This window comes from Dermochelys coriacea, chromosome 6 (assembly GCF_009764565.3).
Source record: "Dermochelys coriacea isolate rDerCor1 chromosome 6, rDerCor1.pri.v4, whole genome shotgun sequence".
In the NCBI taxonomy this organism is placed as follows: Eukaryota; Metazoa; Chordata; order Testudines; family Dermochelyidae; genus Dermochelys; species Dermochelys coriacea.
Window position 1 is genome coordinate 27,773,534 of NC_050073.1, and position 576,716 is coordinate 28,350,249.

General features: G+C 41.5%; 4 protein-coding genes and 1 pseudogene across 16 annotated transcripts in view; 2 read left to right on the forward strand and 3 right to left on the reverse strand.

Annotated features, from left to right (window-relative positions):
- The first annotated feature begins 3,322 nt into the window (after nucleotides 1-3,322).
- Nucleotides 3,323-77,296, forward strand: RRAS2 (RAS related 2). Its single transcript, XM_038407446.2, has 6 exons — nucleotides 3,323-3,644; nucleotides 52,723-52,810; nucleotides 53,720-53,822; nucleotides 55,652-55,760; nucleotides 72,102-72,220; nucleotides 75,502-77,296. Exons 1-6 carry the CDS (start codon nucleotides 3,540-3,542, stop codon nucleotides 75,587-75,589), a joined length of 612 nt encoding a protein of 203 aa, XP_038263374.1. The 5' UTR covers nucleotides 3,323-3,539; the 3' UTR covers nucleotides 75,590-77,296.
- Nucleotides 77,297-81,510: 4,214 nt separating this feature from the next.
- On the reverse strand, nucleotides 81,511-82,064 carry LOC119857306 (annotated as a pseudogene).
- A 50,840-nt stretch (nucleotides 82,065-132,904) lies between these two features.
- On the forward strand, nucleotides 132,905-398,790 carry TUB (TUB bipartite transcription factor). 9 transcript variants are annotated; one of them, XM_043516610.1, is made up of 13 exons: nucleotides 132,906-133,106; nucleotides 345,636-345,687; nucleotides 349,203-349,365; nucleotides 359,131-359,268; nucleotides 378,676-378,837; nucleotides 384,008-384,079; nucleotides 385,540-385,658; nucleotides 386,645-386,836; nucleotides 387,358-387,470; nucleotides 389,939-390,053; nucleotides 395,072-395,170; nucleotides 395,573-395,744; nucleotides 397,048-398,790. In XM_043516610.1, exons 1-13 carry the CDS (start codon nucleotides 133,051-133,053, stop codon nucleotides 397,179-397,181), a joined length of 1,587 nt encoding a protein of 528 aa, XP_043372545.1. In that variant the 5' UTR covers nucleotides 132,906-133,050; the 3' UTR covers nucleotides 397,182-398,790. The 9 variants fall into 9 exon arrangements, with proteins under 9 accessions (XP_043372546.1, XP_043372552.1, XP_043372550.1 ...); XM_038407875.2 differs by lacking the exon at nucleotides 132,906-133,106 and adding an exon at nucleotides 301,847-302,341 and having other exon boundaries at nucleotides 359,134-359,268; XM_043516611.1 differs by lacking the exon at nucleotides 384,008-384,079 and having other exon boundaries at nucleotides 132,905-133,106.
- A 14,777-nt stretch (nucleotides 398,791-413,567) lies between these two features.
- RIC3 (RIC3 acetylcholine receptor chaperone) lies at nucleotides 413,568-448,667 on the reverse strand. 3 transcript variants are annotated; one of them, XM_038407832.2, is made up of 6 exons: nucleotides 448,314-448,667; nucleotides 432,752-432,966; nucleotides 431,076-431,154; nucleotides 427,665-427,758; nucleotides 419,234-419,379; nucleotides 413,568-417,896 (listed from the first exon to the last, which is right to left on the reverse strand). In XM_038407832.2, exons 1-6 carry the CDS (start codon nucleotides 448,534-448,536, stop codon nucleotides 417,403-417,405), a joined length of 1,251 nt encoding a protein of 416 aa, XP_038263760.1. In that variant the 5' UTR covers nucleotides 448,537-448,667; the 3' UTR covers nucleotides 413,568-417,402. The 3 variants fall into 3 exon arrangements, with proteins under 3 accessions (XP_038263760.1, XP_038263759.1, XP_038263761.1); XM_038407831.2 differs by having other exon boundaries at nucleotides 419,234-419,382; XM_038407833.2 differs by having other exon boundaries at nucleotides 414,979-417,710; nucleotides 419,234-419,382; nucleotides 448,314-448,664.
- A 92,498-nt stretch (nucleotides 448,668-541,165) lies between these two features.
- LMO1 (LIM domain only 1) overlaps nucleotides 541,166-576,716 on the reverse strand; it is an 85,291-nt gene continuing 49,740 nt past the window's right edge. For all 3 annotated transcript variants that reach the window (XM_038404228.2, XM_043516592.1, XM_043516593.1), the window contains 3 exons: nucleotides 560,380-560,593; nucleotides 546,086-546,211; nucleotides 541,166-541,610 (listed from right to left, as the gene is read on the reverse strand). In XM_038404228.2, the coding sequence (XP_038260156.1) occupies nucleotides 541,505-541,610; nucleotides 546,086-546,211; nucleotides 560,380-560,593 (446 nt within the window). In that variant the 3' untranslated portion in view covers nucleotides 541,166-541,504. The remainder of the gene's footprint in view (nucleotides 541,611-546,085; nucleotides 546,212-560,379; nucleotides 560,594-576,716) is intronic.

Here is a 576,716-nt window from a genome sequence, read left to right on the forward strand (position 1 = left end):
CACAGAGCTCCTAAAATTCCAGCATAGCTTAAAAACTTTGGAATACCTGAATATTACTTCAGCTGAATAGGAATTTAGTCATTGCTGTGTGTTCTGGAGCACGGATCACTGAGAAAAGATCAGGAGTGGCCAGCTGTGGCTCCGGAGCCACATGCAGCTCTTCAGAAGCTAATATGAGGCTCCTTGTATAGGCATCGACTCCAGGGCTGGAGCCACAGGGGCTAACTTTCCAATGGGCTAGGGGATGTTCACAGCTCAACCCCAGGCCAGGGCTGTCCCAAGCTATTTAGGGGCCTTATGCAGCCCCCCCATGAGGGGGAGGGGGGTCCCAGGCCTTCACTGGGGGGGAGACTGCCACTGGCAGTAGGAAGTGCAGTGAAGTGAGTGCAGGCCCAGCCCTGCCCGCAGTCCTATTAGGAGTGGGGGCGGGGCTGGGGCGGAGCAGAATGGGGGCTTTGGGGAAGGGGTGGAGTGGGGGCAGGGGCCATGGGGAAGGGGCGGGGCAGGGGCTGGAGCAGCATGCAGCTGTGCAGGGTGATCCAAATTTCCTGGTGCCCTACACAGCTGCGAACTTTGCATATAGGTAGGGATGGCCCTGCCCCCACTCCACCCCTTCCTCTGAGCCTGCCATGCCCTCACTCTTCCCCCTCCCTCCCTCCCAGAGCCTCCTGCATGTCCCGAAACAGCTGATCAGGAGATGTGGGGGAGGTGCTGATTGGTGGGGTTGCTGATATATTACTGTGGCTCTTTAGCAATATATGTTGGTAAATTCTGGCTCCTTCTCAGGCTCAGGTTGGCCACCTCTGCTCCAGATATTTAAAGTATATTGTTTCACCATGTTCTCCAGGGTCCTGGGACAATGACTGTAAGAGTGACATGGCATGTATAATGAAATTACTAGCAATCTTCCACCAGCTGGATGAAGAAACATCTAAATGTAGAACTCTGATCTGACTGTTCTCCTAGGGGTATCTTCCAGACAGTATACGTATTGTGACTGGTCACAATACACATCTCTGTTACTCTTAATTTTGGGATGTGTCTATATTTAAAAGCTCTTCATAGTGGCTTCATATGCTGCTGGAGAATGGATTTATCTATATAGCCCCATAAATTTCAGCCAGTGTTTGGGCTGTCACTTGGTATAATATTTATCTTTTCAGTAGGAAAAAGCAAATGTAAACAGTTTTCTTTTTCAGTGAAAGGGCTCATACTAGTGTTCAGATGAAATAATTTGAAAAAAGGATAATAGAGTCACTGAAGGGTGGTTTGGTGAGATCCTGCCCTATTGTAGAGAGAGCTAGTAGCAATCTCTACACATAGTAAAAAGAAAAGGAGTACTTTTGGCACCTGAGAGACTAACAAATTTATTTGAGCATAGGCTTTTGTGAGCTACAGCTCACTTCATCGAATGCACTATACATAGTGTTTCCATTGTAAGATCCTGGTTTCAGATGCTGATAACTTTGTCAAACTTGGACACGATGGTGTTGGTGTTTGTACTTTTTGGCATGCCTCCAGTTTTAAGCTTCTGAATAAAACCAGCATGCATGTGCTAAAGTTTCTGAAAATTCCATTTGTATTGGGCATGCTCCAGTGAAGGGCTCCAGGGGCTAAACAGAACTTTTTCTGCAATTTCTCCTCCTAGCAGCCAAACAGCCTGGAGCTGTATGGTGCCAGGAACAGAAACTGAGAGCAGGGAAACTCTGTCCTAGGTTCCTACTGCTCCAACTGCAGTTAATTGGAAGAATGAGAAAGATAAATTACTGGAATGCAGAGGGGTGATGGGGTGGGCAGAGGCAAGCTGTGGCAGTGGGGGGACATGTTGCAGAGACAGACTGTGGGGATACACAGGGCAAAGGGAGTAGAGTCAGGCTGGCAGGATACCTGATAGGGGAAGGATAGTGAAAAAAGTGTCTGACACCATTACCAAAGACTGGAATAGAACCCAGGATTCCTGAGTCTCAATATTCCTCTCCTCAAAAATAGCTGTGAAACAGTAACAAAGTGTCCCTTTCCCTCTTGTGGCTGGTCTACACAGTGGATAATAGCCTGCTACTGCTAGCAATTACTCCATTAGTCCCAGAGATACTGGTTTGTGTCATTAATGGAAAGGTTCCAACCCTGTTGATGACCCTGTTTTGAACATATAGTGTGAAAAAAATGCTAAGTACTCTGAAAAGTGGACTTTAGGTACCTCAGATTGGATTCCTGAAATTGATAGACAATGATAATTTTGGCTCTAATCTCTTTGTTTCTCAATTCCCCACCTGTAATATAGACATAAGGAAGCCTCGCTGTATAAGACGCTGGTGTGAAGATAAATTCATTCATGTTTGCGAGGCACTCAGTGCCCAGTGCTACCAAAAAGCCCACAAGGGAATTCACTCTGTATTCAGCACGTGCTGAATGCCCTGCAGTAAACGTGGCCGTGGGGGCCACCCATTGAACCAGATGTATAAAATTAAACACCGCACAGAGAGCGAGTACCCGCTACGCTGGCTAGCGAAGGCAGCAGGAGCCACAGGTGCTGGAACTCGGGGTGCTGCCGCACCCCCTGGCTTGAAGCGGTTTGCATTATGTACAGGGGTTACAGTTTGGTTCAATGGCTCTCAGCACCCCCACTAAGAAAAGGAGGACTTGTGGCACCTTAGAGACTAACAAATTTATTAGAGCATAAGCTTTCGTGAGCTACAGCTCACTTCATCGGATGCATCCGATGAAGTGAGCTGTAGCTCACGAAAGCTTATGCTCTAATAAATTTGTTAGTCTCTAAGGTGCCACAAGTCCTCCTTTTCTTTTTGCGAATACAGACTAACACGGCTGCTACTCTGAGCACCCCCACTATATAAGTTGTTCCAGAGACCCTGGCCAGACCCCCGTGGGGAAAAGTGAACGGGATGAGGTAAGGGAAGAGTAGCATAGTTCAGAAGCACCCAGAGGCTGAACTAGGGTGCCACACGTCTGACTTGGCGCCCCGTTGGCCGGGAACGCAGCCCGCCGGGTGTAAGAAGTACCCTGCCTGCAGCCGCGGGGCTGGGCGGCCTGCGTGTTCGCAGCCCCAGGCAGGCAGCTCGCAGGGGGGACGCGTGTTGCTCTCTGGGACTGGCAGAGGACGGGGCTGCCATCGCAACCCCCCGCCCCTGGGCGGACCCTGAGGGCCCGGCTCCCCTCGCACCTGGAGCTGGCGCGGCGCCAAGCCCGCCCCCACGCCTCGGCACTGTCTTGCCCCCGCCCCCCTCATGAATATGCGTTGCAATTAGCATAAGGAGGAGGACGGCCCCGCCCCCCCGACGGCCATTTGTGTAGCCGCGCTGGGGCCGCTCCTCCTCTCGCTTGGCCCGTGGGCGCCGCGGGGAGCAGCCGGCTGGGTTGGGGCCAGCAGCGCGGGTCTGCTCCCGGCTCCGCGGAGCTCCGGCCGCTGTAACCGCTGCCCCGCCCCGCCCCGCGGAGCAGGAGCGGGGCCTGCCGCTCCCAGCCCGGCCGGAGGCAGCGGCGCAGGGAGGGACCCGGCTCCGGCGGCGCGGCGCGGCTCCCCGATGGCCGCGGGCTGCAGGGACGGGCCGGGGCAGGAGAAGTATCGGCTGGTGGTGGTGGGCGGCGGCGGCGTGGGCAAGTCGGCGCTCACCATCCAGTTCATCCAGGTGAGGCGCGCCGCGCGGAGCCTGCGGTCCCGGCTCCGCGCTGGGGCAGCCCCAGCGCCCGCCCGCCCGTCCCCGGGAGCCGGGGCGTGGAGGAGAGGCCGCGCTCTGCCTTGTGCCCCGGGGCGCCGGGGCCTGGACGCTGCCCTGCCTGCAGTGCCGGGGGCGGGCCCGGCCCTGCTCCGCTCCCCAGGCACTCAGGGGTGGGGGTCTGGCCTTGCCCCGCTCCCCGGGCGCTGGCGGGGGGAGGGAGGGGGGGGGTCTGGCCTTGCCCCGCTCCCCGGGCGCTGGCGGGGGGAGGGAGGGCGGGGGGGTCTGGCCTTGCCCCGCTCCCCGGGCGCTGGCGGGGGGAGGGAGGGAGGGGGGGTCTGGCCTTGCCCCGCTCCCCGGGCGCTGGCGGGGGGAGGGAGGGAGGGAGGGGGGGGTCTGGCCTTGCCCCGCTCCCCGGGCGCTGGCGGGGGGAGGGAGGGAGGGGGGGGTCTGGCCTTGCCCCGCTCCCCGGGCGCTGGCGGGGGGAGGGAGGGAGGGAGGGGGGGTCTGGCCTTGCCCCGCTCCCCGGGCGCTGGCGGGGGGAGGGAGGGAGGGAGGGAGGGAGGGGGGGGTCTGGCCTTGCCCCGCTCCCCGGGCGCTGGCGGGGGGAGGGAGGGAGGGGGGGGTCTGGCCTTGCCCCGCTCCCCGGGCGCTGGCGGGGGGAGGGAGGGAGGGAGGGGGGGTCTGGCCTTGCCCTGCTCCCCGGGGCTCTAGTGCAGGATGGTGGCTGTGACTGGGATGGGGGCGCCTGCCATGTTCCCATCCTCTGAGGTGGGAGGAGCTGGTAGAGCTCAAGGGTGAGGGTGCTGATGTGTAGAACTAGCTGAGGCTGTGAGAACTAGTGCATTGAGGTTTGCAGAAGAACCAGATTATAGACCAATGACTTTGTGTGACCTTGAGGAAGTGCCTTGGCCTCTTGTTGCCTCAGTTGCCTTCATCTGTGCAACAGTGTGAAAGTTGCTTTTCCAAGATACTTTGTAGATGCGTTGTCAACTTTAGATCTAGATGGCAAGCAAATGCCAGGGAAGCTTCTGGAGTGAGTGTGTTGCCCCATGCCACATCTCCTAGTTGGATGTTTTCATAGAGCTCTGTTTGAAACTGTTTCTTTTCCAAGCCTACTGGTTGGACATGCATAGTATTCTATTATATCTGATGCCCCTTTTTGGGGGGGCAGAGGTGTTCCCATTGATGTTTGCATAGTACCTGAGGGTAGGCTCCCTTCCTACCAATTGCAATATTTGTAATGCTTTCCTATTAGAATTTGATGCTTGTAGTATTGTCTGTTGTTTCACTGGCTATCTAATGGCTTTCCCCAACTAAAAAGGCTCCAACAGTGAATGAATGCTCTCTATACAACTGGGAAGAAATATTGAAGGGTGTCACTTGTATGTCAGAAGCTGTTACCTGCTGGACTGTAATTACTAAAGCTAACTGGTTGTGGAAAATGAAGAGACCTGTTAGAACTTGTTAACAGGAAATTGTATACTTGGAAATGAGCAATAAGATGGCTGGATTTATGAGGGCAATGTAGATTTAAGGAGAGGTGTGTGTGTGTGTGTGTGTGTGGTGGCTGGGGGGCATACATAGCAAAATGAAGGAGAATGTTGGTATTCTTGCCTCTGTCCAGCCTAATGTTTTTATTAAAATTAGTGATTTATCTGATGATGACATAATAAATTGTTCAGCTGCAGAGTTGCCACATTCAGAATAGGGGCAGTTTATGCCTCTCAGTTGTTGCTTCCGTATGTAGATGCCCTAAGCGTATCAAGATCAAATTTGGAAGGCTTTTTTTGTGTGTGTAACAATATAGGTTAAAAAGAGAATTCTGCAAGAACTGATGGACTTGCTAGAGAAGTACTGACATGCTGTACACCTGTTGACTGGCTCAAGTCAACCCTGTCTGAGGCTATGTCTTAGCTACAAATGCTGCAGCTGGGCTGCTATAACCCTTCACTGTAGACACATTATAGGCATGGGAGAACTCCTCCCATCACTGAAGTTAATCTACCTCTCTGAGAGGGTGTAACTAAGAATTCGTCAGTCAGCCTAGTGCTGTCTACACCAGGGCATAGGTTGTCGGATCTACTCTGCTTGGGGGTGTGTATTTTTCACACCCCTGAGGGCTGTAACTGGGTTGAGCTAATTTTTTAGTGTAGACTTAGCCTGAAGCACATCTAAATTGGTTGGTTTTGCTTTGCTGTTGCACCTCAGAGAGGTGTGCTGAAACTGCTGATCATTCGAGCCACTATTCTGTTACTTTCCTGCTTCAGGAAAAGCAACAGAACAGGTAATAGGGTTATGTATCTCAGTCCTATTAGAAATGTCCCCTTTTCAGTTTTGCCTTTTTCTTCACCCATATCTCATTTAATTTTTCTCTCATTCCTCTTCTCTGTTGCATTGCTTTTGACATTTGTAGTACTGATTTGAAGGCATTTAAAAAACAACTCCGTAGTTGTTCACATCATATCTGGGTCCTTTTAATTTTATTCATTGTGCTGGTATGGATGACAGCAGAACAACATCTTGTGGGAGTGGAAGAAGTATGGGATGGATTTTCAGTACACTTTTTTCCTCTTCTAGATAGGAGTATGACAGCAATATAGAAAGTGCTACCTTGGAATCCTAATGCACACATGCATCACCTTTGCGCATGTTCATTTAGCCATGTTAAATAATGTTCTGATGGGGTAGTAGAATCTGCAGCGTGAGCCAAATGGAGTTTTCTGTACAACTATTTTCCAAAGCTTGGGAAGATGCATTGGGTATACGATTGTCTAGAAAAGGCAGTGTTCTGCAAGGTGTTATAATTGGTCTTTTAAAAGCTACTTATAGTCTTAATAACGATTGATATCCTTGTTGGACAGTTGAATTGTACATTGAGGGCTATTTGGATGAAGCATTTAAGCCGAATGGAGAAACTGAGAAGTAGAAACTGAAATGCAGTCGTTAAATGAGCCATAAGTATCTGTTATATGATGTAGCTGCCTTTATTTTATGGACATACTGTTTTTGGCTAGCTGCCAAATTTAATTTTTGGCTATTAGTTTGGAGTGCTGCAAATTTTTGTGTGCAAGTATTGCAGGAGAGTAATTCACTCGAGGTGGTAAAGTTAGAATAATTGTAAACCTTTTTCTAAATCCTTTCTTGCTTGTAGATGCAGATAATTAGTTTATCCCTGGATGAGTGAAGCTAACGTTTACAGATTACCATTCAGATTCAAATTTGGTGCTGTTGCCTTAGATGGTATTGCCTGTGCGCGCGCACACACACACTACATGAAGTGGGCAGTGTGTGTGTCAGCAATGGGTATAGCGGCACTAGTGCTAAACAAGGCTTAACTGCAAGTGTGGCTCTCAGGATATCAGTGTGTGACCCAACAGCCTGTTTTTTTCATGCTTTCTTGGACTTGATCCCTGTGCAGTGCCTTTAGTACTATAGGGTATTGCAGGTGCTGCTTGTGACCTGTAGAGGATGGGAGGGGACTGTCATCTTTATAAGGTTCCTTATAGGAGAGTTTCTCTTAAGGTGAATCTACAATTGAAGCTGGGGTTCTGATTCCAAGCTCCGGAGACATACTTCCACTAGCTTTCATTAAGCTATATGCTAAAAAACGTAGCCTCCATGGGATGAGTTTGCTACCCCAAGTATGTGCCTGGGGTCTCTGATGGCCCGCAAGTACCTTGGGGTGGCTAGCCCAGTGTTTCTCAAATGCAGCCACTAGGGGCTTTTCTTGCAGCTCTAGTCTCCTGGGTGGCAAATGGGGTAGGGGGCAGTCGGACGCAAAGCAGTGGCCCTTTCCCCCAGGGCAGCCAGCAGGGGTTGGGCCTTTTACCCTCTGGGGAGACGCATATTGGAGGAGCAGTCAGCCAGTGAGTAGTGGAGTCAGGCTTCCACCCGGGGGTGGTGAGTGGCAAGCTCCAGCTGCGTGGCTTCAGGCTCCATCTCTGGGCCCTGTTCCCTGGGCTTTGGGGCTCTCTCACAGCCATGCAGAGGTGGGCTCCAGCCCTGGACTCCCTCCCCCACATTGCCCCAGGCCCTGCTGCCTGCCTACCACATCCCCACCTAGGGCTTAATTTGTCCCCCAGCTTGCCGGGGCAGAGTAAGTCTCTTATGGAAAGTGATATTTGTATGTTAATACAGATTTTCACAGCAGACTTAGTAGCTAGCTGGGAGGCTGTGGAAAGTGATATTAACATTGCTTTTCACAGCTTACTAGCCAGCAACTTTTTTCTTTTTTTTTTTTTTAAAAAGAGAATCAATAACAAAAGAAAAACCTTATTTCTCTTCTGTTTAGGTCCAGTAAAGAATAGAGACAACTGTACATTATTTTTATTATTGAGTCTGCAAAAAAAAAAAAATCCCATCATAAATAAATTAGAATGATTTGGACATGCAGCAGAGAGTCCTGTGGCACCTTGTAGACTAACAGACGTATTGGAGCATAAGCTCCCGTGGGTGAATACCCACTTCGTTGGATGCTTGGACACATATATGTAGATATTTGTGTTTTCCTAAAATTAATTTTAGGCAAAATTGTCAGAGTGGCCACCAGTAAGAATTGGTGGCCACACTCTGAGGCCACCAAAAAAATTGTTGAGAACCCCAGCCCTTCCCCCTGCTTGCATAGCAGCAGCTACCTTCTACTTTCAGTATGCTAACTGGATGAGAGCCGGCAAGAGTATATTTCCTTGAGCTGGGAATTACGCCTATTGCTCCAAGTGTAGACATACCCTTAGAATTTAAAGCCTTTTTAAAGTTGGTTATTCAATACTTGCTGTATGGTTCTAGAGACGGCAAAAGATGCTGTTTAATAGGTCCCTCCTGTCACATGACCAGAGATTAGAGGGTAGGAAGGCCTTGTGTCTACAGTGTTACAAAGGCAGTTGTCTTGTAGCATAAGGATTCATTCTTTTGCTGCTTTTCTGTAACAAATCAAGTATTTTTTTAAATGGTTGCTAAATAAATCTCTCCTTTAAGAACCATATAAAAACTACAGTCATGCTGTTCGTTTTTTTTTTTTAAAAAAAACAAGTTGCACAGTTCACTTCAGAACTTCATAGGATTAAGGAATAAACTCAGTTGAGGATTGCATTACCGAATACCAAATAAAAAGGTTCTGTCCCCACTACACGTGTTAACTGGGCTATAACCAGCATGATATTGCTGGATCTAAACATGGCTTTTGTTTGCACTGCATGGGGTTAAACTCTTAGTAACATGGGCAGTATTTCACCCCTGTCAGAGGGCTAATTTGGCACTGTTCCTGTAACCAGTTTTGCAGTCCAGACAGGACCGCCTAACTATGTTTGTGTAACTGGTCAGGTTGGTGGAGTTTCCTGCCAGCAATATGTGGTAGAATGTCCAAAGTGTGTTGCCTCACATGATTCTCTGTGTGTATTGTCAGGACACTGCCCCTGCTGAGGCACTGTGGGCCAGTTGCCCAGACTTTCCCAGAATGCACTAATATATACTTAGGGTGGTAAGTACAAATGGACAAATGCTGTTGTGATGACAGGCTACCATGTGGAGACAAACTGCTGTAAAGAAGGTGGGTTTTTTATCGGTTACAAAATCGTGGTTGAAAGTTGTAATAGGGACAAAACATTAATGTTATCACTTAACTGTGCCATAGCCTATAAACCGACTGAAGACTTATTGTCGAGTAGAAAGGCTTTTGGAAGTTCTTGTATTCTAAAGAGCATGCAAAGTATACCTTTTACTTGAGTACTAAATCAATGTCCCTCCTTCAAGACCTGAGTATGCTCTTACCATTACCAAGTAAACTAATTCCAGTCTTCTTTTCTGTTGGAGTAAGAATTATGGGAGTGGGAGGTCAGTGGTGGAGGAAGGAAGCTGAGCTATTGCTTTATCTCTAGCAAGAAAGAGCACAATCAGCTTCTATTGTGAAGCTAATGTTCAAAATACAATATTCTGTTGGACAAGATTTGGTCCCACCTACTAATTAACAGTGCAGTGATCTGCAGTATAAATGTAATTAATTGGCCCAAAATGTCAGAAGGCCTAGTTCACTTCAGCATTCTAAAGCTGCTTTGACTTCTGACAATAGATCCCAGATACTGATTTTCCTTTGACCCACCTGTTCTTACTAGTTTTTTGTATCGTGGTAGTGCCGAAATGTCCCCATCAGGGTTTGGGGCCGCATTATCCTAGGTATTGTACGCACAGAACAAAAAGACCGTCCTTGCCAAAAAGACTCTTCCTGCCCCAAAGACCTTACAATCTCATCTCTACCAAAGATCTGTGATAGGTCCCTCTCCCCTAAAAGAAATGATAGCTGTTCAGGTAGTTGGAGTGCAGTCATAAGGATCTCATATCTATATCAAGTTTGAAAACTAATTATATTTTCATGGTAGCAAAAAATTAAGGAAGCATCAATTTATAGTGTAAGCTAGAACAGGTTTCAGAGTAGCAGCCGTGTGCACACATCTGATGAAGTGAGCTGTAGCTCACGAAAGCTTATGCTCAAATAAATTTGTTAGTCTCTAAGGTGCCACAAGTACTCCTTTTCTTTAAGCTAGAACAGTTTCCTTTTATTTTAACTTTTAAAATAGTTGATCGTCATAAAATTACACAATCTGTTTGAGTCTGATTGAATAGGCCAGTGTTATAAATCTAACAGGAATCTTTTGAGCAGTCAGATGACCAGTGTGCCATCCCTAGAAATTCTTGGGGTGAAATCCTGGTTCCATGGAATTCAATGGGAGCTTTGCTGTTGATGACAAAGTGATGCCAGGATTTATTTATTACTATTGTTGTAGTGCGTAGAAGCTCTAATCAGTTTCATCCTGGAAGTAATAGCCACTTCATCTATTTCTAGGATTCAGTTGTTTTTTTTTAACACTGCTCAGCAACACAACAGTTTAGGGCAGGAAGTGAGGAAGAATAGTATATCCAAATGAAATTGTAGAAAGAATGTAGTCAAGTTGGAATTTGTCCAAAACATAACTTTAGTGCAAATACTTGCAGATCCTGAAATATAGTAGTAAACCATGCTACTAAATGAAATGAAGATCTTAATTTTTGTTTTATGCTAGTAACTTAGTTTATATTAAAGCCCTATTACCCCCAATCTCATACTTTTCATAGAATTATAAATTTCTTCAGGCAAATGCCTTTAAGTATTTTTTTTAATCCTCTAGCTCAGGGGTTCTCAACCTTTTCCTTTCTGAGTCTATAAAACTCCAGCCCAAGCAGGGTGGGCTTGGGGCTCTGGGCTTCAGCTGCCAGGTGGGGTGGGGGCCCTCAGACATAGGCGTAGATTGACTTCTAATTTCAGGGGACAGGGCCTGGTGGGGCTTGGGCCAGCTCTGCATGGCGGGGCCTGGGGCGGGAGCACCACCTCCACCTGCCAACTCACCTCAGTAGGCCACCTAGCATCTCTGGGTTGTGGGGGAGGGGAGCAACCAAAAATTATAACTCAGGGAGTGGGGGGTGGCAGCTCAGTTCAAAAAGTTTAAAAACCATTCAGGGTGTGGGGAGAGGCATAGCTAGAGGTTGTGTATCGTGAGGGGTGTAGCTTAGGGTGCAGGGAGAAAGGTAGCAAAGGGCTGTGTGCTGGGAGAGCCCCCTCTGTTTGCTGCTTCCTGAGGGCTCTGCTGGCTCCAGCCCTGGAGCGGGGTCCACTCACCCAGGCAGTTCTTACTGGCTGCGTGAGCAGTCAAAGGGGATGGGGAGCTGAAGAGCAGCTGCAGCCCTGGGTGGCACCAGCAGCAGCAGGAGGAGATGACAGGAGAGCGCTCCATGGCACCAGCCAGAGCAGCAGCTGCCTCACACTGGCCAGCTCTGGCCTCCTGTCTCTGATCTGACCAGAGGGTGGGCCCTTAGTGGGGAGAGGAGGAGGTGCGGGGTGTATGGAACTGCATCAGGGACTGCCCTGCTCTGTGTAAAGCTCTGCAGTTTGGGAGGGCAATGCTGCCCGGAGACACCCTCGAACTCTGCCCTTGGGCTCGGGGCTTCTGCCCCGCGGGGTACTGGGACTCATGGAACCTCTGAAACATGGACTTCCAGGGGCTCGCGGACAGCAGTTGAGAAGCACTGCCCTAGCTTTTAAGTAATGGTGGTGCACTAAAGTGAAGTTGTATGATCGTTCTGACTTTTCCTCTCAGAAATACAGTAAATGGCTGATCATTCAGATCCAAAAGTCAGCAGGCAGATTACATTTAAAATAAAGAGGGCAGTTTAACCGGTTGCGGTTTAGTGGACTAAAAATAGCTGGAAATTAGTGACTTGACTTTGTGGGAGTAGTGGGGTGCTGTGCAGCACACACAGCTGTTGCCACAATAGCTTTTCTTCAGCTGTCATGCACTGGCCTGTCACAAAATACCCCACATTCCCTTCTTACTCAACCCTTTGTAACATTCCATGTTTCCTTGCTCAAAGAAATGGATCCTCGTGAATACTTAACTATTTTCTTTTTTTTATTTTACAACCTTGTAGTTTTTAATTCCTAAATTGAGCAATCTGTATTATAAACAATGTACTGATGTTGTGTTGGTGCCACAAGGCTTTACTAGGAACACTTCAAGTGACTCTACAAAACAATGGAAGTATTTAATCTGAAATATTACAAGTTTAGACAACACATCTACAATACTAGCAATTGTAACAGAATCCTGAAAGTCATCCACACAATTTTCTCTCACAGAATTTCTTCTGTCACAAAAGTAACATAATCTGGCATGTTGTGTATACTGCTGTGATTTACAAGAATTTACTCATTTGTAAATGTCACTTAAACCTTGATATGGCATTGATTGGATGTAACTCAGTACAGGGCAGTTGAGTTTTTAGTTCAACACCATTCAGTTTTAAAACATGTTAATGCAACAATATGCTAAAGGAGGATGAATGTGTAAGAATACTTCAGAATGAATTTAATTTAGTAAAATCAGTGAGGAAAAGTGAATGTAAAAATGCATCCTGTGTAATTCCTTGTCTTTACCAATTTGGCTCAATTTACAAGTGAGAGATTATTGTAACCACCAGAGCTACAAATCAAGCTGTGTTCTTTCCATTGCTTACATAATCACCAGTAATAGAGATTCTGAAATTGGAACTGAGTTGACCATTTTGTTGATGCATTGTCAGTAGAATGAATTGGATGTAGTCATCCACAGCTTTATTGGCTCTGCAGCACTAAAAGTAGTAAACATTTGTCACAGAAGGAAGAATATGACTTGCATACATGTGGTGAACAGGTGTTAAGGGGTCACTTCTTATGCTGCCATTTTTTCTGAGAATAAGTGTACTTGAATTTTAATTTTCATTGATTAGAACCAAACTAAGACTTTTTAAAGTAAGTTATCCAAGAGCTGACTGGATCTGAGTTGACTGTTGTACCAAAAAAAAACAAACAAAAATTGAATCTGTGGTGGGGTCCTGAGAAGGGGGGAGGCAGTAGTTAGTTTTCAATCTGAAAATTCTAGTCAACTTTAGAGTACTTACTAAATGTTTTGACAGTCCCTGATGGCTAATGCTTTGTGCAACTTCAGCATGGTATATTCAGTAGTTTTGTAGAGGCTTTTATACAATTTCTGGCCCCTGAGTAAGCTTCACTACCCACCCAGGAACACATCCTTCAAATAAGTCATCAAAATCCAGATGGATGAGATGCCATAGATTCTTAGGCTATGACTGTGTGTGCAGCATGCCAGCTCTGGTATATTCCTTACTTTGATATACAGAATGAAAAAATTTATTCTGTATAATAGCACAGTCCAAAGGGCTTTCACATCTAATACAAAAGGGGAGACAGGAAGAAAGGACAAAGATTATTAGGGCCCTGCCAAATTCATGGCCATGAAAAACATGTCACAGACCATGAAATCTGGTCTTTTGTGTTCTTTTACCCTATACTATACAGATTTCACAGGGGAGACCAACATTTCTCAAATTGAGGGGCATGGCCCAAAAGAGAGTTGCAGGGGGAGGGATCACAAAGTTATTTTAGTAGGGAAGTCACAGTATTGCCACCCTTACTTCTCCGCTGCCTTCAGATCTGGGCAGCTGGAGAGCGGTGGCTGTTAACCAGGCACCCAGTTCTGAAGGTGGCGCCCTGCAAGCAGCAGCACAGAAGTAAGGGAGGCAATACCATACCATGCCATCCTCACTTCTGCGTCCTCAGACTTCTAAACTGCTGACATACATAAACACAAGCAGCGTCTACAGCTCACTCTCAATATTCTCAACAAAAAGATCTTTAGGAACCTTTCAGAAGCATTCCTAGACAAAGCAACCACATGTTCTTACTGTATAATCTTGAAGGCCCTATCAAATTCATGGCCCATTTTGACCAATTTCAGGGTGATAAAATTTAAATTGTAAATTTCATGGTGTTGTAATTTTAGGGGTCCTGATCCAAAAAGGAGTTGTGGGGGGTGTGTGTGCAAGGTTACTGTAAGGGGGGGGGTTTGCAGTACTGCTACCTTTACTTCTGCACTGCTGCTGGTGGCAGCGCTGCCTTCAGAGTTGGGCTCCTGGCCAGCAGCCACAGCTCTCCAGCTGCCCAGCTCTGAAGGCAGTGCCACTGCTGGAAGCTCAGAAGTAAAGGTAGCAGTACTGCAACCTCCCTCCCCCTTATAGTAACCTTGCAGCCCCCCCCACAACTCTGAAAGGTTCCTAAAGATCTTTTTGTTGAGAATATTGAGTGAGCTGTAGACGCTGCTTGTGTTTATGTATGTCAGCAGTTCAGAAATCTGAGGATGTGAAACTAATTGACCTTGAAAGCTGAAGTCCTACCTGTTTTGCTTGTGGGCTACTTTTTATTTCTATTAAGTGTAGCAATGTGCACTGGTGTCCTTCAACAAAATCTTTGCCCCAACCACCCTTGTGTACTCTCAGTAATCTGCCCATATTCTTCCTGCCACCTCTGTGGTTGCAGTTCAGTGTTGATGCAGGAATAGTTGTAAAATGCTCTGAGATGGCAAATCTCATAAATGTGGAAGCATTTTTGTCTTTTCTATCATTTAAAAACTCTTAGTAGAGAGCAAATATAGAGATATTTACTTAAGCTGGACTGGTTCTCGTGACTTTCTCTGCTCTCTACACTTGAAGGACACGTCATGCTTGTGTATTTAGACTAGTCACGTAATCACATGCAGAAATAAAATTTCTTTATGCACTTCAGAAAGGGTCTTCGCAAACTTGGACGGCTAAGTATGGTCTATGTGTTACTGTTTTTAATACCTTACTGAAAACTTCTTCTAAAAAACATTCTACTTCAGGGTTTCCTTTACTAGTTCACTTTTTAAGTGACTAGTATAATTCATGTTTAGTGCTGCAGGCTACACAGACTGCCTGGAAGAACTATATTCAGACTCTAAACATGTTTAAACATTTTGTATAATCTAAATATTAGAAATCTTTAGAGGAGGAGCCAAGTGGTGGTGTATCAGCACATTTTGCTATCTATCCCTCACGAAGTAGCTGTGATGAGTATTTGGCCTATGGTGTACTCAGTCTGGGGTCATAGCCTCCTCTTGCTTCAGTGGAAGAACCACAATGAAAAGGCCTTTGTACCACTCAAGGCAGCTCAATGAGGCATGGGAGCAGAGTGGAGATGAGTAAAGAGGTGAGGTGAAGAAGAAATAGATTTTAATGCCCTTCATCTTCCTTCCCTAGCTATGTGCAAGGAGAAAAAACTGTAGACCTCAGCATTGATGAAAAGGATTAATATATCACAAAGTCACCACATATAATAGTTTTGTATTACTGTAGTACCCAGGAATTGTAGTTTTGGACCAGGACTCCTCAGTTCTATGTGTACTGTACAGACAGAAATAGATTGTAAGCTCTTTAGAGCAGGAATTATCAGTATAAGATGAGAGAACAGTTTTGCACAGACTGGAGTACAAGAAAACAATGAGTCAAAGTTGATTAGCATGGTAGGTGACTGCCTTACCATAGTTGTGGGGGGGGGGGAAATTTTTTTTGTAGGCATCACAGCAAAGGGGAGTTGCTTAAGAGAGGTTTTAAAGAAGGATAATGCTGTAGCTTTGCAGATGTTTATAGAGAGCTTCTTCCAAGCATGAAGGGCATCCTGGGAGAAAGCATGGGAGGTGCTTGTTTTGAGAACTTAAGAGGTAGATGATGGAGGCTGGTATTATGGACCAATCAGAGGCAAAAGTTGACATCTCAATAATGGATGAGTGATGATGGGTGGGGATAGGCTATGAAAGGCCTTGAAAGTGAAGACAAGTAGTTTGTTTCCTGTGATAGAGAAGAGGGAGACAGTTGAGGGTCAGAAAGTGTGTGGTGGTATGCTCAAAGCCATGCGCTGGGACAGTGATCTTTGTAACAGCCTTCTGAAAGGATATGAGTAGGACAAGTTTGAATTTAAGATCCAAAAATGTTGCAGTAATTGAGATACGAGTCTGGACGAGATTTTCAGCTTTATAGATGGATAGGAAAAGCTGGGTATTAGAAATGTCGCATAGAAAGACTTTACAATCTCTTTATAAAAGTCTGTCATGTAATAAGTACTAAATACTAACTGGATGCCGGAGGCAGACCAGTGGCATCCTCCTCTTCTGACATAGCAACTGGGAAGGACTCTACTATAAGCTGAATGTATGAACGCTGTAGTTTTGTGAAAAGCCTTATGCAGGAGACAACTGTGAGACGTTCCAGTTATTGAGAATCAAAGCTCAGGTATTAATGACTCTATTTAATATGGTCACATGATCTCTGGGGTTCACATTTGTTACTGAAAGCACTATAATCACAGCTGGTAAAATACTTCATTCAGGAGCTTCCTTTAGATGTGTAAGGAAATCCTTGCATTATTGCATGGTATAATATGAAAAACTTCTGTTATCTTGCAATTGCAATACAGTAACTCAAAATATTGAGATCGAAGGTTAACTTCAGGTTTTTCTAGTAAACTTGTCTCTCTCTCCTATGAGTTGAGCATTACATATTTTGTAGATAATCAAAATTATTTACTGACAGCTGAAAAACTACAGTTAAACCCGGCTACTGTATTTGCTTAATTTCATCTGTCAGAATAAAAGGTGAAAAAGTAGACAGTGGTAACTATAGGAAATCCTACATATGCCAATCAAGGCAGTAGTGGTTATTAAATATCTTCTGGTAAAATTGTTGTCTTCACAATATAAGGAAAATAAATGGATTGCAACAAGATATATGGTTGGAAGTGGTTATTCCTGTTACTTTTTTTTTTAGGAGAGCCCCTTCACTTGTCTTGTGAACATGAAAGGCATTTCATGTTCATGGTAGGCTTGTGTATGTGCTGCCACCTAAAGTGCTGCAGATGATAGAATCTTTCTTGGGATTAGTCAATTAAGATGTAGAAGGGCTTTCATTCAGTAGTTCACACATGCACTTGTTTGGTCACCATAAGGAGATGGCAAGAATTGATCTATACTTTTTTTTGGTATAAAGTGACATGATTTAGAGTGAACTAGGATAATTCAGTGAATTCGGGATAATACTAGCAGCACAGTTGTTTACTGGAACGCTGACAATAGGAGTGCATTTGCTCTTAAACTCTTTAGTATGGAGGTCTAGACCAGTGGTTCTCAGCCGGAGGTCCATGGCCCCCTAGGGTCCATGAGCCCTTTCAGGGGATCCGTGGGCCCCACCACTGAAACCCAGTACCTCAAGCTCTAGTGGCCACCTCATCTTGCCCCTGTGGGGCTCAAACCTTGAGCCCATAGGCAGCATTGAAGAGGCACAAGGGTGTTACCCTCCCAAACTGAAATGCTTTACCAAGCATGGGGCATTCCTGAGGACAACTTCATCGCCGACCACCTCCTCTCCTTCAGCTCCCCCTTAGATGCTGCCCTCTGGCCAGGTCCTAGGCGGGAAGTGGGAGCCAGGTAGTATGGGGCAGCTGCTCCTTTGGCTGGTAGTGCCACAGAGTGGGCAGCCATGGCATTCCCCGTCTACTGCTGGTGCCTGGGGTTGCAGCTGCTCCTCAACTCCCAGCCTCCTTTTACTGCTTTACTGTAGAGTCCTTGGGGAGCAGGCACCAGCATACAGCCCCAGACAGGGGGTGGCTTGCTGAGGTGAGTCAGGGGTAGAGGTGGTGCTCCCCCCCAGCTCCCCACCCTGCTGTGCAGAGTTGGCCTGAGCCCCGCTGGCCCTTGCCTCTTCTCCCCTCGCCAAAATAGAAGTCCAAACTACACCTGTACCCAAGGATCCCACCCCTGTCCCAGAGCCACAAGTCTCCTCTCTCCTCCCCTCCCTTCTCCCCCCCCCCCCAAAAAAAACCAACCCAAACCATGCTGGGCCCTGGAGTTTTTTTCTAGCATGTTGAGGGGGACCTCAGAAAGAAAAAGGCTGAGAACCCCTGGTCTAGAGTAGTTTCTTACATAAGCAGTAGCCTTCTGAATGGCAAAATCTTCCCTTGATTCCATCATGGATGGAAATCCTTACTGGTTTCTAATATTGATCACACACTTTCCTGCTATTATTAGAAATGACTAGTGGTGACCCCTATTTAGTGTGTGCCTCCCTCAAGGCATGCTGTTATAGGTCAGTTTAGCCAATGGATTAACACTGGGTATTTTGTCCTACTGATGCAGCCATCCTATGGATACCTTAATCTGTAAATAGGATCCTTGAAAGGTCAATTCTATGCTATTTGTCTGGTACGCACAATGTCCAAATAACTGAAGTGTTGAACGTTCTCAGTTTTGTTTCCTTAGACACCAACTAATTAGGCCTATGTGTGAGCAAAAGATCTATTCCAGTATTGGTTGTTACCACACATTCCTCTATCGTTTAGTAGGATTATCATTTGAGCACAATGTCCAGGCTCATGCAGTTGTTTGTTGGTGATAGCAGCTGTTGGGTTAGTCAGAAAACACTAGGTTTTTGCAAAGTAGCTACTATAATTGTAGTTATTACATATTTAACTTTTGTATTTATAGAATAGATCGCTTTTTTAAATCTGAAGAAATAAGCTAAAATGTGTAGTACAAAATAAAAAATAACTGCACATCACACCTTTTTAGTGTTCCCTGAAATTTAGCAGTCTGAGCTGTGGATTGCTCAGCTTCACACATGGAAAGCAATATGTGGATTGTCCAGGGAGAAAACAAAGCCAGAGACCTGAATAATGAGGTGAGACACGCTCTTCTAGTCTTGGAACATTGGGGTCTGTCAATCAAGGCAACATAAATCCAAGGCAAAAACATGTTTAGTGGAGGCAAGGGAGTGAGAACTAAATCAAATGGTCTTAACTTAAATTTTAAGAGTTATGATGTCTCTTCCTCCTTTCAGGGTAGACCTCTCCTCTGTTTGCATGTTGGATCAGGTCCTGAAGCGGTGACTTATTTTCTTGGTCACCCAGGCAGGGAGAGTAGAGGCACTATTTTAGGTCTTTTGGTTTACTTTGTCTCTTAACAGATTAGCCTACAAGATAAATTGGGGCCAAGTAACAATATTTATTATCCCACAGTGGGCCAGATGCCTGTGGTTCCCTTGGGTTCTTCAAATGATTGTTCATCACCTTGGACCCTCTCTGTCTCTCAAGATCTATTTTTCCCCCTTGTGAATTTTTTTAAAATCTCAAACTTAATATTGCACTGACAATACTTAATACAGGCTAACAGTGGCACGTACTCTAAGGCTTGTTTTCTTAGAATTCTCATCTTTTGTATACTAACCATCCACATCATCATTTCAGGTTGTGAGATATACTATTAAACTGCCAAAGGCTTTGGTCACAGTGAAGTTACGGATGTGTCAGCCTTTGTCTGTATCAATGGTGAGCTTTAAATAAAGCTGTTCTGTGGCTGCATCAGTACAGCTGACCATTGCATTCTTCTGCAATTAAACATAACTGGAAAGGATTTCAAAATTTCACATTCTTAAAAAGCTATCAAGTTTTTTCTTATTGTTCGATGTATTTCACAGCTGACCTCTCTAGATCAGTGCAATGCCACATCTCTTCCCAATATTCTTGATAAACCTTTTAACTATATTACATGTTTGAAGGAGAGTAGTATCTCATCTGGAGAGCCCACTGTAGCAGAAGATGACATCAATATGGAGCGGTTTAAAAGCAGCCTCACCATTATCTGATCTATTTGAGGCCAATACAGCTTTAGTACAACTGCTGATGAGTTTTCTAAACAGTCTAGTTTTGATGTTGAGGGAATTTACTACAAAACTCCCCTTCAGTTTTCATTAGCATTAAATACATAAATGCCTCCCTTTCTATTCTCTTCTACCTGCCATTTTTTGTTGTGACAGGATAATCTAAGCTTTGTCTGTTGGGTACGAATAACAGGACTGTCTGAGACAGAACTTGTATGATCTTAATCCGGGCCTGTAAAACCTACCCAACTTCTTCTAGCCTCTGGACTAAATCTAGGAGTCATACTACAAAAATACTTGTGCTGTTATGTCCAAAGACGCCTTGTAATTTTAAATAGATAAAACATCTGCGTATTACTGTGTGCTGTATCTAAGTTGGTTGATACATTTCTCTCTTCCTTCCCCCCCCCCCCCAAAAAAAAAGTGCCTTACCATGTTTCTTGCCTTTGTTATAATTCTCTTACTGGCTTCACTGTTTTCTGCAGTTCATCTTTCCTTTCTTACGCTGTTGTAGAACTCCTCCCCTAATTTTATTTTTCTCTTGGCTTTCCCCACTGCTCCTCCACACGCTCCCTGAATTACTACATCAGTCTCTCTCCTCATACACTGGTCTTAGAAATATAGCTAGAAACTTTAATATAACTAGCCTAGCATTGATATAGAAAGTGGAGGGAATCCATATGTGAGAAGCTGGAATTCCTCTAAGAGAATGGACCCTGGACCTTGCACAGGGGAAGGGTTTCCATCTTTTGTATCGACTCTGGCAATTAGGTGTCTGATAAATTTAAACCCACTACTCCAGCCTTCTTTGGCTTCTGGGGGAAAAAAAAGTATTCTTTTCAGTGACACAGCCTTCACAGTGCTGTAGGCCTTGTGTAACCAGTTTCATGGCCATGGAACCATTTTTGAGCAAAATATGACAGCTAAGGTTATGCACAATTCCCTGGATCCTAACGTTCCATAGACTCAGGGTAGTGGTAGCTTCAGCTTTTCTGTGACTTTGGGGAGCTCTCACTTTCTATCCTGACAGCTGACATAATACAGAACACAGAAGTGGGCTGCCTTATCTGCCACCTTCCCAACAGGTTGCATTCCATACATTTCCTAGCAGCTGACCCATATCCCCTGCTGCTTTGACTTGTGGTGGGGGAGTGTTTGAAGACTGATACTTTGATGTTGAATAGTTATCGGTTTCCCTTCCCGATAAATAAGTGTGATAACAAATAAATGTTCGTTTGTCTTTGTATGACTGTATGATAAATACCCTTCTTGCGTGCAAGTTATTGGCAGTAGCTGGGGAGGTAAATATGATAGGGAGGTGAACATGTTGACCAATCTAAACCTGCAAGAGTAGGGCTAGGTATTAATTTAATCTAAACTTGATCTGAAAAACACCCATAATGAAAGCAGTGAATCTCAGTAGTGTTTCCGGACTTCGTAAAAGCTTTTTTTTTTTTTTTTTTTTAAGATTTTAGCTGAAGAGCATTTGTCCACCAACAACTAGTCTTGCGGTTAATGTTTCCCCATCCGGAGAGGGGTAAGTAAGGGTTAGTATGGGGTCTGCCTAGTTAAGTCGGGGCCCCACTGTTTGATCTCTAGCTGATAGAGGGTTTGTATGTATTATGATGGATTTTAGGTATTTTGTCTGAGCCTTAACAGAGTTGTGAGGCTTTTAAGATTTCCTTTTCTACTAGATGAAAAATTCCTAACAGTTTGTCCCACTTAATTCTAAATTTCTCTGCCATGTATAATGAGATGGACAAGCCTCCTATTGTTCAAAAGAAACTATAGTCTTCTACCAACAGAGATCCTGGCTCCCCATACCTGCTGGGAGACTTAAAGACTTCAGAAAAATAGCCCTATAACATGCTACCATATCTCCCATGCCATTGGGTGTGTTTGAGTATGGGGAGGAGGCAGCTGTCTATACATTGGAAGAGGAAATGCAATTGCTTGCCTTCTCGCACCTCTCCAGCCCCTTTGCCACCTGGGTTTCTGTTTGTCTCCTTGTCATCTTTTTGGAGGAGAAGGGGCTGCAGCTGCTCCAAGGACTGAAAGATGGTGGTAGGTTGAGTGAGGCTGCTTTCTTGTCTCATCTTTCTGCTCTGGCAGAGCTGAGAAGCTGTCACACAGCAGGAGGGGCAGTGATTTCTAGAGCCAGAAAGAACTGCCACAAATCTTGTTTTCGCTTTTCTCCCCCCCTCCAAATAGTTCATGTCAGGCATATTGAATTGTCCAGGTCCAGGACTGGCGCACAACAGAAAACTTGGGACTATCCCAAGCAAATGGGGACTGTTCAGAGTGGTAGGACTGTCTCATTAAGCCAGTGTTTAAAAAAAAAAAAAAGTACCTGCAGTTTTGAAACCTAAGAACTTCTGGAAAATGTTTCATGTAATTACAGGTGGCTTGTTACTAGTTACTACAGTTACTAAGTCTGTGGCACTGGAGAAAACAAGAAATGGGTGCTCACCTTATTTATATATATGGATGAATATTAGCCTTGTTAGCACTAGCTATGCAGATGTTACAAATGGAAAGAAGGGATGATATTGAAGCTTCGAGGGTCACTCATCACATGAATTTTTCCTGCAGCCAGAAGAGTTTAAGAAATTGTAGTCGAATATAAACATCTTTGCAGGCTGGACAAATAAGGTATAAAGGATTCATAAAATGAGTTTACTTTTGTTGACTTGAATGTCCTTCTCATGTACGATCTTGTATCTCAAATGAATACCTACCACCTGTTGCCAGCCTGTGTAATGAGTAGATTCAGCTGATGGAAGATACAAATGTATTCATTGTTCTCATTGCAGTTGTGCTTGTGTCAGTGGAGGCATGTGTTAAGTACATAAATTGATCTACTGCAAAGGAGAGAACACAACTGTAGGAAAAACATCTTTGTTAATGGCAGAATAGACAGTTAAAGTATTGGGCTTGTCCACATAAAAGGGTTAAATCTTTTTCTACACGTGTAGGGACTTAGTGTTCTGAGCTGTGTGTGTGGAATAGATGGGGCTGGTACCCCAGCTTTAAGGTTGCCTGATGGTGCACCTGAGGCTCAGTTTTCAGTTGCATATAACTTTGAAGATTTCAGCCCAAACGGTTAAAGCTTGGTAATGTTGGGTTTCTTCCTCAGGCTGCTGCTACTTTTTTTTGTGGGAAGCTTCAGCCAAAATGGTTCAGCCATTTTCCAGAGCAAGGTTAGGGGAAAACATTGATCTTGCAATTAAAAAAACCAAAATACCTAGAACCTCTTGGAATCTTTTCCCTTGGGGGGAAAAAAATCTAGTTCCTCTGTGCTTTGGAGTTATGATCTTGGGATGTGCCTTTTGTTGCTCCTGTAAAATTCTGCTCAAATTTGGAGAAGAGATGAGCTTTTGGGGCCGGGGGGGGGGGGAAAGAATCTGTTTGCAAATGCTCATGAGACTTAGTTTGGCAACTAAAACATTCAAAGATTGAATCCTTATTTGAGCATGTTCCATCCCCCAGAGCAGCTGAGCATGCTCAATACTAACTTTTCCTGCAGTTGTTGTGGCTTTTGGTTGCTGGGTTGGGTACTGAGCAGGGAGACTCTTGTGCTCTGTTACCATGCTGCTGATGCCCAGGCAGTGTGGAGAAGGAAACCACCGGAACTGAGTATGAGGGTAAAAGCTGAACTGGGGAGGGGAGGGAAGCTAGAGTGGGACAAGGAGCCTGGTGAGATTGGACTTCAAGGAGGTGGGGGAGAGGGGAAGAGACACTGACTGGACACTGGGAATAATGGGGAAATGGCCTGAGGCTGGTTGGGGAAGAAGAATGGGACTGAGAGCCAGGGGAAGGGGAGGCTGAGACTGGCTATGCAACAAGACTGCAAACCTGTAAGGGTTGTGTAGTGAAGGAGGGTGGTGTTTCTAGGAGTCCTGCCTCATTTTTGTGTGTTTGTTTTTTTTGGCACAGGTTTTAAAGTGCATAGTGAATGAGGCAGAAGGTTGCAGGAAGAGAAGGGATGGTCTCATGATTAAAGCAGTTGAATGCTGTCTTGAAGAATTGGATTCTGTCCCTCAAACTTAGTATTTATGAATTTCCTAGTTTACAATCTTTAGTAATCACTGTGAACGTTACGTGAGTCATTTGAGGTTGTTCTTTTATATACTAGTATTTTATCGCAAGATATTTTATATGTCGACATAGAAATAATACACATCTTTCCGGTCATCTTAGTTGTTTTGCATTTATGGTTGTCATTTTGTTAATGAGTTATGCATCTAGTTTGAGTTATTAGTAACTTGGGCATATGAACCACTATTGGTAACTTACTACTTAAACGCTTGTATTCAATTTCATTATTTATCCTTTAATAAAACTAACTTGCTATTCTGTTGGTATAGTTTCCCTGTGCTTACACAGCAAAGGTACAAGTTACACTTTTTTAATAACTGCTGAGTTTACTCCGTGACTAGATTGTTTTGCTCTCAGTGTGGATTTTTAAGGCAGTATGTACTGATGACAGCCTGAATACTTTGACTAATAGAATAGCCTGTCTAATGTGTAGAATAGCACTGAGTATTACAGAGAAGGAAATGTGGTGTCCATATAAAGCGTAAGCAGTATAATCTTTAAGAACTTTGCTATGATCTAAGAGGGTTATTAAACCTTAGCATTACTGTCCAGGCAGATTTCAACTTCTAATTTGGTATTCAATTTGTTAGGTATATGCAATATGTAACTGCAGAGTTTTTAAAAAAAACTAACAAAAAATAACTTTACCTTATTAGTTTGAGGATTAAGCCTACCAGTCAGAGTTAAAATACCTAAGATGCAATTTAAAGGAATAAAATATATTTAATTTTTAAAGTAACTTTTTACTATGGCTGGTCAAACAGCAAAAAATATCTGTTGAACATAATTGCATGATTTCACCAGCATTAAACCACACTGATATAGCTGAAATAGTATTTGACCAGCTAAAGGATTAGCTGAGCACCTCAGTGTATGTCAATTTTATTTTACTAATACAGTGAAAATTTAATACAATTGCTGAATACCTGTCAGCCAATGATATTTACTACATCTCTTGCTTTTGTTGTACCTTGTTTCCTTTCTTGTCTTCACATTACTTTTTCCTGTCTACACTTGACCATGGCATAGTCTTTTTACCCCTAAATTACCTTTGTCATGTTAAGTTGTGTTATCTCGCAATGTCACTTAAATTTTCACTGACTTCTCTCTGCCACAAGTGTCTTTAGTTTATTCTGTCCCTGAAGTCCGAACACCTCAGGGCTGGTGGACTAAACCTGCTAACCCAGATGTTGGCAGGAGTGCGACACATTGTAAGAAGAATGTCAACCTTCTGCCCTAGCAGCTGGGTAAGGGGAGGATGCTGAGATTAGTACCAAGTACTGTTGCTCTGTCTTGCTTTCATGTGCCCTCCTCTGAGTCAGTCTCAAGCTAGCAGGCATTTGATAAACTCCCAAACCAAATCCTGAATGGACTAGTTCTCAATTTTTCCCACAACAGAAGGTGGTCCATGCTACTAAAAGGCTGGTGGGGAGTCTGTGCTACTCGACCCACCACCTGCGGCCCACCGCTTCCCATAGCTCCCATTGGCCAGGAATGGTGAACCGTGGCCACTGGGAGCTGCGGAGGACCATGCCTGCTGACGGTCAACATCAGCAAAATATTTCACAGCCCGCAATCAGATTATCTTGATGGGTCACATGCGGGCTGCAGGTTGCCCACCACTGAGTTAATCTGTCTGAAGAGGTAGGAAACTACTACAAGTACATGGTTTCATTTTTGGAGGATGTTTTATTCAATGATAAGGACCAGAAATTAGTTTCTTTTACATGTAAATTTATATTCTGCACAAATTACAGAAGAATGTTCCTTGTCCTAGAGAATAAAATTTTTCAAGCCCTGTGTAACTGTATTTAACATGACAAAATCCAGACTTTCAAAAGTGCTCAGCATCTCAGAGCTCCTATTTTCAATTAGAGCTGCTTGGTGCAAAGCACTTTTGAAAATCTGACTATATAATTTCTGAGTGAATAAACACATTTTATTTGGAGTCCATGGGATAGATTTTCAAAAGTACAAGTGGCAGTTAAGGGCTTAAAACATTGAAAATCTACCCCCATAGCATAAATAAGCTTCTGTCCTTAACACTCAGCTGGATCATCAGTCACTTTTGGTCATCTTTTTGAGAAATTTTGCACAATGACACACCACATATGCTGCAGTTCTATAGTGGTAGCACTGGGGTGTGTGTGGGTGTCACGGGGCAGACACTTGTACCACTGTCTTCCAGACCCACTCTAGAAGTACTTGACCTGTGCTTGCTGGTAATCGGCATAATACTGAATAGATGGTCATTCTAGGCATGCTGTAGTTGAACATGTTCATAATCTCTAAAAATATGAGAATTTAACTTGCTCTACTGTGGTTTTAAGCACCCAAGTCTGGTTGCTCGTATATTCCACACTCTGTCTTCTGTTCACTGAACGCCTTCACCACAGATCACTACTTCACAGGCATATGTGAACGGAAATAGCAATAGGCAAAAAACCTCAAATGTATATTTAAACAGCTCATTCTACAGAAGGTAAACAAACTGAAGAAAAGTTTTGTACTTTTCACACTTACAAATTTCACACATTTAGGGGGCAAGTTCACATGCTGAATGTGTTTTGCTTCTTGCTCATGCCTTTGACTAGAATGTGTATGGTTTTATCCTCTGCTGGAGGAACTGGTTAAATAATACTTAATATATTTAAACAAATTATTAGTTTACTTCATAATGGGTTAGTTACACATATTGGGGGACACTATACATAACATACTCTTGTCTAAAATTTTCCTGTCTTTTAGAAATGGAATTTGGGTAGCTCGTTTCAGTTCTTAATAAGTTAACATTAATGGAAACTGAAATGCAAACCTCCCCCCTCCTCCCCCTATTCACATTAAGCTATTCCTTTCTATTCGCTTCTTTTTAAAATTCTCTTCACCCTACTTCCTCCACACACCTTGTTTCTATGCAGCTGTTTCCCTCCCTTGTTACTGCATTTCTCCCTTCAGTCTTTTTCAGTGTCTTTTCCATGTTTTCCCTTTTTCTCTTCTACCCCTCTTTAATTACTTCACGTTATGGAAATCATTCCTTGGGATGAGCAAAACCCCATGCTGCACATTGGAGCCAATAAATGCTTCTGCGCCATCAGTTGGTTGAGGGTTCCTTCTCCTTGCTGGGTGGGGATTGCATATTCTAGTATTCTGCTTCCATTTCTTTCCAAGACTGATCACCCTATGCAATAGCATCTGGTCATGCCTGTAATCTTGCCTGCATTTGATACCCAATGACACCATTAGGTGAGAGCATTACTTAGTAGACTCGCCTATTCTTGTTATATCACTGCTTCAGTCTGGTAGTACTTGGGTGATAGGTAGTCCAGGGTAAACATGAGATTACTGCTATCCCATGTAGAACTTAAAAATTCAAGAATGTTTTTTAAGGCTAACTGGGTTATTTCATATGGAAAGAAATCTGAGAAATTCAGAAATCTTGGTACTGTCTTACTGATGGACACATGCTAATTTCCTTGTCCTGATTGCTATCTGGTTTGGGTTAGAAGAGACTAATCAGTACAAGATAAGTAACTCTGAGAGATCTTGAAATATAAAGTCTTATGAGCAAAAAAAAAACCAAAAACCTAAATTCCTACTCTTATGGTAGCCGTCCACAAAATCTAATTTTATAAATGAGGTAGATTTTTAATTAGTCTGGTTAACAAAGCTAATGTGAAGCTTCAAGAAACTGAGGAAGTAACCTGTAACCCAGGGGTAGGCAATCTATGGCAAGTGTGCCAAAAGCGGCATGCGAGCTGATTTTCAGTGGCACTTGCACTGCCTAGGTCCTGGCCACCAGTCCAGGGGGCTCTGCATTTTAATGCAATTTTAAATGAAGCTTCTTAAACATTTTAAAAACTTTACTTTACATACAACAATAGTTTAGTTCTATACTATAGACTTATAGAAAGAGACCTTCTAAAAATGTTAAAATGTATTACTGGCATGCGAAACCTTAAATTGGAGTGAATAAGTGAAGACTCGGCACACAACTTTGGAAAGGTTGCTGACTCCTGCTGTAACCCCTTGTGGCCAGTCAGGGCATGACTTATCATGGCTGGTTCCTGATGATCAGGTGGTATTCGCTGTCTTAGCCCTTTGGCTAAAAAGCTCTGGAGTCCTACCCCTTCCAGGGTTTTAAACTCCAAAACAAAAAGAGAAACAGTGAATGTAAATCAGGGTAGCTTGAGGATTTGTTGGCACAACCCTGCCTTTCTGTTCTGGGCTTGTTTCCATATGGCTAGTCCTTCCTTGTCTGTCTTTGTTCCATCCACAAATGGCAGGTAGCAAGTTGCCTTAGGCTCTTGGCTGGAACCAGGCTGCCCTTGTCAAGCAAGTAGTAGTTTTGCTCTCCTTTCTGGATGGCCTTCACTTGGGCTAGATCTGCTCCGTTTAACTCCCCTCTCTACACCTACCATTGGCCACAGGTATAGCAGAGCAGAGTCAATTGTGTCCATAGGCTCTCCTTGTGTCCTACCTGGCAATGTGACAAGGTTATCTGTCCCATCACAGGAACAATAGAAGTCTTACGACTCCAGATCTACTGATGGCTGCAAAGTTTTCTTGATCATGCTAGCCATACACTTTTCACATTAGATTTAAAAAAAAACACCAAAAAAAACCCCCTGCATATTTTTCAATAAAAAACTTACTCTCGTCCATCTTCAGTCTATCATGAATGCTTGGTACATTTTTATGGCATAACTAATTTGTATATTGAGGTTTAGTAAGTGGGTAGTTTAAGTATTTCAGAATTGCTTATCACAGTACGTTTGGTCCAGTGTGTTTCCCAGATATTTATGCTTCTCCCTTCAATTGACTTTCTGCTAAAAGGAATTTTATAAGAGGTCCTAATTGCATGGCCTCAAACACACATTCAGTAAGTTTCTGTTGTAAGCCAGTGCTATGCAGGCTGATCACTGCTTGCAGGTTTAGAAAACAGGTTTATTTCAGAATTTACTCTATGTAAATTATGATACCAAATGAGAACAGATTAGGAACAGAAATGAACAAGGGGGAAAGCACCTTACTGGAAACCCCCTGCATTAGTTGTCTGAAGATATTTGTAGCACTACTGTACTGAAAGAGTGTGAATTTAGAGATTTTTAGCTAGATTCCAGAGTTTTATAGCTTGCACAGAGCCTGGAATGGATTTTAAATAAATCTTTGGAAGGAAAAGGAAACAATTCAGCTGACTTCTAGTCTAGTAGCACAAAATGTTTCCTGGATTTTTAATTGCTTGGTGGGTTGGGTTTTTTAACTTCTAGCTGTATTTTTTTATCTTTGCAAATTTTTGAAAGCAGTTGGTTTGCCATGTGGACAATGCACACCTGGAATTTTTTACTGAAGTCTGAAAATGCTTTTACTGCAGTTAGTGCAGATAGTCTTATCTTCTGTTAGGAGAAATTATCAGTGGTAAGCTTATCTTGAGGATCTGTCAGTGCTTCAAAGCACCAGGTCCAGATATGAGTCGCTATACTGTGCTTAGGCATGCCTTCAAAGTTCCTCTGTTTTGTTAGTGTTTATCTCCATTGAAGACTGAGGTAAACAGCATATAAATCATATGTCCACAAGTTACTCAATTTGGGATTAGAGGGATTTGCCGAGAGCAGAAATACATAGGGGCCTGAGGAGGTTAGTAGTCATGAGCAGGATTTAACAAAGGGCTTGTATACACTGGCAATTAACAGCGCTGCAACTTTCTCGCTCAAGGGTATGAAAAAACACATCCCTGAGCGCAGCAAGTTGCAGCACTGTAAAGTGCCAGTGTAAATAGTGCCCCAGAACTGTGAACTATACTGCTTGTTGAGGTGTGACCACACAAGGCATGTTAAAGCGCTGCCAGTGTAGACTAGCTCAAAGTAATATTCAGCTGATAGATTAGTGTGCCTTTATCCAAGTGTGTGTGTGTGTGTGTGTGTGTGATGAAACAGTAATACAAAAAAGGCGGGGTAGGTGAGAGGAGACACTTGGAAAGTACTAATGGTGAAAGACTGAGCTGATATTCTGATATCTGTACCATGCTTTGAAGATTTAACTCCACTAGTGAGAGAGGATACCCAAGTTAGAGGTATGCAAATTAGGGGGTAGGTTAGGTGAGTAACTGGATTTAAAGGAAGAAGTGTGGATAATCTTTCCTAATTCTTAAGACAAATTTTGCTGCCGAAGTGTACTGGATTATAGAATACCTTTTAATGGAACTGGTGGGGGCATCATCACTGAGATTTAAAATTAGACTTAATGATATTCTAGAAAATATACTGGAGAGAACAATTCTCCATTGGCAGGAGGATGAATTAGACATAAAAACAAGTTAAAGATAGAGAAACCTCTTTGAAATATCTGTAGAGGTCAATGGCATAGACAGCTGCCTGGGAATGCCTTTTTAAAAGGCTCTATCTTTAAAGTAGTAGTTTAAAAAAAAATTCTCATAAAACTCATGTAACAAGAAAGAAGAAATGTAAAAGTTGAGGCTAAGACTATATACATAGTCTTATCTGTGTATCCCAGGGACCTCCTAGCAGTGGGTTCTATACAACCAATATACTGCAACACTTTAACCAATTAGGGGAATTAAGGAAATGGCTTTTTGCCAACATTAACATTTCTTTCAGGTGTATTTTAGAACTTGAGACTGTGATCAGAAAGTATTGTAATTCTAGCTCAGAATGAATGTTGCAGAATGAGGGAATTTGGATGTGGTATTTTAAGGCAAATTTGTTTTTTCAGTTACTACTTGAAATTAGCTGCTCTTGTTTAAAAGAAATATTGCTAAAACTAAAACAGCAACAATTTTATTTCTGACATCTTCTACCATAAATGGCAATACTGTAAAAGCATTGGTTAAGAGCTTCTGGTGTGTGACTATATAGAGCCTTAGCTGGATGTTTACTTGCAGTTTCTTCATGTGGTTCACTATAGATGTGGCTTTCTGTAGTAGAAAAGTAGGCATTTTCACATAAAGCAACAGTAATTTTAGGTGTAGTATGGTGTGAAGAGGATATTAAACGTCAAGAATACAGGTGCTATCTGACTCTGTGTAACATAATAGCATAAGTTTTTTTCGTCAATAGGATGCGAGGGGTAGGGCCTTTGATAGCATACAAACAGTTTCAAGTTCATACCCTTTAAGTTATTTTTCCTGGCTCAACGGTGGCAGTATTGGGACATCCAGATAATTACAGTAAACTAATGCAAGAGATCAGAATTAGGTTTGTTGGTTAGGGGAATGGAGTCACCTTCAGCTGTTCGACAAGACAGCATTGCTACTTAACTACTTAAGTCGACTAATGGAAAAGAATTTAGAGGCAACACTGATTTAAAATGGGCAGCTTTTGTTAAAACAGTTGCTGCATTAACTGACCTAATGGCATTAATGTTGATACCCCTGACGGACACCCCCAAATAACGCCAGACAAAACCCCCTCAAAACTCTCAACCCTTGCTTTAATAACTAAGCAGAAAACTAAAACTTTCCTTTGTGCTTCCCATACGCATGCATTCTTCCCCCCTCCCTATTTTTTCTTTCTTCTTCACCCAGATATTCTATGGGAATATCAGGGTTGGAAGGGACCTCCGGAGATCATCTAGTCCAACCCCCTGCTCAAAGCAGGACAGGTCAATCCTTCCTTGTAGTCAGGAGTGATGGTGACTAAGAGCAGTGCTAAGCTACCTGCAGGTGCAGAAATGAAGGGGAAGAAGTATTGTTGGTTGATTTTAGTATAAACAAATATTTGCTGTTAAGTCGGCCTCTTTTTTAAAAAGGTGGAAAGTGGAGCTTATTTAAGTGTATAGATCAGTTGAAACCCAAGACCACAATTAGTTTATTACTCAGGGGCAGACACCATTTAGAAAGTGACCAAAAGGTTTCAGCTTTATTGAACTGAATTCCTAAACAAAACTTCTGTGGCTAAGGGTTACGGGTGGTAGTTGCAAAATAGATGAGAAGTAACAGTAGCCAGACACCCTAGCCATCTTTGTTTCTCCTTCCTATTTGTAGAACCATTTGCAAGCTGCCTGAGCAGGTCCATAGTTTAAGCATGCTTCTATGCTAGGAAATCCTGTTCATGCACTGAGCTTGGGAAGCATTGGTAGTAGAATCCCAGTTTAGTTTGGGGTACGGCAGATATCTCCACGCTCTCCAGTTAGAGATTTGCAACATCATAGCCCCTCTTTCGCTATTTTTTTAAAAAAATTTTTTTTTAGAAAAGATCACCTCTCATCAGGAGGCTAATCTAACTCCTGATACTCCTAATATTGCAGGAAGAGCACTAAGAGGCCATCTGCTTTTTATGAGCAGTGCTACACTGCCCATCAAAAAACCCTGCTATGAATGGTACTGGTATTGATCACTTGCAGTGATTACTACAAGGTGCGAATGCAGTTGGCTCATGGAGCCATAGTTTTGAGTAGGGAGAGTTGTTCTCCTTCCCTTTTCCAGCAACCTGAGGTAGGGTGTTCTGGCCAGTGACATGTCAGTCATTAGCATGAGATTCCACCTACATTTTAAAAGTAGTTCATGGACAGAGGGCTCTGTTCAATTTGACAGTTTCCCAGTTAGATATAGGCAGGTGAAAAGGAGAATACATTGGTTAAAAAGGGTATTTAGGTACTTCATAATAGTTTGAAATACTAATTCTAAACTCCTGCTGTGCATTATTTTTTATTTCGAAAAAGTTTTCACTTCTGTGCAATACTACCTTATCTAAAAGGTCACAAAAATACTAGGTGGTTAAAATTCATTCCAGGCAGAGATCCCACAAGCAACTTTGTGCTGCTTTAAACACTGGGGCTTAAGTACATGCCCTTGATGTGAATAAAAGTGATTTGTTTGTGTTTTTTTTGTTTAAACCCTAGGGTTTTCCTAAAATCTCTTACCAATGTTGCCACTGATGATGGCAATGGAGAGCTCCCTAGTACAAGGATGGTTGTGGCTTTTGGTCTGAAGTCTCCAGGACTAGTGTAGGGGATTTCTAGCGAAGGCCCCTTACCTTTGCAATGTGTTCCTCTGGCTGCCAGAGCCTAAGACTAGATGTCCCATTTTTAAAGGGACAGTCGTGTTTTTAAGCCCTCCTACAGGTGTCCGGACATTTTCTTTAAAACAGGCAAATTGTCCCATATTCTGTCTCTCCCCTCTTTCCGCCCCCGCCCCCCCCGTCAGTACTGGTGGGTCCTTCTGCTGGCCAGATCCCTGCTCGCCAGCTGCCTGCCTACCAGCAGTGAATGGGCGGGTTCAGTGGCTGATCAGGGTGGGTGTGCAAGGCTGGTGGCAGGGCAAAGCTGCAGCTCAGGGGGCCAGCCGCTCCCCCTGCCTGTCCACAGCCCTTGCTGTGTGCTGGCTCTCGGCCAGAAGGGCCCCATCCTATTTCTGTCCGGCACTGGCTGTGTGCTGTGAGCTGCAGTGGTTAGTGAGTATGGGCAGGCGGTGGCCGGTTACATGTCATCTCAGCTGCTCATTGGTCCCTTTATGTGCTCCCTCTCTTGCTGTCTTCTCCCTGCTCTGCCCCTTCTCTGTTCCCCAATACTCTCCTCCCGTCCCTGCCTTGCCCTCCCCAAACAGGGCACGTTCTGCTCCCAGCGCTGTATGGAGAACCAGCCCCTGTTCGGAGTGCTCAGCTCACCAACAGCCTGGCCGGCAGGCTCCTTCCTTCCCCCCCCACTGCCTCTGTCAGGGCCGGCACTCCGGGTAAGCACAAGACCCTTTGGCCTGGGGTGCTGGCCAGGCGATGCCGAGCCCTGCGCAGCACTGGCACAAGGAAGCCTCTCCGCCCATCAGCTAAGCTCTGGAGTGGTGGCGGAGGGGGGAACGATTTCCAGCATTTCACACTTTGAACCTTCAGGCTCTGCAACAGCCCCATGGGTAGGGGCTTAGCACACACTTCCCTCCTCTTACCCCCCTCCCCCTGCCACCAGGGAGCACAGGGCTGCTCCATCCCCTAGGCACCCTCCCTTGCCATGGGTGGAGAGTTCTATGGGTCTGTGGTGCCTTGGCACCAGGAATATTCTTGTCCCAGGGGCCCAGCCCCAGCAAAGTTCTCCCCCCGTGCTTCCCCCAGCCCCACCTGCCACCCCTGGGCAATTTAAAACAGCCCAGGGGCTCCTGCTGCCAGCAGATCCTTGCAGCCTGTGTGAGGGGGGTTGTGCTGCTGTGCGCTGCCCCCACCCCAAACGCCCCTGTGGCCAATGGGAAGCTGCAGGGGCGGTGCCTGGAGACAGCAATGTGAGGAGACCCCATGGCCTGCCCTACGTAGGAGCTGCTGCAAAAGGGGGTGCCCCAGATAAGCATCGAACCCCCCATCCACTTCCAGAGCCTGCACCCACCCCCCAACTCCTTCTTGCACTCCCACCCCTCCCCTGAACCTACCTTTTTGTCCTCAAACTCCCTCCCAGAACCTGCACTCCAGAGCCCCTCCCCCACCCAAACTCTCTCCCAGAGCCTGACCTCACCCCTTCTGCACCCTTCCTAATCCCAAACTCCATCCCAGAGCCTGCACCCAAACTCCATCCCAGAGCCCAAATCCTCACACCCCCTGCACCCAAACTCCCTCTCAGAACCTGTATCCCCAGACCCCCACTCCCTCCCAGAGCCTTAGGTGGGTGTACGGGTGTTCTGGGCACCACCAAAATTTCTACAAACCTGCTGCCCCTGTCCCTTGCTGAGCACCTCTCTGGCTTGGTTTGTTGAAGCTCCTGCAGCCAGGTTCCCTGGGCCCTGGTGCACAATTCATCCTTAGGGCTTAACCCCTTCCTACCCATACTGTAGCTGGGAGACAGGAGGTGGCTGGGTTATGTCAGTGGACAGTAGTCTGGAGGTGTTAGCTGCCTTTCAACACTGTGTGGGCAGGAAGGGACAAACTGCTTCCAGCCATGGGGGGTTGGGGCGTTTGAACTACAGTTTCAGAAGCATAGGTAGTGGGGGTTTTTGTTTGTTTAACATCTGTATTGGCTTTCACAAATATGTTCCTTGGTTATGTTTTGTACGTCTACAGTGCTAGAGTAATTGGACCAGTTTTTCTTTACTTAAAATTCATTTTAAAATGTAAACATTTATCCCAAGTGTCCTATTGCCCCCCTACTATAAGAAAGATATGTTTAGAGATCTGGTACCTTTCAATTTTAGGGGTTACTTGCTTGACAGACTGCAAAGATATAGAAGGTATTATTGTATCTGGTAACTTTCTGTGAGGTTTTTTAGAAGAGAATCCTAGATTTCATAAACAGGCTTAATTCCTTTCCTAAAGATACTGCCTAGAATATATCACTTGATGTACACTTCAGCCCAAACCCAAATTAAAGGTCCGGGGATGTTACCCGCACAAAATTCTCTATTACTTACACACTCTAGGGGTTCCCAGGGCTCAAGGTGTAACTGTCTTAATTTAGGCACCCAACCATACCCCCATTCCTAAGGCTCAGATGTAACCTTATACTCTCGGCACCCCCATTACCCTGTTCCTAGGGCTCAGCATAACTCTGTTAATTTAGAGACTAACACATTTATTTGAGCATAAGCTTTCGTGAGCGACAAGTGAGCTGTAGCTCACGAAAGCTTATGCTCAAATAAATGTTAGTCTAAGGTGCCACAAGTACTCCTTTATTTTTTGTGAATACAGACTAACATGGCGGCTGCTACTCTGAAACCTATTAATTTAGGCACCCACCCATATTCTTCTGGGGGCTCAGGCATAACCTTGCACTCTAGGGCACCCACCCTTACCCTGTTCCTAAGGCTCAGGAGTAACCCTGTTAATTTAGGCACCCACCCTCACCATTCTGTGGGTTCAGGGTGTAATCTTGCACTCTGCGGGTTTGCGGGGTTTTTTGCTGGTGAAAGAGCCTTGCACGGTAATATCCTACTTAACCTCTATTTATTAACAATTACCAAAACAAAATGCACACACTACACATACAATGTTCACCACTCCCAATAAGGCAGATGCCAGTCAGAATCAGGTCATCTGGGGGACTCCAGCTTCTGCACGGTGTGCTTGGCAGGGTTTTGAGGTCTGGCAGCTCTGATCTTGGGGCTGTGTCCTGGAGTTGGTTCCCAAGATCTTCCTTTTGGACCCCAGTTTATATAGTGGAACTTGAGTCCTGCTTAGTTATACCATAATCCATCATTTTACTAAAATGTTACTAACCAATCCTAACATTGTAACAAAATTCTCTAAACAATCATATCCCACCACCTTAATTTACACCTAGCAAAATTAATTATGTAACAAACAGAAACAATCAAAGAACTTGATAGAGATCATACAGACTAACGATAGATAAGTGGGGATCATAAAGACAAGCTTCTATAAACATCCTCTGTACTTAACTGGACACTAAAAGATGCTTTTAAAATAGTACTATAAGAACAGGACCTAAACCATTAGTATGGTTGTTGCACTTAATGATGGATTTGGTAAATGGGGAGAAACTTTATTGTCTAGCTAAATTACTATACATATTAACTCTTAATGCTACTAAAATTGATGCTTTTTTTGTACCTTGCATGTAGAATCAATAACTTTGGCTTTTATTAAAAACAAGTGAAACCCCATATTTGTCTGATGTGTAGTCCCACTTGAGATGTTACAACAGGTGGGTTTGGAATTTCCACCGCTAGTGCCAACACAATGTATTAACAATATTGCTCTTTAAAAAAAAATAATCCAATGCTCAAGCATAGCAAGGACCATAATTTTATAACTGTACAGGGAAACTGACACAAATTTGATCATTAGTCGTGCTTCTCATAACTTTCTCAAGTTTAGATGACATGCTGATCTAAAACTAAAAAAAACTGGCTTATTGTAACATTCTTGTGACGGGGTAGGTCACACAGGTCCCCTTGGGACTGTCACCTGATGTGCTGAGACTACCTCTGAGCCCGTTTTCTCTGCCAGTTTGGGCCTCCAGAGCTCTGCCTTGTTGAGCCAGAAACATCAGTCTGTTCCACCACAGACCCAGGGTCTGAACCACATACACCAAAGCTGCAGACTTAACTGAAAACAGCTTAAGAAGCGTTCCTGTCTCTAGCACCAAACCCCAAATAAATCCGTTTTACCCTGTATAAAGCTTATACAAGGTAAACTCATAAATTGTCCGCTCTCTGTAACACTGATAGATATGCATAGCTATTTGCTCCCTCAGGTGTTAGTGACTAACTCTGGGTTCAATAATAAATAAATGTGATTTTGTTAAATATAAAAAGTAGAATTTAAGTGGTTCCAAGTAATAACAGACAGAATAAAGTAAGTTACTAAGCAAAATAAAACACACACACGCAAGTCTAAGCCTAATTACAGATAAATCTCACCCTCAGAGATGTTCGAGTAAGAACAGTATCCCCAATACTGTCACGGCTAACCTGGTGGCTGAACTTTGTGACTTTGTCCTGACCCATAACTATTTCACATTTGGTGACAATGTATACCTTCAAATCAGCGGCACTGCGATGGGTACCCGCATGGCCCCACAGTATGCCAACATTTTTATGGCTGACTTAGAACAACGCTTCCTCAGCTCTCGTCCCCTAATGCCCCTACTCTATTTGCGCTACATTGATGACATCTTCATCATCTGGACCCATGGAAAAGCAGCTCTTGAGGAATTCCACCATGATTTCAACAATTTCCATCCCACCATCAACCTCAGCCTGGACCAGTCCACACAAGAGATCCACTTCCTGGACACTACGGTGCTAATAAGCGATGGTCACATAACCACCACCCTATATCGGAAACCTACTGACCGCTATTCCTACCTAAATGCCTCTAGCTTTCATCCAGATCATACCACTCGATCCATTGTCTACAGCCAAGCGCTACGATATAACCGCATTTGCTCCAACCCCTCAGACAGAGACAAACACCTACAAGATCTCTATCATGCATTCCTACAACTACAATACCCACCTGCTGAAGTGAAGAAACAGATTGACAGAGCCAGAAGAGTACCCAGAAGTCACCTACTACAGGACAGGCCCAACAAAGAAAACAACAAACGCCACTAGCCATCACCTTCAGCCCCCAACTAAAACCTCTCCAACGCATCATCAAGGATCTACAACCTATCCTGAAGGACGACCCATCACTCTCACAGATCTTGGGAGACAGACCAGTCCTTGCTTACAGACAGCCCCCCAATCTGAAGCAAATACTCACCAGCAACCACACACCAGAACCACTAACCCAGGAACCTATCCTTGCAACAAAGCCCGTTGCCAACTCTGTCCACATATCTATTCAGGGGATACCATCATGGGGCCTAATCACATCAGCCACGCTATCAGAGGCTCGTTCACCTGCGCATCTACCAATGTGATATATGCCATCATGTGCCAGCAATGCCCCTCTGCCATGTACATTGGCCAAACTGGACAGTCTCTACGTAAAAGAATGAATGGACACAAATCAGACGTCAAGAATTATAACATTCAAAAACCAGTTGGAGAACACTTCAATCTCTCTGGTCACTCGATCACAGATCTTAGAGTGGCTATACTTCAACAAAAAAGCTTCAAAAACAGACTCCAACGAGAGACTGCTGAATTGGAATTAATTTGCAAACTGGATACAATTAACTTAGGCTTGAATAGAGACTGGGAATGGATGAGTCATTACACAAAGTAAAACTATTTCCTCATGTTATTTCTCCCTCCCACCCCACCCCTCACTGTTCCTCTGATATTCTTGTTAACTGCTGGAATTAGCCTACCTTGCTTGTCAACATGAAAGGTTTTCCTCCTTTCCCCCCCCTGCTGCTGGTGATGGCTTATCTTAAGTGATCACTCTCCTTACAGTGTGTATGATAAACCCATTGTTTCATGTTCTCTGTGTGTGTGTATATAAATCTCTCCTCTGCTTTTTCCACCAAATGCATCCGATGAAGTGAGCTGTAGCTCACGAAAGCTTATGCTCTAATAAATTTGTTAGTCTCTAAGGTGCCACCGGTACTCCTTTTCTTTTTGCGAATACAGACTAACACGGCTGCTACTCTGAATCCAGTAAGATTCTTTCACAGACTAGACTCCTTTCTAGTCTGGGCCCAATCCTTTCCCTGATACTCCTTGTTCCAGTTCAGGTGGTAGCTAGGGGATTTCTCATGACTGCAGTCCCCTTTGTTCTGTTCCATCCCCTTGATATAGCTTTGGCACAAGGCAGGAATCTTTTGTCTCTCTGGGTCCCTGCCCCTCCTTCTAAATGGAAAAGCACCAAGTTTAAGATGGATTCCAGTACCATGTGACATGGTCACATGTCCTATGAGACCCCAAGCCGCCTTTCTTCCTGGCCTGACTCGCAGGAAAGCTTGCAAATAAACAGCCATTTACAACCAGTTGCCATAGTTGATGGGAGCCATCAAGATTCCAAACCACCGTTAATGGCCCACAGTCTGCATAATTACAATAGGACCTCAGTTATATTTCATATTTCTAGTTTCAGATAGAAGAATGATACATTTATACAAATAGTAGATTATAGACTTTACCTTACAAGAGACCTTTTGCATGAAGCATATTCCAGTTGCATTATATTCAGTCATATGGAGTGCAATATCACAATTATATTCATAAAATCATTTGGAGTGCAATGTCACAAATCTCTCAAATTATACTGGTGAGAAATGCTGAAATGACCACCTTGAAAACTGAAGTCCCATATCTGTCTCCAGAGCAGATAATTACGACTGCCGTTTGTCTTCCAAAGTCTTAATCCACTTCTGTAATTTCTTTAATAGTAAATATTCCTTCAACCCTATTTACTCCTTGGCACGTCTGCAGAGGCAGCCAATGAGTGCTGAAAGAAGTGGACACTTGCACACTAAGAACTGGACTGTGACTGCCAAGCAACTTCCAAAAGCTATCAACTTAAACCAGACTGGAACTGAAGGACTCGGGTGATAGGCTGTGTCTTGTTAGTCATTTAGTTCAATAATTAGGTATTCATCAACTGAATTTAACATGGAATTAGTACTTATGTGTTTAAGGTGAAAATTTAAAATTGTTAGCTGGTGCTGCATCTACTGCATGAGAGCATCCGAAGTCTCATGTCACAGTGAAACAAAAAGTAGAACGGATGACTTGCTTTTAAAGTCCAGTGTGTCTGGATCTCATTTCCCTCTCTCTACACTCATTTAACTTTTTCCTACTTAGAGTGAATTTTCTTGGCGTTTTCTTAATGATATTTCTATCCTATGCAGTTGTCTTTTCTTAGATGAAAAGTGATTATTTTGCTGGTTGAAGTTTTAATAGCCAGCTTCATCTAACCAATAAGATTCAAATAGCTGCCACTTGAGTTGTGAAAGGAAAATAGCATCTCAAGTGTTTGACCATCTCATGTTGTAAACAGAGAATGCATGATCCTGATTCAGTAACACTCTGATAATTTACCATTCACATGCACTTGATCTTTGTTCAGGAAATATCTCTGAATAATTATGCCAAGCCTACTGTGTGAAATGTGAAGAAGTGATTATCTTGATCTGTAAATCTGTTGCCATAGCAATAAAAATAAAATACACTAAGCCTAAGAAGGCATTTTGTGAGGGAGGGAAGGGTTTCATGTCATTGCAACCATTGTATGCTGAAGGCATTTCTTTTTGTTATGGCAACTGAGTTGAAATTTGATGGGTCTCCCCCTTCCTCCCCCCTCTCAGGGAATTGCCAAAGGGTTCAGCTAAGATTTATTGGTCTTTATTATGCATTTCTGTGTTTGAGTTTCTGGGTTCCTTTAATTCTGAATATCTTGTATTTCTAACGTTTGTGTTTTGATGAATACTGTATTACCTAAATTCTACTATTGTATTGTATACAACTGGGGCTTTAGCTTGAAATGTTGATTGTGACATAGGGTGTCCTCCTTAGGTGGCACGCTGAAAATCAGTTCTCTACCAATCCTCTACCAGTTTCATAACTTTGGTCACAGTTGCAGAGCTAGCTGTATTTCTGATCCCCTTCTGGCCTCTCTGTATGCTGCCCCTCAGATCTTGTGTTTCCTGGGGTGGAATTCTCCAATTCTGCCAAGGCTATAGTATCCTGTATTTCAGCTGCTCTTACCCATTAGGTCCAATTGAATTCAGGCACCTGCAGTGATTTGCTTCAGGAATCTGTGACCAGTGGTATACAATGATCAGACAGCCTTCTTAAAATGCAAGTATTGTTTGTTTTAGCAGTGGGAACAAAGCTTTTAGAGGTAAAAGGATTAAACCAATCCGCACATGTCTGTCTTACCTAAAGGATTACTGTCCTATCTAACACCCCAGTGGAGTGTTCTCTCATTTTCATGTCTCCCAAACTGTGACCTTTTCCTCTCTTCAGTGTTCCTTTTTAAACCTGTCAGTTGTTTTCATCCCCTGTATTAACTGACTTTTTCCATCTTCTGGTTCAAACTAGTTTTGTAGGTTAGCTATTGAGAGGAGGCACAACTGTCAAAGCTAATGATCCTGGCATTGGCTTGACTCTCAAGTGCTTGTGCAGAGATGGTTTATCTAGAGCCATTCTTTGTCAGGAAGGAAAACAGTCACCTCTTTTATTAAACCAATAATAGTCCTACAGAAAACACTCTGATAACCAGGACCAGATACAGTGTTTATAAATTATTACAGAGCAGCTCCACATCAGTCACATCTTTATTCCCAGGCTCCTCCCACCTTTACCTTCTTGTGAACCATCTAACATTCCCGGGGCCTGTTGCAGTCTCTAGTATGTCAAGAAAAAACATGGGCCTATTGACACTGCCAAGGTTTATAATAACTTTGTTTGTTCTCTTAAAGTCAAAGGCAAACTAGAAGTTGGGAGTAGAAATTAGGTATAGAACCTGGGAAAGTGTAAGGGATAGAGGACTTGGGGCACCTAGATTGGAAGCCAAGAGCATTTTAGAATCTGATGTGGGGGCGGGGGGAGACCAGGGGAAGTCAGTGGAAGGAACATGAACATGCGTTCACTGTCAGTGGGGGTTTTTTAATGTAAAATCTTAGTGGAGACAAGGTGCCTGTAGTTTGACCTCTGGATGGCTAGTCAAGATGAACCCTGGGTTGAGGATACGCTGTTGATCTCAAATAGCTACACTGAGGCAAAAACTTACTGCCATGTTTCCACTAGAGCTGCACATTGAGATAGCGATCTTGATGTAAAAAAGCCACACTTCTTTCTTTTGTTGATAGTGTGAAGGTATCATGTTAGTAGCATAACAGCGCTGCAGGAGATATTTGGTGTAAGGCATATTGGAATTCATCTGGCTGCATTGGGCTCATGGCTTTGCCTCCTCATTATTCACTCCCTGCACATGGGAGCATGCTAAATGCCCCGGTCTTACCTTTTTGTAATTGTTCTCACAGACACAGCTATTATACAACACCATTTTTAATGAGCTTTGTATACTTCTATCTTTTACATTTTGCTTGATCAGGTCAGACAGTTGGCCCGTTGCCAACTCTGTCCACATATCTATTCAGGGGACACCATCATAGGGCCTAATCACATCAGCCACCCTATCAGAGGCTCATTCACCTGCGCATCTACCAATGTGATATATGCCATCATGTGCCAGCAATGCCCCTCTGCCATGTACATTGGTCAAACTGGACAGTCTCTGCGTAAAAGAATGAATGGACACAAATCAGACGTCAAGAATTATAACATTCAAAAACCAGTTGGAGAACACTTCAATCTCTCTGGTCACTCGATCACAGACCTAAGAGTGGCTATTCTTCAACAAAAAAGCTTCAAAAACAGACTCCAACGAGAGACTGCTGAATTGGAATTTGCAAACTGGATACAATTAATTTAGGCTTGAATAGAGACTGGGAATGGATGAGTCATTACACAAAGTAAAACTATTTCCCCATGTTATTTCTCCCCCCCACTCCACCCCCCACTGTTCCTCATGTATTCTTGTTAACTGCTGGAAATAGCCTACCTTGCTTGTCACCATGAAAGGTTTTCCTCCTTCCCCCCCTTGCTGCTGGTGATGGCTTATCTTAAGTGATCACTCTCCTTACAGAATGTATGATAAACCCATTGTTTCATGTTCTCTGTGTGTGTGTGTCAATCTCCCCTCTGTATTTTCCACCAGATGCATCCGATGAAGTGAGCTGTAGCTCACGAAAGCTTATGCTCAAATTTTAGTCTCTAAGGTGCCACAAGTACTCCTTTTCTTTTTAGGTCAGAGAGATGCTGTTACCATGGGCCAGATGCAATCAAATGTCTGTTCTGTGGCTGTTGATTCTGCCACCATCTTTCCCATCAACATGTGGGAACATGCAAAGATTCCAGTGCCATTAGCCTCCACCATGCAGGATACTGAAGATGGTACACTACATGTCTTTTGTTTTGTAGGTGTTTTTTTTTAAGTTACTGCTATTTCAGTGGCAGAATCTGTGCCCTGCTGCCTATGAAGGGACTTACACTGAGATAAAACTGCTGCTAAGATAATAAGGCCTGGTACTGCAAGATCCAACGGACATGGAGGTGGGGAATGCTTTCCCTCTCTGCTCCGTTTCCAGAAATGTGGTGTTGGTGAGTCATTTCCTGAAGCTGTCTTAGCACTAGTAATCCTTCAGGAAACATCCTGTCTTCTTTCTCCGCACCCTCCATTTTTATCACTCTCCTTATTGCTGCAGACAACTCAGCTTCCACAGAGAGAAGGGTACTGACAAATTTCCCTGGTTGTATTGTTCGCGTTGGTATCAGGCAACAGAACACCTGATGAGGGTGTCCAGAAAAATGATCATAAGAGATCTCCTTAGCATCACTATTCTATCAACTACCTTTGCAAGGGAAAAGGGCAAGAATGAGTGTTTTAAGAGTTTTTGCATCTCCAGTGCTTATTTGGCACTCTTCTGAAGTCAGTGGACTAGTCTGATGAATGCCTGAATAACAGTGACTGATGTCCCAAGTAAGCCTTCTTAATTCTCAGTTAGTCCTGTGGACTAGACTTGTAAAATCTTTCAGTTAAATATCACATGACATTTTCTAAGGCAGATAGAACACGTGATTCAGAACTTTCAAAACCTGTAATTTTTGAAATCTGTCTTTCCAAAACAGCTAGTATAAATCCTCAGATTTGAGAAAATTCATTACCTAGTACCAAACCTCTGGCATGTTTGTGGAAATGACTTTCTGTGGATTTGGGGATTAGGGAGACAAAAATAGGTTTAGTACAGAAAGCATGTTTAGGCTTACACTGGGGAATGGTTACTACCTCTCAATCTATTTTAGTATAAATATACAAAATGAACTTAGTGCTGGGGAAAGAGATTGAATGACTGCTTTAGCAATTGAAGTAATATGTCCAGAGAACAAGTGTAGCATTAGGCTCTCATACACTTTTAATTATAGATGAACTAAAATTTAATGCAGACTACCTGGTTCATGAAACTTGCATGCTGTGGTGATGCTTAATTAGCCATATCAGATTTTTTTCCCCCTCAGAAGTGAAGGAAATCTTGGAAATTAAAAGCAATGTTGTATTAGCAAAAGACTTTAAGATGGCATAGTTACATTGCTGTGGTGCAACCTAAACTCTTGCTTTTAACTCGGCACATAGCTGCAACACAACTCAGCTGTTCGTTGTTTTTTCTTAACGGTGTAATTTGCAATTGCAGTAAAAAGTATACTACTTGTTATAGACACTTGTACCATTACAAGATGTGCAGTGGTGCTCATAGAATCTGAACTCCCACATTTCCTGGATTTGCTTTTGTCTTTGCTGCAGTTACAGAGCCCTTTTGTGTTTAATTGTATAAAACAGACTTTTATAAGTGTTTTGATGTAATCAGGAATGCTGTTTGCTACTCAGTTTTTATGGCAGCCTGCCCTTTTAAAGACCTTTGCTACTTCAGGTAAGCAACTACAGGAGTTGCATCCTCTTCCCCTTCAAAACAAATAGAAAATGTCATATTGCATTGAAGTTAAATCAGCTGAAATTATCTGGAAGGCTAGTGGGCAAAAATGTTTAACCCATTGTGTCTTGAAGACTGTTGCCTCTGCTACAGAACTCCCATATGGTAGATGGATTTCCCAGGACCACATACTTCTTTACTCTCCAAGTCAATTTACCTTTATAGGTTGTGGGGCCTCAGGTGCAGAAAAAACCTATTGTGTAGTATCCCTGCTTCTCTGGTTCAAAAATTCAGAATCTCCCATACATTTTTGTTCCTGTTCCCACATGTTGGAGAGGGTTTTAAATATTGTCAACTGTGTTTATGGAGGCGAAATTTGTGGTTTCTTCAGTGGCTTGTATTCCTTCATATTTCTTTACAAGCTCCAAGTGAACGTTAGAGGGATAGGTGGTGGTCGTGAGCTGTAAAATTGTTTCTGTTGCATCAATAAAAGCTTGAATAGCACGCTGGTAGTCCTGAATTAATTTTAGTTGTGGAAATAGTTAACAGAAGAGCTATTAGGTAATTGCTGGTCGTAATTTTCTGTAATTATTGTAAACCATACTCTTGGCCTTTAGTTATATTTTGAACTTAGAGTTCTTGATTTTAATTTCTAATAGACAGCTTCATTCAAGTTAACCATTTATGGCGGCCTCATTTTTTTCCTGCTTGAAATCTAAAATTGCCTTTTGTGAGTGCTTTTTTAGCAACTGAATTGCAGTATAGGCTGTCATGATTTTTTGCAGAACAGTCAAATTCAACTGCTTCGTCTGTAACACTAAGTAATACATCAAAGTGTAAATTTCTTTCACTTCTCTAACACTAAAATATATGAGCGTTTACTGCATAGTCCATTATAGGCATCTGTACTGAAGAATCTTAAAGAAAAATAGATTGAGAATCTCCTACTGAGACTTGAAACAGTGTTTCCACAAAAAACAATTTGCTCTTACCTCTAGCTTTGTCTAATACAGTATTAATAAGGGCTTTCTTCTTCTCAACTCACCTTTCTCATTCTGCTTGATTTTTACACTGAAGTTATCCAATAGTTTGTTGCCTTGGAATATATTTATCATTAAATACATCACTGTACTTTATCTTACAGTTAAGAGATGAGGGTTGCAATGCAAAACTCTTAACCTGAATAGCGAGTTTAAAAAAAAAAATGAATAAAATAAATGGGTTGCTTAAGTTACCTGTTTTTTTTTTGTTCCCCCCCCTTTAATTTGAAAGTCTCTGTAAGCGACTTTCCCTCAGTGGAGGGTTGTAACCTCTTTGCATTCGTTTTCCTATTGCGTTGTGCAGTTTCTGCACTAAAGAGAAGTCTTAAGGCATGAAGTGAGGAAATCTTTTATCCCTTTTCAACTATCTTCTGGAGCATAGAACATGGACTATTCAACACTGAGAAGTTGTTAAAGGTAGTGAGGTTTTTTGTAATGATGCAAAGAAAATCTAAGGGCATGTTTGCACTATAGTGTCACAGCTACAGGGCTGCAGCTATACTGCTATAGTGTAAATGCTTCCTACGTCAAAGGGTTTTTTCCATCAGTGTAGGTAATCTACCCCTCGGAGAGGTGGTAAGTAGGTTGGCGGAAGAATTCTTTGGTCGACCTACCATTACCTACAGTGAAGTTTAGGTCAACGTAACTACATTGCATAAGGTGCGGAAATTTTCACAGCCCTGAATGATGTAGCTAGCTGTCCTAAGTTTTAGATGTAGACAAGGCCTGAGACTTGGATCTCTTCCAGGTACAGTTCTGAGTTGGAGATTACCTCCCTCAAGCCCACACTACTTTCCTCCAAAACATTCAGTAAGCATGGTGCTAAGAATGATACGGTTTATGCACTGGTTTCAGAGTAGCAGCTGTGGTGGTCTGTATTCGCAAAAAGAAAAGGAGTACTTGTGGCACCTTAGAGACTATCAAATTTATTTGAGCATAAGCTTTCGTGAGCTGTAGCTCAAATAAATTTTAGTCTCTAAGGTGCCACAAGTACTCCTTTTCTTTTTGTTTATGCACTATATTTCATCTCCAAATGCTTTCATTACTCTTTAGCACAACAGTGGTGATTTCTTTAGGCTTTCCTTATGTGAGAAGAGTGAGGAGAATTTTTTCAGGATTAATTCCTCCTAAACTGGATCTGCTTTTGTAAAAATTGAGTTACTGCTTTAACACTGGCTTCTTATTCTCTACTTCAAAGATGTTGCTGCCTTGTATTTTGCATGCCTTAGTACTTCTGCTTTATGATGGATCACATTCTTTTACTATAAACATCAGTCTTGACATCATGCCGTGCTCTAAATTCCTACAGGGATTCTGTAAACTCAAATGTGATGAGAGAGAGAGAGATGACTTTGGTTACTTAATTAAGTAACCAATCTGAGGAGATTCATTTTGCCCAACCACCTATCGTGTTTGCTTTCAAGTTCTCAAAATAATTTAGTTCAGAAAATTGTGAACCAGGCTTGCTATATGTTGATAGCACTGTGATGCATCTTTTCAGGGAATTAGCAGCTCCTATTTTAAATTTTACTGCTAAAAAGACTGCACCTTAAGTAAGGGAAAGTAAGGCCTTGCCTAGATTAGGGAAATGTACACTATTAAATTACTGTATATTGATATAGCTATACATGTGCAAACTTTCATAATCTAGACAAAACATAGTTTGGAGACATCCCAATTTACAGGTAAGATAACCTAGTATTTGCATGTGCTTTTACTTCTTTGAGATCAGTACTGAACAGTATGGTATTTAAGATGCTGACTTGAATTGCAAACTCTTGTGAGCTTCCATTCAAATGACAAGCTTTTGTTTCAGAATTTGACAGGCATCTAATGGTATAATAACTACAAACTCTGATCTTTTTTGAGCTATGTATGGGGGGGGGGAGAAGACTTGCCTCCTGAAAGAGGGTAGAAAATACTTAGAGAGGATTTGGTATTATATCTTTTCTGTCTTTAGAAACTCTGTTGGAAGCTCTTTTCAGACTTGACTCTGATTTGAATCATTTTTCTTTTCTATTTAACTCATTAGAATATTTCCTCTCTTGCCCTGCTTTATGGATATAAATTGTAATACTTGCTTTAAATTACACTGATATATTGGAGGTGTTCATTTTTATATTGTATTTGACTAAATGATAAGCCAATAATTTGATACACATTTTTAGATGCAACTTTACTCTGTGAATTTTAAAAATAAATAAAAATCTTTACCTTTTTCTTTTCTCTTAAAATTTATTTCCCGGTATGTAGTCCAGCTAGGCTTTTCTCACTGTCATAGTCCTAAAATTGAATATCTACTTCTTTTAAACTTGCCTGACTTTTGCAAAGTACAAAGCTGAGTCAGCTTTGGTACTATCTTATTTTTGTGGCCTTGCATGAATTTGCAGTATGGAACCTATAGATGTGGCAGACTTGATTATATAGGTGGTGATTCTGTCGAATGCTCTAAATATCTTGACGTCCATGACAGTGCTCAAAACCAGGAACATTTTAATGTAGGCAAAGTAAAAATACCAAATCCTTCAATTCTTGCAGATTTTTGATATAATTATGTTGCAACTTTGTTTTGAAACTACCCGTGAATCTGTTACTTTGTTTGAAATGTGTTTATTTCATTTGTTCAGGCAGGATACAACATGCGTTTTGCTTAATTTGACAAACAGCTTAGATTTGAGAGATTGCATAGGTTTTTTTTTTTTTTTTGCAAGAGCTCTGGTTGTTGTGTAGTGTTGTATTAATGACAACTAATATTCATGACTTTACTAAGTAGCTTAGCAGGTGCAGAATGTATTTAGCTGTATAATCCATTAGTTTCAAGGAATTCACAGTGCATATAATCAGACATACATAATCAAGTAACACTACACAAGTGGCTTGATACCAACGTATTGCACAAGATGCTTTTGCCAGGCTGCTGGTTTTGAAGGAAACTAGTACTTGTTCAGCATATGATCCAACATGCATCTCAACTGAGTCGGTTGACTTTGGAGGTAGAAACTACTCCAAATACACACACGAGAGGTTGTATAGTGGTGAATACAGTTGGTGACATGCTACGATTCTGTAATTATAGGTGGAACTGAAGGTGGTGCCTACAGTCAAGGTTGCCTAATGGCCATGTTATAAGACCCAGTTTTCAATTGGCTCGTAGTTATGTCAAACTTTAACAATTATGGCTGAAATTTTCCTTGCTGGGCGTCTGCCTGAGACTTGACTTATTTTAAAATTTCAGTCAAAACTGAGGTTATGGGGAAATGAGTGTTTGCCTGTGTTAAAAATTCTTACCACCATTTCGCTGACAAGCTCTAACTCCAGGATTCTAGTCAGGGACTCAAAATTTGACAAGGGGCTGTGTTTGTGTCAGATGTACCTTTTGCTGTCTCCTTAGAAGTACCAAAATTTGACAGTTATGACTCTCCAAAAATTGTTTGCATGTGCTGACAGCCTATTTCAAAGTTTATAAACCTCTGAAAATGACCCTCTCAAATGAAAAACCACAACTATAAGTGGAGCATATAGGAACACTGATAAATACTTCTAAATACTGTATTATAAAACTGAGTTAGTGGTAGCTGATATTTTAAGTCTTTTTTTATGGGTGTATGTAAATCTTGCATAGGCCACTCATTGTTACTGCTGGAGCTAAGTCCAAAATGGACATACCATTACACAACTTGATGTAGTTGTAGCTTCTGAGGGACATAGCCAAGTACAGGGTAACAATCTGATCTGAAGTCTTTTGGCAGATCAACAAGGAAACTAGCACAGTAAACTGTTCATGCATTTTGAATCTGGCAGTCTGTTTCCATATCTCTTTGTATGCATGTGCACCCAACCCTCTCTAGTTAACCTCCTTAAATAAATGAATATCCTTTTTGTACACTGTTCATAACTCATTATATAAGATATTGAATATTTAGATATGCGAATCTGATTTTTCTGTATGCTCATGAGGCACTACTAGTGACATGGCTTGATGCTCTGTCCCTGGGGGTGGGGGAAGAGGGGGAAATTGCTAATATTCAGTACAGAGGGATGAGAGGAGATGGAGCCAGAAACTTGAGTGGTTGTGGGAGATGTGTATTGCAATGTTTTGGAAATGTATGTACATGGCTCAACGGACAACGTAAACATAATTTGTAATTCCAAGTTTAGTAAATTGTTTTCCCTGCCCTGAAGAGACTTCATTATTTTAGGTTGTAAAATCTAGACACAGCCCAATAGTTTGGGAATGGAAGGGTAATGAGATTTGGTGAAGGAGGAAGAAAGAAGGGATGATTGATTGTTGGATGAATGGAAAATTTTATTCCAAACCCCAAGTGCCTTAAGTTCCATTGACTTTCGATAGACATGGTTTCCTAAGTGATGTAAGTGCTTTTTACTATTTCTCCATAAGGAGAAGAGAACAAAGGTGCTTATTGGAGATGGCTTGAATTGTATAGAGCAGCATGACAAAAGGAACAAAGTGAAAATGGGAGAGAAACTAAAGTAGTAATGTTGAAGGATTGGGAAGAAATGAGAAGATGATGGGGAGGCAAAACTACGTGAGACCTTAAAGTAGAGCAGAATTAATTTGACAAGTTCCTTACATTTATAGATTCATAGATTCATAGATACTAAGGTCAGAAGGGACCACTCTGATCATCTAGTCCGACCTCCTGCACAGCGCAGGCCACAGAATGTCACCCACCACTCCTATGAAAAACCTCACCCATGTCTGAGCTATTGAAGTCCTCAAATCATGGTTCAAAACTTCAAGGAGCAGAGAAGCCTCCCTCCAGTCAACCATGCCCCATGCTACAGAGGAAGGCGAAAAACCTCCAGGGCCTCTCCAATCTGCCCTGGAGGAAAATTCCTTCCCGACCCCAAATATGGCAATCAGCTAAACCCTGAGCATATGGGCAAGATTCACCAGCCAGATACCCAGGAAAGAATTTTCTATAGTAACTCAGATCCCATCCATCTAATATCCCATCTCAGGGGATTTGGCCTATTTACCCTGAATATTTAAAGATCAGTTACTTACCAAAATCCCATTATCCCATCATACCATCTCCTCCATAAACTTATCAAGTAGAATCTTAAAACCAGATAGATCTTTTGCCCCCACTGCTTCCCTTGGAAGGTTATTCCAAAACTTCACTCCTCTGATGGTTAAAAACCTTCGTCTGATTTCAAGTCTAAACTTCCTGGTGGCCAGTTTATACCCATTTGTTCTTGTGTCCACATTGGTGCTGAGCTTAAATAATTCCTCTCCCTCTCCTATATTTATCCCTCTGATATATTTATAGAGAGCAATCATATCTCCCCTCAACCTTCTTTTAGTTAGGCTAAACAAGCCAAGCTCCTTAAGTCTCCTTTCATAAGACAAGTTTTCCATTCCTCGGATCATCCTAGTAGCCCTTCTCTGTACCTGCTCCAGTTTGAATTCATCCCTTTTAAACATGGGAGACCAGAACTGCACACAGTATTCTAGGTGAGGTCTCACCAGTGCCTTGTATAACGGTACTAAAACCTCCTTATCCCTACTGGAAATGCCTCTCCTGATGCATCCCAAAACCGCATTAGCTTTTTTCACAGCCATATCACATTGGCAGCTCATAGTCATCCTATGATCAACCAATACTCCAAGGTCTTCTCCTCTTCCGTTACTTCTAATTGATGCGTCCCCAGCTTATAACTAAAATTCTTGTTATTAATCCCTAAATGCATAACCTTACACTTCTCACTATTAAATTTCATCCTATTACTATTACTCCAGTTTACAAGGTTATCCAGATCCTCCTGTATAATATCCCGATCCTTCTCCGAATTGGCAATACCTCCCTTAATTTAAGGGATTAAAAAAGGGATATATGCATGTGGAAGAGATTTCAGTAAGTTTTATTGTACTCGTTAAGAGGCAATTCCACTTGGAATTACTTTATTGCCCCTGTTCAGAATGTGGAGGTGACAGAACTGTGGTGGATACATTTCAATGGATAGTTGATATCTACAGTGAAAAGTAATTAAATTACAACACATCCACTGATCTCTGGACAGTTAAAACCATTTTCTTCTGTTTCTGATTTCCTTACTCTTACGATAAAGCATCAGACAATTGTAGCGGTGGTTGCGAATTAAATATATCTGACTTTCTCTAGGGTCCATGATAAGATTGCTTTTATACATTAGAACAGCGGGAAGTACTGTAAACTGAGGAAGTAGCTGTAATTGCGTAGCAACACTGAGTCTACCTTGAATTAGAGCTTCAGAAGAATGGAAAGAATGGCTTTACTGTTCTGCACAGGAAAATTATATTTAGGGATTTATATGAAAGTGGGATGACAAATGGACTAGAGTATACAACACTTAAAACAAGATTCTGGTTTCTAACTGCAATTTAAATGTTGTTGTTGGCTGGTAAGATGCCAAGTCAAAACAATTTTCATGGCTTTCTTTCAGTAGCTGTCCTTCCATGATACAATCCTTTGTTTTTGCAGATTCTGTGATCTTTGTTAGCTACTGATACTTGTAGTTCTAGTGCTTAAGATGTCTTCTCTTCTCTTGTCTCCTCCTTTTTGTATTCCCTATAACCACATGGGATGTCTGGGCTTACATCTGTCAGCAACACCCACAGCATTTACTTCAAACCCTTCCCCCGAAGCAGGTTTCCAAGCCTAGGTTCAAGCCCGAGTGGGAACATTTACACTGCTTTGTTTTAGTCCCATAGAGCTTGCACTGCCAGGTGTGTGTGTGTGTGTGTGGGTTTTTTTTTTTTGCAATACAGATATACATACCCGTAATGAAATTGGGCAAGAAATGTGTTTCAGATTTTTGGTGTGTGCAGATTCTGTGATGTTGTGGAGAGTCTGATTTGGATGAAATACTGAGTTTTTTTCATTTGTTGAGTGCAGAAAACCGTTTGATAGACTGCAAAATATTTAATAACATTGCATTAAACAGTGTATTGTATATATGTCTTGTGCACATGCATAAATTCTGTTTTTCTGCAGTCCTACTTTGTCACGGATTATGATCCGACAATTGAGGACTCCTACACCAAACAGTGTGTGATAGATGAGAAAGCAGCACGGTTGGACAGTAAGTTTATTTTTGTTTTTTTTTAAAAAGCATAATTAAATATTGATGATGATCTGTAACTGTTATTTATTTGAACTTGAATTTTAAGAGGGTGGTACTGAATCAAATTGTATTGTGGTAAGTATTTTGATTTATGATGCTTTCATGACTACCTGATTAAAAACTTGTACTCTAGTCTTAATTGCATATTCATTGACTATCAAAGAGCTAATCAAACTTAAAGCTTTCTTTAAATTGACACTAAGCCTAAATGCCTAATGTTAATGTGTCTGCAACTAAATAAATAGCTTCTCTGTTTTTGAGCACCTGCAGCTTCTATTCACTAAAGATATCCTCTGCATTGTTCTTGGGCCTTACTTTCTTACAAGACTTTCTTACAAGTACAAGACTACCAGAACTTCCTTAACTCTTATGAGCAGTGGTTCTGGGATACAATGTACTGGCTGCCATGTTTGCCACCCATGCAGAGTATAAATGCTGCCCTCCAAATATTCGAGTGAGATCCCTCTTGTTAACACTGATTTAAGACTCCCATTTAGGTATGCTCAACAGCTATTTTTGCCTGGCAAACTGGTCAAAAGGAGACTAGTGTTTTTTGTTTCTTCAGGTCTGGTTCATGCCAGACTTAATGCTTATGACTGGGCCACTGCCCTGAAGAGTCAAAAAAAACCTTGAGTTAGGAATCCCACCAGCATCTTGCTAAGTTCTAGGAGTAAGATTCTTGCAATATATCTTCACTGGAAGAAAAACTACAGATAAGTCATTTTCCATATGCTAGGGAGGGTCATAGTTCATAAAACAACATCCCTTTTAAAAATGAAGCTGCTGTGCTCCAACTGTTTCAGGAGGAAAAGTTTCACAAACCAGGAGCATGAAGTATAGTAACTAGTTTTTCCTACTTCTGTTCAGTTCTGGATACAGCAGGACAAGAAGAATTTGGAGCTATGCGAGAACAGTATATGAGGACTGGGGAGGGCTTTCTTCTGGTCTTCTCAGTCACTGATAGAGGAAGGTAAGCCTGAAATCAACTATGAAAGCATGTGCCAGTACTCCATCTGATAACTTTCTGTTTGCTGTGTCAGTTTCTACTAGAATAACCACGTGGTACTTGTTGCAAGCACAAACTTTTGCCATTGCTTCCTGGGTTTAAGTGGCTAATTAATATTCCCTCAAATTGTAGTTAAGAGGGAGCTGGGGTAATATGGCTAGACAAAATTAAACTGTTAATTGTCTACATCAGTGATTCTCAACCTTTCCAGACTACTGTATCCCTTTCAGGAGGCTGATTTGTCTTGTGTACCCCAAATTTCACCTAACTTAAAAATTACTTGCTTATGAAAACAGACATAAAAATACAAAAGTGTCACAGCTGATGCTGTTACTGAAAAATTGCTTACTTTCTCATTTTTACCATATGATTTTAAAATCACGACCCCTAGGTTGAGAAACATTGATATAGAGCAGTATAAACAAGTCACTGTATCAAATTTAAGTTTGTACTGATATTTTTTTAGGGCTTTTCATGTAGCCTCTTGTAAAGTTAGGCAAATATGTAGATGAGTTGGTGTGCCCCCTGGAAGACCTCTGTGTACCCGCAGAGGTACACGTACCCTTAGTTAGGAACCACTGGTCTACACTGTATTTCAGTTTCATTAAAGCACCTACCCAATGCTATAAGTGACTTTAAACTATAAATAGGAAAACAAGAGCGGGGGTTGGAGGGAAGGGAACCAAATGCATCAAGACCAAAACACCCCCCCCCCAAATATTAACTGAACTTTTAAAGCTGGCTTAGCATGTCATGCAGGCTTATTGAGCAGTTCTTGGTAAGGGCATGTGACACCTATGCTTGGTATCCTTCATTGATTGCACTGGTAGCTTTTTGTTTTGGTCCGCCCTTTCTCCTTCCCTTTTCCCTAAGGCAGCTCTGTTTTCTTTGCTTCACTCCTCAGCCCCTCTGGGCACCCTTCACCGTGCCAGCTCAGTGTTGCTGTGCCTGGTGTTACTATGCTTGCTGCTCTTATCTAGTAGACAGCAAACCCGACAATTAATTTACTTGGATAGCACTTCCACTTTTCTTCTATTTCTGGGCAGTAGGATTATCCCCAATTTGATGGGTTTTTATAATTAAATGCAAAGGTTTAAAATGTTAGAAATAGCTGTAGAGGCTTTGTTGGGAAGACGAGTTGGCTTTCTTGGATACTATCTGAAATTTTGGCCTCAATAGTCATGTATGGAATGGATGCAGTGTATTTTTGGCTAGCAATTTCAAACCTAGGTGCCTAGAATTAAGAGCCTAAATCATATTTGAAATTTATTTAAAACAATTGTCCTATATTTGAGTGCAAGAATAAAATCTATATCCTTCCTAGCTATCTGGAAACTAGCAAAAGGCTCTTGCTGCCTAAACGCAACCTTCTTTTGTCTTAAGTGGGAGTGCCTTTTCCAACTTACGTATATACCATAGCCGATATTAATATTGAGTTGCTGTTCAATGAAGAAAATAGACACCTGTAAAGTTGCATCAACCCTACCCTTAGGCTAGGCAGGGCATGCTCCATTACAACTCTCTAAAAGATCAGAATAAGTCCTATAGATTACACAGTCCTGATTTGTGTTATGAATCCTTGTAATTGGATGAACTAGCTCAGTGGTTCCCTAATCATAGAGCCATGGTGACCCAGGATGAAACAGTATTTTATTTTAGGACACTTGCAACCCTGTCTTTATCTAGCCATAAACATGGGGGGTGGCTGTAATCCCACTCCAATTTTTCATGACACCCTAGATTAAGAATCCACGAACTAGTACATGCAAATCTTCCTTACTTTTCTTTTTCAGTTTTGAAGAAATCTACAAGTTTCAAAGGCAGATACTTAGAGTGAAAGACCGTGATGAATTTCCTATGATTCTAGTTGGTAACAAAGCCGATCTGGATCATCAAAGACAGGTAAAATCTTGGCATTATTGTATATCAAGAATCCTAATTCTTTATGGTTTTTGTAGAAATTGTTGTCCAGAAGATTAACATTAAATTAATAATTGGAGCAAATGACTTTTTCATGAAATATTTGTAATTAATCATAATGGAAGAGAAGTACAGGAAATTAGACAACAGCTATAGTTGAGGTTCTTAACGTTTCTCTTTAGGGAGAACTGTTTCTGGATCAATTTTTTTTTTTTTGGCTACAGCAGCTTCTCTTATTGACTCTTGGAAGCGAGGCTGAGGATAAATTTATTGAGAGATCTTAGGCATAAGTATGTCTAATTCTCCTGCTCTTAAAATTTTCCATAATATATTACTCATCAAATTGGCTTGTGCCAAGCAGAGAATTCTATCACTAAAAGGAGTGGTGGTTACTCTAAAAGTTTTACTCAGAGTGCATTTCTTATTGTAAAAGCAACAGTCATTTTGTGTATAACTAAGTTTTATATACATATAAAGCAGATTATGCAGCTAATGGTATGTTTTAAAGTCTGGAGGTACGCAACAATTAGTGTAGCCCATATTAAATGGATTGAAAACTGTCTAACTGCTAACATGTGAAAAAGTAATTGGGAGCAGTTATCAGATGTTTTCTAGTGGGGTCATGGAGGTATCTATTCTTGGTCCAGTGCTATTTAATATCTTACTATTGGTGTGGAAGAATATATAATCATTGCTGGTAAAATTTGCAGATGACTCTAAAAATTAATGGAAGGGTAAATAACAGGGACAGGTTAACTGTATGCAGACCAAATTGGATCACTTGCTAAGAGGTTTATGCATTGGGATAGCATGCGTTTTAATACGGCCAAATGCAAGGTCATACATTTAGGACCTTAGAATGAACATAATACAATATGGGGGACAATATCTTGGAATGTAGTGACATTGAAAAGGACTTAAGGTAATGGTTGATAATCAGTTGAACATGAATTCCCTATGCAATTCTTTAGGTGAGAGAGTGAATGCAATCCTTGGATATAAGCAGAGAAATATCAAGTAGGAGTTGGGAGGAGGTGGTATTTTTGTATGTGTTGGCGAGACCATTACTAGACTATGTCGTCCAGTTCTGGTGTTGATTTTTTTAAAAAAGGATGTAGAAAAACTGGAAAGGGCTCAAGAATATCTTTGAGTTTGGAAAACAAGCCTTAAAATGAGAAACTAAGTAGATTGAGCTTCTTTAGTCTATCAAAGAGAAGTTTAGGAGGTGACTTGATCGGTGTCTATAAGCACCTATGAGGGGAAGGGATTTCTGATAGACCGCTCTTCAATCTAACAGAAAAATGTACCAGAAGTTTTCCACAGTTTGAACTAAAGCAAGACAAATTCAGGCTAGAAATGAGGTGCAACTTATAGCAAAAAAAATTAAAGCTAGATCATAGTCCCTTCTGGCTGCAAAAATCTATGAAACTATAAACTTTTCTATCACTTTGAGGGCTTTAGAGGTTTGAAAGCACTTCCATAAACCTTCAAAATGTCACTTCTAACTTTGTTTTGGTGACAGAGAATTCCTAATCTCTCATGTCTATAAGCACTTTATGCCATTTTATATTTGGCGTTTTAGTTACAGCCGAACACTTTGGGTTCACATACAATGGGTAACAATGTTGATATTTAAGAGTAACACCACTGGTATCTGAGGTAGTATCTATTCAGGTGAAAGGGCACTTCATGCATCACAGACATACTATTTCATGTTCTCTACACTCAGGCAGACATCAGCACCTCCGCTGTTCTGTTTACATTTCCAAAGTAGTCTTCGCCATCAGAACTTTCTGGTTCACATAAAATGGTTTGATTATGTTAATTGATTGTAGATAGTAGTATGGATCCTTGCCACTTCCAGCATTGTGTATTTGATAATATCCTTATTCATTTTTAGCCTCAGTATCTTTGACTTTTGGCTTACACAATCAGGCTTTCCTCTTCTACTCAGCTTTGCTTTGCTACTATCAATACTTCAGGGCCTTAAAATAAAAAACTCATTAGCTTTGACTGTGCTTTTTTCCTTCATCTTCATACGGTGGGTACTATTGAAATGCTATGCAGAGACAGAGTTTTGAGAATCTAATTAATGACAATTCTGTAAGAACACACAATTAAACTATTTAGCTGCTGTTCCATAATCCGTTGGTGAAATCAAGACCACAGTGTGTTTTTATTTTAATTGATGGAGAGGGTACGTTACCAAGCCCTGTAACATATTGACTTTATGGGCAGTGCTAATGGAATTAAACACTGGGCACTTGCTGCAGGTCTATAGGGTGGTGTGATTTACAAATATAATGTCCAGATTGGCTGCATGTTGAAGGAAAAAAATACTATGAGTTACAAAGGGATATACAAACATTAAACCACAAAATGCCCCTGCGAGGTAAGTAATGAGATTTCAGCAGTATTACTGGATCCTTCTATAGTTTTGGGGGTTCCAAGGCAGCCTTATATATGCTTATTTATATTTCTGGCCCTCTTGTCATTATTTCTAGGCATTTGGATTTAAGAGGATGGTGTTTAGTATAGGCTGCAAAACAAGTCCTCAGACTGCTACTACAGCCAGTCATAGCTTGGTAAAAAGGACCTTCAGTTTGGCACACAAGACTGCGTGAACACTATCCTCAGCTGCTTGCTTTTTATAAAGGCATGCTGTATAGTTTCTCATAAAGCATTGTTGCAGTGTAACTTAAATAACATTGATTCCCTTTAAAAAGGAGGACAGTTGAACAAGGCATTTAATGTTTCAGCAGCTTTTTCCAGTAACATGATAGGGGCAGCCTTATCAGCTAATCACAAACTAAATGGGGTCAGGCCTTCATTGGCCCCTGGATGGAAGGCTTTCAAGGAAGAACTGAGGTGGTGCAGGGAAGTGGTTTGTGGTTTAGTAGATGATTAGTTTTTCCTCCGAGTCAGTACTTAACTAATGCACCAGCACAGCACTGTGTTGCCAGAAGTGTTATCTTTGGAGTGAGACTTAAAACAGAGGTCCTTGTGATTCAATTTAGGTAACACAATTCTGCCTGCCTAAATTCCCACTCCAGTTTAACTATGGTATTGGTCACTTTCTCTTGTAAACTTTTGTGTACTACACTCGTTTGTTAAACAGCATGCATCCAATGAAGTGGGCTGTAGCTCATGAAAGCTTATGCTCAAATAAATTTTAGTCTCTAAGGTGCCACAAGTACTCCTTTTCTTATTCCACCAAAAGGTAGCTGTAGTTTATTAGGGGACAAAGTGATTGCAATTATGGAAGAACATGCGCTTATGTGCAAGTTTTTGACTTCTGTGGATTAAGTCGCTTGCAATACAATCCTTTTAGAGTTGTTGTTTTTAGTTGACTTTGCAAAATGGACCTCCAGTCAATAGCAGAACTCGATTCTTTGCATATAAATTTTTTAAAAGCTTATGTAGCATTAGATATATTGGGAATTCTGTATGAACTCTAGTCCTGATACTGCCTTGTAAGGAAGGGAAGATTATTCCTGTTTTGTTTTTGTATTTTTAAGATGAAGAAACTTAAGCAGATCACATGACTTGTCCAAGAGCACACAGAGTAAATGGAGGACTAAAATTTGGGTTGTGTACAAAGCTGAGAAGCAGATACTCGTATCAGGCCATACAGTAGTGTTTGAATACTATAAGACCAAACTAGGTTTGAGTGCTTATCTCAACACAGCATAACAAGCATTTGTCATCTTTTGTTTGGGTATTGAGCTCTGAAAGAGAACATATGCCAGATAGAATAATTTATTAATGTAAGATTTTTCCTATAATGGGCTAATCCAGAGCTAATGGTGTACATGCAGTCCCCCAGGGATTGTGACATCTGAAAGATTGGCTAAAGCTCCAGGGCAAGGTCTGCAGAAGATGGCTCTGCTCCTCAGGCATGCTGGAGCTGGCCACAGCAAGGGTAAAATGCTTTTGTGCTGGAGATTGAGCTTTCTTGTTGCTGGTCTAAGACCGTGAATGAATTCTCACAGGAATTCAGTGCCCCAGACCACCTCATCTGTTGCTCCAAATAAGATGAACTATTCTGGCCTTGCTTTTGTTAAATACTTACTACAGTGTATGTAGAACTTATTAAACTATTTGAACTAAACTACTAAAAAGAGCCATCCCAAAGTAAGCCATGTTGGGGACAAGAGAAAAAAATCTACACATGGCAGACTAGACAATCTGAATGGCCCCTGCTGCCCTATGAAAATACTGGCACTTAATGCACTACTTAAAGATGATCAAATATTCTTCGAGTGATTGTTCATGTTTATTCCAAAATAGGTGCGCGTGCTTGCCATGTGCACTGGTGCTGGAATTTTTTCCCCCTAGCAGTACCCGTAGTGGGGAGCGCCCCCCTGTGGCGTGGTATAAGGAGGGCTGCGCTCCCCCCACCCTCAGTTCCTTCTTGCTGCCAGTGAAGGTGCATAGGAACTGCTCAGCTCCAGCTTTGCTGCAGCTCGTCCCCAGAACTCTTAGTTTGTTCAGTAGTACCTGTAGTTAGTTAGCTAATTCAGTTAGTTTAGTCAGTCATTGAGCCCAGGCTGGGGCATGTCCCGCGCCCCAGGCTTTATGTCGAGAGCTCTTGTAGGCACTCTGTGCCAAGGAGTGACCCGCATGCGGATTGTCTGCACTGCTTGGGAGAAACCCATATCAGCAAAAGGTGCAAGATCTGCAAGTCTTTCAATCCCTGAACTAAAAAAGAAAGGGACATTAGGCTCCCGGCCATCCTGATGGAGTCAGCGCTGGCCCTGACCCCAGCACGCTGCTCCAAATTGGTACCTGGCACTGCAGTGTCAGTACGTGGAGCCCCTCTGGTAACATCGTGCAGTCGGCACCGTTCCCCCTCCACGGGGCATGCCAAGAGGACTGGAAAGACTCCCTCTTTGCAGCGGCACCGAGGGAAGTCTGGGACAGAGGCTATGCCCGTGTTGGATAGTCCTTGATCCTCATCGGGACCTAGGTCTCTGACTTGCGTGGAGCGGAGTAGCCCAGCCTCTTCGGAGCAGGCCTCTCCGGATGTCTGGATGCCATCTCTGCCAGAAGCCCTCTAGGCAGCCAGGGGCGTCATGTCCATGCTGGTGCTCGGAGCTCCGCCCATGTCCACTCCATGCTCCAGAGTCAAGCTGCTGCTGCGGTCACTGCAGTCGCCACTGGCCCGGTACTGGTCCCAGTCGAGGGAACGTTTGACACCGCTCACTGCCCAGTGACTATTCAGAGCTTTGGCCAGTGTCGAGGGTGATCCACCTGGACTGACTGTCCGGATGGGTGCTGTCCGACTGGGACTCCTGGCACCGCTCATCTTTGCAAAGCGAATATCGACGGGACTGTGGCAGATGTCGCCAATGGTCCTTCTCACATGAAATACCGCAATTGGTCGCGGCATGATCGTCGACGCCGTTCCCACTCGGACTCCTGTTCCAGGTCTCCGCCAAGGTATCGTAGCCCCAGGCATCAATTGCCGGCATCTCGCCGACACGGGTCCGCCCATTGACCATTCACAGATCAGCTACTACTGTCAGTGCCGCTCCTTCGCATCGAGATCGTGGTCCCATGGCCGATGTAGGTCCTAGTACTGCTGATGCTCCCGGTTCAGAGACGACAGTGGATCATATGCCAGCCCGGCCTCCCCTCACAGCCGCCCGTCTACAGGCCAAGCTAACCAGCCTGAACAGCCGACTCCGCCGGTGCAATAGCAAGTGCAGTGGCACCAAGCATTGTGGCTGGCCCAGTGGTACCAGTGGGCACCGTGGCCTCCGGTGCAGCCCCAGTGTGGGCTCGCTCGGTGGCCGGAGCCTGGGAAGCACTGTCGGTGTCCATCTTTAGATGGCCAGAAAAAGGTCAGTGGGACCTGTGTCCTCTGTACCATGCCTGGAGTCAGACTAGGTGGTGGATCCTCTGGTGCCGGATGACACGCAAAGCACCGCACCGGCTTTGCCCCATTCAGAGGAGCTGATTGCGGCCCACCCCCCGCCCCCCAATCCTGGAGGAAGACTACCAGGCTCCCCAAGACCTCCTAAAAAGTGTGGCAGTGAGCCTCCACCTCCAGGCTGAGGAGATGGAAGGGCTCTCAGACTCCGTTTAATATGCTGTCGCCTTCAGCACAGATCAGGGTGGCCTTGCTGCTCCATGAAGGGGTGGCAAGAATTTCAAATGCCCTGTGGCAAACACCAGCCTCGTTGGCTCCCATATCTATAAAAAGATGGAGCACAAGTACTTTGTACCCATGAAGGGACATGAGTCTCTGTATACCCATCCGGCAGCCAACTCCTTGGTGGTCGAGTGGGTCAACCACAGGGAGTGTTCTTGGAAGTCGGGGCTGGTTGCCCCCGCCAAAGATGTTCAGAGGCTGGATGCTTTTGGGAGGAAAGTTTATTCATCGTCAAGCTTTCAGCTACGAGTAGTAAACCATCAAACCCTCCTGGGTTGCTACAAGTTTAACCTCTGGGAATCGCTCCCCAAGTTTGAGGACTCCCTCTGGAAACGCAATAAGGAGTTTAAGGTGCTTGTGGAGGAAGGGACAGTGGCCGCAAGGGCAACCCTGCAGGCTGCTTTGGATGCAGCAGACACAGCTGAACCGTCCATGGCCTCAGTGGTGTCCATGAGACGGGCATCATGGCTTCTGCTCTCTGGGCTCTCCAGCGAAGTGCAGTCATCAATGCAGGATCTCCCTTTCGACAGGAAGGCAGTTTGCTGAGGAAATGGACACAAGGCTACCTGGCATGAAAGACTCCCACATGACCCTCCAGACCTTGGGTCTCTGTCCATCCTCCAGCAAAACCCAAATCCAAGCTGCAGCAGGCTCCTGCCCAGGCTGCCCTCCTCAAGTACGAGGCCACCCACAAAAAGCAGTGGGACTATAGAAAGCGCCCGCAACTGCAATCCCGGCCTGCCCCCTAGCCTGAGTCTTCTAAGGGCAAGCAAGCAGGCAGGCAAAAGGCGCTTTTGATGGGACGCTCGGGGGTAGCCTGCCAGGTCTCAGCAGGGACCTACCCCCAATAAAGCTCCTTTTCTCCAATCGGTTGTGCGCTTTCCTCCCAGAATAGTCGCGGCTCACCTTGGATGTCAACACCATCTCCTGAGGTTACACCCTTCAGTTTACCTCCTCACCGCCCTCTGCCCCCATCCCTTCCGGAGGATCCCTCTCACAAGGCCCTACTCGAGCAGGAGGTGGGGCGGCTCCTGGACCTAGGAGTTATAGACGTGGTGCCCAAGTTGTTCCTGGGCAGGATGTATTACTCCAGGCATTTCCTTATCCTGAAGGCCAAAGGAGGGGCTCAGGCCCATCATGGACCCGTGAGGCCTGAACCACTACATGGTGAAACTCAAGTTCCACATGGTTTCCCTGGCCTCCATCATCCCCTCCCTGGATCCCAAGGACTGGTACACTGCCCTCGATCTACAGGACGTGTACTTCCACATCCACACATTCAAGGGGCACAGACGCTTCCTCCATTTCGAGGTGGGACAGAGTCACTATCAATTCAAGGTCCTATCATTTGGTCTGTCCACTGCCCCCAGGATCTTTACAAAGTGTGTGGCAGTGGTAGGGGCCTACCTCAGATGCCAGGGGGTCCAAATATTCCCATATCTGGACGACTGGCTAGTCAAAGGCACCTCCCGGTCGCAGGTGAGGCATCATGTGGTGCTCCTCCTGTCCACATGTACTGCCCTTGGCCTGCTGATAAACAATACCAAATCCACGTTGGTCCTGGTCCAATGCATAGAGTTTATCAGGGCGCTACTGGACACAACGTAGGCCACCAGACAGGTTCGAGACCCTGAAAGGGCTCATCGACTCGATCACAAAGGTTCCCGGTGACGACAGCCAGGGTTTGACTGCAACTGCTGGGTCATATGCCAGCGTGCACATATGTGGTCCATCATGCCAGACTCGGAATGAGGCCCCTCCAGTTCTGGCTGGCCTCGCAGTTCTCCCAGGCCACGGACAGAATGGACACAGTTCTCACCGTGCCGAACTCAGTGATCACCTCCCTGCGGTGGTGGTCCATCCCAAACATGCTCCAAGGGGTCCTGTTCAGGGACAGGGCCCCGTCGTTGGAGCTGGTGTCAGACACATTGGACCTGGGTTAGGGGGCCCATGTGGGGAACTTTTAGACCCAAGGCCTGTGGTCTCCACAAGACCTACCCATTCATATAAAGGTCAAGGAACTCAAGGTGGTGCGACTGGCATGTATGGCCTTCCGCTCGGACTTGCAGGGTAAGGTAGTCGGGGTCCTCATGGACAATGCGGCCTTGATGGTCTGTATCAATAGGCAAGGCAGGGCCCGATCCTCTGCCACAAAGCCCTCAGTCTGTGGGACTTCTGTATAGCCCATGACATCTACCTAAAAGCCTTCCACCTGCCGGGCACCTGGAATGTGAGGGCGGATCGCCTGAGCAGGGATTTTTTTCCTCTCTGCACACCCAGAAGTGGCTCACCAGCTCTTCTGAAGGTGGGGTACTCCCCAGGTGGATCTATTTGCGACCCGGCAGAACAATGCTCCGGTTCTGCTCCGGGGGGGGGGGGGTCTCGGGAGGGGTGCAATCTCTGATGCCTTACCCTGTCCTGGTCAGGCCAGCTCCTCTACGCCTTTCCCTCTGATCAGCAGGGCCCTGGAGAATATTAAGATGGACAAGGCCAGGGTTCTTCTCTTTGCCCTGGCATGGCTCAGGCAGTACTGGTATGGGAACCTCTTGGGGCTCACGGCAGCTCCGCCATGGCAGTTGCCATTCCTCCCAGACCTGCTCTCTCAGGACCAGGACCGTCACCTCCATCCTAACATAGCAATGCTTCACCTCACGGCGTGGCTATTCAGTGGCTAGGTGGCGAGGAAAGGACATGCTTGGAACAGGTTCAGCACATCCTCCTCGAAAGTAGATGGCCCTCCACTTAACGCTCCTATGTGGCGAAATAGTCTGTTTTTGAGGTGGGCGGCAGGCCAGGGTGTTTCCTTGGCGGCTGCCCTGATCCAGCTTATCCTTGATTACTTCCTCCACCTGAGGGCCCAGGGACTGGCGTCCTCTTCAGTCAGGGTATGCTTGGCGGCCTATATTAGTATTTTCCTTTCTGGAGGTTATATTGGTTTTTATCTGAGAAATTAACTCAAACTGTTCAGTTGTATGTAACAATGGCATCTAATATCGAAAAAGGAATTTTTTTAGAAAAAAGAAAACAGTAGCGTCCCACATGTTACTCATTTTTGTGCACTCTAAAAGTTTAGTAGAAGGAGGCAAACAGATCTCTCATCCTTCTCCATGTATATAGCTGCAGTTTCTGTTAGAAGAAATCTAACACTTCTAGTTACTTCTGGCAAACTTGTAAATGTTTGTGGCTGAGAGTAGATTTTCCTGTAAACAAATGTCTTAAGTTACCTAGAGTCTGCTGAAATATGTTTTGAAAAAGTATTCTCTGTTGCAAGTACAAAAATAATTTTAACTATTCAAAAAAAAATCTAATTCACCTTTCACTACTGACATCCTGCTGACGTGTCTGACACCAGCTCCAACAACGGGGCCCTGTTCCTGAACGGGACCCCTTGGAGCATGTTTGGGACGGACCACCACCGCAGGAAGGTGATCAGAGTTCGGCACGGTGAGGACTTTATATTTTACTCAATTTGGACAAAGAAAATAAATTGGCCAGTTTCATATTCTTGGTGGTCTTACATTTAGCACATTTTTTCAGCATTTATAAACTCTGCAAGGGAAGGTATAAATCCAAAGAGGTTTTACCTTTTCTTAAATTGTGAATTTTTAATATTGAAGCGACTTGACAGTGACTTTTTAAATTGACTTTTTAAAATTAGTCTAGAAGCAAAGCACTACAAGGATTATTTGGGGATTAAGCAATTACTGTACATTCATCTGCTGTTGCAAAATATATTTACAATAGATATTCTAGTATTGCTTTATCAGACTTAAACATGCAATTTTTATAGGTTTAAAAATAAAAACAGGTTATTGTGGAAGCAGAATTTTAGATCTATACTTTTTTTGCGTTCATATTACTGATTGCGTGTCTTATCCTTGTACAGCCTCATTGAAGTACAAGATGTTTGAGTGTTTTGTGCAAGTTTTGGCTTTTTAATTAAATTTTATTAAATATGCAGGATATTTCTAATGTCATCTTATTATATCCCCTAGAGCAAAATTAGTCACCATTTTCTTGGTGTACTTTTCTTTTTTCCTTAGACTTTACATTTCTTAATTTTCTACATGCTTTTCTGTCCTGTCTTAATTATTTCAAGTACTTTCACCCTATCAATTCACTCATTTTATTGCAGATTTAAATTTTAACATCTTATTTCCCAGGATCATTAGCAATTTGAATTACAATGGAGGAAAATAGTATTGTAGGTATATCTGCAAAAGCTCAAGATGAGCCTCACCCTGTTTAATCCTTTTTATATCCAAGGGGAATAGAGGGCAGAGGAGTGTTTAAAAGGTACTTAAAAGCCCAGATTCAAGCCTGTGGGAGGATTCCACTGGTACAGGCATCTTAGAAGATTCCATAAGGCTGCTTCCAAGGATGACCCCTTCACAAACCCTAGGATGGGGGGCATGTTAGCTGGGGCTATGTGAATGCTGGGGTAGGGCTGCAGCATGCAGCACTGTGAAGATTTGTCAGTGCTGCAGCCCACAGGATAGAAAACAGAAACTGCCATAACTTAGGCAGGCCCCTAGGGCTATGTAAGTTACATTAGGACACAGGAGCAGCCCAGGATCTGTGCAGTGCACAGATGGCTTAGAGCCACCTTAGCCTCTTCTTTCTCCTGAGCTGAGAGTTCTGTGCCACAGCACAGAATCTCATTTGAAATGTTTGAACAGTTTATTCGTATTTATTTTTTTAAAGCTCCGTTGCATGGTAACTGAAGCATTATCACTTTATTCCTTTTTCCGGTTACTTCTGCCGTCCAGATGCTCAGGAGCAGATATATGTATTGTGTACCCCAATCACAAGGATTCAAACTCCCCAAATCAGAACAAATGTCTTCATAAGATTCCCTTCAGGTAAAAATCTGAGTAAATAGCTAAGTCTTGAAAGTTGTTGATGCTTAAGTCTGTCAGAGCTGCAGTGACAGAGAACTGAAAGCTTCTCTGTGCGACAGACTGACAATATTCTGTAGTGCCCTGAACAAAATTTATGGAATGAAGACAAACTTTATTGAATTGAGGTAAGCCTTATTGATTTAGAGTTAATACCTCTGGGTACATTGCATTAAAAAGGCAATTGTGTATGTGTTGTGGCATTGTATGTACCCTCTCTAGTAGAGGGGGATGCTAATTGAACTTCCTCTATTGTCAGCTTTCTGGGGAGATATGCATATACTAGTTCAGACTGGATTCTCTCGGGACCACTATAATAAAGACTTAAGTCTTGGCTACACTTGTGAGTTACAGTGCAATAAAGGAGCCCCGGGCACGCTAGCTCACTACCCGTCCACACTGGCACACGTAGAGCGCTCTGACTCTGCGGCTACAGCACTGCTGATACTCCACCTCGGTGAGTGGAATAACGTTTGCTGTGCCCCCACTGGAGCACTGCGGCGACATCGTGAACGAGGTGTTGCTTTACTGTGCTCTGATCAGTCTCTGGAAATGTCCCATAATTCCCTTAAGTCAAGTGGCCACTCTTGTCATGGTTTAGCATCGGCTGTAGGAACTGACAGCCGCTGGGGGGGGGAGAAATCTGCTGCTGTCTGACCTTACAAGACAGCATGTTGACATGCTCTCAGCCCCCCAAAAACCCGCTCTCCCCCCACATACACAACACACTCCACCCCACCCCCCCATTTGAAAAGTACGTTGCAGCCACTTGCATGCTGGGATAGCTGCCCACAATACACCGCTCCCAATGCTGCTGTCAGTGTGGACAGACTGCAGTGCTTTCTCTACTGCACTCTACGAAGACCAGTTTAACTCAAAGCGCTCTACATCTGCAAGTGTAGCCATGCCCTTAGGCTTTGTCTACACCGGCACTTTCGTTGTTAAAACTTTTGTCACTTGGGCGTAAAACACCCCCCCCCCCCCGATAAAAGTTCCAACAACAAAAAGCACCAGCGTGGATAACACTTCATTGATAGGAGCCACTCTCCCATTAACTAAGTTACTGCTTCTTGTTGGGGGTGGCTTTATTTTAGTCGTCCAGGAGAGTTCTCTCCTGGCAACAAAGAATGGCTAACTACTTACCTTACAATGGTGCAGCTGCCTGCCCCATTGTAAGGTGCACAGTGTAGACATAGCCTCAGATGAAAGCCTTTGTTTTATACTGACTCAGGGCCTTCTTCCTGATCCAGCAAATGGCCAGGACCCCGGTCTATGGAAGGACTGGTCTTATGAGGCTTCAATAGGTCTGCGCTTGTTCTGAGCTGAAGCTTTGATCTTGTAACCGCAAAAAACAACAAAAACCCCTCCTGGGTGGGGTGATGCATAGTAGGCTTAGTGTGCTTGTAGGTTCTTTTATTGTTTTTAATGTCTTCACTGTAATGCTTTTTACCTTAAGTTATCACACAGTTCTTTCTTAGCACACCTACTTTATTCTTATGTCTGCAGTAATCTCTGTTACCAGTCTCTGAAAAGAAAGCCAGCAGATCTGTTTAGGGCGGCAGACTCTTTGCTGGGAAATGCACAGTGAAGGCAGGGAACTATGCAGCCTGGACATTGCCCTGGTCTGAAGGGAGTGAGATGCCGGTCTCCACCCAAAAGACTTGGGAGCTGGAAGCCTGAGAGTGTGGGGGCCCTTGCTGGCCCAGAGGGGGAAAATGTAGATGGAGTTGCCGTGAGCTGTGGCACCCTGTCTTTCTACTTTAGCATGCCCCATCTTTTAGATGTACAGATCTGGGAACTGCCCACAAGAGCATACCAACTAATCTCTGCTGTGCAGCTGCTACAGATTGCTTGGACCAGTATTGTAAGACAACAGATCAGGGTTAGCACCTTGAGTTACACCAACTAAGCAGGAAACCAGTAAATTCTTCAGAGTCCCCTGAGGCATGCATTGGAAGTCGTTTTTGCCATTAAATATATTTTTATGAATTGTTTGGAAGAAAATATAAAGTCACTGCTGATTAAAGAAAAAATGTGAAGAGGATCGAAACTGGTAGAATGGTAAGACTGTTCAGAGTGGTCAAGATGGCTTGGTAAACTGCGCTGCTTTAAACATTTTTTTTTAAACCTTGCCTTGGCTGTATTTATAATTAGTAACAAAGAATGTAGGTCACATTGACAGGATGGAGTGACTCTGGAAAGGACTTGGAGGTCATGGTGTATAACCCACTAAACATGAGCTCCCAATGTGATGTGACAAGGAGAACTAACATGAGCCTTGGGTGTAGAAATGAGCCGATTGACTAGAAGTAGGGAGGTTGTGCCATATACAGAGGTAATAGCAAGACTTGCCGAGATAGTGTTCAGTCCTATTGTCATACTTCAAAAAAGATGTGGAAAAACTGGAAATGAGCTACAGGAATAGTTGATGATCCAGAAAAACTGTCTTACAGAGAGCCTTGAGAATTGCAATCTATTTAACGTATCCAAAGGAAAGATAAGGGTTGACTTCATTGTCTATAAATGCTTACATAGGAAAAAGGATATGCTAATAAGGATCTGTTTACTTTAGCAGACAAAGGCATAATAAGATCCAATGGCTGGAAGCTGAAGCTAGACACATTCACACTAGAAATAAGGTGTACATTTTTAACACTGATGGTAATTAACCAGGGAATATGGTAGATTCTCCATCACTTGAAATCTATAAATCAAGATTAGGTCTTTCTAAAAGACACTGAGCTACAGTGTACATCTTTTAGAATCTATCTTTTAGAGCTACAATCAGAAGTATAGGTTCAATGCAGGAATTACTGGTGGGAACTCTGCCTATTATACAGCAGGTCAGAAAGGCCTTAAAATCTATAAAAAGAATCTCCCCTCTCCTATTCCAGCCTCTGCACTCCCTGGGTACCTCTCTTCACATTAACTGATGTAATTTATGTAAGAAGCATTTTATTCTTAATTTGTGTCTCATACTATCTGCTGACCACCCACAAGCCTACCTCTTTATCCCTGCCCTTCCCCTTCTCTGTCTAGTGTCTTATCTCTGTCTGCCTCTTTGAGATTGCAGCTGGACATCCAATAAAATCTCTCCTAAACTACACTTTATCTTTTCTCTCGACCTCTGTCCTCCTGTACCTCTCGTCATTGACATCGGTTATTCTTCCAGTCAGACCAAGGTGTAATCTTTGACTGTCTTCCTTTGTAGCCAGTGTTTTGCCAAGATCTATTTCTTCTTTGTCTTTACCACTAAAAATCTGCTCTTTCCTCCCTATGTGGCCATCCAGCATCTTGACAGATGAAAGGAGATGCGACAAAGTCAGCCCATCAAAGGGGCTTAGCAATGGTATGGGAAAAGAGCCTGATGCAAGTGCCAAACCTTCCCACAGTGGTCACAGGTCTCCTCGCCTGTGTGAGCTTCCCATCTGAAGCATACTCTACTTCCTGACTTGCTTGCTGAGCTCTCTGACTCTTTAACCCAGCTTCTCCAAACTGACTGATTTTGGGCAGGATTTTCCCAGTTGTCAGTGGAAATGCTGAATATCTTGAGGCCTTGCTTCATTCACCTTGTTGCTGTATAAGACCTTTTGGCCTTCCTTTGTATTGTAGGCAGTTGTTAGGGTTGGCCATAGACCACAGCCTGCAGCAGATTACCTTGAGGAATGAGTTCCTTGTGTCCCAAGCAGCAAAGCCCACAAATATCCAGTGTAGTCTGCATGGACTGTAGGCTAGTTCTCTCAATGATCTCATTATTGATCTGTTGGTCCCAAGTAACTCCAAGGATTTTTCTAAGACAGCAGAGGTGAAAACTGTTCAGTCTCCACTCTTGCTGGGCGTATGTAACCCAGCTTTCACAACTGTATAGGAGGGTACTAAGGACACAAGCCTGATTAAACAGACACCTTTGGCAAACTTACCTCACATATTTGCTAACCCTGAACACAAAGGTAACAGAAGCTTTGCTGATTCTAGCATCAAGTTCCCTATCAAGATTAAGTGAGCTGGTGAGAATTGAGCTGAGATAGCAGAAGTGATCTGTGTTGTCCAGAGCCTTTGACACAGTTAGCAGGAATGGCATCTGTAAGATCCTGTTGAAAATTGACTGTCCACAAAAAGTGCTCTTCCTATTCAAGGAGTTCCATGATGGAATGAAGGCAGCCATCCAGTATTGAAATGAAAGATCCCCATCTCAATTCAGTATTGACACTGGTATGAAGCAAGGCTGCATCTTAGCGCCCACTGGCTTTGTCATCTTCTCTATTCTTACGTATTCCTTTAAAAATTATCAATATGGTGTATTAATTGAATCAGTGATGGATGGCAGCTTGTTTAGCATCAGATGATTCCAGTGCAGAAGGTATGTCACCCAGCTTACTATTCAGGGTCTGCTTGTCACAGATGAGCACTTCAGGCTGCGTTGTGTATTGCTGTTAGAATATTTTTGCACTGAAACTTGTACCATCGTATCAGGGCAAAGCTACTGAATTTTCTTATAGGTATCTCTGTGGCACTGTGTACCCACTTCTCGTTGTCTCCTGGAGTTCAAGCTATATTTCTAAGCAGCTGTGCTTTAGTATCTTGCACACTTGGTTCTTCTCTAGCAGCAGCTATTTGACTTTTGAGTCTTCGTAGTTTTGGTTCATAGCAAACTTCATTATTTTGCTTTACTACAGCAAAACCTAAGTGATGCTAATGTACTGTTCAGGTTTGGCTGGGCTGGGAAAAAGAATGGGTTTTTACCAGAATTGACAGCGTGGTGGATACTACCACAGTGGGTTATCCAGAAGATTGTAATTGTTAGTCTGTTTGAGCAGGGATCATTGTACTCAGGCTTTACTATTTAAGGAGGAAAACCTGGTCATATAAGCGGTTACACAGAATTTGAAAAGTATTTAATACAATGGGAAATGGTTTAAAGACGGCATATGGACAGAGCTTTCTGACTCTTTTTTTGAATGCTCTTCTCTGCATTTAAAAAGTTAACTTGCATTTTAAATTCTTACAATTTTGTATTTTTGGTGGGTAGCTTTATTTTTTTAAATACCATGCTTGAAGTTATACTTAACACATGTTGATTAATTTTATCCCTGAGGGATTCAGTAGTTGAATATTACCTAGCAGTTAAGGTGATTCATATGCAATATTTAGGGAAACAGCTACTTATTTTTTCATAGACATAGTGCTCACTGTGTAGTGTGTACACAAATCAGGATATGTCCTGTGGAATGCTTGGAGCTTATTCATAATGATTGCTTTTGATTTTAGGTAACACAAGAGGAAGGCCAGCAATTAGCACGACAGCTTAAAGTAAAGTATATGGAAGCCTCAGCAAAAATACGATTGAATGTAGACCAAGCCTTTCATGAACTTGTCAGAGTTATAAGGTAGGTCAACAGTGTTCTGAGGAAACTTAAAGAACTCGTGAGCTTTAACAGATAACAAGCTGCTGTCTTGGAGAGAAAATACAATGAGGGATAATCGGGGCAAATTCTGCTTGCACAGCTGCATTGCAAATGTTAACTGACTCTCTGCTGACAATGTGGGAAATCTGCATGTTAGGAAAGCAGAATATTTGAACGGGTATCAGCTGTGTGGGTTTGAGAGGAGAACTTTTTCCTTTAATTGTTCAAGATTTCTGGTGCTAGGTATTGAACATAGTCAATAAAATCTGCTCATGCTTAAATAGTGTAGCTGGTATTCAGCAACTGAATATTGGCTTTGTGTAAAAAGCAAGATACTCTTTTTTATTAATCATCCCTTTGTCAAAGGAACCTAAATGGGTTAGAGATCGAAAGATAGCAGGCTAGAACCTTGTTACTAAGCTCTCAGCCTAGCCTAACCTAGCAGGCCGCTTGGTTCAGCGCACAGCCCCCAAAAGAGTCCCAGTATAGCCTTTCAAGCAAGCAAGCATACAACAAAACAAACCAACAGACCAAGGATTATGTAGTTTATTCCTCCTTCACCTAGAGAACTGCCTTGTAAAACTCCCTTGTTTGCTGCTCCTGTCTGGCAGGTGAATCCTATAGTGTTAGCACCTCTTTAATACAGCAAGAAGTCCAAAAAGAACGTGCATACCTAGAAACTGGGTATGTACTTATCCAACAAACTCTAATCTCATGTACAAAAAATAAATAGCTTAATCAATGGTAAAACTAAATGCCTCTTGGAAGTTGTTGAACTTCCTTGGTAAAATATCTCCCTTTTTCTCCCAGTCAAAAGGCTTAGTGGATAGTCAAATTACATATGCCTTGAACAGAGCCTCTTAGACCAATATGAGGGGTTTTACTGAACACTTTTCCTTCCACTTCGTAGATTTTTCAAATATAGAGACTGATGGCAAAAATGATCTTGCTGGCTTCTGTTAGTGCCACCACGGGGGGGCGAGTTGAATGTATCAGGAGGGAGAATTTTCTGTGTATGGAGAAAGGCAAATTGGGGAAGAGGCAGGGTAGCTGGAAAAGACTGGCCCTAAGCAAACTTCAGAGCATGTATGCACAAGCTCTTCATAAATGTTTCTTCATTACCACACACAGAGTCAGATATTCACTTTCTACCTTTCCTCCCTGTCTCATCAGGCTTTCTTGCTCTCCTGTCATTCCCTTCACTTTCTCTACTCTAGCCTCCAACCTTTAACTCCTGGTGATTCCTGGTGCCCTTCAGCATAGCAGCGAGGAATATGTTACAGGGCGGGAGGGGGAAGCACTGCTGACTCGGTACCATAGGAGATGGCTAACACCAATAGGACTGAGTGGTTTGGTCTAAAGAGAGAATTGAGGAAGGAGCAGCTGCAGGATGTCATGTTTTAGGGAGGGGAGGGGAACCTATGCATTTTTAACTCCATTAGGGCAGGCAAAGTTGTGTGTGTATGTGGGGGAGGAGCATTCTTTTTCCTTCCCTGCGGTTGTGCCTATGGGCCTAAATAAAAAACAGTACCTTGAATAACAACAAGAAGTGACTAGGAAGGCAGTGAAATCCTGGAGCACATACGTGTTTCCTATGGCCAAAGCTGCTAAGCAAGTAAAAAGTCACCACCTGAGCTTTCTGAAGCTTTAGAGTATCAAAGAAAGCTCCATGTAGAGTGCAATGCAGTGATTCCAATAGGACGTCACAAAAGCATGGATAACTATGGTGAGAGTGTTATGTAATGTCCTCCTATAAGTGCATGTAAAAAGATGGCTCAGGTTCCTAGTGTCTTCTGTCAGCATAGAGAGGAGTTCTGGAAAAGGGTTTAAAATCTCAATTGAAGGAAATTGCTTCCTTTGATGGCATCCTGCCCTCCGGAATCTGTCAATAACTGACCCAATTCTTCCTTAGTAGATTTTTTTTTTTTTTAGTAGCCATCACTGACATGAGTCTCAATTGCAAATTGAAGCTCCCATCACACTTACACACCCTCTGGGTGAAACTGGAAAAATAAATGTTATATTCACGATAGAAATACTGCTTTGGCATTTCAGGAAGTGTCTACCTGTTCTACCTAAAATCCCATAGCCTAGACAAACGGTGCTAACTTCTTTCCCTGTGGACATACTCTTCTTGGCTTATTAGTCATGAGGATGGTACAGTTTTGGTTTTGAGGCAAAGCCCCATCAGAGTAGTATCTTGCTGTAGTTATCCAGGTAGCATAAACACCATTTTAAAAATCTGGTTTTTATAGGATGGTCATAGGCCAGAGACGAGCAATATATTTTCAAGAGCTATCACAGATTATTCTTTTCTTTTTGGCAGAAAAGAGTAAAATTATAGAGCCTTCATTCATCCTCTACCATCAGGATTTTCCTCTTTATTCCTTAAATTATCATTCAAATTTGATTTCAATTTTAAATGGTACTCAAAAACAAAGATGTCTATTTCACTTCTCCAAAGAGAGCAAGTTATGTCATCATTTGGATGTGTATAACTTCAGAACTAAACTTGTTGGCTATATCAGTCAAGCTGACTGTAAGTAACCCCTTTTGAACCATTTAAATTGCATCAGAGCAACTTGCTTTGTTTCATGGAATTTCCCTTTTGGTTAAAGGAAAGCCCAGGTTATTAGAAGCATTGTAAGAAGAGCTAACTAAGAGGTTTGATTTTAATACTTGTTGATCTAGCTTCTAGAACCAGGCATGAATTATGATTGTTGATTAGCCATTATGAATAATAATTGCTTATGCCCCTGGAAAACAGGATTTTGAGGGAATCTCTGTAAGATATGGTTTGCAGAGAGACAACATAAAGCTTTATCCACAAGAATTGGTTATTTATGGTTATTTAAGATAACATTGAGGTACAAATATAGGCCCATTGTCCAGTAGTTGATTACAGGCACAACACCCATTTTTACCTCTGAGCATGCCCAGAAGGGTAGCAGTGTAACCTTACCTGAAAACCTTGCTGGGTCTGACATGAACTGATATAGTAAGTATGCCTAATAGTATTTACCAGCAGTATTTGTAATATCTCTGGACAGGGATTCTTATTTTGTTTGTACAGTACTTAGCACACAGTCTCTAGGTGCTGTGGCAGTACAAATAATAATCTGAAAATCCTGGAACTTGTCTAGTCAACATAGGTAATGGTGGTTAAGACTAATTTTGCCAGAGGAAGAGTATCATAAATAAACGTACTAAAATATAGTGGCTTTGAGTTAGAAATATATTAACTGAACTTTCATTTTTTTTAGAAAATTTCAAGAACAAGAGTGCCCTCCTTCACCAGAACCAACACGGAAAGAGAAAGACAAGAAAGGCTGTCATTGTGTCATTTTCTAAGAATCCCATGAATCAAGCTATCAACTGCCAGATTAATTTTTCTTTCCACCATTTTGCATCACTTTGGGTATGTCCAGCCTTTTGTGCCATGTCCTATAAATGGCCACCAAAATAGCCTTAGTCCTAGAAGCTGGCTGAATACAGTCCTAGAAGACGACTCAGTCATCTCAGAGCAGATGTCAAAGCAAAACACTAAGGCTGCTTCTTTAAAATCAGTTTTTATTTTTTCTCCCTTTAAGAGCTTGCACCTTGTGGAATTTTATTCATAAAGGAGATGAAACAAAACCTTAGAGGACAAGGTGTTCAAGTGAAGCATAAAAGTTGTCTTACATTAATTTATTTTTCACTTCTGACATTTCATTAGCTACTATCAAGGAGACCTCTAATCAAAGTGTAAAGTGTATTTAATAAAAAAAGTGTATTGGCTTTTTGCCCTTCAATTAAATTAGAGTTCAGCTAGCCTTAAGAAACCAACACTGAAATTCTTTGTCAGCAAAAATGTTTCAGCTCTTGTTTATGCTTCAGCTTTTTTTCCAGTGGCCAAAAAGTCTACTTACTGTATTTATTTCATGGATCCAGATTAGCTACAGGATTATTACTACTATTATTATAATGTGGCCAAATACCTGGGCTCATTCTGGACTAGCCTTTTCAGTTTATTAGAAAAATTTCACATTGTTGGGGGGAAAAAATTGTCTTCCTTTCATGTATTTCTGGGTAAAGGATTCAAGAAAACTAAAATTGTAGCTGTTTTTGTTTCATGTAATATAAAAAGATGGATTTGATCTTTCCAATGTCAGATGATTAAATGTTTTTGCTATATACTTTTATACATTATTTTCTTATCAAACTAGTTAACAAGTATTTTTATATGTTTGTAAGCAAATATGCTTTCACAGCATAACTTGTGTATATGTAAAGATGAATATTTAATTCTCACGGTTCACGTTTAACTGACAAAATAATGCGGGATATGCTGAACTGTGGTAGAACTTCTCCTTACTGTTCTGGTTGTACCCAGCAATGGCCAATCATGTGCCGGCCCGACTTACCTATAAAAAGTAAAGTTTGGCATGCTTTCAAGTAATGTTTAGTATCCCTTATAAAAGACTGACCATTATGTGAACTATATTAAACTGTAAGACTTTTAAATGACTGTTTAGTTTAACTGTGGATGGTTTTTGAATTTTGAGTTCTGTGGATTGTGTTTAAACAATTCAAGAGTACGTTCCCTGATTCTGAAATACTGAGTGGTATTGCACAGTTGTCACCTTATTGAATGTGTCCAACAGTTCTCTGAAGTTTGGTTATTAAGCATACCTTTGTATAACTTGAGGTGCTAGAATTAAAGATGATCTAACCGTTATCAAGAGGTAAGCACATTGCACCTTTGTTTGTCTTTTAAAAACTGAATCTCTCCTTGGGAGGAAGGGTTAACAATAGCTGGAAGGGGGATAGGACAATACAGGCAAACTTTTACATACTTTCAGCCTGAAATTTGGCCTACAGTGATGTAACGCAAATGGACTTCAAGGATCTAAGTAGAAACGGCTTCCTGATTCAACTGATGCTGTGACCAGCGGCTGACACCAGAGGACTACAGAATGATAGTTCACAAAATAGATCATTCAAAATAAACTTCTTGTACTTGGCTATTTTGGCATATGTTAATTGTTGATTGCTCTGCCAATAAAAAAAATTCTATAATTCTGCTCTGGTAATAGAATCTTGAAGACAACTAGGTTTTATGTAACAAGCCAGGTTAATACTAGGAGTGATGCTAGGAGACGTTTATAGTAGAGGAAATTAAGTTGCAGTAGGAAGCTTAAGTTGTCTCACTGACTCTGCATACACGCCATGGTTATTTTTCTGAGAAATGACTTAACATATTTTACATGATGTCTGTAAAACATTATCGGTGGGCGCTGGGTCATTATTTGAGTAACATTTAGAAAATTTGAAATAAAAACCCCTGTGGAATGTTTGGCAGATGTATTACATTCTCAAAGTCTAAGAAATGATGGCCTTTAGCAAAGACTGGTTTTTTTTTCTCAAATGTGTAAAGCACTTGGGATTATGGGAAGGCATTAAATGTAAGGTATTGCATTATGTTCATAAGCAGGCCTGCTGATAGAAATTCTGGTCCCCAGGGCCCGGGCTGTCAGTAGGGGGGGCAGGGCCCAGGGCAGAAGTGACGAAATAGTCACTTACAGGACTGCCTGCGGGAGCCCCCCAAAGCAGGGGGCCCAGAGCGGTCTTGGGCACCTAGGTGCCCTGCGGCCTGCCTGGGCAATTTAAAAGGCCCTGGGGCTCCCTGGCCGCTTCTGGTACTATTGCCGTGGCGGCAGCCAGGGTCCCCTGGGCAATTGTGCCCCCCTCCCCGAAGGCAGGCCTGTTCATAAGATTCAAATTAAGTTCTCTGGAAATTTCCAACTTAGTGTGACTAAGTAGCCAGACTTGTGCACAATTTTTAAAAAGTTAAAGCTGTGTGCTTCATCTGTTTTTAATCACTTTTTTGAGATGTGACGTCTTCACTATTTGATAAATTAACTTCTAAAGTAAAGAGAAGATGCTCTTTCAGATCAGGCTGTTTTTAGCATGCCTGTCAAAGAGAAAGTAGAGCATAAGAATTCGATACCTTTCCTTCCACTCTCACAGAGCCCTCTTTTGCCACAGTTGAATGGAGCCTGGTAACCTGTTCAATCTGTTACAGCATATTAGTAAGTTACGTTTCAACTCAGCTGTAATAAGGTGAACAGTGCTGCAGCTCCCAGGATCTTCGATGGCAGCACACCGTGTACCACAGTACCTAGACGAACATTCAAGCATCAGAATGTAAGCCATGCACTAACTACAGGGAGGAGGATGGGGAAGTGAAATCTTCCTATATGCATGTTACTGCATAATTTAGTATTGAGAAATGGCAGTTTCTGTCCTCTTGTCCATAAGCACAGTGCCCAATGAGCCTTTATCTGTTCATACAAGTAGTGCGGTGGCAGAGAAATAGAGCCGCTTTTGTGCTGCTGTTTAGCAAGAAAAGCAATTTGGTTACCTGGGGCCAAAGAGGTGTGGAATCCCTGCTCATGTTGTGTATACTTATCATAGGGCAGAAGGGACTCTGCCTTAAATACGCCAGTGACTGATTCATCATCTTGCACTATTTCATAATCCCCAGTGTGATACCAAGAGTTCAAATATAAATGATTTTCAAATAGAAAGTAATTGTCTTATAAAGTGATGCATAAAGGATATCAAAAAGTAAGCTGCCAGTGACCAAATTATCCAGGGATAAGTGGCCACCTCCTGGGCTTCTCCCTATAATTCAATGTAGTTGATAATGGAATAATGCTACACTTCCCAACCTAGGGGATGGTGGGCTCAAGGAAGGCTTTCTAAAATGGCTTGAACCCTTCCTTGTGGTTGACTTCAAGAATTCAAATGTTAATATACAGATATGTCGTTCACAGCTGATAACCACTGTTGCCCACTTCTTCTAGCATTGTGCTGAGATCGCTACATAAATGAAGTAGAGCGGCCTGAAATTAAACTTTTAGCAAGGCAGAAGTGGACAGAGGGAAACGCTTCAAAAAGTTTGCTTTTTCTAGCTCAGTTCCCTCTATTCCAGGAGACGTACAGATCATCAAGCCAGTCCATGATTTGGGAGTTTTGCTGGGCATCTGAATAATTTTATTCTCTCTCTCCATCCTTGTTAAACTCGAGGTCTGGTTTCTTCTTTTCAAAGCACTGAATGGCCTGTCCTTAGGATACTGCCTCTCCCCTTGGGAGCTCACCTCTGTGAAGTCCATTGTTTTTCTAGAACACTGGAATGCTGGAGCAATGGGAAGCATTGTGGAATTTTTACCACAAGGGCAAAGCTTGTCTGCATAAGGAGTGGTGCTTTCTCTGAGGTGTGCCTGAAACTGTGGAGCGTTGCTCTCCCACTGGAACTCATACATACCCCAAACCTCAATATGCTGTGGTCCGAATGTGAAATGCACTTTTTACCTTGCCTTGCTTAAGAACTACACAGACACCAGTTTTTGTGCTGCTAATAATCTACAGGTGTGGTGTTTTTTTCTTAAGGGTAGGGGGCGCATGGTGAAGAAACCCTGTCTGAGAAATGTTGGCCACCTTCTTTAACTCGATTCTGCAAGGTGCTCATATTATAGTATGGGGCACAATATGAAAATTTAAGTAGAACCAACTGTTATGGATTTCTGTGAACTTGCCCACATAGGAGGGAGTTGCTGTGGTGGTTTGTATTTCTTTCAGATCTTCCTTAAGGACTAACAAATTTATTTGAGCTGTCGTTCACGAAAGCTTATGCTCTAATAAATTTGTTAGTCTCTAAGGTGCCACAAGTACTCCTTTTCTTTTTGCGAATACAGACTAACACGGCTGCTACTCTGAAACCTGTCCTTAAGGACTATATCCCCCACAGTGTGTTGGCAGCTGGCTGTGCTCTGGATCCGTGCTCTGCAGCAAGCTAACCTTTCTGCTCCAGGCTAAAAATAACACACTATGATGAGGCATTGCAGAGCAGTGCAAAGGAATGGAATGGATGTTTTCCTCTGCCTATTCAATCTATTCCTCTTGCCCCCTAAGAACAGAGCTGTACTAAGACCCTGCATGGAGCCTTGGTGGACTGGCTGTAGCCCAGACTAAGGTGTCAATTTAAAGGGTAGGCCAAAAATAAATCTGAGGAATTTTGTCAGGCTACTCCTTTCTTTGATTGCCATTTTAACTGGGATGGTTCCTTTTAGACTAATGGTTCTTGCTTCTGCCTTCCTGTGCTTCAGAATACTGGTTCTGCTATTCAAGGAGATTCACAGTCCTTGCAGCTTGACCTTTGCTTAAAAGTTTCCCTTGGTTTCATTGCCAGTCTCAGAAGACAATGAGGGGCACCCTAAGCATCTACAGTAAGTACATCCCTCTGAGTATCCTCTTGAGATTAGTTGCCATAAAATGCCTGTCAGCAGCATTAAATGGCTGATATGCTGCAGGAGGGAGTATGCGCCTATGAATAGCTGCATAGCTTCCCTGGGTTAGATGGACTGGATTAGTCTGGATTGGGTCTAAAAGTTGCCCACTTGAATGATTAGTCTTCTGCCATCATTTTTCCTCATGGCTGCATTCTAAGATTTATAAAGCTTTAGCCACAATTTACTATAACAAGATTCTTTCTCCCTTATGCGGAGCGATTAAAGCTTTTTAGAAATCCTGGTTTGTTTCCATGTTGAAATAAGCACGAGGTAAACTACTGTCCGTAAAAGAGCTCTACTGCAGCAGTTGTCTGCCTTTCTTACTGCTCTTTAGCAGGAATGTTGGTTGAAAAGATTCAAAACCTGCCTTATTCAGCCTAGCATTTACCTTAACTGGGGGAAGGTTTTTTTTCCCCGGTGCCATGTTAATTTCTAGTCACTCTTGGTTAAGGGACATGGAAAAGCTACAATGTTTCACAGGGATGTCCTGCTGCCAGGCACTCCCTCCCAGCTGGTCAAACCAGAGGCTGCCTGGTGCAAGAGGCAGCCTTTCCTCCTCTCTTCTCCCCAGCCCAAGTGACCTCCTTACTGCAGAGGAAGATGGGAGGGAGGGACAGACATTCTGTGGACTCAGATTGGTCTACCAGGCACGTGGGCACAGCCAGCCAGACCCATCCACAAGCCTACCCTGAGTTTTGCCCACTTAAGAGAGTGGGAGGGCTGGCAAGAGGTGGAGACTAATAAAACCCTGTTTCTGGAAAAATGCTCTCTGCTGATCAGAATCCAGCAGGGTGACAGCAGTTAGCAAGAGGAACAGTTAGTGGATGGGGGGAGAGTAGTCATGGGTGATGGGGCAAGGGTTGAGCTTCCTTATAGTTTCTTTATTTTTCCTTCCTTCTTCTCCATGATGGTTTTCCTTTTTGGGCTCTATGGATGGGTTCAGTGTTTTGATTTGATGATATCCAGAAATTCAGGTTTGAGGGAGGCACTGCTAACGAGGAAGCAGTCTGTCATGCTGGGAGGCCAATTCCTTGCAGGTGACTGAACCTCCATAGATGATCTGAGTGGACCAAGCGACAGTTTCAGATACGTGACCTCAGCTTCTTGTGACCCTCCGGAGCCTGCTTGGGAGTTGCAGTTTTACCAGTTCCAATAGCCTAAACTGGCTCGTAGGCAAGAAGCACCTTGCTCCAGTCCTTCACATTATCAGCAATCACTTTGGTCTGTTCAAAAACCACCACCTCTGTGATGCCAGCTTTTCTCTCATCCATTTTCTCTCCAATGCAGATGATGACAAAGACCTTCAGCCAGGGCATGGGCCACCTTCTGCCCAATCAGCTCATCAGACTCCCCAAAAACATGTCTTCGCTCTGAGTGGCCCAGGTGGCTCAGATGTCCTTTATCATTGCTGGGCTGATCTCTCATGTGAAAGCTCCCTTTGGCACTTTATAATGGTTTTGTGCTGCAACCGCAATTTTTGCATCAAGCTTCTGAAGGGTCTAAGAGGCAATTTGATCAGTCTAAGTACCTAGATGAAGAAAATTTCTCATAGTAAAAGGCTCTTTACTTTAGCAGACAAAAGCATAACCAGATCCAATAGTTGGAAGCTGAAGTTAGACAAATTCAGGCTAGACATTGGGTTCTACCTTAACCAGAAGGTATGGGCTTAATGTGGGGATTTCTGGTTAGTTTTATGATTTGTGCTATGCGTCAGGTCAGAACAGGGATCATAATTGTCCCTTCTGGTGTTAAAATCATGAGCAAGCTTTAATATGTCCTTTCATTAGGACTCTTGCAGTGAGAATAACTAGCCAGTCGATCCTCCTGCTCCCGCCCCGCAATATTTTCAGATCACCCAACTTTTGAAATGTGATAGGCTCCAAGCAGGAGCATGCTTGGGGAGCAGGTAGGTGTGAAGTGAATTCAGAAAAGGGAAGTATTTGCAGTAAGTGGGGGGAGGGAAAACTGGAAGAGATGATAAAGGGGGGAAAAGTGAGAGGAAGGAGCAGCAGGATGGAGGGGAAATCAGGACCCATTCCTATTCCCAATATGAATGACAGTGAGGCCCAATCAGATTGGGGAAATGGAGGAGGGCGTGGCTATTTTAGACAGAGAAAGGGAGAAACTAAACTAAAACTGAACGGGCAGACATGGAATAGGAGCAGTGGAGTAAATTAAGGAAAGAGAACAAAGTTCAGGAGGAACAGTAAGCAAACACAACATTTCTATTGTATGGAAAGTCTGGTGCCAGAAAGTTATGATAAAATACTTTAGTGTTCGATTCAGATCTCATAGATGCAGCTGTTTGGGCAGACCTGTCTGTGGAGTGGCAATGAGTGAAGAAGTCTAGAGGTCTTGCATATAGAGAGGAGAGGTTGCAGCTATTCCCTTAAATATTCCCAGTCAGAGTTCACTGCAGAACTAAATGAATCTCTCCCTCTGTTAGGGGAAGGGAGCATGTTACCAGCCAGATACATCAAAGGTGAGGGGCTAATTCCAAGCCTTAAATCAGATTATCTGGGAAGTAGGTATCTAGTAATTTTATAACCATTGATAATTGTACTAAGTACTTTCCCTCAAAGCACTCTACAAACAACTTACCTAATTCTCAAAACACCTCCTGAGAAGATGATTTTCAGATGAAGAAATTTAAAGCAGAGAGCTTAATTTACCCAACACTTCAAAGTAAGTCAGTGGCAGAGTCACAATAGAATGGGAATTTGTCTCCTAATCTTTTTGCATAGCTCTCTGAGAACAAGAGAAGAAGCTTTTATCTTGCTAAAATGCAGTTACCGTCCATAAATAGAAAAATGGTCTGGTACAAAAACACTAACTTTGAATACATACACCACACGGAAGTGCTCAAAATAGATTTACTTGTAATACTTTTAGCAGGACGATTCCTTTATCAGACCAACTTAGTCTTGTGATTTTTCACTTAGACAATGCATGAGAACTGATTCAATTCATGTCCTAATAGTAGGTATTGTATTGCAATATCCTGAAATACTGAATATGCTTGTGGCTGTTATATTGACAACCACTGGATGTCACTATTGCTAGGCATACAAAGATGTTTAAAGCATCTCTGAAGTCATTTGTGTTTATTTTTGTTACCCTTTATCTTGAGACCCTTTTATAAAACTAAATATTTTCCTTTGGCTTCTTCCCCTTGTTTAGGCAAAGATATGCAAAATTCACAAAGCAATCTAGCTGCTAGTTATAGTCCTTGTCAAAGGGCAACTGTATCAATAGCATTCTAAGAAATTTTGGGCTGTAATCCTGTCAGATTTCATAAACTAAGTAATAAGGCCCAGATGGGAAACCACCAGGGAAAATCCAACTTCTGTAAGAAGTCATGGTGGTAGTTTCAGCACATGATATGCCTCTCTGCTTAGTGTGATATTTGGGGGCATTTTGTTGCTAGACAAACTGAGAATTTAAAGGATTTTACTATGGGGGGGATTCAGATTATCCATTTAATTTTTTTTCCAGAAGAGCAGATGAGTTAACTTTGATGTCCCGAACAAATTTAAACTGGGATACTAGGTTTCAGCCCACCTAAGTGTACCCTGTCATTTTAACTGGGCGAGTAGTCTTCATTTCCTGTCTGAAACTGCCATATGGAGGGTGTGTGCGCGTGCTGTTAAACAGCTGCAGTGCTGTGCCACTGATGTGTGAAGTGATTTCTGTCTGTAGGGGCTGATCCCATGGCCTTTTGTCAACTTCCATGGAAGTCTGTGGGGCTACTTTGGAGTTAAGGTTTCTCATTTGGACACGAAGACCCCATTCCTCCAAACCCTTAAGCACTAGTGTAACTTCAACCATTTAGGTTGTCCTGTTGACTTCAACAGAACTACTCAAATGCATAAATTTACACACCTGCTTTAATGTTTTCAAGATCAAGTTAGTTTCTAAATCTAAGTGATTTTTTTTTTTTGGATACTGCATAAAAGGTGCTACGTAAATGTAAGTTTTATCACTGATGTAAGAACAGCTGGAAATAGTGTTAAACTGCTGCAGAAGTGGAACAACCTTTTGTATAAACAAGAACAGTTATATGGGAATTGGAAAGTACTGAATGCTGGAAAGCAAAAGCAAAAAGGGTTACCCCAGTGCTTAAAAATGATGTGCCTTAAAACAATAGGTCATGGAGAGAAAACAAATGAACCCTTGTATTGATGACTTCTGAATTCAGATGTGATCTTGCAGTTCCAAGTAAAGATTATAATTCCAATCAGCACCTTATGGATATGAGATGTTTGAAATAAGTGCATTGGGAAAGAAGCTCCCAGGTTTGGATAGCTCTTTCACTAGCAAAATTGAATACCACTAACGTTTGGAGTGATTAGCAAATGAAGTAGTGACAGTATAATACTGAGAAATTGAGGCACTATAGCCAAATCTTTCAAAGGTTGCTGGTGGGAGATGTCTCAAGTTATGGGTACTCAGCTTGGGGCTCCAAGAGGCTAATTTTTAGAGATGCTAAGCTTGTATAACTCCAGTTAGTCTTGGGAATTATGCATGCTCTGCTCATATAAAAATCAGCAGCTTGATGTTTTAAGTTGGTCAAAAAAATAAGGCACCCAATTGAAAACTGTTTCTCTGAAAAAAACATCTGAACTGTATTTCCAACAAGGGTTGTCATAAATGCCTCTGTCTAGCTATTTCAATGCAAATGTAAACCAGAAATTAACTGCATTATTTAACTGAAAACTGTCTTTACAAGCTTATATGCTGCTTCCTTGAATAGCTAGGCTGATGAATAGGTGCTGTAATTTTCAGATGGCCCGACAAATTCTGAAGTTAGTCTTGGTCGGCATCTGTATTATCGGAGAAATCATTGAGATGGCAACATGGCATCCTTTGTTCTCAAATGGTTCCATTTTCACTTAAAGAATATAGCCTCAAGCAAAATGACTTCTTCTGCTAAATGACTTATCTGACAGACTAATAGGTCTATTAAAAAAAAAAAATCCATGTCAACAGCAGTCATCTATGTACCCCAGAATGCTTGATGGAAGCTTACAATCAAACTGCAAATTAAGATGTGTTCTAAAAAGGTAAGTGCTTTTCTTTAACTTTAAAAAAAAAAAAAAAAAAAAAGTGAAATACTTTTCCAGTTTCTTTTCAGGTTGCTAAATGTTTTGGAGGCTTCCCTGCAGTTTGCCAGAAGTCTTGTGGCATCCAAAGTGATTACTTTTATGGTGGTACATAAGAACTACTAGTAGTTTTTATAAACACTAAAGACAGTCCCTATCCCAATGAATGTATAATCTAGCTCAGGTGCAATAGAAATGCCACTACAGTAGATGCCCATGTAAATCATCATTGCGAGATGAGACAAGTTTTTTTTATTGAGGGGATTTGCATTCTTTTCACTTTATGTGATCATATTTGCCTCAGGGTCACAGATAATGCCCTAGTGGGGGGGGGGAAAAATCTGTTTCGTACTTATCCTTTCATCAAACAGTGGTCCTATTTATTTTGAACAAGGAATAAAATTCAGTTCTAAACCAGTTTTAGACTTTCTGCTCCTTAATGTAACGCTGCTACATTTAAAACAAAAGTGAATGGTATGTGCTGCTAGTATTTGTCAGAGCTTTTCAATGTTTTAAATTTTAAATTTAAAGAATTGCTCCTTTTTAAAATTCCAAACATGGTGTATCCTTAGCGCTTTCCTCCATTCCTATCTGCTTGCTTGCTCACTCACTCACTCAGAACTGTACTATTCCCTTGCTCCTGAGGTTCACTTTTGCTACCTTTTTATTTACAAAACTTTCAAATATCTTGGACTTGACAGCTCATCCCACTCTGAGAGAATTTCCTACCCGAAGGAAATAATAGTGAAATAAAACCTCTCCAACCCTCAAATCCATCCCCATCCCCAAATCCAAGGGCAGGGGGAGCTGCGGAGGGGAAATGAGTTTTGCAACACCAGAATCTGAAGGACCAAGTCAGGGGAGTGACTTCCAAAGCTGGGGACTCCATGAGAATGATGTGAGAGTAGCTTGCTTGCCTTTTAAATGAAGGGGAGCTCCAGTGTGAGCACCTCCGATAATCTCATCTGCTCCAATGTTGCCTATGGATAGAGTAGGTCACTTCAAGTACCCAGTCTCAAACCGTTTAGAGCTTCATAGGTTAAAACCAGTACCTTGAATTCTGCATGTCCTGGCTGCCAATGTGAATGCCAGAGTGATGGTATAATGTGATCCTGGTGTGAAACTGCTTTATAGATGAGCATCTGTATGCTGCATTTAGTTTCTAAATGATTGCAATGAGGGTATCCCCATGTCAAGTGCATTCCTGTAATTAAATGTTGAGGTGACTAGACAGGCATGGAGAATTGTGGCACTCAAAGTAACACTTCCCAGATTTTTTTTTCCAATTCTCCTAGTCATCCAGAAGGAACCCAGGAACTGATGCATCTCAGTTGTGCACTTGTTTCACAAATAAGTCATGTTCATTCCATTGGAGTGCCAGCAAAACTTTTACCAACTCTTTTGACTGTTTTCCCTCAGTCCATCAACCTTGTCTGTTTTTACCTAGGTTAAGTCACAGCCAGGTTGAATATCATCCAAGCCCACAACTCATATAGACCATGTGACATTTGGGTAAATTTTCCTCTCTGCAGAATGAAAATGCACTGCTGTTAATATTCCAACTGCTATAATGGGAAACCAACCAATGGCAAAGCCAGGTCACTGGGTGGTTACAACTGTGGACATGTTTCATTAACTGTCCCCTTCATCTTGCTGCTGTGATCACATTACTGACGCATACTATGGCCTCAGACACCTTGTCTGCTTTCAAGAACACAGCAAAAGGAAAGGATGTGAGAGTTTTGACTCTCCTTACCTCCCAGGAGAAATTACTGAAGTGTAGGGGGGTGGCTTGCCTACCTGGAGAACTTAAATTTTAATAGTCTGATGCCCTTGTCAGGAGCTGAAAAACTCTTCTCTAGTGGGGCTGCCATTAAAATCTCTGTAGTTTTCTTAATCTTTTTGTTTGCAAACCTTAACATTATCTTTCCCTAAGTTGTGCAAGTCTTTGCTCTGGTCGTTTCCTTGGATGATGACAGTGATGCCCTGGTAAAGCATAAGAAGAATACTGAGCTGACCAGATTTCTATGCATGCAGTGGAAATGTCTCACTGTACCATCGTATTAAAAATCCAAGAATAACATCTAGACTGTTGTGAGAATAGTCTCTGATCAAGCAATAGACTGTTATGGTACAGTTCCCTATAGTACACTTGTATTCAGATTTTAATACTGCAGTCCCAGAAGGACATGAGTAGATGGGGACTTGTAAGCATAAACTGGATTCTTGGACAGGGTGAGGGAGATGGAATAGTCAGTTTCTGAAGGTTTTGTAAAAAGAAAATACTCCAGAAATAAAATACCATCCCCGGCTTTCTCTTCTCCAATAATTTAAGCACTTAGAGATCTATGCTGTAATCGGTGTTAACTACAGTCACATGCCCTCCATTATCGTAAACACAAGTTTTATTTGGTTGTGGTGGGAGCAGACATGATGTGGGAATTCCTCTTTTGCCCTGGATAGACTCCCTTTGTCTCTTAAAGTACAATAAAATGATGGATGTTGTCACAGGGCAGGGCTTCTTCTAAGCATACAGTGCCAGGCCCAGTCTCCTTTAAGAAGGTTTATTATCCAAACAGCAGTGAATAAAACACACAGTGCCTTGCCTCACCCTTTGTCTTAGGGTTTCACAGCCTCCCCTCCCAGGGGTGTCTGGTGATCCTGCTTCTTACAGCTTCTCCGTTCCAGTCAGCTCTGCTCCCTTTCTGGAACACCAGCCCCAAGACTGCCTTCCTAGGTACCTTGCTCCAGGCACCCATCCTAGGAATTATCTCCACTCCCCAGGCATAGCCTGTCCTAGTAACTTCTGCCTGCCTACCTTCTAACAGATCTTTATAGTCCCATAGTGCCTCTTTTAATTAGCACCACTGGACCTGCCTGCTCTGACAGAAGGGAACTGGGTCTGGTCTACCCACAGGGACTAGCTATTCTGTGACATATGATTTTAGGATCACTGATGTTGCAGACAAAAGTCTCTGACGTTAGATCATGGAATTATTCCCTTGCCCTGCTGTGACGGTATTCAGATGAAGGCTACATCATATCAGGGTGGTGGTATCTGTGATCTTAACCAAACGGCAAGGAGTGAAGTTAACAAATATTTGTATTATGCAAACTTCCTCTCCATTCTTTTTCTGTCCTATTTACCCCCTTGTTTCATTGCCTATCTTTCTTTCCCACATTGCATGCTCTTCTCCCTTGCTTACCTTTGGACTTCATTGCTTCTTCCTTGAGCGTCCTACTTCTTTCTTTGGCTTTTTCTCACTTTGCCTAGTCTCCCTCCACTTCTCCAATATGGCTACTGCTGAGGATATTGATGTCCCTTCTGCATCTATATACCAGCACTTTCAACCTGAGGGCAAGCCTACACTACAAAATTAAGTCAACCTCAGTTACATCAACGTTCAGACGCTGCAGAAATTAAATCACTTTTACGTGCCCACACTATGCTCCTTGTGTTGGAGCACTTGCACTGATTTGACTATCAGTGTGGGGCATTGTGGGATGGCTTCTGAAAGGCAGCAACAGTCAATGGAAGCAATGCGGTGTCCGTGTTGACACTGTGTTGCCCTAACTACATCGACCTAAGTGCTATGCCTCTCATGGAGATGGAGTTATTAGATTGGTGTAGCAGGAGATTTACATCAGCGGGAGCAACATTGTAGTGTAGATGCTTACAGAGTTAGGTTGACGTAAGATGCCTTGCATTGATCTAACTGTAGTGTAGACCAGGCCTGAGTAAGCTGCTCTATAGAGTGTTTCCCCTCACTTGGTGCCCTTAGGCTACATTGGCAGCTCCGAGGAATCGTTGGTTCAACTTCAGGCAGCCGGTTGTTGTGAGGAGAACCTGAAATGACAGGAGCACAACTGCTAAAGGATTTGATCACCACTTCAAGGATGGGGCCAGGGGTCTATTCCTGAATCACCTCAGGAACTCACTAGGACGGACGTCCAACCATAGTGATGATTTCCACAGTGAAAAGGACTGGGAACTTCTTAAAAATGAAAAGTTAACATTGCAGGGGTCCCAAATATCAGGCAGTATGTAACTATGCTACTGACCTTGTGGACCTCAAAGGCTGGTACTGCTGCTTGCTAACTACTCATGTCACAGACTTCAATGAGAATGGGACTAGCATACGAGAATATTGCATATGTGCTGGAAATGGCGCTCACATCCTAAAGCCCAGACATTCATGGAAAATTTGTTCTGTAAGCCTCTTATGTAGTTTTACTAAGTCTTTGAGCTGACTTCCAGCATCCCTGGTGAAAGAACTGAGTGTACAAGTGGCTTAATGAACTTCATTAAAACCACACTGTGAAACAGATGGATTATCCAAAATTTGTCATATCTCAGGATTATTTCTAAGTATTGGGCCAGACAGCAATCTGTTTACCTTTTGATGTAAATCAGTTGTGAAAAGAACCAGGAAAACAAACCAGATGAATGTTGATGCAAGGTTAAAAAGCAGTGCTGGTAACATTTGCCTGCCCATTGTGGGGCAAATTGGATCAGATAAGCATTTTCTTTTTGGAAGAGGGAAGCTGCTGCCATTTCCTGCACCCCTGCTAAAACCACTGTCTGGCTTCCTTTCCTGACAAACCAATCTGTGTTGGGAACTGGTTCCAGTTCTAGGGTCTGAGGTTTGAGACCCATAGCATCGATTAGGAGCAGCCATTTTTTTAAAGAGGCCCAAGGCCCATGTGCAAACATGCATATGCTTTTGTACTCTTATTTTTGCATGCAAATAAATAGTAAGAGGTTAAGTAGCTACTTTCATATGCAAATGGAGGTGCACAAGCGTTATGTATTCTGGAATATTAATCACAGGTCTCCCTTTAAACATGCAACCTTAACATCTCCTCCTCCATCCTCATCCACCATTCCACTGAAAACTATCGCTTCCTCACAAAGTACAACTCGTAGAGATCCACCTGCAGGAATGCCCATACTCCTTTCCCTGCATCAATCTTGCAATAACTTGGCATACTCAGTGTGATCCTTTCAAAGGGGAGCAACTCTTCAAACCAGCTGAGATCTACAGTATTAAGTTGGCAGAGACCCCTCCCTCCTGCCAGAGTTGCAGCTGCAATGAAGCTTAAAACTCCTGCTGGTCTATGCATCTCAAATATCGTACCTGAATCTGCTCCATGGGCCCAATCAAACTTCAATGGGGCTGGCTCTAGCTTCATGTTGGGCCACAGCATGCCCACCAGTCTGTTCCGTAGTGGCTGTTCCCTAAATATGTGGCTGCCAACTTTCTTAAACTAAACATTATTAAGATTGAAACATTAACTTCTTGACTCTGCTTTGCATTAACCTGTCTTCTATCCTCTTACACTCATCTGAAATGAAAGCGAAGCTTTATAAATGCAGAAATGTTTGTCCTTAGGCAACACCTTTCGGAACATGAGTTAAGTCTTGACACCCATGTGTAATTATCCACTTTGTAGATGGGGAAACTGAGTCACACAGGTGAAGTGACTGTTCAGAGTCTCAAAGTAAGCCAGTAGCAGCACTGGGTATATGATTAAGGAGTCCCAGTTCATTGCTTCAACTCTAATCACTTTTGCACACTCCTGCTATGTGACTGAACAAAGTTATTCAGCCAAAATGCCGTATAAAATGAAAGTCCTATTTAGACATCAACCTACTGTTACGTTTCCTTAACTACTGTATTTCTTAAAATAATTTGACAGTAACCAATTTAAGAAGTTTGGCATGTCATTTAGTTTAATGTGAGGTTTCTGATCATAGGTCGTTAGGCTGCTGATCCTTGGACTCTTTTAATTTTGATGCTATTTTTTTTATTAGAGGGTTTCAACTATCTGATTGCTTCAGATACAAAAATCTAGCAATATGCAGCTATGCTTTGCTTGCAGACAGCAATCTTGATTTGCTAGAACCCATCTCTGATTTTGAGCCACAATACTGCTAAATTATAAATGTTTCAGGAATTAATGTAAGTTAGTCTAGCCACAGTATGTATGATAGTATTTAATCACTTTTGAACACAGTGGATAAAAATCATGGTGTTTTGAGGCAAGCATGCCTTTAGTGAGTGCACAGTAGCTTCTCGGACTTGAGAACGAAGGAAAGGAAAAACCCCACAAGAATGATTTCATTACCCAAGAGGCACAAAAGTGAAAATAATAAAGGTATGTATCGGGTACCATGAATGTACACACCCGAACATTGGCTCTTCTGTTACTGAAAGTATTTAGCTGTGCTCTCGAGCTCCACTGTAGTTAAGTCAATTATGTTCAGAGGCTTAGATTGTGCATCTTTTAGGTTAAATTGGCTGCTGGCTGGGAAGAGGGGCTTTTGAATTAGAGTATAGTAATCGTTAACCTACCACAGACTCTGTTTTTATAAAGCCTCACTGATCTATTGGCAAATTTGAAGAATGTGGACATCTCAATAAAGCTAAGGAGTTAACAAATGGATGGTTTTACTTTCTTGACATGTGTGAAACAATTAGGATACCAGGTTTCAGAGTAGCAGCCGTGTTAGTCTATATCTGCAAAAAGAACAGGAGTACTTGTGGCATCTTAGACTAACACATTTATTAGCCCTGCTCTACACTAGGCGTTGAGGTCGAATTTAGCAGCATTAAATCAACGTAACCCTGCACCCGTCCACATGATGGAACCCTTTTTTTCGACTTAAAGGGCTCTTAAAATCAATTTCCTTACTCCACCCCCGACAAGGGGATTAGCACTGAAATCGGTTTTGCTGGATCGAATTTGGGGTACTGTGGACGCAATTAGATGGTATTGGCCTCCGGGAGCTATCCCAGAGTGCTCCATTGTGACCGCTCTGGACAGCACTCTCAATTCGGATGCACTGACCAGGTAGACAGGAAAAGGCCCGTGAACTTTTGAATTTCAATTTCCTGTTTGTCCAGTGTGGCAAGCTGCAGGTGACCATGCAGAGCTCATCAGCAGAGGTGACCATGCAGAGCTCATCAGCAGAGGTGACCATGATGGAGTCCCAGAATCGCAAAAGGGCTCCAGCATGGACCGAACGGGAGGTATGGATCTGATCGCTATATGGAGAGAGGAATCCGTGCTATCAGAACTCCGTTTCAGTTTTCGAAATGCCAAAACATTTATGAAAATCTCCCAGGGCATGAAGAACAGACCATAACAGGGACCTGAAGCAGTGCCGCATGAAACTTAAGGAGCTGAGGCAAGCCTACCAGAAAACCAGAGAGGCGAACGGCTGCTCCAGGTCAGAGCCCCAAACATGCCACTTCTATGATGAGCTGCATGCCATTTTAGGGGGTTCAGCCACCACTACCCCAGCTGTGTTGTTTGACTCCTTCAATGGAGATGGAGGCAACATGGAAGCAGGTTTTGGGGACGAGGAAGACGACTATGATGAGGAGGTTGTAGATAGCTCACAGCAAACAAGCGGAGAAACCGGTTTTCCTGACAGCCAGGAACTGTTTCTCACCCTGGACCTGGAGCCAGTACCCCCCGATCCCACCCAAGGCTGCCTCCCGGACCCACCAGGTGGAGAAGGAACCTCTGGTGAGTGTACCTTTTAAAATACTATACAAGGTTTAAAAGCCAGCATGTTTAATGATTAATTTGCCCTGGCATTTGTGGCTCTCCTGGATATGCTCCCAAAGCCTTTGCAAAAGGTTTCTGGGGAGGGCAGCCTTATTCCATCCACCATGGTAGGACACTTTACTACTCCAGGCCAGTAGCACATACTCGGGAATCATTGTAGAACAAAGCATTGCAGTGTATGTTTGCTGGCATTCAAACAACATCCATTCTTTATCTCTCTGTATTATCCTCAGGAGAGTGATATCATTCATGGTCACCTGGTTAAAATAGGGTGCTTTTCTTAAGGGGACATTCAGAGGTGCCCATTCCTGCTGGGCTGTTTGCCTATGGCTGAACAGAAATGTTTCTTGCTGTTAGCCACACGGTGGGGGGAGGCAAAATGTGACCTTGTAACGAAAGCACATGTGCTATGTGTGTAATGTTAACAGCAAGGTTTACCGTGAACGAGTGTACGCATAGTTCTATAAAATTTATTTTCAAATACCACTGTCCCTTTTTTTTCCTCCACCAGCTGCATGTGTTTCAAGGATCACAGGATCTTCTCCTTACCACAGGCTAGTGAAGATTAGAAGGCGAAAAAAACACACTCGTGATGAAATGTTCTTTGAGCTCATGCTGTCCTCCCACACTGACAGAGCACAGATGAATGCATGGAGGCAGACAATCAAGGCTCTGAACTCTAGGGTACAGATGTGGGGACCTGCATGAAAACCTCCTAAGCTTACTTTTACCAGCTTAGGTTAAAACTTCCCCAAGGTACAAACTATTTTACCTTTTGCCCTTGGACTTTTGCTGCCACCACCAAACGTCTAACTGGGTTTATTATTGGGAGAGAGACATTTGGAAACGTCTTTCCCCGAAAAATCCTCACCAAAACCTTGCAACCCCTTCATGGGGAAGGTTTGATAAAAATCCTCACCAATTTGCATAGGTGACCACAAACCCAAACCCTTGGATCTTAAGAACAATGAAAAAAACATTGTTTCTTACAAGAAGAATTTTAATAGAAGAAAAAGTAAAAAGACTCACCTCTGTAAAATCAGGATGGTAAATACCTTACAGGGTAATTAGATTCAAAACAGAGAATCCCTCTAGGCAAAACCTTAAGTTACAAAAAGACAGACAGGAATATCCATTCCATTCAGCACAGCTTATTTTCTCAGCCTTTTAAAGAAATCATAATCTAACGCATATTTAACTAGATTACTTACTAAGTTCTAAGGCTCCATTCCTATTCTGTCCCTGGCAAAAGCATCACACAGACAGACCCAGACCCTTTGTTTCTTCCCCCTCTGCTTTGAAAGTATCTGTCTCCTCGTTGGTGGTTGTGGTCCGGTGCCAGCGAGGTTATCCTAGCTTCTTAACCCTTTACAGATGAAAGGGCTTTTCCTCTGGCCTTTAAAGGTATTTACCCTTCCCTTTATATTTATGCCAGTGCCATATCAGCCACTCCATTATCTTTCCTAAGATCAGTGTCAGACTGACACTCCTATAATTATCCAGATCATTTCATTTGCCCTTCCTAAACATTGTCACATTAGCTTTCTTCCAGTCTTCTGGAACTTCCAAGACTTACTGAAAATTAACAATGGTCCAGCAAGCTCCTCTGCCAGCTCTTTTAGAGCTCTTGGGTGCAGGTTATCTGAATCTGCTAATTTATAAAGGTCTAACTTTAGTAGCTGCTGTTCAATATGATCTTTAGCTACTGCTGTAGTAGAAAGTATTTAATAATTATAGGCTATGAACATATTTTCCCCCCAAGTACAAAATTTACCAACCACATCTGCCTTTTCTGCATTATTATTGGTAATTCTACCTATTCCATCTTGTAATGGACCAATACTATTGTTAGGATACTTTTTTGTTTCCAATATACTTTAAAAATTCTTTGGTGTCCTTAACTCTGCTTGCCATAGCTTTCTCCTTGTGTCCTTTCATTTTCCTTATCAATTTTCTATCATTCCTAGCTTCTGATTTATATTTATTACTATCAACTTTCCCTTTCTTCCATTTGTGTTGTATATTACAGCTGCATTCACTTTCTCTCTAAACCAGGCCATTTTGTTAAATCTTGATTGATATTTTTGGACATTAGTAAAATGTTCTTAAGCAATTGCCAGCTATTCCCACTTCTATTTTTTCCATGCCCTCACAGGCCAGGGACATGTACAGATTGCAGTTCCCCCAGCCTGTAAGTGCTGATGTGCTGGGCTAGCCTGTTACATGCCAGGGCACATGGGAGCTCTCATGACCTCTTTTTTGCTCCTGGTAAAAAAAACAGGATGGTTTATATTTTCCTTTTTTAAAAAAAATATTTTGAAAGGAGAATTGGGATGCAGGAAAATATAAGTAGTTATAGCAGCCAGAAATACAGAACTATAAAAGAGGCATATACCACTGATGCAGGAACCAAAACAATTAAAAACCAGGACTCAGCCAGAACCACCTCCACCTGTTTGAGAAAGGCAGCAAAGCAACATGAGTGAGTCAGTCAGATGGTCCTTATACCAGTACCATGTACTCTTAAGTTTATTACCAAAGTCCATCTGCTGGCTGGTTGTCATATTACACTCTATCAACTGGCATCCTAATTGTGGCACCTTGGAGACTAACAAATTTTTTAGAGCATAAACTTTTGTGAGCTACAGCTCACTTCATCGGATGCATAGAATGGAACATATAGTAAGACACACACACACACACACACACACACACACACACACACACACACACACAGAGAGAGAGAGAACATGAAACAATGGGTTTTTATCATACACACTGTAAGGAGAATGATCACTTAAAATGAACTATTACCAGCAGGGAGAGGAGGAAAACCTTTTGTGGTGATAATCAAGGTGGGCAATTTCCAACAGTTAACAAGAACGTCTGAGAAACAGTGGGGCGTGGGGTGCGGTGGGGAGGAGAAATAACATGAGGAAATAGTTTTACTTTGTGTAATGACCCATCCACTCCCAGTCTCTATTCAAGCTTAAGTTAATTGTATCCAGTTTGCACATTAATTCCAATTCAGCAGTCTCTCCTTGGAGTCTTATTGAAGTTTTTTTGCTGAAGGATAGCCACACTCAGGTCTGTAATCGAGTGACCGGAGAGTTTGAAGTGTTCTCCGACTGGTTTTTGAATGTTATAATTCTTGATGTCTGATTTGTGTCCATTTATTCTATTATGTAGAGACTTTCCGGTTTGGCCAATGTACATGGCAGAGGGGCATTGCTGGCACCTGATGGCATATATCACATTGGTAGATGCGCAGGTGAACAAGCCTCTGATAGTGTGGTTGATGTGATTAGGCCCTATGATGGTGTCCCCTGAATAGATATGTGGACAGAGTTGGCAATGGGCTTTGTTGCAAGGATAGGTTCCTGGGTTAGTGGTTCTGGTGTGTGGTTGCTGGTGAGTATTTATGGCCGACTTAGAACGACATTTCCTCAGCTCTCGTCCCCTAATGCCCCTACTCTACTTGCGCTACATTGATGACGACATCATCATCTGGACCCATGGAAAAGAAGCCCTTGAGGAATTCCACCATGATTTCAACGATTTCCATCCCACCATCAACCTCAGCCTGGACACTACGGTGCTAATAAACGATGGTCACATAAACACCACCCTATATTGGAAACCTACTGACCACTATTCCTACCTACATGCCTCTAGCTTTCATCCAGACCACACCACTCGATCCATTGTCTACAGCCAAGCTCTGTGATACAACTGCATTTTCTCCAACCCTTCAGACAGAGACAAACACCTACAAGATCTCTATCAAGCATTTTTACAACTACAATACCCACCTGCTGTAGTGAAGAAACACACTGACAGAGCCAGAAGAGTACCCAGAAGTCACCTACTACAGGACAGGCCCAACAAAGAAAACAACAGAACGCCACTAGCCATCACCTTCAGCCCCCAACTAAAACCTCTCCAACGCATCATCAAGGATCTACAACCTATCCTGAAGGACGACCCATCACTCTCACAGATCTTGGGAGACAGACCAGTCCTTGCTTACAGACAGCCCCCCAACCTGAAGCAAATACTCACCAGCAACCACACACCATACAACAGAACCATTAACCCAGGAACCTAGCATTGCAACAAAGCTCGTTGCCAACTCTGTCCACACATCTATTCAGGGGACACCATCATAGGGGATAATCACATCAGCCACAGTATCAGAGGCTCAAGGAACCTAGATAGGGACTCAGGAGGAATAAGATAATATAGGGTAATATAACTACTGCCATTAACATGGATTCATGGATCCTGTCAAATGAACTTTTTTTGATACTACAAGTTTGGTTGATAAATGTAACAGTGCTGATGTAATAGACTTCTGTGAGATATTTGACTTCTTACTCCACAGCATTTTGATTTTAAAAAACAAAACTAGAACAATATAAACATGACACACATGGATTAAAACCTGGCTAAATGATAAGTCTCAATTTAATTGTAAGTGGGGAATCATCATCAAGCAGGTAGGTTTCTAGTGGAGTCCCACAGAGATCGGCTTATGGCCTTGTATTTGACATTTTTATCAATGACCTGGAAGAAAGTATAAAATCACTGATAGTTTTCAGATGACACAGCTCCTGTTCCTTCCCTCCTGTACAGTGCTGAAAGGAGGAGTGATAAATAATGAAGAGGACAGATCACTGAGAGAGCATTTGGATTGCTTGGTAAGAGGCGATCAAGCAAACTATATGCATTTTAATACAGGTAAATGTATGTATCTAGGAACAAAGAATGCAGGCCATGCTTACAGGATGAGCAATGCTATCCTGCAAAGCAGTGACTCTGAAAAAGATTTGGGGATTGTGGTGAATAATCAGTTGAACATGAGCGCCTAGTGTGATGCTATGGCCAAAAGGGCTAATGCCATCCTTGGATGCATAAAAAGGGAAATCTTGAGTAGAACTAAGAGGTTACTTTTACCTCTGTTTGGCATTGGGGCAACAGCTTTTGGAATACTGTGTCTAATTCTGGTGTCCACAATTCAACAAGGATGTTGATAAATTGAGAGAGAGTCCAGAGGAGAGACATGCAAATGCTTAAAGGTTTAGAAAACCTGCCATAGGGTGATAGACTCAAGGAGCTCAATTTATTTAATTTTAACAAAGAAAAGGTTGTGATTTTATCAGTTTATAGGCACCTACATGGGGAACAAATATTTGATATAGGATCTTCAATCTAGCAGAGAAAAGGATAATTAGGGTGACCAGATGTCCCATTTTTAAGGGGACAGTCCTGTATGTAAGCCCTCCTGCCAGGTGTCCTGACTTTTTATTAAAAATGGGCAAATTGTCCTGTATTTTCTGTCTGTACCCAACCCCCCCATGCCATCTGTACTGGCAGGTCCTGCTGCTGGCTGGATCCCTGCTCACCAGCCTGCCCACCAGCAGTGAGTCAGGGAAGAGGGGTCCAGTGGTTGATAATGGGGGTGGGTGTGCAAGGGGTGCAGCTCACGAAAGCTTATGCTCAAATAAATTTTAGTCTCTAAGGTGCCACAAGTACTCCTTTTGTTTTTGCGAATACAGACTAACTCGGCTGCTACTCTGAAACAGATCTAAAAGTGGCAATTCTTCAACAAAAATATTCAAAACTGGACTCCAAGGAGAGACTACTGAATTGGAATTAATTTGCAAACTGGACACCATTAACTTAGGCTTGAATAGAGACTGGGAGTGGATGGGTCATTACACAAAATAAAATTATTTCCCCGTGTTTATTTCCCCCCACTTCCACTACTGTTCCTCACACATACTTGTCTCCTGCTGAAAATGGCTCACCTTACCTGATCACTCTTGTTACAGTATGTATGGTAGCACTCATTGTTTCATGTTCTCTGTGTATAAAATCTTCCCACTGTATTTTCCACTGCATGCATTTGATGAAGTGAGCTGTAGCAAAACCTTATGCTCAAATAAATTTGTTAGTCTCTCTAAGGTGCCACAAGTACTCGTTTTCTTTTTGCGGATACAGACTAACACAGCTGCTACTCTGAAATCTATAAAGACACAGGCTGGGTCATCCCTTCTCTCTCCCCTGCCCCCCCACTGCCCTCCCCTGCAGCTGGAAGCAGCTGCTGTCCCTTCCTTCCTGCACAGTGCTGAAAGGCTGCTGCTGGCTGCATTCTGGTGTGAACCCTGGCAGAAATCTGGGGAGTGGGGACGTGTTTCTTTGGGAAGACGCAGCACCAGTTACCAGGAGAGGTGGGTCTGTCCCAGGGCCCAGCCAGGCATGGTGGACGGAGAGGGCCGTGCAGGGAGTCGGGTCGGTCTGTCCCATATCTCCCCTCCAACTGTGTGAGAGGTTTAAGGGAGTGTGAATGTCACCTCTCCCCATGTGAACTGTAAACCTTAAAGATAAGAAGGTAAATAAAAACAATCCAATTACGCAGAACTTCTTTTTAAAAGGCTCATTTGTCATCATCATGTTCCCATTACGCCTCTGGCGTTTAGGGCAGTGATGAAGCTTCTCCACTCCTGTCTGTTTCTGGCAAGTCTTTCAGTGGTTCCCCAGCTGTGTCCCAGGTTTTTCAGCTCAGCTTCCACAGCTCTTCACCATGTTGTTTTCCGACAGCCTTGTTTTTGCTTGCCTTCAGGTGTCCATCTTATTGCTACTCTGGTGATGGAATCAGTTTCTATCCGAAGCACATGACTGATCCATCTCCAATGCCGCTTGGCAATGATGGTGCTCTGATTCTCTTGACTGCACTTTGTCAACAGATCTTGGTTTGAGATTGTTTGGGGCCAAAAGATACGGACAATTTCTGAGGCAGGTTGTATGGAATGACATGTCATACTTTCTCATTCCGCAGCATTCTGCACTATAAAGTAGTGTTGAAAGTACGCAGCTCTGATTAAATCTTGAGTTTGGTTTTGCTGTTGCTGTTGTATTTTGATGATTTCCAGACTGTATTTAAGCTCCTGAAGATATTCCTCGATTTATTGATTTTGTTCAGGATGTCTTGGCTTGTTTTACTGTGCGGCTTGATAGTGCTGCCCAAGTATGTGAAGGTTTCTACATTGGTGAGAACATAATCCTCTATTTGTATTGGTGATGGTGAGTCAATATTAAAGGCCATGAGATGGGTCTTATTGTGGTTGATTTTCAATCCAATTTGCTGGCTGAATGCATTGAGTTGAGGAGCTCAGTCAACTTGATAGTTTGAATGTTTGTACTCCATAATTCTGGTTGCCATTGAACTCATTTGAATACAAGTAATTTTACCAGATGTCTCATATTCAACATAGGGAAAATGATCACCCTAAGGATAATACAATCCAGTGGCTGGAAGTTGAAGCTAAACAATTGTACATTTTTAAGAGTGAGAGTAATTAACCACTGAACAATTTACCAAGGGTTGTGGTGGATTCTCCATCAGTGGCAATTTTTAAATAAAGGTGGGATGTTTTTTCTAAAAGATGTGCCTTAGAACTTCCCCACAATAATTTCTATGGCCTGTGTTGTACAGGAGGTTAGACTAGATGATCACAATGGTCCCTTCTTGGCCTTGGAATCTATCAATCTATAAACAATGGCCCTGCATTCCATGCAGAGGAGTTCATTGGTAGCCCTATCATTCCGACTGTAATTGTTTGCAGAAGCATTAATTAAATTGCATGTTATTTATTTGCTGCTTCTAGCAAATCAGTACTTTGTGCAGATCACTGTAATGCGCCTTCCACACAGTCTGGTATTTGAGGTACTAGATTTCCTGAAAACTTAGGCAACTGGTAATCAGTACTGAGATTTAGTATAGTTTGAAAGTAGTTAATCAGCTACTGAGAGATCAATGTAGTAATTAGGATGTTACACATGAAAAAAAATCACTGTTGCTCTCCTGAATGTGCTCTGTGGGAAATGCATAGTCTTATAGGAAAACATCAGATTAACATCTATGTTGCTCTGAATTGTCTCTGTGGATTTGGTAATTGTAGTAACTTCTACCAGTTTTAAAATAAATTACCTATGAGTGCTGAGCCAGTCAGATTGCTTAGCAATAACGTCTCCGTTAGCAGATCCAAATTGTATAGTTGCTAAGCAGAAGTTAAATTAGTTTGTGGGGAGAATATGCTGGCAGCTAGCAAATCAAAGTAACCCACACTTGAAGTTTGCCAGCTCCTGGATCTCTGGATTGAGCCTCTAGGGGATCCTATCCTATGGACTACAATAATCATGGTCACTAGAGCCCTCTAAAACCATTTCCCGGGGTTGTGGACAGAAAATTCTACTGAAGCAATAGGGTTGCATGGGGTGATGTGGACAAGCAATTTTCTGGGAGGGGGAACAGCCTGACTCAGAGACTAGCTTGTTTCAGTTGAAGGCTTTGAGTTTGGGTGGGAGCTGAGAGAAGCAGAACAGTTCAGGGAGCCTCTGATTAACTCCTACTCCCCACAAAGGGAATCTTTGAACTGCTTCGGGATCTACTGCATGGGTTGGGCAGTTCCAGCTCTGCAGTGATCAGGGTCTGCAGTGGCAGAGATGTGACCTGGTGCTGGCTCCTGACAGCCTGTTGAGATCTCCACAGCACTCCAGCCAAGGGAGCCAGGAGAGGACCCTGCCCAACTCAGGAGCAAAGATACTGTGTTTAAGTTGGCCAACATTCAATAAAGCTGCAACTCTTGCCTCTGGACTCATCCTCGGCCTACCTTCCACTTGGGAGGGAGCTGGGGATTGGACAGTTTTGAGTGTTGGGAAGTGAGGAATTGGTTTGTTAATGGTTAGTACCTATTAGGCTCTGGAGAAAGAAAGGGTCAGGGTTAACTATTTTCCTGGTCCCAGTAAAGTCCCCCTTTGCTATATTGTTGTTTTTTGGTGTCTATATATTTTTGCTGAGGGTTCATGATACCTCACCTTTTTGTGTGCATTGCGTTATATACTCCTTGCCAGCAATAGTAGCTGTCAAGGTTCCTTTCCCACTGTGAACTCTAGGGTACAGATGTGGGGACCTGTATGAAAACCCCCTAAGCTTATTTTTACCAGCTTAGGTAAAAACTTCCCCAAGGTATAAACTATTTTACCTTTTGCCCTTGGACTTTATTGCTGCCACCACCAAGTGTCTAACAAATATATAACAGGGAAAGAGCCTGCTTGGAAATGTCTTCCCCCACTCCCAAGCCCTACACCCTCTTTCCTGGGGAAGGCTTGATAAAAATCCTCACCAATTTGTATAGGTGTACACAGATCCAAATCCTTGGATCTCAAGAACAATGAAAAAGCAATCAGGTTCTTAAAAGAAGAATTTTAACTGGAAAAATAAGTAAAAGAATCACCTCTGTAAAATCAGGATGGTAAATACCTTACAGGGTAATCAGATTCAAAACATAGAGAATCCCTCTAGACAAAACTTTAAGGTACAAAAAGACACACAAACGGGAATCTACGTTCCATTCAGCACAACCTATTTTATCAGCCATTTAAACAAAACAGAATCTAATGCATATCTAACTAGATTACTTACCAAGTTCTAAGACTCCATTCCTGTCCTGTTCCCGGCAAAAACCTCACACAGAGAGCACCTTTCTTTCTCCCCCCCCCCCCCCCCACCAGCTTTGAAAGTATCTTATCTCCTCATTGGTCATTTTGGTCAGGTACCAGCGAGGTTATCTTAGCTTCTTAACCTTTTACAGGTGAAAGGGTTTTTCCTCTGGCCAGGAGGGATTTTAAAGGTGTTTACCCTTCCCTTTATATTTGACAGTAGCATTAATTGTTTTACCAAAGGACAGCACCTCTTGTGTCCCAGGCACACTGAAGAGTCACCCTGGGAGGTGACAGGCATCACACAAAAGAATCTAGAACCCAACCCATGTGAGGAGAGGGGAGAAACCACTCCAAGTAGCAAGCACCAGGGAAGAGGCTTGAGTAGGGTGGCCAGGTGTCCAGTTTTCGACCTGGTAGAAAAGGGATCCTGGTGGCTCCACTCAGCACCATTGACTGGACTGTCGACTGATCGGTTGGTGGCACAGTGCAGTGGGGCTGGCAGGCTCCCTGCTAGTCTCCATACCATGCAGCTCCCAGGAAACAGCCGGCATGTTCCCCCTCCAGCTTGTATGTGTGGGGGCATCCAACGGGCTCTGCCTGCTGCCCCTGCCCCAAGAACCGCCCCTGCAGCTCCCATTGGCTGGGAATCACAGCCATTGGGAACTGTGGGTTTGGTTCCTGCAGGTGGGGCAGAGTGCAGAGCTGCCTGGCTGCGCCTCTGTGTAGGAACCAGAGTGGGGGACATGCCGCTGCTGCCAGGAGCTACTTGAGGTAAGCACTGCCTGGAGCCTGCATTCCTGACCCCCTTCTGTGCCCCAGCTCAGAGCCCCCTCCACTCCGAACCCCTTGATCCCAGCTGCACCCCCCAGCCGGAGCCCTCACACCCCCTCCTGCAACCCAACCCCATCAGTCTGGAGCCCCCTCAGTCTGAACTCCTTTCTGGCTGCACCCCTAACCCCCTGAGACAGCCCAGTGAAAATGAGCGAGTGTGAGGGTGAGGAGAGCGAGCGACAGAGGGAGGGGGTGATGGAGTGAGCGGGGCTGGGGCCTCAGTGAAGGGGCGGGGCACGGGTGGAGTTTAAGAAGGGGGCGGGGTAGAGGGCAGGGCAAGGGTGTCTGGTTTTGTGTGAGTAGAAAGTTGGCAACCCTAGGCTTGAGCCTCACCTTGCGGGTAGGGCTACAAAAAGGTTTGTGGCACTCAGTAGTAGTGTTCCAGGGCGCGGGATGGCTCCTAAGGTTGTGTTTATAAATCATTTCACCTCTAGGTCACAGATTTGAATCTGGTCAAGGTGCAAAAGTTACTATCTAATCTGATACTGTTCCTGGCCTATGTGGAAAGAGTAAATTTCACTTCACTGCTCTTCAATGGACTTGTGTCTACATCACACAAGATACCACATTTCGCACGAGGCTGTTAGACTTTTTGGTAGTCTTACCTGCAAGAACAAGGACTGAACAGGCATTGAGACTAACCTCTTGCCAGGTGAGAAAAGGTTCCCTTGGAAATTGTTGGGAACCTTGCATTCATGCTGTCCTGTCCCTGATCTCTGGTTATCTACAGGACTTTAGTCTGCCTGACATCCAATAGGGAATCTCTTCTGAGCACTAGAAAAAGTGTAACGTTTTTCTGGTGCACGGTATCAAACTAACTCCTAAAGCATAGCCTGCATTATATTTGTGGCTAACTCTCCTATTCTGTATTCTAAATCCGTACCAACTTCTGCAGGATAAATCATAGAATATCAGGGTTGGAAGGGACCTCAGGAGGTCATCTAGTCCAACACCCTGCTCAAAGCAGGAACAATCCCCAACTAAATCATCCCAGCCAGGGATTGGTCAAGCCTGACCTTAAAAAAATTCTAAGGAAGGAGATTCCACCACCTACCTAGGTAATGCATTCCAGTGTTTCACCACCTTCCTAGTGAAAAAGTTGTTCCTAATATCCAACCTAAACCTTCCCCACTGCAACTTGAGACCATTACTCCTTGTTCTGTCATCTGCTACCACTGAGAACAGTCTAGATCCATCCTCTTTGGAACCCCCTTTCAGGTAGTTGAAAGCAGCTATCAAATCCCCCCTCATTCTTCTCTTCCGCAGACTAAACAATCCCAGTTCCCTCAGCCTCTCCTCATAAGTCATGTGTTCCAGCCCCCTAATCATTTTTGTTGCCCTCTGCTGGACTCTTTCCAATTTTTCCACATCCTTCTTTGTAGTGTGGGGCCCAAAACTGGACACAGTACTCCAGATGAGGCCTCACCAATGTCGAATAGAGGGGAACGATCACGTCCCTCAATCTGCTGGCAATGCCCCTACTTATACATCCCAAAATGCCATTGGCCTTCTTGGCAACGAGCACACTGTTGACGCGTATCCAGCTTCTCGTCCACTGTAACCCCTAGGTCCTTTTCTGCAGAATTGCTGCCAAGCCATTCGTTCCCTAGTCTGTAGCAGTGCATGGGATTCTTGTGTCCTAAGTGCAGGACTCTGCACTTGTCCTTGTTGAACCTCATCAGATTTCTTTTGGCCCAATCCTCTAATTTGTCTAGGTCTCTCTGTATCCTATCCTTACCCTCCAGCATATCTACCTCTCCTCCCAGTTTAGTGTCATCTGCAAACTTGCTGAGGGTGCAATCCACACCATCCTCCAGATCATTTATGAAGATATTGAATAAAACCGACCCTTGGGGCACTCCTCTTGATACTGGCTGCCAACTAGACATGGAGCCATTGATCACTACCCGTTGAGCCCGTCAATCTAGCCAACTTTCTATCCACCTTATAGTCCATTCATCCAGCCCATACTTCTTTAACTTGCTGGCAAGAATATTGTGGAAGACCGTATCAAAAGCTTTGTTAAAGTCAAGGAACAACACGTCCACTGCTTTCCCCTCATCCACAGAGCCAGTTATCTCGTCGTAGAAGGCAATTAGATTAGTCAGGCATGACTTGCCCTTGGTGAATCCATGCTGATTGGTCCTGATCACTTTCCTCTCTAAGTGCTTCAGAATTGATTCCTTGAGGACCTGCTCCATGATTTTTCCAGGGTGAGGCTGACTGGCCTGTAGTTTCCAGGATCCTCCTTCCCTTTTTAAAAGATGGGCACTACATTAGCCTTTTTCCAGTCGTCTGGGACTTCCCCCAATCACCATGAGTTTTCAAAGATAATAGCCAATGGCTCTGCAATCACATCTGCCAACTCCTTTAGCACTCTTGGATGCAGCGCGTCTGGCCCCATGGACTTGTGCTCGTTCAGTTTTCTAAATAGTCCCGAACCACTTCTTTCTCCAAAGAGGGCTGGTCGCCTCCTCCCCATGCTGTGCTTCCCAGTGCAGTAGTCTGGGAGCTGACCTTGCTCGTGAAGACAGAGGCTAAAAAAGCATTGAGTACATTAGCTTTTTCCACATCCTCTGTTGCCTCCCTCATTCAGTAAGGGGCCCACACTTTCCTTCTTGTTGCTAACATACCTGAAGAAACCCTTCTTGTTACTCTTAACATCTCTTGCTAGCTGCAACTCCAGTTGTGATTTTGGCCTTCCTGATTTCACTCCTGCATGCCCGAGCAATATTTTTACTCTTCCCTGGTCATTTGTCCAATCGTCCACTTGTAAGCTTCTTTTTTGTGTTTAAGATCAGCAAGGATTTCACTGTTAAGCCAAGCTGGTCACCTGCCATATTTGCCATAAGTGTCCAATATTATGTATTCCCATCATTGCACTTATGTCTGTGTAACTTAAAGTACCTATCACTGTGACAACTGAAGTTAGTGCTTTCATATTAGCTTGCAGTGTAATTTACTGGTACAAATCACTATAGAGTGTTGAATAAAGTATTGTTTGTTCCTATCTGAGTCATTGTCTCTGTGGCCCAGCCATCCCCCTATGCAAAGTTCAATCCAAATCTAAAACACAGTCAGAAAAAACCCCAAACATTGACTCTACCCATGAGGTTTTGGTAGGAGATCTGGCTTTTCACAAGGATTAATTGAGCCTACATTCCAAATATGTCTGGGCCATGTAGGTAGGTTGTCAAAGATGGTGCGACGTAACCCCTGCCCAATGACACAAACTTCCTCTTCACCACACAAACAAAGCACACGATTATCCCATTTCCCATTCCTGCAACTGGGAGGGGGGGTCAAACAAACACTGGTTGTGCTACCTGCAGCTCAGAGGCAACATTCTTAAACATGACCATTAATAAAGGCCCATGCCTCCTGTTGATACTAAGACCCATTTAGGCTAAAAGGAGGCAATGTGGCCTAGTGCAGAAGGCATTGGACTAGGACTCCAGAGACCCAGGTCTATTCCTGGTCCACTGGATGAGTTTGGGCCAAGTTATTTCCCCTCCCTGAGCCTGAATTTCCTATTTTGTATTAAGTGGCTAATGATGCTGACCTCCTTTTTGGAATGAACCTTTAGAGCTATGGATGAAATATATTATTAATGGATTTTATAACAGCAGCCTACAAAATTCTAGTGAACCTCATTTGCAGGAACTTTATAGGCACTTTGGAGTTATTTAAACACAGAAATTAGACAAATACAGTGGTTGACAGCTTATTAAAATATATACCCTATTGCCAAAAGTATTGTACATAAAATGCAAAGCTTTATGATCCACATAAGCTTCATTTTTCCAGGATCATATGTAATAGAATGCTTGCTTTTTTTGTAGATACTTTCTTCTCTTTCCCCGTCATATTGCATTTGATTATTCAAGAATTTTTTTTAAGAGGCTTGGTTTGTTTTCTTAATAGCTAGCATGGATCCCAGGTTGCATGGAATCTCTTTATCTAATTTTCATGCAATGTGAGATTGCTTTTAATTATGGCTACAAACAGTTCAGTAGCATGGACCTTCGTGTGCTACCCACTTTTAGCTAGATGGTACATGATGTGCCCTGCAGCTTGTCTATCTGTAATGTCTTGCTTTTTGCGAGATTAAATGTGCTTAGCATCATTTCAGTCTTTCTCAGATGCTTTTAATGTATAAAAAGCAGCCTTTGGGATGAGGAGGTTTATTATCTTAAAAAACAAGTATCACATGTCACATCATGGTGTAATCATGTGATTGCAATACTGCAGGAACAGTACATTATGCACAAAGGAGGATGCTTCTACCAGTACAGGCAGAGCTGGCAACTCCTAAACTTGCTGGAGTTTAAATTAGAGTACTGGCAAAAGGTACTAGTAAGTCTGGTTTCAGAGTAGTAGCCGTGTTAGTCTGTATTCGCAAAAAGAAAAGGAGTACTTGTGGCACCTTAGAGGCTAACAAATTTATTAGAGCATAAACTTTCGTGAGCTACAGCTCACTTCATCGGATGCATCCGATGAAGTGAGCTGTAGCTCACGAAAGCTTATGCTCAAATAAATTTTAGTCTCTAAGGTGCCACAAGTACTCCTTTTCTTTTTAGTAAGTCTGGGACTGCACTGATTTGCATTATGCCTCCAATACAGCAAGATGCTTAAAAGCCTGCCAACCTTTCAGCATGTGAGTAGTCTCACTGTGCCAATGGGACCGCTCATGTTTAAAGTCAAATACATGTTTAAGTACTGAATCTCAGCCTAGAGTCCTGAATCTACCGCTGGAAACATACTAGTGTATTTGCCAGGGTGATATAAGACTGGTAATGAGGAAAAGTGTGGCTCAGGGAGAAGATTTCAGTTTGGCTTATTTATATTTTTTTACGCAACACATCAAAATGCAGTTGCCTGAACAAGATTAGGAGTCATTCTATTATCAGGAATAAGGCTATGGGCCAAGAGCGATTATTTCTTAGACATGGGAATAGACACTTATTTTCCCTAGGGATACTGCTTAAATGGAGTTGTTTTGATGCAATAACCTCATGCTGTTATCTCATAAGGTTTACTTTGTGATATTATCTCAAACTATCATGGAGTGATGCAATATGATAAGTCAAAACATGTCAACTCTTCCATATGGTGGTGATTACCAGGCCTACAATACTTGATCCTGCATGTTCCTTTTAAAGGTGCTTTTTTTTATTATTACTATTTTCCCCTTTTTGTCCTTAGCATGCTATTCTCTCCTTTGCATACAATACATTACTCCTTCATGGACTATCTTACATTTTTTCCTTTGGAACTTTTCTCTGAAACACAAAAGATCTCCCAGTGAATAAGGACTTGTCTACACGGTCTGTTAGTGTGCAGCAAGTTTGGAGTGCAAACCTACAGCACTCTAGCCTGCAGCACACTCACTGGCCATGTGGACCTGCTACCGCATACTAAATGTTCTACAGTGTGCTGTGACATGGGGTCCACACGGCAACTTAGTGGCTGGAAGGCTAGAGTGCTGTAGATTCATACCCTGACTTGTTGCATACTAACGACTGTGTAGATGAGCCCTAAGCCAAGTAATAAGACTGTTGACAGTATTGTACATTTGTATTTATACAATGGAAGCTATTCAAAGTCTCTTTACACTGATTCCAGGTCCAGTCCTGTGAAGCACTCTGTGCTCTCCAACTTCCATTGACATCGGTGAAGCTGAAGGTGCTCAGTGCATTCCAGGACTAGGGCCAAAGTTTTTCATGCCTATGTTAGAATTACCCATTCCATCCTCATTGGCCTTCCATCCAGAATGTAAGTATTCCCCCTTTATGGGTTTGACTTTCGCCCCTGCTTTCTCATTTCCATGCCACTTTCCTGTAATTGAATACCTTTCAGTGGCAGATCAAATGAAGAAGCTGACAGTTTTTTGTAAGAATTATGGTACCCATTTCATTTTCTGCTGCTCACAGCTCTGCTTATATAGTTTTTGGCAGCTGTGACATTAATTTGCATTATAACCACCCCATCTAATTTAGGTGCATAAAAAGTGAATCCAGTATCTGTAGGAACTAGGGCTGTTGCACGATTTAAAAAAAAGTAATTGCATGATTAAACAATAGAATAGCATTTATTTAAATATTTTTGGATGTTTTCTACATTTTCAAATATATTGATTTCAATTACACCACTATACAAAGTGTACACTGCTCACTTTATATTTATTTTTGTTTACAAGTATTTGCACTGTAAAAAAAAAAAAACAAACCCAAAAGAAATAGTATTTTTCAATTCACCTAATAAAAGTACTTCAGTGCAATTTCTTTATCATGAAAGTTGACCTTACAAATGTAGAATTATGTAAAAAAAAAAAGCTGCATTGTTTTATTTTTGAATCTAAAATTTTAGAGCCTGCAAGCCTACTCAGGTTTCCTACTTGTTCAGCCAATCATGAAGACAAACAAGTTTGTTTACATTTGCATGAGATAATGCTGCCCGTTTCTTGTTTACAGTGTCACCTGAAAGTGAGAACAGGCATTGTCATGGCACTGTTGTAGCCAGCGTTGCAAGATGTTTACCTGCCGGATGTGTTAAACATCCATTATGTCCCTTCATGTTTCAACCACCATTACAGGGAATATGTGCCCATGCTGATGAGTTCTGCTTGATAACAATTCAAAGTGGTGCAGACAGACATGTTCATTTTCATTATCGAAGTCAGATGCCACTAGCAGAAGGTTGATTTTCTTTTTTGGTGGTTCAGATTCTGTAGTTTCTGCATCAGAGTGTTGCTCTTTTAAGACTTCTGAAAGCACACTCCATACCTTGTCCATCTCAGATTTTGGAAGGCACTTCAGATTCTTAAACCTTGGGTTGAGTGCTCTAGCTATTTTTAGAAATCTCACACTGGTGCCTTCTTTGCATTTTGTCAAATCTGCAGTGAAAGTGTTCCTTATCTGAGACTATTATAACATGAAATATATGGCAGAAGGCAGGTAAAACAGAGCAGGGCACAAACAATTCTCCCCCAAGGAGTTCAGTCACAAATTTAATTAATGCATTTTTTTAACGAGCATCATCAGTATGGAAGCATGTTCTCTGGAATGGTGGCCGAAGCATAAAGGGGCATATGAATATTTATTTAGCATATCTGGCATGTAAATATCTTGCAACTCTGGCTACAAAAGTGCCAGGTAAACGCCTGTTTTCGCTTTCTGTAAATAAAAAGAGGGCAGCGTTATCTCCTGTAAATGTAAACGAACTTGTTTGTCTTAGCAATTGGCTGAACAAGAGTGGACTTGTGGGCTGACATTTTACATTTTTGTTTTTGAGTACATTTATGTAACAAATCTAGGTTTGCAAGTTACTTTCATGACAGAGATCACACTACAGTACTTGAATTAGGTGAATTGAAAAATACTATTTCATCATTTTTACAGTACAAATATTTGCAATAAAAATAATATGCACTTTGATTTCAATTACAACACCAAATACATATGAATATGTAGAAAAACATTCAAAATATTTCATAAATTTCACTTGGTATTCTATTGTTTAACAGTGAGATTAAAACTGCAATTAATCGAGATTTTTTTTTGAGTTAATTGCGTGAGTTTACTGTGATTAATCGACAGCCTTAGTAGGAACCCAATATTTCACTGTCTTGTACAGCTCTGTATTTTCAGTGACGGCTCATATCTATTCCACAACAGGCAATTAGGATACAAGCAAAATACAGTGTGTTCATGCCTCTCAGAGTGAATATTCTGCTGGGATTAAAGCAGGCTTTAATAGTATGTTAAAATACAAGTTAGCTGTGTATCGAATACTGTATGTATAATACAATTAGCTCTTAGTAAGTGTTCCAAATGGTTATTGAGCATTTTTGCAGAGTATCTCATTGTTGGGGCACCCCTGACCTGGCCTCACCTCTCTAGTCCCTGGAAATGTCACTGTTTATCTGCCACAAATGAGGTTTTCTTTATTTAGCTTGTTTTGTTGATTATTTGAGAACTCATGAGCACTAATGAACTTGAACATAGTAACTGTGATGTGAGAAATTCATAGTCTGTGTATCTATTTTAATACCTTGATTTGGGCTCTAGTACTGCATCTGATAAGCCATTACTCTGTTTTCAGAGAGAATTTTTTAAAAAGTTGGTTATGCTGTGTGTGGATAGTGATGGGGAGAGTCACAGGTTCTTAGTCCTCTCATAATATGTGCCATAGACCTATTTCACAGCTGCAGAGCTTGAGTTAGATGAGATGGACAATCTGGGCAAGGTAGAGTCTCATTGTGCCCATCAAAAGAAACATAATGATCAATCCCATTCCCTCCTCCCCCATCATTTTATTAGTCTGAGACAGTGAACTCAACCTCTTTTCATCTGCAACCCACCATCTTACACGATCCTTTCTGGTGCCAAAGGATTGTGGGATTTGAGGTATTTTTCTGCCATTTTTGGAGTGCAGGAATATGGCTCGATGGGGTGGGGGAACTGATGCTAGTGGATGGGAACTAATGGTGGAGGTACATCCTACATCCCTTCCCTTCTCTGTTGTCCAACCCAAGGGGCTGAGACACTTGCTCTAGAGCCTTTTGAAGTGCCACTTCCCTTACTGTGAAGCAGAGCCTTCTGCGGCTGGTGGGAAGAGTTGGGCTGTGTGTGTGTGTGTGTGTGTGTGTGTGTGTGTGTGTGTGTGTGAGGACCAAAACAGCAGGTGATGGTGGAAGAGAAGGAAAAATGAGCTGCACATTCCCTTCTCTTGCCTGGCCTCCTGCTAGGTCCTAAAAAGGAAAGGAGGACTTGTGGCACCTTAGAGACTAACAAATTTATTTGAGCATAAGCTTTCGTGAGCTACAGCTCACTTCATCGGATGCATGCAATGGAAAATACAATGGGGAGATTTTATATACACTGAGAACATGAAACAATCCATTCTTGTCAACTGCTAGAAATGGCCCACCTTGATTATCACTACAAAAGGTCCGTCCCCCCTGCTCTCCTGCTGATAATAGCTCACTTTATGTGATCACTCTTGTTACAGTGTGTATGGTAACACCTATTGTTTCATGTTTTCTGTGTATATAAAATCTCGCCACTGTATTTTCCACTGCATGCATCCGATGAAGTGAGCTGTAGCTCACAAAAGCTTATGCTCAAATAAATTTTAGTCTCTAAGGTGCCACAAGTCCTCCTCCTCTTTTTGCAGATACAGACTAACACGGCTGCTACTCTGAAACCTGCTTGGTCCTAATGACTCATGAATTTTATTTTCTCTCAGCTGATAGGTTGTGACCTAATGGATGTTTCTTTTTTGCCCCATTGCCAGTGAGTGAATCAGCTTTAATGTAAAAAACTGTCCCATCAAACTCATGACCATTCCTCAATGCTTTATGGTAATCAGAAAACACGGACCACCTGTGAATATGCTGGACCAAATTATGCCCAGCCTTATTTCTTTTGAAGCCTCATGAATGTAATTCTTTAATATTTGAAAGTTATAATTCAATAGGACACTAGTTAAGTGGGTGTAGGGGTGTGTGTACATATAAAAACTCCAGCCTGCCCCAAAACCAAGCCTGATCTGCCTTTCAGGCACTAATATGTATTTGTAAATGAGTGATCAGAACTCAGATGGAGTAGAGCTGCCAGAGACACGAGGTTCCATGTAATCTACTATATTATACATCCACATCATGTACTTGCATAACTGTTCGTTCTTTTCCAGGAGATTTAACACATGGATATTTACTGGTACCCTGACAGCTAAAGCCATTAAACTGGAAATGTCAGGGGTAACATCAACCACTCTGAATATAATCAAGCCTATATTAGGTGACATAACATGGCAAATATGTAGCATATGTGCCCTTTTTAGTTGCTTTTGTTCTGTAGAGAGGAATGTTTTTTTGTTTTGTTTTTTTGTTTAGAAATATCAGAAATGCTTTTCTCTGGTAATGCTGGAGGATATACATGAGGTGCTTAGCTGTATCTGGGCTTTATTTGAAGAGGTGGTGATATTTCTCCTAAGTATTTCTATGGCATTTGAATTAAATGTTTTTTCTAACAACGAAATAAATGTTTTAAACAGTCTAAATAAAAATGACTTTCCCTTGCATTTTCTCAGGTTTCACTTGTGTGGTCTCTGTTACACTACCAGCTCTTAAGTAATCTATAGCCTTCTTAGGGAAACATGGTAGGCAAAGCTGACATTTCTAGTGTAAACAAAGGAGATGGGAGTAATCGCCGGTCTCCCCCTTCCAAGTTTTCTGTATTATATAGAGGGCACAACGTCCTTGTATCTTGTCTATTTTAACAGATTGTACCACAGTGCCTGAGCCTATGATCCATTATGTGTAGGTCTCATTTCTTAAACAAGAGAGAGAGAAGTATTGTGAGCCACCTCCATTGTGAGCCATCTCCATTCCTGACTCTCTTCTTCCTAAATTCAGGGCTGAAGTGGTAGCAGTGATGCTATCTGAATGAGGTGGATAGTAGCTGTAATGTATCCTTGTGGCAGAGAGAGAGAGAAGGTGGGTTCTAGTGAACAAAGGGAATTTACTCAGGATGCTGAACCCACACATGCCCCTAGTTTCTAGTCTGCAGACTGAGGAGCACAACCTCTACCACACAATGTTACTGAAAGTACTGGCCTGGACAAAGCACCCCAGGAATGGATTGTTGCCTGTCCTACAATAACTGCATGACGGTGAACATGCTGGCACATAGTCTGAGCACGGTGACGTGACACATTGAAGGGTACAAAAACATGCAAGGGAAGTGGCCAACTTGAGGATGGGCTGCTGGATAGGTGTCCACATAAAAAAAACAAAACAAAAACAAAAACCAGCAAGCACAATAATCAGCTTGGCCTGGCACCCTGGTTAGCCTTCTCAGTACAATAGGCATAAGGACACAACTATCCTTTCTCTAGTTTTTCCCACCAATTCAGGATTGAGCTACAGTGATGGGAAGCAGGCGTATGTTGCTACCGACTGAGGTGCATCTTGTCTGCAGATAAGTAGAAGACTTCATTCTCTGAGAATGGCATTCCATTCATCTGAAAGAACTTAGTGGGTGTGTGGGGGAGAGATTTAAACTCATGCCACTGCATGAATAGATTCAACCCAAGAACTGACTTGTCTTTCCCCTTCCCCTCTACTATCTGCTATCAAGCATTGAACAGATGGTTCAGGTGCATTATCCACACTCCACTGACTCTGAATCATTTTTGTATGTGTGCTGTACAGTATACACTGCTGTGGAAATGCAGATAAATTGTTCACTGCTTCATCGTTGTCTGCCAGTTTAATTATCTCCAGGACTTAGATAAGTCAAGCTAATTTTCCAGGCAAGATAATGAATATTCAGGGAAAAGAGAAACTAAATTTCAAAATGATGGATAACTCTGACCTGTTTCAGTATTGAGTACAGTGATTGCCCCACAGCTTAGGAAGATGATTGGTGTATGGCACTATACAAATTCTATAATGTAGAAAGGTTTCAGAGTAGCAGCTGTGTTAGTCTGTATTCGCAAAAAGAAAAGGAGTACTTGTGGCACCTTAGAGACTAACAAATTTATTGGAGCATAAGCTTTCGTGAGCTACAGCTCACTTCATCGGATGCATTTGGTGCAAAAAACAGAGGAGAGATTTATATACACACACACACACAGAGAACATGAAACAATGGGTTTATCATACACACTGTAAGGAGAGTGATCACTTAAGATAAGCCATCACCAGCAGCAGGGGGGGGAAAGGAGGAAAACCTTTCATGGTGACAAGCAAGGTAGGCTAATTCCAGCAGTTAACAAGAATATCAGAGGAACAGTGGGGGGTGGGGTGGGAGGGAGAAATACCATGGGGAAATAGTTTTACTTTGTGTAATGACTCATCCATTCCCAGTCTCTAGTCAAGCCTAAGTTAATTGTATCCAGTTTGCAAATTAATTCCAATTCAGCAGTCTCTCGTTGGAGTCTGTTTTTGAAGCGTTTTTGTTGAAGGATAGCCACTCTTAGGTCTGTGATCGAGTGACCAGAGAGATTGAAGTGTTCTCCAACTGGTTTTTGAATGTTATAATTCTTGACGTCTGATTTGTGTCCATTCATTCTTTTACGTAGACACTGTCCAGTTTGGCCAATGTACATGGCAGAGGGGCATTGCTGGCACATGATGGCATATATCGCATTGGTAGATGCGCAGGTGAACGAGCCTCTGATAGTGTGGCTGATGTGATTAGGCCCTATGATGGTATCCCCTGAATAGATATGTGGACAGTGTTGGCAACAGGCTTTGTTGCAAGGATAGGTTCCTGGGTTAGTGGTTCAGCCTGGACCAGTCCACACAAGAGATCCACTTCCTGGACACTACGGTGCTAATAAGCGATGGTCACATAAACACCACCCTATATCGGAAACCTACTGACCGCTATTCCTGCCTACATGCCTCTAGCTTTCATCCAGATCATACCACTCGATCCATTGTCTACAGCCAAGCGCTACGATATAACTGCATTTGCTCCAACCCTCAGACAGAGACAAACACCTACAACATCTCTATCATGCATTCCTACAACTACAATACCCACCTGCTGAAGTGCAGAAACAGATTGACAGAGCCAGAAGTCACCTACTACAGGACAGGCCCAACAAAGAAAACAGAACGCTACTAGCCATCACCTTCAGCCCCCCACTAAAACCTCTCCAACACATCATCAAGGATCTACAACCTATCTTGAAGGACGAGCCATCACTCTCACAGATCTTGGGAGACAGACCAGTCCTTGCTTACAGACAGCCCCTGAATCTGAAGCAAATACTCACCAGCAACCACACACCACACAACAGAACCACTAACCCAGGAGCCTATCCTTGCAACAAAGCCCGTTGCCAACTCTGTCCACATATCTATTCAGGGGATACCATCATAGGGCCTAATCACATCAGCCACACTATCAGAGGCTCGTTCACCTGCGCATCTACCAATGCGATATATGCCATCATGTGCCAGCAATGCCCCTCTGCCATGTACATTGGCCAAACTGGACAGTGTCTACGTAAAAGAATGAATGGACACAAATCAGACGTCAAGAATTATAACATTCAAAAACCAGTTGGAGAACACTTCAATCTCTCTGGTCGCTCGATCACAGACCTAAGAGTGGCTATTCTTCAACAAAAAAGCTTCAAAAATAGACTCCAACGAGAGACTGCTGAATTGGAATTTGCAAACTGGATACAATTAACTTAGGCTTGAATAGAGACTGGGAATGGATGAGTCATTACACAAAGTAAAACTATTTCCCCATGGTATTTCTCCCTCCCACCCCACCCCCCACTGTTCCTCAGATGTTCTTGTTAACTGCTGGAATTAGCCTACCTTGCTTGTCACCATGAAAGATTTTCCTCCTTTCCCCCCCTTGCTGCTGGTGATGGCTTATCTTAAGTGATCACTCTCCTTACAGTGTGTATGATAAACCCATTGTTTCATGTTCTCTGTGTGTGTGTATATAAATCTCTCCTCTGTTTTTTCCACCAAATGCATCTGATGAAGTGAGCTGTAGCTCACGAAAGCTTATGCTCTAATAAATTTGTTAGTCTCTAAGGTGCCACAAGTACTCCTTTTCTTTTTATAATGTAGAAAGGGAATCAGGATTTTCCAGGGCTGAAATGCAGCAAGGCTTTTGACCAAAAAATGCAACCTCTCTGCTTCCCCAAAATTTTACCTAGCCATTTGGAGAACTCTAAGAGGCAGGGAATATCACTGTTTTTACAATGTCTAGCCTCAAGGAACCCTAGTATTATTAATGGAGGTCTCCCAGTACTAGCAAAGCAAATAAGTTATTACATTGATTATCCTCAATTCATTTAGAAGTAATTTAAGTTCTCACACCTGAAGGAAAATAAGTCCCGTAGCATTTTTCCCTAATAATGTGCAGCAGGGGCTAGAATTTCTGCACCAGAAAAAACTCCAGGTCTGAAATGCATGTGTTTGTCAGTTTAAACTTTCTTGAAATCAGAACTTGAGTGCTATCTCACTATTTGAACAGAATGGCCCAAATTTTCAAAAACGATCTTTCAGATGTCCACTGGAAATATGAAGGTAGCACTTGCAGTTGCTACTTGTTTGGTGTCTGCAAATGTATGAATGCAAATTCCTATTTCAATATCAGCAAGATATTTAGTTTGGAAAATCTGGCTGTAGTAGCATATTTGCTGCTCCTGCTCCTTGGTTGAGCCTAAACTAAGAGCCTGATTCTGAACACACAAAATGCCAAAAAGTGCACAGAGGGAATTTTGTGTGAGTGAGTTGAGCAGGGTTTGGCCCAAAATGCATTTAAAAAATATCTTTGTTCACACCAAGCTGTGTTGAACATTTCTAAGCTGTTGCGGTTTGCATTGTTCTCAGAGAAAAGAGAAATGTTTTGACTTTTTCTGCACCTAAAGTGGGCTTCCCAGTATATCTTCTCTTATTACAACATGTAGTGAGGTATGTATTATCCATTTACTAAATGGATGGTATTTAAGGCAACTTTGGGATATAAGAAAAAGCCATGTGAAAAAGAGGAAAATATTTTTCTTGTATTCCTTTAAACATGTATTTTCCCTGCTATCTCTACAAGTTCAATTAATTCACAATGGAAAGTCAAAAACTCAAGCCTTTCCTTCCATTTGACTTTAAGAAATTAAGATAACATAGTTTAACCTTCTCCCCAAGGTTTGCTGCTGCTAGGGTTATCTACCTCAGGACCTAGGTTTTCTCTTCCCTGAGAGCCATTACCACCTCCCTTAAATCTGAATGGGGTAATGAGTCACATGCCCCAGCGAGTCAGAAGAACCCATTTAATTATTTTCCAGCCGGGTCAACATTGGCTAACAGTGGAATTGCAGGCAAATGATGCCAGCCTATTACAATCCCTTAAACATTTGTTTGCTGGATCTACACCATTTTTGCTGTCATCCTGTCAGATCTTAGAACCCAAACATGATGGGGCCTCTTGAATATGGATTGAAATTATTGACTTTAATATGCTTGGCCTAGATCCACAATGGGACTTTGAGCATCACAATGCTCACGCTGCAGCACCTGACGTTTAAGTACCTACAACATCACAGGAACGTCATTGCAATCCACAAAGTCTGTGCGAGGTGCCTTTGCTCCTTGTACAATGAATGGGCAGAGACAGGCACCATACAATGGCTCCACAAAAGCCAGGATACTAGGCAGCTTCTGGCCTAAGGTAGCCAATGAGATGCTGACAAGAGGTGGGTGTGCTAAAGTTTCCATCTGTTAGCGATCCAAACGGGAGCCCACTGCCTGGAATCAAGCACCTAAGGCATTTCTTGTGACAGTGTGTTAGGCTCCTGTCGTGCTCCACACAAAATGGCTGGGGGAGAAGAAAGTGGTGGTGCTGATGGCTGCAGCCCAGGGATTACAGCGTGCACATGGGTTGTGGGAGACTCAGGTTCAGTTGCCCTCCTCTGCATGAGGAGGGGAGAGGAGTTGAACAGAGTTCTACCACTGAGCTAAGGGATATTTTGTGTGGCTCCCTCAGTCTCTCCTGTTGAAGCTGTTATACTCTAGATAAATAAATTTAAATTTAAATTCTTTAAATTTAAAGACTGAGACTCTGTAGTCTGGTGGTTTGGACACCTGTTTCAGACCCAGGATTTAGTCCCCCTTCTCCAATCAGTTGTCATTATTTATCACCAGTGGAACAGCTTCACCAGGAGAGGCTGAGGGAGCCCTGCATTGGAATATCTCAGGAGTTAGGGCACGCTTCTGAGAGGTAGGAGATCCCTGTTCAGATTCTTTCTTCCCCTCTGCCAAAAAGGGAAAATTGATCCACGAGGTCGCCACAACCCAGGTGAGTGCTATAACCACTGGGCTAAAAGTTATAAGGTGGGCAGTGGCATCACTGCCTCTGGACAGATTTTGAATGGGACACTATCTGGTAGGCGTGCTCAAAAGCTACCTACCAGATTGACTGACTCCCACATGCGTTTCTTCCTTAGGAAGAATACCTACCTTCCCCTGGTTTGTGGATTGCTCTGGGATTAAGGTGGGAGATGTGTGTAGGGCTGTACAGAGTGAGGCAGCAGCGCTCATGCTCAGAGGCAGAAATGTAGGTGCCAAGTGAGTTTCGGCACCTACAGGGTTTGGCAGGAGCTGTATGGATTGTGGATGAGCCAAAACTGGGACTTAGATGCCTAAACCCAAGACTGAGGTGCTTAAATGTGGGGTTTAGGCACCTAAGTACATTTGTGGATCTGGGCCCTGCCTCATTCTACCTCTCTTCCACAAATTGTACCCGAAATTCTTTCCCTTAGCCAGTGGATTTGTACTGTTATTTAACAGAGGTGTGTCTTGTAACTGCAGTCAGTTGGGAACATTCTTAATGTTCAGCTTTCCTCCTGGCTGAGTACAATATGACTCAGCTCTGTGAGGTGGACCACATACCTGGTACAGTACAGATTTACTAAAGGTTTATTTTAATCTGTGGTTTATCTAATTTGTAATTTAATTTAAAAATTTTTTTTAAAGAGGAACATTTATAAAACCTATATTTCCACATTTTGCAACTTTCTTTGTTAAATCTGGAAATCTTCCAGATTACAGCCAAAATAGCATGTGAAGAAACATGATTGTGGTAAGGGTTCTTTAGAGCTAGGCAAATAGTGGAAAAAGTTTCTGTGAACATTTCTTTGAGTTCAAAAGTGAATTTCATTTTGATGGAGTTCACTTTCTGCACCAGTTCAAGTACTCGGGCTCCACCAGTGAGGATCCTTGGAAATTTCAAAAGATATATTCAATTGTAAAACTTGGACTTCTTACTGTGTTGAGTTATGCTAGTCATCCAGTCAGGGAGCAGAAACAATGCCATACAATTTACATAAAACCAGCATGCACTGCAAATATTCATCAAGTATTTGCCAATGATTATTCATTTAAAAACATTCAGACGTTTATTTTGGATAACTAATACATGTGAGAATTTTACAATTTAGCAGGGACAATTTGCAAACTGAAACACCTCGTATAAATTATTTGTTGCAAATGGTTCACTTGTCTATTGTGGCTAGACTGTAATGCAGTCATCACAATATGTAATTGTGCCTCCTGTTTCAGTTGTTGTTTTACTGATATTTAAGCATATGGCATCTTTTTAATAAAATAAGAGATCATCAGAATGACCATACTGGGTCAGACAAAGGACCATTTAACTCAGTATCCTGTTTTCCAACAGTGGCCAATGCCAGGTGCCCCAGAGAGAATGAGCAGAACAGGTAATCGAGTGATCCATCCCCTGATGCCCATTCCCAGCAAACAGAGGCTAGGGATACCATCACGGCCCATCCTGTCTAATAGCCATTGGTGGATCTATCCTTCATGAATTTATCTAGTTCTTTTTAGAACCCTGGTATAGTCTTGGCCTTCACAACATCCCCTGGCAAGGAGTTCCACAGGTTGACTGTGCGTTATGTGAGAAAATACTTCCTTTTGTTTGTTTTAAACCTGCTGCCTATTAATTTCATTTGGCGGCCCCTAGTTCTTGTGTTATGATGAGTGAATAACACCAAGTTGAAAAGTCCCAATTTTCTTACTCCCCATATTGAAGCTGTTCCACACCCCTAATCATTTTTGTTGCCCTTTTCTGCACCTTTTCCAATTCCAAAATATCTTTTTTGAGATGGAGTGACCAGATCTGCATTCAGTATTCAAGATGTGGGTGTACCATGGATTTATATAGAGACAATCTGATATTTTCTGTTTTATAATCTAGCCCTTTCTTAATGATTCCCAACATTCTGTTAGCTTTTTTGACTGCTGCTGCACATTGAGTGGATGTTTTCAGAGAACTATCCACAATGACTCCAAGATCTTTCTTGAGTGGTAACAGCTAATTTAGACCCCCATCGTTTTATATATATAGTTGGGATTGTTTTCCAATGTACATTACTTTGCATTTATTAACATTGAATTTCATGTGCCATTTTGTTGCCCAGTTTTGAGAGATCCCTTTGTAACTCTTTGCAGTCTGCTTTGAATATAACTGTCTTGAGCAGTTTTGTATCATGGGCAAATGTTGCCACCTCATTGTTTACCCCTTTTTCCAGATCATTTATGAATAAGTTGAATAGTACTTCTATGAGGACAGATCCCTGGGGGACACCACTATTTACCTCTCTCCATTCTGAAAACTGACTCTTTATTCCTACCGTTTGTTCCCTATCTTTAAATCAGTTATGGATCAATGAGAGGACCTTCCCTCTTTTCCAATGACAGCTTACTTTGCTTAAGAGCCTTTGGTGAGGGACTTTGTCAAATGGTTTCTGAATATCTAAGTAAACTATATCCCCTGGATCACTCTTGTCCACATGCTTATTGACCCCTTCAAAGAATTCTAGTAGATTGGTGAGGCATGATTTCCCTTTACAAAAACAATGTTGACTATTTCCCAACAAATTATATTCATCTATGTGTCTGACAATCTGTGTCTGAACTTTTTTGTTCTTTACTATAGTTTCAACCAGTTTTCCCGGTACTGAAGTCAGGCTTACCGGCCTGTAATTGCCGGGGTCTCCTCTGGAGCCCTTTTTATAAATTGGCATCACATTAGCTATCCTCCAGTCATTTGGTACAGAAGCTGATTTAAATGATAGGTTCAGTCTTTGACCCTTGGTTCTTTGTTTAGACTACCAATAAGGGTATTGGTTAATAGTGTTTATATAACCATCTCTGTAATAGGAATTGGAGCATGCACCCCAAACTCATTTTACACAGGTCACCAAATAGCCATTACATGATATTATTCATTTTATATGAATGTTCATTCACTCGTAGGTCATTATCACCCTGTAACATGTTCTGACCAGTGAACTAGGTGTGGAAGATTCCATAGCTCATTACTAATACCGTGAGCCATACAGCCTGTTGGTTAAATACAATGTCAACTATTTCCACTTTAGGAATCCTAGGAGGCTGTGTTAGATACCACATTTATGAAAAACACCCCACCCATCACTGGCCCAAATAACTATATCCAGGATGGGTAGAAGAAGAGGGAGCTGCATAAAATGAGTGGGATTAAAAATCGCCACCAAAACTCATTTTAAAGGAAATTACATTTTTAAAATTGTGTGATTTTCTAATATTCTGAATTAAAAATCTGAGTATTTTTAATAGCTGGCTGAGAAACATTACTTTTAAAAACTGGCCTAACTTGATTTGAGTTTTACATTAAAGCAGAAGTTGAGTTGTATTCTGAACTGTCAGAAAAAATCCTTATATCACCCTATGCACTCCTTTATGGTTCTAAGCATACCAAGAATGTTCTGGTGAATTGGTTTAGTTGACCCAACACAGCATTTCGATCTTTGATTTCTATACTAATTCACATCCATCTTTGCTACATAGCTGTAAGTTTTAAAATAGTAACTTTTCTGAAGTGCAGGAATGAGGAAGTTGTACTGATCCTTTCTGTTATAAAAAGAAATGTGTGGCTAAATGTATGTCTTATTTTGAACTGTCTTTACTGAAGGTGTTCTAAAATCAACATAGTAAACACTGGATAATTTGTTCATATGCTAATTGGAGTATAAATTCAAATCATCTACAGGAAAAGAGAGAGAGCTAAAATAAAGCAAAACTCAGTCATTTGAAAAGTCTTTAATTTGCAGTCAGAAAAAGTAATCTATTCCATAAATCTATAATCTCTAGATCCAAAGAGTACTCTGGCATTATGATACTAGGCAAAGCCAACCTTTTCCTCAAAGTAAAATACTGCTTTCTTAATTCTCTTGCCTCTCCATGACCCAGGGGTCGCTGTCCCACATCAGCTCCTGCCAGTGATCTGCACATGCTTTGCTGCCTTAACTACATGAATTGGAGAAGGGAATGGGAGCAATGAGAAAACTGGCTGCATCTCATGGAGGTCCCTTTCAGGATCTCTTCCCTGTATAGCTGGGTATGCACTGCAGGGATTTCCCTAGACCCCTCTCCCCCTTGGGGCGGCGTACACCCCCCTGAATTTTCCCAAATCCCTCCCCCCCACACCCCCAGTTTCATGCAGGGTTGCCAATTTAGTTGTTTGGAAATTTGAATTGAAATTCAAACATTAATACACACGTTAAAAGCATACACAGCATATAAGAAAATACTTGTACCTGAGAAAGCATAACGGGTTTGAAAAGCGTGAACAAAGACTAACTTCCTCATACAGCTGTTGTTTATGACAATGTTGGCACATTTGTTTTGGCAATGTTGGCCTAGCTTATAATTTAAAATTGATTTGTAGGCAAGGTCTGAATGAGCTCTCCCCTGACAGCTAGTGATGAGCAAGAAGAGAGCGGAGAGGCTTCAGGACCAGACTGTATTTACCTGAACACACCTACCCTGCCTAGGTATCCAGCAGACAGAGCTGTGCTGCCCAAGTGATCAATTTTGGCTGGTGTTGGGTTACAAATCACTGAAGTATTAAATGTGGGAGTTATGAAATGTTATCATTATTGTATGAGGAAAGGGCAGCAGAATTGTACTTAGCTTGAATGTGGGGTCTCCCCCAGTGCTTAATTTCTGCTAGGGTTTGCCAGGGCTGAGCCCTGGCACCTCTAAGGCTTGCCAATTCATAGCCCTGGGACCTCTGGGCCTGACAGTTTAGAGCCCCGCCACCTCTGGGCTTACCACATCAGTTATGAAAGTAACCAACTTGCTTGAGCCCCAGCACCTCTTTCATTAGAAAAATTGAGCACTGGTCATCCTCAACTGAACTGCACTCCCTAAGCAGGAGGTTTGCATGCCAGATCCTGGTTGAGAGAGAGGATGGGGCACAGGTGTGTTGCCTGGTGGCATGGGCTCTGCCTAAGAGTCACAGGCACTATTTGACCTGTCCCTCTCTCTGCTGTTTAGAGAGAGAGCTGATTAGGCTTCATAGGGAGCCGTTTAAGTGACCACAAAATCTGAAATCACTGCTAATCGGGTCTAAGTGCTTAGACCTGCTGCAGGACAGCATTTCTGTGGAAGACACAGCCCAGCCTGCACCCGCTGTGAGGTTCCCCCACTGAGAGCTGAAATCATTGAGAGCTGGGTGGAACCTCGAGAGACTGACTTGCAGAGGTGGCAGCAGAAGGTGACAGTGCAGGGCCATTGGGGAGGAGCAATAGTGTGAACCGTGACAGGACAAACAGCGGCTAGAGCATTGGACTATGTTTTAGCGACTTCACTCCAGAATGCTAGATTTGTGACTGGGAAACTTATAAATATACATTTCCTAGTGGGCCAAGATTTTAAAAATGCATTATTTGCCCAGGTCATTATCTCACATAGTCGCTATCTCAAGAGGTCCTTATCTTGGGGAGTTTCTGTACTAAACATTTTGATTATTATAATTATTTTTCATGTAAGAATGGCATATTGGGTCAGACCAATGGTCCATCTATCCCAGTATCCTGTCTTCATACAGTGACTATTCCAGGTGCTTCAGAGGGAATGAACAGAACATCAAGTGAACTATCGCCCTGTCATCCACTCCCAGCTTCTGGTGAACAGAGGCTAGGGACACTCAGAGCACGGGGTTGCATCCCTGCCCATCCTGGCTAATAGCCATTGATGGGACCTAACCTCCATAACTTCTCTTGATCTTTTTTTGAACCCTGTTATAATTTTGGCCTTCAACATCCGTGGCAAAAAGTTCCACGGGTGACTGTGCGTTGTGTGAAGAAATACTTTCCTTTGGTTTGTGTTAAACTTGCTGCCTATTCATTTCATTGGGTGACCCCTAGTTCTTGTGTTTAAGTGAAGGGGTAAATAACACTTCCTTATTTTCTCCCCACCAGTCAGATTTTATAAGCCTCTATCATGTCCCCTCTTAGTCGTCTCTTTTCAAAGCTGAACAGCCCTAGTCTTTTTAATCTCTCCTCCTAGGAAATCTGTTCCACACCTCTACTCATTTTTGTTGCCCATCTCTGAACCTTTTCCAATTCCAACATATCTTTTTTGAGCTGGGGTGGCCAGAACTGCGTGCTGTATTCAAGATGTGGGCATATCATAGATTTATATAGTAAAAGTGGAGGAGCTTGGTTTGCCAGACTGATCAGCTAAGCCAATACCGACAACCTATATGAAAAGGCTGCAAAACACCATGCATCTGGACAGCATCAACATGCAGAAAGCCTTATAAGACATTCACTGTCAAAGCCAAATTTAGAAGAACTTAATGAGGCTGTTAAGAATGCTGGAGACGCAACTCAGTTTATGTGAACCAACATCGCTGTTGCACCATACTTGCTATTTAAGCAAGAGATACCACATACTACAAACTGGAGGCCAACGTTAAGTGCATTGTCACTTGTTAATCCTGAAGTTGGACACTGGTTTCGAACAAGACTGGCCAGTGCTTGCTATCTTTCTGAAAAAACTCAGCTAACTCTCTAGAAGCATGCGGTGCACTCAGCAGTTGAAAAAATGAAGAACTCTCACCATATTCAAAATATGTGCATACATGGCTGATGAATGCACCAATGCAAATAGGCATCAGGTATTAAGTCATTGCGTATGTTATCTTGATGTCTGTTTTAGGCCAGTAGATGCATTCTAGATGTTCAGGTTATAGAAACACATCAGCTGCATCTGTGACATCATAGAAGAGTTAAATGCTTGTAAATTGAACCCCAAACAAATGGCTGCTTGTGCATTTGATGGAACTACAAACTTCACTGGAAGACATAGTGGAGTCAAAGCTTTGATCAGAGAAAAGTGTAACACTAATCTCTCTCTCTCTCTCTCTCTCTCCTCTCTCTCTCTCTGCAGAGGCCATCTACTCCAGCTAGTGCTAGTACAAGCTGCAGAATCTTCAAAAGGCATTAAAAAGCCACAAATGTACTGGGGTTTTTTACTTTTTTTTTCCCAGCAAGAGTCCAGAAGGACTGAACGTCTTGGAAACAAATAGAATATACACTGGGATTGAAGTTCAAATTAGTCCAACCTGGGAAAACCTGCTGGCTTTCTCATGAGCAATTTTTGGCTGTTTGTCTTAAAATTACTGCAGATATTATTACAGGCTTTGGAAAGTATCCACCAAGATAGGACAGATCTAAGTGGTGAGGCTGGTGGACTACTTTTGTTACTAATTTGAGAGAAGACTATTGCCATTCTCTCCTCTTGTAAGTCTACTGTTGAAACCACTTAAGTCATTAATCAATGTCATCCAGGCATCTGCTACAACAGTAGTAGATCTTTGTCCAGCAATAGAAGCTACACTTGGATCTATCCGAGATATCCATTGAAAATGTACTGGAAGAAGCAAAGGCTTCAGTCTAGAAGTTGACTCATGAAGGTCCTTAAGTGACGAGGACAAGTGTTTAAGCCAGCTAAAAAAGTGCACAGACTTGATTCTTACAAATCTACAATAGTGATTTCTGGATTCTACTCAACCTCCATGTAGCTTTTACAGATGCCTGTCTTATAAAACACCTATTGTTGAGTGGAGTGAGGCACTACCAGCAATAGGGCTGCTATGTGATCAGGACAGAATAGAAAATTTTGAACACAGAGTGGAATAGCATATGATGAACGAATGAAGATTTAACTTCAACTTCTTTATCATCACTAGTGTTTTGACCTAATCTTTTTTCCTGGGTTGAAAGAAGTAGGAATTAATATCTTGCTACTCCCAGTCACAGCAGCTACAGTTGAGCGTTCTTTCCCTCACTGAACAGAATTTTGTGTTCTGAAAGAAATTACCTTCTTCTGCCTGATCATGAAGTACTGGAAGTACCGGACACACAGGAGACACCAAAGAGTGCAAAATTACAACAAGAAACCAAGAAGGATGTAGTTAGTGCTTCATAGTAGGCTTAAATAGCCAACTTTAATTTGTGTGGTGATTTTAAAATGAGTTAAATCTAATAAAATGGTCATGAAACATTTTTTCAGTTTTTACTCTGGTGTCATACAGCCCAACTTCACCCTCAGTCTCTACCCTCGTCAGCCCTCACTGAATATTCCAACACCCCCCAACCCCCAATTTCAATTCCTGGAGGAAACACTGGCATGCACTATCTCAGTAGAGCTAGTTGGAAATTTTCTGTCTGAATTATTATGCAAGAAAAAAGGCACTTTTTGCAAATCAAAATTTCCAAAACTTTTCAATTTTCTATTCTGATTTTTGGGTAATGTCAAAGTGAATTGCAACATTTCGATTCCAGGAATATCAAAACATTTTGATTGGAAAATGTATCAAAATAAAACCTTTGAGATGTCTTTTGGAATTTCTGTTCCACTGAAAATTTTAAAATTTCGTCTTTTCATCCTGATGTGGGATGAGAACAAATTTTGAAAGTCAATTTTCCACAGAATGGTAATTGTTTTCCAGCCAGCTCTAATTCTCAGTATTCTAAGGGAAGATGAAAAGAAAAAGAGAAGCAATCCCCTATTTAAACAGGAGAAAACATGGTGGAACACTGCAACAAATTATAAATTCATAGGAGTGAGAAAGAGAAGAACAGGAAATAATACCAGCTTCAATCTCCTCAGGCCCTACTACTCAAAGGCACCAGTACTCATATTAACTCTCTCAGGCCTGGAATCCATTTAGCAGTGGTTTGCATTACATGACATCTGTTATGCGAGAGACAGACCATAAGGTGACTTAATGGTATGGATCTGCTTGCAGGACAGAATCATTTGCAGCATCCATTAGAAACGACTGAAAATGTGAGCAGGTACAAAATAGTGGACTTGATTTTCATGTACACTAAGGCCCCTTTTGTAACTTTCTGGCATGGTAAGAGGCCCTTAAAGTGGGGTGAATTATAGGGAACAGACCTACCCTGAGACCCCTTTGCAGTGCTAGAGCAATGTAAGCCTTGGTCTTAAAAAGACTAAGATCTGGCTTGTGGGCTGATGCTGTGGGGATAAAAATAGCAGGGTAGATGTTCAGGCTCAGGTTGGATCCTGGACTCTGGGATTTTCCCCACTCAATGGGTTTCAGAGCTCCACCTCAAGTGGGAACATCTCTAGTGCTATTTTTACCCCTGCAGTGTGAGCCCCGCCAGCCTGAGTGAGTTGGCCTGGGCTTTCAGACCTGTGTCTGGGGGGCTTTTTGCAACTTTTTTAGACATTATGTGTTTGCTCCTGGAAAGATCCATGAGCTCTGATAAATTAAACAATCTACAGGCCTAGCAATGGCGGTGAGAAATGCTGTGTGTGGATATGATGCAGGGTGACTGGCTTGGATTCACTGTTGCAATCTGCAATAGTGTGATGGAACCAGTACAAAATACAGCAATGCTCCTGCCTAAAGTAGATGAAGCTGTATTATAACTTTCTATCTAGAGGAGTTCTTGGTTACCATATCTTCCTTCCCCCTGTGTTTCTTTTCACCCCTTCGTGTCCTCATTGTATGTGTTTTATCCTCTACTAAATGCTATCATTTGCTATTTCATTACTCCGTGTCTGAACATTCCTTGTTTACTCTAGCATAAACAACTTAAAGGACATCATGGACCCTTCACCACAAGCATGAGGATCAGTGATCCAATAGTCAATGCTATGTCTATCCCAGCAAAGTGAGCAGCTTTGCATCTCAGCCCTGAAATCCATGGCATTCTTGAGGGAGAGAGGAGATGCACAGACCATGAAAGGGTTTTCAAGACTTGTAACAAGAAATTACCATATGCTAGCCAACAGTATACCGTATGGTTGGCCAACAGTCCTGGGTATGGCCTATTGATAGCTTAATTTTAAAACTCTGCCGTGAAATGTGGTGTGCAAGTTCTGTTCTTTCTCCTGAAGGAAATCCATGTCAGGAGCAAATTTGCAATTGCTATGGTTTTGTTTTTGATGAGGTCAAAAAATATTTAGGCTGCATTTATTTTTTTTTTCTTTCCCTCCACTCATAACCAAAATAATCAAAGTGTTGCAGTCTAGTTCATAATGAGGACTGGACTATAAAGATTATATTACAAAATAAAAATCAGTGGTAAATATTTTTAATTCCTATTAGTGCAGTAGAACTACCACTGCACTGCGAGGGTTAATGGGGTTCTGTGCAGGCCTGGGGATCAAAAATGTTCACTAAGTTCCAACTACAGGATGGCATTGCACATGTGACTGAGGAGAGTTTGACTTGCAGAATATAACTGGTAGTGATGGATGGGCCAGGAAGGACCCAGTTTGACTTTCAGATTCTAAGACTATCTTCGGGGCTGGCATTCAGAAAACGGTTGTGCTTGTAAACTGAACAGATTTGATGTGGAAGCCATGACAAGCATTAAGCATAGGAACCCCATAGTACCATTTTTATAGTCAGTTTTTGAAGTAGACCTGCACAGTAATTTATTTTGCTCTTTCCTCTACCTACAGAAGAACAAAATTGCATACTCCTTTTCACCATCATGAAATCACTGTGTAGCGCTGGCCTGAGAATTCTGGCAGAGGTTAGTCAGGTGATCCTTTGGGAACTTATTGCCCCAACACACTGTTAGCATTCATTTTCAAGATGACTTTTAATATAGCATCTGAAAACTATTAACATGCTGGTCATTAATATCACTGAAACATATAACAGTGGGTGTGAAATTATGGATACTCGCTGATATTATGTTTTGTAGTCTGTAAACAAACAGAAGGCAAACCAGGCTTTTCAACATAAGAACGGCCCTACAGGGCCCAAAGGTCCGTCTAGCCCAGTGTCCTGTCTTCAGACAGTGGTCAGTGCCAGGTGCTTCAGAAGAGAATGAACAGAAAAGGTAATCAAGTGATCCATTCTGTTGCCCATTCCTATGTGTATTTACTTGTCTGATCCAGTTTGAGAGCAGAGGACAATGAAAAATAAGTGAACATACAAGGTAAACAAAACCATCAAGCTAGCAAGTCGGGGGAGGGAGAATGACTGCTTTAAATTCATGATGAGGGGTGCAATATGCACCCCAGAAAGCCTTCCTGGCTCTTGAAACGGAGACTATGAACATTGGTGTAATATAAGAGGAGCAAAGAGACATTCAAGTCATCCATCTCCCAAGGGAACAAAGAAACCAGCACTTTGATTCTGTGAGGGCTGGATCCTGGCTGCAACAACCAGTCATGCTGGAGATTGCTTACAACTTGATGTGACTAAGAAACTGTTAGACAAAGCTATATTTTCTAGAATTAAATTTTACACTAGAAAACATGGTTTTTTGTTTCATTTGTAGCCCTGCCATATCCCTTTCACTCTAAATCACTTAAATCTGTTTTGTTAATAAAAATTATTTATAATATTATTCTTTGTTTTACTACGAATCCTCACAGGGCTGTGTACTACGATGGAGAGTAAAACCCCAGCTGAACTAACAAGCTGTTGTGTGTACTGGCTCTTTGGAGGCAGCAAACTTGGTGCTACCTCTGAGTATCTAGTAAGAGGGACTGGAGGACACTGCAAGGGAGACTGTTTTGAGGAGACTCAGGACCAGAAGGGCTATTGCAGTCACCCTGCAAGGAAGAACTGGGCTGGTGGAAGACAGGTTGAGGCTATTTGTGCTGGGAGCAGGCTGCTGGTATCAGGGATCTGAGCCAAAGCTGCACAGCACAGAGGCAACCAGGGTGACGGGGCAGGCAGTGACACAACCCCTTACTGGTCTGGGTGAACCCCCAAAGTGTCCCATTTCCAGAGGAAGTCAGAACTGGAATGCAAGAAGTCTTTCTTCCAGCCCATGCTTAGTCCACAGACGACATTGGCCCCTCATAAATTGTGGCTATAAACCATGCAAACTGCTTAGCAGAGGAGCCGGCTTAGTGGGGAGGAAGCTTGCAGTGGCCTGGCCCCACTTGCCCTTCAGTTATCATTAGTGATCTGGGTGGCACTGCTACTCACAGCTGTGAATCAGCCTGCGGTTTTTCTAAAATCAAGGGACTTTTGGCCATACATTTCGTGGGTCCCACAGGCCACCTCTGGACACTGTGAATATCCCATGATCTTCAGAAAGATTCACAGACAAACTTTCCTAGCAATACATTTGTTTCTGAGGCTTTCCCCGTATGAAATGACTACAGACTGTCGTCTGATGGTATGGAAGCTTGGAACATCCCTGCCATTTCTAGGGCCCTAAAACCTTGGGGTGGAGGAAGTTGATTTCATCGGTTTTGCAGGCCTCAAAGGCTGCCTCTACTCAGAGCTGAATGACATTTTAAGAAGTTCGTTGCAAACTCATTTGTTACTGAAATCTAGCCTTACGGATAGTGTCATTAATGATGGCACTACAAACTATTCTGAAGGAGTGGGAAGAAATGCTCTTTCTGCTTGGAAAAGCCATCCAGAGGGTTCATTGTAAACAGTTATTCCTGATGTGTGAGCCACGCCAGCCCGATCTCAGTCCTTTGCAATGACATAGTGTTAGTCAGCAAGCTGGTGGGGGGAGTGAGACACCCCTAAATGACAGAGCTCACTTTCAGAAGTGACGCCTTCCTGAAGCAAATGACTGCTTTCTGAGACTGGGGACTTCAGCTCCCACATTGTAATTTTATACATTTGTAATGTGGAATCTCATGGTGGCATGGAATCTTTTCCCATCCTGAGGCAGTCATGGCAGACTACTACAAATGTGCTGACTGTCCTGTAGGAAACATGGGAAGATCTGCCTTCTCCCTAGTATGCTTACACTGTATGAAACAAGTGATGGAAATGTAACATGCCACACATTTTAAAGAATTTCCACTATAATCCCAGAATGAGGAGAGTTGATGCATGCTGAGCAAGGGCCTGATCCCTTCAATGGACTTAGGATCAGGACCCTATGAACTGTCTCTCTTTTCATCTGAAACAGATCAGACGGTCATGCTTAGGTATGTTTAAGTGGGATCTTCCTGCGAGGGAGGGGTGGTTATCTTTGCAAAGCTGTCACACTGAATGATGACACTGAGGTTTGAGGATTGTAGTTCTGTACATAGAGGATTTGATTATTGCCTGTTTGAAGGATAATGTTTGAAAGACCCAGGGATTAGGCTATTGGACAGAGGAAGGGTGATGTCAGAAAGATGGAGCTGTATCTGTGGAAACAAGAATAAATAAAAAAGAAATTGTGCTGTAGCAGGAGGTACATGAACCACTTTTATTCATCCCCGTTTACAGAATATCTTTAAAGCAGCTTAGCCTATTACATTGCTTTCACCTGAACACAGCTGTGCCTAACAACCTGCTGAAAGCATCCTCCTGTTGTTTGCACAGAACATAAACTAAAGCCTGAGAGCAATCCTCACCTCCTGAAAAGACAATGGTACATTCCTTAGATTGTGAGTCCCAACTGAATCAGTGGCTGTGCATTTAATTCTGGTCCCACCTTGCAAGCTGTAGGTATCATTCAGCATCCTTGCCATCAGTTGGTTTTCAGAGACAGGTGTCTTATTTTTAAAACAACCTTCTTGTCCATCCCTCTCATTAATTCTCACAGACATCAGTGGCTGTGTACAAGAGAAGCAAGAGATAACAACAAAAGTGCAGCAGCTGACACCCAGAGAATGGATGGTGTCAGTAGCAACAGGACAATGTCATACAGTAGATGGAGTTATGACAGGTATTGTATGTCTTAATTTTTTACCTTGCTGCTTTCTGGTATTGATAAGCAAGACAAAGCAAGTAGAAACTGAGTCTGAGATTCCCCTGATATTTTGCCTTTAAAATCTGAATGATACTTTAGGAATATAGGTCTTCTAATTATATAGGCATGGCTTTTTTTTGTTAGACTGGATGTTGCTTTGAAAATTAGAATGTTTTTCATCTATCTGTTCTAGCAGAAAGTGGGTTTATTTTCACCCGGGTAGCACAAGATAATTATTTTATTATTTATTTGATGTGGGAAGAGTAGTTAGCTATTTCCATACAGATATTTCCTGGACTTTTTCAGCAAACACTTTGATCATTAGTTTGAAATACAATGACGAATGAGACAATTGTTCATACAGACCTCTGAAAAGAGGCATTTGCTTGTCAATTTCCATTGAGTTGATACCTGGGAATTAAATAAATTAAAATGCTAGAGCCTGAGATGTGCAGGTTTTCAGGACTTCAGGTATTTATGGTTGTGGTGGAATAGTGATACTTTCAGACAAGAAATATGAAAAATTCTATATAACAAATGTGCAATATAGAGCTGGAAAATGCTGGTTTAGGTGTCCCAATGAGGCAGTTATAAATACTTAGACTGTATTTTGTGTCAAGATGCAACTATTTACATTTTTTTATTCCTCCACCACAGAATGTGTAATGGTAAAATTTGGTCCCATTAATTTTCTTTTTATGTGGCTACAAGGTAACTTACACAAGTAGAATTGAACACGATTCATGATTATGACTGGATAGGTCTTTTAATAAAATACCCCCACACTTGTAAAAGCAATCTTAAATCTGTAAATTGTACACTTGGGACTGGATTTATGTGCTAATAGGACTGTCATTACAGTGAGTCAGGGTTACAAAAATAATCATCAGAAATAATCCTTGAAAGGTTTATGAACTGAAAAAACAATGCATTGAATGGCACTCATATTGCCTGTGTGTGTAAGGTCACATGGTTTATACACACATACACAGTGTGTACTCATTAACTTTGTGACTAAAAATCCTACATACATAACTAGAAGATATATGAATATCATTTTATGTGTCACAAAATGTTTTCCAGATCATGTGGAGGAGAGTGGGTATATGTATATATAGGTATATTTATGCAAACACACATACAAAAGGATGAGTTATACAACATGCTGTTTGTATGCATATAATCCTGTCCCCCCACATAGAGAGCAGACGCTTTCTTGTCTCTTATGCCATGTCCTAAGTAAAAGCGTCACAGTACCATGATGTACTTGATTCTATTCCATGTATGCCAAGTTTTGCAGCTGTTATACCTTAATCCCATAGTATATGTAACAGAAATTTCAAGAGAATTAGTCTTAGATGTGTTTTCTCTGTGGCAGTGTGTGTGCTTTAACCATATTTACTGCTTTAGAGTCAGTTTTCCAGTTCACTGTCACAGAAATGAAAACTGAAAAGTTTTTATTGCTATTTATTAGCATTTCATTCAGTGTGTGTGCTGTACTTATTTCTGCCTAGCTTCTTTGCTCTCTGCATTATATTTCGGGGAAGAAATGCAATATTTCCATGTCTCAGTTGCACAGCTTCCAGCTTATGAAAAATTTCAGAAACACAAGGTATATGAGCCAATGTCTGTGTAATTTATTCTCTCCCAGTTGCTAATGCTGGAAGGTTGAGGAATGAATTGCTGCTTTTTCAACCGTATCTCCTTGCTGAAAAATGGTGCACAGTTGTTTTTGTACATTGAAACTGTCTTCCTACATCCATCTACAAGAAGATGCCCAGTACAATTATAAAAAAGATTGCTCCTCTCTAATATCAGAAACCTCATTGTGCTGTTGTTTGTATTTGAGGCACTGTACATGATCCATTTTTGTTGATCTCATTGAATGCAAAAAAAAAAGCGGTTGGGAGGAGATTACTTATTTCTGTTAGCATAAAAACACATCAAGGAATAAGCAGGTTTTATTCATGCTAATAGTGTCCTTTGTTCTTGTGGCTATTTTTGTTTGCCTGTTACATTTATACAAATGACCAACCAGGCTGGAAGTTAATGAGGAATTGCTCAACATAGGTCTGTGCCGTTTCCCCTCTTACAAGTGAGAAATGCACCAAACATAAGTATACAGTGTGTTCCAAATGTACTCTTCTTATAGACTTTCCCCATCTCCCCTATTTTTATATCAATCTTATGTTTTCCTTCAGTTGTGTCTCCTGGAATTTCTACCCCAAGCATTCAAAAATCATGAGTCAGATCCCCCCCCAAAAAGCAAGAGACCGTCTTAAAGATCATTATACTTAAAAACCACGGGAGGTATTTTTTAATTTGCCTTTTGAATACTTAGGGTGCAGTCAGGTCATATGTCAAGCTTTTCTCTGAAACCAAGAGGGCGAGAAAATTACTTTTAAAAAAACCCCAAAAGCTGAGATTCTCCTTTAATCACTTGCCAACAGGAACTAGAGATTTAACAAACAAACTAAATATGCGAGACTCATGACGAAATCATGAGAGTTGGACACACTGGTGCAGGGGGAAGTTAAAGTTCTACTTGTCCTGGTAACTAACGTATAACTTATTTCTACTCTGGGGAGGTAGTGTGACCTTGGGCAAGTCACATCACCACTCTCTGCCTTTGTTTCCTCATCTGTAAAATGGAGATACTGATCTAATTTGTAAAGCACTTTGAAATCTGCTGATGAATAGCACTATACAACCCTTAGGTGGTATTATTGCTCCTTCCAAAAATATCAAAAAGTAAAATAAATCCTGCAATATATTTCAGAGAGGAGGGAAAAGAGAAGAGACCTGTTACTAAACTACTGCCAATTATCATGAAAAATTATGACTGGCTATCAAGGTAACTTCTTGTTCCCAGGATAAGTGGACCACAGCACCTCAAAAATATAAAGACACTTTTTTTAAAAAAACAAACAAACATATGCAACAAACCTTACATGATTGACTCTAGGTCTGTGCTATTCTGTAAGAAACATTTTATGGTAAATGTGTATGAAGAGTCTAGTGATCTGAGCAGACTCAAGCCATGAACTCCTGAGTTCCAATCTCAGTTTGGACACTGTCTCCTGTGACCGTGTGATCCTGGGTCAGGGTATGCCTAAACTGCAATCACAGAACATAATTGCAGCACATGTAGACAAACATGAGCTAGCTTTAATTTAGCTAGATTAGGTACTGAAGTAGTGAAGCCACAGCTGCATAGGCTAGCTGCCTGCGTAATTACCCAGGGTTCCAGGCAGAATTGTATAGTCCACATGAAAGGCCGGGCTGCTGCAGCTTCACTGTTCCAGTACCTTAGTGAAATACATTAAAGCTAGCTTGGGTATGTCTACATGAACTGTCAGCGCACTCAGACTTCAGTGTAAACATTCTTTCTGTTTCCCCATCTGTAAAAAGGGATAACAATACTTATCTCCCTCCTAAGGAGGTTAGGAAGATTAGTTAATGTTTGTGGCGCTCTGTCAGTGATAGTTATTGCGACATTTCTCATTCTTTATACTCTGGATTTCACTATGCTCTGTGCTCTTTTATATTTTATTTTAAATTAGCAAGCGTAAAGAGCAATTTCAGAGAGAGAAGGAGAGGTCTTCAGAGGTAGTACTAGAGCAATAATCAACCGTAATAGGTTTCCTTCCCACATCTACTTAATGATAGGGGTTTTCCCTGCTGTGAATATTGGTTAGGTCTCATGGCGCATGCAATAGCTTTGCAGATAGGGGACTCCTTTTGAAGTTAGCTGTGATGTGATGTGATTTCAGAGAGTTTTTAGGAGATGTGTAGGTTCCGGCTAGAATGTCTGAGATGGGAGATTCCCAGTAGCAGTGGGGTTGGCAGCAGTAAGGCAGGGGTAGACATATCTGTCTCCCCAAATGACATGATTTGGGATTAGAATGCAAGACCCAGCTCTTCCATTGACTCACTGAGCGACCTCACACAAGGCATTTCTCCTTTAAGTCTGTTTCCCTATATGTAAAACAAGGATTATAATACTTACTCTCCTCACAGGGATGTTGTTGGGATGAGTTAATTTTGCACGGTACTCTGAACAATCAGTGCTGAGTATTGCTATTACCACATTTAAATATCACCATTTGTTGTCTGTTGGGGATAAACAACAGTAAGCATTTTGATCATCAAAAGCTGCTGCACATACTTTAATCATGTGACAACTTAATTCTTATCGTGGGTATTCATCTGCAAATTTTAGTCAGTTTTCAAATTTAGTCATTGGAATTGCAATTTACAAACTTCTTACCCACTACTTTGAAGAATTACTCTATAGAAACAATACTGCTAATTCCTGTGTGTGCCCTATGGACTATCTCCCAACTGTTCCTCCTTTAGGAAAGATGTCATTTTAGTGGTAAACCTATCTCTGTTCCACATCCATCTTGTGGTAACCTCACATTACTGTAAATGAACTTTGTAATGCCAAGATATAGACCAGGGTGGATAAAAAATGACTAAAAAACAAAAATGTAAAAAAAAAATTTGTATTTTTTAAATTTAAATGCATTTTTCATTTAAAAACTAAGCCTGTTTAAAATTAAATTCGAACAATAAACAATTTGTGTTTAAGGCCTAAAATCATTTAAATTAAATAAAAAAATATTAAGCAGCACATGTTTGCTGATGAAGTTTTTTAAAGGAAGTCAAACCACTGTACTAATCCAAGCCACAGGCTAAGCATCTGAATCTAGTTTGTTGAAGTGCTAAACCAGCTTTTGACAGCAATAGCAGGTATTTTCTTGTTTTCAGTTTATTCAACAAGTTCAGTTCAATGACTAATTCATTCAAAGATAAACTAATTGGAAATTGGGGGAAAAAGGAAAGCTTGTTTTTCTCTCCCATGCTATGAATAAAAATGAGGTTTGAGAGGATGGGGTCTACTAGTTCTAAAATCTTGAAGGACATGGTGACTAGAAACAATCAGTTCATTAACTTCAGATGATAGTTATTTTTATTATTTATTTGTATTATTGTAGCATCTAAGAACCTAGTCATGGCCAGGATATACTATTTCCTTTTTTTAATAATCAATTTTAAATGCAAAACATGGTTTAATTTTTTTCTTATGTATACATTTAAGGTAGTTTCATTTAACTAATAATTTTAAAAAGTGGGTTCGATGCATTTTTAATTGAATTCTAATTTTCATTTAAAGAAAGCTTGATACAAATCCCAAGCAAAAAATTAATAATCTAGTAACTAAAAATGCATAATTCAACACTTTGTGGCATTAAAAATTTAAATATTAAGAACCTGAATAAATGTATGTTAAGCTATGTAATAGCTTAAATAAATGTGTGTATATATATATAAATGTATCCTCCTAGTCAGCGAAAAGAAGTTCCATGTTTAGTGTAATGGCTATATTTAGTTTCAAGTCAACATGTTAATAGTTACCAACCAATGAGAATCAACCTTTCTTTTGGAAAATAACTAGAATGTACAAATGCAAAATAACATTAAAATAGATACTTTAAATCAAGGTTTCCAGCTTACTGATTTAAATCATGGTTAAAATCGGTGTTTTAAATTGCTGTAATTTAAATCAATCCACCCTGTTATAGACTGTGGTTTATGCTAAAAGAAATTAATCCCAGATTGTCTAAAATTTCTTGTACCAATCATTTAATGTCATTCAGTTCAGATGTTGTCCCAAATCATTGTACTCAATGGTGTGTGTGTGTGTGAGAGAGAGAGAGAGAGAGAGAGAGAGAGAGAGAGATTCAGTTAAGGACTTGATTCAGGAAAGAAAGTTGTGTGTAGTATCGCAAGCATACAACATCAGACATTTTTCTCCATGGATCTTTCTTTAATTACAGATTGTAAAGAGCCTGATGCTGCAGTATTTGGAAATCTAAAACACATGCATGTGAATGAAGGTCTGGGTCCAAAATATACAGTTCCCATAGGAACTGGAGCAATTAATTTAAAGAGGCACTCAAAGTACTTACATATTAGCTATCAATTTTTGAGCACATTAAAAAGAGTAGGGGAGGAACCGTAACACCAAGCTAGCAGTCATCTGCACTGGTTACTGAAAATGTAAAAGTTTTACCTGTTTACAGGTTTACACCCATTCACTGCCATCTGCAATTAAATAAAAACTTACTATAAAAGAATCAGAGCGGCTGCTCGGAGAAATAAAGCACAACTCCATTTGTCATGTGGTACACAAACTATTTTAAATAAAATACAAGTGTCCATGTTTCCAGGAACTTGGAGGAGAGTGGCATTTCTGAAGTGGGCTGATTACTTGTTAGGAGAGAAGGAAGTACAGTCATACCCACAGGACATGGCTTCTTAGAATGATTTACTCACAATATGTACTGAGTTCTGATTCTCCCTGAACTAGGCTGTCAGCCTGTTTCCTGAGGATGCACGTTTCTGTTGCATAGAAAAACCCTGGTCCCAGGTCAAAGCCAAACCTATTCTACCATCAACTCTCCTTCAGTTCTCCATGCTGAGCATGCTTTTGGCCAGGACCATCTTTGGTTCTAAACAATTTTGCTTCCCTCTTCTTGCCAATCTGTCTAGGATTGTCTTTCTAATAGAAGATCAGATTTTGCCCCCATCACTGACACAATGTGGTTCTTTTCTCTGCAAGAAGTTGCCACTGAAACCAGTGGGACTAGTTACACAGTAAGGCCCTAAAATGTACACTGGTTTAAATAAATCAGTATTCAAATCTAGTTAAACTGGGGCAAGCCTCTGTTGTAGACTCCAGTTGGCTTTGATTATATCAAATCAGTTTAAATCCATAAATTTACCAATGCAAGCTAAATCAATATAAGCAAGGACTAAACTGCTTCATGTATGTATGTATATATTTGGGATTGCACTCTTAACTAGATAGAACTTGAAATTGATTTAGTTAAACTGACGCATTTTTCCATTAGACAAGGCCCAAGTTACCACTAATTGTGGTTTTAAAAAAAAAAAGTGGTGAAAGGAGCCATTTCATTAGATTACAGTTTGAAAGAGTCTTCTCCTTTTTGCCTTAAAAGGTGGGCCAGTGTTGAGCTATTAATTTGGTTAACTCCAACATGGTCAGGACACACTGAACTTCTCCCAGTGGCCTTTGTTTAACCCTTTCATGGAACATTTATTATTCATTCAATACTGCATTTCTTTAACCCCCCTCTGCCACATGAATATTTTATTTATGCATTTATATTTAAAACAATATAAAAAATGCCTCTCCAAGGCCCTAGGTGCCCTGACACAACTTTAACAATGTAATAAATACAGTGAATTCCCAGCAGCTTTAAAATAATCAACTCAATAGCAACTCAGCCAGCCAGACACATACAGGGTATGTCTACACACCAATTTTTAGCCCCTCAGCCCAAGCCCTGCAAGCCTGAGTCAACTGATCCAGGCTCTGAGACTAAGTGCTGTGGAATGTTTGTTGCAATGTATATGTGCCCATTGAAACTCCTTTCCACTCCTTCATTGCTGTGGGAAGCACATCCTCAGCCCTCTCAAAAAACCCAGTTGAACAGGAGTCTTTGGCAGCTTGCTCAGAAAGTCACCAGATTCGGGCTGTTTTTGTTGGAGTAGGGAGTTCCTGAAGCCCTTACAGAGATTGTCCTGAAAGCAGCCCTCTCTTTATAATGAGGGAGATCCAGCTCAGACACCCCTGCTGATGGCAGCTATGTCGGTATGGCCTGGGGAACGAGGCAGTTCCTCAAGTAGGGCTTTATAGGTCATAACTAACCATCAAGTTCAAAGACAACCAATATTGCTGTATCAGAAAAATATTTTTCCAGGTTTTACGTTATAATATTTTCTTGCTGTAATTTGAGGAAAAGAATGTTATATATGTCAGTTTGTTTTTAAAAATTGTATTAGCAGAATCAAGAAACTTGCAGAAACATTTTTGTAGTGGAACTTCATGGTTCCACCAATTAATCTGAGGAAGGTGGCAGTTTAGCAGTTTCCCCCTCCCTCTGCATTTAAAAACCAGGTTTCTAGGTAAACCTCTTTTTCCTTCGGTCTGTGGAACTCTGCCATGCTGGGTCAGCTATTCAAATCGTAGCATTTTGGAATGAGCTAATTGGTTTAGGAGAGTCGTGTCTCTCTTCTAACAACTGGCGATTGTGATTTGTGCTGCAACTAAGAAACTGGTCATCAGCCCTTTGTATCTCTTATACAGCATCGATTTTGTTTGGAAAATTAAACAAACACTGATGGATTATCTGAACTCCCCAACCTCTTTCCAAAATGTCCTAATTTTTGGACAAGTCCTCAATATGTGACAATCTGCATGTTTCATTACAATTACGTTTAAATCCCGAATGCTTTTAGGGTACGCTTTAGAAGCTGCAAGTTCACTCTATCAAAAGCCTTTTCACTATCTAATAGAAGTAGATTAGTTAGGTTGATGAAATTGGTTGAATCATTCTTCTTCCCCCACCCCCACCAAAAAAAAAAATCAGGTCCAGAACTCTCTGAACGTAGTCTGGTAACTGCCTGTTTAACACACAACCTATTTTATCTCTGAAAATATATTTAGGCAGTATTTTTCAGTCTATTTGATAAGACTGAAGCGTGATGCTTAGTGTGTTGATTTAACAAAGAGATCACAATTGGATAGGTCTCTTCCAAGTTGCAATATTGCTACTATTTGGGCCTCACTCCAGGTATTGAGGCTCTCTTACTCTTTCTACTTCTCATTAAAGATCTCTGCCAGTTGTGCTCTGAACTCTGGAGGAAACCCATCCAGGCTTGTAGATTTACTGTGTTAAGTGACTTAATGATCTCTCTAACATCATCAGGTATAAATGCTCCTGGTCTATCTGATCTATTTTAGGGAGCTTTGCATTAATTCTATAATCTTTTATTTGTTTGGGACGTGCTGGCATAAATCCTTCTGTAGAAATTTGTAAATACCTCGCGTATATCCTTTGGACTTGAAAATGATGATGATTAATGATTTGGTTTCTTCCAGACCGGAGGACTGGTTTTTATTAGCTTGTATATTTTTTTAGTCCATTAGCAAGTAGCCTATCACTTTTGTTGCTTTTTTCATAATACTGTTGTTTTGTAAATCTGATAGCCTTTTCAGTTTATAGCAGGTTTAATTTACCTCTAACTTCAATTAGGCTCTGGCACATGATCTGGGAATGATTTGTCTGATGTATTAAGTCTTTCTACTTTCAAGAGGTGTCTTTTTTTCTAATCTTGATATTTTAGGATTAAACCCTTAATAAGTTACTCCTGAGTTCCAGAGAGTGTTCTTTTTAAACTGGCTCACATTCTTTTTTCTGAAGTGTAATTTCTTCTCTGTTATGGATTCTCTCCTGAGCACATAAGAAAGGAATGTTTAATCTCCATATGTTTGTTTTTAGGTGTGCCCGCAGTTTCTAATGAGAAGCCAGACTGCGCATGATCAGACCAGCACATACACCCTTGTTTATCGAGAATAGTGGTGTTAAACATTGATTTGGAAATTCATAGTATATCAATTCATGTATGTATTTGCTGTGGAATTGAATAAAAGGAATAGTCTTTCATTTGCAGTGAGGCATCTTCAGGAGTCACATCAATCATGTGTACCTACTAGTAGTTTTAGCTCCTTGCCTGACTGTTTCTCTCGCTGTTTTGATATCTGATCTGTCTACCTATAGGATCTGGGCACAGCTATGACCCCACTCGCTGTCACAATATCCCCTTCTCCAAATTCTTCCAAGAGTTGGGAGAATTTGTTTTGAAAAAGAGCAGTTGACCTCTGCTGCAAGGGATAGATGCTTCCTAAAGTTAGTATTTTGTTTCCAATTGCACCTTTAATCAACAAGCATTTACCATCTTGGCCTATGGTTATTATTATGAATAATAGTGTTTACTGTTATGGTGCCTAAGGGCCAGCCAAGAATGGGTCTCTGCTCTGCTAGGTGCTGTACAAATACGGACTTGGTTTATGCTTAAGTTAGGTCAACATAGCTATGATGGTTGGGGTGTGGAGAAACCCCCTGCCCCCCCATACTCTTGCAGGAATGCCATCTCCTCAAATCAAGTTAGCTACAAACTTCAAAGCCCCCTTCCGTCAATATAGCTGCATCTACTTAGGGGGTTATGTTGGCAGAGTTATGCTGGTCAGAGGTGTGGGTTTTTTCAGATCCCTGACCAACATAACTCCTAGAGCAGATGCAGCTGTGTTGATGGAAGAAGGCTTCAGCTCTCCTCTACCTGTGCCCAGCTCCTACTCCCCACAGAGGGCTCTGCTGTCCAGGTGGCACTGCTACCTGGGTCCTGATGTTGCCTGGCTCCAGGTCTGCCCTGGGCTCTGAGAGGCTCCAGCCCCTGCACTGCACTGAGTGGTCCTAGCTGCAGAGTCCTCAGCTCCTACTGTGCTGACCCACTGCCAAGCGCTCTCCTCCTGGGACCAGCACTAACGCCTGCTAGCTTGGAGGACACTTTGCAGCCCAGGAGGGAAAGGAGTCACCTGGCCTGGGACTGGCAGAAGTGCCAGAAATGTGGAAGAAGCATCTTTGTTAGTTAGGGCAGATGTCTTCAGCAAACTGCAACCTATCCGCTGAACTGTTACGGTGCTGCCAAGAACAAGCTCATTCATTTTGACAGCTGGTCTTGTGCTCATTTAGAATTGCAGTGTTGAACAAGTGCAGGCGGGCTTCATTTGAAGGTTTGCCTGGACTGGGACTAAGTGATGGAAGGTATGACAGGATAGTAGCAATATGAAGTCATTCATGAGATGAAGAAAGAGGCCTGCCATCAATAACAGATTATTACTAGCATTAGCCTTATTTATTATTTATATCAAGGTAGCAGCTAGGAGTTCCAGTGGGGGATTGGGGCCCCATTGTGCTAGTCACTGTGCAAACATATACAAAAGGCAGTTCTTGTCCAAAGAGCTTACAATCTAACTGTAAGAAAGGAGACAACAACTGGATACAAGGAGCACAAGGAAATAAATGAACAAAGGAGCACGAGGAAATTGTGTAACAATGCTGGTCAGCATGCGAGGCAATGGTCTCAGCTCACCAGCAGCCAAGCCAGTGTCAAGTGTTTTGTAGGCATCACGACAGAGGAGAGATTTACGGAGGGACTTGACAGAGGACGATGAGGTGGTTTTGCAGATATTTATGAGAAGTTCCTCCCATGCATAAGTGGAAATGTTGAAGAAAACATGTTTGTAACAAGGGGGTGATGATGATGTCTGGCATTAATGGCAGGGCAGATGCAGGAGCCAATGTCTTGGTTGCGTAAGAGAGATGGGATGGGTGAAAGTGGATGGGATAGGTGAAAGTGCAAACAAGTAGTTTGTGTTTGTGATGGAGGACAGGGATGAAGGATAGAGTGTACTAGTTACAAGATTTGTCCAGGAAGAGGTAATTAGAGATTTTGGCAAGAATGGTTTCAGTGGAGTGTGAGAAGCGGAAGCTGTATTGGAGCTGGATCTAGGTAGGATGGAATTGGAGAAGTGGAACTCCAGACAATTGTAGAAAGTGTGTTCAATGAACTTAAACATGAGAGGGAGAAGGCAGATGAGGCCTTAGTGGAAGAGGCAAGTGGGGTCAGTGTGGGGCGGTTAAGATGAGACTAAAGAATACTTGGAGTGAGAGGCTGAGGAGAAGGGTAAGGGAGGAGATGAGAGGGGATGTGAGGGAGATGGGATGGGGTTATTGGGTAAAGTGGCGGGATTAGAAGAGGAGAGCAGATGGAAAAACTTCTGCATCTATGGCAGGGAAGGAGGAGGAAGAAGTTGGAGGAGGAGAAGAGAAGATGGACAGGATGGCGGTGGTCACATAAGTTTGTAATTTTTTTCCTTTGAAGAAATCAGTCTAACTTTTGCAGAGGGAAGTGGAGGGGGGTGTGTGTGTGTGAGAGAGAGAAGGTTTGAGGAAGGAGTAAAATCTGGCCTGAAGGCAGTTGGTATTATGAATATGAGATTCAGTTAGGTGAAGAAGTAGAATTGCTTGTTAGGAAGATGGTAGAACTGAAAAAGAGAACACATTTGTAATGGAGGAAGTCAGCCTGGTCATGAGATTTCCCCTGGCGATGCTGCACAGTGTGAGAGCAGGAGCAGAGGAAGCAGATGTTGGGAGTGAGTTGGGTTGGGGTTGGCAGGGTGAAGACATTGCAATGGGAGAGAAGGGTAAAGGAGTCAAGGGGGAGGAGAGTTCAGAGCATAGAGAATCAACTACCATATCAAGGGAAGAGAAGGCAGAGAGCTGAAAAGGACAGAAGAGAAATGTTGCTATAGGTCTCTAAATATATTTTCCATTATATTTATCTTTATCACAAATATTCTTATCAGGATGGGAGAATGTATTAGTAATTAAATCCTGTGCTTAATAATGTAGGTGGAAACAATTCTGCATCCTACTTATAACATTTTTACTCAAAATCTTGTTAAAAATAAATCAATAGTGGTAGAAGATCCATCCTTAGTCATTATTGACACTCCTGTTTGAAACAGTTTCAGTACTTTTAAAACATCTCCCTGTGTTCTTGCAAGTAAACTCCACTGGATAAGACAGAATTCCTGTAAAAATACTGCCTTTCTTCCAGGTAGGAGGAATTTTAAAGGGCCGGCAGTGAATATAAAGTGGGGTTTTTTTAAAAGCAAGTGTATTATCCTTACAATAATTTGAAACAAGCTATAAGATCATATAGCAAAGTCCATTAAAGTGAGTGAAAAGATTCCTGTTATCCTTTATCAATTTTGGATGAGTCCCTTAGCCTGAAAATTGTAGGTTGAAATCTATTTTTCCTGATTCTTATGAATTTAGAGTTTTTCATCCGGACAAAGATACTGTGGAGGGTAGACACCCTAGATTTTAATCCTGGCTTTGTAGTAGGAAATATTGTTTGTCTGGTTACAATATAAAAAGAGGTAGTAGCACTTCCATTTAAAAGTTATCTTATACCATTTAAATATTTACTGAGCCAAAAACAGGAAAGTTAACAGATTAATTCTAACACCTGAGAAACTTTACATTTGACAATATGTTGGCTGAGTAAGCAATTTGGGGATTGTGTAAGAAGAATTGAGGAATTCTATGCCAAGATAGGCTGAGAGACTTGTATAGCTAGCTTCTCTCATACTCTTGGAGAATCTGCTACAGTGATTTTCTTTATGGTTCATAGCAAAAGTCTGTTAGAGGTCTCAAAGTTCTTCTTTCAAATGAATTTTAACACAAGTATTTGCATGAGTTAAATGGGGCAATAGGTAGTGCACCAGCTTGTTATCTCAGCAGAAAACATGGATTTAAACTAAATGGATCCAAAAAGTTCTCATTGAAATGGAAAATATTTGACACACTTTTTTGGCATTAATCTTTATGAAAACTCTGCCAAATGTCACAACTTCCATCCTCGCCACTGGAAAACTGACTTATTGTCTAACAAAGAAGCCCCAATTTTCAAGCAAAGGTGGCTTCCAGGGAAAATCTAAAAGCACAGTGATCACCATTATAAAAGCAACATTTACCAGCTGCTACCAGGCTACAGCATCCAAGATCCCACAGCTATTTCCTAGTTTAAGCATAGAGAAATACCACCATATCTTAAAAAGAAAAGGAGGACTTGTGGCACCTTAGAGACTAACCAATTTATTTGAGCATAAGCTTTCGTGAGCTACAGCTCACTTCATTGAATGCATTCAGTGGAAATTTCAACTGAATGCATCCGATGAAGTGAGCTGTAGCTCACGAAAGTTAATGCTCAAATACATTTGTTAGTCTCTAAGGTGCCACAAGTACTCCTTTTCTTTTTGTGGATACAGACTAACACAGCTGCTACTCTGAAACCTGTCACCATATCTTAGTGGCTAGTATGAATTTCCAGCAGTGACCACTGTAACCATTTAGCTGAATTTTGCAACTAAGCAAAATGTCAGAGTTAAAATTACCTAGCATGAAAGGGGAAAAAATTTGTTTAAATTTCATGGAAAAAATGCAACTATTTGATCATTTTCATGGACGTTCACATCTGGAAGGAAAATGATTGAAGGTTTTAGTTGGAAAATAAGCAGAATGTTAGGGTAGTTACAGATTCTCATGAAATGTACAGCATAAATAGTTTTGTGCTGTGTGTGGGTTTTTGTTTTTTTGCATCCAGTCCTGGGGAGATCATGTTTACATTTTTTTCATTTTACTGCATGTATTAGACCTTTAGTAATTGCCTTTTATCCATAAAGAATCATTAAATACGCACACAACACACATTATGTGGTTTTACAGCATGGTTGAAAAGGCTTGTAATTATCTTAGCCAATAAAGAGGATCATTGCTGCTAGTAAGAGTAGCTTCCATAATAGAGAATATTTTAGTTTGAAAAGACATATTAGAAAACAAGGGAAAGCAGGTTATTTTTTCTGAAACAAAGTCACAACAAGGGCTTTAGTAAATTATCTGGATTATATTTACTTTCTGCATTTCTCTCTGAGTTCCTGCTCACCATAAATACCACTCTAGTACCCCTGTTACTGAGCAGGGTAACTGCAAGCTGGCACCAATCCCCAAAGATCTAACTATCGATACTAGTTCTTTTTTATCCGTCCCATTGGCATATATAACAGCTAAGGGTGATCTGTTTTTATGCCTGATATATAATACATGGGTAATGCCTAATTTGTGTCACTTAATATTAAGTTGACAGTTATTTTTCCTTGGGCTGAATATGATTCAACATCTAGGGAAGATCAAGTGTTTGCAACCTTCAGACTTCAGACGTTTGGCCATTATTACACTTCCACTCGCTCATCAAGGGCTTCTCAGTTTTTGCCCACCCCTATACTGCTAGATTCCCAGGGCTTACACAGTTGGTTTCACGCTATCTGGCCCTCAGCCTCTCAGTGGGACCTCAGTTTGGTTTTCAGTGCCCTGAGAAAACCCAACTTTGAACCAATGGCTACCTGTTCTCTCCTCCACCTTTCCCTCAAGACTTTTTCTTATAGCCATCACTTCAGTTAGATGAATGGGAGAGCTCAGTGCTCTTCTGGCTGACCTACCATTTACTGTATTCAGTAGAGATAAGGTTATATTGTGTTCTCCATCCTTGCTTCTCCCTAAGGTCTCTATGGAATACCATATTAATCAAGAGATCCACCTACCAGTGTTTTACCCAAAGCCTCCAGAGAGACCAGCCTACATACGCTTGACGTCAGAAGGGCTCTCGCCTTCTAATATAACAGGACTAAAACCTTTCAGGCCTCTCCTAGTTTATTTGTACCATTTGCAGAGAGGATGAAGGGACACCCTATTTCCACTCAAAAACTGTCAAAGTAGGTTTTGGGCTGCATTTTAACCTGTTATGACTCTGCTGGGATGCACCTCCCTGACAGTGTGACAGCACACTCACAAGAGGCCATACCACATCTAGAGCTCTACTGAAAGACCTTTCCATAAGAGAAATCTGTAGGACTGCAGCTAGGTCTTCCCTCCTTGCCTTTGCCAAGTCCTTTGCCATTTTACTAGATGATACTATCTCTGAACTGTCTTGGACTTGCCTTCACGGCACCCTCCTCCTCGTTGATTTATTGCTTGGGAGTCTCCTGCAGTAGAGCATCCATAGGGGTGTGTACTCAAAGAAAAAGGAGAGGTTACTTAACTTATGGTAACTTGAGTTCTTCAAAATTTTTTGTCCCTGTGGGTGCTCCACCTCCTTCCCTTCTGCTTTTCAGTTAAGAAAAAACTAAGGGGCAGCAGGCCTGCACCTCCTTATATGTACTTGTTTAGAGGCCCCAAGGTGCTTCTCTGTGCAGGCCCATGGATGGTGCTCTTGCTCTGCATACTACAGTTGAGAGCACACCGTGCACACATCCTATGGTGAAGCACCCATAGGGACAAAACCTCTCAAACTCAAGTTATTGTAAGGCAAGTAACCTCTCCTTCGCCTGAGGGCTGTACCAAGTGAGGTGAGTTTGGGGCTCTATAGAAACTCTGTCAACTGAAGTGATATGCTGAATGTGTGTCACCTTTGTGCCCTGGCCCCATATAACCGCTGATGAAGGCCTTTCACATTCAAGGCAGTATTGTTTGGCTGCAGAATGCTTGATTTATTTTTTAACCTTAATATTATATTAAGACTAGGGTTTTTATATTTATTTTGCAAGAAATATGACTGAAATATAGCTGCAGAGACCTTTTCAGGGTGCAGCGTTTTTTAAAGTTGCCTTTATAGAGTTTATAAAGTTGCTTTTATATATAAAGACAGTCCATGTGCCAACCTGTGGTGCAGAATAAATAAGGCACATTATTTTCAAATGACTTGGCTCCTTGATGTTGTTTCAACTTGGTTAGAGCTGGGATTCAATAAGATGTAGGATTTGTCATTGGGTCCAGTTTCTGAAAATCATTTCAGAACAGATTCATCCAGTACCTGTAACACTGTGTTCAGATCTAGGCGAGTTTACTGGAAAGGTGTAGTCAAAGAGTGAATTCAAAAAGAAATGAATATGAACCAGGGCCTGGAGGGACTGATTAATAGAGAAATATGAAAGCGCTAGCTAGGTATAGCTCAGCTAAGCAACGCCTGTGGGGAGAGCATAAATCTGCAAATAGCGGTGGGGTAAAATAAAGGAGATGAATTATTTAGGATGACAGAGAACTACAGTTAATGGAATGAAAATCTGAAAAGGAATAGGCTAAAATCAGGAAAAACGTCTTGATAGTGAAATGTGTGATAGAAAAACCTTGCTGGGAAGTTTGTGGAAGTCTCATCCCTGGATACATTGAAAATGGTATTGGACAAAATACATCCATACTGAATGACCCAATAGGTCTCCATTTCTAATGTCTATGATGCTATGAAGATTTTTAAAAAGTCTAATTGATTGATGATTTAATAGTCAGACATGTGAGTTGGAGAGGGAGGGAGGAATATTTAGAAATTAGTTTACTTCCAAAGAAACATCAGCTGACAAAGTTGTGTAACTGTTTATAAATAGGGTAACAACCTTGTGTTCCCCCCCCCCAAAAAAGTCGTCATATGGCTTCACTGTGAACAGAGGGCCCAATGCAGCCAGGGCTGAGCAATTTTACTGACTGAAAGTTGCTGTAATAGAGTTATAGAAATATCTTAATTGAGCTTTCCAACCTCATCTAACACGAGTGTAGTATAGGCAATAGATTATCCAGTGTTTCATCAAGTCCAGAGTTTACTCAAGTGATGAGGCTTCCATCACTTCCTTTGAGAGGCTGTTCCAGAATCCCAAAGTCCTTAGCGTTCCACAATGCATTGCAGTCTCTCAATGCTTAGTTTACATCTCTTCAGCCAATTTGCAATCATAGTATGCTTCACTTCCCATCTTAAATTATTCAGTGGTGAGGTTGCCATTCCCTGTTACACAGCTGCTGTATTCCACCCTAGAAGTGGCTGAAATTCCAAGGTGGGTGAACTGGTTTATATGTATGCAAATCGCTTCCCCCTTGCCTGGAAGTTATTCAGTTGGTTAATGGGCTTGATTTGTTTTTATCCAGTTATCTCCAAATATGTCCCAAAAGGAAGGTGTCCTGTATGATTCGGAGTTCCAAACAAAATGAAACCTATCATGAATAAATAAGTGACAGCCCTTTTCTTTTAGTTACTGGAAAACTACTGGCGGTATATGGACTAGTACTGAAATCAGAATTTATCACTGGGTGTAATCAGGCCAGGTCTGTTGCAGTTTAGGGTTTCTTGCAGTTAATGTAAGAATGGCCATACTGTGTCAGGATACTGGGCTAGATGGTCCATTTGTCTGTCTTCCACCAGTGGCTGATGCCAGATGCTTCAGAGGGAATGAATAAAAGAGGGCAAATTATCAAGTGATCTGTCCCGTCATCCAGTCCCAGCTTCTGGCCATCAGAGGGTTAGGGACACCTGGAGCATGGGGTTGTGTCCTTGACTATCTTGGCAAATAGCCATTGATGGACGTGTCCTCCATGAACTGATCTAATTCTTTTTTGAAACAGTTATCCTTTTGGCCTTCACAACAACCCCGGCAACAAATTCCATAGGTTAACTGTGCATTTTGGGAAGAAGTACTTCATTTAGTTTGTTTTTAAATCTACTGCCTATTAATTTTATCGAGTTCTTGTGTTATGTGAAGGGGTAAATAACAATTTTCTATTCACTTTGTCCACATCATTCATAATTTTATAGTCTTCTCCACTTAGTCATCTCTTTTCCAAGCTGACAGTCCCAGTCTTTTTAATCTCTCCTCACATGTTCCATATCCGTAATAATTTTTGTTGCCTTTCTCTGTACCTTTTCCATTTCTAATGTATCTTTTTTGAGATGGGATGACCAGAACTGCACTCAGTTTTCCAATGTGTGGGTGTGTAATGATGCTGGTTCTGGTGGGAACCAACTGAGAGTATCAATTCAGGACAAATTGCTTAAAGCAGGGCAGTTACAGCCCAAGGCTGAGGTTTCTATGCACACCAAGGCAAACCAAACCAGCCAGCCAGAGAGGACTTTTGTTTTACTTCACTGGCTAACCGCAAGTCACACAAGCAATTTCCTTAGACACTCCAGTTTCCCAGTATCACCACCGGTGCCACTTGTTATGGGGACAAATGGTTAAGAAAACGAATACCCCAGTAAAAGAAAAAAAGGTTCTCTCAATCCCAAAGGACGAAGCCCCAGACCCAGGTTAATATACAAATCAGATCTTACCCACAAATCACGCTGTTGCCAAACCTTTAGAACCTAAAATCTAAAGGTTTATTCATAAAAGGAAAAAGATGTAGATGAGCTAGAATTGGTTAAATGGAATCTATTACATACAGTAATGACAAAGTTCTTGGTTCAGGCTTGTAGCAGTGAGGGAATAAACTGCAGGTTCAAATCAAGTCTCTGGAGTACATCCACAGCTGGGATGGGTCATCAGTCTTTTGTGTAGAACTTCCGTTTGTAGCGAGGTAAGAAGCAGGATTGAAGACAAGATGGAGATGAGGCATCAGCTTTTTATACTCTTTTCCAGGGGTAAGAACCCCTCTTTGTTCTTACTGTGGAAAATTACAGCAAAACAGAGTTTGGAGTCACATAGGCAAGTCCCTGCATGCTTTGCTCAGTCATAAGGTGTATCTGCCTTCTCTCAGTGGGTCAAGTGTATAGCTGATAGTCCTTAATGGGCCATCAAGCAGGCTAGGCAGAGCTGACACCAACTTCTCTGGGGTGTCACCCAGAAGCATAGCATAAATTTGAAATACAGACAGTATAGAGCCAATATTTATAACTTCAACTACAAAAATGATATACACATATAGACAGCATAATCATACCAGCAAACCATAACCTCTCCATAGACCTCTTACACGACAACCTTTATACAATATTTGCTGCAAATATATAACAGTGGTCGCAACAGTGATCTATACAGTTAGATTATGTCAATAACGTCACAGGGTGTACCATGAATTTATACCAAGTATTTTATCTTGCTATGTATACCTTTCCTAATGGTTCCTACTGTTCTGTTAGCTTTTTTGCCTGCTACTGCACATTGAGTGAATGTTATCGGAGAACTGTCCACAATGACTCCAAAGACCTTTGTGTGGGAACAGCTCATTTAGACCCATCATTTCTAAGTATAGTAGGGATTATGTTTTCCAATGTACATTAATTTGCACTTACCAACATTGATTTGCATCTGCCATTTTGTTGCCAAGTCACCCAGTCCTGTGAGATCCCTTTGTACCTCTTTGCAGTCAGCTTTGGACTTAACCATCTTGAATAATTTGGTACAAAGTTTGCCACCTCACTGTTTGCCCCCTTTTCTAGATAGTTGATGAATATATTGAAAAGCACTCGTTCCAGAATAGATCCTTGGGGCACCACATTAGTTAGTTCTCTCCATTCTGAAAACTGAGCATTTATTCCTACCTTTGTTTCTATCACTGAACCAATTACTGATCCATAAGAAGACCTTTCCTGCTTAGTTGCTTAAGAGCCTTTGGTGAGGGACCTTGTCAAAGGCTTTCTGAAGGCTACTGTGAAATTAGATTAGTATTGGTTGTGATGCTGATAAACTGAACCTAGTGTCAGCTTGAAGATGAATTAGGATCTAAATGTAACCTACATTTGTGGAATGACACTACTCTTGGACTTAGTGAGCATGTGTATGATAGAGTGGATTAAAGTTACATACAACCCTATTATATAAACAATATGCATCCTTTGGGCAAATTTGTCTTCCTAATTCATAATGTGGATTTTCACTTGCATATTCTCCACTCATTCTGGGTGCCGTAATGCCAGTGGGAGGTCCACAAGTGCAGAATATGCACTAGATACATAATGAAAATCCCAGAGGAGATTTCTGCCTTTGATTGGAATTCATGCAGCCTTCTCTGACACAATGAGATTTTGGGTGAATTAGCTCACTGACTGCCATCCCTAGTTCTGCCTGGAGCCTCCCTTCTCTCTTCCATCCCCAACCCCAATCCATCAAACTGCATGATCTTCTCCATGGATTTAAAATACAGAAATCTGTTGGTTTTCAGAATGCTTTTGGAACACTGGAAAGAGCATGTGCCATGGTGGTGTTTGTGAAACCCTTTTTTTCAATGGTTTCTGTGAATTTTGAAGCCTAAATCTTAGAACTGTAAGAACATTTTTTTTTCTTGCAAATTCTCCCCTTTCCCTTTGTCAGTCTGTCACTAACACTGACGTCAATTGTCAGGCATAGTGAGATATATATTAATTAGACAGCATCGAACAGTTTGTCTGTAAAACTTGAATAGGGGCATGGATACCTCTAAGTGCATTTGCAGGCCTAGTGCTTCTTTATCAGATATTTCGTTTACCAAATCATTTAAGTTTACTTTCACATTTGCTGTCCGTTTGCATCTCAACATTGATACTACTGAATATAATTTTTGAACATATGTATGGCATAAGAGTAATGTTGCAATATATTTTAGTGTTAGAGTATATGACAAACAGATTTTTTGAATGGAAAATGGGCGTTTATAATCTTTAAGGTATTATGCTGAACTTTGGGGGGGGTGGTTGTAAAATTAGGGTAGCATGGCTGGTGTGAATCCAGCAAGGAGTGATGGTAGTCGTTAAGGGTTATTTGACTATGGGGAACGGGCTGGACTCCTTAACTGTTCATTTGCAGTACTTTTTGTGTGTTTGGGTTTATTTGAATATGAAACTGAAAGGGCCTATTAAGTAGCCCAGACCTATAAGCACATAGAAGTCCATACAGCTGGAAGGGACCTCAAGAAGTCATCAGGTCCAACCTTCTGTGCTGTGGCAGGACCAAGTAAACCTAGCCCATCCCTGACAGGTGTTTGGCCAACATGTTTTTAAAAACCTCCAATGATGGGGATTCTACAACATCCCTTGGAAGCCTATTCCAGAGCTTAGATAGATAGAAAGTTTTTCCTAATATCTAACCAAAATCTCCCTTGTGGCAGATTAAATACATTACTTCTTGTCCTATCTTCAGTGGATGTGGAGAACAATTGATCACTGTGCTCTTTTGTAGCAGCCCTTAACATATTTGAAGACTGTTATCAGGTCCACACTCAGTTTTCTTCAGTTAAACATGCCCAGTGTTTAAACCTTTCCTCATAGGTCAAGTTTTCTAAACCTTTTATCATCTTTGTTTCTCTCCACTGGAGTCTCTCCAGTTTGTCCACATCTTTCCTTAAGTGTGGCACTCAGAATGGACATAGTACTCCCACTAAAGCCTCACCAGTGCTGAGTGGAATGGGACAATTACCTCCCATGTCTTGCATACAACACTCCGATTAATATACCCAGAATAATAGCCCTTTTTGCACCTGCCTCACATGACTGACTCGTATTCAATTTATGATTCCACAATCCACAGTTGTATAAGCATACTCTCTCCTCCATTATCCAAGTCAATAATGAAAATTTTGAATAGTACCAGAACCGGGACTGTCCCCACTAGATACACGCTCCTAGTTTGACAGTGAACCATTGATAACTACTCTTTGAGCCTGGTCTAGCAACCAGTTGTGCAGTCACTTCATAATAATTCAATCTAGACCACATTTCCCTAGTTTGCTTATGAGAATGTCATATGAAATTGTGTCAAAGCCTTAGTAAAATCAGATGTATGTTTGCTGCTCCCCCCCCCCCCCCGTAGCCACTGGGCCAGTAACCCTGTTAAGAAGGAAGTTGGTCTGGCACAGATTGTTCTTGACAAATCCATGCTGACATTCCTTATAACCATATTACCTTCCAGGTACTTACAAACTGATTGTTTAATAATTTGTTCCAGTATCTTTACAAGTATCAAAGTTAGTTCGGTCTATAATTCCCCTGTTCCTCTTTGTTCCCCTTTTTAAAGATAGGTACTATATTTGCCCTTCTCCAGTCATCTGGCACTTCACGCATCCTCTAGGCATTTGCAAAGATAAGTGCCAACAGTTCCAAAATAGCTTCAGCTAGGTCCTTAAGTACCCTAGTATGAATTTCATCAGGCTTGACTGCATCTAACTTATCTAAATATTCTTTAACTTGATCTTTCCCTGTTTTGGCTTGCATTCCATTTCCTCTTGTTGTTAATATTAATTGTGTTGAGTATCTGGTCACCATTCCCTTTTTTAGTGATGACTGAGGCAAAATAGGTATTAAACACCTCAGCTTTCTTGATGTCATCGGTTATTAGCTCTCCTTCCCCAGTAAGCAGAGAACCTATACTTCATCTTACTTTTGCTCCTAATGTATTTAAGAACCTCTTATTGTCTTTTATGTCATTTGTTAGGTGTAACTCAATTTGTGCTTTAGCCTTTGATTTTGTCCCTATATGCTTGTGCTATTCTTTGTAGTCATTCTTAGAAATTTGTCCATGTTTCCACTTTTTGCAGGATTTCTTTGATTTTCCAGTTATTAAAGAGCTCCTGATGGAGCCATATTAGCCTCATAAATTCTTCCCATCTTTCCTTCACATCAGGATAATTTGTAGTTGTGCTTTTAATATTGTCTCCTTGAAATACTGCCAACTCTCCTGAACTCCATTATCCCTTGGATTTTCTTCCCATGGGATTTTCACTACCAGTTCTCAGTTATTTAATATCTGATTTTTAAGTTCATTATTCTTATTCTGCAGCTCACTGTTTCTTTTCCTTAGAATAATGAAATCACCATTTCATGATGACTTTCACCCAAATTTCCTTCCACTTTCAGATTTGTTACCTGTTCCTCCCCATTTGTCAAAATCAAGCTTAAAATGGCTATCCCTCTTGGTTACTTCGTCCAGTTTCTGGAACAAAAAGTTGTCCCTAATACATTCCAAGCACTAATTGGAAATTTTGTATTTTGCCATATTGGTTTTCCAACAGATGTCTGGGTTGTTAGTCCCCCCATTACTACAGGTCCTGTTTTGGATATTTATTTGTTTTAGAAATGCTACATCCACTTCCTCTTCCTGATTTGGTGGTCTATAGTAAATTCCTACTATATCACCCCTATTTTTTTTACTGCTTTTCTCTTTACCCAGAGACTCTCAACTGCTCTGACCGCCTTCTGGACTGCTGAACAAGTGTATATGTTCTTAATGTATAATGCTACTGCTTCACCCTTTTTACCCTGTCCTTCCTGAACAAGCCATACCCCTCTATATCAATAATCCAGTCATGAGACTTATCCCACCAAGCCTCTCTGATGCCGATTAAGTCATAATTCAGCTTATATACAAATACTTCCAGCTCTTTTTGGTTATTTCCCATACTCCTTGCATTTATGTATAGATATCTAAGAGGTTGAGCAGACTCCTGCACTGATTTCTCTTGTTGCTCGTATGACCCTATTGTAATTTTCCAAGTCCCTCAACCTCAACATCTAACCCTCGGTTCAGGTCACTCTTTTTATATTTACCTGTGGGCTTTTGTCTTCTCCCTTTGAATCCAGTTTAAAGCTCTCCTCACTAGGTTGGTAAGTCACTGTATGAAGATGCTCTTCCCCTTCTTGGTTAGGTGGACTCCATCTCTTACCAGCAGACCATCTTCATGGAACAGCATCCCATGGTTGAAGAAGCCAAAGCCCAGCCATGCATTCATCTCCTGGATGCACATATCCCTGCTAGTCCTGATCCTCAACAGAGAGGATGGACAACAATTTAAATGCTTGTTTGACCAAAGGCCAAAATTTGCATCAAGGTTTGGGTTCAGATTTCAACCACTCCTTAAAGTCAATGTGAGTTCAGATTTAGGGTTCCAGTATGGTCCATTGCATGGTCCACGGCCTTGCATGCAAAATTTGGATGAGGGTTTGCCGGTGAATTTTGAAAACAACCTCCCCGCCCGCAAGTTTAGATTAGAAATTCTGTCTCCTGTATTAACTTTATGGTTATCCCAGCGGGTGTACTGCAACTGAAAGAGAAGGGGAGTCCTCCTTACTTTGGGTGAGAAATTTCTGGCAATACTGGTATCCTTAGTGACTTTTTCTACTGGTATTCTTTATATTTGTGTGCAAGAGAGCAGCTAGTAAAAGATACCCAAGGGGAAAATAATCTTACTGTAGCTGAACTGATTTTTTTCTTCAAATTAGTTAAAAAAAAAAAAAAAAATCAGACAAACCCAACTCCATTCTAGTGCCTTCACATGTCAAATGTGTTAGTGTTCAGAGCTAGCTTATGCAGAGCAAAAGCCCTGTTTATGAAAGCATTTAGTATGTGCCTAAGACCATCCCTAAGCATTTTCTTAGGTGCTGGTTTGAATAGAGAGACTTTCTTGAGTTGGATCCAGAAAAAGGCTCACCGACATAACCTTTTTTCAATGGCTCACCGACATAACCATTAGGGAAGAGATTTACAGAAAATTATAACTTTTCCACAGGTTTTTGAGCCCTCCTAAAGAATGTAAAAGAAATTTGTATCCCAACCAAGGAGTTTCTATAGGATGGTTTAAAATGATTTTGGAAAGAATTGGATAGGGAATTTATATGCTTTTGGTTGTCTACAAAGATCTAGTAGTAGTTTAGCCTGTGTTAAAGATTCTATAGCAGCTTTCCATGTGGGAGTGTTAATGGTATGCACCATTTTTTTAAAAAGCATAATGGGGAAAAATGGGAATGGGGGCTGACCTCAAATTAAATCATCTATTAAGTATCTATTTGTATGTTGTATTGAGATGTTGTGTATTCTTACTGTATTTGATCTGTGAGCAGTTAATATACAATGTATAGTTTTAGCAGATTTTTAGAAGCCATCTCTCCCTTAAGATAAAATAAAGGATTAATAGGCAAGTCCTTTTAAGGCAAGCATTGTTATGCAGCATGCTTTTTAGATATGCTTTGTTAAAGCATCTTTCTGTGTTGATAGATCTAGTCTTTGCACTAATAGCACAGACTAAAGAGATGGTATGTTGTGTTTGAAGGCCTTAGTTAAGTACTCACTAACTGCTTATGTTCATCCACAATATTAAAATTTTTGACTTTTTGTTGCAGTATTGTTCATTGTTTCTGAACCAAACCCTAAGTCTTAATGACACAAGAAGAGGTTCTTCTGTGTCCCTTTGGGATCAAGTGCTGCTGTCACAATTACAATGATTCAGGTCCATGCTTGGGAAAATGGCTTCCTTCTGAGCTTTCCAATGCCACTCGTGAACAGACTGGTGCATAAATGACTGTTAATTATCTCCATTCTTATCAGGATAAGAGGAGACTTTATCCAACACTAGAATTCACAGCATGTTACCACAGATACACTGTTTACACAAAAAACAAGATCATCTCAAACTCATTATTACCTTCTGGTTTCCTTATCACCTGAAAGAGCAATTTGATATGAAAGATTCACCTTCAGATTACCAGTGCTCCGTACCTAAAATGATTAGAACCCCAAAACAATCAGCTAATAGTCAATAAGGCAATCTACTGCTACTGCACAGAGTAACTAGAAAGATTTATGCTGCAGCAACACATGGTGGAAAAACACCACTACTGGTACAGACCAGTGGTACAGTGGAGACAGACCAGTCCTTGCTTACAGACAGCCCCTGAATCTGAAGCAAATACTCACCAGCAACCACACACCACACAACAGAACCACTAACCCAGGAACCTATCCTTGCAACAAAGCCCGTTGCCAACTCTGTCCACATATCTATTCAGGGGATACCATCATAGGGCCTAATCACATCAGCCACACTATCAGAGGCTCGTTCACCTGCGCATCTACCAATGTGATATATGCCATCATGTGCCAGCAATGCCCCTCTGCCATGTACATTGGCCAAACTGGACAGTCTCTACGTAAAAGAATGAATGGACACAAATCAGACGTCAAGAATTATAACATTCAAAAACCAGTTGGAGAACACTTCAATCTCTCTAGTCACTCGATCACAGACCTAAGAGTGGCTATACTTCAACAAAAAAGCTTCAAAAACAGACTCCAACGAGAGACTGCTGAATTGGAATTAATTTGCAAACTGGATACAATTAACTTAGGCTTGAATAGAGACTGGGAATGGATGAGTCATTACACAAAGTAAAACTATTTCCCCATGGTATTTCTCCCTCCCACCCCACCCCCCACTGTTCCTCTGATATTCTTGTTAACTGCTGGAATTAGCCTACCTGCTTGTCACCCTGAAAGGTTTTCCTCCTTCCCCCCCTGCTGTTGGTGATGGCTTATCTTAAGTGATCACTCTCCTTACAGTGTGTATGATAAACCCATTGTTTCATGTTCTCTGTGTGTGTGTATATAAATCTCCCCTCTGTTTTTTCCACCAAATGCATCCGATGAAGTGAGCTGTAGCTCACGAAAGCTTATGCTCAAATAAATTTGTTAGTCTCTAAGGTGCCACAAGTACTACTTTTCTTTTTGCGAATACAGACTAACACGGCTGCTACTCTGAAAACTACTGGTACAGTTTGAGTCATACGCAGCAGACACCTAGCACAGCACAGGGAGACGTTCTTTCCCAGAGCGGCTGTGAAAGTGCATAGAAAAGTAAATAAAAGTAATGGAACCTCTTTAAGATGAAACTGGAAGCTGGGGTAAACAATAAATAGATTAAGTGTTTACCACTTAGCAGTTCCTTGGTATTGCAATATGTGATTGGAAGGAAATGCCAAACAGTCCACGTGAGGTAATTACAGTGGGATAAAAATAGCTACAGCATGAGCAGGAAAGTTGCACGGTGATGACCATTTTAATCACTTGAAAGTAAATAGATGATAGTAGTAGCCATTTCTGTCAGTATGGGCTGTTGAAATTGGATTGCCATCCTCTGTTAGAGAACATTTTGAAATACAAATTAAGTAGGTCTTCTAGTCCCATCTTCTGCTTCTCACAGCGAAAAGAGAAGTTTGACATCAGTCTAATTAGCTCTGCAGACTATAGAAGTGGCATTTTCTTTCAACTTCTGATGAATAGAGAGTCTGAAGAATTTGAAGTTTAAAATGAACTGAGCTGCTTAATAACGTATTTTAATTACAAATAGTGGTAAAAGTTCACTCTCTTCTAGAAAACCTTTTTTTGGGGATGGGGGGAGGGGAAGAATTTGCCATTTTAAAAAGAGCAGAATTCATGTGTGTGTGTGTGTGTGTGTGTGTGTGTGTGTGTGTGGTTTCACAGGAAGCAAACGGCTATTATTGCTTTCCAAGGATTCAACCTCCTTATAGCATCTTGTGTGGCCTGTGACCTGAAGTTTTTAAGAGTCTCCAGAACTCCTGATATAGCCCTGCCATCCTGTTGGTTTTACTGGAGGGGTTTAGGGCAGTATGTAGATCATCTTAAACCAACGGATATAGAATCATAGAATCATAGAATATCAGGGTTGGAAGGGACCCCAGAAGGTCATCTAGTCCAACCCCCTGCTCAAAGCAGGACCAAGTCCCAGTTAAATCATCCTAGCCAGGGCTTTGTCAAGCCTGACCTTAAAACCTCTAAGGAAGGAGATTCTACCACCTCCCTAGGTAACGCATTCCAGTGTTTCACCACCCTCTTAGTGAAAAAGTTTTTCCTAATATCCAATCTAAACCTCCCCCATTGCAACTTGAGACCATTACTCCTCGTTCTGTCATCTGCTACCATTGAGAACAGTCTAGAGCCATCCTCTTTGAAACCCCCTTTCAGGTAGTTGAAAGCAGCTATCAAATCCCCCCTCATTCTTCTCTTCTGCAGACTAAACAATCCCAGCTCCCTCAGCCTCTCCTCGTAAGTCATGTGCTCTAGACCCCTAATCATTTTTGTTGCCCTTCGCTGTACTCTTTCCAATTTATCCACATCCTTCTTGTAGTGTGGGGCCCAAAACTGGACACAGTACTCCAGATGAGGCCTCACCAGTGTCGAATAGAGGGGAACGATCACGTCCCTCGATCTGCTCGCTATGCCCCTACTTATACATCCCAAAATGCCATTGGCCTTCTTAGCAACAAGGGCACACTGCTGACTCATATCCAGCTTCTCGTCCACTGTCACCCCTAGGTCCTTTTCCGCAGAACTGCTGCCGAGCCATTCGGTCCCTAGTCTGTAGCGGTGCATTGGATTCTTCCATCCTAAGTGCAGGACCCTGCACTTATCCTTATTGAACCTCATTAGATTTCTTTTGGCCCAATCCTCCAATTTGTCTAGGTCCTTCTGTATCCTATCCCTCCCCTCCAGCGTATCTACCACTCCTCCCAGTTTAGTATCATCCGCAAATTTGCTGAGAGTGCAATCCACACCATCCTCCAGATCATTTATGAAGATATTGAACAAAACGGGCCCCAGGACCGACCCCTGGGGCACTCCACTTGACACCGGCTGCCAACTAGACATGGAGCCATTGATCACTACCCGTTGAGCCCGACAATCTAGCCAGCTTTCTACCCACCTTATAGTGCATTCATCCAGCCCATACTTCCTTAACTTGCTGACAAGAATGCTGTGGGAGACCGTGTCAAAAGACATCTTCAGGTCTGAGTCTGGGAGTGTGTGTGTGTGTGTGTGTGTGTGTGTGTGTATGTGGAAGGTACCATTAAAGAAGGCACTACAACTGTTAAAATCATGGGTCAAGCTTGCACAGTACTGATGTAAGAGGTAAACACTGAGACTGCAGATTTCTGTGGTGGGGAACTTACTGTTGTCGTCTTTATGCTTTTCTGTTCTCTTATCAGCTCTGAATTTCTTGTGCTTACCTGTCTCAAGGTTTACCCTAGGCCTCTTACCTGTCGCCCTTCTCTTTCATGCTCGTCCCTTCTGATTCAATGGCTGTTTTCCCTCTATGAGAGACTGGGCTGCTGGCATCAAGCATCAATAATAATTTTGTGGCATCTTCCCCAGTGAAAGGGTCTAGGCCATTCAGTGGTGATCACAGAATAGTTCATTTTGTTCAGATGTACCCAGATCTTGGATTAGTTGTCATGTGGAAGGTTGAATCATTCTCAGAGTTAAACCTGTGCCATTCTCCTAGCATATTAACTGGTAGTTGGATGAAGCAACATAAACTTTAGATGTTAGTCATCTTCAGAAACAATGTTACCTTGTGGCAATGTACAGATGTAGTCATCTGCAAGCTTTGTGGTGGCCAGTCTTTCAATTGCTTGGCCATTGCTGACTAGTTTATATTTATCCTTGATAGATTAAAAATATCAGAGGACTTTTTCCCCACTAATTTGAATCCCATTTTAATAATTATACATCGTTGCCACTGGAATAAACCAAGCAATGAAATGCTGGAACATAAAACTGCCCAGCTTCTTTTTGTGGAATCTGCTTAATAAAAAAAACAGTGCATGAAAATAACCTTTTCGGTTTGCCATTTACTAAGTGTTTGGTCAAAAGCAAAGGGTACAGTGGCTGGGTTTATATGGTGCCATTAAATTATGACGGGCAGTAAAACATTTTATCAGCGTTATGAGCTGTACATTTCATTCTAAATGGTAAGTCAGGGTGATATAAACAGATGTCAGTTCAGCTTGTAAACAGAATTTATAGTAGTAGGAGTATGATCAAGCATCAATGCAGTATGTCATAACTTTAATTTTTCCAGCTGGAGGAAAAAATTCCTATTCTAATTGGACAAGATTCAAAATCTTTAATGTCACACTTCAAACATAACAAAGCACAATTCATAGGAATACCAGTCAGCAAATGGAGATGTATTTAATAAGACTATAAACCTAGTCTAGCTATCTGTATAGGTAGGTAAAGAATAAAATAGATGGATTTTCATTATTATTAATCCAATAGAACTTTTAGAATTGAATCTTGCTTTGCCAGACTCATTAAGGGGTTTATCCTGAGAGGTACTGAGCACCTGCAATGGGAGTCAACTTGCTAACTGCTAGATCAGGGGTGTGCAAACTACAGCCTGGGCCGCATCCAATGCTTCAGATATTTTAATCTGGCCCTCAAGCTCCTGCTGGGGAGCGGGGTCAGGGGCTTGCTCCACATGGCTCCCGGAAGCAGCGACATGTCCCTCCTCTGGCTCCTATGCATAGGGGAAGCCAGGGTGCTCCTCATGTTGCCATCCACAAACAGGGCCAATGGGAGCTGCAGGGGTGGCACCTGCAGGCGGGGCAGTGCTCAGGGCTGCCTGGCCCCGCCTCTGCGTAGGAGCCAGAGTGGGGACATGCTGCTACTTCTGGGAGCTGCTTGAGGTAAGCGCTGCCTGGAGCCTGCACCCCAATCTCCTCCTGAGCCCCAACCCCCTGCCCCTGCCCTGATCCCCCTACCATCCTCTGAACCGCTTAGTCCCACTCTCCTGCACCCCAGAGCCCTCACCCCCACACCCCAACTCCCTACTCCAGCCTGGAGTCCCCTCCCACACCTCGAGCTCCTCATTTCTGAGGAACCTGCAGCTGGAACCCTCCCCCCCCACCCCCACCCAACCCCCAATTTTGTGAGCATTCATGGCCCACCATACAATTTCCATACCCAGAGGTGGCCCTTGGGCCAAAAAGTTTGCCCACCCCGAGGTAGATGATGGGGGGAAATATAATGGTGTAAACAAAAATTGCATTATTGGCACTGGATAGGGTGGGAATGGGGGAAGTTTATTAGGTGTATATCAGACATAATGGCTTCCAAGTAGAGCTGCGTGAATAATTTGTAAGTTTGTTGGCTGTCCTGAAAAATAATAAAACAAGATTTTGTTTAACCAACCTGAACATTTTCAGGTTTTTTGGTGAATTGAAAAAGTTGACAAATTTCTTTTCAGGTAGAATGAAATGTTTCGTTTCTGGGCTTTTTAAAATCTCTTAAATAAAAGTAAAGGACTAGATTCACAAAGAAGGAGGTTACCCAGCAGCCCAGTGATTGGGGCATTCCCCTGGGAGGTGGGAGACCCAGGTTCAAGGTCCCTCTCTAGAACGGCGACTCCAACCAAGGTCTCCCACCACCCAGGTGAGTGCCCTAATCGCCAGACTGCTGGGTACTCTGAGGAGGTTCTCCATCTCTCCTACTGAAGTTGTTCCACTTGGATTATTTGTGCAGGGACTTCAACTTGGGTCTCCCCGAATCCAGATGAGTCCTCTAATCTCTGGGCTATAGAGTCTCACTCTCTCTCCCAATTCAGGTATGCTCAATAAGACAAATTGAGGAAAGACTCACCAAAGAAGTGTAGTACAGTAGGGCTGTGTAAGAAAAGCAATTGCACCTGCGTTGACCAGGATAAAATTGCAAGGGAGGGCGCTCCTAATGTTGCAGGGCATAAAGAGCCAAATTCTGCACTCCCGAATCAGTCAAAACACTCAGTAAAGCTTTTGAGAATTTTGCTTGTGTAGGGACTGCAAGAAGCAGCTCCAACTGCTGTAAATAGGATATCCCAGAAGAGGAATAATTGATCTCTTCTTATTATTGGGTATGCGAGTGTGTCCCAGCCAAGCTGTAAAAGCAAGAGCAAACTTGAGCTACAGTGTTGCATTGTTTCTTGAGCCCAAGATATGTCATAGAGAGAAGACCAGGACACTTTGGTGGTCATATTAAGAATTCTTTTGCTCTGTTATCTAATATGTGAAACTCCTCAGAGCTGATACACTCAGAAGACAGCACTGCATTAGTATCTTCCTTAAAAGTCCTCCTTTTGCCATCTGATCAGTCAGTAAGTAAATTTAATATTTTTGAATCTACCAAAAGAATCATGAGTCTTGCTAGCTGTGAGTCTTCAACCTCATTCTCAGACTGGTGTGCCTTTGCTGGATGGTGTGTTTTAGACATCAGTTGTGGTGATGAAGAATTGGATAGTACTCGTGGATCTAGAAACTTCTACTGTGCATTCTGTATCACTGCTGTGTTGGTAGCCTGGCCTTTTGTATTTGTACTGGCAGATCATGGCAGATAAACTTATCTGCTTAAAACAAAAATTGTCTGATGAATCCAGTCTTCCTGTGTTCCAAAGGGGTGTAAAATAGACAACTGAAATCAAGATCATGTAGTGAAAGACGCTTTGATAGACATTGTTCCACTGAAGACTTGGGGCTTTTGTTTTTGTACATTACACAAAAGATATGTATCGGGGGGGAAAAAAAGATACATTACACAAACCACTATAGAATGAGATAAAAGAAAACCTTTTCTTGGGTTCAAAGATGAGTGAATTGAGTGAGTGTGTAAATTTCACTGAACTTTGGCTAAGATTAAGATCGCATTCAGCTCTCATCTATCAAACAAACCAAAAGCCCCAAACTTGAGAAGATTTATGCACGTGCTTAACTTTATATAGCATGACTAGTCCTGCTGAAGTTGATGGGACAACTTGCAGTATGCAAAGTATGTGAATAAGTCTTTTCAGGACTGTAATCTAAGGGTGTAACCCATGAATCATAGAAGATTAGGGTTGGAAGAGATCTCAGGAGGTCATCTAGACCAACCCCAACTAAATCATCCCAGCCAGGGCTTTGTCAAGCCGGGCCTTAAAAACCTCTAAGGATGGAGATTCCACCACCTCCCTAGGTAATCCATTCCAGTGCTTCACCACCCTCCTAGTGAAATATTTTTCCTAATGTCCAACCTAGACCACCCGCACTGCAACTTGAGACCATTGCTCCTTGTTCTGTCAACAAAGGGAGAGGGTCCCAGACTGGGCTGTAGCCCAAGCCTGGATGTATACACTGCAATTTTATAGCCTTGCAGCCCAAGCTCTATGAGCCTGAGCCAGTTGACACAGGCCAGTTGCAGGTGTTTTATTGCACTGTAGACATACCCAGAAGGTCCTGAGTCTGCAGCAGGATCTACTCATTTGGATCTTTATACCTTTGCTGGGTCCCATTAAAGTCAGTGTCTAAAACTGGAAATGATCTTCTCTTGTCACACCTGGTGTGCACTTGTGCCATGAATTTTCTCATGGAGGTTACTACATAAAATTTGGAGACATCGCCCAGAGCCATTGGGTCATTAATGTACCATTTTGATGGTTATATGTCAAATGCCTGTAGGGTATTGACGGGGTAATGAAGCAATACAAAATGAATTGCAAATAGACTGCAAAATGCTGCTCTCAGCATGACCTGCCTGTTTCCCCCAGAGTTTCAAAGGTAGCTGGAATTTAAAGGGGTAAACACGGGTCCCACCAGTTGCTTCATGACAACTGGCCACCATGTTCATCATTGCTTTGGTGGCAGTCTGCATGCTTTTAATTAACTCTTTTATATGAAACTGAGGGGGAAGTCTGAATTTATGGAGAATGTTGTTCTGTTTGTACACAGACTTGTTTGTCTACTTTAAAAAGCAGTTCCCAGTAGATCAGACATTTCCCTCAAAAGGATTTTCTCTCACCCTGGGTACTGTCGGTTGTGATGTTTGCAGAAGATGAATTTGATTTCTTTATTGCTCCTTTGAACTAGAAAAAGACAAGATCAGATGATATAATGGCTCAAATGTGAGAGCCAGTAATAGGCTTTCATGTCAATATCTGTAAATCTCTCCAGGATATGAAGTTGTAGCAGATACAACCATTTTAGTTTTTACCCAAATGTTATATCACACTTATTTGCAGGGCTGTAAATTATTCTTTTTTTCTGTGCACTGCTTTGCTCTGTTCTATTTGGTTAGGAGTTCGTACTACATGATGGGTATTTTTGTATAAAATATATGGATTATGGACCAGATCCACAGCTGGTGTCAATGAACATAGCCACTGAAGTCAATGGTACTTCACTGATTTACACCAGAGAAGGACAGGTCCTATATTTCTTTACTCAAACTGAAATCAAATAGCTTTTTCATATTGCTTATTTTTAGATGGGCCAGAGTCAGTGGTTATGGCTATGAAATACAGTAGGTTGGTGAGTTTGTCTACTTACTAATGCTGGAAACTGGGAGTCAGGACTCCTGGACACTATTCATTGCTCTCCCTCTGACTTGATATGTATCAAGTCGCTTGACTTCTCTGTAACTTATTTTTTTCTGTCTGCATAATATATACCGTGTTAGCTCATGGGGAGTTGCAAGGCATAATTCATTTCTGCTCATGCATTATCCTGTGCCCAGTGCTAAAAGATGGTATGTAGGTGAAAGGTAGTTATTATTCAGTTATATAAATCTGTAAACTTCTTTTAATGTTATGTTCACCTGATAATAAGCCACTTTGTGGCTTAGAGTTCAGTGTACATAGCAAATGGGAACATTTCAGTTACACCAAAGGCCCAATAAATTAAGACATGAAGGAGAGGGATAAACATCACAATCCCTGATACTGTTCAGAGTTCTCTGAAGCACTTTCCAGAGGGAAGTTACCAATAACTACATAGCATCCCCCTACTTATCTGCTTCTACTCTCCTAGCCAATAGCTTTGGGCTATCTAATGCAGGTATGAAGAAATCTAGGGTGACCGTATTTCCCTATGCTGAATACGGAAAACCTGGTAAAATTACTCGTATTCAGGCAAGTTCAAAGGCAATCAGAACTATGCAGTACAAACGTTCAAATTAATATCAAGTTGACTGAGCCCCTGTTAAAAAGAAATACTGTGTAGTTGGATTCTTTTTATTAACCTTCTTCTCTTTAAGGCTTTAGGGTTCACACAGGGAGGGGTGACATCCCCCATCCTTCCCCTCCCCCAGGGGAGAGATTACTCACTCACTCTCACACACACTCACTCACTCAGTCCCCTACCCCACTCTTGCAGTGGGAGGCGGGGGGTGTCTTTCGACCCGACCCTCCAAGCCTGGCTGGGCCCCTGCGATGTACCTGCCTCTCCTCGTACCTGGTGCAGCATCTTCCCAAGGCAACACGTGTGTGTGTGTGTGGGGGGGTGCACACAGGGTCACATGACCCCATCCCCAGATTTCTGCAAGGGTTCATACCAGAATGTGGCCACTAGCAGCCTTTCAGCACTGTGCAGGAGGGAGGGAAATGATGGGAGCTACTTCCAGCTGCAGGGGACAGGGAGGAGGAGGAGGAGGGGAAGGGATGACCTGGCCTGTGTTGTTGCAGAACTCATTTCTTCTCTCTCTCCCTGCCCCCTCTTTGGCTGGAAGCAGCTTGTCCCTTCCTGCTCGTACAGTGTCGAAAGGTGCCTAAGATCTCCAGGCTGCTGGCCACTGACATAACCCAGCTGCCTCTTGTACCCTGGCTACAACATGGGCAGGAAGGGGTAAAGCCCTAAGGATGCATTGTGCACCAGGGCCCAGGGAACCTGATTACAGGGAATTCAGTGAACTCGGCCAGAGAGATGGGCTCAGCAGGGGAGGGTGCCTAGGGGACAGAGCAGCCTGTGCTCCCTGGGGGCAGAGCTGGGGGGGGGCGGGGGTGAAGAGGGTGCTAAGCCCCTGCCCTGGGGTCTGCTGTGCAGCCTGCAGGTTTGGGGCATGAACAGGCTGCAAATTGCTTCCCCCAAACTTCAGAACTTAGCTGAGGGGCGGAGAGGCTTCCCTGTGCCAGCACTGTGAGGGTCTTTGACACGTGCAGGGCTCGGCTCCTGGCCAGTGCCCCGGGCTGGAGGGTCTTGGGCTTTTCCAGGGCGTTAGCTCAGGCAGTGGGGGAAGGAAGGAGCCTGTCGGCTAGGTGGTTGTTGAGCTGAGTGCTCCGACCAGGGGCTGGTTCTCGGTACAGTGCTGGGAGTGGGCTGTGCCCCATCTGAGGGGGGGAGAGGATATGGAGGAGCAACAGGGCTGGGAGGGGCAAAGTGGCAAAGCAGGGAAAGGACAGCAAGGGGGGAGCATGTAAAGGGCTGATGGGCACCCAGAAGAGGTGACATGTAGCCAGTGCTGGCCAGAAACGGGAAGGGGGCAGGGCCGAGAGCTGGCATGCAGTGGGGGCTGCGCTGACGGACCAGCAAAGAGAACAGCTAGCGCCGTCCGCTGCAGCTCGCCCTGCCACCAGCCTTGCACACCCCTCCCCCCCGCATTGTCCACCACTGGACTCCCCACTGGTGGGCAGGCAGTTGGTGAGCAGGGATCCAGCCAGCAGCTGGACCCGGCAGTACTTGGGGAGGGGGGGGAAACGACAGAAAATACAGGACAATTTCCTGTTTTTAAGAAAAAGTTGGGACACCTGCAGGAGGGCTTAAATACAGGACTGTCCCTTTAAAAATGGGGTGTCTGGTTACCCTAAAGAAATTATACTCCAGTTCTCCTATGCATCCCCTCTATGGTGGTTCAGATTTGTTTCACTGTATAACTTCCAGGAAGCCACTGAGCTGCGTTTTGTTGCCAAAGATCTAAGATACTGCTACTCTGGAGCTATCTAGCACTGGAGAAGGCCTCTGGCTTTATATTATGTATTAGGGAGTACAGTTTCCTCTTGGTAACTCATAGACTTTAAGGTCAGAAGGGACCATCACGATCATCTAGTCCGACCTCCTGCACTTTATAAGCCACAGAATCTTACATATCCAGTCTTATAATAGACCCCTAACCTCTGTCTGAGTTATTGAAGTCCTCAAATCATGACTTAAAGACTTCAAGTTACAGAGGATACACCATTTACATTAGTTTAAATCACAAGTGTCCCATGCCCCACGCTGCAGAGGAAACCCCCCTCACCGCCAGTCTCTGCCAATCTGACCCAGGGGAAAATTCCTTCCCAATCCCAAATATGGTGTTCAGTTAGACTCTGAGCATGTGGGCAAGACCCACCAACCAGATACTTGGGAAAGAATTCTCTGTATTCAGAGCCCTCCCCATCTAGGGTCCCATCACCAGCCATTGGAGATATTAGACCTTCAGAAGCCTCCCTAAAATAGTTTTTTTTGTCCAAATATTTGTCATAACCTTGCAGTAAAGCTGGGGTATTAGGTTGAATTATGTCACAAAGTACTTCTCTAAGACCGAGGCTATATCTACACTGCACACCTTACAATGGCGGAGCACCATTGTAACGTGCTCTGTGTAGCTACTCTTTATCGCTGGGAGAGAGCTTTCTCAGCGACAAAATAAAACCACCTCCAGTGAGGGGCAGTAGCTTCATCACTGAGAGTGCGGCTCCCCCCCGACAAAGCACTGTCCACACCAGCATTTTTCATTGTTAAAACTTTTCTTGTTCACGGGTGTGTGTTTTGAAACCCTCTGAGCAGCAAAAATTTTAATGACAAAAGCGTAGACAAAGCCTAATTACGTCTGTACTGAGAATAGGGTACTTGCAGTAGTCAGCAGTGCAACAGACTTTCCCCCCCGAGGCCAACACTTTCCATAGGAAGAAATAGAAGTCTAGTATCCTTGGGATGACAGGTTAGATATTTCCTTGTTGTTTGTCAGATATTGAAACCCACTCTTCTTTTTTTGTGGGGGTGGGTCACTTACATTCCCTTAACTGATGCTGTTCTTTGTATTTCTGAGGGTATTGCCACAATTGGTATGCAAGGATGTCCCAGAAAGCTTTGTAATTTTTCATTAATTCTGACTACTCTCTCTAAGGGCTTGTCTACACTGGCCCTTTACAGCACTGCAACTTTCTCGCTCAGGGGTGTGAAACCTGCCCTCCCCCGAGCACTGCAAGTTTCATAGCTGTAGAGTGGCAGTGTAGACAGTGCACTAGTGCTGGGAGCTACGCCCCTTGTGGGGTGGTTTTTTTTTTTTTTTTTTTTTTTTTTTTTTAGAGCACTGGGAGAGCTCACTCCCAGCGCTCTGCCCTGACCACACAAGCCATGTTAAGCTTTAAGCACACAAGCTCTGCCAGTGAAGACGTGCCCTTAAATAACAGCAACACAAATGAGCTGCCTTTGTGTGGGGGTAGAGCCAATGCTGATTTTTTTTAAAGCACCTTTTGCGTGAAAAAAGCATGAATTATTTGTTTGCATTAGAGTAGCACTGAGAAGCCCCACCCATGGTCAAGGCCTCATTATGTTAGGCACTGTACAAACACAGTGCCTGCCTTGAAGTTTACAGTATACTTAGATAAGATACACAAAGGATAGAGCAGGGGACTGAGGCAGGGATTAAATGACTTACTCAAGGTCACATAGGAGGTCTGTGGTGGACCTAGGAAATGAATCTCCTGAGTGTTAGTTTAGTGAGTTGCCCACAAGACTATACTCCCCTCCTATTCCCCTCCTCAGCCCCCATTCAAGGGTGGGGGGAAAGCTTTTTGAGGCTGAAATGCCTCTTTCCATCTGGGTTCATTTTTTATTTTGGTTTTATTAACCTGGTCATGTGCTGCTTTATGTTAAAGCCAGTGACAGTACAGTTGATGGATGTTGCATCATCGCATGGTATACTAGTAATATGAGGAGGTACTTTTTAAAATAATGCTTTCATACATAAAAGACTACATAGTGTTGACTTGTTTCCTATGGACTGGGTAGATGGGAGCTGTACCTAAACATGTTAATTAAATAAGATTTGAGTTATCTGTCCTCATTGTTGGTAGAATTCAAGTACAAGTATAATAAGTACAGGGAACTACAAGGGAATAGGGCAGATAAATAGGTGAAGGAATAATTCTTAGTTGGCTTGGTAGATCTCTGGTAATCCTACAGTGAATTTTTTTATAGCAGGTTTGCCTCATAATTTCCCAGGGTGCAATTATTACAAAGCATGATTCTTCTTGTCAGGCATATAGCACATTTTAAGATTTCAAAAAACCAAGCAGCAGTAGTAAAGGCTCTGTGGTTTCATGCAATCTGAAAAAGGTTGGGCAACAACTCAAATATATTATCTCAGGAACCACCTTGTGACGTGTATATACAAAAAGCAGATATCTGAAGATAAGCACTAGAGACTTGGCTTGATGGTGTATATTGAACACTTGTTCTCATTGTCAAAGGTACTGTTTTGCTACCTTAAGTTTCTACATAATAATTGAAACGCCTCTGACTATATCAGTGTTTCAATGTCCTCCTTCTCTTCTAACTGCAATGGCTCCTGTTAATAGCCTGTCCATTTTTTTTATAAACATGAATTCCCAAAAGTTTGTCTAATTCTTATAAAGTTTTGTCTGTTCTTTAAACAATGGACCAATGAGAAACCAGCCTGGTTGCTTGAATGTCCCTGACAAACTAAATTACTTCACTTGGGAAACATGTTTGCATTTCCCAACCTGATCCTTTCACATGAGCTGGAGTTAAACTCCAGGTCACGTGGGGGTTTTTTTTATAGCACAGATGAATCAAACGAAACTGTAATGATAGACCCTTCTTATGTGAACTAACCTAATCTCTTCCACATACCCGTCTAGTAAACAAGTCCTTGAAAGCTTCCCAAATGCTAGCATCCAGGCTTATTGAAGTAGAGCCGGAGTGAACCTAGGTTCTTTTCAGAGACACCCTTAAAAAAGAGATGGGCATAACAAAAATCCAAGCATTTACAAACGATATTTTGGACATGTATGGAAATAGAGCCTCAGTGGGGTTGAAACTCCTAAATCTCTATTGGATATTTGTGCTAGTTGTCATCATTCCTGTATCATTACAGATCTTTTAGCTGAAGAGATCCCATGTCAGACATTTTTCAGAGTATTAGTGGGAGGGGAAACCCAGCAGTAGAAGAGAATAATCACAGCACAGCAGTAGATTTGGAGTGGGAATTCCTAAGTCAACTAAGGGATTTAGGAGCACTCATTCCCTTGGAAGGTATCGATTCTGTGCTCCTAAATTACTTACGAACTTTTGAAAATTCTATCCTTTGTACATCTAGCTGGATTTTACCTACCTTAAAGTGATTGGGCCCAAATCTCTGATACATTGGAGTAGCTTTGCAGCCCTCTGTCAGTGCAAAGCTATCCAAAAGTTGTTTTAAGTACTGAAAGATTTCCCACAGTATATAGGGGGAATCTTTGTGTAGTGTACAGCTGGCATAGCAGCTGCTCAGCCACTTCTTCCAGTGGAGCGGGTATGGGCAGAGTAAAGACATTGGACAGAATCCATTCTCCCCAGCTGACCCTGGCAGTTGGAACAGCCTTTTGGGGCTGCTGGAAGCTGGCATATAGAAGAGCAGTGCTCCATGCTGCTCTAATTTATAGCTTGGGACAGGATGGGGACCAAGACAGCCTGGGATTTGTGGGACACAAAAGAAGCTTAATGTCATTTTTGCATACCCCTTCCTAAACTGCACAAAGAACTCCTTGGCCATAGGCCAAGATATGGGCCATTATATACCACTAAGCAACATTGAGTTTTGAATATTTAAAGATACTTAATGGACATGATTTTTAAAATAAATATAAATTCCCCAATAGATAATTATACAATTGTCCATGGATCTCCAAATACTTCACAAACATTAATGAATCAAGCTACACAACATGTGGAAGTAATATCACAGAGTAACTCCTAAATTATTCCTGCAGATGCCTGGGGTTTAATACCATATGGAAGAGCCACGGGGATCATTCACAAACCTCACAGCTCAACAGAGGTCCTGAGCCATTGCGAGGAGGTCATGTGCCTACATGCTATATCTGTATCCCCAGTTCCCTACCCGCAATGCTCCCTCTAGATATGCACACATTATATAACACTATTTGGTATTTTATAGAGCAATGTGTATATATACACATATTTATTAAATGCATTTATATACTGATTACATGATAGTGTTGTATAATAATGAATTGTATAGATCGAATATAGAACTATACAATTCATTATTAGCAAAGCCATGATGAAGTTATGCAGCTTGTCCCTGAAGAGTGTCGATAAACCTTTACTTCATACCACATTGTCATGCATTCTGCAGATGCCACATACTTTGCGGAACCACTGAGACTCCTACAGTCTCAGTGGATTGTAATCACTGACCTAATTGCTGTCTCTCCTCTCTAGGTGAGGGCATCTGAGTCGGAGGGTTCCCTCAGCTCCCTTTGTTAGTGAACAGTAACACCAAGTCACGTGCGCAGACCACATTTTAGATACTTGTTGAAAAAGCCTATTAATACAGATACTTATTATCACGTTTCATCACAGCTCTATACTCCACTTTTATTTCCATTTACAGCATTGCTATGGTGATCATTTTCCTGGCTTGTTATGTCAACCACATGACCACCCTCTTTAGCATCTTCCACTGGCTCCTCCTCTTCCACTGCTTCCCACCCAAATGACATGTCTTCACTTTCATGACCTATCCCTGGCCTATGTATAATTTCTTATACATTATTATATCAACATCCTACCCCTGCTCTGCCAGTGATGTCATTCCTGATTGCCCATTTTTCAAATTTTCCAACAAACACCTTTGTACCTCCTTCGGTGTTGAAGAGCAGCTCCTAATAATAACCCACAAAGCCACCACATTGTCTTCCTTCAAACACCTCTTTAAAACTCTCCTTTTACCATGATGCCCACGAAAAACCCTCCGCTATAGCTGGGCAGCTGATATGCTGTGACCACTAATTATCATTCTCTTCATAATCATTTCATCGTTACCTTATGCTCCCACCATCTGTTTGTTGTATTGACTTATTGTCTCTTGTCTTACACAAGGATTGTTTAGTTCTCAAAGACAGGGACATCTTTTTGTTCTGCTTGTGCAATCCCTAGCATGATAGGGTCCTGCCTTGGAGGCCCCAGTCACCACTGCAATACAAGTAATTAAATAATAGAAACAAATGCGGTACTGATTGGACATCTTGGAATCTCCTCTTTACAACAGTTTTTGGCACCCACCTCAAAATATGGGACCACAAATCTGTCCTAGGTCAAGGACTCTTTACCAATCTGTATTTCAGACGAGTGTCGCTTTGGAAAATCCATCCTGTATTTTGAGAAAAGGAGGTGGTGGTAATTTTAAAAAACCCAGCTGTTTGAAGCTGCTCAGAGTGCAGTTGAGGAAGGCAAAGATGCCTAATAAAAGCAATATAATTTCAGAGCTGTGTCAGAATCATCATTTCTGTGATGTGATTTTTGTGTGTGAATGAGAGAGAAAGTTAATTGAATAAAATTACTGAATAATCTAGTCAATGACTTGTAACATTTTTAATACATTGGGGAAATCAGTTATCGGCTCAGCTCCTGTAAATTGAATAATTTACAAAATTATCAAATATTTTTAAAAGGTCTGAAAAATAGGTTAAATACTAACTGTATTCATTAATATATTATTTTCCCCTCTCATGTGCCTGTCTGTGTCCGTGTACATATCTGTCCAAAAACAGCAAATACTTTTAAAGTGAATATACAAGAAACAGTTAAAGTTGGCAACCAAACTGATGCATTCATTACAATTTCTGTTCTTAAAAAAAAAAAAAGAGAGAGCGAGCCTCATGCCATTTCTCATGGATATAGCAGAGTTTTAAAAATATATAAACCCCACTGCTTATTAGTTTACAGCATATACAATTTGAAAACTTGTTGGCATATTCAAGGACTCTGGCGGTGTTTGATAAATAATAAAGATGATGTTAGAAAGGTCATTTTTTTCATCTTACCCTTTATAAGATTTTCTTTCCTCCGGTAGTGCTAAGAGCGCTGAGTTCAGTAACATACTGTTGTATAGAATCATAGATATGTAGGACTGGAAGGGAACTCGATATGTCATTGCATCCAGTCCCCTGCACTGAGGCAGGACTAAGTATTATCTAGACCAGTGGTTCCCAAACTTGTTCCGCCGCTTGTTCATGGAAAGTGCCTGGTGGGCTGGGCCGGTTTGTTTACCTGCCTCGTCCACAGGTTCGTCCAATCGCAGCTCCCAGTGGCTGCAGTTCGCAGGCCAATGGGAACTGCTGGAAGCCGCAGCCAGTACGTCCCTCAGCCCGCGCCGCTTCCAGCAGCTCCCATTGGCTTAGAGCAGCGAACCATGACCACTGGGAGCTGTGATCGGCCGAACCTGCGGACGCGGCAGGTAAACAAACCAGACCAGCCCACCAAGGGCTTTCCCTGCAGAAGCAGTGGAACAAGTTTGGGAACCACTGATCTAGACCATCCCTGACAAGTGTTTCTCTATCCTGTTCTTAAAATCCTCCAACGATTGAGATTCCACAATGTGCCTCAGTAATTTGTTTTAGTGCTTAATTACCTTGACAGTTAGGAAGTCTTTACTAAAGTCTAACCTAATTATCCCTTGCAGCAATTTAAACCCATAAATTGTTCTCCTTGTCCACCGAGGACAAGAAGTAATCACCCTCCTCTTTATAACAACTTTTTACGTACTTGAAGACTATTAACATGTCCCCACTTAGTCTTCCAGACTAAACAAACCCATTTTTTTTTCAATCTTTCCTTGTAGGTCATATTTTCTACACCTTTCATCATTTTTGTTGCTCTCCTCTCGGCTTTGTTCAGTTTGTCCACAACTTTCCCAAAGTGTGGTGCCCAGAACTGGTCACAGTACTTATCAATTGAGGCTGAGTAGAGGGGAAGAATTACTTCACATATCTTACAACATTCCTGCTAATCCACCCCAGAATGTTGTTTGATTTTTTTGCAACAGTGTTACATTGTTAACTCATATTTGGTTTGTGATCCACTATAACCCCCAAATTCTTTTCTCCAGTGCTCCTTCCTAGGCAGTCATTTCCCATTTTTATTTGAGCAATTGATTATTCCTTTCTAAGTACAGTACTCTGCATTTGTCATTACTGAATTTCATCCTGTTATTTCACACCATTTCTCCAGTTTGTCAAGATCATTTTGAATTCTAATCCTGTCCTCCAAAACACTTTGCAATCCCTCCCAAATTGTATCTTTCTCAAACTTTATAAGTGTATTCTCTATGCAATTATCCAAATCATATATGAAGATATTGAATAGAACCAATCCAGGACAGATCCCTGCGAGACCCCACTTAATATGCCCTTCCAGCTTGACTTTGGACCATTGATAACTGATTTTCCAACCGGTTGTGCACCTACTTTATAGTAGGCTCATCTAGGCTATATTTCCCTAGTTTGCTTATGAGAAGGTCATGTGAGATAGTATGAAAAGCCTTACTAAAGTTGAGCTATATCACATCTACCACTTCCCCACTATCCACAAGGCTTGTTACCCTGTCAAAAAAGGATATTGGGTTGGTTTGACATGATTTGTTCTTGACAAATCCATGTTGATCGTTACTTATCACCTTATTATCTTTTAGGTGCTTACAAATTGATTGTTTGATTATTTGCTCTATTATCTTTCTAGTTACCAAAATTAGTTGAGTGGACTATAATTTCCTGGGTTGTCCTTATTCCCCTTTTAATAGATGGGTACTATATTTGCCCTTTTCCAGTCCTTTGGGATCTCTCCAGTCCTCCATGAGTTCTGAAAGCTAATCACTCATGCCTTTACCTTCTCAGTCTGCAACAGGCAAAAAGAACCTTGATAATAGGAGCTAACTTAATGCTTCAATGGGGTTTAAGCATGTGCGTAAGTGTTTTACTCAATCAGGACCTCTACTTTTTCAGCGGTGAGCTCTTCTCTCTTTTCCCTTAGCCCTGGGACTAACCCTAGGACTATGTCTACAATGCAGCTGGGACTGGGCAGACAGACTCTGCTACTGGGGCTTGAGCTATCACACTGGAAATAGCAGTATGGACATTACAGCTTGGGCTCTCAAGCACCTCCCCCCCGCTCCCCCCCAGGCTTGAGAGCCAGGGCTGTTGTCCTAGCTGCAAGGTCCATACTGCTATTTGTAGCATGCTAGCACGAGTCTGTCTTCCTGGGCTACGAGGTTCACTCCCAGCTGCCGTGTAGACATTATCCAATAGTCCCAGCTTCCTTCCATGGTAGAGTTTTTGGTGGAACACAAGAGAAAATGTCGTCTTACTAGCGGTTGATATGATTGTACAAATGGAACCTGCTGAAGTCTCTTCTTCTTGTCTGCTCCCTGAATGATGCTCTGTTCTTTCTTTCCACCATGAAAGCACTGTCCACCAGCCTGTGTTTCAACAAGGACCTGAAAATTGCAAACCTTGATCTCTAAACTAGAAATGGCTCAGATATATTGTTCAGATCTGGACCTAAACTTCCTCAAAATTCAGGAGTGTCTAGAATGTGGGATTTTGTTTTGGACTCTCTCTAAATTTGACTATTCAAGACTTTTGTTGTAGGGGTTGTGTAGTTTTGGGGTTTTTTAAAAACAGGATCTAAAGTTTGGTTTTTGCATTAGGGACACCACAAACTGTGCTACATATAAAATATGATGAGGTTTCATCTGTGCTATATTTAACTGTGGGATGTATTAATGTTCTGCTTGTTTAGCTTGGGTCTTAAATGCTGAATTTTTTCAAGATGTTACAATGTTAAATCACATTTCAGAATGCCCTTTTCAAATTTGTTTTCAATATACACTGAGCAATCTTATTTCCCAGGAGAATGACTCCTTTAAAAAAAATAGTAATGTCTACATGAGAGAGCATGGTGTCTTGCTTTGTAACATGATGCATCAATGGTGTCTTGCAAAATGGCACTTTCCTATTTAGACAGTGGACTCCTATAAATTTCAAGGCGAGGTACATAAAAGTAATGTTACATAACTAGGCACAACAGACTAGGAAATGGCTATCATTTTGATGTTCATAATGTATTTCTTTCTTAACATGTATTAGCCTTGCTCATTTTTCAGCCAGGCAGATGATAGAGTTTGTGTCTTTTGCTTAGCCGACAAATAGCCAAATAGTGTCTGCTTAGCATTTTCCCTGCCTAGTCCAAAGGCTTCAATCTTTCCTAATTTGGTATTTTTTTGGGTCTCCTACAAGGCCTGAAGGCTGCGTCTCCTACAGGAAAGTGCCTTTTGACAGTATATGTGACAAATCCCAGGTGTGGCCAAAGACTGTTGCCCTGACGATTAACTGTTGATGAATCAGACTTGTTGTCTAGGCAACAGTCTTCAGCTCTGACTGGAAAATGCTGAGCTGAGGCCAAAGCCTTCAGGTAAAGAGCGGCTTCCAAAAGCTCCCCTATTGCACTTGTCTCTTTCAAACCTTAATTTCTCTTGGCCTGCACTACAGAACCAACAGAACTCAGAAGTAAGGGGAAATAGGACAGCAAAGGGAAATGCCAGACGGTACACTACAAGCAAGAGCTAGAAGCGTCTGTGTGTGCTCAGCACAGTGCAGTAATGTGCGGTTTATATGATTGTACAAATGGGACCAGCTGCATCTTTAAGTGTGGATGCAGGAGGAGGATAACAAGTACACTGAGTGCCATCTGATGAAGTGAGCTGTAGCTCACGAAAGCTTATGCTCAAATAAATTTTAGTCTCTAAGGTGCCACAAGTACTCCTTTTCTTTTTGAGTGCCATCTGGTGCCCTGCAAGAGAACTGCAACATCTTATCAAATCAGAGAAAATTTATTGTCAGAGAAATACACCATCCTCTACCATTAAAATTGCACTAAGAATCACTTGAGATGCAACACAAAGACTGTACAGTAATTTCAGAAAAGGGAGTTATTTAAGAACAGTCATGACTGATCCCCATGGGAGCTTCTCTAGCTTCTGCAGGGCTGTTGGCATCTTGTAAAGAAAAATGTGCTCTATTGTTGGGTGTTCATATTTATTTACACAGCATCAGAGTTGTGCATAGTGCTTTACAGGCAATCAGAAAATGACTGGTCCCTGCCCCGAAGGGCTTATAGTCTTGGGGCTAAATTTTGGACTCCAGCCTCCACGCTGAGTGTAAAATCTTGTGTGTATAACACATGTGCCTGTGCTTTCCACATACAAACATGCACATGCCATTTAACTAGTCTAGCACTTGCATATGCACAAGTGGTAGAATTTGCATTTGCAAAACCCACTGTGGTCAAAGGGCTTTGTAGCTGAGAATTCTAACGTGTGAGTACAGATGTTCAGCTACTTGAAGTGTCTGAACAAACAGGTGTCTGCACCGTGTGTGTGTGTGTGTGTACACGTGTGTGTGTGTGTGGGGGGGGGTCTGGTAAACTCTGAAGAACTTCCGTATATGGCCCATAATATACTGATCTGACTTGATAAAGTCAAATAAACTTAACATGGTTGCCATAATTTATAGTCAAGGAAAACTTCCCTACCATTACCCTACAACCAACAGCTATGGTTGGTATGGCTCTTCTATTCCAATGCTTACCTATGTCATGTGGGTGATGCTATTTGCTGTTTTCCAAAATGGAGTTCCAGTTTTGTAACCATTCTGGTGTTCTAGATGACTTCTGATCTGCTGACTCATTTTGACCAATCCTTACCTCCACAAAGGAAAATTTGGGGCTACAAGGAGGGTTAGAGGAGATGGTGATGAAATGCTTCACCTTTCTCAGATAATAGAGTACCTCTTCTTTTTCTATTTGAGGAGTTAACGCTTTTGGATAAAAACAATGAATTTTAATTAGAGATAGGTTGTTGAAAGTGGCATGTAAGATGATAGCTTAGAAAATAACCAGTTGTGAGCATACTTAAGTTCAAAAGACTTGTTTTAATAGTCACACACCAATTACTGAACATAAGACAATGACATACTGCCTTGCTAGAGTTCCCATTTGACATCACCAGCAGACTATAAAACAGCGCTGTTTAATGTAGTCTGAGATAGTCCCTTCTTCCTTTTCTATACAACAAGGGACAGGACTCAGCTGCCCCTTCCTTGCTCACCAAAGAAGGTATACTGTGAGTTTAGGGTCTGGGGAGGGATGGAGAGTGGGCACAACAGAAAAATGGGCAGGTAGGCTAGGACAAGGGGCATACACCCTCCAGGGAATCCTGGGTGTAGCACCAGTTATGGGGAACCACTGGTAGTGCAGATGCAATGGCACTGCACTACCAGTGCAAGGAAGCTTAGGGGAACCAGAGAGGGCCAGATCTCATACTTAGGCAATCCACCAGATTTGGCAGCAGGTCCCGTGGCCTTTTCCACAGGGGACAATCTCCTGTGTACCATTGGAATTAAAGTAGAAGGAATTCCATGAGGGATTTGTAGAGATTTTTTTCCCCTGAGTTCCTTTTGTTGTCTTTAACACGAGAGGGGAGGAGATGGGCCATAAAAAATTGCTAATACTTGTAAATTGTATTAAATGAGCTAAACAAATGCTGTGACAGTGAATTCATCTGACAACTGTGTGGTTTATTTCACATCAAAATGGCTCATTGAGTAAGAGAGGAAATGCATTGAAAGGGACTTGGAAATTCTGATGATAGTTCAGTTCTTCCAAATGCCCTGAACATGGCGTAATTGACTTGAATTTATGAAAGCTGCCAAATGTGCCTTCACCTTTTGTGCCTCTGCTGAGAATCTGTGCAACCAGTGTAGCATTAGGGCTATATTCCTTTGAATCTGTAACTCATTGACCGAAAAAGCTGCTGTAGTTCTTAGGAATCCAATCCAAAGTAAAATGAGAGAGAAAATCTCTGACAAATTTTACTGGAAGTTGTATGACCTGCGCACACATCCAAGTAGTGTCTGGTCATATAACCCCAAGAGTGGAGTTATGTCTCCAGAATCTTCACATTCAGCACAACTGCACATTCTTTCAATTTATAAAGCTCAGTTTATCCCTTGCTGTAGGTACACTAACAATTTATATTTACAGTATGTACAGATGAAGTGCATTTTGTATGATACTTAGATTGCGACCCCACTCGAAGAGTGAAAATGCTTGTGTTAGAGCTGCCAGAAAATGCCCTGTTCCCACACCCTTTATTTCCCTGTGCTAGGCATCACGTGAAAGCTTTCAGAACAGTGCCTTCCATTACACAGTCTTCTATTCAGTGTGGGCTTTCTCCTGCTTAGTACTGGGTATCTTCCTTTCCCAGTGAAGATGGGGCCAGTGGAGGACATTCATTACTGTGTCTCATTGGCTCTTTGAGTCTTCCCATAGAATTTTTCGTTAAGGGGAAATCCTGAAGCCAGAATAAAATGTAAGTGGCACCAAGCACTCTTGTGCTATTTGGAGGATTTTCTTGGGCACTATTTGTTCAGTTTTCATTTAGAGCCTCATCAAAAGCCCACTGAAAGGCTCCCATTGACTTCCCTGAGCTTTAGATCAGGCCCTTCATGTTTAGTATTTTATGTTCCTGGAGGAAAACCTCAATAAAGCATATAGTCAGAGATAGGATTCGATATTACTGCAGCATTCAATGGAACAATAAAGAGAGAGATTTATTCAACAGTTTAACATCTGTTTGCTGCTTTCAAACTTGTTTGATAGTGTGTTTGCAGCTAAAAATAACCAGATCTATTTTTGTGGAATATGAAGCTCATACAGCACTTTAAGATTTCCCATATAAATTCTAATGGCAGTTTAAGAAGACTTAGTCTTAATAAGGCAGGTTGGGATAGACATAGAAGTAGTCATAATTTACATTGAGTAATGTTGGTTTCCAAATTCCATTTCAGCCATCCAGCTTTATTTATTTAATTATTTCTCTTTCTCATGTGGCTTTCTGTAGTGCTCATTACCTCTGCATTTGAATTTGGTTGAAAATTGCTTTAGCAGGAAATCTAGTATGCAAAGAAAAATAAACCATATAAGATCCGTTGATGCCTGGAATAACATGAACTGTGCAAGGCAATAGGGTGTTGTGTATTGTAATGGAATAAGCTACTTTTAGATAAGTGGAAAGAAAAAAAATCTGAACTCCAGATTACACTTTAATGAGGCAATTGCCATGTGTGTACATTTTGTTTTTTCTGAAAATCCACACTGCAAGAATAGTAAGCACTAGTCATAGTGAGGAATGTAGTTTGCATTCACTGCAAAATTAGGATGCTAATTAGTCTGTTACCATGAAAGAATATGTGATGCTTCTTTTCTGTTACTGTTAAAAGCATTTGATTGTAAGAGTAGAGGGACTTAGTGTTCAAATACCTCTTATAATTAACAACCACATTTTGACGTTTTTGATTTTTTTTTTTAAACCTAACCAAAATATATCCTACCTATTTTAGTTGAGACAAAATATCCTGCAGAAAAAATTTTGTTTATTTCAGGTGTTTGGTACCTGTTCCAAACCAAACCAAAAGCTGTCATGTATTTAATTAATGTTGCCAGTAAGTAGGCAACTATACATGCTATACTGCCAAAAGCTAGATCCACTTGCTGTCTTTCAAAACTCACCCAACCCTAAACCCACAATTAAGGAGGAAAAGTGGGAAAGGTGTTGGAGATTCAGTAAATGGCGCACTTTCCTTTGAGACTGTAGGGAATGGAAGCCCCACCATGCTGTTAGTGGCACTGTGCTGTTGTGGGTGTTGACTTTCAACTGAGATATAGAATGGTTCTGATCACATAACCATTATAGATGTCATAATGCACTTTTTAGGTTGTTAACATAGGTGTCCTGGCCAGTTATAGCTCAAGTAATTGCATTGTTCTTAACTAATTTTTTTCTGTGGTTTCAGCTGAGTATATAATAATACTTTGTGTACATATATAAATATGTAACTTTCCCTCAAGGATATTGAAGAATATTACAAATTTTGCTAAGTACTGTTATCCCTATTTTACAGATGCAGAAACTGAGGCTCAAAGAGGTTGTGACTTGGTTGTGATCACTTGGGCCCTGGTTCTGCAGTCCACCCATATTCAGTAAAGCATTTCAGCACATGCTTAAGTCCCATTGTTCTTCACTTCATGTACTCAACTGTTGCATAGTGTTTCCATGGTCTACATGGCTGCAGTATGTCACCCCAGAGGTGGCTGCATTTCAGTGGTGGATGAAATGAGCCCTGTATATAGATTGTTAAACTGTTAGGAATGAAAGGTGCTATCTAAATTAAGGTAAGATATATCTAATGTGCATTTGATGATGTGAAACAATTCAGAAGACAAGAACAATAGTAGTTTTAAGAATCTACTGCCTTTCTTGCTCCTATCTACAACTTAAAATAAAGAGCCCTGTTCTCTAGTCTGTATGTAACAGGGTGGTTTGCCCCTCATTGTATGTCTACACAGCAATTAAAAATCTACAGCTGGCCCATGTCAGCTGACTCAGGCTCTTGGGGCTTGGGCTAAGGGGCTGTTTAATTGCAGTGTAGACATTCAGGCTCAGGCTGGAGTCAGGCTCTAGGGCCCGGCAAGGTGGAAGGGTCACAGAGCTCAGGCTGCAGCTTGATCCTGAATATCTACACTGAAATTAAACAGCCCCTTAGCCTGAGCCCCATGAGCCTGAGTCAGCTGGCATGGTCCAGCCCTGGGTGTCTAACTGCAATGTAGACATACCCTTAAGAACTGGGGCTAGCCAATCCTGATTATAGAATGATGCACACCTGGGTTGAATCAGGTAATTCCCTATAAAGGGCAGCAGTTTGCTGTAGTGAAAGGAGAAGCTCAAGAAGTTGTGTTAGTTTGCAGGCACTGATGAAAGGCTCCTGCAGGAACGCTCCTGAAACCAGGGAAGTTGTTCCAGACAGAGAGGCCTGGGAGGAGGAAGCGAAACCTCTTGCTGTGTGAATTTATGAATGAACTTTGTTTTGGGATTTTGAATGTTACTTGAAGTTTATTTATATTAATAAACTTAGTACCAAGGAAATGTATTTATGACCAAGAAAAGGTTGGAAGGGAAGTTTTATTTGAACAGTTCAAGACGCTTCCTATAGTGTTTCCCTAGGTCATAAAGGGATGCATAGGAGATGGCCAGCCAGGTTAGGGTTACCATATGTCCGGGTTTTCCTGGACATGACCACTTTTTTTTTTTTGGTCTTCCAATCTTCATGCAGGCAGACTTGTGAAATATGAACAAATGTCTGATTTTTCCTTGCTCATCCTTTTTCCAACATTAATTCTGGTAGAACTGCAATTCCCGGCATGCCATAATAGTGACCTGCGTGTTTACTGGTTTGCCACCCTTACTTGTGTGATGCTTCTGGGTGTTGAGTTGCTGAAAGGGATCCTGCTTGTACAGTACAACTTCAGGCACATATCTTGCAAAGACTTTCATGGCTACTTGATGAGCAATCAACCACTGTTGAGAAAGATACGCTCTACAGAGAAATATGCATGGGCACAATAGGAAAGGACTCTCTGCATGTAAAAAGATGCATTTAAATTTGATTTACATTTTATTTTGAGGCCATTACACTTATTTATAAATGTTAGTCAAAGTAGAAAAATCGTACAGTAGAAACTGTACCCCCTCCCCCTCTCCCTTTTCCAGCTCCCCCTCCTCCTGGCAGTATCCTCTATTTGGGAATTTGAAATGTGGTAACCCTAGGCTGGTTACATGATACTCTTACAAAACTCCGACTAATGTTAACACTGAAAGCAATGGGAGTTTTATCTGAAAAAGGACTAGAGGTTCACAAGCTCTTCCTACCCTAACAAAGCATCTCTGCCCTGTACAGAAATAACCTAGGAGCTTCAGATAGCCAGGGAAAGAGCAGTCAAGCTCTTATACAGCTGTATTCTGCATCATTCTGTAAAATAGCCCTCCCATCCTCTTCCACTTCCCTTAAAAAACAAACAAAAAACTCCACCCTAAGACATAACCTCAGATTTCTTTTTCAGTCTCGCAGGGTCTGATTGTGCCAAGCTAGGACAACAGATGGGGCTGTTTAATTGTGGTGCAGACATTCAGAGAAAAGGCAGCTCTTGTACAATCCATATCATCCCCTGGAAATCCATGAGTGCCACTGCCTCCACTCCTGGAAGGGTTGCCTGGGCAGACTTGTTTAGTTAAGGTAGCATTGCAGTGTACAGGTGTTTTAATATCTTCATCTTGGCTTTTCTTTCCCTGGCGTGCTCAAGCTCCTCTGTACTAGTGAGTTTTATATGTCTGGCCCTGCAGAGACTCTGGAGAAGAGTTTGAGGTAGGCTGTATTATCTCTTCTGCAGAGCCTCTACCCTGCTAGCATGGTTCTAAGGAAGTTATAGTGCCAGGTGCTAAAGTAGAGTCTCAGAACTTGTATGGGGATGGCCTGGCCTCCCACAGATCACAGAGACAAACCCCGCCTGGCTGGAGAGCCCCAAAGGAACAATCCAACATGATGGGGTGGGGGGAAGGGTGTGTTTTTTGTGAGATTCCCTGAATCACTTCCTGCTATTGTTTTGGGTTATGGCAATGACCTTCGCTGGCTCACTGAGGAATAGCATTGATAGCTTTGCAGAAAGTGTCTTATCGTGCTGCCATTGCAGGTAACTATGGGCAAGTCTAAGCTACAGCTGCAGCACATCTGGTGAAGATGTGCTATGCTGACGAGAGAGCGTCTCCTGTTGACATAGTGCTGGTGTGGACAGCGTGAAACTTGCATTGCCTGAAGGGGGGCTTTTTCATGCCCCTGAGCGATGTAAAGTAAAATAGATTTAAGCGGTAGTGTAGACCTGCCCTATTATTAAGTCTTCTAATGGGAGCAATAAGGACACCCTTGCTATAGAACTAGTGTTGTGCAATGTCAGGCCATTGTGCACCTCAACACATGGGAGAAAAACAGAAGAATTTGCCACCCTAACAAAAAGTGTGAGTGAAATTAAAGAACTCCCTGGTCATTGGCTAAAATCTCATCTTTACACCACTGAACTATTATTTTTCTATCTCAATGTGGGCAGTGATGAGCTGCCAAAATCTAAACAACCAGTTCTGTACAAAAAGTTCTGATTTAAGGGATGTGTCACAGTATGTATTTTTTTTGTACCTTTCTTCATAAGAAGTGGCAATGCATTGAGTCATTGGAAGTCCTACTTAACAATAAAAAATATAAAACATTTTTACATGTTTATTACAATAGAAACGAAGTATTGCTTTATTAAATGCATATCAACATAATGAATGAGGCAAGTGCGACCCATGTTAATAAACTAGACCGGGGTGGGCAAACTTTTTTTGGCCTGAGGGCCATATCGGGGTAGCAAAATTGTATCAGGGGCTGGGTAGGGAAGGCTGTGCCTCCCAAAACAGCCTGTCCCTGTCCCTGCCCCCTCCCACTTCTTACCCCCAACCCATCAACCCCCCCCCGCTCCTTGTCCCCTGACCACCCCCTCCTGAGACCCCCTCACCCCTAATTGCCCCCCAGTACCCTACCCCTTACCCAACTTGCCCCACTCCCTGTCCCCTGACTGCCCCGACCTCATCCCCCACCACCTCGACAGACCCCTGGAACTCCCATGCCTACCCAACCCCCGCCCCCATTCCCATTGGGGATTAACATTTTTGTAGTTAAGCCACAAGTAATCATGTTATAGGAAAAAGATCAAAGATAAGGAATGAGACTTTTTAAAACAGGCTTCTGCTATGGAAAAGGAGCACCTTGTTCAGCAGTTCTATGCCTTGTGTCTATTGAGTCATTACCTTTTTTTAAAGTGGAAATAGCAAGGGAGAAATTCTTCCCCACACACCGGGTGTCCCTTTACACTGCTGCAGCAGCATACAAGGGCAATAAAGCCATGACCAGGAGACAATTTTTCTTCATCTTGTTCCAAAGCCTGTTATAGTCTTGGGAGGCTGCTGTACATTAGAACAACCCTACGGGCTGCTCTAATTTAGGCACTGCCCCTCAGCTGGCCCAGAGTTTGAGTGGGGCAAAGATGAGGGTTAAAGCCACTTTTGCTCCCTTCTCGCTGGGTGATGCCTCCCCTACTGCACATCCAAGAAGCAAAGGGCAGAATTAAATCCTAACCTTTTAGTACTTCCACTGCTGTCTGCCCTACAGAACTCTGAGTGTGAAACGCATCCTCGTTTCACACATCATTGCCATGATTATATACTAAAGTCCAATCATAGGGCCACTTGTAGAACTGGAATGTCTTCAAATAATGCTATAAATTACACCTGTGAAACCGCCCTGAAGACATGATTGAACAGGGTATATTTGAGGGTGCCATATGGCTGACAGAATATTTATTATAATGCACAAGCTAGAAACAACACAGCTTGGCTTTCAGATCCACGTGTGAGTTTGCAGGGGAGGTAGGGCTTCTGACAGTAGCTCTAAACTCAGTCAGATTAGTTCTGTAGGGCTTTTTCCCCCGCATCTGAGGTTCTATTTTCCATTTAGACTAATTTGTCGTCTCAAAATTCTCCTCTCTTGGAAATACCTTTTGATACGCTGCAAGCACCTTATACAGTACAGAGCAATGATGCCTTCATTATCCTTAGTCTGACTTTGGTTTTGAACTTCCATATGTGAACATGGATACATCTGTAGATTAGCAGAGAAAACTGGGAAGCTATAATAGCACTACCTCAGGTAGGTGTTTCACAGTCATCTTGTCATCTCTAACCTCAATTATTACTCTGACGGTGAGTTCTGATTTGAATTCAATCCAATCCACTGATCCTGCCCTAAATTCTGTCTGTTTTTGAAGTCTCATTATTAGCAACATTTTATCAACATGCACGCTTTCCTGTCAAAGAGCCAACAGACCTGTTTCTGCATAAGCTCCTTTCCCATGGAAAAAGCATGTGTGCAAAGCAGTCCCTGCTGTTGGAAATCACACAGATTGCAGCTGAACAAAATGTAAAAGGAGTCGTTTCATTTTTTACCCATTGGCTGCTGGAGAGGTTCAAACCCTGCTTTTCCTTAAAATTAGAACATAGGCTTTAATGTACATCAGGTGCAGCCTCAGTGGCATAGCAGCAATTATGGTCTCTATTAGGCAGCTGTTAATAGGATCTTCAATCAGCCTTTGCCCTTCTCCAGTAACTTCCATTTGAGAAACTTAGAACACCCCTTATCAAAGAGGAAACTGAGGCACAATGAGGTTGTGTTTAGGTCTGTGGCATGCAGCGAGGCTATAGCAGAGGTAGGACTGGAATTCAGGAATCTGTGCTTAAATGACTAGATTGGTGTGTCCCAAGTAAGAGTATGGAGGGAGTGAAAGGGGAGCTGTGCTGGTTGGGAGGGAACACACAGCAGAGGAGAAGAACTGATGATGATGGGGAAAGCTGCACAATCCTGCATCCATTCTGACTCCCATCTGTAAATGTGGGAAGAGAGACGGGCAGCTCCTTGAAACTCACTCCTCCCTAATACATCTGACCACAGCAGAAACTCAGTAAGCAGGACACTAGCCTGAGCTATGAGCTTGTGCTCTTGCAACACTCTGTTTAGCTGTGAGCACGTGACCTAGCCCCAGAGAGCCAGCAACAGACGCTTGATTTCCTTAATGTAGCAGGTGCTGGAACTGGGGGTGCTGGGTGTGCAGCAGGACCCTCTGGCTTGAAGTGGTTTCCATCACCTACAGGGTTTACAGTTTTGTTCAATGGCTTTCAGCACTCTCACTATAAGAATTGTTCCTGTACCTATGCATGTGATCTAGCCCCAGAGAGCCAGCAATGGACATTCGCCTTTGTTGATGTAGGCTTCTGCTGAGTAGGGAAATGAGGAGCCAGAAGCATCCCAGGGAGGGAGACAAAAATAAAAAGAAAGGTGGGGAGTGGGGCGGGGGGAAAAACAAGCTGAAGTTGAGCTTCTTGGGTAGACGGCGAAAACGTACTATTGACAGAAGAGACTAGAAAAGGAAAAGGTAAACACCTGGCAACTATACTGGGACGTGATGGGATTGAGGGTGAGTAGGTATCTATCACAAGGGAGATCCAACAAAAAGCCCTAGGCATCACTGTATTAATTAATGCTCCCTCTCCTTATTTATTTCTTAGATTAACATTTCCACATTCATCTTGCTGGGGAGTGGAGGTCTCTGAAAAGCCCCCTAATAGGGTAGTGAGTGACAACACACACAACAAAGATGGATCCCTGTGAGGCCTACTTGGAGCCACTGACAGCAAACATAATTTAGAGCTGCTCTAAATTACACTGAGGAATCAACCTGACCCAGAGCAGGCCCGGGTTCAGGAGCATATAAAGATGGCTTATAAATATCTTTTCATCTGTCCCCTTGAGTGACAGTGGTCATCACTCAGCTGCAGCCAGTGATCGAGGCTGTCATTTCTAATATTACATGATTGATTTTATTTATTTGTATGATACATAAAGGCAACTCTGTAGTGTAAATTAAAATTGCTACAGAAAAATTGTATTGTACTAACAAATATTGGACGAGAATCTCAGTATAACACTACATTTAAAAGAAGTGGGTTCCTTCATTTACACACCCTCCCCTTCCCCCCCCCCCCCCGCCTGTGATAGTCTAATATATCACATATCTTAGCGACTGTGCTGTGGTGAATTCCATTTGCTTCTAGCCTAGATCTTTATTATGTACTGTATTTGACAATGCCCAAACGTGTGCTTTTATTAATCCATTGCCAAGAAGCCTCAATCATGGATCAGGACCCTGTTGAGCTAGGCACTATACACATACTCGTAACAAAAACTCCAAAAGCTTACACAATGCATAATCAGTCCCCACCCTGAAGAGTTTAGTCTGATTTTTGGGGATCACACAACAAGTAACAATAAACCACAACAAGGGAGGAAAGAATGAGGAAAGAGAAGGTTCACAATATTAAATTGCTTGGTTTCAATTTATCATGTGCATAGCCTGATGATCATTTTTGTCTGTTTATAAGAGATATGTATATGAATAAGATCCTCTGATCGTGTAAAATGGCATAGCCAGTGACAAACGGAGGATCTGCTGAAGCTCTGGCTTTTATCTATTGTCAAGGATGCTGTATGTTGTCCAATTATAATGGACTACTGTATAGCTGTCATTATTCCTTTGTTTCCTATAGTTTGACAGATCCTTGCAAACATATCTTGACTGGATGACAGTTGTTACTACTGTAACAAATATTTTTTGCAGTTAAGAAATAGTTTATTCCATTACAGGTACATTGAATCTTTTCCAACTCCAAGCTCAGACACTGGTTCAAGGAGTGAGTAAAGTGAAGGTACAAACCCCAAGGCTAACAGGCTTGTGGGAACAAAAGCACTTTGTTTCCCTCTACAGGTGACATGGTCAAACTGGAACTGTGTTCCTACTGGCTGCCACATTAATTTGCGCATCGTCATCTCCTTTTTCTAATGCCAAGGTTTGGTAGGACCAAGTTCTGTCAATTTCTTGGTTTAGGTAGGTACCTAGACTGCCAGCCACTTCAAGTCTAGGCCCATTTTACAGATGGGGAACTGAGGCACAGAGATGCTAAGTGACTCATGTAGCAAGTCTGTAGTGGAACCAGGGCTTGAAACTAGATCACCTATTGTCTAGGCTATCACCCTAGCCACCAGACCATCCTTTCTCTCTTAGTTGCAGTTGCACAAGGTTAGTTTCTATCATGACCACTAAGTCAGTAATGCAATTTACTGACCCTTGTTTCTCCATCCTGCAGGTTTATTTGTAGGAAGGGATATTCTAGTCCATTGTTTGCTATTTACTATTAGGAAATAAACTTTAACATACACCAGGCATTGGAGTCATGCCCTTAATAAATGCAGTAGCATTTCTTCATCAAAGTTACTGTATGTTAGCAATAAAAGTAATTTCTTCCACCACTCAGAGATTCAGCGTGGAATTTAATGTGGAACAGGGCTTGAATTAGTCTGGCTTGCCCATGCTTTCTTTGAGGTGACTCTTGTGCTCCAAAACGTAAGCTTTCTTTTCCAGGAAGCATAAGTCTCTAGCTCTTCAAATTGTAAAGAAAACCTTCTGAACTTTAATGCATGGACTTTCAGTTCTAAGGAAATATGATGTCTGGGAGTCTTATTTTGAATCTCCTTGTTTGATTGTAAAATATTTTACAATCCAAATCAATATCTAGCCTGGGAGGGCGTTATAGTTCAGCATGAACAGTTCAGAAAAGAAACTTTAGTCCTACATTTCACGTATGAAGTGGATCAAATAGTTGTTTGGGGTTTTTTATGCTGCTGTTTACCCTTAAAGCCATAGTGTCTGATTCAAATTCTATTAATGGAATTTGTCTATGCCAGGAGTGCAAATTTTTGAAAAATTAGCACAGTTCAGTCAAATTAACTTGACACAGAATTACATTTCCTTTTGTTGGCAGGTATGCTAGTTAATAATAAACTATATACTAGCAGCACCAACTAACATTATCATCAGAAAGGAACGGTCAGTATTTCCGCTTGTGCATCACAGGTTTAATGGAAGCATATTATTTTGAAGGCAAGAAGGTGTTATGGCCTACTTTCAGCAAGGTACTAAAGCACACCCCTAACTTGAAGCATATGAGTGAGCTCTTTGTATTGATGAGAAATACCTACTTCAGAGGTCAGTGGGACTACTCTCATGCTTTTAGTTAGGCATAGGTATCTTCCGGAACTGGGGCCTGAGTGATTACATTTTCAGGATCAGTGGCTTTAGTTCAGAAGCACAATTTGCTTTTTTTAAAATCAGTTAATCTACCTTTAATTTCTAGGAATGTGTAAAATTTCTTTTAAAGAAAATTATACAGTAGATCCTCAAGGGCATTTAGGTGCTTAATGTCCATTGATTTAAATGGGAGTTAAATGCCTAAGTACTCTTTAGTACTGGGCCATACTGTTTTTACCTCTTAAATCTGCTTTTTTTCCCCCAAATACATTTTGAAGACCACTAGTACATAATTTTAAAAAATCTCTTGATGAACGGGATGGAGGAGAATTTCTAAATCAGACAAACTTTAAGCTTTGGTAGTAATATTTCCCTTCTGCTTCTAAAATATTCTCTTTTTACTATATAGCATGGGATGGGTTATACAATTTCATAATATATATAGCTGAAAAAATTATCCTCCCAGTTGTATCTGAAATAAAAAAATCATGCTGAACTTGAGCTTTGTGAAAAGCACTTTCATAATCTGGATAGTTATGATCTTATTACTATAATGTCTTTTATCCCCAAATGCTTTAGAAATGGAAATATCCAGTGTACAGATAACCAGTTGCCTTGGCGTTGATGTCTGGACAGCTGTTTAAAAGGGCACAGCAACAATTCACAATTCTGTTTCTAACAACATGTTTGTGTGTGTGTCATAGATGGGCATGTTGGTTCACACAGTCACTAAAACAATGGAGTTGATTCTCCACTATATTAAGTTCAATGGAACCATGCTGGTATAGAACTGGACCTGATTCTTTAAGGCATTACACCAAAGGACCTTCTCCAAGGAGCTTAAAAATACCTATTTAGGCCTGGTAACAAAGAACACCTTTATTGATTTGAAAATGCAGTGGGAATTTAAGAAGGCAGTGGAACTTGGACAGAAAAATGAGAGTAACCTAATATGCTGAAAGTTCCATAGGATCTTTCATAACCACAAGTGGGCAAGAGTGTTGTCTTAAATCCTATGTGAAAGAGCGGCTCTCCAGTACTAGAGTGCCTCCTACCGACATGCAGAGGCATTGGTATAGCTTTGATAGAAGAGTGCTGTCTGAATGCCAGCCCTACTTCCTGCAGTATCTTGGCATTCCTTTGAGATTTCTCATGCAAATACAGGTTTAACTTTGCATAACTACTGAGATCATCAAAGCAAAAGGTGCAGTTGCCTTTTACATCAGAGTTTCAAAAGTTGAAACAAATGTGTACAGAGCCAGATCAATATTCTGCTTTGGTTTGCTAATGATGAAACCTGCTTTTTAATTTCTTAATTTATCAATGTACTGGCAGCTGTACAGTGAAAATAAACCCATCCATTCCACTTGGGAACCTATCCACACTACTTCATAATCCATAACAACCATTACCAACAGTGACTGAACAAAATATTTATTAGGAAAAAGAACAGCTTCCTAATAATAAGGTTCAGAAAACCTGAGCTACAAAACCCATCTGCTTTCAGTTGATAAGAGTCTTAGAATTTCACTCAGAATCAGCAATATATTTATCACCTTGCTGCATTCTTTGCTATAAAATATTTTATATGCTAAATTATTGCTGTTGAAGAGAAGGAGAAGGAGGTGAAGGTTATGTATTGTCATGCTCAATGCAAGGTATAGTTTGGTTGTTATGGCAATTATTTCTGAAATGTATCTCACTGTGATGCCGGTCCTGTGAGGTTCTGATGTGCCAGATCAGAAGATAAAGGCCCCACTTCAGCAAAGTAGTTAAGCTTATGACTTCAATGGGACTTAAGCACATGCTTAACTGCTTCACTGAATCAGGGCCAAAATGCATAAAAGACAAACCCTGATTAATAAAAAGGAAAATAAACACAAAGTTTCCTGGCAGAGCCAGACTGTGACCTAACAGAGTTCACTAGACTCAAGGCATGTATTTTTTGCATTTGTTGTCCCACAAGTTCAGTTGTTGCCTGGGCTTTATGGTTCCTTGCCCCCAGTTGAGGGGGCAAGTCTTTAGTTTTGGGCAGGCCGTGGTTCATCTGTTCCAATACTTACAATAGATAGACTCAGGGCAGATCTTCAACTGCTGTAAATTGTAACATACACCTACTAGGGATCTTCCCCTCATACTACTGAAGTAATCTAGGCTTTTCCTGCAGAGGTTTTGTATGGTAGAATACTCAAACTGTCTCACCTCTTTCTAAATGCCAATTGCTGCATCAGACTTCTTAAATTATAGATTCATAGATACTAAGGTCAGAAGGGACCATTCTGATCATCTAGTCCGACCTCCTGCACAGCGCAGGCCACAGAATCTCACCCACCCACTCCTATGAAAAACCTCACCCATGTCTGAGCTATTGAAGTCCTTAAATCATGGTTCAAAGACTTCAAGGAGCAGAGAAGCCTCCCTCAAGTCAACCATGCCCCATGCTACAGAGGAAGGCGAAAAACCTCCAGGGCCTCTCCAATCTGCCCTGGAGGAAAATTCCTTCCCGACCCCAAATATGGCAATCAGCTAAACCCTGAGCATATGGGCAAGATTCACCAGCCAGATACCCAGGAAAGAATTTTCTATAGTAACTCAGATCCCATCCATCTAATATCCCATCTCAGGGGATTTGGCCTATTTACCCTGAATATTTAAAGATCAATTACTTACCAAAATCCCATTATCCCATCATACCATCTCCTCCATAAACTTATCGAGTAGAATCTTAAAGCCAGATAGATCTTTTGCCCCCACTGCTTCCCTTGGAAGGCTATTCCAAACTTCACTCCTCTGATGGTTAAAAACCTTCGTCTGATTTCAAGTCTAAACTTCCTGGTGGCCAGTTTATACCCATTTGTTCTTGTGTCCACATTGGTGCTGAGCTGAAATAATTCCTCTCCCTCTCCTATATTTATCCCTCTGATATATTTATAGAGAGCAATCATATCTCGCCTCAACCTTCTTTTAGTTAGGCTAAACAAGCCAAGCTCCTTAAGTCTCCTTTCATAAGACAAGTTTTCCATTCCTCGGATCATCCTAGTAGCCCTTCTCTGTATCTGCTCCAGTTTGAATTCATCCTTTTGAATTAGCCACAGCTGGGCTGGCTGTAGTCAAATGTCAACTAATTGTCAGGAATTAGCTGATGAAATTAGTCTCTTTTTAGATCAAGATGAAGAAATAACTTCATTTTTACTCCCTTCAGGTAACAATTTCTGTATTTGAGCTGAAAAACTAAGGCAAGTGAAGGCTTTAATGGGGGAGAAGTCTCAAGTGTAGTGAGGCACAACCATGCTTCATCACTCATGTGGCTAGTTGGCACAGTAAGCAGTGGAAGGGGAAACATTCGAGAGAAAAAAATCTTCTTTTGTTTGTTGGGCTTTTATTAAAGAAAAGGAAAATAGATAAAAGTTCTCTGTACCTTGTTTATAGTGCCCTTTCATATACATCCACCAGAAAGAGGGGTTTGCTATACAGAGACAGGACTTGGCCATAAAGGAGAATGTCCCCCAGGTCTGTCTTTAGAAACTCTGCTTTAGGGATCCCTTAACAAAAACAAATACAAGGGAGAACAAGAAATCCCACGTCCTACCATGAAATTGCTTGGAATTCTTCTCTCCCAGATCTCCAGATAAGACAAGTTTGATGCCAATAATTAGATTATTTTTTCCACCTAAACAGTTTCTTAGACCACTCTTTCATATTCTGACCAATTTAACAATCCTGTTTATATCTACCATCCAATCTACTCCAGTTATAGATCCACTGGTGTTAAAACTAGTAAAGTTACATGGGGCAGGGGGGCCCTGGGGAAAAAGTACATGATTTGCCAAATCCAAATTCTTTTGGGATTTAGAAGTTTCAGAAGTTTTCAGTATGTAACTCAGAGTGTATGGTATTGGCAGACTTGATAAAGGATGGTTTGAGTTCTTATAAGCCCTTGTATTATTGATCAATCTTCCAGAATATCTCTTGATGATGCTATAAAGAAAATAGAGTGGAATCGAGGTGGTGATCATTGTGGTGTTTGCATTTACAAATTACCACTGTATCTTTTTCATGTACAAAATCATGTGATATAAACACTGCCATGTATATAACACATGGTGGAATGTGTATATAGATGATTCTATAACTGTATTGGCGGTGTTTTGATGTAGTTACAAAAGCTTAATAGTGCTACTTGTACACTGTTTTGAGATCTGGAGTTGGATTCATCAAATTGGTTTCTCACTCTTCAGGCTTGCATGGGCTGGAAGCAGCATTGTCAGCTCATGGGGGATGGAGAAAGATTAGTGCTTGCTTTATTCAAGTCCTTGCTATGACCTGAAGGGACTGGCATAAATTTCATTGGCTGGATGGACAGTGGTACCAATCTGCAGTCTTGGGGCAGGAGAGAAGTTTGTTTAAAGGGGAATGGCTGCTTGCTTAAGGCATCATTAGACGTTACCAAAAAACAAGTTATCTGTAAAATATGGCAGCTTAGAACATTCTCAAATCTGAGCCTGCAAAACACTTCCTATATGGTTTCCTAATTGCTCTTCAGTGGAACTTTCTGTTTTCTATAACTGAAAAATGTGGATGGTACAGGAGCTGTTATTCTGCCACTTAGATTTGACAAGGTCTTTCAGCAACTCTGGGTATTCATGTGCTGGCCCTGATTGGTCTGACCCTGTACGTCAGTTCCTATGGTCCATCTTCTACTTATTTATGATGGTAAAGATTAGGTATTGCTTCAGATTAACATAATGGGGCCCCAGATATGAGATAAACACAGTGTAGTAGACAGTTCCTGCCCCAGAGAGCTTGCAATCTAACCCGACAAGACAGACATAGAGTAGGGGAAAGTGGTATAACATACAAGCCGAGTAAAGAGTGATGGTGGCAAATGTCATGTTAGTGCCCTTAGAGACATAAGATGGGTGAGGTAATATCTTTTATTGGACCAGCTTCTGTTGGTGAAAGGGACAAGCTTTCAAACTTATACAGAGCTCTTCTTCAGGTCTGGAAAAAGTTAGTGCCAGGATTTTTATTTTATTTTTGGGTGGGGGTTGGTCAGGATGGAATTAGCTAAATGGAAAGACAAGGAAGGGAGAGGGACATCAGAGGAATGAGGAGTAGGGATAAAAGGGGGAAGAGGTGAAGTGAGTATGAGACAGGTGTGTGTGTGTGGGGGGGGAGGGTTGGAGCAACCAACCAATCACATAGGGCAGGGAATGTTCAGTCAAAACTGTAGAAAATAATCTCACCTTGTCAACCTCTGGAGGTCCCTGCTTACACTGTTCCTGTAGCAAATTCAGTCTGGCTGCTTCCTCGCTGCAGGTTTTCTCAAATGGCTGGAGGCAGTGGGGGATACCACATGGATCCTAGCACCCTCACAGGCGGTGATGGGGAAGATGGGTTCTCCCCAGGACATTTCTAGGTATGGAAGGTCCTACTTTACCCAGTGCAGGATTCCCTACTTAAACTGCTTCTGTTATCTGCTCTGCTGGCTTTAGTCTCTGGTTCCAGTATAATCAATGAGATTTAGGTTCCCAAGTCTTGCCACTTTTGAAAATGGGACTTAGATTCCTCAGTCACTTAAGTGCTTTTGAAACCTTTATCTTAAAGGTCTCACACCATTAGTGACTTTAACATTCTTGCAGGGGTGGGGAGATACCAAAGAAACCAACCACAATAGCATTTAACTTCAAAAAGGAAACTAGTTAAATGAAAATCAAAAGGAACTGTCACAAAAGTGAAATGCCTAAAAGCTGCATGCAAACTTAAAAAAATAAAAAACCCACCATAATAGGCTCAAACTAAATGTATTCCCTCTTCCCCCCCCCCCCGCCCCCGAAAAGTCAGGGGACCAAAAAATGCCACCCTGGCTCAACAACAGAGTAGAAGAGGTGGTTGGAGACAAAAAGACTTCCTTTAAAAATGGGAACTCAAATTCTACTGAGGAAAATAGAAAGCACCAACTCCAGCAAATCAAAGTGTAAAAGTATAATTAGACAGGCCAAAAAAGAATTTGAAGAGCAACTAGCCAAAGACACAAAAACTAACAGCATTTTTTAAGTACATCAGAAGCAGGAAGCCTACCAAACAATCAGTGGAGCCACTCAACAATTGAGGTGCTAAAGGAGCAGTCAAGGAGGACAAGGCTGGTGCGGAGAAGCTAAATTAATTTTTTGTGTTGGTCTTCCCTGCAGAGGACATGATGGAGATTCCCACACCTGAGCCAATTTTTTTAGGTGACAAGTCTGAGGAACTGTCCCAGATTGAAGTGTCAGTGGAGGAGGTTTTGAAATAAATTGATAAATTAAACAGTAAGTCACTAGGACCCAATGGTATTTACCCAAGTGTTCTGAGGAAACTCAACAATGAAATTGCAGATCTACTAACTGTGGTATCTAACCTATTGATTAAATCAGCCTCTGTACCAGATGATTGGAGAACAGCTAATGTAATAGGTATTTTTTTAAAAAGCTCCAGAGGCAATCTTGGCAGTTGTAGGACAGTAAGCCTAATTTCAGTACCAGGCAAATTGGTTGAAACTATGGTAAAGAACGGAATTGTCAGAGGCAGATGAACTCAGTACGTTTGCAAAGAGTCAACACTGCTTTTGTAAATATAAACATGCCTCACCACCAATCTATTATAATTCTCTGAGGGTGTGAAAAAAGCATGTGGACAAGGGTAATCCAGTGGATATAATCAGTGATGAGCTGCCAAAATCTTAACGGGTTCCCTCCTCACCCCACGAGGGGATTGTTGCCCACCCCTGCCCCCCGGGACTCCTGCCCCATCCAACCCCCCGTGTTCCTTGATGCCCCCCCAGGACCCTGCCCCATCCACCCCCCTCCCCTGTCCCCTGACTGTCCCAGAACTGGGCAGGAGGGTCTCGTGGGCCACGTGGGTGTCCACCCCACCCCTAAGAGCCAGAGGGACCTGCTGGGGGGTGAGGTGGGAAGTTCTGGAGGTGCTTACCTGGGGCAGCTCCCAGGAAGCATCCAGCAGGTCCCTCTGGCTCCTGGGGTAGGGGAGCACAGCTGGGGAGGAGCAGGGGGAGCAGCCGCTCCCCCCACTAATTGTATCAAAAGTGGCGTCTTAGGCGCCGACTCCCTGGGTACTCTGAGGCTGGGAGCACCCTCGGGGAAAATTTGGTGGGTGCAGAGCACCCACTGGCAGCTCCCCGCCCCAGCTCACCTTGGCTCTGCCTCCTCCGGCTTCCCGCTCAGGCCGAGAGTGGCGGAGGTGAGCTGGGGCAAGGAGCGGTTCCTCTGCGCCCCCCACCCCCGGGTTACTTGCTGTGGTGCGGGCGGCCTTCCTCGTGCCGCCCCGCCCCAGCTCACCTCTGCCTCACTGGGCCTGAGCGAGAAGCCGCGGCCTGCTTCTCAGCCTGCCCCAGCTTCCTGCACGAACAGCTGATTTGCAGGAAGCCTGGGGGGGCGGAGAAGCAGAGCGGGGCGGTGCGTTCAGGGGAGGAGGCGGAGCAGAGGTGAGCTGGGGCCGGGGGTGGGGCAGGGAGCTGCCAGTGGGTGCTCTGCATCTACCAAATTTTCCGCTTGGGTGCTCCAGCCCTGGAGTCAGCCATGGAGTCGGCGCCACTTTTGGCCGGTTAAATTTAGAAGCCCTTTTAGAACCTGTTGTCCCTCGCAGAACAACCGGTTCTAAAAGGGCTTCTAAACTTAACAACTGGTTCTAGTGAACTAGTGCGAACCAGCTCCAGCTCACCACTGGATATAATGTACCTTGAACTTTCAAGGTCATTTGCCAAAGGCTCTTAAGCAACGTACCAGTTATGGGATAAGAGGGAAGGTCCTCTCACAGATCTGGCTCAAAGACAGAAAACAAATAGTAGTAATAAATAGTTTTCACAGTGGAGAGAGGTAAATAGACAACTCCCTCAGGAATCTGTACTTGGACCAGTGCTGTTGAGCATATTCATAAATGATCTGGGAAAGGGTAAACAGTGAGAGAACTATCTTGAGTAATTTTGTATTGTCCGCAAATTTTGCTAAGTCCAAAGACTGAAGAGTTAAAAGGGCTCTCATAAAACCAGGTGACTGGGCAACAAAATGGCAGACACAATTCAATATTGATAAATGCAAAGAAATGCACATTGGAAAACATAATCCCAACTATACATACAAAATGATGGGGACTAAATTAACTGTTACCTCTCAAGAAAGAGGTAGTCATTGTGGATGGTTCCCTGAAAATATCTGTTCAATGTGCAGCAGCAGTCAAAGCTAACAGAATGTTAGGAACCATTAGGAAAGGGATAGATAATAAGACGGAAAATATCATGCCACTATAAAAATCCATGGTATGCTCTCACCTTGAATACTGCGTGCAATTCTGGTCACCCCATCTCAAAAAAAGATATATTAGAATTGGAAGAGGTGCAGAGAAGGGCAACAAGTGATTAGGGGTGTGGAACAGCTTCCATATGAGGAGAGATTAAAAGGGCTGGGATTGTTCATCTTGGAAAAGAGACAACTAAGGGGGGATGTGATAGCAGTCTATAAAATAATGAATGATGTGGAGAAATTGAATCGGGAAGTGTTGTTTACCCCTTTTCATATCACAAGAACCAGGGGTCATCCAATAAAATTAAAAAGCAGCAGGTTTAAAACAACCATAAGGAAGTACTACTTCATACAATGCAGATTCAGCCTGTGGAACTCATCGGGATATTTTGAAGGCCAAAACTATAACTCAGTTCAAAAAAGAATTAGGAAAGTTAATGGAGGATAGGTCTATCGATGGCTGTTTGCCAAATTGGTCAGGGACGCAACTCCATGCTCTGGATATTGCTAAGCCTCTGACTGCCAAAAGCTGGGACTGGACAACGGGATGGATCACTCGATAATTGCCCTGTTCTGTTCATTCACTCTGAAACATTTGGCACCTGCCATTGTCATAAGACAGGATACTGAGCTAGATGGACCATTGGTCTGACCTAGTATGGCCGTTCTTGTGTTCAAAGTAACCTGAGCCAGAGCTTCTTGAAATGGCAGAACTTGCCTTCAGCTTTGTACATCTTATTTATTTTGACTTTGTATTCCAGATACAACAAAACAGACATTATCCAGGTTCTGGTTGTTCTTGGCAGAAATAACACTTAAATAAACAGACTCTAAAAACACAATATTTCTTTGTTGGATTTTTCTATTTATTCTCTGCCAGCAAAACTCCAAAGTCACTAATTACTTCCCAGAATATCAGTGCCAAATCTTAGCGTGGGAGATTGACTTCAGTGAGTTAAACCAGGGATGAATTCTGCTCAATACTGTTAGCTTCAAGATGAAAAGATAGATGTTTTTTCTTTGCTATATAATATAGGATGACTAGTGTAAATCATCTCTCTATTTATATAAACTGGAAGGATTTACAAAGTATTGGCTTCAATGAACTCTGATTAAGCTACAAGATTGTGCCTGTCTCCAATAAAACGGTGAAGGATCAAACCAATTTTAATTTTAAAAGTTCCATTTAGGTTAGCTTTCAGTATTAATAGTGATATTTACATGATGTATACACATCAATAAGAACTGGCTTTAAATAGAGCTATCACTTAAACGATACGGGGAAAGAGTTTCGGGATTATAGCCACCTTCTGTCTAGCCTTTTTACTTCTATCAGACAGGACTGGTTAAAATGTGCTTCCTTTCCCCCCTCCCCAAAAACACAATGGTTGCTCTGTTGATTTTGCCATGAATTGGGTGGGCATATGCTAATTCAGTTAGTACATAAGGACTGTCAGTAGCATTTTTTACATTTTCAAGAAACCGAGCCAATGTCCTCCTTGGTTGTCTTTGGTTCCTCCTGTAGGACTGACCCTCAGATATAGGTATGGCATAAGACCTTGGTGTGGGTGGTATAGCTGTTTCTTCTAAAGCTTATCAGCTGCTTTCTAACTTCCCCATACAATAGGGGTAACTGTACAGCATTGCCAAAGGATTTCTTCTGTTCTAGTTTGCTGGCATATGGTTCTTTGATAAGGTGATATTAATTAACCCTGATGTAGTTCAGAGGTTTGTTATATTTTTTGGCACTAAGGTTTTTGTCCTTCTGCCCAAGAGTATCTGAACTGGTGATCACTCCAATACTATGAGGCGTTCAATGATATTATAACAATACTAGTTATAAGAAAAGGAGGATGTGGTACCTTAGAGACTAACAAATTTATCTGAGCATAAGCTTTCGTGAGCTACAGAAGTATAGCAGCCGGGTGATAGTCACAGAATAATAAAAAAACAGACTTTCTCTGAAATAGAGGAAGAATAAAGAGACTAGATATGTACAATACAAAAGGTTTCTATGGTAGTGGTTTTAAAGACAGATGAAAGCAATACCCCTTTAAGGTTAATTTCATTGAATGGTCTGTAGTTTTTTTTTTTTTAAAAAAAGGCTATCATCCCAGTTCACTGTTCTTAGAGGTTACAATGATTCAGTGCCAGTCTGAGGACTTAAGTTTAAACTTCTGTATCCAAGTTACTAGTATCAATATGCTAGATGTTGTCAGGAGAGGCAGGCAACTGAACTACTCCACTAGGTCACTTGGTTTGAGGCAGATATACTTTTTGAAAAAATTACTGAAATATTACAGTGCTTATCTTTTTACTGAGATGGAGAATATAAGAGCACATTCCTTTGATGTAAGAAATCTAAAAAGCTGTATCTAAGTGGGTGTTTGCTCAAGGATCCTCAAACAGAAAGTAGTGGTTCATTGCCTAAAAAAGAACTTTCTTTTTCTTGTTCTGCCACTGACTGGATGTGAGACCATGAGCAAGGCTATTTTCTGTGCCTTGGTTATCCATCTTGAAAACAGGTATAATACACAAAGGGGCACGCACAACTTGAAAACTAGTCAATTTCAGAAGATGAATGTAAAACAGTTCTTTGGTCTTTACAATAAATTGACAGGAAGACATAATGGTAAGGGAAGGTTTTTTGCAATCTCTGGCCCTGATTCTTCATTGCTTGATACCATAAGTTGTCAGTCACACCTGTGCAACTAAGTGTGAAATGTTGGATTTGGTACTTTCAGAAAGATTCTATACTGGTGTCAGTGATTGTACAAGGTAAAGCACAGTAGAAAGCAGAGTCCCTATTTTCCTATGTTTGAAAATTATTTTTTCCCTCTACAGTTGCTTTGTGAAGTAGCCAGGTAACAGGAGACACTGTTTGACTATACAGAGGAAACAGAGAAACTACTATATACAAAGTGTTGTCAAATGCACGAAGTAAACCAACATTCAAACCAAGAAAAATATTTCTTCCAGTCTTTGGTGGGACTCCTGTAACACAAGTAAATAGAATATTTTTATGTGCAAGTGGGCACTTTTAAGGTAGCTGCATTCTTTTAACCAACTCACAGGTGTGTTGTGAGCTTTAATGTTTGCATAGTGCTTTGAGGATGAAAGGTGCTACATAAGCACAAAATATTAATGATAAACAGGGAAGCAGGTGGCCCCTCTCCCTTAGTGATTTATAATTAGTCCATTTAGGACTGGAAAAAGTGGAATGTTTTTTACAAGGAAAATTTTAAACCATGGTGAGCTATTTGTCTGAGTTGTCAGCTCTAGTGAACAAACCTTCTAAACTCTCAAGCTGTAGATTTTTACCCATTGGATTTAAGCCTGATAGAGTGACTGATGCTGCAGACTAGCAATCTGGACTGTTTCCATGCTTAATTAGTCAATGAAATCAGCATAAAAGGGCAGCAATTGCCCTGAAAGAAGCACCAGAATGGGTTACTACTACTTCCTCCCTTCCTTATGATCTATGTCAGTTCAGTGCCCTGAAGATAGAAGTCAGCTGGCATTTGCTGCTAAGAGGTAAGACTAGAGATAATTTTTCCAGGGAATGAGAAGGAGGTCCTCATGGAGGAGAAAGACTTGAATCTGATTACTATGTAGACTATGTTGATAATAGGAGTATACGTTAAGAGCAATGTGAGATGATTAAATCAAATGCTGGCCCTGATTTACAGAAAGCCCAGGATAACACTTTTTCTTTAGAATGCTGGGAGATGTTAGATGGTACCACAGATTCAGAAAAAATTGGTGCCTATTTTAGTCATGCAGTATGGGCCCATAAAACTGTTGACATCAATAGGAGGAATGGTTTACAATTAGATTATAAGGTCATCATGGCAGGGATTCTCTTTCTTTGTGCATCAGCGTCCAACAGCCCCAATCTCAGATGGGCTCCTAAGTGCTACAAAATGTAAATAAAGGCATAATTTCAACAAAGTCAAATAATTTTATGTTTCACATGGGGTGTGATGGGGTGGCTACTCCTCACTGGCAGAAAAGGGGGGTTAAAAGCAGCCCTAGGGAGGCAGCCAATCATGGCCTGGCAGGCCCATATAAGAATGGCTGCAGGCAGAGCAGAGCTCAGTACCTGACAGAAGCTTGAGGGGAGAAGACCAGGCTCCTAGTAGGGGGAAGAAGCCCTCCCACCTGGGACAATTAGTGCTGCAACTAGGGATTGGGGAGCTAGAGAGAGCTCCTGGCAGACTGATAGGGCCTGCAGGCTGAGGCCCTGAGGTAAGGGCAGAAGAGGGTGCTGGAGCCACATGGGAAGCAGCCCTGGGACAATGGACTGCAGTTGTCACTTAAGGAAGTGGCTGGGTGGAGATTGCAGGTCTCCCGGAAGGGGAGAACATGGGAGTGTGGCACAGCTGGAGGGAAGTGTCATGAAGAAGATGCCTCGGTCCTGGGAGTGACGCGAGTCCAGGAGCAGAGGTGACGGTGGGTGAGCCACCACCAGAAGAGGGCGCAGAGCTAATTCCCAAGACAGCCAGTAGGAGGTGCCGCAGTGGTGAGTTGCACCCCATCACACGGGGGGGGAAATCCAAATGGCATGATGTTCAGACTGTACCAATACAGATCATAGAAAATAGAAAAAGGAGGTGATGTTCTAAGCAGAGCAAGTCAAAACTTTCAGAATTTTGAAGTTTTCAATTTTTTATTGCAAATTTGATTTCTGGACTCCCCTCTCCTCGCTGAAAAAGCTTTTCAACCAACTACACAGCTGATTGAAATTTTTTAACTGTCAGCATTTTTCATTTTATCAACCTTTAGAAAATCCCTATGAAAGTTTTGTTGTTGTTCAATCAGCTGTAGCCCGGAGTAGTGAAGTTTGCTATAGATTTATTACTTAGGATTTTGCAGCCTTTTAAAGGAAGGAGTGAGAGAGAGGCGATTGTGTCACAGGTGATGTCAGAGCAGGAGGCATTCCAAGAAAATACTCCTTAAAAATGTAAGGATCTGACTTGCCAAGCTCACAAGCCTGGTCAGATTAAGTGTGTGTGATGGGGAGATTGGATAGCCTTGGAACAGGAGATGAGTGCCACTGCCTCCGTCCCCCCTCAAAAAAACCCCCTCCTTACCTCCCTTCCCTTTTTCTTCTAATCCTCCTTATTAGATAACACACAGGCCAGATCTTGAAAAAGAATGTTACTTGTGCTAGAAAGTCACAATGGTTTATTTACCGTGATTCAAAATACTCCCAAAATTTACAATATGAAACATTCCTCCCTTCTTATTTTGACACTGGTTAAGCCATGAACTAAGAATAACCTTCAACCCTCCCTTCCTGCTGGGAGCTAGGCTAGAGGAATATGAGTATCAGCGCTGAGTAGAGTATAATGGCTATTTCAGAATGCCATCTGCTTAGCTGACTGACAAAAACTAAGTTTTCACAACTGTGATGGGCTGAGTCACCCTCAGCAAATTGGATATGATGGAAATAAATTGCAAACACTGTGTGATGTATATTTGTAGATAACGTTTGGTTAAATAGCAAAGTGTCTTCACAGAGCAATGTCCCTGTACCTCAGTGTTGGGACTGGTCCCAAAGGCACCACTGAAAAGTTGCTAAGCTAATGGCTAAAGATGCCAGTTTTAAGGAAGGACTGTACAAAGGGTGTTTATGTCCCATGCATATTGAGGAGAAATGGATTATAGGTCCTTCATAAAATAGGTTTGATAGCAGTATCTTGCTCTGTCCAGAGGCTAATTTGATATTGGACTTGAAAACCAGCCATTTTTGACCACCTCTGAGAGACAAAGATGGATATTTGCTGGTAGAGGGGGTAAAAGGTACCTAGCCCTGAGAAATCAACCAAAGACTTTATAGGCAAGAGGTGCTATAAGAGGTCAATGTGCATGGAGAAAAGCTAAAGACACAGGAGTGATGGATGCAGTGAAATGCCCACTACTGTGATAACTGAAGAACCATACTAGCCAAGGAAGAATGAGCCATTTGCTGTTCCATTACACAGATCAACTGCCCATTCATTCCAGATTCCAGAGTTTGCACTGCTTGACTTAAAAAGAACACAACTTGATTCTCAGATCCCAGAGTGATATCTTACTTCTAGTGGCTACAAAACCCTTGTCTTGAAGTGTTTGAGCCATATATATGCTCCATTCTAGGGCATGTTGGAAAATAGGTTTAGGTTACTCAGAGAGCTTTGGTCATCTTTACCTCGGACTATTTGGGGCCTACAAAGCCTGAGGTTTAATAGGAAGTAGTACCTGTAATTGTATTACACACCTAGCTTTCAGTGCTAGGGTCTTGGTGGTGTTACTTGCATCTTCCTCCTCAGCCTTCAAGACAGTTTTGCTGGAGATGCTGTAATAGAGAGAGTTCCCATGTCACTCATTGCTTGTGTTAGCAGAGGAGTTCAATCCTAGTCCACTGTAAAACCTTAAACATCTAAGGTGCTGTAGCCTTGAGTCAATATGTATGACACACTATCTGATGTGTGGGGGAGGGAGTGTTGGCAGGAGTAATCAGGATGGAGGAGGTACTTCCCCCCCCCCCCGGCAAAATGCCAGTTGTTGGGGTAGAGGGTAGCAAGAGTACTATTGAGTGTGGAAGGGTGCAACACAGGAAGAACACTAGGGTAACCAGAGGTCCCAATTTTATAGGGACAGTCCCAGTATTTGGGGCTTTTTCTTATATAGGCTCCTATTACCCTCCATCCCTGTCCCAATTTTTCACACTTGCTAGCGGGTCAGCCTAAAGAACACTAGCTGAGTAGCAAGGACTGTGAGCATAGGGAGTCATCCCTGGGTGAAGGGGTGCCAGTTGTATGGGACAGCAAGGCCACTACATTGAGATATAGGTGTTCCCAAATTGTGGTATGCGAGACATCTCTGGGGGGTATGCGGGAGAAATTGTGTTACAGTGGATTTTATTATTTTATTTATTGCATTTTTCGTAATAGGCTACTCAGATGAAACTTAAACTCTGTGGGAATTTGTTATATAAAATATGGTAGTTAATTTACTTCAAGATGTACCAATAAAAACACAGATACAGAGACACTGATGAACGGTGCCCTCACCTCCAGTCACCGTACAGCACGGGTTCAATTGCTAAGCAACTGTCCAGTCTAACTGAGCTCAGAACTTAGGTTTCTTCCCTCCAGTTGTATATGTTGCACTATTATTATATGTGTACGTAACAGTGAAATATGGACAGAGGCTAAAGATAGGTAGCGTGGAGAAGAACACACAAAGTATCAGTGATAAGAAAGATGGTGGTATGTGGGCAGCTGGTAGATTTGGAAGGGGGGTACACAATAAGAAAAGTTTGGGAACGTCTGACATAGACAATTCTACTTGGGTTTATTTTGCTTGTCTGGTTTTTCTAAACTTCCACTGCCAGTAAGTGTCTGTAGCCAATGGTCTCTTCAGATCACTTTTTTTTTTTAAGTAGTCTTGATATTGTAAAATAGGCTACAGGCTTAGCCTTTAACCTATCTAAAGAGCAAGCTAAAGAGGAAAATCACATTTCTCTGCTCTTGGGGAGACTCTGTAATGGTAAAACAGTGCAGCTATGGCTATGACTTCCTGGAAGCTGGAGAGTGGCTATTTTGTGCTACCCTTTTATTGTGATTGACAAAAGAAAGATTGTGGTAGAAGAAAAGCTCCACCACTAACAGAGTAGAAGTCACGTGACAGGGAACAGTTATGGCAGACCAGGTGGCAGGCTGAGGCACCAGCTAGTGAGCTGTGGGAGATGAAAAGCCATCACAGGCATTATCTGGAGAGTCCCAGTGGTCTGTTTGTGCCTTTTTTGATACTGTGAGCTGAGGAATAACCTCAGTACCAATATAATAAAAGCTTTGTGTTCATTTTCAATATTGTGTTTGTGTTCATTCATGTTTCTACCTGTTTAACCAATAAATCACTCTGTGCTTAAGAGCTGTGCCTGATGGTTTCATTTTCCTCCGGCTTGGAATATTGCCTCTGCCACCTCCACAGGTACAGCAAGATGCCACTTTTACCTATTTACTTTTGACCTTGTCTAGCAACAGACATGTAATGATGACAAAGCATTGGTAATATGGGAAGAGTATTGCTTCCGTTGACTGCGCCTTCTGGGAGCTTTTAAAATTGCCGCTTTTGCAGTATGGAATATATTTTCAGTGTGGCTGTGAATGTTGACTAATAATGGATGAGTCTGAATACTGAGACTTGAAAATTAGTGAAATGCATAATAAACTTGAAACTTTTCACCCAGAAAAATACATGTTTACTGCTGCAGGCATAAATCGTGATGGGAGTTGAACTAGACCAGTTAAAGAGGCTATCACTTAGTAAAAGGGATTTCTTTAAAGCTAACCTTATGATTCTATAATGGCACTGATTAATCTCACCCTTCCTGCACAGATGATGACTGATTGAAGGGTTGGGTGTTTTGCCAGTTCATGTCAGTGTTTAAGGCCAGAAAGGCCCACGAGATCATCTATGTATTACAAACCTGATATTCCCTTCTTTCTCCTTATGCTGAGTACAGCTAAGGTGTCTACTATAGAAGCACAAGGAAGGTTGATTGCTTTTGATATTTTGCCAATAAAATTAAAAACAAAATGCCCAAACTCAGACATGCTCACAATCTGTTTCCTCAGCTGAGGGGGCTGGTGAACTGCCCCAACTCCAATCTAAATTGCTACCAGATGCCATGTTTCCTACTTTAGATTTATCCTACATGTTAAATAAGTGATAACTGCAATAAATCATCTATGGCACTAGATGCATCATGATCTAATAAGCTGACCAGAGGTCTCAGATCCATAAGAACATAACATGGCCATACTGGGTCAGACGATTTCTGGGTTTGACCTCCAACAGTCATTTTGGTCAACTCTGAACTGAATTCGAACTAACCAGGGTAGATGCGACCATCTCATGCACAAATGGAAAATCAGGGACTCCCCAGTGTGCGAGTGTGGTTCCCCACAACAGACCATCGAACGTATCCCTACCTACGTACTGCCCAATTTATAAATATAAAGGGGGTATTACTGCAATAAATTCTGCTGCTCCTGATGTAGTCATTTGGCTTGATCAACTTCAGGTGAAATTGTAGATGCTGCTCTACACCAGACATACAAAAGAAGAACTGGGTCAGACCAAATGGACCATCTAGCCCAGTATCCTGTCTTCTGACAGTGGCTGGTGCCAGATGGTTCAGAGGAAATTAACAGAACAAGGCAATTTCAAGTGATCCATCCCCTGTCATCCAGTCCCAGCTTCTGGCAGTCAATGTCTTAGGGACAACCCAGCGCATGGGGTTGTATCCCCGACCACCTTATCTAATTTTTTTTTAAACCCATTTATACTTCTGGTCTTCACAACATCCCCTGGCAATGAGTTATGTGAAGAAGTACTTCCATTTGCTTGTTTTAAACCTGCTGCCTATTAACTTCATTGGGTGACCCCTGGTTCTTGTGTTATGTGAAGTGGTAAATAACAATTTCTTATTCACTTTTGCCACTCCATTCATGATTTTATAAACCTCTAGACAAGAGAAGACTAAGGGGGGGATATGATAAACTGAACAGTCCCAGTCTTTTTAATCTCTCCTCATATGGAAGCTGTTCCACACCCCTCATAATTTTTGTTGCCCTTCTCTGTACCTTTTCCAATTCTAATATATTTTTGAGATGGTGACCAGAACTGCATGCAGTTTTCCAAGGTGTGAGTGAACCATTGATTTATATAGTGGAATTGTGATATTTTCTTTCTGATTATCTATCCTTTTTGTAATGGTTTCTAATGTTCTGTTAGCTTTCTTGACTGCTGCTGCACATTGAGTGGATGTTCTCGGAGAAACATCCAGGATGACCCCAACATCATTCTTGAGTGGTAACAGCTAATATCGTCATTTTGTACGTACAGTATGGGATTATTTTTCCCAATGTGCTTTTTTCATTTATCAATACTGAATTTCATCTGCCATTTTGTTGTGCAATCACCCAGTTTTATGAGATCCCTTTGTAACTTTTCAGTCAGCTTTGGACTTAACTATCTTGAGTAATTTTGTATCATCGGCAAATTGTGCCACCTCACTGTTTCCCCCTCCTCTTTCCAGATCCATTATGAATTTATTCAACAGCATTCATCCTCGGGAACCCTGCTATTCAACTCTCTCAATTGTGAAAAGTGGTCATTTATTCCTACCCTTTGTTTCCCATCTTTTAAGCAGTTAATGATCCATGAGAAGACCTTCCATTTTATCCCATGACTGCTTACTTTGCTTAAGATCCTTTGGTGTAGGCCCTTGTCAAAGGTTTTCTGAAAGTCCAGGTACACGATATCAACTGGATCACTCTTGTCCACAATGCATGTTTTAAAGACTTGATCCTGCAAACAATTTAACATGCATAAATATTGTAATTGATTTTTTTAATGAAACTACTCATCAGGTTAAAGTTAATCATGTCATAGGTGTTCAAAGCCGTAGGGACTAAAATTATTTTTATTAAAAACTTTTTAGTGGCCAAAAATCTTTGAAGCAGTTTTTTGTTTTGATGTGACAGTGCTAACAATGAAAAGTTATTTAGACCTTTAATACGCTGACAAAGTTATTCTGAACATTGTTGCATACAAGCCAAAATTTTCAAAAATAACCTAACTTTAGGCTCCCAAGTCCATATTTACGCATCCAAATAACTTAGCAACACAAATCCCATTGACTTCAAACTGCAACCACTGAGGCAGTATGGCCTGGTCATAGCACTTGGGACGACTTTACTTGGAGAAAAGTTCAGTGATTTGGGAAATGGTTCTGGTTGCAAATATAGCATTTGCTATGGGCTTATCACTTTTGTGTTGTGTTTTCTCAGTAAGGGTGTTAATGAGGCCCTGGATTTGTCTTTCTCTGAACAGATGCTCATTTTAAGTAGGAAAAGCAATGTAAAATCTGAAAGTCTACTAACAATTAGGAAAGTGAAGAAACAAATCCAAAGCCTTCATTTTAGGAATTTAAGACTATAAAATGGGAAGCAAGTAAAGAGACTAAGGTCAATTACATCTAATTTAAATTTAAAAAATAGATTTAAATGAATGTGATTTAAATAAGAAAAAATAGATTGTTCTAATGTTTTGGGGTTTTTTTTTTTTAAAAAACCCTCATACCCTTTTTTTCACTGTGGTGCTGGGAAAAGCTTCTCTACCAAGACAGGTTTCACAGTAGCAGCCGTGTTAGTCTGTATTCGCAAAATGCATCCGATGAAGTGATATTAAGCTTATGCCCAAATAAATTTGTTAGTCTCTAAGGTGCCACAAGTACTCCTTTTCTTTTTTGCGAACACAGACTAACACGGCTGCTACTCTGAAACCTCTTATTATGCAAGGCACTGAATTTAGCCGTATGGAGTGGAAATTCCACCGAATGCATCCGATGAAATGAGCTGTAGCTCATGAAAGCTTATGCTCAGATAAATTTGTTAGTCTCTAACAAATTTAAGGTGCCACAAGTACTCCTTTTCTTTTCTACCAAGACAGAAAAGCCTTTTCAGCCCAAATAAAAACAGGACAAGATTTTATGACAAGATTTTTCAGCTCAATCTTACAGACCCAAAGGAATCTCACTAGTCTGGTAATGTCCAGAGCCTCTGAATTTTAGATGTTTTATCTGAATAGAACTGCTAAGCCTTTGGAGATTTGCCTGTCAGTCGGCAAGTTGTACAACACTATACTACTGAGCATGCACATTGTGATGATTTCTGCTACTGAAGATCTGTCGTTTTCACAATGGACCTGTTGCTGAGGTTGCTCATCATCTCGGCTACTATTGACCTCAACAGGAGTTGGGGGAACTTAGCAGCTTGTAGGCTTGACTTCCTCAGAAAGCAAAATATCCTCCTCCGACATTATAACTACAGTTATCAAATAGTAGTAAATGTTATAGCAATCAAGGGAGGAGTCATGTTGCAATTACTCTTGGGTATGCTTTTATAAATAAGATTTAGAACACAGGGTCTCTTAAACTTGACGTTTCTGAACCAATTCCAGAAAGATGGTATATCAGCAGAGCAGGTTCTAGGCAGCCAAGCTTAGTGGTCAGAGCAGGAGTCTTGCTTAGTGGTTGGAGTCCAAATGCCAAAGCCAGGGGTTGAGACAGGGCCAGAACCAAGAAGCAGGGCTGAAGGTCAGAACCGGAATCTGAGTCCAAATGCCAGAGCCAAGAGTCTAACAGAATTGGAGTCAGAGTCCAGGGACAGAACTGGCTTACCAGGAGGCAGGGAAGGCAGGAGCATGGCTGGGACAGGACAGAAATGGGGCTCGGTGCAAGGCAGGATCTGGGATGGACTGTGGAGGAGCAAAGAGGAGTAGGGCTTGGCGAGAGACGCAGGCAGGGAGGCAGAGCTTCCGTGGGCATGTGCATTGAGCAGCCAATGAGCTGTTGCTGCTGAGCTTCAGAACTGGCCTTCTAGCTTCCTCCAGTGGCCTGCTAGCTTCCAGAGGCACAGTCCATCAGGCAGCCTAGCTGACTCGTTAGGGTGTCAGGAGAACTGAGCTGGCGCAGCTCCAGGGCCTTACTTCTCTCACAGTACTCCTCGCACTATATAGTTGAATGTATTTTGCAAAACTTTTGGCCTAAATTTTCAGAAGTATCTAGTGATCTGAGGTGCTTTAGTTTGTGCCAGACTTCCACAGAGCAGCCACTCACTGTAAATCAGACCCAGTTAAGCAGTGTCACTTTGGGGGTATCAAGTTGGGCATCCCCTGCTAGCAGCTTGTAGGATTGACTTCCTCAGAAAGCAAAATATCCTCTGACATTATAACTACAGTTATCAAATAGTAGTAAATGTTATAGCAATCAAGGGAGGAGTCATGTTGCAATTACTCTTGGGTATGCTTTTATAAATAAGATTTAGAACACAGGGTCTCTTAAACTTGACATTTCTGAACCAATTCCAGAAAGATGGTATATCAGCAGAGCAGGTTCTAGGCAGCCAAGCTTAGTGGTCAGAGCAGGAGTCTTGCTTAGTGGTTGGAGTCCAAATGCCAAAGCCAGGGGTTGAGACAGGGCCAGAACCAAGAAGCAGGGCTGAAGGTCAGAACCGGAATCTGAGTCCAAATGCCAGAGCCAAGAGTCTAACAGAATTGGAGTCAGAGTCCAGGGACAGAACTGGCTTACCAGGAGGCAGGGAAGGCAGGAGCATGGCTGGGACAGGACAGAAATGGGGCTCGGTGCAAGGCAGGATCTGGGATGGACTGTGGAGGAACAAAGAGGAGTAGGGCTTGGCGAGAGACGCAGGCAGGGAGGCAGAGCTTCCGTGGGCATGTGCATTGAGCAGCCAATGAGCTGTTGCTGCTGAGCTTCCTCCAGTGGCCTGCTAGCTTCCAGAGGCACAGTCCATCAGGCAGCCTAGCTGACTCGTTAGGGTGTCAGGAGAACTGAGCTGGAGCAGCTCCAGGGCCTTACTTCTCTCACAGTACTCCTCGCACTATATAGTTGAATGTATTTTGCAAAACTTTTGGCCTAAATTTTCAGAAGTATCTAGTGATCTGAGGTGCTTTAGTTTGTGCCAGACTTCCACAGAGCAGCCACTCACTGTAAATCAGACCCAGTTAAGCAGTGTCACTTTGGGGGTATCAACTTGGGCATCCCCAAAATGAGGCACCCTAAGTCACTAGTCAATTCTGAAAATGTAAGCAATTACCTAGCAATGCCTGGTGTCAGACTGAACAGGAAAAGCTGGTGAACATGAGAGGGGACAAGAATGGGAGGGTGGGGGGGGTCAAAGGTTGTACTTTGTTTGAAAGAGTTATAAGCCAACTGTTGCAACAAACCTCTGTTCTGCACAAAAGGGCTCATAGTCTTTAAAGCCAGAAGGGACCATCACGATCATCTAGTCTGACCTCCTGCATATCTCAGACCACAGAACCTCACCCTGTAACAGAACCCTCACAGAACCACTCCTCTAACAGACCCATAACCTTTGGCTGAGTTACTGAAGTCCTCAATTCATGATTTAAAGATTTCAAGTTACAGAAAATCCACCATATACTCTAGTTCAAACCAGCAACTGACTCATGCCCAATGTTGCAGAGGAAGATGAAAAACCCCCAAGATCTCTGCCAATCTGACCTGGGGTAAAATTCCATGGCGACCCCAAATATGGTGATCAGTTAGACCCTGAGCATTTAGGCCACTCACACCAGCCAGACAACTGGGAAAAAATTCTCTGTAGTAATGTCTACATGGGGATTAAAAAACCTGCAGCTGGCTCGGGTCTGCTGATTCAGGCTCGCAGGGCTCAGCCACTGGGGTTTAAAAATTGTGTAGACATTTGGTGTGTGCAGAAGTTTGGACTTGGACTGGAGCCCCAGCTCTGGGGCCCTGCAAGGTGATTGTAGTAAGTCCCATATCCTCCCTCTGAGTCAGCAACTAGTGGTGGGTGGGTGGAGGAAGGAGGAATCACACACTCATATGCACAAAGCCAGCGCCTTACCAGCTTGGCCCAGCATTCTGAACATTCACATGGTTAGAGAAGCATTTCTTGCCAGGCATGGGATGAACTGTACATTGCTGTTTCAGAGTCTATTTTAAGAGACCCTTCTGCACTTTTGCTGGCTTTGAGCAGCTTGCTGGACTATCATTGGTAGGCCTGGTCCTGTAGGATCCAGTGCTAGAGTCTATAGCCATGTTTCTATCCTGTCTTTCTTTTCAGTAGAAAATTGTGAAAGATTTTCTAGTGGCTGAAGTACAATAGTCACGATCCTGTACTCGGAATGGTGCCAGTGGGTGCTATGACTGGAAGGACTGCAGGAATGAGCTCTCCCTGCTTTCTCTAAATATTAAATAATGACATTTTCTTGCCTGGTAAGTCTGCATTGAAGCTGGTTTACTCACTTTGCCATTAGAGACCAATTCCAGCTGAGCGCATGGGTAAGGTCAGGATCTAGCAAGTTGACCCTTCTCAGTACAAACACTAGGGAGTCCAATGTTGAATTAAAAATCTGCTGTGTAAAGATATTTTCCCCTGAACTCCTCAGGCCTAGCTCATTCATATCTTGATGCCTTAACTTGAGTCTACCCTGTCCTCCTGAGCTGCAACCCTCCCCAGCTGCATCACATGAAATGCTAGAAAATCATCATCAAGACCTCTCCCTATCTAGATCTTCAGCAAATACACCAGTTGCAGGTCTGAGTGCCCGTCTTCGTAATGTAACAAAACCAATTTCAATAACTAGGTGGCTAACAAATATGCCAGTTCAGTAGTTCAAACCGTTCTGCCTCAAGTTGATGTTCCACCTACAGTACAAAGGGCCAAAGATGATAGAAGAAACTTCTTTTGATGCTGCATATGTCATTTACCTGTTACCTATTGTTAAGCTATCATAGTCTTAGAAACTGTAAAGAGCTACAAGCTTTGCAGCAGACCAGCTTAAAAATAAGCAGTTTGATAGAATCGAACTCCAATGCTAGAAAATACAGTCCAACAAGATGCTTAGAAAACTGACACATTTGGATTGAGGGAAATACTGGTAAGAACAAATTTGCTCATTAATGCTTGTTGCTGCTGGTCTCGGAAGCTCCAGTGTACGTGGCACTAGCAGATTCAGCAGTGTTGTCAATGTTGTCATAAAGAAAGACCACAGGCTTGGTTCGGTGGCTGAGGTGCTTGGCCAGGTTTATTGTTGACAAAGCGCGGTCCTAGTGCTCCAGATCAATGGTTACAGGCAGTGGTGAGCTGGAGCTGGTTCGCACTGGTTCGCTAGAACCAGTGTTAAATTTAGAAGCCCTTTTAGACCTGGTTGTTCCACGAGGGACAATTTAACCAGCCAAAAGTGGCGCCTTAGGCGTCGATTCCATGGGTGCTCCAGCCCTGGAGCACCCAAGGGGAAAATTTGGTGGGTGCAGAGCACCCACTGGCAGCTCCTGATCCCAGCTCACCTCCGCTCCGCCGCCTCCCCTGAACGCACTGCCCCGCTCTGCTTCTCTGCCCCCCCAGGCTTCCCACGAATCAGCTGTTTGTGCGGGAAGCCAGGGCGGGCTGAGAAGCAGGCAGCGGCTTCACACTCGGGCCCAGGGAGGTGGAGGTGAGCTGGGGCGGGGGGGAGGGGGCGCGAATGATTCCCCGCTCCTGAACCACTCCCCACCCCAGCTCACCTCCGCAGCCCTCAGCCTGAGCAGGAAGCCGCTGCCTGCTTCTCAGCCTGCCCTGGCTTCCTGCCAAACAGCTGATTCGGGAAGCCAGGGAAGGGGGCACGGAGAAGCAGAGCAGGGCAGTGCATTCAGGGGCGGAGGCAGAGCGGAGGTGAGTTGGGGTCGGGTGCGGGGCCGGGAGCTGCTAGTGGGTGCTCTGCACCCACCAAATTTTCCCTGTGGGTGCTCCAGCCCAGAGCACCCAGGGAGTCAGCGCCTAAGGCGCCACTTTTGATGTGATCAATGGGGGGAGTGGCCGCTCCCCCTGCTCCCCCCCAGCTACACTCCCCCACCCCTAGGAGCCAGAGGGACCTGCCGGATGCTTCCTGGGAGCTGCCCCAGGTAAGCACCACCGGGACTCCTCACCTCGCCCCCCAGCACGTCCCTCTGGCTCTTAGAGGTGGGGTAGGCACCCACTATGGTGGCCCATGAGACCCTCCTGCCCAGTTCTGGGGGAAGTCAGGGTCCTGGAGGGACCGTCAAGGAACGCAGCGGGGTTGGATGGGGCAGAAGTCCCGGGGGGCGGGGGTGGGCAACGACCCCCTCATGGAGTGAGGAGGGAACCTGTTAATATTTTGGCAGCTCATCACTGGTTACAGGTACACTGACATGTGTATGCCCGTGACAAGGTGCCAGCTCAATCAACGGAATACAATGCTGTCCCTTAAGCCAGTACAAAGAGGCCCCCCCATGATGTCCCCTTTGATACAGTGATACAAATAAGTTGCATATTACACTCTAGATGTTAATTACTACCTTGTACCTGCTAGTCTGAACAAAACTTCCTCATCCATTGTCCTGTCATTTCCTCACCTTACTAGGAATGTGTCCCTGTATCATCTTCTAGGAATGTGATTACGTAGTTACTTGAGACCGCTGGCTGTTTCTGTACCATCCTCTCAGGTCAGGAATGTGCTTACTTGGTTGGCTAATAGCCAGTGTGTTGCTATTCTGCCAAGGCCAGGCCTACTCTAGTTCACAGCCTTTGGTTCATACTGTTAGCTATATCTAAGGCTCAAGCAACGCGCACAATATGTAGTATATATGTTGTCAGTAGTTCAGAATAGTGTTTATTTAAATGCAGAACTGAAATACATTTTGGCAATGATCAGGTTCCTGATATTAGCCCTAGACTGTCAAGGGTGTTTTTGTGTTAAATCAAATAGAACTTTATTTACAGCTGTATTTTTTCAAGATTTCCTCCACTGCTGCTGCTTATTTTCTCCTCACATATTAAATACAACCTGTTTTCAGTGAATGATTTTAAATACAGATAAAGATCTATTACTTGAATGCACCCACTTCACAATAGATTTGAATTTGGATTTCTAAGGAGGGAGGGGAAGCAGTAGACTGTTCAGGAACTATTACTAATGATGGGAAATATCACCTTTCTTTATCACAATATCTTTATATTTGGCTTTCACTACAGGCTCCCAAGATTTATTACTGTCCAATGGCAGTTATGTATGCCTATCAGAGGGAGACGGAAGCATTTTTAGTGGCCCGGGTTACACCTTCATCTGTGTCTAATAATAAATTCACTTTGATGCCTTCAGGTATCTTGGCTATCACAGCTTTCATGCTAGTTGCTGCCTTTTGGGAGGGAGAACTATTGCCATCTTGAGGCTACTGTGTGATTACCAGGAGTAAGATAAAAATGCAGTGGGAAAATTATTCCTTTTATATATAATTAGTGCAACTGAAATTCTCTTTGCTTCTGCTCTAAAGGATTGTACCTGGCAGAATATGCAAGTATAGGCTGAAGTACTGGAACAACTTTATTTTTGTTAAATGCTCACATGCCTCCTAAAGAAAATGTGTAAGCAACAGTTGTTGGATGGCAGTAATCTAGTTAAAACTAACTGTGTCCTATCTTTAGTGCAACACAAGAAAAAATAAACCAAATAGCATTTAGTTTTACAATGTTCTCTTAAGTTAAGGCAACCTTATTACTATGTATGCATTATACAACTGCATGTACAAAACTCCCAGCTAATTAATATTGGTGTTATAATGCGTACCAGGATGCTATAACAGATATCCTTAAACCATGTTTTTCTGCAACAATAGTCCTCCATCATCCTAACTTAAAACTCCTCATTGCATGTGTGTGAAAGGTTGAGTGAGAATATTATTTATTTCTTTGGTATTCTGCATCTGCTAATCATAAAGATTCTTGCTTGAAAAAGTTTGTAGTCTAAGGCCTGAAGAGGCATGGTGTGGATAAGAGGGTACAAATATATTCATATGATTGGTGGAGGAGATGGTCTTTCACAAGCTAGCTGCAGGAGGACAGGAAAGGGGGTTGCTTGGCATTGGGTCTGGGAACTCCCCCCGAAATACAAACCAGAGATCTCTATTGCCTGCATGGAGGGGATACAAAGAACACAAATACTGGTCACATCTGATATGAACGGAAGGATGAGAGAGGAGCCAATAATGATGATAGAAGCCAATCCGTGTGGGAGGGATAAAAAGGATTCCCAGGCTCGAATTCACAAGTTCACAGCAAACATTTTGAAAATTACAAAGCAAAACTTACTTATTTTCTTATAGCATGGAATGCAGACATTGCAAGTGAAATTAATGTATGCAGCAACTTGCAAGCATTTAATAGAGTCTAAACATTAAACACATTCTTATATTCTTATAAGACTAATACCTATTTGGAGCAAAACTAACAGAGAGAAAATGGTTTGGTCTCCAGTTATGAGTTTGTTAGTTCTTAACTTTTGCCTGTAGTCTGGGAAAGACTTGGCTTCTGGCCTGCCAGCATTACAGATGTATTTACTGAAAATACCACAACAAAGGTGGGGAAAGTCAGGGAGAGGAAAAAAAACATTTCCTATGGACAATGCTGAAGCTGATGACTTCTGTAGCTCCTAAAACTCAAGTTCCATCCACCAAACTTTAATATCGTCTTAGCAACACACAATTAGACAACTTGCAAGTAAATCACCAGGTATGACAAGAGCAATTATTTCATCATGAATAAAAATAAACATACAGAGCAGAAGTCACTAGTATGACATGTTATTTTTAGGTGTTTAAAAGCTTTAAAGAAAATTAATTGCATTTTAAAGTGCTGTCAAGTATAAGAGCAGAACAAATCTGTCTGTATTGACAGCAGAATTCTAAATCCAGCATAAGCCCCTTTAAGCAGTGTAAAAACAACCTCTTAGTTAAAAATGTAGGGATAAAAACTTTAATAAAGTTACTTTGGTTTGATGAATACTCCCCATCTCTATCTTCTCTCCCTGTAGCTCTGAATGGTGGACTACTTAAAACCTTCTTACAAAAGGCTCCACGTTGCAGCAACTTTCCTTCAACAAAGAGGGCTGTGTAGATGGAATTCCTTCTATTTGTTTCCTAACTTAACTAAGTGGTTGCAGCAGAATGATTCTCCTTCCTCCTAGGGTTGAGTTCGCCAGTCAGTGAACATGTCCACCAACACAGATTTGTTAAGTAACATGGGTTGAGTCTGTGTACAGTGTTGTTAATCAGGTGACCTGTGTTTCAGAGGTGCTAAACACCTGCAGGTCCCACTAACTTAAATGAGAGTTGCAGGTGCTTAGCACCTTTGAAAATCAGATTGCTTATTTAAGTGTTCTAATAGGTGTGTTTAAATTCCTAAAAATACACAAATTCAGAACTTTTGGTCATTGTTCCTAACTGCATGGGTGCACTGGATTTCATCACTACTTGTGAACAGGATGGGAACACATTTGCCAGGCTGAAATTTGGTTCCACTATAAATGAGACCAGCTGACCCTGTCTGCATAACCAGATTATGCAATCTTCTTTCTACCCAGGTCTGAGGCTGCGTGTGGGGGTGGGAGTGTGTGTGTGGGTGGGGGCAGTGTTTGGGATATCCCAAAGTGACTATGTGACAGGTGCCTAGTGCTCTGTTATAGAACACTGAAACTGAGACACTATGGGCTAGCTGGCCAGATTTCTATAGATTGCACTGATAAAACCACATTTGTGTGGTGTGTTGAGGTCTGGATGGGCCAACATGGTGGAATTAGGAGAAATGCTATTGTATGCATGTGCTGAACTGTGTTAGGTTCTTTTTGTCCTGTAGCAACTGCCATGTCAGGGGACCCCAGTAGTCACCTGACAAAATTAAAACACAGGTCAATCTTGCAGTGTAGAGGGGCCAAACACTGTTTAATTCTATAGTCACTGAAAACCTAAACCATGTTTTTAAGCACACCTGGGGACTCCTGTGTTGTAATTGTGCACTCCAATATGGTATTTTGAACAATGTAGGTAGGACATGAGGATGTAACCAGGTCACATGAGGATGTCAAACCCTGGTTACATTGAATGTAGTTTTATCTGTATCAATGGATGGAGCAAATAACCTGTTCGTTGAATAGGTTTATAGCTTATAAATCTTCTGTTTTATATGGATGTATTCTCCAGTTGGTGTATGTGCATATGCACATACATAGATGTCAGGTGGAGAGGGTGGGGAAAATGGTACTGTTACACACCCAACCATTGCTTGGTGATAGGTTTCCACTCCCATCCATTGGGACATTGTGAGAAAAGGAAGCTTGCTGTCTGATTGCACTGATTTTTGATGACATAATCTCAGCTTGGTGAGCATCATCTCTAAAATGTAGTTGTATCTCAGTTTTGAAAAAGATGGGCACTAAAAATCCTGAACGACTGAATACAGTAACTAGTACACAAGCTTAAGAAAAATAGCATCTAAACAGAATACAAACTTAGTCCTCAGTCATGAATGTCTTAGCCTTGTGTTTCAGACTCTTGATGTTTACCTCTCTGTCACCCCCGTCTTGGTGATAAGGGTTGTGCTTATGTTTAGTGTTAAGAGATTAGTACAGACATGTATAAAATAAATTTTAGAATCTTGAGATGTAGCGTTATGGAGCTAACTCATCCATGCAAATAATTAAATCTCTAGCATGCAATTCAATGGAAAATAATCATTACTGGATGGAAGCACTATCATAAAAAGTGTGCTTGACATAAGTATTTTTAAGTGGTAAGAAATAAATATCTTCATAATTGGCATTAGCACAGGCCAAGAAAGGAAGAAGTTGTAGCTTCAGCATGGGATCAAGGCTGACGTGGGAAATTAGAAAACCATTTATTCTTTCTCCTTTCCTGGCACTGTCAAAAGAGAAACCAGCAGAGGTTATCTTATAATCACAACTCCTAGTATCCATCTTCCCTAAGGTGCCACAAGTACTCCTTTTCTTTTTTCAGTGGCTGTGTTCCTGCACCGGAGTAAGTGAGTTGTATTAATTTAGATGGAATGCAGGGCCCGAATATGTTAACGTAATCCAGTCACTGTTCAACATTAAACTGTTAAACAAGGTTCGGGGGCTGGTATATGGAGACCTCAGCCTGCTTAGTACTATGGCAAACGCAGCATTAAAAATCCTTTAAACCTTTTATTAAAGATAAAGAAAATAAGGAAAAAAGTTAAATTACTTCAAATGTAAAATATTAAATGACACTTTCATTTGAACAACACTGTCCCCTTTCCCTTTAGGTGGAGAATATCATAGAACGGAAAAAAACACCTCTTGTTTAACAGTCTCCTAGATTGTAGCAAAGATGGCAATAACTGTCTTCTTGGGGAAAAGAGGAAGTTGGGTGGGAGAGGCTGAAGCTGCTGTTAAAGTTGAATTCCATTTCATCCTCGGTGGCAGCTGGGATTCAGCTGGAGCCAGTAGAGGTGCAATGTCATCTGGGTCCCTCTCTCTGGCCTGGGCAGGACATGGCTCAAGAGCTGTGTGAAGAAGGTCCAGGTCCCAGGAGATGGCAAGGGTGGCTGCTGTGATGGCGAAGCTTCTTCAGGAGCCAATTTTTTTCTCCTAAATCTCTTTCTGTCAGGACCCACAAAGGGAATGGTGGGTGACATCCTCTATCCCTTCATTATTTTGTCCACCAGTTAGGCCAAGTTTCTGACACACCAGTTTTGGGTCACTGATTTCTGGTTCCGCACTCCTTGTTTACCAAGTGTGAGCCTAACACAGTCCTCGAGTTATGTAAGTAGGCCTTTTTGTTTGGACTATTCAGTCTGTTTCCCTTTCGTACGTTTTTTCCATCACCTTTTGTTTTTATTGGTTATTGTTGCATCTTCTGAACTTTCACATACACTTTACAGTTGCGCTCACAATTAGGGTAAATTATCACAATGGGTGCACTAGAGTTTGCCCAGGAAGGTGGGGCAGTATGACCCCAGCTATTTCAAAGAAGGGAACATTTGTGGCTCTAAAATAAATGCAGTTTAGTCCAGTTGAGAGCTATCTGTTCAGTTCATCGGAAATAATGAAAATTCATGCAGCAAGTCTTGCCTTTACTGTGAGTAACGCAGTTGGGATAGTGGTAGAACTCATTCACAGAATGGTCCTTTGCTTCCCTCCTTCAACCTTCACTCTTTGCTCTGCTCCTCACTGTTTGATTTCAGTCTCTTACATTTCTTAGGAAAATGATTTAAATAGACCAGAAAAGATGGACCTGATTCTTTAGCTATTCCATAGTGCAGTGGCTCCTAAACTTTTTAACAACCCGCGAACCCTTTACACTAAAATGTCAAAATGTCATGAACCCCCTCCTAAAAATGAATATTTCCAAGGATTTTCTCCCTTATCTCAACATAAATTAGAAAAAAGCAATGATCTTGGAAACACATTTGTTTTTGACATGCTTATTATACACTATTTATTAATTATTTATCATTACAGTATTTTTATTACATTATAAAAACGGCAACACTCTTCCAAGATCTCACTTTTGTAGCTTGTATCACTTTTGATTAAGCCTGTTATAAGACACGGCTTCTATCAGAGATGCCAGTAGAAAAAAGGGGTCTGGGAAAGTGTGTGGGGGGGGTGTCTACTGGGACTGCCAATAAAAAAAGGGGAGGGACCCACTGGGGGGGAGGCACCGACATGGGGTGGCACGTGACCCTCGTCAGCCCCCCTGTACTGGCGTCTCTGACTCCTATGTTTCATCAAGGAGTATCAGATTTGAAACAGCATGAAGGTATTTAAGAAACCAACTCAGAGTTCTTCCTACACAAGCATTCAGGTCTTGAGCAGCCCAGGCAAACAACACACATTACAAAAAAACTTAAACTTGTTCTTCATAATTTTAAAAACAATACTAGCTGCCTATTTAATTTTAAAAACAGCAAAAAATATCCACCTCCCTTTCCATTTCTTATAAGGAGCCTTGAAGTTTAAATCTCCTCAGTGTGATAGGTATCCTTGCTTTGATCTGCTTAGCTCTTGGAAGTCCCCAAATCTCTGGGCTGCTGGCCCCGTGCTGCCCAGGATCTCTATGGACAGCTCTGTCCACCGTGAGGGACTTTTTCCTGAGAACCCCCTGTAACACCCTCAGGGATTCACAAACCCCAGTTTGGGAACCAGTGCCATAGTGGGATCTCCCATTGTTTTCAGTGGGAGTTCTGTGCACATTAAAGATGTGAGAAATCATGGTTGGGAATCATGGAGTTTCAAGTGAAAATGATATCAAGTTTAGGACTAAACTGCAGTATTGCCAACCCCAAACATTCAAAAATAATCAGTCCTCTCAAAGTCGTAATTATGAAAAAATGTTGCGTTTCCTTTATTTGCCTTTTAGTTTTTGAGCCTTTAGGGCTTGTGTTTTGTGGCTTGCTCTGCAACCATAATGGCTACAAATGCTCTTCTTTTTAAATGAAAGCTGAAATTCTTGCACAATCACATGACTCCAGGTGCTGGAGCTTTAAGAAAAATATCAAAGAATCATGATAAAATCATGAGAGCAGTGAAATTACTGGGTTTCCTATTTTTTTTTTCACCCTCCTCGAGTGCAACATGTATTTCACACTGAAGGAAAAGAAATTTGGCCCCATCTTTGCCCAGCATTAACCTTCTTCCCTTGAATTCTGACTGTCCGTGCTAGACTCCTCTATTCTGTGTTTCCTGGGAGTATAAACGCTGGGCGGGGGGGAGGAAAGGTTGATCTTGAGGCACAGCACTGGGACTCTGCGATCTAGATTTATTCCAGGCTCTGCCACAGACTTCCTGGGTGACTTTGGTCAAGTCTTTTAACCTCTGCACCTCAGCTTGCCATCTGTAAACTGGGCATAATAATACTCCCCTTCCTCATGAGGTGTCTTGAGTTTAATTTCACAAGTTTGTGTGAGGTGCTCAAATAATAATGTGTCAGGAGCCATATTAATACCTAGTTAGCCATTCGTAGGCTCTGTGTGTGGCTCATGGCAAGGGAGATTCCTTGTCTCCCCCATATCTGCCATAACTGAGAAGCCCTAGGTACAACACAGTGTTATGTTTGAAAAGTCCCATGTAGTTTCTAGTATGAGGTGCCCCTCCTCTCTCCCCCATCTGAGCAAAAGGATCATGCAGTAAAAGGAACAGTTAGGCTTGTGAAAATGTTTTCAGTACATATGTTACAACAGAGGGGGGGTAGGAGACTTGAAGTCAGCTGTGAGTGGTATGTCTATCTTTCCCTCCTAACCCCCCCCCCAAGCCACTAGCTTTGCTTTGATCTATAATTTGAGGGAAGGGATTTTCAAAGTCCTGAATGTTCATGTTCGCCAAAAGAAAAGGAGGACTTGTGGCACCTTAGAGACTAACCAATTTATTTGCTCATAAGCTTTCGTGAGCTACAGCTCACTTCATCAGATGCATGCAGTGGAAAATACAGTGGGGAGATTTTATATACACAGAGAACATGAAACAATGGGTGTTACAATACACACTGTAAGGAGAGTGATCACTTAAGATGAGCTATTACCAGCAGGAGAGAAAAAAAAACCCTTTTGTAGTGATAATCAAGGTGGGCCATTTCCAGCAGTTGACAAGAATGTGTGAGGAATATTGCACGGGGGGGGGGGATCTGTGAGAGTGATGAGTCATCCTTCAGGATAGGTTGTAGATCCTTATGATGAGTTGGAGAGGTTTTAGTTGGGGGCTGAAGGTGATGGCTAGTGGCGTTCTGTTATTTTCTTTGTTGGGCCTGTCCTGTAGTATGTAACTACTGGGTACTCTTCTGGCTCTGTCAATCTGTTTCTTCACTTCAGCAGGTGGGTATTGTAGTTTTAAGAATGCTTGATAGAGATCTTGTAGGTGTTTGTCTCTGTCTGAGGGGTTGGAGCAAATGCGGTTATATCATAGAGCTTGGCTGTAGACAATGGATCGTGTGGTGTGATCTGGATGAAAGCTGGAGGCATGTAGGTAAGTATAGCGGTCAGTAAGTTTCCAGTATAGGGTGGTGTTTATGTGACCATTGCTTATTAGCATTGTAGTGTCCAGGAAGGGGATCTCTTGTGTGGACTGGTCCAGGCTGAGGTTGATGATGGTATGGAAATTGTTGAAATCATGGTGGAATTCCTCAAGAGCTTCTTTTCCATGGGTCCAGATGATGAAGATGTCATCAATGTAGCGCAAGTAGAGTGTTAGGAAACGAGAGCTAAGGAAGCGTTGTTCTAAGTCAGCCATAAAAATGTTGGCATACTGTGGGGCCATGCGGGTACCCATAGCAATGCTGCTGATTTGAAGGTATACATTGTCCCCAAATGTGAAAAAGTTATGGGTGAGGACAAAGTAACAAAGTTCAGTTACCAGGTTTGCCATGACATTATCGGGGATACTGTTCCTGATGGCTTGTAGTCCATCTTTGTGTGGAATGTTGGTGTAGAGGGCTTCTACATCCATAGTGGCTAGGATGGTGTTTTCAGGAAGATCACCCATGGAAACAACCTATCCTGAAGAATGACCCATCACTCTCACAAATCTTGGGAGACAGGCCACTTCTTGTTTATAGACAGCCCCCCAACCTGAAGCAAATACTCACCAGCAACCACACAACAAAAACACTAACCCAGGAACCTATCCTTGCAACAAAGCCCGTTGCCAACTCTGCCCACATATCTATTCAGGGGACACCATCATAGGGCCTAATCACATCAGCCACACTATCAGAGGCTCGTTCACCTGCACATCTACCAATGTGATATATGCCATCCTGTGCCAGCAATGCCCCTCTGCCATGTACAATGGCCAAACCGGACAGTCTCTATGTAAAAGAATAAATGGACGCAAATCAGACATCAAGAATTATAACATTCAAAAACCAGTCAGAGAACACTTCAATCTCTCTGGTCACTCGATTACAGACCTAAAAGTGGCAATTCTTCAACAAAAAAACTTCAAAACCAGACTCCAACGAGAGACTGCTGAATTGGAACTAATTTGCAAACTGGACACCATTAACTTAGGCTTGAATAAAGACTGTGAGTAGATGTGTCATTACATAAATTAAAGCTATTTCCCCATGTTTATTCCCCCCCCCACACACACAATGTTCCTCACATGTTGTTGTCAATTGCTGGAAATGGTCCACCTTGATTATCACTACGAAAGGTTTTTTTTCCTCTCCTGCTGGTAATAGCTCACCCTTACCTGATTGCTCTCGTTACAGTGTGTATGGTAACACCCATTGTTTCATGTTCTCTGTGTATTTAAAATCTCCCCACTGTATTTTCCACTGCATGCATCCGATGAAGTGAGCTGTAGCTCACAAAAGCTTATGCTCAAATAAATTTGTTAGTCTCTAAGGTGCCACAAATCCTCCTTTTCTTTTTGCGGATACAGACTAACATGGATGCTACTCTGAAACATGTTAGCAAAAAGCTCTCTAATTCCTGCTTAATTGTGTTTATAGCTAGTTGCTGCATAAAATCTAATAATCGGTTGCATTAGAGCTAATTGCAGAACATTTTTAATGTTGCTACGTAAATACCTTAATTGTAAGAAGCAGGACAACCTATTTTCATGTGAAATGGTCAGGTCAGCATATCGAAGTTTATTAAAGAGCAAGATTGAATGCCTTTCCAAAAGAGATGTTCCACCACAAGCTATTGGGTGTGGTGCAGGAATTGCTAGTTGAGGTTGTGTTATGCAAGAGGTCAAACCAGATGTTTAGGACTATCCCTTCTGACTTCAAATCTATGAATATGTGGGAGAGTTTAGACATTTAAAATAGGCCAGGCTTTCATCTTCATTACAATTGTAGAGCTGAGCAAATAATCTAAAAGACTTTCTATGAATAATTCATTTGTTTTAATTTTGTCTGTTTTTAGAGGACCTGAATTTGCCACCTTCTGTTGTGTACGCCCTTAGTGATTTCCGTGGGACTGTTTGTGGAAAAAGATACTCTGCAGCATGACTAAAGGTAGCAAAATCTGGCTCATAATGTAAAATAGTTGATGGTGCAGGGTATCAGCATGATTTTGGGATGGTTGCAGTAGTCACTAGAAATAACTTGAAGTGAGTTATGCAGGTCACCTCAAACACATGCCTATTAAACCTTTATATTACACCACCATCTATTTTTGTCATATTTTACTGCAATTATGTTTGAGAGATTTAAATTATTTTATTGATGGGGTGTTTTGCATCTCTTCTCACAAAGTCCAGGTGTCTATATTACCCAGCCAACTGTACAGTCCCCGGAGGGGGAGAAATTATAAATACATTCTATAAGTTACTAAAATTGCCTAGTATAGCCTTTTTCATAGAAGGCTGTGATTTTCAAGTATATGACATGACGTCCACAGAAGGCTAGAAGCAAGTTCACTATATACCACTGGAACAATGGGAATCTTTTTTTTAAATAAATAGTATATATTGCCCATTTGTTTCTCAGATGGATTGTAAGATAATGGAGCAGAAGTTTGTCATTTGTCCTAGACTGCAAATTCTCTTGTGCACTTTGGACAAGTGAAATTTTGGTGAGAAACTTAGTTATTTGCTGGGAAGATAGTTAGTGGCTTATGTATTTATGATGGCTGTCCGAGACTGCTCAGAGACTCTTAAAATACTCGTAGAGACAGATCGGTGGTCACAGTACAGGTGAGACAGTGAAAACTGTGCAACAAATGGAATCGATAACATCCCTTATGGAAAACTTTTATAGAATTTAACAGGGATGGAGCCATTTAGTTTCTCTCCACAAATGAAACTTAATTCTATAGAAATTATTCTTTAAACTTATAGAAGTTAATAGAAAAACTAAAACTTTTCTACAGAACTTTTAAACTTTGCTAGGGTACTTAATGGCAAATGATATTTTCTACAGAGGGATAACTTATATAGAACTGTTCCATAAGGAATAACTCTCCAGTTTATCCATACCATTGGGTAACTGGAGTCTCCTGAATAACATGCTAGCATATATGAGGACTTCTGCAATCTTATGGGTGTTTATGACATATGCATAAAATATCTTGTATATCGTGTTCTTTTAGAATCATCATTAACCTACTGAATGGATTTGTTCTATGTAGCTTCTTAGCTGTGCATTGTTTGGTGTCTTTATAAAAAAAAAATGTCTACAAAATGACAGTAGGCGTGAATCCTATTCATGAACACGTGCTAGTTTTGTAAAACTAGGGCATTGTCTTCCTGCACATATAGCCCTTAATTTGTTACCACGGGAACATCCCAGCTGAAATCATGCAGGCCTTTAACATTTCCATGGAAACTAGAATCATGGTGCCACCCAGTGGATCAGCTATGCATCTGCAAGACTGGCAAAGGCTGTGATTGTCAGTTTGAATGTGGTTGAATTATCTGGGCCAGTTCTGATGATATATAAATCAGCATTTAGGAAAGCTCCTACTGTCTCTTCTCTTCAGTTTTAAAAATCAAGAACTTTCCTCTAAATAAATATAGCTACGGACATCAGGAAAATCTGATGATTACTTTGAATCTTTGTTTTATATGAACAAAGCTGACCACTGTATTTTTATTGAACGTTTAGTTTAAAAGAGATGAGGGGGAAATCTACTCTTTAAGCTATTCTAACTTTCTCCTCAAAAGATTTCCATTGTTGTCACTCAGGACACTTAAAGTATTTGCAAGGCAACTCATTAAAGGGATACTATAAAGATAAAAATCCTTTATAATTAATTTCCCTACTGGTATTTCTAATAACACTAGAGATTATTAAAATAATTAGAATGTACTTAAAATCTGATTTCACTTTTGTACTTTTCCATTTGCAGCGAGATAAGCATAGGGTGTATTATGTGCAAGGTGCAGATGCCTCTCCTGCTCACCTAAAACTGTAACTAAACAGCATTTTTGGCTGGAAAGACTACAGCTACAGACCAGGAGTAACTGCCTCTCTAGTTAGTTACTCCCTGGGGGGGGGGGTGCAATTATGGGGCTGCTTGTATTTTTATATGTGCAGTGATGATGGTGGGGTTCTCAGACTTTATTATAGTCAACCACATCTTAGTGGCAAGATGATCTTGTGGGTATTTCCTCTCCCATTCGTGACTGACCATGCTCACCCCTTCCCAACCTCCTTGGCAATTGCGTAACATCCCTCTGGCAACTAGAGCAATTGATTATATGGAAGAGTAGTACTCAGTAGTACTCAACATTTAGCTGAGAACACTACCATAGCTTATGAACATATGAAGAAGGAAAACATGGGTCACTATAATATAAGTTTGTGCAACTTGGAGTGGTCCCCTGTTACTGCCATTGAGTAGGGATTTTGATATTGACTTCTACTGTGTAGTATAATGAATGGAACTGGAAAAAGACACTCAGGTTTCCAGAGGAATGTAGTTTGGTGTGTCAGCAAGGGGCACAGTAATACATGCAGTGCCCAAGGTGCTGTCTCCATTATTTTATCTATTATAATCCATACCACTCAGCATGTCCTCTATTGGTGACTGGATCAAGTGTAGAGGTTGAGCCTGCTACACCCTTGGCTTAGAGGTTGATGAGCCTACTTGCAGTTGACTCAGGCAGTAGAGGCCTATACTTAAAGGTCCAAAAGTCCCAGATTTGGTCCCTGCTGGTCCATCCAGGGTATAGCTTTTTCATTATTAATGTTTGCACTCTGTTGGCCACTAGGCAGTACCATAAAGCTCCATTGTGCCAGGTAGAGAGTAATAAGAGTGTCCCTGATATGCTTACAGTCTAAATAGATTAGACAAAAGGTAAAGGGAAGGGACATAACATGCAAGCAGAACTCATGACTAGGACTGAACTCAGGCACTGGAGGTATGCTCATGTGGAGGCAGTAAGGTATCAGGGTGGACCTCTACCACATCCCCCGGCTCCTGGCAAATCTCCAGGATTTCCCCTTGGGATTGGGAGGAAAGACAATAACAGAAAATGTGGAAATGGCAGAGGTGCTTTATGACTAATTTGTTTCGGTTTTCACAAAGAAGGTTGGTGACAAATGGACATTTAACATAGTGAATGCCAGTGAAAATGAGCTAGGATCAGAGTCTAAAATAGGGAAAGAACAAGTCAAAAATTACTTAGATGAGTTAGATGTCTTCAAATCACCAGGGCCTGATGAAATGCATCCTAGAATACTCAAGGAGCTGACTGAGGAGATATCTGAGCCATTAGCAATTATCTTTGAAAAGTCATGGAAGACAGGAGACATTCCAGAAGACTGGAAAAGGGAAAATATAGTGCCCATCTATAAAAAGGGAAATAAGGACAACCAGGAGAATTACAGACCAGTCAGCTTAACTTCTGTACCAGGAAAATAATGGAGCAAATAATTAAGAAATCAATTTGCAAACACCTGGAAGATAATGAGGTGGTAAGTAACAGTCAACACGGATATGTCAAGGACAAATCTTGTCAAACCAACCTGATAGCTTTCTTTGACAGGGTAACAAGCCTTTTGGATGGGGGAGGGGGAAGCGATAGATGTTATATATCTTGACTTTAGTAAGGCTTTTGATACGGTCTCGCATGACCTTCTCAAACAAAATTAGGGAAATACAACCTAGATGGAGCTACTATAAGGTGAGTGCATAACTGGTTGGAAAATCATTCCCAGAGAGTAGTTATCAGTGGTTCACAGTCATGCTGGAAGGGCATAATGAGTGGGGTCCTGCAGGGATCAGTTCTGGGTTTGGTTCTGTTCAATATCTTCATCAATGATTTAGATAATTGCATAGAGAGTACACTTATAAAGTTTGCGGATGATACCAAACTGGGAGGTGTTGCAAGTGCTTTGGAGGATAAGATGAACTTTCTAAATGATCTGGACAAACTAGAGAAATGGTCTGAGGTAAATAGGATGAAATTCAATAAGGACAAATCCAAAGTATTCCACTTAAAAAGAAACAAACAGTTGCATACATATGAAATGGGAAATGACTGCCTAGGAAGGAGTACTGTGAAAGGGATCTGGGGGTCATGGTAAATCAAAGCTAAATATGAGTCAACAGTGAAACACTATTGCAAAAAAAAAAAAAAAAAAGCAAACATCGTTCTGGGATGCATTAGCCAGGAGTATTGTAAGCAAGACACGAGAAGTAATTCCTCCACTTACTCCGTGCTGATTAGGCCTCAGCTGGAGTATTGTGTCCAGTTATAGGTGCCACATTTCAGGAAAGATGTGGACAAATTGGAGAGAGACCAGAAGAGCAACAAAAATGATTCAAGTTCTAGAAAACATGACCTATGAGGGAAGATTGAAAAAATTGGGTTTGTTTAGTCTGGAGAAGAGAAGACTGACAGGGGACATAACAGTTTTCAAGTACATAAAAGGTTGTTACAAGGAGGAGGGAGAAAATTGTTCCTCCGAGGATAGGACAAGAAGCAATGGGCTTAAATTGCAGCAAGGGCGGTTTAGGTTGGACATTAGGAAAAACTTTCTAACTGTCAGGATGGTTAAGCATTGGAATAAATTGCCTAGGGAGGTTGTGGAATCTCCATAATTGTGGATTTTTAAGAGCAGGTTGGACAAACACCTGTCAGGGATGGTCTAGATCAGTGGTTCTCAAAGCCGGTTTGCCACTTGTTCAGGGAACGCCCGTGGTGCGCTGGACCAGTTTGTTTACCTGCCGCATCCGCAGGTTCGGCCAATCGCGGCTCCCACTGGCCGTAGTTTGCCGCTCCAGGACAATGGGGGCTGCGGGAAGTGGCGCGGGCCAAGGGACGTGCTGCCAGTCTTCCCGCAGCCCCCATTGGCCTGGAGTGGCAAACCGCAGCCAGTGGGAGCCACAATCAGTGAACCTGCGGACGCCGCAGGTAAACAAACTGGTCTGGCGTGCTGGGGCTTTCCCTGAACAAGTGGTGGACCGGCTTTGAGAACCACTGGTCTAGATAATACTTAGTCGTGCCTTGACTGCAGGAGACTGGACTAGATGACTTCTCAAGGTCCCTTCCAGTTCTATGATTCTGTGGTCTCTTTGGACTTATCTAAAGTTCACCTTGACAGAACAGGAAGGAAAAGATTTAGAGTACCCTGACCTCTGGCTTTTCAGAAGTTTTCCTCCCTCTGCCATGGCAAGTTTTAAAGTCTTCAAGTATTTTGCAGAATTAAGCTGCTGCTTTCTTACAAATTGTGTCCAATTGGCAGCAGTTGTCATACAAATTGGCCCTGACCTCACCGGTCATGCATTTTGCAGGATCTGTTTGTATTTTGCCGGTCCCCTCAGTCTGGATGCCATTCATTCTGGAGAACATTCAGTCAGTGGCTATGCTTGTCTCAGGGATGCCAACCCAAATTCAAGGAGAACAGTGACATTTTGAGAAGGATGTCATTTATTTTAGACTATGGGAAACGTTCATCCATCTGTTACAAATGGTTGTCGTCTTTCCCTGCACTCTGGCATCTCCATATCAGTTACACACAATAGAGCTCAGCACAAGGGAATGTATCAAATTACTATTATCAATCATAAATCAGTTCACGTTCACTTCAACACTTACAAATGCAATAAACCTCTTCTTTTCACCCTGATCATCAAACTTTGCTTTTTTCAAAAGCTCATTTTAAAGCAAAGTGACTGCAAAACACTGGCAAAGGTATATAACAGAAAAGCCTCAGAGACTGAACACACAGATGTATGTGCCCTGTAAGGAACCATGGATTTGTCTCAAAGCCTTAATTTTAAAGACACACAGAGAGCTTTCTGCTCCCCAAATACATCTTTTGGTCTGAAATGCCAGCCTACCTTTCAGCTTTTTCTGTATCAGAAGAATTCAGCTTTCCTATCCCCATGGTGGATAACTAATGAAGAAACATTAACTGCTTGACTAGTTCTCAGGAAAGTGGCAAAACATTTTTTCTCTTTGTGCCATTTCACCTGCAAAAGAATTGTGTGTTCAGCCACAAGTCCCCAAAAATGTTAGTTGGAAATTTTTCTTAAAATGTAAGATCTGATCTATGGCTGCTAGCTTCAATACTGTTAAAAATATAAGCAGTTTCATTTGCCAGACACTCCCTATCTCCGTTAGCCTGATGGAAATGCAGTCACATAGTTACGTGCAGCATGCCACAAATTTGACACTTTTAAGAAATATCAACACGAGTGCAAATACACTCTCAACTATGGTCTGAGTACAGATTGACTTGAAAATCTGGCTCAGTAGATTGTCAATTTCAATGAACAATTCATAAGAGCTCTAGATTGTTTTATAGCATAACCAGAAGAAAACATTGACTAGTAGCTTCAGTACCTGCAGCTCTTTTAACCTACATTCTGATTTATAGACATTTTTGACTCAGCTGTGCACAGGAACTGCTTACCGTTTGAATTTTTTTAGTGTACACATACTCACTAATGTGCCACTGATCCTTTGATACCTAGAGAAGGGTAGACTGAGTCATGCTGTTGACTCAAACCAAGTTAAGAAATGAGCATTAGGTTATTACATACACAAGACCCCAGAATGCAAGAAAATCAAGACAAAAGCCAACCTAGTGAAACCAGGCATATTGCACTTTTTAAATATCAAAAATATATATTATATAAATGATTTGTATATAATATTTAAAATATTTTGGATACAATTGGGTATATTGAGAATTAATTAATGGATGCTATTTCAATCATCAGTTTATACTATTCAAGAAATTCTCTACTTAGTGGAAAATAATTATGAAATACTATAAACTACACACTTCTTTTTTCTGTAAATGATTAATGTAGGACAATGTGCTGTTTAAAGTTGGTGAGTAATTCACTTTTCTCTGCTATCCATGTCAGTCTTGTCTAGCTCCTTATTTCCCATTTTTAGAAATTTCATTCCTGGGCCATTAATTGTATTTTTCTTTATCTGGGCTTCAGCTGCCCATATACTTGCCTTGGGTATCTGTGTGTCACCACTGACTGATTTAAGAACCAACCTCAGCAAACACAAGCAGCATTTATGCTTTCAGTCAGACACTTTGGATGCTGACTTCTAGAAATTTGTCATTTGTCATTTTGAAGTTCTGTATGCCTTTTTTGATAAGGTGAAAACTTAGACTGGTAAAGTACATACTTGGCTTATCAGACAGTTCAGTGGATGCATTTTAATTTAGTTTAGGTTTAGAGGAATATGAGAGATGGGAACAAACCAGAAACTCAGGTTTTAACATAGTTATATGGAAAATAGATCCTGTCAAACTAACTGGATATATATTTTTAACAAGATTATAGATATGGTTAATATTGTTGACTTCTCTAAGGTGTTTGATTTGGTACTGCATGCCATTTTGATTAAAAACTAGAACAATATAAAATCAATATGGCACACATTAAATGGATTAAAACCGAGTAACTAATAGATCTGAAAGTGTAATTGTAAACATGTAATTGCCATTGACTGGGTATGTGTCTACTGGGGGCCAGCAGGGATCAGTTCTTGGCCTTACGTTATTTAACATCTTTATCAATGACCTGGAAGAAAACACAAAAGCTGGCAGATGACACAAAAGTTAGGAGAATGGTAAATAATGAAGATGACAGGTCACTGATCCAGAGCAATCTTGATCGCTTGGCAAACTCAGTGCAAGAAAACAATATTCATTTGAATATGACTAAATGTATACATCTAGAAACAAAATGGGTAGGCCAGATTTAAAGGATGAGGGACTCTATCCTGGGAAGCAGTGTCTCTGAAAAAGATTTGGTGGTTGTGGTAGATAATCACCTGAACATGAGTTCTCAGTGTGACACTGTGGCCAAAAGAGCTAATGCGATCCTGGGATGGATAAACAGGGGAATCTCGAGTAAGAGTAAAGAGGTTATTTTACCTCTATATTTGGCACTGGTGCTACTGCTGCTGGAATACTGTGTCCAGTTCTGGTGTCCAAAATTCAAAAAAGATGCTGATAGATTGGAGAGGATTCAGAGAAGAGCCCTGAGAATGATAAAAAGATTAGAAAATTTGCCTTATAGTGATAGAAGCAAAGTGCTCAATCTATTTAACCTAAAAGAGAAGATTAAGGGGCTTAATTGATTTGAGTACAGTCTATAAGTATCTGCATGAGGAACAGATATTTAATAGTGGGCTCTTCAATCAAGCAGAGAAAGGTAGAATACTGACCAATGGTTGGAAACTGAAGCTAGACAAATTCATACTGGAACAATTTGCCAAAGGTCATGGTGGATTCTCCATCACTAGCAATTTATAAATCAAGGTTGAATGTTTTTCTAAAAGATATGTGCTCTAGGAATTATTTCAGGGAAGCTCTATGGCCTGTGTTTATAACTAGATGATCAGTCGTCCCTTCTGGCCTTGGAATCTATCAACCTCCACAAATTTGGAGGTGGGAGGGAAACGCGTTTTTTGAAATCTGAACCCAGATGATAGGATTGATTTTGCAAATAAACCCTTTCATTTGCTTGCTTGTTTAAAATCCAGACTTGAATTTTGTGGTTTATACACTACCTGTGTGGAAGGCTAAACAAGACATCACTTATAGAAAACTGCTATATGTTTTAAACACTCTTTAGTCACTAGTGTTAAGCGTCTTAAATCCTAATGCATTGTAAGAAGTTATTAAAGATCCATTTTTACTGTAGGCTGACATGAGCTCCTAAGAGCTGCTTACTGGTATGTCGTATGATGGAAGACTGCAGAAATCCCACAGAATGGACAAGGGGGGAAATGGAAGGGGGAATGGTAAGCTAGGTGGTATGTTCCTGCTTTCCATGTAGCTGCCAGGAATGGGGATATTTGGTCTCGCTGCTGAGGAGGAAGAATTGAGCACCATAACTCCATTTCATGCTCTTTTAGTAGCAAACAGTAAAGTTCAACATAAGCCACAGTTGTCCTAGGCATCCGTAACTCCTTCTCCATGTCTTCCAGATTGTCCAAAACCACAAGCACAGGGCAGGTAAGGCAACAGCTGATAGAAACGTAGGAAAATGGCCTGCTCTTGTGTTCTGAAGGTAGTGGGTCTGGGAGAAGTGTGGATGACCCAGGTCAGGGCAGATGGGTAGCTTGTTCCTATGGTTCCTCTTCCTCTGTGCATGTGGAAGGCCCCAGCCCTTCCTAATTCTGAATCTCCAGTGGCTTTGCTTCCATGACAGGAGCATTCAGGAGATACATCCTCACAGATGCTTTCAGGAATATCCTCCCCTTCCCCATAGTGAGACTGGGACCATAAAACCCTTAGTATGTGACAAAGTGCTGCCCAGCCAATGAATGAAATAAAGAGACTGGTCTTAAGGGAACTCTGTTAATTTCAATAACAAATCTGTTTTCTTGTTAGACTGGTATAGTAAATGCTGCCAGGAAAACTTTTAGGACAGATATTTGCCCCATCTACCTCCACAAACTGGATTTTAGGATTACAATGTGGCATGGGTTCTGTGATTTTCATTCTCTTTCCATTCATGAGCTCCATCCCCTGTGACTCTCTATCCTAGAAACATCTGTTTTAGGAGTATGGGGGGGAGCAGGGGAAACCCAGATGTAAATATAAAGTAGTTTTGTTAATTTGTATTGGTTCACTGAGCCATATGTGGGAAAAGTATTGAAACAGAATGTTTATTGTAAAGTATGTTTAATAAATCCTTAATAAAAAACTCTGTAAGCCTCAGGGGCACTATAGAGGGACTCTTTCCTCAGCCTCATTCAAACCTCCTATGCACTCCCTTCTAGGCCAGACCCTCTAACGGAAGGGCTGTTGAGGTAATACACTCAGCCTGCCCCTTTGATCTGAGGGGATGTTTCCTAGCTTGCTTGTGTCTTACAACATAAGGACAAAGGGGGAGATTCTCAAAGACACAAATGGGAGGTAGGCACTGAACTCCCCTTAGAAAAGGGTGACAAACTATTTTGAGCCTTTGAATATCTCCTCCAAGCTGACCAACCATAGTGCTGAGATAGGTCAGGCCATTCAGATTCAAGTGACTAGGAGATTCACAGCTACAGGCTGTTCCACTGGATTGAAGAGGTGGCCCGGCTAGGTCAGCGCATGACCAACAACAGTGTGGCTGGTGCTCCACACCACACATCCAGGCTATGTTATTTCTTAGAGAGAAGCCTGCACTGAATGTAAGACCATATGGACGTGGTGCGGAGTATTAAATTAAGCTCTAAACTATTCTTTTTCTATACCACTGGCACTATCTTCCCTTGCTGATATCCGCAGATTTGAAAATACTTATTAAATTATATTACTAGACCAACTTTGTCAACAGGGCAGTCATCACCTGTCGATCATTCAAAGCCTGGTTACCCTCTAATTTGGTGTCTTGCAATAAAATTCACTGATCATTTACCTGAAATATTGTAGTCCACATAACTGAGTTAGACCGAATATGAAATTGCAATAGACATCTGCATTCTTTCCTTTCTTCCAGTAGGATGGTCTGCAAAATGTAAGTCAAATGCTATTGGTATCAAAAATGGTAAACATGATGGCAGCTTTTCTATAATGGGAGCTCCATTATTCAGTATTTGAATATGCCTGTTAAACAATACAGCATCCTTGAAATGCCCTGACACTGCATGGTTTTCTTGCTCTATCTGCTTCAAAAATGGATTTCTTTTGACTAAATTGTTACATAAAAATTTTCTAATTGCTGTTGCTGCAGTTTATATACGATGAACAAGGAAAATTGAGAACACATTTGGTTTCAGCAGAGAAAAATTGAACAAGGCATGTGTGCTGCATAAAAGTATCTTCAAAAATAATAGAAATGATTTGCATCTAATTATTGAATGCATCCATTTTAATGTACTGTCACAGGAAAGGCAGGACAGCAAAATGCAGTAGGATATTTACTATGGAGGTTAATGGTTTCAGCTAAATATGAACCAGTTAGAATAGATTCAGCTAATGATTTTCTTTAGTTAAGTCTAAAATCTTTTGAAAAGTATTTGAGCAGAACTAACTAGAAAAGGTGGATGCTATTTGCAGGTAGTATGCAACAAATGCATTTTCAAACTAAGGTTTCAATCTTGCAAAAGGTGCAGAGCAAGATTCAGCCTGGCTCTTAGGCTTGTGCCCAACTTTAAGCATGTGAGTAGTCCATTGCTTAGCAGCTATGCAGAATCAAGCCCTGTAGCCCTGATTCCACACATCATCTATGCACATAAGTAACTACACCCAGAGTAGTTCCATTGAGACTGGTCACATGAATAATGTTACTCACGTGCATAAGTGTTTGTAAGATCAGGACATAAGTGCCCAACATTGTAAGAAGTTCTACAAGTGTGAGCCCTCACTCCTGTCAGGGCCCCACTGATTTTGGTGGGACTCCAGGCAGTAGTAAGGTTCAGTCCTGTAAACCGATCTACAGGAATGGACCTTTAGTATAAAACATAAGTGTCTCAGGATAAAGTATTAACTTTAGTGGTGGACAAACCTCAAAATTTTTGCAAGACCTGTTTGGTTTAGACAAACCACAAGTCTGAAACTCTCTGATTCAGAGGTTGCTTGAAGCCTTGTACAGGCTTTCTCATATAGCTTCTGATATTTTCTCCTTCCAATTGGCATGGAAATGCAGGTGTGGGTGGTGAGGAAACCTTTCAACCTTGTAGTGCATTTCTGCACTGCACTATCCAATGCTGTCAAGAACTCAAAAGAGGTATTTAAAAGTGTGTGTGTGGTGGGGGGGGGGAAACCTTGAAAACATAAACAACATGAGTTTGGGTTTTGTGGGAGGGCCAAATGAAATCAGAGCGAATACACACAACCCTGGAATCTGTGGTGGCTGGGGGAAGTGGGGGCGCAAGATGGCAGTGATGTTTTTATGAAGGAGAGCGGTAGAGGAATGGAGGCAAGGAGCAGAGTAGCATGCACATGACATCATGGAAGTCAAAGGCATGGATGGAGAGTGGCAAGGTCTGTATGTGAAAGAAACAAGCGCCGTCGTTGTGTCAGTGCAGTGCACAAGACAACTTTATTTTAGTTGCATCTTTCTTACAAACTGTATCAAAACGTGCTTCAGAGTTACAGATTTAAATAAAAAAACAATAGCTGCAGCAGAGAGGTATAGTTAAGGGTTAAAAGGTTTCATATGAAGTTTGAAATGAGATGGCATCAAGGCGGCAGAATGAAGCAGGAAGACTGTTCCAGAAGGAAGGAGCCGCCCCAACAGCGACAAGACAGTGTGGAAAGGGCCGCAGCCAGGGCTAGACAAGGAAAAGGTCTGGGATGGGAATGAAAGGCTCTAAAATAAAAAGGGAAATTCAGAACAGAGTCTTATTGTGACTAGAAAGCCAGTGGAGTTGCTTAGGAGGGTGGGGCAAGGGTGGTGTTGACTTGTTCATGTTTTGTACACGTCAGAAGGAAGGCAAAAACTACAAAGCTACTGGAGTATGGAGAACTGTGAGTTGGGAGGCTCCAGGGATGCGAGTTCCAAAGCTCAAGGTGAGAGGTAATAAAGGCAAGTGATGGTGATTTCAGCAGAAGTTGAGCTGTGGCATTCGTGTGCAGGCAGACTAGTAGACAGGCCGTGTGGGACAGTGGGAGAATGCCACCTGGCAACCTGGCCAGTGGCAATTGGGACAGCAGTTGAATGGAGAGGAGAACACATGCTGAGGGGACACAGGGCTGACCCTCCCCTTTGGAGTCTCTAACTGTTGGCTAGCTTGGGGAGGAAGGGAGCTGATTAGCTCCCTCCCCTCCTTTTCATTAATTTAAACCCTAGCCTGTACCACATGAAGCTTCTCTTTGCTCCATTCTGTAGCACCACCCACCCCACCCTATATTAGAAGCCCTGGAGCTGTGTTTTGAAAATGCTGCAAGTCCGACTGATCACATTTGGGGTGAGGAAAATTGTGTTTTGTTTTGTTTTTTTTTTTTTTGCTTCCCATAGTGGCCAAATTGGCAGAGGCTTGGAGAATTTTCCCCCTTCCCACAGCATCATGGAGGCACAGTTAAGTTAAATAGGAATAGGATTTAATAATTAGTGATACTTGGTAAGGATGTTAGTTCATCACAACTTGCAGCCAGTTTCCAGTGCAGTTAAAAGGAACAGTTCCCAGAAATAAAAGACCTGGGATTTTACTGAAGGGCCTTGCATTCATGAGTGAGCCCATAAAGGCCACAAGATCTTCCCCGAGGCCCCCCTTCTTTTGAGTCCTAGGGGGTAGGCTGAGGAAAATCTACCTCAAGTTATATGGTAGAAGCCCCATAACTGGAACTAATTAAAATACCTGGTAGGTAAGAGTATGAGTGACAGGGCAGGTAGCACCCTCCCCTATATTAAATTATGGTCTTATTTAATAAAGTTGCAGACTGCTGCTTAAAATCCATTCCTATGTTTGTCCTCATTCACTGCCACATACACATCAATTCAGAATCAAGGAAGAATCTAGTGTTAAGAATGCTAACGGGAGGTCTGAGATGAGAAAGGTGGGACACATTTGACAAGTTCATTTTGTCATTGGCGACAGAGTGGTTATTAACTGTCAGAAGAGACGTGTATTTGGGTATTATCAGTTTAAATGGGATGGTTAAAGTTAATGGCAGGGATGAAGTGTCTAACAGAGAAGGTAGAGTGAAGATTGAGAATAGAACTTGTGAAGTGTGTGTTAAAATAGCTGGTTAAAATCACTTATTCTCCTCTGAGCCCCTTTCCATATCTCATGTTGTGCCATCTCCCCACCAGTCATTCCTGTTCCTTGTAAATGCCTTCTTGTAGGAAAGAGAAGGATGGGTCCAGTGACTGAGGCACCTGCCTGAGACTTGTGACACCTAGTTTCAATTCCCAGCTCCACCACAGACTTCCAGTGTGGGAAAATCACTTAGCTTCTTTGTGTAAAATGAATACTCTGTGTAATTGTGTAAAATTAATTAGAGTGCAAGGTGATCACATCCTCTGAATACCTTAGTTCTCATTCCTTCCTTTACTTGATTTCCTTTTTAGAACAGATGTTCCAAAAAGGATGTAAGAAAAATCTATACTCATTGGGGATCACTTTTAAAATGTACATCTGTCATCCCTTGACAAGGTAATGAATGGCCTTCAAAGGATATCAAGTTTCCTTTTAGATAAACCAGATGTGTGGCTATTCTTCTGAATGTTCCTCCACCTTTCAGTTCTGATCTTTCTTCCTTTCTGAATCCAGAGGTTTCGTTCCCCAGTTATGAAACTCTCTTCCTCACCTATGCTTGTAGCTAAAATTGGTAGGTGCAGAAGCAGGATTGGGAAGCCTGGGGAAGGAGAAGGAGATCTAGAGCAGGACAGGAGGCTGGAAGCATTCTCCCTCCCCCTGAAAAGGCACTAAAACATCATGAGTTAAGGGCAGTGATGAGCTGCCAGAAGCTCAAGAACCAGTTCCTTTACTTGCTCCGGGTCTTTGGCGGCACTGAAGGACCTGCCGCTGAAATGCCGCCGAAGACCTGGAGCGAGTGAAGGACCCACCACTGAAATGCTGCTGAAGATCTGGAGCGAGTGAAGGACCCGCCACCGAAGGCTCGGAGTGCTGCCAGGTCAGTAAAAATTCACATGGGAGCCTTCCCAGCCAAGAGCTCAGGTGGGACAGACAGGATGGTCCCACGGGCCTCATCCTGTCCATCCCACCTGAGCTTCCCCACCCCTTTAACAACCGGTTCTAAACCAGCTTCAAAATTTAACAACTGGTTCGTGCGAACTGGCTCCAGCTCACCACTGGTTAAGGGGGAACATCAGCATCCAGGCCTCAGGACCTGGTTCTCTGAAAGAGAACTCTTTCCCCCCCCCCACCACCACCACCACATACACTCTCTCTCTCTCTCTCTCTCTCTCATTACCCCTGCTCTCATGTTTCAGTGAGAAATGTAGATCAGCTGATGTAGCAGTTGTCATTGGAATAATTTGGTAGATACTGACCCATGTCCAGTGACCGGGATCAGGAAATAGAGTGATCTCTTACCAGCACCATGCATGTCAGACCTTTCTGTACATGGTGTTGGAAGAGTACCAAGTCCCTGGCAAAAGCTGAGTTACTGAATCCTGCATCTGGAAGGGAACCTGGCAGAGAGCTGGAAAAGGTAGCTGCAGTGCTTCCAAAGTTTTCTGGAAGCAAGTGGTGTAGAAGAGAAGTTCAAGAGGGTGAAATCCTCCACACCACTATAGGTGGCGGGCCCAGAAGTATTAGAGAGATGTAATACACTAGTATGGTAGTATGAAAGGAACTGCAATCTCTTAAGCAATCTTGAAATTTCTAAAAGATTTTGCTTAGGTCTATGCTTCAGAGTAGCAGCCGTGTTAGTCTGTATTCGCAAAAAGAAAAGGAGTACTTGTGGCACCTTAGAGACTGCATCTGCATCCGATGAAGTGAGCTGTAGCTCATGAAAGCTTATGCTCTAATAAATTTGTTAGTCTCTAAGGTGCCACAAGTACTCCTTTTCTTAGGTCTATGCAAATTTGTCTTTTTGGGAAAGCATCTTGAGTCAAATCCTGGTCCCACTGACTTCAGTGGGATGACTTCTGCTCTTGACTTCAGTGGGGCCAAGATTTTACCCTTTTTCTTTACCCAAAACCTGCTGCCAGGTCAGACCTTTGGGTATTATAGCAGGTGTCACTAGGTGGTGCTGTTAGATATAGTCTTGCAAATTCTTTTTCTTTGCGTGCAAGCAAGTTTTGACTCTTGGAAAGAGACTGTGCTGATGGATTATATCTCATTTCAGTACTGGGGTATACACGTAAATAAAGCTAGTTATGCTTAGCGAACACTCAGTCTTATATTATTAATTTCTTCTCCCACTGGGAAGCTGAACTGAAAAGGCCCTGGACATGTGCTGCCATGCCACCCAGAGGCAACATTTCTGTCAGAGAAAAGGCAAGGGTATTTTGTTACACAACACAGCTATTATACAGATTTGTATTGAACTGGAAAGCACATCAAACTACTTTATTACAGGGCAGCCCCTCTGGAGTATCTTCCTATGGCAGGCTGTGGCATGACAATTTCCCTTGGTCCAGCCATAAAAAGAACAGTGTCATCCCAGCGTCCACTCAAATCCACCTTGGGGCATAATTTATTCAGTTACACAAATGTCCATAGAACCCTCACTGAAAACAATTTTCGCAGCGTTCACAGTAAAACACAGAAATATACAGCGACTTTCCAGGCTCCCTAGCTGTGAGTCCACCAGCACTCAGTTCCTTTCTTCTGCACAAACGCAGTCCAACAACTCAGCACTTTTCAGCCTCTTCACACTGGCTGTTTGGCTCAGGAAGGGCTTCTGGCTAGACCCTCCACAAGCATCCTAGCCAATTCCTCTCTCTCCCCGGGGAGGGCCTGCAGAATTTTCTGCTCTCTGCAAACTGTTTCGGTCTGGGGCAGTTCTTGATTGCCCCTTTCATTTGCTCCATGTGATGGCTCTGTGCCCTCAGGTCTACCCTGATTCACCAGGTCTCTCTCTTTTGCTGGGATGCTCTCCGCTCAGATTTTCCCTAATTCTTTATAGCCCTTTCAATCTGCCAAAGAGGGAGCATGTGTTCTGACACATGACAGCTGAACTTGCTTCATTTACAGGATCCAGCTGCCCTGTACTACTGTTTTTGTTCTCCTGTGAAAACAACCAATGGGGCGTGGGCTTTTCTGCTCCCTGCCTCCACTCCTCCCCACATTTCTGGGTCAGAGAAACATAACTGTCAACTTGCCCTCTGCCACCACAGGTTTTGTGGCTGTGTGCATTAGCTCTGGCTGTAGATGGTGTACGCTAACATGCACCACTAAGAGGAAATCTCAGGTCAGACTGCTTGGAGGGTGGTTTTGGCCAGCTTTTCTTTCAAAATCTGGCATGCTGCGTGTCCCAAAGTGACGCAGAACACACAGCTTCTGCTGACTTCAGGAAAACACTAGAATTTGAGATTTCAAGTCAGCATCTTGGCCAGCAGAGATTTTTAGCTCACTGTTTAGCTCAGGATCTTTTATTTTTCTTTCACTTGGGATATGTCTACGCTGCGGTAAGACCCGCAACACAGCAACAGCTGGCTTGAATCAGCTGACTCAGGTTTGGGTTGCTGGGCTATAAAATTGCAATGTAGACATTTGAGTTCAGGCTCTGAGACCTCGGGAGGAGGAAGGGTCATAGACTCTGTGCTCCAGTTCGAGCCCAAACATCTACATTGCAATTTTTGACTCCATTGCCTGAGCCCTGCAAACCAAGTCAGCTAACCTGGGCTCTGTGCCACAGGTTTTTTATAGCAGTGTAGACATAACCTTAAGGTACATTTAGACTAGAGCTTGTAGTTCTGTTGTAATTTGAGTTAGCTAATTGCCAATTAACTTGCTTTAACTAACAATTGCAAATGCTATGTCTAGGCACTCCATAAACAATTGTTCCAGGATGCAAATGTTTGTGATTTTCCCCCAGGGCTCAATTAACTAGAGTTAAAATAGGATAATAAACTCTAGTCTAGACATACCCTTAGATATATACCTCAGAGATAGTTGTAATAGAATAATCACAATTTAAAAGCACTTAAATGCTGCTGTAAATTCATTCCTAGCACAACTCAAGTGAACATCAGAATAGTTTATATCAGGAATGAATTTGGCAGTTTTCTAAGGATGTACAAGTTCATAAGGATTTCATCACTGTGGTTCAGAAATAAAATGTGATTCAAAGCATGTTTCTAATAGTGTTTGATTTATACAGTTTTGCTATATGTTTTATAAAATGTTGGTAAACACTTTCTAAATAAGAAATTTTGAAAAACATTTTATACAAGGTAGTTTTATTTATAATTTTTCTTATTTTAAAGTTTTATTGCATATGGTTCTGCATTGCAGATTAAACAGTACCTGTCATTTTTTCACTTCAGTTATGACCTTTAAGAGATGTCTCAAAACTTAGCCCCTGGGTGTACATAAAAGGATGAAAACAAATTTCATGGTAGAAGATATTTGACTTGGATTCCTTTATCTGATTGGCTTTTGAAACTATGAAGTTTACAGAAAAGAGAAATATAAAATATGAAGTAATTGGCTGACCATAGTGCTTATTTTTCCTTTCCATTCTTGCATGTAGTTCTCTAAACAGGTAAATTATATTCTTGTTACTGAAATTTGTAACTGTGAAGAGAATTACTGCAGCTCATCTGTATTAAGGAATATCCAAAAGCAGAGACGTGTCATTTTAATGATACCCAAAGGATGTAAGTGATTATAAATTGGAAAAATCAGCATATTTTAAAAAATTAAATGATAGAATATACAGGGAAACCTAAAAAGAAGGCAAATTACCAATCCCTTTCTCTCCATCCCCACTATGAAAAGACTCTGAATGAGACTCAGATGAGAATATAGTGAACAGAACAGTAACAGCAAGTAGTGCCAAGATCTGAGTGGGAATGAAAACATCATCATGTGTATCTAGGTTTTTGGCTCTCTAATCCTGAATTGAGTCTTTCAACCTTCGTTTTTATTTTACTTTCTGCCTGGCGACCTTCAGATATTTTTCACCACTTCTTAAGCACTTGAAGGCATATATTTCGCACAATTCATTTAACACCTCCAGGAGCACTGGATTCAATCAAAGGAGAGAAGAAAATCATATTTGGCTTCACGTCATTTACAACAACTGAATTAGAAAAATGTACATCTAATGGAAGAAGACAGTCCTCCTTAAAATCAAGGTACAATAGTAGACCCTGTGTTTGTCAGGGCATATCAACGGAAACTCTAATAAAGACCCAGAATGCTGGGTGCAATACTGCATCTGCGTTCTTATTACAAGTGAAAGTGTTTGTGTCCACAATTGCACCCATTTAGAAGTCTAACACCTGATTACAGCAAATCAGGTAAACAGGCTTCCAAATGAGTACAATTGCCAGCGCAAACAATTCTGTCCACAATGTTGTAGAGTACATTACAACATGGAAGTCAAAGGCTGAGAATATAAAGGTGATCAGAATCTATAAATACTATACTCTTGAATGGTGAATACTTTTGATTGGAGCATGGACAAAACTATCAACAATGCAGGTACCTTCAGTGTCAAACTCCTGAGATACTGACTTCTGCGTGAAACATCACCTTTTTCTTACTTGAATTGAGCTTCAGCTCACCTCATCCAAGTATTTCTCTCAGCCCAGCACCAGGAAATTAGAGACATTTCACTTTCTGTGTCCAGTGGAAAAAGGAGTATAGAGCTGCATGCTGTCAGCATACCGATGGCACTGCAATCCAAACTGCTTCTCTCTCTCCCAGGTGGTTTCCCATGCACACTGAACAGGAGAGATACTGCTAAATGTAGGCTGAAGTCACAATGCAAGTGTATTTTCCAGAGTGATTTTTTTGGTAGGTATTTCTTATTTTTTATTTCCCCAGCTCCCACTGCCACAGTAGTACACAGATTTCTAAATGAAAAATTCAAAGTTATCGTAAGCAAATGAGTTTCTCACAAGTCTCTTGAAGAGATCTGGTTTGGTCATAAGAGGGGAGTGGGCTACTGCTGGTCACTCAGCATATGCCTTCAACATGAGGGAGGAAAGAAGGACCACCAACAATTTCTCATAATGAAGACCATCAGCACCAGGGAGGGAAGCAGCCTATCCACAATTTCTTCATTGGTGCCTCTGGCTATCTGTGGCCTAGCTAGTTGTGAAATCCCACTGGGATTTAATTATCTCCTGATAAAACAAAAACAATGACATGGAGTAGATTCTATGGGACACATTGTATAGCCATTTTCCTATTGACTTCAATATGCTGCATCATGCCCCTGAGAGAAAAATCAGAAAAAGCTTAAAAAAAAACTGCATTGGCAGAAGGCATCTCCTGAGGATTAAGTGACTATCTTGGGAGAATCAGCTTCTCCTAGATGGCCATTAATCCCCAGGATCTGCACCGTGACTGTTGTTGCTTAGTTAAAGCAGTGCTTTTAGAAATGTTCAACTTTTTCAAAGAACTCTGCTATGATAAGCACAGGAAAATGTTGATGTCCATGGTAAGGGAGCCTCACAGAAAGATTCTTTACAGAGCTTGGATAAAAATATTTGCCACTTAAAATGGAAGAAAAGAGAATGAGACCCAGGCTGGATAAATCGGAGTGGGTTCAGAGAAGAGCCAAGAGAATGATTAAAAGATTAGAAAACTTGCTTATAGTGACAGACTCAAGGAACTCCATCTATTTAGCTTAACCAAAAGGAGGTTTTAGTGATGATTTGATTATCATCTATAAATACCTACATGGAGAACAAATATTTAATAATGGGCTCTTCAATCTAGCAGAGAAAGGTAAATCAGAGTCCAATGGCTGGATGCTGAAGCCAGGCAAATTCAGACTGGCAATAAGGCATACTTTTTAATGGTGAGACTACCTTACCATAGGAACAATTTACCAAGGGTCATGGTGGATTCTCAATCATTATTTAAATTGAATGTTTTTTCCTAAAAGATCTGCTCTAGGAATTATTTTGGGGAAGTTCTATGGCTTATGTTATACAGGAAGTCAGACTAGATCAGGGGTCTCAAACACGCCCCGGGCCAATGTAGTAGTCCTCATGTGGCCCTCGTGTCCATTTGAGTTTGGGACCCCTGGACTAGATGATCACAATGGTCCCTTCTGGCCTTAGAATCTATGGAAATGTGAATCTTGACTTGTGATGTACTTCAGCATTTCATTGGAGTTTAAATTTAGGATGCACGTGTTCGCAATATAAAGACTAAACTTAAGAACATCAAACTAAATGTAGTGGAAAGACCCCCATTCACTTCAGTGGGCATTGGATAAATCCTATGGATTTTTTTATAACACTGCTCCAGCATAAAGTGTGGTTTTATCATCATGCCAGTCCTCTTTCTAGCTGAAAGGACCAATATAACACAGTAATGCATGAAGGCAGAAACAAATTGCTGTATTCTTTTCACAGAGGGGGCTAGCCTGTGCATTAAGAGGCCCCATGGACAGTATATCTCGGATACCATATAATCTGGATTTTCTGTGTGTTTTTGGCAAGTGGAGAGTACTACAACTCATTTTTGTGTCTGAAGTAGTATCCTTAGTGCAACTAATTGCCCTGCTGTCCAAAATGATAATTACAAAGACTGCAAAGGGGGATATTAAAACAACAAAATAGAGACCAGCTGGGAAGTTACTTTATCAAAGAAGACAAGCTTCACTTTTTGTTAAAGCACCTACATCTGTTCCAAACTCTTCTTTGTTCGCATAACTGGGTGGTGATGTGTCCAGTGTGAGGGTGAGACTGCATATCTCCCACTTTCAAAAATAAACTAACATCTGAAGTATAATGTTGATTTCACTGAAAAGCCAGAACACACTTCAGAGGTTTGTTTGCCTGGATTCTCATCATGATTCTTCGTGCCACCTGAAAATGTTTAGCAGTCAGGATGTGAGGGAGGTGCAAGTAAGGTGAATTGGAGAAATGTTCATTCACTTGGTTTAAAACCAGACACCAGGGTTTTTGTTTGTTTTGTGTTGTTTTTAAATCAGTCAATGGAAAGTGCTCCATGGGTGGGGGGGGGGGGAGGAAGATATCTGTGGGCAGGGCAAAGTCCAGGTTTCTCTGCTTTGCTACTCTGAAGAAAGGGATATTGTCGTTTTATTGTCATCCAAAGTGTTCTGTATTCTAAATAATGAAATTAGTTAAATTAATTGTATTGCTTGACTGCTTTAAAAATTGTATAATTGAACAAAATCTTCTGGGTGTTCCTTATTTAGAACTAATTAGACTACCTTGACCTGCACTGAAATTAAACTGAGCATGTGTGGTGGGAATTGTATATTTTTATTACATCTTTTGTCCCAAGGGACAGTCTTTGGATGGCATCCTTCTATAACTTTAATTTTACTGCCTATATTGCTTCACGATCCAAGTGTCTCATTTATCTGCTAATCAGATTACTTCTTGAAGGTAATCTGGACACAATTATTCACTTTTCTAGAAACTGGGGAGGAAAAACCCACACAGAGAATCCTCAGCCATTCCTATGAGTAATGTGCTCCTACTTTCACTCATCATTCCTCTTTGCACTTTGACATTGTAAAGCTAGGAGCATAAAAATTAAAGATGATGTGAGTGTGATGCTGTATAAAATTAAATTAAATATAAAATGAAAGAACCACAGTTACTAAATTGCAATATATCTTGAACAAAGTATGTCATGTAAGGTATCATGGAAAAATTGACTTAAGTATTATTTAAACTGTTTAAATCCATGTATCATCTTTGTATATGAAATTATGAATATTTGTTTGTATCTTAAACATGTTGTTTTCTTGGGTGACACCCCAAGATGGATTTGCATCTTGATTAGCCAGCCTGTTCGATGGCCCATTAAGGATAATCCACTCACCCTGGAGATGAGTCATGTGGCTGCCCCATGATTCAGCAAGGCACGTAAGGGCAAGTGATAAGGACATGTAGTCTAAGATTCCATATACCACCAGTAACTTTCCATGTACTTGGGCTGAAAGTAAAAAAGGAGACTGTGATATCAGTTCTTTGTCTTCATTCCTCCTCCATATCTCTGGACATGATTTCTAACAAAAAGAAGAGCTTTGAACAATGGACTGATGACCCCCAATCTAATGAGTGAACCAGAGAGACTTATTACAAGCTAGCAGATTTAACATCACAGCTATTATCCTGACTTGCAAACTCTTAAATTAATTGTAATATATATGATTCCTTTAACTAATTAATAACTCTCTTGCCTACAAGTGTGGTATTTGGTAAGATCTAAAGTGTATATATATTGAGGGAGTGGCTGATCTTTTGGAATTAGAAGAACCTTATGTCTGATGAATCTGGTTTTCAGTAACCTCTCATCATAAAGACCATATGTGTGGGCAGTGATAGGGGCTGGACTGCCTAAGGGGACTGTGTTTTGGCTTCTTATTAGTCAGTGTGGTGATACAGGAGCTCACCTTTTTTTACTGGCTTGGTGAACTCGAATGTTAGAATAACCACCAGTTCTAGAGTTTGACTGTCCTGGTTTTTATCATTCTCGGCTGTGACCCGCACCAGTACACCGTCACAGTGTGGTTGGGATTTTTTCCTGTTATCCTCTCAAACATTGCAGATAATGCTGGTGTGACAAAGGTGTAAACACTTTTAAAAAAATAAGATTAACACAAATTAGGACTATTACCAGGGCTGATGACAAACATTAGGGGATGTGCCAGGGATAAACGATCTTCTCTAATTCACCTATAAAGGTTAGAGAATTAAAAGGTTAATACTTTATTTATGGTGAGTCTTTTCAAACATGTCACATGTCCATATCCTCAGAGATTAATCCTATAAAAGTTGGCCCAAATTTTAGTTGAAAAACAAGTTCTTTTTTTTTAAGAGAAAAACTGAAAGCATTGTTTGTTTGCTTTTAAAAAAGGGTCACATTTCTTCTGGGTTTTGTGGAGGTTGGTGCATTTATTTATTGTTTGTTTTTAGTATGTTTGTATTTGTAAATATGGTACATGTGTCTAAAGCTTTGGACAGGCACTTCTTAATGTTTTGTATTAATCTAAATTAAATACAGCAATCTGTAGAATTTGCATTCCCTGTAGTGTAGTTACATAAAACTTCTAATCAATGAACAGAAACAGTACCACCTGGTTTATCTAACACAAATTGCAAATATTTGTAATGAACATTTCACAAATGATTTGCCAGACTAAGGGTGAAACCCTGTGCCTATTGAAGTCAATGCAAAACTCCCATTGACTCCTAGGATTCCCTCTCAAAATTATCAAGTGACTGAAAGAAATTTTAAATACTGAATACCTTTTAGAATTTTGAGAGCTCTACCAGTACAACTCATACAAAGAAAGGCAAAATTCTTTGAAGAAATGAATTTTGAATTTTTTCCTCTAATTTTATTTTTATGAGTTTGTGAATAATATGTCAAAAAAGAACAAAGATAAGTGTTTTGATGAATAATTTCTAGTTGTCTAACAAAGATCCACACCTTGTCACTACCTTTTTATTTTTCAAGATGCATACAAAGAAGGATAATAATTTAGTGTTGCAAGACTAAGTCAACTTAACTGCAAATTACTAGATAATATTTATTTAGGACAGCTCTTTGCATACTCTTAATTTACATGCTCTACTGCTTATGGATTTGCTCTTTGTAAAAAGCAGACTCATTAAAACAGTAACTGAAGATTTTGTAAGATTCCTTGAAACATGATTTTGTATGAGCAGTTTGAATATCAGAGTAATTATAGCTGTTAAAAGCCACAAGACAATTTGAAGTAGCTTTACTTTGAATTATATGAAAGCTCTTGCTCGTTTGTCATTCACGTGAACTTTGCTAATGAAATTTTCTAAGCGTATAAATATTAAATGTCACTGGCACAAAATCAAGACAATGACATTTAAGAAAATAAGCTTACATGATAAATTTTTGGACCAAACAACTCATGATGCAAAACCTAGACATTTTAAGGAAAGTACCGCATGGCAGAGCCGAATAAAAGTGTGTTCTGGGCAAATTGTATTTCCTAGATAATAGACTATGACCTTTGAAAACAAAATGTGCACCTTGATATTATCATATTGATGGTTGCACTATAAATACGTAGGTGGGCAGATACATTAACCTGCATGCCTTTTTTCAAGCATGGCTCAGTTTAACAATACATACACAGGAAAATTCAAATACCTGCATCAGTTAAACAATCACAGTAACTTCTAGGAAAAAATCCTTTTGTTTCAATGCCTTTCGATTCTGCATTTGTATCAGCTTATTACAAAAGGCTTTTTGTCCATCACATAATCATTTTAGGGAAAGAAAACTTCCAAACCCCTGGGTAACTTGGTGTTAAGTCATTTTAAATGTAATATTTTAAACAGTTCCAGTGTTTATCAAGAGTTAATTTTAAATGTTAAAAGGATGCCCACAGTACTGCCAGATCTGCTTCTAGCAACCCAGCTAATATTTGAATATAGTAATCTCTGTCTGGCTGTTGCTGAAAGCACATAGTAGCTCTATTGCCTTCAGTGGGTCTACCTGAGATTTACACCTATATAACTGCAGAATGTCATGCCCACATTCTCGTACAAATTTCCAATGTTTGTGCCTAGAGCACCATTAAGTGTGCGCTAATGCAATGTTGGCATAATCATCTGGCATCAATTAATGCATAACTGTAATCTGATACTAAAAGCCCCTTTACCATTTGAGTTCAAGGAGTGATTTCACTGACATGATTCTCTCTGTGGCCAGCTAGTGGCTGACAATGAACTCACACTAAGATATTTGTATTATTCGTGTCTGATGTGTTTTTATAATACATGAAAGAATCATAGGAATGGAGGGGACCTTGAGAGGTCATCTAGTCTAGTCCCCTGCACTTATGGCAGGACTAAGTATTATCTAGACCATCCCTGACAGGTGTTTGTCTAACTCGCTCTTTAAAATCTCCAATGACAGAGATTCCACAACCTCCATAGGCAATTTGTTCCACTGCTAACTACCCTGACAGTTAAGAAGTTTTTCCTAACGTCCAACCTAAACTGCCCTTGCTGCAATTTAAGCCCACTGCTTTTTGTCCTATCAGAGGTTAAGGAGAGCAATTTTTCTCCCTCCTCCTTCTAACAATCTTTTATGTACTTGAAAACTGTTATTAGCTGGTCTGTGTTGGAAGCGGTGTATTTTTTCTTTTCATTGGTTGTGTTTTGTGGAAAGGCTTTGAGGAGGGAGCTCCTGCCTTGAGCAACCAGCACTGGGAGATGGGCCTTGCTGAGGATTCGGTTCAATTCCTCATACAATGGACATTCAAGGCAAATTGTAGTGGCCCTTTTTTTTGGGGCATATTAGTTTCAAATCTTAGCTTTTGAGATCATTCAGCTCATAGCTTCTGAGACAAATTTTGCACAAACCAGTGAGTTCTTGAGGCATCTTCTAGGATGATATAGGGAATCTGCCTATATACAGCTTATGAATTCTGTTTGATATTAGGCCTCTTCATGTGCATCTGTGACAGACTACAGACTCCATTTTGAATGTGGGGTTTGTTTGTGTTCTCCACTGTCCTCTTACCTCCATGATGGGCTGGAATTCTAAGGAGTACCAGCACAAGGCAGTCAGTCAGTAACTTCAGTGGTCTCTCATTGAAATGGAACTACCCTAAACAATAGGCTGGCTCCTACCCAGAAGATCCAGTCATCCCAGGTTGGCTGGTAACTAACCCAACAGATCTCCTGGTAAGGGCTTTTGATCGCCTGATGCTGCTGCTTGGGAAGTCACCTGACAAAGAATTCTGGTGATTATAAGAATGTCTCTCAGCAGCTATTTGAAAAAAAGAGAGATTCAGATTCTGATTCCATACTGTGGATGAGAAGCCATGTCTGCAGGAGGGCTGGAGGGAGAGGAAATATCCAGGACTCCTTAGATGACTCTTGCCTAGACTTAAAGAATCCTCCAGAATGGTGAGGAAACTAAGGCATATAAGTGTGTTTTTATTATTTTGCCTAGATCTGTGTATCTGTTCTGCTAAACCAATGGTAAATTGTGTTTAACTACTGTGCAAAGTCTGTCTGTCTTTCACTGTTGCATACCCCTGAAGAGGTAAACTGTAAACAAGAAGGTGTGCGCCTTTGTCTGGGGAACATGCAACAGCTGCTAGGGAAGCTTGAAAGACAGCACTAGTTCAGAGTCTAGGTAATTGGACTGGGGGATGTCAGACACAAGGTCTGCACCTGGAGTGTATCCCTAGAGGCTGAAGGCTAGGGATAGTGGCTAAAATCTATCCAGCCCCAGCAAGTTAAGGGCACATGGGATTCAGCATTTGTATCCCCTCACAGCAGCCTTAGTGTCCTGTAGGAGGAACTTGACTAGAACTATGAAACCTTTCCAGCTTGTATTGTCCATGGTCTTTTCCTCACAGAGAGAGGAAGGTACGTAGTTCCAGGACAGAGAAGTAGCATGCCAAGGCACTAAAATCAATAGGGCTTGAAACAGCTTTGTTGCCAGAAGAAACTACTTGCTCTGAAAGCTAGGGCAACCCCCTCCATCTGCCCTTGTACAGCTAGTCCATGCTGCAAAATCCACACCACTATTGTTAGTGTACTAGCTCAAACAGAACTAGTGCATATCTGTTTTCCTGGGCTGGGAGACATTCCCAGCTGCAATATACATGCACCCAAAACAGCCGTGCACAGTGTTCAGCGCTACTTATGCTAGTAGCCATCTTCCAGCCAAGTTAAACCATGGGCATTGGAGTCCAGAAAGGTGACTGGACTGGCCATTCTGCCCTACATGGTGCACTGTGGGATAGCATTAGGAAAATTATTTGCATTGATTGTGTTATCGCGGCAGTGGGATGTGTCCAGACAGGCAGTCAGTTCACTGAACTTTCATTATTAAGGGAAACACCCACCTTATTATGGGCCAGTGGACAATCCATTTCTGTGTGAATGTAAAGGCAACTTCCATTGACTGCGGAACATCTCAATCAGCTAGTCCTAGGAAAGTTAGAGATTGTTTGCTTTTAAAACAAAGTTTAGAGTCAGCAGACATTGACAACAGAAATCCAGGGGGATCTATGGGAAAACATGAAAGGATACACCAAGATCAAAGTTTTCAAACTTGGGAGCCTAAAGGTACCTGAAAATCAGACTCTCCACCATTTAGGTGCCATAATAAAAGTTTAGATGCCTAAAGTAAGGCACTCAAGCTTAAATATATTAGTCTCACTCTTTGGGGCTGTGACATTATTAAAACATGACCATGTAGATCATTGTTGCCACCACTGTATATAATTGCAACAAATATTATACAAAGTGTGTCAAGTAAGGTGTCAATAGAAAGTTACAATTTGCTGAATATGATTATGCTATTTGTATGTATATATTTTGTATCTAAAGTTATGAATATTAACTATGTACCTGTAATTCAAATGTTTGCTCCTGGTAACACCAACAAGTATTTAGCCAGCACATTGTGAAGGAACTATTCAAGTTGAATGGCCCATCAAAGAAGACTTAACTCACAATGAGCCCTGGAAGACGCCTATCTACACTTATCAGAGCGGTAGATGTGTTAGTCTGTATCAGCAAAAAAAAAAACCGAGGAGTCCTTGTGGATCTTAGAGACTAACAAATTTATTTGGGCATAAGCTTTCATGGGCTAAAACCCACTTCGTCAGATGTATGCAGTAGGAAGATCACCACAGCGAAACTGAAAAATGGGTGTTGCCATACCAACTTGTAATGAGACCAATTAATTAAAGTGGACTATTATCAGCAGGAGGAAAAAAAAAATCTCTTGTGGTAATCAGGATGGCCCATTTCAAACAGCTGACAGGTATGAGTAGTAATGCTGGGGGCGGGGGAGGAAAAATTATCATGGGGAAGTAGTTTTTACTTTGTGAAATGACCCATCCACTCCCAGTCTTTATTCAAGGCTAATTTAATGCTGTCCAGTTTGCAAATTAATTCCAATTCTGCAGTGTCTCATTGGAGTCTGTTTCTGAAGTTCTTTTTGTTGGAGAATTGCGACTTTTAGGTCTGAAATTCAGTGACCAGGGAGGTTGAAGTGTTCTCCAACTGGTTTTTGAATGTTATAATCTTGATGTCTGATTTGTGGTCCATTTATTCTTTTGCGTAGAGATGTCCGGTTTGGCCAATGTACATGGGAGAGTGGCATTGTTGGCACATGATGGATATATCACATTGGTAGATGGGCAGGTGAACAAGCCCTTATGGTGGGACTGATGTGATTAGGCCTATGATGTTGTCCCTTTGAATAGATATGTGGACAGAGTTGGCAACGGGCTTGTTGCAAAGGTAGGTTCCTGGGTTAGTGTTTTTGTTGTGTGTTGCTGGTGAGTATTTGCTTCAGGTTAGGGGGCATGTCTGTCTGTAAGTGAGGACTGGCCCTGTCTCCCAAGATTTGTGAGTGTGAGGGATCATCCTTCAGGAATAGGTTGTAGATCCTTGATGATGTGCTGGAGAGGTGTAAGATGGGGGCTGAAGGTGACTGGCTAGTGGCGTTCTGTTACTTTCTCTTGGTGGGCATGTCCTGGAATAGGTGACGACTGGGTATTCTTCTGGCTCTGTCAATCTGTTTCTTCACTTCAGAAGTCACCTACTCCAGGACAGGCCCAACAAAGAAAGTAACAGAATGCCACTAGCCTCACCTTCAGCCCCCAACTTAAACCTTTGCCATGTACATTGGCCAAACTGGACAGTCTCTATGCAAAAGACACAAATTAGACATCAAGAATAACATTCAAAAACCAGTCAGAGAACACTTCACCACCCTGGTCACCTCAATTCAGACCTAAAAGTCACAATTCTCCAACAAAAAGAACTTCAGAAACAGCGTCCAATGAGACACTGCAGTATTGGAATTAATTTGCAACTGGACAGCATTAAATTAGGCTTGAATAAGACTGGGAGTGGATGGGTCCTTACATAAATAAAAACTATTTCCTATGGTAATTTTTTCCTTCCCCCCTCCCTACTGTTATTATCATACCTTCTTGTCAACTGTTTGAAATGAGCCATCCTATTATCACTACAAAAAGAGTGTTTTCTCCTGCTGATAATAGCCCACCTTAATGTAATTTGATCTCGTTACAGTTGGTATGGCAACACCCATTTTTTCATGTCTCTGTGTCTGTGTACATATCTTCCTACTGTATTTTCCACTACATGCAATCCGATAAAGTATGGTTTTAGCCGACAGACGTATGCTCAAATAAATTTGTAGTCTCTAAGGTGCCACAAGTACTCTTTTTTTAATCTATACTTAATGGACTTTCCTGTGAACCTTCTAACTAGTGTAGGGGTAATGGCCTCTGCTATGACTTAAGCAAGCAGGCATGGACATGTGACTTGTCCATGTGACTCCAAAGTCCATATTGTTACTGTATTTTCTACCAATTGGACTGAGGGCTTTGGTTTGAGACAATGGGTTTCCTTCATATGGCAGGAGCTATTAAGGCCCTGGAAACATCTCCATGTTGTCTCTTTCCTGCTCTAACCTCTGGGACCTATGGGAACATTCTAACCACAGTACTGAGGACCTTGCAATGATTTGGAAGCAGCCAGAGACTTGACCTTAAGCCAACAATTTATCCCATCACTGCTACAAGCTTGATCCAAGAACCTTGAAATTATTGTATGTATTTGATTCCTTTAACCAATTTTAGCTCTCACCTCTTTTTTTTTTACTAATAAACCTTTAGATATTAGAGACTAAAACATTGGGCAACGGCATGACTATTGGATAAGATCGAGTTATATATTGACCTGGGTATGTGGCTGGTTGTTTGGATCAGAAGAATCTCTGGTTGATGAATTGGTTTTTAAATAACCACTCATCATTTAGTCTAGTGTCTGGGGTGTTAATCCAGGACTGGAATACTTAAGGAGGCTATATTTTGGCTTCTTGTTAGCCAGTGTGGTGAGACGGAAGTTTACTTTTGTTGCTGGCTTGGTATAACTTATGGAAGAATAATCACCAGTTTTGGGGTGTGTCTGCCTTATGTTTCAGCAGCATGGTCTGAATTTGGTATTCTCAGTTATGACATACTGAGACACAGTGACAGGGGTCCAATCCTTACATACTGAAGTCAATAGGAGCTTTGCCATTGACATCAAAGGAAGAAACTGTGTGTGTGTGCGTGTGTGTGTATTTTCACACTCTGGTATGTCTTAATTAGGGAGCCAAATATACTATACATCTCCTATATTTCTGGTGTACATAAAATAAGTTCAAGTGTGAGTTCACTCTTTTTTTTATAAGAAACACTTTTTGTTTACTCAATTTCTTTTTAATTTTTGTGGGAATGACAGAACTGAGGTGGAGGAAAAGATCTGAAAGCACAGGATTGAAAGAAAAAGTAAATCATGAGAAAAAACTGACATGCACAGAATGTGTCTGGAGTGTATGGGCTGGGGTGTCATTCAGGATGCAGCATGCTCTTCCTCCTCCTCCACCAACCCAAGGCATCCTGGCTCTGCTCTGGTGTGTAGTGCATACCCCACACTAACCCTGCTGTCAGCTAGTGATGAAATCACCGATGCAGCAGTGTTGCATTCACGAGGCCTGAATTTGTGCCTATGAAATTAGTTTCAGAGTAGCAGCTGTATTAGTCTGTATTCGCAAAAAGAAAAGGAGTACTTGTGGCACCTTAGAGACTAACAATTTTATTTGAGCATAAGCTTTTGTGAGCTACAGCTCACTTCATCGGATGCATTCAGTGGAAAACACTGTGGGAGATCTATATACATAGAGAACATGAAACAAGGGTGTTACCATATACACTGTAACAAGAGAGTGATCATTAAGGTGAGCTATTACCAGCAGGAGAGCGGGGGGGGGGAGGGGAGAAACCTTTTGTAGTGATAATCAAGGTGGGCCATTTCCAGCAGTGACAAGAACGTGTGAGGAACAGTGGGGGGTGGAGGGGGGAATAAACATGGTAAGTTTTACTTTGTGTAATGACTCATCCACTCCCAGTCTCTATTCAAGCCTAAATTAATTGTAACCAGTTCTCCAATTAATTCCCAATTCAGCAGTCTCTCATTGTAGTCTGGTTTTGAAGTATTTTGTTGAAGAATTGCAGCTTTTAGGTCTGTAATCGAGTGATCAAAGAGATTGAAGTGTTCTCCACTGGTTTTTGAATGTTATAATTCTTGATGTCTGATTTGTGTCCATTTATTCTTTTACATAGAGACTGTCCAGTTTGACCAATGTACATGGCAGAGGGGTATTGCTGGCACATGATGGCATATATCACAGTTGGTAGATGTGCAGGTGAATGAGCCTCCGATAGTGTGGCTGATGTGATTAGGCCCTATGATGCTGTCCCTGAATAGATATGTGGGCAGAGTTGGCAACGACTTTGTTGCAAGGATAGGTTCCTGGGTTAGTGGTTCTGTTGTGTGGTGTGTGGTTGCTGGTGAGTATTTGCTTCAGGTTAGGGGGATGTCTGTAAGGAAGGACTGGCCTGTCTCCCAAGATCTGTGAGAGTGATGGGTAATCCTTCAGGATAGGTTGTAGGTCCTTGATGATGCGTTGGAGAGGTTTTAGTTGGGGGCTGAAGGTGACAGCTACTGGCGTTCTGTTATTTTCCTTGTTGGGCTGTCCTGTAGTAGGTGACTTCTGGGTACTCTTCTGGCTCTGTCAATATGTTTCTTCACTTCAGCAAGTGGGTATTGTAGTTATAAGAATGCATTGATAGAGATCTTGTAGGTGTTTGGCTCTGTCTGAAGGGTTGGAGCAAATGCGGCTTGTATCGTAGAGCTTGGCTGTAGACAATGGATTGTGTGGTTTGTCTGGATGAAAGCTGGAGGCATGTAGGGTAGGGAGTAGCGGTCAGCAGGTTTCCAGATAGGGTGGTGGTTATGTGACCGTCGCTTATTAGCACCATAGTATCCAGGAAGTGGATCTCTTGTGTGGACTGGTCCAGGCTGGGTGATGGTGGGATGGAAATTGTTGAAATCATGGTGAGAATTCCTCAAGGGTTTCTTTTCCATGGGTCCAGATGACTATGTCGTCACCATCAATGTAGCGCAAGTAGAGTGGAGCATTAGGGGACGAGAACTGAGGAAGCGTTGTTCTAAGTCAGCCATAAAAATGTTGGCATACAGTGGGGCCATGCCGGTACCCATAGAGTGCTGCTGATTTGAAGGTATACATTGTCCCCAAATGTGAAATAATTTTGGGTGAGGGACAAAGTAACAAAGTTCAGTTACCAGGTTTGCCGTGACATTATCGGGGATACTGTTCCTGATGGCTGTAGTCCATCTTTGTGTGGAATGTTGGTGTAGAGGGCTTCTACATCCATAGTGGCCAGGATGGTGGTTTCAGGAAGATGACGGATGAATTGTAATTTCAACACGAGACTGCTGAATTGGAATTAATTTGCAAACTGGATAACATTAACTTAGGTTTCAGAGTAGCAGCCGTGTTAGTCTGTATTTTCAAAAAGAAAAGGAGTACTTGTGGCACCTTAGAGACTAACAAATTTATTAGAGAATAAGCTTTCGTGAGCTACAGCTCACTTCATCGGATGCATTTGGTGGAAAAAACAGAGGAGAGATTTATATACACACACACACACCCACACACACACACACAGAGAACATGACACAATGGGTTTATCATACACACTGTAAGGAGAGTGATCACTTAAGATAAGCCATCACCAGCAGCAGGGGGGGGGAAAGTAGGAAAACCTTTCATGGTGACAAGCAAGATAGGCTAATTCCAGCAGTTAACAAGAATATCAGAGGAACAGTGGGGGGTGGGTGGGAGGGAGAAATACCATGGGGAAATAGTTTTACTTTGTGTAATGACTCATCCATTCCCAGTCTCTATTCAAGCCTAAGTTAATTGTATCCAGTTTGCAAATTATTCCAATTCAGCAGTCTCTCGTTGGAGTCTGTTTTGAAGCTTTTTTGTTGAAGTATAGCCACTCTTAGGTCCGTGATCGAGTGACCAGAAAGATTGAAGTGTTCTCCAACTGGTTTTTGAATGGTATAATTCGTGACGTCTGATTTGTGTCCATTCATATTCTTTACGTAGAGACTGTCCAGTTTGGCCAATGTACATGGCAGAGGGGCATTGCTGGCACATGATGGGATATATCACATTGGTAGATGTGCAGGTGAACGAGCCTCTGATAGTGTGGCTGATGTGATTAGGCCCCACGATGGTATCCCCTGAATAGATATGTGGACAGAGTTGGCACGGGCTTTGTTGCAAGGATAGGTTCCTGGGTTAGTGGTTTCTGTTGTGTGGTGTGTGGTTGCTGGTGAGTATTTGCTTCAGATTGGGGGGCTGTCTGTAAGCAAGGACTGGTCTGTCTCCCAAGATCTGTGAGAGTGATGGGTCGTCCTTCAGGATAGGTGTAGATCCTTGATGATGCGTTGGAGAGGTTTTAGTTGGGGGCTGAAGGTGATGGCTAGTGGCGTTCTGTTGTTTTCTTTGTTGGGCCTGTCCTGTAGTAGGTGACTTCTGGGTACTCTCTGGCTCTGTCAATCTGTTCTTCACTCAGCAGGTGGGTATTGTAGTTGTAGGAATGCATGATAGAGATCTTGTAGGTGTTTGTCTCTGTCTGAGGGGTTGGAGCAAATGCGGTTATATCGTAGCGCTTGGCTGTAGACAATGGATCGAGTAGTGGTATGATCTGGATGAAAGCTAGAGGCATGTAGGTAGGAATAGCGGTCAGTAGGTTTCCGATATAGGGTGGTGTTTATGTGACCAGCGCTTATTAGCACCGTAGTGTCCAGGAAGTGTATCTCTTGTGTGGACTGGTCCAGGCTGAGGTTGATGGTGGGATGGAAATTGTTGAAATCATGGTGAAATTCCTCAAGAGCTTCTTTTCCATGGGTCCAGATGATGAAGATGTCATCAATGTAGCGCAAGTAGAGTAGGGGCATTAAGGGACGAGAGCTGAGGAAGCGTTGTTCTAAGTCAGCCATAAAAATGTTGGCATACTGTGGGGGCCATGCGGGTACCCATCGCAGTGCTGCTGATTTGAAGGTATACATTGTCACCAAATGTGAAATAGTTATGGGTCAGGACAAAGTCACCAAGTTCAGCCACCAGGTTAGCCGTGACAGTATCGGGGATACTGTTCCTGGATGGCTTGTAGTCCATCTTTGTGTGGAATGTTGATGTAGAGGGCTTCTACATCCATAGTGGTTAGGATGGTGTTTTTAGGAAGATCACCAATGGACTGTAGTTTCCTCAGGAAGTCAGTGGTTGTCTCGAAGATAGCTGGGAGTGCTGGTAATGAAGGGCCTGAGGAGGGAGTCTACATAGCCAGACAATCCTGCTGTCAGGGTGCCAATGCCTGAGATGATGGGGCGTCCAGGATTTCCAGGTTTATGGATCTTGGGTAGCAGATAGGAATACCCCAGGTCGGGGGCTCCAGGGGTGTGTCTGTGCGGATTTGTTCTTGTGCTTTTTTCAGGGAGTTCTTGAGCAAATGCTGTAGTTTCTTTTGGTAACTCTCAGTGGGATCAGAGGGTAATGGCAATTAACTTAGGCTTGAATAGAGATTGGGAGTGGATGGGTCATTACACAAAGTAAAACTATTTCCCCATGTTTCTTCTCCCCCTCCACCCCCCACTGTTCCTCAGATGTTCTTGTCAACTGCTGGAAATGGCCCACCTTGATTATCACTACAAAAGGTCCACCCTACCCACTCTCCTGCTAGTAATAACTCACCTTAAGGTGATCACTCTCTTGTTACAGTGTGTATGGTAACACCAATTGTTTCATGTTCTCTATGTATATAAATCTCCCCACTGTATTTTCCGCTGAATGCATCCGATGAAGTGAGCTGTAGCTCACAAAAGCGTTATGCTCAAATAAATTTGTTAGTCTCTAAGGTGCCACAAGTACCTCCTTTTCTTTTTATGAAATTAGTGCTCATTTTTGCCAGGGATTTTAGTAGGAGTATGGTTGAACCAAAAAAATGGGCTGGTCCTTACACTAGGTGAAGGGTAGGAAAGCTCTTTGCCCACATCCTCCCCAATCTGCATGGCACAGCTGTGCAGTACCAGCCACAACTTAGCCCTCTGTGTTTTAGGAAACCAGGCTTGTTATGTGACCATCCCAAATAAGAATAGGGAATCCTTTTTCAGGTACTTTAAGTAGCTGTACTTAAGTCTGGACAAATTCAGTACTGTGGCCCAAACTTTCAAAGGAGCTGCTGGGGCTCAGCTCTCACCTTTGGGGTCAAGACTTTCAGAAGTGCTCAGCCTCCTATTGACAGTGGTGGCCAAACTTTCAAATGAATTCTGCAATCTTTTGAAAAATCTGTTCACTTTATTTACTGCCTAAATAGGAGCTGAGCAATCTGGAAATTCTGTGCACTGGAGATAGATATGTAGTGTTTAAGGTGAATGAGTGGTGGCAACGATTATGTTTCAATTTACTTAATTAATGTCATCCAAAATGTGTATATCCTCAGATCAACACAATATTCTTATTTGTGGTCAATGGTCTTCACAAAGTGGCACTCCTTCCACCCCCCTTTCATTTAACAAGAATTACACCATTTTTAGGTTTGTACAGAAATTAGGGTTCAGGTTGCAAGGTTTGTGTGACCTTGTTTTTCAGTTTTGCTCAGCGTGGGTTTGCACTATCTTAGTTTCTTTTTGAGGTTTGGATTGAAACTAATGCAAAAACTGAAAGTGGAAGAAAAACTGCCATGTTTCCTCTGATCTTGATGAAATACCAGAGAATGATCCAGGTTTGCAAATGCTGCTGAGCTTTTCCAGGTGATCTAAGCTGTCTTTGTAGTTTAGAATGAAGCTCGAAGCCAGGTGTCTTGTAGAGATTCAGATTAACTTGAGAACTTTTTGCAGCTCTCTAATTACAAGTATTATGAAACTCATCTCTTTAAACTGGATTTTAACCCAATTTTACAAACTCCCTTTTGAAAGACTAATACATGGTTTGGAGCCTCCTCAGACTTTTAGCTTACTGGGACCTACCTGCTTATGTGGGTGTTTGTGTCTCAGTAGCTATCCTCACAAAGCACAGATCTAGTCAGAAAAATCACTTTTGAAAACCACATTGCATTTACAAAATTTCTTTATTTCCAGAGCTAGCATGTAATAAAACCCAGACTTTGTTAAATACTGTGTAATACATATTCCTTACATAGGGACATGCACAACCCCTTAAGGGCCAGCTCTAGCAAGGTGTTGTAACTAACATCCTTGGTATGGGGTGTCATGAGGGCATGGAACTGAGAACAGTTTCAGTAAATGTGGTGAATGCCTCTTAAGTTGTCAATTGTGACATTCAGCACATAGCAGTGAAGTTAAGAATAATGATGCTCTCCCTTTGCATCCCTCTTAAGTGTCCTCTTATCACATGCTCATTCTTCAGACTACAATGGGTTAAAGACAAAAAGTGAGATACTTAGACACATGAAACCATTTGGTTGTGCCTGTAGTGAAGCGAAGGCTCACGGTGCAGCACCTCCTGCTAGTCATCTGGGAATTAGCTCTTTTCCAGCATACGGCGCGCCCCCCTGCAGGCCAGTGTCTCACCTCCCGGACCCCAGTGCCCTTTACCTCAGGGTTCTGCCCCAGCAGTACCCCCTCGCTCTGGGTCTCCCCTCCCAGGGAAACCCCCAACCCTCTAAACCCACCTTGCCTCAGTGGCTACTGCCAGTCATCATCTAGTCCCCACTCTCTGGGGCAAACTACAGTCTGTCATGGCCACTCATCATTGGCAAGGAGGTTGGACCAGCTATCTCTGCATACCCCAGTACCTGTTTTGGGCTTGTAACAAGGCCTGCAGCCTGGGAGTTGCCAGGCTGGAGCTCCCCAGCCCTGCTTCACTTCGGGTACCCTTTTCTCCCAGGCAGCTAGATCCTTCTCCCTCCAAAGCTGGAGAGAGACTGTCCTAGTTTCTCCCTGAACCCTTATAACAGGGCCAACTGTGGCCTGATTGGGGCATGGCCCCAGCTGTGGCTGCTTCCCCAATCAGCCTAGCCTTTTTTCTAGAAGCGAGGGGGAGAGGAGGGTTGTACCTGCCCCACTACAGTGCCTTCTTTAAGAAAGTCTACCCTGGAGCTGGAAATCCTCATGTTATGTATTTTATTACTTGTAGTAATTCTTCCTTCCCGGCCTGTAGAAAACCGTGCTCCATCAAAGAAAATACTTCCAAAAGCATTATTAGGACCAAAGCATACCTAGGTAAAGACCGTGAAAGAAGCAGAAATAGCATGGTTCTGCTGCACAAGAAGTGACAAAGTGCTGAGAGGCTGCGCAGGAGCCCTTTGCACCTTGTGTGTGCACCACAGAGCACTATCTCCATTTTGGGACTGATTTCAGGCAAGGCAGGGATTTGGCTCGCGGTAGCCTGGTTAAATACCCTGCTTTGTGGAAGAGGGGCACAGCAGGTCTGGCTGTCACTGCACCCCTTGGATTGCAGTAGCAGCCTATGGGAGAGGAATGGATTCTATCTTCCCTAATCTTGCATGGGCCCTCAGCATAAAGCCCCAACTGAAACTGGGACCCCATTGTGCTAGCCACTGCACAGACAGAGGAAGAGGCAGTCCTGCCTCAATAAATTGCAATCTAAATAGATGAGATGGAAGAAGGATCATACAAGAGAGATGAAGTGATTTGACCAGGGTCACTCATTAGACCAGTCACTGAGCTAGGACTAGACTCCAGGTCTTCTGATCCTCAGTCAGGTGCTCTTTGCACTGGCTCATGAGGTCTCTATTATAAGTTCAGCCAAAGATTTTTCCAAATGCTTTATGTCAATGTTAAAGAAAATGCAGTACCAACAGTAGGAACACAGACGTACAAGGGGAATAGCAGTGCATGTAACGGGATGAATAAAGAGTAATATGTTCTGACTAGATCTTGTCTTTTTCAGCATCAAGTCTAGAGGAAAGGCCCTTGCATAACAAATTTAATAAAGCAATTATGTATACAACAAATATAAGCCTGCTCCTGAATACTTCTATTATACTCTTCAAGAAATATACATAAGTCTTCTAGCTGGTTTCTTTATATAATCCCACATAAAAGGCATTGTATTATTACTTCCTATCATTCTTTGATTCCCAATGAGTTGCAATGAAATTAGTTTATCCGGTATAATTTAGTACACAGCAAACATTTTGCTGGTTTTTTTTCTCTTTAGGAAGATGAGGCCCCTCCGAATATACCTTATGGCTGCACAGATTTACCATCTAGTCCTATACCATACTAATATATAGAGGTACCACTGTGTAGTCAAAACATTCCAGGAATTATTAAAGAATGACTTGTCTTTGTTTTAGATTAATAAGTAACTCCAGAGCCTTAATAACTGATGTACTAGAAAGCATTGTCTGAACTGCCATGTTGCCATTGATTTAGTATCCAATCAACTGCCTTATTTTCTGATTTCTTCACCTCTCCTATTTCTCCATTACTCTTTCTGCTCTTCTTCCCTCCCACCTCTTCCTTTTACCCTTTTATCTTGTGCCTTTGTGAGAAGACACCTCTTTTGCCTCGTGGGCCTCAGTGTTTCTCCCTCTGGTGCCAGGGGCCTGGAGTAAATCAGTCCCACTCTAAAGGTTTTCAATTCCTCACTCTGGTTTATTTTTCAATATTTTACAAAGGGGGTCCCAGGGTAGGCCCAAGTCGTACTCTTAAGCCAAACAAAAGAAATAAACTCGTAACACAAAAAGGAAATGCCTTGCTGGGACCTGCCCCTCTCTGGGGTGTTGCATTATTATGCTGGCTTTGGGTTAACTGGATTGTTTCCCTTATAGGGAAGAGAGCAACCTTCCACCCAAGAGAAGTGTTTTCTCCCTGCTGCCACTAACCTTACTGCAGTTTGTTTCTCATCCCTCCTCCCTCTCTCCCTTACCAGAAGAGGGGCTTTTTAAAGGTCACTGGCAGCCCTTAATTGGACTTGGGTGTTCTCGTTAGCCTGAGGTAACCTCTTTTCAGTTCATAGAGTAAAGGGCCTTCACCATTCTGGGGCTGATATATCTGTCTTCCACCGCTCTCTTACAGCTATCAGATCTGACTTTGTCAAACTATTGAAACGTAATCAGACAGACCACCCTCTCTCCTGATGCTTCAGGCTTGGTACTCTGGGTGGGGAGAAATGCACCTCATGACTGATATGAATTTCAGAACTGCTGCTATGTTAGTAGAGATCAGCTCTAAACATGGGATGGAGTAGTATGAGTACACTGCTGATATGCAACTGTGTATGATATTTTTTGGTCTACGGAACCTGCAAATTCAACTGCCCTCTGGATGAATGCTTGGATATTATCAGTTGGATTCTCTCAGAGATGCTTCATCCTCAACCCTAGGAAGATGCAGCTGTTATGACATTGGGTAGAAGTCACCAAATGGATGCTTTTGCTTCCTTTGTTTCCCTTTTCATGGATGGGGACCTGTTTGAAATAAGCGAGCCAGGCCAAGGAACTTGGGGACAGATCCTCAGCTTGCGTAAATTGCCACAGCTCTGTATCAATGTTGCTGTAAGAATTACACCCATTGAAGATCTGCCCAGTTGTCTCACTCACCAGGTTTTTCCACTGACAGACATGTCAGGACATTTGGTATGAGGTTTTTTCAGATTTGCAAACTAGACAAGCCAAGCCATGTCTGACACCTGCAACTGCAGTGCTTGACCACAGGACCTATTTATTGTAATTCATAAGAACATAAGAATGGCCATACTGCATCAGACTGATGGTCCGTCTAGCCCAGTATTCTGTCTTCTGACAATAACCAGCCCCAGATGCTTCAGAAGGCAATGGAGCAATTATCGAGTGATCCATACCCTGTTGTCCAGTTCCAGCATCTGACAGTCAGAGGCTTAGGGAAACCCAGAGCATGGGGTTGCATCCCTGACCATCTTGGCCAATAGTCACTGATGGACCTATTCTCCATGAATTTATCTAGTTCATTTTTGAATCCAGTTATACTTTTGGCCTTCACAACATCCCTGGCAACAAGTCCCACAGGTTGACTGTGCATTGTGTAAAGAAATACTTCCTTTTGTTTGTTTTAAACCTGCTCCCTATTAATTTCATTGGGTGACCCCTGGTTCTTGTGTTATGTGAAGGGGTAAATAACATTGTTTCTCCACACCATTCATGATGGTTTTGTAGACATCTATTGTATGCCCCCTTAGTCATCTCTTTTCCAAGGTGAGCAGTGCCAGTCATTTTAATCTCTCATCATTTGAAAGTTGTTCCATACCCTTAATCATTTTTGTTGTCTGTCTCTGTACCTTTTCTAATTCTAATCCATCTTTCTGGAGATGGGGTGACTAGAACTGCACACGTTCCTGGTGTAGGCGTACCATGGATTTATTTAGTGGCATTATGATATTTGCCGTCTTATGATCTATCCTTTTCCAAATGTATCCCAACATTCTGTTAGCTTTTTTGGCTGCCACTGCACATCGAGCAGATGTTTGCTGAGAACTATCCACAATGATTCCCAGATCTCTTTTTTGAGTGGTAATAGCTAATTTAGACTTCATCATTTTATATGTATAGTTGGGATTATGTTTTCCAATGTGCATTTCTTTGCATTTATCAACATTGCATTCTCTCTTAGCACAGCTGTTGCCAGTGCTTCTCCACGGCTTTTAGTGTGTTCAGAATGTAGCTGTTTGCTCATTCATTTCAGCAATTGTGCTCATCTTGCCTTTTTAAACTGACGGCTTGTCTTTAAGTTGTCCCGGCTGGTTTTTAAAGTCCTTAACAGTGCTGGTTATATTTAAGATTTTTGTTCTTGAGCCTTATGCTGAAAGATATTTTTACACAGAGAGCACCCAACTTAGAGAGAACCCTTCACTACGTTTTAGGGTGATCAAATCTTTGCTCTGGTGGCCTTTTAGGATGTGGAATTCCCTTCCCTATCTCAGGGCATTTCTTTCTACCCTCCACCTCCTTTGGATACATGTCTAATCTTTTCCCCCAAAAGGTGTTTTCATCATAACTTCTTGGTCCTATCTTCATATTTTTCTCTTCCCCTCTTTTTGTGTGAATTCTCCATTTTGGAGTTAAGGTAGCTGTCTGATGAGGCCTGGTCTACACTATAAACTTAGGTCGATGTAAGCCACCTTGAGTCATAAGAACATAAGAATGGCCATACTGGGTCAGAGCAAAGGTCCATCTAGCCCAGTATCCTGTCTTCTGACGGTGACCAATGCCAGGTGCCCCAAAGGGAATGAACAGAACAGGTAATCTTCAAGCGATCCATCCCCTGTCGCCCATTCCCAGCTTCTGGCAAACAGAAGCTAAGGACCCCACACCCTGGCTAATAACCACTGGTGGACCTATCCTCCATGAATTTATCTAGTTCTTTTTTGAGCTTGAAGTCAAGTTAATATATGCATCTACACTATAAGCTCCCTTCCACCGACTTACGTTGCCTGCCACGTTAGAATCATAGAACTGTAGGGCTAGAAGGGACATCAAGAGATCAAGTTCAGCCCCCTGCACTGAGATAGGACCTTGAAAACCTAGACCATCGCTGAGAGGTGTTTGTCTAACCTGTTCTTAAAAACCTCCAATGACAGGGATTCCACAACCTCCTTTGGAAGCCTAACTATTCCTATAGTTAGAATTTTTTCCTAATATCTAACTTAAATCTCCCTTGCTGCAGATTAAGCCTGTTGCTCCTTATCCTATTGTCAGTGGACTTAGAGAATAATTGATCATTGTCCTCTTTATAACAGCCCTTAATGTGTTTGAAGATGTCCTTTTCAGTCTCCTTTTCTCAAGACTATCTGTGGCCAGTTTTTTTAACCTTTCCTCATACGTCAGGTTTTTTAAATCTTTTATAATTTTTGTTCTCCTCTAGACATCTTTCCTAATGTGTGGCACCCAGAATTGGACACAATACTCCCGCTGAGGCTTCTCCAGTGCCAAGCAGAGTGGGACAATTGATTCCCTTGTCTTACACAGACACTTCTGTTAATATACCCGAGAATTATATTAGCCTTTTTTGCAGCTGCATTACATTGTTGACTCATATTCAATTTGTTATTCACTAGAACCCCCAGATCCTTTTCAAAAGTACTACTGCCTAGCGGGTATTCCCCATTGTGTAGCTGTGCATTTGATTTTTCTTCACTTTCTTTACTTTGCATTTGTGTTTATTGAATTTCATCTTGTACTCTAATTTGTCAAGGTCATTTAGAATTCTATTCCTGTCCTCCAGAGTGCTGGCATCCCCTCCTAACTTGTCATCTGCAAATTTTATAAGCATACTTTTCACTCCCTTATCCAAGTCATTAATGAAAATATTGACTAATGCTGGACGCAAGACTGGCAGCTGCAGGACCCCACTAGCTATCCCTCCAAGTTTGACAGAAAACCATTGATAACTACTCTTTGAGTACCATCTTTCAGCCATTTGTGCACCCATCTTATAATAATTTTATCTAGACAACATTTCCCTATCTGTAGTTATAATGTACCTTGGTGCAGGTGGGGATTTAAACAGTTATATTTTGTACTGTGATGGTTCCCTACCACAGGGCCTTCTAAGGCTCAGGGACCTCTACACTTAGAGCTGGGGACGTAATTCCCAGCTCAAGGAGACATACCCTCACTAGCTCTGAGTGATCTAGCACACTAAAAATAGTAAAGGAGTACCGGTGGCACCTTAGAGACTAACAAATTTATTTATTTATTTATTTAGTCTCTAAGGTGCCACCGGTACTCCTTTTCTTTTTGCGAATACAGACTAACACGGCTGCTACTCTGAAACTAAAAATAGTGTAGCTACTGTGACATGAGCAGAAGGATGGGCTAATCATTTCAGTATGTACCTGTCCGAGACACTATATACATAGTCAGGGCAGCTAGCCCATTCGACTGCCCGCGCTGCCAGCTACACTCTATATTTAAACGAGAGCTAGCACCAGGTGACCAGATAGAAAGTGTGAAAAATCTGGACATTGTTGGGGGTTGGTTTGTGTGTGTGTGTGGGGGGGCGGGTACAGTTGCCTATATAAGACAAAGCCTCTAATATCGGATTGGTACTGATAATATCTGGAGGTCTGGTCACCCTAGCTAGCACAGGTATGTCTCCTCCAGTTGGGAATTACAACGCCAGCTCCAAGTGTAGACATACCTGAATAACCCTAGGGGACAAGAGCAAAAGGCAGCCCATGTTATATTTGAGAATGTGGGGATGGAATAGTTAACTCATTGTAGCTTCAGAGATGCTGAGTCCTGAATGCAGTGATATATATGGGCTTTAGTCTAGGGAACGCTATAAATTCTGGGAGTGCTGTATTCTGAATTGTTGAAAGGTGATTTTAGAGAACACAGATCCCAAAAAGAAACAAATCTAAAGGGTTTCTGTTTTCTTCTTAATGGTTAATTGATGATGGCCTAAAGTCTGGTTTAAAGGGACATCTGAAATTTTGGACAGAAGAGGAAAATTCCCTGATTTAAGAAAAATTATCTTTTAATATTGAGCAAATTGATTGGTGATGCAAATGATCTTCCTGGGTGTTGTAAGTTTGCACACCATGTTTGGTGGATCTGTGAATACCAGTAGTCAATGCAGCTAGAAGTACATGTCACTCTTGATATCTACCTTTGATATCCACAAAGAGAGTGGATTTTGTATGTGAAATTACACACTAATCTTGAACAATGCATTTAGTACAATTCCTACACTCTATTATTACAACTTGGTAGATACTCTGTCTTCCTAATATTTAAACTATTCAGCATGCTTGCACTAAAAGACTTACCTGACCAATAAGGAGTTAGAATAGGCTTAAATCCCAAGTTTAGAAGAGGATGTTTTAATAATAAATTTGGTTTGTAGCGGGTAATCCTAGCAGATTTTCCTCTCTGGAACCACATGTAGTGCACTGGGCTGCCTTACCATACCAGTCCAATGATCACTAGTTTCCAGTTCACGAGAACAGGAGCCCAAGTTCACTCCTAATTAGCAATCTGGTTTCAGCTGCAGCTTTGCAGTTGGGATGGGACATGGCAGTTTCCCCATCCTATGTTGTTGTTCTCTCTCCCTACCTCCTTCCCGCTATTCCTACTTCACACCCAGTCTCATGGTGTCTGTTCGGAGACTGGGCATGGAAAAAGGAACACCTTTGGAGCTCATGTGCTCATTTTATTTGTTAATTGTCTCAAGGTAAGTGGTGCTGTTATTGCTTATTTCATTATTTGATTCTGGCAGCACCCACAATGTGCTAGGTGCTGTACAAACCCAAAAGGGCATGGTTCTGCCCTAAAGAACTTCAATTAAAAAAAACTCCAAACCACAACCACAAAACAAATAGATACTAGGGAACAGCACACTAATAAGATGGGGAGGGGGTAATAGGCTATCAGCAGCCATATGCAGCTGGAACCATTATGCTGCTTTGGAGTGATCTTGAGCCTGGCCTTCACTCCCACGGGTGGTTAACCCATGATTTTGGGGATTCAAAAGGGAGGAACACTTCCCTGTGCTCACAATTCTACCCCTGAGGTGAGGCTATGAGAAGGAGCCACATGTGACAGATGTTCGTCATATCACTCAAGGCAGTAGTGAAGGTGCTCTGGCACTACGGTGATGTGGGCAGTACAAGACCCTAAAAAGAATAGAATAGACTAAGATGCTGCCAGTTATTAAGTCAACTTTGAACATCTTGCACAGATCTCTGTTTGACAGGCTCTATTTATTTAATAGCAGATTCCAAAGTTGTTACAGCCAACAATCGATTCTCTGGTGTTAAAATTCTAAGAATGGAACAGTGAGCGACAACCATTTGCATATTTCTGAAACACCTAACTTCTGATATGAAGAACATAAAAGCTAAGCATATGTTCAGCTGCTGATACCAGCTGTTACATTCATTACAGTAATTACTATTATTAGTACTATTAATATTTCTCATGCAAACTTTCAAGACAAACCAAATGAAAACAGAAAAGGAGTACTTGTGGCACCTTAGAGACTAACAAATTTATTTGAGCATAAGTTTTCGTGAGCTACAGCTCACTTCATTGGATGCATTTGGTGGAAAATGCAGAGGGGAGATTTATATCCACATACGGAGAACATGAAACAATGAGTTTTATCATACACACTGTAAGGAGAGTGATCACTTAAGGTGAGCCATCACCAGCAACGGGCGGGGGTGGGGGGGGGAGGAGGAAAACCTTTCATGGTGACAAGCAAGGTAGGCTATTTCCAGCAGTTAACAAGAACATCTGAGGAACAGTGGGGGTGGGGTGGGGAGGAGAAATAACATGGGGAAATAGTTTTATTTTGTGTAATGACTCATCCATTCCCAGTCTCTAGTCAAGCCTAAGTTAATTGTATCCAGTTTGCAAATTAATTCCAATTCAGCAGTCTCTCGTTGGAGTCTGTTTTTGAAGTTTTTTTTGTTGAAGGATAGCCACCCTCAGGTCTGTAATCGAGTGACCGGAGAGATTGAAGTGTTCTCCGACTGGTTTTTGAATGTTATAATTCTTGACGTCTGATTTGTGTCCATTCATTCTTTTACGTAGAGACTGTCCAGTTTGGCCAATGTACATGGCAGAGGGGCATTGCTGGCACATGATGGCATATATCACATTGATAGATGCACAGGTGAACGAGCCTCTGATAGTGTGGCTGATGTGATTAGGCCCTATGATGGTGTCCCCTGAATAGATATGTGGACAGAGTTGGCAACGGGCTTTGTTGCAAGGATAGGTTCCTGGGTTAGTGGTTCTGTTGTGTGGTGTGTGGTTGCTGGTGAGTATTTGCTTCAGATTGGGGGGCTGTCTGTAAGCAAGGACTGGTCTGTCTCCCAAGATCTGTGAGAGTGATGGGTCGTCCTTCAGGATAGGTTGTAGATCCTTGATGATGTGTTGGAGAGGTTTTAGTTGGGGGCTGAAGGTGATGGCTAGTGGCGTTCTGTTGTTTTCTTTGTTGGGCCTGTCCTGTAGTAAATGACTTCTGGGTACTCTTCTGGCTCTGTCAATCTGTTTCTTCACTTCAGCAGGTGGGTATTGTAGTTGTAGGAATGCATGATAGAGATCTTGTAGGTGTTTGTCTCTGTCTGAGGGGTTGGAGCAAATGCGGTTATATCGTAGAGCTTGGCTGTAGACAATGGATCGTGTGGTATGATCTGGATGAAAGCTAGAGGCATGTAGGTAGGAATAGCGGTCAGTAGGCTTCCGATATAGGGTGGTGTTTATGTGACCATTGCATATTAGCATCGTAGTGTCCAGGAAGCGGATCTCTTGTGTGGACTGGTCCAGGCTGAGGTTGATGGTGGGATGGAAATTGTTGAAATCATGGTGGAATTCCTCAAGAGCTTCTTTTCCATGGGTCCAGATGATGAAGATGTCATCAATGTAGCGCAAGTAGAGTAGGGGCATTAGGAGATGAGAGCTGAGGAAGCGTTATTCTAAGTCAGCCATAAAAACGTTGGCATACTGTGGGGCCATGCAGGTACCCATCGCAGTGCCGCTGATTTGAAGGTATACATTGTCCCCAAATGTGAAATAGTTATGGGTGAGGACAAAGTCACCAAGTTTAGCCACCAGGTTAGCCGTGACATTATCGGGGATACTGTTCCTGATGGCTTGGAGTCCATCTTTGTGTGGAATGTTGGTGTAGAGGGCTTCTACATCCATAGTGGTTAGGATGGTGTTTTTAGGAAGATCACCAATGGACTGTAGTTTCCTCAGGAAGTCAGTGGTGTCTCGAAGATAGCTGGGAGTGCTCGTAACGTAGGGCCTGAGGAGGGAGTCTACATAGCCAGACAATCCTGCTGTCAGGGTGCCAATGCCTGAGATGATGGGGCGTCCAGGATTTCCAGGTTTATGGATCTTGTGTAGCAGATAGAAAACCCCAGGTCGGGGTTCTAGGGGTGTGTTTGTGCGGATTTGTTCTTGTGCTTTTTCAGGGAGTTTCTTGAGCAAATGCGGGAGTTTCTTTTGGTAACTCTCAGTGGGATCAGAGGGTAATGGCTTGTAGAAAGTGGTGTTGGAGAGCTGCCTAGTAGCCTCTTGTTCATACTCCGACCTATTCATGATGACGACTTCAATCTCTCCGGTCACTCGATTACAGACCTGAGGGTAGCTATCCTTCAACAAAAAAACTTCAAAAACACACTCCAATGAGAGACTGCTGAATTGGAATTAATTTGCAAACTGGATACAATTAACTTAGGCTTGACTAGAGACTGGAAATGGATGAGTCATTACACAAAGTAAAACTATTTCCCCATGGTATTTCTCCCCCCCCCCCCCCCCCCCACTGTTCCTCAGATGTTCTTGTTAACTGCTGGAAATAGCCTACCTTGCTTGTCACCATGAAAGGTTTTCCTCCTTTCCCCTCCCCACTGCTGGTGATGGCTCATCTTAAGTGATCACTCTCCTTATAGTGTGTATGATAAAACCCATTGTTTCATGTTCTCTATTTGTGTATATAAATCTCCCCTCTGTATTTTCCACCAAATGCATCCGATGAAGTGAGCTGTAGCTCACGAAAGCTTATACTCAAATAAATTTTAGTCTCTAAGGTGCCACAAGTACTCCTTTTCTTTTTGCGAATACAGACTAACACGGCTGCTACTCTGAAACCTGTCAAATGAAAACACTAAATCTGCTCCAGCTGCAACTGTTTGGGCTCATACAAGTCAGAGCATGAGGTGTCGTTGACATGTGTGGGAGTTCTGTGCGCAGAGGACTTTACAGGATTGGTGCTATAAAAATAGTTAATTCTTAGTATTTTAACTGGTAAGTAAGTTGATATTATGATCTCATAAGAGTAACTTTTCTCATTTGTAGGATGTATTGATCTTCAAATTTACATGAGCATGCAGGCAACTGGTTTAGGATCCGATCACCTACTGTCACAAAGACCCCAAACCACCCAAATAATACCCACACCTATAGAAGCAGAAACTTCCTGAACTGATTCATTCCCCCACCCCCACATAACTTACAGCAGCCTCAGGACCACTGTAAATTGCATCTGTGTGCAATGACTCCCAAAACTCAGCTAGCACAGCAGCACTCTGGCCATTCCCCCTAATCCCAGTCTCCTGCAACACACCCACTATATTAAATCCAGGATGGGGGTGAGATAGTGCTGTCCTAGGTCAGTGCTCCATCACTCAACATTTCTTATACCAAAGCAACGTTATTCTGGGCCAGGATCTGACTTCTTACTCTGGTTTCCTCATTTGTTTGGTTTCAGAGTAGCAGCTGTGTTAGTCTGTATTCGCAAAAAGAAAAGGAGTACTTGTGGCACCTTAGAGACTAACAAATTTATTTGAGCATGAGCTTTCGAAGTGAGCTGTAGCTCACGAAAGCTTATGCTCAAATAAATTTGTTAGTCTCTAAGGTGCCACAAGTGCTCATTTGTTTGGGGTCTGTCAATTGTCTTCTATTTCAGTGCTATTGAATCAAGGCATTTCAGCTCAGAAATACCAAGTGCTATTCACACCAAGTGGTTGAGAAAAAATGTTTTAATTTCATTTTTTTTCTTTTATACAGAAGCATTAGTGTGGAAGATGCTGCTAATTTAAAATACTCTTATTCATCAGTATGATGTATACCATAGTTAAGCAGGGACCACTTAATTCTTGTGGTTCATCCCAGGAGAAATATTTGAAGTACTGGAGAATGTTGCTATAGATGTATTTTGTGGCCTGATCCATTTTCACTTGCTATAAAAAGAAATTATTCAAGACAAATTATATTGGTAGTGCAGGTAAATTAGTAACCAGGAAATGACCCAATATCATGTAACAGCTGTTGTTTCCAATGCAGGTGCCATGTTACCACTACATAGTTACTATGAAATAACATATATTATGTCATAGTAACTAAAGCCTTGATACTATATTAAGCATGCTGCATATGCTTAACTTTAGGCTTGTGAATAGTCTCTATGAAGTCAGCTGAATTATTTATGTGCTCATGTGAGCTCCATGGTTGATCACGCTCATGATTTTATTGTGAGTCTCATGACATTTGGTGTTTGTCTTAAAGCCTCAGCAGTCATGGGATTATGAGAACTGAATCTTTCATTTTCCAGAAAAATGTCTAGCACGTCTGAAAAATTCGAAAATATTAATCCTAAAGACAAACAAAAAGATCCTTAAAAAGAAAAGGAGGACTTGTGGCACCTTAGAGACTAATAAATTTATTAGTCTCTAAGGTGCCACAAGTCCTCCTTTTCTTTTTGCGGATACAGACTAACATGGATGCTACTCTGAAAAAAGATCCTTAAATTTATTATTTTAAAAACTCTCATGATTTTTAATTGTTTTTTTTGGGGGGGGCTGACTCACAATTTTTGAACTTGGGTGGCAAGGAGGGTGTGTGAATTCTTGCTCCATATTAGCAGAATTGCCTTGGGCTCCCATGAAGGAGAAGTTTCATCTAATCCTTTTCCTTGTAATGAGCCGCAAAAATGTAACCCAGTGTCAACTGATTGCTAAGGCTAATAGGAACAAGCAGCTGGGCGCCACTTCTGCAGCATGAGGCTTCAGGGGCAGCTAAAGATTCTCTCTCGCCTCCCATACACGTTCTTTTTCTGTAAATTTATATAAAATTCAGGTGTGTCCCAAATAATTATCTCATGAGCATTCCTCAAAATCCTTAGGCTGGCTCTGTGGGTAGCAGCAGGATAATGGAGAGAAATCAGTTATGTTTGAGATTAGGCATGGCAAAAGAAAAAAGTATGCTACAGATTCACTCAAATATGCTAAGTGTAGTTCTGCTTAACATTTTAGGCTCTGTGAGGCTGGAACTGAGCTGGCTCCTGTCTACTCAAGTAGCTGCCACCCTGTAAGTGCAGCTGCTACCAGGAGAACTCCCTTCCTGTGCCTGCCTCCAGGGCCTCTCCAAGGTGCACTGCAAAGTCTGCCATGATGCGATAGGCAGGGGGTAAGCTGCTGCTATGCTGAATGGGAGTCCTGCACTCACTTGTCTACTTACCCACTTGTCTACTTTCTGGCTGGCTACAAACAGTTTGGAGTATAAAGAACTGGTACAAGGGGATTGCCTGGACTCCACTTCCCCCTCACCATCTAGAGGTAAAATGTCACACACACACACGCTCCAGGCCTCTCATATCGGCTAGAGGAAACTTGCACACACCCCAGCCACCCACCCGCCACTAGCTATCAGGGATGTCTACTGAAGAGGGTTCCCAGCCCATGACCAGAAGGGTCCTGTTTCCCAGATGACCAGCCACCCACTGCCCCACCAGATAAAGTGAGATGCTATCACTAATGCCAGCAGAGGCCTTAAGAAAGTTCTGTTGTATTAGGAACAGCTGTTGGAGGAGCCACCATTAAGGACTGGGGAGTGAGGAGAGTGGATTGAGAGGTAGGGTGCCCTGGCTAGCATATGTGGATTTGGATGAGGAGGAAGATGGGGGAAGTTATGGGTTTTTCAGAGATGTCGACAGATTTGGATTGATGGATTTTGTGAGAAACAGAAGGAAAAATATAAAATTGATGGATTTTGAGGGGGGGAGTTTCACTCGGGAAACGTCACATGAGATGCTGACTGAGACAGATGAGTTTGAGGGAGCCCTTTTTTAAAATTTTAGCAGCCCACCATTACTATCACACCCATCATGTTCTATGATACTTTACATTGTACCTCAGAAAGAATAGGCCAGACCTTTAGCTGATGTCAATCTGCATCGTTGCCTTGAAACCAATGAAGTTATGCCCATACACACTTACTAAGTATTCAGGCCCCTAAACTTGTAATGTGTTTGATTCACTGCTTTTGTTATTACATATGATAATATTACTCCTGCTCCCACAGATTTTCAATATACGTTATAAGTGATATAGAAGATATTGATGATGATTTTTTTTCAAATACTAAAATAAGCTTGGTCTCCTAGAAAAACAAGTGCACAACATCACATTGCTAATGCAATCAGTAATACTGAGGAAGTCTTGTTATCATGGTATTAGCTCCTAATATTACAACTCCACCAGAAAAAACATAATGTGAAGTTTATAGTACAATAGCAAATTAGGTCTTATTTCCAAATTGCTTATCTTATATGTGAGAATATCTATAACTATGTATTTATCGGGGGGTACTATCAGTTCTCAGTTAAACTCTGTGCAATATGACCTGCAGGATACTAAATTAATTTGTCTGCAAAATGATATGCAAGGAACCTGTGAACTGCCTTTGTTTTACTTCTATCGTTACATTTTCATCTAATTTCTTCTTGCACCTTTTTGTTTGAATTAGGAATGTAGGGCTTCCTCCTGAGATCTGCTCCACTTCCACAATGCAAAGCAGCCAGAGCGCCTCTGCTAGGGATTTTCCCTGGTGTAGGCCTAACTTGGCAGAGAGGCAGAAGCACAGGGGCCATTCTCAGAGCATTCCTGAGGGAAGAAGGGTGGTAGCTGGTTTGCTGTTATGCTCTGCCAATCCCTGGTAGGTGAATGGCCCTTGTGGCCAGAGCCAACAGGGCATAATTTAAAGTAGCCTGGATGGACCGGTCCCCTAGCTAATCCAGATCAGGCAACTACAAATAACTGAAAGTCTTAAAATTATGGGTTAATTTTTGGGATACACAAATTAGATGCACACACAAAAAAGCATTAATGTAAGCAGATCAGACTGCTATACACAGTAGAGGAGGGCTGTCTAACTGCTCATCCAAATGCAGCATGCAGCTCACAAATCCACATCTTTGTATGCCCAAAATCTCAGACACAGAATTTTGTACTTGCAGTGTTAAAGGTGACTTTTGAAAAATTTGCCTTTTAAATATACATTTGAAATGTACAAGAGGCGAATTAAATTATAATTCTCTTCCCCTCCTGCCTCCCTTAATTTTGAGTGTTTTTTAAACAGGTATAATAAGCTTGACTTTAGCTAGTAGTTGCCCTGGCTGATTTTTAGAAAAATTCAGTCCATGAAATGATTGCTTCAAGACTGATACAATTGCTGTTTCTTAAGATACTGCTGAACCATCTTTAACTTCTAAATGTCTCTATAAAATAAGCATGGGCTTTATCCAGGAAATAAGCTTCGGCCCCATCTTTCAATGAAAATCTTTAAGCAGCTTTAGTTAGCGAGAGGGGTGGTTCTACCAGACCTAGCTTTCAATTATTTAGCTTTGAGCTTTTGTTCTCTTATTAGATGCTTTGCTGCCATAGAGTAGTTCTACTCCTTTTTTGACTTGAGATTGAAAAGGTTTTGGCCTCTCCTTTCATCTCTACACTTCATAATCTGTCAGCCTACCCCTCTTAAATGAATCAATAAATAAAACAGCCTTGGCATGGAACATCTCCTCCACATGTGCAGCAAGCAAGGAGGAGTTAAGCCTCTATTGCTCTCTCTCACCCACGCACACTGTGCAAGCCCCTTTTGCAGAAGGGGCACAGTGGGTTTTAGATGTGGGATGGGAAGGGGTGAAGCAGCAGGACCAAACACTATGGCACCATCCCTGAAAGCTAGATTTCCCAGGGGAATTACTGTTGGATGTTTTAATTGCCTTCCTTTCCTTCTCTTTCCCCAACCCCCCATTTCTAGCTGTTACTTTGTAGGTGTGCAGGAGGACTCAGAGGATGACACGCATGTTGCCGTAGGGGGGCAGTTGTCAGAAACAGAGAGAGAGACAACATCCACACAAAATAGCTCATGCCACTGCAGTTCTGGTAGGTCCCTTTCTTTGAGTGCCCTAGGACCCATGGGGTTAGGCCTGGCCGAGTTTTCCTCCCTTCTCATGGGCTTCGTTAAAGGAAATCATTTGCCCCCTCACCATGTTTCGTACCACTCAGAATACCTTTCATCCATTACAAAGGTAGGCCACTGACCTTTCTTTGAAAGAAGCCAGACCTCAGAGCTTGGGGAACAATATTGCTTCTAAAAGCCTTTTATATGGCATAATGGGAGTGTGAGTGTGTGTTACTCTTTCTACAAGCTGAACTGGTTAGCAGTAAAATAGATTTTCAACTAATGTAAAAATTAAATTTTCCATCCTCACATTGTCTTTATTATTTGAAGTATACTCCTATAATTTATAAGCACTTCTCTGGCTAATGCATGTAGCCGGTCTTCCCCAGAGGAATGTACAGCATGTATGTCACCATAAACAAAGGCAGGATGGATGCCGGTTACTCAAATACAATTTATGCACTAACTTGTCTTCAGCTCAAAATGCTCAGCAGGTATTAATTGAATCTAGCTAGGCTTCTTAAAGCAGATGTTGGCTCTGATATTTTTCATAAAGAACTTGTCACATCCAGGTTAACTGATGAACTGCAGATTTACTGGTAAATTGGCTGAGACACACAACTTCCTAACTATCCTTTTGAAGATATCCTTGCAACCATCATCTTATTTCTGCCTCCTTACGCTACATCTATGCTGTGAGCTAGGGGTGTGATTCCCAGCTTGCACATGCATACTTGCTCCAACTCTCCTTTAAGTTGTTATGCTAAAAATAGTAGTGCAGCTGTGGTAGTATGGGCAGTGGTAGCAGTGGCCACCAAGGTCCAAGTGGATGTGTACTCAGGGCAGCCTACCCATGCCACTGCTGCCTGTGCTACCATAGCTATGTTACTATTTTTATTGCATTAGCTCAGATGAGAGCTGGTGCGATTGTCTAAGCAAGCTGAGAATCATGCCCCTATCTTGTAGTTTAGACGTACTCTAGCTAAATAACAGAGTAAGTTGTTTTCCCATTCTCCCTTCTCAAGGCCTGATGCAAAACCCATTTGAACTTACAATCTAAATACACAAAACAGACAAATATTGGGAGGGGAAACAGAAGCATAAAGCCAGTGTGGTGACTTGCCTACCATCACCCAGCAGGCCAGTGACAGTAATAGAATTCAGCTCTCCTGAGTTCCAGAACAGTGGTCTACATATTATCCCATGCTGTCTCCCTGTCTGCCTCCTTATTTAGCATTGTGCTTAGATATTTCAAATTATTTTGGTTCCTAGGGGTTTTTTCCCCCCTGTGTTTGTAATCTTTTTTTTTTTAAGAAATATTTTATTTTTAAAAATGAGGGGGCTGGATTACTATAGGGTCAGAAAATGTGACAAAACATTTTGTGAACCTTTTCAGCAGGGGGAAAAAATCTCTGGCTTTCATTGCAGAATGTTAAAACTTGAACATTTTCAACAAGCTCTATTCATGGGCTTGGCAATTGGATACAGAGCCATCTCCCTTTGTGTCTGCTTGGAATTCAGCTTATGTCAGTAGTGAGCGTAAATCACTTTGATCTGATGACCATTAAGTGACCAGTATTGAGTGCATAGTCTCCACCTAGTTTTAAGTGAACATGTATCCATATCACAGAAGCTGTCATTACTATTGGCACTACTTTTTAGTTTTGACACTTGCAGTGTAGAGGCAACAAACTATTGAGCATAAAGAGAAGACTAAACTTTCCCTCCAAGGGTGGTCAAATAGGGCTGTGATGGACTGTACAGTGGAAAGGTGATTATAGAGATTTCTGCATGGCTGCTGACTTCTAATTTCTTCTGTGGACAGTGAACTTCACTCACTAAGGATGTCAATCTGGCATCTAGAACAGAATGTTTTTGAAAATATATTTTTTTCATGGAAGGGAATCTTTTTCCTAATTAATGGTTCAATCACAGGAATCATTAGCAAACATTAGTAAAAGAGATGTCATATGCTGGCCCTTCAGAAAGTTTGAGAATTCATCAGCAAATTCCTTAAAGCAGACAGAATTAGCATATTTCCTGAATCTGATTTTTTTTTAAATTAAATCTTAACAAGAAAATTTGGTACTTGTCCCATGTTCTCCTAGTTTGAATAAATGGGACACGAGACTTTCTAGCATGATCACATTTTCCTTTCTCAGATACTTTCATGTAGGTTAGCTGCAGGCTAAATATGCATTCATCTTTGACTTGTTCTAAGGACTTGTTTTAGAAATGTTTGTTTCTCCCTAAGGTTTACTTTCATAGTGTAGTTTATACCTGAGCCACAGATTGCCCTGAGTTCACTGATCCCAAAATGTAATACATTTAGATATGACTAGGATGCAGTATACAAACTGATTCATTTAAAAATGAAAAAAAAATCAAATTATTCACCTAACATTTAATAGTTAAAATCCGTGGCTCAATACTACAAGCTCTCCAAGAACAGAACTCCCAGTGGATGGAGTGCTTTCGGGAGCTAGCTCAGTGAAATGATAGCTTAGCACTACATTTCTTTTTCTATAAACACAGACTGACTTGAAATCAAATTTTCCATTTCAGAAAAATATGCAGTATTTGTTTTCTTACAGTTTTCGTTAATTTGCCTTATAGTAGGTGTGTCGTGTAATATGAGATCCAACAAAATTCAGTGTCATTAGGGAGTGAGAAGCTGGCAAACACAGAAACACATATCTTCATTTTCTGATATTATTTCACGTATGATTTGTCTTAGGGTACTTCATCGATGACTTCCTTCTAATTATAATAAAACAAATCAGTGGCTTGTATAGCCCATTGTCCCCTTGGAATATACTTTATTTGCAATGCTTTTTGAGTCTTTATCTTTATTATGGCTTTTTTTCAGCTTGCTGATATAAATGGTTTTATGGGTAGTTCCTTTAATTGTCTTTAGACTAAAACAATGAGGAGTCCTTGTGGCACCTTAGAGACTAACAAATTTATTTGGGCATAAGCTTTCATGGGCTAAAACCCACTTCATCAGATGCATGGACTGGAAAATACAGTAGGCAGGTATATATACACAGTACATGAAAAGATGGTAGTTGCCTTACCAGTGGGGAGGGGGGATCAGTGCTAACGAGACAATTCAATTAAAGTGGAAGTTTGCTGTTCTCAACAGTAGAATACCTAGGGAGGAAAAATCACTTTTATAGTGGTAATGAGGCCAATGTAATCAGAGTGGCTCATTTCAAACAGTTGACAAGAAGGTGTGAGTAACAGTAGGAGGAAATTAGTATGGGAAAATTAGATTTTGTAGTGACCCATCCACTCCCAGTCTTTATTCAGGCCTAATTTGATGGTGTCCAGTTTTCAAACTGTAATTCCAATTCTGCAGTTTCTTGTTGGAGTTTTTTTGTCAAAGAATTGCCACTTTAAAGTCTGTTACTGAGTGTCCAGGGAGATTGAAGTGTTCTCCGACTGGTTTTTGAAGGTTATAATTCTTGATGTCTGATTTGTGTCCATTTATTTTTTTGTGTAGCCACTGTCCAGTTTGGCCAATGTACATGGCAGAGGGGCATTGCTGGCACATGATGGCATATATATCACACTGGTAGATGTGCAGGTGAATGAGCTCCTGATGGTGTGGCTGATGTGGTTAGGTCCTATGATGGTGTCCCTTGAATAGATATATGGACAGAGTTGGCAACGGGGTTTGTTGCAGGGATAGGTTCCTGGGTTAGTGTTTTTGTTGTGTGGTGTGTAGTTGCTGGTGAGTATTTGCTTCAGGTTGGGGGCTGTCTGTAAGCAAGGACTGGCTTGTGTCCCAAGATCTGTGAGAGTGATGGGTCATCCTTCAGGATAGGTTGTAGATCCTTGATGATGCGCTGGAGAGGTTTTAGTTGGAGGCTGAAGGTGACGGCTAGTGGCGTTCTGTTACTTTCTTTGTTGGGCCTGTCCTGTAGTAGGTGACTTCTGGGTACCCTTCTGGCTCTGTCAATCTGTTTCTTCACTTCAGCAGGTGGGTATTGTAGTTTTAAGAACGCTTGATAGAGATCCTGTAGGTGTTTGTCTCTGTCTGAGGGATTGGAGCAAATGCGGTTGTATCTTAGAGCTTGGCGGTAGACAATGGATTGTGTGATGTGGTCTGGATGAAAGCTGGAGGCATGTACATAAGTATAGCGATCAGTAGGTTTCTGGTATGGGTGGTGTTTATGTGACCATTACCTATTTGATCTGTAGTGTCCAGGAAGTGGATCACTTGTGTGGACTGGTCCAGGCTGAGGTTGATGGTGGGGTGGAAATTGTTGAAATCTTGGTGGAATTCCTCAAGGGCTTCTTTTCCATGGGTCCAGATGATGATGATGTCATCAATGTATCGCAAGTAGAGTAGGGCGTTAGGGGACAAGAGCTGAGGAAGCATTATTCTAAATCAGCTATAAAAATGTTGGCATACTGTGGGGCCATGCGGGTACCCATAGCAGTGCCGCTGACATTTGGTAACAGGTTGCTCAAACCACGACTGTATCTTACAGATCACAGCAGTTAAAACAATGGGAAAGTTTGTCTCCACCTTTTTATTGTTTTAAGGAGAATACAGACAAGGGCTGATAAGTAAAGCACTGGAATGGGATACTGGTCAGCAGTTCCTGTAGAGGAGGCAGGATTTGAAAAAAACAAACTTGATTCTCAGCGGTTTTGGAAAACAGAATGAGGAATTGGTGAGATGCAACAGAGTAGGCCATTTCCAGGTACAGCAACAAAGTACTGGTGCATGGCAGATTTCCACTGTGAATGCTCAAATTCACTTTGTTTTATTATTATGCTCACTGTATATATGGTCTAAACAGATCAATACTTCTTGGGAACAGGCCTGATCCCAAGCCCATTGAAATCACCAGCAGTCTTTCTATTAACTTCAGCAGGCTTTTAGTAAATGTCACTAAATCTGATATTTTTTCCTCTAACGCCTACTCACAACCCAAAGCAAGATTCCTTTTCTCCTGTCCCATTTTCATCCCCACTGCAACTTTTCTCCCCAATCTCAAGATTCTTCCTGGTTTATCTTATCAGCCAAAGAGGACTGCAGATGGCTGCTTCCAGAGCTCATCTATGCCATCCCTGGGGAAGGTTGGGGTGCTACAGAGATACCTGCTCTAGAGTTGAAGCATGAATATTTTTCAGTGGCATTAGCATAATATGTGTAATTCAACATGAAGCACTTTGAGATCATTGTATGAAAATAGCAGTTTTATAAGGAACTTTTCTAATGTGTACGGAGACATTGGTTATGCCTCAGTTGTGCAAATATTATCAGAATCTGACTTTACACTGTCACTCGAGAAGCATAAATCTTATATGCAGGTCCATTGGGACAAGGATGTGTTAAATACATCTGGTTTTGATTTTGCAGCAACAATTCATTTTGAGTGAATGTGGAGGTTTCCCCGTGTCTGAAGCTCAGCTAATCACAGCTTGTTACTAAATGGTCAAATAGTAGCTGACCCTGCAGAAGAGTTGGAGACAATGCAAGAAGCCTACATGTACAGCTTTGTAGTTTGAACAGTAAGTGTCAGACATGTACTTATAACATTAACATGTACTTACTACATAACTGGCTGTACAACTCTAGAAAAGACAGTGGAGTGGGGCAAATTCTGCTTGCCTTACTCACAGGCACCAAACTCTGGTTACTCGTGTGAGTAGGGTGAGAAGGATTTGGCCTAGAAAGAGGGGGGCTTGTAGTTGAGGAGGAGTTTTGGAAATGTCAGAGTCAAAGAAGAGGTGCTGAATCAGACCAGGAAAGAGAAGGACTCCCAGAGAAAACCTTGCAGTACTCTAGGAGAAGCTTGATGAGGCCTGAAGAGGAGATGAGTTGCCAAAAGAGGAGATAACAAGATTCACTTAAGAAAGCTTTCTGCGTGAAAATTGATACAGGCACAGATTTGGAGCAGTCCTTTTATCTGCATAATTATTTTATTAAATGTACAGTATATAATTTATAGAAACTCAGAACATTTTATTCTTTTTCTTCATTGTTATCTTTTTCTATCCTAAAGCTGTATGAGAGATGTTGCTTTACATTATCTCCTGTTATGCAAAAAGTGAAAATCTTCTGTTTGAAAAACTTAACTTTTGAAAGTGGAAATCTCATTTTAATGCAGCCGTTGTGGCTTTTCCAGTGCTGTTTGAGTCTGAATACATGCTTGGCTTAGTAATTAATTGTTGTTTAAGTACTTGCAATTTTATGTCTAAAGAGGAAATTTTAAAAGCTTAGCTTCCTATGTGTATGCCAAGAAAGATATTTTGCCAACAATATTCTAGCTAACTTTTTATAGACGAGTAAACAAGACTACTTTGATTTTTTTTTTCTTGCAGAAAAAGTCTAGTTGAAACATTGAAAAACTTGATGGGAAAACTTGCTTATTACCATATTAATAGCTGAATTTTTAGCAATTCGGTAGGAATGCTCTCTCTTCTCTATTAGTTTTGATTTAAGTGCCTGAGTGCAGTGCTAAGGATTGCTGTGCAGAAGGCAATGGCCTGGGAACACACTCCCCTTTGAGTCAGTACTAACCTCACTACCCCAGTGTGGTGCTAGAGGGAGTCAACCTTTTACAGTCTGATAGTCAAAAAAAAACAATGCCTACCTATGATTTAGTTTTTGAATGAATGAAGACTGAAGTGAACTGCAAACGGGGGGAAAAAAAAGCCCTTTACTAGTCTTCTGTGATAGAGAACAACAAGCTTAATGTTTTCCATTAGAACTGTGATAACTCCCTCTGGTTCCTCTCCAAGGTCTCTAAGTAGCTGCAGAAAAATCCAGCCAATAACTGGGGTGGAGTACTGGACACATGTTCTTGGGAGTGGGTAGCCAGCCATGTGAAAAGCGCCTTATGCAGTGGACTTAGGGTACCGCAGTGATCTACAGGTATGGGACACTTTTTAAATCCATGCCTCCCAGAATCCCTTCCACTTGAAGAGGACTATCCAAAGGAAACTCCACAAAGCCAACCTTGTGGAATTTTTCAGCTTCCCTGGAGCCCTCCTTTGGAAGCTGGGGTGGTCTGAATCAGTCACTGTTAACTCCGCTGTGCCCAAATCAGTTGTAATTAGAAGTGGATGAAAAAAACATTTCCATCCACTGCGAATCTTTAAGATTTCAAATATTTTTTTATTCTGCATCAGGACAAAACCAGAGAGAGACACCCACTGCAGAATAGCCAATAACCTGGTGGTTTGGGCACTCACCTGGGATGTGGGCATCCCAGGATTAAATCACTTTTGTTCCTGATTTAGAACAGGGACTTGAACCTATCTCTACCACATCCCAGGTGAGTGTCCTAAGCACCAGGCTACTGACTATTCTGGGGTGGGTCTCTCTCTCTCTCTCTCTGTCCGTAAGCAGAAACCCTATCCTGGACCTGAGAATCTTTCCTGATGAAAGCTTAGTCAAAACTTCATACATTCCTGGAAAATGTTTCTGTTTAGACAGATCAGCATTTTCTAATTAATAACATTTTGTCGAAAAATTCCCGACCGGCTCTAGTTATAACCTGGTAAACCATGGGTCAAATCATCTTATAACAATTTTTTTTTTAAAAAAAGGACTTTTAACAGACTGGACTGAAAACTCTAGCTCCTGGCACTGATAGCATTTGTGTTAACTTTCTTGCCTTGTCTACAAAGCCAAAACCTTAGTCATATTGATACAGTGACTCTACAGAACTATGTAATGTTTACAAGTAAAATGAAACCAATAGAACTAATAACTCTTGCAACAACACATAATCAGCTAGCTGTTAAAGTTTAATTTATTCTGTCTCTATATTTGAAATCAATTACATTAGGCTACAGCTTGGAGAAATACAGACTAAGCAATATGCTCTGTTTGACCTCTTTTGCTGGCAAAGGTAAAGGGCTAAGGCAGTGTTTGCCATGCTGAACTCCCTATGCTTTTGCACCCACAATAGGCAGATATGTATTAGTTCAATTTTTTAAAGCATAATTTACAGGTGTACATGGTTACATATATTGTAAATGAGCAGATTGGTATTCCATTTAATAGTATGCATAAGTGATTAATCAACCCACCAATGAGATTAGCAATAGAATGATGTACATTTTCCTTGGGGTTTAAGCGAAAGGTTAGTCAAGATGGGAGAAAGGATAGTCTGAGTTTAGTGGATAGGGCACTGGACTGGGACTCAGGAGACCAGGGTTTAATTCCCAGTTTAACCACAGACTTCCTGTGTGACTATGGACAAATCACTTCATCTACGCTGTGTCTCACTTCCTCGTCTTTAAAATGGAGATGGTACTTTCCTACATCACAGAGGTGATGTGAGGATAAAATACATTCGTGGTTGTAAGGCACTTAGATAGCACGGTTTTGAGGGCTGTGTAGAAGGCTCTGTATTGTGAGGAGAGTATGAAAGCAATAATTTAAGCACTCTTTCACTATGCCGTTTCTTAATTCAGACATTTCCAACCAAAATAGCAAACAAAAGGAATAGCAAAAATGATGAGCTATTTCTCAATCTTAACTGTCATCTAAAGACACTGAAGACTGAGCACTAATGTACTATACATCCCTGGTTATAAAAAGCTCAAATCATTCTAAATCCACTCCCCTGATTTTCTAGTTACTTGTGTCTCTAGTGTGAGCGCAGCTGAACTGATGTAATTTCTTTTCTTATACATGGAACTCAATCTCATTTTTAATAGAATTGCAACTATATGTTGAAGGGTTCCAGGATAAGTACTACTTGCAACATCTTCAGTGTACTTGTTTCTAAGGAAGCAGACCTCTTTTGCTAATCATGTTCACTGGGAGAAGAAATGTAAAGGGCATAAAATTAGGTCATTATATTGATGTTCCACGCTAACTTTTATAGCAACACATTTTCAGTTCCACCTATTAGTTCTGCAGGGAGCACTTCAATTTTGAGGTTCATTTTTATGTGAAGCTAACAGCTTTTAAAAGCAGAAGAATCTGTGAATTTGAAACCTCTTTGGAAGAAATAAAGCTGTACAAAATTATCTTCTGGTTTCAAGAGCTTGTCTATTTTTTTTAAATTTATTTTTGGAAGGTACAATTTTGTTTTGAATACCTGTATTTGATTTTTAAAACAAATGTATAACTGTGTCTCAAGCAGGATGGCCAATTGCAAGCAAACACACAGATGTTGGGCACACAACAGTCACTTGAAGAAAATTCAGTAAGTAAGCACCAGGACAAGTTGAGGAGTGCAAGAAGTCAAAACTGTCAATGTAAAAACCCACCTTGTCCCTCTAATATCCTGGGACCAACATGGCTACCACAACCTTGCATACAATAATGTAAAACTTGGTTAATTTACAAGAAACCTTTTTAAAATAGAAGCTATGCAAAACTTTAGGAAGAACAGTATATGATTGGTTCAATTTTGTTTTAAAGTATTGTATTAGTGGAGAATTCACCTATGTGAACATTAATCAAACAATTAATTAAATGAAGGTTGAAGGCAAATCCATCCGATGATCCTGCTAGTTTGGGACCTCAATAGCTTTGTTATGGGCTGTGCAGATCAGTCTTATTCTTTGTAAGAGGTTGTGATGGGCTTACTATTGTCAGACATTATTTCCTATGGCAAATCAGATTAACGTGTGATTATGTCCATCAAAATATCTTGTGGCAAGAGTTAAGTTTTGTTACATAGTTCACCACTATACTGAACTAAAATAAATAACAAGCATCAAGTGACAATTAAAAAACACTGCCCAATAGTGGGTTTCAGTCTGTGTTATCCGTGTTAGTCTGTATTCGCAAAAAAGAAAAGGAGTACTTGTGGCACCTTAGAGACTAACAAATTTATTTGAGCATAAGCTTTTGTGAGCTACAGCATCCGATGCATCCGATGAAGTGAGCTGTAGCTCATGAAAGCTTATGCTCAAATAAATTTGTTAGTCTCTAAGGTGCCACAAGTACTCCTTTTCTTTTTTGACCAATAGTGGTAAATCTATGGGCTACTATGACTCAGTGGAGTACAAGATTGAGTGTATAGTGCTGGTGGCATTAGCGGAATCCCTCAAAAAATTAATTTTGGCAATACTTATATATATAGTTTACATAAGCATTCAGGTTCATTCAAATCACATCGACTTGATTTTATATTCCAAAACACTGGTATTAGACAGGACCTCAGTGAAGCTAAGCAATTAGACCTGAAGCAGTTACAATGAAAATGACTCTTTCCAACTGGCTAGAAAATCATGTTCTAAGGCTACAGAATAAAGATACTATTCCAGCATATTACTGATAGATATCTGAACTTTCCAGCATCACAATAAAGAAATAGAAATGTACTCATTGGCATGATGACAGATGAAATAAAGGCAAAGAAAAGTGACCCTCTGCATCTGTCCAGAAAAGCTCAGCCAAGTAAAAATTGCAATAAATCTTTTACAGACAGATTTATGTCCCTTCCCAGAGTTTCATCTCCAGGTTATTCACATTCACTACACACTTCTTGTATCATAATAGAAAAATGAGATGTCACAAGTGCTGGATTTTCATATTACTAGCAAAAGAGGCAGAAAGATGTAAACTTGGACTTTCTCCTTCCACCTGTCTTTGAGCAGAAAGAGGGAATTAGGCCTAAATGTTTTGAGGACTCATCTGAAGCCCACCGCAGTCAGTGGAAGTCTTTCCATCTAGTCTTTGGTCCAGACTGAAGTTTTTTGGTGAAATTACCACTCAGTGCTTTGATATTTGCAGGATCTATCTGAAAATCTTCTTTGTCGTTGATCCACTAAATTTCACCTTGTCATATGAAATCACCATATACTTTGCATGAGTTCATTATAAAAAAAGAAACTGTCTCAAGTGCATTCAAAACCAGTTCCAGCTTACTTCAAAAAGTCTGTGAGCCTTGTGAGGAAATTGCTCTGAGTTTGTAACCCGGAAATCAGGTGAGTTTTACTTAGTTTAGGTGTGTCTGTGAATATTTGGCATAGCTCTACTTCATCTGAAAGCTTGGTTATCAGGGATTTCACAATGGAACTCTAATTGCATTTATATCAGTGCAAATTGACCCTATTTCTCTGAATTTAGGATTTTAAACAGGAAAGCACACAAAGCTGTTCTAATACCACTGGGCTCTAATTTTATCTTCACTTAGCTTTATTATAGAAAAGAGTTGCACATACCCAAAAATGTTTAAATGCTGTTTTATTTCTGCTACACTATGATTTTATTAATGCGTAAAAATGTTTTTCATAGTATGTTCCGATGAAGCCAACAAAGACAAACTATCAGTTCCTGTCCTTTTTAAAAAGAACATAAAAGAAAAGATCAGATTAGGGTCTTGCTGCCTTTGATCAATTAGGTAATGTGCCACAGAACTTAATGGAAGCAGGATTGGATCCTAAAGTAAGGAAATCTCTTTGCTTTTGTTTTTCATGATCATCAATCAAATTAAGAAACTGGAGTCTATCTTTGGGACAAATCAGACTGAAATTTTAATTCAATGCAGGGACTGCCCCCTATTTCTTAGGACAGTTAATAGGTACTGAAAATGCTCAAAGATATGCTGATTTGAGGATCTCTATGTTCTTAGCAGACTGTCTCTAAACAATGCCATTCTGTCAGCCTAGAAACAAGAAAGAAGCAGGTGGCTCTAGTAAGAGGGAAGAAGAATAAACAAGAGTTTGAATGGAATAATAAATCTCCAAAAAAACACTTATATCCTGCACACTGATTTCCAAATTGGTACAGATGTTTCATATCTGTTTCAAGGATTAAGACAGCAGACTGAGGTTTCATGCTTCAGTGTTGGATGCTCCTTACTTTGATTGCCAGAAGAGTTTTTGCATCAAATTCAGATGTTTTCAACTGTTAGGTAAAGCTGTGTTGTATTATTCATCATCTCAATCACTAAATGTATTTGCAGGACAGCTACCTCAGATGGAGGACAAACTTGGAATAATTGCTCAAGTAACAAATCTATATGTAAAGAGACAGTTCTCAGTGAACAAGTTTTGCTATGTACATGAGTTTGCAATCTTAACTACAACATTGGCTTCCAACAGCATTATGATAATACAGTGTTGTGTATATACATCACATAATCTTTTAAAAATTCTCTTCATCTAATGGAAATAAGTCTTGCCTATCAGCTTGGTGACTAAAACTAATTAAGCATGAAAACTAAATAGTTTTTAATGGATGCAGTTCTCTTTACAGTTAGCTTTAGCAGCTAGCTATCATGTTGGCTTACAGATATTCCTGCCTTATTACATACAAGTTATGTACAAGTGCTTTGTCCTGTTTTGTATAGTAACTGTCAGGAAACTGACCACTTCAAACATCCAAGTCCAGGCTGAGCTGCTAAAAATTGGCAGCAGGTTAAATGAGCACTTATGCACTTCCAGGGCCATCCTGAGATCTCTTGTACAATAAAGGTACCACCTTGACCCTCCATGAGCTTCCCAGTGAGAACTGCCCTTTTTACCCTCAGTCAGATCCTTGTGAAGTCTGAGTCTAGACACAAGTCTAAGTGCATGGATAGCTCAGCTGCGCTGCCTCCTATGCAGAGACCCAGAATGAAGACTGGGCTCCACACACTGCTGCTCACTGAACCTGTCTCAGAGGTGAGTACCAGATTGTGGCAGGATATTGAGGGTGGGAAAGAACAGAAAAGTTGGAAACCAAAGACAGTAAAGTGTGGCAAAAAGAGAATGAGGAGAAGCTGAGTGGGTGACAGCTAGGAAAGAAAGAGGAGGAGAGGGGAGCAGAGGAAAAAAAAAGGTAAAAGGGAAAAAAACCCTAAAACACAGAAAATGCAAGTGAAAGGAATGAGAATTATTTTCCTTCCCTTCTCTTTACTTTATGCACATCTTTCTGACTCCACACTGAAACCATACCCTACAACTACCCCTCTTCCAGGGCAAATGTCCTAGTTTTTCACCTTGAAAATCTGATTACCTTTTATATTTCTTATTTTTAAACACACACACTCTGTCAGGCTATTACACTAAGGTAAACACTTTCACCAATTCAAACAGCTCAAATGTTCAGGGGGACCTTTTTGATGTTTGCATATGAATTCATCTAGCAGACATTTGTACTTGGGGCTTTTTGACAGTACATATTCTATTGATATCACAAATCCTGAGAACATTTGTGAATCTCTGAAGAACTCAAGAACTTCTTGATCAGTGGTGTTTTTTGCTATGTTCTGCAATGGGCACAGTTAAAAAAACCAACCCAAACCATTTACTACCACACAAGCCCACAAATATTTCTGCAGCCTATTTTTTTCAATTAAATTAAGATTTTTCTAGTGGTGATGAATGTGTGGTTTGTTACTCATAGGAACTGCCATACAGGATTGGACCTGAGAGTGTTCTGTCTCCAACAGTGTTCAACACCAGGCGCTTCAGAGGAAGGTGTAAAAACCCTGCAGAAGACAGATGTGGGATAATTTGTCCCCCCATTAGGTCCTGCTCTCTAACAGAGATTAATTAAAGCCCTGAATCATCAGATTTAATATTCCTTCAAAAATCTGTCACAATTTATTATGATAATCCTCGCTATTGTTATCTGTATAAACATCCACTGCCATTTTGAATTTGCTAAATTCTTGACCTCAACAGCATTTCATGGCACTAAATTCCACAGTCCAGTTATCTCATGTGTGAAAAAGTATTATTTTTATCAGTTTTCAATTTGCCATCTTTTAATTTCATTGAATGTCTCCTTGTTCTTGTGTTTATAAAAAAAAAAGAGAACGGAATAGAACAAAACAGAAGCTTCTACCTTGTAATATTATATAAACTGGTATAGAGCTGGTAGAAGCTTCTATTTTCTTTTTTTAAATATACACACACACTCACGCTCTCTCTCTTTTGATCATATCCCCTCTTATTCATCTTCTTTTTAAGGTAAACAATCCTAATCTTTTCATTCTCTCTTCATATGAGAGCTTTTCCAGGCCCTTAATGATTCTTATTGCCTGTCTCTGAATGAACCACCTCTAATTTACAGCATCTTTTTTGAGATGGTGACCATGCCTCCCAACAGCATGATCGTACCATAATGCACAGAGACTGCTTGAAGACTTTTTTGGGGGTGGGGGAAGGGTCGTTAACAAGCTGGCTCTTCATAACTCTGCTCCTCTTGTCTCTTTATCATTTTATCCTTTCCTCCTGCCCAGTGCTGCCAGTCTTGACTCCTTGTTGCTCTTATCTTTGTGCTTTCTTTCACAATGTCTGTCTGCAGGGAATCTCCTCCCTGAATGATCCATAAGGATTCTTTTCAATCGTCCAAGTCCACCTCCGGATACACTGACACCTTGATGCCTACAAGAAAATATGAAATTAATAGTTCTAGGTAGATGATATTTAAAGAAAATAAATCGACTGACTATTTTTGTCCCTCTCCTCCATCCTTCATTACATTCCTCTCTCCTCTGATTGTGAATTCTTATTAGTCTTATTATGTGTTTAGACAGAGCCTAGCTGATTGTCAGGGCTTCCACACCACAATCAATGCATAATTCTTCTAATAATTAATTTAAGATGTGTATGCTGTCAGTCTCTTACTGCCAAATAAGTAGAGCCCAGCTTTTTGTGCTGGGGTCAGTACATACTTGCCTGTATTTAGAAGAGCTTTCCAAAGGACAATTGCCCAAATAAACTGGGGTTCTGGGATGGCTGCTACATCTTCAGCTACTGGAGAATTGTTGGCATTCTGTTGAGATTTAAGACTTGTATAATACCTTACAAACTAACTATTGTTGCTACTGCTCTGGAAAGAAGGTGGTGGCATCAGATGTGGAAACTGAGCCACAGAGCGGTGAAAGCCAAATTTTCACACTTGTGTGTATAAAATTAGGCACCTAAATTCATATTTAGGCATCCAACTATAAGAGGCTTGATTTTATTTTTCAGTGGGGCTGAGTACCTGCAACTCCTCTTGAAGTAAACTAGAGTCATGGGTCCTTTGCATCTCTGGATTTAAGTGTGTAAAGTTTGGAAATCTTGCTCTGGGGGACTTGATATAGACTGCAAAAGGAGTCTGTGTCAGCCTAGGGTTCCACTTCTTTTACAGCAAGATGTTAGCACATATGGAACCTAAAGATCACCTACTCCCACCATTCACCTGAAATGAATTATCAGTAATACTGTTACTTGTGTTCCATTAGCACCCACAGGATATATCTCCAGTGCAAGTGAAAGTGTGATTGTAGCTAGCCCGGGTAAAAATGGCAGTGCATACGTGGAGGCATAGGCTTAAGCAAGGGCTAACAACCCGAATCAAGCCCCCCATGGGCCTGGATCCTTACTCTGGTTACTAGCCTATGACACCCTGTCTACACTGCTATTATTGTGTAATAAATGGAAACAGAACAGGTTACATATATAAAATGCTATCCTAGGTCTACACTTATCAATGTTTAATAAAGTAGATTTTCTCCCAAGGATTCAGTCTTTGATAGAGATGCTGGTTTTTGGTCAACATCAGGATCAAAGAGTCATGAATGTCTCTCACCATTCACGGGCTTTCCTCAGTGAATGGATGTTCTTTTTTGCCTTCTCCTTCTGTCTCCAGAGTTCATTGTCTTTACCCTCATCCAGGATCGGTGTTTGGTACCTTCCCATCCCCTGTTTACTGCGTATGCAGATTTGGCTTACAATGAGTAATTTACATCTGCCTTAACACAGACTTTTTAGGAACATACTTCCAGTATATGTACATCACTTTTTACATGGTAGCAATAAATACATCTTGCACGGATTAGGAGAATCTGTATGACATAGGCTTTTACTAGATACCTTGCATGATATTCTTTATAGATGCATCCTAGGAAAGGTTTCAGAGTAGCAGCCGTGTTAGTCTGTATTCGCAAAAAGAAAAGGAGTACTTGTGGCACCTTAGAGACTAACAAATTTATTAGAGCATAAGCTTTCGTGAGCTACAGCTCACTTCATCGGATGCATTTGGTGGAAAAAACAGAGGAGAGATTTATATACACACACACACAGAGAACATGAAACAATGGGTTTATCATACACACTGTAAGGAGAGTGATCACTTAAGATAAGCCATCACCAACAGCAGGGGGGGGAAGGAGGAAAACCTTTCATGGGGACAAGCAGGTAGGCTAATTCCAGCAGTTAACAAGAATATCAGAGGAACAGTGGGGGGTGGGGTGGGAGGGAGAAATACCATGGGGAAATAGTTTTACTTTGTGTAATGACTCATCCATTCCCAGTCTCTATTCAAGCCTAAGTTAATTGTATCTAGTTTGCAAATTAATTCCAATTCAGCAGTCTCTCGTTGGAGTCTGTTTTTGAAGCTTTTTTGTTGAAGGATAGCCACTCTTAGGTCTGTGATCGAGTGACCAGAGAGATTGAAGTGTTCTCCAACTGGTTTTTGAATGTTATAATTCTTGACGTCTGATTTGTGTCCATTCATTCTTTTACGTAGAGACTGTCCAGTTTGGCCAATGTACATGGCAGAGGGGCATTGCTGGCACATGATGGCATATATCACATTGGTAGATGCGCAGGTGAACGAGCCTCTGATAGTGTGGCTGATGTGATTAGGCCCTATGATGGTATCCCCTGAATAGATATGTGGACAGAGTTGGCAACGGGCTTTGTTGCAAGGATAGGTTCCTGGGTTAGTGGTTCTGTTGTGTGGTGTGTGGTTGCTGGTGAGTATTTGCTTCAGATTGGGGGGCTGTCTGTAAGCAAGGACTGGTCTGTCTCCCAAGATCTGAGAGAGCGATGGCTCGTCCTTCAGGATAGGTTGTAGATCCTTGATGATGCGTTGGAGGGGTTTTAGTTGGGGGCTGAAGGTGATGGCTAGTGGCGTTCTGTTGTTTTCTTTGTTGGGCCTGTCCTGTAGTAGGTGACTTCTGGGTACTCTTCTGGCTCTGTCAATCTGTTTCTTCACTTCAGCAGGTGGGTACTGTAGTTGTAGGAATGCATGATAGAGATCTTGTAGGTGTTTGTCTCTGTCTGAGGGGTTGGAGCAAATGCGGTTATATCGTAGCGCTTGGCTGTAGACAATGGATCGAGTGGTATGATCTGGATGAAAGCTAGAGGCATGTAGGTAGGAATAGCGGTCAGTAGGTTTCCGATATAGGGTGGTGTTTATGTGACCATCGCTTATTAGCACCGTAGTGTCCAGGAAGTGGATCTCTTGTGTGGACTGGTCCAGGCTGAGGTTGATGGTGGGATGGAAATTGTTGAAATCATGGTGGAATTCCTCAAGAGCTTCTTTTCCATGGGTCCAGATGATGAAGATGTCATTCTCTACAAAAGAAAAAGGACACTAAGCTATCTAAACTACTATATGCCACAAGGGGCCACAACAATGGTTCCCGTAACCCACCCAGCAATATTGTTAATCTATCCAACTATACTCTTAGCCCAGCGGAAGAATCTGTCCTATCTCGGGGCCTCTCCTTTTGCCCCTCCACCCCCACGAACATGATACAGTTCTGTGGTGACCTAGAATCCTATTTTCGACGTCTCAGACTCAAGGAATATTTCCAACACACCTCTGACCAACATATTAACCCACAGAGACCTTCCTGCCAACACTACAAAAAGAAGGATTCTGGGTGGACTCCTCCTGAAGGTCGAAACAGCAGCCTGGATTTCTACATAGACTGCTTCCGCCGACGTGCACGAGCTGAAATTGTGGAAAAGCAGCATCGCTTACCCCATAACCTCAGCCATGCAGAACACAATGCCATCCACAGCCTCAGAAACAACTCTGACATCATAATCAAAAAGGCTGACAAAGGAGGTGCTGTCGTCATCATGAATAGGTCGGAGTATGAACAAGAGGCTACTAGGCAGCTCTCCAACACCACTTTCTACAAGCCATTACCCTCTGATCCCACTGAGAGTTACCAAAAGAAACTACAGCATTTGCTCAAGAAACTCCCTGAAAAAGCACAAGAACAAATCCGCACAGACACACCCCTGGAGCCACGACCTGGGGTATTCTATCTGCTACCCAAGATCCATAAACCTGGAAATCCTGGACGCCCCATCATCTCAGGCATTGGCACCCTGACAGCAGGATTGTCTGGCTATGTAGACTCCCTCCTCAGGCCCTTCGTTACCAGCACTCCCAGCTATCTTCGAGACACCACCGATTTCCTGAGGAAACTACAGTCCATTGGTGATCTTCCTAAAAACACCATCCTAGCCACTATGGATGTAGAAGCCCTCTACGCCAACATTCCACACAACGATGGACTACGAGCCGTCAGGAACAGTATCCCCGATACTGTCACGGCTAACCTGGTGGCAGAACTTTGTGACTTTGTCCTGACCCATAACTATTTCACATTTGGTGACAATGTATACCTTCAAATCAGCGGCACTGCGATGGGTACCCGCATGGCCCCACAGTATGCCAACATTTTTATGGCTGACTTAGAACAACGCTTCCTCAGCTCTCGTCCCCTAATGCCCCTACTCTACTTGCGCTACATTGATGACATCTTCATCATCTGGACCCATGGAAAAGAAGCTCTTGAGGAATTCCACCATGATTTCAACAATTTCCATCCCACCATCAACCTCAGCCTGGACCAGTCCACACAAGAGATCCACTTCCTGGACACTACGGTGCTAATAAGCGATGGTCACATAAACACCACCCTATATCGGAAACCTACTGACCGCTATTCCTACCTACATGCCTCTAGCTTTCATCCAGATCATACCACTCGATCCATTGTCTACAGCCAAGCGCTACGATATAACCGCATTTGCTCCAACCCCTCAGACAGAGACAAACACCTACAAGATCTCTATCATGCATTCCTACAACTACAGTACCCACCTGCTGAAGTGAAGAAACAGATTGACAGAGCCAGAAGAGTACCCAGAAGTCACCTACTACAGGACAGGCCCAACAAAGAAAACAACAGAACGCCACTAGCCATCACCTTCAGCCCCCAACTAAAACCCCTCCAACGCATCATCAAGGATCTACAACCTATCCTGAAGGACGAGCCATCGCTCTCTCAGATCTTGGGAGACAGACCAGTCCTTGCTTACAGACAGCCCCCCAATCTGAAGCAAATACTCACCAGCAACCACACACCACACAACAGAACCACTAACCCAGGAACCTATCCTTGCAACAAAGCCCGTTGCCAACTCTGTCCACATATCTATTCAGGGGATACCATCATAGGGCCTAATCACATCAGCCACACTATCAGAGGCTCGTTCACCTGCGCATCTACCAATGTGATATATGCCATCATGTGCCAGCAATGCCCCTCTGCCATGTACATTGGCCAAACTGGACAGTCTCTACGTAAAAGAATGAATGGACACAAATCAGACGTCAAGAATTATAACATTCAAAAACCAGTTGGAGAACACTTCAATCTCTCTGGTCACTCGATCACAGACCTAAGAGTGGCTATCCTTCAACAAAAAAGCTTCAAAAACAGACTCCAACGAGAGATTGCTGAATTGGAATTAATTTGCAAACTAGATACAATTAACTTAGTTTTACTTTGTGTAATGACTCATCCATTCCCAGTCTCTATTCAAGCCTATTTCCCCATGGTATTTCTCCCCCCACCCCACCCCTCACTGTTCCTCAGATGTTCTTGTTAACTGCTGGAAATAGCCTACCTTGCTTGTCACCATGAAAGGTTTTCCTCCCTCCCCCCCCCCCCCCCCCCGCTGCTGGTGATGGCTCATCTTAAGTGATCACTCTCCTTACAGTGTGTATGATAAACCCATTGTTTCATGTTCTCTGTGTGTGTGTATATAAATCTCTCCTCTGTTTTTTCCACCAAATGCATCCGATGAAGTGAGCTGTAGCTCACGAAAGCTTATGCTCTAATAAATTTGTTAGTCTCTAAGGTGCCACAAGTACTCCTATCCTAGGAAAGCACTGTGTTAGCTGTAGTGAGCTTGTCAGGCTGACCTAGAACAGCGCCCCTTTTTCCAGCTGCATCAATGGGTCTCTGTGTCACAACACTCCCTTACCTGTGTAACTTGGCATGGGGCTTCCCCAGCGTCAAGGGCCACCTCGATTCCCAGGCTCACAAAGAAGTGGCTGTGAAAGGGCTTGTGCGCCGCAGGGGGAATCAGTGACAAGCTGTGAGTCCTAGCGCCTGCTTTGCGCTGGCTACCTTTTCGGTGAGGTCTCCGCCAGGGAAAGGGCTCGCTGTGTTTAGAAAGGTGCGATTCGCCTGGGGCTTTCTCTTTTGCGCCAGTGGCTATGGGGTTTTTGCAGGCCCCCGCCCAGGCCGCGGGAGAGAGCAAGAGGTAAAGCCTGGCGACATCAAAGCCCTGCCTCCTGCTAATGCGGCAGCTACCAGAGCAAGATTAGACGGCACCCGTCGGCCAGCTTCAGTCCCTGCACGCAAACCTCTGGCGGCAAATCCCGGGGGGGGGGGGTACGTGGCACCCCCTCCGAAGACACCCAGCCCCCGCTTCGCGGCCCCTCCGCTCTGTCAGTCTCCCCGCCGCGGCACCTCCATTCCCTCCGCGCCCCAACTTTCCTCCATCTCCGCCAACCGTCCCCCCGGGTGCAGCCTCCCGCCTGGGCGCAGGGCCGCGGCTCCCCGCCCCGCTTGCCCCCGTGCAGCCGCCCCTGCCTCCAGACGGGGCGCGGGGCTGGGCGTGTGTCATCGCCGGCCGCGGGCTCGGGCTGCCCGGGCACCGACCCAGCGCGCGGCTCCTTCTCCTCCTCCTCCGTGCGGCGGCAGCAGCGGCGCCGAGAGGGGAGCGGGCGGGGTTACAGCGAGGGCAGGGCGGGCTGGCGGCTCGGCTCGGCCCCCTCCGGGCTGTTGCAGCCTCCTGCGGCCGCCGCTGCCAGCCGGGGACAGGCGGGAGAAGAGCGGGGCAGGAGCCCGCCCCGGGGGCGCTGCTGCTGCTGCTGCTGCTGCTGGGATAACCCCCGCCGCCTGCCGCCGCCGCCGCCCGGTCCGGACGGAGGATGCTGCCCGGGTCGCGGGGGCCTCTGAGCAGGGGACCGGCCGCGGCGTCCTCTCCTCCGGCTCCGAGCGCTCGTGCTGCCCCTGGGGCAGCCGCCTCCCCCGGGGAGCGATGACTTCAAAGCACCAGGCGGACTGGATCCCGTACAGGTAGGGAAGGCGCCTCCCTCCCTCCAGCCTGGTCCCGGTGCCCGGCCGGGAGCCCGGGCACGACGGAGCGTGGGGTGGGCGGCTCGCCCTCAGCGCCTGCAAAGTTTTTGGGGAGGGGGGGGGCTCCCCTGGCTGGGCGGGGACGGCAGCTCACCCCCCCCCCCCCCGTCGCTTTGCTCCAGTTTCGGGGCTGAGCGCGCCCCTCTGTGCGGGGAAGGGCTTCCCGGGCGGAGCGGGTGGTGGCCCTGAGCAGTCTTGTTTCTGGGGAGGCCCGGGAGCCCGTTTTTGTTCTGTTGGGGGAGTCCAACAGGCACCTCGCCTTTGCTATCCTGGTTTTCATGACGGACCCTGAAGTCGGCGGGATCTCTACTTTTTTTTTTTTTTTTTTTTTTTTAAAAACACGCCAAAGAAATGTGGGGCACCTCCGGTTTTCTGTAGGAAGCCTGGATACTTTCCTGCTTTTGTCTCCCAGGTAAAAGTGGGGGCACATCACCAAGTTATTGCCTTTTTTTTCCTTCCTGCCCCCCAGGCCTCTCAGATACAAATGGGCTCCAGGATATCGCTGGTGTGAAAGTGAGCTGCGATGGGCCACCTGAGCAAGAGTCCAAATTTGGGGCCCAATCCTGCTCCCACTAAAGTTAAAGCTTTACCTCTGACTTCTTTAGGAGCATGTTTAGGCCTATTGCCTGTGATCAGCGAACCGCTCTGGCTGCTATAGTATATTCTTTGCAGTTGTGAAACCTCCTTTTGCTTTTGTAGCTGAAAAGCTTTGTAACCGGTAGACACATGCAATGTTCAGAGGCACCAAGGCTGTTCAGCAGCAGCAAAAGCAGCGGATAAGCTTTTGGGGGTAGTTTGGTGTTAATCCAAAATCAGTTCCAAGGACCATTCCTGTTCTACTTTGTGGAATGAATTGCATCGCGAGTCCGGTGCTGCACTTGGGACTTATGTCTGTAATTTCTTGCTGGATGAGGTGACTTTATTGAATAAAAGGGACAGTCACCGGGGAAAGGAAAGGAGTTTGGAGGGTGTTGCTCAGACAGATTAGGCACCTGGCTGAGCATCTGTAGACTGAATCCCCAGCTGGTTTGGTTTGTATTGTAGGCATTGGTGGGTAACTTCTTTGTGGTAGAACAAAGTAACCTTTTGTATATGATGCCTCAAATAATTCCTTTCCTCTTGCCCACTCTCCCACTCTGACACAGCATAGACACATTATGGGCCATATAGAAGCCTGGCAGTTAGTATTAGCTGCCCTCCCTGCTGCAGCTGCCATGGAGAAGAGCTGTGATTGCCATGGCAGCGCCAGCTATTGCTCTCTGTCATTGGTTCCTTGGTTGCCATAAGCTACCAAAGTCTCTGTCTGCTGGCTCTCCTTCTGGAGAGGTGTGTGCGTCAAAAGTGTGGCGGGCAGCACCTGTCACTCTAGAATGGATCCCCTTATCCATGTTTGGGTGGAGAGGAGGAAGGGCTGTAAAACAGCCTGCAGATTGCAATCAGGGTTTGTGGGACAGCTGCACTTTAGGGGCTCTGATCCTTGTTGGTGTCTAGACTGGCACTGTGGCTGAAGTTATTAAGAGTTTGGGTGCACAAGGAATACAGTATAAAGGTTTCAGAGGATTGGTGTAGACAAGCATGAGCTTAGGGGGGCTTCAGTTCCCCTTCCCCCATGGTAATTGCATTAATAAATGAAGAAAACTGTGGGATAGAAGTTAATTTATCTCACTTTATTAAAAGTGGGCAAATTTATTTATGGTACAAAACTACTAATGAAAGTGCTATTTAGCTGCTTTATTATTTTTAACTTTACTCACTTCAAAAAAAAAAATTGCTTCTGCCCTGGCAGTGGCTGTATTACAGATTGCTAATGTTGCATCTACAGGTTTATATCATTTCTCTTATGTGTTTGCCATGTTTGGCTTTTGAATATTTTATTTGGTTTTACATTATCTGTTTCATGAGGTTTCTAGTTGCTTGTGCAGTGCACTGAACACCTTCTATTATTAATTATTTTTAAGAATTTAATTTGCATATCAGATTTCATTTTAAAATGTTCTGGTGTTTTAAATTGAAGGATTGCAAAAAGAAAGTGTCTGAGTTTTATTTAATGGCTTCATTTTATAAAATCACATTTCAGGGGCTTAGTTACTGTACAATGAGTAGTTATTAGGGTTATAGATGGAGACATTTTAGTTTGAATAGGTATAGTCAGAACATTGGTAGCACAACAAAACTGTCTTATCCATGTTCCACCAGATTCAGTGTAAATCAAACAATTTTTATATGCAAATAAAGTACTCAACAATTTTTGGAGGAAATCATAATTTTTTAAAAAGTTCGTTACGGAACACATTTTAAAAACTAGTACAACCGTTTGAAAAGTATTGTAGGGAAATTGTGCTTTGCCACAATATATATGAACCTTTTTATATGAATTACAGCTATCCTAGTGGCTAGATACCATAGTGAGAGATGCACTATAAATACAGAAGATGAGTAAATCAGTCCCTAGCGTGGAGTAAAAATAAGATGGTTAATGATGCAAATGAAAACTGTAATGTTTTTCTTTTGGGAGATCCATGTAGATTATAGTCCTAATGAACATAAGTATTTCAGAGATTCAAAAGTTTAAAAATGATTACAAAGAATGTAAGAATGCTGTCATTGACTCCTGGACTGTGCCTTCAGGGTGTGTATCAGAGCAGAGACAGAGCACAAAAGCAGATGGAATACTGCTCCAGAAGCCATTAGCTAAGCCTATTATGTCATTTGGATCCATGTAGTAAAGAACAGTGTTCAACCAAATCAGTTGTTCCATGGCTCTTCCCTGTTGCAGCCTGGCTGTTCCCCTTTTCTCACACAGTAGATGGGCCATGCTAAAACTTTGCAGAAGAGCTGATGGTGGCTATAGAGAGGGAAACAAAGAATGACATGTTGCTACATTTTCCTTCCACGCTGCTGTTTTGGTCTCCTCTGTACTGCACAATTCATAGAAATGTATACTGCCTCGGCAGTGGTTCTTCATATTTGCCTCTTGTGGCTATTTATCACAATCTGTCTGGTTTCATTTTCAATGCATGTTTTCTTTACTATTACAACTAGCAACTGCGAAAAAAAATAAAGTAATCAAAGTCCTTCTGCTGTGAAGTAAATGTTTTTACTTCATGATATGGTATTTTATGGTAATGCTATTAATTTTGCCCTATGGAACTTGAGCTCTTTATTTTTCATTTGAGAAAGGGCTGGACTCTGAGTGGTGGTAAGCACTGATAAATCCTATTAAACTCTGTTGTGTTCAGCATCCCAAAAGATCCAGCCCAAAATATGTTTATCCAGAAAACTTGAATCTCTAAAGTGTGTTTTATTCAGTAACTGAATTACATATGAAAAGGTGTTAGTAAATTAGGATAAAACTTGCTCTTTTCAGAGATTTGCACATGCACAATAAGAGAAAACCTTAAAAATTGTGCACATCTTAGACTATGTTCAGTTCTGTCTGAGGGAAAGACTTACATTGGCTTATCTGCCTGGAGATACGACTTCTTACCTCCTATTTTCTCTTGTATGATGTTCTGATTTCAGTGATGGTTAGCTTTTAAAGCTGAAAGATCTGTTGCATACCTACTGTTGGTTGTCATATCACATCCATTCAATACAAGGGGGAAAGAGCTTGGGGAAAAAGCACAGGACTGTTGGCATGCTGCAGTCCATAAAGACTTGTGTAACATCGCCTGGACTTCATTGACCTACATGCAGCATGGTACAAAAGCTGTAAAATCACTGCAGAATGAGAAAATAAATTGTAACTTTATTGTAGGCTCTAAAACAATTATATAAATCGTTCGCTTATATTGCTCATCCTTGCAATTTGACTATGCCAGTATGTAGATGCATATCTGAATTTATTCAAGCTTAAGAGTCGCTTCTTTATAAAATGTCAGACTGCTCATCTGAGTATAATGGATACACTTTTCCTTTAAAATAGAAGGAGCCAGGAAGACTACTAAGCAATCCATGAGTGTCCGAAGCTCATAATAGATTTTAGTACAACTGAGATATTGAATTTTTTTGAGCAGATTAACTAAAAATATGAGAGAATCCCTCCAGGATCAATGCTAGTTTTTGCTCTCCCGTAATGGGTGTAAATGTGTATTATTTGTTGGGTATGAAGTGAGCTGTAGCTCACGAAAGCTTATGCTCTAATAAATTTGTTAGTCTCTAAGGTGCCACAAGTACTCCTTTTCTTTTTGCGAATACAGACTAACACGGCTGCTACTCTGAAACTTGTTGGGTATGTAAGCAGAGTCAGGATGAGCTCTATCCTGACATCTGGTGGCAAGCTGTGGTGGAGCGGAATGGAGCCCCCCGGAGAGGTTGGGCAGTTGGCTTCGGACCACATAAGGTGCCCCTTAACCCCTGCATTTTCACCCAGGTAGAGAGGTAAAACTCTGCAGATAAACTTTCGAACTCTGGGGCTGCACTGACCAGGGACAGAGACTTTTGGGTTGTTGGACTTTTGGGACTTTGGGTGACTTTTGGGTTGCTGAACTCAAGAAGCAAAGGGAAAGGACATGGCCCAATTTGCTTGGGGTGGGTTTTGGCTCATGGGTTGTGTTATGAATCCTGTTGGTGGTGGTTCCCCAACATAATACCACATTGTTTCTCTCTGTTATTAAAAGGCTTTTGCTACACTCAGACTCTTTGCTTGCGAGAGGGGAAGTATTGCCTCTTAGAAGCGTCCAGCGGGGGTGGTGTATATTTGTCCCAGGTCACTGGATGGGGGCTCGAGCCGGTTTTGCATTGTGTTATTGGAATGGAACCCCTAGATACTGAACCTGGCCCTTGTTGCTGCCAACTCTGACGGGCAGAAGGGTTACAGGTATAATTTATAGTATTTAACATTTTGCCCCAAATACTTTTTCTATTCTATTCTATTCTATTCTATTCTATTCTCTCTTTTGTACATTAACACTGATAGGCTGTGGCACTGGAGACCTGTGTGTCACCTGCTCTCTCTAGTCTAATGCAATCTAATGTAGATTAGAGCTGTAAAATAAAATAAAAATGCTTCAATGAGATTACTCACATAAAGTTAAGCATGTGAGTGAGTCTTTATAGGATTGGGGCCATAGGTGAGGCCATAGATAGTTGTTAAAAAAATGGTTCTGGCCCTCATTATAAGGAAGCAAAAAGAGGTGTAGAGCCCCATTTAAAAATATTGTAGATCACCTGCAAAAATTGATTCATTCCTATTTTCAGGAAGCTACATCTTCCTTAGGAAATGTTTTTGCTTCTCTATGTTAAATATCTTGCTATAGGTTTCAGAGTAGCAGCCGTGTTAGTCTGTATTCGCAAAAAGAAAAGGAGTACTTGTGGCACCTTAGAGACTAACAAATTTATTTGAGCATAAGCTTTCCTGAGCTACAGCTCACTTCATCGGATGCATCCAATGAAGTGAGCTGTAGCTCACGAAAGCTTATGCTCAAATAAATTTGTTAGTCTCTAAGGTGCCACAAGTACTCCTTTTCTATCTTGCTATAGTGTCTGTTGGCAGTTTTCACTGAAAAGTATTGACCAAGAACCACATTAATGTTGTGTAAATAATGATAACATATGTCTAAATATTTTGATATCCAAATTGTCTGTTGGATAATCTTGACAAACATATAGGATGCCTTAATTCATAAATGGAAATAGAGGCATTCAAAAACCTGGATCCAAATTTTGCATTGAGCCCATTACTAAATTGTAGGATCTATGGAGTTTACATATTAGTTTTGTTTAGTGCTAGGACATTAAAGATACTTTGGATGAAGAGGTACAGTTTCTTCACTAAGACTGTGTGAAACTCCCATTATTACAAAATAGACAAGTGTAGTAAAGAGAGAACTCCCTCTATGGAGTTGTAATTCCTCAGTAGCATGTAGTTTTTGTGACTATTTGTGTAGGTATAAAAATACTTAGCTGATTTTTTGATAAGTTTCAACAGAAGAACATTTAAGGCAATCTTTATAAAGTGCAATTTTTACACCAGAAAAATATAGTACTATCAGATGAAAAGCGTTGTGGGCATGGGCAAATTTGTGTCCCTAGTTCTTGGAAGCGCTCAGCAAAGCATCCATGTAGTTCTATTGGAAACCTGCAGAGTTCTTCAGATAGTCCCACAAAACCCAGAAGGATCCTGTGAACTGTAAAGCATGGGATCTAGCAATTTTAGCAGATGGCACTATATAAAATAATGTGCTTATGCAATAGAAGAAATATACATACAGCAGTAATATATATCCTTGGGAAAAACATTTGGATTATGTATGCATTTTCTGTTGCTTAAATACATTTGCCATGGAATATCTAAGTTGTACTTAGAAATCTGAACCTTTTCAATGGTCAATCTATAGTGACATGATTGATTTTGTAAGATAAAAGGTTATGATTTGATAAAAAATTTGTGGGAGAGGTGCCATGTCATAGATTCACAAATACTGGTAATTGGAGTGGTTGGAAATTTTTTTTAGAAATGACACACAAATAAGCTCTGTAAGAAGGATGTGGCCAATACCTGTTCCTGCTCTATTAAGATTAGAAAGACATTTATTTGATGTATATTTTCAGTCCGCTAGCCCCTGCACACCAAGCATTGCAATGTAGCTAAAAAGCCCAGCTTCTCAGATGGATTTGTTTGTGATTGGGAATGTTTGGCACAATATGCACTTGTCACTCAGCCTGTCTGCTTGGAGGGGTTAGGGCTGGATGATTGTAAAAGGGCTGCTCTTAAGGAGGAGCATCCTTAGACCACATGTCTGCTGACCACCAGATCAGGCTGATGGGACTAGTCTGAGGATTTCTGTGGTGGGTAAAATTTAACATGGTCTCATCCTTTAGGCAGAGTTATAAGTGAAATGTTTTAATGCGGAGACTGTCCTCCTTATAGAAGATGTTATAGAGAATCCAACTGAGATCAAAGCCCTGTTGTGCTGGGTTTTGTACACACACATTATAAGAGACCATCCCTGTCCAGAAAATTATAATCAAATAGACAAGCTAGACAAAAGGTGAAAAAAAAAGGAGTGTTACTGTTCCAATTTTACTTTTTGGGAACCAAGCCACAGAGAGTCTGATACTTTTGAAGTCAATGGGAGTGGGACAAGGAAGGATTGTGAGTTGCTAAGGACACTCAGGGAGTAAGTGGCAGAACTGGGAATGGAACCCAGATTTCTCCAGTCCAGTGCTTGAACTACACTAATAATTAGACTGAGACCAACATCCCATTTAAGATAAAGCCAGTTATCTATAGGATAGTAATGACATTCACTAACTACTGAGCTGGGCCAGAGTTGAATCAGATACTTTGAATGGAAATGAAAGATTGTGTGTCCGATTACAAATATTTGAACCAGTGAGGTTCCTCTCTTAGGTGTGGGAATTTGGTCTCCCCCTTGATGCTTCTGCCACTTGCTGATGCATGAGCTGGCTTGGTGAAAGGCAGCATTTCCTCTTTGTAACTGGCTAAAAATGCTGCTTCTGGAGGGATGGATTTTCTCCACATTTCTCTTTGTCTGTTTCCTTTCCCTCGTTTTGATGACTAGTCCTGTTTTTATTTTCTGTTTACTTTCCTCCGATACACTGTTTCCTTTTAACTTGTCCATTTTTATCTCTAATCTTTGCTTCCCAAGCCCTTGTTGTTTTTTTCTCTCCTTCTGTTTTCCATGTTGTTCTCCTGCACAATTTATTTTGCCCTTTGCCATTGCTTCAGATATTTCCTATCATTTTCAGTGCAAAGGGATAAATTGCTATGCTTTCAGGCCCTTCAGAAGTCTCCCTTCTTCTAGCAGTCCCTGGACTGAATGCAACGCCACAAAAATAGATATGGTTCTGTTGTGTTACTATAGAACCAGGAGGCACTGAGGAGAGCTATGTGTGTGAAGGAGGAATGCATGTGGGCCCGGAAGCATGGTGTTTACTTTTTGTAGGCAAAAGAAGCAGAGAAAACCTCCTTAAAAAAAGAAGGTGGGAGACTTTGCAAACTGCAGACTCAACAGTGATGTTGCAGTTTGAAAATTACTGTAAGGAAAAAAAGCAACTTAGTGTTCTGTTTTATAAAAGTCATAAAAAGTGGTCTTTCTATGGAAAACATGAGAGTAGGACCCTACCAAATTCAAGATCCATTTTGGTCAATTTCACAGCCAGGGTTTTTAAAAATTGTCAGTTTCAAGTTTTCAGATGTTTACATCTGAAATTTCATGATGGTGTAACTGTGGGGGTCCCGACTCAAAAGGCAGTCAGGCTAGAGGTGGGGGTGGGAGGTCACAAGGCTATTGTAAAGGGTCATGGGATTGCCAGCCTTACTTCTACCCCGCTGCCTTAAGAGCTGGGCAGCCAGAGAGGAAGGCTGCTGGCCGGGTGCCCAGCTCTAAAGCCAGCGCCACCACCATCAGCAGTGCAGAAGTGAGGATCACAGGGTATGGAGTGGTGGGTTACTATTTTTCCAGTTTTCCCAGCAGTCTCCCACCCCAACGGGGGCAGGTGACAGCTGGAGCTGCAGGCTTCCTGTGCTGGTGAGGGCAGGGTGTGGTTGACAGCTGGAGCCATGGAGCTTCCTGCAGCCTGGGGAGGTTCCCGGAGATGGATCTGACCGGTACCAAGAGCGGCCCCTGCAAGGGAAGACGAAATCTCGTTCCTCCCCATCCCCAGCCGGGACTAACAGCTGGATCCCTGCTGGGACCAGATTTCATGGGGGAGATCAGATTTTACAATCCCTGATGTGTTTTTCACAGTTGTGAATTTGGTAGGGCTCTAGATATGAGTAAATCAAATCATGAACAGCACCTCAAGTTGGCATATACTACTGTTTCATTCGCATTTTTATATATATTATAAGCCTGTTTATGAAAATAGTATGGTGATTTGTTTAAACACAGCATGTGTATATAGTAAATATGTTCTTCTAACAGGTTCGTTACCTTTAATTGGGATTTTATTATGTATAACTCTTAAATAATAGTATCCCAATTTATTATTTTAATAGTTTAATAGTTAATACCCTTTAAAATTAACTGAAATTATTCATTCCACATATTATCAAGTATTGGTAGAAAATTGTTCAGTTTGATTGTTACTTCAGGTTACTCAAAGATAAACTTACACAAGTATATTTTTGTAACAGTAGTTGGTTTGTTTTTTAACCTTTTCACTGCTTTCTAATCCTCTGATATTGTAGAATGAAGGTGCAAATTATAAGGATTAGTAGATGCATCCTTGCTGTCTAGTAGGAAGATTGTGGAAATGAATGAGAATTGTGGATTGTGTTGGGGAAGATTTGTGGAAATGAATGAGAGTGGGGAACAAAAGAAATATCTCCTTGGGATTCTTTACTGTGGGAAGTCCTGTGCAAAGAGGCAAGTCTAGTGTTGTGCTCTGCACATGGAATGATAAGGCCAGGGAATTCTGCAGCTGAGGGCACTCAGATGAGTGTGCCCTGCTGTAGACCCCAGGAGTTTCATCCTGAGCTCTGTTATTATTTATGTTACAGTAATACTCCACAGATACACAGAGACTGGCCTCCCTGAAGAACTTACAAACAGGGGAGGGAAAGGGATACAACATGCCAGAAAAGTTATCAGGGTGATTATTGCCATACATCTTGTTACTTACATTGATTTTTTGTTATGGATATATGATCATCAGCTGCCCCCTAGTTGGCCAATATTGACTGGCTGATTTCTTGTATGTGTTGCTCTAGAACTGGGTCATGTGGAAGGCAGGGGAGGAGAGAGTAGTGGTCTTAAAGTTGTGATCAGGAAAGGAGTTTGTAAATGCGTGGCTTCAGGGCAACCCTACAAGAGGTCCTTTGCCTCAGTTTCCCTCTTGATTCCTCAGATAAACTCCGTTTAGCCTTTAGAGTACACAAATAGCCCTTCTTGTGGGGTTAATTTATTACTGGAAGTCCCTCACCTCTACCAAAACCAGAATCCCTCTTCTCCTCCCCCGCAACAGTCCAAACAACAGTGTCTCACTGGTCCCAACAGTCCAACACCAAGTATAGCTCCGGCATGTCTCACCACGCCTCACTCCAGCCCCTCGCATTGGGGTGCTTCTCTGCCCGGTTTCCTTCCAAGGTGGGGTTCAGTGGGCTGATCCCTCCATCGTTCCCCAGCCTTCAGGCATGTCTGGCACTCCAGCTTCAAATCTCTGGCTCAGAGAGCCAACAGCCATCTCCCTCTGCTGCTCTCAGCCTTCAGCCCTCTCTGGCCTGGGGAAGTTTGTAGCTGACACCTCCCTTCCCCAGACTGCTTTCCACTTTCAACAGCCTGATTGGGTTCCATTGTTCAGTCAGGGGACTCTCCTACTGCTGCCTCCTTCAGGGGCATCCCTTTGTTGAAGAGATGCTAGTGGAAGGAGTGAAGAGGTGGTCAGATTGACAAGCAAGGATGGTAATCTTAATGGCTGCCATCTGTATGGACTGAAGGGGGCATCATTGGGATTCAATTGGGCTCAAGGCTCTCTGAAAGATCACGTAATAGCTGAGGGAATGATGGAAATAGTCTACAATAATCTGAATTTGAAAGAGAATTTAGTTTGACAGTATTTGTGACATTCTTGTGTTCACAGTCCAAACAGTTGAGTGCTCCAGCTTTCTTCCATGAAGCTGAATTTTAGCTTTAGTTCTCAAACGTTCCCCCACATGCTGAGTTCTGAATTGTAAGTTTGATTGTAAAACTTGCAGTTCCTGCTGAGATGCATGTTAACACAAATCTGTGACCATTATAATTCATAATTAGTGATGTAAATCATCTAACAAAGGTAATGAAGTCACAGCATGAGTTTTGAATGGTATATTTGATTGTAATCACAATTTTAACTACTTGCAAATGAGATATTATATGTTGAGGAAATTCCTTGATTGATTTCAAATAATAAGTTTGTGAATATGAGTGAAGTTTATCCATGGGTGGATTAGATGCATAAGAACTTGGTCCCTGGTTCGGGATGGGATCAAAACAGTTCTCTATGATAATGGTATCACTTTGAAAGGCAGAATGGTACAAAGCTAAGTACTTTCCTCAAATAGTGACTGTGCCAGAGTAAAAGGAAGAACAGCTTCACTTTTTTCAGTGTGAGATTGCAGCTGGTTAGATCTGATGCAGCCACACTTTTATTGGTTTGTAAAGGCAGGAAGACACTACCTCCCTGTGTACGACACTTCTAATAAAACTATACAACGTGAAAATTAATGCTGGATGCTGACTTAGACTAACCACTTGGTTTCCTAGTTGCCACTTATAGTGACCTAAAGAGACTTATTATATACTAGATACCATTTCCCCCCCCCCACCACACACACTTTTTTTTTTCTTGGCAGATCTAAAACCAAAACCCAGGGTAGGAGGAATTTCCTTTCCATTAAACAAGGTTTTGAAGATGTTTGGGTAGCATGTACTTGTATATGCCTAGCTAAACTGCAGGGTAGGTATATGGGGAGATCTTCATCTTTTGGGACACAGCGTATACAGAGAAACTGCTAAATAAGGTTTAAGTTGCTTCTGCACACCAGTGAGACAGACTCTGATAATTGATCTTCCAAGTTAGTGAATTTTAAATCACTTCAACTGCTGCTGTTGCAGATTTTAAAAGGAAGTAATGTACAAATTGCTAGCACTGGTTTTTTTACATTTCTGTAAATTAGGCCCAAGAACTTTTTCTTGGCATGTAACTAAAAATATCCTATAAAATAAAAATGGTGAGTCTTATTCCTTTGTTTGAGGTGGAAATGGTTAAGCATCTTTTATGCTATTTGATCTCTCAGTCTGAAATTGATTACATAGGTTCCTGTGAGCATTAACCCCAGGCTGTTCAAAAATAATCTACCCCAGCATGAGCCATATACCCTTAACCTCTTTCCTATTACAATTTTCTTCTTGAACCAGGATTGTAATTTCCAGGTATGTAAGAAATAAATGATCACAAACATTCACGTTTATTCTGGGACATCCAGAATAGCAATCCAGAAAACTAGGCAACAAATTTCAATTATTTTTGTAGAGTGTAATTTTAAATTGGAATTTCCAGGCTTTGTATTTTTTTAACAGCAAAATTCCCTTGAGGGTTTTCATCCTCTCTAAATAATTGAGAAATATATTTACAATTGTAACTCTGGGTTAACAGAGTAGTTCTTTGGGGTGGGAATATACAGTCAGACCACTTAATTTAAAGTATGGGACATCTGGAAAAGTATTTAACTTCTGTGTCCTGTGTCCAGTACAACATTATCACATAGGTTGAAATCCTAGCCTTATTGAAGTCAATGGCAAAATTCCCGTTGACTAAAATGGGACCAGGATTTCACCCATAGTCTTAAAGATACAGCAACTCCAACATCAAAGAAACTTAAAATTAAAATGGAAGCAACTTTATTTTGCAGATCAAAGTTATGACCCTGAGGCAGTCATCAGTTTATTTGTCTAATAGTGACTATGTGCTTGGGACTGTACAAGATAAAAACAGTCCTGACTCCAAAGACTTTACAATTTTAAAGTATAAATTAGGATTACAGGTAAAATAGTAGCATTTGAATTTTAGGCTAATGTATACCTACAAGAAATAGAAAGTTATGGGGGATTAAACATATTAGGGATTATGGGTGGGATTTTTAAAAGCACTCTCAATTGTTCTAATTTTGCTCCTGTTGTTAGCCCAATACTGAGTCCTTTTGAAAATCTGATGATATAACTACTACTGACAATGCTGATCCTTTGGGGGATGAGAGAGGAGGGAAAATTTGTTCTGCCTATTTAAAATGGCACGCAGCACGTATCTCTGAGAAATAGACTGTTTTTGTGTATTCCTTAGAAAGAACAATTAATTTTCAACACAAAATGATTATTATCAAGAAAAAAAATACACCCTAGGCACAAAAATACTGTGTTTTCATGGTGTGATGAGTTATACATTCATCCAATCAACAATACTGGGAGTTCTCAAATTAATTCCTTGTGCATCGTGATGTAAATTCAGCCAGAAGGGTCTTAGTCCGTTTATAACTAGCTTTGTAATTTCCATTTTTCTGTGAACAAATGTTTGGATTAAGGATGCTATTCATGACCTGCATATGCAATAAGCAGTAACTAGTGTGTGGCTTTGCTCTTTACTTGAGCTGCATTTGCCTAATACCATTTTGTTGATCATTCTTTAGCAAAACTTTTCTTTTCTTTCTTTTCTTTGTTTTTCTTTCACTACAGTCTTAATAGTCCTGAAATTGTTTGTTTATCTTGTGAATTGGAAACATTTTTTTCATTCTTCTTCTGGCTCACAAACCATTTTCCTGTGTATTGTAATAATCATATCACTTCTTCATGAACTCTACTGAATTTTACCTTAGTGACTACTTTCTTTTTTATATGGTCTGGAAAATTGCTATGTGGTACTCTATCCTTCTGGTTACAAATGTCTTGTGGCTCTTTTTGGAAGAGTAGGGATACTGGCCAAATTCCAACTAGGATAATTGCATTCTGCAATTCCCCCTTTCAGTTTTTTGCTCAACCATATATGTCTACTGCTGTAGGATTTCTAGACATGGCATGGATTAAATGTAAAACTTGTCATTAAGTCAGTAGTAACAAGGCATTCAGTATAAACACCTCTCCTCTTTGTAGTACTCCTAATATTCATAAGTAACTAACTAACAGTCCTAAAACAACCAAATGCTTGAGCAAGAAGATGTCATACAGCCGAGGATACTCTGTTGACGATTTCCTGCCTCTGCTCCCAAGTGGGTGCATTTGGGAACTTTCAATGAAAGTAGTCCTAAAATAGCTAGATTCCAAATCTATGTAAGGCTTTATAAATTAGAAACAATACATTGACTTGTATCTGGAAGCAGATGGGAAACAGGCACATTCCACATTAAATTGCTCACAACAACACATTAAGCAAGCTGGTTGTCACATTGCAATAATCCAGTGTGGAGGTGACCAAGCTATTGATGGGTTCTGAAAGCATGCTCCACACCTCGTCCCTCTCAAGTTTTGGATGGCACTTCAGAATCTTAAACCTTGGGTCGAATGCTGTAGCTATTTTTAGAAATCTCACATTGGTACCTTCTTTGTGTTTTGTCAAATCTGTAGTGAAAGTGTTCTTAAAATGAACATGTGCTGGGTCATCATCCGAGACTGCTATAACATGAAATATATGGCAGAATGCGGGTAAAACAGAACAGAAGACATACAATTCTCCCACAAGGAGTTCAGTCACAAATTTAATTAACACATTTTTTTTAACAAGCATCATCAGCATGCAAGCATGTCCTCTGGAATGGTGGCCGAAGCATGAAGGGGCATATGAATGTTTAGCATATCTGGCACTTAAATACTTTGCAACTCCAGCTGCAAAAGTGCCATGCGAACACCCTTTTCTCACTTTCAGGTGACATTGTAAATAAGAAGCAGGCAGCATTATCTTCTGCACTGAATGGACTTGTAGGCTCTAAAGTTTTACATTGTTTGTTTTTTGAGTGCAATTATGTAATAAAAAACTACATTTGTAAGTTACACTTTCACGATAAAGAGATTGCACTACAGTACTTGTATGAGGTCAATTGAAAAATACTATTTTTTATAATTTTACTGTGCAAATATTTGTAATAAAAATATAAAGTGAGCAGTGTACTTGTATTCTGTGTTGTAACAGAAATCAATATGTTTAAAAAGGTAGAAAAAATCCAAAATATTTAATAAGTTTCAGTTGGTATTCTATTGTTTAACAGTGTAATTAATTGTGATTAATTTTTTTAATTGTGTGAGTTAACTGCGATTAATCAACAGCCCTAATAAACAGATATAGAGCTGAGTGTTGTTCACGTAGTGATGATTCTACAGCCCAAATTGCCTCACCATGAAACCTCATATTCCATGTTAAATAGGAAATATGAAAGGAGTTTTGAGGTGGAGAAGCAGCTAACCAGTACCATCCTCTAAGATTTCAAGAAAAGGAAGGAATGAAAACTTTGGAAAATTCTCATTCCCTTCTGCTGGGACCTGCAGGTATACAGCAGCACGTCATCCTCAATGTCATCAGGCTGCTGATAGTGAAAAAAACACTGTAATAATTTACGTGGATATAATGTTCTCCACTTCATGTCTTATATTGCTATTGTAAGGGGTTGTCCCCTTACTAACATTCAGTGGGGGTGTTTTGGTTGGCTAGCTCCAAGTACCAAAAGGGGAGAGGCCAATGTTCCAGATCAGACTGATTGACAGCGAGGACAGGCTAATCGGAGTAGGAGGCCATGGGGGTCCCCTCCTCCATGTGAGCTGGAGTTGCCTGGGTCGGACAGAGTGGGGCCGAGCTAAAGAGAAAGCAGGGTCCCAAGGTGAGCTGGGGAGCAGAGCCATGCCAGATCCAGAGGGGCCAGAAAAGCAGCCCAGGAAGCAGGTCAGAGTTGGGAGCAGAGTCACAGAAGCAGCCCAGGGAGAGCAGATCCTGTGCTGGGAGCAGAGCTGCAGCCACAGAACCAGAGACACAGCCCAGGGAGATTTCAGAGTAGCAGCCGTGTTAGTCTGTATCCACAAAAAGAAAAGGAGCACTTGTGGCACCTTAGAGACTAATAAATTTATTTGAGCATAAGCTTTCGTGAGCTACAGCTCATTTCATCGGATGCATGCCAGGGAGAGCAGATCCTGTGGTGGGAGCCTAGCTGCAGCCGCAGAGCTAGGTGTGGTGAGCAACTGGGCTCAGTCAAGGGGGGACCCTGGGCAAAGGGCCCAGCGCAAAAAGACACCCCCCCAGCCAAGGGTCCTTGCAGGCCAGACTGGGAGGGGGATCTTAACCCGATGGGGGATTGATGCTGGGAAGAAGGGTCCCACCACCCAAAGCCCGGAGGTGTGTGGCCACCACCATTGCAAGTGTCCAACCTGCAGCATCCCTGCAGCACAGCCAGGGCCTGAGAAGAAGACCTGGGACCTACAAGGAACAGACTGTGAACTGCCCTGACGTTCCAGAGACACTGTTTGTGATGTTCCCTGCCACAAAGTGGTGTGATGTGTTTTCCTTTAACTGCTCCCATTTTTCTTTGTTCTTTTTAAAATTAATTGTTAATTAAACAACTTGTATTTGCTTTAAATTGTATGAAATGATCAGTGGGTCAGGGAAGTGCCCAGTGCAGAGAGAGTACCCCTGAGTGGGGAAACCCTAGCTCCTGTCCTAGGTGACCACAGCAGGGTTGGGGGTCGAGCCCCCCAGGAATCCTGGGCCCAGAGTTGTCGGGGTTAGGAGGACCTTGCCAGACACGAGAATGGAAGGGGAGTCCTCAAGGGCAGGAAAGCCACTGGGTAAAGGAAGTTGGAGCGAGGACTCAGATCCTTTCGCTAGCCCATTTCACTGGGGTAGTGCAGAAGCCAGGAAAGTTCCCCACAATAGCGGGACCATTCCCCCACTTACACTGTGAACAAATAGTGGTGTTTTATCCCGCAAACTGAAACACAGCACTGGTAGTCAAAGTGATTGTATGCAAACTGTACATTCAGTTAGTACAGTGCTTTGGGATCAGTTTGGATGAAAGGCACTATATAAATGTAAGGATTATCATAAAGTCCTAATTTGTCTGAGGCCTGGTCTACAATAGAAAATTAGGTTGGGTTAATTATGTCAGTCAGGGGTTTGAAAAAATCTGAATTAACTCCCCATGTAGACAGCACTAGGTTGACAGAAATATTCTTCTGCTGACCTAGCAATTATTTAAGCTCAGCACCAATGTGGACACAAGAACAAATGGGTATAAACTGGCCACCAGGAAGTTTAGACTTGAAATCAGATGAAGGTTTTTAACCATCAGAGGAGTGAAGTTTTGGAATAACCTTCCAAGGGAAGCAGTGGGGGCAAAAGATCTATCTGGTTTTAAGATTCTACTCGATAAGTTTATGGAGGAGATGGTATGATGGGATAATGGGATTTTGGTAAGTAATTGATCTTCAAATATTCAGGGTAAATAGGCCAAATCCCCTGAGATGGGATATTAGATGGATGGGATCTGATTTACTATAGAAAACTCTTTCCTGGGTATCTGACTGGTGAATCTTGCCCATGTGCTCAGGGTTTGGCTGATTGCCATGTTTGGGGTCGGGAGGGAGTTTTCCTCCAGGGCAGATTGGAGAGGCCCTGGAGGTTTTTTTGCCTTCCTCTGTAGCATGGGGCATGGTTGACTGGAGGGAGGCTTCTCTGCTCCTTGAAGTTTTGAACCATGATTTGAGGACTTCAATAGCTCAGACATGGGTGAGGTTTTTCATAGGAGTGGGTGGGTGAGATTCTGTGGCCTGCGCTGTGCAGGAGGTCGGACTAGATGATCAGAGTGGTCCCTTCTGACCTTAGTATCTATGAATCTATGAATCTAGCCTCCATTTCAGGGAGGTGGATTAACTACGCTAACCGGCAAATCTCTCCCATCGGTGTAGGTAGTGTCTACGCTGAAGTGCTATAGCTGTGCTGAGTGTTGCTTGGAAAATCTTTTTCCTGTCTGACTGATCTGGATGCCAAGTATAGTTTTTTTTGTTGAGTTCCTGCCATTTCTATGAATCTAGCATGAGTATTCCAAAATGAGTGCAGAGAAGATTAAAAGGAACAGCAAGGAGAAATATGCAAATACTTTAATAGGCTGGGCACTGAAATTGAGAGTTGAGACTTAGGGCATGGCTACACTCGAAACGTCAAAGAGTGGTCCCACGGCAGCGCTTTGAAGTGCGAGTGTGGTCATGCACCGGCGCTGGGAGAGAGCTCTCCCAGCACTCCGGGTACTCCACCTCCACGAGGGGATTACCTCCGAGTGCTGGGAGTGCGGCTCCCAGCCTTGGGGCACTGTTTACACTGGTTCTTTACAGCATTGTAACTTCCTGCGCTCAGGGTGTGTTTTTTCACACCCCTGAGCAAGACAGTTGCAGCATTGTAAAGTGCCAGTGTAGCCATAGCCTTAATGTGCAAGTAACCACATGGTATATTGATTACATCCTGTTATTAGATGGGCCTTCAGCTAGTTCATCAAGAAACCTGGAAATATTCAGTCATGTATAATTATCTGGGAAGCCTGGCTAAACATATGCTGCCATATGGATTTCAATTATGAGTAGAAGGAAACTGTATTTTGACTATATAAACAATTCCATTTTGGAAAGTACACATAGTACCTTATTCATCAGTACTTAGAAATAACTTCCCGCAGTGCCAGAAACAGCTTAATTATATTTGGTACACTTGTACAGGACCTCCAGGATAATCTAATCCAGTCTTCTGCATCTAGCAGCAAAGATAGTTATTTTAACAATTGTACCCCACCTTTCCTGGAATATCCATACTGACTTTTGGCACGAGTGAGCCATGGAATAATTGCTTTAGAGGTCTTTATGTGCAGATGCCACTTCTGTATTTCCTGGTAACACTGTTGTTAGCTCAATAGACACTATAATACTTTGCCCTGTGTGATGATTTGGGGAATCTTGTGAATTCTGTGTGAGATTATTAACTTGTTGTATGTATCTTTACCAAGCAGCAAACCCCATTTTGAATGTGAAGCCCTCTGAATTCTGTTGTCCTTCTACCTTCCTGTTGGACTCAGTTTCAAGGGGCAGTGATACACGGCTGACCATACAGGGTTGTTAAATCAGGATGGTTTTCTATTCAAATACAAACATCTTAGATAATACTCTGGCTCCCCTGACAGAAAAAGTGGTTTGTCAGAGGAGGGATAGCCTGGCAACAAAGTCACCTAGTAGGGGTCTGGGATCACCGGAGGAGGCTGATCTGGTAGTCGCTTGACAGAGGGACTGAAAGGCTATGAAAGGGCAAGAACTGTTTTCTTTGGGGATTTTGGTCATTTTCTCCCTCTTAAGCAGATTGAAGCTGCTGCAGGAACCTGGTGAGGCAGGGGGACCCCTGCCTACCTGAACTCACAGTCCCCCCAGGACTCCCTAGGGAAGAATGAGCTAGAGTGTGGTATATTGCATACAGGACATTTGTTGTTTTTCTAAATGATATGTACTCTCTCATACTATTGAGTAAAAAGCAATGGTGCTTTAGAATACTGTATAAAGTTTCTTTGTGTTGTGTGTTATACCTATTACATGCCCTGGAAGAGTTAACCAGTGATCCCAGAGCACCCACATGGCTGGAGGTCTTGGCAGTGGGTGTGTTTAAGCTCTGAATCTGAGGGAGTCAGTACTAGTCCCAGGGGCTGGGGTAGTTTGACTGCAGGGTCTACGCTCTCTGGAGAGGATTCTAAATAGAGGATCAGCACTGTGAGATTTTGCCTAGGGACCCCAAGTTAAGGGCAGTGCGTGGACTCTGTTCAGACTCTAGAGGTTTAAAGCAGACAGGATCCAGTGTTTGGATCCCTTACAGCAGTGAAGTAAGTGTCCAGAAGGGAGTATTTGACTAGATCTGTGACACCCTGATATGATGATTTTCATCTGAAGATTATGGATTAGGTTGCAAAGGAGGAGAAATATTATTATCCTGATACTGCGTAAGGGGACACTTGAGACGGAATGAGATTGTGACTTTCAGTCACATCGTGAATCAATGATATGTAGGATCAGGAAGGATCAGGAATGGACCACAAATCTCCCACCTTCCTCCCAACACATTCCCATCCCTTTAACTACTATTAACCATGCTGCCTTTTGGGAGTTTTTCACTCGAAGCATATACAACTCCAAAAAAAAAAAAAAGGTAAGTATGCACATGTATCCAAGATCCAATAAACTCCAAAAAGTTACTTTATTGTACTCGAGGCTTAAAAAGAAACTTCTGTTGGTTTTTTTTTTAACAATAGTAAATAGATGTTGAATAACCAGTGCAGGAACGACAAGGATAAACAAGGAATACTTTCTATTCATGTAAGTCTAATCAGACACTTAAAGACATGCATCTCCACTGCTCTCTGCTGTTTGATACATTGTGCATTTAGCACCAAAATATATATTTCAATTGCTAGAACTAAACTATTATTTTTATAAGTGTACTAAATAATGTTAGTTTTTCATTATTTTTTCATGATAGTTTTTCCCTTCTATAAAATCAATAGTAGTCATATTCCAGTATTATGAATTTGTATCATTTTTTCCATATTTTAATTGAAATTTTCCATATGAGTGAATTAGCAGATTCAGAAGTGTGTTCACTGATGGAACCACATGTAAGCCTTTAGTCCTCAGTGGAGAATTGCTCTTACTGTAATTGTTGCCTCTGTTGCCAACAGACGTTATGGCAAATGAACTGGAATGATGAAAATGGCAGCTGTAGTCATACATTAATAAAATATGAAAGTGATGGTACAAAAGCCCTTTTTTGTTGTGGTATGATGCTATCATTACAGCATCTATTCACTGTTGCTACCTGATTTTGTAAGACAGGTACTGTATATATCTTACTTTTCTACAGTGTCTTATCAGCAATGTAAATGAAAGCATAGCAGAGCATATCAACAGTTAAGTTTCCATGTGTCGTCTGTGTTAATTTTGTATGTCTTCTGGCATTCACAGGGGAAAAGTGTTGATGAACCAATTGTGAATATCAGTCTTTCCTTGTTCACTAGGGACTAGGTTCAGGTCAATCTTACTCATCTTCAGTTGTGACCTTAATTAGAAGTGAATCCAGACTTTTCCAGAAGTAAAGACTAGTAAATTAACCCACTCTCTCTGCTCCTCATTCTCTTGGTGAAGACAAACAAAAATTGCAGGACCTATATTACCTTAGGACCCACTTCTGTGCCACGCTTAGCTCCAATCTGCTACTCACATTCCTGGCTCATGTCAGTGACATTTCTTTTAAATTATGATGCTATGAGATGGAGAATTTGGGCTTCTGAAGTTAGACTTGTATGCGTAACTTTGGAGGTAATTTTATACAGACAAAAAAATACATACTTCAGAGTGGCCAAACTTGCAAATTTGTATATAGCTTTTGAATATGTAAAAGATGTTACATTTCAAAAATTTCTTGTTCATGACACGCTTCCTGTCTTGAAGCTCTCATGGTTGAATGCAAACACTTGGGAAACCACTTTTCATGTGTAAACTGAATATGAATTTAAGATTCATCACAGCCCTATTGCCTGGGATTATAGGCTCAAATTGAGACAGGGTCATGTCTTCATCTTTCCTATTAGGAAAAATTAGTTCCATGCAGTTAACTGTATGCTTGAAGTGTTCTTTTAGATTAAATCTTAAAAATTGATGTCTTGCCTACCCTGATGTCTTGGGTGGATGGAGTACTTCCAATGTTATTTCTGGGAGGAACACGGCTCTGCTCTGGTAGTCCTGGCCAAAATGTCTTCTCCCCCTCCTTCCACATTGTGCTATCTGTCACAGTTTCAGGGCAACTGCATGTGTATTCCCCCTTCATGGTCCCTTGAGGGCACCCATTTAAGATTTCCAGCTTTGCTCTTGGGTGGAGATCTATGTCTCTCTCCCTCCTGACCAGTAGTTTTAAGGCTGCAGATATTATAAATTATCATACAGCTATTTCTGAGTAAACACATTTATTCTTAAGGTAAAAGTATTACAGAAAAACAGTAAACAGATGTAAACACACATTAAACATACCAGGAGTCACCCATCCGCCTTATTGGGCCCTAGTAGGCCAAAATCTTTCCAACCCTTTTTCAAGGGTAAGGTCGCCCCTTTGTCAGAAATTCCTGTCCATTAGTTGGATCATAAAGAAGGCTCTGAGTCAATTTAAACCCAGACTTTTTATATTAAAAGCCTTTTCTTTGTCTGTTGGTCTCTGAAAAACACATTTTGAATCAGCATATGCAAGCCTCCCTAACAGTGGTAACTCTTGTAGGTGTTTACAACCTAAATTTTTCACCTGATTCAACTCACCCCACCACCACCACTACTGTTTTTGTTCCTAGAGGAGCTGTGATAACCCTCCCCACTGGAGTTGCATACAATCCCAGCCCACAGTGATACACCAACTTAATATAATAGAGTCCCCAAACATATTGCATGTGGTTGCAATATCTGTCACACTGTGCACTTACAAAGAAAAAAGGGAACAGTAAGGAAAACAGACTTTGCCTAATTGGTAAATGAATTGCAGTGTTTTCAGCACGAAGAGTGAAAACACCCATTACAATTGCAGATTTTGCTTTCCATTTTGTTTCATTGACAAACATACAATTTGCTATCCTATATAATTAAAATCTTGCCAGCATTCTAAAGAATTACTGTTCTTACCAATATTTAGAATATAACATTCTGGCATAAATTTTCAGTGTACTGTGTGTCAAGGCTTAGCAGCACAACTTTAATGAGAATTGTATTACTAATTCCACTGTTATTGTGCTGATAATAGATTATTCTTTGCTTATTTTGAGACTCAAAACAATTTGCTAGAAGTAAATGTTGTTTTATGGCTAGTGAAGAGTACGTAAGCAATTTCTCAGATGGCTATCACTTAGTTTATAAAGCATGCCAAGCCATTTCCAAATAACAACCAAAGAGAAGATTAAAGGCTAAATCAATCAAGAATGACTTAAATGATGTTAAATCCCAAATTCTTTCATTATTCTAATAAATTTGGATTTTATATTGCAGTTTAGGGATTGAGAGTTATTTTGATATTTAAAAACATTTTCATACCTGGAGTTGGATAATTTCCCCTTCCCCCCTTCATTCCCCTACACACAGCTTAACATTTTCCCTCTTAAAATATTTAGGCTATATTATTTGTATGTTAAAATATTGTTATGGTTGTTCATCAGAATAAGCATCTTGTTCTTTTGCTTCCGTTGTATAATACTACATGGAAATGTTGACTGTCTGACATTAGTTTTAAAAAGGCATAGGCAATACATTAACACTGATTGACAGGTTTCAGAGTAGCAGCCGTGTTAGTCTGTATTCGCAAAAAGAAAAGGAGGACTTGTGGCACCTTAGAGACTAACAAATTTATTTGAGCATAAGCTTTCGTGAGCTACAGCTCACTGCATCCGATGAAGTGAGCTGTAGCTCACGAAAGTTTATGCTCAAATAAATTTGTTAGTCTCTAAGGTGCCACAAGTACTCCTTTTCTTTTTACTGATTGACAGGTTAATCAGCCCTCTCTCGACAGCCCCAGTTTTGTAACCACAGTGTAATTGAAGCTTCATAGACATCAGTCCTGCAAACACTTACTTAAATATTCCCATTGAGGCCAATGGGATTACTCATGTATAAAAATAAGACACATTCAGAAGCCTTTGCAGGATTGGGACCATAATTTTAATTGACAGGGCACTTAATACCAGCCCCTAATTTCAAGTACATATAATTTATTTTTTTTTAAATCCAATGACCTGCAAACTTCCATATTTGTCAGCTGAAGTGTGACTTTTGGGAAGTTTGGTATAATTCTGTTCTGACTGTTTATGGAAAATATTTTTCAGACCTTAAATGATTTTTTGGAGAGGAGCATAGTAATTAGAGACAGCAGTTGGGTCATCTCATCAAGCTTCCTGATATTGATAGCAAGATTACTGAAATATTTTGTTCAAGAACAACAACAATAAACTATGCTTTCAAACTCTTAAAACAACTGACCAAAACTCATAAAAATGATTCTCGTGGACCTTGAAAATTCTTAATTTTATATCACACAATTATTAACCATTCATTGGAGGGAAAAAACACATTTTGGTGCAGGAACTGTTTTAAACATCTTACAGTGATTGGGAATTGCACATATTAAAATGAGTGACTTCAAAATAGAAGAATAAGAAGGAAGGAAAAAAATATTCAAAAGATCCATCTTATGGAGTTACTGACAGATGTCCCTGCACAGAGGACAATGGTTGGAACTCTGATTCTCAGGGAAACTTGTTCCTAGCAACATAGAATTGAGAGCCTATTCATTTTGTGGCTTCCCTTCCACACCACTTCCCAGAATCCCCTTCCTTACTGGCAGCTTGTGTGGGCAGGATATGTGCATGTACACGTGTTTAGAGCAAAGTTTTAATCTTAATATGAAAGCTTGGTATATCAGGTAATAGCCAAAAACACTGAAAAATATTTAAAACAGTTGAGTCACGCAGGTAGGTAGTAATTGATTTCTAAATTTCATTTAAAGAAAGAAAATGGAAGATTTCTAGACTTGTCATTCTGTCTACAGTATCCCTTTTTAAAAGCAGTGAGAAAATTGGAGCTGCTTCTATGTAGTAACTTTAAGTGACGTCTTTCCTAATTATCTGCAGAAAAAAAGAAAAGGAGTACTTGTGGCACCTTAGAGACTAACAAATCTATTTGAGCATAAGCTTTCGTGAGCTACAGCTCACTTCATCGGATGCATCCGATGAAGTGAGCTGTGGCTCATGAAACCTTATGCTCAAATAAATTTGTTAGTCTCTAAGGTGCCACAAGTACTCCTTTTCTTTTTTGCGAATACAGACTAACACGGCTGCTACTCTGAAACCTGTTATCTGCAGAAAGTATCTGTTGGCCAAGCAGAACAATCTATAATGCTTACATCAAGTCACTGGGCTACCACTATTTCATATGGTTCTCTGATTCCTCCATACAGCATTTGAAAAAGTACTGTAAGAATAATCCAGAGTAATTGTTGAATAAATTGTAATTTCTCATGTGATTTGCTGGAGGGAGTTTGAGAGAACCAAATGGAGACAACTCAGTAACTGTTAGATATACCATAACATATGCCGTTTCTACGTTTGTTATTGTCTTACTTAGAAAGAAAGTAATCCATATTCAATAGCTTGCAGAACATTTGGTAAAATCACTGGGGAAAAAACTGTCTTTATTAAATGAAACATGTTTACAAGGCTTACATATTGTAATTTCTCCTAATCAGTGGTGTTGGAACAATTTTTATAGTGGGAGTGGGGAAAGCCATTGAACAAAACTGTAAACCCTGTATATAATGGAAACCACGCCTAGCCAGGGAGTGCTCCCAGTACCTTTAGTTCCAGCACCCCTGCAGACTACAATATTTGAGAGATAAATGAATAGCTCACACCTGTAAAAATGAAAAATGAGTTACTTTGTCACTGCTTCTTATTGACTCTACTCCCTTATTCCATGATTTTCATTATGATTTTTATTATGCTTTTTAAATTTTATTTGTAGCTCCTAGAAGACTGTACACATGCATCATGAAAATTCCTTCCCTGTCTCAAAGAGTTTACAGTCCAAGGCTCCAGTACTGTGCAGGATTTATGCACATGCTTAATTTTGTTCCCTGTGAGAAGTCCTGTTTGAAGTCATTGGAATACTCACAGACAATAAAGTAAAACATATGCGAGGTTGGGGCCCAGGTATGGAATATGTATGGTATTAGATATATTTAATACTTTTAGAGTTCCAGGTGAAATAACAAATGGCTTTTATATGTACAAAATGTAGGCCCAATAACATTTGTTGTATAGAATCTTGGAGGTTTTCTAAAGTAAATGCCAGTTTGAAATAAACAGTTTTATTCTCAGGGCAGAGAAGCAAATAAACTAGATGTTGTCCACAAAAAACTGTCAAAAATTTCCATTTGCGAGTAAGATAAATATAGAGAATGAAGTCAAAGAAGCATGAAAAATTTACATGTTTCATTCTCAGCAAATGTGAGGATGATGATGATGGCATTAGTATGAAACAAGTGTTAGGTAATGAAATTGACATTATAGTTTGATACTAACCAGAAACACCATATCTTACCATGTAGACTGTATTCTAAAATAAAACTGCAAACCACCTTTTAAAAAATTAAATAGGAGCTAGTGATTTATCACTTTACAAATATAGCATAGTGGAGCTGTAATTCTTACTATATTTCTGTACAGCTTTGATTACTTAAGCACCTCAGGAGTTCTAGCTGGCATATTCTCTCTCCTTTGTCATTTTTAATGAATAAACAATTGCACTTTTCACATAATTCAAATAAAACAGAGAAACAACATTTTTCACATTCTGTCCTAAATTATACAGCAGTGCTCTATTGTGTGTTAAATGATTGTACTCCTCCCCAGATATGGTTGCTTTTCAGAAGCGGGAGATGTGATCGAGGCTATGTCCACAATACCTCTTATGTTGGATAATTTATGTCACTCATGAGTTGTGATAAGCCACCCCCATATATGTAAGTTACACTGACCTAAGTGCTGGTACGGACAGCACTTTGTCAGCCGAGAGCTTCTCTCGCCGACATAGCTGCCACCACTTATTGTGGGTAGATTAATTAAATTGATGGCAGAGCTCTCTCCGGTCAGCTTAGAGCGGCTGTACTAGGAGTTTACAGTGGTGCAGCTTCACTGATGTAAGCTCTCTAGTGTAGCCATAGCCTTAGATATTTGAGCCTGTGCCTGCAAACTCACTGCATGCAGTATTCCGACAGAAAGCAGCAGGAGTGTGGAAGTTCCACCCTTAAGGGATCATCACCATAGTTTATAATGTATATTTTTATTTGTAAAGCACCATGGGAAACTTTGAGATAAAAATAAAGCTATATAAATATATGCTATTAATTTAAAGATCAACTTTCGCTGCTTCCTGTTTCATTTTTGTGTGTGCCTCTTTAATTGTAATTGTAGGTAAAGGTATTCATTAAAAATAATAGTACTTAGAGCTTTTCATTCTTCCATCTCAAAGATGTTTACAAATGAGGGTAAGCCACATTAGCCATAATTTTACAGACACAGTGAGAGGCTGTATTGCAGATCAGCTGAAAAACTGGGTATAGAACCCAGCTTTCCTCACTGCCAGTCAGGTGACCTAGCCCCAGGACCATACCACATTCTCTAATACAGCTCCACATGAGTAAGTTAAGAGAGCATAGCAGTTCTGTTTATCAAGTATCCTCTTTACAGCAGTGGATCCCAGCCTTTTCCATGCCAGGATTATCCAAACCAATTCTAGCTAGCTGGGATCCCCTTCCCATTTAGCAATATTGGAAACCCTAAGCACCAGATTGAGTCCCCTGTTCTACATTATTCACTGTGTCTGATCAATAATGTTTTTCATTTTCCCATATTTTTTCTTTCCCCCTCAGATCACTTAATTTACTGTTATAGTGTGTTTTTTAGATTTCTGGATTTATATGCTATCCTGGAGTAATGGTGCAAGTAGGATTCATTTCTTACCAGTACATGGCACCAGCTCAAGCATGTGACCTCCCCACTTGACCTCAGCCCAGGGCCCCAGGCTCTCGTCCTCCTCTCCCCATGATCCACCCCACATTACCTGGTGCGGGGGAGTACTGCCGGTGGGTGGACACAGCACAGCTGCTAAGAGAAGAGGAGGGCTCGCTCTCTGGAACAAATAGCCAGTTCATAGTCACAGCTGCTTTGGGAATTGCCAGCAGAAGAGCTTCAAACCAACTCCTGACAGCAGAGAATATTTTTTTCAGACACGCAGGCAACCAAGCCTCAAGCAGGCAGCTCCTCCAGTGTTGCTATACTGCCCTCAGTCTCACCCCCCAGCCCTGTCCTCTGACAGGGCTGCTATACAGCCCCCGGATAGGAGGTGCAGGCACGCAGCTGCGTGGAAAGGCTGGGGGTGATACAGCTGCACCAGAGGAGCTGCCAGCGTGGGGCTGTCGGGCAGCCCCACATTCTGCTCTTCCTGTGTCTTTCTGGTACACCATAATGGCTATAAATAGCTTATTGGTATGGTGTACCGTACCACCCTACTTGCACCACTGTCCTGGAGGCTCCTTTTTAACACGTTTAGTTTTACCAGTGGTTGGGTAGGGTACTGAAATATTAGCCTGTCCAGCTGAATTGTTGAATGATTGGACCTCTCTATGAGAAAGCAAATTAGTGTTGCTGATGCTGTAATGTTACTCATAAGTGTTTTCAGTAATTGCACTTCCTGGAAGTAATGTCATTCATTGTGACACTACATACATTTAGATCACAGATAAAATACTCAACCTCTGTTGAAGATGTATGGTACTCTTAGTTCAGATTTTTTTTTAATTTGTTCCAATTCTCCTTTATATAGCTTTTCACTGATCTATTTAAACTTCATTCTGCCTAATCTTGCATATCCAAAGTCTGTTCTGTATTGGAGCTCCATCACTCGTGTTCGTTATATACACCTCTCCCTCTTTTGGAGCACAATCTTCATCTTCCTAATATTGCATTCTGTGAGAGAAAAAATAGCCTAATCATCTGCTTTCTTCTCAGGCTTCATTTCCATTGCCTGTAATTTACTGTTATGTGCTTTCTCAATCACCTGTCTGTAATTGCATAGAATGAATCTGTGCAAATATTAGTTTAATAGATCTTTCTAGATAAATGGGTCTCTTAAAGCACTTGGGCATACTGTAGGAGACAATTCTGTGTCACCTATTAGATCATCACCTGATTTTTTTGCCTTACTAATTGAAAGTCAGCAATCCAAATATTGCATAAAGACTAAACAAAAAACCAAAAACAAAAAACAAGCCTGTTTTCTTTGCGATTCTAATTGGGATCCCAGTCCTGCTGAGTGCCTTCTTTTCTCATTTATTTCATTTTGGTATTTGAGCACACTTGGTCTCTTTTGCAGGATTGGGCTCTTATTGATGGAATATTAAACCACATCTGAATGATACATAGCACATAAATTATCTATCTACAGTTCTTACTTTATATTCTAATATAGAGATCGCATAGGATTGTTTTGCCTTTCTGATCAACTGGTAATGCTACTAGACTGTATATATAATACTCCTTGAGCTTAGTCTTAATTGACTTCTCTCTATCTCTCTTTCTAAAAATTTGTTCTTTGTATAATTTTTACAAAAAAATCTCATTTCTGCATGTCCAACCACTTTCGTGTGCCCTTCCAGGCATACCCGTGGAGATGTATCTTGATGAATAATGTGAATTAAATTTAAACAAAATTACGAGTTGTACAGGTTACTGTGGGTATTGTATGCATCCCTGGAGACTTTGTTGGAGTTTAGTTTCATAATTAGGTACTTGGAATTGAGAAAATAATTGCAAACATATTCTAGTTGCGATATCATAGAATCATAGAATATCAGCGTTGGAAGGGATCTCAGGAGGTCATCTAGTCCAACCTCCTGCTTAAAGCAGGACCAATCCCCAACTAAATCATCCCAGTCAGGGCTTTGTCAAGCCTGACCTTAAAAATTTCTAAGGAAGGAGATTCCACCACCTAGGTAATGCATTCCAGTGCTTCACCACCCTCCTAGTGAAAAAGTTGTTCCTAATATCCAACCTAAACCTCCCCCACTGCAACTTGAGACCATTACTCCTCGTTCTGTCATCTGCTACCACTGAGAACAGTCTAGATCCATCCTCTTTGGAACCCCCTTTCAGGTAGTTGAAAGCAGCTATCAAATCCCCCCTCATTCTTCTCTTCCGCAGACTAAACAATCCCAGTTCCCTCAGCCTCTCCTCATAAGTCATGTGTTCCAGTCCCCTAATCATTTTTTGTTGCCCTCCGCTGGACATTTTCCAATTTTTCCACATGCTTCTTGTGGGGCCCAAAACTGGACACAATACTCCAGATGAAGCCTCACCAATGTCGAATAGAGGGGAATGATCACATCCCTCCATCTGGTGGCAATTTCCCTACTTATACATCCCAAAATGCCATTGGCCTTCTTGGCAACAATGGCACACTGTTGACTCATATCCAGCTTCTCGTCCACTGTAACCCATAGGTCCTTTTCTGCAGAACTGCTGCCTAGCCATTCGGTCCCTAGTCTGTAGCAGTGCGTGGGATTCTTCTGTCCTAAGTGCAGAACTTTGCACTTGTCCTTGTTGAACCTCATCAGATTTCTTTTGGCCCAACCCTCTAATTTGTCTAGGTCCCTCTGTATGCTATCCCTACCCTCCAGCGTGTCTACCTCTCCTCCCAGGTTAGTGTCAAACTTGCTGAGGGTACAATCCATGCCATCCTCCAGATCATTAATGAAGATACTGAACAAAACCGGCCCGAGGACCGATCCTTGGGGCACTCCACTTGATACGGGCTGCCAACTAGACACAGAGCCATTGATTGTTATCCGTTGAGCACGACAATCTAGCCAGCTTACTATTCACCTTATAGTCCATTCATCCAGCCCATACTTCTTTAATTTGCAAGAATACCGTGGGAGACTTACCTTTTCTTTAGTTAAATCCATTGGCTGTGTGATATGCAGGGAAGGGTAGCTGAGTCAAGATGTTGACATTTCGGCTGTGTGATTTCCAGAAGGAGGTGTTGCTAAAGGCCAGTATTCTCGCTTGTACAGATGTAACTACCAAGTGTGTGATGGTGGAGGAAGGAAAATACCATCACGAAACCCTTCTCCTCCCCTTCCCCCCCCCCCAAAAAAAACCCAACCCTACTATGTATTGACTGATTTAAAGTATAAAATTCCAAAAGTAATCCTAATCCACAAGTACTGGAATGTTGGAGTTAAACAAATTATGACTCTGATATTTATAGAATGGACCATGAATATTCAGATAAACCACGTTGGGGCCAGCACTTCAAACAGTAAATTAATGAGACCTAGGAATGGCAGTGATTTTTAAATTATTGTGCCCACCAGGATTTTTTTTTTTTAAAGAAGAGAACTTGGTTCTGTAATTATCAGTACAACTGCAAATCCAGTCTCTGGTACTAGCCATCTGCCCTGCAGGAATTACTTTTATGGTTACTAAGATCATTAATACATTGTTCACTTTTCTTCATTTACTTGTATTTACCTGCTGAATCACTGCTGATAATTCTAATGCAAATATTAGGTATGCAAAATATAAAATCAGTATATTTCTGCCCCTCTTTTTTGTCCTCCTCCTGCTTTATCTCCTGGGGTCTTTTTAGAGGTTCATCAAACAGCTGCACTAGAAATAAATTATAAATAATGCTGCACTCCTTCACAGAAGTGCTTTTATCTGTGGTATGAACCTACAGAGTTGAAAGGACAATGCAATCCTAATTAGTCTACTCTGCATTTGGTGCTGTGGGTTAAAAACCATTCCCATATAGGAGTGCAGCCCTTCATTTCTTTACAGTTCCTGGCACCAGTAGTCTACTGAATGGTTAAGGTGAGTTTCAGAGACTGGATTTCTGCTTTCTCTTCAGTACTTGTAGGTCTCAGGAGAGAAAGTGCCCATCCTACTATCAAAGATGTGTGATGAAGCGGGACTGTTCTTAATGTTTCCTCTGAATATTGTGGGGGTGCCTCAGTTTCCCCTATGCAGTTCTTAAGTATCTAGGTGGTGGGATAAGGGTGTATGATTGTTGCAGAGCCCTAGAGGGCAGGTGTGTGCAGGGGTCTGGACACAGAGAATGGCCAACACCCTGTTTCCTGGCAGCTGATGGCCTGGCCCTTCCCCCCCCGCAAGGTGAGAGCTAAAGGGTTGGAGAACAAAGGAATCAGGTGGCCTCCTGGCCTGGGAAAGGGACAAAGACCAGAGGAAGAGGGGTTGGAGAGAGTTTTCAGTTTGGGCTGGCTGGGGATGAGGAGTGAAGTGCAGACAGGGTTGTCTGGCTCGCTGCCCACCAAAATGGACCCAGTGGAGGGATCCTGTTCTCTGCACCTACAAGCTCTGTTTTAGACCATGTTCCTGTCATCTAATAAACCTTCTGTTTTACTGGCTGGCTGAGAGTCACATCTGACTGCGAAGTTGGGGTGCAGGACCCACTGGCTTCCCCAGGAGCCCCGCCTGGGCAGACTCGCTGTGGGAAGCGCACGGAGGGGCAGAGGATGCTGAATGCTCCGAGGTCAGACCCAGGAAGGTGGAAGTTGTGTGAGCTGTGTGTCCTGAAGACAGTCTGCTCAGTGAGCTGTAGCTCACAAAAGCTTATGTTCTAATAAATTTGTTGCTCACAGAAAGGAGACTTCTCCAGAGTCCTGACTGGTTTCGTACGGAGCAGTTCCAGAGCATCGCCCGGGGACTCCGTGACTAGATGGTTATCAGAGATTCTTCCTTAGATCAAGTACTTTTGGGTTTTAGGGTCCTGGTGAATAGCCCAGCATGAGTTGACCCTTACATACATTAAAATAAATTTATCCAACTAAAAGGATTCTCTAATTACAGAATTTGTGCAATATAGTCCTGAGAACTGCTAATGTTCTGCCAAGTGACTTCTAGGGAGCTACAGCATACGGGCTGCATGGGAGCACAGTAGGTACATGTGTGGGGACTTTTAGAGGCAGTTTATTAGCTGGCTTGGGAACTTATTTAATTAAACTTGCTTCAAGGAGCTAATTATGTGGCATTCCCTGTGGAGCTCACGTACAGGTGGGAGTTCCTTGAGACTATTGCCGGACTTTTGCAGAGGAAGTAAAAGCAGGTCAGTGGTACTGCTGGAAAGCTTTCTGCTAAGCACTTTACAACAGTGGGTTTAAAACTGTGGGTCGTGGAATGTTAGGCACTGGGTCGTGGTGGCTCTGGTCAGCACCACGACCGGTCCGTTAAAAGTCCCGTTGGTTGTGCTTCCCAGCTAAGGCAGGCTAGTCCCTTTCTTTTCTGACACCGTGCTGTGCCCCAGAAGCAGCTAGCAGCAGGTCCAGCTCCTTGGTGGTGGGGGGACCATGGGGCTCACGCTGCCCCCCAACCTGAGCACTGGCTCCACACTCCCATTGGTTGGTTCCCGGCCAATGGGAGCTGGGGGGGGAGGTGCCTGTGGGCAAGAGCTGCACAGAACCGCTTGTGCGCCTCCGCCTAGGAACCAGACCTGCTGCTGGCTGCTTATGGGGCATAGTACGGTCCGTGGTGCCAGGACAGGCAGGAAGCCTGCTTCAGCACCTGCCACTGTGCTGCTGACTGAGAGCTGCCCAAGGTAAGCCTGTGCCCCAATCCACTGCCCCAGCCCTGAGCCTCCCCCCAAACCTGGAGCCCCTTCCTGCACCCCAAACCCCTCATCCCAAGCCCCACCTTAGAGCCTGTACCCACATCCCAACCCTCTGCCCCAGCCCTGAGCTGCTCCCGTACCCCAAACCCTTCATTCCCAGCTCCGTTGGGTCGCGGGCATCAACAATTTTCTTCAGCAAAATAGTTTAATAGAATCATAGAATATCAGGGTTGGAAGGGACCTCAGGAGGTCATCTAGTCCAACCCCCTGCTCAAAGCAGGACCAATCCCCAACGAAATCATTCCAGCCAGGGTTTTGTCAAGCCTCACCTTAAAAACCTCTAAGGAAGGAGATTCCACCACCTCCCTAGGTAACCCATTCCAGTGCTTCACCGTCCGCCTAGTGAAAAAGTTTTTCCTACTGTCCAACCTAAACCTCCCCCACTGCAACTTGAGACCATTACTCCTTGTTCTGTCATCTGGTTTGAAATCCACTGCTTTATGGTAATGTTTGTCTAGATTTTATCACTATCTATTTAGTGAAGTGATTGTCAGCAAACTGTTAAAATGCAAATGGGCAAATGTCATGGAAACAAGTATCCAGGAAGCCAAATGCTACCATTTTATAGCTTGTATTTATTTAATTTATGAGAAGAAACATAAGTCATTGATATGTCAGATAAGGCTCTGAAAGTTTTAAATAGTTGTTTAAATTCCCACCAACTCATGTCCTTAAAGTCAGCCTTGATGTAAAAGATTAAAAGACCTTCTACTTCTGTTGTGCGTGTTTGTGTATGTTTTTTTCCAAAATAAAAATGAAGTCCAAATAAAAAGATTTGAGAACTCTTCATGCTGGCTCTTTTTCTCTCCAGTTTGATCCTGAATTTTTTAGTACCCTTATACAAGGCACTAGTGAGACCTCACCTGGAATACTGTGTGCAGTTCTGGTCTCCCATTTTTAAAAAGGATGAATTCAGACTGGAACAGGTACAGAGAAGGGCTACTAGGATGATCCGAGGAATGGAAAACTTGTCTTATGAAAGGAGACTTAAGGAGCGTGGCTTGTTTAGCCTAACTAAAAGAAGGTTGAGGGGAGATATGATTGCTCTCTATAAATATATGAGAGGGATAAATACAGGAGAGGGAGAGGAATTATTTAAGCTCAGCACCAATGTGGACACAAGAACAAATGGTATAAACTGGCCACCAGGAAGCTTAGACTTGAAATTAGAGGAAGGTTTCTAACCATCAGAGGAGTGAAGTTTTGGAATAGCCTTCCAAGGGAAGCAGTGGGGGCAAAAGATCTATCTGGCTTTAAGATTCTACTCAATAAGTTTATAGAGGAGATGATATGATGGGATAATTTGATTTTGGTAATTAATTGATCTTTAAATATTCAGAGTAAATAGGCCTAATCCCCTGAGATGGGATATTAGATGGATGGGATCTGAGTTACCCAGGAAAGAATTTTCTGTAGTATCTGGCTGGTGAATCTTGCCTATATGCTCAGGGTTTAACTGATCGCCATATTTGGGGTCGGGAAGGAATTTTCCTCCAGGGCAGATTGGAAGAGGCCCTGGAGGTTTTTCGCCTTCCTCTGTAGCATGGGGCATGGTTCACTTGAGGGAGGATTCTCTGCTCTTTGAAGTCTTTAAACCACGATTTGAGGACTTCAGTAGCTCAGACATAGGTGAGGTTTTTCGTAGGAGTGGGTGGGTGAGATTCTGTGGCCTGCGTTGTGCAGGAGGTCGGACTAGATGATCAGAATGGTCCCTTCTGACCTTAGTATCTATGAATCTATGAATGTTATTTCAAGTGGTATTTGTAATTTTTTTATTTTACTCTGAGAAAAGGTGAAAATGTGTATCACTTAATTTATTTTTGCTTCTGCTCCCATCTGGAAAATGGTGGTAATATGGACTTTTTCACACCCTTGTCTGTTGAGAGCTGATTAGGGCAGAGACTGCCTCTTATGATGTGCATGTACTGAGCCTAGAACAACGGGGCTCTGATTTTGTCGGCACATCTAGGTGGTACTGCAATGCAAATAATTAATCGTAATAATGGAAAAAGGAAAATCCCAGGTTGACACTTCGAATCAGTGTGTGAAGGACCAAATGTTTAGTGTATTTGCTTGTCTGAACTGGAGCATTTGTCATTGCAGTTTGTATGTCTCTTGACAGCTGGGCTGCACAGACAAGTTATATGTCTAGTGTCTGTAAACTATTTCATTGAAAATATTCCCTTTAGTGAGTGGTGCAGAAGCAAAGCCAGCAAGGAGAAAAAAGCGCCAACACATTTTCTATACTTGCTTCCTTTTTTAAAGATATCTTCACTTTAAAAATAATTAGTGGATATGTTCATTTTGCACTTTCTAATAGAATAAATTTTTCATTTTTTGTTTTTTCTTGCAGGGACTTACTGGAATGTGAACAATTTGCACTTTTAAAGAGACATTTTGTGAGCAGAAGTTGAGAATTAACTACTGTGAAATGCGTTACTTGAATCAAGACATTCCAATTTTACATTAAATTTAAATCCATCTGTGTAAAATTAAATAAAAGTAATGAGGTTTATTTACTGAACCTCCTGCCTGTATGCTCCCAAGTTGGGGGACTTTTTTGTAGTCTATCTTAAAGCTTCCATTGTGTATTAGCTAAAATCTGGCTCTCACTGGCTTCTCACATATCTCATTTGGTGCATTTTTCAGATGTTGAAATATTGCCTATAAACAAGACTCTAAAATATTAAAATTATTATCACTGATTGTTTTTGTTTACCTTCATTATCATACAGAACTTAAAAAATGTGATAAATTTTATTTATGTGGCACTGAGGCATTTCTATTATGCATGTTTCATGCATTGCTGAAGAAGTGTTACCAGACATAGTAGTCTGGCCAAAAGATTATAGTGAAACATATTAAATCAACGATAGTGAATGAGCAGGACAATATTAAAATGAAATTACCCATTTAAAAGAGGTCATTAAATTTAGGGCTTGATACAGTGCCCAATTAAGTCAATTAATAGACTCTCATTGGCTTCAGTGGGCTTTGGATCAGGTCTGTAGCGTAAATCTCTAAAGTATAGACTTATTGGTCTGATCTTGACTCCTATACAAGGCATATACCTGCTGATCTGAAAGGGGAGTTTACCTGAGCTAGGAGTACAGGACAGATCCTGTATGGAAAATTATCTAATAGTTGATCTACGTAAGTTCTAAATCTTTAACTTTATTTAAATTAGAAGTGTATTGCAGCAAAACTGCAATAAATCTTTCAATACTTTACACAACATATCATTGCCTTTAGGATTTGGCAAAAACAGCAACCAATATATGGTATTTAGTCAACACTAAAAGAGTTGATTGTAATATCTTCATTCTAATTTGCCTTAAAATTCTCAGCTGTTTAATATAAATAATTTGTACCTAATTAAGACTTACTAAATCTGACTACCTTTGTGTCGATGAGGATTTTCTGATATTCTTGTCAAAGGTACAGCCAGATTTAATCTAGTAACCTCACTCTGTATGCAACTGAAAGCAGTCCCACCACAATATGCCCATCAGTTTTGCCATTGTACTGTGTTTTTAGTCACAGACCCTCTCCATCACTGTGACCACTGATCAGTGAAACTGTGTCCATTTATTCATTCATAACTACGTTTAGCAACAGTCTTAGGCCTGGTCTACACTACACTACTGTAAGGCAGTTTACGTTGACCTAACTTTATTTTGTAATGTAGACTTGCCCTAAGTCACTGCGTCCTCTACATGCAAAGCAGGGAGGGAGACTATGAAGCGGTTGTATTTCCTCCGTCTGCAGAGGGAACTGGGAAACGCAGAGGATGCTGCTACTGGACTATGGTTCTCCCACAGGTTGGGAAGGAAGAAAATGCCACTGCTGCTTCTGAACTTTCTTGTCCCCCACAAAATGGTGCTGAAAAGAATCCTCTGTAGTTTGATACTAAGGACTGGGCCATCTGTTTGCCAGGGATGCCGAGTGTTGTCTGCTAACTCTCTTTATACTGGATTTCATCTACATCTGTCAAAGGGTCACTTCAGTGCTGATAACAGGCCACATCCCAGGATTTTCATGCAGGCATTTTAGGGCAGCACAGGGAGGTGCCACCTGAGTTATCCAGGCACCAGAAACCTATTTTTAAGATGCCAAATGTCCTTTCAATGACATATCTGGTGGGTCATTGAGCCTCATTATAATTTCTCCTGTGGGGAGTTTGGGAATGTGAAATAGCAGTCGTTAGCCATTTGTTCCAGGGGTAAATGCTGTCCCTTAGAAAATAATAATGGGACACTATATTTCCAGCTGAGGGTGACCTACTAATATAACAGTTTCAGAGTAGCAGCCGTGTTAGTCTGTATTAACAAAAAGAAAAGGAGTACTTGTGGCACCTTAGAGACTAACAAATTTATTAGAGCATAAGCTTTCGTGAGCTACAGCTCACTTCATCGGATGCATTCCGATGAAGAGTGCCCCTCCTTCCCACCCAGTTCTTTTTGTTAATATAACAGTAAAACACTGAAGGCTAAATTCTACCCTCATTTTCATCATTGACTTCATTGGGAGATACACAGACATTAAGTGAGGGCAGAATGCACCCACAGGCACTGTTGTTACTCAAGAATAAAACCCCTGTGTCTAGACTAGGAAGGATTTGAAGGTGTGATATAGAATGTGTTGGCTAACATGTTCTAACACATCTGAACAGTCTAGTGCAGATAAGGTACGCTGCCTTTCATACGTGCTAAACTGGTTGAGATAAAATATAGGCATTAATTTGACCATCTTAGCACATTTTAACATAGTCACTGCCTTGTTTGAAAGGTCTAGTGTCACCTTGTTAATTAGAACTTATTGGCTAATGCATTCTAACATCACACTTTTAAATCCTAGCCCAGGCAAGGCCTAAGTCAGGGGTGAGCAAATTACAGCCCAGTGGCCGCATCTGGCCCTTCATACATTTTAATTTGGCCCTTGAGCTCCCGCCAGGAAGCAGGGTCCGGGGCTTGCCCTGCTCCAGCCGGGGAGTGGGGTCAGGGCCTTGCCCCGCTCTGTGTGTACCATGGCTCCACGCAGCTCCTGGAAGCAGCGGCATGTTCCTCCCTCCTTCTCCTACGCGTAGGGGCAGCCAAGGAGGGAACCATGGCCAATGAGAGCTGCAGGGCATGGTGCCTGTGGAGGGGGCAGTATGCAGAGCTGCCTGGCCACGCCTCTGCGTAGGAGCCGGAAGGGGGACATGCCGCTGCTTCTGGGAGCTGCTTGAGGTAAGCACCACCCAGATACTGCACCCCTGACCACCTCCCATGCCCTCTGAACCCCTTGGTCCCAGCCCGGAGCACTTTCCTGCATCTCAAACCCTCATCCCCAGCTCCACCCCAGAGCTCTCACCCCCTCTCACACCCCAACCCCCAATTTCATGATCATTCATGGCCCACCATACAATTTCCATACCCAGATGTGGCCCTCAGGCAAAAAAGTTTGCCCGCCCCTGGCCTAAGTGATGTCTTGTAGCATAGAGGATTGTAATGCTTTGTAAACATTAAGCCTCACATTGCCCCTTTGAAGGAGGATATTCCAGTCCACAGAGAGTGAACTAAGAGAAGGCTGGCATGTTCACATTCCAACAGGACTCGATTTCACAGAAGACGACTAGTTTAAATCAGACAGTTTGAAGCTTAAACAACCCGAGGGACAAGGCTTGTAGTTTACACTTATTTATACAAGAAATGTGGAAAACAGCCCAGAGATTTATAAAATAGCCATCAGGCCACAGAGAAGGGTCTATGGAAGAAGCAAAAGAGCTTCGTAAGTTGTTAGAAGCAGCTCTCAGTCCCAGCTGTGGCTGCTTATACTTAGAGATTTTAAAAATAATGTCATTCAACAGGAAGAGGGTATGGAGAGGTGTCTTAAAAAGCATAATAGTCTCGATACCTAGCTGGAGAGTCATTACTTTGGGCCCCATTTAGCATGTAAGGCAGTGACTTTGAATCCATTGCATACTAAATCAGTGAAAATTACATCCATTTTCTGACCAGTTCCTACATACTGTGTAATTTAAACCACCATTTATAACACTGTAGGTTTTGGCCCAGACTTCTGTAGGAGTTGCTCTTGTTTACACAAAGCCTGGAGTTAGCCTGTTTAGTCCAATGAATCATAGCTAAAGCTGAAAATGGAATTGAGGAGGCCAGCCATCTACTCCTCTGTTTTGACCACTAGGCCCTGCTTGGATATTATCATGAAGTGCACTATAGAAAATCTGAAGTTAGATCCTGAGTGTTTAGCTACTGTATCTATGGTGCAATACTTAGCATCACAGACAAACCAGGATATTACTGGAATATAATGGTTTGCAATAATTAATCTGTTTATATGGGAATGTATATGATGAATCTATAGCTCATTTGCTGTATCATCTGAGAGAGGCAGAATGGTCTAATGTATAATGCAGGCGATGACATGAAAACAGAGTTCTATTTCCAAATCTGCAAATGACTTGACTTTGAGAGCCACTTACCCTCTCCAGGTGCATTTTTGCCTGTGCAGTTCTAAAACTCTGGATTGTTATCTAAGTTTTTAAGCACTCAGTTTAAATCTCAAGCAGGGATTTTTAGTTAATGCACTAGGATTGATTGATACTCACGTTTCACTAAAATCATTTGGCCAAAAATATATTTTGGGGACACGTTACATGTATTATAGGAAAAATAAATATTCAGGAGCATGCAGACAATTTATATAACATGAGGATACTATTTATATACCTTTCATAATGTGCTTTGAGTTTCTCAAAAGAAAGATGCTAAGTACAAATTATTATTTGTTGTAGGCACTTTGTTGAAAAACTCTAGCAAACTTTGCTGTTGATGCACTGTGTCTTTTGGAAAATAAATACATTGCTTGGTTCTTTTGAGAACAGCATCAAGACCATAAGCTCCCTGGGACAGGGATATGGGTGAGATTTTCACCCCTGCTATGGCCACTGTACACTCCTGTGCAATGTACAGGGGCTGTAAAAGCCCTGTGGCCAGCCAGGGGAGAATTCTACCCAACAAATGAGTTGTATGGGACAGCTGTAGGCTCTCAAGTGGCAGCCCTGGAAGGGGTTGGGGGTGCATGGTAGGGGCATACTAGAAGACTAGGAGGGTGTTGTGCTATAGTATTTTGTGTTGTTGGGATTCTGGGCAGTTACCATGAATTGGGAGGTCATATGTGGCTTAATGCCACCTTTCCCCTTTCACCCCCAGGGCTGCAAGTTTTGTACTGTGCCTCTTAGAGGCACTGCACAGAATCTCACTCAAAGTTGTCTTCTGTATCTTGTCCCACGCTGGTTGTGCTGTCAGTGTTTAATAAAGAAGAATAAGAAACTGATATAAATAGTTGGCATAGCTAAGTAACTAATACCTGTAGGGTGTTTGGTGATTAGGAAGGGTCCTCTTGCCAGGGATCCTAAGGCTATTTTAGAATTTGACAAACAGATGGTACATAACTATGACGTGTTTGACATGCCCACCTCTTTTAGCCTCTCTCATGCCAGCAGTGTAATTTATCAAACTGGTATGTCTGAAACACTTGTTCAGTCTCACAGATTCACAAAATGAATTATCTGTATGGTGCCATGTTTTCTCAGAGTTAGACACATTTCGTTATGGGTCTAGTACAATTTTCACTAAAGTGACAAAAACAAATTTCTTTTTACTCACACCCACAACTCTCACTATCCCTCAGGATGTTGTCTTTTGTGGAATGAGGCAGTAAAAGCACAGGTGCCAGCTGCCTCTGGGACCCAGGGGTTCTCAAGCCCCCCACTCCGCCCCAGGCCCTGCCCACACCCACCCCCTTCCCCCAACCCCCTACCCAACTCCGCCCCTTCTTCTAAGCCCCCTCCCGCCTCATCCCATCCCCGCTCCATCCCTGCCCCCTCCTTCCCACCCAGTTCTGCCCCCTCCCTCCAGCACCTCCTGCATGCCACAGAACAACTGATCACAGCGGGTGAGAGGCACTGGGAGAGAGGGGGAGGAGTTGATGAGCGGGGCCACTGACAGATGGGAGGCACTGCGGGGGAGAGAGGGAAGCTTGGTTGCCAGTGGGTGTTAAGCACCCACTAATTTTTTTTTCCATGGGTGCTCTAGCCCTGGAGTACCCTCGGAGTCAGTGCCTATGAGTAAAAGTTTCAAACAGGATTGTTTTAACAGCAGTCGTGACTGAATATTCCCAGATATATCTCAGATCAGCTGGCCCTAGCTGACGCCCACTCAAAATTTGCAGGTGTAAAGTTCACTTAAATGTCTCAGGGCCAGACCAGTGCCCCTGTCTTGCCTTTGACTTTTTAGATGTAGATACTCTGAGGAAATCTTACCGGTAGCACAGCTGGATGCATAGATGAGTAGAGACTTTTCAGAGGCCATTTTTTATGCCTCTAATGTGGGTACGAGCTTTGAAATTCTAACTATTTGTCTCTTCATTGCCTGGAATGCTGCATGGGTTGTTGGCAGGTGGTATCCTAAATATAACACAGCTAGCATTATCTCCCTAAATGACCACAAACTTTTATATCTGTAATTCTTCTATGGCACAATTCCAGTACTCAGTATTTCAGAGTAGCAGCCGTGTTAGTCTGTATTTGCAAAAAGAAAAGGAGTACTTGTGGCACCTTAGAGACTAACAAATTTATCGGAGATGCATTTCCGATGAAGTGAGCTGTAGCTCACGAAAGCTTATGTTCTAATAAATTTGTTAGTCTCTAAGGTGCCACAAGTACTCCTTTTCTTTTTGCAAGTACTCAGTATGAAACTCGCCTCACTGTGCATCTTGTAACATCAGCTTTTTATAAGATATATGTATCGATGCCTGCTTCAGATCTTATAAAAGGCTGATGTTACGCTACGTGCTTCATCGCACATCTTTATTTCTTTGTTCTCTGGAGGATGAGAGCCCAGAGGTTGTTCCTATATTCAAGTCTCCCACTTAACTCTATACCATGCTGCCTGCAACCTAGTTAAGAAACGCAGAGTGCGCTGAACTAATATTATGTCACTTTCCAATTACTTTAAAATATGCATAAGGGCAGTTTTGACTCGCTTGTAATTGTCAAGAGTGCCTACAGTATGGGATGCACACTTTTGTGGTGTTATAAGTGGAAATCAAATTCATATAGTCAATTTTAAAGCATGTTATATTTGTATCTTTTGGTAGTCTATATTCCTCTGTTTAATTAAATCTATAAATTTATTTATCTACTTTAAATTTTAGTCATAATATTGTTATAGCATATAGAACTTGTTCCTCCCAAAATAAGGTGGATTTAATAGTTTTATCAAATGTAATGCAAAGAAGGTTTTTCCTTTATTTCCATCCAACATCTAATTAATGAAAATGACTGAATCTGCCATGAGCTAATCCCCCAACCAGCAACAATGAACAATCATCTAGAAGCAGAGAAAAAATGGTGGTAATTGGTAGTACACAATACTGTTTGGATTGCAGATCTCTGACTTTTTGAGTGCAGACAGTAAATCAGAATCCCTTGTAAGTATAATTCTTCAGATTTTCAGGAAAGAAACTGTTCTGGTTCTCAACCTGAAGAACCATTCATTTTCTCAAGACAATTTAAAATACTGATGATTTGCTAAACTGCTCCTAAAACTCATTACCATTTTATGTGCTTTATATAGAAATTTACACTCTTATCCCACTGCTGTACATGCCAGTATCTTTATTATAAGGTAATGGAGAACAAAGCATTTCATAGAATATCAGGGTTGGAAGGGACCTCAGGAGGTCATCTAGTCGAACCCCATGCTCAAAGCAGGACCAATCCCCAACTAAATCATCCCAGCTAGGGCTTTGTCAAGCCTGACCTTAAAAACCTCTAAGGAAGTAGATTCCTCCACCACCTCCCTAGGTAACCCATTCCAATGCTTCACCACCCTCTTAGTGAAAAGGTTTTTCCTAATATCCAACCTAAACCTCCCACGCTGCAACTTGAGACCATTACTCCTCGTTCTGTCATCTGCTACCACTGAGAACAGTTTAGATCCATCCTCTTTGGAACCCCCTTTCAGGTAGTTGAAAGCAGCTATCAAATACCCTCTCATTCTTCTCTTCCGCAGATTAAACAATCCCAGTTCCCTCAGCCTCTCCTCATAAGTCATGTGTTCCAGCCCCCTAATCGTTTCTGTTGCCTTCCTCTGACCTTTCCAATTTTTGTTTGTACTGCAGGCCTAAGGCTCTTGTGAAACACTCTGAATTTGTGTTCCTTTATGATCCAACTGAATCTAAATTTTGTAGCATATAGACATTATACACAGAACTTTATTTATATTTCCTGGGTTGCTTTTAATTCTCTTGAGACAGCTTGTGCAGGTTTAGTTAGGCAAAACTTCCATGGACTGATCTGGGAGTTTTGCCTGAAGAAGTCCTGCAAAATATGGCTCCAGTAATTGTAATTTGGTGTTCTGTTTGACTGACAAATACTTTCTAATGAATTCTCTTTGTCTTTGCAGTGTTTTAGATGATGAAGGCAGCAACCTGCGTCAACAGAAGCTTGACAGACAGGTGAGATCTTGGAGTCTGCTTTCGGCCTATTTCCTTTTGACAGGTTTGAACTTGCTTAACTGGATTACTGTGGACTATGGAGACCTCCTTGCATTGATACAAATAGCTGATTGAGGTATCCTACCAGAAAATTACATCTTGAAATATTAGTTCCCTGGCCTTTGGGGTGTGCTATACATGCTTAAGTGATGGAAAGGAAAGGATTGTGAAGATTACTATTAGTGTTGACTTTTTCTTATTATTGTGATTTGAGTGGTTTTCATTTTTGTTGACTTAGAGTTGCATTATGATGACTTAGAATGCATTATTCCTTTTGCAGACCATGAAAAAACAAAAAAGAAAAGCACAAGGATACTAGTAAAAGTGTCAACCAGCTGAGAATTAACACACAGTTCTCAGAATTTTTCCTCCTTATTCCCAACCAGATAGAATTTAATACTCTCAGTCACTAAGTCATGTGCTGTGTTGTCTGTCTTTCTACCACATTCTTAAATGGCCTACATAAACATTCATTTTGAAGTCCTTGAGTGAAATCTTGTCCCCACTGGGTATGTCTACACTGCAATTAGACACCTGCGACTGGCCTGTGCCAGTTGACTCAGACTCACGGGACTCAGGCTGCAGGGATCTTTATTTGCAGTGTAGACAGTCAGGCTCGGGCTGCAACCCGAGCTCTTGGACCCTCCCACCTTGCAGGGTCCTAGAGCCTGGGTTCCAGCCCAAGCCCAAAAGTCTACACTACAATAAACAGCTCCTGAGCCTGAGCCCTGGGAGCCTGAGGCGCAGGCCAGCTGTGGGGTTTAAATTGCAGTGTAGCCATAATCATTAAGATCAAAGGGAATTTAGCCATTGACTTTAGTGGAGTTAGGGTTTCACCCCTTGTCTTTAATTTCCGCTTGGCATCCTTTTGAAGAACCTCTGGCTCTCTTTCAACATGCTTTTATGTATCAAACTTGATCTTCTGTTACCTTTGCTTCCATTGTAATGTCCACTCCACACCCATTAGGTTAGGGTTAGGGTCTTTCAGTCTGTGCCCCATTTTCAATATCACATACTTTATATCTGTGCCATCTTGCCTCTGACTGCAGTGTTGTTATAGCCATGCTGTTCCCAGGATATTAGAGAGACAAGACAGGTGAGGTAATATCTTTTATTGGACCAACTTCTGTTGGAGAAAGAGACAAGCTTTCGAGCTACACAGAGCTTTTCTTCAGGCTTGGGAAAGGTACTCAGAGTGTCACAGCTAAATATAAGGTGGATCAGATTGTTTAGCATAAGTAGTTAACACATATTCTAAGGGACGATTGAAGGTGAAGTGGCCTGTTAACACCTCTGGGAACTTAAATTCATATCTTTGCTAGGCACTAAAAATCCTGGTCTTAATAAAGATACTGGATTTATGGTTTATTACAACAATCAGTAACCCACTAACCCCACTCTTTTTCCTATAACTCCAAAGGTATTAATAGGCCACTTCACCTCAAATAGTTCCTTAGAATATGTGTTTACTTACACTAAACAATCCGTTCTACCTTGTATTTATCTGTGACACTCTGAGTACGTTTCCCAGACTGGAAGAAGAGCTCTGTGTAGCTTGAAAGCTTGTCTCTTTCTCCAACAGAAGTTGGTCCAATAAAAGATATAACCTCACCCACCTTGTCTCTCATGTTGCGTCTGAGTCAGATTCTGACTTCTAATTCATGTTGAGTAGCAGCACATCATTCATGGAGTAAAGTAGTACTCAACATGAGGGAAGGCTGTCAGAAACTGATCCTCTCTGGATATTCCTCTACTTTAACTCAGCCCTTTTGCTATTTATAACAGCATTGTATTTTCTATTTCTCTCTACATGAAGATAACTCAAAAGACAACCCATGTAAAAACAGCATAGTACAGAGAAAGGGGACAAATAAGATACTGGGTTATTAAAATTAAACCTTCTTAACCCGTATAGTTTCTTGTGGATTTTCAAAGTGGCTCTGATAGAATGACACCTCATAAATATACATTGGCTTCTGTCAGGGTATATCCCACCAAATCTGAACTCTGGGTACAGATGTGGGGACCCGCATGAAAGATCCCCTAAGATTATCTTCTGCTAGCTTATGTTAAAACTCTTCCAAGGCACAGTCTTCTGCCTTGGACAGATATTGCTGCCACCAAGAAGTGATTTTCACAAATATTCAGAGAAGGGTCACTTGGAATCCCTGTCCCCCCAAAATATCTCTTCAAGCCTCTTCACCCCCTTTCCTGGGGAGGCTTGAGAATGAAATACCAACCAGTTAACTTAGCAATGTGAGCACAGACCAACCCCTTGTCTTAAGGACTTTGGAATCAAAGTATTCTTTTAAAAATAGTAAATTCTATTAAAAAAGAAAGAAACACATCTAAAAACTCAGACTTTAGGGATTAAATACCAAAAATAACTTTCTTGGGGTTCAGCTTAAAGGTTACAAGCAAAACAAAAGCACCTGGGGTTAGCACAGAGGACTCCACAAACCAAAAATGTTCCTAATCGCATCTGTCTTAACTTTTCCTGTGCTACTTACATATCTTGGGTTCCAAATGAAGAGTTTCTAGGTGTGATGCTGAGGATTTCCCATACCTGTCTTAAAGCTTGCAGCTTGTTGCTGCCTTCTCCTCTCTCCAGCCCAAGAGACAAAGAAAAAAACCCCACACCCAGCAATTTTTCCCATTTGAACAGGTACAGCCTCCCTATTGGTTCCCTGGTCAGGTGCCAACTCAGATTAAGCTTCTCTTAACTCTTTACAGTTAAAACAATTAGGGTACAGCTGCTAAGGAGAATTCTGTAGCTATTTACTGGGTGTCCACAAAAGGGAGCTTCCCCCCCCCTGATTTATCATAGCTTCCATCACATTCTAAACTTAGAAACATCTGGAGGGAGAAACTTATGCAATCGTAAAGACAATCCTCTGCCTTCTAGCAGTTAATACTTGCTTTTCACCTGGTGTAAATGAGAATTGAAAATAGGGTGTGTATTTAAAATTCAGCATGTATCATTGTTACACTGGGCTTGTGTCCAGTCTTGTCACTTGATTCTAGTTTACAGATTATCTTTTCTTGATTTACATAAACATAAATTAGTGTTTTCATGCCTCGTGCTCTTGGGTATCATATTAATTCACAGTGCTCCCACGTTGCTGGTTTCCCAAAAGATGTTTTTTATACAATTCTGACAGCCAGTAGACTGCTCAGAAACATCTATTTGACCTGTTTGGTACTTTCAGTAGAGTTTTAGAAGGGTTTTCTATGGCTTGGCATCCCAATGTCCTATTAGACTCCACTCTTGCCACTTGAAAATAGCATTCAAGGTGGCCTGCCATTGCAGGAGATGTAAGGATATCTGTTGTGGTTTACTGGAAGTTCTACTGTATGAAGTCAAATAACATTCAGTTAAGCAGCATTTGCAGAACAGAAGCTATGTGCACACAGACTCCCCTAGAAAAGTGACATTTATTCTAATAGTAAAGTGCTTTTCTTTGTATTTCCCCCAGCGAGCATTGCTAGAACAAAAGCAGAAAAAAAAACGCCAGGAGCCACTGATGGTTCAGTCCAATGTAGACAGCCGTACAAGAACGCGCAGAATGAAACATTCAGAGGAACAAGCGCCGTTGGTTGAATCGTATCTTAACAGCAACAGCAGCACCATTTTTCATGGTATATTGACGTGATCTATAGAGTGTATGTTTACTGCTAGAAGTCCTGTTGTTTTGTTGAAAAATGAAGTCAACGTGGGAACAAGAATGTAATCTTTTAAATGAATGCCCTGAAAGCTTAGCTCAGCTGTGTTTGGGGATGGGAATGATAATAACTATGCAGAATTCCAGAGTAACCACCATCATAACTTTAAAATGAACTTTTTCGACAGTGGAAACTTTCACTATGATGTCATCCTGGCTTGGGTTCCTGCTCTCCATACTTTACACTCTCCCTTTAAAACTGATTTCAATATGTGAAAGGAGGTTGTTGAATGTTTTGTACAAAGATAAAATATGGTAATGTACCATAATACTGGGAGGGGCTACATGAAATACAATGAAATGTGAGTGAATTTTTTTTTCTTTTCTGTGGAATTTATTCATAGAAGTTCCAGAATGCATCAACTATGAATAACGGTTTTTGAATAATAAACCTCTTTTAACCATGCTTCTGAAAGCTGTTTAAGCGACAGATCTGATTTCAGATGAAGGGGAAAAACACATTATTTTCTCTCATAATCAGAGAAAAACATATTAAAAGAGAGACTAATTTTTTTCCCATGCTGTCTAGGAAGTTGATTTTGTACAGAATTTTATGAAAATGTTTTCTTTTGGTAGCTAGCTACAGGAAAATTTCCTTTTACTTCTTTCTTATCTAACAGCTAATCACAGGTGCAAAACCCTGTCCTACGAAATGTTATTTTATGATACACAGCAGCAATTGCCTTCTAATCCAACTTTATTGTAAACTTAAATAACAAGGATTTCAAGTTAGCTACAGACCAGAGAAACCAGACATCTCACAAACAGTAGTGAAATCCTTGTTTATACTACGCTGAATCCTGCAAGTGCTTGCACCCTGGGCAACCCTTCTGACATCAGTAGAGGTTGCCTGGGGTGTTAGTTAAGGTGGAATTTGGCCCTTCATATCACATCATATCAATCTTTTTCCACTCAGGTCATTCCCTGCAACAGTTATGTCTTAGCCTCAAATTACTTTATTTTAAATTCTCTCTCCAACCCTGCCACCAAAGGATGTCAGTGGACAGCACAGACTTTCAAACCCTGATAAAGATATAAGACATTCTATTTTACAGTGTCATGTAAACCATTAAATTAGGTTTACATCTGATGTAGTACAAGTAAATAAGATGGGCAGAATAGCATAGTACTGAAAATGCATTAATAATATTAGCTATATTTTCTCACATTCAGCCTTTGGTTTGTAAACTTCTGGGGATAACTCTCCAGGTAATCAACTGTTTGCGCATTTATCAGAAGCCTCAACTTAACAGCATTTCATTACCCAATAAAATGGTTTGTTGCATTGTAAAATCCTCTCTCAGGAACATTATTCTTGAAAACATTGTGAGAACTACAGAAGTGTCCTTTTTTGTTGTATTTTTCTTCAGGAGTATGATTAGTAGTATCAAAATTCATCTGCTGTGGGGGGCATATTTGGGTTTCAATGGTCATTTTCAAAGACAGTATTCATCTCCAATGAAAACATTGGTGTGTGGGAGTGTTGGATGCATGAGACAGATGGGCTGTATCTAAAGAACTGTTCTGCTCTTTCCCATTCACTTGTTTCTGTTATGGGTGTGCTTTAAAATGACGCTTTGTGGGAACTGGTGTCCTAGTGCATAAACTGTACTGCAAGTGTGAGCGGGTGCATGAGATTCATTCCTACGTAGCAGGCACTGCACATGTACCAGCCCATGTTTTTTTTTTCTTGTAAAATTCCTGTCTGTAAACTTCAATAGGAAGGTGTAACACAGGAATGTTTGATGAGTAAAATTAAGCCTGCCTCTGATGGGAGGTTGGATGATTAGATTATGGAGTGTATATATAATGAGAGGTCAGGAACAGGGTAACACGATTCCTTGTTCCCATCATATTGGAGCTTGTCTACACTGGGAAATTGACAGCATAGCTATAGTGGAATAATCTGTTCAGCTATGGGTATTCTAAAATAGCTCCACAAGTCAACACTTTATTCAGAAATAAACAAACCTTTATTCCAGAGTTAAATTACTTTTATTCCAGAATAGCGTTCATACAAGGAACTATTCAAGAAGAGCAATAGTAGACTATCTTCTCCAGCTATAGCTGTTCTATCATCAGTTTCCTTTTATAGACAATCCTTAGCTGGTGTTGGAATTCTGCAGGGAGTTGTAGAATGATTACTGCTAATCCAAGATTAATCTATAATCTTAAACTAAAATAGGGAAAGAAGACATTAAGAATTACTTAGACAAGTTAGATGTCTTCAATTTGACAGGACCTGTCAAAATACTTCCTGGTATACTTACGGATCTGGTTGAAGAGATCTCTGAGCCGTTAGTGATTATCTTTGAGAGCTTGTGGAGGACGGGAGATCCCAGAGGACTGGAAAAGGGCAAATATAGTACACATCTATAAAAAGGGGAATAGGACAACCCAGGGAATTATAGACCAGACATCTTAACAGAAAGATAATGAATCAAATAATCAAAGAGTCGATTTGTAAACACCTAGATGATGATAAGGTGATCAGGAACTATCAACATGGATTTGTCAAGAACAATCATGCCAAACCAGCCTAATGTCTTTCTATGACAGAGTAACAAGCTTTGTGGGTAAGCAGGAGCAGTAGATGTGATCTATCTCGACATTAGTAAGGTTTTTGATACAGTCCCACATGATCTTCTCATAAGCAAAGTAGGAAAATATAGCCTAGACAAACCTACTGTAAGGTGGGTGCACAGCCAATTATAGTTAGATTCATAGATTCATAGTTAGAAGCCAAGTAGACTTCCCTAGGTATTAACAAAATGATATGGTTAAACTCTTAACATGGAGGTGAGAGGCCAGTTTGTTATGCCCATTCTTTTCTTGGTGTGTATTAAAATTGCCGGTGAGAGACCCCATTAGCACCCTTAGTGACATGACACCTCTCCATTCAGGAAATGGACTGAAACCATAACTCATTTTGCATATGTCACCAATCACTCAGTAACTGGTAATTATTTTTCAGTCTCCAATGACCTTTGGCCTAGGACTGAAAGGTTTTGTGTCCCTGAGCCCATCTGTAATCCCATATAGAATTACATGTTTTTTTTATCTTTCATTCAATTACCATATTAGCATTGGTAGCAATTAATACTATAGGATAACTTCATAAAGCAACAATATTTGTCAGGAAAAGGCAAGCTTCAGGTAAAGTGAGGGCTTCTAGCGTCAATGTGCCAGTCATTAAAGTGACTGAATTGAGCTAAACAATTAGTAAGGAACAGTGATAACACTGATAGAATCTTTTCCCCGTGAGTATTAGTTGAGCTTCTACTTCTAACAGTCTAGCAACTGTATTATTTCCATATTAGATAGCCATTGTGGATGGACCATTTCAGATCCATCTGACCTTACTGAAAATACTTAAAACTATTACTGAAATATAAAGCTTATATTTAACAGCAGTACTTGTAGAGAGATGATCTACAAATGGGGCCCTTGTATGAAAGAGGAGTTTTGTTTTGTACTGCTGTTTGAAAGAAATTACAAAATTACTTGTAGAGCAACAGTTGTGTTTTAAAACATCTTTATTTGATTCCAGATTTGTGTTAACCTAGTAACTAGACCTATGCTTATGTAGAATAATGTTTTTATAGATTTATAAAGAACTGACCTTTTCCACTGCTCCCTTAAATTTTCTGCAAAAATGAAAGGCAATTTTCATAGGAAAGAAGGTATCATTTTTTTCCCTGTGAAAATGGTGAATTTCCACTTGGGACAAATTCCTTTTTTCGCTATTTTGAGAGAGGCTAGAATCTGAACAAGGCAAAGTCTACTTTTATTAATGTTACTTTTTTTTACAGACATGGCTTTTGTATGTTTGGAATTCAAATGTTTTAAATTAGAAATAAAAACCTCCTTCAAGTAACTTGCAACAACTTTTGATTTAGAAGTTTAGATTAACCATGTACAAGATAGCAACATTACTTTCTCTTTAGTAGCATCTGTGTCAGTCCCAGGATATTAGAAAGACAATGTGAGTGAAGGTTTCAGAGTAGCAGCCGTGTTAGTCTGTATTCGCAAAAAGAAAAGGAGTACTTGTGGCACCTTAGAGACTAACAAATTTATTAGAGCATAAGCTTTCGTGTAGCTCACGAAAGCTTATGCTCTAATAAATTTGTTAGTTTCTAATGTGAGTAAAATAATATTTTTGTATTGGACCAATTTCTGTTGGTGAGAGAGACAAGCTTTCAAGCTTACACGGTGCTCTTCAGGTCTAGGAAAGGTACTGAGAGTGTCACAGCTAAATACAAGGTCAAAGAGATTGTTTAGCATAAGTAGTTAGCACATATCCCTCCAGTCATGGGGGGAAAGGAAGGGGTGGGGGAGAAAGATGGGTGGGATGGGGCTTTCCACTAAAAGATATTATCTTAACAACCTTATCTCACTAATATCCTGGGACCAACACGGCTACAGCAACACTGTATACTTTCTCTTTGACATTTGGCAACAGGGCTAAATTAGATGTCTGTGCTTTGTGCCAAACAGATTTCTGATCACAAGTCATAACTCTGGATTGTTAAATGTGACATGTCATTCTGTTCTGACACCATAAATGATATACGAGAGAGAGAGAGAGATTTCCATTGAATGGCAAACTGTCAGATTTTAAGGTGACATCATTTAATCATTCATTTTAAAAACATTTGTGCATGTTCAGCAAAATCTAGTGGTTTGGATCGTGTTTTCTGTTGACTTCAGTATGAGAAGGTGTTTGTTCTTTTTTGGGAGAAAGCAGGGAATATGTTATCTGCATTAGATCATACTCTTGATACTTGGAGTGCTGCCTTACTTCTTAATGAGGTGTGGGAGAATTTTGTGTTAGAAGATTATAATAATTTTTAGAAACTCCATGGGTGTCTTATAAATGGCAGCATGAGACCTCTAGCATATGTCCCCAAGATTGAAATCCCCCATGTTAATGTAGTTTTAAAAAGATACATGTTTGAGGAGTTGCTCAATCTGTTCTCTTATCTGTCTTGATATGTAACAGAAAAACCCCCAGTGCCTCATCTTGTGATTTACTAGTTAGTACATTGATCCTTGTACTTGACATGTTGGGGCATTTCTACAAGGAGTTATGCATTTTATGAGGAGCCATTTTGAATCACTAAAGAGAGACTGCTACAGCAACTTAAATACTAGTTTTTTCCCACATGAAGCCCTATTGAAATCAGTGACGTTCTGTGCAGGCACAGCAATCTGCCTGCTCGCTACCAGTCGCAGGCGCCTTAGACTGTAATCTTTTTGGGGAAGAGACTGTCTTGCCAAGTGTTTGAACAGCACCTAGACACTGGGAACCTGATCCTAACTGGGGCCTTTGAGCATCACTTCACGCATTCAGTTTTATAGGCCTTCTACAAAACTGATGAAAATTGTTGATTTTTTTCAATGAAATTTAACATTTTTACCCATCTTTACTTCACTAGAGAGTTCATGTAACTCTAGGAACATCTCATGCTTTGTAAACTATTTAAAAAGTTATAGTTTAAGCTATGTTGGAACAATTTTAAAATAGATCAGATAAAATTACAATGGATCACTGTCCGAATAAACAGTAACATTCTCAAGAGCCAAGAAATTACAAAGAAAGGTGCCAAGCCATATTTATGGAGATACGTGAGAGCACATCCAAAGAGTAGGCAAAAGCCAGTGCATTTATTAAACTGTTGCTTAATTTTCTTTCCTCGATACTCCTTCTATTTTCACTTGTCATGAAATGAGAAGTGTGAGAACTTTGATAAATGGAGTGAATCGTTGCCTAGTAAAGCTGAGTGAATAATTTGCAATGAATAATTTATCCAGCTGTTTAGCCTCTTTTTCCGCTTGTGCTGTTTTTTTAAGCAGATTGCAAATTCTTCATATGTATTCATTATTCAAATAATCTTTGATCCAGAAGAGTTTTCAGTGGGTATTTAATATTCACTACATTGTGTGTGTGTTGGTTAGTTGCAACTGAGATAGTAAACCTACATGGTATTGTTTCAATTATCCAGTTGTTGCTACTGGGTATTGGGGTGCCTTTAAATCTCATTTTATTATTTCCACCACTTGCACTTGATTGTCCCATCTTTATCAGGTCCAGTCTGATGATTTGTATTCAAGATGGCAACTAAACTGAGTGTCTCCATGGCCTTGAGCATAAAATGGTGGAAATCTTTCAAATCCTTCCTTGAGGAGGTCACACATCCATGTTAATATTCAGGCATCTACTGCTAAAATTTATGTGCCAGCTTTTCAAAACTAATTAATGCAGCTGGAACCCACACTAATAGTTATTTAACTTCAGGTTAGTTAGGTCAAAGGATAGCTGACATGATGGATGGCAAGAAGTTGGTCCTAAAAAGTTCTTGTGTTTTTAGTTTTTCAGTTAGTAATATCAGAACATTCCATCCCATTTTGATTAAGCCACATTTTAGACTCCTTCAATAGTGTTTGACCTGGCTGGATGGGCATATTAAATAAAATATTAGAATGGCTTTAAAGACAGGGCTAGTCATTGAATGTAGGTCATTTAATAATTTGTCAGGAAAATACTGAATTCTACAAACTAGATCATCATCATCATGAAAGAAACAAAACCAGAGAAAAACCTCCCTAATTTAAAAAAGGAGAGACAGCTGCAAATATAGAACAGAATTACTAGGCATGTAAATTCAACTGTTTTAAAGATTATTCACAGAAGAGGCTCTTTGCTGCCCTGGTTAGTCAGAGGCCTTCATGACTGGTGAAACGGAGCCTAATGTGCTGCCTTTCACATTAATCTTGCCATCCTCCCTGAGGGATGGAGTGGTCACTGCCTCTATTCTGTCTCATGCATTATCCACAGTGTTTGGTAATGCTTTGCAAAGGGATTGCAGCCAATGAGCTTGTGATTAGTATTAGTCATTTGCTAAAGACTGTCAGTGGAATGAGGAGTTTGAGTGAAACAGCCCCATTGGCCCATCTGATCATGATCTGACTTCTGCAGATTTCATGGGTCTATTATGTACAAGTGCGCTAACAAAGGTCTCTCTCGTAAAAGAAAGAAAACGATTACTCCACAGTGTGTTGTAAATTTAAGACTATTTTTAGACTTGTGTGTTGCAGAAGAGGAGATGTGAGTTTGAAAATTATTTTTATACAGGTCGGGTGCTCTTCTTGCCTTACTCATGTGAGGATTCTCACTTAAGTCAGTAGAATTACTCATATGTATTAGGAATCCAAGATTTGGTCCATAGTGGACTTGTCCCATAACTTGTGACTTTGGGGAGTGTTTCAGGGGTTCTCAACCTATTTACCATTGTGGACTACATATGCAGCTCTTTATGTGTTATGTGGGCTGCAGCCACACAATATATATATACTAGCTGTATGGCTCTGAGGATGCTACATGGTCTGCAGCTATGTGCTGATTGACCGCAAGCACCCCGCAGGTTGAGAACCACTGGTTTATATCTTCTATGATAGAGACTACTGGGCCACAAGTATCATTGGGCCTTATCAGTTTACTGATCATCTGGGGTTTTCCAATGATATTTAAATGTTCTTGTGAGCAAGCCAATTCTTTCCTCTAGATTTCTTGTCATATGCAGCTTTTTTTCTTGAAAGAATTTTTTTGTTTTTGTTTCTGGTGCAGGTGAGTGCATAATAATAGCAAATCTAAGCCTTAAAAAAAAATAGTGGCATGGTATGGGATCCATGTCCTGCAGGGTGGATTCTGTGCAGCTCTAGGGCTAGATGTGCCTCTAAAGTGCCTCTGAAGTGTCCCTAGCCTCTGTTTGACAGAAGTTGGGAATGGGCAATAGGAAATGGGTCACTTGATGAATAGCTGTTCTTGGCGTTGCCAACTTTCTGATCACACAAAACCAAACACCCTTGTCCCGCCCTCTCTCTGAGGCCCCACTCCCTCCATCTCCCCCTCCATTGCTCCCTCTCCCCTACCCTCACTCACTATCACCAGGCTGGGGCAGGAGGTTGGGGTGTGGGCTCCAGTTGGGGGTGCAGGTTCTGGGGTGAGACCAGAAATGAGTGGCTTGGGGTTCAGGAGGGGTCTCTGGGCTGGGGCTGAAGGGTTCGGAGTGCAGGAGGGGGCTCAGGGCTGGGGCAGCAGGTTGAGGTGCACCAGGGGGTGTGTACATAGCTGGGGGGGGGTGGGATCTGGGGTGGGCCCAGGGAATGAGAGGTTTGGGGTGCAGGAGGGATCTGAGTGCTGGGTCAGGGGGTTAGGAGGTGCAGGAGGCAGTGAGGATTGTGGGCTCCAGGCACCAGCCTCGCAGCTCCTTTTGGCCGCATTTCCTGGCCAAGGGGAGCTGCGGAGACGGCATTCAGGATGGGGGCAGTGCACGGAACCTCCCTGGCCGCCCCATGCCTTGAGGCCACAAGCACATATCGGCCACTTCCGGGAGCCACACGGAGCCAGGGCAGGCAGGGAGCCTGCCATAGCCCCACAGCATCACGACCGGACTTTTAGCAGCTCAGTCAACGGTATTGACTGGAGCCGCCTGGGTCCCTTGGTGACTGGGCATTCCAGTCGAAAACAGGATGCCTGCCAACCCTACCTGTTCTGTTTATTCCCTCTGAAGCACTTGGCATTGGCCACTGTTGCAAGACACAATACTGGGCTCGATGGACCATTGGCCTAACCTATGGCCATTTTATTTTCTTATGTCGTAACTCCGTTGAGGACAGTTTACAAAAGTTGAAGATCTAGCCCCTAAAGTTCTTATTGTACTGCTCAGTGTTGGTATATTTGGGGGCTGAAGGGCTTGACCATTTCTTTGTATGTAGTTCATGAAGATAATTGCTTTAAAAGAGTGTGCAAAACCTGAAAAGTATCACACAGCCACTTTGACAAAAAAGTCACTTTATTTCACTTAAGGGCTCATTCTAACTAGAAGAATAAACTGGTGTGTGCGTATGTATATGTTTTAACAAATTTAAATACAGTCCTCTGGCAGCACTGTATAATAAATTGTAAATCTTTAGTACTTTGAAAGTCACTGCAATCATATGATTATTCTAGCTATCATAATGAATGCTGTGTTCCATTGAGATTTCTACAGAATGAACAAATATGCAGCCCTTGTAAAGTCAGAGCAATTTTTTTTTTACTTTAAATGGATATATTAAGTCTCTATAAATTAAAGGTCCTTTCTTGCCAAAGTTGATTGTGCTGTGAATTTTACCATAAGAAGTGAGTTTTTTGAAGTTAAACTCCAGATGATGCTTTTGCAGGAGTAAGCTGTATACTTAAGGCACTGAGAACTATGGGGGGAAAAATCCCAGCTAGCATTATCTTATATTATTGAGCTGACTAATGGGGCTTGATCCAGTGATCAGCACTGACAGAGCTTTACTACAGGGAAACTTTCAGCAGCATAGTAACATTTATGATGGTATTTTGGGCCTAATGCATAGCAACCAATACATTGTAGGAGGGGGAAGAATGGGAGAAGATAAAACAAGGTAAAAAAAACACTAGCCTTAACAAATCTGCCAATTTAAATTCCATTGTAGCTCTGCAATTGTTTGGATTAATTTCCTCTCCACACAAACTGAGATGTCAGCCAAACCTTAAACTCTGCTGCATTTGCATTCTTTTCTGTGGCTTCAGAGAGTTCTCATTTCATTCTCTCTCTCTTTTGTTTTCCTCTCTCTTTTTCTTTTTGGTCTGTGCCCTGAATCTCTCAAGCAGTTCAGGAGGCCGAGCAGGAAGATATAAAGGTGGTAGCAGATGCTCAAGCTCCAAAATCGACTAAAAAAACCAAGGCAGCAGCTGCAAGCTGTCAAACTGGCAGCACGAGAAAGGAGAAAAAGGGGAAACACAAAGGTTAGCTGCATGCTGCTGAATATCAAACATTGGGTTGAGTGGCAAGATGCTTCTGTATTTTTTAAGATTCTTTGAATGCGTGTGATGTTGTGATAGTTGACAACTGTTTAAAACAAATATAATACAAATGCATACACCAGATGGGAAAATTTGTATTGCTTGGTCCTAATTTAACACATACATATTGAAGTATGGGATGGTCAAGATTTGTTGTCCTAATCATTTTGCAAAGCCATGTATTAATGTAGCCTGTACTAAAAGAACAAAGGAACAAAATATTAATATAATGGGTACTTAAATTCTATAGAGGTTTTAGGAAATTGTCTGCTTAGAGCCATATTACACCAATTCTTTTTTCAGATCAATTTGCATTTGCAGGAATCAGATTTAAATTGCAGAAATTTTTGTCCAAAACTGAGTTTTAAAAGCTGTACAAATTTAGGGTCATTGCCCCTTTGGAGTCATTGGGAGTTTTGCCATTGATTTCAATGGGTCAAGGATTCACCCTTACTATGGATTTGAAATTATTTCAGAGCTATTACCCTCTGTCAGGTCAACATACATTTAAGGGTATAAATAAACATCTTTATGACATCGTTCTGGACGCTAGCTCATAGACACATATTACCTATCCTGAAAATGTAATATCTAAGGCTGTTTAGCAAAAACAAATACTCACCATAGACACTGACAAAAGAGTGAACAGAAATGGAATTACTGGCAGTATAGATTTTAGCAGCTGCATCATTTGAAAATAAATGGAGCAAGTGGAATGAACTGATTAAAAGCTATATCAATGATTTGTGTGTATATATGTATGTGTATATATATATACTTTTAACTGGAGACTAGATCCAAAGCCCATTAAAAATCAGTAACCTTTCCACTGACTTCAGTAGGTTTTACATCAGGCCATTATAACCTATATTGTCTGGACTCAGCTGTTTTCCCTCTTCATATATATCTGACATTCTCTTCTTAACTTCATAGGTAAGAAAATAATTTGTATGGTCAACAATCCTGTTAATAATTAATTAAAGAAAGCTAGTTGCTAATGCCCAGATCCACAATGGGACTAGGCATTGCAACACTGAGCATCACAATGCCTAACTATAGGTGCCTAGAAAATTACTGGAACAACAAGGTGAGCCACAAAACGTGAGTTTGGCACCGAGGCTCTATATAAGAAGTCTGGGGAGAGATGGGCACCTAAGAATGCAATCCTCAAAGGTCAGTATGCTAAGTGAGTAGCTGCCTAAGATAGTGAGGGGGTATGTCCTAAACCCCACCTCAGTCACAGAGATCAGCCCCTAAATCAGGGCTGCAGGAAGGCCCCTATTTCTGCTTGTGAACCATAATTTGGAACCCCTCTCCTGGAGTTGAGCAGCTTTGGTGCCTAAGATTTTTCTGGTGAGAATGAGATAGGGGCCTGCCTCACGCCATACAAAATGGCCAGAGGTGGATACAGCACTCACCTTATAACCCAGTGGTTAGAGAAATCATCTGATATATGGAAGATGGAGGTTCATTTTCTCTCTCCCTCACCAGAGGGGAGAAAGAATTTGAACAGGGGTGTCCCACCTCTCAGGAGAATGCTCTAACCACAGAGCTAGTGATGTGGTCGCTCCCTCAGTCTCTCCTGTTGAAGCTGTTCCACTGTGGATAAATACTTAGTCTTTAGAACCAGAGGGATTGGATCCTGGGTCTCCCACCTCCCAGGCGGATGCTTTAACCACCAGACTATAGAATTATATTCTCTCTTTCTGTCTCTCAGTGACTCCTAAGCCCTGGTCTACACTAGGCATTAAGGTCAAATTTAGCAGCGTTAAATCAATGTAACCCTGCACCCGTACATATGACGAAGCCCTTTTTTTCGACTTAAAGGGTTCTTAAAATCAAATTCCTTACTCCACGCCCAACAAGGGAATTAGCGCTGAAATTGGTTTTGTTGGGTCGAATTTGGGGTACTGTGGACGCAATTAGATGGTATTGGCCTTCAGGAGCTATCCCAGAGTGCTCCATTGTGACCGCTCTGGACAGCACTCTCAACTCAGATGCACTGACCAGGTAGACAGGAAAAGGCCCGTGAACTTTTGAATTTCAATTTCCTGTTTGGCCAGTGTGGCAAGCTGCAGGTGACCATGCAGAGCTCATCAGCAGAGGTAAGCATGCAGAGCTTATCAGCAGAGGTGACCATGATGGAGTCCCAGAATCGCAAAAGAGCTCCAGCATGGACTGAACGGGAGGTACGGGATCTGATCGCTGTATGGGGAGAGGAATCCGTGCTATCAGAACTCCGTTCCAGTTTTCGAAATGCCAAAACATTTGTGAAAATCTCCCAGAGCATGAAGAACAGAGGCCATAACAGGGACCCGAAGCAGTGCTGCGTGAAACTTAAGGAGCTGAGGCAAGCCTACCAGAAAATCAGAGAGGCGAACGGCCGCTCCAAGTCAGAGCCCCAAACATGCCGCTTCTATAATGAGCTGCATGCCATTTTAGAGGGTTCAGCCACCACTACCCCAACCGTGTTGTTTGATTCCTTCAATGGAGATGGAGGCAACATGGAAGCAGGTTTTGGGGACGAGGAAGACGATGATGAGGAGGCTGTAGATAGCTCACAGCAAACAAGCGGAGAAACCGGTTTTCCCGACAGCCAGGAACTGTTTCTCACTCTGGACCTGGAGCCAGTACCCCCCGAACCTACCCAAGGCTGCCTCCCGGACCCACCAGGTGGAGAAGGGACCTCTGGTGAGTGTATCTTTTAAAATACTATACAAGGTTTAAAAGCCAGCATTATGTTTAATGATTAATTTGCCCTGGCATTCGTGTCTCTCCTGGATTTACTCCCAAAGCCTTTGCAAAAGGTTTCTGGGGAGGGCAGCCTTATTCCATCCATCATGGTAGGACACTTTACCACTCCAGGCCAGTAGCACGTACTCGGGAATCATTGTAGAACAAAGCATTGCAGTGTATGTTTGCTGGCGCTCAGACACCATCCGTTCTTTATCTCTCTGTGTTATCCTCAGGAGAAAGATATCATTCCTGGTCACCTGGTTGAAATAGGGTGCTTTTCTTAAGGGGACATTCAGAGGTGCCCATTCCTGCTGGGCTGTTTACCTATGGCTGAACAGAAATGTTCCCTGCTGTTAGCCACGCGGGGCGGGGGGGGGGGAAGGCAAAATGCAATATTGTAATGAAAGCACATGTGCTATGTATGTAATGTTAACAGCAAGGTTTACAGTGAAAGAGAGTGTACCCATTGTTCTATAAAAATGTGTCTTTTTAAATACCATTGTTCTTTTTTTTTTTCCACCAGCTGCATGTGTTTCAAGGATCACAGGATCTTCTCCTTCCCAGAGGCTAGCGAAGATTAGAAGGCGAAAAAAACGCACTCGCAATGAAATGTTCTCTGAGCTCATGCTGTCCTCCCACACTGACAGAGCACAGACGAATGCATGGAGGCAGATAATGTCAGAGTGTAGAAAAACACAAAATGACCGAGAGGAGAGGTGGCGGGCTGAAGAGAGTAAGTGGTGGGCTGAAGAGAGGGCTGAAGCTGAAAGGTGGCAGCAGAGTGATGAGAGGAGGCAGGATTCAATGCTGAGGCTGCTGGAGGATCAAACTAATATGATCCAGCATATGGTTGAGCTTCAGGAAAGGCAGCAGGAGCGCAGACCGCCACTACAGCCCCTGTGTAACCAACCGCCCTCCTCCCCAAGTTCCATAGCCTCCTCACCCAGACGCCCAAGAACGCGGTGAGGGCGCCTCCGGCCACCCAGCCACTCCACCCCAGAGGATTGCCCAAGTAACAGAAGGCTGGCATTCAATAAGTTTTAAACTTTAAAGTGCTGTGTGGCCTTGTCCTTCCCTCCTCCACCACCCCTCCTGGGCTATCTTGGTAATTATCCCCCTATTTGTGTGATGAATTAGTAAAGAATGCATGAATGTGAAGCAACAATGACTTTATTGCCTCTGCAAACGGTGATCGAAGGGAGGTGGGGAAGGTGGTCAGCCTACAGGGAAGTAGAGTGAACCAAGGGGTGGGGGGTTTATCAAGGAGAAACAAATAGAACTTTCACACTGTAGCCTGGCCAGTCATGAAACTGGTTTTCAAAGCTTCTCTGATGTGCACCACACCCTCCTGTGCTCTTCTAACTGCCCTGGTATCTGGCTGTGCATAACCAACATCCAGACGATTTGCCTCAACCTCCCACCCCACCATAAATGTCTCCCCCTTACTCTCACAGATATTGTGGAGCACACAGCAAGCAGTAATAACAGTGGGAATATTGGTTTCGCTGAGGTCTAACCGAGTCAGTAAACTGCACCAGCGCGCTTTTAAACGTCCAAATGCACATTCTACAACCATTCTGCACTTGCTCAGCCTGTAGTTGAACAGCTCCTGACTACTGTCCAGGCTGCCTATATATGGCTTCATGAGCCATGGCATTAAGGGGTATGCTGGGTCCCCAAGGATAACTATAGGCATTTCAACATCCCCAACGGTTATTTTCTGGTCTAGGAAGAAAGTCCCTTCCTGCAGCTTTTGAAACAGACCAGCGTTCCTGAGGATGCGAGCATCATGTACCTTTCCCGGCCATCCCATGTTGATGTTGGTGAAATGTCCCTTGTGATCCACCAGTGCTTGCAGCAGTATTGAAAAGTACCCCTTGCGGTTTATGTACTCGCCGGCTTGGTGCTCCAGTGCCAAGATAGGGCTATGGGTTATGTCTATCGCCCCAACACAGTTAGGGAATCCCATAGCAGCAAAGCCATCCACTATGACCTGCACATTTCCCAGGGTCACTACCCTTGATATCAGCAGATCTTTGATTGCATTGGCTACTTGCATCACAGCAGCCCCCACAGTAGATTTGCCCACTCCAAATTGATTCCCGACTGACTGGTAGCTATCTGGCGTTGCAAGCTTCCACAGGGCTATTGCCACTCACTTCTCAACTGTGAGGGCTGCTCTCATCTTGGTATTTTTGCACCTCAGGGCAGAAGAAAGCAAGTCACAAATTTCCATGAAAGTGCCCTTACACATGTGAAAGTTTCGCAGCCACTGGGAATCGTCCCAGACCTGCAACACTATGCGGTCCCACTAGTCAGTGCTTGTTTCCCAGGCCCAGAATTGGCGTTCCACCGCATGAACCTGCCCCATTAGCACCATGATGCCCACATTGGCAGGGCCTGTGCTTTGAGAGAAGTCTGTGTCCATGTCCTCATCACTCTTATCACCGCGCTGACGTTGCCTACTCGCCCAGTTTCGCTTTTCAAGGTTCTGGTGCTGCATATACTGCTGGATAATGGTGTTTAATGTGCTCCTAATTGCCAAAGTGATCTGAGCGGGCTCCATGCTTGCCGTGGTATGGCGTCTGCACAGAAAAAAGGCGCGGAACGATTGTCTGCTGTTGCCCTGATGGAGGGAGGGGTGACTGACGACATGGCTTACAGGGTTGGCTTACAGGGAATTAAGATCAACAAAGGGGGTGGCTTTGCGAGAAACTGAATGGCTGCCTCAAGGATAGAACTCAAAACTGGGTTTAGCAGGCCGTTGATTTCGCAGAGGGAGAGAGGAGAAAATGAATACAAAACAAATCTGGTCTATTTCTTGTTTTGAGCCATTTCATCTATCTTTATACATCATGCTGGCAGCAGACTGTGCAGTATGACCGCTAGCCATCTTCACCTCCTGGGTGCTCGGCAGAAGACGGTGCAGTATAACTACTGGTCATCGTCTTCTGCTAGCTGCAGATTAAAAGACAGTGCACTGCTGGTAGGACTCAATCGCCATGAGACGAAACAAGGGAAATGACCTGGCTGAGTCACTCCCATGTTTGCCCAGGCGCCCAATTAAAAGAGCACCCAGGACTATGTTGATGACGGCTACCAGTCATACTGCACTGTCTGCTGCCAAAAGGCAATAAACTGCTGCTGTGTAGCAATGCAGTACCATGTCTGCCAGCACCCAGAAGACATATGGTGATGGTTAGCTGAGCACCACCCGCGACAATGTTTTAGCCCCATCAGGCACTGGGATTTCTACCCAGAATTCAAATGGGCAGTGGAGACTGCGGGAACTGTGGGATAGCTACCCACAGTGCAAAGCTCCAGAAGTCGATTGTTGCCTCGGTACTGTGGACACAGTCCGCCGACTACATGCACTTAGAGCATTTGTGTGGGGACACACACACTCGACTGTATAAAAACGCTTTCTACAAAACCGACTTCTATAAATTCGACCTAATTTCGTAGTGTAGACATACCCTAAGTATTTATCCAAAGTGGAACAACTTTAGCAGGAGAGATAGAAGGTGCCCCTCCTCCTCCTGTATCAGATTATTCCATAGCTCAGTAGTGAGAGCACCCTCCTGAAACATGGAAGATGGAGTGGGGGAATTAAACCTTTGTTTCCTACATCCCAGGTAACTGCTCTAATCACTGGGCTAATAGTTATGAGGTGGGCAGCACCACCACCACCACCTCCTCTAGCCAGATTTTGAATGGGACTCAATCCGGTAGGTATGCTCAGAGGCCACTTATTAGATCAGGCCAGAAAGATGAGATGGCACTCCTCTGGCTATTTTCCTCTGGTTCATGGATCACACTTGGGCTTAGGCAGGAGATAACCGTCCCAACACATAGTGAGGTAGCAGTGTGCAGAATGCTAGGCACTTAGGAAACTTTTACCCTGAAAACTTAGGTGCCAAGTGAGTTGAGGCTACTGTAGTGTTAGGTAGCAGCTGGGCAGGAGTTCTGTGGATCTCAGTGATGTGTCTAAAACTGAGATTTAAGCATGTAAATACCATCATGGACCTCAGGTAAAATTATATTGTACAAACCTCCTTGTCTCTTTGATACCCTGGGACAAACATTCCTACAACAACACTGTGTATTACTTTTAAAATCACAGTTTTATATGTATTTGTTTTTTTAAAAATTGGCTTCTGAACTGAATTTAAAAATTGCTGTTGGAAATTAAAAATGGGAAAGCCAATATTTCTGGACTTCAGATAAAAATAATGTACACCAAGACAGAAATTTGAATGCCAAGTTTTGCTGGTGAGTTAAATCTTCTTAAAACTTTAAAACCTGGAAACTTTCTAATGGAAGTGCTGACTCAGACCGTAGCTGAGCATTGTGCAAGGTAGTACATAAATCATTTTTACTGTATAATGTTATAAACTCTGGGCTCTAGTAATACTCAGATTTTGACTGCCATATTTTGATTCTGGTAATAGTCCATTTTCCTTATATGGGATTTCTATACAAGTACTATATAATGTACAGGTTTCAGAGTAGCAGCCATGTTAGTCTGTATTCGCAAAAAGAAAAGGAGTACTTGTGGCATCTTAGAGACTAACGAATTTATTTGAACATAAGCTTTTGTATTTCACTTCAATCTCTCCGATCACTCGATTACAGACCTAAGAGTGGCTATTCTTCAACAAAAAAACTTCAAAAACAGACTCCAACGAGAGACTGCTGAATTGGAATTAATTTGCAAACTGGATACAATTAACTTAGGCTTGAAGAGAGACTGGGAGTGGATGGGTCATTACACAAAGTAAAACTATTTCCCCATATTATTTCCCCCCCCAACCCCCCATATTCCTCAGACGTTCTTGTCAACTGCTGGAAATGGCCCACCTTGATTATCACCACTAAAGGTTTTCTTCCTCCCCTCCACCCCACCCCCCATCCCCCGCTGGTAATAGCTCATTTTAAGTGATCACTCTCCTTATAGTGTGTATGGTAACACCCATTGTTTCATGTTCTCTGTGTGTGTATATAAATCTCCCCACTGTATTTTTCATTGAATGCATCCGATGAAGTGAGCTGTAGCTCACGAAAGCTTACGCTCAAATTAATTTGTTAGTTTCTAAGGTGCCACAAGTACTCCTTTTCTTTTTATATAATGTACAGAAGATAAAATATTACTTCAGTTAATTAAAATAGATGAGATTTTGACAAAATTATATAATTAAGATTTGCATAATACTAAATTGCATATAACCGACTGCATTATACCTTTTTCTGTGCTGATTTTCAGATCATTTTCTAATTTCTTTGCTCAATGGTGAAATTGACAGGAACTTTGCCATTGAAGTTAACAGGAACTTTGCCATTGACTTTAGTGGGGCCAGGATTTCACCCCATGTTTTCCTAGGTGCTTGGTTGGGTGCTATGGGAGTCTAATCCTGGTTGGGACCTTTGAGCACTACTGCAATAAAAACAATAATAACTACAGGAATGTGTTTTTTAAAAATGCCTGATATGTCCTATGGGACAATGTCTGATGGAGAATGTTCTATAACCATTGGGATTGTTTTTGCTGGATAGTTGACTCAGTGAGAAAAGATTTGCTGTGTGTAGTTTAGTTATATTATGATCAGTATGTGCTGACCAAGTTTATTATCTCGGCACTGCCAATAAATTAACACTAAATTTTTTGACCCCCCAAAACATTGCTGCTTTGTTTTCAGGAAAGACTTTTTAAAAAGAAAATTCCCAAGCAGAAAAATGTTGACATATTTTAGCAGGCCATTGCCATTGTACTAATTGCATATAGTTTAGTACATACAACGTTAATGAATCTGGTAATTTTTGCAAAGTGTATTCACCGTTTTCCTAGGAGCTTTTGGTAGTTTTCACTTACCTGAGAGATTCATTTTAAAAGGACACTGTCAGATAGTTGAGAACTAAAATTTGTTTTTTTTTTTTTGAATTATTTGAACTAATAGTAGCAGAAAATATTTCTCTGAATTAAAAGATAATCTCTAATATAACTTTTAACCCAAACATTGTAACACTGTACTAGTGTAATGAGCGTGAAACTGGCTAGTCTAATGTGACTATCCAAGCTAAGTGAAATGTAAATAGGGCTTCATCATGTAAGCAGATGAACAGCTTCTGGAATTGTTCAAATTCTATAGAAGTTTGTGGGAGCTGGAAGAACACAGCTGTTCCCAGAGTTGTTCATCTTCTTGCAGGATCAGACCCATAATAAACAAGGTGAAATTCACATAGTTGCATGAAATCTCCTCCACGTTACTAAAGCCACGCCCCCCCACCCCCTCCCCCCCGAATGGGGTTGTATGCATGCAGTGTGTACATGAGAGAACAGATGGGGCACAGGCAGAGCAACTGTACTGGGGGACCTCTGTACCTCTTGGATGCCTTGGAGAAGGAGTCTCCATGCTGGCGCTGACTAGGCCAATCTTGAAGGCAAGCTAAAGTCGGGATTCTATAAGGGAGCACTGGATCTTCAACTGCATGGATCCTAGTGGCCAGGAACAGCTAAGTAAGGGATGTAGAAACTCTGGTTTCAGAGAAGCCCTGCCTGCACTAGAGAGAGGTGAATAATGGATTTTATCCCTGCAGTGATTTTCATGTGTGAAGCCTTCTTACTCTTGCTTTATGCAAGGAGAAGTGATTTCAGCAAACGACCATAAATGGTGGAGGTTAATTAAATCTTTAAAATTTCTTTTACAATCAGGTACCATCACTTATCTTGTTCATTTATTGTGAATTAATTTACCCCAGGATTTGTATCCTCACTATGTCCCTTTAAGCAGCAGGATGTACGCTGGAAAAGGTGTGAATTCACATTGTATTCTAAAATGACATGTTTTAAAGATTTCTCTGATGTTTAACAGTAGTGCAGATTACATTTCTGAGCATGGCTCGTCCCTTTATGCTAAAGAGACCAGATTTAATGAATAATCAGCTAATTCAAACCCAATACATTTGAATTATATAGGAGCAGCACTTGAATCTCTGTTGTAATGATTGTACTCTGGGTCTTAGATGTGTAATGCTTTTCTGAGTGGCTCCAAGAATGATGAAACTGTTATCAGAACAATGTGATAAAAATGAGTATGAGGGAAATATTCGGCTTAATGAGGCTGCACTGAGAGACAGCAGGAGAAGCAGCCATAGGCTGAGACTAATTGCTTATGTAGAGCAGATGGTTGCTCCAGAGATCTGGGTTAATAAATTCTGTGGTTTTGCTCTTTGTAGTACAATGCTTAGCAGCTTAGCCAAGAACTGTAACTGTTAGGGTCTTTCATACCTCACTATGATAGTTAATAGGTATTGAGCCTGGGTTTTGTTTTTTTTTTAAAGCCTCCACTTAGGGAGCAGAAGTGCAAGTGCAATTAATTGTAAGCACAAACACTAGCAGTTAATAGTATCTTAGCTGCTTGATTAAAATGACGAATCTGGTAGTTAGACATCTGAATACAAACATTTGTACCTGCGATTAATTGTTGGGTGCAAACTGATTTGGGTGGCGGCGGGGAGATGAGGAAGCAAGAAAAGAGGCCAAGTTATGGTCACTTTAAAAATAACCATAAAGTATGTTTCCAATTAAACAAAGTAGGACAAATTCTGTCTTGATTTATCGCCCCATGCAATTATGCCAATGGGGTGCAAATTGGGAAGAATTTGTCTCGCTATATGTATCTGATTTGCAGTGTTGCGTGGAGAGGCACAAATAAATTAGAAAACTAATTAAAATCAACAAGTTGAAAGTTATGAAAAATGCATATTGTACAGTATTATCACACTTGTAAACACATTATTAACCACAGGACTAAAACAGACCATAGTATATGGAACACTTATACATCAAACACATACATTATTTTTTTTATCTGAAATTTCTGGAAGTATTATACACACATCAGTGTGTCTGTTTTCCACTAAAGATTACCAAGAGTAGGGATTAATAACTGTTTGGTAAAAATGTTTTTCCTATGTCCAGTGGACTAAATGGAAACAAACAGGAGACAGATAAATAACTTTTTTAAGAATACTCAAATCTATGATTTAACTCTAAAGCAAAAATATAATAAGGTTATTCAGGAGTAAGTAAATCTCACATACATGGCATATAAATAATTTAGGAGTTGCTGCATTGGTGCACTAAGTGCCATGGGAAACACTGTTCACTTTATAGGGATTTTGAAACCTAAATCTGCAATCTGGAGGTATTTCATTGCCCAAATAAAGAATATCCTTCCATCTCTCTCACACGCTTTTTCTTTTTGTCTTTTATGTTCAGTTTATTTAATTTATTCAGATTGGTCTTTCTGGTTGTAGTCCTGTCTGTCTATGTGTCTGCCACAAAATGTTCTCTTTGTCAGGATGACTATTCTGGGTTTGTTTCCCCCATGGTTTATTTCATCCTTGTTTCTTCCCTTTGTTTTTCTTCCATTTGTTTGCTATGAATAGCCCCTTCTGTCGCATCGCTATGTAATATAGGGAGCTGCATTAAAGCTGGCCAGATAGGAGGGCATTGCCACTTGTAGTGGAAGAGGCTCCATTACTCCATATTTCCTCATTTAATGGGAGAAGCTTAGCTCATTTAGACCTGTTTAAGTATGGCTCCACTGGGCATAAAAGCAATGGGACAGCACACAGCAGGAAGAACAAATGGGCTTCAACTGGGAAAATGCTGTTATCTCTGGGCATGAGAACACTCTCCAGACTGTCCTTTGGCCTGAACTTGACTGTAAGGAAATCATTATGGTCTCAGTGCCAAACCAGGCACTCCTTAGCACAGGGACAGGCAAACATTTTGGCCTGAGGGCCACATCGGGTTTCCAAAATTGTATGGAGGGCTGGTTAGGGAAGGCTGTGCTTCCCCAAACAGCCAGGTGTGGTCTAGCCCCATATCCGACCCCCCCTGCTTCTCAGGACTCCGGCCCCATCTGCCACCCACTGCTGCCTGTCCCCTGACCACCCCTGACTGCCCCCTCATCCAACCCCCCACCCTCTCATTCCTGACTGCCCCCCCCAGAACTCCTGCCCCATCCAACCCCCCCGTTCTCCGCCCTCTGACCACCCCAACCTTTATCATAGAATATCAGGGTTGGAAGGGACCTCAGGAGGTCATCTAGTCCAACCCCCTGCTCAAAGCAGGACCAATCCCCAATTTTTGCCCCAGATCCCTAAATAGCCCCCTCAAGGATTGAACTCATAACTCTGGGTTCAGGAGGCCAATGCTCAAGCCACTGAGTTATCCTTCCCCCCCCCCCCCGCACCCCTGAACTCCCCTGCCCTCTATCCACCCCCTCTGCCCCCTTACTACGCTGCCTAGAGCACCAGTGGCTGGCAGCGCTAGAGCCGCACCACCCAGAGCACGGGGTCAGGCTGCAGTTCTGCAACTGCGCTGCTCAGCCGCCCAGAGCATTGTGCTGGTGGAGCGGCGCACTGAGACTGTGAGGGAGGGGGAACAACAGGGGAGGGGCCGGGGACTAACCTCCCCGGCCTGAGCTCTGGGGCTAGGCAGGAGGGTCCCATGGGCCGGATGTGGCCCATGGGCTGTAGTTTGCCCACTTCTGCCTTAGCATATAGACAATGGAAGAGTAGTCATTCCTGGAGTCGTCTTCATCTTGGCAAGACCTACTTAGAAGAAAGGTTAATAAATATTGTAAACAATAGAATGGAACATTCCCAAACTTAAGTTTACTAATTTTTTTTTTTTTTGTAAATCAAATGTCTTAGTTGTTGTTCCAAAAAACACCTAGGAAAATGCACACTTGTTGAACAAATGGCTCTCAAAATTCTGGCAACTAGAAAGTATGTTAAGAATTGTGCTGGTCCTCAAAATGGACCAATAGATGTTTTGTTTTACATGTTTTTTATTTTAAAAATGTTTCACTTCTTAGCCGAATTCTTCAAAAGCAAAGTTTCAACCCACAGTGATTTTTTTTTTTAATACGGCTCAGTTGCAAATTCTTAAAGGGTATTTTCAAAAGAAAGACCTTGAGCCATACATGTATTACTGTAACTTATTGAACAATGGCTGAGACAGTACTTTTAAAAATAATACTGAATTATGTACTGCTGGGTGCAAGACTAGCATTGGCGGTGGAATCGTCAGTATACTTTATCTCATCATAGTTCCAAAAGTAAGCCTTATATTCAACTGTTATTTGGCCTGTTTAGTTTAAAACTGTGAATCAGTTGAGAAAAATGTATACTCAAGGTTTGTACTAAATGAAATCCTTAAAGGTTGAAATTTCTTTTTGTTCTGATGGGAGCTTAATAAAAACAGCCTTTCTGAGGATTCACTTTGTTGATAAACTCAAAATCTCTCTGTCTTTCATTTCAAAGCAGGCCAGCATTCCTTTGAAGTATTCTACTGCCACCCTCAAGTCAAACAGGGAGCGGCTTTGCAATGCTTCAGAATAGTAATTTGCAAATGTGTCCCCACAGTACACAGCAATGTCTTGAATATAATAGATAGAAGTGATAATACCCGATCAGACTATTGGCTTATTTAACCTGGTATCTCATCTCTGAAGCCTCGTCTAAAGAAATTCCCACCATTACTAAACACCAGTTCAACTCCATTGCTGTCTGCAACTTTATAGAGGAAGGATGGTCTTGTGGTTATATGCACTAGACTGAAACTCGGTGAATTTAAAGTTCAGTTCTCTGCTCTGCCTCAGATGTCCTGTCTGACCTTGGGCAAGTCCCCGGAGCTGATTCAGCAAAGTGCTTAAGCATGTGCTTAAAGTTTAGTATGTGAGTAATCCTGTTGCATTTAATGGAACAACTCAACATGCTGAACTTCAAGCACATGCTTAAGTGCTTGTCTGTGCCTCAGCACCCTATCTGTAAAGTAGGGATAATCATATTTTATTTCTCCCCCAAGTGCATCAGCTTGACCTTGTCTGCACTGAATTTCACCTGCCATTGTGCTACCCAATCAATTAGCTTTGTTAGGTCCATCAGAAATGCCTTTTAGACTTGTTTCCTAAGTAAATTCATGAATGTCCTATGAAGAAAGAATTACTTTAGTAAATAAAAACAATTCTTTTAAATTGACTTTAAAAATAAATTAGCTAAAATAAAGTGTTTTGGAAGCTTGAGGGGTTTCATACTAATTGAATACAATAAAACTTCTCTTATAGTAAAATAATTTGGTCATCATTCTTTCCCATAGTACTGTAGCATTTTTAGATCTACATGCATGATCATGTAAAAGAAACAAGAAAATAGAACATTTGCTTAAAATCTTTTCACAGCAAAATATTTGAGTCTGGTTTGCCCAATGTGAATAAATATGATTTGATTTTCTTCTGGGTAGATCCAGTTATTAGGGATTCATATCATACATAGCTAATGTTTTGGAGAACTGACTCACTGTGCTTATGCCCATAATGTGTTTCTGCCTACAGTCATTTTCAGACTAGTACTTTAATACCTTTTAAAATGTCTGGTTGCTACTGTCACATTTAGAACCTGTGACTAATTTATTCAGGTTTAATGGAGAATAATATAAGGACAGTTTTCCTGTTTACTACTGTTAGATAACTATATAGGATAATATCTGTCTCCATATTATGTCTAGTGCTTAGGTTTTATTTATTGTCTTTTATTAAACCACTGTACATAAACATCATGTGGTTGTGCATTTAATATGTATTCTTTTTTCTTTCTTTCTAAAATACTTTTTCCTGATTATCTCTTGAATAATTAAAGTTTTAAAGCGATATTTTAACCTGTAAGTCTTTAAATTCCCATTCTTCCATAACATGATTTCAGTTTTCAGTGATGAAATCTATCAGAAGTATTTCTAGAGAGCCCATCTGGATAATCTAAATTCTATCAAAATTGGTAGATTCCAAATTTGACCTTCTGTACATTTGTTTTCTCGCATCTGATCTCAAAGCTCACCGAATTCTTTCTGTGTATTCCCCAAACAAATGCTTTTATTATAATAATTATTTAACACATTAGTTAAATTCATTTTAATTATAGCCAAATTGCTGGAAACTCTCCATAACAAACCAGTCAGCTCATGGAATATGTACTTGTAATAAATACAGCCAACCCTGCTGTTCTTTCCCAATGACAGCTTCCACGAGCTTCAGGATTGCAACTGTAGAAACAGGTCTCAATTTCAAGTTTCCAAAAATGCATTATCATTACTAAATCAAGGGAGTCTGAAGAGATTTAAAAATTAGGAAAAATATGTTGATCAAATCTTTTGTAAGTAAAGTTAGACAAGTCTAGTGCAACATCACAAAGTCCATGAAAGCTTAGACTGGGAAACCTGATTTTCCGCCTGTGGATCATGAACATTTAGCAAAATTTCTTCTTATAGCTCCCTTTCCAGTGGTTACAGTAACAGATCTCCTGTTTCCTATTGTAATAGTTTGTTTCCTTCCACTGCAGGAGAGAAGCTGTAATTGTTTCAGTCTCTGATTGTAGTCATGTTCTGTTCAGAAGTCTGAGCATCTGTCAAAAAATAAAATAAAATTAAAAAAAAAAGTGTAGTAACCGGTCTATAAAAATGCTGTGGCAAATGGCATTCTAAAATAATAATAGACTTTATAGCTTATGAGCTCTTCAGAGAAGGAACTGTTTCTTGTGTGTTTGAACAGTGCCTAGAACGTTGCATATGCTACTAAAATACATGTAATGACAATTTCTCATAGGCTGGACATGCCAGAAGAACATCTTTTCTCATGATCTCTGGGCTTCAGCTTCTGGTCTCAGATGAAACCAAGAAGTGCAAAGACATGAATATGTCAATTTTAACCAAAGTGTGTGCACTCGCGCTCTCGCTCTCTCTCTCTCTCTCAAAGTATTTAGGTCAGATCATATTATTTTCTGCCCTGGTTCACCCTCTCTTTATGAATAATATGAAGAATTCTGGTTTCAGCATAATTTTGACAGGAACGCAGAGACTTCTGCATCAAGGATGCTGCATTCTGTGCTTAGGAGACACAGTGGAAAATTCTGACCCCTGGATCTGAAGACTTTACTTTCTTCTTTTTCACAGCCCACTGTCTGCCTTTGCCACCTTAAATCCATATTCTCCAACCACTGAAGTTACAGGAGACTGTTAACTATAAATATGATCCACCCCCCCAACCCCCGCACAATAAGCCACTTTTTTGGTATGTGGGTAGAAGGAGCAGGAGCCCACAAAGCCTAAAAAGTGAGGAATGTAGACGGAGGGATCCATTCTAAAACTGTAATGAAAGATGAATCAGGGCTGAATGGCTTTTGAAATGCTTCAAGAAATCAGATGGGTGATGGTAAAGCTGCCTATTTACATTTTGTGTGTGTCTGTGTGTGTGTGTGTATCTGTGTGTGTGTGTATTACACATACACACTCTCTCATTCTCACTTAATAGGGATAATCCTAATGTGAAGATGAGCTCTTCCTGAACACTTCCTTTGTTGCGTTAGCCTTTCAACATCAGGCATCTTCAACTATTTTTGTACAGTATTCCCCATTATTAACATTCTTGAGGATCTTGTTTCATATTTGTCTTTTCTTTTTTCTCGTTACATCTTCCATCCCCAGTATGGTATGGAGTCAGCTCCTGGGACAGGTTTTATGTGTAATAAAACTCTCTACACATTCCTCTGAATGCTGAAATTGATTTTCCTCCTCTTAATGCGTGACTAGCCAGTGTAACATTTGTCCCAATGCCTAATATGTGATGGCCCTGACAGCATGGGATAGGAACAGCAACTCCAGCATGATTAGACTAGACTATATAACTTCATTGGAGGCATTTAATTCGCCACAGATCAAAGTCTCTTTGGGAGGAAAGTGACCAATATTTTTAAAAATTGGATGTCTAAAATTAGGTACAAACATAGGTGGGTAAATAAATGGCTAGATACGCAAAAGTGATGAGCATCCACTGCCCCATTAATTTAAATGGAACTGGTGGGTACTCAGCACTTTTGAAAGTCAGGTGTCTGGTTTAGAAGCCTAACTTTAGGCACCAGTTTTTTAAAATTTTGGTCAGTGTGAATGTATATATGTGTAGGGGCATAGGAATTGCCATAGTGGATTAGACCAGTGGTCAATCTATTCCGATATCCTGTTGTGACATTAAGAACCGCGCAAGAGTCACAGGTACCCAGATATCTGGTAATGAATTGCAGCTGGCTTAATCAATTCACATGTACTTCAATTCTTTAATGTCATGAAATATATCTGAGAAGTGTCATACAAGGTGTCAATGAAAAGCTCATGACTCACTAGTTATTAATATTATTACATAATGTAGGTGCAAGCAACTGATGCAAAGTTATGGACATAAACTGAAATTATAGTTCTTAAAATGTGTTTCCCAGCCAAGACAAAAGAACAGTTGAAGAGGAAAAATTAGTAGCATTCATTCAGCTCGATTTGACCATGCTTGACCAGTTTTTTTCAGCCAAAATTATTAAGAGCCAACGTTCATCCCACAAACACCAGCCATTAGTAATGGTTACCAGTTCTCCTCTCTGTTGCTTATTAAAGAACCTTGTGGAGCAGCAAGCTTATAGAGTCTTTTATTATTTACTATATCTATAAATACATAAATATTATTACAGCTTTTATTAATGAAAAGTACATTTTTATGTGGCTGACGTAGTACACCACGGCATTAAATCTTTCCTAGGAGTTACAATCTAGTTTACAATCTAATGTTGATAACTTGCTATCCTGGCAAAAATGAAATTGGCTTTCTATAGATGAGAATTAGGCCTAATCAGTGATTTATTTATAGTTGAGGGGAGAAAGCCAGGTAAATAGTCCCACTCTCAACACACTCTTCTGAGCCAGGGAATGTATTGTTCTTTTCCTCTCCATATTTTATTCAACTGGGATTTTTTCAGGTTTTGGCCACATCTAGACATTGTTTGACCATGACAATACCTCCAAGAATTAGAAGATACAACATAGTCTAATGAACAGGAAGCACTGGACTAAGTGTCTGCTGACTTAAGTTCTATTTCCAAATTTGAGCTTGGGCGAGTTATTTCACCTCTCTGTTTCTGTTTCCCCTCCTACCGTTTGTCCATTTTGACTGTAATCTCTTTTGGGGATGGACTTTCTTATTATGTGTATGTACAGTGCCTAGCATAATGATCTCAATTGGGGGTCTCTAGGTCCTGCTGTAATACAAATAGTAAATGCATAGACTTAAGACCAGAAGGGACCATCATGGTCTTCTGGTCTGACCTCCTGCACATTGCAGACCACAGAACCTCACCCATCCTCTCCTGGACTAGACCCAAAACCTCTGGCTGAGTTACTGAGGTCCTCAGATTATGATTTAAAGTCTTCAAGTTACAGAGAATCCATCATTTACTCTAGTTCAAACCAGCAAATGACCCATACTCTACGCTGCATAGGAAGGTGATTAAACCCCTAGGATCTCTGCCAATCTGACCCTGGGGGAAAATTCCTTCCTGACCCCAAATATGGGGATCAGTTAGACCCTGAGCATGTGGGCAAGACCCATTAGCCAGACACCTGGGAAAGAATTTACTGTAGTAACTCAGAGCCCTCCCCATCTAGTGGCCCATCTCTGGCTGTTTCCTACATGCCATTGTAGGCAACCTTATCATGCCATCCCCTCCATAAACTAACCAAGGTTAGTCTTGAAACCAGTTAGGTTTTTAAATAATATAATAATAATAATAATACAATAGGGTTTTAAATATAATACTGCTCTGTTTATAAACATCAATACACAAAGTTGAGCAACAAAATCTTTGTGCCTAAATAACCATTTTAGGCACCTACTGACTGATTTAGGAGCCTAAATATGGCACCCAATACCTTTAAATAGACAGGGTCTTTCTTCAGAGGAGTGATTCGGTATAGTACCCATTTGGGTCCCTGCTGACACATGAACAGTTTGGTGAGGTCCAGCCTTGAAGAAGCAAGGCTCACAATAGTTTAAGTGAAAAAATCCACAAGTGTGAACATTTTTTGAAACAAGTCTGTTGGAAGTTTTTTAACATACATGCTTGAAATTGTTTTAGTATGTGAAATTCAACTTGTCACTCACATTTAGCATTATGTGCTAAAAGTCTCAGCAATGTCTGTGTTCTGTCCCCAGAATACACTTGAAAATTAGGTGCTTAGATCTTATGGAAATGTATATGCTATAATCAAAGGTCTGAAATCTAGAAGTGGAGAAATCACCAAACCATTCTCTCTTGCAGTGCTCTCACACAGAGAGACATACACTTTCCATTTGCTTCAACAGTTCAGAAAACCTTTTAGCTTTTACACGGAGGGCCCCAATAAACTCTACACCAGCTTCAAAAAGAATATTTGTTGAGGCAATGTCAGCTATGGACAGTCTGAAGCCGAGTGTTTTTGCTCGATGAACTCCTATGCATACCAATACTCAGAACACTCTCTTCCAAGTCACAGAGCTAGTCTGATCTCTGGGAATAAATCAAAAGGTTTGGGAGTTCAAATGAGTTGTTTGGCTTGAAGACTATTTTAGTCATGAAAATGTAATTGCAGATGGACTGCTGAGCTTTGTTTCTTAGGATGTCATCTACGTATTTCTGAGTTGATATTGGTTAGCTTTTCAGTCATTCTTTGACTAGACTTTTGCTGTTGTCTGACAGGAATTGATGGCCCTGCTGCATTTCAAGATGACATTCAGGAGGTAGGAAGCCAAATTCAGATTCTTACTGTTGGGCAGTCTAGCCACAATGAAGATGATGGAGAGACGATGGCTAGTAGCCAACAAAGCAGGCAGGACCTTAGAGTAACAATGCAGAAAAAGGGTAAGTAGCCAAAGCTACCTACTTATGCTCCTTGTTGTTTGCTCTCTTTTTTGGCTGGCAACTCCTTCTACTCCCAATGATAGCCTGGTCCTAAACTAAGGCATAAACATGTTTTTTCACCGTTTCACTTGAGGTTCTTCCTTCAGTGAATCATCCTTCCCTTATTGCTCTGTTGTTTTACCTCCATAATTGTAATGGAGTTCCCCATTGGCCCAAGAAGCAAGAGACCTATGTGTACTCTGGGACATGGCTTTCCCATACTTCAGTGCAATGTTGCTATCTAGGTGGCAGGTGTTAAAGCTCTCATCCATAAATTTTACAATCTGAATTGCAGGATGATAGAAATCATGTACTTAAGCATTAAAAAAAAGGGTTTGTAATGGCCACATTTTAATTAGAAGGCAGAACATTAAGTGTGGTTGTAGTATCAATTCACAAATTCACATCTTACGTTCATCCTCCTAAAGGTGAAAATGACAGAACTATATTCTGCGGCACTTCTTGGCAGCATATTTCTCAAATGTTCTGGGTTTTTTTCAAGGACAGCCCTGACTGGGGATGGATGGATTGATTGACTGATTGTGTGTATCTGTCTCTTCCTTTCTGCAACAAATTTATCTCCCATCAGAGAGCAGCTTAGGAGGAAATAAATCCTAAAATCTTCACAATGCTTTTCTGAAGCCTTAATGGCTCTGCTTCTTCAGCATGCAACCTTTGAAGTTAAGATGGCTTTTTGACCAAAGCTGCTCTACAGAGAGAAACTGGTGCTTTAAAAATACACACATAGTCCACAAAGAGCAAAATTTAAGTGAGAACTTGACTTGTATAGAATAGACTGTTCTCTTCTAAATGTCAGCTTCATTTTGTAGAGCAGCTCTCACTGAGATTCATTATCTGAAATGCTTCACACTGTGGATGTGAGCGACTCAGCCTGAAATGAACACATTTCCTCCACATGTGAAGTTTCCTGGGTATTTGGATAAGAGAGAGACTGATTTGAATAACAAGTTCCCTATGTATTGGTTGCCCCTTAAATGCATGGCTCAAAATATTTATAAGCCAGTCACCTTGCTCACAAAAGTTGGTTGATTTAGAAATTATAAATAGAGCTGGGTGAGAACATCGTTTTCTGTTTCCTGGAAAGTTCTGTGAGTTAGAAAAAAAATTCTGTTCCAAAACAGAAGGAAAACAAAAAAATTTTGAAATTTGCTATGAAACCAAATTCCAAACAAAATATTTCATTTTGAAAAAAACAAAACTTTTTTCTGATTTTGACATTTATTTTGTTTACATTTATAATAATATAAAATAAAATAAATTCCAAATAAAAATAATTTTGAAATGAAAAATAGAAATGGTTCATTCTGAAAATGTCAGAATAGAATGTTTCATTTTTTTCATATTTTCCTTGAAAGGAGATTTCATTGAAATAGAAACTTTTCTGCAAAACTTTTTGCTTTTGATAAATCAACATTTCCTGAGGGAAAATGTTGTCTCAGGAAATTTCTGACCAGCTCTAATTATAAACCGATTTTTAAGTTAGGTCAAACCACTGGGGTTTATTATTTTGGGGTGGTCTCTTTTTTATATTAAAAACTGTTAAAACAAGCATACTTGATGGACAGTAAAGGTATGTCTACCCTGCACGCTTCTTATGGTGCCATGCAGCATACATACCCACATAGCGCCCCCTAGCATGGGTATAAATAGCAGTGTGGCTGATGAAGCCTGGCTTAGGTGAATAGCTAAAGGCATGCCGGTAGGGTGTGGGCATATAGGCAAGTACATACCCTACATGTTTTCTACTCATCCAAGTCATGTCTCTCCGTCTATTTTTAGCAGTGTAGTGTCCTGTGCTGCTGGAGCCTTTCTCCTACTCAGGAAGGACCCGCCCAGTGGGGGAAGGCTCTGGGAGGAGGGAAGCAGCAGGGAAAGAGTTGAGCATCTCCCCACTGTGGAATCTTTCTCCGCTGCTGGGAAAGACTGGCAGCAGGAAAAGGCTGTCCTCTCCCTGCGGCTGGAGACTTCCCCATCTCTCTCCCCTCTGGCAGGCTGTTTGTAGGTACACAAACCCTACACACTGCCACCAGTGGTGTACAGTACACATAGCCTAACTGTTTATACAGGGGACGTTTTAAATGAAAGCACAGGGATTTAGCTTCATGACTCTTGTTAAGGTTAGTGGAGGACGCCATACCCTTTATGGGTACAAAGCACCAATAAGCTGGTTTCAACGAGTAGAGGTTCCATGGAATATTCCTGTTGGGGTTTGCCATCCCATGGAGTGAGAAGGAGGCTTGTCAGCTAGCTTTTCTCACCCCTGGATGTCCCAAGAACAATGAAGACATTTGTTTAGGAGCTGAGGCTTTCAGGTGCAGGCCCAATGCTTCTGCCCTGGACCATCTCACTGCCATGTCACCATGCATCTAAAGAACCATGCTCCGGTGGGAACCTTGAGCCCATAAGCCATCTTCAATTTGTTTATGCGTGAGGAAGGGGAAAGCCACGTAAGGGCAATGCTGATGGTAGGAAAGGTCATGCTGATTGTCATTAGAATTGCTTAGTCCTGATTTGAATCCATTCTGCTGTTTGACAGGAACTTTGCGGTGAGTGTCCAATATTAACAGATGCCTGTCTGCTCTGCAGGGAGCATCCAACATATCTGTTTCAGTTAGGAGAAGATAGGTTATAGAATACATTAGTGCACAGGCAATAGTCTCCTTGCAAGGAAATGCCAAATGTTTTATTTGATTTCCCCATCTGCTGGAAATTGCCACAACTAGAATAATTCTCTTCCTGTGGGAAATATTCTGGCCTTTTGATTTCAGTATTTTTAACATTGAACCTTCCTTGTCAGTGAATGAATCACAAGGACAGACACACACTTACTCAGGTTTTAGCAAAAATCAGATGAAAATCTAACATTTTGTTACACATTTATCAGTTTCATTAATGTCATTGTGACCGTAGCAGTCTAGATAGTTGTAATTTTTCATTGCCAGCTGGAGGTAAAATTGCTGTTGCTTTGAGATTTAGAGAAGGAATAGATTTGCGTAATACTTCAAGCAGCAAACAAAATTGCTTTCTGGGAACAAAGCTGAAACACGAGCTTCTTTAAAGCATTCTTAGGGTGTTTCCAAAAGATGCTTAGAGCCAGTTTGTTAAACATTGGCAAACATTTGCTGGTGATTACACCAGCAAAATCTGACTCATGCACGATGGGTGTAAATGCATACTAAAATAAAATAACTGTTTATGCCACTGCATATTAGTGTGCTCAACTCCCTGCTTTTTTATGCACCAGTGCCCATTTGGGACATGGAATGCTGAGGTTGCCCTCACAAATGTTGGATATAATTTGCATGCCAGTATCTGAAAAATTCTTTCCCCCCTATCCCAGAGCATCTTTGCAGACACCGAGAACACAGTACAGCATTGCCTTTCGTCCTGTTCTTCACTTATTCCTTCATTAAACCAACTTATCATGTCCCTGAGTATGTCCTTCTGTCTAATTGGTTGTGTCTGCATTATTTTCATTAGCATCCTATCATTTGTTTGTCACCTGCAGCATCCCCATCATTGTAATCTTTTCAGTTGTAGCCAATCCTGTACCCTGATTTGACATCTTACTCTCTTCCTAACCTCTTCAATCATCTTTAAATCATTTCACTTTACACCTGCTGTCTTTCATCTTTGCTGCCACCAGCCTTCTGATCTCTGTTTCATTTAATGCAGCTGCTACCAAGCCATAGAATAATACTGTTAGTACACTGGTTTGATAAATTTTCCCTTTGATACCAGTTGTAATGTTTTTAACAGTCCATAATTCCATCAATTTCTGTGCAGCACTTGTGGCTAAGGCACATCTCCTTTTAGCTTTACCCTTGATGGAGCAATTGGCACAATCAAGCTTCCTAGGTACACATAAGATTCTACTTGTTCTATGACTTTGCTGAGTCTGCATTACAGCACGTTCTCTTTTGTCCCTTTCCAAGATTCAGCCACTTCATCTTTTGGCATTTATTGTAACTCCAAGTTGACTACACCAATTTTCCAAGGTAGCAAAGGATGTCATTATTCATTCAAATGTGTCTGCCTGTTGTCATCCACATAAGTTTAGGAGCTTAACTTCAGATCATTCAAATCGTCTAATGTTCTTAATATCCCGTTGTAGAAAAGCTTCTGTAATTCCATGGCCCCAGTGTGAAAAATTGGCTCTTGTTAAATAGCTTTTAAGGTTTTCAATGGGAGTCAAAGAATGAAGAGAGGGGCACGTAATCACATCCTCTTCAGGTAGTTCCTATTCATGTGTGATGATGGTGGGTGAGCACAAGTCTTCGAACTCTAACAGGTATGGCCAAAATGACTAGTTAATCTAAGAGCTCTGACTTCCCTTATACACAGGATGTTGTTGGAGACTCTTTTGATGCCATTTTTGTATTGTTTATTTCCATAACAGGGAGACCTAAAGCAGTGGATGATGGGACCGTGCCTGTTGAATCTCTAAGGGATACTTAACAATGTATATGCATGTACTTGACCCCCATGCATTTGTGGGAGGATGAGCATTTGAAGTGATTGGAAATAGCAATAAAATAAAGAAAAAATTAAATAAAAGCTATAGAACACAATTTCGATCAGTGTCAATATTCAAACCTAAAAATATTGCCACAAGCATTTCAGATAGTATGTGAGTCTGTGCACTGTTTGGTTCAGTCTTTGCTTGCTGCAAAATAAATATTTTTTTATGTTGTTGAATAAATTTTCCTGTAGAATCTGTGTGTACCCCTGAATTATATCGGTATGTCAAAGATCAAAAAGTAGACCAAAGACTCTCAATGAAGAACTCACCCACAATGTGCTGGAAGATTAACAATGCAACCGTTTAGCATGAATAATACATTCTGTAACCTCAGTTCTATAATTCAGCTCATTCTCATTTAATTCAAAATACTGAAAGGGAGGTGACACTAGGTTTCAATGGGCCTAATGTAAATTTCAGTCTTCAACAGGGGTTGGCTTTTATAAAGGAGAATATCTGAGAGTTATGGCAGCAGAAATGTGGCTCTACCCAGCAAGCCTTTGGTCATGTATGGGGTCCTCTCATTAAGGATTGTTCATGTGATTATGGGTTTGCAAAACCAAGCCCATGGATTTTTTCCTTTCCCAGATCCCCACGCAAATACATCCTGGTCCACTTCCACCTCCCAATCCAGTCTTGTGGCCCTGGATCATGTTCCAGGTAAGTACAGAGGAAGAAGTTAACCCCGCCCCTACTGTTTATTTGGCTCCAAAGATCTTTGTTTAGTACTTGTCCTATTTACCCTTCTATATTTGAATTAATGATCATGGAAATTCTTGACCAAAATTATGGAAAATAATATTATTTTTGGAACATATTATGTAATCAAACTGTAATTTCAGATTTGGACCAAAAGTGAAAGGTGGCTTCATTTACGTAAAACTCCCTAGGAAAACCAGGCCTGCTAGACTTCCTAGACCCCACTCACCTAGACCTTCTGCTGCCAAGTCCAACCTGGTCTTCAAAGTTCCATTTCCTTAGACTCCTCAGAGTTTGTGTGGTTGGGGCACTTGCGGGACTGACACATAAGTATTAAAGTGAAATGGATCAGTGATCTAAGGATTCCCTCTGTTCTGGTCTAATTTTTTACATACAAAAACATACGTAAAAACAAGAGTTTGATTTTATAATTTTTTTTCCTCACAGTAAGATCTGCTCCCCATGAGATCATATAGGAATAGCTAAGGCCCTACTTGAATTGCAGGATGATTGTCAAATAATTGTGGCAGAGTGTGGACAAGACATAGAAAAATCACAGAAAAGTAATAATGGACATTTATTAATTGCAGTAATTTGGAAAAGCCAAAGAAGACCTATTTGTTTAAGAAAAATTTGCCGGAACAATACAAATACTCAAGTGTTAGGTTATGCCTGCTAATTTTTTTTTTGATAACTGGACATTTTGCTGCAACTATATTACACTCATCAATGCGTGAAGCTGACAATGGGAGCCCCACCTTGCGCAGGTGCTGACAGCCCAAGCCCCAGCCGCTATCAGCTTGGATAAATGGGGCTCTACTGTACTAATGGTGAAAAAAATATATGTTGCAAACTTCAAAATGTATGCAAAATTGTGGACTGTGCAAAGTAAGCTAATTAAAATCAAAATTATGGTGGAAGCCTAATACACAATTTCTGCTATCTCACAAATTAAGTAGGGCTTTAGCAATAGCTAAATATTAAATCTTACCATAGTGAGGTACATCTTGCAACTTTTTAGGCCCCCATGCATCTGCAAAGGGTTGCCTTGCAGGATTGGGGCTTTTATGATCTTGTATTTAAAGCACTCAATTAGGAGATCTGGATTTAGTTCCTGGCTCTGCCACACACTTCTTGTGTGTTCTTGGGTAAATCACTCAATCTCTGTAAAATGGGGATAATGACACTTCCTTTCCTACCATCCTTTGTATGTCTTGTCTGTTTAGATTGTAAAGCTTTTCCAGGCAGGAGCTTTCTCTTGCTATGTGTTTGTACAGCACCTAGCACACTGGGACCCCAATCTCACCTGGGGCTTCTAGGTGCAACAGTAGGAGAAATACTAATTGTTTGTATCCTGTATGCATGCATGTGCAGCTTTAGTGTTTTCACATTTCAAATAAACTTGTTTGCTTGCTCCTCAGGCATTTCAAGCAGCATGAATTTTGATGAAGAGGATGAGGATGATGAAGACAGCTCAAGTTCTTCCCAGTTAAACAGTAACACCCGACCTGGCTCTGCAACAAGCAAGAAATCAAACAAGGTTAGAAGGCAGAAGTGTTGCCTGTTGATTAAAATGAACTTTGTCATTTCCAGGCAGAAAGCCAGCGTTTTTTAACAGGGGCATTTTCTAATATAGCATCTTGAGGGAGGTTTGCTGTGGTACATCACAGGATTCAGAGAAGCAAGTAATGGAAAGGTTGAACAGGAGAGCATCTTCTGAAAATCAAAAACTAGAGATGGGTGAAATGACCTGAAATTTCATTGAAAAGTCAAACCAAATATTCCCAGAAGTAAACACATAGCTAATATTACCTGAATTTGAATGAAGAGACAGAAAAATAGGTAAACTAAATATCAAATTGTTAAAATAAAATCTTTGATCAGAGTTGGTGATGGGGAGAGAGGTTTTGGCTTTACTGTTATCTCCGTCTGTAGTCTCTCACTCTGTTCCTGCCACTGGTACCCAAAGTGCTCTCAATTCTCAAGTACAGGCATTCTTAACCCTGCTACTTCAACTGTAATCCATCCCCAAACAACCTACTTTTCCCTTTCATGATCTCCCAATTGCCTACGTTTTCCAGCTATGAACTTTCTCAGAATTGGGGGTGTTCAGATCCAGGGTTTTGGGAAGGATTCATCCATAAACATTGAGCCAGATTCTGCCTTGCATTGATTATGAGTCTGACTTTCGAGGTGCAACTAACTCCACTCCTTTTTTCCAGTATGTTCCCTGTGCAGGGGTGCAGTTGGCATAGGAAACTGTTCCACTGGTTTTACACCAGCTGAGAAGGGGGATTCTCATCTGAGCAGCTGCATCCAAATCCCACCCTTTGCAGCACCTGAGAGGCATAAGGGGGCCAGAACAGGGGGAATGCAATGTGCTATGTTATTGCCATTATTTTTTTTAAAAAAAGAAAAGCTGTTTCTGCAGTGCAGCTGCTGACATGTTTCTTTAAAATCTTGTGTTTTCAGTCTTTCGTTTGTAATCATAAAGTAAACATGAGGTAACCTTTCTTACTCTTCTAGGAGGCAGCCTCAGCTCCCAGCCCTTCCACAAATGAGCCTGTCATAGATGTTGATGAACTGGAGGAGTTTGCTGTGAGACCTGCTCCACAGGGCATCACCGTCAAATGTCGAATCACAAGAGACAAGAAGGGAATGGACCGAGGAATGTACCCTACCTATTACCTCCACTTGGAAAGGGAGGATGGTAAAAAGGTCATAAAATATACCTGAACGACATACCAGTTGCACCTGAACTTAAACCCCTTAAAAGTGTCTTCAGAATTTTTATGTAGCCAGTAGAATTATATATTTCCTTTGACTAAGGGTTTGGTACTATGCAATGTATCACCACATTCTATTTACTTTCCCATTCTTTATCTTATTATTTGGTCTTAGAAGAGTCCATGCCTGGCAGCAGAAAATCATTAGCAATTGAGGCTCCTTGCCCTTTGAGACTGAAAGGCTTCTATTTTCACTTCCCTTGGAGGAGCCAGTACAAGCTAGAATTAAACATTTAACAAAGCATATCAGGTTTAATTATTTAAACCATAAATAATGGATTGAAGGAAGAAGCAGTCACTGCGCCTTGCTGGCTTTTACCCATTTTTGCTAAGTCTCAAGTGACTGTGTCTGCTGATGATGATAAACCTCGGAAACATTGCCCATTTATTGGGAGGATGGGGTGTTAAACATTCTTTGGCATTCTACAATGTGACATTTTCTGCATTCCTTAGGTATTTCTATTAGCTGGAAGGAAGCGAAAGAAGAGCAAAACCTCTAATTACCTCATCTCTATAGACCCAACTGACCTGTCTCGAGGCGGAGAGAGTTTCATTGGAAAACTAAGGTAAACACTGAAGCACCCAAGATAGAGAAGAGGGAATATACGTTTTCTTGACAGAATATTCAGTTTCTTTGCAATTATGATACCTGTAAAAAAAAGAGGGCTTATTCATAGTTAGTCTTGGTTATATCATGTGACTTTAGGCCTTGGGTAAAATTTTCAAAAGTACCTAAGTCCCATTTTCCATTTTTAAAAGTGATTTAGGTATGTAGGATCCTAAATCTTATTGAAAGTTAATGGGACAGATTTCTGAATCTATTTAGGTGTCTATTAGTGCGGATATGCGCCTAGGGGATTTTCAAAAGCATCCAAGCAGATTAGGTGCCTAACTCCCATTGAATTAAATACCATTGAAAATCTGCCCTTAGGCCCTTTTGAAAATTTTACCCCTGTCTCAAGCCCTTTAATAAAAGCCTCAAACTGCATTGTGATAAATGAGAGGGGGGTAGCTCCCTTTTATGGACACCCAGCCAGCCAGTTAGCTATAAAATTCCTCTTAGTAACTGTTCTCTACTTGCTTTACCTGTAAAGGGTTAACAAGCCCACAGGTAAAAGGAAAGGAGTGGGCATCTGACCAAAAGAGCCAATGGAAGGGCTTGAACTTTTTAAAATTGGGGGAAAAAAAACTTCCCCTTTTCTTTGTGTTGTGGTTCTCTAGAGAGCAGAAACACAGAGTAGCAATGCTGTGAGCAGCTTTAATACCAGGTATGAAAAAGCATTAATTCATACCTCTAACCTACTTATCTGAAACCCCAGATAGGTAAGTAAATCAGGGAATGTCTAAAAAGACGTGATTAGGTTTATTTCTGTTTATTTCTTATTGGCTTGTGGACGCCTCTGTACTAACCCCAGATGCTTTTGTTTTGCTTGCAACCTTGAAGCTGAACCTCAAGAGAGCTATCTTGATGCTTAATTTTTGTAACTGGGTTTTTTTAAATCTAGCAAAAGCCTAAGTTTCCAGATGTATTTTCTTTTTTGTTTTTAATAAAATTTACCTTTTTTAAGAACAGGATTGGATTTTTGGTGTCCTAAGAGATTTGTGCATATGTTGTTTAATTAGCTGGGAGCAACAGCTAATTTCCTTTGTTTTCTTTCTCAGCTCTTCCCCGGAGTGGCGGGGGGTGAAAGGGCTTGAGGATACCCCACAGGAAGGAATTCCCAAGTGCACCTTCCTGGGTTCCAAAGGGTTTGCATTTGGGTGGTGGCAGCATTTACCAAGCCAAGGTCAGAGAGAAGCTGTAACGTTGGGAGTTTAATACAAGCCTGGAGGGGCCGGTATTAATTTTTAAAATCCTTGTGGGCCCCCACCTTCTGCACTCAAAGTGTCAGATTGGGGAATCAGCCTTGACATATATTTATTTACAAGTGGAGGAATTCTTATAGAACCATGAGCTTCTTCCCCCTCCTTGTCCTTCTCCCCGCAAGTCTGTTGTTAATATACACTTGTTGTGCTTTCATTTAAAGAAAGGAAGAAAGTCTGATGTTGTTAAAAACTTGTATATATACACACAGGGGAAAGTCATTATCTATTGTCTGTTTGGACTAGTGGCTAAAAAATTGGATTCAATATTAGAATTATTAAAAATTAAAAAACTAGTGTAAGAGAAGTTGAGTCACTGGAAAGTTTGTTCTTCAAAGCAGGAGCAGCATTAGCAGCAGGCAACTAGGGTGGTCACCCAGAGTGCCAACTTCCAGAGTTGGAGTAGAGGGAGCACCACATTTCTCTGACAGTTTTTTGTTTGTTTTGCTTTGGCTGGTTGGTTAGTTGGTGGTTTTTTGCTTGGCCACTCAGAGCATGCTGAAACATTTTCAGCCCTGGATGGCAAAACATTTATTTCCAGACCTGTGTCAAACCAGGTATGGATAGTTAAATGGCTCATGGTGGAGTAAATATGTTTCACTGCACAGCTTTCTCATGAATGTTTTATGTTATTGCACACACATATTTTAGTTATTTATTTCTTTAGATTTCTAAAAAAAATATACAGAAAAGTACCTATCTATTGATCTAGGCACCTTTTGGTAGAACTTAAGAAAACCATCCAACTAAAACAGCAACTAACTGAACAGAAACTCCCAACGAAACTCAGCCTCATGAGTGTCTTAAGCACCATACATGATACTCAAATTATTTAACCCTTTTTTTACAGATGATTTGCATTGAAAATGGCACTGTAGATTAACTAGAACTGCAACACTTTTTTTATATCTTATTTATTGTCTCTTGATCTTGGTAGATTACAGAATGCTCCAAGCACAGTGCAATAATAGGGACAGTCACTGTAACATGCATCTTGTAATATCCTGCCTCCCAGAGGTGCATGTATATTTAGGATTTCAGATGACCATTTTACTTACAGTTAATAGAATATTATTGGTTTTTTACCACTTGAGGCTCTGATATGATAAGTGACTAGGTAATTCAGGCTGTATTTTCGACAAAAGTAATTTGTCCTCCTGTTTTTTGATAGATCAAATCTTATGGGGACTAAGTTTACAGTGTATGACAATGGAGTAAATCCAATGAAAACAACATCAAGCCTAGAAGCAAGTAACCTGCGTCAGGAGCTAGCTGCTATTTGCTATGTAAGTACTGCTCACAGGCAAAATCTGTAAGGAATGGGAATTAATTTTCAAAACATTGGGCCTGGTTCTCTTCTCACTTACACTGGTATAAGTCAGCATTCGCTCCCTGAACAAGTGAGGTTCCCAGTTTCAGATTGTCTCTCAGGAAGACCAAGAAACTTTAACAGGAAGCAGAGGTAAGAAATACTTACCCACATGTACTCCTTGTCACCAGACAGATTGCCATGTGACAGGCCCCTCATCTCCAGTCGGAAGACCTCAGAGCTGTGGTATTATGGGGATAGAATGCTTTACACTCCTGTATGTATCTTATGGGCAAGGCCTTTCTCAGTGGGAACTGTAACTGTGGGGACAAAATTACTACCAGTAAAACATGATGAGCAGCAATGGCACCCTGGAGATGGCATCTGTGTTCCAGTAGAGTTCACAGGGAGCTGGGCAGGTAGGTCTGAAATGGTCCCTCAGAGAGAAAGAGAAAGTGCATGTCTCCCCTTGAAGGAACCAGGAGCGTCTGGCCACTTCCTGGCTCCAGTATGATGTAGACTAGCTAGCCACACCATCCCCTCTCCCCATCTTGAGAGGGTGAGTCTCAGGCTGTAAGAAACAATCTGTCTGGAGCGATGGGTGGTGCGCTGAATGACCTGGAGGATTATCAGCACATGAAAACCAAAATGAGGGGCCCCTCCACTTCTATGGGCATGACTCCAGGCAATAGGGTCAGTGGTATTACCAATATTAACATGTTTTTTGGTTGGAGTATGGGGTTGGTTCTGTCTTTGTGCAGATGACACAACACATTTTCCCCACCCATTAACCCACCCCTTCATTCCGGTGTCTGGGTACTTCACACCCGCTCCTTCAGATTTTCAGCAAACAATATCTTTAAAATCATAAAATCAAGCATTTGACTTCACTTTATATTTAGACTTCACTTTCACTATGATATAAAGGCACTTACATGTCTAGTGAATTATTTTTACTGACTTTTGTAGTATGGCATTCCCTGTAGCAGAGCAACTGATCTGCTGCTGCTAGCAGAGAGTAGGAGTAAAAAAAATAAAAACAACTTTTTATATGTATTAAAAAAAGAGAAATATGCAAATGGTGATATATAGATATAGCGAGAGCTATAGTTATAAAATATGCAAATTGAGGCATTGCATCGTTTGCATGGAATCACCAGATATTTGGACATTGCAGGTGAAAACCCCACCGTAGTCAATGGAGTTAGCATCTACATGCATAAAACTAATGTAAATGAGATCAGAATCATACCCACTGTATGGCTGAATAAAACAGATGAATGAGTTTGCATAGATGCCTATTACTAGATCAGTGTGTTTAAAACTTACAAGCATATATAAAAAAATTACATAGTTAAGACTATTACTTGTTCCACTGATCTTTTAATTGTTCAGAAGAAAATTATTAGATTTTCAAATGCGCTATGATTCTGACCACAGCACAAAAGGAGAGCTGGATTTGATTTGATTTGATTAATGACACTGCCTATTAAAGTAAAGGTTGTTTGTACTGATTGCAGCACAAATGTAGTGTTGTAAAGTACCATACAGACAGTATTCAAAACAACTTTATCCTAAGGTGACCTTTTTAATTCCAGCCTTGGGTTTCCCTTGAGCAAAAACTACCCACTGTAACAAACATCTGATATCAGATGTGAAACCCAACTCCCTCTTATTTCATATTGATCAAGTCCCGCTTTGGAGGAAGCTGTGCCAGCATCAACCAGTATACTGAATCTGACCAGCATGCCTCATTTATCTGAGCAAAATGAAAGGCTGGCAACAACTTCATTGTTAATTGTGAGAAAAATGCACTGAAATCCCTAATTGTGATGCTCCCCTCTGTGTTATGCTCCAAGCACTATAGCTGAAGTAAGTGCAAGTGCTAAGAAATTGTTTGTACTCTCACCACAGAGAATCTTATCATGATGGCATAATAGTTGATTGATAAACCTTCAGCAGCACCTAAAGGCCAATTTCAGAATAGCTGTGCTTTTGTCAACATATCTGAAGTAAGATTTTAGTGAGATGCAGAGGTCTGGCTGTATGCTTAGCAGCAAGGCTGTTTGTCATGCTCAACACTTACCCCTTTAAGTTCTGAATAGCGCACAATTCAGTTTTCTCCAGACTCAGTAAGTTGGGCGATCAGATAATAAAAAATATCTGATCCAGTGTCCATTGTAGTCAATGAAAAAACTCCCACTGACTTCAGTGGATGTTGCTCAGGCTCCAAATCACTTGCACAGTGAGGTAGATAGTATATCTTGGTGTGTTTTGATGTAGTGAGAGTTTTGGCCTTGTGTGTGATTCAACAGAAAATAAGTTCTACAAAAAGGCACTGGTGTGTGCATGTAGTTCAGATAGGAAGGGAATGAAACCAAGGAAAGACAGTGGATATCATTGATCCAGTTTTTGTATTCCCTACAGAATTATTTGCAGGCAAGCAGTTGGGGTGTATAGTACGTGGATTTTATAACTATTATTGTAACAAAACACTTAATAGCCTAAATTTACACTGTGTTTTAAAAGCCAGAGTATGGAAAAGTTCTGCAGTCCAGTGATTAAACACATGAATCACCATTATACTATTCCCAGGAACACCACACTGGTCAGGTAAATGGCAATGATCCATCACCTAAAGACACAGGAGCAGCTCTTCAACTGATTTAACTCACTATAGCTCCAATAAAGTCAATTGAGCTATTGCCATTTACAGGAGCAGAGGATCTGGTCCACAGATCCTATTTTTGAGCTCCTTTGCACAAGTGTAAATTAAAACTGTATTACAGTAAATGGAGTTACAGTGGGGTCAGATCAGATTTTGGTCCATTTTCCCCAAATAGCACTAGTTACAGCCCTGGAATAAAAATGTATTTATAACAACATTGTTGGGTGGAAGAGAATGACGGAGGAGATCTGGGAAATTGACTTTATTTGGATGATGATATGCTGGGAAGTTCTGAGCTTAATTTAAGCTCCTTTTCCTTCCATACTTGCTTTATTTATGTATTCCATGTTTATGCAGAACTGAATTTTAATGTTGCAGCTTGATGTTGGCAAAATGATTACATCCATTGATATATACTTTCATAAAGCCTTTTAGTGATTTACTCATCAATGGTATAATTTACAGTTTGAAATCAGTACTTTCCTCCCTTCAGCTCCCTTTTCATATAGCGAAAGCATTAATTTTAGTTTTTATTCGAAAGTCTGATGAATATGTTACTGAAGTTTCAGGGGGATAATGTATTCTTGTTGCGAATAATGTTATACGGCATTAGTGTTTAACTCCAGCTTTCACCATCTCCAGCCACATTGGTGTCTCAGTGGATTGCATATAACACAACTGCAGCTTGAAAAGAAATGCTCAAGACCCTGAATAGAAAACCAGTATTGTCAATAATTAGTGGAAAATATGCCTAGGCACAAGTCTCTTCACAGAAGCTGGCTCTTGCTATGTTATCTAAGCTCTCTCTAGCTTGAGAATGCTGTTGGCAAATGAATTAGTTTGGGTCTCACTATTATACAGGCATCAAATAGAAATTCCCAGCTGAAATGATGACCTTTGTTTACTCTGTCAAAGACCTTGACAGAAGCATTTTATAAAATAGGCAGAAAGCTTTCAATTACTGTCCTGGAGACATAAAAATCCATTTGTCTCTTCTATACCCAAAGGGATTTATCCAGCATGGTTGAAAATCTTTTGTAGGACTGGTAGAATGGTAAGGAATGTTTGTTGAAATAACTGGGGTGATTTCAGAAATTTGGAGTATGACAAAGGCTTCATCTGCATGCAGGAATTTTAGGCCTACATTTTCAAAAGTGCCTATAGATGTGGGGTGCCTTAATTTTTGGGTGCCCCACTCGAGACATCATAAAGGGCTCTGGTTTGAAAAAAAGGGGGGGTCACAAAAATCAGGCCCTTTCTAGGCGTTTCCAGTTGAGTACCAAAAATGAGGCATCCAAATTCACAAGTCACTTTTGAAAATTTCCACAGATTGAGCTGCACCTGCCCTAGTGTAGATGAGGCTCTTGACAGGTTCTGGTGTCTCCCTGGGGTAGCTGAACTGATGGTAAAGCTCGTCACTGACTTCAGTGGGCACAGAGATAGGCCACCATGGAGTGATTTGAGAATCCCACCTTTGCAGTTTATTACCCCTTGAAGATAGAAGAGGGAGGGGAAGGATAATAGCTCTGACTACCTGAGGACAAGTAGGGTCTGAAAAGAGAAATCAGGCTATGGGTCTGTTTTGATTTTGGCACTTACCTTTTAAGAGACTCTCAGTTACCATGGTGGTGGGCACGGTTAAAACCTAAGTAGATAGAGAGGAAAGTTATATTTAATATGAAACACAATATTTTGCATGGACATAGCTTGGCAACAGTGTTTTTTTTCTCTACCGCCTCTGCCTCCATAACTAAGAAAACCTGCCTTCATGATACTATGTTTGTTTGTTTTGTCATTCTCATCTCCAAGCCCACCATATTTGAAGACTTTACAAATCAAACCAATACTAACAGATGCTAACACTGGCAGCTCTTCATCTTTTGCTTTTGTGCTGGCTGTGGAATGAAAGGAAGCTAGGTTTCTTTTTTTCCCTCTCTCTCTCTCCATTAAAATCTGTGTGTGCATTTAGTGGTTATGAAATTATAACCGCAATTTATTGTGATAACTAGTGGTACCCAGGCATTCTGGTTATTTCATATGTTTTCAACAATGAATGATTTTTTACCTGCATTAATGTAGTTGGCAGCCTGTCCTAGAAGCTTTGTCACAGAGGGCTTTATGGCAGACTATTATATTTCCATTTTTCCTTTTGTCAGAACTGTTAAGACAGAGAGGTTGACAGTGCTAATGAATGCAGGCAATTCAGATGGTTTTTGAGTGGAGTAATAATGAGGTGATGACACTGCTTTATCCTCTGTGCTAAAGAAGTTAACTTCCAAGATTAAAAATAAGAAGCATTACAAATACTTTTTCTAAAAATTTTTTAGGAAACAAATGTCTTGGGATTTAAAGGACCTCGCAAAATGAGTGTAGTCATACCAGGAATGAATATGGACCATGAAAGAGTTTCTATCCGACCACGTAATGTAAGTCACAATGTGTCTCAACAATTAAAATTACTAAAGGATGTCCTCTTTCACCCAGATTTGTTATGTTTCTACTTCTGAAGGGTTGGATGTTAGAGATTTGTTCTGTTTGTACAGCACCTAGCACAATTGGTTCCTGGTCTGTGGCAGGGGCTCCTAAGTGCTACCATGTTACAAATAAATAATACATTTCAGAGATCAGCTATGGACTAGGATTTTCAAAGATGCCTATGGGATTTGGATGCCCAATTCCTATTAAAATACTTAACATTCTTTTGTTTTGTTTTATTTGTACTGTGATACTGGAAGTTAAGGGTGACAATTAAGGAGTACGGTGGAAGTTGTTAACTCCCTTTCCCCTCAGAAAGTGCTAACCTGAAGTTTGTGTGTGTGATGTTTCAGGAACATGAAACACTTCTTGCAAGATGGCAGAACAAAAATACAGAGAGCATCATTGAGCTGCATAACAAAACTCCGGTCTGGAATGATGACACCCAGTCCTATGTTCTAAATTTCCATGGCCGAGTCACACAGGCCTCCGTGAAAAACTTCCAAATTATTCACGATAATGATCGTAAGTGCAGATCACCAAGCTAAACTGATTAGAAACAACACTTATTCTGTACACTCTCTGACACTGATTCTATCCTGACAATTCAGATCAGATTATTTTTTACACCTACTGGGAAAGATTTTGTGCTGTGCTCCCTGAAAGGTGCAGCACGGAGGATGCAATGCAAGGGTAAAAGTTGCTTTATGCCACCTTTCTACCCTCTGGATTCCAGGCTGCTGCAGAGGCCGGTTAGGCCCCCCCCCCACCCCCAGTGTAAATGGAGCAGCTCTGCAGGCTATGCTAATTTACAGCAGCTGCCTCCTCCTGGCTACTGATGGACTGGGCAGCAGCCCAGGATTCCCTGTCAGAGCAGTCAGCACTGTGCTATTCCCTGGGCTGCCCCAGCACACTCCTTTACATAAGGGCCTGTATTAGTCCTTTGCTGGGGAAATCCTATCCCAACCATTTGTGGTTCTTTTCTGGTCCCTCTATGCCCTCAGTGTGCACTTGGTGAGTGGGGGCAGAATCTGCCCCACTGTGCACTCACATAACTCACAGGTGTAGATGACACAAGGAAGATGCAGATGTATTGGACCAGAGTCTTGTCTAGGACAGCGAGGGTGCTGAAGGCTTGGTAAGATCAACATTGTGAAGACCATGCATGGGAATTGGCAGTACCAGCCTCTGAGAGCTATATGGTGTTTTAAACATTTGCCAAGGCTTCTAAGTAATGCTGAAATTCACACTGCACAATTACCTTTGAAGTGTTTCTGTGTCAAGTGTATACATTCACAGTAGCAGAAAGACAGCACAGTTACACCCATACTCACCCCCTTTCACACTCTTTCTCCCAATTCTCTTTGCCTGCCTGTCTGCCTGCCTGACCTTGCTTCTGTTAAATTTAAGGGGAGCAGAATTAGATCCTGTCTGGTATGAGTGAAATTCTCCCCTGTACAGAGGATCAACACAAGTTCTATGCATAGTCCTTGTGCTGGCCTTCTTCATAGAGGTGAATTTCATGCTTATGAATGCTAGGGAATAGCAGCCTTGTTTGGTTTTTTTTTAAACCCATTAGTTACCTGGGTAAAATTTTAAAAGAAAACACACATAAGGCCTTTATTCCTGCAATTTGTCCTCATTCAAATTGTCCTTTTATGAATAGTCCCATTAAAGTCATGACTACTTGTCTGAGTATATATGTTATAGCATTCAATCCATATATCATGGTGGGTTTTGGGCAGTGGGTTGATATTGAACATGTATTTATTTAATAGGGGCTGTAGTCAAAACTAACACTTTGTCACTTTTATGACTTTTATTACAGCTGACTATATAGTGATGCAGTTTGGCCGTGTGGCTGAGGATGTATTCACCATGGACTACAACTACCCAATGTGTGCACTACAAGCCTTTGCTATTGCCCTCTCCAGCTTTGACAGCAAATTGGCTTGTGAGTAAACAGGAATGGTAGAGTCTCCACACAGCGGAGCAGTATGCCACAAGGGAAAACAACATGATTCCAAATATTCACTGGTATCATTTGTGGTTCATACAAACCAGGCCAGGTAAATTCATTTTTGGAAGGACCACCATATTGCTGGGGAGAAAATCATTGGAATCTTTAAATGTTCAGGATATTCAGGAAATATTGTTTTATCTGTTATATATTTTTCTGGAAGTGGCATCAAGTTTCTGTAAATAAAAGTCCAGTCTGATATTCTTAGCTATGTTATTGAGAGGTGCCATGATGTACTGTACCATGGCTCAAATAACACCATTCCCAGTGGTGTCTCTTTTCTAAATCCATGAAACTTATCTTAAAAAAAAAGTCTGTTTTTATGTTTAAGAAGTATTCAGAGGCTGTAATCAGACCTCAAGATTGTGTTGAATACTTCGAACGTCACATCACCCAACACAGAAGAAAAGATCACCAAAAAAGATGCACTTTTTGAACAGATGAGGATCTCGTGTAATATAAAACCTAGTCTGAGGGTGGAAGGCCTATATTGGACTGAACTTGATTTGTTGCTATTATTTATGTGGAGGAGCAGAGTGAGTTTTAATTATAGTAGGAAAAAAAGGAGAAGTAGACAGCACAAAATAATGTTGCACAAGTCACTTGAATTGTAAGGTGTCTTTTTTTATGTTTTAACATCTATTTGCTTTTAAGTTCTGTTTCAAATGAAAACCTATTGGAATTCTAGAAAGGGAAAAAAATCTGAATGCCAGCATTTTGGCATGCTGGGTCTTGGGAATTGTATCCTTATATATCCCTATATCAATTCAGATACATATTTTGTGTCAAGTGATATAAATATTTGGATAAAGATCTCTTCACAGAGCTGCATAATTATTTTAAGCCAGTTGTGTGAATGACTAAGGAAAGTAGTAAAAATAATTAATCTGGCCTTTTGTGATTTAAATTTTGGATATTGAGTTTTGTCAAATCTGCAGTAACAATTTTCATATTTATTTCTCATTGCAAAAGTGCTTGAAATCTATTTTACATTATAATGTAAAAGTGCCAGCTACTGAGCTAAATTCTTCTTGACAAATATAGTGTACATTACAGACAAATTAGGTTCATTCAGGACATACAAATAGCTTAAAATAGGATTTTCTTTTGTTTCATCTTTTCTGATAGGATATATAAATAAATATAATTTCAGAATACAAGCTCTCCACTCAGCTTTCTTGCATTGTAAACATCTCAAAAGTCATCAAGGAAAGACTTTAACTATGAGAAATGCATAAAACCCTATTTAAAAATAATGGAGATCCTGAGTCTTACTTCTGTTTTCCCATACAATAGTATTCCCAAACTAACACATAACAGTTTATCAGAAGAGCTTTAAATATTGAAGTAACATTTTATACTGTGCTTATTAAAAACCCCTTTTTTATCCTTAAGAGCATATCTAGATTATATAATGAGAAAATTAGATCAGATCTGCTTGTCTCATAGCTTCCAGTCCCTGTGTGACCGTAGGGGACAGGCCATCAGGACAGGTTGTGCCATTTGGACTGTATGATTTCAACTAATAAGAGAAATATGTTTTATTCTGTGCCTCTGCCTCCAGATCTCATTACAGATATAAGGACAAAGACATTTCAGTGGACAGATGTGCTTGCAGTTGGATTGTTGTTGCTTAATTTATGGCTTTATATGAAAGTCTGTTTTAAATGGAATAAACCCATTTTAAATCCCATTGAAATCATTGAAGAGAAGCCTCCTGGCTTTGATAGGGGGCCCAATCTATTGAATATGTTCTAAACAATAGCAGAGACTGCCCTTCATCTTCAGTCTTTTCACAAAAGAAATATTTTCTTCCTGTAGTATAAAATAAGAAAGATATCTCCTGATCTGAGATAAAGGAGCCGTGAGTTCCTTCAATAAATGATAAAAATGGTAATCAACCAGGATTTACAGTTTTCATTATTAAGCACTTTGCTAGTATGAGACCCCAGCAAATAGGTGTGTTCTCCTCTCTGTCAGCTGTTGAGTTCTTGCACCACATCTGAGGCACTCTCTCAGTCCCTGTCCACTATCTGATTTTAAATTTTAACAAACAAATAAATGGCATTCATGTTATTGTTTAACAACTTCTAACCTTACTCAGTGCTTCTAGGACTAGCTAGAGTTTTGGTTCAGCCCATTGCAAAGATAGATACAATTTGTTGAAGTTGGATCTGGTTTCAATTCCAAGGTGTAGAAGGTGTTGGAATCTGTGAGTTTGATTCTGGCCATCTCCAATGACAATTATATGCCTAGAAAATGGCATGTGGCATTGCCACATACTTCTATCTACTTGCAAAATCCACTCAAAAGAACAGAATGTCTTAGTCCATTTTCTTTTAATTGGATGAGAAAATGGCCTGTAAGTTACACTGGAAAGAATATTGACTACAGTCTTCCTAATGTTACTTCACAGTACCATAAAACAGTACTAGCTAAGTAACTATAAAGGGAAATTATCTTTACAGTAGTCACTAGAAAATGAATACCTTGTATAAAGAAGGATCTTTGTCACCCAGAGCACCCCACACCAACAAAGAGAATAGAAGACGTAACAAAAATTCTGAGACAACTGACTCAGCAGGAAACACTAGCTATGAGTATCATCACCCCAACCTCTGTGATTAGGATTTTCAAAGGAGTCTACAGGAATGAGATGCCCAAATCTCACTAAAATCCTATGGCATTTTTGCAGGAGTTCACTGTGATGTCCTTACCCTTGCCTGATGATTGTAAAGCAAGATGCCATGTTCTGTTCATGCACCTGGCTACCATCTTTTGCCCCAGATGTGGCAACGTTTCAGTGGTGACATATCTATTTTGTGAAATGTTTGGGACATTTCCAGATGAAAGACACTACTACATATGAATATTTTTAGGTTGTAACTCCTCTTTCCCCAAATCTTTCATTCTTGCCATCCTGTTAAGCATACAGATTCTTCTTAAACAAAGCACAATATATGGAATTGCATAAGTCCCAAGAAAGTAGATCGTGCCTTGCACAATAAAAATGCATTTTGTAAATATTTTCAAAGGTATCTACCTTCCCAAATAACCTGTTCGACAGGTCTCCAAATTAGACTTGCTGGTAAAAGAGTGCTAGCACCGATATTTTCTGGAATTCCTTCATATCAACAATTAATAGCGCATAAACCTTGGCCTTTCAGTATCACAAATAAGAATAATAAGAACAATATCAAGTCGTATAATTCCCCTACAATGTCCCAGTGAGAATTTGGTTAGAATTGACTTCATAATGTTTTAGCTGTAAGTACTGATGATTTAATCTTGCTTATGTTATTAATTTTGACAGGGAGTCATAAAGAAACTGTGCCTGAATTGCTTATAGGCTAATATCCTACTCTTTAATGTGACTTCTTAATCTAACTTGTCACTTTAACAACTAGATTGTTGACATCAAATCATTTCTTCCTGGACTCTATCTAATTTTCTTCATCTCTGAAGCTCTTCTACTGCTGGTCCACCTCCTCTCTCCAAGCCCATTATCTTTTATTCTAAAATGTATAAGCCAAATGTGCTTGTTTTGGCAATATCATTCAGTGAATCAGCTGAATAGCGCCATCAGGTGTGCATCCAATAGTGCCCCCACAATGGGGAGCTTTATTGGGGCTAAATTTGGCCCTTTGGCTTTACAGTGAAGTAAATTAACACATTAAGAGGCAAGCGGATACAAAGAGCTTGTCAGAAATATAATCTGAATTTCAATGATTTTTGGAAACATAGGAATAGCAGTTTCCAAGCCAGTGGCAAATCAGTGGGCAACACTGTCCGGAAGCCTGGAGTTTCTGTTATGAAAATTCTCTTTGTAGGGTTTTCTTATTTGTCCTTTTGGTAAGGGTGAAAGTGATTTTATAAAACGCAACATCTCAGTGCTGCTAAACTGAGTCCACATCTTAGAAGCTAACCATCATCCCACTCCGAGGGAATGAATGTCACTTAGAAAAAAAGAGGTTGGGTAAAGCTTCATCACACAGTAATAATAACTAGGCCTTTATTATGAATTTTGAAACCATGGGAAAACCACTTAAGTGTCTGTCCAATTTATTTCTGCATTTATTTTTCAAGTTATCTTACAATAGTATTGATATCTCCAGACCATTGTGATTGCACAGCACCATAAATGAGCACTGTTCTCACTCTAGAAATACATTTCTACAGACACTCTAGAAGTGGGCCCAGAATAAAATCCTGTATCTCAACACCCCAAACTTTAAGAGGGCCTGGAATCTTATTAGGGCTCTGGAACCAAATTAATGCTGACCATTATTTGTATTATGCTGAACCAAAGCCCTGGATGCAAAGCTTCTGGCCCATCTCTAGCTTTTGATGAAGGAATTTTCCAGATAGCAACTGTGAAAAAACAGGAGAGGGGGTGGGGGATAATAGGCACCTATATAAGAAAAAAGGGGACTGTCCCTATAAAAACAGGACAACTGGTCACCCTACATTATGAGTGAGATTTTCAAAAGCTCTCAGCATTGTACCCCAATGAAAAATCCCACTCTGTATGTTTACTGCCAGCTGAAGAGAATGTGATCAGTTCAGCCCAGTACAGTAAACTTTACTTCAATAGGTCCAGTGTGATCTCTTGCATCTGAGCAACTTTTCATAGCATTAATTTGTTTGTTTTGCAGTAGTGACCCGCTGAATAGAGACAGTGTAGGAGACAATCCTTGCCCTGCAGATTGGTACCAGTAGATTTAGTCTTCAATGATAGAACAGGATAGGATAGGTTTCAGAGTAGCAGTGATGTTAGTCTGTATTCGCAAAAAGAAAACGAGTACTTGTGGCACCTTAGAGACTAACAAATTTATTTGAGCATAAGCTTTCATGAGCTACAGCTCACTTCATCAGATACATGCATCCAGTGAAGTGAGCTGTAGCTCACGAAAGCTTATGCTCAAATAAATTTGTTAGTCTCTAAGGTGCCACAAGTACTCCTTTTCTTTTTTCAGGATAGGATAGTCTTTCTTCCTGATCCTGCAAAGAGCTCATGGACTCTTACACCTAAGGGGTGCCGCTGATATTTAGTGGGTACTCAGAGATACAGGGTTTTGGTTTGAAGTCAATGGATCTCTGCACAGCATAAGAGTTGCCTCTACTAACCTTTTGCAGAACAGGAGCCTGAAGCTGTCAATTTCTAAACTCACTGAAAACACATGATTTTGTGACTCAATAAGAAAACACATGTACAATTTGTACTGAAGTAGGCTCTTGCCTTTAAAATACCTCTTCAGATAAATCTGGTTACCACATTTAGTAGAATGGCACACAGTGGCTGCCCTTATTAGAAGAATGGGTTGATTCTCAAATTTCTTGTCAAATCTCCATAAAGGACATGTTTGTGGTTATTGAAAAAACATTGCTCTCCATTCTCATATAAACCTCAGTTTGGCCTTAGATCTTTCTGCAGATGAAGACTATACGTGTCACTACACACCACTGATTTTCCCCTAGCTAATCACACGTGACATCAGACTCCTCCCATGCATGCTGCTCTGTGAAAATACAAAAAGAAAAGGAGTACTTGTGGCACCTTAGAGACTAACAAATTTATTAGAGCATAAGCTTTCGTGAGCTACAGCTCACGAAAGCTTATGCTCTAATAAATTTGTTAGTCTCTAAGGTGCCACAAGTACTCCTTTTCTTTTTGCGAATACAGACTAACACGGCTGCTACTCTGAAACCTGTGAAAATACAGTCCGTCCATTTGCTTCTGCCCCTACTAAACTCCCTTTTACATTTCCTAATCAGTAGTCACCTAAAATTGTTTTGTTGCTTTTTTAGTGTTTGCTTTGATATTGCAGCTGGCTGATGAGGAGAAAAAGATTTGTGAAAATACTTTCCATTTTGTTTTTGTTTTTCAGAAATTTCAAAATATTTTGCTCTGAGTACGCTGAACTCGAGCTCAGTAGCTGACACTCAGAAATACATTTGCAGAAGAAATTGCATTAATACCTTTTAAAATGTATTTTATTTAACTGCCAAAAGGGTATAAATACATCTTTTTAGATAGGTGCATGTTTGTCAGAACCCTTACTAAGAAGACTTGAACTACATGAGCTTTCTTGAAAGCCTGTTTATTAGGTACAGTGTACTGGTTTTCTCAAATTGCTTTATGTAGATGATGCACTTAAGAAAAGTTAAGTTAAATTGTTGAGGAAAACTTTCTACGTGCTTTATAATTTGGTTGGCCAGTAACTGTTCTAACAATTGCCATACAATGAATATGTTTTATGTAAAACTACAGTAGCACTTTAAAAAAAAACACTTACAAAATCTTGCTTATACATAAATAGGAATTTTTTAAAGCCCTGCTTGAAAGTCTGACCCCACGGATCCTCAGAATAACAACAGGTTATGTTGCATATGTTTGTTGATGCACACCATTTGGAAAAAGTACCCCTAAAAGACACAATCTGTATTAAAATTGGCCTAAAGTTGTAGCATTATCTAGTAGTTAGAACACATGACTAGAAAGGAGGAGGACCTGGGTTTTAGTCACATGCTGACTCACTGTGAGTCTTCGGGCAAGTCACATAATCACTTTGTGCCTCAGTTTCCCCATGTGTCAAATGGTGATCATTATTATCAGACCATCTTCCCAGTTCTATTTTGAGGCTTAATCAGTTGAATGCTTTGAGACCGTTGGGTAGCAGATACTATTTATGTGCTAAGTCTTACATTTCAGTTGATATTGCTGGAAACATAAAAGTGTGAATCATTATCTGTTACCTGGGCAATTTAGAGAAACTTATTAGCTAATGAAATTGTTGGGTAAAATCCTTGCCCATTAGAATCAATGGGAGTTTTGCCACTGATTTCAGCAAGGCCCAAGCTTTCACCCTCAATGTACCCCTGATTATCAAATGAGCAGAAAAACACCGAGTCAGAGATATTGGGCAAACAATGTGATACTGTTTTCCTTTTTCCAAAGTGATGTCTAGCTGTATTTTAGTATACATTTATAAGTCGTTATAAAACCAGCATTCCTGAACATATTCCAGTGACTCTTTTAATCATGTTGCCTGTATGTCCTTCATTCATGTTGAAAATCAGGCACTTACAATTTGGGTGGCACGTCGTCTTTTGCATACTTTTTGTATGAATCAGCTGTTAACAACTGGTATGGTGCATGTCTGGTTTAAAAACAATGGGCCTTGTATGAACTAGGACTGACCTCTTACAACACAACTTGCTTCTGACATATGAACCTGTAAATGCTGCTTCTCCATTTTAGTTATCCTTACCCAGGATTGTGCAGATCATTTAGGAATGTCACAAGTAACACTAAATTGTAAAACAAACTTTCCCAGAAAAACAGAACGAGAATGGTAAATCATATTTACTTTTTAGTGTTAAGACCTGGTTGATCATGAATATTTGTGAATATAATGAAATCATAAGGAAATTACTTGTTCAGAATTTCTGTTTAGAAGCTTCTCTTGAGGTTTGGATCTCATTTAAGCTATTCAGAAAAACATTAAGGCCCTGATCCTACAACTGGCACTGTATCAGTAGGCCCCTGTACCCAGACATAACCCCATTAACTTTGGCCACAGCAATGTGACAGTGTGAAGGCAGTTGCAGGATTAGGAACAAAAACTTAGACTGGGAGTTTCATAATGGCTTAAGGGAGTCAGGAGCCAAAGTACCAATAGGATTTAGGCTCCTAACTTCCTTAGGCACTTTTGAACCTTTCCCTCCAAACCGCTTACTAAAATCACTGTATTAACTACTAACAAATGCACAACTGCATGATCTTCTTAGTCCCATTTGATTCTTCAGGCTATTCTGCACTGTCTCAGATACTGATACTATCACTTTATACTATGTTTGGCCTTGAGCCATGGGAAAATCCCTTCATTTGACCAATCATTTTTGTAATGCAGAATATCCCAAAATGTAAGAAATGTGAATGGATTTTTGTTAATAGTTCTGCTTTAGGAACCATCTACCTTAGAAAAGTAACAGTTGAAACATGTTTGTCAGACATGGCCGTGGCCTACCCACCTTACAAGAGGATTGTTTTCTCCCAGTATGGAGTGGATAGAAGACATCCTAAGGCTTGACATTGGCCAAAAGCCTGTTCCCTAATATACAAAGGATTTCCTGTCCACCCTAGAAAGAGGAAATCCTATTATAATATAGTTTAGCCTCAGATGTCTCTAAACATGGTTATTTTTCTAGCACAGAGGGTGGCCTTACTTAAAGCGTTCCCGAAGAAAAAGATAGGTCCCAGATAAAGCTGTGATTTCTGTGTAGCTATATATACACTCTCTCACAGTAGGACCAAGGTAGCTGCCTTTGCCAGCAGCTTTCTTTGCCAATCTGTGGAGATGCATTTTGGATGGTAGTCAGTAGCTGTCTTAGGGTTATCCTAGTGGAGTTACTATGACAAACCTCTGATTTTTCTCCACCATATAGGCTCATTATTTTGATGCGCTGTCACTTTCTTGGTTCTGGACATCGGTATTGTCCAATGCCAACTGCAGAGGGGTTAGTAGTAGATCAGAAAAATGCAACATTTTCATGAAGAAAAGAATGCAATTTCCACTACATTTCTTCTGGACCTCCGTCTACCCTCACATTTTTGACTGGCTCTAGTTTGGAGTCTTAGTGGTTGGCATTAGGAAAAAAGTCTCATTGAAACCGAAAAAGGGATTTATAGACTTTATCACAAGGGCTTACCACCTGTCTGACTGATAACTCCTACTTGCCGGCAGTCCCATTACTAACAGTGGGATGCACTCCAAGAAATGTGAACCCTGATATCCAGGAATCACTTTGGCAAATCTTTAACTACATGACAGGTTTGGAAACTCATCTGATCAAACTCCTCATTCACTGAAAATTTCCTTTTGTTATGTTTCTTGCAATAGTGTTCCATATATTTAGGGTCAGTTTATGTTATTAGGCCAATAAATATCAAAGCTCCTAAACAAACATCTAAAAATAACAACACTATGTAGCAGTTCATAAGGACTGTACAAGTTAGCTAGTAAAACATCCCCAGAGTGGTGAGATAATATTATTGTCCTCTTATTGTTGTTAGACTATCTGAGGCTCACAGGTTAAATGACTCACACTAGGGCAAACAGCAAGTCATTAACGGAAACTGGAACTAGAACTCCAGAGATCTTGGTCCCAGATCTGTGCTTTAACGATTAAAGTACAGGTGATTAATTTCTGGGTGGAGGTACCCAGTTTTCAGCTCACTTTGATAATACTAACCTCTTTCACTTTTACACTGAATATTAGGAAATCACAACTCCATCGGTTCTAAGATTTCTCACCAGGAAATTGAAAATCGTACCAAAAATCCAACTTCAAATAATTTAATCCCATAAACCCTGCTTCTGCCGTGGCAGGAGTTTTCATTGGTCTGGCCATTAAAATAAATAGAGTAAGAGGGACATGCTGTATGTGAAATGGTCAGTACCAGAGGAGTTAGGAATCTTCAACAGTCCAGAGGCCATATTTCATGGCAGGGGTTTTGTAGAAAAGTTTCTGTATTGTGTTGTGGTCTCTCCAATATAATGTAGGTCCTAGTTTGTCTCCTCTTGCCCCCCCCCCCCCCATGAATTAATGATAGCTGAATGGCTTATATTTCTCCATGGTATGTGTGAGAAACTAGAAAATAATAATGCAATTTACCAATTAGGACTCTTCCAATTCCTTCACCAAAATCTTCCATGTTGGCACAATTTTTTTAAATCGTGTTTTGTTTTGTTTTGTTTTAAATTGGGGGCCATATTATTCCCATGCAGGAGCCTTTAAGGCTGTCTTTGTGTAAGTGTCTGGAAATGAAAGGCTGCTCAGCAATTAAATTAAATCAGGCCAGCCAACTTCTGCTTAATAAAATAACACTGGAAATTATATTCAGTTCCTAACCCTTCCAGTTCTTTCCTTGTCTAGAGAAATCAAGCACTACAGGTACTTGCATAAATATTCTTTAAAATAAATTGGCCATCAGAAACCAAATTTAGCTTTGAAGTACATCCCATGAAACCCGATTAAAGTCAAAGGAGTTACACCAAGAATATGTCAGTGCAGAATTGGGCCTGTTCTATGGAATGTGCCTTAAAATCATGAGACCCTATATTGCAACCAATGTGATGTATAATAAAACATGTATTGTAAGAAGTTGTGCATGCTGGAGAAACTAGACCTGTCACACAGCCATACTTTGCAGAATAATATCTAATAATCTCACTTGTAGGGCAATTGCAAAATCACCTAGGAAGGCTCCCTGAGCGATAAGGGATATCAGTAACAAACTAACAAGCCTTTTAGCTCCATATTCTAAAACTTGTAAGAGAAAAAAATAAATGTTTGGCTTTTAAGTTTATTTTGTTGGCACTTTAAAGTACAAGATGTGTACATGACATTTAAACAAAGGACTTCTTTCAAAAGAGACTCATGAGATTTTGGTAAAGTGGCAGGAAAATAAGTGCACGCCTTTGTTTTATATTCATATTATAAAAAAAGAACACATACGTGCCCTATGTAACTTTTTATTCGTTTTTCCAACATTGCCCAATATGTTTTATATGAATTCACAAGAAATTTCAGCAAGTGTTAATTAGTTAATTAATCACACTTAACTTCTACTCTTTGCAAAGATTAACCCTAAAACAAGTTTACACCACTGTTTATGCTAACAGTGCAAAGTATCTATAAAGGGACACCTTCAATTGAAGATGACTTTTCCGTCCAATAATCTTGTACTGATGATCGCTGCAAGAAACGTGAGAGATAACTATCACTTAAAGAAAATTATAAATTTTTTTTTCAATTTGTTTAGCTTGTGCATATGATAGAAATGATGTGTCCAGTCAATCAGTAAGGCCCCAGTCTTGCATTGATCCTGCACTGACTTTGTGGGAGGGCTCTGTGCAGGTGTAGTGGTTCATCTGTGCGCCTCTCATTTCTCCCTTGTTGAATAGATTCTTATAAACATGAATAGGGGAACAGAAAATTATAATTTTATTAAAGGATTTTTTTGAATCCAGGAGATGCTTATTAAAGCCGGATCTCAGAAAGTGGATGTTTTTGCAATTATTCATTTTCCAAAAGTCCAAGTTTATGTTGACCCCTTAAAATAATTCTTCCAAGCACTATTGTGATCCAGCTAATGACAAACTGAAGCATCTGGTGTAGGGTATTAGGTGGTAACTAACCTTTTTAGGATTTGTTGGGGGTTATTTGGCTCTGTTAAGGAAGATTAATCTTTGTTTCTGATTTCTGTTTACTTAAACTTCAAGAAAGTAGAATTGTAGATGCTATATGTTCATTTTGTTTTTGTTGTTCCTATAAAGGGAACATACAAAGTTTACTAAAGATTCTTTTCCCACAGTAAACATTTTTTAATTCATCCCTGTGCCTTTCCAAAAACAAACCAATGATTATGCAGTAAAATTTGACTATGTTACTGTCTGGATTTCCTTTAAATATGAGGATCAAAAAAGGGGAAATGTTCCGAATTGGAAAAGTTTCTGTGTTAATCTTAAGAACAAGTATTTAACCAGTCATACTTTTTTCAGAATGCCTAGAATGTGATATGGCTATTTGCACAAGACTGTCTTATCCAGTTTTGAGTGGTCAGGCATCTTACTTTTGTTTCGAACTATATGGAGTTTTAGATAAATCTGCAAAAATGTGCTTTTCTGAAGTAAATTTTTAAAGAAACTCTTTGGTATTTGGGAGCAAATGTATTTATCAGTATATGTAAGAACTAATTTGGTATTTTCACAATTCCATTGCGTATGTTGTAGACATTTCAGTGTTTGTCGATACAAAACATCTGCAGAAAAATTAAACTTGAATTGTTTCAAACAAATATGATCGTTTTTTAAAAAACTTGGGACTCTCTTCTGAAACTATCTGCACAGTAGTAGCTAGAGAACTAGTTAGGCATGAACAGAATGGGCTCCCCACCATGTTTTTCAATGAATTTTCATGTTTAAAACAAATACAACCCTCGTAAATTGTAATGGGCCCAGTTCAGCTTGGATCTAAGCTCACTGACTTCACTGGAGCTGTAGCCATTTGCAGCACTACAAGTTTGTACTGAGCTATATCTTACTCTGTGAACACAAGGACTTGAAACTCTTGCAGAAGGTGCAAAAGCTCCTCCCTCCTCTCCCCAGGTGAAGGGGAAAATGACCTCTAGAGGTCCTAACTGGCCATGGGGAAGATTTCAGGCCTGAAAGAGGCCTGATTCGCTATTGCCCTTTCTATTACATGTCTGATTGGGACCACCTTGGCTGCTATCCAGAGGGGTTAGACTGACTGCTTTCTCCTGTCTGCTGCCCATCAGCCCAAGGAGCATGCTGATCTGTTTCTCCTGACCAGGGGACGCACACTTTCAGCCCTCTGCAGAAAGCAGACTGGTGCAGGCAGGAGAGAGATGGGATCAGGGCTGCCCATGCAGCCTGTGATGGGAACTTCAGGGTCAGGCATGGGGTGAGTGGAAGTGCTTGGTGCCTGCTGACCCTACATTTGTTGAACCTTTTGTAAAAAATAAATAAAATAGGAAAATTATAATATAAAATTCAACAAAATCTCAAATAAAGCGCTACGAACAATATATTACATTAACTACATTTGTGGCAGTGTGAAATGCTACATGGGGAGGGGGGAGAGAAAAAACCCCAAGCAGCTGACTCCAAGTAACCACTCATCTTGGAGGCTGCTGAGAGCAGGAGGTGTCGGGAGTCAAAATCAGCCAGGGAGGAGGCGGTAACACCTATGAAGCCTCGGAGGCAGGCTGAAGGAATGCCAAGGAGGAAAAACAGAAAGGGGTAGGAGGAAAGGCAGTTGCCTTGGGGAAAAGTTACTGAGTATGGGGAGGGTTGGGCATAGGTGGGCTTGCCTCCCTAGAAACTTTGAACTCACTAGAGAGGTCAGTGAACTTATGGGGAAATGGGACTAAAGACTCTGGGTGTAGAAGATAAACTAAATACTGATACACCCCTTTATAAGTATTACTACAGGGTGTCTCTCTCTCACACACACACACACACACACACACACACACATATATATATACCACTAAGCATGCTGCAGTGGAACAATTGCTAAAGCTTTCAGAGAGGAAGCCATGTTAGTCTGTATCAGCAAAAACAACGCGTTGTCCTTTTGACACCTTAGAGATGAACAAATTTATTTGGGCATAAGCTTTTGTGGGCTAAAACCCACTTCATCAGATGCATGGAGTGGAAAATACAGTAGGGAGGTATAAATACATAGAATATGAAAAGATGGGAGTTGCCTTACCAAGTGGGGGGGGGTCAGTGCTAACGAGCCAATTAAGGTGGAAGTGGGCTATTCTCAACAGTAGACATCACTTTTATAGTGCTAATGAGGCCAATGTAAATAAAGTGGCCCATTTCAAACAGTTGACAAGAAGGGGTGAGTATCAGCAGGGGGAAATTAGTTTCTGTAGTGACCCATCCACTCCTAGTCTTTATTCTGGCCTAATTTGATGGTGTCCAGTTTGCAAATTAATTCCAGTTTCTGCAGTTTCTCGTTGGAGTCTGATTTTGAAGACGTTTTTGTTGTTGAACTCCCATCTTTTCATATGCTGTGTATTTATACCTCCCTACTGTATTTTCCACTTCATGCATCTGATGAAGTGGGTTTTAGCCTACGAAAGCTTATGCCGAAATAAATTTGTTTGTCTCTAAGGTGCCACAAGGACTCCTCGTTGTAATTGCTAAAGCAAGGTTTAGCTGATTGCCAATGCTCGTCTTCCCCAGTTCTAATTTCTTAAGCATTAAATAAAAGTTTTGGTCTTTGCTGATACCACAGCTATGGTATTTGTCTGTGATTTGCTGCTGTGTATATGCAACTTAAAATGTGTCAGTGCTGAAATAACAGAAATAGAAACGAACCATTTAAAAAATCTTACCTGGTGTCTTGCTTGCTGTCAAACTGAGAGTGATGAGGGCAGTCGAAAAGGATTGATTGTCTTGTTTGGGTAAAGTAGTTCTTATCAGAGAATCATATTGTGCTGCGTCCTAGAGCCTAATCTTATGTTGTACTTTTTACAACATGCCATTAAATTGAAAAAGAAAAACCCTAACAAATGGGACTTAATTGGTGTCAATGATGCAGATGGAAGATTACTTGAGTGTTTAACTGCTACCCAAACGTCACCTCATTAGTTCCATTTTTAGCATTCTGTGTATCCAGCACTGATCTGGTAGTCCAGACTTCATTTTGTAGTCTGCTTGTTATGCCTGTAATTGTCAGCAGTGGTAAACAAAATACCAGAAATCGTTAAGTGTATGGGGGTATATATAATTTTATTGGAACAAAAGGTTTCATTTAAGCAAGGCGCTCGCTACTTAGTTTATTTTTAACAAGATGTGTATGCTTTAAATGGCTGGCATGTATTTAAAGCACATGTGTATTGCTTTAAATATATGACGATATATAACGCAGCCGCTTGTATATCAGTACAGTGATGCACGCTTTAGTGAACCCCATAGCATTGGGAAATGACCGTGATTGTGCCTGCACTGTGCCAGAGCTAGCACAGTTTTATCACAATCCCAAGTTTGAGGGGATCTGGATCTGGGATTTTGACTTGGCCAATTATAGAGGTCAGCACTCAATCTATGAAGTTCTGATCTGGATCCAGATAAGCATGTCTCCAAAATGTGTAGCTGTCCCTACTAGGAATTAGAGGCAGTACTGGTAGCGATGCCAATAATTAAGGCTGCCCAATGCTTTCCATTATAAGACCCTATTTTTCGATGCTTATATAAATATATAATTATCTCGAAGAGGAAACAAGATAAATTAATGTAAACAAAAATAAGTTAGTTGAGGTAGAAGCATATTATTCAGTTCAAGACCTGCCTGTGGTAGGCAGGCTATCAAACTAATTCAGAGGAGAGAGATTCCATATTTAACTACAGTCTGGGGCTGGACTATCAATTCAGGACTGTATACTCCCTACTGTCCACAACAAACTTTCCATTGATGTCAAAGGGAGGTTTGCACAAAGAGCAAGGAGTGAATGCAGCCTTTATGTAGTTATTAAACTTCATGTATTGTTTATGTGATTCCTTGCTATGTCACACTCAGTGTGAAAATATGGTGCCCTTTAGGCACTTCATTATCTGTCCACACTCGCATACTATCCAAGCCATAATACTTGTGTTATTTCCCATTATATGGAATAGATCACTCCCATCAGTTCTTTATGTGCTGACTTTTCCAGCTTCTCTCTGGCATAATCTTTAACTCTATCTGTTTGGTACCTAAAACGGACTTCACTTTCCAAGACAGTCAACCTGGCACCTATACAGAAAATTGCATCCCCTTAAATACATTTAATTTAAATAAAGTCTATATATGTACAAGTACAGTATAATTCCAGTTATCTGAATTACCTTTATCTGAAAATTAACTGTCCCCCATATAGCCCTATGTTGGTTACTCATCTGCTAATAACTTCTCAATTAGCCTCTTAGCATATGTTAGCCTTAATCATTGACTTTGTATTTGTATAGCAGTTCTGAGCAGTTACCTAATCTTGTTTCAGCAACAACAACTTGGCAGGGCAATGTCGAAAAGAAAAAGATCTGTGTTTGGATCTAAAGCAGAACCCACAGATTCTCAAGAACTCTCTATTAAGCAACATCAGCATTACTCCCTTCATTCCCTGTATTTCTATACCAGTGAAACTGCAGCTCAAAATAGACCAAACCTTGTGATAAATTGCATTTATCATGGCTAGTCATCCATCTCTGCTAGTGCTACTACTAATGCTTTAAGCATTTTCAGCCATCTGTCAACTCTATGAAGAAAATAAATTAAACAATCTGACAGTTGTTTTTCTTCTATCCCTTGACATTTGGTATTTCCTCTCACATCTACATTCATCTGTGATGATCAGTCCTGGACCAAGACAGGTTTAAAGTCTAGTATTTCATGACCTGTTAGGGCTAGGAATATTTAGAAAGTGAGAAACCTCTCCCCTTTCCACAAGTAGCTTTTGTTTTTAGCCATGGTAGAGCCCAAGTTATCAGACCACAAATGTGTTACTGGCCAGGGATTCACTATTGCCTTGGTTGGGCATTGGGCCAACTCAATTAAGTTCTGAAATATTGTTTTAAAGAGATTTCTATATTTCATCAGTTATTTCATTTCCTTTGAGGTCTGCTGTTAGGCCAGGCTTTATAGAGAACTGGATATGAAAATAGTACCAATGTGTCTTAAATGAAAAAAAAAAACAAACCCTCTGATAATTTTGCTGTACAAATACCCAAGTACACATACATCATATAGTAGCATGGTACAAAGATTTTATTGGCACATGTTTCAGATGCTAATGAATTATTAAGGGTGTCTTTACCAGTCCTCAGTAAAGTGGGCATCAAAATTGTTCGTTCTTTAGTACTTTCTTTCAGATTATGCCTTTGGTTATTGCATGGATCTGAATTGACTTTGCTATTCCAAAGAATGTCCTGCATTTTAGTATCAAATGTTATTAAAAAGAGTTAACTCTAAAGATGCATGTGGCGCTTTCACTCAATTTACATTTGTTTTGAGATGTATAGCAAACAGCAATCAAAAAGCAAATAAAAACAAAAACCTTTTTAATTTCACAGACATGTATTTATAAACAGTAGGACACTGAATGCTAGAAGCACACCTTTTCAGACATTAGAATTTCCTAAACCCTAGTTTCCATGACCTGCTATAAAATCTTATTTGCATTCAGGAACCCAGATGCTCTCTTTGTTTGTCATGATACCATTTGGGCTCCTGAAGCAGATTAAAATGCACCATGTGCTACATCAAGTCTACAAAACAATGACTGTGGGTGATAATCCTGTTTAGTCAAATCCATTACTCCTGGGGGAATTCTGTGCCAAAAAATTAAAAATTCTTCACCCAATATTTTAAAATTGTGTGTATTTTATTTGTCAAAAATAACAATATAATCACACCAGTTTTCATTATTTTGGTCATTTAAATACCTGTCAGCAACTGTGTCTGTGACAATACAGACAACAAAAAAGATTCAGGAAACGTTTTTTAGACAAATAGATTCGTTACAAGACATATTGATACAGAACTCTGAGTAATAATTAACATAAACTACACTACAGAACTGTTGCCTGTACCCCTCAGAAACAGTGCAAAGGCTGAGGGGACTTAGAGAGGACCTGAAGGAGGGGGAAGTAATTGCTGGGAAGGAGCCTGGCTCTGAACTTGGAGGGTTGTTGGTATGAGTAGGAAAAATATGAAACAGGGTTTTTTTAGGGAGCAGAGAGTGATTTGTTAGGGAGCTTCGCCCATGCAACTCCTGCCTCACTCTTAGCCTTTCCCATTCAGTCAGGCCCATCTGTCTCTGTCCCCATATGTCCCTCCACCCCCACTCAGACACCCAATCCCCAGGTGTCCCAGCACCTCTTCAGCCATTCCCCTTCTCTATGTGTGTCTACACCCCCTCCCCACATGTGTGTCTGTGCCCCCACTCAGCCACCCCCCTTTTCCCATATGGCCCTGCACACCTTCCATGTGTCCCTCCTGCACTCCAAACCCCTCAGCCCCAGCCCTAGTCCTCTCTTGCAGGCTGGCCCAACCCAGAACCCTCACTCCACTGCACCCCAACCTCCTGCCCCAGCCTGGAGCCCCCTCCCGCACCCAAACTCAGTCCTGGAGCCTGCACCCCCATCGTTGAGCCCGCTCCCACACCCAAATACCTTTATGAACCCCACTGCCCTCTGAACCCCTCATTTCTGGCCCTACCCTGGAGCCCATACCCCTTCCCACACCCCAACCTCTGGTCTCAGCTCAGAACCCCTCCCGCACGCTGAACCACTTGGTCCCCAACCTGGAGCCCCTTCCTGTACCCTGAACCCCTCATTTGTCTGTACCCCTTCCCACACCCCAACCTATTGCCGCACCTCAGAGCCCCTTCCCACACTCCAAACCCCTCAGCCCCAACCCAGAGCCTGCACCCCCCAGCCAGTGCCCGCACCCCATTCTGTGCCCCAGCCCAGTGAAAATGAGCGAGTGAGGGTCAGGGAGAGCGAGCGTCAGTGGGCGGGGACTTGAGTGAGTGGGGTGGGGGTCAGGGTCTTGGTGCAGAGGCGGTTTTGTGTGACTAGAAAGTTTGCAACCCTACTCCACCACACTGTGGCCCTCCGCCTCCACGCTCATTCAGCCCTGCCACAAGCTGTCCTCCCCCACTAGCCCTTATGAACCCATCTATGGCCCCCCCACGCCGCCCCAGCAACCCCATGTTATCTGATTCCCTGTCTCCTGACTGGCACTGGAAAGAAGGCAGGTTCCTTCTCTTCCCTATAGTAGCTGGGGCTGGCTGGGGGTGGCTGCTCGGTTCTAGTGCCACAGTGCCCCCTGGTGGGCAAAAGTTATTTTTGGTGGGTAGGAAAAAAAAAGCATGCAGTGGTGCAGAAGTCCCCTAGGAGTAATATATGAAGATTTATGTTGACAGCCAGAAGTGTCCACAGTCCCCTGACTGCCTTTCCCTCCCCTGGAGTATTTGCTTTTCACACAACTGTTAGTACAGCTAATAAAGTATTTTACAAGCACGGATGCTGGAGCTACATGGAGAAGAAATGCCACTTGTAAAGGGCGGGAGCATATTCCCTAAATGAAGTGGCATAATGTCTTGCCACTGAAAACAGTGCCCTTTTCAGCAGCTGGGCATATAGGCAAGCAAGAGACCAAGCAGCTTATTAGAGCATTTGTTTGCAAGCACATGACAGTATTATCGGGCAGCATGCATGAAACAACTTCTGGTCTGGTACTGGACAGCACCTGCCGTTACTGTTCCAGCTTAACGCTTCATTAAATAGAGGTGAGAAAAAAACAAAAAACCTTCAGTAGCCGCACAAAGCTGCTCCATTGGAACCCTTTGGTGAAGGGGTGTCCACATGTTCCAAGTGACTGGCTCTATGCGACCCACTCCTGATGTAGGGGGAGGTGCTTGCGGCTGTGCAGGGGCCAGGCGTGGGCATGTCTGGCGTGCCTTGTGTGCTCGCCATCTCCACCCAGGTGAATGGGGCCTAGCGGGAGCTCTAGTGCCGCTGTAAGTTAAGCAACCCTTGCCCCCACCATAACTTGGAGCAGGCTAAGAGCCACCTTCCCTTCAGCCTCTCCGTTGCGTGGGGCCTGTGCTAAATGTTGCTGGGACACATACTCAGAAAGTAATCAAACTATTCAAGGCATAGCTGGAGCAAGATGGAGTCCTAAAGAGACCACAACTCTTTACAATGGATGCATTTAAAAATAAAGTAAAAATAAATATATTCTAAATAGAAGAAGAAAAGAGTTTACCATGTTTTCACTATGATTTTTCCCTTCTATGGACTATTTTCACAGTAAGATGCTATCATAAATAACGTGCAATGTAAACCTTAGTGGACACTTTGTGAGAGGTTTAAATTAAGGAGCCACATGATAAAGGCATGTGAGCACGTGCAGCCCTGAGACACTGTTTCACTTCTGAAAGTGCATGCAGGTACTTGGCCCAGAGTGCCCCTATGGTCAAGGAATGCATATCCTGTTGTGTCATATATATTAATTAATTACTGTGACAGCAATGTGGTTGAAAAAGGAGTTGGTCATTCGTGTTGTCCCTGCAGATTGCCTTGCTGGTTAGGTTAGGAGACACTTACCATCTGCTTCAGCACAAAAGAGAAGCTATGAAACTTAACACATTCCTCTCCATCTTCCTAAATAATCTGATGCAAATGGTCTTGTTTTCATAACTGATAGCTGTCAAAGGCAGCAGGGCAGAAAGTCCATTCCTAATACTGGCAAGGCAGGACACTACAGTGCAGCTAACATTTCAGAGGAAGAGGTGGTTATTCAGAGGCAGTAATCACACAGGATTAAGTAAAGACAGAGTGTGGATATTGGAACAAAATAATCTTCTGTTCCTGTTCATAGCAGTCTCTAGCAAGCATGTGCTGGAGGTAATAATGGAGTAATTTAAAGAGGGCCATTAGCTTCCAGTTCAGGTGGTGGTGGTGATGGTGTGATCATGGCCAAGAGCTGGAAATGGAGAAGATAAATGTGGGTCAAGAACAAAGAGCACAGGTGTGAGAGTTTGAGGACTCTTGCTATAGCCACACATGATGGTCCCCATTACTCAAGTCCCTTTGTGTTTCGCTTTCTCAGCATGCCTACTGCATCCGTATCATTGGCTTTTTGGCTTTTCAGTCCTGCATTTTCATTGTCAGAATCCATGGAGAGATCATCTTTGGCTGTGTCTTCAGCCTCACTGCAGCTGTCAGCATGGAACCCAGCATTCTCTGCGATGACAGCAGGATCATCCTCTTCATAGTGGCAACAGTAGCACTTCTCAAAGTTATGGCTGTGATGGAGTACACCACCTTGGTCACTGAAGCTGATATGCTGGTCCTTTTTCTGTCCTATATCATGGCTTTCACACTCTGTAGTGAGAGCAGACAGTAGAGTTTCACTACACAAATAATCCTCATCTTCCATAACCTCCATTCTTTCAGCTATCTCTTCAGCAGAGGGCTCGTTCAGATCAGGGTAATCCACAAGGATTGTGTCCTGTCTATGCTTGAAGCAATCAGAATTATCATAGACAGGATAGGTCTCTTCTGGATAACCTTAGGAACAAAAGTGACATGAACCTTAAAATATTAAATCCAATTTTAAAATAGACCATCCAGATACAACAACCACGCTGACAAATCTGGTCATGGAATTTAGAGCTTATCATAAGAATGTTAAAGTCTTATGAGAGCAATACTTCGCTTTTACTCTGCTGAGGCTCCCTAAAGTACAGCTAATTCAAATTAATACCCTCCCAAACTTGTAGGGGCTGGGGTGAAAGCCTGGCCCCTTTGAAGCCAATGGCAAAACTCCCATTGACTACCATGGGGTCAAACAGATTTTCAAAAGCACTCCACACCCACCACTGGGGCTAGATTGAGAGCTATGAGAGCTGCTAGGTGACGATATTTTGAAAACCTTGCCATAGATCTTTAAGTAAATACATTTCTGAATATCTCAGTGCCTCTCTAAGACATGTTTTGAAGACCTCGGATCTAGAATTAAACAACGTCCTTTACAATGTTGGATAACTAGATAAAACCGAATGCTTTTGTTTATTTCATTTTTTAAAAAAGCATCAAGAACTGGACTAAGAAAGGTTTCAGAGTAGCAGCCGTGTTAGTCTGTATTCGCAAAAAGAACAGGAGGACTTGTGGCACCTTAGAGACTAATTAATTTATTTGAGCATAAGCTTTCATGAGCTACAGCTCACTTCATCAGATGCATCAAGTACTCCTTTTCTTTTTGGACTAAGAAAGCAGAACTTGAGGCTACCATTTATGTTCTGGACAAGTCTGAAAGCTTCCTAAAGGGCAAAAAATTAAGGCTACAATAAAAAAAAAGCCTTTAGAATTCAACAACACCATCACACAACACAACAAGGAGAAATCAGAATGAGTTTAAAAAGCAGAATTTTAGAAAGACAGAACTCCCAGAGTTAAGTTCTCCAATTATCTTTACAATATTAAAGCAAGCAAAGAAACAAAACCAATATTAAGTAAATAAGGCAAAATATATTGGTTCTTATTTCTGTGGTATTACACTGAAAAAAATAAAACCTGGCCAAATTAAGAAAAGCACAGAAATAAATCTATGTCAGCCAGAACAAAGTATCAACTGGCGTGTACTGAAGCTCATCTGCCAATTCTGGCAGCAGATACTGTGTTATCCAGGCAATGTGAAATGCTGGATAGTTCAAAATCCATTTGCTCATTAATATAATTGGAAAACGAATCCTTCTTGTAAAGTCTTGGAGGCCACCTTTCTTAAAAGAAATGAAGTAACTGTGCAGGAATCTGTTTGCATCGGGCGGGGGGTGGGGAATATTCCATTTCTGGTAAAATGACTTTGTTCAGATGACAGTAAAGAAGAAATAAAAGATCGCATTTACCTTCCCAGTCTGCCATATAAGGAGCTTCTTCAGCTTCCTTCTCTGGGGAGATGCCATCTATGAGTTTACCTTCCTTCATGACCCTAGTGATCTCTCGGAGCTGCTGGAGTAATCTCTTTTCCTGGTCTGTTGTAACATTTTGGGCCCTGCTAAAAAACATCAAACACCACTCCTGAAGGAGTCTGGATGGCAATATTATCAGTATTTAATATTTGTGTACAATAGGATGATCACAACAAGCAAGAGGGACAGGAGAATGCCATATGCAAACTAAAGTTATGAAGCTGCATGGGTGGTGGAGAATGCAGCATGGTAACTCTAAAGGCTATTTTTTAAAAGATGAATAAGACTTGGTAGATCCTTGAGTGAGAAACTACAGGAAAATGCATGTCCTGTCATGTTGATTCATTCAGGATCTACACTTCAAATGACATATGACACAGTGTGTGTAGCATTCCATGACGACTCCTCACTGACAGTGTGGGCAGCTGCTCAAGAAGCTCCTTAATTGTTGCTTTGACAGTATTGAGTTCTCATTGCCCAGTTAAAGTATTTTATTTGACCTGACAGCCATCATTAAGCCAGTTGGCCAGCAACATAATGTCATCATCAAACGGCACAGGTAGGATAGCTCCATTGGGCAGGAGGGAGAGATGAAAAATTAGGGTGTTTTTGCGTTTAACCTTAATGGTGGCATCTGGATTTGGGGTGAGAGAAATGAGGTTATTTTAGGATTAAGTCAAAGGTATAGTTTCTACTGGCATATCATTTCACATCATTTATTGATATATTTTATTGTCCAGTGAATACAAGCTCTTTGCTATAACTGCTCATTGTACAGTAATCTCAGGCTGGTCAGGGGAAAAAAATATTCAGGCAGCAGGCTTTTCATATGCCCACCCATTGGTTGAAACCAAGTGATTCATTGTTTCTGTCGTCAGTTTCTCCCATGCTGATTAAATGCCATGAACAGAGAAGCAGTTGGTCTGAGCAAACTATTTTTGTTACTGTCTTTCTAAAAACAGATAAACATACAGCATAGCTGTGATTTTAAAAAATTTGGCGTGATTATGATATAATTTGTGCTGGTGTAAGGCAGGAATCACTCCACTGAAGTCAATGGAGTTATGCTAGCACAAAAGCAGTGTGAAATTAGAATTGGGCCTCTGGTAAAACTGTCGGAGTGGTTAGGGATCGTGGGCCAGGTGCTGTTCTCAGTTACACAGGAGATCCCAGGGATCTCTGGGTCTGGAATCTACATTCTAGTTCACCAAAGATATGTTATCTAGGTCTGAGAGTTAAAGAAAGTCACCCAAAGGGGAACCTCACACTCCTGTTAGGCAGCGAGGAAGAGGTGCTTATGCAAATTGAGTACTGTATGGTTCACAATGGATGCCCATTTACAGTCTGAGTAAAATGTTAATAGATTTGTGGGGAAAAAACAGGGCTTATCCTGTGTTGGAGCAAAGACAATGAACTTTTGGAAGTACATCTGAGGTGCAAATGAACACCTGCTTGTCCTTCATCAATGTAAAACAATTTGCCACAGGACTTGGCTTCATGAAAGAAGGCTCTCGGCTATCCTAGCTGAAAAACGCTGTGAGAAAGAGTTTGGGGGTAAGCAGTACCTTATTCGCTAAGAGAGCATTTTGTGAGTTGAGCGTAGGCTATAGAATGTGTGTTATGATTTTATTTGCTATACAGTAGAACCTCAGTTACAAACACCAGAGTTAGGAACTGACCAGTCAACCACACACCTCATTTGGAACCTGAAGTATGCAATCAGGCAGCAGCAGCAGAGACACTCAAAAAAAAAAAAAAAAGCAAATACAGTACAGTGATGTGTTAAATGTAAACTACTAAAAAATAAAGGGAAAATTAAAAAAAAGATTTGACAGGGTAAGGAAACTGTTTCTGTGCTTGTTCCATTTAAATTAAGATGGTTAAAAGCAGCCTTTTTCTTCTGCATAGTAAAGTTTCAAAGCTATGTTAAGTCAATATTTAGTAGTAAACTTATGAAAGAACAACCACAACGTTTTGTTCAGAGTTTCGAACATTTCAGAGTTACGAACAACCTCCATTCCTGAGGTGTTCATAACTCTGAGGTTCTACTGTGTTATCCTTTTCCCCCTAGTATTTCTATTTGCTATCATATGACTCTCTATTCATTGTTAAATAAACTTACATTTATTTTTTCTATAAACAACTCTAAATGCTGTGCGTTAAGCTATGGTGTACTGTTCCTCTGGGAATAGCAGGCCTGGTAACTCAGAGTGTCCAGTGGAACAGGAGCTGGACACTGCAGCAGGAGACTGGACTTAGCGGTTGGAGTGTGCACTCTATATGCCAGCCTGCATACAGGACAGCAAGCCTGCATGGGCTGAGAGGGGAGTGCTTGTCTTGCCTGTAACTGAGAGAGTTAGGCAGTTGACCCTAGCTAGCAGGCATAGACAGGGCTCCCTCTCGCAATGGGGCAGGTGGTAGCAAGGTGCCCCACAACTGTGGGTACCTCTGGGTAGCATCACAGTGACGGAGATCAAAATTTGGCCATGTGAGTAACAGAAGATATTGTTTTTAAGTATTCCTGTAAGATGAATGTCAAACCTAACAGGGGCACAGCGCCTGAAACCAGCACACAGTTGGGGATGCAGGGCTCTCTCCGTGGCTTCCTTGCTCTGCACACAACTTTCACTCTGGTATATCTGCTCTGGGAAATATGAGAACTGCGAGCATCAATTGAGAGCTTCCAAATATGGGCCAAATGGATGCTTGACAACATGCTGTATTTTTTCTTCACTGTCACCGCACATCCCCCACCTTGTGTACACACTCTTACTGGCAGAAAACACCTGTATGTCACTCAAATTCCTACAATAGTTGAAATTCTCTATGCAGTCTGACACTAGAAAATGGGCTATTTACAGAGCTGATGGATTTTATGATCGTGCTACTTTCTCATTTTTACTTGGATTTTAGCAATGGAACTGGAACTTTATTAGCTCCAGTTATGTTAACCAACAATCGGCAGCCGTTCTGACAGACAGTAGGAAACTTCCAAAGGACAAGTCTTTATGGACTTGACAAGTCTTGTTTGATAAAATTACCCCATCATGCTATACATCAGATAGGGCAAAATTCCACCTCTGGGTTTCATTGAACTCTGATGGCAGAATTCGTTCCATAAAATTGGTCTGGGTCTGAGATCACAAGTGATAAATATCTGAAGCGTGCAGTTGTGAAATCTGAAGACATATATTTGAGATTAATTAGACTATACGTATCATACTATGTCAGTTGTGTACCCTGGGCTGTGGATGAAATAGAACTGCCAGCCCAATCCCCCCTTTCCAGAGACAAAAAATATGTAAACTGAATAAATATCACCTTGAGACAGCACCAGCCACTGACAGCCTACATGAATCTGTGCTGAGGTAGGGTCCTAGCACAAGGAAAAGTCTCTTAAGAGGGGTTCAGCACTCTGTGCTAACTGTATTTGAAACTCTTGAATAAGGCTCTATAGTGTGGCTTTAAATGTCTTGCTCAGACAATGAAATTCACCACTATGCAGAGGGGCAGCACAAGTCCTATGCACTATTTACATCCCATCAAAGCCCTCAAACTAGGACTTAAATGAAACTTAAATGCTGCATAAGCTATGTGATGGTCTTCGGTCCAGCGAGACTTTCACCCAGGATACACTGAATGCCTGGACACTGCATAAGAGAAGGAGGCAGACTGTTTGTACTGGTATTTCAGATCATTTCAGAGAGTGGCAGTTGCTCATTTTTGCTGCGCATGCTTTTAGCTCCAAAAGAGCGATTACAATTTATCATGTCAATGAAGCACATGCTGCATTGTGGAATCCCAAAATACTCATTGGCAAGTACAGCAATGTTTTTACATACTTACACTGAGATCATAACAGTTCCTAAGGCGCTATTATGATTACTATGAAAATCCGTAATCGGAGCTTTTGGTCTACATCCTCTTAAAATAGCACCATTAAAGCACAGCTATGGACTGAAGAGAGACTGTAAAAATGGCTCCATGGAGTTCTATATTTATTCCCTCTCAATTTCCACAGCAGTTTATGGTAAAAAGATGGTTTTTCTAATTGCCATCTCTGTCAACATGACTTTGTACCTCAGAATGAAGTTGGGTCATTTCTATCTCCTACCTAATAATCAGAAATAAAGATTTTGCAGCTGAACATTAGCTGACAATTTCATTGATGCACAAGCCAGAATAAAATCCAGCTCTTTAGTTGCACTGACTCTGCACTGTTGAGAGAAAATTAGCCAGTTGTTGTCAATAAACAGATAAGCTCTCCAGCTCTCTGAGTCCTAAGTTTGAAAGCTGGGTTCCGAAATGAGAGCCCAAATGTAAGTGTTAGGGAAACTCAAGACATCACTTAGCATACAGGTGTATCAAGTATATATTTGGGCATCTTAGAGCCCACCTGAGTGGAGCCACTAGTTGTTAGAGTCAGACATCCAAGACTGAAAAGCGAGCCCATTGGAGCAGATATGCTGAAGGACAACATACCATTTTTTACATTCTCTTTGCTAACTATAATTAAACAAAAGAAGAAACAAAACTACCTAAGACTAAAGCAAATTTAAACTGAAAAACTATGTCAAATGAAAATGCAGTTCTACTATGAAAAGTAACTCGCAAATACAGTTTCTTATCCTGCACAGCTGCTCCCTGTGTCAGTCAGACCTGTTTCCTCCAGTGCAAAAGGAAGATTTTATTAGGTTTCAGAGTAGCGTATTCGCAAAAAGAAAAGGAGTACTTGGGGCACCTTAGAGCTAACAAATTTATTTGAGCATAAGCTTTCATGAGCTACAGCATCCGATGAAGTGAGCTGTAGCTCACAAAAGCTTATGCTCAAATAAATTTGTTAGTCTCTAAGGTGCCACAAGTACTCCTTTTCTTTTTGAAGATTTTATTGTTTGCTATACTCATTCCCACACAGCTACACTGCTTTAGGAAAGACAGGTGGATTCTTTGCTCGTTTGTGCATCAACAGAATTTTTAACTAAGTTCCAATTGTAGGGCCACCAGTTCAATGTATGCAAATTATCTCCAGTTATACTTGTACAACCCCATTGAAACCAACAGGTTTTTTTTTTGAGGGATATAACATGAGGCCAGTGGGGTTGCACAGGTGTGACTGGGGGCAGCATTTGACCTATAAAAGCTTTCCTACTGGTTATGATGTGGTAGCCTGAAAGACCTTAACTTGACCTTCAGATCCCAGGCTGAGTTTGTAGGACGAAAATCTTTTTTAATTGTAACTTGAGCAAATTTGATATGAAAATCACTTTTCAGAGTTAAACTTCACTTTAAGTTTTTGCACAATATACTGCATGTGCTGCTAAACCTCTTGGTGAGGCACAAGAGGGTGAGTAAATGAGTGTTTTAAACCGTTCTTTCTGAGAATTAAAGATAGATTCAAGGATACTTGTGTAGTATTTTTGTGGATTAACATGTGCTGGTCATTTAGGTACCAAATAACAGTTATATGAATAAAACATCTCTTGAATAGAAATTTAGCAAAAAAAATTATTTCAAGATATACTGTACATTGAACAGAATGATGAAAATAGGAATATGATATATGGCTTAGATATTTGGAGGAAATGCATATGGAAAGATTTTGCACATATTGCAGCCATGTCCCCATATTAAGACATTCTAGTAAGAGCCTGGAAGAACAACAGAGATAGCCCTACACACCCAGAAATCTTTATTTTCCACCAGCAGAATCTCAGCATAGGTCTGAGAAATCTAGATGAGTAGTTCCTGCAGGGAGTTTTTGCAGTGACCAGGAGGTCTATGCTAAGAAATGGAAACCAGCAAATAAGCTGAATGTTAAGAAAACCCTGATCCTAACTGGATGCTATAATAAGTAATAACAGCATGACTGAATTCACAAACTGGGAAAGGATTACATTTGTTCAAGAGAAAAGACTGAGAATTTTGAGATTGTTTGAAAGCTTTATGATTCATGATGCCCTTAATCAGATGTGTCTATTGACAAATCTATATTATGTAACAAATGTCATCTGTTTCTTGGTTTAGACTTTGTTATATTGCCATGTACCTGTACCTCTTCCTTCCCAGATCTTTCTTTACCTCCCTCTCTGTTAATACTTATAAAAATATCCTTTTACTCCTTTAAAAGTCTTCTGTTTCTGTGAGTGAACAATCCCTGTACAGCCTGCATTGTCCACGATTTACTTTAATCTTTACTTTATTTTTATGCTCCCGACTTCTATTGTCCATTGTTATTTTGTTTGTAGTAAATTGTTTCCTGGGTGTTCCCCCTCTTTTCTTAGCTAGCTCAAACATTCTGTCTTCTAGTTTAGTGACCCATTTACTTAGCACAAACCTTCCATTTTCAGCCTGATAACCTAGTTACTTCCCGAATCCTGTCTTCCAAGAAATCAGGCCTCTCCCATGTTTAATTACTCACATCAAGCCAGACCTATAAGAAGTACTGCATTTTACTGATCAACCCAGAGATTTGTGCAGATGGGACCAAGGGAGATCAAAATTTGAATTCAGAAACAGATTTTATAAATCAATCCTATTTTTACAAAGGCCCTGTCATAAATATAAAGGGAAGGGTAAACACCTTTAAAATCCCTCCTGGCCAGAGGAAAAACTCTTTCGCCTGTAAAGGGTTAAGAAGCTGGATAACCTCGCTTGCACCTGACCAGAATGACCAATGAGGAGACAAGATACTTTCAAATCTGGAGGGGGGGAGAAACAAAGGGTCTGCTTCTGTCTGGGTGATGCTTTTGCCGGGGACAGAACAGGAATGGAGTCTTAGAACTTAGTAAGTAATCTAGCTAGATATACATTAGATTATGATTGCTTTAAATGGCTGAGAAAATAAGCTGTGCTGAATAGAATGGATATTCCTGTTTTTGTGTCTTTTTGTAACTTAAGGTTTTGCCTAGAGGGATTCTCTATGTTTTGAATCTAATTACCTGTAAGGTATTTACCATCCTGATTTTACAGGGGTGATTCTTTTTACTTATTCCTCTATTAAAATTCTTCTTTTAAGAAACTGAATGCTTTTTTCATTGTTCTTAAGATCCAAGGGTTTGGGTCTGTGGTCACCTATGCAAATTGGTGAGGATTTTTATCAAACCTTCCCCAGAAAAAAGGGGGGTAAAGATTTGGGACGATTTTGGGGGGAAAGACATTTCCAAACGAACTCTTTCCCAGTAGCTGGTGTTAGACGTTTGGTGGTGGCAGCGAAAGTCCAAGGGCAAAAAGTAAAATAATTTGTACCTTGGGGAAGTTTTAATCTGAGCTGGTAAAAATAAATGTAGGAGGTTTTCATGCAGGTCCCCACATCTGTACCCTAGAGTTCAGAGTGGAGAAGGAACCTTGACAGGCCCAAACAAAAATTCTAGTTTAGGAGGTTTTCAAAATCTCAATCTGGTCTCCCACTGACTTCACTGGGTATTGGATTAAGCCCTTAAAAATAACATATAAACAATTAGAAACAAAATTAGAGCAGTGCTAAGGTTTTTCATTCTGAATGTAAAGCGTATACATTTAAATTCAAAAGGAAATGGGAACAGATTAAAAATGGTCCATACCATTTATTTGTAATTTGGTAAAATTTGTAACAAAATCTCACTGTATTCAACTTTCATATTACAGCCAAATACAAATCATATTTCTTGGAGTGTTTTTTAATAATTCAGCTTTTTATGGAATAATATGCAATCATTATTTCAAAATAATTTTAAACAGTGTATATGTTAAAAAGTTTACACCAAATATTAGTGAGCAAATTATCAGAGAAAAAACAAATGTAAAAACACTAATTTAGCAAATTTTCTTTTTTCCTATTTACTAACCAAGTGGGTTTGCAAGTTAATCTGGTGGAAATTGCTTACTGGGGCAGATTAATATGCAGCCTTGCCCCTAAGGAAACATTTTACAGAGATTCAAAAAGGCATCTATATAAAGTATAACCGCATTATTGTTTTATAAAAAGATCCAGAACACTAGAAGCTAACAGAAAATGAAGTAGTCATCTTGGGTAATATTCAGAAAATTCACTATTTTTGCTTTGCTTTTGGGCCTCAGACATTTTCATGTTCGATATAGACACATCTGTCTTTATCTTCCAAATTACATAGTATGTACAATGGGGTGTGGGTGTTTCCCTTAAAGGAAACTGATGTTGCAAAAAATAATGTAATATAGAACTTGAAAAGAAAAATGTGAGCAATAGAGCAAAATATTGTGTCAACATTATGAAGTAGAAACATAATTACTATTTTAACATATACAAGAGATTTACATTTTGATAAAAAGAAGATTTTCTTCCAAGAGAAAGTTTAATTTATCTATTCTAAACAGAAAGGAGTTCTTTAAATTCCTGTAATATAAAACATACCTGTCACAATTAGGTTCTGCTCTATTGATTAATTTTTCCATCGCCTCCTCAGTCTCTCTCAGCTTTTCTTGTAGTTGCGTGAGCTCATAGTCAGCTGAAAAACAAACACAATCACTAGCAGCTCTGAAAACTTATTCCTCTGGTGGTATTACAGACTGGTTGTCTCAGCAAACATTGTATTAAGCCAAAACTGGTTCTGAGGGATTTAAGAAGAGCAGATGAAAGCTCAGGCTCCATAGAATTATTGGAAACATTCTCTTTCACTTCTCCAGGCATAACAAAAAGGGTGCAGAGAGTTTCTCAAAGGCACAGAGATGCACAGAAAGCACTTCTCAGAATGGCAAACAAGCAACCACTTGATATGCAGATTGAAATGATCTGACAGAAAAAAGCCACCCAATCTTATGTTCTAAAGGAAATGTAGTGATATGTTGCCCTACTGTAAAGTCAATAGGTCTCATGGAATTTACCTCTTAAATTCCTGTGTATAAAGATTCAAAGCCACTCAAGTTTAATACGTTTTCGGCTGTCAGATACTGTCTGGCTCTTCACGGTGTTCATGGATATAAGGAGACAGTTCAAGGAGCTTGCACCTGTGCACATGAGGCAGCCGCACTCTGGGTGGGGGATACAGCCATGGCTCCAGCCTCCTGGCTAATACTAACCCATCAAAGGTGTAGGCTGGACCACTTCTAAGGATGGTGGAGCTGCTAGTACAGCATCCACTTCCCTAGTGCCCATAAGAGAATGGAGTGAGGGAGGGGAGGAAACATGAAGATGCCGGATATAGAAATTAATCATGCTTGTACGGCACAGCCCTGCATGGGAGGCAACTTGCTGTCTCTGAACTTTCTCTTCTTCCCCCCTCTCTCCCAACCCCCAGTGCACTAGCAACTAGCTCTGTTGATTGGCACGTGTGCATGAGGAAGATAACTGCACCATAAGCTCTCAGGCAGCAAGAAGGGAGCAGTCTATCCATTTATTATATGTATTATGGTAACACCTAGAGGCCCCAACCAAGATTGGGTCCCCTGTACCATACGTTGCATAAACATGTAATGAGAAACTGTCCCTTCTTCAAAGAGTTTAAAGTCAGGACCCGAATTCTGCCAAGACCCTGATTCCGCAAAGCATCTGTTTAATTTTATGCATTGTGAGTTCTCAGGCTTTTGCATGATTGAGGCCTAAATAGACAAGTAGACACAGGGTGGGAAGGTGAACAAAGGCAGAGAGAGGTAAAGTGAGATCCAAGGTCACAGAGCAGGTTAATGGTAGAGCAAGGATTCAGGTCTCTTGAATCCCAGTCCAATGATCTATCCACTATGCTGCCTCCCCTCTGACAGTGATAGATTCTTTAATAGGGTGGCCAGGTGCCCGGTTTTCGACCAGAAAAATCTGGTTGAAAAGGGGACTGGACAACCAAAAGTCTGGTTACTGAGGGCAGGGGAGGTGCCGGGTCATCACCTGCACCAGCCCCTACTCAGCTGGGATCACCTCCTACCTGTGTTGCAGGGCTGCAGCTCCCAGCCCTGGCTCGGCAGGCAAGTCCCTCCCAACCCAGTGGGGGGGGGGGCAGAAGAGGAGCAAAGGGGGGGGAAGAGGTGAGGCCGGAATAAAGATGGTAGAAAACACAGTCAACAGATATTATTTATTCTATCACTAATTTCTGTGATACTATAAAACATCATGATGTACATTTATGCCATGATTATTAAAACAATATTACCTGAACTCTGTGGTAACATTATCTTTTTAATACCCTATAAAGTATTTCTGTTTTCTATGAGACTCTAGCCAACTCAGTAAAATACATTTAAATGTTATTACAAATAACTGCTATCGGAGTTTTAAAGTTAATGTATTAAATTATCCAACAAATGTGTATATTTAGAAATAGGCAGATTTGTTATTTCATTGGTATTGTGACCATCCAACTTGGAGGAGAAGAAACAAACAGCTGGGGGGGGCTTTGCGGGGGAGAGGGAAAGCTGGCCGCTTCCTTTACCTACAAGTATAATTTCAGCAATTTAAACAGTGTGACAATGGGAAGAGAATGTAACAGACAGCCTGGTAACTCCCAAGAACATACACATTAAGAAAAGGCATTTAACTGTGAGAACTATGCTTCTCAGCTGTTAGTATTATCCTAGATAGAAAGCTCTTTTTGGAGCTAGGTCCATTTTTTCTTTTTTTAATATTTGGCCTTTCAGCACTTTGGTCTGGTCTAAAACTCAATGAAGTCAGCAGAAACTCTCTTTGCTTTCAGTGACCTTTGGATCAGGCCCATACTCAGTAGTTAATGTTTGTTTAATGCTTTGAAGGTGTAAAGTGCTAGAAAATACCAGCGCTAACTATTATTATTACTAAACAGGCAAGGTGGAAAAATATTTTATTTACTGGAACTCTAAATCATGAAGCTTACTTCTTTATATGTTTGATTGACAGGTTTCATAAGTGATCATTTTAGGGACTTGGCAAATTCCTGCCATGCTTAAGGAGAAACAGAAATTCCCCTTTCCACTGTTAGCCCCCCAATCATGCAATTTGCTGAATCTGTGTGGTGGGCCCCTGTCAAGGTTCCTTCCCCACTCTGAACGCTAGAATACAGATGTGGGGACCTGCATGAAAACCTCCTACACTTACTTTAACCAGCTTAGGTTAAAACTTCCCCAAGGTATAAACTATTTTACCTTTTGCCCTTGGACTTTCGCTGCCACCACCAAACGTCTAACACCAGTTACTGGGAAAGAGTTTGTTTGGAAATGTCTTTCCCCCCAAAATCCTCCCAAATCTTACCCCCCTTTTTTCTGAGGAAGGTTTGATAAAAATCCTCACCAATTTGCATAGGAGACCACAGACCCAAACCCTTGGATCTTAAGAACAATGAAAAAGCATTCAGTTTCTTAAAAGAAGAATTTTTTTCCCTATGTAGATGGAGTGTCCTTATACTACTAATGAGCACTGGTAAAAAAAATGTTTTTAAAGCACCCTGATATTAACTTAAAACCCACACTAAATTGTTTATTCGAGAAGAACAAAGAAAAGAGAACAGACACTTTTGTACTGTGTTGTGTTGCTCCCACTCTTTGTACATTTCATCTTTTATTGTAAACATGTCAATCCTTTAAAGGTTCTGATTTTAAACATTCACTTAGAAAGCGATGGAGCAGTAATTTGCTTTCAACTTCTGCTCTATCCCACAGCGACAAAGAAGATAATGCTTGCTTCTGTATTTTCCTATTTGGCATTGGAGGTTCCAGAACAAATTCTGCGAAACAAATGGTTAAAAACTACTATCTAACATCAACTTTACATAGAACAGCAGATTTACAATGTATCCAGAAGACAAAGACACTGTCCAACTGTATGGTTACGCGGGTAATTTCTAACCACCTGGGAAATAATACTTACTGATTTTCCTATTCATGTTTCCAGGTATAGAAGAAGGAGATTTCTGCTCCACTGTAGTGGTTTTTCCCTTGGAAGAGAGCTGTTAGTGGAAAAAAAATTACTATTGTAGGAATTTACAGCAACAGCAGTACGGAAGTCCCAAAGGCATCACACCAAGAAAAGGAAAGAAAGCTAAAATTATGCTAGAAACTAACCAGAAAATACCACCAGAGGAAAAAAACAGACAGTGATCGTAAAAGAAACTATGGAAACCTAGCTAACCAAAAACTGCTATGATGTATTTATAACGAATGATTTTTTTTAACCAAAAATAAGGATTAACTGAAAAATTTCACATTTACATTTTAAAAATGTGTATATTATTCTAAAGGGCCCAATCCTATAATCTGTCTGTATTCAGAGACCCACTATTAAAAGGGGTTTTGTTTGGGCAAAGACTGGCCCTTAAAAATACTGGGGGGAAATTAATTCCAACCTATTTGCCTCTCTTTCTTTGGCAAAAGTTTTCTGGCATTTATGTATGTTTCTGGCTTTGCACTAACACTGTGACAGCAACACAGATGTCATCAGGATCTACCAAAAAGCGATACGCTCTTTAGTCACTCCCTTTTATCTGTATAAAGCTTGGATGCTGCTGTCCAGTATGCCCAGTCAGTATGCCTCTTTCCTGGCCTGCAGGAGCACTTCTGCCCTTCTTATCCTGGGACTCTCCTGAGCAGAGACTACCAATTGTTCCGAGTCACTGGTCAGTGCCTGGTTCACTCCTTGTTCTACGGGGAGAAGTAATCTGCCCAAGCCCCTTATGCAGCAGAGATCAGTTTCTCTCCTGTGCAGGCTGACACATTGGGTGACTAAAATCAAGGCAATGTCCATTTCAGCTCACCTTCTTCCCTGGCAATCTGGGCAGGAAAGAGTATAACAGTCTTGCAGAGGCTGCTCTTTACTCCCCCATGCTGTAATCTGTGATGCAGGTAGCCCATATAGGCCCAGATATAACCCCCAGCCGGAAGACGTAGCAAAAGCCTCCATTTTCCATGAGAGTAAATATTAGGCATTTCTGAGAACAAGTATCCATAAAAAGTTCAAGCTATCTGAGAAATGTTTAATCTGTGATTTTTTTTTAAAACTTATCTTTGGGCCAGATCCTCAGCTAGGAGAACTCTAGCGAAATTAATGCAGCTCCAATGATTTACACCAGCTAATGATGTTTTCCTCAAATAGTTAAAATAGAGTTAACTATTTCTCTCAGACTTTGTGGAGAAAAAAGAATTATAATCTAACCTAAAAATAGTGGGACCTAAATGATAGGAAGACCTTTGCTGCAACTCAAAGGTACATCTACACTGTAGTAGATAGTAGAAGACCTGCCATCGGGGGACTGTCGAGTCCCACTGCTATATTTAGCAAGCTAGCGGGGTACACAAGCTGGATATTACACCCACAGCTGTAATGTAGGCACATCCTTAAATACCATGTTTGCTATTGTGAAAGCTATCATATATGCCCATTTGTCACTGTCCCATAAATTGCTGACTCACTAATTTGTATCCTCTTCTGAGCTGGGTGGAACTAAAAATATTTTTGTCTAAATGATTTTTTAAAACAAGCCCAAAGTTAGACTTTTTAGGAGATTTCACAGGTGCATCAGTGGCTTAAAAACAAATGTTTATTCTTACCTTAAACAGAATGTACAGTATGTATAACAGGATTCCAAATCCATAAATGGGTATGATCTGCCCCACCAGACCTCTCCCACTGCCACCTCCTCCTCCACCACCCTTGGCCTTGGCAACTGCCTCTGCCAGGTGAGACCTTGGAAAATGGGCACCAGAAGACCTGCCATCGGGGGACATCTGGTGATGCATCATTGGTGGAAAATGACTTGTCTTCCCTGAAAAACAAGTTGAAGATTTTTCTTCCATTAATTTTATTTTTCTGGGTGGAAGTGAAATAGTAGTTTCCAGGGTTGGCTTCACTTCTGTGTTCTTGTTTGAAAACACCACATTTGCACTGATGAAAGGGTACTGTGCTGAAGATAAAATTGTGGACAATCTTTCCAATAATTCACTATGTGCGATATCGTCAAACGTAATCATAATTTCTGTCCTCATGTTACAGATGGGGAAATAGAGGTGTGGATGTACAATAAAGACTGAGATAAATAGATCGATAACTTGCCCAAGACCTTCGAGCAAGTCAAGGATTAGAACTAAGAAACTCTTACTCTTGGTTCTGTGCACTATAGGTCACTAAATATACATCTCTTTCCTGGGACAGGCCTGATTCTGTAGTAGAATCTGTTAGCGCAGACGCAGTGCCCATGTACTTAAAGGAACTCTGCAGGAATCCACGCTAGCAGATCCTGTTGCAGGATTGTGATGTTATTTGGCACAGTAAACTGAACTTGATTCTTTACAGCTCATGTAATAAATTAGTATTTATGATCTTATTTTAATTACTAACTTTTAATTCAAGAAAGGTGTTGGTTGCACAAAGTATTTACTTACAAAAATATTAATGGAGAGATTGATAGATACAAAGCGCAAGACAATGTGAGAGGGAAGTATTTTTGCAGGGGGTGGGTGTGGAATGAAGGGTATTTGATGGAATAAATTAACATTGCCACTGAATTAAGGGATGCTTGCCCCAGCATTCCACTGGGCCACACAGCGCCTGGGGCCCTGAGTATAGGTTATGTATTACATTGAGTAAAACAATTGTTTTAGAGAAAGTTACAGAAACAATTTTTTAAAACAAATTAAGCCCTTATTTTAAAAATTGCTGACTGAGTAGCAGCTTTTCTTTTTCTTAGAGTGCTGGGGGTGGGGTGTGTGTCACTAACCAAAGAATTCTCAATCTAACACAGCTCAAACAGCTCTTTCAGAGTTACTATGGTCCATTTTATTGAATTATTAAAAATACACCTTGTAAGACATAATATCTTATTTACAAGTCTTGTAGATACAGCAGGAATGTCTTGTAACAGGTTGCTATGGAAACAATTACGATGTCATACACAAAGCACTATCACTTCAGGTGGGGAGTAAGCTGCAGGAGTGGGAAAACTCTTAGGAAACCGATCTCATATTCACTAAAATACTCTTTATAAAGGAGATCAGTTGCAGGGTAGAGGGGACAGAAATATGTGATAGAACTGTTTTAAATTGATTATTTTTCTATGTTTTCCATGAAGCATCAACCACCCTTTAAAAACTTAAATTTACATAAAGAAATAAACTCAGAGCTAAAGGGACACAATCAACTTGAAATCTAGTTCTTTACAAAAAAGGAGTTGAAGTAGTTTCTGGTATTACACCTGCCCCTGAGTTTCACTGCCAATTTTTGTAATTTGGCAATATTTTCTTATTTCTTACTTTGTCAGGGAAAAAAACCCCACACAAACAACAGAGGAAATTGTCTACACGGGGGAAAGTGAAATGATGAAGTTCAAAGTGCTATCAAATCCACAGTAAATAAAGGAAAATAGCGAGAGATTTTTTTCCACCAACTTCTTTCAGGTCTAGTAAACTTTGGTGCCAAAAGTAGGTAAAAACTGACAGAAGTGCAGTGATTTTCAAGGTCACCACATCTCTTTAAAAGCTGAAATTTCATTCAGCTCCCACCTGCCCCAATGATTTAATGAAACAGCAAAAAGCACTAACAGCAACATGACCATAACGATGCATAATCTTTCTATGCAATAATATACAATCATTTTCACTATGTAAAGTCTTATTGAAATCAGTGCGCAAGTATTCCATGTGTTGCAAAAAGAAGTTATAGAACTTTGACCAAAAGTAATGAAAAATAGTTTTAAAAAGCAATTTTCACAAATATGTAATATAAAACATTATTTCATATTGGTATTAATTGCTTATAAAACACTGTGTTTCCATATTAAGCACTTGGTGGCAGGACAGAGGGAAAAATACAAACACATAAGTAGGTTATGCTGTTGCCCATTTCAATGGGAAAAACAGATTTAAAATATCTTGATTTAAAAAAAATATGCATAGAGCCAATATTTCAGCCCAATGCCACTTGAAACAGTTGCCTAAAAAAACAGCTGATTGTGAAAATTACAACAAACCCACTAAATGGGTGCTAGTACCAGTTTTCAGTGCTGTGTCTATGTGTGTCATGTGAATTTACTGCTTGTAAAAGATGCCTGGTTGACATTCTTAGAAAATGAAATCTTCTAGCCACAGAACAGCTACAACGTATGCTCTTCCAGTGTGAACTTCCTCACCCAGCTCTGCCATTGGATGTAGTTCAGTTTCCATACTCATTCACTCCTTGACCACTCTGTGGAAGCTATCAACAAGGTTACTAATTGATACCATTGTACTGCGTTTTATGATATGGACAGTAATCCATGGACAACTGGACTGAGACCACCAGATTTCACAGAGGCTGCTGAGCATCCATCAGACAGTAAAAACTTAAGTTCTCTACTGTCCTGGGCTGGCTACAAATTGACAATTGACGAAGGGTTCCAGATTTCATTATCTGAAATGGGCCCTTCTGATTACACTATTCACATGTTACTATTCACTATTTATATGTGACTTTAATTTCTCCTTTATGCCACCCAAGAGGGTGAATGTTTATTATTATTTGCGTTGCCCCAACAGTGTGCTAGGTGATTTACAAAAAATAACATACGAAAGATTGCTGCCCTGAGAGCTTGCAAATCCAAATAGATGGTGTGTGAATGAAGGGGCGGTGAAGATGAATATAAAGCAGCTCTGAGGATTGATAAGCATACAGCTTTTTAGTGCCACAACTTTGTTTGGATTAATTTTTATCTTCTTTTACTCACTCAATACTACCCCTTATTTTGTACACTTTGTCAGGGCTCCTTTCTAAACTATCGTCTTCAAGCTCTCTTCAGATGGAAGTTCTGTATATCTCTAATATTTTCGTTGTCTGTCTTTGAACCCCTCCACTATTTTTGCAACACCTGTTCTGAGAAAGGTGATCATTAGCCTGTGTAATGGTGTATCACTGGTTTATATAATGGTATTATAACATTGTCAGTATTTCCCATGCTATTCCTTATGCGTTCAAACATTGTTTTCTACAGCATGGCTACAGACTAGCAGGGTTTCTTTCTTTCTTTCTTTCTTTCTTTCTTTATTTCTTTTTTTTTGAGATATCCACATTGATGCCCTCTTTCCTGAGTGGTTACACTTATTTTAGAACCCAGCACCACATATGAGTAGTTGAGCCCTCAGGGCCAACCAAGTTCAGAAGTGATGCACTAAGTGGTGTTAGATAGACTACCTAGTGTAACACCTAACCCGGGTCTACACTAGGAATTGAGGTGAAATTTAGCAGCATTAAATTGATTTAACCCTGCACCGTCCACATGACGAAGCCCTTTTTTCGACTTGAAGGGCTCTTAAAATCGATTTCTTTACTCCACCCCCGACAAGGGGATTAACGCTGAAATCGGTCTTGCCAGGTCTAATTTGGGGTACTGTGGACACAATTAGACAGTATTGGCCTCCGGGAGCTATCCCAGAATACTCCATTGTGACCGCTCTGGACAGCACTTTCAACTCAGATGCACTGGCCAGGTAGACAGGAAAAGTCCTGTGAATTTCAATTTCCTGTTTGGCCAGCGTGCAGAGCTCATCAGCAGAGGTGACCACGATGGAGTCCCAGAATTGCAAAAGAGCTCTAGCATGGACTGAACAGGAGGAACGGGATCTGATCACTGTATGAGGAGAGGAATCCGTGCTATCAGAACTCCGTTCCAGTTTTCAAAATGCCAAAACATTTGTCAAAATCTCCCAGGGCATGAAGGACAGAGGACATAACAGGGCCGAGTGACACTTAGGAGCTGAGGCAAGCCTACCAGAAAACCAGCGAGGCAAACAGCCGCTCCGGGTCAGAGCCCCAAACATGCCGCTTCTATGATGAGCTGCATGCCATTTTAGGGGGTTCAGCCACCACTACCCGAGCCGTGTTGTTTGACTCCTTCAATGGAGATGGAGGCAACACGGAATCAGGTTTTGGGGACAAGGAAGATGATGATGATGAAGTTGTAGATAGCTCACAGCAAGCAAGTGGAGAAACCGGTTTTCCCAACAGCCAGGAACTGTTTCTCACCCTGGACCTGGAGCAAGTACCCCCCAAACCCACCCAAGGCTGCCTCCCGGACCCACCAGGTAGAGAAGGGACCTCTGGTGAGTGTATCTTTTAAAATAGTATACATGGTTTAAAAGCAAGCATGTTTAATGATTAATTTGCCCTGGCATTTGCAGCTCTCCTGGATGTACTCCCAAAGCCTTTGCAAAAGGTTTCTGGGGAGGGCAGCCTTATTCCATCCACCATGGTAGGACACTTTACCACAGCAGGCCAGTAGCACATACTCAGGAATCATTGTAGAACAAAGCATTGCAGTGTATGTTTGCTGGCATTCAAGCAACATCCGTTCTTTATCTCTCTGTGTTATCCTCAGGAGAGTGATATCATTCATTGTCACCTGGTTTAAATAGGGTGCTTTTCTTAAGGGGACATTCAGAGGTGCCTGTTCCTGCTGGGCTGTTTGTCTGGGGCTGAACAGAAATGTTCCCCGCTGTTAGCCAAGGGGAAGGGGCAGTGGGGAGGTACTAGCCACGGACTGGGGGGGAGGCAAAATGCGACCTTGGAATGAAAGCACATGTACTATGTATGTAATGTTAACAGCAAGGTTTACGGTGAAAGAGTGTACCCATTGTTCTATAAAATGTGTCCTTTTAAATGCCACTATCCCTTTTTTTTTTCCTCCACCAGCAGCATGTGTTTCAAGGATCACAGGATCTTCTCCTTCCCAGAGGCTAGTGAAGATTAGAAAGCAAAAAAAATGCACTCACGATGAAATGTTCTCTGAGTTCATGCTGTCCTCCCACACTGACAGAGCACAGACGAATACATGGAGACAGACAATGTCAGAGTGCAGGAAAGCACAACACGACTGGGAGGAGAGGTGGCGGGCTTAAGAGAGTAAGTGGTGAGCTAAAGAGAGGGCTGAAGCTGAATGGTGGCAGCAGCATGATGAGAGGAGGCAGGATTCAATGCTGAGCCTGCTGGAGGATCAAACTAATACGCTCCAGCGTATGGTTAAGCTGCAGGAAAGGCAGCTGGAGAACAGACCGCCGCTACAGCCCCTATGTAACCAACCGCCCTCCTCCCCAAGTTCCATAGCCTCCTCACCCAATGCCCAAGAAGGCAGTGGGGGGGCCTCCAGCCACCCAGCCACTCCACCCCAGAGGATTGCCCAAGCAACAGAAGGCTGGCATTCAATAAGTTTTAAAGTCTTAAACTTTTAAGATGTTGTGTGGCCTTGTCCTTCCCTCCTCCACCACCCCTTCCAGGCTACCTTGGTAGTTATCCCCCTATTTGTGTGATGAATTAATAAAGAATGCATGAATGTGAAGCAACAATGACTTTATTGCCTCTGCAAGAGGTGATCGAAGGGAGGAGGGGAGGGTGGTTAGCTTATAGGGAAGTAGAGTGAACCAAGGGGCGGGGGGTTTCATCAAGGAGAAACAAACAGAACTTTCACACCGTAGTCACATTAGCCAATCATGAAACTGGTTTTCAAAGCTTCTCTGATGCACACCGCGCCCTCCTGTGCTCTTCTAACCGCCTTGGTGTCTGGCTGCGCGTAACCAGCGGCTAGGCGATTTCCCTCAACCTCCCACCCTGCCATAAACGTCTCCCCCTTACTCTCACAGATATTGTGGAGCACACAGCAAGCAGTAATAACAGTGGGAATACTGGTTTCGCTGAGGTCTAACTGAGTCAGTAAACTGCGCCAGCGCGCTTTTAAACGTCCAAATGCACATTCTACCTCCATTTTGCACTTGCTCAGCCTGTAGTTGAACAACTCCTGACTACTGTCCAGGCTGCCTGTGTATGGCTTCATGACCCATGGCATTAAGGGGTAGGCTGGGTCCCCAAGGATAACTATAGGCATTTCAACATCCCCAAAGGTTATTTTCTGGTCTGGGAAGAAAGTCCCTTCCTGCAGCTTTTGAAAGAGACCAGAGGTCCTGAAGATGCGAGTGTCATGTACCTTTCCCGGCCATCCCACGTTGATGTTGGTGAAATGTCCCTTGTGATCCACCACTGCTTGCAGCACTATTGAAAAGTATCCCTTGAGGTTTATGTACTCACCGGCTTGGTGCTCCAGTGCCAAGATAGGGCTATGGGTTATGTCTATTGCCCCAACACAGTTAGGGAATCCCATAGCAGCAAAGCCATCCACTATGACCTGCACATTTCCCAAGGGTCACTACCCTTGATATCAGCAGATCTTTGATTGCATTGGCTTCTTGCATCACAGCAGCCCCCACAGTAGATTTGCCCACTCCAAATTGATTCCCAACTGACCAGTAGCTGTCTGGCGTTGCAAGCTTCCACAGGGCTATTGCCACTCGCTTCTCAACTGTGAGGGCTGCTCTCATCTTGGTATTCGTGCCCTTATGCATGCGAAAGTTTCGCAGCCACTGGGAATCGTCCCAGACCTGCAACACTATGCGGTCCCACCAGTCTGTGCTTGTTTCCCAGGCCCAGAATCGGCGTTCCACCACATGAACTTGTCCCATTAGCACCATGATGCCCGCATTGCTAGGGCCTGTGCTTTGAGAGAAGTATGTGTTCATGTCCTCATCATTCTCATCACTGCGCTGCCATCACCTATTCGCCCGGTTTCGCTTTGCCGGGTTCTGGTGCTGCATATAATGCTGGATAATGCATGTAGTGTTTAATGTGTTCCTAATTGCTACAATGATCTGAGCGGGCTCTATGCTTGCTGTGGTATGGCATCTGTACAGAAAAAAGGTGTGGAACGATTGTCTGCCATTGCTCTGACGGAGGGAGGGGCAACTGATGACATAGCTTACAGGTTGGTTTACAGGGAATTAAAATCAACAAAGTGGGTGGCTTTTCATCAAGGAGAAACAGAAACAACTATCACACAGAATGGCCCCCTCAAGGATTGAACTCAAAACTTTGGGTTTAGCAGGCCAATGCTCAACCCACTAAGCTATCCCTCCCTTTGGTATTTCAGGCAGGACTTCACGGAGGGAGAGGGGAAGCAAATGCATACAAAACAAAGCTGGTCTATTTCCTGTTTTGATCCACTCCATTTATCTTTTACATCTTTGGCTGGTAGCAGATGGTGCAAAAGGACTGCAAGCCATCCACATTTCCTGGCTGCTCGGCAGAAGATGGTACAATAGGACTGCCTGCAGGACTAAAGAGAATGACCTGGTCGAGTCACTCCTAATTTAGTCTCTGCATCCATATCTGCCCAGGTGCTCCTGACCGACCTTACCGAGGCGGCCATGAGCACCTTGGACATGATGAGGATGGTTTTCAGGCCTATTGCACCGTCTGCTGCCACAAGGCAATGGGTTGCTGCTGCTGTGTAGCAATGCAGTACCGCGTCTGCCAGCACTCAGGAGATATACGGTGACAGTGAGCTGAGCGGGCTCCATGCTTGCCGTGGTATGGCGTCTGCACAGGTAACTCAGGAAAAAAGGCGTGAAACGATTGTCTGCCGTTGCTTTCACAGAGGGAGGGAGGGCCTGATGACATACCCAGAACCACCTGCGACAATGTTTTTTTGCCTCATCAGGCATTGGGATCTCAACCCAGAATTCCAATGGGCGGTGGAGACTGCAGGAACTGTGGGATAGCTACCCACAGTGCAACACTCCGGAAGTCGATGCTAGCCTCGGTACTGTGGAAGCACTCAGCCGAGTTAATGCACTTAGAACATTTTGTGCGGGGACACACACAATCGACTATATAAAAACCATTTCTAAAAAACCAACTTCTATAAATTCAATCTAATTTTGTAGTGTAGACATACCCCTAGACAGACTCACTGAGTTCTGCTAGATGCACTTCCACCTGTTTTGTGCTAAGAGTCTGTATCGCCACATCACTATGTGGTGGGATTAATTCCCTTATTCAAAAAAAAGTTCATATCTTTCCAGATTAGCACCCAGCCAAGAGGATGCCAGAATTGTCCATAATAGCTATTCTTACTTTGCAGGTACCAGGGAATAAAGGACTTATGCCCTCCAGGACCAAAACATTTCTAGAATAGTGTGACTTACACTCCATATTCTTTATGGAAATATGCTTATGATATGGATATGGTATAACATTTTATTCAAGATGGGTCATGTAAAGTATCATCTGAAAGGCTGTAATTTACTGAATATAATTATCCAATTTGTATGCATGTATCATTTCTGTATCTAAAGTTAGGAATATGGACTATGTAACAATTACAACTGGGTGTGTATTTGGGATACACTCACCAGCCAACAGGCCATCAGTCTTGTTGGGCCATTTGGAAGAAACAATAAGACTTTGAAGATACTAATCTCTCTCCTTCCTGAGAGGCATCCTGGAACATAGCTGGGACACTACTAGATCAGGTGGTCCTGTCACCTGGTTCTAAAAACCATGTTGGACTTCTAGTAATTTTCCACTAAAAGGAAAGGGCGGTCAAGATTGGGAAACAAAAGATTCCTGCCTTATGCAAATCATATTTAAGGCTGGGAAATAAGGCAAATAAGACTCTTCTCCAATGCCTTCCTGCCCAAGAAGAAAGACTACTGGAAGTACCTAAAGAGACAAAGGAACTGAGCGGTGGGAAAGTCCAGACTAAGACAGGTGTCTAGTTTGTAAAGAGAAATAACTGGAACTCTAAGCTACAGAAACTCTGCAACTTACCTAAAACAACATTTAGGGTGAGAAATTACTTCTTGAAATCAGTCTCTTTAAGATCTTACGCTTAGCATACATGTTTTGTTTTATTGGCTTGGTAATCTGCTTTGTTCTGTTTGCTATCCCTTATAATCACTTAAAATCTGCCTTTTATAGTTAATAAACTTGTTTGTTTAGTATTAAACCCAGTTTGTGCAATTTCTAACTGGGAGGGATAAGAAGTTGTGCATATCTTCCTCCACCTTGAGGGAGGGGGCAAATTTATGAGCTTACATTGTATAGCTTTCTCTACAGCACAAGACAATATTATTTAGGGTATACTTTTCAGAGGGGAGCTGTACTTGAGTGCTGGGCGATTTCCTACCTAAGCCTTCTCATAGAGAGGTGTTTGCAGACTCTGTGTGGTTCTGCAGCTGGTGTTCCTATCTGTGTGCGCATGTGCTGCCAGAGGCCAGAGAGCCTAATTCAGCAAAACAGGGAGAGGGAGCCCAGGCTAGTGAAGCAGGCAGGCTCAGTGAAATCCCAGTGCATCAGGTGGCATCCCAGAAAGGGGGAGCGGGGTCCAACCTATCACAAACAGTCTATTACAATTTATTTTTATTCAGAATTATTAAACTGTCTTCCTTCTCTTTTAACTTGAGATCATTAAATATTCTGCATCAGTAAGATGATATGACACCTCCCTCTTCCCTCCTGCCTCTAACCAAAATACAAATCCTGATAGAGCCCAGATCCACATTCCTGTTCTGTCCCTTTTGCTATCTGAGTAACACTGCAGGATCTAGACCCCAATACTGGTAGCAACTTCTGCTTCTATAGGTCCCTTTAACGCTTTGGGAAGGGGCAAGTACTATCTTATGGCAGGCTTTATGCAGCCTTTTCTTAAGCTTAAAAATATCATGTCATGGTCCTTTTAAATGGTTTTCTAACTCATTCCTGACTAAGACTATTACAATCCTGCAGAGCTAGATACCAGATGCAGAAGCCTCATATACCATTCCTTGAATGTCTTTGCAGTTTAGTTAATCTAAATCAGAATTTTGTAATACATCACATCACCATTCATACTAGCTAAAATTAGATAGTAAGGGCAAGCTCCCATTAACCCTGTTGATTTTAGTGGGACTACAGATTCAAATAAAAGAGGCAAGTGTCAAACTGACATTTGCACTGTATTCATGTGTGTTAAGAGGTCGAGTTTTCTCTAGAGTGTAGGTGAAATCCTATTTAGAAATTGGACAGCATGTCATAATCATAGAATTTATTCATCCTGCAACTGATTAAAAGAAGTTTTAACAATCTATTCTGATTTAAATATGATTAAGGAAAAGGATACAATAATCCACTTCAAACTCCAAGTGATAATATTCAGAGACCAGTAACACCTACTTCAGTAAAGATACTGCATGTGGTGCAGCTAGCGAGAATCTTTTATTGAATGTTACTGCACCCAGCTTGACTATTTATCAATATCTACACATTTTAGTTCTCATTAAGATTAAACTGTTTAAATCATAAAACTGAATTTAAGGTGTAATACAGGATTCGACCGTAGCTGGCTAGCTGCAAAGTGCTGACTTTTGATATCAATGGGACACACAGGAAGTATATATAACCCACTGTCATGTTAAATTTGTAATCCACCTATACAGACCTCTGTAGTACTTATATGGCTTCATTTCTGTAATATCTGAGTGCTCACAATCTTTAACTTATTTATCCTCAAACACCTGTGAGGGAGGAAAGTACTATTATCCTCCTTTTACAAATCAGGAACTGACACACATAGAAGATAAGTGACTTGCCCACAATGACACAGGAAGTCTGTGGCAGAGCACAGAATTGAACCTAATGTCCTAACCACTCCACGGACTGTGAACAATCAAACACTAGTTAAACAGACACACGATGCAGCACCTGGGGTAAAAAGCCTAGAAGTCAGAAGACAGAAGGTCTGGTCACCGCTCTGCGACTGGCTTACTGTATGGCACTAGTCAGGTCACTTCATGTCTGTGTTTCAGTTTTCTAATATAAACTTTGCTACTTTTGTAAAGTGCTTTGAGTTCTAAGGATAGAAAGCATTATATAAGTGTTAGTTGTTAACTAAATGGGATTTATGTCTAACTTTTAACTATTAAATTCTGAAACAAAATAATAAAAACTCTTCTATATTCATCAAAATATACAAGGTAAAGTTTGTTTTTATACAACTTTCCAGCTATCTGAAAAGTGGCTTCATGATGAACTTCAAGTCCCATGTAAAGCACAGAAGAGCTAGAACAAACCATGAAGGAAACACCTACTCCCTCAGACATTCTGCTACTACCCTAAATTGCAAAAATAGCAGTAAAAAGAAAAGGAGGACTTTATTTGGTCAAATAAAATTTGTTAGTCTTTAAGGTGCCACAAGTACTCCTTTTCTTTTTGCGGATACAGACTAACACAGTTGCTACTCTGAAACCTGTCACTAAGAATAGCAGTGAGATACAAAAACATCCTTGACTTTAGGAATGCAAATTCTAGTATCGTGAGAAATCTACCTTCAAATTATACTTATGACTCTCTATAATTAAGGGTTCCATCATTTTATGCTTTCCATTATAGGGAGTAAAGAACGAACGGTTTTTCTGAAAATCATTGATATTAGGAATTAAAAAAAAATCTGATCACTCAGTACATCTCCCTCCCATTTTCTACAATATATTTTCTCATGTTTTGTCCAGTCCAGTTTTATATGTTATAAGCCAAGATGCTTCTGTCACTTGTTTTTGAGAGACCATTCTACAAACTAATGCACCTCACTAAAAACTAATGCAGTTTTTTCTGATATTTAATCTAAATTTTTCCTCCAGCCACCAAATTATTTTTATTGCTTTTCTCTGAACAATCTCTAATTTGCCCATATCTTTCTACTGGGAACTGACTGCATTATTCCAGGCACAGTCAAACCAAACAAAGATCATACCTCTACCTATAGCAGGCCCAAATTATGTTAACCTTTTTCAAGCCACATTACATTACAAGCAGATGTTTAAATCACTGATCATTAACAGGCCTCTGTCTATTTTCTAGGTTTTCAACTCCCACTAGATCTGTGTTTTGGTTATTTTTCTTCACGTGTTTACATTTCCCCCCCCCCCCAATATGACTTGCTTTATTTTCTTGACACAACTTATGTCACTTGAGCTACTGCTAATTATTAAGGCAATGGTGAAGACACAACTATATATGCTTTTGGTATAGGCAACTGGTATAATTTCTCCTCAGGATGTACTGGACACAGTATATATTTCTTATATAAACCCAGTTTAGAATTGCTTTTCAGAGAAGGGTTCTTGCTGTGTTCTTAAAAGTTTAAAGTTGGGAAAAAATACATTAAGCTATTTTAGGAATATACATCTTATGAAATTGTGTCACTAAATGACTATGCACACACTTTATAAGATTAAACAAAAATTAAACACTGCAAGGAGAGGGAGTAGGGAGGAAAGAAAGTGTAAAGGACAAGACAGTTACCCTAAACAGAAAAGTTCTCACTACCTGAAGCATCCCTGATCAAAGGAAATTCAAATGCTAATTGTGTCAAGATCCAGTTGCTCAAAAGACTGATCTAAAGTAGAATCTGTTGTAAAATCAAAATTCTGGTGAAGGATTTTGATTTTATGATTCAGAATTTTTAATAAAGAACTAATTGCAAATTAACTGCAAATCCATTGTCCAGGACTAGTTTTTGCAATGCAGATGCAAAGTGGTTTTGTGGTTTGTTTTGTTTTAAAATAAACAAAACAAAAACAGTGAATAAACTACACAGGATGCAATGCTGAGGACTATATTTTAAAGTACTTCTTTTAGGTGTCGGTATAGGCTTTATTCCTCTCCTCTAACCAATAACTTATTTCAAACTCTTAAAAATATTTGAAGATTGTACATAATGCAAACAGGCATTGCCGATTTAAGTAGATACAAGAGTTTTGCAAAAAAAATTTAAGTAGCCTTTTGCATGAAGGCATAGTGGACATAACAAAGATACATCACCCATGCTGCTTAACTCCTACATTAGTGTGGTTTACTGCTTTCTTAAATGAAAAAATACTTCTCAACACTGCTTTACTGAGACAGTAGTTGAAATAGCTACTAAGTTATAGACTTGTATGATAAATCTCTTTTAGACAATGTCCGATTCTAAAAAATAGCAGAAAACTATAAGCATGTTTTATTCAAACTAAAGTTGAGGCATTTGCGTTAGGTTTAAAAATGACATTATCTGATTGAATTTTAAGGCATTTAAACAGTAACTACAATATCAGTTTGTTCAAGAGGACAATAGTGACAAGAAAATGAATCATAACTGTTTAATCAAGATTTACTTAGTTTTTTATGGAAAAATAAAGTTAGTCTGTGTAACAACTGTAATGAAACCACTGCCATCAAACTGAAAAATAGACTATAAACTTAAACTGAACTTGTGCAGCTGACAGAGGTTACATCCTCATCAGAGTAAGGTATCTGTGGTCAGTCCCAGAGGCTGCTGAGCACTGTTCCTGATCCACCAACACACAAACTCAAGCTTAACTTTAAGCAGGAGAGTGGCCCTACTGAAGTCAAGGGCTTAAGAGTTTTCATGGATTAGGGACAGAGAGCTCAGCACCTTGCTAGCTCAAGTCCTTAGCGTGCTACCAAAAAAAAAACTAATACCAGACATAAGCATTTTCTTTCTGCCTTCCATGTTGAAAGTGAGATGACAAAACTACATACAAAAAAAGCTTGTAAATCTGTACTGAAGTCATTTGCAAATATGAACATTTGCAACAAGTTTGGATTTGTGTACCTCTTCTATATACCTCAGGATGCAAAATGGTGTCCTCTAGCAAGTTTGCATTTATAAGAACATCTTTCAGTTGTTTACAAAGGTTATCCCAGGAAGAGTAGAATTAGTAAGATTATTTAACTATATGATCATATCAATGTTACAGAACTAGAAGACAACAGAGCTGATCAAAGGTGGCGTACAACGAAGTCACCTTATTAAATCCCCATTCCTGCAATTAGATCTACTGGCGTGGATCCCTGCCCCCATGAAGAGCCCCACTGATGAAGATAGGACTCTGCACAAAGGGCCTCTCTAGTGGATTATGATTGCAGAGCAAGGGTCAAAGAAGTAAATGTAGCTCAATTAGTGCAATATTTTAAAAAAATAATTTCTTACTGTACATAAATAATAATCCTAACTATATGTCATGTAAAATGGAAAACCTGATATATTGGTAACAAAATCAGAAATAATATTGGAGTAGGAAACTAAACAATGTAGATGATTTAAATGAACTTTTATTTCATGATACTTCAAAAGCAAAATGTAAAAACAACATAAGAAAATGACTTTCAAATAAATGACAACACAACAAATGAAGGATATTGTAATTTGATCTCCCTTTACGTAAGTCAGACAAAATTTACTACACACATTAAGAAATAAAACTCAAATGAAACTTGAGAGTTTTGATTAAAAGGTTTTTGGGAAAGAAGAAATGTAAATCATGTCAGAGATGGGAACACTGAGCTACTACTCCGCCTTTGAAATTCCACGGTATACAAAAGATCTCTGAAATGAGAACAAGAACAGGTGAAATGGAAAAACATTTGGGTGAATTATATAGTACTTTTCATTCCAAAGCCACCAACGCATTTTATACAAGCATTGCAAAAACACCACCATAGAAATGAAAGCTGTAACTTGCGGGAGCAGAGCTGCAGCCAAACAGACACTATACAATACTAGGGGGGAATTTTGGGTCAGACAAACATATTATTACCAAAAAATGTAACGAAATGATCGTTTCAACTTGCAAATCTGCAGATCCCATAGTACTTTACACCCATAAGTGAGAAACGCAAAGTATTAATATGACTCTATGCCTACCTACAGTAGTATTTTAAACTTGGTACCTAAGCTTCTATTGCTACCAGTTAATGCTAAATATAACTCATTATGAGACTCTTGGAATTATAAACATCACCCGTAAACACACAAAGCGCCGTGTGACCGGCTTTTTGCCATGTTTTGTGCAGCACCTAGCACAACAGGGCCTTGGTCCAAGTCTAGGGCTCCTGAGCGGTTGATAACGCAAATAATAAAACGCTGCCAGTTGTGGCTGGTGCTGAGACCAGGCTAGTCCCAGTCTAAGTGGGTTTCCCTATGCTCGGATGAAAGCGGGGGGGAGGGGGCAGAAGCTTCTTTTGCCGGGGAAGCTGCCCGGTGGGATCAGACACAGCAAGCAGCAGACACCGCCCCGTCCCCTCTGCACACAGGGACCCAGAGCTAGAGCGGACCACCCACCCCCTGCACCCGAGAGCGGCACAGAGCGAGAGGCCCTCAGCGAGGAAGGGGGTGCATCAGATGGGGGGGGGGGGAGGGAGACCAGCCCCAGGCGTGGGGGTGGCAGTTCAGCAGCCGAAGCCCCTGAGGGCGCGGGGCCAGGCCCCGGGGAGGCCTCTTACCCTTGGGCGGGGTAGGCGGCGCGCTGCCGGGCTCCTGCCTCCCGCCCCGGGACAGGAAGGTCCGAGGCAGGAGCAGGGAGACGCACAGCACCAGGCACGAGACCATCGCCACCTTCCGGACGGTCGGATACGACATGGCCGCCCCCCAACGGCCGCACGCGCCAGAGACAGACGGACCGACCGACCGGAAACCACGGAGCGCAACCGGCCCGAAGCGTGACATCCCGGCCGCGTCCCGTGACGTATTTCCGGCGCGCGCTGCCTGGGCCCGGGGGAAGGCGCAAGCTCAGACTCCGCCTTCCTCGCAATTGGCTGAGCCTCGAGCGCGTCCGAGCGGCGGGCGCATGCGCACGAGCGACGGCGGGGCAGGTGCCGCCCGCTGCCCTGAGTGACTCGGGTCAGCCTCTGCTGCTCCCCAGCGCCGCGCCGCGCCGCGCCGCGCCTGGGGGGAGGGGCGGAGCCACGCCTCTCCGCCGCGACCCTGCACCGCCGGTGCGAGCCGGAGCCCGCCGAGGGGGGAGTCAGGGGGCTCAACTCGTCCGAGGCGCAGTTCCCAGTTTCTTCGGTAGGGTCTTCTCCCCTTAGCGAGCATCTTCAGCGAGGCAGCATCACCCTAGGGACCAGGCCCCCGTGTGCTCCCCCCTTCTGGGCTTCCCGTGTGTACCCCCAGCCTCACCGCCGCTTATCCGCTGATGGGCTGGGGCTGTAGATAAGGGGGGGGGCGTGGGGTGTGGGTGACTCCCTGGAATAAAATTCATCACCTTGCTGCTAATTCCCCTTCTGGGCCAACTGCAAGGGGAACCTTGTGGAGTTTTCCTTTTCCTACAGGCTTTACCCCAGGAACGAGTGATCCAGCTCACTCCGTGTAACGGACATGTAAGGTTAATGCATTATCGTAAGCCAACAGGCATCCTTGTTGTGCTGAATAGCCTATCTCGCTATGTAACTTTTTTTTCACTATACACTTTTCCTCACTCCCACCCAGGGGTTTGGTTCTGTGTCCTATGCTAAGAAAGGCAACAGGATGGCGTATGTGCAAGGCTGATGGACTGCATACAGGTCATAGCAATACGTTAAGAACAAAAACAAAATGCAAATGAGAAATGGTGCTTTTTGACAGCTAATAACTTGGCCTATCCTAAATTATTCTTTATCAGGATAGCAAATGTCACCTCCCTGACCCTAGCACTATCCCCCTGCTAAATTTCAAAGAGCTGCTGCAGATACTGGAAATATTAGATTTAAAAAAAAAATAATGGAAGATGATAGGAAATCTAACTATGGGATCACTGCTGCACCCGCTATAATATATGTAAGGGAGCACATGATGGTGGTGTCTGGCACGAAGATTTTATTGGCAGTTGTGGTTTACAACTTGTTAGTAACGTCACCTTCCCAGTGAAGGGGGAGAATGGTGCACACCGTAAATGACAGTGAGAGAGTTTAAAAACCATTACAGTACTTTTTTGTATCCTTCCACTTGTAATGCCAAATTTCCTCAGTATCATGAATCCAAGTGTACAGACCTCAAGGAGAGGGATATCCATGTTCCAGACTCCAGTGTCATTTGTACCTCTGCCAATACACCTACACCCCAAAGAAATGTGAGAAGTTACCTTACAAACAGATTGCCTGTCAATTAAGTGGGTTAAGAGATTTATTGAAAACAGAGGAAAGGATAGTAAAACAGAAGTGGTTTGCATATCACATTTAGATTCACACATCTCATAAGCTGGAAATGCCCAAGGTACAGCAAAAGAATCATTTCTTAAATATATATATATATTTCTGACCATTTGCTCCTCAACCTAATGCAGCCTTATCTTGGCTGTCCCAGAGTGCTTTCCAGACCTGTTTATCAAGTTCCTTAATCCAGGACAGCTCACTGGTTATTGAGTGTCCCATCAGATTGAGAGAATAAACATTTCCATAATTAGTGGCTGAAATCAGGGGTGCTATTCAGAAAAAATGCAAAGAAATACAATGACCAGTCCCTTCATTCTGATAACATCACTTGTCTTCCTGGCTCCTAGTTAAGTATTTCAAAGATCACTTCACACTTCTTTACTTTAGCCATAAGAAAAGGAGTACTTGTGGCACCTTAGAGACTAACAAATTTTTTAGTCTCTAAGGTGCCACAAGTACTCCTTTTCTTTTTGCGAATACAGACTAACACGGCTGTTACTCTGAAACCTTACTTTAGCCATGACAGGTTTCAGAATAGCAGCCCTGTTAGTCTGTATTGGCAAAAAGAAAAGGAGTACTTGTGGCACCTTAGAGACTAACAAATTTATTTGAGCATAAGCTTTCGTGAGCTACAGCTCAGTTCATCGGATGCATTTGGTGGATGCATCCATCCGATGAAGTGAGCTGTAGCTCACGAAAGCTTATGCTCAAATAAATTTGTTAGTCTCTAAGGTGCCACAAGTACTCCTTTTCTTTTTGCCAATACAGACTAACACGGCTGCTACTCTGAAACCAGTCTGTATAGTGGTCTCTGCAAGTGGCAAGAATAGATTTTTCTTGCTATAAATCTGTCAGACCCACTTACTGTGAAACATTGTTGACAAACCCCAGACCCTATGTCAGTATGATACAATAGTATAGTGTTCGGGTCCAATATTTTTGAGCAAGGCTAGCAAGTACTCTATCCCATTGGAAAGAGAAAAATCTCACTTTTTCAACAGGCACTATAAAACTCCTGTTTCTGGTCTTCTGATGTGTTGCAGGGGATCAGTACTTAAATCTGGATTTCAGCAAATTAGAGGGAGAATTATGCATGTCCCTTGCCCACCTGCTCCCCATCTGCTGATCCCCATCTCTAAGTCTCGGGAAGAACAATGCAATAGAGGTGACACTCTTTCCTTTAACATCCCCAAGCTAGGATGTAACCAGGTTCCCCTCGTCTCCTCCCCGATTCTGGACACAACTCACCCAGCTGCAGATCACCACTAGTATGTGTCTGTCCCAAAGCACCACTCTACTGAACCTTGTTGGCTGGAGCATTTCAGGAACAAAAATAAGCATAACTCAAACCCAGGATCATCCCACAAACCTTCAGTGAGGCCCCACCCTTCTATTCAAGGTTTGTCTCCCAGTCTTTGCTTCTGTCAATTCCCATCCTAAAATGTGGTCATCCCTTCCAGGAGAGCCAAGCAAGCACCATCTCAGGAATACAACCAAACTTCTCTCGCACCAAGAGAACTAGAGCTCTGTTCTCCTTCCTGATCAGCCTTGAATTAGGGTAGGCCTTCTTCTCTTATCTCCCTAGTCCACACCTCACACTGGGTGCATGTGTAGTGGGTTAGGGCCAGCTGGGTTCACAGGCATTCCCTAACCCTTTCATTACCAGTGGAGAGCCTGTCTGCTTCCTCAATCCCTTCATTGTCTCTGTGGGGCCTCTCTGGGTCATCTCACAAGGATTGGTGGGTTTTTCATTCCCTCAGCCTTAATATGCAGGGGAGATTGTTTGGGTCCTATAGGATGTAAAGCATTTCTTGTGAGCTGCTGGGTGTCCTCTGCTCTTCTTTCACTTCAGTTGGATTTTAGGGGGCACTCAACAGTACTCAGGTGGCTTTGAGCACTTTTCAGGATTGGGCCTTGAGTTCTCTTTTCGAGAAAATAATAGAAGCATTCATTTTGAACACACACATAATGTTTGTGGATTATATGAGGAAAAACCTAACATTGGGTATATCAGGTTGGATAAAAATGCTCTTAATTATTTCAGAATCCAGTAGGATATCTTGAGATTTTTAAAGGGTTTTGCAGCAAATCTTTATTGAAAATTGACTAAGCGGTCAAGACTTAATAAGCTTATTTCCACTTACGCATATTCCATTTTTTGGTGACTAAACATCCAACAAAGTTCTCAGCAGAATGTCAGTTCAAACTTGCAAAAAACTATGGATCATACTTTTCTGAAGGAAAGGTGTAAGAAGAAAGAGTGCGAGAAGATTACAGCAAGGAGTAATTTTGGATCCACTATTTACAATACAGTATAGTTTGTGTATTTATATATTCAATGCACTTTGGTACACTTTTTTAAAAGTTTTTTTCCTAATTGCACCAAGAAACACTCATTGAAAGGGGTCTACATTAGCTATTTCCCCTTAACATTTCCCATTGCTGTCTAACCCCATTCAGAACAAATCTTGGTGATATAGCAGTTAAAATTCCAGCAGCTGCCTGGGATTTGTCTGCTTATGAATTGTTACTAGCACAGCTGGAGCTGCTACGGTGGAAAAAAATAGCAGGGGGAAAAAGGCTAATTTAGACAATGCCTTGATTACTGGGTCCCTCTGTACTGCGTATTTACTGAATCCTTCCGTGAGTGCATTTATTTAAATATAAAGGAAAGAACTTTAGAAATATGCCAAGCAGCGCTAGAATTTTAAAAAATCTGTCCCAACTACTAAAACTGCCAAAAACGTCCTGGGATATATTTGAAGTGATTTTTTTCAGGAGGAAGTCTGAAATCTGAAGATTGCAAATAATTTGTAAGTGTGGGCTGCTGCTGTTGTGTAAGCCGTCTCTCACACTACCTTTCTAATAAACTCTACTCTGCTCTCACTCTTTATTGCTAGGGTGAGAGAGGTTCTGTGTTTATACTGGTTCGTTCTCACAATAATAGGCAGAAACTGCGTCACATCAAATGAAATGTCATGGTTTCATATTTCCATTATATCACACTAGATTACTGTAGTTGAATTAGATTATTTTCCAGAGGGTCTGGGTTGCAACTGCTGTTTTTAACTCACTTTCCACAAGTAATTGAACTTGAACTGAGGACTGACCTGCTTTCCACTAAGGCACAGCAGATCACTACGAAGGCACAACACTGAAAGGTCTCAAGTTACTATAAAAGTAAAATCACAGTGTAAGGACTTCTGAACACTTGGAAACCATTCTAATGGTTCCAGTAATTGTTCTTCTACACTGCTTCACCTCTGGGGAGAGGGCAGCCTTTAGCTGATTTCCCATTAATGAGAGCCCCTGTGGACTGTCTCCTTCAACAGCCCAGTAGGTCTTTTGCCAATTCTCAATGGTCTTGTCACAGTCTTAGTGGGACTCATTCACCACTCTCTGCAGACTTCTTCCTCCCCATGGGACTCTTCTTCACCAATTCCTGTGCCCTCAGCAGGTACTGACAAAGGTCTGAAAACCAAAAATGATATGGAGTACTCAATGTCTAGTCACGCTGCTCACTTTAGTGAGGTCACACACAAGCTGCATTCCGAATTTTTAAAAATCCCAAGAAAAAATATGACAGAAGGAATCTCTCACCACTGTTTTTTGTCTGTTTTGGAACAATGAGGAATTTAACATTGGACTGCAGACTCTCTTGATAATAGCAGGGCATATTCCTTCAGAGGCAGGTGACTGAGGTTAGTATCCTAGCTCACTTTTCAAAGAGTCTTATGCTTCCAAACAGCAACATCTCTGTCTTCTCTGCATTTAGCTTGAACCAGCTGCTTCACCAATATGCTTTTCTCTTCCAGGCACTATGAAGTCCATATATGAATATTTGTCCTATTTGCTGAGAAAAAAATGAGCTGATTTTTGTCTTATGATCTCTTGTTGTGGTGGGCACTCACCCATGGAGCACCCCCTTGTGGCCCAGTGCGGAACCGCATAGTACATCTCTGCCTCACTTTCCCCAGTGCGCTTTCAATGAGTTCAGTTAAGTGTTTACAGACTGAATGGTGCCCTTTGTGGGGTCTGATTTATTTAATCAAAGACCAAACAAAAACACACAAAAGTCTTCATTTGAGTGTCCTAGCTGTGGGGAGGGAGTGGGGGTTAATCTTAGTCAGTTTGCCCCATTTGAGTCCATCCATCTCCTCCATATAGGCTCTTTACCACTAAGGTCCTCTCCACCCAGCCACCATCTGCCACAGCAAAGGGTTCCTTCTTTGGACTCAAGACCCCTTTAGAGGTCAAATCACTGCAGCTCTTCTTTGAAGCAGTGTGTAATTGCTCTGGGATCTGGACCATCAACTGCTGTCTGGTAAGGTCGTTCTACTGAGACCAGGCCTCCTATTGGCTTGGCACTTGTAACTCTCCCCTTTCAGAACCTCTTCACTCTAGGAGTATGTTTCCTGGATTCGCTTTCCTGCTGAGCTCCCTAACCAGCTCCCCTAGAAGTCCCTTTCCTGAGGAGCTGTCTGTCTTCTGGCACCCCTTGACAGAGGGCCAGCTACCCTGAGACATCTCTCCAAGACATTTCATGTATATGACAGAATCAATCCCTGCAGAACCCACAAATGAGAATTTTTGGGGAGGATAAGGAAAGTCCATCATGACTAACACATGTTTGCTGCTATCTTCACAAAGATTTTATTGAGGATGAATTGGAGACAGGCCAGTAGTTAGTGTTCCACTACTCACTTAGGGCCAGATTCTGCCACCCTCAATGTTAGGTGGCAGAGTGCGGCCCTCCCTTTGTTTGAATTGATAAATGTCTTCTAGTGATGTAGAATTTAAATTATTTTATAGCTACATGGCACAGTCTATGGATCAATTACTGGTATTTATTTTCTTTATCTCTGAAGATTAAAAGGTAATGTGCACTCAACAAAATACTGTTTAAGCTTAATTAAAAATGCAATATATAGAGATGATCCATAGAATGAGTTTTTGTGATTACAAGTAAAAAATGTATTTTCCTGGGTAAGTATTATCCGTTGGAAATTAGGTAAACTTTGTGCTGAGTGCAACATATGGTGTAGTTAAGTACATTTGCTGTTTTAATACACATGGCAAGAAATCTTTGAAATAGCTTGAAACTTTTGATTTTCAAAACCATTGGATTTTAGTTTACATTTAGATTTGAAATTATCTTTCTATAGTCATTCAAACATCAAACTGGATGACAGCTTTATGTGTTGAGCCAGAACAAATATCTGCCTAACAATATCAGGTTGGCTATGAGATCTTGCACCAGCTTAGAACAGTAATTCTCAAACTTTTTTACTGGTGACTCCTTTCACATAGCAAGCCTCTGAGTGCCCCCCCACACCATCAATTAAAAATGCTTTTTTTATATATTTAACACCATTATAAATGCTGGAGGCAAAGCAGGATTTGGGGTGGAGGCTGACAGCTCGCGACCCCCCATGTATGAACCTTGCAACCCCCTGAGGGGTCCTGACCCCCAGTTTGAGAACCCCTGGTTTAGAAGAATCAGCTTACATGAGGCTTTGCCATTCCAGAAGCAATATCAGTTAACTCAAACAGGAAATCAGTAGCAAAGCAGGGCACTCTGTATGTCACCACTGTTTCCATTTTAACTCTATCTTAGGACAAAAAGAAAAGGAGTACTTGTGGCACCTTAGAGACTAACAAATTTATGAGAGCATAAGCTTTCGTAAGCTACAGCTCACTTCATCGGATGAAGTGAGCTGTAGCTCACGAAAGCTTATGCTCTCATAAATTTGTTAGTCTCTAAGGTGCCACAAGTACTCCTTTTCTTTTTGCGAATACAGACTAACACGGCTGCTACTCTGAAACCTATCTTAGGACATGCACTCAAGATAGTGAGACCACTTGTAATAGGTCAGAGGCAACTAACAGATCTCTAGCACCTCCCTGAGCATCCCTATGCTCAGGCTGCAATGAATAACTCTCAGGAGACAAGGTGCCACAAGTACTCCTTTTCTTTTTTGTGAATACAGACTAACACGGCTGCTACTCTGAAACCTGAAATTGCACTATTAGCAGTCCTAAAAGTGACATTGAGTCAGTGATGATTAATATATGGAAAGTCAGGGGCTTCCTCTATGAGGAAATCATTTAACAGCATGGAACAGAGGGTAGTATCACTATCTGCTAGCAGACTCTTCTTGACATAAGACAAGTGGAAGGAATAGAAAATTCCTGTCAAGGGTTGCTTGTTTTCTAACTTCCCCTTCCTTACTTTTCACAACAAAGAGGAATGGAAATACCCACTATGCTCAAACTCATTTTCCACACACTGGATAATCAAATCCCCAGTCAGACTATGGGAGCACTGTACAGTGACCACTGAAGAAGCATATGATAGTTGTTGAGCTCACAGTGTAAGGAAGATGAATAAGTTGAGTGCATAAGAACATCCAAAAATTTTTTTTCTGAAATAAATGTTCTAGTTTGTTTATTTACTTGGAGCAAGACAGTTGCTGCAATTTTTATTATTATTTATGTTTTTTATTTAACAACTTATAATACAGTCAGCAAATAAACAAAGATCCAGCAACTAGTAAAGTGGAAGAACAATCAACCATAACAAAGAAAACAAGGTATACTGGTAGGAATATCAGGACCTAGTATAAATTCTTCTGTCCCAAAAATTATTGTTAAAAGAACAATTTTCCTCCTTCACCCAAATCTTCATCTCCTTCAGTAAAAAATTTAGATGCATGAGGTCTGTAGAATCAAACTCCATCAGTATTAGGGACCCAATCCTATATCCACTGTATTCAGTGGAAAAACTCCCATTAACTAAACCGAAAACAGCATCTGGTCCTTATCATATACAAATATATGTATGGAAATAGGATAATAAACAGAATAAGCAAAAAGATGAAAACCTTGTAAATATGTGTTATGTACTTTGCCTTGTGGGTATTAATATAATCCAATACAGAGTTTCACGAATAGGAATACACTGGTTATTCCCACAACATTTTTATAAAGGGTCAGCCTCATGAAGTGTGGGGTTTTTTTTACGTTTATTGTACATTGGATGCTGCTTGCCATCACATAGAAGGAGGTATTTTAAAAAGTGATGGCTGCACAACAGTTGATATTTATTCATGAATCTGCTGTATTGTACTGTGTTCCCAATATAGTCCTTATGGTATTAAAAATAGCAGGATTTATGTGGCAAAACAACTTCCAGCTACTGTAATGTGTGTATGTACGCATATCATGGATATTAATAGCAATACTTCCAACCATCAAGCCAAAATGGTTTATCTTGAACTTCTGAAATTATACTTTAATTCTCTCTATTTATTCCTTATTCATTTTTCCTGACATTGATCCCATCCATTCCTTCCCCCTGCTGATCCTTGCTTTCCAACCATCCCAACTTATCCCTAGCACTGGATGAATACTGAAAATGCATTCAAGAACATTTGTTCCATTAAGATGCATGAATTTGCTTTGTTGCTCCATGCTTTTATTCATTTGCTGAGAATATTCGTTTGATATTTTTGTTTGCAAAAAAGGTTCGTAGAAACAGAAAATGTGCTAATCTGTATGCAACACAAATATTTACACTGCATATTTGAATACTCTTGCAAATATGTGTTTTCGCAAATGTTTGCACCCCAAATTACTTATTCAGGCCTTTTTCCTCTTTACAAAAGTTTCTCTCATCCAGAGAGCAGAAACATTTCCATTTGATTTTGTTAACTAATCACTCAGCACAGCTTGAACTAAAGAATAACAGCAATAGCACCTGAACAATATATAGGCTGAAATCTGTTCAGGTAACACATTAATTGAACATTCTTGAATAACAGAAATCCATAAAAATCAAAGTTCAATTGTTGATAATTTTGTGAACAGAAATATGGTGTGAAATTAGTTGAATGAATCATCTTGGGTCTGCTTGTTTCATTTAATCATATCTGAGAGGCTACTTAAAAATCTGGGTCTAATTTTGCTGTGATTTATACCAGTGTAAATTAAGAACAATTCCCTTGAATTCAACAGTAGTACACTGATGTAAAAGTGCCATGAATGAAAAAAGAACCAGGCCCAGTGTCTCTCAATGGTTTTAGTTTCCTGGAGCGCTGATTTGGCTCTGCAGTCCAGCACTAAAACTTATGCAGATTTGAAAAAGACAAGATGAGTAGCAGTGTAGAAGAGAAAATTCTAAAAGTAAAAAGCCAAATTCTGCAGTTCTTTCTAAGACCAAACTCCTTTGGAAATCAGTGAGAGCCTTTCCTGAGTAAGAATGTAAGGCCAAAACATGGAGCACCTAAATATCTGTGATAGGCTCCAAAGCTCTTAAAAGCTGTGAAACAGATAGCATCAGTCAATATGCTCCACCAGCATTGGTTGCTGAGATTCTCCAGGGCAGATCTCTGCAACTCCTCTGCAAAGAGAATATTGTGAGTAGGGAAGATGTATAGCCAATAGATTAGTGAAGTATTTGGTTCCACTGAGATTCCTAAGTAGGGATAACTGTGGGCTATATTACAGTAACTCCTCACTTAACGTCGTAGTTACATTGTTGAAAAATGCTACTTTAAGCGAAACGATGTTAAGCAAATCCAATTTCCCCATAAGAATTAATGTAAATGGGGGCGGGGGGGTTAGGTTTCAGGGAAATTTTTTTCACCAAACAAAAGATATTATATCCATATACAGTATAAGCTTTAAATAATTTTAAACAAACAATTTAATACTGTACTCACCAATGATGATTGTGAAGCTTAGTTGAGGTAGTAGAGTCTGAGGGTGGATCGTCCGACTGCTCCTCTTGCTGTTATTGCTTTCCCAACTCAAAAAAACACATTTAGAGATTGTTTTGCTTTCCCTTTTTTTTCCCCCTTGGTAAATTTCTTTATAGCAATTCATTACATGACCAACTTCCCTACTCAGTTTGGAGCGACGTTCCCTGTTAGAATCGTCATCACTGCTAGGCACTGCACTATCACTTGCTGGGCATTTTTGACTCATGATGCTGGGTGATACAATGACATGTTAGAAATGTTCAGGGAATACTTGTACTGACACAACGTAAACAACAATGGCTGCCACACTGAAGTGGGAGCGTTGCTTGGCTTACATCACAAAGTAGTTACCTACTAGCAGGCAACAGCCAAACAACATTATAACTGAACATTGCACGACTTTAAACAAGTATGTTCTCTAATAGATCAGTGACATAATAATGAAACAACATTAACCGGGACAATGTTAAGTGAGGAGTTACTGTATCTGTGTCTTCCCATGTGCCATATTAGTGCTGTACAGGGAGCCTGGACTGAGGATTAGGTCTCTAAACCCCTTCCACTTAGTTGGTTCTTCCCCATATTAAGAATTTAAGGATTTGACCCCAAATAAGTAGTGATGTGGTTGCAAATTCCATAGAGACTGCCTGCTTTCCAGCTATCTGGTGAGCCCGAGATCAGAAAAAGGAGAGTCATGGTATTCTACAGGGTAAAATATGACCCAGAGTGAAGGCCTTGAGTGAAAATGGCCTTAGTCTATGTTTTGGCAAGTGGTGAGGTAAAGACTTTTCCTTGCATCTTCTTTGCCGATTACCTTTGCTGTAGTTAGTGGGCACTTGGATTCCTTGGGCTCTTCTGTCAGAAATAAGGAAAATAGTTTTCTGCTCCAATTAATTAAACAAACAGATATAAATTCCCTACTTAAATCATATTTTGCATATCCATAATCTCTGCACTACATTTTATGTATACGTTACCCTTGGGTAAAAATTTGTGAGCATAAAAGTGCTTTCTCATATAATCTTGCTAAAGCACACTTTTGCCTATAAATATTCATACCACTGCCAAAACATTTGCAGGCTTTCCCCAAAGGTGAAATATGTGTAATGTACTTTGCCTTCTGGGTATAAATATTATCCAATACATTTTGTTTAATATGAATACACTAATTATTCTTGTAACCCTTTTAAAAAGGGTCATCCTCATGATGTGAATTTTTTAAAAATGTAATTACAGTAATTGGATACTTAATCTAATTAAAATTGGCTTTATCTTTAATGGAATTTTTCTAAAGAGGCAGAATGACAATTGACTTTTGATAATCACTGTTTTCTTTCAGCTGGAGGATGCATTTAGTACAGTAGAACCCAGAGAACATGGTCTCTATACCATCTGCCCCCCATGTCAAACTGAAGTTTTATCCATTATAGGCAAAACTTTCATTTTAAATTATAAAAAAAGTATCTTTAAGTTTTATGATAATATTGATTTTCATTGTGGCTGAGGTACAGTTAATTAAAAGCATCCATGTAGCGCTAACTATAACATAAAGCCTTTCTTAAAGTATATGGCTTATCTTATGGACAATAAGATAAAGCAGTTACATACAGAGGCCTCTCTCCTGTGATTGGGTTGATGCAGGCATACCCCGCACTGTATGGTGCCCCACTGACTTCAGGGGACTGCCTGGGCAAACTCCTGCATGTATGTGAAGTCCCACTGAAGCCAACAGGTCTCTGTGGGGGCACAGAGGTTCTCCTGTATGGATTTAATTGTAGAACTGGGGCCATTGTTTGTACTGTGCTTTCTACAGGAATCTTCTCTGTAGGATGTGTCTTACCTATATTAGCATGGTAGGTGTATGTGAGTCAGATGGCTGTATAGGGACAGCTGATTTAGCACTGTTATCTTTTCAAAATGTGAATGTTATTTTGTACCTGTGTTGCATGGGGGAACCTGTCCAGACATAGCTCTCTAAGGATGTTGGCTGTGTGGCCAAGGAGTTTATTTCATGCTAATGGCTATATATGAACAGGAGTGAAAAGAGATCAAGTCAAGAAGTGATGGGCGAAACTTATTAAAACTGTTGGGAGGTGGAAATAAAAAATGAGTCCTCAAACTGCTTTGTCCTTGTGGGATAAAGAAATTCTTCCGGGAGGGAGTTGGAGGCTGCTGAGCGCACACTTTTAGAGGATAGCTGGACATGCCTGTAAACTAAGAGGAGAGAATGTTCTGAGATGGGGACTCATGCCTACATGTGGAGGGAATCAAAGATTTACCGTATGTAGCAATTTGAGGTAATGGGTAGTATTTTGCGACAGAGACAGATCCTCTGGTGCTTTGCAGCCCCTTTGTAGAATCCGGCAGCAACTTCCTTGTAGGTGCAAAGCTGCCATAGCCCCAAGTGTCGTATGTCAGGGTAGGGCGGGGCAGAAGGAAGGCCAGAGCACACTGAACTCCGGCTGCCCCCAGCTGGTGAGCAGTGCCATGGGAAACATTACCAGCTGGAGGAGTTGGGATGCTTAAAAACTTAAGACTTCTTGATGCTCAAAACTAGCCTGAGAATCAGGGAGCCCCTCCTCCTGTTTGCTGCACCCAGTGGAATCTGACCCCTAATTATCTCATCCATCTAACTGTATTTTAGCAGGAGGAGACTGAGATGTGGTTACATTCACTTCACCTTATTTTATGATACGAGATTCTCTGCATTGCACTTAAATAACACTGCTTTTACTGAAGACAGAGTGACCTGGATTCTGGTGATAAAGCTCAGGGGTAATCACTGCAGGATGTTCCTGAGTGACAAGAACTGACTTCCGGCCATAAGGTTGGAGGGAACGGTTTGAGCCCTCAGCCAGAAGATGGTTTGGGTGGAATCCATGCCAAAAGGGGAGAGCAGCAAGACATTTGCAATAGTCATAGCAAAGACCACCACAAGTGCAGACTTAGTGACAGCAGGACTCTAAGAATTATTTCCTAAAATAAGATCACAGTATTCAGAGGTGGGAAAGACCCATTAAATCATTAAGTTATTCTCCCTCGGAAGGACATGATGTCATGGGTGGCCCCTGACAGCCATGACGCAAGTGCACCAGTTTCCCCACAGACCAGCCATAAAAAGAACACAGTCTTTCTCACTATCTGATAAAAAGGCATAATTTATTTATGTACACATACAATAGTCCATAGAACCCTCATGGTAGAACCACTCTCCCAAGTCCCACAGTAAACAATACAAAAGTACCACCATTTTCATTTCCCCTCTCCAAGGACATCACTTCCAGGTCATCCACCAGTTAGTCCACCAGCATGCAGTTCTCTGTTCCTTTCTGCCCTTGTTCCAGGGCCCCACTCTTCCGGCCATCCATCTGAGAGTGATTAGTCTCATGACTCTTCTGTCCACGATACAGTCCAATGACAGCCTCCCAGCATACAGCTCAAGAAGATCAGGAAGCTAGACCCTACACTGTACTCTCAAGCAGCTCACATCTCCTTGATTGTTATTTGTATGGCCCACACACCTTCTCTGAATCCCAATTGGGAGACAGCCAACAAATCACAGTGCACTAGACTCTGATCCCGCTTAAAGGGCCAGTCACCTGTGACAGTCTCCCAATAGACAATTTATTAGATATTAAATTAATATAGCACCTGGGGTCCAATTTTTTTTTTTGAGCACTCACATTTTTTATTGACTTCAGTGTGAGTTTTGGGTGTAAAAAAAATGAAGCTCATAGCCAGAAGGCCAGAAAGAAGTGGTAAACAGCCATCTCATTTTGTTTTATAATTTCCTGAGTATGATGGGTCTGATTATCAGCTCATGTAAACTGGCATGGTTGATGTCAACAGAGCTACACCAATTTATAGTAGTTGAGGATATGGCCAAGTGTTTCCAAAAGTGGAATCTTGCCACATACTTGCATATAACTCTTATTTTTCTCTTTGTCCATTTCTGGAATTTCCTGTTGTTCTTGATTTCCCACTTTCAGCCTATGCTGTACATCATCATGCTCTCTCACGGTAGAAGGAAGCTGTGATAAACTGGGAGCTAGAGCTGATAAATAGTCCACAATGAATAATGTATCCAATGAATCACTCCTCTTTTTCTGTTCATGAGTTGACTGTGAGCAGCTCACCATTTTCTCACACAACCTATATTCAGCTATGGGGGAGTTACACTCAAATTTACTTGTTATTTGAAATTATTTCCCAGATAATTTTTGGAAATAATATTTGGTTTCCAGGTGCCTTGCAAGCAGTTTGTTGTAAGTATTCACAATTCGCACTGTGCTGGTTAGTTTTGATTGGACACATGTCATGTGACAGGTTTCCCTTCCCTGTAGATAAGTGTCTCGTTTCCAAAGAAACTTTGTTTCCAAAGTGTCTCGCTTCCTTTTTGAACACTCATGTTTGTAAATTCTGAACTTGCTCTTTGCACATTTTCCCAGCTCCCCTCGGAACTTTTTAGCAACTGCCATGTCAGCATCAGGCCTCTTACTCATATTGGGCTAGATTGTGCCATTTAGGCATAGCCAGGTACTGGGGACAGTCTGGGGCATCATCTCCCCAGAGGGAGAGCTGAAGGCATTCTGTTAGGGGGCTCCCTGGTGCACACACCGCACTGCAACACTCCTCTAAAGGGTACAGCATACTTCCTCTCTAGGCAAATGACCAACAGAACTAGCTGGCTGGTGAATGGTACATCAGATCCATGCATCTGTGTACTCTCTGATCCCTCCCTGACCCCTTCAGGGTAGCGTTGGAATAATTAAAGAGCAATTCTGGGCAACTGCACTGCTTCCTGCTGCTTATGCAGACTGTTATGTTCATGACATACACACAGAGAAGTTTGAAAAATACTCTTCCTGGGAGGTTGCCAGTGTTTAATTTGTAATGAAAGACGTGCCAGGGCTCAAGCAATTAGGTGCTGGGGCTCAAACAATTTTTTTACATTCATAACTGATGCAGCAAGCCTAGAGGTGCCAGGGCCCAGCCCTGGCACGAATTAAGCACTGGAGGTTGTGACATAACAATATTTCTTAGCATTCCGAACGACAATGCACAAGGACTCAAAAACAGAGAGAGAGAGACAAATGAGGCTGCTCCCTAAGGCAGAGAGGCACAACTCATCCCACCTTGCTGTAAGCTGTCTGTTTCCAAACTGACTATGCTCACGAGCTTTGCTACAGGACTCCTTAGCCTGCAAGCAGGCCCTGAACCCATCCCGCCCTGAGCTCTTAGAGTGTCAGCTAGCAATTCCAACAAAGCCATTCTCAACACACCACACATCGATGCTAGGATAGGGGAGGATTGTTACTTTGTCCCTGTCACTGTGAACCCACATAAGGACTGGCCAAAGCCTAGAACAACATGGGTCTGGTTTTTGTGAGAAAACATACCATAGTCTCCTCATTTCTGGAGTGTGTCTGAGTGGGAGAGGTTTCAGAGTAGCAGCCGTGTTAGTCTGTATTCGCAAAAAGAAAAGGAGTACTTGTGGCATCTTAGAGACTAACATGTATTTGATCATTATTACTTACAAGAACACATTCAGTTTAGCTTTCTTTAATGATGCACACAATAGGCAAACATTATATTTTGTATCAACATATATTTCAGCAGCTATTTTACTGTCCTGGCTATTAAAAATTAACCATTCCTCCCGCCCGCCACAAAGTGTCTTGTTCACAGAAAGCTCGATCCCCAGAAAGCTAGAACATTTGCAATGCTGCAAGTTCCCCAGAAGATGGCAGTGCCAGTACAGTAAACAACCAAGAAGCAGAGCATTGGAAGGAGATTGGTTTGTAACTTGTCAGCTCAGAACTGATTTATAACCGGTTTTAAATATTTTTTTAAAAGCGGGGGATGATCAGATAATTATACTTCAATGAATGTCCAAAGCAATAATGATAGTACTCATTACAACTTTGGAGTGTGTCTGGTTTCTCAAGGGTTCACGACAAACGTTAATCCATCTGAATGGAAACAGGAGACATAATTTAGCAGCAGCTCACTTCTATTACCTCGATTGTATACTATAATTAATTTTAGCTACACATACTTACATTGTATGTTGAATCTTCTCCTTCACCCACACCCAATTAGTATTGTAAGTACAGGTGTTACAAAAACTACAAATACTTACAGTGGCTATTAAGTAAAATTGAACATTGAATCCAATTTTAGGGGATGGAGTAACACTTCTTGCAGTGCTCATAAGACCTCAGCCCTCCTTCCCCCCAAAAAAAGGACTGAAAATGAGTAAGGAACACAGCATGGCACAGATGCAGTAATATGCTAACTACACTGCTAAATAGATTACAGTACAATAACTACATTGTCTAAAATATCTTGAGTCTGCTTTCATGTGTTCTGCAAATTGATGTAGGTAATTTACAGGTTGATGTTCATTTCTGGTTATTTTTTGTCATGTAGTGTTTGTGCTATGATTACATATGATTTACTAAAAATAAGTGATTAATAAAAAGAACTGATTTCTTTTTCCATTCATTTATTATATTTGTATATGTCTTTTATTATCAAAAGGCTCTTTTCACAATAAAAAAGCTAGACACCATTTCCATGGGCAGAAGGCCAGTGAAGAGATATTCCATACTTAAAAACATATTCACAAAAAATTCATCCCATTTCATTAAGACCTTTTGTTGAGAATCAAAAATTAGCAAAGTCGGTATTAGAATTCCTCTCTCTTGACCTGAAAATCATTCAGGTGCATTCAAGTAGGCCAGAAAACTGAATTTTTTTCAAAAAAGGTGTTGAAAGTTTATACAACTGATCCTGCCCTCAGTACCCAACAACTTAGCCTCTTGTAAGAGCTCACAACCTGAATCCATTTGTCTCAAGAAGTTAGCAGTCAGTTGAAGGGGAAAACAACCTTGTTTGGTCACTGGAAGGCTGTGCATGATCCTTCTGCATGGGGCAAAGATACATATGGTTCATTGGTTCTTCAAAAGACCCGTCAATATGTAAGCGCACTGAGGATAAATAACCTGAGACCTGATCCAATAACACTTATTGAAGGCGAGGGAAAGATTACTTCAGCTGAGTTCACATCAGGTTTGTTAGCTAGAGGTAATGCTAGGATATTGGTAGATCAACAGAAGTTGTAACCATTACGATGTAGAATCTTGAAATGCCTGCTCAGTGCAGGCAAGCATGAAGGAAACTCTGGTATTCTTGGCTATGGGAATTTTTTCATTGTACTTTAGGAAAACAGCTGTGTTTGTCAGCTTTCTGAGGAAAACCACTGGGCTAAATTCTGCTTTCAGTCATACCCCTTGCAACCCCATTGATTTCAACATGATTACAAGGGTTTAACAAAGAGCAGAACTCAGTCCAAGGAAATTGGTCTGAAATCACTGCTGTGGAGTCAGACCATCCATTTGACATTAATAACTATACAGGGAGAATCTCATAGATTCATAGATATTAAGGTCAGAAGGGACCATTAGATCATCTAGTCTGACCTCCTGCACAACACAGGCCACAGAATCTCACCCACCCACTCCTGCAATAAACCTCTCACCTATATCTGAGCTATTGAAGTCCTCAAATCGTGGTTTAAAGACTTCAAGGAGCAGAGAATCCTCCAGCAAGTGACCCGTGCCCCATGCTACAGAGGAAGGCGAAAAACCTCCAGGGCCTCTTCCAATCTGCCCTGGAGGAAAATTCCTTCCCGACCCCAAATATGGCGATCAGCTGAACTCTGAGCATGTGGGCAAGATTCACCAGCCAGATACCCAGGAAAGAATTCTCTGTAGTAACTCAGATCTCACTCCATCTAACATGCAGCAGCAACTGTGGCAACTCTGGCATATAGTCTCCACATAATAAGCAGCCTCACAAGCCATAATATTTCATATTAAAAGGCATTAATTCTGGCTTCATGCTAGTCAAGGAAGTATTGCAAAAACTGTGAGTTTGAAGTCATTGGTAGTAGTGTCAAGGAATTTTTAGCTGCTAGATCAGGAATTACTACAATGAGGAATTCAAATATTTCCCATGGCACTTGCCAATTTTGGTTCTCATGATAATAATGCTCTTTCATAGAAAATCGGAATAGCCAGTTAATCAATCAATCTCTTGCACTTAAACATCCCAGAAACTTTACAATCAACTGAAAACATTAAAATTCAAGGTCAAGTAACTGAGTCTTAAGAAAATAAAATAGAAGGAAATTCCTTAAACAAGGATTGTCCTCTCTCTAATGAAGGAAAGCTGATCTGGCCCAAAAGGTATTATATGTAGTATGGTATAGAATCCGTAGAAGTGATACATGTATTTGTACAATAAAATCTTAAACCTCATTTGTTTTTTTCTTCACAATGTTGGTGGAGATCCCACAATGGCAAAGTTGATGGAAATGTTGGTTCTCTTGTCTGCATTACAAGTCCGAGAGAAGTAGCAGGGAATCCAAAAGTCACCATGAAAATTTCAATGTCCAACAGGTGTTTCAGTATCTTCTGTGGCATTCATATATGACAACATATATTGCAGCACTGAAAGGCTTTTCAAATGCTGACTCTACAAACTCTACAGTCAGATATAGATTTCAGCACAATGTTGCAAAGTAACTTCAAAGTTGTGTGTCCTAAGAGCAGGATAAATAATGCAGCCATCACAGGGAACTAATCAAGAAGGAAATCAGATATCCACACTAATGCTACCCATTGTGTGACAAGTCTGCATTCAGTCTTGTCTGCATTCAGGCTGAGATAGTTAAAGGACATTCAACCCACAATTTTGCACTCATGGCCATGTGGCTCAGAGAAAACCAACACTGGGTTGGCAGAGATCAAAACAATGGGCCAACTCCTCAGCTGGCGGGAAACTGCATAGTTGAAGTCAATGGAGTTACTCTGATTTTAATCAGCTGAGGATTTGAGCCTGCGTATCTATGTGATGCTGTCATACTATACAAGTAACACTGAAACCTGCAATCATGTCATGACCCATATTGTTCAAAAAAGCAAATGAAATAGGATCTGAACTAGATCTCTTTGGGACCCTTCAAACAATTTGAACAATGCTACAAGTGTAAGGTCCCACAGAGATAAATTGTGAGCCCAGGAGAGAGTAAGATTTAGATAAGACCAGTGCTGTGCCAGATAAGTTTGAAGATGTGAATCATACAAAGGGAATGGGAAGTTAGAGAAAGAATAAAATTAGTGAAATTTTCTCCCTGAAAACCCAGCCTTCTCATGGATGGAGGGCAATAATTGCTGTTTCCAAATAAGATCTGGACTCTCCTGGAAAAAGGAGAAGTTAACAACACTGGTGATAGCAGATTATCAGGATCCAAATAGTTCTAACACAGATATCAGAGAGCCAGTGGTTGCTCAGAGCACATAACTTCACCAAGATTATATAAAGAAAACTCAATGTACCTGGAAACTTACTACATGAGTGAAACCAGTAGGGGGCAGTAACACACATATTCTTAGTCCCTCTTTATCTACAAAATAATTTCTAGGAGTTTCAGACCTGTGCCTTTGAGGATTTAGGAGAACATCAGTGATTCTAACTAAGATGGAGGAACAGTTTAAGAACCAAGTGGTAGCCCAAAAAAGGTGGGAAGTCCACCTGAAGAGTGTATGTGTGTGTTCGTAGGTGAGCTGGGAGGAGAGCAGAGGTGTGAGGCAGTGCAAAGAAAAGCTATTAAAGTCTCTCTCTGCTTGTGGCTGAACAACTGGAAGTCCAGGTCCCAAAGAGGGCGGTGTTATCCCGCAAAGAGACATGACCAATGTGGATGTGGGAGGCACCATTTGGATGAATCTGACCCACTACCAGAGGAAAACTGGCTATTTAGACTAAAGTAGGACAGGATGAAACACCCTTTGCTACCAAGATCTAATTAAACCCAGGTAAATACCCAGCAGTTGTTGGTCTCAAGGACAGTTGTGGTTTTTCACTGGAAAGCTCTCGCTGATAATTTGTAACCCCAGATGGCTGGGAATTTCACACACATGTAGAACAACAGTTCTGGTGACTGGCAGCTGCTAAGGACAGCCACCAGTAAGAACTACTCTCAAATCCAGCAGCAACTAGCCTCACTTCCATCAGCACCAGTTCCCCCTTCTTTACAGTCAACAACAGCATTCAGAAAATTATCACAGGCCTAATTATTGCTATTTCTTCTATTTCTGTCCATGGTGCAAAAACAAATTGGTGGCTCTGGGGTGGGGGGCTGTTAAGAGCTGGAAGTATCTGCACTGCTGTAATGTCTCCCCTTACAAGAGTTCCACAAAAGTCCCTCTCAGATTCACTATGGGGTTGGCAATCCATGGGCTGGGAAGGGTGGAAGTGGGGCAGCAGATCACACTCTCTACAGTCTTGTTCCCCCCACCCCCAGAGGGTTAAAATATTGCAGACCCACTTAGTGACAGAAAAACTGCATTGGCACTAACATACGCAACTGTCCATGCACATGCAGACCAAGTGAGTCATAATGGTTGGTAATAGGAATCAGACTCATCAAGTGCCATGTTGTGTATTAATTGTAAGTTGCTATTGTAAACTGAAACCCAGAATCAGTTTAACAATATCTGATTTGATACTGAAAAAGTATTGGAAACAGTGGATCTGAACCCTCATAGCCTTCCCCCAGTTTTATGCTGGAATAACTCCATATGCCAAAAGAAAAGGAGTACTTGTGGCACCTTAGAGACTAACAAATTTGTTTGAGCATAAGCTTTCGTGAACTACAGCTCACTTCATTGGATGCATGCAGTGTTTCCAGCTGAAGCTTGTTTAAGCTAGTATTTTTAAAAGTGGCTAACAGGTATTTTCAATTGTTAATCTGCATTATAGAATATCATGTTAATAATCATTTATTAAAAGAATAAGGCTGTAATTTTGGTGTGTCTCAGCAATAAATAACATCTGTATAGAAATACTGTCCTAAAACAGCATATAGTAAAAGAGCTTGCTTAAATCATACCTCATGTCAATGTAATATGTAATGAGGTCTCCCTAGCGCAATTATTTCTGACACAAATTAGACAAGATTCATATCTGTCCTAGTAAACAGCAGATTGTTTATTTGGATAAATGTTTGTTTCCATTTACATGCACTATTATCCTTTAAATATTTCTGTTTTATTACTCACAGTCTCATCTTTATTCAATAATATGTCCCCTTGAGTATTAGTGGGGAGTTCACATGCTACTCCATATGTGGCCTTCGTCACTCAACTAAGAGATTGTGGCTAGGAGTTTCAGAGGAGCACCAGGGAGTTACATGCTCAACTCCCACTTGGTTTCAGTGGTAGCTGAGGGCCTAATTCCTTAGAAAATCAGCCTCAACAGATTGGCAGTGACAACTCTCTAAGAGCAACATCTATGGCTCCTGTTTCTGCTAAATGTAGCTATAATATATTTTAATAATGATGAGGTGTGGCTTATTGATGAAATTCAATTTGGCAGTATATGACCTTCTTTTTTCCTTTATCCTCCCACACCCTCAGGGCAGTTTCCACCATTATTTCAGTCTTGTGCTGGTCTGGTCTGGTCTGGTCTGGTCAGGCTTCTGAATGTCATGTTGATGGATTTGGCTTCTTTCTCTGTTCTGTGCAATGTTTCTCCGTGTTGCGCTCTTCTTGTCTTTCCAGGTGGTTTCAATATTATCACTTGTCATAGACGTTGTGTTGGTGACATCCTTAAAGCAAGTCCTAAATATGTCCATCATCGTCTTCTTACCATATTTGATAATTTAGATTGGCTTGTTCAAATTAGTATTTCTGAAGTTGCAAGAAACTCTTTCCAATAGACTGAGACATTTACTTTGGAATGAGTTGATTTTTTTATCAGTTTCTTTTGTAGATTTCCATGACTCTGCTCCATAAACGAAGACAGATGTTATATTGGTGTTAAAAATTAGTATTTTTGTGTCATTGCCAATCATGCTACTTTTTCACATTTGTGAATTACACCATCCTTAGGGCTAAGTAGTGCAACACTTACATGAGTGAGTGCTTAGTCACACAAGTAGTCCCAATTACTTCAGTGGAATTACTCACATGTGTAACTGCTTGAAAAAGTCAAAGGGTTGCATAGTCTGGCTCTTATGATTTTAAATAAATATTTATCAGAGAGCTAGAATAATTGGGGCATATTCTCACCCCAATTGGCAAATTCTTTGCTATCATAGTTAGACATCCTATTTAGGCACTGTGGAAAATCCCACCCAAAATGTCTTTTAATAACCATAAGGGTATAGAATCATAGAAGATTAAGGTTGGAAGAGATCTCAGGGGGTCATCTAATTCAATCCCTTGCTCAAAGCAGGACCAACCCCAACTAAATCATCCCAGCCAGGGCTTTGTCAAGCTGGGTCTTAAAAACCTCTAAGGATGGAGATTCCACCACCTCCCTAGGTAACCCATTCCAGTGGTTCACCACCCTCCTAGTGAAATAGTTTTTCCTAATATCCAACCTAAACCTCCCCCACTGCAACTTGAGACCATTGCTCCTTGTTCTGTCATCTTGCACAACTGAGAACAGCCTAGCTCCATCCTCTTTGGAACCCTCACTTCAGGTAGCTGAAGGCTGAAATCCCCCCTCACTCTTCTCTTCTGCAGACTAAATAAGCCCAGTCCCCCTAGCTTCTTAATCATTTTCATTGCCCTCCACTGGACTCCCTCCAATTTGCCCACATCCTTTCTGTAGTGGGGAGCCCAAAACTGGACATAATACTCCAGATGTGGCCTCACCAGTGCCAAATAGAAGGGAATCATCACTTCCCTCGATCTGCTGGCCATGCTCCTATTAATGCCGTTAGCCTTCTTGGCAACAAGGGCACACTGTTGACTCATATTTAGCTTCTCATCCACTGTAATCCCCAGGTCCTTTTCTGCAGAACTGCTGGTTAGCCAGTTGGTTCCCAGTCTGTAGCAATGCATTGGATTCTTCCATCCTAAGTGAAGGATTCTTCACTTGTCCTTGTTGAACCTCCTCAGATTTCTTTTGGCCCAATCCTCCAATTTGTCTAGGTCACTCTGGACCCTATCCCTACCTTCCAATTCTCCCCCCCAGCTTAGTGTCATCTGCGAACTTGCTGAGGGTGCAATCCATCTCATCATCCAGATCATTAATTAAGATGTTGAACAAAACTGGCCCCAGGATTGACCCCTGGGGCATGCCGCTTGATACCGGCTGTCAACCAGACATCAAGTTGTTGATCACTACCCATTGAGCCCAATGATCTAGCCAGAGATTCTAAAATGTTTAAATATTGTATTTATAACTGTCAACTTTATATTGAATAATGTAATGGTCTGCTATGCCACCACTAACATGTTCTAAATAAATTATATGGATAGCTAATGAAAATTATGAAAAGTTGCAATATCAGCATATACCAATTAATAACTTTTTTTTGAAAAACCACTTAATACAGAATTGAGAGCAACAATTATTGTAGCAACATCAATTTTTGTCACTGGAAATTATAAAGTATATGGTCTTTGTGCAGTAATTATTTTTAATTGATGTGTAATTTTATGGTCCTGTGTTTGGCATAACACTGTGTAAATTATAAATCTGCACAATTTGTTATAAAATGACCTTTTTAGGGTGTGGAATTTCAGGGAGCATGTCAGAGACTTGAATAACATGTTGCATTTTTCCCTTCTCCACCAGGCCATCTTCCATATTCCTGATGGCACACTAAGGGTCTGCCTACCTTTGAGGACCGCATCCTTTCTACATTTTTCAGAATGTGGTACCTAAGGCTCTGATGGGGCTCTATGCAGGCATAAGGTTCTGCTCTTGCTTCTCTGAATGCAGGAATGGCTAATTTATTATGTGCATACAATTTTGAAAACATAGTAATTTGTATGAGCAAAACTGTATGCATATGTGATGGCTGCCTCTTGGTTGAAACCAGGAATTGAACGAGCCCCTTCAGAGCTAAAAGTATGAGTTTCAATAGCTTCAGCTAAAGAACCAGTCTTGCCAAAAGGGGACTATAATACACTCACATCCTTTGGGAACTGGGCACCAATGGAGGACACACAGTACATAACAAATAGTGGGTTACACATAAAGTTAGAGATCACGTTGATGCCCCTTTGAAAACAAGGCCTTAACTGGCTAAGGGAAGAGGTTGCCATTGAGTGAGGCACTGTTTCCCAGCTTTGCCAGCATGGAGAGCTGATGGCCTATATTGCAGTACAGCGCACATGGATTTGAATGGAAATTTAAAATTCATTCACAATGCTTTTTCCTTGTACCTTTACACTATCACTATGACTGCCTTACTAGCTTTAATCCTATGAAAAAGCTATTACATACTGGAAATATAGTTCACACCTCTCAGAGATATTGTTTCTGGCTGTTAGCAGATTCAGGAAGACATGTCTGCATTGCTCAGTTATGTTTGATTCATGTTTTTAAGCTTCCCCCCCCCACTACAAAAAAGGCTAGAAATTGACTTAAAAAAAAGAAAGCTGATGTAATCACAGGACTCCAGGAACTGGAGCCTTAAGCACAGGACTGTGCTGCCTATGCATTAATCTGTCCCTTTGTACAGATGCATAGTCCAAATTACACTCTATCCTCTCAGGGAGTGCATCTATCCACAGCCATCATAAATAAAGGAAGTTTATAGATTGAAGCGCAGTTAGTAATTTAAATTATAATACTTAATTGGACATAAGGATTCCTAACACCCTCTTACTTTCCTAATTACTAAAATACTTAAGACTTATTTTATACATAGTCCATGATATAAAAAATTACTTGCCATCAGATCATTAGTTAATTAATTACAGGAAAAATATTGAAGCTAAAAGTAAAATCAGGGTCTACACTTTAGCTTGAATAAAAAGAAAGACTCTGGTTATGGTTGAAGTTACATAGAGGGGATCTGATTCCCACTGTCCTGCACCTTAGAAAAATGGATAAAGGGGCAGATCCTCAGTCCTGCTACAGATTCTTTGTACCACTCTAATGATCTCTGCCAGTCCCTGCTGTATGGGGCACATCCAGGGAAAGGGGCATGGCCGAGACATTCCTATCTAGGGCCATTGCAGATGGGTGTAGTATATGCCTATACCCTGTTCTTCTTCACAGTAGGGAATGATCCAGCCTTTGGCTTGCTACTTAAAGCCACTTTTCTTTAGCCTCCCATTCCTGCACTAAGTAAGGATCAGACTGTAGAATCCACGGGCAACATGGATGATTTAGCTAACCAGTCACACACAGCAAGGCTACATAGGAAGTAGCAGGAGCCAAGTCCTGCACACCCTTACTCACTCAGATCCTTACTTACGAAAGTCTTTCCATGGAAGCCGATAGGACTACTCAGAAGAGTACAGTTGTGGAAAATTAGTCCTTTGTCCAAGTAGGAGACCCATAGAAAATGACAGGGAAGATTGCATTCCAATCTACTGTTTATTTTCCTCCCACAGTGTTTTAGCAGGTAAATAAAACTCTGATCCCTTCTGTTACTGTACACTAAGCCACAATTTAAATCCCTTCTCTTGCTAATATCATCTACGGACCAGAATGACCCTGCCCTCTTCCAGATACTGACATACTGATGATTTCATTTTTTCACCTGCAATGTTTACAAGTTGAGCATGACTTTTGTTGGGATGGCGTCCTCTCCTCTCTTATCTGTTGTCCAACTGCCTTCACCTTCCTGGTTATAAGATGAAACAGTGTCTTTACTACGGAAGAATATTTAAGCAGCTACACTGGAAGCGAACAATGTATATTTCATCTTATCACCCTTTCAATTTATTATCTGCGGAGACACCCAAACTCCAGTTTTTGCTTCATGCTAATTATCCTACCGAAAAATGCCTCTCTTTTACCCTATTCTTTGTTCTTTTTCTGTCTTCATAGATAAGCTAGAAGTAACTTTAAATTCTATTTCACCTCCTTTTAAAGACAAAAGTTGATATTTTCTGGAGCCACAAACGCAGTTACAAGTGGTATTTGTTTGTACCATCTTTTTCCTCAGCCTTCCCCCCCCCCAGGGTTTTCATGACATGATTTATTGTTAATCAGAGCATTTTCTACCACCGAAAAAAATGGGAGTGGGGGGAGGGGAAGAGAATAAACCAAACTCCAGTGACTATTCAAAAATGTAATGCTTCTTATCACAAATAATTTTTAAAATGCAAGAACCCCAAATTGCAGCTCGGAGGCCCACTTGAGGGATGAGTTAAAATTTACTCCTTTATACACATGCCAACTCTGACTTCAAAAAGACTTTATTCCCAAGGATAAACAACCCAATATTTGTGTAATATAATTAAGTGAAGGCATCTTTAAATGTCATACCAGCTTGTGCCATGCTTTAAATTGTTATGCATCAACAGCATTTAACGAGATGGCCAAGGATCTTGCTTCCTGCGTGAATGCGATAAGCCACACATACTGTATAGCTCTTTAATAGATTGCCAAAATAAAGCATTTTGTATGCAAATTATTCATGGAGTGGCAAAGCTAATATAGTGCCAAAATTACGCCCACTGGTCCTCTGCAATTAGTAGTTAAGTTGAAGTATCTTCAAACTGCAGAATTTCTTTCAGTGTCTCTCAATACTTGAAACATCTTTTCATTTCTGAACATATAAAATAGTAGCTTTCCTTTTCTTATAAGGTTTCAGATACTTGTGCTTTTATAGCAGAGAGGTAGTAACTGGGATCTAATCTGAACAATTGCACACTGGCGACACAGGAATTAAATACAACATTCTGGTGACTTGCAAGAAAGTCGAAAAAGATTGATGAAAAAAATTCTGAATCCTGCTAAATCAGGCTAAAAATAAATAAACAAATAAATAATAAACTTCTGCTTCCTGCAAGAAAGAACAAAGAGCATAAATGTAAACAGCAGGATCTCAGTTTCTGGAATGCTCATGATGCCTCACACAATCCCCATTTTAGTCTCTTTCATATTTTTCCTTGTCCAAAAAGTACCTATGTGATGATAATTAATTCAGAAGAAAACCTCCTTTTGCATAAGTCACGCAGGAAGGCAGACACTACAAAACACCAGCACACTGAAATCATTTAACCTATAGATTAACCCTGAAAGGAAGCTCTCCAAAGTTATTCTCTCTTAGCAGATTTGGTTACAAAACTATCAGTGTTTAGGAGTTTCTAATTTAAAGTTAACTACACAAAAAGCCAACAGGTACAAAGCATGTTTTTTTGAAATGCCTGTAAAATTCTTACAATTTTCTTTTAAAATATTCATCTTCTCCCCGAGCACTGGCAGCAAAGAACTTTCACAGAAGAAAAAAAAAAGTCTGACTGAACTTTTAGTGAAACATTTTCTTCATACTTTTCAGCTCTCTGAGATCATTTATCAAACAAACTTCTGAGGAAAAAATAAATAAAGAAGAGGAATTGTTCCTGCATGGAGAAACATATTTTTTGGGGGGAAAACATAAAAGATTAGAGTAGGAAATTGCTAAGTGTTCTAGGTGACTTTCAGATTTTTGGTGTCACTTATAATATTGAACTAAAATTATGCCTTGTAGAGAGCTAGATAGGCAAGTAGGTAGTACTGTCGATCATGTTCATTTTCTGTAGTGTTAATGGTTTCAGAGTAGCAGCCGTGTTAGTCTGTATTCGCAAAAAAGAAAAGGAGTACTTGTGGCACCTTAGAGACTAACAAATTTATTTGAGCATAAGCTTTCGATGAAGTGAGCTGTAGCTCACGAAAGCTTATGCTCAAATAAATTTGTTAGTCTTTAAGGTGCCACAAGTACTCCTTTTCTTTTTTTTTGTAGTGTTAATGCTGACTGTATTTTTCATTTACAATCTAATCATCAAAAGAGTATATTACATGTCAAAGGTCTGTGACAGTGATTTAAAGAGTCTGTGTCAAACTGCTTGGGCCTAAATGGCCTTTATAAACTAACCTGGAAGATTTACTGCAAACTAAACAAAAAATCTAATTCTGATCACAACTATTTTATAAAGTTTTGTGGAATGCTATAAACAACTGTGTTCACTCCAGTGAGCTCCAAAAGTTGTAATAATGGTCCAAACATCCCCACTTTGATTGTCAGGGAGGAAGGAGATAATTGACCTCACTGTGGAAGGCTATAATCACTTGGATAATTAAAAAAGCCATAAGAAGACTGATGCTGCATTTTGTCCTATGAAAGCGACTGTGGTTTAACATGAGAATAGTAGAAGCAACTGTTACCCTAGATCATCTGCCAGACAATATCCGACAAATGTATTAAAGATTCATTGGCCCCAGCATCTCCATACATACACATATGGGGCCTCCAAATTCAGAGCTGAATAGCAAATAAACCCTATGCTGTCATGACTATTTAATAGATTCTATTGGTCGCGGTGTTGCATTGACAAGTTGTCACTGACTTAGTAGAAAAAATGGCAGCCAATGAAAATTAATCTTCTGATGCTCCAGTGCCTTAAATACCAGTAGAGCAAACAAACAGCCCTAAACAATACAGCAGAAACCATATATCAATTACGCTAAATGCTCAAGCATTTTTACTTCACAGCCTGCAACATACAAATGTAGGATTCTTACCCACTGCAATGGGATGATAATGGCACTGCATTGTTCTAAGACATCTGGCAGCTAGATAAGGACTGTCTGCACTTAGATGATAATGAAAGTGGGCAGACTTAACATTGTGATTTGAAAATTTCTTGGGTCTCTGAAAAAGGTTCTATTAAGCCCACTGACCCCAATTGAATATTAATTAGCTAATTAACAGATTTATTGTTCCACGCAATTTCTGGAGAGGCAATTTTTTTTTCAAGTGCCATTATTTTTTTAAATTATTTTTTGCATTGTGTATAATTGAATCTTTGCAGCTGCTAGCATCTTCTGCATGATTTGGCAAAAAAAGGAAAGAAAAGCACTTATATATATTTTTTAAACAAATGTTTCCAATCCCTTCAGTTAATGTTTGGGGGTAGAGGGGAAGGAGGGGGAAGGAGATGGCTGATTTATGATGCACTCTACAGATTTATTTATTTTTAAAAAGCTTAACTTAAAAATGTCTACAATCTTTTTCTTTTCCTCTGATGAGTCACTGGTCTATTTTTTAGCCTGGGGTTACTACTGAGTGCATTCATTATTCCCAGGAAAGTAACAGAAATCTGTTTCCCTTCTTTCTTTATACATCCCTTTTAATATTTTATATACAATTCTCCCCTTCTTCTGACCTACCATTTGTTCACTTTTCTTTTTCCAACACTTCCTGCATCCTTACTGAAAGCCGCCCACTACGTGGGCAAGTTGGCCTTTGTCTATTGAGCAAAGGGATGTTCTTGCGTGGGGTGACTTTCTTTTTCCTCAGTCACATTCAGCCCTGTTCCACTCTTAAAATTTGAAGTGACCTAGCTACATCTCTTAAGGGTGTGAAAAATTCACTCCCCTCATTGCTGTAGTTAAGCTGACCTAACCCTCAATGTAGATGTGGTTAGGTAGGCAGAAGAATTCTTCCATTGATCTTGCTACCACTACTAGGGGAGGTGGATTACCTACATCAATGGAAAAACCCCTTCCATTGATGTCGAAAGTATCTGCACAATGGTGCTATAGCAACATGCTGCAGCACTATAGCTGCACCACTGTAGCACCCATAGTGTCTCCATGCCCTCAGTCTCCATTGGTTCAGACTCTGAAAGCCCCAATATTTCTCTAAACCCTTAGATACTGGTAGGGAGAGTTAAGCTTCCATGTCACCTTCTGGGCCATTTCTGATTATTTTAATTAATTTTCTCTTGCAGAGACTTGAGAGCATCACATTTAACTCAACAATCAGTTGTAGAGGATCATCCATGGGGTGTGAGTAGTGTGCAAAAAGGCATGCATGAAATAAGCATTATTGCAAACCTTTCCATTACCTTTTATTGAATTAAAATTTATTTCTAAATAGCCAGTTTGTGTGACTTAAATAAACCATCTTTACCAAAATCACCAATCAAGATTTACTAAAGAGGGTATAAAGTTCAGTGGATCATTATAAGGAAGAGTGATATTACCTCACTGAAGCAAATGAAAGAAAGTTAGACATGACTTTGTAGTGAGGAATAGAAAAATATAAGGCCCAATTGCCAAACCTGTGTGATTAGACAGAGCATCCAAGTTCCATTAAAACAAGTACTAATGTACCTATGTGCTGATCTGGCCACCGAAATGTGGAATTTGCATGCTCTGTATAGGTGCTGCTGGTTGATAATTGGGTCCTGCATATCCCAGGATGGGATTTTTTGGGCGGTCGGGGGACGGTGATGGTGCATTTTTCTACATTAAACCACCAAGGTAAGTTTAGAAATATGCAACACAGACATACACATAGATACATCTCTAAATTGTTTTAAAGCCTCATTTTTTACTTTTTAAATATTAAAAACAAAACCTTTCTTCCACTGGCTCAAGCAGAAAGGATGGATACCAGTGTTGCAAATCTCTCATGATTATATGGAATCTCATGAGATTTGAGTATTTTCCTAAAGCCCCAGCTCCTAGAGTTATATCCATGGGTATGGAAAAAAGCTTAAACACAATCAAGTGTAACCTAAAGGCTCAAAAGCCAGATGGCAAATACAAAGTCCAAAATGTATTATTATTTTAAGTAGGGCTGTCAAGCAATTAAAAAAAATAATTGCGATTAATCACGCTGTTAAACAAGAATAGAATACTATTTATATAAATATTTTTGGATGTTTTCCACATTTTAAAATATATTGATTTCAATTACAACACAGAATACAAAGTGTACCATGCTCACTTTATATTTATTTGTATTATGAATATTTGCACTGAAAAAATAAAAAAGTATTTTTCAATTCACTTAATACAAGTACTGTAGTGCAACCTCTTTATCATGAAAGTTGAACTTACAAATGTAGAATTATGTACAAAAAATAACTGCATTCAAAAATATAACAAAGTAAAGCTTTAGAGCCTACAAGTCCACTCGGTCCTACTTCTTGTTCAGCTGATTGCTCAGACAAACAAGGTTGGTTACAATTGCTAGAGATAATGCTGCCCACTTCTTGTTTACAGTGTCACCTGAAAGTGACAACAGGAGTTCACATGACACTGTTGTAGCCGGTGTTGCAAGATATTTATGTGCCAGATGCGCTAAAGATTCATATGTCCCTTTATGCTTCAACCACCATTCCAGAGGATATGCATCCATGCTGATGATGGGTTCTGTTCGATAATGATCCAAAACAGTGCAGATCAATGCATGTTCATTTGCATCATCTGAGTCAGATGCCATCAGCAGAAGGTTGATATTCTTTTTTGGTGGTTTGGGTTCTGTAGTTTCTGCATTGGAGTGTTGCTCATTTAAGACTTCTGAAAGCATGCTCCACACCTCATCCCTCTCAGATTTTGGAAGGCACTTCAGATTCTTAAACCTTGGGTCGAGTGCTGTAGCTATCTTTAGAAATCTCACCTTCTCTGCATTTTGTCAAATCTGCAGTGAAAATGTTCTTAAAATGAATAACATGCTGGGTCATCATCCAAGACTGCTATAACATGAAATATATGGCAGAATGTGGGTAAAATACAGAGCAGGAGACATACAAGTCTCCCCCAAGGAGTTCAGTCACAAATTTAATTAACGCATTTTTTAATCATGAAGCATGTCCTCTGGAATGGTGGTCAAAACATTAAGGGGCATATAAATGTTTAGCATATCTGGCACCTAAATACTTTGCAACGCCAGCTACAAAAGTGCCATGCGAACGCATGTTCTACTTTTAGTGACATTGTAAAAAGAAGTGGGCAGCATTACTTCCCATAAATGTAAACAAATTTGTGTCTCTTAGGGTATGTCTACACTACAAAATTAGGTTGAATTTATAGAAGTCGGTTTTGGAGAAAGCATTTTTATATAGTCGATTGTGTGTGTGTCCCCACACAAATGCTCTAAGTGCATGTAGTCAGCGGAGTGTGTCCACAGTACCGAGGCAACCGTCGAATTCCGGAGCGTTGCACTGTGGGTAGCTATCCCACAGTTCCCACAGTCTCTGCCACCCATTTGAATTCTGGATAGAAATCCCAGTGCCTGATGGGGCAAAAACATTGTCGTGGGTGGTTCTGGGTACATATCGTCAAGCCCCCCTTCCCACCTTCCTTCCGTGAAAGCAAGGGCAGACAATTGTTTTGTGCCTTTTTTCTTGACTTACCTGTGTAGACGACATACCACAGCAAGCATGAAGCCCGCTCAGCTAACTGTCACCATATGTCTCTTGGGTGCTGGCAGACACAATACTGCATTGCTACACAGCAACAGTTTATTGCCTTTTGGCAGCAGACAGTGTAGTATGACTGGTAGCCATCATCAACGTAGTCCTGGGTGCTCTTTTAAGTGACCTCAATGAGGTCAGAGGTGCCTGGGCAAGCATGGGAGTGACTCAGCCAGGTCATTTTCCTTTTAAGTTTTGTCTCATGGTGATTGAGTCCTACCAGCAGTGCACTTTTAATCAGCAGCCAGCAGAAGACGATGACCAGCAGTCATACTGCACCATCTTCTGCCGCACACCCAGGAGATAACGATGGCTAGAGGTCATACTGCACAGTCTGCTGCCAGCAAGATGTATAAAGATAGATGAAGTGGCTCAAAACAAGAAATAGACCAGATTTGTTTTGTACTCATTTTCTCCTCCCTCCCTCTGTGAAATCAATGGCCTGCTAAACCCAGTTTTGAGTTCTATCCTTGAGGCTTTGAGTTCTATCCTTGAGGCCTTGAGTTCTATCCTTGAGGCGGCCATTCAGTTTCTCGCAAAGCCACCTCCTTTGTTGATTTTAATTCCCTGTAAGCCAACCCTGTAAGCCATGTCTTCAGACACCCCACCCTCCATCAGGGCAACAATTGTTCCGCACATTTTTTCTGTGCAGACGCCATACCATGGCAAGTATGAAGCCCGCTCAGATCACTTTGGCAATTAGGAGCACATTAAACACCACACGCATTATCCAGCAGTATATGCAGCACCAGAACCTGGCAAAGCGAAACCACGTGAGTAGGTGATGTCAGCGTGGTGACAAGAGTGATGAGGACAAGGACCCAGACTTCTCTCAAAGCATGGACCCTGGCAATGTGGGCATCATGGTGCTAACGGGGCAGGTTCATGTGGTGGAACGCTGATTCTGGGCTCGGGAAACAAGCACAGACTTGTGAGACCGCATAGTGTTGCAGGTCTGGGATGATTCCCAGTGGCTGCAAAACTTTTGCATGCGTAAGGGCACTTTCATGGAACTTTGTGACTTGCTTTCTCCTGCCCTGAGGCGCAAGAATACCAAGATGAGAGTAGCCATCACAGCTGAGAAGTGAGTGGCAATAGCCCTGTGGAATCTTGCAATGCCAGACAGCTACCGGTCAGTCGGGAATCAATTTGGAGTGGGAAAATCTATTGTGGGGGCTGCTGTGATGCAAGTAGCCAACACAATCAAAGATCTGCTGATATCAAGGGTAGTGACCCTGGGAAATATGCAGGTCATAGTGGTTGGCTTTGATGCAATGGGATTCCCTAACTGTGGTGGGGCCATAGAGAGAACACATATCCCTATCTTGGCACTGGAGCACCAAGCCGGCGAGTACATAAACTGCAAGGGGTAGTTTTCAATAGTGCTGCAAGCACTGGTGGATCACAAGGGACGTTTCACCAATATCAATGTGGAATCGCCAGGAAAGGTACACGATGATCGCATCCTCAGGAACTCTGGTCTGTTTCAACAGCTGCAGCAAGGGACTTTATTCCAAGACCAGAAAATAACCGTTGGGGGTGTTGAAATGCCTATAATAATCCTTGGAGACCCAGCCTACCCCTTAATGCCCTGGCTCATGAAGCCTACACAGGCAGCCTGGACAGTAGTCAGGAGCTGTTCAACTATTGGCTGAGCAAGTGCAGAATGGTGGTAGAATGTGCATTTGGACGTTTAAAAGCACGCTGGCGCAGTTTACTGACTCGGTTAGACCTCAGTGAAACCAATATTCCCACTGTTATTACTGCTTGCTGTGCGCTCCACAATATCTGTGAGAGTAAGGGGGAGACATTTATGGTAGGGTGGGAGGTTGAGGCAAATCGCCTGGCTGCTGGTTACGCACAGCCGGACAGCAGGGTGGTTAGAAGAGCACAGGAGGGCATGGTGCACATCAGAGAAGCTTTGAAAACCAGTTTTATGTTTGGCCAGGCTACAGTGTGAAAGTTCTGTTTGTTTCTCCTTGATGAAACCCCCTGCCCCTTGGTTCACTCTACTTCCCTATAAGCTAACCACCCTCCCCTCCTCCCTTCGATCACCGCTTGCAGAGGCAATAAAATCATTGTTGCTTCATTCATTGTTGCTTCATGCATTCTTTATTAATTCATCACACAAATAGGGGGATAACTACCAAGGTAGCCCAGGAGGGGTGGTGGAGGAGAGAAGCACCGGGAGGGGTGGTGGAGGAGGGAAGGATAAGGCCACACAGCACTTTAAAAATTTAAAACTTTAAAAATTATTGAACACCAGCCTTCTGTTGCTTGGGCAATCCTCTGGGGTGGAGTGGCTGGGTGGCCAGAGCACCCCCCATGCGTTCTTGGGCGTCTGGGTGAGGAGGCTATGGAACTTGGGGAGGAGGGCAGTTGCTTACACAGGGGCTGTAGTGGCGGTCTGTGCTCCTGCTGCCTTTCCTGCAGCTCAACCATATGCTGGAGCATATTAGTTTGATCCTTCAGCAGCCCCAGCATTGAGTCCTGCCTCCTCTCATTGTGCTGCCGCCACCTTTCAGATTCAGCCCTCTCTTCAGCCCACCACTTACACTCTTCAGCCCGCCACCTCTCTGCCCGATCATTTTGTGCTTTCCTGCACTCTGACATTGTCTGTCTCCATGCATTCGTCTGTGCTCTGTCAGTGTGGGAGGACAGCATGAACTCAGAGAACATTTCATCGCAAGTGCATTTTTTTCACCTTGTGATCTTCATTAGTCTCTGGAAAGGAGAAGATCCTGTGATCCTTGAAACGCATGCTGCTGGTGGAGAAAAAAAAAGGGACAGTGGCATTTAAAAAGACACATTTTATAGAACAATGGGTACACTCTTTCACCATAAACCTTGCTGTTAACATTACATACATAGCATATGTGCTTTTGTTCCAAGGTGGCATTTTGCCTCCCCTCAGCGTGTAGCTAGCTCCTCCCCCCTCCCCATGGCTAACAGCAGGGAACATTTCTGTTCAGCCACAGGCAAACAGCCCAGCAGGAATGGAAATCTCTGAATGTCCCCTTAAGAAAAGCACCCTATTTCAACCAGGTGACCAGGAATAATATCACTCTCCTGAGGATAACACAGAGAGATAAAGAACGGATGTTGTTTGAATGCCAGCAAATATACACTGCAATACTTTGTTCTACAATGATTCCCAAGTATCTGCTACTGACCTGGAGTGGTAAAGTGTCCTACCATGGTGGATGGAATAAGGCTGCCCTCTTCAGAAACCTTTTGCAAAGGCTTTGAGGTATATCCAGGAGAGCCGCGAATGCCAGGGCAAATTAATCATTAAACATGCTTGCTTTTAAACCATGTATGCTATTTTAAAAGGTACACTCACCAGAGGTCCCTTCTCTGCCTGGCGGGTCTGAGAGGCAGCCTTGGGTGGGTTTGGGGGGGTACTGGCTCCAGGTCCAGGGTGAGAAACTGTTCCTGGCTGTCGGGAAAACCGGCTTCTCCACTTGTTTGCTGTGAGCAACCTCATCATCATCATCTTCCTCATCCCCAAAACCTGCTTCCATGTTGCCTCCATCTCCATTGAAGGAGTCAAACAACACGGTTGGGCTAGTGGTGGCTGAACCCCCTAAAATGGCATGCAGTTCATCATAGAAGTGGCATGTCTGGGGCTCTGACTTGGAGTGGCAGTTCGCCTCTCTTGTTTTCTGGTAGGCTTGCCTCAGCTCCTTAAGTTTCACGTGGCACCTGCTTCGGGTCCCTGTTATGGCCTCTGTCCTTCATGCCCTGGGAGATTTTGACAAATGTTTTGGCATTTCGAAAACTGGAACGGAGTTCTGATAGCACAGATTTCTCTCCCCATACAGTGATCAGATCCCATACCTCCCGTTTGGTCCATGCTGGAGTTCTTTTGCGATTCTGGGACTCCATCATGGTCTCCTCTGCTGATGAGCTCTGCATGCTCACTTCTGCTGATGAGCTCTGCATGGTCACCTGCAGCTTGCCACACTGGCCAAACAGGAAATTGAAATTCAAAAGTTCATGGGCCTTTTCCTGTCTACCTGGTCAGTGCATCTGAGTTGAGAGTGCTGTTCAGAGCGGTCACAATGGAGCACTCTGGGATAGCTCCCGGAGGCCAATACCATCTAATTGTGTCCATAGTACCCCAAATTCGACCCAGCAAGGCCGATTTCAGTGCTAATCCCCTTGTTGGGGGTGGAGTAAGGAAATTGATTTTAAGAGCCCTTTAAGTCCAAAAAAAAGGGCTTCATCGTGTGGACGGGTAGTCCTTACAGAATCAACCAGGGATTAGGCCCCTGGGTGGTAGGCATTATGGCTGGGGATTTCAAAACAGCCTAAGAGAGTTAGGGGCACAACTCCCACAGGTGTATAAACAGGCTAATGGAGTGGGGGACCAGGAACACTCAAGCTAGGTGTGTTGCATAGCTGAGTGTCCATGCTCCTCAGTAGTTACTGGTGGCTGCCAGCCTAACCAGTGCTTACCAGAATCAAGGGTTCTTTGATTATATGTTTAGTGGGTGGTTTTTTTAGTGGGTGGTCTTGGGTTTTTTATTTGACTTGATGAGATTAAATTGCAATGTTGTGGAGCAAGTATGCCCCGTCCCCCCTTGGGGCAGGGCAAGGGTGTCATGGCCCCACGGTTAAGTCCGCCAGTCTGCCCTTAGCCCTCAGGGCAGTACGGCCCAATGGCTAGAGTCAATATTATCACCCTTGTCGTCAGGGCAGTATGGCCTAATAATCATAGTCTAGGCACCCGTGATGTCAGAGCGGTATGGCCCAATGGCCAGAGTCAATATGGTCACCCTTGCTGTCAAGGCAGTACAGTCTGATGGCTGAAGTCAATATAATCGCTCTCTCACTCAGGCTGTATGGCCTAGTGGCCACAGTCAGTATGGCTGCCCACCTCAACATGGTTGTGTGGCCAGGGTGCCAGAATCAATAAAATTGCCCTCTCACTAGGGCTGTATGGCCTAATGGTTAGAATTGGGGAAGTGGGCTGCTTCCTGGGGGGGAGGGTGGCAGCTGGTATAGGGGGACCCAGGCCCTTGCTCTCCGCTGGCGCCCAGCCCAGGGCCCTGGTGGTGGTGGCTCTGGTGGTGTGTGATGGCACCTGAAAACTTGGGGAATGACTTATTTATATCTCAGGCATACATTCTGTACCCACTTGACTCAGACAGATAACACTACCTGGCTTAAATTACAGTTTGTTTATCCTCTTTCTTGTTCTATTTCCCTATGAATTAACATTAGATTAAGGCCACTTTCAGGATCTCATATGGGGCAACCAGGATGTTCTGGTGAAAATGTCATCACCTCACTGAATCAGGTAAGAGAATAAATTGGAGCTGATAACATAGCACAAGATACCCACATGTTGTTTGACTATTTTTCTTATTTCTGGGAACGAGCATGGAGGAGACTGTGGCTTTGCACAAATCATTCAGGCCACAGTATTCTAAGCACCGACTGATTTTGGGTGCCTTCACTTTTGGGTGCTCAACTCAGACCTTGAAAAATGGATGCACCTAAATCAGGAGCCACTTTTGAAAACTACAGTCTTAAATAAATGGAGACTGAGAGAGGTTATTTCTAAAACTGCTATAAGACATACCTACCCAACAAAGGTGGTGGAAAGATTGATGATCACATCTGTTAAGCCACAGCCAGATGTCAAAGAGCTCTAGTCTACACCAACAGGTGTCCCCAGAAGCTCTCTAGCTAACTCAGCTGGAATTCCTCCAGGAATGGGAGAGCCCAGGCCAAAGTGCAGAATATGCCCCTCCAGCACATGGCTTATGCCCACTGATTGCTGTGAGAGGAAGGCTGCACCCTTCCTGGCCCAAATGGGGAGGCTAGTAATCTCAGCAGTACTGATGCACTCAGGGTAGGGTATGAATTAGGTTGTGCCTGGTCCCTCTGCTTGAGCAGGAGATTGCTCATGCAATTCCCCTTATCATTTACATACCTGAATAAGCCTAGGAATAAACCAGCCTTAACCTGTGGACCTCATTTGGAAAATATCAAAGATCTCAATGCTTTCTTATGATATTATTATTAATTCTTATTATAATTTTTTGTATTGTGATAGCTCCCATAGGCACCAATCAGGTTCAGGGTCCCACTGGACTAGGCAATTTACAAAGACATACAGGTAGATATACTCCTTACAGTCTAAGGCCGCCGTTCTGTGGACTTATACACATGCTTAACTTCATGCTCTGTGAGTAGTCTCACTGAAGTCAATTAGGCTACTCACAATGCATAAAGTTGCATATATGTATAAATCTATAATATCGGAGCCTAAAAATTTGTGCCTTGTAGAATTTTATCAGAAAGGTTCAGCCCCAAAGTATCTGAAACTGTTATGCCACATTTCCAGATGGATATTTATCCATTTCTAAAGTACACAGCCTTGAGAAATACAGCACAGGGTAATAGCCACTAGAGACAGGCCCAAACCATCCTCATTTAAATTTGGATCCAAATGTCAGTCTTCCCCATCCTTGAACTTTGGAAGTGTTTGGATCTGGGTCTTTAGTTTTGTCCACTACAGAGGAAAAAACAGCTGCAAAATTCAGATCTAGATTTAGATACTAGTAATCCTCACAATGCTTTGGGTTGTCTGGCTTTGGACTTTTGCTTTAGGCGCATCTCTAATAATAACCTAGGCCTTGATCCTGCACAGAGAACTGCACAGACAGACCCCTATGCCCTCATGAAACCCCACTGAAGTCAGGCACAAAGTGATATCTTCATGGTTCTCCTGGCAGGCCCAAGCGATGCAAGCCAGCTCAGTAGGGCATTCATATTATGAAGGCTCTAGTTGGTTTCTGATTTTGATGTTTTCTTTCATGGCTATGGTCTGGGAAACCCAGATATATCTGATAGCCAATTAGCTTATTTAAAATACTAGGTCAAAAATTACAGGGAAATTGAACTAATAAGAAAATAAAAAATACTAAGAAATATGATTTCTGTTTTTAAAAATATAAAGAATAGGAAGAGGGGAAAAAACAAGTATGTCACTGGGATTATTGAGATAGGCAAGACTGTGTCAGTAAAGATCCCGTGCTAGACTTATGAAAGGGTTGGTGGATAGTATTTCATATTGACTTTGACCTTCTACTCTAATGTAATTACTAGGATTATTTTATAAAGAAACAATTTAAAAAACTTTTTTTTTTCAGGAAAAAAAAAGCAAGCCTTTTCCATTGCTGGAAACTGGAAAACAAAATGTTTGATTGAGGTCATCTTGACATCCATTAGTGTGATAAATGAAGTGGAATTCAAGGCTGTTCCATTATCAAGGTTCATTTTCGTTGTTCAGATCTAGGGTTTTTTTTTTCCTCTCTCTCTCTCTCTCTTTTTTTTTTTAAACAACATGGCCTCAGACTCAAGGCTGATTACAATAATTACATTTTCTACCCACAATAGTACAAATGATTCAAAGAGTTATTCAGAATGTTTCAATGTCAGCACTTAGATAAGTGCTCATTCTTTCATAGGGATTTCATTTTTTTTATGCAGAAGGTTAGTTAGTAGCTGCAGTAACGGTATAGCTGTCAGAAAGCAGTGAATTTACGTGCCCAGTAACTACAGTCACAATTGTTTGGAACTCTGCGTAGCAACAAAACCGAATGGGATACTAGATAATTTATAAATACTCTCCAATACAAGGAGAACAATTATACTGTGTGCAGTATAAAATGGCCATTATTTAGCTCAATTTTAAAAAATTATTTGAACAAAATGCCTCTCCTTTCCAGGGCAATTTTCATCGTAGTTCTAATTAGATACGCTAGGAATACAGGATGTGTAAATTTTGGCCAGCAAATATATTTATAGAATTGTAATTTGCTTCTTGTGTGTATATTTTCTGCTTTGCCATAAACCTTGTAAGTCTCGTCTCGAAGGTTTTTAATCTTGAAGGCAAAAAAATAGGAAAGCGATAGTTGTACACAAAGTAGCTGCCATTTTTTCTGGGGAGCAGCAAGACTCTCACTGTATGCCACTCCTCTGATACCATGAAATTATTGCTGTGTGGGTTATGAGAGCAAGTTTTGCTTGTACAGAATTGACAAACTGAATCCTCCCATGGAAAGTTTTTCTTCAAAAGAGAAAGTAGAACTGCAATCAATTATTTGGGCAGGCTTGGGTCAACAGGTCCTGCGAAGCTCTAGACAAAAGACCCAGTCCGATTCACACTGAGGTCTTTGGGAGTCTTGACTTTAATGGGATATGTATCAGGCCCTAAAACAGAGAGATAGGCACCAGAAAAGCCTCCAGACCTGCTGTATGCACTTTTGGTGGTTTTTGATTCAGAAAGGATCAAAGTGCCCAGTCCAACTTCCATTGAAGACAATGGAAATGCTCTATTGACTGATCCAGCCCCAAGAGAGGAAAAAACAGAAGACATCCAGAACAGCTTTTACAGTGCTGAAAAATGTTCACAATTAGGAATCTCACAATGCTAAAAAAATAAAAGAAAATAAGTGTGTACACTCAGGCAGAATGGTCAAGAATGAGCAAAATTAATTCCTCTATAATCCATGCTCTGCTTCTTGAGGTGAGGGGGGGAGAGGGAGCAGTGGAGGACTAGGGAGGAGGGAGTCTGTAAATCTGAACGAACAGGATCACTTAGCAGATACCTAGTGCTTTTAGGTCCCAAGCCCATTAAAGTCAGTGGGAGTCTTTTGAATAATCTTCGGCCAAAAATCTTCTGGCTTTTCAACTACCAACTCATTTATCTTTGCAACACAGCCTGAACTCTAATGCCAGACCCAAGTAAACACTAGATTCTGGAAAAATGTGGCTCAAATCCATCTCTACTTCCAATAGCCCTATGAGCAAATATTTTTATCCCTACTTTACTGACAGGGAAACAGTAAGAAAAGTTAAGACTTGCCCAAAGCCACTAAGGGATTAAGTGTCAGAACCAGGATTAGATCACTGAAATGCCTGGTGCTCAGACCGCTACATCTTTTTCTAAATTTTAAATGCCTTAAGAAAATCATTAAAGCAATTTTTACTCAAGTGGTTCACATTATCAGAGAGAGGAAGAACATTATCAGTGCAGATGCAAATCTGAAATACTCACCTATCAGAGGACAATTCCTTCTTCCTGTGCTGAAAGATCACACGTATGGTGTCAAAAGGCCCAAGAGTCAACTTCTGCTCCCAGAGCTCTTTCTGTCTTGACTTCACTGTGTTGCCTGAGTAAGCAAAATTTGGCCTGCCAGGAGCCTTTATAACAAAGCGTATAACTGGGGTGGGGTTTACCAGGTCCAAGTGAGCCTTGCCAGCCTCCTTTCCCATTTCCAACATACAGTCTCAGTGTCTCTATGACCCAGACTGCCCTTCTGACTGACACACTGTTTTTGACTCCAACTGCTGTAGTAACCAGAGTTAGGGGAAACTCAGTAGCTTTGGTTCAGAGAACAAAACGGTTCTTTGGTTCCAGTTCCTGAAGGATTCACAACTCCCTCTCACTCTCTTAAATACAAACCATTTCAGGCTTGAATGAAGCCCAGAACCATCAAGTTTCATCTGGTTTTGCATGAAAGTAACGTGAAAATTGGCGTTCAATGAAAAACAACATTAACCGCCCCCAGTTTGCTTGTAACTGGGTGCAGGTTTGTAACAAGCCTGAAACTAGACAAGTGAGTTTTTTCCTGTTTTGTTTTTATGACACCTTAAAATTTCACATATCTTAATCTAATCTGCCTAGGAATTTGCACTGCACTCATCACCATGGTATCGGAGTGCCTACAACATTACATTAGTCCTTCTCTTGAAAAGGAGGAAGTTAAATAGAATGCAGGGCTCAAATGATTTAGCCGAATAATCATTGTGACCTGTAAAACTAAAAGAAGGTGTTATAGCAGTAGTTATCCTACAGAGAGATCACAGCCAGAATATGAGAGTGAGGAAGAAGCAGCCACACTGGAAAAGGAATATGCTACTTTTCTCCTAAAATGGAGTGTGTGGGAATAAAGCTAAATAACTAAAATGCCCCGAGAGTATGTAAAGGAGAAGTTTCTCCATGTGCTGTTTCATCTGAAGAACAGCAACATCTGGTGCTGGGAAAAGCTCAAAAAATTCAGCATCTGATATCTGGTGCCCAGATAGGCCCACTAGGCCCACCGTGATAGGCCCACTAGAAAGCTGAAGCGATATTAGACAAAACTTTGCTACACTGCAAAGATCAAGTTTTGCTGCTGAGCCAATAAGACAAAGTTCTTGCACATGGTAATAATTACATTTGTGTCCATCTAATTCAAGTAAAACCAATCCCATCTCACAATCCTCTATGGTACAAAATGTCAGAGTGACTCAGGGGCAGAACATGAGAGTGGCAGTTGCAGTGCTGTCCTGCTAATATTTTAGCCATGGTCTCCCCCAGAATTTCTCGCCGGCCTTTTGCCCATAAAACCCCTCAGGTGTATATACTACAAGAGTTGGGATGAGAGACTGCAGGGAATCAATTCATTAATTTTTCCATTTCAGTAAAAACTCTCACACAGCCATAATGGGGGAGGGAGGCAGAACCACTTGGCTAACAAACTTAATAATACTAAGTGGACGCCACTGGAAATGTTTATACTTTGTCCCTTAGAAATGTTTATGCTGTAGTGAAGTATTTAACGTATCACTTTGAAAAAGAGTGGTTTTCTTATTCTGGGAACTTTCACTTTTTGCAGTCTGGTCCATTCTAAAGACAAGGACAAGTCAACTTTGGCAGGAATAGTTCAGCGGTATCCAAAGCACTGATGTGCTTGCTGGAAGAAGCCCTTGGTTAAATATTTGCCACCAAATTGAAGGGAGGATTTGGGGAAATTTCCTAGCCTCTGATGGAACTCATCCCTCTCTGGATTCTAAGCCAGAGCTGACTTATCCCTGGGGCTCAGAAAATCCGGATGGGCACTGCCAATATTTTGCCTTTGGAATGGACCGGACTGTACCAACCAGCAGTTTTTCTACAAGCTTTCCTGAAGCAAAGCCCCTTTTATAGCGCTGCCCCCCCATGCCTGGTCAGCATCTCCAGCTGCATACTGAGGTATTCTCACAATATAGCAGTAAAGCTTTTAGGAACAAGCTATTCACATTTACAGCATATGCATTTCACAGACATTTTCTTGCTAAGTGATGTTGCCTCCCTCCTTGATTATTTTTATGACAAATCATGTTTTTTTACCTGGGAAACAAATACATACCTTTTTTCACTTGCTCATCTCTTCTCCCCTTTTTGACTGTGAGCTATACCACAGGGGCAGATTTCGTGGAATCTCCTTGGTAGCAACACCTCCACGATCCAGAGAGGTTTGATGCAGCTTATGTACTAATTTGAGTCCAGGGGCAATTCAAAATTATACAAAACAGCATCATAGATTCATAGATTTTCAGGCCAGAGGCCATTGTGATCTTCATAGCCATCTGCATAACACAGGCCATAGAATTTCACCTAGTAATTTTTGCATCAAGCCCTTCTCGCCTACTGAACAAACAGTGTCACCATCTTTTGGCTCCTGGTCTTAGCCAGTTGCTAGAGGACAAGTGTCCCCATCACAAGAGCCTTTGGCATTGAGAGCTTCAGTAGGCAGGCCGACTCTTGCTGTCCAACTATAGCAAGGAATTAATGGGCATCTAGACTGAACTACCCTCTAGAGATGGCCCCATAGACAGGATCAGGGTTTGGGGATTGGGGAATCATGCTGTTGCTGCCCATGTTCTATGGAAAAATGGTAGCCCTGGAGACTGAAGAACTTCTAATCTGCTGCCTGCCACCAGCATCAAATTTCACAAAAGGCAACTTAAAAATGAATACAAGTTCAGGACAAAGATTATGTCTCCATATATGCCTCCACTGTGCTGAGCACAGCTTGGGGGCTACTGTCATATAAATGATAATAAAAACAAACTGCTCACCCAGCTGCAGAATCTGATAGATGGCAGGTGGTTGGGGAATGGAACCAAATAGGGAGTGTGCACTCCAAGGGAGAAAACCTGTCCCTTCCTCCAGAAGGCGAGGAGGGCTTTCTAGCAGCAGAATCTGAGCATTTCTGCTACGCAAAATGCAAAAAGGTTTTGCAGAGGGATGCGCTTCCTGTGAGCCATGGGGTTCAGTTCCTCAGGGGCTCCCCATGTTGGTACATGTAGGGGAGGCTAAAGGTAGACACGCAGGAGGTGGAAGTGACAGTTCTACTGCTATGCAGATCCTCTGCTTTTTCTTCCCTTGGGGGAGGAGCAAGGTAAAGGCACTAGGGCCAGGTAGGCCAGGCCAGCATTTAGGCTTGTTCTAAGCCCCTTCAATGTCTAGCACAATTACTAGGGCTGGATGTTGGGAAGCAAATTCTTACCCAATGTTGTTAGCTAGATGTAAGTCTGCGTATTCCTAGAGATCCACATGAATGAAATAAACACAATTGTTTTTCCTTTTCTAAACGAAGTCACACTGCATTTATTTCAGTGTGATGTATAAAAAATCCTTGGGTGTGGAGCTAAAAGATATTGGCACTATATTTCAAGTGTTGCCCACTGTGTAAAATGATATGCCCCTTAATATCAGCTTGCATAAGATCTATATATGCCAGTTTACTTATATTGTGATACTCAAGGGGAACTCTATATATACATGCCCCAATTTGCTGATAACTCATAATATTTAAAGGAAACATTAAATGCCTTCTTCAGATAATCTGCCCTTGGCTTTGATTTAAGATGACTGTTGTTCTGCTAGGATATTTAGAGTATCCAGAGTACAAGGTGATGGAGTGGTACAGAATACACAATTCTCTCCAGATGACGTTCTAATTAAAAATTATGTTCTGCATATATTTCCTTAGTTAGTTTGTTTAAGGCAACTTAAAACAAAGATTAGCCTGTTTTCCTATACAACTATCCAGATGACAATGAACATAAAAAAATTAGATAAATCATTGAAAAATTGCGGCCCAGTTACCAAAAGCTGTTTCTGTTGCTGGAAGAAAATGTTAATACACAATAAAAATAAAATAATGAAGGGCTCTGGGTGAAGAGGCCAGGTTGTGTTCTTGTCCGTCCTCTTGGTTGAGGGGAAGGGGCCAAGCAGGGCCCTGTGCACTTGGAGATGAACGCATGCCTGCACAGATGGTGTCGATGGGAGGGCTTCGGCTTCTATGACCATTGGATGCTGTTCTGAGATGAAGGGCTGCTGGGGAGACAAGGGAGCTACCTGACCAAGAAGAGAAAGAGCATCTTTGGACACCAATTTGCCAACCTACTGAGGAGAGCTTTAAAGTAGGTCCAAAAGGACTGGATGACAAAAGCCCACAGGGAAGCATAAAAAAAGGGCTAGATGTTGAGGGGCACATGGAAAATTACAATAGGATCATAAAAAGAAAAGGAGTACTTGTGGCACCTTAGAGACTAACAAATTTATTAGAGCATAAGCTTTCGTGAGCTACAGCTCACTTCAGCTCACGAAAGCTTATGCTCTAATAAATTTGTTAGTCTCTAAGGTGCCACAAGTACTCCTTTTCTTTTTGCGAATACAGACTAACACGGCTGCTACTCTGAAATAGGATCATAGACGCAACAAAAGGGAAATCAGTTGGGGAATCTGTTCAGCATCTTAGATGGTTATATACAAATGCAAAGAGTATGGGGAATAAACAGGAAGAAGTAGAAAATGTAGTACATAATTTAAATTATGACAATTGGCATCAGAAAGACTTGGGATAAATCTCAGGACTGGAATATTGGTATAGAGGGGTATAGCTTGTTCAGGAAGAACAGGCAGGGAAAAAAGGAAAGTGGTGTCACATTATACAACAAAAATATTTGTTCTGAGCTCCAGAAGGAGGTGAGAGGCAGACCATTTCAGAGTCTCTGGGTAAAGATAGAACGGGGGGATATAGAGTGATGTCATGGTACAGGTCCATCAAATCAGGAAGAGGAGGTGGCTGAGGTATGTTCTAGAACAAATAAAAGAAATATCCAAAACACCAGACCTAGTAATAATGGGAGACTTTAACTACTCAGACGTCTCTTGGAAAAGCAATACAGCAAAACACAAGAAGTCCAATAAGTTTTTGGAATGTATTGGGGACAGCATTTTGTTTCAGGAAGTGAAGGAAGTAACTAAGAGCACAGGCAATTTAGACTTGATTCTGACCAAAAGTGAGGCATTGGCTGTGAATCTAAAGGTGGAAGGCAATTTGGGTGAAAGTGACACTAAATCATAGGTTTAATGATTCTAAGAAAAGGTAGGAGTGAAAGCAGCGGAATAAGGACAATGGACTTCAAAAAAGCAGACTTTAACAAACTCAGAGAACTGGTAGGTAGGTCCCATGGGATGAAAAATGTAAGGGATAAAGGAGTTCATGAGAGCTGCCAGTTTCTTTAAAAGACAATAATGAAACACACAACTGTCGAATATCTCAGTGAGAAGGAAAGATAGGAAAAATAGTAAGAAGCCAGTATGGCTCCATCAGGAACTCTTAAGTGACCTGAGAATCAAAAAGAAATCCTACACAAAGTAGAAATATGGACAAATCACTAAGGAGGAGTTCAAAAGAATAGCACAAGCATGTAGGCAAAAAAAAAATCAGAAAGGATAAGGCACAAAATGCATTACACCTAGCCAGAGACAGAAAAATCAATAAGAAGAGGGTTTTTTAAATACATTAAAAGCAAGAGAAATATGAAGAAAAGTGTAGGGAAGAAGAGCTAATAACTGATGACAAGAAGGCTCAGATGTTTAATGCTTCTTTTGCATCATTCTTCACTAAAAAGGTTAATGGTGGGCAGATACTCAACACAATTAATAATAACAAGGGCGAAGGAACATAAGCAAAATAGAAAAAGTACATGTTAAAGAATATTTAGATAAGTTAGAGATTTTCAAGTTGGCAGGCTAGTACTGAAAGAACTAGCTGAAGCAATCTTGGAACTGTTGGCCAGCATAGATTTGTCAAGAACGAATCACGCCAAAGTAACCTAATTTCCTTCTTTGATGGGGTTATTGACCTAGTGGACAAGAGGGAAGCAATAGATATGATATGTCTTGCTTTTAGTGAGGCATTTGACATAGTCCTGCATGACAATCTCAGAAGTATACTAGGGAAAGTCTTTCAAATTAAATTACTATCAAGTGGGTGCACAACTGGTTGAAAGACAGCACTCAAAGAGTAGTTTTCAATGGTTTGCTGGGAGGGTGTATGTAATGGGATGCCGTAGGGGTCAGTCCTGGGTCTAGTACTATTCAGTATTTTTATTAATGACTTGGCTAATGGAGTGGAGAGTATGCTTATAAAATTTGTGGATGACACCAAGCTAGGAGGGATTGCAAGCACTTTGGAGGACAGGATTAGAATTCAAAATGATCTTGACAAACTGGAGAATTGGTCTGAAACCAACAAGATGAATTTCAATACAGACAAATACAAAGTAGTTCACGTAGGAAGGAAAAATCAAATGCACAACTATAAAATGAGGAATAACTGGGTAGGTGGTAAGACTGCTGGAAAGGATGTGGGGGTTATAGTGGATCACAAATATGTGTCAACAATTTAATGCAGTTGTGAAAAAGGCTATCGTCATTCTGGTGTGTTTTAATAGGAGTGTTGTATGTATGACACAGAAAGTAATTATCCTGCTCTACTGGTGAGGCCTCAGCCAGTGTACTGGGTCCAATTTTAGGTGCCACACTTTAGGAATGATGTGGACAAATTGAAGAGGAGGCCAGAGGAGAGCAACAAAAATGATAAAAGGTTTAGAAACCTGATTTCTGAGGAAAGGTTACAAAACTGGGCCTGTGTAATCTTGAGGAAAGAAGACGGAGGGGCGGACCTGATAACAGTTCTTCAAATATGTTAGGAGCTGTTATGAAGAGGACAGTGATCAATTGTCTCCATATCCACTGAAGGTAAGACAAAAAAGCAATGGGTTTAAACTGCTCTAAGTTAGATATTAGGAAAAACTTTCTAATTATAAGGATAGTTAAGTTCTGGAATAGGCTTCCCAGGGAAGTTGTGGAATCCCCATCATTGGAGGTTTTTAAGAACAAGTTAGATAAACACCCGTCATGAATGGTCTAGGTTTACTTGGTCCTGCCTCAGCACAGCAGGTTGGACTTAATGACCTTTCACAGTCCTTTCCAGCCCTACATTTCTATAATACCAATAATAATAGTTTAACATTTATTTTGTATTATTAAACCCTGCAGCTCTCAGACTTTGAGTAACCACATCTAAGACTCAAATGCATATTATGTACCACCCACCCTCCCTGGCTTCCACCTTTGCTGCTGTCCCCCAAACTCCTTTGTCTCCTATGCTCCAATGCCATCCTTGTCTCACCAGCATCCTCCCTCCCATCCAAAGCTTCCCTCTCCCTAGCTTGGTAAAGCCATGATATCTTCCCTCCCACCACACACCTTCTTGGCTCATATGGCTTTCCTGCCTGTTTCAGGAGCAGGGTATACAAAAAAACACTATGGCAGTGTCCTAGCTTTCTTAGAGCTCCTTAAAATATTAAAATTACTTTCAGTTCTGTTGAGCATGGCTGCACTCAATGGGCAGCAGCCAGCCCTGACTAAAAAGCCCAAAGCTCTGCTCCAGCTAGTACACCAGGTCCAGTGCCTCTTGCCTCTTCTGGTCAGTCACTTCTTTGGCTGTTTTCAAATCCTGGTGAAAATTCTAGTGTGAATCCTCCCAGGAAATTTCAACCAGACATTAAAAATGAGCAATGAAAGGCAACAGGCCACAAGTTGATCAAGCATGATTTAGGTGTTAAAGTAATACAAATAACAATAGCCATGCATCTAATCATAATCCCTACAGTAATGTCTGAACAAAGCCACCAAGTCTCTGTCTTTTCCTGGGTAATGGGTAGGAGCAGTAAATGGAAAAGCAATATGGAAATATAATAGCTTGCTCTCCGTTTTGACATGCTGACCTGTTTATAACACATTCAGGGGAAGAATTTTTGTAGCAACTCCTTGTTAAATTATTGGTCGCACATCCCTTGCTCTTAGTGTAGGAGATTGGTACAGTTGCCAAAACAGCCTGAGAATCACTGATCTAATGTATCCCTTTAAATGAAAGGTAATGTCTGAAAAAAAAGTAGAGTGCTCAATATTACATGGGAAACTAAACAATTAGTGTGTCAATTTTTCTCCCCATCTTTCATTTGATATTCCCAGAAAAAGGATCTTTGCCGAACAAGCACACCTCAGCCTAATATTTATACACAGAATTATATTCATGTTTCCTGTAATTTCAATATCAACATTTTTTTCTTATTTTCAAATATAGGTATCATTATTCAAACAAGACCTTTCCTTTTACAATCTATCTCCTCTCTTCACCATTTCATGGAGTAGAGTCATTATTCTGTGCCTGTAATATTACAGTAATTTCCACGGCATCAGATTGTAATGATACAAACATTGAGTGGATAGGTAGAAGGGGGATGAGGAACAAAGCTCTTGCTCAAACATGAATTGTTTGGTAATTAGCATAAATGAGAAGGGAACTGCAGCACATTTCATTGAGGGAAAATGAATAGTTTAAACCATTTTTAAGGGTTGCGTCAGATTTGAAATAGCTCATTGAAGTACTTTGGAGAGGTTAAATAATTAGCTCTGTTTTTTCTAATGAAAGCAAAAGGGACAGGAAAAGGGATTCATTTAATAAAATACAGGGAATTACTGCTGACATCGGTTGCAAACAAAATGTAGGATAACAATGAGTATCCACAGTAACTTGAATGTCGGTTGCCTTAATGGCGTAAACAGGATTGTCCTTACAAGTCATATAGCTGGGCTGTATACTGTAGAGATCTAACTTTAGGGTCCAGTTCCTCAACTGATGTAAATTAGTGTAGCTTCAATGATGCTGTGTTTATTTACATTAGCTGGTTTATATTTTGTTCTGATTTGAAGTATTTATTTTAGGCAAATTGTAGTTCATTTTCAAGAGTAAAAACTCTTCATTAGGGTTTCAAAATGTATTTGTCATGAATTGTATAATTATACTGACAGAACTTGGTCCAACTGATGCCTCATGCTTCTGGGAATTGGATCTCATGAGCCTGGCAGAAATTTAGGGTCCACTGGCCTCTTCTGCAAATTATTTTCAATCCCATCAAATGATGAACTATGGATGTCTTGTGAAGCCTATTAATGTCTGATGGGGTTTTATCTACTTTAATCCATTTAAACCTGAAACTAGAAGCCATGGAGAGGCTGCATAATTAGTAGCAAGCCCACTGATTGCAAGTCAGGATACCTGGGTTCTGTTCCTCTCTGCCGCTGATCTGATGCGTGACCTTGGGCATGTCACTTCTCCTTCTACCACTTGTCTATTTAGAGTATAAGCTATTTAAGGCAGGGATTATTTCTTACTGTGTATATGTATGCAGCATAGCATAATGAGGCCCTGAATGCAGCTGGGACCTCTAGCTTCTACTATTATACAAATAAATAATAACAACTATACACTGTGCATTTTGTTTTATCTAACATAACCTCATCAAGCTCTTTCTTTTATATCACCCATCAGTACAGCATCACCTGCACCACATGCATAAATTAAAAGCAAAATTTCTATTTGAAAGGGCCTTAACATTAATCTTTTCATTGCTTTCACTGTTCCCCTTGGTATTTCTGTTGTGTCTCCAGGAGGGATGCTGCTGGCTGTTCTACATTTTTCATGACTAAAGTAAGGCTTGAACAAAGAGCAGTGTCATGAATTGTACTCTGAAGACCATTAAGACCTGGACTCATGAAGATCTCTGACAATAGGACCTTCCACAGTTGATATAGAACACCCAGCACATGAGAGTTTCATACTAGACTCCATCAGCCATAGCATCCCCACTGCTGCTGTCAAGGGAGAGATGGGCCCTCACCCACTGAAGGCTTTAACCAGGGCACCAGGACCTTGAAAAGGATGTATATCTAGATGGGGAGATTGTGCTATGATCTGTTGTGCTCATCCATCTGTGTTGCCTAGCACATAGATTGCTGTACATTGGCCCACAGGAAACTTCCTCATAACTTTCCTTGGCAAACCCAGGTAGAGTAGCTCAGTCTGGAGTCCATACAGGCAAGTGCCACTGTGGCACCTGAAGAGAAGTGATCTATTCCCTTGGCTAGTTGGAAATAGAAATCTGCATTTCCACCTACCTCTGTTACTTGAATAACCAGGAGCAGGAATAAGTTCAGTAGAAGGCACATGATAGTCTAGTCAACTGTGAGTCCCGTTTACTTTATTCTCATTTCCATTGTTGGATTTAGTGTGCTGGGTGGTGTTGATAGCCTGTAATATACAGGAGATCAGACTAGATGATCCAGTGGTCCCTTCTGGACTTAAACGCTAAGACTCAGAAGATGAAACTGTGAACCGCATTGACAGGCAAATGGCAGACACCCTCGGCAGAAAGTGAGGTCAAAGCTGCAAAGAGTTTCTCAAAATACTTCCCCATCTGACCACCATCCCCTTTCTTTCCCCTTAGATTGAACTTGAAGCAACTAATTTCCATTCTCATCTTTCTCCGTCTCAGGCACTGGGACATTTCAGTAACAGAGCTGTCCATATTTCATAAGAGTGAGATATAGAGCTGGGTGGCACTGAAGCCAGTAGTATGTATCCCCAGCTCCCCTAGTGCTCTGATGAAAAGGAGGTGGAGAGAGGATGGATCCCAGAGCACAGATGATTATTTTGTGGAAGATTCAGCTGCCCATCCTGAACCTTTGGGATCTAGCCAAGAGCAATGAGCAAAAACAAAAAGAGATTAATGCAATTCCTTCCTCTCTTCCTTGACCTTGTAGGTGAGTCAGCAGCATCTTCTCATCAATTGTATCAACAGATAAATTGTAGGAGCAAAGATGTATCATTTAGAGAAATATGGATCTCTATGTACCCTCTACACCAAGCAAGAGATATACATCTTTTATAAATGTCTCCTGCTCAAGAATTTGGAAACTGTACACTCATTCACTTTATGTAGAGCTAAGATTTATAAGGCAAGATGGGGAAAATGCTAGCTAAAGCAACTGGATACTGTTATATTTCTATTCTATTTGGAATTATAATGAGGTGGTTAATACAGAGATACAAGACAGTAATAAACCACTGACTTTTACAGATCTCTATATGAATCTGAATTATTATTTGGAGACCAGGAGATCAGTGATATACAATAGCACATGCAGCTTTCTCCCCCTCTCACCTCTGCCAGGTAAAGCCGCAATCTCAGAATTTCTCTCTGTCTCACAAGAGATTGTGCAGGCAATAAAGGCAGTAAATCCACTCTAGACTCCAAGGGAATGCTTTTATTGGACAGCATTTTATTAATGGAGTATAGATCAACTAATATCAATTAAAATATTCCTTTTAAAGAGGAATCCTTTCTCCTCCACACAAATGGTGCTAATTTTTAAATCACTTAATTGTGTGGAAAATTCTACCTCGTAGCTCAAGATAGATTAACTTTCAGCATCAATGAAAGGATTGGAAATAATGTTTTTGCTTGTGGGCAAGAGAGTTAATTAGTAGCAAATGATCTGCTTTTAAGTAACATACAATTAACTAAACTAACTTTAAATTTTCATATCTTTGAAACTAACAGACTCACGGAACAATTGAAACATTCTGTTATGTGGGGCAGTGCATGTGCTCAGTATACAAGAGCTAAAAAGGAATGAAATTGTGCCTTGTGTATGTGATTTTCGTAAGTCAACAGTGATTTTGGGTGCCCATCTTGAGAAACTTTGAAGAGGCTTGATTTCAGGTGGTGGGATCTCAGTACTTTCTGAAAAGCAGGCCCCTTTGAAGTTGCTTCAAGCTGGGCACCCACAAGTCACTTTTGAAAAATCTTTTCTCTCCTCCCTTAATAAATTACCAGTACTTGTGAATTCAGATGATATTTCATTGAGGTATCCAGAGTCCTCCACTGATCCTTCCCATTCGTATTTCCCTTACAGCTGGTAGTCATGAAGTAAACTGTACAAAACCAGGATACCTTCTGCCTTTACACTGCAAATTTCCTGGATTCTATGGAGACTGAAATGCATGACGATTTATATGAAGGAAGAAAAAAAAAAGATAAAATGTTAGAGGAAATGATCCAGAAATGCTGAAATAGAAATGAAGGACTGAAATAATCTATCAATACTTTATGTAGCAGTATAGACAAAAGATAAAATACTGTTGTTGTTTTTTATTGAGAATCCTTTTTCTTCACAAAGAAATTGTTTATGCAGAATCTCCTGAGAAGCTTCATTCTTTATTTATATATCCATTTATATGAGTGGTGATAATTTGAAGTCCTCCAAACAATCACCTGTAAATTATAATCTTTTCAAGCAGCAATATATATTCACAAATCAGTCCCAGGACACCAAAATTATACATGAAACGGTCTATTTATATCGCCACAGACATGGAAGGAAAATTGCCATTTTATAAGAAAGAAAATTTCTTATTAACATATATAGTTAATTGGATAATAAAAAGAGAAAAGCCCTTTAAAATTCCTGGGATGATGGGAGAGTCAATCTATTTAACTCCTGAGTGGAATGATTTACCAGGATAGAGATACTTCCACCTCTTCATACTGTGCAAGATGCAGATTTATCAACTGTACAAGACTGCACAAAATTCCCAAATCTTTCTCCCCCTGACTCACACACACAGAGCTGAGCTATCTGCGCACAAACACCACATGACAAGAACACGGAAGTGTTTCTCTTTTTCCCAATTATCCCGCTTAACGTATTTTTTTGGCATATGTTTAATAGCTGAGTCACTCATGCTGTAGAAGTTAGGTCAAGTTAGCCACCTCTGTTAGGTGGTTCTTTTTAGGGGTTTTTAGGGAAGTTTAAAATGTGCTCTGGGCTGAAACTTATTTAGAAAACAAAAATCTACATAGCTGTGTTTTTAACTTACAGGAGACGTTCTAAAGCATGGAAAGAAGTTTGCTTCTCAGATGGCCACCATGCCTTTGGATTGCTGGGACATCCAGTCACAAGGTCCAGGCTGAAGTAATTTGCCTGCAAGATGAGTGAATGAAGGACTCAGGGCTTGGGTTATTACTTTAGCAATAATAAACTAAGTCATGAGATCTTCCCACCCTTGATCTCCAGAGAGAGTGCTGCAAGGGCCCTCTTTAATCACTGCCTGCACTTCCCAGTAGACACACAATTATGGAAAGTAGCAGGTGCTTGCCTCTCTCTCTCACTTGGTGATCTGAACTTTTTGAAAATCAAATCTCATAACCTCATATTTACTTTTTCTTCCTGATAGCTTCAGGCTGTGTCACTGGTGCAAATATCAAGAGTGAAATCCTGGCCCACTGAATGGCAATATTCCTATTGACCTCAATGGGGTCAGGATTTCACGCTCCTGTTAGTCAGTTGAGGGCAAATATATCTCTGTTAAGGATCTATAGGAGCCTTCCCTAAATGTGCTCAGTGGAGTTCCCGATGTGATGCTGTGGCTTTTCAAGCTAGCAGAGAAAGGCATAACATGATCCAGTGGCTGGAAGCTGAAGCTAGAAAAAGTCACACTGGAACTAAGTCAAATTTTTAACAGTGAAGGTAATTAACTATTGGAACAAGTTACCAAGGGTCGTGGTGGATTATCCCTCAGGGCTATTTTGTATTAATCAAGATCAATGTATGAACTAGGGGATAGATTTGGTTTTTTATATATAGATATAGATATACACACACACATATATACACACATATTTATAGTTTGCTTTTCTTTGGCATTGTCAATATGTTACATTAACAGGATTCCCTCTAGTGTAGAATTGAATATATATTAAAAGATTAAATGTATTCTCAACTAAAGTCCCTGGGCCATATCCTCAACTGGTGTAACTCAGTGTGGCTTCATTGATTTCACTGGAGTTATCCCAATTTACACTAGTGGAGGATCTGGACTCTGTGTAGGCTGGTAGATAAGGCCATTATTGTTGAGAAGTTGTGAGTTCATATCTTATATAGGTTGTGCACTTTTTAGAATATCTTTTTCCCCCTCTGAGTCGGTTTGTGGAAGAACCTGGACATGAAGCTAGCAGATGATATCAATTGTGAAGGACACTGCAGCATTTGCTTAAATTGTGAATGTACTTTATTGAGAACAAGATGTCTTTTTGCAGCTTTTCTTTTAGTAAATTACTTTCTTGACTCTCCCCATTAACCATTGATTGAAAACATGACCATCTCTGTAAAATCTGATAGATCTAACATATTATTAGCTGAATCATTCACCCTGATTATTGGGTAAATACCTCCAAGTATTCATTTAAGAAAGTTGCTGTAGCCCCGCTTACACCTACTTTGTGTTCACCTTCCACGAACATTTGAGCAATCAAATTTTACTTGCACAAATGTTTGTGGAACATGAATTTTAAGCTTGCACACATGAGTATTTTCACTTGCTGTATTTTCAGTGGAATATGACATTTTGTGACACCTTTGTCAGAGTCTTGGCACAGAGACAATTAAATGAGTCAGACTCCAATGTGACAGCATGCTTTGCAAATAGGATTAAGCATGCCTACACAATTACTTTGTGTCAAAGATTGCAGTGATGACGGAACGTTATAGACCTGTAAATGCACTAGAGTAGGTATATTTTACGTGGCACAGGATGCCATTTGACACAGCAATGGGACAGTGTTGCCAGTGTCCTTGCACAGGGACAATTAATGTGATCTAGACAGGGATCTGATTGTAATTTTCACACCTTGGGCCTTTCACACACACATACAATTATTTTGTGTAAAGGTGACATGATAAATTTGAATTTCACCATGGGCTAATTTCCCTAGAAATAGTGCCTTGGGAAAGCCCGTGTGACCCTGGAATGAAAAATATGGCATTTTCTAAACCACCCTAATCCTGCTCATCTGGTACCTCTGCCTGAGTGGCTCCCGTAAATCCTCTCCCTAATTGAATGAATGTAATTCTTATAATCAGTGGTAGAAGCAGTATCATATAACTTACGTGGCCAAACACAAGTAACCAACACAGCTCAAATTGCAAGTACTCACTGTGAGCTGTCCAAGATGCATCCACAGAAGAAAAAAATTGTCCTGTAAAGTTGAATACTGAACAAATTCAAGGAAATCGTGATCTTTTTGTGGACATTGTGCTAGGAGGAAAAAAGGTTATATTTGTCAAGGAAATTATTCACTGTGAATTATTTGCTCTGCTAATAAGCTGCTTCCCTGAGATACCAAGATAGATAACATGATTATGCATCCTGGGCCTGCCTCTCCTCTCACTTTCAAGGGTATAAATCAGGACTCACTCCACTGAAGTTAATGGAGTCACTGCAATTTTACACCACTGTAAGTGAGAGGAGAAATCAGCTCCCTTGCTTGAGGATTGGAAGAGTATGATGACAAGAGAATATTACACTGTAATAGCCAATCGTTTTGTCTATTTTGCATGTTGTTTATGTAAAAGGTTCTTGCAAATAAATACTCTCAGAAGCAGCTTAGATTTGCAAGGTTGACATGAACTATTTTTTAAAAAGTGCCTTGCAACATGCAATTGTTCACTAAGTGCCAGATACTCATGGAGACTCTGGCCCTATTCGTTCATTTCCCAGGACCTACTGAATTTTACAAAGCCTTTCAGAGAGAGTTCAAGTTGGAAATCACCTTGACTGTGCAAGACCAAATAAAGGCTAAGAAGGGACCAGAAAAGATTTGATCGTGACCAGGGACCTACTGACCTTCAGATGGTTCCTTTGAAGATCTCACACATTATTAAAGAAGCAGCATGCAATCAGGTTCATGAGAGCTGTAAATCAAATGTCCTCAAAGAGTAAAATGTGAACCACCTGGTGCTGTGATCTGTAGTTCAAACATGACAGTACTTTTGATAGTTTAAAACCAAAAAAAGGACATATGTGGGCTGTAGCTATAGACTAAGTGAGAATATTGTTATTGCTTTGGAAAGTTCTGCCAAGAGTAGGTGGCTGAATTTCTAAACATGTAAATAAAGATAAAGCTAACTTTAAAGCTTGTGCTCTTTATTCGGGGGTTTCAAAGTCTGGAAATCTGACTCTGAGTCGCGCTCATTGTGAATGAATTAATTGTTGTGACTCCTATGGTGGTGAGACAAGTTAATTACATGATTCCTGCAAAATGACATGTTATTTCATGGAATATGATATGGAAACTCCATTGGAAATAATAGTAATCACATAGAAACTCATGTTACCTTATGAGAACTATATAATTAAAATGTGCTTGAACTTTGGACCAGATCTTGATGTATGGTGTAGCTGCCATTGCTGGCCAAATCTAGGCAAAGAGCCAGTGTAGCAGCCATGGAAGGATCACCCCAGTTTAGGGGGATCCTCTGGTGGCATAAAGCCAGAAATGTGGGTACTGCACCATTCTACTTCCTGTAGTTGTGTAGGGCCACAGCCAAGGAAATCAGACATAGCCAGGGGAAAAACTGTGCGGCTGGGATGGCTGATTGCCCTAGAGATTCTTGGCTGCTGTATTGGCCCCCTGGGGTTGCTGGCACACAGTGTAACTTAGAGCAGCCATCAGCATTTCCAGAGAGGTTAAGTAACAGTGTTATTAAGAGTTGCTGTAGAGCTTTAATGCTCATTCTGCCTTCATAGCAGAGCCAACACTGAACCCACCAAAGCCATTTTGGCAGTCTTGGCAGTCGGTAAGAATTTAACCATTAATTGGTCCTTTGTTCAGTGTTGGCTCTACTATGGTCAGTGTTCTCCAGTTCCTTCCTGTGCTCCAGTTCCAGACACTGATGCATTTTAAGTTAAAAGGGCCAACTGAATTTACTGTCTTCCATTTGTCTAATACAATAGAAGTTATTTTTAAACAGCATCTTTCAAACAAACAACGACAAAATGATTCACAACCAATTACAGTCTCTACGTACAAATCCAAAAGCGTGTATTCAGTAGATAACACAGAGCTGTGCTGTCCCCCTTTGTTAAGATGCAGTGGGGTGAATTTATTATTATTTAATATTTATAAAGTTCCTTAATAGGGATTTAAAGAAATAAAAACATGGCCCCTGCCCCAAAGAGTTTACAAACAAAATGAGGCAAACATGGATCTAGCGGGGCTCACTTGGGTCCAGCAGGCCTAGTGGGCAGGCCATGGTTCAACAGCCTCGCAGAGTCTAGAGTTGGCTTTGCCATTCAATCTCAAGGTCTAGCAGTTGATTTACAGTCTACTGTCCCTGGGTGCTCCCCAGCTTTCCCCAGTTGGGCACAGAAGGGAGGGAGACCTAGACCCTCCCTCTCCACCAGATCCTGACCTGCGGAGGGTGGCAGAGTGAGGAACATCTCAGTCCCCTCTAGCTGGTACAACAGACCAGCCTCCCCCGGGCCACTTCCCATCTCCCCCTGTTCTCTCTTCAGTTTGGGGCAAGGTCATGGTGCTCAGCTTTCCTTTCAGTGGAGGATTGATTCCACAATCTCAATAGTTCAGACAGTCAGTTGGGTGTTCGCAACTCACTTTCCAGCATCCATTTTCTCCCCCTTGTCAGTGAGAAGGAGGGGCAAAGCAAAAGGAGCTCAGGCCCTTGGCCTCCGGGTTAGGTCTTACCCACAGTCCAGACTCTTCCCCTGCAGAGTCTGCTGTCCCAGAAGTTGCAGCCAGTCTCTCCTTCACTCTCCCCGCTACTTGCCTGTCAGCGTCTCCTTTGAGGCAGGCCCTCTGTTTGGTCTGTTGCTGCTGAGGGGTAGGGCCTTTATGGCCTATTATTGCTCCATTTCTCCTTTAGCCTTCCCACCACACTGGGAAATGATAACAGATAAAGGCCAAGGCCTGAGTTACAACAAATAAAAGGAATGGGCATCAATTTCTGTTGTGAGTGAAGAGTGAGAGCTTTGTTTTGGCAGGGAGGGAGAAACGTAAAGAACGGCTTAGAGAGAATATTGGAGCATGTGGAAGTTGGAAGGCATAGGGGGCACAGGCCATATCCTCAGCTGGTGTAAATCAGTGTTGAAATCAATGTAGCTATGTTGATTTACATCAGCTGAGAAACCAGTCCTACAACTTGATTTATTAGAGAAGGTCAAGAATTGTAGATCTGGGGGAAGAGATGGTTCTTGATATGGGATTTGAAAGGAACTAGTCAGTTAGATCAAGTGGGGCTAATCAAGATGGTGAGGAAAATGTGGAACAAGTTTCTACTGCCTGCTGTGAAGAGAATGGGGTGACAGAGAGAAATGTGGCATGGATGTGTCAGGAATGCACAGAGAAGAGAAAGAAAGGACATCAGAAGGTGAGGAGAATTTTCTACTGAAGCCTGGAGTTAACAGGGAGCCAGTCAAGCATGTGGAGGCAGAGAATAATGCAATGACTTCAATAGAGCTATGATGATTTACACCAGCTTAGGATCTGCCCCGATATATTTTTTTCCAGAATGAACTGTAAACAATTCCAGCAAAAGGACTTAATACAAGTTTGTTTGCCAAGTGGTGCTGTCTCTTCCCTGGGCAGTGGTTATGAGAAAGTATTTTTGTTGAAATAGGAAAGCAGATGGATACATTCCTCAGTCTCTCTGCAGCACACACACCCATGGACACAGATGAATGGGGAAATTTTTGTGGGAACCCCTTGTTAAAATATTGGCATCACATCACTGCCTCACACTCCTTTCCCCCCCCCCACCCCCACCATGCCACAATGGAAAAAATGTAGTGGTAGAAGAATGTTCCTTATTAGTCACAAAAATAAAAAAACAGCTTGACAGGTCAGACCCAACTAGGATTGCAACAGTGCCCAATACTCCAATGAACTCTGCCAGGGATCGTGGTCAGGAAGAGTGATGAAAGTGATGAGCCATCTTCTGACTTAGGACAGCAGAAATTTAATAATGAAAAGACTTGCCCCAAACTGAAGAGGACTTCACTTCTGTTCAGCTCTTTCTTTTTTCATGTACTGTACATCCCTCAGAATTCTAGTTTCATAAGGGATTTTTCAGTCTCTTTCTCAGTGTGCGTGATATTCCCACCTTCTGATTGGCTCAGTCACACGTGTGGGGTCCGTAGAAGCCTTTTTAAATCACACCCAGAGCCATGGTGGGTGTATTTGGGAACACAAGTGCTTCTTGTACAGAATGCCACTTTCTTCAAACCAAATGAAAACATAGTGGGGCTAATTAGAGAGCTGACATGCTTTGTCCAATCTTTTCTGTTAGCTGCTGCACCCACTTCTGTCTTCTCAGCATGTGAGTCACCACTACTTCACAATTCACAGTGAATGCCAAGTCACTGAAAGTTGCACATACTGTTACCATTTTGGGGGCTTGATTTTCCACTGCTCTTCATCTGTGTAGTCATTTAATACAGCTGTGCAACGTAGCTGGTATACGCTACTAAATCAAAATGGCCACACTTTCACCTGCTTGGCACTCAACTTTGCATAGGTGTAAAATCTACATAAGGTGCAGGGCCGTGGAGACTCAGACTTTAAGCCTCTACCTGATCAAGGGCCAAAAATCCACCCTCTATGGAGCTTCGCCTGCTTTAACTAAGTAGAGTAGAAAGAGCAGTTTTTACTTCATATGTTTCATTGAATCAGAGTGCAATTTTGAATGCCTAACCTGCTAATTTGCTTATCTGTACAACACCACTATATACAATTCTTTAAACTGTACAGCATCAAAGTGGTATTAGTGGGAGTACACTGCAACCACTTAGCATGCACGGGATGTAAAGTGAAAATACTGGAGAGGAAACTAAGTTGCTGCAAAATATGTAAAGGAAAAATTATAAATATGTTGACAAATAGGAAAATTTGGCTAGATCCCATGACAGGCACCTTCAAAATACTTGAGATAGTTAGTTATCTTATTATTGCAAAATTAAATCCTTATTCGAGACACCAAGTTAAAAACTTGGCCATAATTAGTAAGAATATAAAAAAGAAATGCATAACAGGAACCAAACTCTCCCACACTGTACCTGAATAAGACAAGGAAATAAAATCTACTTGTGTAAAGTTACTTTTTTTTCCCTTGAATGACTGAACAACTTCTTTTTCCCCGGCACCTTGAAAGTCTTTCCTAATAAAGTATGTGGCCTTACCAAGGATTGGAACTTAGCTGTTAGTGTGCCCTTCAGATTATTTTTTTTTATTGGTGCCATATTATTAGACAAAACATCAGCTGCTTCAATTTAATTTCCCTTGATTGTCTGCTCCTCCACAAATAAATAAATAAATAAATTTCAAGGATCATCAGGGGCAAATTTACTGCTGATAACTTTCATTTTTATAAAACTGGGTCAACAAGAACCATAAGGGATCAACAGTATGTGGAAAATCAAGTCAATGAGGTCAGTCGGCTATTTGAAATGAAAAGAGAGGAAATGACTGTCAGTTGACTATTTGCAGTGAAAGACAAAACAAGTCTCCCAATGGGCAGGCTTCATTTCTTGCAGCAGACTTTTCTAAATTATTAACCTTCATGCTAGAGAAAGGCCAAGTGCTTTTTGGCCAAATTCACTCACCTGCATTTATTGGCTTCCCCGCCCTGCTTATTACCTGGCAACACATGAAAATGTCAACATTGTATATATATAAGAGAGGAAGAGATTGCAATTAACAATAGTATGATACCTAGCCTGGATCCATATTTAACAGCCTACTGTATGGGGCATGGTATTCTTAGTAGCTTCTATTTAAACCAGACTCATTGATTTCAGTCACACGGTTAGAGATTTGATTAAGGGCAAAACCGTGTCCTGGTTCTATGCGTCATGAAGGGTAATAAGAGGGAGTAAAGTTCTCCTTCAGTATTCAACTTCTGTACGGCTCTGCTCTAGGTGCAACATGAGAGCACACTCCGTGTGGCTTCTCCATAGCAAGTGGGTGGGAAGGAGACGGAGAGGGACAAAAGTGGGCAGAGCCTTGCCCTTCTTTCCAATGCAGTGGCCATTTGGGACCAGCTTATGGGAGCAGGGAGTGCAACAGCTGATAAGGAGCCAGAGCAAATATATTTCCCCATCAGAAGCAAGGAGTTAGCAGGAGAGGAATCACGGAGTTACTCTTCCTTTCCAGGACCCCTGCTGGGCTGGCACAACCAGGTGCAGCATTGGACACACGCCTGGACCGAAAGGCACATCAAACAGAACTTAATCTAGTTATTTGCATGGTATGAAGTTTTGACCTTCCGCCTAAGCTTAGCACTGGCATTGCAGTTAAGCGCTGCAGTACAAAACCCAGTGATACTATGGGATTATAGTTGTGCTATATTTTGTATTACTAACTTGTAAGTTTCTCAGAGCAGGCACAGCGTCTTCTACATTTTGTACAGCATTCGAGATAAAATAATACTCAATGGCAAACTGCGGACAAGATTTTTCCTTTTTCCAAAGTTGTTCATTCATTCCAAATATTTTCCACCTAATACTTGTTTTTTTTAGCATTAGCAAATATGACTATGGCGTTTCAGCTGCTTATTGATTATTTTGAGTGTAATTCTGTTTGCAAGATGGACAATGCTACCATAGGAAAACAAACTATTAGAAAGCTCATTCTCTATTCAAAAGCTAGAATAAAGTGCTTTTAGGGGGAATTAAAATTCTGGAAGTCAAGACTCCGGAGAGGCTGAAGTATGGGCTTAAAAAGTGTGTGGGCCAAAAACCACTCCTTACTTTCTCAGAGTTAAAGTCACCAAAGCAGAGCATCCAAAAAAGCAAAAGAAGCATAACAAGCAAGTTATACTTCCCTTGAGCTGCATAAAACATCCGGGGAAAAGTCACTCTTACATAATCAAATATTACAGCTTACGAAGACCCAAACTGGCAAAAGAATACAAAGCAAAAGAGACTATATTATTGAGGTGAATGAAATAATATTAAAGTTATGTAATGTAGCAAGCAATAATAAATGAATTATTATAATTTATTTGTATTATGGTAGCATTTAGAAGCCCCAACCAAAACCGGGGTCTCATGTGCGAGGCTCTGTTTCGCCACAGTAAAGACAGTATCTGTGCTGAAGAGTCTGCAACAGGTTAGCGGCAGGGTTGGGATCTCATGTCTCCTGATTTCCTAGCCACTGGACCATGTTTTGCAATGAGGAGAGAGAAAACAATGTGGGATGCTTTTCATTAATGTATGTAAATCTTTCTATAACATCAGTTTCAAGGTTTCACATTTCCAGTGTCAACAATTTACTGTCATTGGAACACAATCCTCATTGTCCCTGAACTGAATGGGAGCTTTGCCTGAGCAGGGCCGAAAGACTTCAGGGCTGAGCCCATTATCAGTTAGATAACAGTATATTTGTGTGGGACTGAGGTTGAGATAGTTAGGAGGTATTAGTAAATGGATCCAGAAAGGAGCAGAATGTGGGCCTACATTTTCAAAAGTGACTGGCAAATTTGGGTTCCTGACTGGAGACATAGAAAAGGGGTCTGATTTTCCAAGAGTGGGTGCTCAGCACTTTCAGAAAATCAGGCCCCTTTATGGGGGCTCAAGTTGGGTACCCAAAACATATAGCGCCCTAAATCATTAGTAATTTGAAAATTTAGGCCATGGTTTTAAAATGTTTTGTATTGTTAAAAGAAATAAACAGATATAATTTTGCCCAATGGACTAGATATTTTTATTCCTGGTTTCCAATGGTCTGTTGACCATATATAAAGAAGAAAAGCCACTAGCAAAAGGTGTCAGAATTGTCTTGTAGGGGGTTAACATGTGTAAGAACAATTTTTAAAATTAAAAATATAGTTCTGCAGCAAAGCACTAGCAATAAAAGAACGTTAGCCTAATGGGAGACTTTTTTGTAATGCAGTGTGAATAACCAGCTGACAACCCAGTTTTCCGTTTTCTTTTTGTATGGCCAATGGCCAACCGCCAGCCAACTTTATTGTCCTTGAAATGTCATGATTTTGAGTATGCACAGAATTCTTAACTGCCCAAATTACTGCATAACATTCCCTTTTATTATATGGCAACAATGTGATGCTGGGCTCAAAGACTTACTAGTTAAGAAGATTATGTGTTTTTCTGTTTTGTTAAAGTGCCAAGTCTTGCATTTTTGGCATCTTCTAAAGAATAAAATGTCTTCTGAAATATTCTTTCAGAGCACAGAAGTTACCTCAGAGGAGCTCAGAAATATAGGGCTTTTCAATAGTTTCTCATTTTCTCAGAAGTTCAGATGCAATTTTTTTCCTCAAAAGTTTCCAAATTTTGCTGCTTTGTCTGTTTTGACAGCAAAAAATTGTCCTTCATAAGTTTAATGTTCCTTTAATTTGGTGCCATTAATTTATTTCTCTTTTTTTTAATTTGGTGAATGTTTATGCTGATGAGACTGGCCGAGTAGCTAGAGTCAGGCATAGAGCAAGCAGGTGGTAAACAAGCTTTTCCACATAGCTCTGCCAATGCAACTAAACCCTAATCTGTAGCATCCATATTAATCATAGTACTAAGCCAATCCTGTAGAGAAAGTGCTTACCATGCCAGATTATGGCATAGTTTTGTGGTGGGGGTAAGGGTATATCTCATTAAATTCACTTCACTGATGTCACAATACTCCCCTCCAGCAAACAAAGCGGGGGAAAACACCATACAATGGGGAAATGCCAATGGAAAACTCTGCAAAGTCAGCCTCTAGGAGTTTCTGCTGAACGAGTTCCTATAGCTGGAATGCTTTGTAGCCTTGTTGATAGGATGGAAACAAGGTCTTTAAAGAACATGAGGATCTGTAGGTCCCCTTCATGAGTGCTATCTGGCCTGCCTCTGTGTGCTACAAGAACTACTGCTTAAAGGAGCCATGCTCCTGTGGGGCTCCTCACCCATTTATGGATAGAACACTCTGAAGGGTTGTGCAGATAGATTGGAAGCTGATATTGATTGAGTCACATTCACTTATCAAGTATTTCCAGTGGAAAATCTGTGGAGCCTTGAGGGGAGCATGCCATGAAGAATGTTTGTGCCATGCTTCAACTGTAGGAAACTGAGCATGCACAGAGGCCAGAGTTACATGCCTAGCCCAGCTTAACTCTTGAGCAACTGGCAGCGCACTGAACTAGGTCCCAGAAGGGACCTCTCCCTCTTTCTCCAGTTTCACTCATCACACTACAGCTTCATCCCTGAACTCCTTCAGAGCCTCATTGTGTGGCAAGGCGTTTAGGCAGTCTCCAGTGGCAAAGGAAATGTGCTACACAACCAGCTCTCTCCACTTTCAGCAGTGCCTGTCACCTCCACCGCAAATTACTCCTGTACTTTCTCCTGTGTGCCTGGCAGCACAGAGGAGCACCTAGACCTGAGCTCCCAAAGCAGATTTGAACGGAAGCCTCCATCACAAATTGCTCAAAGCAGGTCCCTCACAAATTTTTGTTTGAAAGTTAATCAGTGTAAATGCAAAAGACAAATTAAAGATATTAGGGCCAAAGTTAGCCCTGATATAAATGGGAGAAACATCGAGGGACTTTGGTGGGAGATGCGCTTGCTAGTACCTGGGCCAAATTAGTCCACCAATGATAACCTACAGTTAGGACAGTAAAATATAGCATTATGTTACAACATATCTTTTTTCACTAATTCCAAGAAACAGTTTTATTTTTCAAAAATCACATTTGCAGCCTATCTTTTCAGATGGCTTGTTCTTCTGATAGACAGCAGCCTTCTAAATATGTTTTTACCAGCTGACATTTAAGTATGAATAAACAACTATTATGAATGCACTAAATATTCATATTTTACAACATTGCCATTGCACTGAAGAATTATTTATGAAGTTTAGTGTTCCATGTCAGGATAAAATTACATAGTTGTGTATGACCAGAAACAGCCCATAAGCTCTTCAGAGGAGTTCAGTGGTAACTGCTGTCTCCTAAATGGGTGGGATTTTTTCCAAAGCCCCTACATGATTTAGGAGTAGAGCTCTGTGAATAACAGCTTTTATACCACAAAATGAGGAAAAATAATAGTTTTGATTCAAATCCAAACTGATTTAAAAAAAAAATCCTGTGACTCAGAAAAAATCATTTGAGGTTGAACAAAACCTTGTGTTTGACCAAACTAAAACATTTTGTTTAGATTTTTAACTATTTTTAAACATTGCTTTTTAATAAACAATGGAAATTTTGAAACAAGAAGTAGTTTTGAATGAAAACATTTTGTTTAAAAAATGTCAGAACAAAATGAAATGCTCTGATTTTTTTTCAGCTGAAACACTTCAGCAAAACAAACATGAACTCGTGAAACTTTTCTATGTCATCAAATCTAGCTTTTTCTCCAAAAAACAGTTTCAGCCAAAAAAACATTTCCCATCTCTATTTACGAGTGCACGGCCTGTTGAAAGTCATCACTGAGGAGCTGCTGGATCTTGAGCTTTTTGGAAGATCTAACCTGGGATCTCAGCTCGATTGCCCATCTGGTCCAAAACCTTTCAATAAAATTTATTTATGTCAAAGGCAGGGAAACCACACACAAAATGTAACAGTAACCAAGAAAATGAGTTACCATAAGAACAGAACTCTAATCCAGTTACAGTATTTTAAAATTATGAATTCCCACTGTGATTTTGTGATGGAATTGGATAATAAAATATATTATGGTGTAAAATTACCAGTGGCACTAATGTGTGTTCCCGTTACATTATGGTATGTGTTACAGAGGCAAATCGTTTCAACACATCCAGAGTGTTGTCAAAAACCAAACTACTTTATAACAAATGAAGCTATACTGCTGTTGAACAACAACAATAAAGAAATTAAATATAAATCCTCCTTCAACACCAGTTCAGTGTTGATGGCTTAAAGTCAAATGTGAATGTTGATTTGAAGGGATTCTTTATGTTAATTAATAGATGTTGAAAAGAAATGTTAAAAACTGGTATAATATTCTCCTCATACAATACTTACTTGTACCCATGGACAATAGTAATCTATGGACAAGTTCTGTCAATGGGCAGACTTTTTCCAGAAAGGATTACTGTCCCAAAACAGGCACTAGGGGAACACAAAGGAACAAGCAGGAAACAACCAGAGAGACACCCAGTTATGTACTAACATATGTGGCTTTTTTTTTTTTTTTGGCTATCATTTTTCTGTTCTTTAAATAAAACAAAATGGAAAGAATTGTGGTGCTCGTGTGAGCGAGTGGCTAATAGCCTTGACAGGGGAAAAGCATTGTGTAGGCATATGCTGTGCAGTTCAGAGTGGACGGTGAAAGAACAGACAAGGTATCTTTAGTAGCACTGTCCTTGGGAATGGGCAGGATGCTAGTAGGTCCTGATCCAAACTCCACTGAAGTCAATAAGAGTTTTTCTATTGACTTCAATAGGCAGTGGAACAGATTCTAAAATCTTAGGGCTTGAACCTCCAAGGTGCCAAGCATTCTGGCTCCCATTCAGCAAAGCAGTTAAGCACACGAACAGTCTCAGTGTACTAAAGGGATCTATTCATATTCTTAAAGTTAAGACCATACTTAAGCGTTTTGCTGGGTTGGGCCAGCATAGCAAGCCCTTTACAGGAACAAGATGCTATAGAACAAGCATGGGCAACAGTGACATTGCTTTATGGACCCATGAAACCTGGTTGTTGGACCAGAGCACAGAAGACAAACTGGTAAAGGAAAACAGGTGAAGGCCAGACACCTTCAAAGGGCCTCAGTATTGGAAAAGGATTCACATTCATGACACTTACATCCATAGCCGTTAAGATCAGTGAGACTCCTGGCAGCTGCAAGGATCTATCTGTATTGCTCCTGTTGCCAAATCAGGCCTTGCTACTTTAAGGCAGTAGTTCTGGAAACTAGGGCAACAGTTAATTCCCCAAGAGTTTGTGAGATGTCTCCCAAAAATGAATTCATTGGGTTAGTTCCTTAGCATGGCAAAATATATGTGTAGCTTATAATTGTTATGCTGATCCCACAACATTTCCCCAACATTTATGGTGACTAGCCTACAGGACAGGTCTACTCCTGACTATCTAGCTGCTTATATGTGCCCATCACCATAGGAACTGAGCACCTGCCAAGTTGATAAAAATAATAGTCTTTTCTTGTTTCCTTTCTGGCATGTAGGGAAAATAGCTGGGTTAATGTATTTTTTTCTATGTTTGTTTGGCATGTGAGTGGCATGTGAGTTGTACATCTGGGTCTGTATGTGTATAGAGGCAAAGTTAAAAAAGAGATTAGGTTTGCATTTACTTCTGAAAGTGAATATGATCATCTCACCTCCTGCAACAGAGTTCCATAGGATAGGTCCAGCCCTTGTGAAAGTTCTGTCTGCTGCTAGTTGGCAGCTTTGTTTTGTCTCAGAGGAATATAATTGCTGTTAGTGGTCATGGAGGGAGAGGCAAACTCTTGGGTAGCCAGAGCCAGTCCCATTCAGGGCTTTGAATTTTAGGCTAAAGATTTTGAACTGTCTATTATCACTCTGCAATGGGGAGCCGACACAGAGTACGAGGGTGACATGCTCACAGTAGTGTGCTGAGCTTATGGCCTGCTGTGTTTTGTACCGGTTGGAGTTTTGTCAGGGTATGTAGCTTTATTCCTACATAGAATGAGTTGAAATAATCAAGCCTGGAGGTCACAAATGCATGTATCACTATGGCTGGGTTGGTACCTGACAAAATGGGTGTAATTTCCTGGCAAGGCGCAAAGGGAAGGTGTTTTTAGATGCCATTGATATTTGGACTCTACTTCCTGCTGGGATGAGAAAACTACGTTCCTTTATCTGCTGAGTGCTTCCTCCTAGTGCAGGGAGGATTATATACATAAACACACACTTTCATTTTTAAAGAAGTGCTTTATTTGTGATAGCTTCATCTTTCCTTTTGTGCTGCTGCTGCTGGAAGGAAGAAAAGGGAAAAGGACATTTCAGTATAACCAGTCCTGCTTGGGACGCAAGCAGAGTTTGAAGCTGGGGCCTTCAGTGCTAAAAGTGCGAACAGCTATTGCTTGAGCTAAATGCCTAAGCCCATTAGCTGAAAAAAGTAGCAGATTCATAACCATCTGATATGAACCAGTTGCTAGAGGGCAACAAAGACCCACAATGCTTAGTGTTGGTTACACCTGCTCAGAGTTTTAGGCTCTGCTCAGGATAGAGTTACTGCTTTCTCTGGTTCTCTATTTGGGGGGAGGGTTCTTTCAACTGCTATCTGAAGAAAAGAGAGAGAATTAGACCCCCGTGACAAAATGTTCATAGAAAAAAATAAGGAGATGATCTAACAGGAGCATGCCGCATGGAATAAATTCTTTAACTGCTTCAGAGTTCGCTGAATTTTTGATCAACGACTCAAGCAATGGACTGGCATGTTACACATTGCATAGGATAAACTGCAGAATGAAATTCAGTCTCTAAATGCCTAGGTGTTAATTTAACAAAACTCTTGTACTTTTATGATTTCTACTGAGATAAATGGACACCTGAGTAAAAACACAACAAGAAATGCTATCTAAAGGAATTAATTGTTCAGAGAACATACCTGCTTAGTAAAAATTACTCACTTACAAGGGCTGGAGTTGCATTATCAAGGTTTATTTGCAGGTGAGTTAAAAGATTATTAAAAAAGCATCAACCTAAATACATCTGCACATACAGAATCTGACACATGGTTATTGTATTACACAGGTAAGCAGCCAACAGACAGATTTTTTCAGAGGGGTAGTGAGGAGGGGTGAGGCATTCCCACTTGTTTCAGGGGAAATGTTTCCTAGTAGCTTCTCCCCACAACTATGTCTAGATGTAACAGTCCTCCTGACCAGCCCCATCCTCTTTTGTGTATGGGAGGCACAGATGTATAATTTAGGATCTTTTCCAGATTCATTTCTCAAAATGAGGCACTCAACACTGGTGGCACTAAACAGGGTCCTTCTGTTTGTAACAATGCCACCAGCCACAGTGAAAAATATGCTCTGAATATATACTGGATGGTTGGCAACTCAAGTGTAGTTGGACTTACCTATTCAAAGCCCATGTCAGTGCTTAATACGCCAAAGGGGCCTCTCTGGCATCTGTAGGCCTTTCATCATAGAGCTGTTCTGTCTCTGATAGACGAGATGAATGAATTTGCATGGGTAGTCAGCTTTCATCTACAGTGATGATGACAAAAGGCCCAAATTATGTATATTTTCCAGCACTGAAAATTAGAAGACGAAAAGCAACAACTTTTTGTTCTTGTCAAAATGAATTTATTTCAATTAGTGTAATTTTCATTCCCTGATGTTCCGGGAAGGTATTCTGTGTCAGGTGGCCTGTGAGCTAGAGAACTGGATGATGATGGCTGGTGATTTATGCATTTCAATCTCATGCATAAGGTCTCATGATTTATTGGTGAAATTATCTATGCTGCAGCCTATAAGTATGTTATTATACTGTATAAATGAGCTGGAAGTATGACTTCAGTTTTGGTCTTTGGGACATACATCAGTCCATGTGACCAGAATATATTCTCCTCTTTCCAGCAGATCACTGATTCTGGAGCCCAAGGGCAAATCAGAATCTAGGGCCAAAGTGCCCAGTGTATTCCCTAGTTTTGTGCCTCTCCATTTTTGGATGACCAACTTAAAGACACTTTGTGCCTGAATTGCTGGGTACAGAGCACCCACAACTCAGTGCTCTTCAGCATCTTTGATAATCAAGCATAAGGGACCAGATTCTCAGCTGATGTAAATCAGTATAGCTCTATTGATTTCAATGGAACTACACTGACTTACACAAACTGAGGAGTAGGCCCCAAATGTCTCCACCTGAGTAAATAATTCAAAATTAGGCTGCAAGTTTTTCTGCTAGTGTAAATGTAATACTGTTTCACATTCAGTTTTGGTAAAAAGAAAAGGAGAACTTGTGGCACCTTAGAGACTAACAAATGTATATGAGCATAAGCTTTCGTGAGCTAAAGCTCACGTCATCGGATGCATTTGGTGAAGTGAACTGTAGCTCACAAAAGCTTATGCTCAAATAAATTTGTTAGTCTCTAAGGTGCCACAAGTCCTCCTTTTCTTTTTGCGAATACAGACCAACACGGCTGCTATTCTGAAACCTGTCATTATGCAAAGCTTTGGTAAAAACACTACACAAGAATAATGACATAGCTAAGGCTCATAACCACTGCTGACCTCCCATGTCGTCAGCTCAAATGGGAGAAGACGCGAATATGCTAACTAGCTGTCTAAGCTAAAGGCATCCAAATTCCCACCCGTGGTGGTGAGGATAACATCTGTTTTATGCCTGCCAGTACAAGCATAGACCTTTATTTGTTCTTCCAGAACCCTCTTAAACACAATGTTCCTATGATTTGTCCCACTGTTGCTGATGCAGGAAGGGGCTCTCTTGCTAGCGAGGGCTCAAGATTTTTCTAGCTGTAGAAACTGCATGTCTGTCTAATTGTACACACTGGACCTATGTTTTCTGTACCATAATTTTTACACAAATTATATGCAGTAGACTATTCTTTGATGTACACACTGTGTGGATTTCTGTAAGCAAGTGAAGTTCCCACCCTACTCTAAACAAATCAATATTGTGTATTGCTTAAACTTATTTCCTTTATAGGGCTTTGAATTTAATGGAAACTTAAAAGACACCACCACAAAATTCAGCCTAAGCTTTATCCCTGAGATTGGCCCAGCTTGGGTTTTCTCTATAGGACCTCCTCTGTCACACTCCTTATTACCCTCTGCCACAGCTAGATGCTCCAGCCTCTATTTTAGCTTGGCTAGATCTAGCAAGATCCATCCACCAGTATGAGTCTGAAGAAATTATTATACGCCTTGATACAGGTTTCTAGTACACGAGCTTAGTGTGCCTCAGTAGAAGAGCCAACCATTATGCCAAGTCCTAGAACCTACAATCCTGTTCGGTATAATGAATCCAGTATACAGAAACTTGTGCATGAGCCCCACTTCAGGTTTGTGCTGCATCTCCTGGTGCATGTTGCTGTCTGGGTCTTCTCCAAAATACTTCTTTGTAATGTGACTGCCTTTGAATGGGTGGGGGGGGGTCTGGGCAAACATGTTACACTGAAACATTCCCCATTGTGCTTACGTAACTCAAACAGGAGACCACTGGGCCACATACTCATGATGGGATGAACCTAATCCTTGTCCCAGCTCATTTTTACTGAAGCATTGGACTCTGTGCACAGCGACGTAAGTCTGTAGAACATCATTTTTTTAAAAGAAGAAAATCCAAGAAGGAACATGCTAACAGAGTCAGCTGCAGCCATCAGTTTTTTGAATGGTTTGCTGGACAACATATCAAATGGCAACATCAGTCCACAGATTTCCTCTTTAATGTTCTTGCTGCAAATGTACAGATGGTTCATTCACTGTGGGCTTCATTTCCATGGCCAAAATTTCATGCTGTTTTGTTTGCCTTGGACTAAGCTTGCTCAGTCACATTAGGGCTTCAAAATTTCTTATGAAACAAAATGCACCTTCTAGGGGGAATTTCCCCAGTACACCACTGCACTGACTGTCAATTACCATAATGCAGAGGTGAAAGGGGACCCAAGCATTGCAGCCTATTGGCTATCTGTAGAGAAACAAGCAGCTTCACTGTACAATCTTGATGCACCTATATCCCTATAGGGATCTCCTCATCGAGTCATGGCACAAGCTTACAGATAGCTGGCTTTGATACTGCAGTCACATAACCCTCACCCAAGAATCAGACATAAGGGTTTGGCGAGGAAAGAATAACTGTGCAAAGGTGCATTGCACTGTGTATATGTGATGAGCTCAAATGGGCACACATATGCTCATGGAAATTTGTAAGCTAATTTCAGTATTCTCAACCTTTAGTATTCCACAAACCTGCAAATTAGAACCTGTAGTGTTGCAAGCCTTGTCTATACTGGAAAATGCAGCATGTGAGAAAGCAGCTTAATTAGCACATTTTAACTTAGCCCAATGTGAAACATGGTTTTTCCCTTAGCGTGGACAAGGGCAGGTGTGTTTAAAAACATGTTAGCTGGTTCCTGAGGCAGGATCCTATCACATCCCTTGTTTCTTACTTTAAATCTATACCTTGGCAAAACTCCAAACTTAAAGAGTCACAAATGCATGTATCACCATGGCTGGGTTGGTACCTGACAAAATGGGTGTAATTTCCTGGCTCCCACTTCACCTTGCTCACTCTCCGGTGCCTTAGTTGATGTATGGAAAGAAAGGAATGATTGTCACTGCAACGCCAGAATAGGATCAGCTATGTCAGGTTTTCTTTCTGATAACCATCCTCAGTCTCCTTTGCAGTCCCTTTCATTTCATGAGCTTTAGCCATGGTGGCTGGTGATTTCTCTCTAAGTGACGTTTCAGCACAGCAAATGCCAAGGGCCAGATTTGTAAAGAGATTTAGGTGCCTAAAGATGCAGGTAGGTGCCTACTGGGATTGTCAGAAGCACCTAGGCTCCTAACTACCTTTAAAAATGTTGCCCCAAGTTTCTACATTCCCTTTCCCATTACTCACACTTGTGGTGCTGATGGCACATCATAGATTTATTCTAGATACATTAAAAGACTGAACAATATTGCCCTGGTATTTGGGCCCCTTTTCTTTTTGTAGCCTGTGATATGTTGAACAGGACTTGGAGATGAAGCTTCATTGATTCTGGATATTAACACCACCTAAAATTATTGATGAACATATCCAAAGAGGTACAGTTTGGATGTTTGTTTGTTGGGAGTTGTCCACACTTGAGACTAGTCCAGATTCATAAATTCTAAGGCCAGAAGAGACCATTGTGATCATCGAATCTGACCTCCTGTATAACACAGGCCATATAACTTCCCAAAATAATAGCTATTTTAAAAAACATCCAATCTTGATTTTAAACTAGTCAGTGCTGGAGAAATCACCATGACCTTTGGTAAATTGTTCCATACGTTAATTATTCTCACCTTTAAAAACTTACGCCTTATGTGCAGCCTGAAAGTTTCAACTTCCAGCCATTGGATTGTGTTCTATATCTTTCTCTGCTAGATGTTCCCCATGTTGGAACTTATAGACAGTAATCAAGGCACAGCCTTTAACCTTCTCTTTGTTAAACTAAAGAGATTGAGCTCTTTGAGTCTGTCACTCTAAGGCATGTTTCTAATCCTTTAATCATTCTCATGGCTCTTCTCCAAACACACTCCAATTTACCAACATCCTTCTTGAATTGTGGTCACCAGAACTGGACACAGTATTTCGCAGTGGACACACCAGTGTCAAATACAGATGTAAAATAACCTCTCTACTCCTACTCGAGATTCCCATTTATGAATCCCAGGACTACATTAGCTCCTTTTGGCCACAGCATCACACTGGGAGATCATGTGCAGCTGATTATCCATTATGATCCCCAAATCTTTTTCTGAGTCACTGCTTCCCAGGATAGAATTCCCAGTCCTACATGTATGGCCTACATTCTTTGTTCTTAGTTGGATTTGTTTACACCTAACCATATTAAAACACATATTGTTTGCTTGTGTCCAGTTTTCCAAATGATCTAGATCTCTCTGAATCCATGACCTGTCCTCTTCATTATTTACCAGTTCCCCAATTTTTCTGCCATCTGCAAACTTTATCAGTGATTATTTTATGTTTTCTTCCAGGTCACTGATAAAAATGTTAAACAGCAAAGGCCCATGAAATCCCTCTGAAAACACACCTGCTCAATGCCAGTTTGTAATTCATTTAATGTGTGCCATGTTAATTTTACATTGTTCTAACTTTTTTTTTTAAACATAAAATGTTGTGAGGCACTAATTCAAACACCTTACAGAAGTCTAAGTATTCAGCAGCCAGCAACCAGGAAGCTGGTGCTGACCCTGGATGTAAATAAGGACAAGACAGAGTTTGCATCCATTAGTTAACAAAGATAATTCCTGATTAACTCAACTGGCAATTGAGAGAGAAGCGCTGGTTCAAACCTTTGCATGTCTCTGTGTCTACATTTACAGGGCAGCTGTGGTGAAGCTACACCATGGTGCTTTTTTTCTAGTGTAGACTAAACCTTGGGTCCAGTAACCCTTGGCAGACTCTACTGTATCTCAATAATTTTCCCTCCTTCACCAAGCTTCTTATTTGGCTTGCCTGAGTCACTAGCAGCTTCTTTAACCTTCTTCACATCCTTTTCAAATCTCATTTTGGCTGGAAGTACAAGGGAATGGATGTTATAATGCACAGTAACTAGTACAGCATAACACATGGAAATTCTTTAGCACTAGCTGTCTTCACAGCAGGACCTACTCATTTCACAGTATAGTTATGGTGAAGAAAAAAAGCGTCCTCCATCATTTGTGCTAGTTATGTGCAGATTTTGTGGATTGACTATAGCTAGTTAGTTGTAAATGACAGATGGAAACTAAAAAACCAATGAAAAGTATCCTGCCCAGGCTTGCAACTGCTGCTGTATGCTGAACACAGATAGCTTCATAGTAAGCAAAAGAAGCTTATTAGGCATATGATAAGCACCTCCCCACACACACACACACACACACACACACACCTACAAAGTTATTTCAAAAATTTGGCCATCTTCCTGTTTAATTTTTTGTATTCTACATATTTTTGTATGTTTTCTCCCTCAGGCATCCACTTAGAGTGAGAGAGAGCCCTTTCTTCTGTACAGAACTTCCTCCCTCAAGGAAAAACAAATTTAATTACATTTAATTAAAATGTATATGCTTTTAGCATCTTTTTAATACGTTGCCTGCATCTATCTGGATTGCTTACTGGTAGCGTGAAGAAGTCAGAAGAATTAGGTAAGTAAGTTTAGAGCCAATGGGAAATGTCTGTGGGTTCGTTTTGTGTTAAGCACCTACAGTGATATATTCAGCCAAGTGAAATAAGCTACCCAACTCAGTGATTCAAGGTTAGCTGTAAAGAAAGTCAAATAGCTAGGTTTCAGAGTAGAAGCCGTGTTAGTCTTTATCAGCAAAAAGAACAAGGAGTATGGGTAGGTGGGTGTTATCTTCAGAGTCATGCAAATATTTACAGATTGGTAATGGCTCATGTTTACTTACAATTTACAGAGACAATCTGGAAGTATGCTGGACAACTTTGGAACTTGTCCTCTTTGTACAGTAGCTTTGCTTTACCATGCATCTTATTTCCCTTGCTAGGCTATTGTGCGTGGTCTGAATTACTTGCAAAGGCCTTAGCTCACTCCCAGACCTGAGTCTCCTGCATAATAGCAGAATATGCTATCGCTAAACACCCTGTTGGGTATTTGTCATTTGTTGCTGCTGGAATGAGAAATCCTACCAACAGTTATTACTGCACATATTTTAAGATAAAAAATAAAATCTATTTGCAGAGAAAAATTGTTAGATTAATAGCATCCTCATGCAGCAATCATTTTATCAAGCAAAAAAAAAAACCAACCGACCAACCAGTGGAAGGTCCTGTAATGTCCGTATTCCAGCACTGCGCATAAATGTTTAACATTGCTGAACAGCTGCATGTAAACGAGCTCCGTTTGTTTTAGCCACTCAGAGCAATTTGCTCGGTAGTATTCTGGCTGCCTGTTGAAGTGGGTCATTACCTATTTAACCATTATTTTTACCCCTGAGATAACCACCACTAACATGACTCAATTGCTAAAAATGTTTTCATGGTATTTGCCTTGTAAACATCTAGCTCTGTTTTATGAGGGCCATTCTTCTTTGAGATTTAAAGCTGGGATTGTCAAAAGATGCCTAAATGGATTGGGGCTCAACTTTAATCAAATTCCAGTGGAAGCTGGGTGCCTCACTCCTTTAGGCAGCTTTGAAAATCCCACTTTAAAGCTTATCATTGTAAATTCCGTGCACCTCCCACCCCAATCTTTTACTATTATATCAGATTTACTGCAATCCTTCATAATTCTTCAGCTTTTTAGGCAGAACACATTTCCTTTATCAGGAAAAATAACACTTACCAAATTTAGCAAAGAAATTACAAGAAAGCATTCAAATGAGACATTTTCAAGAGACTGATAATGGGATGTTGAGCCTTTCATTTGTTAATTGCCAGTTGAAGCCCAGACCAGAGCTGTGGTTGATGACAGTCTGTGTGTATGCTATTTGGCAACTTGTGTGAAATAAATTGTTGGTGTCTTTACAAATCCAAGTCAACAGGTCGGCATACCATAGAAAATCATACGTAAGAAAAGTTAAACATATAAAAGTACAGTAGAACCTCAGAATTACCAGCACCAGAGTTACAAACTGACTAGTCAACCACACACTTCATTTAGAAGTGGAAGTACACAATCAGGCAGCAGCAGAGACCCCCCCCTCAAAAAAAAAATCAAATACAAACACAATATTGTCTTAAATGTAAACTACTTAAAATACAAAGAGAAAGCAGTATTTTTCTTCTGCATAATAAAGCTGCAAAGCTGTATTAAATCAATGTTCAGTTGTAAACTTTTGAAACATAATATTTTGTTCAGAGTTGCAAACAACCTCTATTCCTGATGTGTTCATAACTCTGAGGTTCTATTGTATTGACTATAACTTGATTTTTTTTAAACTCATCAGCAGGTGTCAAGCCTTTGTGACAGGGTCGGACCAGATGGCTACAGGAGAGTAACAGAAGGCAGATATATTAGCCCCAGGTTAAGTAGGTCCCTTTTCCCTGGGTAAGGTAACAGGGAAGGTTCCAGAACAATCAGGAACCTTCTGGAGACAATTAAGACAGGCTGATTAGAACACCTGCAGCCAATCAAGAAGCTGCTAGAATAAATTAAGACAGGCTAATCAGGGCACCTGGGTTTTAAAAAGGAGCTCACTTCAGTTTATGGTGTGCGTGTGTGGAGCTGGGAGCAAGAGGTGCTAGGAACTGAGAGTGAGAACGCGGACTGTTGGAAGACTGAGGTGGACAAGCATTATCAGACACCAGGAGGAAGGTCCTATGGTGAGGATAAAGAAAGTGTTGGGAGGAGGCCATGGGGAAGTAGCCCAGGGAGTTGTAGCTGTCGCACAGCTGTTCCAGGAGGCACTCTCGATAGCTGCATTCCACAGGGCCCTGGGCTGGAACCCGGAGTAGAGGGCAGTCCCAGGTTCCCCCCAAATCCTCCCAACTCCTGGTCAGACACAGGAGGAGTCAGCCTGGACTGTGGGTTCAGAAAAATGGCCAAGCTGAGGGCTGCTGTGAAGTTGCAAGGCGAGCAAATCTGCCAATAAGCTTAAGACCCACCAAGGTAGAGAAGGAACTTTGACACACCTTCTATGGATGACTGAAGTCAGCTGTTCAATGCCTGATTTCTTCATAATTGCAATTAATTGGTGTTATTGTCCTTTCACATCTGACACTACAAGTTAAACAACACAGTACAGAGCACCAATAAGATAAAAATACTGCAGTTTAGAATATGTGTGAGGGTTGTGGGTGTGTTCTTTTTAAGAAAGCCTGATAGTCTGACCAGAGTGCTTCATGACATCTAAGACATCTGCTGGGGATGTCACTGATACATAAGTATTGCTGTTTCTAGTAGTAAAGAACAGGATAGAAATTATAGCTGAATTGGGTGGAGCGATAAGCTGAGATCACAGAGACACTTTCTAGAAATAATATGGTGTTGGACAAATTAATTAAATGTAAATAGGCACACAATCAAAAATAGAAGCTATAAATCTCAGACAATTGTGGGAAATTTAAGAGCAAAAGTAGGTAAACTAACATCCCTAGTATTAGAAGAGGATCTCGACATAAAAGGCATTTCTGAAACATGGCGGAATGACAAAGACAGTCAACAGGACACTGCATTATCTGGGTATACACTCTACAGGGAGGACAGAGGCGGTCATAAAGGTGTGAGAGAAGCAGTAGCCCTGAAAGGTTCCATAGAAACTAGTGGGAAAGATTGCTGAATGGAGAGGATCACGCATATCTCTATTTGTATCCACATGGATACAAATCTCAAGTCACTGTGATACTAAGTCATATCACTGGCCTCCATGTCAAGAAAAATATATTGAATGAAATCAAAGAGGCAACTGAATCTAATAAAGAAGTAATAATGGGTGAATTCACCTACCCATATATACACTTGTCATATATCACATCGGGACAAGTTTTATAGAAGCAATTTCTTGACACCTCAAATGATTGCTTCTTGAAACAACTAGCTCTTGACCACTCAGAGAGGCTATGCTCCATTCAGTCCTAAGTAATCCAAAGAAGTTGATCTAAAAAGTGACTATAGTTTAGCCACTAATTTATTGTGATCACTTTGTAATTAAGTCTAACACCTGAGAAAAGCAATCATGCAAAAAACAAACAAAACCCCCCCTCAATTAAAAAGGATACTTAAAAAAATTAGGAAGCAGGTAAAAAAATGTAAAGTCAAACGTGAGGAAATTAAAATCCTTAGAATCACCATTGAGACTACATAAACAGAAGGCATACTGTGACAGATATGCAATTTCCTGCAAAAATCCTTTGAAAACCTTAAAATGTTAATATCTTTGGAGTCCATTGTATTAAATGCAATGGTTTGTTATTTATATTATTGTAGGCCGGGATTGTATGTAACTTTTCTAAGGAGGAGATGTGATATGAACCTTGCGAAGTGCGATGAACTTCAAAGGACTGTATTGAACGATGTGCCAGACGAGAATGGACTTTTGGGACAAACAAAATGTCAAGTGGTTTGTCTGAGGAATTGGGGGAGGTGAATGCAAATTCCCACTTGTGGTTATGGAAAAACGCAGCTTTGGAAGCTATGCCCTGAGGAGGGGACCACTGTCTGCTTATCATCTGCTCCCAGAATCTCAAGAAGAAAGGCCCAAGCTGACTGATCTATTCATGGGTGGGCTAGTTCAGAGCTAAGGATGTTCTGAACTTGTAATCACACAAAAAAACCCCTTTGTGGGGCTGAAGGACTGAGCCCGCCCAGAGCCTTTGTTGGAGTTGGGGGGTGATCTCTGCTAAATTTATCTGCATATGTGTATGTTCTTTTAATACATTTTCTCTGTAATGCTTTCATTTTAAGAATAAATGTGCTTCCTATAAAGAGCTGTGTGTTAAGTAATAACTGCTGGCAATTACAGCTGTTCATAGCTTTTGGAGAGAAAGCAAAGCACAGATGCTGGCCTGTTTAGGCAGACTTGCTTGCTGGAGATATCACAGTGTAGGCAGTAAACTGTGCAGCCTGAAAAAACTCAGATCAGGAGGTAGAGAGATGCAGATGTGTGTCCAAAAAGATCACAGCTGAAGATGTGAGAGTCTAGAGGGGGTGTCCCTAGTGGCGAACTAGAGGTACAGTTGCTCTAATCTATGTGACAACTACATATCCCAAACCAAAAACAAACAAAAAAGGAAGAAGAATGCAAGAAAAACACAGCATGGTTTATGGCCAGGCACAAAAGGTAATGTGAGCTAAAGAACTGTCCTTCAGAAATGGAAATCCTCCCCAATTTATGCCAATAAAAGGGAACATAGAAACTGAAGGTAAAAATCCAAGATCAAAATCCTACCTTATTTCCAAGAGCCAAGACGTGAGAATGAAAATGAAATTATTTAGAAAAAAGCAGAAACTGAAAGCCTATAAGAGAATCAGTAGATCTGCTGGAGCAGCGGGGATTAGAATAGAAGCCAAGTAATTTCTTTGCCACAAAGGATAGGTACCAGTGACATGGGGAAGGATAGGAGAGAGGTCCTGGAGGCCAAATTTAGGCTGCTACATAAGAGATTGAAGTACAGGACCTCCATGGTAGCATTCTTTGAAATGCATCCAGTTCCACGCGCAGGGCCAGTTACACAGGCAAAACTGCACGGTCTCAATGTGTGGATGAGACGATGGTGTAGGGAGGAGGGGTTTAGATTTATTAGGAAGCTTTTGGGAGAGGGGGAGCCTATACAGGAAAGATGGGCTCCACCTAAACCAAAACAGAACCAGATTGTTGGTGCTTAAAATTAAAAAGGTCGGAGAACAGTTTTTAAACTAAGGGCTGGGGGAAAGCGACAGGTACAGAAGAGTACGTGGTTCAGACAGAGACATCCCTGAGGGGAGGATCCATAAATGGAGATTCCCTATGTCCTAATAAGGAGAAGAGGATGGAAAATGATAAAATAGAGGGAGGATCTGATGAGAAACAGTCAAATGAAAAAAAAATTCTATTTAATTACATCATGCAATAGGGGACAGCCAAAAAAGGACAAGTTTTTAAAATACTTGTATACCAGTGCTAGAAGTCTAAATAATAAGATGGGTGAACTAGAGTGCCTTGTATTAAATGAGGCTATTGATATAATAGGCATCACAGAAACCTGGTGGAATGTGGATAATCAATGTGATACAGTAATACCAGGGTACAAAATATATCGTAAGGACAGAACAGGTTGTGTTGGAGCGGGAGTGGTACTCTATAAGAAAGAAAGCATAGAATCAAATGAAGTAAAAATCTTTAATGAACTAAATTATACTATAGAATCTCTATGGATAGTAATTCCATGCTTGAAAAATAAGAATATAGCAGCAGGGCTATATTACAGACCACCTGACCAGGATGGTGTTAGTGACTCTGAAATGCTCAGGGAGATTAGAGAGGCTATTAAAATAAAAAACTCAATAATAATAATAATAATAGTAATGGGGGATTTCAACTATCCCCATATTGACTGGATACATATCACCTCAGGAAGGGATGCTGAGATAAAGTTTCTTGGCGCCTTAAATGACTACTTCTTGGAGCAGCTAGTCTTGGAACCTACAAAAGGAGAGGCAATTCTTGATTTAGCCCTAAGTGGAGTACAGGATCAGATCCAAGAGATGAATATAGCTGGACCGCTTGGTAATAGTGACCATAATATAATTAAATTTTACATCCCTGTGGTAGGGGAAACTCCACAGCGGTGCAACACTAGCATTTAATTTCAGAAAGGGGAACTACACAAAAATGAGGTGGTTAGTGAAACAGAAATTAAAAAGGTACAGCACCAAAAGTAAAATCCCTGCAAGCTGCGTGGAAACTTTTTAAAGACACTATAATAGAGGCTCAACTTAAATGTATACCCCAATTTAAAAAACATAGTAAGAGAACCACCATGGTTAAACAACAATGTAAAAGAAGCAGTGAGGCAAAAAGGCATCCTTTAAAAAGTGGAAGATAAATCCTAATGAGGAAAATAGAAAAGAGCATAAATTCTGGCAAATGAAGTGTAAAAATATCATTAGAAAGACCAAAAAAAGAATTTGAACAGTTAGCCAAAGACTCCAAAAGTAATAGCAATTTTTTTAAATACATCAGAAGTAGAAAGCCTGCTAAACAACCAATGGGGCCACTAGACTATCAAGATGCTAAAGGAGCACTCAAAGATGATAAGGCCATTGCGGAGAAACTAAATAAATTCTTTGCATCGGTCTTCACTGTTGAGGATGTAAGGGAGATTCCCAAACCTGAGCCATTCTTTTTGGGTGACAGATCTAAGGAACTGACCCAAATTGAGGTGTCATTAGAGGAGGTTTTGGAACAAATTAATAAACTAAACAGTAATAAGTCTCCAGGATCTGATGGTATTCATCCAAGAGTTCTGAAGGAACTCAAATGTGAAATTGCAGGACTACTAACTGTAGTCTGTAACCTATCATTTAAATCAGCTTCTGTACCAAATGACTGGAGGATAGCTAATGTGATGCCAATTTTTAAAAAGGGCTCCAGAGGTGACCCTGGCAACTACAGGCCAGTAAGCCTCACTTCAGTACCGGGCAAATTGGTTGAAACTATTGTAAAGAACAAAATTGTCAGACACATACATGAACATAATTTATTGGGAAATAGTCAACATGATTTTTGTAAAGGGAAATCATGCCTCACCAATCTACTAGAATTCTTTGAGGGGGTCAACAAGCATACGGACAAAGAAGATCCAGTGGATATAGTGTATTTAGATTTTCAGAAAGCCTTTGACAAGGTCCCTCACCAAAGGCTCTTAAGCAAAATAAGCAGTCATGGGATAAGAGGGAAGTTTCTCTCATGGATTGGTAATTGGTTAAAAGAGAGGAAACAAAGGGTAGGAATAAATGGTCAGTTTTCAGAGTGGAGAGAGGTAAATAGTGGTGTCCCCCAGGGATCTGTACTGGGCCCAGTCCTATTTAACATATTCATAAACAATCTGGAAAAAGGGGTAAACAGTGAGGTGGCAACATTTGCAGGTGATACAAAACTACTCAAGATAGTTAAGTCCCAGGCAGACTGTGAAGAGCTACAAAAGGATCTCACAAAACTGGGTGAATGGGCAACAAAATGGCAGATGAAATTTAAATGTTGATAAATGCAAAGTAATGCACATTGGAAAACAATCCTAACTATACATATAAAATGATGGGGTCTAAATTAGCTGTTACCACTCAAGAAAGATCTTGGAATCATTGTGGATAGTTCTTTGAAATCATCCACTCAATGTGCAGCGGCAGTCAGAAAAGCAAACAATGTTGGGAATCATCAAGAAAGGGATAGATAATAAGACAGAAAATATCTTATTGCCTCTATATAAATCCATGGTATGTCCACACCTTGAATACTGCATGCAGACATGATCACCCCATCTCAAAAAAAAAAAAAAAAAAGATATATTGGAATTGGAAAAGGTTCAGAAAAGGGCAACAAAAATGATTGGGGTATAGAATGGCTTCCGTATGAGGAGAGATTAATAAGACTGGGACTTTTCAGCTTGGAAAAGAGGCGGCTAAGGGAGGATATGATAGAGGTCTATAAAATCATGAGTGGTATAGAGAAAGTAAATAAGGAAGTGTTATTTACTCCTTCTCATAGTACAAGAACAAGGGTCACCAAATAAAACTAATAGGTAGCAGGTTTAAAACAAAACACAAGAAAGTATTTTTTCATGCAATGCACTGTCAACCTCTGGAACTCTTTGCCAAAGGGTGTTGTGAAGGTCAATACTATAACGGGGTTCAAAAGGGAGCTAGATAGATTCATGGAAGACAGGTCCATCAATGGCTATTAGCCAGGATGGGCAGGAATGGTGTCCCTAGCCTCTGTTTGCCAGAAGCTGGGATTGGGTGACAGGGCATGGATCACTTGATGGTAACCTGTCTGTTCATTCCCTTTGGGGCACCTGCCATTGGCCACTGTTGGAAGACAGGTTGCTAGGCTAGACGGATCTTTGGTCTGACCCAGTATGGCCGTTCTTATATTCTTATATATTAGGGAGATTTCTGACCTAAAGAGCAAAAGGTCTGGAGCAGGTAAGATAAGGCAACCAGAGACTGAAATGTCAGAAGAGAGGGAATTGGGACAAACTGAAAATTATGGAGTAATCCAATCACCAGGACCAGGTATTATATAACCGGAAGTTCTGAAGAAATTCAAGAACCTTGTGGCAGAACTGAAAAAACTGAAAAACGTATGCAATCCCTCATTAAAATAGCCACTAGATTGGAGGACTGCAAATGTTATACCTTTCTTTAAAAAAAAAATAGGTTTTAGAGGTGATTACTTTAAAAACTTTTTTTCTGTACTAAATAGAGTGGTTAAAATTATAATTAAGGATAGAGTTCTCAAACACTCAGATGTGATAAGGACAAACCAACACAGCTTCTTGTAAAGAAAAATCATGCCTCTCCAATCTACTAGAGTTCCATTATTTTCAACCCACACTCTGTAATCTTGAGTATGTGTTTCTGGTGGCAATGTTATACTGTTCTGTATAAACAGAATTTAGGATATTACATTACATATTAGTTATGATATATGCTACACTGGGCCAATGTGACTTAAGTAAAAAGACAATGGGCTAAATTTTGGTCCCAGATACTGCACACGTGCACAACATGGATGGAAGTAAATGGGAAACAGCACAAATATACCTAAGAGCATAATTTGACCCAGTGTTTTTCATTGCTACACTGGAACCAGTTTATTCACATGCCATCAAATTTTTTAAAATATTTGTGATTCTTTTATATATTAATTATCCACTTCCTTCCAAAAGGATGAGTTACAAAATCAGTAATGATCTCTTCTCCTATAACTACAAATTTTCTCCCCTGATGGTACAGAAATCCATAGTTCTTTAACAGCTCACAGCCACACTACCCTGTTGTTCAGGACAAAAAGAAAAATGGTGTCTAGATGGAAAATGAAGGGCCAACATTTAGTTCTGCAGAATGTAATTATGTAATCCAGAATTTGGTCCCAGGCCAATACTTGCATGAGCCAACAGAGTCAGGACATCTTCTGAAACATGGCAACACAATTCCCCTGAACAATATGCTGGGGCACAGGTTTATTACTAACTCATGGGGATCCTTGCCACATAGCGAATCGCATCATCATTTCCTTCAGAAGTTTTTTTCCTTGGAGGTCTCCCATCCAAGTACTCCTCAGACCTGACCTGCTTAGTAGGAGATCTCATGAGATCACTGCCTAAGGTGGGCATTAAAGTTTGAGAATAATTTTCACATCTGAGCCTCCTATAATGGTCAGAATCTGGGTCACCGTGAAAATTGCGTTTTAAACATGTGGTTTGACTGAGCTCTTCGCTTACAAGAATTTGCAGTGAAAAGACAGACACTTCCTTTGCCCATAGATAAACCTCAAAAATCCTGATGCACAAGATAAAGAATAGCATGAAAGCACTATATAAATGCTTCAGGAATCTGTTGATATTAGAAATGTCTGCTGTTGTGCCCATAAGTCTACTTATTTCCATACTAAAGACATTTACTGTATACGTTTACCACAAGGGAAAACTACTGTCTACAATTCAGCTATATTACTGGAAGTGCAGTACTGTATTTGTATGTGTCTGAATCTTACATTTCCAGGATATGTACAGATCTGCATTTTATAGCTCTTATCTTTGAAAGACTCCTCCAATCTGTGTTTCACCTCCCAGCCAATTAGTGAATATGCCTCATTAGGATAACTCTGTTTATATGGAACTTGCTACAGCCCCAGAGAAGATGCATTCTCTGCACTGTTCTCAGCAAAGTTAATGATGGTTATGGCATAAGGGAGGGGGGGACACATTTTATAACTGAATGGAACAGGGTTGAGATGCAAATACAGCATTTCTAGTAAGGTAAATTAAGCTAACAACAAGGTAACAAACTGCTGTTAATATTAGATTAACTTGTTTGGCAAAATATGAAATCAGGAGAACTGGATTGTCGATAGCCAAGTGTTCAATAAAGCTAATGTAGCTCAGGAAAGTAGAGCATCCATCTGAAATACAGAGGTTAAAAAAATAGATTGGAAGGAGAACCAGCACAATTATACCCGCATTAATGATTAAATTTAAAGGACTCAAGTTTTTGTTTTTATTTCAAAATCAAACTGAGTCACTACCAGCCATTAGACCAGGAAAACACAAAACACCCCAGATTTTTTACATTTGGAATCTAGAGCCTAAATGCCACATTGATCTAAGAATAAGTAGGCAAATGGCAAATAGTTCAGAAGTTAAAGCAAGCTGCATGTGTTTTTCAGCAGCACCGTGCTGCAGTAATTCTGCTAGACTTTGAGTAAGAATCATTAAGACTCAAGCAGAGGGGTCATAGACAGTAGCATTCTGAATGCAGGGATTGAGACAAAAGCTGAAATGTCAAACTTCATGCCAGTGATCACTAAACAGATTAAGCTGCGGTTATCTTGAGCAGTAAAAAAGGCTAGCTACTAATACTAAATGATTAGAGTCTAAAATGCCATTTACTCTGGTGTGATTCCTCAAATAAATATTTATACCAAGTGATGACTGTAACACACCATCAAAAGAATTTCATGTTCTGTTCATCAGAGTGTCAGTGATTATTCAACAACAGGTCTGTGCTTCAGCACTTGTTTCTATTAAGCAAATTTGCAGTGTTCAGACAAAAATTCAGGATTGCCTTTTCCTTCTGGAATTTTTTAAGAAATCACATTCTATTCCATCATAAAAATGTGGGTCACGGTGGGTGGGCCTTATCCAATACATATATATGAAAGTGGTTATACAGGCACTGAGCAATTTCTCTCCTGTATTTTATATGAAACTGCTGGACATTTGCTGCACTGTATTCAAAAGGAGAAACCACAATGCATGCACCGCTTCTCTCTCATTTGCCCAGCAACTCACAGGCTGAATTTCTGCATGCAATACACAAATCTGGGCAAGACAGGAAAAAAACAGAAATCATTCAGTCCTGGAAACATCTTATTAGGCATCCAGAATCAAATTTACAGTCAGTCACTTCGCAGGGGCAAAATAATAATCCTGACTATCAAGCATTAAATCAACTATCCCTACACTTCCTGGAGTGGTTAACCACAATTTTTAATGCAACTGACACCTGATAACATATACAATGCTATGCCCATGGTAGGGTACGGTAAGTCATTGGAAACCTTGATGATCAGAAATGTATTAACCTACAACACCATTCCTGCAGCCCCATTGTCTCTCTTCTAAATGCAATTGCCTCCAGCCTTCTCATAATGACATCAATACCTCTTTGCAATCTATAACACCTACCATCCAAGGACCTCAAAGTGCCTCACTAGCATTGTTGCATTAATCCACATTCTGCCCTAATGACGTAGCCATTGTCTATGTTTTAAGATGAGCCTAAGGAAAATGAGGCACAGGGGCTGAGTGACTTGCCTACGTTCTTACAGAAAGTCAGTGACAGCACTGGGAATAGGACCCGGCTCTCATGAATCAGTCCTGGCTTTCACCACAAAAACATTTTTCTTTCACTAGGTGATAAGATTTCAGAATCTGGCACGCACACACAAATGTATTTTGCCTCATCACTAATGTTGAAGTTTAAGACCTATCACGATCAAGGATTTGTGAAAAATTAGAAGATGTCAGACCACCTCATCAAGGAAAAGCAATATAGAGGAGGCAAGAGTGTAACAGAGCAGAGTTCAGCCCCGTGTTTTTGGTGTGTATGATACCTGGAAAAATACCCCAGTGAGAAGTGAAGCTTGGCTGAAGACCATATGCCAAAACTGAACTGACATACTTCTACCAGGAGCTGGCAACAAGTGTTTCCCCCTTCTCCACCAATTGAACACTAACTACTTGAGGACTTTTTGGCAGGCATCTATCTGCAATGATGCCTACAAAAATCCTGACAATGGTTCGGCAGCTGACAGACTGTGACTCAATTTAGCAGGGTAACCAGGATTGTCTGATTGTTGTATCCACCTGCTGTCTCCTCTTAGGCTTTGATCATAAACACCTCTGTGCAGGGGCTGGGTCCTGTGTTTGTATAGCACTTGCAAAGGGTCTCCAAAGGAACCCTAGGTGCTACCATTACACAAGTAAATAAAATAATGTAAGCTATGCAGAAAGCAAGCCACCAGAATTTTGGTTTTGTGCTATTTCCACTCTGCATGGAAGTTTTCTAACGTTTGCAGAAGTTTTTGCAATAGCACGTAACAGTTCATGTAATTAGAGATGATCCTTTCTACTGAGGGATCATCTCTCTAACAGTTCGAAAAAGAGGCGGGCTGAAAATAGGCGCTTCGAACTTCTTGCTCCCTAAACTTACTTCACTCTTTTGGAGGGTGGCTGGTACAAGGAGATCATGGAACATGCTATTCAAGACTGCCAGAGATGGTTTCCTCTGTTTTCATGATTATTTTCCTCCCCCACTGGGACTGGAGAGGATAGAGCCAAGGAGACTGAACTAGGGAAGGGAACAGGAAAGTAGGCCAAAAGAAACAGAGAAGGGTGCTGTGGATGCATCATGGCAATCTTTTTCTTTCATTAATCTTGAATTATTTCTCCTTAAGCAAAAATAAATAAAATAAATAAAGTCATTAAGCTTTGTTAGCAAGCAGAGCTGGCTTTAGACAGCCCAGTCATGTCCACATTAAAGAGTGCCTCATTAGGAAAGCTACACAGTTATAGTCAATCAAGCTTTCCAACCCCCTTTATGTACTATTCTTTCATAATAAGATACTTGGAATTCTGAACACTGCTCCAGCTGAATTTGCACTCACCATTTGCACTCAAATGGTCTAGACTCAAGAAATCTGCTTCAGAACAACTAAGATCAGAGCCACTAAGGTCTACCACTATGTATTTCCTTTGGTTCTTGCTTTTGGACAGCCTGAACAGGGAAAGATGAGAAACTGCTAATGCGTTTTTACCCATTCAGTGTATTTTTTTGTGCCCTACCAAGAAAGAGAAACAAAATATCTTTTGGGCACTTCCCCTTGAAACCAGGAAGCGAAGAGGTACTCAAAAAAGTTAGCATGCTTAGCATCAAAGCTTCAAAACTCAATTCTGCTATTAGAATATGTTGACCAGTCCCCAAGTACAGATGGTCTAATCTTTTCTTTCTAGTCCTACATATCCTACTTATGCCGATTAGCTTTTTTACCTACCGTTGTGGCAAATGGTTTTTATGTTTCTGTCCACTTTACTTCTATCCCAGATTGCTCTCCTGGGCAGCATCTTGCAATTTGTAACCATTTAGGCCAGTCCCTATTGCAGTTCTTCAATTCAGTTCTCTCACTGTGGATTTTTGGTTTACAATCTACATCAAACCTAAGCCATTCATCAGCCTATGGCCTATGTTTTCCGGATCCTTTTGGATTTCATCTTTATCTGACATTAGCCTGTGTGCCATTCTCATGATTCCTGCTGATTTCCATTAGTTGTGCCCTGCACACTATGCCACTGAACGAGATTATGCCAAAAATTCAGAGATATTACATATGCCAACTTCTCTCTCTTTCTCCATCTCCTGCTACCCTCTGACATCATTTACCAAGTCACTTAAAAAAAAAAAAGATAAATACCACTTTTTCTTTGCATTAAAGGAAAGAACTTCAGTGTCAGTACACCTTAGGAAAATTTAATCTGTGCCTAGACAGTTCTGAATAGTAGCAACAGCAAATTGTAATGTTCCTTCTATATCTTAAGGGTATGTGAGCACTCTGTCAGAACATGTGATTCAGTAGAAAAATGTTTGTGTCCAGAGAGAACTTTCTTCTTTCTGTTTGTATGCCTATTGTTGAGGCTACATGAAACAAGAGCCATCCCAGATGTGCCTCAACAGAAAAGATAACTCTCAGATATTCTTAGCCTAAGGAAGCAGACAGGTGGCTCAATCGCACAAAAGAAACCTGCCTATACAGAGCACACAGCCATTTTATAAATCCAAGGTTCTTAAGAACCACTTCTCTACAAGCTACTGGATAGATTTCTCTCCTCTATACTTTGCACTAATACTTCAACCTCATTGTCAGTACAGCATATGAATGGGTAATAGAACTGGTTGGTGGCCAATGTGTCTTGACAAATCTTTTAAAGATATTTTTATCCTTTTCACTGGAAGAAATTAAGTGATATGACCTTGAAAGAGCATTTCTTAGACATCAAAAAGTAAGCATCAGTTCTCTAAAGAGATTCTTTAAACTGGCACCAAAACACTTTTCAAACCTTAAATAAGCCTGATAGGAAAGCCAGATTTGTTAACTCCCCTATCATCGGTGTGGGATGACACTCCTATCATCCCAAGTGTAATCATTTTAAACTATGGAAGGAAATCATGGATATGCCGATGCCAAATTTCCCCTTGAATTTAGAGCCTGTGAAAGGTGGTGGAACGACAGTATCGGGTATCCGCAAAAAGAAAAGGAGTACTTGCGGCACCTTAGATGAAATGAGCTGTAGCTCACAAAAGCTTATGCTCAAATAAATTTGTTAGTCTCTAAGGTGCCACAAGTCCTCCTTTTCTTTTTGCAAATACAGACTAACGGCTGCGACTGAGTACTGGGTATGGTAACCGACTTAAATCAAGAGAACATATACAGTTTGGGTAATGAAAAATAAAGTTTCTCCTATACTGTTACAAGCAGCATCAACCATGAGCTTTTTTTGATAGCCTTCTTAGCACTAGAGGCTATTTAATCCATGTCTGTTCGTGCCCCCCTCCCTCAATGAAATTGCTAAAAGGAACCAATTGGTATTAACTGGAGGAGTCACCTATTGAAAAGATGCCCGACAACCAGAGACAGAATGGAGACCAAAATGACTCATTTCACATGGTCATCCTGATCCTGAAATATCTACCTTGGTGTTCAAGAGAAGGAATGCTCAAGATACACTATGAGGTATATTAGCTTATTAGTGATACCTCAGTGCTTCTCTTACATCTCTGGTGCTCTGCTGTTATTTTTTTAGTTTGCTCAGCTTGAGTTCTGGATGTACTGTGAAACAAACACAGTTAAAGAAAATAGATACGAGAGACCAAGATAAAACTGTATACAGTATTTGTAATGCAGAGGAAACAAGCGATACGAGATTCAAGATCAGTTGCCAGCTATTAATTCATGCTGGGAAAAAATTGAAACAAACCAACAAAAAAAGCAGGGAGACATAATACATAGAATTGAAGTAATTGTTTACCAGTGCTGGCTGCAATGTATAAAAGTGATGTTGGTTGTAGGTAAAATTGTTTGGTGCAGTCTCATACCCTGCACATGAATTGTGTAACACTGAAAATTGTACAAAGTAGAGTAACAAACATTTTGGAGCTTTTTTATCGGAGTCTTTTTAAATGACCTAGATTAACTGGAATCTGACAGCTTGTTGTGTGGGAGGTCAAAATAACTGCAAATGACAAGCAAAGAAATCCGTAAAACAGGTGATGTGGGTTCAATACCAGGCTTCGTTTGAAGTCTCTGGCATCAGCTGTTTTGGTGCCTGACACTTGGAAAACTGATGCCCTGTATAAGAGAATTAAGCCATACCAAAGCCCTGAAATGAATATTCTGATCAGTAACTGGCCACCTGTTGACAAGGCTAGATAGAGTCTATTCATTAGGGTTCATACTGAAGAGATACTGTATTAGCTGGTCAATAGGGTTCTTGGTCATAACATTGCTCTGTCTGAACTGATGTGCTTTCACTTAAAAGAGGCCTGTGTCCACAGATACCATTCATGGTGAACAATTAAAGAAGCTGTTTACCACAGAAGTCATGGGGATTGACTAGTGATGCAGTGAAGATTCCCCAGCTATCACCCACACAGCGTGCATTTACTTCTTTTCTACACGATAGTAATTGTAGAGATGCAACATGACGTGGTTCAAATGGAGAGGTTGAATTTCAAAGCAGCACTTCCTCCCCCAACTCTCATCTGTTTGTATAGTAGTTTAAACTTGTACCCATTAATTTATTTCATGCAGCTTCCACGGATCTGTGTATTGTTTTTAAAAAAAATATCTGGTCAGCATCAAATACAGGAAACCCAAGCCCCGACTGTATCACAAATAAACCACAACTTAAAATGACCAGAAACATTCATAATTTTTAATTCACACCAGTAATAAAATTGCATTACATTTTTCATAAAATAAATGTTCGTTTATATACAGAAAACAGACTGTACAGAGCCCTCCCCCAGACCCCAAAAAACTCACAAACATACAGGCAATGCAGTGCTCAGCTAAGCAGGCACAACTGTACATCTAAATTTGTAACTGCTTTGTGTTGGGGGCGGGAAAAAAGTACTACAATGTATATAGTCCTTTCTGGACCAAGAATTAAAAAAATATTGCAGGCAAGCTGACAGACGCCCCTCACTGCTTGTGCGGCTGAACGTCCATCCCACAGTGCTTCAGCAAAGCAGGGTTCGTTATTGAACTTGGGACTCAAAACTTCCATTCAGCTGCCCTTCCTCATAGTCCATCTGACACAAGATCATGTTGTTCTTCAGGAAAAATTTGTCTCCCACGCAAAATCTGAAACATTAAAAAAAAAAGTCACACATGTCTAAATGTTAGCTGGCACTAACCAGGTGGCAGTACGCTGAGGAAAAGATGACAGAGGATTAAGTCTAGAGGTAGTGGGTGCCCAGACGGAAAGGAAAAGTTATCTTCATTATGAACTATGCTTACCAGATTGGAATTTAGGGAGGCAGGATATAGTGGATAGGACACTTGACTGGGAACCAGGCAACCAGAGTTCTATTTCTGGCCCTGCCACTGACCTCTAAGAGACCCAAGTCACTTCACCACCCTGTTTCCCTCTCCTACCTTTTGTCTGTGTTGTCTATTTAGACTGAAAGCTTTCTGGCACAGAGGCTCTCTCATACTATACATTTGAACAGTGTCTAGCACAAGGGGCCCTGATCTCTGTTGAAGCCTATAGATACTACTGTAATAATAATCCAACAGGAAAAGTGATGGAATATATCCCCAAATAGACATGAGCTTTCAGAATTTACTGAAACCAGGACGCAAACAGGGTATGTTACACAAAATGTTTGAAATGTTCTATGGTATTCAAATTTCCAGGTGAGGCAGTGTTTACACTAATTTATAGGCACTGAATGGCTATTAAGTCCTTCCTCACCCCCTTATGTACAGTGCTGAACAATAAATAGAAGTTTCTTGATGGATGGCTAGACTCGGTTAACCTTTATCTTCATGGAATGGAGCGTAAAGTTCCCTGTCTACCATGTAAATTGTTCTGTTTGTATTAAAGTTGACAGAGAGACTTGTGGTATTTAACAATTTTATTTGATCATTAAGGTCAAAAACGTTGTACACAGTACCTGAAAGGTGCCGTTTGACAGTCACTAGCCTCCTCACACCACCTGTTTGCTATAGATGTAAAAGTTAATCTACAATTTTAGGATAATACACAGTGCTCTTCATTGGTCTCCCATTCAAGGGCAGAGTCTGATTTAGCACGTGCTAATGGCATAACAAAGCAGGACATAGGCGAGACAGCCTCAGTGTCCTAAGCCAGTCCCACTACTTCAGGGCTGATACAGGCAAAGCTGGTTGTGATGCGGATGGCCAATTCTGAAAGGGAGATATGTATGGTACACACATGTCCAGCAGCCAGGAACTGGCAGATATGAACGTTAAAGAGGCAAAAACATCTAGGAGTTTGAGGGAGAAATATAGGCCCTAAACAACATGAAGCCCATGGAAAGAGGGCAACTTTTCCTCAGCAGTGTCATGAAGCCTTGAAAACATGCCCCTACTATGCATGGTTGTACAAAGGGAAATTCTCTAGTCCTGGTCTGGAATATGTTCTAGGCCTGTGATAGTAGGTGGGTAGCGAGAGACTGTAAGCCTGCTATCAGGCTAGATAGTTTGAATTATAAGAGGAGTGTTCATCTGTATGAGACCTACCACATCCAAGCCTCTCCAGCACCTCATACAAGTTTTCCCCTAATGGATGCCTATAAGCCAGCTGATGCCTTGCTTAATTTGGCAGTTGGGTATGGCAAAAACCTGTAGCTTCTACAATGTGCTTAATTAGTATGGTTCATTGTGTGATTTAGCTCAGCACCCAGAGTCTCCTCTTCTAGCCTGAACCTGAAGCCCTCTTTATAGTAGTCTGAAATTCAGCGAGCTAACCTTTAACTTGTATTCCAGAAAAGAAACAAAAGCTGCTTCTTTAAGAGGAGACTCCAGTTAAAGCAGCATTGCACATATTCTCCTGAAAGCCACAGCCTCATAAATGGGTTTGCTGAACATACAAAGTCTATTCGCTAACATTTTCCAGACTGCAACTTCAGACACAGCTGCTACTTAATGTTACTTAAACTGTGACCATAAAACCCAAGGAGCAGGAAAACAAAAAGTCACACCACCAGCACAAATGCAGTACAGTCAACAGCTGCCTTTCACCAAATCTAGCTGGGGTCTACAGCAGCAGAGGGAGAGCTGGAAAGTGATTAGTAGGGTGTGGTAGAGCATGGGTCTTTGAAAATCAGGAAAAAACAGGCATGTGGGGTCCCAGGTTTGTCTCTCCCAATGTGCTCAATTTACAAGATAAAGATGTTTTTCTCCAACTGCCAGCCCTGAAAACTAAGCATGGACCCAGCAGGAAGCGGAGTTTTTCCCTTCTCATGCACAACTACCAATCAAGCTTTAGCAGGCCCGCGTCACACCCCAAGCGTTTTACACTGGGGCAAACCCAGCAGTTTTCTGGAGGTTGATGTGCAAGGAAAAAAGGAAGCCAGACCTTCGCATGGCGCATGCTGAACTGTTAGAAAACCCCTGTCTTACTGAGCAAGTTTCATCAGGAATCAGAGACACACAAACACTGAGGGTGCCATTTTTATAAAGTGACTTTCAGAACAGAACCCAACACGAGAAAAAGGGCAGGTGAACGGCGTGAAACATCTTAGAAAACTGATGTGTCAGCAGCGTACAGTGGTAAAAGATTTTGTAACAGCTACTTACCCTTAAAAAATGTAACATGAGTTAGGCCAAGATACATTTTAGAAATCAGTGTTTCTGACGTGTATTGGAGACGATAGCGGATGGAAATATTTCATACCTAACACTATTAAATAATATATCATTTTGCCCTTTAAAAACCCCCCACCATGCTAAGAATGGAGCCTGGGACTCTGAAAAAGAACGGGTAATACCAATGGATCCCAAAAAACCTACCCTGAGGACTTTGCTTGTGAGAGGCTGCTCACTATTATGAATTTCATCTCTGACTGGGGAGGGAGGTGCTGAATTCCTGCTAGTGCAGTCACAAAATGGATAGGTCTTCCAATGCTTTCCAGATAGCAATAAGGTATACCATATTATTATTAATAATAAGGTATAGCATATTAAATAATAAGGTATAGCATATTAAAGACAGAATTAGAAATAAGACTACACACCAAAACACTGGGAAATACATCGGAATGCATCCGATGAAGTGAGCTGTAGCTCACGAAAGCTTATGCTCAAATAAATCTGTTAGTCTCTAAGGTGCCACAAGTACTCCTTTTCTTTTTGCGAATACAGACTAACATGGCTACTACTCTGAAAACTGGGAAAGTTTGTCTGCAAGAAACTACGCTCCCTGTCCAACACACCAACCACTAGATGTCACTATAGCCTCAGCGGAATAACCCTATTAAAAAGGGACAGCTTGATTTATTGCAGCTGTCAGTATTAATAGGAAGGCATTCTACCCCCAAACAAATAATACCAGCTTTGTGTTTGATACAGTGCCTTCAATTAAAGCCACCCAAACTACATACCGTGTGTCTCATTCTCCTCATACATGCACTGGTGGGAGTTGGGTGCAACTCCACAGACTTTAACCAAGTTATACTGATATAAAACAAGTGAGAGAGGAAAGTCAATCCCTGTATTTTGATATGTTCTCACAAATCTAACATGAAAGCTAGAAAGGAGGTGTGAGCATATGCATGTGTGTAAATAGCGCGCACACACACACACACACACACACACACACAACCCCGTATTGACAAATTCCAGAGTAACTGAATGTGATGCATCTTATTTTTAAGTAAAATATCAAGTATGTTAACTTGGCTTTGAAGTAACATGCTTTTCTCCCATTCAGTTTACTCACTCTTTTCTTCCTCTTTTAAAACATGTCCCTTCACAAATAATAATTTGTGGTTCAACGGGCAGCCTAAGCAAGGAGGGGGAAGTTTTAAGAATGAATACATGCTTCAAAATGGGAGACTATGCTGCATTTAATGCACTCAGCTTCCAAGAGGAGAGCTCAGTCTTCCGACAACTGCACCAAATCAAGAGAAAAGCATGCTCTAAAGTCTTTGCACAACCCTCCTCCCACAATTCAGTCTTTTATAGATACCAGTGAGTCAGGCTGAATCCGTATGTCCTTTCATTGTACACTTTGATATGTATTTTTCACTGCATCTTCCAGTCAGGTATGGTACAGCCCCATTTAAAACTACCCCACAAGCAGGCCCTATTGCTTTTGCAGGAAACTGAAGAAAGCACTTCGTAGTCTCCAAAAAGGGCTTACCTAGAATATATTTCTCCTTCGTACCCTCCTCACTTCTGAGACTGTCAGAAGTCTGATTTAAGTAACTAAGTTAGAAGTACTTGTGCAAGAGAGGGTCCTATCTCTGCCTATGGGTGTTCAGCAAACAGGCTAGATGCTGAAAGATCTCAGAAACTGTTCATTCAGTTGCATTACAACTATTTCAGAACAGCTGTCTGCTGCTTACAGTGTCTGGATCTGCAGTCTTCCCCCCCAACCCCCAATTCCTACTGGCTCCACCAGGCCCACATCCTCAAAAAGGTTGCAGGACAGACCCCAGTCTATGTAGGCAACTACAAATAAGACAACCCAGCCAGCGCTAGCAGCTTCTCGGCCCCAGGGAGGTGGCAAAGATCAAGCAGATTTCCTTGGTCTGTCGGCAAAAATAGTTTGTGGGGTTTTTTATTACTGTAATAACTGTGGTCCTCACCTCTGGTTACAGAGTTGGCAGGCAAAGCAGTCCAAATGGTAAACATTATCTCTGGCCCTCATCACCATCTCAAAGGCAGGGATCAGTTTACTGCAGGCAGCACAATTCCCGGTGGTACCAAAGAGCCTGCCAAAGAAGCACAATCATTAGAAGCCATTTTAATTAAATGGTGGAAGCACTAATTAAGTGTAATTAGCAGTATCAAATACTGTATTGCACCAATAGGAGTTGCACTATCCATTTCGCTGACCAACCAGTGTGCAGGAACTTGGGATAAAACTGCCTGGTGAGCAAATGCCAATTGTCGAGATGAAACTTCACTTGGCTTGTGAGCCTTGGGCTAATTTACTATCTAATGGAGAAAAGTATTAAAGACACTTACAGTGCTATTTTGGGGCTCTCACAATTTCAGTCAAAACAAAAACTATTTGCAGGGTTTGTTCTCTGAATATCTTGCTTCCTTCCCCACCCCACTCAGCACCCATTTGCTCTTCATTGTTGCCTTATGGAGGAATCCAAGCTGATGACAATGAGCCAGTTATAACGGGTGAAACGCAGAAGTCTCATTAACTTTGCCAACTCTGACAGGCAAAGCTGCAGCTGGAGAAAAGTCTAACTTACCTCCTGTTTTAAAGAAACACACACTTATCTAAAGACAATTGGCAATAATGTTTTACAAAGCCACTTCATACATTATGCTATGACCTCCACCCTCCTCGACCTGCCTGGGAACCAACTAAACTTCTTACACTCAGGCACAAATATTACAGTCAACAGTTCACTTCAGCTCCCCAGTCCTTGAGGATAGCCCTTCTGCACTGGAAGCTTTGCCACTTTTGTCATGGTTTTTGCTATCTCCCTTCCCAGATGTCTGCTGCTCTTATAGCTCCCACAGGGAGACTAACCAAGAGCTACAACATCATCCCCCCCAGCCCTCGGACAAGTCCCTGAAGACCCATGAGCCAGTGCCACTCCCTGATGACAGGCACGACAGCACTTCTAAATTAGAGCTATAAGAACCAGTTGGGGAGGCATGCAAAAAACCAAAGATTTCAATCTTAAACTGTGAATAGTCAATATACACTTAGTTACTTTCTGTTTAAGAGAATGCGATTGAATTGTTCTCAGACCTATGTGGAAGGCACTTTCTTTCAGCTGATTGTTAGTTCGGTGTGCATGTACCGAAGCTGGATCTTGCTAATGCCAGTACTTGCTAGTTCCACCAGTACAAAGAGGCAAAAAGCATAGAGAGAACCGCTTGTAGCCTGGCAGAGGAACACCTATGTCTGATTTCTCAGCCTACAATTTGCTGAACCAGTCAATGCTACTGATCACTAGACAGTAATAACTGAAGTGTGATAAGATCTTCAAGATAACCCTTTCTCTCTCAGGCTTCTGAGCAATCATGTGAGCTTGTTTTTGGCATATTAAAAGTCTTACTTCTTGTGTCAGATGTTAAAAGACACCCATTCCTTTTCTGTTATTCTTGGCTTGAAGGCCACTGGACTGTTTTTTTTGGGAGGAGACTAGACATTTGTGTTTGACACTCAACCAAAAAAAAAAGTTATGGTACAATGGGCAAAATAGAAATAGTACCAGACACACAGAGATGTAAAATTTAAACACTCTTGCCCTCAGACTTCACCACATTAAGGCTGGAAAGCCTGTACCACCGAGCAAAATGGCAAAGAGTTTAAATAAATCTTACAAACGAACACAACACAAATGGCAAGATATTCGGCAAGGGCAGGATGGTGGTCTGCTCTTATGATAGCAGGCAAGCCAGCCCTTCACTTTCCTGCATGGGCTACCCGCATCATGGGTTAGTGTAGGAGGGAGGGAGGGAGAGAGAGTGTAGCCTTCAGAGGGCTGCTGCTCCCAGTCCTACAGAGGTGGTCAGAGACAGTGTAAGAAAGGGCATGTCTTATTATGGACCAGTAGCAGACCGGAGTAAGGGTGGTGGTGCCAGCAGAAGCTCACAGTTCCCTCCCTGGAATGCTCCTGGGCCAGCATAGCTACAATGCCCCTCATTCTGGATGGGGTGCCAATTTATAATCTAGCCCCAAATTTGTATTTTCTGATTCATAGTCATTTTACTTGGCAAAACAGAACTGTCACTATCACTCCTTGATGTAACCATCTTCCATCGTATAAATAGAATACCCTTCGTACAGTAGCAGCAGTCATTAGTTTCAATTTCTCTATTTGATAGAGAACCAGCAGATTAGGAGAACAATGACGTCTGCATTTTTAGAACATCCAAATCACAGCAAATGTTAAAAAAATGACTTAAAAACCCAAGCAAAGCTGTCCAATATATTAGGCAAGAACAACAGTGGAAGTTAATCCTGAATTTGTTCTGTGCACAATGCCACTATTCTTGTAAGCGTAAAATATCCATTATTCATTAGCATCACAGTTGTGTGGAGCTCAATCTACATTAAATAAAATAAAGGGGCCCCAGACAGAGTTATTTGCATTGTTAAATGGGCATTTTTCTCCATCCTTCAAATAGGATGCTTCTCTACATGGAAATGATGGGGAAGTTTGGACAGATGTTCACTTAACTGTTTAAACAGTTAGCTTAAGAAACATGAAGACTGTATTTGGCATTGGATTCACCTGTCTCTTTTCAGGGGTTGGGGAGTAAACCAAGTGTTAAACAGCTTTGAATGTTTGCATAAGAGCTGCAGTTTATGTTTTGTCCAGCTGAAATTATGTTGCCTTTTAATGTCCATAAATGTAGCTCCCAGTTTTTCAGTGTGCTAATCTTGTTCTCTTCCATTAAATCCCCACCTCCCTTCCCTAACATATGAACATTTCACACACATTCAAGCACTTTTAAATTTTAATCACTTTTCTGGGAACGGTTTAAAGCTCTATATAGTCACCAAAATTCTCAAGTATGCCTAACGTGTAGCTCAAAGATCACAGGCTTTTTGCTGTTGAAAGAAGAGCAGATTGAGGCAAAGAAGAGATGCATTCTTCACCTAAGAATTTGTTTTTTGGCACGTCCAGCTGTCATGCTCCATACCTCCTCACTTGGCGATCACATGAGAAGAAGTCTGGGTTTTTTGTTTTTTTTTAATTTTGGGGGAGAACTCTCTTTCACCATCAATATATCCCATGGTTTAGTTTAAAGAGAAGCCACAAAAAAGGAAACACATACTCCATCCTCTGGATGCATTCTCCATAGCAAATCCAATCTTGTCGCACACAGAGAAAACTCAAGCATATCAGGAAAATATACCATAAGATCCTCAATAGTCTCACTGGCATGACACCACTGGGAGAAAAAAAAAAGTCAGAGACAAGGAAGGTTTTTTAATCTCTTTTTAAAACTTTTTTAAAACTTAGAAGACAGCAATTTTTAAGTACAGATTTATTCTCTCGTAACAGAAGGACCTCACCAGCTTGTAAATAAGCTTAGACTATGCAGATTTAAAATTTAACACAATTAAACTTTTACCTGTGGTAGTAATTATGCTTAATGGCTCTTACTCTGAACTTAACCATGCCTATTGTCGTCAGCCAATCTGAAAGCAGGAGTTTAGCCAAGGACAATTTTCTGTAGTTTATAGGCACACTAAAATCCAGCTATTCTATATTCCGATTAGCTGTTGATGTCATTGTGTATAGTGAAAATTAAAGCTAATTGGCACACAGGAACTGCAGTGAATACTAATGAATTGAGGGAAACGGGTGGGGAGCACTCTGTGGAAGTCCTATGTAACTGCTGGGAGACTTTTTATTTCAAGACTTAGCTGCTTATAACAGTCATCTTCTGTACAACGTTTTGGAATTCAGCAATGCTGTGGAGGTACCTTAAACTGACTTACTATATGGTAGGGGCATAATTACCCAGAGTTTACCTTTTTTTTTAAAAAAAAGGGTATGAGTGAGGGACTTATAGTGGCGAGTATGTGAAAGGGAGGGACTTGTCTAAAAGTGACCATTTGCCCCATCATTTTAAACACATTCTACATTTCCTATTTAGACTCATCCCTCATGAACAAACATTAGATTTGTTCCCCTTCCATGAATCTTCCTTCTCGCACCACTCACATTCATGTATGGTCTAAGCTATATGAGAATCTGCACATCCGTTTCATGATCTCTAAACCTACAAGCAGTCTACAAATGGATTTCTAAATACCTAATAGCAGCAAGATTGCCCTCCATCCTGATATTTGCAAACCAGCAGCAAGTCAGTCAGAGGCCAGAAAACTCTCCCATGAAAAGAGACTGAAAAGATTGGGGCAGTTCACTTTAGAAAAGAGATGATTATGAGGGGATATAAGTGTATATAAAACACAGAATAGGATAGAAAAGGTACCTTGGGAGCTTCCCTTCTCCCTGCTGTATAATACGAGAAACAAGGAGGACATTCAGTGAAGTTAAAGAGCGGCAAGTTCAAAACAGATAAAATAAAGTACACTTTTTCCACACAAAACAATCAGATGGTGGTGATTGTTGTCACAGGATGTTGAGGCCATGAATTTAGTAACATTCAAGAAGGGACTGGACATTTATATGGATACCAAGAATATCCAGAGTTATAATAGTCAACACTAGCAGATTTTAGAAGAGAGAGTGAACCTCATGCTTAAATCAATCACTAATTACTAGGGATTAAGTGGTTTCAGTATGAGACCATTGCCTACCATGCTAACCAATATGGTCTCATTTTTAACTTGTACTCCTCTAGCTGTTCTGTAACCATCTGCTATTATCTTATATTTAGATTGTCATCTCTTTGGGGGCAGAGACCATCTTTGTTCTTGCTTGTACAGCACCTAGCACAACAGGGTCTATAATTAGGGCTCCTTGGCACTTCTACAATAAAAGTGATGATAATCGTTATAATAAAATTCTTGCACCTTCCTTTGAAGCATCTCATGCTGCTGCTGCTGTCTGAGACTAGATACTGGTTTAGATGTACCCTGGGTCTGATCCAGTGTGGAAGTTCCTATGTCCATTTCTTGTACTTTGAATTCATAGTTACGAGAAAGAAAGCCTTGTTCCTACCAGTTCAAAAACAACCTTCCAGCAAGTTGGACTTGAACAACTTACATCTGTGTTTGCCGTCAGCTGCATGCGACTGACAGTTTGAACACCACACACGTTTAATATGAGCTGACAAAATACTGAGTATGCAAATAGCTGTAGAAAAAGCTTCACAGCCACTTAATATGATACAAATGTAAAACCAATTCTAAAATGCAGGCCGCATGACATCTCTAATCTGTCTTTGTGTGGCATACAGACGTAACCTACTCTTGTGTTCTGTTTCTCTTGGCTCCCACAAAAACTGCATATGGCAAAAGTCAGATAGATATTGCCCCTCCCACAATCACTGCTTGGCATGTGGTAAATACCTGTTAGTGAGTGCACACTTCTCAATACAACAGAGCCAATGCTACAGGGGAAAGTTATGTCAATTGAAGGAAAGGAGCCATATTTTGACATTAATGAAGTCGGTCAAGTTGTTCTTTCATGTTTCAGAGTAGCAGCCGTGTTAGTCTGTATTCGCAAAAAGAAAAGGAGTACTTGTGGCACCTTAGAGACTAACAAATTTATTAGAGCATAAGCTTTCGTGAGCTACAGCTCACTTCATCGGTTGCCACCAAATGCATCCAATGAAGTGAGCTGTAGCTCACGAAAGCTTATGCTCCAATAAATTTGTTAGTCTCTAAGGTGCCACAAGTCCTCCTTTTCTTTTTGTTCTTTCATGATGATTTCTAGTTCAGTTCCAGAGAATGTTCATTTTATGCCCGAGGGTTTATTACTCATGGATAGCTAAACAGAAGGAGCTGAACCAGCGTAGTATAAAAAGCCCTCTGCTTGGGTGGCCAGCTAGCCTGGAGACTACGGGGCATAAATTTCAGGATTCCTCAAGGGCACATGTCTTCAGCTGAACAATCCATATGAAAGGTATTTATTTTGGGTCTTTTGGTCCCTCTCTCCACATTTTAGAGAGCAAGAGATTTACATTTGGTTTGAAGCTCTCCCACCTACTGTCAGAATATAAGCCTCATCTTCCTCAAAAGCTCAGATCTTCCTACAGTATAACTGCACCAACCGACATTAAAACCAACCTTGGCTTTCACAGATGCTATGTAAACATACATATATGGAACCAAGTTTTCTTAGGAGAGTTTAGAAATATTAATAGGAAAGTTGCAAGTTTGAAAAAAAGTGTTCGAGGCAGGTCAGTACATCAAAGCCTACCAGAATTAGTCCACCCCCATTAGAAGGTTTTGAAAAATAAAATTAAAATCAACTAACAAACCCAACTGCCATTTGTTATCCTGGAAAGTTCTGGTTTGTATAAGTGAAAGGCCTTCATCTCAGCTACCACATAGGAAATAATCTTTGCTGTGACGATAAAAAGTGAGACAATGTGGTTGAGATGTATCATCTTTTGCACATAAAACATGGCATTTTCTTTTTCATTGTCAATCTGTCCAGGTACAATACAGTTTAGCGGCAGGGAAATCCCATGCAGAATGCCTCAAAGTGGTTAAGAATAATAAAAGTCAGTTTAACAAACTCGACACTATTATTAGGATCTTCAGTAAAACCTAAATTTAAAACAGTCCTTTCTGGCCATGCTGCATCTATTTATCATCTTTTTAACAGAAAGTACATTTCTGGATATAAGCAGGTTGACTGTGTCCCTTTAATAACCAATCATTGCCTAATATATCTGCTGCTGATGCTGATATATGCCATGCATTTCTTGAAAAAATAAATAGCACCCTCCTTGGAAGACTTCTCAGTTTATCAAGTTCTTTCTGCTGATTAATGCTCCTGAATGTAGCTTCAATGACACTGTTGACAGATTAGCTCTAGTTTTGCTAGTTTTGGCGCACACACTGGAACTTTCAAAGATTGGGCTTGAAATGTGTAACTGTGGTTTGGCGCCACCATCAATACTTACACGTGGAAGTCTATTGAAAGCTAGGCATTGCTGTGCATGCTTCCTTGCCAGACAGAACTATCACATATTTTTAAAAATCAAAGACTCACTTTTCTTAATCACCAATAAAACTACTGTACATTTACTGGATGCAATAACTTTCATCCAAAGGCATCCCTAAAGCTCTTTACTCACAAAACCGAAATATAAACTGTACGTGATTATTACTGGGGCAGAACAAAGCAGTGCTGTCCAAAAAGCTGGAGACAGGAAAAGGTGAATGTTGAATCCAGCTGGAAGTAGGAACTTTTAGGCGGGAAGGCGGCACCATGGCTACCTAAATTGGAATTCGGTTCAGATAGAGTAAAAAACCTCTCTCTCTCTTTTGCAAATATGGTCTTGGGATCATTAACAACCAGATAAGCTGAAAACCCCAGTTTGAGTTCCCATTCAAAAGTTGCAATAAGTGGAACACCACGCCCTTAGTCTATGGTGAGGCATTGGTTCCATACCAATTTAGGGCCTAATTAAAAGCATACTAAAGCCAGTGAAAAGATTCCCATTAACTCCACTAGGAGCTAGATCAGACCATTAGAGAGAAACATGCCCTTTATTGATTTACCATCATTTCTTTGTGCAATATTTCAGCTTCCTTTGGAGATAACCCTCATTTAAGTCCTGACCAGGACCAACTGCCTTGTTTATCAAATTGTGACAAGTTCCTAACAAGTGCTGGTATGTATGAAATATGCAGAAGTCATTTGGTCTGTTTCTGTCATACTGAGTTTCATTTTCCTCTGATTTAGGTGGGTGTAATTCAGGAAGAGTTCCATTTAAGTCAATAGAGTTGCACTGGTATAGGATAGGAGAGAATCAAACGCATCTTCAGAAAGCACCCCACTGAAAATTCTGAATTAAGATGGCAGTTCCACCAAGAAACTCTGAGCAGGGCTCACAGAGACTGCTTGTGTGCTCCAAGTTAGTGGACCTTCAAGTAAGTCTGCGGATCAGTAAAACAACTGGTTTTTGTATTAAACAAGCAGTTCACAAAGAAGCACACTAAGGATTTCTAGACCAGGAACAGTGACTTCCAACAGAATTTGCCTATTCAACAGAGGCAGATAAATTAAAGATGGAAAGCTATCCATCATGACTATTAACCAAATGGTAAATACATTTATTTAGACAATTTATCTGGAAATACATCTGTATGTAGCGGGAGATTGAGGTGGGATTACAAGGATAGCAAATTTAAACAACTCAAGATCTGATTTCATCTTTCAGAATTAAAAATGAAAAAGAAAGTGCGTTAGGAAACATGAAGGTTAACAAATGTTCCTTCCCAAGCAATGATGACTGTTTATCTTTTGAAAAAAATGATGAGGATATGGTCCGGTAAGAGTTCCTGAAGCACTTTTGAAAGATGTCCTCAGTGACTCAGATGAAATGTATTCAGTGCAGAAAGCCCACAGCCTTATCAGACGCATTGAATGGCAGCCTGCTCCAAAGCAATGCAGGCAGGCATAGAATATACAGAACCAGTAGGGCTCCTACCACTGGGTTCTACCCCACTCAGAAGAGGAGAAAACATTCATACTAAAAGGAGCTATTTCTCATGCCAGTTCCATGCACCGGTCACAGCTGTCCAGTTAACAGCGCTTCTTCCATGAAAGATCTATGCATTATGTCTATTCCTGTGGGAGCTCCAAAGCAGGACATCACTGAACAGCCCAGAAGCCACAGCGGAGTTCTGAAGTACACCTTCAAAAGTTTCTATTCATGAATGAGCAGAAATGCAGCTGAAGCAACTTGCAGCATGTCATCTAGTATTTCTTTAAACGCATGCACAAAGAAGCACCATGGCCAATGACCATGGAAAATGCACCCTTTGATTCACACTGGTTGGCCAGAATGCTAGGGTCTCTGGTGCCACCTACAACAACAATCCCCATTGGAAGTTAATAGATTTGTGCTCCAACAAAATGAAGACGGAAGCAAAGTCCACTGCTGGGAGTCGTTCACTAATCATGAGGCAGCGCATTCTCAAACAGCTCGAGCTCCTCAGTGGATCTCTACAATTACACCACCACACCGGCCAATATCCATTCAAAAAGGCCCTCTGTCCTTTATGTAAAGCCTATGGAACACCAATAGAGTATGTGCTCCTAGTAGTATATGCACTATTCCCATCAGGTTTCATTTATCTTTTCTCTGTCCACATTTATAGATTCAAAACTGGCTTGCTTCTTAGCTTTGTAAAGACTTTGTAACATATTTAGTGTACCAGATTCCATTATTTGACACTGCTCTTCTTGGAAACCACATAATCACAGTAAGTGGCCAGTGACTAATTCTTTTGATAGTCATTGTAATACTTTACGTCACTGTGATGAACTTATTTAGTATAAATATAGCTGTACCATGTTTAATTCCACTGTAGTTTAGCATTAATTCATTTCCAATTGCTGTTAGAAGATATTAGTTTTTTTTCCTTACCTACTAGAGTTTGGATATTGGCACCAAAGCAATTAAAGAAAGGAGTCAAATAAGAAGGGCTTTGATAATTCTCTGTGAGTGAAGCAGAAAAATACTGGAAGTGAATTAAGGACTGAGGAGATGGTGTAGAGAAAAAAAAAGTTATGGATTCAGAGATCCTGTGGGCAGAAGTGACTATTTGGAGTGGAGAGCCTCTACTTGAACAGATGTGGCAAGTGAACTTCTAGGCAGAAGGCTAGCCAGGTTGGTGGGAAGGGTTTAAACAGGGAAGAGGAGATGATGGATACACATTACAACATAAAGGTGGCAGACAGGATAAACAACATACATGGCCGGCAAGACAATGCTGAAAACAAAGCGGAAATGGCTGTAAGAATGGATAGAAATGAACAGAGGTAATCAAATGCTAAAGACATTAATATTAACAAGAATAATGCAGCATTATTACAAGAAAAATCCTATTTGGTTGTCTACGAGAGAGCCACAGAACAAGACAATTGGAATAGCAACTTGCGCTGGAAAGCTGGCACTGTGTTACATATAAAACTAGTAGTTAACAATGGACAAGATTTGCAAAAAAGGTTTTCTAAAGCTAAGTCCATATTTAGGAACCTAAGTAAGTGGACTGATTTTCAGATGCACTGAGCATCCAAACAGCTCTCAATGATTTCAGCAACAGAGAATTTGGTTAGCAGTGGGAACCTCAGTAAGGCATTCAGTGCTGCTCCACATAGTGCTCTCAGAGAAGTATGGAAAAGGCGTGGCTACGTATATTCTGTGATGGATGATGACCGACTGATGACCGGGAACAAAGTAATGCTGCTAGTGTATTAAATAGCCAACCCCTGCAACGGCTACCTTTCCGTCCCCTCAGCGAGAGTCAGATTTAGATCATGTGCTCAATGTCTCCATAAGTGACCTAGAAAAAATAAAGAGCACGTTCACCAAGTTTTCCCATTGTACGAAGTTAGGAGAGCTACCTACCAGCAAGGGAGCAAAATTAAAATGGTGGACTCTAGGAGAGAGTTAGACAGGAAAAAATGATAAACAAAACTAGGTTTAATCAGGCTAAATGCAAAGTGGTATGGTAGGAAGCTAGCAAAAGGGGTGAATGTTGGTTGGGAACTAGTACTACCAAGAGATCTTTGATGAGAAAATGGGCCCAACTCTTTCCTGCCCTGTACATAGTAGTCATTTTACATCTGTGCTCAATACCAATACAATGCTACCAAACCAGACTACTGCAAACCCCTACACAGGCATGAATGGCTACACAGAGTAAAACCCAGTCAGTTGAACATGAACATGGAAATCATGCAGTAACAAAAGAGAAACACAGGGATGTATAAAATAGAAGTATAATGTGTGGAACTAAATTATTCTTAGCGAATTTAAAGAAGGGTAGCATAAATGATCAGATTATTAGAAAGTGACTTACTTAAAGGTTAAAGAGAACTAAAGTAGCACAGTCTGGAAAGGGAACTTTGGAATGCAGATTTGTAACAAGAAAGAAAATCTAGGAGGGTTTTTTTTCCAGTAGTCAAAGCGAGCACAAGCTTTTAGGGATTGAAATTAAGAAAGGAAGAATTTAGGATAACCTAGGAAACAATTTACAAGTGAAGTCAGTTACAGATTGGATATATGTGCATATGCAACTGCCATTATTTCAGTCAGTCAATGAAAGATTAGATGGAGATCTCATATTTTGTATCCGATAGTGATAAAAGGAGATGATCCAAAAGTCCCTTCTACCTGCAGTAGCTAAAATTCCTTATCACAGAGAAAGCCTGCACTGAACTGTTGTGAAGTAAGCTACGCGTTACTCTCACCACTAACACATTGAATAGCACTGTGAAAGGGTAAAGCAAACACTAATTGACCCCACACACACCCTGGAGAGGTAGCGATAAGTGCTGTAGTTATATTTGGCTTATAGACGGAGGAAGAGAAGTGATGTGACACACCCAAGTTATAGAGTAAGTCCATGGCAGAGCCAATGCTTTGGTAATCACTGACATAGGTGTCATGTTAAGACAAACAGAATTAGAAGTCTGGCTCAGACCACTGCCTGCAAGAATACCCTCAGCATGGATTACCTGTAAATTCCTCAGTGGTGCTGGAGAGACCCATGTTCAATTCCTGATTCAGCCACAGGCTTCTTGTGTGACCTTGGGCAAGTTTCAAGAATCTGTAGAAGTGGATGAGACTTTCTTGCCTCACAGGGGTGTTGTGAGGATAAATCCCTGGATGATTGTGAGACACTCAGATATTACAGTGATGAGGGTCATAGACTGACCTGGAGGCCCTACTGCACTTCTTATCCTTATGAGCCATCCTCGGGGCACGCACATTCCCCCCATCTCCCCGTTTTACGAATGAAGTTAGAGAGAACAAAGCCCCAGCCTAAAAGGATATCCCAGCAACACAAGCTCCCCTCTACCTCCTATAAGTACCCCAGCACTTCAGTACTTCCTCCTCCTTTGCACTCCCTCATGCTCCCATCAGCATCAGCTAGGTGCCCTCTATCCATTGTCCATGCTCTGCCAGGAGCAGGCTTTGACTGGTGTTACAAATCTTCAAAGTCCCCTCTCTTCCTATCTTCTAAAATCATCTGTACCTTCACTTCACTGTCTGCCAAATTCCCCAGTCTCTCCTCATCTCTCTCCCCGCAGAGCTCCTTGCTGTCCCTGGTCTCTCTTCCCCAAAGTCCAACCACCCTCTGTTCCACGTTATTCTACCCTCCTCCTTCTTCAAAACCCTTGTACTCAGTCCTTCCCTCCCAAGCAAATCCCACAACACTCCGCTCCACACCCCAGTCTCTCCTCCCTCTCTTCAAACAGGCCTCCCATCACCTACACTTTGGGGGTGGCCTACCTATACAATTATACTTGGGTCTGTGACAGCTGAAATTCTATGGACTCTCTTGATAGCACAGGCATTTCATATAGTCCCTTGAGAGATTTAAGTGCAGAATTCATAACTAGAGGAAAGATGCTCTGATTCCACTGATTGGCTACAAGGTGAGGTTCCAGTTTTAAACACCATAACGGTTAATTACAATCAGATATTTCATGACTCCATTTCTTATTTTTAAGGAAAACTTGAAGGAAAATTTGATTTGTAAAATTGTAACCACTCCTTAAAATATTACCCTGAATCCATTAATACTTTGATCCCAGATAGTTCAAGGGTTAAAACTATTGTCACAAATACAGCTGGTCTCTGGGCACTACAGGATTAACAAATGTTGAATGGCTTAACAACAGTCTATCGCAGGGGTCTCAAATACATGGCCCGCATGTTATTTCCTGCAGCCCGCATAAGCACCGACTCCACCAGTGGCCAAGCTCCTCTTCCCCACCCCCCACCCCAGGGCACCACGTTCCCGCTCCTCCACCTACCTCCCAGTGCTTCTCGCCACCAAACAGCTGTTTGGCAGTGCTTAGGACTTTCCGGGGGGGGGGTGGGGAGGAGCAGGGATGTGGTGCACTCAGGGGAGGAGGCGGAGAAGAGGCAGGGCCAGGGTGGGGATTTGGGGAAGGGCTTGTAATAGGGATAGGCTTATAATTACTTGGGTCATCCAGTTTACTCTTTCATAAAAACTGGCATGAGTCTAGCTTTCTTCCAGTCTTCTGAAACTTCCCCAATTCTCCAAGGCTTATTGAAAATCAACATTAATGGTCCACTGGCCTCCTCAACCAGCTCTTTTAAAAATCTTGGATGCACTTTAGCTGGACGGGCTGATTTAAAAATGTCTAACTTTAGCAGCTTTTGTTTAACATCCTCCAGAGATATTAGTGGAATGGAAAGAATGTCTCCATCACCATATGAGGAGAGCATATCATCTTTTTTTCCCGCTGAATATAGAACAGAAATATTTATTGAACATTTTGGCCTTTTCTGCATTATTATTGACCAATACCATTGTCAGGATTCTTGTTGTTCCTAATATATTTTAAAAACTCCTTATTGTCCTTAACTCTGCTGGCCATAGATTTCTCCTTGTGTCCCTCTGCTTCCTTTATCAGTTTTCTATAATTCCTAACTTCTGGTTGATAGTCATTACTATCAACTTCCCCTTTCTTCTATTTATTTTATATATTCTATATAGTGGACTTCACTTCCCCTCACTTTTGCAATAAGCCCCATTATTAGGGAAAGTACATTATAGCTATCGTCTTACTAAGGCTCATTTGAGCTTCCATAGATATGTATTTACATATATCCAATCCAAAAAAATTCACAATTGTCCTTGAATAACAGGTTTTATTTGCTACAAATGCACTGAGAACGTAGCTCTACCTGGAGGAAGAGTCACTGCTGGCCACTATAAAATTTACTGAAGGAAAACAATTTTTTAAAAAACTGATCTCTTATTTTGATACACTGTTTTGCTTTGTTGCATCACCAAGAAGCCTCATTTGTGGTAGGGGGGAGCCTACAGAAAACAGTTAAATGTCTATTTAAAAGCTGCCATTGAAAGGCAAATGGGACAAATGCTCAGCAGTTGTGTACCCACATAGCACTGAAGCCAGAGGAGCTATTTCAGTTTACACCAGCTGATGATCTGGCCCTACATTTTAAAAACAAACACTCCTTTCTTTTGTAAGCCCATAATTAAAAAAAAAATACCATAAAGCATGCCTTCCCCTCGCTATCAAGCCTTACACATAAGCAGTTGCATCAAATATAATACAGCAAACAAAAGGCGTCCTTAGAAAGGAGAAAGCTATGGATCTTGTACTCAATTTAACTACTAGGCAATGTTAAAAATTGTGCACATGGATATTTACACAGTACAAGTTTAGGGAAAATAAACAGCTGGCGGTGAACTGGGAGTTTATAGGAAGAACCCCCAGAATATGCCTGTATTTACCTCAAGTAATCTCTGCGGCAGAGAATGAGATTTGCTTTTGTGTAAAGAGTTGATCCAACCTCTCCAAGACGGCAGTCACAGCAGGCACATTTTAGACAATCTTCATGCCAATATTTATCCAAGGCCTTCAGAAGGTAGCGGTCCTTGATCTTTCGGTTGCAGCCAGCACAGCCTTTCTGTTTCCCTTTTGGTTGTACCGATAACATCGGCACACCTACAAACAACAACAAGCCATTAAAATTCATGAGACATTTGCAGACAGTCAAATATTTTAAGCAGAGTTGCTTTCCCACACTGTTGGTGACTTTCAATGCTGCAGGTTTGGGAGAGATCATGTTCTCAACTGCTTTCGGCAGCAATGATCAAAGGAACAGGTTTTGTCTTGGGAGGGGTGTTCACCTGCAAGGATGCAATTGTTGTTTCCCAAATGATAAAATGACCTCAGCACCAAGCTGTGGGTTTAAAATCCTCCAGCAAATAAACTGGTTGCAATTTCAACATTTTTCTTTTTCTTAATTAACTAACAGGTAATTAACGAGATACAAAGACAATCATGAAGATTTTAATGGCACATATACCAAGGCCCTAATGCTGGTCTGCTGTTGAGTTAGCTTGGTCAAAGAAGGGGAGGAAAGTGGAGGCAAAGAAAACTATACGACACCCTTGTCACTCATTGCACCCTCCTCCCTCACAAAGACCCTGATGAAAACTAGCATAGTCCTCAGGCTGCTCTAACCTACGCTGCCCCAGGCCCCTGAAGGCAACTGAGACTCACCAGAGCACAATGATTCTTTGACTGTGCAGTTTATGTCAAGGGCCCTGCACTAGCACCTAGGAGATATTTCCAGGTAACTGTCTAACCTGGACTTTCCCTTTGCTTTGTGCCATCAGAGCAGCTACCAAAAACTCTGGGCCTCATTCAGATTCTGGACATCCCTGCTGGACAGGATGAGTGTCAGGGAGATACTGACATGGAGCAGGGGTTAGGTTCTCAATCAGGGAGTCTTGGGAGAAAGCAGTTCTTTGGCCACCAAATCCCTAGATGGTGATAGGACACCAAGAGCCTATCTGAGCCCCTAAGTCTGTTAGTACACTGCCTCTTATGGCCTCCTCTTCCAACTTTCTAATAAGCTGCTCCTCCCTATTGCCTACAGCTTCCCTACAGGCCTCCTCTCCCTTCTGGGTACCTAGTCGTGCCAGGACTCCTGTCCTCTGAGCTCTGTGTCCAGAAGTCTTGGAGAGAAGCTACTTGCCTGTTGCTTTGGAAGGAGTAAGCCTGTTTCCCCACAGGGAAAGGGGAGAGATTTACTCTGGAGCACAAGGGCAAAAGGAAACAAAAACATAGTTTCATGGGGCTGAGTGGGGGAGAAAAAAAAATTCACTCTGTAAGTGACCTAGATGGAAGAAGTGACTATATAAGGAGTCAGAATGCCACTTTACCTAGAGCTTCAAAGTGTCTATTGCTGGCCCTGCCTCATATCACACTACATCGAAATGAGAGCTGGGCCTCCAGAACATGGCCAATTTGCCTTAAACAAAGTTGGGGAGATGAGAAGGTGGTCGTGCTGGCAACAGTGGGGGTGGCACAGGGTCTGTTCTCATGCAACATTTTAGAACAGTTTTTATAGCAAGTTATAGATCCTAGGAAGCAACAGCTTGATATTGAAAATTATTAACAACCCCTTAACCTGAGTGGCACTACTTAGTGCTGCTGTATTAAGTGACATTTGCTGCTTTCCTTAAAAGCTGGGGGGGGGGGGGGGGGGGAGGAGGTGTGAGGGTGGCTAACGCTTGGCACATGTAGAACCCACCACTCTTACTAGTAATAATTGCCCTGTCAGAGCTGCAAGTGGAGGACAACAGCACTTAAGACACTTATGCACAAACAGTGCGCTATTAATCCATTTGTTATCAAAGTGGTCTCAGTACTGTGGAGGCAGGTCAAGTAACATTCAAAAATTCTTAAGGATAAAAGAGCCCTCCTGCTCTAGGCTGCCAGAGGCTCAAAATCCACTTGCAGAGAAATATCTGCAAACTTTTGACACTGGCGACAACTATGTAATAATTAGTAAGTGAAAATCTAAGCCTCTGCTCCAACACCACACACAAATCATAGAAATCATAGAATATCAGGGTGAGAAGGGATCTCAAAAGGTCATCTAGTCCACCCCCTGCTCAAAGCAGGACCAATCCCCAATTTTTGCCCCAGATCCCTCAATGGCCCCCTCAAGGATTGAACTCACAACCATGGGTTTAACAGGCCAATGTTCAAACCACTGAGCTATCCTTCCCCCCTAATCAAATCAACGATGCTACTCGGAAACGCATGGCACCATCAGGCTGCCCAAAAGCAGAAAAAGATTTTTGAGCAAGCACAGAAGCGTTTTCTAAAGAAAACGCACGAACAACCCTCCACAAATTCTAGAGGAAAAAACATGGATGTTTCAGAAGTGAAACCTATCTCAGAATGGGGTAAAATCTGAGCAGCAGTGATATTGCAAGACATGCCCACAAGAAGAGACATGGAAGGGACACATGGGTTCTACACACTGTGCTTTTTGTTTCGGCATTTTGGGAGCAAAGAGAAGAAGGAGTTCCACTTTTCTAGCCGATCTCTTCCTCAGAATATTTCCTATCAAGAGATAATTACGTGCCAGCTCAAACCCCACACAAGCAGACTAACTCCACAAGCAAAGGATTGCAATACCTTGCTAGAATGGAGACCTTTGCATGGAAACAACAACTGATGTAGAAGCAGTGGTGAGCTGGAGCCGGTTCACACCGGTTCGCTAGAACCGGTTGTTAAATTTAGAAATCCTTTTAGAACCGGTTGTTCCGCAAGTTGCGGGACGACCGGTTCTAAAAGGATTTCTAAATTTAACCAGCCAAAAGTGGCACTTTAGGTGCCAACTCCATGGGTGCTCCAGCCCTGGAGCACCCAAGGGGAAAATTTGGTCGGTGCAGAGCATCCACCAGCAGCTCCCCGCCCCCAGCTCACCTCTGCTCTGCCTCCTCCCCTGAATGCACCGTCCCGCTCTGCTTCTCCGCCCCCTGAGGCTTCCCGTGAATCAGCTGTTTGGCAGGAAGCCGGGGAGGGCTGAGAAGCAGGCTCAGGCCCAGGGAGGCAGAGCGGAGGTGAGCTGGGGAGAAAGAGCGCGCAGGGGAACCGCTCCCCGTCCCAGCTCACCTCTGCCACCCTCGGCCTGAGCGGAAAGCCGCGGAGAAGCAGAGCGGGGCGGTGCATTCAGGGGAGGCGGCGGAGGTGAGGTGAGCCAGGGCCGGGCATGGCACTGGGCGGGAAGCTGCCGGTGGATGTTCTGCACCCACCAATTTTCCCCATGGGTGCTCCAGACCCAGAGCACCCAGGGAGTCGGTGCCTAAGGCGCCACTTTTGATGTGATCAGTAGAGGAGCAGCCGCTCCCCCCCAGCTACGCTCCCTCACCCCTAGGAGCCAGAGGGACCTGCCGGATGCTTCCTGGGAGCTGCCCCAGGTAAGAACCGCTGGGACTCCCCACCTCGCCCCCAGCAGGTGCCTCTAGCTCTTAGGGATGGGGTGAGCACCCACTACAGTGGCCCACGAGACCCTCCTGCCCGGTTCTGGGGGCAGTCAGGAAACAGGGGAGGGGGTGAATGGGGCAGAGGTCCTGGGGGCGGGAGTGGGCAACGACCCCCTCGGGGGTGAGGAGGGAACCCGTTGTTAAGATTTTGGCAGCTCATCACTGTGTAGAAGTAAGTTTCAGCAGCAACATTAAAAAAAAAAAAGTAACTTTCTGAGCTTACTGAAACCAAGCACCAGACTTCCCCAGATTTAAGAATCTTATTGAAAGACAGTATCTCCAGACACTGGAGAAGAGAAGAGAAAACAGCTCTATCCACTAACACAACATTTTGGATTACAGGATTAAACTAGCTTGATATACGTAATCCAAGACTCTCCAAGATCCTTAAAGAGGTGTGACACCGCATAGCCCTGGATGAGATTTGATGACTAATCATCTACTTGGATTCCAGGGTGGGCGAAGGGATTTCCATTCCTTTTTATAAGCACGGTTAGTCTGGCCACAAATTGTATAACTTCAGCCTTGTCTGTCAAAAATAACCATAATCTTATTTGTCATTCAAAAGTGGACAGAAAGTTTGATTTTTGCACAGCAAAACTGTGTTTCCAATATCTCCTCTAGATGCTCTTCAAATGGCTGCCTTAAAACCCTCCGATGTCAATGCTGCTGCTCACCAATGGATGGAAAGCAAGGGAGAATACACAATCCAAGTCGCTACTTGTCAACATTAGACAAATCAAGTTTCAGATCACAAGAGACTGAAATTCTGATGCAGGTGATCACAAATCCCGTACCAGCTGTTCAGCTGCCAAATCATGAAAGTGAGTTCATTTTTTTTTCTGGATCCCAACATGTATTTAGATCAATACTCTGAGATACTGTAGGAAAAAACCCTGCTTGACAACAGTTCTTTTATCCTCTTCAGCACTGGGTATGCTCGGCTGTGACAAACGTTAGTAATTTGAGTTCAAACCTTTACAGTTCTTCAAGATACTTAAAATATATTGTTAACATAATATATAAAGTTGCTGCTGCCACGTTAACAAGATTTTAAACAGGAGCTCTCTGTGTGTCAGTATCTCTAATTTTTTCATTCTCTGCCAGCCACATATGTTTACGCTGTACATATATCAGGGCTCAGAAATACCTAGTAGCTCCCTCTCAGACTGGGTCACCAAATGGGGTTTGCATTAGAGCTCTAAAAATAGCAGGATCAACAGCACTTTGAAGTTGCTACTTGGACTTCACAGTATCGGCTCTGAAACCTAGGCTGAATGCCTGGAACAACAGCTCTGAGAGGTGTGAACTGCCCCATTCATCTCGAGAGGGTTAGTCATCCCTGGCCATCCGAGTTAAATGTCTACTATTTCATTCTTCATGTTAGGCCATGTCTACACATATGGTGCTTCAGCGGCGCTACTGCAGCACATTTGGTCCTGCCCGACCCCTGAGCTCCTGGCTGGGGAGGATCACCCCAGCCCCTCCTCCGCTGTCCCCTCTCCCCCATAGCCGTGTGACTTGTGCCCACCCACCTCCCAGGCTTTCCAATAAGCCTGTCCTGCCACTCTGAGCGGCATGGTAAGGGGGTGCGAGGGGATTGGATATGGGCAGGAGGTCCCGGGAGGTTCTCGGGGGCAGTTGGATGGGGCGGAGGTTCAGAGGGGGCGGTCCGGAGACAGGAAGTGGCGGTGGGGTCCCGGGGGTCCTGGGGGGGGGGGAGCAGTCAGGAGACAAGGAGCAGGGGAGTTGGATGGGTTGGGGGTTCTGCGTGGGGCAGTCAGGGGGCAAGCAGTGGGAGGATGCAGATAGGGGGCCGGGGTCAGGCTGTTTGTGGAGGCACAGCCTTCCCTATCCGGCCCTCCATACCGTTTGCAACCCGATGTGGCCTTTGGGCCAAAAAGTTTGCCCACCCCTGCTCTAGGCCAATGGGAGAGAGCTCTCCCGTCAGCAGAAAAACCCCACCTCCACAAGTGGCAGAAGCTATGCTGGCAGGAGAAGCTGTGCACACAAGTGCTTATGCCAGTGTAACTTAGGTTGCTCAGGGGTGTGACTATTCCTTCACAGCCCGAGTGACATACATTTTGCTGACATAGGTTGTTGTGTAGACCTAGGGGGGGAACCAAAAAGAACACACAATCGTATTTTGAATATCTGTATAATCTACTGTAAGCAGCGTCTCATTCTGGATATTCACAGGAGTGGAGCTTGTTTTGGGGGCAGAGTTTGGAAGAACGCACTACAACTCCTCTGCCCCCCAGTCTGCCTCCTGAGCCATACAGTCAATCTGTATATGTCTGTTTCATATTTGGACAAGTTTCATGGGCAAGGCTCGGTGTCCAATTTTTCAATACAACATGAATAAATGAGGAGTTTAATTTACCCAAACTTATACAGAAAGTGCAAAAAAGAAATGCCATACATTGCAGAACAAAATCAACTCAATTGGGAGCAATCTGCCCCACCTGTAGTAGCCTCTGCTCCCCTACAAAACTTTATTGTGCTTGTAGTTATTAACTTTATACTACAAGAGATCTATGCATACCCACTGAAGTTTAACACATCAGTGAAAATCTAGTAGGTATTGAAAAATACCAAACCCCAGGTTACATTCCTCTGCTGGTGTGCTTTATCAACAGTCACACTTTCATTCATAAATATGCTGTTGAAACAGCTCAGCAATTTACGGATCTCCTTCCCCATTCCTACGTGGAACCACATGTCATTCGTGAGATCTTAAACAAATCTGGAGAGCCTGCCTCAAACCCCTCCCAGGAACAGTAGATGCCTCTAGTTTCAAGGTTTAAACATTAAGTTTAATTGGTTCTATTTCTCTAAACAGAAAATAATTATATAGGTGGGGTTTTCTAAAGCACCTAAGTGATTTAGGAGTACAAGACTTTCAATGGGACTTGTGTTTCCAAATCATTTGGGGGCGGGGGGGGGGGGAGATCACTCTATAAGAATGACATTTGACTTCACTCTAAAAGTTGGGCCTCTAAAAAATGCAGTAAGATCAGGACTTCTGCTGAGGCTGTGAGGGATGTCAGGAAAAATCCAGTCCCTTTCTTAAAACATTTCAAAAGTTAATTTAATCAATACTGGAGGGAAACTTCCCTTGATAAAAGTAAGCAGGGCTTGAACTAAATTGTAAGGGGGTCACTAGTAGCCTGTGTTAAGGATGATTAGTGGATCACAGTATGTCCCATATATGGCCTGTAGGCAGATGACTCTCTCAAACCTCCAATCTCCATTCTGTGCACATGATTGTCTTAGCCCTGGCCTACACTATGAGTTTAGGTCAAATTTAGCAGTGCTGGACTGATTTAACCCTGCACCCATCCACACAACAAAGCCATTTTTGTCGACTTAATGGGCTCTCAAAACCTATTTCTGTACTCCTCCCCGATGAGGGGATTAGCACTGAAATTGACATTGCCGGGTCGAATTTGGGTTAGTGTGGACGCAATTCAACAGTATTGGCCTCCGGGAGCTATCCCACACTGCTCCATTGTGACCACTCTGGACAGCACACTCACCTCGGATGCACTGGCCAGGTAGACAGGAAAAGCCACGCAAACTTTTGAATTTCATTCATTTCCTGTTTGGCCAGCGTGGCAAGCTGATCAGCACAGGTGACCATGCAGAGCTCATGGTCTGACCAGCAGAGGTGACCATGGAGTCCCAGAATCGCAAAAGAGCATGGACCGAACGGGAGGTATTGGATCTGATCGCTGTATGAGGGAAACGAATCCGTGCAATCAGAACTCCATTCCAGAAGACAAAATGCCAAAATATTTGGAAAAAAAAAATCATCTCCAAGGGCATGAAGGACAGAGGCTATCACAGAGACCCGCAGCAGTGCCACGTGAAAATTAACGAGCTCAGGGAAGCCTACCAAAAAACCAGAGGCAAATGGCCAATCCGAGTCAGAGTCCCAGACATGCCACTTCTATGATGAGCTGTATGCAATTCTAGGGGGTGCCCCTACAATTACCCCACATCTGTATGTGGACTCCTGCAAGGAAGTCTCACGCAACAGGGATGACGATTTTGGGGACGAGGAAGATGAGGAGGAGGGGGAAGTTGAAGATAGCACACACCAGGCAAGTGGAGAAACCATTCTCCCCGACCGCCAGGAACTGTTTATCACCCTAGAGACAGTACCCTCCCAACCCAGGCTCCCGGACCTTGAAGGCAGAGAAGGCAGCTCTGGTGAGTATACCTTTGTAAATATAATACACAGTTTAAAAGCAAGTGTGTTTAAAGATTACTTTGCCCTGAAGACTTGGGATGCATTCGCAGCCAGTACAGCTACTGGAAAAGTCTGTTAACGTGTCTGGGAATGGAGCGGAAATCCTCCAGTGACATCTCAATAAAGCTGTCCTGGAGGTACTCCCAAAGCCTTTGTGTCCTCCATGGTAGGATGCTTTACCATGGCAGGCCAGTAGCACGTAGTCTGGAATCATTGCATGAGAAAGCATGGCAGTATGTGGTCCCGGTGTTTGCTGGCATTCAAGCAATATCCGTTTTTTCTCTCTCTGTTATCCTCAGGAGAGTGATATCATTCACGGTCACCTGGTTGAAATAGGGGAATTTTATTAAGGAGACATTCAGAGGTGGCCATTCCTGCTAGCCTGTTTGCCTGTGGCTGAAAAGAAATCATCCCCGCTGTTAGCCAGGCAGTGGGGGAAGGGGTGAAGTGATCATCCAGAGAATTGTGTGTTAGTTGGGTTTGTGCTGCACGTTAACCTGAAAACATCAGCCCCTCCTTTTAAATGGCCAATGTGTCTTTTTCAATTTTAATCTCCCTTTTTTCCCCCTCCAGCAGCTGCAAGTGTTTCAACACTGCAACTAGCATCTCCATCCCAGAGGCTAGCGCAGATAAGGAAAAAAAACTGCACTCGATGAAATGTTCTGAGCTCATGCAGTCCACCCAAACCGAAAGAGCCCAGCAGAATGTGTGGAGACAGACAATGGCAGAGTCCAGGAAAGCACAAAATGAACGCGAGGACAGGAGGTACGCACAAGAGGACAAGTGGCAGGAGCAACAGAAGAGGCGGCAGGATCAAGAGGAAAGATGGTGGCAACATGATGAAAGGAGGCAGGATGCAATGCTGAAGCTACTGGAGGATCGAACTGATATGCTCCGGCGTATGGTTGAGATGCAGGAAAGGCACAGACCACCGCTGCAGCCCCTGTGTAACCAACCCTCCCCAAGTTCCATAGCCTCCTCACCCAGACGCCCAAGAACATGGGGGGGGGCCTCCGGGCACCCAACCACTCCACCCCAGAGGACTGCCCAAGCAACAGAAGGCTGGCATTCAATAAGTTCTGAAGTGCAGTGTGGCCTTGTCCTTCCCTCCTTCCCCACCCCACTGGTGCTTCTCTCCTTCCCCACCCCTCCCAGGCTACCTTGGCAGTTATCCCCCTATTTGTGTGACGAATTAATAAAGAATGCATGAATTTGAAACGACTTTATTGCCTCTGCAAGCGGTGATAGAAGGGGTGAGGGGAAGGCGGTTGGCTTTACAGGGAAGTAGAGTGAACCAAGGTGGGGGCGGGTTTTCATCAAGGAGAAACAAACAGAACTGTCACACCGTAGCCTGGTCAGCCATGAAACTTGTTTTCAAAGCTTCTCTGATGCGCACCGAACCCTCCTGTGCTCTTCTAACTGCCCGGGTGTCTGGCTGCGTGTAATCAGCAGCCAGGCGATTTGCCTCAATTTCCCACCCGCTATAAACGTCTCCCTCTTATTCTCACAGATATTGTGGAGCACACAGCTAGCAGTAATAACGATTGGAATATTGGTTTCGCTGAGGTCTAACCGAGTCAGTAAACTGCGCCAGCATGCTTTTAAACGTCCAAATGCACATTCTACCACCATTCTGCACTTGCTCAGCCTGTAGTTGAACAGCTCCTGATTACTGTCCAGGGTGCCTGTGTATGGCTTCATGAGCCATGGCATTAAGGGGTAGGCTGGGTTCCCAAGGATAACTATAGGCATTTCAACATTCCCAACAGTTATTTTCTGGTCTGGAAAGTAAGTCCCTTGCTGCAGCTGTTGAAACAGACCAGAGTTCCTGAAGATGCGAGCATCATGTACCTTTCCCGGCCATCCCACGTTTAAGTTGGTGAAACGTCCCTTGTGATCCACCAGTGCTTGCAGCACTATTGAAAAGTACCCCTTTCGGTTTATGTACTCGCTGCCTTGGTGATCCGGTGCCAAGATAGGGATATGTGTTCCGTCTATCGCCCCACCACAATCAGGGAATCCCATTGCAGCAAAACCATCCACTATAACCTGCACATTTCCCAGAATCACTACCCTTGATAGCAGCAGCTCAGTGATTGTGTTGGCTACTTAGATCACAGCAGCCCCCACAGTAGATTTGCTCACTCCAAATTGATTCCCGACTGACTGGTAGCTGTTCGGCGTTGCAAGCTTCCAGAGGGCTATCGCCACTTGCTTGTGAGGGCTGCTCTCATCTTGGTATTCTTTTGCTTCAGGGCAGGGGAAAGCAAGTCACAAAGTGCCCTTACGCATGCGAAAGTTTTGCAGCTACTGGGAATCATCCCAGACCTGCAACACTATGCAATCCCACCAGTCTGTGCTTGTTTCCCAGGCCCAGAATCGGCGTTCCATGGCATGAGCCTGCCCCATTGCCACCAGGATGGCCAAATTGTCGGGGCCCGTGCTTTGAGAGAAGTCTGTGTCCACATCTTCATCACTCTTGTCACCGCGCTGCCGTCGCCTCCTCGCCTGCTTTTTCAGGTTCTGGTTCTGCATATACTGCATGTTAATGCATGAGGTGTTTACAATGCTCATAACTGCTGCAGCAATCTGAGCGGGCTCCATGCTTGCCGTGGTATGGCGTCTGCAGGCGAGCAGAGTTGCAGGGGAAGTGATGGTTGTATGACCAGTTTTGCATACCTATTGCACCGCCTGTGCCAGGACACAACAGCTGAGTGGGCTGCACACTTGCCGTGGAACGGTGAGACAAGAGCAGCCAAGCAGAGTGGCAGTGGAAGCGACCCTGCGAGACCACCAGGAGAGCAGAGTGGCAGCGGAAGCGATGGATGACGATGGTCATATAGAGGACCTGCGAGATGGATTCATAGCATCAGGAGAGCAGAGTGGCAGCGGAAGTGGTCAGTCGATGACAACGGTTTGCAGACCTACTACATCATCTGCTGAAAGCAGTAGGGTGCCTGCACGGAAAAAAGGCTCAAAACGATTGTCTGCCATTGCTTTCACGGAGGGATGGGCGACTGACGACATGTACCCAAAGCCACCTGTGACAATGTTTTTGCCCCATCAGGCACTGGGAGCTTAACACAGAATTTCAATGGGCAGCGGGGACTGCGGGATAGCTACCCACAGTGCAAAGCTCCAAAAGCCGACGCTAGCCTCGGTACTGTGGATGCACTCCGCCGACTTAATGCATTTAGTGGGGACACACACAATCAACTGTATAAAATCGCTTTCTAAAAAAAATCTACTTCTATACATTCGACCTAATTTTGTAGCGTAGACATACCCTTAGGAGAGGCTCTTGTGAACAGGAGGAGCGCACAACTTTCCAGTTTTCTTCTAATAACTAGCAGAAAAGCAGTGAAGATCTGTTTTACAGTACCTTAGCAAGGAAAGAAATGCCACACACTTGGTCAGTTTTCAGCAGGGGGTTTTCTAATGAAAAAAGCTAGCGTTTCAGAGATCATATGATGTTCAAAGCAGCTATTCCCACTCAGATAATAACGAGAAAGGTCAACCTGTGCCAGTCAGGTTCAGAGTTTTGAAATTACATTTTGGTCTAGAAGGCTCCCCACTCCCAACACCCTAACCAATCTGGATGGAGCACAAATGGAACTATAAAAAGTTTTGACTGCAATTAGCTGGCACATTGACATGGCAGATGAGGTGTGAAACAAATTTCAAAACTGCCAAAGTTTATCAGCATGGATTCACAGGGTACTTGTCATTTCATTTCCAAACAAGGAGCGAGCAGAGTCTCCAAAGCATTGCAACTTTACAGCCTGAGCCCTGCAGGAAAATCTCAGAAGACAGGGATGGTTTAACACCAAACCCCACTCTCCTCCCACCCTGAAAAACAAACAACCATGGTTGAATAATGCCAGCCAGCCAGTATTCAGAGCCTCAAATTTTTATTAGTAAGTCACTTTCCTACCTTAAAATCATGAAACACCACTGGAGTATTATTTATTTTCTAGTACTTATCTAAGGCTCTAAAGCAAGAAATATAGTTCATTTTGCCTGGAAAAATGTGGTGTTGGAATGGGTGCTAACAAAAAAACCCAAACAGATACTCCTGAGGGCATCCTACACCAAAAAAATTAAAATTCTGCACACAATATTTGAAAATTCTTCAAATTTTAATTTGTCAACTAAAGTGGAGGCTCCCACTGGCTGCCCAGAAGTGGGAGATCACTGTGCAGTCGTACCCCCCCTCCCCCCCCAGTAAGGCTGCACGCAACGCTGACACAGCGCAAGTACTGGCCCTGCTCTGCCGTGCCAGGTGCACCAGGTGTGGGCAGGCAGGCTCAGCAAGGCAGGATCCAGGCATGCAGGGGCTTACTGTTGGGGATCCAGGTATCGGTTGGGAGGGTTCTGTATGGGGCAATCTGGGTGTGGGTGGATGGGGGAAAACTGGATGCGCAGGGGCTTGTTGGAGGGTTCTGGGTGCAACAGTAATGGGACTCTGTAGGGGGGGTCCAGGTGAAGGTGGTTGGGGCTAAGCGGGGGGGGAGTCTGAGTGTGGGGATTCGGGGGGGGGGAGAGTCCAGATGCTGAAGGAGTGGGGCTCAATGGGGTGGGAATGCAGGTACAGCTGGTTGGGGATCAGTGGGGTGGGGATCTGGATGTGGGTGGCTCATTTGGGGGTCCACTAGCAGCTGAATCACCAACCAACCAGGTCTTCCCAAGTCCTGTCCCCTGACCCACAGTGATTTACCTTTCTGCCAGATGCCCTGGGCACCCAAAACATACTGCTGGGGAGGGTCACATAACTGCTCTTGTGGCTTCCCTTTACTTCCCTTATAGAAAAAGTCATTTTTCTATGGGGAAGCAAAGAAATCTGCAGGGGATAGAAATTCTGCACATACGCAGTGGCACAGAATCCCCCCAAGAATTAACAGACCACCTCAGACACAGTCCCACATGCACTGGTCGAGCTAATATTATAAAGGAACATACATCTGTGGAGCTGGGAAAAGTAACATACTGATGCTTACCTGTTTAAATACATAATCAAAATGTATTACAAAGGAATTTTGATAGAGTACTAAAGGGGAAATTTTGCAAGAAATATCAAATTCCATTCTCCCTCCCCCCCACCGCTCACCATCCATGGTACCTTTTCTTAGAAACAGTAGATGAAGACTTTCTATTTTTGGCTACCTATACTCTCTTCCTTGCCCTTTACAACTTAATAGACTTGCTGCTGGAAAATACAAAATAAAAGCTATACTTAGAGCTCACAGCTCCAACACACATTAAAAAAAAAATTATAGACACCACCCTCTGGTCATACAGAAATTTACAACTGTGTCTAAAGAGGATGTTATTTTACTGGGTAAGCTAAACTTTACCTCTACTCCAGGGCTGACAAACTGGCTTTAATCAGCCTATATCTTCTCTGTCAAGGGTCTTTCAAGAAAATCATTCAGCTGGCTTATACCACAAGTATCAACTAAATACACCCTAAACGTTTCTAAATCATTTTCCAGATATTTTATTCATGTGGCGATCTGTAACTATACCTCTAAGGGCACCACTATTTTCAAGAGACTGGAAAACTTTTATAAAGGGCGGGCCACACACTGAAATAATAGTTACCTGAAAGGCCGCTGTGATGTACGTCTCTTCAGTGCTGTGTTCTGCAAGAGGGCTCCCGGTCCAGTCTGAAAGCATGGAAGTTCACCACCTAATTTCTTTAATGCAACTCTAAAGGTTAATTGGTCTGAAAGAGTAATGTGGACTGCTGGCTAATGATATATGCCTCAAGGCTTCCTGGCTTTCTTGTGTTTTATACAATCAAGTCCAGAGCATAATACACAGCTGAGATCACTGACTTTTCAAGCCCTCCCCTCCTTCCCCCAACAGCCCTCTAACCTACCAATACATCTAAAATGCTTCATATTAAAGCAGCAGTAGCTGAAGGCAGTTCTGTTCCACCTGCATTTCATGCCTTGTTAGAGGGGGCTCAGTTAAGAGCAGCAACTGCACTTCTCATTACCACAGCAAAGAACTAAAAACAACTCTAATGAGGAAAGTGTGTGAGCATACAGTATGGGCTGGGAGGAGGGAAGTCCTCCCACATTCCCTAAGGAATCTGGCCAAAATCTTCAATTTGCCATTTATGACAGCTAATTAGTTATTCTATTCAAAATCTTTGCTTTAAATAAAAGAACTAATTATACACAAAGGTCACTCCCCCACCTCCCATGAAGCACACATAATTGGCTTATTTTCCCAACATTGTGTGTATGTTTTACACAATGCTTTCAGGCAGATGGCTTTAACTCTTTCCTTCAGCAACTCCTTTTTAAACTTTTCCACAGATTAGCTGCTTTTACCATCATAACAACTTCTCACAACAACAGACTGGGTAACCATGCTCTAATCTCCCTCCCCTCCCCCAAAATGTACTAGCAGACTGCCACTCTCAAGGGCAAAGACTACATTTCCATATAGGTTTGTACAACACCTAGCACACAGGCATCTGGGGACCATGGTGATGTTGTTTTGTTCAGCTATGAACTATTGCTTAAATGGCTGCCCAGCGCTTCCAAACATATAATTAGCCAACATGCTTCAGGTTGGAAACCAGAGGCTACCATTCTTCTCAGTGTATATGCTACATTAATTGCAAAAACAAATATAAAAAGGGGGTAGATGGAACATTGAATTCCTAAAGTAATAAGGGCTTAAAGCAATTTATGCTTAGAGGTCGTATTTTGGGAAGTTGGGAGATGCATAGGCAATTTAACCTGGTATTTCAGAAGACTTAAAGAATCTTATTTACAACATCTAATAGCTTCATTTAAAAAAACTGACCTTCCAGTAATAAACTAGCATTTAGCTGCATAAGACAAAATGGCAACTGAAGACCAATCTTACTGACTTTTGTCAACACAGTAAATAAGCAGCACTCGTGGCGTCTTTCATCAGAGGATGCAACATTATTTCTAAGCTTTAGTCTCAACACCAACATAAGCAGAGCTGGGCAAGTATTTACAAAAAAAGAAGATTTAGAGAATTTTCAGTCTTATTTTTAAAACAAAAGCACTTGACTGTGCTCGTACTACTATTGTGTTCATCTTCTGTGAATATTCTAGCAAACGAGTTTACTAAACAAGAAACTATCAAGTCAAACGGTACATTTTCAGTATTTGCACCCTTGAAAATTTGCTCCAGGAACCTGATTTAATGAGTTGGGGCATCCAATGAATGAGCTGAACTATACCATGTGATGCATGGACAATCAAAATAGACCAAGTCATATTCATCAAAATTATTCAATGAATAATTTCAAAAAAGGAATGTATTATAGAAAACCATGATCATTTCACAATTCTAGTGTTGTGCTGTGATATGCAGTGGGTGATTTCAATATGGCTTTGGGAATTCATTTGGTGGCATTCTTTCCTCTGAGTCATTACTGAACAAATTTCTCAAGCATAATAAGGAACCCTGTTGGTACAGGGGGCAGTTTTTAAGAAGAGATGTAAAACTGAGGTTCAGAACAACTCTAAGTTAGATATCCCCAGGCTTGCTTTATTTGTTGGGGGGCAGGGGAAGGGAGGGACACAACTTTTAGCCCTAGAGTCTTGGCCAAATTGTAGTATGCTACTGTATGCTCTGATTGCCTACTCCAGTTTCAATTGCACAAGGTGCCCTAATTTTTCAGAAGTGTCTAATGATTTTGGTTGCCCAACCTGCAACACTTTAAAAGGGGCAAGACAGGGTCCTAATTTTCAAAGTGTGCTGGCTTAAGCTGGGCACCCAAACACAGATATCCAAAGTCACTCCTCTTCATTTCTTGTCCAAGAACTGCATACAGATGGACCTAATCCACAAAATTTGGGTTAAGGCTCAAAATTCAAACTCCCTTCCTTTGCAGTGTTCAGATGACTAGTTCAGGCCAATCTCCATTATGTACCTAGTGCGTACAAGTGAACAACTTGTAGGTAAAAAAATATATCACATGCCAAGCACTAGATGGAATCCACAATGGTGAAGGTTGCAAAACAGCTTCCATAAGTAACATTTTTATATGCTCATACAAATATTCTAGTTGTGAACTTAAGTTTTCCAAAGATATACGGATATAGAGTATCTACAGTTTTTGTGGTTGGGTTTTTTTTTGTTTTTTGGAGCATGTTCACAAAATCAGTACAACAGTTCTGAGTTCTGGGAGAATTAACTAAAACCCAAATTTCTCACCTCTCATTTCCCCAGTGTCAGAATATTCTAATTTCTTAAAAACACCATTAAAGCAAAATCAGTTGAGTTTGAAATTTGGCATGGGCTGCCTTTTTTTGAGGATTATTAGTACCTTCATTTAGTTGTTTGGGGCCAGGGAAAGTAGAAAAATAAAGAGTTACAAATTCAAGATCACACCTAAACCACCTTAGCAGAGAATGAGAAACTCGCTGGTGGGAAAATATTGTGGATTCAGTGATTTCAGCTTTGGCTGGGATTCTTTCCATATTCTACAAATTTGTAAGTTACCATTAAAAGAAAATTAAGTTCCTTG

Bases quoted from the DNA above. Each gene is read 5' to 3' on its own strand.
- RRAS2 (XM_038407446.2), top strand. From the start codon at position 3,540: ATGGCCGCGGGCTGCAGGGACGGGCCGGGGCAGGAGAAGTATCGGCTG. The intron at 3,645-52,722 runs GTGAGGCGCGCC...GTTTTTCTGCAG, and splicing joins TCACCATCCAGTTCATCCAG to TCCTACTTTGTCACGGATTA. The intron at 55,761-72,101 runs GTAAAATCTTGG...TTTTGATTTTAG, and splicing joins ATCTGGATCATCAAAGACAG to GTAACACAAGAGGAAGGCCA.
- TUB (XM_043516610.1), top strand. From the start codon at position 133,051: ATGGATGGTGTCAGTAGCAACAGGACAATGTCATACAGTAGATGGAGT. The intron at 395,171-395,572 runs GTAAGTCACAAT...GTGATGTTTCAG, and splicing joins TTTCTATCCGACCACGTAAT to GAACATGAAACACTTCTTGC. The intron at 395,745-397,047 runs GTAAGTGCAGAT...CTTTTATTACAG, and splicing joins AATTATTCACGATAATGATC to CTGACTATATAGTGATGCAG.
- RIC3 (XM_038407831.2), bottom strand. From the start codon at position 448,536: ATGTCACGCTTCGGGCCGGTTGCGCTCCGTGGTTTCCGGTCGGTCGGT. The intron at 432,967-448,313 runs GTAAGAGGCCTC...CTTGTTTTTCAG, and splicing joins GCCGCCTACCCCGCCCAAGG to GGAAGACAAGTCATTTTCCA. The intron at 431,155-432,751 runs GTAAGAATAAAC...TTCCACTAACAG, and splicing joins TACTGTACATTCTGTTTAAG to CTCTCTTCCAAGGGAAAAAC.